The sequence below is a fragment of the Nothobranchius furzeri genome, chromosome 1, assembly GCF_043380555.1.
Source record: "Nothobranchius furzeri strain GRZ-AD chromosome 1, NfurGRZ-RIMD1, whole genome shotgun sequence".
NCBI lineage: Eukaryota > Metazoa > Chordata > Actinopteri > Cyprinodontiformes > Nothobranchiidae > Nothobranchius > Nothobranchius furzeri.
Genome location: NC_091741.1, coordinates 39,666,877 through 40,134,376, shown reverse-complemented (window position 1 = coordinate 40,134,376; position 467,500 = coordinate 39,666,877). Strand labels below are relative to the sequence as shown.

At 42.9% G+C, this 467,500-nt stretch overlaps 7 protein-coding genes and 2 long non-coding RNA genes across 14 annotated transcripts; 5 read left to right on the top strand and 4 right to left on the bottom strand.

Moving 5' to 3' along the window:
• Positions 1-8,020: 8,020 nt before the first annotated feature.
• LOC139064315 (uncharacterized) lies at positions 8,021-43,442 on the bottom strand. Its single transcript, XR_011517392.1, has 3 exons — positions 42,469-43,442; positions 30,614-31,997; positions 8,021-8,126 (listed from the first exon to the last, which is right to left on the bottom strand). It is a non-coding gene; the product is annotated as an uncharacterized lncRNA (long non-coding RNA).
• syt10 (synaptotagmin X) lies at positions 16,669-37,467 on the top strand. 2 transcript variants are annotated; one of them, XM_015961227.3, is made up of 7 exons: positions 16,669-17,627; positions 18,079-18,475; positions 25,868-26,429; positions 28,656-28,776; positions 28,930-29,101; positions 34,544-34,673; positions 35,479-37,467. In XM_015961227.3, the coding sequence occupies exons 1-7, from the start codon at positions 17,426-17,428 to the stop codon at positions 35,548-35,550; spliced, it is 1,656 nt and encodes a 551-aa protein (XP_015816713.1). In that variant the 5' UTR covers positions 16,669-17,425; the 3' UTR covers positions 35,551-37,467. The 2 variants fall into 2 exon arrangements, with proteins under 2 accessions (XP_015816713.1, XP_015816721.1); XM_015961235.3 differs by having other exon boundaries at positions 16,672-17,612.
• Positions 43,443-54,188: 10,746 nt separating the features above from the next.
• On the bottom strand, positions 54,189-55,108 carry tnnt2c (troponin T2c, cardiac). The gene has a single exon (XM_054739792.2). The coding sequence runs from the start codon at positions 55,026-55,028 to the stop codon at positions 54,285-54,287; it is 744 nt and encodes a 247-aa protein (XP_054595767.2). The 5' UTR covers positions 55,029-55,108; the 3' UTR covers positions 54,189-54,284.
• Positions 55,109-59,897: 4,789 nt separating this feature from the next.
• cry1a (cryptochrome circadian regulator 1a) lies at positions 59,898-79,759 on the bottom strand. 2 transcript variants are annotated; one of them, XM_015961259.3, is made up of 14 exons: positions 78,800-79,759; positions 64,992-65,100; positions 64,761-64,903; positions 64,493-64,677; positions 64,321-64,409; positions 64,057-64,197; positions 62,768-63,079; positions 62,536-62,687; positions 62,238-62,440; positions 62,046-62,156; positions 61,837-61,938; positions 61,660-61,740; positions 60,630-60,733; positions 59,898-60,546 (listed from the first exon to the last, which is right to left on the bottom strand). In XM_015961259.3, exons 1-13 carry the CDS (start codon positions 78,955-78,957, stop codon positions 60,633-60,635), a joined length of 1,887 nt encoding a protein of 628 aa, XP_015816745.1. In that variant the 5' UTR covers positions 78,958-79,759; the 3' UTR covers positions 59,898-60,546; positions 60,630-60,632. The 2 variants fall into 2 exon arrangements, with proteins under 2 accessions (XP_015816745.1, XP_015816753.1); XM_015961267.3 differs by having other exon boundaries at positions 61,837-61,935.
• Positions 79,760-88,545: 8,786 nt separating this feature from the next.
• Positions 88,546-394,256, top strand: btbd11a (BTB (POZ) domain containing 11a). Of its 3 annotated transcripts, none has more exons than XM_015961280.3 (17): positions 88,546-89,869; positions 303,292-303,441; positions 337,718-337,925; positions 342,314-342,466; positions 345,754-345,919; positions 351,654-351,743; positions 354,766-354,867; positions 355,472-355,565; positions 364,118-364,253; positions 375,281-375,513; positions 383,997-384,175; positions 384,469-384,574; positions 385,311-385,413; positions 385,511-385,592; positions 387,733-387,801; positions 387,890-388,003; positions 393,366-394,256. In XM_015961280.3, the coding sequence occupies exons 1-17, from the start codon at positions 89,005-89,007 to the stop codon at positions 393,594-393,596; spliced, it is 3,081 nt and encodes a 1,026-aa protein (XP_015816766.3). In that variant the 5' UTR covers positions 88,546-89,004; the 3' UTR covers positions 393,597-394,256. The 3 variants fall into 3 exon arrangements, with proteins under 3 accessions (XP_015816766.3, XP_015816774.3, XP_070403303.1); XM_070547202.1 differs by lacking the exon at positions 88,546-89,869 and adding an exon at positions 188,301-189,503; XM_015961288.3 differs by lacking the exon at positions 354,766-354,867 and having other exon boundaries at positions 88,548-89,869.
• On the bottom strand, positions 231,548-233,907 carry LOC139064269 (uncharacterized). Its single transcript, XR_011517339.1, has 2 exons — positions 232,409-233,907; positions 231,548-231,954 (listed from the first exon to the last, which is right to left on the bottom strand). It is a non-coding gene; the product is annotated as an uncharacterized lncRNA (long non-coding RNA).
• Positions 394,257-405,753: 11,497 nt separating the features above from the next.
• On the top strand, positions 405,754-414,878 carry LOC139061518 (zinc finger protein 14-like). Its single transcript, XM_015961306.3, has 7 exons — positions 405,754-406,048; positions 406,996-407,198; positions 407,283-407,384; positions 407,462-407,557; positions 407,655-407,765; positions 409,018-409,141; positions 412,049-414,878. Exons 1-7 carry the CDS (start codon positions 406,021-406,023, stop codon positions 414,715-414,717), a joined length of 3,333 nt encoding a protein of 1,110 aa, XP_015816792.3. The 5' UTR covers positions 405,754-406,020; the 3' UTR covers positions 414,718-414,878.
• Positions 414,879-416,181: 1,303 nt separating this feature from the next.
• LOC107386728 (zinc finger protein 11) lies at positions 416,182-423,698 on the top strand. The gene is made up of 7 exons (XM_054739793.2): positions 416,182-416,452; positions 417,765-417,967; positions 418,052-418,153; positions 418,232-418,327; positions 418,429-418,539; positions 420,550-420,673; positions 420,834-423,698. Exons 1-7 carry the CDS (start codon positions 416,425-416,427, stop codon positions 423,434-423,436), a joined length of 3,267 nt encoding a protein of 1,088 aa, XP_054595768.1. The 5' UTR covers positions 416,182-416,424; the 3' UTR covers positions 423,437-423,698.
• A 20,750-nt stretch (positions 423,699-444,448) lies between these two features.
• igf1 (insulin-like growth factor 1) lies at positions 444,449-467,061 on the top strand. Of its 2 annotated transcripts, none has more exons than XM_015961332.3 (5): positions 444,449-444,653; positions 445,714-445,873; positions 463,016-463,269; positions 463,501-463,536; positions 466,858-467,061. In XM_015961332.3, exons 1-5 carry the CDS (start codon positions 444,606-444,608, stop codon positions 466,915-466,917), a joined length of 558 nt encoding a protein of 185 aa, XP_015816818.1. In that variant the 5' UTR covers positions 444,449-444,605; the 3' UTR covers positions 466,918-467,061. The 2 variants fall into 2 exon arrangements, with proteins under 2 accessions (XP_015816818.1, XP_015816830.1); XM_015961344.3 differs by lacking the exon at positions 444,449-444,653 and adding an exon at positions 445,037-445,136.
• The last annotated feature ends 439 nt before the right edge of the window (positions 467,062-467,500 follow it).

The window sequence follows — 467,500 nt, the reverse complement described above, 5'->3', positions numbered from 1 at the left end:
TACATTTACTGTACAAGTTCTATTTTTTTTATAAATGTTTTAACTTGGGCAAATTACTTTTGCACACTTAAAATGTATGCAGTAATTAGTTTCACAAACTAGTGAGTCAGCAGCATAATAGTGTTTGGTTTTTAAATCATTAGTAAAAACTTGAAAATTCATGTTTTGATTTCAACAATTTCTCAGTTTGGGCAAAAACGATAGAAACGTTTTTGTGTGTGTTTTGGAACTGAACAAATGTCAGGTCTCCGTTTCAGAAGGACATCATGAGAACTGATGTGCCTCTCTGTTGTGTGTGTAAACATAAGACGATAATCCCCGTCCCGCTTCTCAAATCAGCTGAAAAGCCACTCTCTGACAACAAGTGCTGTGAGAATAATTAAAACCAAACTCCTTTTGAGGATGGTACCACAGGGGCGGACATACTCTCATTAAACTGTTAACAAATTGATCCAGCCTCACAAGACAACGAAACAATGACACAAGAGTCAAGGAGGACACATTAACTCACAAAGCTCTGGAGAGATAAACAGAACAAGCTATATTTTTATGTTTTGTGTGTGTGTGATTGCATTCCCAACCAGCACTCTCCACTTTCCCCGCCTCTCCCCCTCACGTTGATGCATTTAGATTTCTGATGATGTTCTCTCCGTCTCCAAACTAATCAATTAGGACTGTAATTTCAGTGTTTTGCTGCGTGTGTGTTTTGTTTGAAGCAGCGGCGCAGCGTGCTGGAAGCCACCCGTGTTCCTGCTCATGAATGTTAATGACGAAATCATTTCTCACTCGCCGTCTCGCCTTAATGCCAGCCAACGTAACAGACCATGTTCTAAACGCCCGTCAGTCGCTACAAGTCTCCTGTCATCTGAATATCAAACTCAAAATGACGAACGACTGTTGCCTTAATTTGATTAAACATAGATTTCCTTCATAATGAAAAAAAAAACTTTTTTCTTGTTTTGGGTCTGCGAGATGCACCTGTAACGCAAAGTTAGTTAAGGGCTAGTTGTATTGCAATGGGTGTGGTTACTGACTTGACGCGCAGAAGAAATAGTTCTTTATGGAGCCTAGATGGTGTGAATGATGAGACCAAAGACTGCAATAAATTGTGCCAAAAATATATTGAATAAATGCACAAATACAAACACAATAGTTAATATAACATAAACATAAATAAGTGCCCAGAACTGAAAATAAACCAATGTGATCTTTCAGTGCAAGAGTCCTTTTTGTTAAGAGTCTTTTTTTTTTGTTAAGAGTCATTTTGGTCCTTTGCTAAAGTTTCCTTTTTTTTCTTTCTTTCTTTTTCTTAAGGTTCACTTTTAAGGTAATCCTCCTTAGGGTCCAGCTTCATACAATGGGGGGAAAAACACAAAGATTGGTCCTACCAGCTCGCCACTTCAATATGAAGAAGATCAGTTCAACAAGGGGAAAAAAACCTGACCTGTAGGCCAGAGAAACGTTCATTAGCACATCAAGTTCGATTCAGTTTACCGGTAAACATATCACGAATGTATAACAGGTCAATTATTAATCATCTTGGCTACGTAGCTCAATCTATACATTCCAGTAGAGTTTGCTACAAACAAATACAAAAACAACAACAAAGGAAAACAACTGTCTCACAGACAGCATAGCCGAATTCAAGGCAACGCATAACAATAATCAATCGATTGCTCTTGGTTTCAAGTTAAGCCCTTTAAAGTGCTTAAGTAAATAAAAGTGTTTCAAAAACAGCGTTTTTGAACCGGAGTTCTGCTCGCGGTTGGAACTCCGCCGAACAAGGTCATTTTTTATAGCGAAAACGGTCGACTGGTCACTGACAAGTAAAAGGGTGTTATTGGTAGATGTTAAGGACACTTGGCGCTGAGGTAAAATGAGTGTATAAAAGAATTGAGGGGAGAAAAACGCTTTGTTTTTGTTGGATAAAAAGATTGTTTTTTCAAACAGAGTTCATTAGCCTTACTCACATTTATCGTGGTAAAGATGATTTTGTCTGAGAAACATCTGGTGTTATTAACCGGCCCCGGCCGCAGGGGAAAATCGACCTTTTAAGTCTGCGGTTCTGTTATCACAACAAAGCTCTCTGAACCTAGGAAAGTATGCCGTCTGTGAAGGAGGAGGTTGGGTCAACTTTTGATGTGTGTGTGCTAAGTCATATCTCATCTGTGAATAAAACCTTTTGATGGGCCCCCAGCTCGTTGAGAGACTAAACCGACCTCCCTCGACAGGTGTGTTACTTTACTCTCTCCGATTTTGCAAAATCTGATTATTGATTATTTGTGTTTATTGGTAAATGGTATTAATAACAATATTATCTCTAACCCCCTTGTGTGTTTTGGACTTTCTTTGAGGTACGCCTGGATTAAATAAATACAAATACCCAACAGTTTTCCAACGCCGTTCTACAAGCAACAAGCTTACAGCCACAGCAGGAGTCGAGCCCGGAAGTATTCCCCCACAGCCAGCTTTCATGGTTGCCGCGACGTGGAAGGAGCCAATCAGGAGAAGGACCTCACATTAGCTGACGTGGGTCATGTGACAGGGAGTAGTTGATATGGGTTATACACCATTAAAGCTTACAGCTTACCTCGTCTCCTCGGTGAGGAGAAGGAGGAACATTTTGTACTTTTTCTCAGCGTATCTACTCTGCTGTGTTGGAGGCCACTTTGCTGACATTTAGTGTGACATTTGACATTACCAGGCTCCTGCAATCTAACAATGAAACATAACCAAAGATTACAGAGTTGCTTCACAAGCCACAAAGTGGGTGGCGTTCTCATCTGCTGGAATCACCGAGTGTGAAACATTGTGACAGATTTGACTCCGTTTCATCTTTAATGCATTATTACGTCTGACTGCATTAAAATGAACTGAATGTATTTAATCTATACGGCGTTGTGCAAAAGTTTTCAACCATTTCTAGTTTTGTTACACTGTCTATATTCCCTTCCTAACACAAAGTTCCTGACACAATTAACAGTAGATGGATAGTTTCTAGAAGTGATTTTTTAGGCAGTGAGTGTTGCCAACTCCTAACAACAAACCTAGCAACATTTCTGAGGACCCTTTGCTACTTTCTGTAGAGCTTTCTTGTAGATATCCTCTGCAGATTAGCAACAAAGAAACCACAACACAATCAGTCATTCACCCATTCACACACACATTCACACGCTGGTGGGGATGAGCTACGATGTAGCCACAGCTGCCCAGGGGCGCACTGACGGAGGCGAGGCTGCCGAGCACTGGCGCCACCGGTTCCTCCGACCACCACCAGCAGGCCAAAAGGGAGGCACATATGCAAACTGTTGTAATTCCTACACCGTTCACCTGATTTGGATGTAAATACCCTCAAATAAAAGCTGACCGTCTGCAGTTAAAGCACATCTTGTTCGTTTCATTTGATATCCATTGAGGTGGTGTATAGAGCCAAAAATGTTAGCATTGTGCCGATGTCCCAATATTTATGGACCTGACTTACTATTGAAGCTGCAGTTACGCGTTTGGCCTGAGGGGGCAATCGCGAGCATTACATTCCTAACTCCAACAGTCCCTTAAAAAAACAGAAAATTACAAATAAGAAAAAGGCTTGAATGAGAAAATGAAGATTTATCCTTTGATGAAAAGGTGCCTGAAGACATTAAAGGTTTTGATTTTTAATCAACTCAAAATTTGTTTCCATTCAAATCAGATTGAATTGTTAGATTAGAGCAGAAGATCCTTTTTAACCGTTTGCTTCGGTTTCTACAGAAACAATCCTCAAGAGAAAAACATCTGTATTGATTGTATAAATGATTGCAGCCCTTTGATCAGCAGGATAAAAGAAATCTGTCAGCCTGAAGTGGAGACAAACAAAATCAACAGGAGATTTTTGATCTGATGATAATAGCAGGATGGTATACCTCTACACCAGAAAATAAAGACTCAAGGTGTCTTATTAGACACGGTCTTAGGCATGGCTGCCAACCCTCATGCATCAAGTATGAGGCAGAATCAACCCCGCACGGATTTCTGCTCATCAGCCCTACTGGTTGAAAGTGGAATTACGGCTGTCTTAAACAACTCTGCAGCAGTCTGCTGTAGCTACTGCTAACAACGAGCTAAAATGAGCCAACTAATATTAAAATAAACCACTAAGTAAAAAGATACAAACTGTTGGACAAAAAATAGTATTACCTACAAGTCCAGTAGCAACAAAGCCAGGTCACCATCAGTCCATGATTTTGTAACCACCTTTAGCTCCCTCAAACAAGTGTTGGCCGCGCCATTGTTCTCTCTAGTTTTAGCTCTCTGCTTGGCCTCCGAAGACATTACTCTAGTACTTTTACTTCAAGGCTCCGCCATGATGCCAAAAGAAAAGGCAAACTTCTTCTTGTACTTTTTATTGATGATTGACAAACTGAGGATGCTAACAGCTAGCATTGCAGCTAACAGCTATCAAGCAGGTAGAGTCCTCCCAATAGGGAACCTACCCGCTCAACAAAACTATCTATAGCGATTTTTGGTCAGTACAGGGCTGCAGAGCGGTGTCAAATGTGAAACTGGTCCAATTTCTAACCCATCTTTCACTGAGATCAATATTAAAGGTCTAGCTTAAAGTTAAAAAATAACTATGTTGTTATTTTAAGATAACAGATGGAATGGATTGTCTCCAGTTGAAGGTAAGGTTTACCCAAGAGTCTTGTCCAGGAGCTTAGAGTGTGTGACTCTTCACTACTTTGATGCCCAATCTTAGCTTGACATCTGTCCAACTGAAAGTTTTACTCATTTGTGAATTTTCCAAGGTTAGTTACTCCGGTGCAGGGGCGCCGTAAAGCGGTGAAAGACTAGGAAGATTCTAAGGGCCCACAGCTGTCAGGGGCCCAAAAAAGTTTCAAAGTTGAATAAAAAATAAATAAAGTTTAAAAATCACAAGTACTTTACTTTGCAGTATTTTTTTGTCATTTAAGACATTAAACAAACAATCTTTTAGTCTTTATGAAATGTATATTTATTCAGAGGTCCCTACTTTATTTTGACTAATTAATTTGCTATTTAGTCCGTCACTAAGTATGCCACTCAGGAGCATTATTAATTATATCACTGTAAACAAGAAATCTTGCTGTGCACAATCAAGGCTGAATATATTTTTAGCTGGTTTTTTTTTTGTTGTTGAGAAAAATGGGGTTCTAGAGACTTATATGCATATTCATGCAAAGTTATCCAACTTTAAAATTTGATGTAACCCTAACTGACTCCAGTTTGAACTGTGTGCTTATTCATTTTGTGTCTATGATGAAGTCATGGAGACTTAATAAAGAAGTCACCTTGTGAGCAGTGAATCCTTAATTTTTGTCAGTCATACAGAAATACTTGATTTCAAGAGGAAAGACAGCTGAAAACGTAGTTATGTAAAGCTTTGACACAACATGGAAATTTAATTAGATATCCAAATTTGAATTTTACCATCAAATAAAATTTTTGAATAAATAAACACATTTTAAGGGAGTAAAAGGGAAAAGGAGATTAACACCTTTCAGCATGTGCATTTCCTGCTTTTTCCAGCAGTGATATTGCTAATTCTGTTGAAGGAAATTCACTGTTTAATGAGAGACAGCTGGTGAAAATGATATGTAAATAAGTAAGAATGCATGTAGACCTACATAATTAAGCAAAACTGAAACACTAATATAAAGTATATACATTATATTTTTTTCTCCCTTCGAATCTGGGAGGGTGGAACCCCAGCTCCAGCTATGGACGAGCCCCCAGGGGGCCCAACTTGATATTTTTTCATGGGGCCCAAAATCTCTGGCAGCCCCCCTGCTCTGGTGGCCATCTTGAATTGGGTTAACTCCAAAACCTAGTACGAGATGACCATGCAGCAATTAAATTCTGCAGGTTTGTTTATAGAAGTGGGTCTTAAGATATTTTACTAACAAACAAGATTGGCTGCAATAGTAAACGATTGAGTTGGGTTTTTGTTTAGAGTCGTTCTTAGGCACCAAATGATAAAACTGTTGCTCAATATCTGAACAACTGACTAAGATATGTCCATAAAAAGTGTTTGCTAATGTTAATTAGACAGATTTGAATCTGCAATAAACAAAGCCATTGGTTGGAACTGAATATGGACAAAGTACATAACAAAGGTGTGAGGAGTTTAGTTTCAGTAACTTTTACGCAGAAGCTGCTAAAGTTGTGAATAAACAAGACATTTTATCATTCAGACGTCCCGCCCACGGGACATAACTGCTATCAGCCACATTACAGTCACATGACCCTATTTGTTCAAAGGTTAATGAAAACACAAAAGCTGCTCTGGAAATGCAGAAAGACTTGCTCCCGTTATAAATGTCTCATTCTTTCTTAGAGGCACTTACCAAACATTATGCATCCTTGGTCTCCTGTTACTTTTGATTTATTTACTTCCTCTAGGAACGCTTTCTGTAGACAATGTCAAGTTCCACCTGTACGGGGACGACTGTTAAATTAATTTTCTGATTTCTCAGGGCTCTGTAGATGGTGTTCAGCCACTTTTAGCCCGTGCACGTGATGTTAAAACCTGGCTGGTGGAAAACTTTTTAAACTTGAATGAGGACAAAACGGAGTCGGTTGTGTTTGGTCTGAGACACATGAACGGTAGTCCCGCTCCCGTAGACCTCTCCCATTTATCACCCCTTAAAAAGACCTTGGTCACAAATGTGGGAGTAAAAATGGAGACTGCGCTTGCCTTTGATAAACACGTTACTGCCCACTTGTGTTCTTTATATCTCCATCACCTAGCTAAAGTTTCATCCGTTCTCACTTGTGATCAGTTGGACTCAGTTATCCATTCTTTTCTAACTTCACATCTGGACTACTGCAGCTCCCTGCAGCCTTAGGTTATTCTGTTTGTTACCTTGTTCTTGCTGTTTTTAAAGAGCAAGTCACCCCCTATCAGAGTCTTAAGCCTGAGTCATGCTTCTGCGTCTGCGTCGGTGCGGAGACACGCAACGCCATTATCCGTCCTTGCGAGGGCTCTCCAGCAGGCTCACAAGGACGGACGGAGTCGAGCTCTCTTTTCTTAACATCCGTCCGTCGAGATGGAGAACGCAAGCTTGTGATTGGTCGGGACGCTGCTGTCGTCTACACCGCCGCCATTGCGCCCTCAAAAACATAAAGAGAGCCGAGGATAACTAGCGGCAGACATGGAGTAGCTTGAAGAATACCTCGTGAAAAAAACTCTAAAATATGAACGTTTAATTCCCCGTGACTGGAGGAGTGAAAAGATGCGCAGCAAACGTTTTATTTGTGGATGGAAATGACAGGAAACGTGGGTTTAGAGGTGGCGAGCGCATGAAGAGGTGGAGGAGAATGAGAGACAAATTTGTTAAAAAGTCTCTTATATGCAAAGATCTCAATATAAACACACTATCTTGGACCGGATACGTGACAGGATGCCACAGAATGGCGCTACGCCCTCTGTTGTCCTGGCGGGGAAATGCTTTGCAACACTCCCCAGGAGACGGAGAAGTATGAGGGCAAAATGTCTTCATCCGTGAGTGCGTGTCTCTCCCTTTCAGAGCTGACGGAGAAGTATAAATCCAGCTTTACTCCACTCCCACACACACAGCCTCACAACGACATTGTGACATCATAATGTACCAGCTAATGTCACAGTGTACCTCTTAGCCAAAAGCGATGGCAGATTAAAATTCAAATGTAGTGCTGAGTTTTTACCTAAAGAGGATGCAACACTGACAGTTTTAGGCACAATATTCAAATTTTAACTAAGAAGCACTAAAGTGACAAATTATTGACTGCATGTGTCTATAGCACAATCAGATACTCAAAAAATAGTTGATTTGGGGTGACTTGCTCTTTAAATTGTCTTAGTGTGCAGCACTTTGGGGCATGTCAGAGTGCCGGAAAGTACTTACCGAACGATGACGATGATAATGATGGACTTTTCAGTTATTTGGATGAAATCCAGGGAGAAACTGACTCTTGGATTCCAGGTATTCTCCTCTCAACAGCCCAAAAATATCCATGTTAGTGACTTGGAGACCCTGGATTGTCCACCAGTGTCACTGCTTGTCTCTGAGTGTCCCTGCGATGGACTGCAGACCTGTCCATGGTGTCCCCTGCTTTTTGCCCGATGACTGCTGTAGATAAGACACAATATTGAGAAATAAGTGGTTCAGATAATGAATAATTGAACAAATTTTCTAAATCTCTCCATCTCCATATTTTTGGTGCACTTGTTCAAATATATTGTTCGGTTGTGAGAAATTATTGCTTCTAGTTTTGCTTTTGGGCTTTAAAATGACAATCATTGATCTTATTTGCCTTGATGAAGTTAAAGAGACAATGTGTAGTTTTTACCATTAATTCTGGAAATATCCATCAAAATGTTGTTGAAAATGAATGAAATGATGCAGAATTGTTGAAAAATATTGGCGGCTTTGTAGCATATAACCATAAAAATCAGGTCTTAAATAAATGGAAGTGGGTCTAAGTCTCTGGGTGACGACTTATTAGATGCCATGTTTCCTTCTACGGGGGCCCATGAGGTCAAAATACATTTATTGATTTGTAACAAACAGTTACAAAACTCTCGTCATTCTTAAATATTGTTTTACACATTTACTTCTTTACTTGTTGCCACTGATGAAAGGGAGTCTGATGTGTTTGTTAGTTTACTAAAGTTTGCACTCCCCATGGCTTTTTGACCCTAATGGGCATACGTTGGCAAGGTCTTACTCCACCACAGAATTACTGCTTGCAACAATTTATGCATCTACTGCTCCCTATCAGCAGGGATAATACATACCGCCACTTTAAAAGAAGCCATAATTATAAAATACCTCTCTTATTTTCTACCGTCTAATGAAAGCCAGCAGGAATAACATGGACCATGATGGTGAGTTTACCGTAAACATCAGCTGACTCAAACTCCACTGCTCACTGCTTCTTGTGTCCGAATTAGTTTTCCAGCTTTACAATAGTTTCCATGCACACGCGGTCATCCAAAACATCAGTTCAGCAGCAAGGCTAATCTCCAAGGCAGGGTTCTGCAAATGTTGTCATAGATTAGAGGCTTTCATGTCTTATGGCGCTATGGTCATAAGGTTGGAAATCACCATTCTGTATAAATTAAACATTTTTGGAGCTAGTCAATAACAAATGGTTGGTTAGATGTTTAAGAGAATACAGCTCAGTAACATCTCAGGACATCCTAAGCTGAATCTACGACGGTGTTCTATACAGTGGGGTGAAAAACTATTTGCCCCCTTCCTGATTTCTTATTCTTTTGCATGTTTGTCACACAAAATGTTTCTGATCATCAAACACATTTAACCATTAGCCAAAGATAACACAAGTAAACACAAAATGCAGTTTTGAAATGATGGTTTTTATTATTTAGGGAGAGAACAAAATCCAAACCTACATAGCCGTGTGAAAAAGTAATTGCCCCCTGAACCTAATAGCTGGTTGGGCCTCCTTTAGCAACAATAACTGCAATCAAGCATTTGCGATAACTTGCTAAGAGTCTTTTACAGCGCTCTGGAAGAATTTTGGCCCACTCATCTTTGCAGAATTGTTGTAATTCAGCTTTATTTGAGGGTTTTCTAGCAAGAATCGCCTTTTTAAGGTCATGCCATAGCATCTCAATAGGGTTCAGGTCAGGACTTTGACTAGGCCACTCCAAAGTCTTCATTTTGTTGTTCTTCGGCCATTCAGAGGTGGATTTGCTGGTGTGTTTTTGGTCATTAACCTGCTGCAGCACCCAAGATGGCTTCAGCTTTAGTTGACGAACAGATGGCCGGACATTCTCCTTCAGGATGTTTTGGTAGACAGTAGAATTCATGGTTCCATTTATCACAGCAAGCCTTCCAGTTCCTGAAGCAGCAAAACAACCCCAGACCATCACACTGCCACCACCATATTTTACTGTTGGTATGATGTTCTTTGTCTGAAATGCTGTGTTACTTCTACGCCAGATGTAACGGGACATTTGCCTTCCAAAAAGCTCGACTTTTGTCTCATCAGTCCACAAGGTATTTTCCCAAAAGTCTTGGCAATCATAGAGATGTTTCTTAGCAAAATTGAGACGAGCCCTAATGTTCTCTTTGCTTAACAGTGGTTTGCTTCTTGGAAATCTGCCATGCAGACCGTTTTTGCCCAGTCACTTTCTTATGGTGGAGTCGTGAACACTGACCTTAATTGAGACAAGTGATGCCGGCAGTTCTTTAGAAGTTGTCCTGGGGTCTTTTGTGACCTCTCGGATGAGTTGTCTCTGCGCTCTTGGGGTAATTTTGGTCGGCCGCCCACTCCTGGGAAGGTTCACCATTGTTCCATGTTGTTGCCATTTGTGGATAATGGCTCTCACTGTGGTTCGCTGGAGTCCCAAAGCTTTAGAAATGGCTTTATAACCTTTACCAGACTGACAGATCTCAATGACTTTTGTTCTCATTTGTTCTTGAATTTCTTTGGATCTTGGCATGATGTCTAGCTTTTGAGGTGCTTTTGGTCTACTTCTCTGTGTCAGGCAGCTCATATTTAAGTGATTTCTTGATTGAAACAGGTGTGGCTGTAATCAGGCTTGGGGGTGGCTACAGAAATTGAACTCAGGTGTGAAACACCACAGTTGGGTAATTTTTTAACAAGGGGGCAATTACTTTTTCACACAGGGCAATGTAGGTTTGGATTTTGTTCTCTCTCTAAATAATAAAAACCATCATTTCAAAACTGCATTTTGTGTTTACTTGTGTTATCTTTGACTAATGGTTAAATGTGTTTGATGATCAGAAACATTTTGTGTGACAAACATACAAAAGAATAAGAAATCAGGAAAGGGGCAAATAGTTTTTCACACCACTGTACAGTCAAACTGAATCTGTTAGTTATTTTGTCCTTCTGCCGGTTAGATCCTGTTTATGGAAGTCTGCCAGAGCAGATTTTTGTTTTGGCTCCTCAGACCAAGAGCTTTGAGTTCAGAGCTGAAAAAACCCACCGTCTCCTCAGGGGGAGTGGAGACAGATTTTAGCTGGATCGCAGAATCAAACTGTGATTTTGGACTTTATCCAGAATCAGACAGGAAACCCAATTTATTCTAAAGAGAAAGCTCGAGCCGTGCACTCAGACTTGGCCAAATGTGGAATTATTCATTCTTTTTTATGGATTTGTATTTATTTAGTCGGTTAGTGGTTGACATTAGTTTAGCATTTGTTAAATTCTTTGTCTAAACAGGAGCAGCTTTTCTGATCATTTATTCAGTTAAAATAATAAAACCAATTCCCACTTTCTCTTTTAGAAAGCAAAATAAGGATAGTTGTACACTCAAACAGAAATTTTAAACAAAAGGAACTTTTAAACAAATGTGAGATTTCTTGGCTAGAAGCTTTTCTTGGAAAAAAACATCTCCAAAAAATTTCATTCCTTTTTGTTTGTTTGATTTCAATGGGTTTGACTTTAATTTTAGTTCTTAATTATTTGACAAGATTTCTGCATCAAAAACTGATTTTTTCCTCTCTTAAACTTTGTTTAGTTTAAAGAAAATTATTTATTTCTTAGATTTCATGAATTGTCTACTATGGAAGCCCATTCCTGCCACACTTTTCTTCTTCCGGCTCTTGGAGGGTGCAGACGCTTTTCTTCTCCTCTCCTCTCTTATCCTCAAGGCCTTTGTCTGTCTGTGTGTGTGCTGGGTGCACGGCTGCTTCTGCCTTTTTTCTAGAAATTGGAAACTGAAATTTCCCCCCTCAGAAGATATGTGGAATGTGCCGTCGCTATGGCAACTCAACTCTGTCTCCTATCCCGGGGCGGGACTGCGGTAAGGCCGCTGAAATGTTCCAGGGTCACTGCAACCCTCCAACCCTCAATGCTCCTCCCCTGTTCAGACTGAGGTGACATGCGCTGCTTACCGTGGCTGCAGGAACTGAAGTGGAGATAGACCCAACCCACCACCACTAGTGGACACTTCTGTTGTGTTGTCTGAAGTCTGTTGCATATCTGTTTGAGATTTTTTTTTTTTTGCAGAGCAAAGCTGCCCTCCCTATGGAGGGTAACTTTGAAGTGCCTTTTTTTCCCTCCACCTGAACCAATCCTCATGTAACCCTGTTATCTCTATTAAGGTAGCGCGACTCAGGGTTGCGAATGACCACAGTCACCAATTCTTGTCATGTGTCTTGCCCATGTATGTCTGATCTCTGAATTGTGTGTACTGAAACTCTAATTTCCCTCTGGGATTAATAAAGTATCTTTGATTTGATTGACTGATCGACTGATTGATTGACTGATTGATTAAAAAGAAAGATTGTCCCAGGGTATCTCATATAGGGGCATATCTCATTAGGGGCAGTAGTAGCTCAACAGTTAGAGCAGGTTTTTCAATAATCAGAAGGTTGCAGGTTCGATCCCAGCTCCAGGCAGAGAATTCTGCTGTTGAGTCCTTGGGCAAGACACTTAACCCACCTTGCCTGCTGGTGGTGATTGGAGGGACCGGTGGCGCCTGTGCTCGGCAGCCTCGCCTCTGTCAGTGCACCCCAGGGCAGCTGTGGCTACATCATGGCTCATCACCATCAGTGTGTGAATGTGTGTGTGAATGGATGAATGATACACTGTAGTGTAAAGCACTTTGGAGTCCTCTGACTCTGAAAGGCGTTATACAAGTGTGGGTCATTTATCATATAAAATCATTTAAATATTGATATTCTAATAATACAGTTTCAAAAAGTTTGACTTAAAAAGCCAGTTTCCTGAGAAATGTGACACCAGAACGCCCTTCGCAGGTTTTGTAGTTTTGCTAAATTTTCTGTAGAACAAATTCACCATTTAAGAAACTTTTTCAACTTCTACAAACTAGTTATTATTAGTTTGTTGTTAAAGTAATAAGGTTGGCGACGGTGGCACAGGAGTTAAGTGCTCGTCCCATAATCGGAAGGTTGCAGGTTCGAGCCCCGCTCAGTCTGTCGCTGTTGTTGTGTCCTTGGGCAAGACACTTAACCCACGTTGCCTGCTGGTGGTGGTCGGAGGGACCGGTGGCGCCAGTGCTCGGCAGCCTCGCCTCTGTCAGTGCGCCCCAGGGCAGCTGTGGCTACATCGTAGCTCATCACCATCAGTGTGTGAATTTGTGTGTGAATGGGTGAATGACTGATTGTGTTGTAAAGTGCCTTGGGGGGTTCCAGGACTCTAGAAAGCGCTAAATCAAATACAGGCCATTTACCATTTAAATGGAAAATGTTTTCAATTGACTTTTTTGGACTCCGTAACTCAGGACTCGCCCTAAATGGGAAGACTTGGGGACCGAACAGTGACGGGGTTCAACTTGCAGCAGCAAAATGACGTTTAAATGTTCAGTGATCACCTGAAGGATGATGCATTTCTTTGGTAACTATCATCACAAACGACCGTCAGACACTGTTAGTCTGCTGTGGGACGATTTTTGAACGTCACTTGTCAAGTTTTCAGATTCTTTAGCCTAAATGCTGTTTTATGCCTGTAAAAGTCTGTTAACTGGTAAACTCTGGTAAAGTTTAAGGACTGCAGTTTTAATGCACGGTGAAGTAAACAGAAGCCATTGATACGAAATATATGATAAACAGTACAGATACGGCAGAAATCTTTGCCTTTAATCTATGCTTTGCTTGTCACGCTGAGCAGGAGGAGGTAGGACCCAAAAGGCGGAAACCCAGAATGACTCGAGGCAAGAGCAGTTGAAAAAGGTAAAAATCCTTTTATTAAGGTGGAAACAAAAATAACTTAAGGCCCTGTCCACACGTAGCCGGGGATCTGCCAAAACGTAGATATTTTTCTACATTTTGGCCTGTCATCCACACGAAAACGGATCTTTTTTAAAACTCCGGCCAAAGTGAAGATCTGCGTTTCCTCCGTTTTGGGTGTCTGCGTGTGGACAGACAAAACCGGAGTTTTAAGGTCCGCAACGTCACTTTCCGCGACAAAAAATGCTGACATCACGTGTGTGACCTGTGTTTACACTAGCGGACGGCATGGATGCCCTCAGAGCTGCGCTCGCTTTATCAATCGTCCAAGCGCTTTTTGCTTGTTTGTTTTTGCAAGCGGAATTACTGCTCCTTGCGGAAGACCACAGACGAAGGACGAGGTTAAGAACGGGGGAAGTACTGCCACCTACAGGTCTGGCATGTCCTTAACAACGTATTTATCCGGGTACGTGTGGACAGTTTTTTTAAACGAGGTGGTATGGATGCAAGTTTTTGGAGGGGCGGATATTCTTTTTTTTTTTTACCCGGCTACGTGTGGACGAGGCCTTAGATGTAGCAGTCAAATCCATAAAACTGAAAATCAGGAAGCCAAAAAAAACAAAACAAACGCTCAATAATGAGCACAAAGACTAGAAGCTGACGAGGGAACAAAACAACGCTGAGTCGCAACAATGGACCGACAAACACTGAGGGACAAGACAGGGCTTTTAAACACAGAGGGAGGTGATCAGAGGAACAGGTGACAGCTGTGAGTGATCTGGAGGGAAGGCAGGTGCATTCAATAAACTAAATGTGGAAAGAACTAAGCAGGAGAACCTGGAGGAGAACAGGAGGAGGCTGAGGACAGAGGGACACAGAACATGACATTGCTTGTAAAGTGTCATTTATTCTAAATGCCAGTTATTATTTTTGCTTTAGAGGAGCTAAAAGAGTCTTCATCGTTTTAGAGGTGTTGGTTGGCTTGTTAAAGTACATTTAAACTTCCTGTTATTCCTATGTTTTTGAACTTTAAATGTGTGGATATACACTTGTCAGCTGTCAGCGCTTTTCTTGGGTTGTGAAAAGGATTTTTCATTTCTGTTCCGGTTTATTTCCCCCTCCTGATATCACCCCTTCGGGACAGCTTCATCTCCGTAACCTCAGCTGTAGAAGTCTGCGTCACCCTCAGCCATATGTGTCATTCTTCTATCTCCGCTGTTCACCTCCTTCCACTGCAATTTACAGTTTCCTCTGGCTGCGGTTTGGTGGCCCCGGCCTGCGCGGAGTACCAGATAATGAAGAGAAACGCATGTGGAGATGGGCTGGATGAACTTTCTAACTTTAGCTCAACCTTCTGTCATTAGACGTGTTCAGGATTGCTTCTTTTGTTTTCTTGTTGATATTTTTTCTTTAAAAACATTTCATTTTCTAGATATTGCTTTGAAACTGATTTACATTATTTAAACAGATTAACTGTTTAATGCCCAGAGACAGAAGAAGAAGCTGTGAGAACTTTTTTTGGGGCGTTTCAATATATAAAATAATAAATTATGATGTAGGTGTTGTATGAGCATGAACTACTTAAATGTTATTAGCTGTAGATAGCTTTTTGAACAGCCTCAGTTTGGAGAAAAAAAGAGTTATGTTTCAAGCTAACAGTTAAATTGAAAAGTGTAACTTCTCAAATGGTCAGTTGTTCCTTTGTGTTTTGTTTGTTCACATCGAACCGGGCAAAGGGGCTTTTGTTCACTCTGCTCCTTCTGCATGGAGCAGAAATTAACCAAGTTTATCTCCTTGAATACATTTAAACCCAGACTGAGAGCCCTTGATGCGGATTCGCCATGTTGTAACTGCCTTCAGTAATTTTATGCATTACATGTCTGTGCAACTGAAACATTTAGGAACTGTAACTTCTGGTTAAAGAGTAACTAAACCACAAAATTATTATTATTATTATTTTGCTTATAAACTGTATAATTGGGTCTTTACAAATGCCATCTTTCCGTTTCTGAGCTGCTTTTTTTCACGTTTGTGTAAACTTGATTAAATCTAGAATCTAGGTCTAAAAACGTCTTAGTGCTGCCCCCTGTGGCAGAACTGTGGCTACTGCATTTTAAATTTGTGATTGGCTGGGGCTGGGACAATTTCATGTCATCGGTACAGTCTCCTCCCACTCCGTGCCTCCTGGCAACGCCCACTTTCATAGCATTTTTTAAATCCTGACTAGGGGTGGAGTTAAGTTTTCTGATGGTGTGCAGTCCCTCTTTAAAGTATAAATACAAATAAATTAATTAATTAAGCTAAAAGGATTTATTACCAAGCACGAGCAGATCAGAAAAAGCCAGTAAAAGACAGCATGGCAGCCCTTCACACAACAGGAGTGTACCATTTTCTGCAGGTTTGTAAGCTCACAGCCACATAAAGCGACCAACGCTTCCTTTGTTTAGCAATCCCATCATGCAACGCGCTACAGCACCTTCATCGATGAACAGCTACAGTTGCTCGACTCCCTCGTATTCCAGTATTCAGTATTCCAGAATTGACCGAGCTCCTCAAATGAGGAGTGAAACATCTCAAGAAACCAAAGAAGCTCAGTTGGTTTCATTCGAACCACGACTTGTTGATGCCACAGTTCCCATCTCTGCTAATCCTTTATGTTTTCCACTCAAACCCAAATCCCTGTCCATTTACAAGTTTGCATGTTTTACCGATTTAATACAAAATGATAAATCTGTTTGCCTTTTTGTTTTTGTTAATGCATGTCTTGGCAAACTCCCTTTTAAACGTGAGTAAAGTTGCATCTGCTTCTTTTGATGAATCAGGCCTGAGAACACAGATGAGGAGCCATGTTCATTTTTGTTCATCCAGAATAATTCAAAGTTGTAAGTTTCCAAATGACTCGATGGGTTGAAATTTTGCAACAAAGTTTGGATAAACACAGAAAAACATTATGCTCCATGTCAAAATGTGAAACATGGCTCCCTTTGGTGGGATAAGAGCTGAGAGCCATCACAAGAAGACTGAGCAGCAGCTGCTCAAGAACTCGGGTTAAAATTGTTTTAGGAGCATGAAAAAGTTTTTTTAAGTCTGAACAATTATCTGTTATTCTTCAGGAAGTAATTAGCTCAAGTGGAGTTTGAACAAAAGATAAATTGACCTTTAACTTAAAAATTCCAACTTTAATGAGGTTTTATTCAGGCGCTCCTGCTAAAAGCTGCCACAACCAAGTACCTTTAAAATTATTTCAATGTTCTGAACATCGTGTCCTTTCTTTCATACCTGATTTGAGGAAGTATTCGTTTCTAAACTGACCCTGCTCTCTCTCCCTCCACCCTGCTGGCATCCGGCTGTCCGTCTGCAGACGTTCACTGTCAGAATGGACAGAAACCCGCGGGGGGGCTTGGAGGAGTGGAGCTTGTGAAGCGGCATGTGTTGGACGACAGGCGGGGACAAAGACAGGTCGCCTGTCGCTCATGGGAACACTCCAGTTATTAAAAGCCAAAGTAATCTCGTTACCAAGCCCCATCCAAACAGCATCCATCACCAAACGGAGACGCGCTGCTATTGGGCGCGGGGAGGGTTGGACTCGGTAACCCCGCTGACTAGTTAAGCCCAAACTCCGGGAAGGCACGCGGCCAGTCGCTCCTCCTTGCGCGCTTGGATATGGATCAGGACGCGGCGCGCCGCCCTGCTGTCTCCTGCGGACAGGCTGCGCGCTGTGGCGCATAACAGGTGTCCAAATGGACCGCCGCCCTCCCGGCTCCTCCGGTGTGCAATGGCTTAACCGGAGAGACATGAGCGTCCGGACGGAGGACAGCATCACCTTGTGCCAAAGGGCTCTCCTGATCGTTACGGAACTTTGTCTCACGGGACACGTAGACCGGGAGAGATGCGCGGAGATTTTCCCCTTGGAGAGCAATATACAAGGTAAAGGACACGCAGGTAAATGGAATAAAGTTCATTTCTTTGTAACGCGGCTCTCTTTTGACGTTTGGAGTAAAACTCATCGAGTCCAGGAGGAAAAGATTTGTTAAAACGTTGCGTTCTCACCTGTTACGCATCTTTAGCTCAGTTAGTGAAATAGCAACAGGTAAGGAGGGAAGAACTGTGTTCGTTTTCTCTGTGCAACCGGAGACTTTTTTCTACAAACTCACATCTAGAAGCTGCATTAACTCTTTAGCACAACTAATGCAGGTTTCGAGCATCTGCAGGTGTGTCCTCCTCTTTATGAACATGGTGTCCTTGATGTGACTTTACTTGTGTCTAAGTGATGCAAAAGCTTCCTGCTCTCTCTCACAGCTTCCTTTCTCCTCTTTTCTCCTTCTCCCTTGCATGTTTGTCCATCATTCGTCCCTCCTTGGCTTGTTTCCTCTCCTCTGTGGGTTAAATGTAGACATCTCTATCAGTCTCCTTGCCGTGGTCGTGGGTTTCTGTGGCCTCACCTTGTTGGCAGTCTCTCTCTTTGTCTTTTGGAAGCTGTGCTGGCCCATTTGGAGGAGCAAGACCCTGTCGGCCCACGTCGAAAACGGCCTCCACGTGGGTTTCCTCGAGGTGCCTCCGCCCAACTCTCCTCCTGTCACTGAGTGCAAAGTCGCAGAGGTGGAAAAGAAGCACCTGCCTGAGGTGAAAGTGAACAGACCGAGCTCGGTGAAGCACCTGGAGGCAGCCATGAAGATCAGTCAGACGTCGCCAGACATCCCTGCAGAGGTGCAAACGGCCCTGAGGGAGAAGATCAACAAGCAGCCGACTAAGATCCAGAGGCAGACCACCGAGCCGACCTCCTCCTCCAGGTAACTGAGGAGATTTAGTAACCGTCACAAATCTGATTCCTCAGCTAGCACAGCTAGAAACACAAGCCGACCCTCTCTCTGTGCAGAAACATGCTTGCAGTTCATGACAGTGTTGCTTCTGTCCTGGAGGTAGGTTCCCACATGTCAGGCACATCATCAGGCTGCTTGGTGACCTTGACAAGCCACTGCGTGTCACAAAATAAATAAATAAATAAATAAATGAAACACAACAAACTCCTGCCCTCGAGCACATCCGACAGCATCTCGCTGCAGTTTGAACCCTATAATCACTTGTGCGTGCGAGTCAAGCTGCTATGGAAACGGCGGGAAGAAACCCCAGCCATTAAACAGTCAGATCTGGCTTCTCTTTGTTTCTTAGCTCGGGTTTAAACCAGTACGTCCATAATTAGCATCGCTGTGAGGCGTGAGCCGTCATGGTGGACGGGCAGGTTCTTGGTGACGCTCGACAGGCAGCTGCGATCCGCCTCTCAGATGAAGCCGTCATCAACACCTGCTTCTGCTCACCATTTCAGCTCGTTAACTCAATTATACTTCTGCCAAGGTCTTCATGGATCACACGCCCACAGGTGAGGCCGAGAGGCCGAGTAACAACACCCACTTTCACAGTTCATCCTCCCACTGTGTTTTTCTGACACTCTGAAGGAACGACCCGACACCCTGCAGCTCAGTGAACTTGCAATGCTAAAGAGAACATTAAAAAGTCCTGCCGTTTTGTGTAGTAGCAGCTATTGATCGGTTGGAGAAAATGACTTTTGTTCACCAGCAGGCCAATTAAGCCCCGTGATTTGACAAATCACAGCTGCGATGCAGCTGAAGACCATCTTCATTATTGATTACACATTAGCAGCATGTCAAAAAAAACATTAGTCCACATGGTGGCCTAAGTATTTTTAGCCAAACTGTGATCAAACAAACTAACACTGAAGAAACTTTTAAATTTGACGTGAAAATTGTTTTAAACACACACACACAGGTGGTGATGAGCTACAAAGTAGCCACAGCTGTACTGGGGAACACTGGCAGAGGCAAGGCTGCTGAACACCGGCGCCTCCGACCAGCAGGCAACATGGTTTAAGTGTCTTGACCAAGGACACAACGACTGCGACAGACTGAGCAGTGCCCGATCCCACAACCCTCCGGTTACGTGACGGGCTCTTAATTCCTCCACCACCATCGTCCCACAGTTTATCACCATTAAGTTGAATCCTCTCAACCAAATGACAAACTCTGCCAGCCAAAAGTGACCAAAGTTGCTGTCTCCCCCTCATCCGCTAGGGGTTGGCTCCAGAAAGGAAAAAGTTCCCATAGACTTCCATGTCAGAAACACCAACTTCACATCAGAAAAGTACAAGTTTATAGTCTGGTTTAAAAAAAAACACTGTAGGTTTAACAGCTCAAGTTTACCATCTTTTTTTAACTCATTCGTTAAATAAAGCTAAAAAATTTATAAAAATTAGGGGTGTGTCCTTTTGATTGACAGGTGTCAGATGAGCCGTCAGCGCTAGTGGCTTACCTCTCGCTTGCTCCAGGAAAGGCCTCAACCTTTCCTTAAAAGTGTTACAGTCTAAAATGCAAAGTGTAAGAGAGTCGCTCATCACGGTTTTCTGGCTAAAAACGCCCGCCAACTTCCATTAGCTTGTATTAGCACAGTTAGCTTGCAGCTAAATAGACTCAGAGTTCTTTGGGTGTCAGTTATCTGCCCCAACCCTCACAGCCCTCTCAGCTCCATTTTTGTATTTTCCGGGAGTGATTAGACATGTGACATGGCCAAGATGGTGGTGGCGAATGTCATCCACTAGGCTTCAACTCAGCTCTTCAGAAACCTACGGGTAACGGTGCAGGGGTCCGTCCATTATTACTACAGTAATTGGTCTAAACAAAGATAATACTCTTATCAGAAGACTCAGAAAAGCCCCCAACTCTACACCTGTAACACCTAACCTAAGCTGTAACAGACATCAAACAGGATTCTGGTTCTAGACTGATTCTTGACTCAGGACCAAATGCCCAAACCCAATCGCTGATTCTTTTATTTCTCCTACAAAATTCCTTGCCTGGCCTGCCAGACTCGTCCTCTGTCTACACCATTGACATATAAATATTGGACAATGCGTTTCCATAGGCTCCAATAACACGTTTTTGAGGCCAAATGGGAGGTGGCCACCACCGCCATTTTGACCGTGTCACAGGTTCCGTCAAGCCCAGACAATTCCACAAAAGGGAAGAGAGGTGGAGCTGAGGGTGGGGCTGTAAGGCTGGGATCAATTGATGACACCTGGTCGAACTAGCTACACGCTAACCTGAAGCTAACCCAAAGCCAACGCGGAGGTGGGAGCTAAGCTAACGGAGGTAGCAACCTAGCTACAACCGGAGTTAACTGTGCACAACACCGGAGCTTCTGAGTCAGAGATACGCCGGGCTGACCGCTGGGTAAAACCGGGTGGAACACAGAGGTCTCCGAGACCTCCACAAGCTGGCAGCCGCACAGCAGACAAGCGCCGCTGAGCTGCCGCCGGGGAGAACCGGGTGGAGAGGTTTCCATCCCAGAGCTCCACAAGCCGGCAGCCCGCGAAGCAGACAGAAGCCGCGATCAGACAGAGATGCGGGGAGGGGAGAAACGGGTGGAAAACATCGGTCTCCCGAGAGCTCCACAAGCCAATAGTCGGAACCCAGCTCCACCAACATGTTATATTTCAACCCATTTTCTAAAGTGCAGCATTATGTTAAATGCACTGGATTTTACCCTATTACATTTAAATTTCATGGTTAAACAGTACATGTTAAAATCTAAGCTCAGCAGTGACCTAAAATACAAATATAATTTTACTTACCGAAAAAAATGAAGTGGAGACTCCTTGGATGCTCTATTAGTGCAATTAATGTCACAGCAAGTCATTTTGTCCAACAATTGCACAAAAAATATCCAAAACAGAATACACAAACACAGAGACTCAAAATCCCGGAACAGTTTCCAAGCCAGACCGAGGCTCTACTGAGGCCTTTCCACGGAGCTAGCTCTGTGGTCACGTGGGTCGGATGCTCATTAATTATACAGAATTTTAGGCTTTCAATATACTAACCCCCAAATTCCACTACCTCCGCTCCGCTGCGCTCCGCTCCGACACGAACGCCGGAGCAAAATCGGTCCCGTTGTAGTCAATCAGAGCAATTCCACTACTGCGGCCGTGCTCCGGCAGTGCGGCGCCGTGCGGCGCCCTCTGTTCCGGCGTCCGGCAAAAATAGAATCGATCCTATTTTTGCCGGACGCCGGAGCACCTCCGCAGTAAATGGACAGAAATCACAACGGCCCAACAGGAAAAGGAGCAAGCACATCTTCCGTTTTTCACAATAAATCGCTAAACAAAAGGCGTTTTTTGTTTCATATGAACAGGTTTAACAACTTTTAACAACTATCAATGGCGGCTGAAGTTTAAATGCACAAAAATAAGCCATAAATACAGTTGCCACTATCAAAGTAGTCACACTTTGTTGATCCAAACACTGCTGATCTCTCAACACAATGATGGGCAGATTAAACAGCTCATTTCCGATGCTTCTCCCGCACAACGGGTGTTTGGATCTAACTTCCGCGTTTATTGCTCGGACTGTATCGCAAGATCTCGAAAATCCCGCGCATGCTTGTTTGCCCCCCTCAGGTCTCCGCACCGGAGCGGAGCCGTTGTAGAGCGGGTACCAGTAAAAATTGAGTTCGGAAGCGAGCGGCTGCGGAAGGCGGGGGTGGACCGGAGCGGAGCGGAGCGGAGGTAGTGGAATTTGGGGGTTAAACAGAAGAGTGAGAAAAAAATTCACCCCCCTCAGAGTTGTCATGAGTGTAAACTAGATCATTTAAACCAAAAACATGTTTTGGTACCAGGCTGTAAACATGTTTATTTCTGCTGTGAAATTGGTATTTTTAACATGGGAGTCAATGAGGATTTGCTCGCTTCGGACACCAGCCCCCAGTGGATGAGGGTGGAACTGCAATTTTTGGTACTTCCGGGATTGCTTCAATTTTTGAGCCGCATTGTGGGGGCTTGGTCTACACAGAGAACGAGTCTGGTTACTCACAGGCAGAGAGACACATGAGTGGCGAACATATTTTATTTTTAGAAGAAAGGCTTTTAGTGCTACTACTTGTGGTTTTAAAGACATGTTCAAGTCATTTAAAACAGAGGAAAGAGCTGCAGCAAACCCCGTTTCAGACACCATGCTCATGAGAAACTCAGCGTTGCGGGGTGTGTGTGTTAGTGTGTGTGTGTGTGTGTGTGTGTGTGTGTGTGTGTGTGTGTGTGTGTGTGTGTGTGTGTGTGTGTGTGTGTGTGTGTGTGTGTGTGTGTGTGTGTGTGTGTGTCTGTGTCTGTGTGTGTGACGTACGCTGCTCAGCGCTGACTGGCTTGGTTAGAATTCTCATGGGGTGGGGTTATTTGAATAGGGGAGTTCCCAGACCCATTGCTTCCCAAAAGGAAGCATGGGGCTTGCTGGTCAGGCTACAAAATCCCAGTGTAAATAATCCAGTCATGCCAATACTGGCCAGAGTTTACAGGTTTATTAGAAAACTTTGCATGATCTGCTATAAAATTTAGGAAACTGTTTCAAGACAGCAGCAACACACCGGTCTGGGCCATGTTTGGACTAGCCGTTAGCTCTTCAGTCAGAGACCAGTTAGAAAGCTATGCAATGGTAGAAATCATTTATAAGTTTTACCCAACAAAAAACTTAAAATGAAAACAAATTAATAAAAAAGCTAATAAACAAAGTAGCACTGATTGCACATTAGTGTATGAGTGTCTACTGTGGCAAAAAGACAGTGATTCTAATAGATCCAAATGAGTGCAGGAGATACTTTGAATTGGGCAAAATAAACCTAGAAACTGTAAAACAGGGAAATTACACACATACCAACAGTCATCGCTGATGCATGCTCCTTACATAAATTATTTGTCTGACTGAATGAAAATAATGGAGCCCTGCTTTAAAAGCACCGAATGGAGCTTCTATGAATTATGCTGCAGCTTTAGTTCTTCTTTTCGTGAAGATTACACCAGTTTATTCAACTTGCTAAAAATGATAAAGGAACATTTCCTTTACTGGTGGATTTTCAACCAACCCTCGCTGATGGCCGTGGGCTTTTGGTCATGATTTAAAGGAAAACATCACAAATACAAGCGCCACAAAAGACTTCCCTCCGGTGGCCAGGCTTAACCTTAGAGATGGAAGGATGAGGGGCTCAGACATGCGGGAGAGACTCGGACTAGAGCCACTGCTCCTCCACATCAAAAGGAGACAGATGTAGTGGTTTGGGTGTGCCCTGCCAGTAGGAGGCACTCAGATTTCATCTCCATGTTGGCCAGGAGAAATTCTTAAATCTGCAACTTAGCACTTGGAAACTCTATTTTAGGTTAAAGCCAAAGATTTCCATTTAAACACAGCCTCCAAGTGTTTCAAAGAGTTGATTTATATTTTTAATTAAATACAAAACTTGATAAACAGCTCATGACCCTCCAATAAGTAATGTAGGTTCAATATGCATTAAAGTAAGATTAAAACTCAACTCCACAACCAGAAATCCCAAGTGCACAGTTAATTATTTGGTAAAAATCAATTTAGTTCATCTCCTTGTTGTATTTTGCACATTTCCTCTGTTTTCACTGGCTCGTGAACTCTGCTCTCTGTGTTGTTTACTATACTTCAGTGTTGCACTTATTCTTTCGGTGGTGCTTCCTGCGTAACATAATTTGTGCCACTGCTGTGATCGTTTTTACTGTCAGAAAGCAAGAGGCCCAGTTGCTAGGTGACAAGATTGGAGAATCAAACAAGAGTTTTGTCAGACGATGTCAACCTCACTGAAATTTGCACAAGTCAGTTAATTGGTAAATGGGTTTTCAGTTTCCCCTTAACAAAAGAAATGGAAGGAAATAAAAAGTCATGTTGGCTTGTGGCTGGATAATTCTGGGACAACTTGCAAGATGAATTCTGTTTTCAGCAAAACAATACTTACAAACAGAGGCTTATTCTGTTGGTGGTTTAATCAATTTAGCCCTTGGAAGCCTGAAAAAGGCAATAGTCTTATTTGCACACCAAACACGTTGATCTCTCTGCTCTCGAAAGGTCATCACTGAGATGTGAAACCACCCTGAAGTGAAGCAGCAGCCATTTAAAGCCTCACTTAATTTAAGCTGAGCTGGTTTTAGGTGGTGTGCTGATTGTTTTTGTCCCTCTGTTGAATTTTACACTTTCGCATTTTAACATTAGCCTCACATCAAAACAGTCAGTATTAATCCTAAAACAACCATTCTTGACTAACATTAATAGATTTATTGATATTTTATGTGGAGTAGTAATGTCTAACTTGCAGCAGACAGGGGTCATAGGGATATAGTTAAAGAAATTCCACAGAAATCTTGTTGCTAATTTAGGGAAAGTTCAGAGCCTGTGATAAGAAAAAAAGAAAAAGAACCAGTGGTGATTTTTGGGACTTTTTTGGAGGCAGGATCGTTTTGGAGACTGTTTGTATTAATTGTTCTTATTATCTGCTTGAGCGAAGTTGATCTTAAACTGTGTTGCTGAGCTAACCGCTAGCTAGAATGCTGATGAAATTCCATTTACCAATCTGAGCTTGCTGCTAGCTAGAATGCTATTGTAATGCCATGTACCAATCAGTTGTCCCTCTAGCCAACAGATCTTTTGTATAAATTTAGCTAAATAAAAAACATGTTTTCTCTTTCAAAACTGCTGGTTTGAGTTCTCCAGAGTTGTTTGAGTTGGAGTTGACTTGTGTTTTTGTGCAAACTAATCCTGTTCATTAAAACTTGCTTTTTGCAAATGTTAGGAATTCCTTCCTAAAGGCTCTGAGTAGCTGTTAGCTTAATTTTGTTGGGCAAATTTCTCCTCGATTCTCCAAAACGAGATCACTCTGACCTCTAGCTACTGCAAGTATGATGCTGAAGAAAGAAAGAAAGAAAGAAAGAAAGAAAGAAAGAAAGAAAGAAAGAAAGAAAGAAAGAAAACAATCTCTTATATGAAATGACAAATGAATAAAAATTGTCATTAAAAAGTTTAAGAAAAGGGAGAGAGAAAATTAATAGGAAAGAGGGAAATAGGTGGATCGTGGGAAAGGCAAAATAAGAGCAGAATAAGGAAAGAGTGATGATTAAGGTCACACAAAAGCCGGAACAGGTGAGATTTCAGCTGCTTTTTGAACGAGTCCCATGATCTCAGGTTCAGGGGGAGAGAGTTCCAGAGTCTGGGGCCACAGCAGCAAATGATCTGTCACCTTTGGTCTTTAGTCTGACTATCCTTCACACAACCCTTTGATAGTCGATCTTTCCCTGGTGCAATTTTTCAACAGATGTCCTCTAACTTTTCCAACAGGCACAATTCATTCCGGCGCCACCTGCCTCGTCAGATGAATGTCACCAGCGTAGACTTCAGCATGGACACGGTGCCTCTCCGCCAGTCTTCTACGGTGAGCATCGGAAGGATCAAACCAGAACTCTACAAGCAGAAGTCCGTGGACTCCGAAGACGAGGCCAAGGGGCATGTGGAAACGTGCGGAAAGCTCAGCTTCTCGCTGCACTATGACTATGAGGAGCAGGCTTTGGTTGTGAGGATCCTCAAGGCTTTGGACCTGCCCGCCAAAGACTTCACAGGTACCTCCGACCCATATGTGAAGATGTACCTGCTGCCTGACAGGAAGAAGAAGTTCCAGACACGAGTGCACCGCAAGAACCTGAACCCCACGTTTGACGAGACCTTCTGTTTCCCCGTGGCGTACGATGAGCTGTGCAATCGCAAGTTGCACTTCAGCGTCTACGACTTTGACCGATTCACAAGCCACGACATGATCGGGGAGGTTGTGGTGGACAACCTGTTTGAACTCTCCGATCTGTCAAGGGAGGCGGTGGTGTGGAAGGATATTCACGCAGCAACTACAGTGAGTAAAATGGTGTCAAATAAGGTTTCCGTTGTGGAGGTAAATCACCACAAACAAGTGTTTAAATGGCTTAACAGTCAGATCAGAAACTATTACACCAATTGACTTTCTAAAACCTCAATTCATTGACACTGCATCACATAAGGAGCAGGTGAAACATATTGCATAATTCAAACGCTCTGGGAAATGCATTAAATCAGCTAAGCACCCACGCACGATATCCAGAAACGGCTGGGTGTACTGTGACTCGTAAATATAACCAGAGAGAATCCAATCATCTCACAGCAGATACAGTAAACACAGACTGTACAGCTATACGGCGTTATCGATGGCTTATCCTGATCGGAGCTCCGCTCTTGTCATTTGGCCCCAGAGGGTTTTCCTCACACATTCACATTTATAATGCTTTGCTCTGCTTTAATAATAAATGCTTGTATTGTGAAGAGCACTCAGAGTTCTACACTCTAAAAAGTAGGAGCAGATTTATTTTTGCACAAGGACTTTGGGAAATTTCTTTAAAAACATCTCAGCTTCTTACCAGAACTAACGGGAATTTAATGCTTACATCTCATTGTGTTTACCTCTCAGAAACCAGAACCAATCCCAGGACTTCTATCTGTGGTGCCGACGCGCCTGAGGGCAGCTTTTGGTGTTTCATAAACTACATAGCTACACCATCTTAAAATGTGGGAAAGAGCTTATTCTTTATAGGGACAATATGGAAGTTTGACAGCCAAAACATGTATAGAAATAATAAATGTCTTCTTCATACATTCTCCTGCAATGCCCTGGTCCTGTAGAATGAGCCCTGGCATTTTTACTGTGATTGCCTGTTTTTCTGTAAAATCACAGAAAAAGAGAGATGCTCGGGTCGAGCAGGCTGCTTCATGAGCGTTCACGCTCAGGCATCGCCCGTAGCATTTGCTATCCGTAGCTTTAGCAGCAGAGAGAGAGGCAGTGCCAACTCAGCGACTTTGTCACTGTTCCTAACGCCTAGTGATGAACCTAGCTACATTTCTGAGGACCCTTAGCTACTTTCTGTGGAACTTTCTTCTAGATATTTCCTGCAAATTAGCAACAAAACAGCCATTTTCGCTCCGAACCGTTCTTTGGTTTGACGTTGTTTCAGCTGTCATCAAGGATATAAAAGTTACAGATACACAAATGTTACTAGAGTGTAGCTCACCTTGTAAAATGTCTGACTCTCATGCAGAAGACCTGGGTTTGACTCTGGTTGTGAACATAATTATTTAGAGTTTCTTTTTTACATTGATGGTATATTTTTTACAGTAAGATGCCCACATTTTTATTTGAGACTCGCCGAACAGCATTGAATTCACAGATAAAAAGATGTGGGTTCAACTTTCATTTTAGAGCAATTTTTCAAGCAAGGGAAGGGAATGATCTGAGCATGCAGGAGGACTGACCCATCTTAAACCTTTGTCGGCTGTGCTGAAGAGAAAGCTACAGAACCAAATTATTTAATTAATTAGCTGTGCGTTCTTCTGTCCTCTGGGCCACCCCCCCCACCCCCCACGCGCGTGCGCGCACGCACGCACGCACACACGCACACGCGCACGCACACACGCACACACACACACACACACACACACACACACACACACACACACACACACACACACACACACACACACACACGGGACTGTCTCAGCTGTTATTTTCGTTAAGGAGTGTGCACGTACAGCATGCGCGCCTCGTACACGAGCCTACTATTGAATCTGCCGTTACACTTTTGGCCTGAGGGGGCAATCGCGAGCATAAAAATTCAAAAGTCCGTAAAGTCCCTTTAATAAGCAGCAGTTGTTCAAGTTTGTGGATGAAAATACTGAACTATGATGTTACTGAAAATGCTGGAATGAAAATGCAAAGTGAAAAATCAGAAAGGTCCTCTAGGATGAAACTTTCTATAAAAGCAGACAAAAAAGCAGCTTATTTGTGTGTGACTACGGGTCCTCAGTGGACTCATTTGATTTTTAGCAAATCCAGAATTATACAGTAACCGATTAACAGATGAAATTTTCAGAATGTTGGTGAAAAATGTATCTTTAAACCAATGAGGTGGACAAATAGGTGCCCTTTATTAAGTGGCTAAAACTTGAGTTACATATTTAATCTGTTTTGACATGTTGGTTGACAGAATGTAGCCTAAGCTTTGAAAAATGGGCTGAATCCCTTTGGTTGCATCTCCTTTACCACCACCTCCAGGAGAGTATCGACCTTGGAGAGATCATGTATTCGTTGTGCTACCTGCCCACAGCAGGGAGAATGACCCTAACAGTCATCAAATGCAGAAATCTGAAAGCCATGGACATCACAGGATCTTCAGGTAATCCAAAAATAGACCAGATGAAAGCAGAGTCATAAATGAAACTTTGCTGAAACTGAACGACGGAAGACTCAGAGGCTGCTGCTGATGAACGTTTAACAGTTTAAAACAGATTTGTGCCACATTTTAACTCAATAACTCTGTCCTCATCAGACCCGTATGTGAAGGTCTACCTGATATGCAACGGGCGGAGGTTAAAAAAGAGAAAAACAACAATCAAGAAAAGCACACTTAATCCCGTTTACAACGAGGCCATCATCTTTGACATTCCTCCGGAGAACGTGGAACAAGTCAGCCTGTCCATCATGGTGATGGACTACGACCGGTGAGTTCAATGTTCTGGGTTTATAAAGAATTTACTCAAGTTCGACAAGCCGATGTAGTCCATTTTTAGGTTGTACTGGAGTTTTGATTTGCCAACAAAGAAAAGGGGAATGGTGGGTGATAATGTTATTGCCTGGATCATGGGATAAATTTTAATGAAATCCTCAAAAAAAAAAAAAAAAAAACAATCAATAGAGCACCGGACGTCACATGATTCTCAGAGAGTAGACGCCATGTTGGCAGGCAACAAAGGTAAACAAAATGAACGGGATCGGCTTGGATTTTACTCCATCGAAGTTTACTTCACACTTCAAAACCGAAGAAATCTTTTTATATAGCCAGGCGCTATGGCCTTTTACATCAGCTCATTCTCCACGGTCGGAGATGAGCGAGACTAGCTACATGCCAACGCAAAGCTAATGAAATTTTCCGGTCGTTTTCAGCAAGAAAAACGCGGTAGAGTGACTCTAAAGTAAAGGCACCTCCGGCCTGATTAGCAGAGATGTGACCGAGTCACTGCTTTGCAAGTCACAAGTAGGTCACAGTCTTTCCAGTCAAGTCTCAAGTCAAGTCCAAGTCAAAGACAACCAAGTCCAAGTCGAGTCCAAAGTCAATGATGTGGAAGTCCGAGTCCTTAACTTTGAATTTTCAAGTCATATTCAAGTCATCTGTCCAACTTCAATTTTCAATGATAATAAATAAATTCCAGAGATAAACCTTCTTAAAGCTTCATTTATTTGCTCAAACAAGCAGAAAGTGCAACTGAAACAGATTATTAACAAAGTGCTGCTGCATTTAGCAGTAAATCAAACCCAGAACCAACAATGATTCATTATTTTTGTCCATGTCGTGACACTTTTGTGCTAAATTATCAAATATGCTTAAGTCATCATGCAAGTCAATTCAAGTCGCAAGTCATTGACATTCAAGTCCGAGTCAGGTCGTAAGTCTTTATAAATTTAACAAGTCAAGTCAGAAGTCATTAAAATAATGACTTGAGTCTGACTCGAGTCCAATTCATGTGACTCGAGTCCACACCTCTGCTGTTTAGAAACAAAATCATAACTAGGTAAGCTGACCGAGAATATCGGGCTTTGCTGGTCCACTGCGGTGAAATATCCGTGTGTTCGCCATTGTTGATGGTCCCTTCTGCGGGAGCTGGAGATCAGCGGGACATTAGCTGCATTACTAATCTGAAGCTAACAGAGTTTTACCAGGTGTTTTCAGCAAGAAATGTGGTTGAGCGTCTCAAAAGTGAAGCAGCATCAACAAAAAGAGCTGCAGTGTTTCTGTGGTCTTCCTCGGCGATCCAGCATGACTACAGCCTCGCTTTGGAGCTGGCTTGGGAAACGGGAACAGGAAGCCGCCTGCTATTCTCAGGCAGGAGACAGGAGAGGCTGGGCACCCGCCCAAGGTTCTTAGCCCCACTAACATGTTTGACCAAGCAGTTAAATGACAGCATCCCCCCTCATTCAACCAGCAAAATAAAGTGCAGAAATACAATTTTACTTACCGAAAAAAAGAAGCAGAATCTGCTTGGATGGTCTGTTAGTAGTCTGTTGGGCTGCATGGTGGCGCAGTGGTTAGCACTGTTGCCTCGCAGCACGAAGGTCGCAGGTTCAAAACTCGCCTTTCTGCGTGGAGTTGCGTGTTCTCCCCATGCATGCGTGGGTTTTCCTCCGGGTACTCCGGTTTCCTCCACAGATCACAACATGCCCTATAGGTTATAAAAAAATTGTACGTCGCTTTGGATAAAAGCGTCTGCAAAATGAATAAACAACATAGTAACCACAGCTTGCCCTTTTGTCCAAATAATTCCATGATTAATGTCCAAACATGAACACACAGACACAACTAAAGTTCAGTCAAAATGTCTGAACATCTATTAACGCGAGACCGAGGCCTTTCTTCGGAGCTAGCTCGGAAGTCACGTGATGTTCGTTAATTATTCAGATTTCTATGCATTAAATTATACGAACAAAAAAGTTACAAAAATATTCACCCCCTCAGAGTTGTCATTAATGTAAACTAGATCTATTCAACCTAAAATGGTTTTTTGAACCAGGCTGTAAACACGTTTATTTCTGCTGTGAAATGGGCATTTTTAACATTGGAGTCAATGAGGATTTGCCCTCTTCTGCTGCCAGAGCCTAGCAGATGAGGGTGGAACTGAAATTTTTGCCACTTCCTTTTTGGCTTTGTTACAACTGGTGAAGGTGTTGGTGAAGGACATCGTAACATAAAAGGTGTGGGGTCAGGATTTTAAAAAGCAAATGTTTTTATTGCAAATAAATGGCCAAACACATTTAAGGTTAATAGGTCACTTAAATACCAGAACTAAAGAGGGAAAAGACAAGGACTTGAGGAAACACAAAAGCTGGAGCTCAGCTCCACTATTGATCAATTAACTAAAATGATAAACCAATAAGTCAGAGTGGACTCTCAAGCTCTGCTATTTCCCTTTTGGCTAAAGTAGAAAGTAAACCAAATAAGTCCAAACCAAATTAAGAGCGAGCACAGGGCTGTCAAGGTAATGGTAACAAAAAAACTGTAATAATTACTAAATCAAAGCTCCTTGGAGAATACAACCCAAAACACTATACTTAAGCTCCAATGAGCAAACACAACCTACAGGTTAACTTAGCCTCTAAAAATGCTCCACTGAGCAAACACAAGAAGTAGGTTTAATTAAACCAATGTCCTACCTCTACTGAGCACAATCCCCAAAGGTTCCACAGAACTTTAACCAAAACTAAGAGCAATTGAACTACACTAGGATCAAACTAGGTGTGTCTGGGTTTCAATTACTCTCTTCTTCTTCTTCTTCTTCTTCTTCTTCTTCTAGTTTATTGGTGGGTGGCATCTAACTGCTAGGTGCATTTCCGCCACCTACTGCGCTGGAGTGTGAGTCGGAGTAAGAGCAGAAAAAATAAATAAATAAATAAATTCTATTCAACAGACCACTGTGTTTTAGATACCCAACAACCAACTTATATTTCCTTTCTTCACCATTTAACAAATTCCTTACAGTCATCACTCCATCTCCTATGTCTTTTAATTTCTCCCTGAGTTGTCCTCTACTTCCCTCATATTTTATGCAGTCACAGAAAACATGTTCCACTGTTTCTCCCCCCACCCCACATCCACACAAACCTGTGGGATGTTTCCCCATCAGATGCATCGTATTATTAAGCCCAGAATGTCCCATTCTTAATCTTGATATTATTCTTTGATCTCTACTATTCATTCTTATATTTTTCCATTTTCCTACTTTCCCTTGTATCTGAAACAAATGTCTTCCTTTCTCTCCCCTTTCCCACATTCTTTGCCACTCTTCCATTATATGTGCTTTAATGATAGATTTAATTTCAGCAGCACTATATGCAATATTTATTATTTTCCTATCTCTTATTGCCTTTTTTGCAAAATAATCTGCCATTTCATTCCCTTCTACTCCTCTATGTGCCGGTACCCATAAAAATTTAACTTCCGTACCCAAATTCCCTAATCTAAATATGGTCTCATATATCTCATATAATACATCTATTTGACTCTTGGTAGACATTAATTTAACTGACACTAATACAGATAATGAATCAGTACATATAGTTCCTTTTTTAATTCTATTTTGTTCCATCCATTGAAGACTAAATAAGATAGCTATCATCTCCACTGTGTACACAGATAAATGATCTGGAGTTCTTTCCCTAACTACCACTCCTACGTATATGTGGTATCACAAATGCAAAACCGGGTTTTCCCCCTTCCAGGTCCTTTGATCCATCTGTAAAGATTTGCACAAAAGACTCATAGCTTTTTAATGTATCTTCTGTAATCTTATCCCAATTACCTTTTCCCCCACGGCTTCTCATTTTATCATAAATACTATAATCAACAAACACTCCCGGAAATATCCATTTTGGATTAACCGTATAAAAACGTAATTTGTTCTTTATCATGGATCTTACTCTCTTTTGCCCAATCTTACACTTTCCAGCTACCATAATCCTTCTTCATTTTCTCCGTTTCCTAGCACGGACTCAGTGCCCTTTTTGCCATGTGTTCGTTGCCCTCACACCCTTGTATACTTGTCCAATAATTTAAAGCTATCTGTTTTATTCTAAGCTGTATTGGCATCTCTCCCATTTCTACCTGTAGTGCCACAATACGTGTAGTTTTTAATGTTCTTCAATTACTCTCAATGTATTCTCCACTCTTTCTGCCCTCTGGTTCTCCTGGCCACGCCCTTTTTAAAACTTGGGAGCTGATTAGGGATTGAGCGCAGCTGGAAAGGCAGGAGGGAGGTGGAGCTGCTCTTCTCTGCAGGGAGATGGAGCAGGAACAGGAGCAAGTAGAAACTGTTGACCATAACACCCCCTCCCTTAAAAGGAAAAAAAAACACATTAATAGAAGCCAAAAATAACCAGAATCCCCCCTTCTTTATTTTATTATTTTTTTCTTTTTTCCACAGCCTATTACTACCCGTGGCCTGTATTTATTAAGTCCCATTAAAGGTCTATAAAAAAATCACTGCGCTGTTCAGGACATTCCTGCTAGCTGCCTAGGGGACCACTGGCTAACTCAACCCTAGCCTTTATGTGGACCAAAGGTGGGTAAATTGAGCACGAAACCGGCGGGCGGTGAGGTGGCCCATGTCTGAAGCCTTCCTCCAAGCATACAGTGTGATCTGGGCTTAAACCTTTGTTGTTAACATTCAGTTTAAACTAATTTCAAGATGGCTGCCAGAGACAACCGGTATTTCCGAACACAAAAATGGCTCCAACTTGGTCGACTTTGAGCTAATATTTTACATGGTTTTACCTGAGATTCATTCACAACTTGTTCTTTATTTGCTGCGTACCATCTGAACATATTTTAAAACTTTGGAATAAAATCAGGCAATGCTGCCATGGCCTTTAATCTCTTTAAAAAGATTATCGCTGATTTTAAATGGTTCAATTTATCCAAATAAGTTCAATAAATTAAAGATAGTCAATTATTATAGTTCCAGATTCTAGTTAAGGTGTGCCCAAAGTAAGTGAACATGCCAGGATTAGTAGTTAATGTGAAGGTGAAGGTAGAGATAGATGTTTTAATCAAAGAGATGGGTGCCAGATGAGGGGTGGGTTATTTTAAGAACAGAGATTCATCAAAGTCCGTTGTAGAAGTACATGATGGTTTTTAAAGATTTATAGATGCTCATCATACAGGAAGAGGTTACACAAACATCTCTGGGGTATGAAATAATCAATCACAAGCAAACTGTAATATACCGAGAGGTCACAAAGGATTCCCCTCGCACATTAACGATTGATGTTCATGAGTCCACTGGCAGGAGAAAACTGAGCCCCTACGATGGATGAGGAAGGACTTCAGGAGAAACAGTTACGAGTTTTTGTGATCATTTTTCTGTTAGCTAGTCTGCATGTTTTAATCCTAACAGGGTTGGACACAATGAGGTGATCGGGGTGTGCCGAGCTGGTCCAGATGCTGTAGGCCTTGGACGAGATCACTGGAACGAAATGTTGGCTTATCCACGCAAACCCATCACACACTGGCACGCTCTGGGAGAGGTACGCAAACCTTCTCACATTTCTAAAAGAACCCACGTTTACCGAGCTTTCTAAAAGATCCCTGAATGTGACAATAACCAGAAACATGATGTTACCATTTCAAAGCATATTTAGAAACACGAAATGCATCTTCAGGGTGCAGGTAGAAAAGCTAGAGAGATCTGCTAAAAAAAAGAGGAACGAAGATTAGTCACAGCAAGATGGATTACGTGTGTGAATGAGAGGGACAGAAGTGGAACAGTGATGTTACAGAGACTAGAAGTAAAGAAGGTTGTTGTGTATTTGGGGTCTACGGTCCAAAGCAGCAGGGTGTGAAAAAGAGGTGAAGAAGTGTGTGAAGCAGGTTAGAATGGGTGGAGAACAGGTGTCAGGTGTGTGTGATAAAAGGGTTTCAGCAGAAAGGAGAAGTAAAGGTAGGAAAGGCAGTAGGGAGAGCAGCCATATTGTCTGTTTATGAAGACTGCAGGGGGCAGAAATGGAGGTTGAGGAGCGACGAGGATGATCAGGAATGGATCCATCAGAGGGACAACTCATGGTAGATGTTGTGGAGATAAAGTGAGAGGACAGACTGGGAGGGTTTGGACATGCCCAGAGGTACAAACTGCTTCAATAGCAAAGACAAGACAAGACCAGACCAGACCAGACCAGACAAGACGAGACAAGACCAGACGAGACCAGACCAGACCAGACCAGACCAGACCAGGACAGACAGACATGCTGAATTTGCCAATGATCACAGAACTGTAGAAATAACTGATGTGTCATATAAAAAGACTTTAAGGATTTCTGATATTTTTCCTTTCAGTGGCCTGGGAGAGCTGCAAGCTTTGAGAGTCAAGGGTCGTGTTCTTCACCCAAACCTCCACCGACTCCCTGATGGTCCTGGGTACGAGCACATCATCCACTGCTGTAAGAACCCAGTTTCAAGAGCATGCTGAAGGAAAACTGAACTCACTGCATCTCTATAGTTGTATTAAAATGCCACACACTCGTGTAAATGCAACTTCTTCAAGTGCTCTAAAGAGATGGCTATGCACAGCACTCACCAAGATTTTCTAGGCCTTTGGTGAGTTATTTAATTTAATGACGCTCAAGGTAAAGGGCTGCTCCATGCCGTGAAAACATTTACCAGTAAACAAATACAAGTCACAATCTAGGTATGCCAATTCCTAAAAGTTCACCTGTCCCAGAAATGTATTGGTTAAGTGATGATTAGAGAAACAGCAGCAGATAAATGTAGCAAACATTGTACCGAGTGATGAAGACGTATTTAAATAAAAACATGTGTAAGTTAGGGGTGGGCGAAATGTGGTGGGAGTTTTTACTTTCTAATTATAATTCCTATTGCGATTTATTTGCAGCAACACTCACAGGAAACAGATGCAGCTAATGAGTTGCAGCTTTGCATTTTCTTTAACTTGTCCGTTTCTGCATCCCCACCTCCTGCTCGCCGTCTGGTTAGTTCTCGTTTTCTTAATTAGAGCACAGCTAGAAATTTTTCTGCTGCTTTTGATCCACCCTGTTCTTCTGATAACGACCCAGATTCCTTAACTTCTCAGTTTAACGAGCACTGCCTCTCCATTCTGGACAACATCTGTCCTGTCAGAACCAGATCAGTTCCTGCAGTGAACCCTACTCCCTGGTTTAATGACAGCATATGCAGCCTAAAGCGCCAATGCAGAAAAATTGAGCGTTTGTGGAAGAAAACCTGTCTCCACGTCCATCTGCTGCACCTAAAGGATCTTCTGTCATCTTTAACTCTGCAGTCAGAGATGTGAGGGTTTCCTATTTCTCCAACCTGGTGTCCCAGAGCAAAGGGAAGCCCAAGGTGCTGTTTAACACGATCAGCAGCATCATCTCTCCTGTCTCTCCTACAGCCTCCTTCCACTCTGTTACAGACTGTGAGAACTTTCTGTCTTTCTTTGTGGACAAAGTCAATAAGGTTAGATCTAGCATCTCTCCTTCAGCCTTATCGCTGCCTCTCCCGACTCCAGCCAGGCCCATCATCCTAGATAGCTTTGCTCCTGTTTCTTTGCCTGAGTTAACCAAACTAGTTAACTCTATGAAGACCTCTGCATGCCCCCTCGAAATCTTACCCTCATCTTTGTTTAAAAGTGCTTTTCTGTCCATCGGTCCCAGCGTGCTCTCTATAGTTAATGCTTCTCTGGTTTCTGGTCAGGTCCCTGTTTACTTTAAGAACGCTGTAATCCACCCGCTTCTTAAAAAAACGAGTCTCGACCCCTCTCTCCAGAGCAGCTTCAGACCCGATCTCTAAACTTCCGTTCATCTCCAAGATCTTGGAAAAGGTTGTGGCTAAACAACTCACAGCTGCTCTTGATGAACATAACATCTGTGATTGCTTCAGTCAGGTTTTCGTAGAGCTCATTCTACTGAAACAGCTCTTCTTAGGGTCTCTAATGACCTTCTGACTCACAGTGATGCAGGGGACTGTTCTGTTCTGGTCCTGCTGGACCTGACTGCAGGCTTTGACACTGTTGACCATCACCTGCTACTGGAGAGGCTGGGAGACTGGGTAGGCCTATCAGGATCTGCTCTGGAGTGGTTCTCCTCTTATCTTTCTGAGCGCTCCTTTTCTGTGGCCGTCTCCAAGTTTAGGTCCTCCACCTCCTCTCTTACTCATGGTGTCCCACAAGGTTCTGTGCTGGGGCCTCTGCTCTTCCTCCTCTATCTGCTTCCTCTTCAGCACATCCTGAGCTCCTTCAAAGGAATTTCCTACCATTTTTATGCAGATGACATCCAACTGTATATCTTCTTTAAGCCCCATGAGATGTCTAAGCTGCAGCTGTTCCACACCTGCTTAGACTCTATCAAAACCTGGATGGCTGGGAGCTTTCTTCAGCTGAATGAAGATAAGACTGAGATCCTCATTTGTGCCCCAGACAAGCTGGTTCCCAAAGTCATAGACTCTCTTGGTCAGCTTGCTTCTCACACCAAACCTTCTGTCAGGAATCTTGGTGTGACCTTTGACCCAGCTCTCACCCTGGATTCTCATGTCAGTTCTCTTGTTCGCTCTTCCTTCTTCCATCTCAGGAACGTTGCTAAGCTGAGTCCCATTCTGTCCCGCTCTGAACTTGAGACAGTTCTCCACACCTTCATCTCCTCACGCTTAGACTACTGTAACTCTCTTTTCACGTGTCTGAGCAGAACCTCCCTGAACCATCTACAGGTGGTTCAGAACGACTGTGCTCAGCTTCTGACCAAGTCCTCCAAACACACCCACATCACCCCTCTTCTCCTCCAGCTTCACTGGCTGCCAGTCAACTTCAGGGTTCATTTCTAGATCCTGGTTCTGGTCTATAGGGCCTTACATGGACAAGCACCATCTTACATTGGTGATCTTCTTAGTCCCTACACCCCCAGCAGGTCCCTGAGGTCCAGTGATCAAAACCTACTGGTTGTGCAGCGCACCAGGTTAAAGGCCAAAGGTGACAGATCATTTGCTGCTGTGGCCCCCAGACTCTGGAACTCTCTCCCCCTGAGCCTGAGATCAGTGGACTCAGTGGTCTCCTTTAAAAAGCAACTGAAGACTCACTTGTTCAAGCTGGCTTTTGTATGACCTTCTTCACCTCTCTCTCTTTATTCTGCTCTCCCCACCTATTCCACCTTCCTCAGGATCCACTGATTTCCCTCTTTCCTGTTCACTCTCTCTCTTTCTTAACATTTTCTTTAATCACAATTGTCTATTTTTCGCTCATTTTAAATATATTTTTAACCATTTTCTAAATTATTTTTATGTTTTTACTTTTTTTGTTTTTGTTAAGCGCCTCGTGATTTTTATCTTGAGAGGCGCTATAGAAATGATACTTTCTTCTTCTTCTTCTTCTTTATGCTAGCATTAGCTAGAAATGCTAACGTCTGCTAATTAACCTAATTTACTGATTGTTAAGTTATGTTAACAGAAAATCATCAGCAAGTACACCCTTTGTTTCAGAATGTGTCACACCTAAAACGGTCCGGGCGGAAACAGATGAATGGATAAACATTCAAATCCTTCATGGTTTCACATATCGCCCACCCCATATGTCCTAGCAACCTGACTGAATCTGTAATTAATTTACAAACATGACAAATTTAGATTTATTTTTGTACACGTGAAATATTTTAGTACCTTATGTAATTGAACTGGCTAAATTAAATGGAAATAAATGTTTAATTGTGCGAGTCTTAATTTTACAGGTCGTGATGATCAGTACAAATATCTCAGAAAAACAGATTCATGTTAATAATTGTAAAATCAGGGATGTAATTTTCTTTTTTTATCTCCATTTGCACAAACAGCATTTATGTGCGTACGTTGACATGAAGCCATTTTAAATCAAGATCAAAACATCTAACATTGAACTTTTCTTCACGTTTGAGTAATAAATAATCAGCATAGCAATGAGAGAAAGGCTATGTACTGTTATCTTGCACATGCAGTAAATGATGCTTTCTGCTTGTTCTCCCCCTAAAGAAAGTTATATTTTTACTTGTAGCATGCCTGTGACCACTTTGAAAAAAGCACTTACTGAGAGAAAATGTGCAGTGTTTGAGTGTTTACACAGCTGTTACATTAATGTGAACTAAAACCGAATGCAGTGACTTTGTTTCTGGAAACGGGTTCGTTCGCGTCAACGAATCCATCTGTAAATACCCACAAGTTATTGTGAATTTATGGAAGACTTCACAATGTATTTCTATTGTTTGGTGACACTTTGGAAAAAAAAACTCAGACTCCTCATGGAGTTTATACACGTTCTGTAATAATCGTGAACAATTAGTGAAAATCGAAACTCAACTCAGAGTTGTTCCATCGGTAGGAGGCTAAAGCTTCGAGCTGTAATCGTTCAATCTGTATCAACAAGAACAACCGCAAACGCCGTCATGATGTGTACAGTTTGTGATAACTTTTGTATTTAAAGTTGACATTTGGGATATAATTTATTGTAACTGTTTAATATGTATTTTAACATAAATAAAACAATAAAGAGTTTGTCTGTTGTTGGTTTGTTTGTATGAAGAGATCCGGCTTTCCAACAGGAATCTAGTCACGGTCTCCGTGGACGGAGGTTGTATTCCTGCTCCCGGCCGACAGTGTCGCTTTAATTATAGGTCTGTCAAGCATTTTGTTTTTTTGTGCAGATCTTTTCTCTGAACGTTGTTTTCCTGATGCAACCTTTCAGAAGCGGTCTGCCGATACGCCGCCAGGACTCCAAAAGGACACACGTTTTCCAGGAAGAGCCAGAGAAACGTTAGTGTTCATATTCACTGAGACGAGCTCCTTCTGAGAATCCCACAAATGATTTTACTGAACACGAGTCATTCATGAAACACATCATCATCGTTTGAAGTTCTACCTGCACCAATTTATATTTTTAAAAATTCTGCTGAGTTTGCACCTCCGGATTACACGAAAACTGAGTTTTTGGATCCTTATGTTTTATTTTGTTTTGCAGCGTCTAGCACAGCCTGTAATATGACAGCCAAGTACCCACAATGCAATGCACTGGCGGATTCACAGTGGAAATCAGGACATAACTTTCCGCCTTCAAAATCAAGATTTGTGTATCACTTGATCCTGTTGAATTAAACTTTGACTCCATCCATCCATCCATTCTTTTCCGCTTAGCCGGAGTCGGCAGTAGCCAAAGTCGAGAGCTCTGACTTCGCTCTCCCCAGCCACTTGGGCCAGCTCTTCCGGGGAAATCCCAAGGCGTTCCCAGCCCAAGCAATAGACGTAGTCCCTCCAATGTGTCCTGGGTCTCCCTTGAGGTCTCTTCCCTGTTGGACGTGACCGGAAAACCTCACCAGGGCAGCCTCCAGGAGGCATCCTAATCAGATGCCCAAGCCACCTCAACTGGCTCCTCTCGATGTGGAGGAGCAGTGGATCTACTCCGAGCCCCTCCCGGATGACCGTTTCTCACTCCATCTCTAAGGGAGAGCCCAGCCACTCTGCAGAGAAAACCTATTTCAGCCGCTTGTATCAGCGATCTCGTTCTTTTGGTCACTACCCAAAGCTCATGACCATAGGTGAGAGGGTAGGAACGTAAATCGACCGGTAAATCGAGAGCTTTACCTTCTGGCTCAGCTCTCTCTTCCCCACGACAGACCGGTACAACGCCCGCATCACTGCAGATGCAGCACCAATCCGCCTGTTGATCTCGCTCTCCATCTTTCCCTCACTCGTGGACAAGAACCCAAGACACTTAAACTCATCCACTTGAGGCAGAACCTCATCCCTGACCCGGAGAAGGCATTCTACCCTTTTCCGAATCAAGACCATGGTCTCAGATTTAGAGGAGCTGATTCTCATCCCAGCTGCTTCACACTCGGCTGAGAACCCGCTCCAGCGAAAGCTGAAGATTACGTTCTGATGAAGCCAACAGGACCACATCATCTGCAAAAAGCAGAGACCTGATCCTTAGGCCACCAAAACCGATTCCCTCCACACCTTGGCTGCACCTAGAAATCCTGTCCATAAAGGTTATGGACAGAATCGGTGACAATGGCCAGCCTTGGCGGAGTCCAACTCTCACGAGCCCGACTTACTGCCGGTAATGCGGACCAAACTCTGACACCGGTATTACAGGGACCTAACAGCCCGTATCAGAGGGCCTGGTACCCCATACTCCCGGAGTACACCCCTGAGGGACACGGTCCAACTCCTTCTCCAAATCCACAAAACAATTGTAGACTGGTTGGGCAAATTCCCACGCATCCTCCAAGACCCCCCTAAGGTTATAGAGCTGGTCCACACTGCTCTTCCTGGATCTGAGGTTCGACAATCCGACGGACCCTCTTCTCCAGAACCTTAGACATTACCAGGGAGGCTCAGGAGTGTGATCCCTCTGTAGTTGGAACACATCCCTTTAAAATAGGGGGACCACCACCCCGGTCTGCCACCCCAGTGGAACTGCCTCCGATGTCCACGTGATATTGCAGAAACTTGACTCCTAAGAGTAACACTGGACCTGGTCGAAGGCCTGCACTTCTAAAGCACTTTACATTACAAGCATTCATACACTGAAGATGATGAGCGATCGTAGCCAAAGCTGCCCTGGAGCACACTGATGAAAGACTGATGAGTTAGACCGACATTAAACCCACCTAAAAACTCAGAAACACAGCATCAAAACTTCTCCTGAGTCATGGAAATGAACTGAAATAGAAAAACAACATTTATGTCTAGAGCGGTTTTGAAGCAGCTGGAAACGTCAGTTCGGGATTTTAACTTCTTTAAAACGTTTTCTGTAAATCAGCCAGAATAGTTTTTATTTAAAGTGTTGGAGTTGTTCTGTGCTTGAGGCTGCATTAGATAAACTCTCATTATGCTAGTTTTTACAACTTGTGTCAGATCTGATTGGCTTAAAGCTTACAACGTTCCTACTAGGTTGAACAGCTTTACTGTGGTCTTTAAGGTGCAAAAATAAAAAAAAAACAATCTCCATAATTACCCGTTTTCCTGCTTTTTTGGGTCATTTTTGCTGTTTTCCTGCTCTGGCTCTTATGACCACCCTGTTGTGCACTTCTGAAGTCATTTGGCATCATGCTGCCTCCTCAAACTTCTAACAGCCAGAAAACGCTAAACGCTAGGAAACCACTCTACCGTGCAGCACAAGGCTCTTGCTTCCAGGAGCTTTTAAACTAAAGAGCTTGTGGAACAGCTCCCCTCCTTCTACTGCATCTTTTTGATGAAGAGAACATTTTGATCTCTTGTGCAGCATCACAACTTCCTTTTGGTCTACGGGACAGACAGACAACAGGCAGTGTTTCCTTGATAATGGAGGCTACTCACTGTGAGCTTAGCTCTTATTTAGAGTGGAGATGTAGTTTTAGTTGGCAGCGCCTTACAGCTCCGTGTGGTGATCCATGTAATTAAAGCCATGCTGTTTCCTGACTGGTTATTTATTTGTGCTCGGTATTTAACTCTGAAGACGTCAGCGCTGCACCTGCAGGATTATTTGGGCAAGTCAATCATTTAGGGTAAAGATCAATGGTTCTTTAAAATAAGGTTATTAGCTCCCTCTTGGCTACATGACTCCTAGAATAAATAGTTAACCCATTGATTTGAGATAAAGATACCAACAGGTCAGCCATGTTTAGAACAGATCTCCACAGTACAGTGGATACAAAGGTTCAAGAACCACCTCATTAACATAGAGGAAGAGGATGCTGCTTCTATAAAGCAACAGTTAAAGGGGTAAGTAGACACGTGGTTGTGTAATACTAATACTACTAGCTTAACGGTGCTTTTGTGGCCTCCCAAAAGGAGAAAAAGTGCATCTATTAGAAGCTGGATTACGTAACCCACACTTCTAGTTTATGATGCCATTTCCAAACCATTCTGTAGAAAATGTGGCCATTTATAGGTCACAGGTTTTACTGGGCCACATGAAAAACTGAGAGGCTAACTGGAGAAAGATTGGTGGAGAGGAGAACATCTGATGGGAATGAGACATGGATGCACTGTTGGTCGACAGGTTCTTCGTCCAGCTGAAATTCAAAAAGCTTCCCTTCATTTTCTCACTGCTGGCCTGGTAGAAACGCACGCGCCAGGTAACCCACAAAAATAAACAATGATGCTTCTAGACCTGCAGAAAAGGGAAACACAACAATAAAACAAAAGCACGCTATCACTGCGTCAACCTGATGAGGAAATATAAAATCAACATTGTTTAACTGAACAATCACACGATAATAAATCACATTGCATTTAGTGCCAACCACAGCCTTAAGACCTGTGTTGAACGTGCCCAAGTCCATACTTATGAGAGCACCATGTGAGCACCTGTGTGTGTTCATGCGCTTGTATATGTAAAGTTTCTCTATAGGAGCATCCAATAGAGAGTGCGGGGGCCACAGATCTGCTCCCCAAAGATGTGTAGGAGATGGAGGGAGCTCCAAGTCCCAGAGATCCAGGAGCTGCCCCAGAGCGCAGGGACCCCAGCGAGACTTCAACCAGAAAAGCCCCCGCCCCCCTCGAGAGGCACAGAGGATTGCCCCGGGGGGCTTCATGAGTTATAATCCTCACATTTATAATATTTACAGCTTAGTGAAAATGGTTAATGGCCTGTATTTGATATAGCACCTTCTAAAGTCCTGGAACCCACCCAAGCACTTTACAACACAATCAGTCATTCACCCATTCACACGCTGGTGGGGATGAGCTACGATGTAGCCACAGCTGCCCTGGGGCGCACTGACAGAGGCGAGGCTGCCGAGCACGGGCGCCACCGGTCCCTCCGACCACCACCAGCAGGCAAGGTGGGTTAAGTGTCTTGCCCAAGAACACAGCAACAGTGACAGACTGAGCGGGGTTCGAACCTGCAACCTTTTGATTGTGGGTCGAGCACTTAACTCCTGTGCCACCGTCGCCCCAAAAACAAAAATGTAATGAAGAAAATCGGGAATTCCATCTCTAATCTTCCACTATTATGTTGCCTTTATACAGTTTGCCTCCCCCCGGTTCTTCCTGAAATATTGTTGTGCTAAATCATTCAGAACACAACCTGAGAGAGAAAAGGACCGTTTTCTGAAGCTGCTATAAGTATTACAAGCCGACAAGTCGTCACCATTATAAGCAGAAAACGAGACGAGAGGTTATGAAGCCGTAAACGGAGGGAACGCAATGGGACATGTATCGATGTAGGAAGCCATCAAAAGATGTTTTGGCCCATGGGTTCAAGCAAGAGGAATCCTCTTTCATTACTCGTCTTCCTTCAGCTGATTCATCTTGACAGAAACCCTCCAAACATGGATGAAGCCAAACGTTGGTGAAAACATGCAGATTCATGATTCGACCAAGAAAGAAACCTCTAGGCCCAAAATATGATATTCATCCTGATAAAAACAAACCAACACAAAAGAAGTTTCCCAAATTCATCCGTGAGTCCATCCTCCCAGCATGGTGAATGGCTTGGGTTTGTATAGTGTCTTCTTAGGGTTCTACAACCCCCCAAGGCATTTTACAACTCAACAAGTCATTCACACGCACATTCACACGCTGATGGTGATGAGCTACAATGTATTCAATTCAATTTTATTTATAAAGCCCCAAATTACGACAAGAGTCGTCTCAAGGCACTTCACATGATAAACATTCCATTTCAGGTCAGTTCATTAAGTCAATCAGAAAAAAAATGTTTCCTATATAAGAAACCTAGCAAATTGCTGTATAGTCACTGACTAGTGTCAGTGAATATACAGCAATCCTCATACTAAGCAAGCATGCAGCGACAGTGGAGAGGAAAACTCCCTTTTAACAGGAAGAAACCTCCAGAGAATCCTGGCTCAGTATAAGCAGCCATCCACCACGACTCACTGGGGATCGAGAAGACAGCGCATGCACACACACGCGCACGCATGCACACACACACACACACACACACACACACACACACACACACACACACACACACACACACAGCAATGTAGCCACAGCTGGCCTGGGGCGTACTGACAGAAGCAAGACTGCTGAACACTGGAGTCACCAATCCCTCCCACCACCAGCAGGGGAAGTTCCTTGCCCAATGTCACAACAGCAGCATTCTCTGGCAGGAGCCGGGATCGAACCTGCAACCTTCCAATTACTGGACCACCTGCTACTGAGTTTCTGCTGCCCAGCATGTTACACGACCCTCTGGAGGACCAGCAGATCAACTTCAAGCTCCACCCCAGAAGAAGCTCCTTACCTATAACTAAGGCTGAACCTGGACACCTGACAGAAGACAGATTTGGGATCTTTTGGTCATGACTCGAGGGAGCACGAGGAGCTTAGGTGCGATAGGTTCTTGTTCACAAGACAAGTGAAATCAGGAGCTTAGCCTTGGGTTTAGCTGCTACTTTAGCAGACTGGAGCAACGCCCTCACTCCTGCAGATGAAGTTCGCTGGTCTTTCTCTTCCTCCATCCAACTGCTCCCCAGTTTTCTGATCAAAGACTCAGGCCCTGTCCACACGTAGCCGGGATCTGCCAAAACGTCGATATTTTTCTACGTTTTGGCCGGTCATCCACACGAAAACGGAGTTTTTTCACACGAAAACGGATCTTTTTAAAAACTCCGGCCAAAGTGAAGATCTGCGTTTTCCCCGTTTTGGGTGTCTGCGTGTGGACAGACAAAACCGGAGTTTTAAGGTCCGCAACGTCACTTTCCGCGACACAAAAATGCTGACATCACGTGTGCGACCTGTGTTTACACTAGCCGACAGCATGGATGCCCTCAGAGCTGCGCTCGCTTTATCAATTGTCCAAGCGCTTTTTGCTTGTTTGTTTTTGCAAGCGGGATTACTGCTCCTTGCGGAAGACCACAGACGAAGGACGAGGTTAAGAACGGGGGAAGTACTGCCGCCTACAGGTCTGGCATGTCCTTAACAACGTATTTATCCGGGTACGTGTGGACAGAGTTTTTTTTTTTAAATGAAGTGGTGTGGATGCAAGTTTTTGGAAGGGCGGATATTCTTTTTAAAAAAAACCCAGCTACGTGTGGACTAGGCCTCAGATTTTTAAACTTGGAATTTGTGATTTTTTTTTTGTACCTCATGCAGCTTTAAAGAGGCAGAGCCACATAGTTCACATGTACGTGTATTTCTAAGCTGAAAACATGACTCGTGTTTGGGATTGCTCGCTCAAGCCGACACAAAAGCAGCAATGTTCATAATTGTATTTGTTTTTTCAAAAGGTTGCAGGATTTGAACCGAGTTCTCCTGGGTGTCAGTCAAGCTCTTTAGCCACAGAACCATCTATCAGTTTGTTTTTATTGTTTTATTCAAGAAAGAAAATGTGAGGATTTATCTTCCTGATTATTGCTCATGTTTTGTTTTGGCTGTGATGCGCTCCTTTCTGAAACGACTGTGAGCATCTCTGGGTAAAAGAAAGGCATCCCTTTGGCTCCGACAGGTGTGCTGCAGCAGCACTATCATCAGCGCTGACAGTAGCTGGAGGAACACGCGGTAATCACAGGTTAGCAGGAGAAGGACAAGGCCTCCCCAGCTGCTCGGCTCATTTACATGGTGAGCAGAGGTGGAGGAGTCATCGTGAATCACCCGAGAGTGAGAGAGACGGGGGCGTGAGTCTGAATGTGAATGCAGCCATTTGCCGAACGCTGCTCATTCCGACACAGGTACGCTAATGCAGCGTTACAGTGATTCATACCTGGAGGCAAATCTGACGTCCAGATGAAGCCGCTGGGTAAAAACATCCAGGGGAAATGCAGCCAGCATGCAAACATGCATAAAAGTAGAGTTGTCACACGCCTCCCACTGGCTGTGTCTGCGTTAGGGTAAACAAATGCACTGGAATAGTCTCCAGGCGTGACGTTTGGCACGCTTGATATGTTAAAGGGTTAGGGTTTCTTTTTGTTGAGCCTGATAGTACTATGGGCCTTACTTTTGCAATTATGTAGCATCTGAGCTTTGAGTGCTGGAAATACCATCATGGAAGGACAAACCCCTACATGGGATGTACCACCGACAGATAACTGAAGTGGCTGATAAAGCAATCCTACTAATGGCTAGAAAGAGCTGGTCCGAAGGACAGCACAGACACTCATCATGGCTGCACAGGAACAGGCCCTGAACACCAGAGCAACAGAGGCCAAGATCTACCACACCAGACTAGACCCAAGGTGTAGGCTATGCAAAGAGGCCCCTGAGACAATCCACCACATAACTGCTGGGTGGAAGATGCTAGCAGGGAAAGTAGAGATGGAACGCCACAACCAAGCAGCTGACATCGTGTACAGAAACATCTGTGCAGAGTATGGACTGGAAGCGCCAAGGTCAAAGTGGGTAGCACCCCTAAAGTGGTAGAGAACGAGAGAGCCAAGCTCCTTTGGGACTTTCAGATCCAGACTGACAAAATGGCGATTCAATTCAATTCAGAAATACTTTATTAATCCCAGAGGGAAATTAGAGTTTCAGAAAACACAATTCTGAGATCAGACATACATAGACACATGACAAGAATTGTTTTGGGGACAGACAGAGATAATTTCCTCTCTGCCTTAGAGTTCTGTTGGTCTTCAACCCCTCTAGATCCCATAATGGCGTAATTAATCTATCCCAATCCGTGCTGATCCGTCCACTCTCTCCTTGATGGTATCCACCTTCTGTGCCAGAGCCTGAATCTCAGCCAAAGTTCCAAGCTTCTGACTCATCTCGACAATTATATGAGTTTGTGCGTTCACAGCGCGATGCATTCCATCCCTGAGCTCCAGGATTGAGCCAGTATTCCTCGAAAGCTCGTTAATTTTCCGGTAAGCCAGGTAACCGCTCAGGCCAAACAGCAGGAATCCTGACACCAAAACGGATGGAGACCAACCAGAGCAACCGGACATTGCGGTGGTGGACAAACAGCAGAGGACAGCCGTTGTGGTTGATGCTGCAATACCAAGTGATGCAACATCCGGAAAAAGGAACATGAGAAACTAAAGAAGTCCCGGAGCCTCAGAAAAGAACTTGAGAAGGCCCGGAGAGTGAAGACATCCGTGGTGCCCGTGGTCATCGGGGCAGTAACCCTCAAACTGGAGGAGTGGCAAGAGCAGATCCCAGGAGAAACATCAGACATCTCAGCCCAGAAAAGGGCAGATCTAGGAACAGCTAAGATACCGCAGAACCCTCAAACTCCCAGTTCTCTGGTGGAGGACCCGAGCTTGGAAGGAGGAGACCACCCGCGGAGGTGAGATGGGATTATTTTATACACTGGCTGAGATTTAACATTAAAAAAAATACAAAAAACTTCTCATTATTGTGTGTGGAGAAAATCCATTTACCAAAACGCATAAATAATAAAGATCTTTTGATTTGGAGGCTCAGTCTGTGCTGACGGTCTCCGTCTGCTGGGTGACGTCTGAGTTTTCCTGTGAATGAGCAGCTCCCACTCTCCAGAGGTGAGTCACACCTGGTAAATAATCCATTTCATCTCCACTGTGTGATGGTGGGCGCCTACCCATCTCTAAATGCACCGGCTTTTATTTGTCATTCATCCCCACACTACATGAAGACAAGCGATGAATGCACACACATATGACTCATTCACACACACACACACACACACACACACTGTGTAGATGTTTGGTAAACGCGTTTTCCACACTTCATTCAGTCGCATTACATGACCTCAAATAACCTCTGAATGTTTCTCTTTGGACTTAGCAGCACCAAGCTGCAGATGTGCAACCTGTGTCCAGCAGTGGAGGTAAAACAGCTAGCACGTGTTCTTTGCTAGCGCGAGTTAGCGCTTCACAAACTGGAAGAAATGTTAAGTTTGTATCTTCGTTTACTTTTGGCTGCTTGGCATCACAGACGTGTGGATTTACGTTCATTTTAGAGCTATAATGTGTTTGAATTTAAAAGAAACGCTCACCAAAAGCAGCTGACATCGTTAATGAAGAGTTAAAAAAACATTTCCACTTACTATTCCATGATTGACGGGAACCAGTTGAAGCCCTGAGCCCAGGCTGTCGTGCACACCTGAATCCACTGACTCGTCTGCTGCAGAAGCCCGATAACGACTTAACTTAAATCAGGTGTGCAGAAGCAGGGAAACATCTTTATAAACTGACCTCACTTTACTAAAACAGTTAGCATGCATTTCTAGAGTTCTGTGTTTCGTAAAGTTAAGTATATTTGTGCATAAGTATTATTGTGGACCATGAAGCCAATTAAAGATGGGAAACCGAGGGCCGTCCATGAATCGACAACAGGGATTTTCAGTTGCAGGAGATAATTTACGATGAAACGGGAAAAAAATATGAATCAATAAAATCCCGATCACAGTTCCAGAGCATCTTTTAGTTGAGCTCTAATTCAACAAGTCTGGTGTGAGTAGCAGAGAAATGACGACTGTCCCAACGTTAGACACGTGCCTCGTGAACTTGGTGTTTACAAGGCGGTGCTGATAAGACGCATGGCCACATTAAACCTTCATACCGCCGCAGGGATTGTGGTTTGAACATTTTCAGGATGCTGAGGAGGTACAGGGAGATTAATGCCCTGCCCGATTGGCTAAATCTCCTTTAGACCTCCTGCTGCCACCAACTCCCACCTCAATTTGAGCGAGGTTGGAGATAAGCCGAAACCGCACCATCCCCGGTGCAGGATAATTCATCCAGAGGCCGAGGACGCCACACTGGAGCGTTTCTCTAAGCTGGTTTCCCCACCCGCATTCTGCTGGATTGTGTGTATTTATACCGAGACAAGACAATGAAATCTACCTCTGCAAGCAGATTCTCAACTGGTGGGCCCCGAGCCATATCCAACCCACATCTGGCCTGAAACTAACAGCTATACTCAACTTTGCACAATTGAGCACAGGAACTAGTTTTAGCCCAGCTCATCGTGGGTTTTAGTCAGTCAGAGCGCTCACTCGTGTCGTGACTGGTTAAATACTGGTTAGGGACAGAAATGGATGTTTTTACTGCTGAAGCTTCTATTCTGTGTTATTAAAACATCTTGTGGTGTTCACCAGTAATCACTCATATCAGCTGATTGTTGCACTCTAACTACCAAAGAGACTAAAGGGTTTAGTTCCCTTCATCCTACCCTGGCTTTAGAGACAGACAGACAGACAGACAGACAGACGGACGGACGGACGGACGGACGGACGGACAGACAGACGGACAGACAGACAGACAGACGGACAGACAGACAGACAGACAGACAGACGGACAGACAGACAGACAGACAGACGGACGGACGGACGGACGGACGGACGGACAGACAGACGGACAGACAGACAGATAGACAGACAGATAGACAGATAGACAGATAGCTAGATAGATAGATTTCGTTGACTCGTCTTTCATCAAATCTGCTGTGGTCTCTAGTTTGAATCCCTCATGACGTGTTTTCTGTGAAAGGAAAGCTCTCGTGCTCCGCTTTCAGAGGGTAGAAGAGTGGGTGGTGGTGGTGGTGGTGGGGGGGGGATGACAGGATTACAAGTCTCACTCATTCATTTTTATAATGTGTCGTTTCTGACGCTAACAGCAACTTCGCACTTCTACTGTCTTTGATAGGGAAGTCAGAAAACTTTACTGTTGGACCAAAATGTCTTCAGATATGCAGCCTTACTGATCTGATCCTGAGTCTGAGGAGGAAGGAGAAGTAGAAGAAGAAACGCCTCCTGATCGTTTGTCAGACTTACATTTTCTCCTAAAAGAGTCATCATCGTGAATCACCCGTTTTTCCATCTAATTCCTTTCTGCGTCTAATGCAAGCTGTGAGGACTGAACATGTTCATGGTCATCGTGCATGTGCAGCCCAGAGAACATTTTGTGAAGCGAAGCATTATGATTCCCAGATTCCATGTTGGGATCTCCTCCTTACTCCTGGTCTACGTTTAACCTTGAAACACACAGAGCTGCGGAGTTCCTCTAGGTTCTGTTGTGGGACCTGTCTTGTTTTCCTTAAACGTTCTACCTATAGTCAAGGATTTTTCCTACTTTTGCTGATAAAATTCTGTTGTACTGTCGTCGTCGTCGTCTTCCTCCGCTTATCCGGGTCCGGGTCGCGGGGGCAGCATCCCAACTAGGGAGCTCCAGACCGTCCTCTCCCCGGCCACCTTCACCAGCTCCTCCGGCAGGACCCCAAGGCGTTCCCGGACCAGAATGGAGATGTAACCTCTCCAACGTGTCCTGGGTCAACCCGGGGGCCTCCTGCCGGCAGGACATGCCCGAAACACCTCCCCAGGGAGGCGTCCAGGAGGCATCCTGACCAGATGCCCAAACCACCTCAACTGGCTCCTTTCGATCCAGAGGAGCAGCGGTTCTACTCCGAGTCCCTCCAGAATGTCCGAGCTCCTCACTCTATCTCTAAGGCTGATCCCGGCCACCCTACGGAGGAAACTCATTTCGGCCGCTTGTATCCGCGATCTCGTTCTTTCGGTCATTACCCAAAGCTCATGACCATAGGTGAGGATTGGGACGTAGATCGACCGGTAAATCGAGAGCCTGGCTTTCTGGCTCAGCTCCCTCTTCTTCCCCCTACCAGGGGCACAAAGTGCCCCAGACAACATAGCTCCTAGGATCATTAGGGCACTCAAACTCCTCCACCACGATAAGGTGATGGTTCAAGGAGGTTGTACCGCTCATTAAAAAATTCTTCTCTTTCCACAAGAATAAAGCAGCGGTTGAGGAACAGATACACATATTCCCACAGACGTTTAAGTTTATCCCTGGAATCAGGAACTGAAGAAATTAGATCAATGGTGTGAACAACTCACAGTCCTGACCTGATTCCACCAAGGTTTTCCTCGTGAAAACTGAGGTCATCTACTCAGAACCTTTAACGGTTCTGGAGCCTGGGTTTGAAAAGGAACTGAAGACATTTTTATTCCATAAACCCTTTAGGTTGGATTTATGAACGTCGCTGGGCACTTTAGTAGTCACTTTGTGGGTTTTGTCTGTAAAATAGCTTTAGAAATAGATGTTTACTTTGTGTGTTTTTCCATAATTGTCTTCATTTGTCAATGGCAGGAGCGCTGGACCATAAATTCTGCGAAAACTTGAAAGAAAAGCAAATAGAGGGCAACATAAGGCCAATCCTGTGGTAGCGTCCCAATGCTGATGAGGTTGGTTAACTCACCAGAGCAAAATGTGCTCCAAACCAAAATATCCTACATACTTGAGACTGTTCTTTGCTCAGTAGATGATTTAAATTCCTAGCATATATCGTGTTTGGGGAATGAGGTTGTAAGTCTAACGTCTGGCTGCAATGACAAATACCCAAAACAAAAGCAGCAAAAGCATTTTTGAGCGGCAGCGCAGAGCTCAGCTGTACATCACTTGAAAAATAAAACCTCTCATGATGGGACTCTTAAATCTTCTCCTTGTGCTATTGGCTTGCTGCAAAAGTCCATCATTTGTCACCAAACTAGAAGCGTCAGTGGCAGATTGACTCTCAGCAAAAACACCGCATGAAGAGGAGATTCTCCTTTAAAGCAAAACAACAAGTAAGTCGTTAGAGATTGGCTCATTTTCATTTGGATTAAAACCACAGATCAGGTCTAAACTGGACGCGTCTGCCCAGAGTAGAGAATACGGTCCAGGACCTGTCCATCGTGATATGCATGTATTATCTGCCGCAGTCTCTGCTGAGCTAACGAGCAAACAGCAGTCCTCCAGATGACCCTGCAGCTGCCGTTCTGCTAAAAAAACACACACACACACACACCCTTTTTGACCAAAGGGGACGTGTTTCACCTGGGCAAAAGGCTTTCGTCTAAAAATAAACCACATCCATCACAACAGAACAGCACTGGGTGCAGACAAACGATCATCCTGCAACAACTTCTTATCAGCAAGCTGAGGGAACATTGTGTTCTCCGCTGAAAGACGGGGAGCTGATTGGTGCTCTGGCAAGCATGAGAAGACACATTAGTGTAAAAAAGACCTGGTTGTAGAGACAGCCTCTCCCCGTCTCCATGGCAACCCCTGGGCATACCACCGCATCTGGCAGGCTTTAATGACTTGTCACGGCTGTGAGAGCAAAGCAGCAGTTAGGCCGGGCAGAATGACGATCCAAAGCTGCAGGGGGTCGAGATTTCCTGCTCCTTGGTCTGATGTGTGTTTTACTGCAGCTGCTGTTGTTAAAGAGAACACTTTACATAAATGTAGGCGAAGCTGACATAAAAGAGAGTCACTTCCCTCAAATATGTCAGCTTTTTATTAATTTTATTTAAATAAACACAACTTTTTGACTAGTTTGTCATTCAAATGCATCATACAAGTTAAAATACTTGTTTTTATCAGTTTTTTGTGGTCATGTGAATGAGCAGCGTTTGAAAACTTGCTGACTCATGAAGTGGTTTTACAGTGCCCCCTAGTGGTCGGAGAGGCAACACTTTAACGATCAGGGATAATCCAACAGGTGGAGGAAAACAAATCCAGCGAGAATAATCAGAAATGTAGTTCGAAAGGGTTTTGGGATTATTTATTCTACGGTCGAACTGTTTATTTTTCTTAATTGCCTCGACCAAAGATAAACGGAAGCCTCTAGAAGAAAGTTTTGGCATCTTAAAAGCAAAATATGAAGATGTTAGGGTTTTCTTACCGAACTGAGTGTAGAAAATATGTAGCCATATCATTATTCTACTGCTAATTAAACAAGAAAATATATATTTTTTTATATTTGTGTTCAATTCATGTCACTTCAATCTGGAAAAAAAACGTCACATCGTTTATTAAACAATTTTTGTTTTATTGTCTTGAGTTTGTACAGAAACTGCTTAACTAGCCTAATTACTTAATGAATTTAAAAATGATTTAAATGATATAAAAGGTGTGAGAAGGTGTGAAACACACCGCCTCAGAGCCTAAACTTAGCCTCATAAAGAGTCAGCCGTGCCGCGGCTGTTTGACAGACCCATCGGGAAAAAGTGTTAGGAGGCTTTTTAAGTTGCAACAAACGAGCAGCAGAACGTGTCTGCTGGGTCACGTGGGAATAAGACGCATGTCAATAAACAGAAATGTAGTGATGGAGAAGAAAAACAAGGTGACGCACAAAGCAGCTTTGTGGAGTCCTTAAAGGGGAACTGTTGTTTATTTTGTAACATTCATCATCCAGTCATTCCGTCACAGCTCCATGGAGAGACAGACCCAAAAGGTCCAGAGAGGCCCTCACTTCCAGGAGCCAGACTTGCCTTTGGCCCCACGGGAGCTCTTGGACGTTTTGGAGCCCCTCTGGTGGTCGCTGACCCGGTTTCGGAGCACGTGGATTTCATACTTCTGCCTCTTGAGCTTTTCAGCTAGTTCAAACTTCTCGGCGTGCAGCTGGTGGAGCCACTGCCAGAGGTCCTTCACCTTCTCCACCAGCTTCTCCTGGTTGAGATGGTCGATGTTGAGGGGCTTCCTGCGCTCCATCAAGGCCTTCTTCTTCTCCTCGCGGGCTGTCAACTTCTTGCCCTTCTTCTGGTCCACTTTCTGCAGGTAGCCACCAAATGACTTGTTGGAGAAGATCATTTTCTTCTTGGCCTCCTCCTCGGCGCGCAGCTTGGCCGCCTCTTCCTCGCGCCTGGACTTCTCCTCAGCGACCCGGGCTTGACGCTCGCGCTCCTCCTCTGCACGGACGCGCTGTTGTTCAGCCCTGTTGGAGCGGCGCGTTTCGATGCGATTACGCAGTTCGATCAGTTCTTCCTCCTCCTTCTGACGGCTGGAGAAGTGCTGCTCAATGAGGGTCTGCAGGTCGTTGAAATCCTTTTCTAACCTCTTGCGATGGAGGTCATCGAAATCAACCTTCTCGCCATCTGGGAGCTTTGGAGGAGCTATGTTTGGTATGTAAATGGTCTTGTGTCGTGGTTTGGACTCTTCTTCCTGCTCCTTCTTCTCTTCTTCATACTCCAAAGTTTCTTCAGTGTCTGACATGTTGGAAGTGCTCAGGCTTTCTGAGGAGGTGGAAACAGACCAGCTGGAGGAGATGAGTGGAGTCCTGGGTATGGATGTTGGGGAGTTTTAAGGGTTTGCCTTCGTCATGTGACCATGCCAGCCCCCAGGCTGCGGGTCAGCAGCAGGGCAAATATCTGAACAGATGGACCGGTCTATTTTCTCCTCCACCTAGTCTTGTAATAAAAACTCACCCAAAGACCCCCACACTGCCCCCCCACGGGCTCCTCATTCCTTTGTAAGGACAAAATCAGAGACTATTTCGGAAACAACAGATGCTTCCTTGTGCTGTCAGGCCCCACAAAGCAGCACTCGAGTAAACGACTCATAACGCATTTTCCATTGAATCATTTGGGTTTAAAAGTCCCAAGTCACGAATGCTTAAAGGAGCAATATGTAAGAATTTTGCAGAGTAATAATCACACAGCAGTCTAATGTCTGTCATGTTTGAAGGAAGGTTATACTGAAACATATTTTATTTTCAGTTGGCTGGGATGTTGTCAGTTGTTCTCCTTTCAGTAAACAAAGTTTATTAGCAAGTTCTGTGTCGAGCTAACGCTGAGCTAACGCGGCACGGCCGATATTTGTAAATCAACACTGTCCGGCATAAATCTCCAGAATGTTCTAAAGAGTGGCCCAGAAGTTGTTTTTTTTTTATGTAAACCTAAGAAGCCACCACATTTTTTTTACTTTAATGTTTGGAGAAGCAGGCTAGAGGCTAATGTTGTGCTAACAATGCTAAAGGTGAGACAGAAGCAAGTAGTCAATTCTAAAAAAAATCTAAAGCTACTTTTTCAATCACCAACAACTCAATATTACAGTAAACTGTGTGTGTGAAGTGATTAATGAGTCAATCGTGGCTTTTTACTTCATTTTACTTCATCACCCTCTCTTTTTTCTGCTTTTTCTACCTATTCCATCTTTCCCAGGATCTACTGATTTCCCTCTTTTCTTTTTAATCACTATTTAATTTTTTTTCTCATTTTAAACATATTTTTAATCATTTTTTAAAATCTTTTTTAGATTTTAATTTTTTTGTTTTTGTGAAGCGCCGCGAGATTTTTATCTTGAGAGGCTCTATAGAAAAGCTCGTTTTCTTTCGTTCAGAACCAGTGTTGGGAACGTTACTTTAAAAAAGTAATTAGTTATAGTTACTGATTACTTTGTCAAAAAAGTAACTCAGCTACTTACCAAGTTACAAAATTATAAAAGTAACAAATTAATAATAAAAAATAACTATTTTGTTACTTTTTTCATTAAAGAATGCAAGGAAAATGGGTTCCCCTCTTACTTAACTTACTTAATTTACAATAAATTACAACAATACTGAAATATAAAAGACAAATGACTGGAACATAATAAAATGTACGTCCAATTATTTTTCATAAAACTGAATAATTGAAATAAATGGGCACTTAAAAGGGAGAACTACAAACAGGAACATTACACTTATCTAGACTATTAAAAGGTCACTGTGTGGTATTTAACAAGACCCCAGTCAGCTAACATTTATAATTGCAAACAGAAACGCCTGCAAAGGTTCTTGAGCCTTTAAATGGTCTCTCAGTCTAGTTAAATTACAGAAATAAATGTAATTTTGCACAGTATTCTAATTTTCCACCTTCACATAATTGCGTGTTTTTAGTAGCATTTCTGTTATCAAGTAATGGTTAAATAAATAAATACTATTCCTTTAAAATGACACTAGAAGAGACACAAATCTGATGGAGGACTTAAATGTACTAACTTGGGTCAGACCCAAACACAGAAGAGCTGAAGCTGGGTGGTAAACACACACAGGTAGTTCTAATAACACCTGAGCTCCATGACGTCTGAGACTGATGCATCAGTGTTACAGCGGGACTAAAGACATGATCAGGAACAGGTTACAGCTGGATGATCTAAGAGGGTAGAAGGTCATGACGTCTGAGCGGTGAACAGGTGAGCAGACCTTTGGGATGTCCCGCTGTCAAGAAGAATACGTAGACTATTCATCACGTCTTCCTCGTTCTTCACGGCCGTGATGCGCTTGGATGAAAACATCCGCCTCTTCAGCTCCTGATCAGCTGATGACGGCTTCAACACACCACACTGCTGAATTAGTAACACACACATTTTCTTATCAGTAACGGAAACGGTGTTATGATAAAAGAAAACGGTAATTCATTTGATTAATTGTTACTGAAAAAAAAATTTTTTGTAACACCCTTATTTTGAACGGCTTTATTCCCATCACTATTCAGAACTAACAGCAAGATGGCAAACAACAGCACTTCCTCTATGCCATAATAAGTGTAGTAAGTGCTCCCTACTGTAAAACACTCAAGAGTGTCAAATATAATAATGTATTTATCTACTTATCAACTTACTGTGTGTGACTCATTTTCACGTGTCATCTAGAATCATCTGGCTCTGATCTGTAACTGGAAACAGCCATGAAACTCAGAACAGCAGTGAAAAGTTACTTTTGTGTAGAAAAAAGGGGCTGCAGTAACAACATTTGACCACAGGGTGTCAGTCTTACTTCGTTCTTACATATTCCACCTTTAAAGACTTCATATAGTGGTGGATTCAGTGATTCATAATTATTGCATTAAAATCCAAATAACAGGTCAGCTTAAGCCTAAAACTGAATGTGTTTAGAGTTTATGTTTATTCGTTTGGCAGACGTTTTTATCCAAAGCGACTTACAATTTATAACCAATAGGGCATGTTGTGATCTGTGGGGGAAACCGGAGTACCCGGAGGAAACCCACACATGCATGGGGAGAACACGCAACTCCACGCAGACAGGCCGCAGCCGAGTTTCGATCCTGCGACCTTCTTGCCGCGAGGCAACAGTGCTAACCACTGCGCCACCATGCAGCGTTGTTGCAGTTGAGATCACCAGCTGTGTCAGAACAATGAACATCCTCCCAGGAATGTAATTAAACGTTTATTTAAAAGCACTGAGCGGTTTTCTGCCTTCAACACACGGTGGATTAGAGCACAGCATTTAAAGATGTCAACGATTTATATTCCCAGGTCTTGAATTGTCGTTGGAAAAAGGACAGAGGGGATGACTGTAAGCAACAGGTGTCCTGCAAAGTCTGGGAATCCCTAATAACTTGATACACGTGCCTCCTTGGTATAAAGCTGCTGCTGTTATTCTTCTGTAGATATACAAGATGGTCAACACGTTATTATCTCCAAGGGATTAGATTTCAGCCCCGGTTTAAGTCTCCCTCTGAGAGAGGACGGGGTAATTGTGGCCCGAGAGGGTCTGTGTCTGTCTCAGTCCAGAGAGGACTGATAAAACATGTCTGGGTGAAACATGACGGCAGCAGCTGGTTCCCGAATAATTCAGGGTCCTCCTGGTTGCTGCTGGTCAGGGACAACTGTGCCTCTCGTTAAAGGCAAGTAACAAATGATGGCAGCTAATTTTATCCACCTCCTCTGCTTTTATACGTTGGAAGTTTGTTTTAGTTTCTGTTCAAACGTGTTCTCCAGTCGGTGGTCTACAGCCATCTAAGACGAAGTGCAACAAATTTTATTTGGATTTTTTCTGAACACTTCTGATATTGGGGTCTGGTGTTTGTGAAGGCAACACACATCTGGAAAACATCTGTTTTTAATCCAGTAAACTACAGTTAAATACATATTGCTATTAAAACTCTTTAAAAAGGCACACCTTTTGTATTAAACAGGAAAAATAGGAATATATCAGGATTTCACAATAAAACTACTCCAAAAATAAAATGAAAACCAAATACAACAAAAATAACCAGTAACAGAATATTAATTAAGTTTATTTTTCCTATTTGTTCTTTGTTTAAATGAACGTTTTAATGTAGTTACTTGTAGTTGGCCGTTTGATTTGATCAGTGGCCACATTTTCTGTCTGAATGATTTTCATGTGGCGAGAACTCTTAGTTTTCGATTTTTCCGCCCTCTGGCGTGTGTGCATGTGTGCTGGAGGATGAGTGTTGTGAAGGGGATTTTATTGTCAGACTGTTTTTAAATGTCGGGGGGGGGGGGGGGGGGGGGGGATTTGCGGGGCTTTTTTAATTTGCTAAACACTTTGAGTTGCATATATGGCATGATTACGTGCTAAATACAGTTTGATTGATAATGAGAACACCTGAAAAGGGCTCTTGAGCCTTTATAGTCTCTCGGTCTAAATTAATTTAGACATAAATCGACTTTTTGTAAAATGACCATATTCTCGTTTTTCACGTTTCAACACAGAAATCCTCCAAAACATTACTGTCTTACTTTAACTTCTTCTGCTGTTTTATTAAGTCAGAAAACTAAAACAGCTAACTGCTAGCATTTAGCTATCTGCATAGTGAACAACCAGCAGCCGTAAAGCAGGTAGAGCTCCTCCTAGCGGACCTACCTGTCCCACAAAACTGTGAAGTGTGGTTTCTGGTCGGCGGAGGGTGGCATATTAAAGTTTCTATACCTACAGAATAATTGAAACCCACGTGGATTAGTTTAAAGTGTGAAAAACTGTTTAGTGAAGAAGACGATGCAACGTAACGGAAAATGTGAAATTTAAGTATATGAAAAAAAATTCACCCAGTTTTAGCTATTTCTCCCTGTGTTTTACTCAAACATTAATAATCTCTATTTTACACTAAAGGCCGGATTACTAATCTTGTTTATTAATTAGCCTCGCAACAATCATCCTACACCTCTTCCACCATCTGGTGGTAGATCTAAATACTGCAGACGGGGAGTTGTTCCAGCTAAACCTCCCAACCCCAAAACAAAAACAAAACACTATTGTACCTTAAATGAGATGAATTTATTCTTGCTGAATTCAAAGATAAAATCTTGTTTTATCTTATCTGAAAAAGAAACAGCAGACCTGTTTGTACATTTATTGATGTATTTATCAGGGATTTACACCATAACATGAAAGCTCCCGACTCCAATCACTTAACTCTTTTTAACCAACTGATGAGGGCAACAGCATGGCGCTATATAACCTGGTAGAAGGAAAAGAGACAAGTTCACAAGTACCGAGATAGAGAACAATCAACACACTTGTTTACACATGATGACTCAAAAGAACAAATTGGGGCAAGCGGTTGTACTATCAAAGACAAGAAGCTCTCTCCGTTTTTTTGTTTGTATGGACGGTATGGATTTGTTTTTTGTTTTTCTTGAAAAATTTTAAACAAAAAAAATTCATCATAATGATTTTCTCATATCAAAAATATATAACTGGGTCTATGTCTACACAGAGAGAGAAAACATACACAAAATCCAAATATGTACAGTCGTGTGTGAACTGCTTCTAGCAAATTCTTTATTTACACAAAAAATTTCTGTCTCAGGAACCCAATGATAGGCTGATGCATTCTGGGGTATGAAGTCCTCTTAGTAATAGTCTGATTTACTTTAGAGACATATGTTTGTAAGGGGGGTGGGGGGGCCCTCCTGAAGGTGCGATCAACATGCAACAGGGTTGGTGCTGCAGCAGTAAGTGTGATACGTGTGGTGGTGACAACACCTGGAACAGGAGACAACAGGATTATTGTTAGACGACAAGGTTTATAAACTAAAGAGCATTGTTTCATATCAGGTTCTACCAACTCTTTAGTGGTTGCTCTGTCGCTGGACTTTGGAGCCTCTGCTGTTCCCAGAGTCCTCGTTGTGTCTCTTCCCACTGGTCTGAGCGGTGGAATGATGATCAGGTCCTAAAAGGAGGAAACAGTGGTTTGTTTTAGGTAGAGACTAAAGCCAGTACTGCACTGGGCTGCAACTGGACTCACTGAACTGGTTTGGATGATGGAGGCTTTCAGACGATATTTAAGGACATATTTGAACAGGTTTTTTTAAACTATACTCAAAGGTCTGGTGAATATGCAAAAGCATGTTGACCAGTAACATTTTCTTCAGACCTTTCCAGTGGCCAAGTAGTAGAGCGTCTGCCCTGAGGCTGGGAGATCGGGGTTCAAATCCCGGTCGGGTCATACCAAAGACACGACCCAATGCCTTCCTGCTTGACACTCGGCTTTAAGGGGTTGGATTAGGAGGTTAAACCACCAAATGGTTCCTGAGCACGGCCACAGCTGCAGCTCACTACTCCCCTCCGTGGGGTGGGTCAGATGAGATGTATTCCACCAGTGTGTGATGGCTAATGGGTTACTTTAAACCTCCAGTCTCCTGCTAAGGCGGGAAAATGATCGGGTCACAAAAAGCCAGTCTCTTCTAAGTCACTGACAAAATGAGCACTTATGGCCCCGCCCACATCGGCTGTGTTACAGCCAGGAGAGAGCAGAGCACATCTCAGCTAGTAGAAGCTAACTATTAGCACTAGCAACTCCAAAACAAAGCGAAACGCTCTGGCTTGTGTAACTGCTGCTAGCCAATCAGAGACCAGAAATGTACATTTTAGATTAATCCCGTCAAGCTGCCTCATTTTTCCAGAACTTTCCGACTCTAAATCCAGACGAGTCAGAGGAAACCCGTCCTGCCAACGAGGAAAAATGTAAAAGTCTCAAAAAAAGTTGGAAACTGAACAGAAGAGCGTAAAAATGTTTGAATCCAAACACAAACAATGAAAGTAACAGATTTTTAACAAAAAGGGCTTGTTGCATTCATGCATTAAATCTTCATTTACCTTTCTGAAGCACAGGAGCTGCAGTCTGCTGGGGGGGTTGACTGTAACGCATCACACTGGTACCTGCAGCATAACTGGGAACTTCACAAAGAATCACAAGTAAAACTACTTGTAAGTCCAGACATGACAGATTCATACAAAAACATTCTAAAAGGTGACGTTTGTGCTCATCCCCACCCTGCTGATGTGAGCCAGAGCCGGTCTGTGGATCCCCCTGAAGGTACATCATGACTCCACTCTGCCAGTCTCCCTGCTGCTGAACGGGGATCTGATAGGCTGCTGAGGAAAAACCAGACATGATGCTCTCTGTAAACCTCTTACTTCTCTACACAGACGTTTCGCTTCCTCTGGCAGGTCCTAAACAAGACTCCGAGAGGTCGTCTCACCGGTCGGAGATGAAGCTTTATGGGACGCCTCAGCCTGGAATCCCACAGCATCCGAGAACGTCTCATTGTTCCCATTCCCGTTAGAGTTGGACGGAACTGCAGCCAAAAGGCCTGAGAGCACAAACAGCAGCAGCTCATTAGAGGCAAATACAAACCCCCAGCAGCGACTGTCCTCCAGGCGCCCGCTCTTACCGAGGCCTCTGTAGCAGGAGAGCTGCTGGTAGATCTGCTTCATTCGCTCGATGTTGATGCGGCTGCCCTTCGCATGGTTCACCATCGGTTTGGGATAATGAATGCCGATCATGCATTTGGCAGCCTTCTGCACGGCCTCTGGAGCGTTCCAAGGATCGTAAATGTACTTGGCTGGAAAGCCCCTGAGAATGGGCAGGTAGCGCCTGAGCAGCGGGATGGAAGCCAAGTTTAAGATCAGCATCAGCCTCTCCGTTTCTGTCAGAAACAGGCTTTTATGTTTTTGTGGCCGCCGTCTCACCGTATGTAGTCTCCGTTTGGGTCGGTGCGTCGGCCGAAGCCCACTGGGCAGTAGCAGTGGAAGAACTGCTGGAAAAAGGAGCTGCAGGAGAGCCACATCCAGCTGCCTGCGTTAACGCTCCAGTCTGCATCCAGCAGCAGCTCCTCAAACACCTGAGCACAAACAACAAACAAAAACACAGTAAACAAGAGAAACCCTAGTTTGTTTTCTAATCCTCGTTGATGAGACGGACCTTCATGCCCTCCTCCCAGCTGATCCACAGGTCTCCTCTGGTCAGGAAACAGGCCACGGCGTGCCTGGCCAGGTGGTGGATCCAGCCTTCCTGCCTCAGCTGGGTCATGATGGCGTCAATCCAGGGGAATCCGGTCCGGCCCTCGGCCCACTTTGCCAGCGCCTCGGGGTTGCGGTCCCAGGGGATCTGAACACAGATGGGGTTGCTCTCCATCTTGTCGAAGCAGGGGTTGTTGGTGGCCGCCGTGTAGAAGAACTCCCGCCACAGCAGCTGACCGTAGAGCGAGAGAGGAGGAGAGCTGTTCTTCTTCACCTGTAACCAGACGGAAACGTCCCATTCGAGTTTGATTTTAAATGGTAAAAATGGCCTCTATTTATTCTAGCGCCTTCTAGTCTGAGTCCTAGAACCCGTCCAAGGCACTTTATCCCATGCAAACACACATTCATACTGCTGGTGACGAGCTGACAGAGGCGAGGCTGGTGAAGGCTCCTGACACCGTCGCCCTTTTTAGATGATTAAGTGCAGAAGGTTTCCGCAGCAGAATGACACCAATGCGGCTGATTTAGACCATCCAACACTAAAAACGTGCTAGTTTATCTCCGTCTCGTTGCTTATATAAAAACAACGAGACACATTTTCTGGAGAACTTGCATTTAGACACGTTTGAGCTGTAAAATCAGGAGGTTGTTTCCTTTAGGAATTCATGAAACGTTTAAAGTTGAACCAAAAACCACTAAATTATTTTCTGACAGAAGAAACCCTGATTAGTTAAGTCATAACGAACAGTTTGATGAGTGTTTTTAAACAGATGCATTAAAGTTATAGTTCATAATTCATTTCTTTCTAAAGCTGTGCCATTTTTTAACCGTTTAGAGACGATTTGCGTCATGTAGCATACGGGGGTACCGAGAGGCGAACGACACCTCACGACCAGCTCCCGATCACCGATCGTGCGGTCGCATTGAATATCAAACACGTTTGATGTTTTGTTCGTCCCTCGTGAGGGTACCACGCTGTTGAAGCAACGCTGCGACCCAAAAGAACCAGAACCGCTCACACGTGCATGCTTCAACGGGACTCACCAGCAGTTTTCATATCAGCAAAGTCACACAGTAAACGCCCGGCCTAGTAGTGAACTCATTTGAATTATTATCTACACGCAGGAGAGCTGTTGAAGCTGCAGAATTCTACAAACTAGATTAAAGTTCTGTAGAACCATCTAGACTAGCCTTTACTTAAAACCCAAACGTGGAGAAGGAACTAAAAGCATGTGTGTCAAAGCCACTTGCCTTCCTGTAGAGGTCGGTGAGTTTGAAGTAGAAGAGGCGACAGGAGAGGCAGCCGAAGCGCAGGTACGGGCTGAGGCCTGTCGGACTGGCGAGCAGCGAGTTGGCGTTCATCCTGGGACGCTCGAAGTTGGCCACCCATGCCTGTGGGCAACACGGTCACATGATGAGACACAAAACACTCGGTAGCAACCCAACGTTCACCTGTTGAAGGTGGTTTTAGTTACAGGATAAAAGGGCTTAAACGACTAAACGGATTTGACTGACCTTCCGCTCCAAATGCCTCTCGAGTCGTGTGAGAGCTTCGGTTTCTCCTCCTGGCCACACCGCTGACGACAGACCTTCGGTGTCGAAACCTGCAGGGTTCCCAGAGGAGCAGGTGAGATTAACGCTTTCATTAGAAAACACAAGCAGAAGTTCCTGTCGGAGCTAAACTCACCCAGCTCTTCCAGCGAGGGAACGCCAAACTTGTCATCGTGGTCTTCAGACAGCGGCGTGGCACATTTCCCCATCACCTCAGCGGTGATGGACTCGGCAGGAAGCTCCACCGCATCCATACGACTGATGAGAGTCTGGAACCGCTTATAGGTGAGGGGGGACTGGCCCCCGTTCAGCTCTATGATCCTGATTGGTCAAGAGAAATAACAGCAAAGTGTCACAAACCCAACAGCTGAACAGCCAGAAACAACTTGTTGGCTTGAACTCACCTGTCCAGGTCATAGAGCGTGTGGGAGATGCGGACCATCACCTCCACCCCAGCCTCAGAGGCCAACTTCCTAATGGCAGCATCTCGCTCTTTCCCAAAGGGTTCGGAGTCGTACTCGTAGGACAGACGAGTGATTTTCCATTCCTGCAAGAAAGGGGGGAGTTCCTAGATTAGATTCTTACGCTTGAGGCAACCTTGTTGTGCAGCTGTGCTTAAAGCAGAAGGCCGTCACCTTGAAAAGTCTGGGAAAGACATCGGTGGGTTGGCCTCGGATCACAAACAGACGGGAGTTGAGCTTACGGAGGCTGGCGTCCAAATCCTCGAGGCTCTGCAGCAGGAACCTGCGGGAAGAGGAAGACGATAACGTTTACAAACGTCAGAGGAACAACCCACCTGCACAGAAATGCAAAACGTTTACAGACACCGACGCATCAACAGCATATTAGTCTTGATAAAACAACAGTTCAGGTATTAAACAATAAAATAAAAAAAGACTATATGTTCTTCATCTGTTGGCTTGAATAATCACAGACCGGATTCAAATGCGTTTTTAACTAAATAAATTATAACACAAAGAAGAAGGAACAAAATCAACTTTTCTTGTCAAAGTCCAGAAATTCGTTCCTATTTTGTGTCACTTGTTTAAATTTAAAAATGACCCGTGAGTGACCTTCTAGTCTGAACTAGCCCAGCACCGTTTGACCTTTCGGTGACATCAGATGAATATAAAAACATTCTGAGATATACTCTAAATCTGGGTTTTCCCCTCGGTGCCACCAGCGATGCATTAGTTGGATCCAGGTCACAGTTCTTAAAGAACCTTTTGACTAAAACGTTTGGGACGGTGGTGACCTGAATAGTGTCGCATTTAGCCCTGAGGGGCTCTAGAGCCGACCTGGGTGCAGAACGGTAAAAAAGGGGCAACTTTTTTTAACTCAAGTCTTGAGAGGGTTTGAAATGTGTCAGGCAGCAGCTCCAGAGGAGCCTGAAGTGGTGAATCCGATCTAAATGACCAGATGATAAGCTATCCAGGAGAGGCGGCCCTGACAGTGGGTGGAGGAGCCCGTTTCTGGCTCAGGCAGAATAAAGGCAACAAGAACAGAATTTAGCACGTCAGGTTTACCTTTAAATGATTATTACATTCATTTACCTAAAGGAAAAACCTAAATCCAGGGTTTGTCAGTGTTCCTGATTTAGCACTGAGCCCAGGGCTGAATCACACAGCAGACGACCCAACTCCTCTTCACCAACATGTCACCATGAACGACATTAGCCCTAACCCGCTCAAACACTGTTATCATGTTAGTGATTCACAGGAATCAGATCTATGTGGTGCTTCTGCTCTGAAACTATTTATTTTGTGCTTGGACAAACGTTGGATCCATCAGACGTAGACGGTAATCGACACCGATGTGGAGACGGAGCAGCAGTAATGTGCTGCTTCCTGTATTGTTGCTACAGGTGCAAAAAGATGTAGGTGGAGGCTTGCTGCATCAGTGCTGCAGAATCCTGTCATCATCGGTGGAAAATTAAAATAGACGTTTCATGGTCATCTTCATTTCACCCTGCTGCCATGATTGAAAAATAAAATCCTGTTAGAAGTGACGGAGTTTTGGGTGTTTGGGTTGAATCGATGACGTATCTGTTGGCTTTACTGAATGAATCCCACGGGAAATGTTCTAGTCATCTTTGTGTTAGCGGAGAAAACTCATGGCTGCCATCTTGGATAGACACCAAAGGTTAAACCGTTGCAGACCTACGTCCCGGGCTGTTTCATTAAAACCTGTTCAGTGGTTCACGAGATAATTTGCTAAAAGTTTCAGGGAGATAAATGGCTGACTAAGTCCCGGCTCACACAACAAGATAATCATGCAGTTTAACCTGATCGATGCACACGATTACTGGAACGGCTTTAAAATAATCTCATCAGATATTCTTGCCATGTGTGCTGTGCTAAGAGTCCTCTGGTACACTTGAGAGATCACAAACAACCAGAGATATTAAACTGTGCTCATCTCATTAACAAAATATTTGTTTGTTTATGAATTAATGCTGATGTTAAACGTGTAGCTCCACAGAAAATTGATGATTTAAATTGAACTAGATTTTCCTTTTTATTAAACTGTTAAAACTTTCCACTATCTGAGCATGAAGCCTTTTCCATTCTCCTTTCCCAGTAGCCAAAAGCATTTGGAAGCCGTCTCCGACAACCAGAGCCTTTCCAGAAGAACAGGGAATCACCTCCTGATGTCCCCGGTCCAAACGATTGTCCCAGTTCAGGGACGGAGTTTGGTTCTTCTCCTGACCTCAGGTCAGCGTGACAGTGAACTAATAACTAATAAGAAAAGCAGCCAGTTTAAGCTTCGTTCATCTGGGCAGCTTAGACAGATCTGTACAACCGTGCTGACAGAAATCCATCCCTGTCTGTCCTCCGACACCAGACACTCTTGCCTGCCTCTTATCTTTGACAAACAACTCCTCTACGGAGCAGCTCCTCACTAACAGTGTCCCCGTGACACAAAAGTGACCTCGGGTCACCAGCTAGGACTCGGTCAACAACCCCAAGTATAATCATGATTTGAAAATCAGATGGAGGCAGCTTTGTCGGGATTATGGCTCACCACAGAGAGCCAGGGTCTCCAGCGCTGGCAGCAACGCACAAGTAGGTCAAAAAGAAGAGTTGAGAGGTTTACTACTAACACACTGACCTACTTATGCTGTGAGAGGGATGTCTGCAGCGGGAAGGGAAAGTTTTATTATGTCATATCGTATAAAAAAATCACCTCTTAGAGCTCAAATATAGCTACGCTTTTAATCTGCAAACGTCAGAAGAGAGCATTAAAGCATTTTCAGCTGTTAAGGAAAATCAAACGCAGCTGCATCCAGAGATGCTTTCAGAACTAGTTTACTTCGTAAGTTTTAAAAAGCAAAGCCAGTAATCAACAATAATTAGAAACATCCCACTGCATTTAGCTTTTGGAACGTGCCTCGGAAATCTTATATGAGCCTCTTCCATGTCCTTCCACACAGATTATAAGCCTTCAACATGAAAAGGACAACAGAATAATCTGACTGGAAGAGAGACTAAATCCCATGTATGTGTCAAATTTGAACATAAGTAGTGGGAAAGGACTGGAAACGTCCTGCGTTTGCTCTGCATCACGAGGCTGCTGTTGCGTAACGGTGGAAGAATAACATGGATGCTCCTAACAAGCCTGCCTTTCATTCTGCTGTAGCTTTCCCAGCTCCTCGTGCTTCTTCTGCAAGTTGCACGGAAGGAAACAAAAGTAAAAGTAATTACTGCGCTGTAAACCTCAGGGCAGGTATCGTTTAATAACAAGTGCATACTGAGTCATAAATCTCTCAGACAAGATGGAGCCGCTTCCACTCACAGCCCCTCTGTGTAAATGTTTGGGTCTCAGATCAAGCAGAACAAATGGTGATCGCCAACTGTTGTGACTGGCACACACCTCTGCATAACACTGAAGGTTAACCCTGCTGGGAAGGCGTAGGACAGTACCAGCTAACAAGATAGTTAACATCCCACTCAAGTCTGTTATTTACTCAGAATATTAGGATTAAAACCGCGATTCGCTTCCTTATCCCAACTGTGGCAATACAAAGTAGAAGTTGATAAAAGTGAGAAACATGAACAAAACCTTAGGAAGCTGTTCTTTGAGCCTCTATATATCAGATGAAACTTTGTTGAGGCTCATAATGGCCCAGGAGCCCTAATAAATGACCAAATAGAATAACACAACAGGCAGTCTAAATGTTGGGTTTATGCTTGCGAGGTCCGCACGGCTCCGCGCGGAAAAGTTGCGTCATTTTAACAACCACGCCCCTCCACCGCGCCTCCGCATGGCCCAAGATTTCCGCAACGCGCACCTTGGAAAATTTCTAACCACGCGGATGGGCGGACGCGGAAAAACATGGCGGACCGGCAAGAACTAGTATGGCAGAGGTTCGTAAATACAGACATTTGTATGATTCAGCTCTCAGAGATCACCGTGATCAACATGTTGTTAATAATTCTTGGAGAGAAATAGCTCGCACTGTCGGAAAAGACGAGGACGCTGTTAAAAATGCTGAAATGCCGTGTTGTAAACAGTAATTTCTACTTCTACTATGGTGTAGTGTTGGATGCATGCCGTAGAGCTCCATGCTGCCCCGTTCAGTTTGGGAGAATATTGGCTCACCGCAGAGACGAGCCGCACGAACCATAAACGCTGCGAGTTGTGAAGCGCGTTCCATCCGCGAGCCACATCACCGCGCGGAAAGTGAATGCGTCAAGCATAAACCAAGCTTAATGGTGCGTTTCAGTTGTCTTCGAAACTCGTTTATCTGAGATAAGTTAGCCGGAAAAGACGCAATGAACTCGGAATTCCAAGCAGCGAGCATATGCAAACTGTTGTAATTCCTACACCGTTCACCTGGTTTGGATGTAATACCCTCAAACAAAAGCTGACAGTCTGCAGTTAAAGCACATCTTGTGGTGTGTGTGTATTTGTTAGTGTGAGAGGCGACAGGAGAGATGCGCATGCGCTGACGGCCGATTACCGGACACAGCAGCGTTTGAAGCTGATGGCAGCTCGTTAGCAAACATTCACAAACAATTCAGATGCATTTTTGCCTAATTTAAAAACTGACAACGCAAAAAAATAATCTGGTAAGTATAACTCGCTCAATCTGGAGGTAAGTGAAGAAAATTTAGAAAGTTTACAGAACTTTATTGACGGAGTTTTCGAGTTATTTGTTATGGGTCCGAAGAAATCAGCAGGTGAACCTGAAACACCTGGGACGAAGCGGAGCCGCCCTCAGGACTCGCCTGAGGCCTCATCTCCCCGGAAGGACATATTGGAATTATTAGAATCCATAGATAAACGGCTTCTGGGATTTGAGGGGCGTCTTCATCTGCTTGAGGTTCTGCACCAGGAGTTTCAGAACCTCCGCCAGTCCCTGGAATTCAGCCAGGAGCAGGTGGAGCGGCTCGCTGCTGAGAACGCGTCTCTGCGGGAGTCCGTTTCTTCCCTGGAGGAGGGAATGACGCGGATCACCCAGGACAACAAAACTCTGAAGGAGACGGTTTTGGACCTTCAGGCCCGTAGCATGAGGGATAATTTGGTGTTTGCAGGTCTGTCGGAGGAGGTGGGAGGGGCCGAGGACTGCGAACGCACTGTTAAACACTTTCTCCAGACCCAAATGAAGATACCCGAAGAAACGGTAAAAAACATCACCTTCGACCGAGTACATCGCCTTGGAGCTAAAAGAGGGGACAGCAGAAGACCTCGTCCCATCGTGGCTAAATTTGAACATTTTAAGCAGAAGGATCTGGTTAAAAGTCACGGAAGAGAGCTCAAAGGCAAAGACTTCAGCGTTAATGACCAGTTTCCTAAGGAAATCCTGGATCGGCGCAGAGTTCTCTTTCCGCTGCGTAAAAAGTTTATCCAAGATGGGAAGAGAGCTGTCATCTCAGTGGATAAGCTTTATGTGGATAATAAACTTTACAAGGAGCGAGGAGTGACAGACTGGCTGTATTAGCCCAACATCAGGTCAGACCTTTATTTTTCTTATCAGATTCACTGGGTTTGAGCACGTCAGTAATAAACAACTGCTAGATCCGTGTTTTAGATGATGAGTTCACCTGTTCATCATCACCTCACACCCCATCACCTTTTCTTTTTAGTTCTTTCTTCTTTTTTAACCTGTTTCTGTATTTTCCTTTCCTCTTTTTATCTGCTTCTTTACACCTGTATGGCACAACCACACAACTTTCCAACACTGCGTCAGACTCCACACACACACACACACGCACACGCACGCACACACACAGACACACACATGCACACACAGACCCACACACACACACACAGGAACACGCACACACACACACACACACACACACACACACACACACACACACACACACACACACACACACACACATGGATATATTTAAGTCACAACACAATATCATAATTTATGCGTCAAATAATACAACCACAAACACTGTTGAATCCTTATTATTATTTACTTTTCTGTTATTTATTAACATACTATTTTATACATTTAGATACTTATTCCATCTTATTCACATGAAGGCGTCATATTTTAGCTACTCACACACACATCTATGGGTGCACTAAGATTTGTCTCATGGAACGTACATGGAACTGGCTCAAGAGATAAAAGATTAAAGATTTTTGATCAGTTAAAAAGAATGCAAGCAGACGTAATATTATTACAGGAGACTCATAGATCTGCCACATCGGCAGATGAACTTAAAACACCTGAGTTTCCCAGCATGTTCTCTGCCTGCTATAACTCTAGGCAAAGAGGTGTAGCTATTTTAATACACAAAAACATCAATTTCACAGTACTGGACACAGTTTCTGATCCAGAAGGTAGATTTATAATGTTAAAAATAACTATACAGAACCAACGCTTATGTATTGTGAGCATATACTGTCCAAATATTGATGACCCTCCATTCTTTCATAATTTTTTCTCTGTACTCTCCGAACACTTGGACTGTCCACTTATACTTGGAGGTGATTTTAATTTTTGGATGCATTCCTTAGACAGGCTCAGTACAGCTGGGACTCGGCGCAATTGGCAATCCACTTATATAGTTAAACAGTACATGAGTGATTATGGGCTTTGTGATGCATGGCGATCTCTTCATCCTAACCGTAGAGAGTATACTTTTTTCTCACACGTCCATCACTCTCACTCACGTTTGGATTATTTTCTAGTCAGCAGCTCATTGCTGGCTGACATTTCAGACACTGAGATACACCCTATTGTTGTCAGCGACCATGCTCCGGTTTCTTTAACTCTAGTAAACAAGAAAGCAATCCCACCAAGCAAAAACTGGAGGTTTAATACATCACTGCTTAAAGATGAAGGTTTTATAGAATTTTTTAAAAAGGAGTGGGCTTTATATTTAGAACATAATGACCTGCCTGGAACATCAGCATCTATTCTCTGGGAGGCAGGAAAGGCAGTGATGAGAGGTAAAATAATCTCTTTCTCATCACATAAGAAAAAAACAGAAAATAAACGTATCCAGGAGTTAGAAGAAATCATTAAGTCTTTAGAGACATCCACAGAAGAAGAGTTACTGAGCAAATTACGTAAAGCTAAATTAGAACTTCATGGAATTATTGACAAAAAAACACAATTTTTAGCACAAAGACTACGAATAGAAAACTTTGAACATAGTAATAAATCCGGTAAATTTCTGGCCAGCCAATTAAAAATTAATAAAGAGAAAACTACCATATCTGCTGTTAAAGACTCAACTGGGAATATAGTTTATGACCCTGAAAGAATAAACAACACTTTCAGAGACTTTTACCAAACTTTGTACTCACCACAGATAAACCCATCAGATGACGAGATCGATGAGTTCCTTGATAGGATAACACTTCCTAAATTAACAGACAGCCAAGTTGCAGTCCTGGACTCGCCACTAACATCAGCAGAGCTCCAGGAAGCCCTTAAATCCATGACTAATGGGAAAGCTCCAGGTCCAGACGGGTTCCCAGCAGAGTTCTACAAAGAATTCTGGACCATTTTGGCTCCAACATTTTTCAGAATGGTGAGGGAAATCGAAGAGAGCGGCAGATTACAGCCAAACATGAACTCAGCCAATATTAGTCTCTTGTTAAAACCAGGCAAAGACCCAGCATTTCCAACCAGCTATCGCCCAATTTCTCTTATTAATGTTGATCTCAAAATAATTTGTAAAGCCCTGGCAAAAAGATTAGAGAAGGTAACCCCCTTCTTAATACACCCTGACCAAACTGGTTTCATAAAGGGTAGACAGTCGTCCACAAACTCACGTAGATTACTTAATTTGATAGATTTCTCTTACAGTAGAAACATAGAAACTAGTATATTATCTCTAGATGCAGAAAAGGCTTTTGATAGAGTTAACTGGAAGTTCTTATTTGCAACTTTACATAAATTTGGTTTTGGGAACTTCTTCATAAACTGGCTACAAACATTATACAGTTCGCCAATTGCACGTGTTAGGACGAACGACCAAATATCAGCTAGCTTCTGTCTTCAGAGGGGGACCAGGCAGGGATGCCCACTCTCCCCCTCACTGTTTGCTATCTTTATCGAACCACTAGCAGCAGCAATTAGGCAAACAACAGGTATTAAAGGGATAAAGTGTAATAAAATAGAACATAAGATCAGTCTTTATGCAGATGATGTTTTACTCTTCCTCCAGAATTCTCAATTGTCTCTGTCTCATTCAATAGAACTGATAAACTCTTTTTCAAAAGTTTCAGATTACTCTATAAACTGGTTAAAATCAACAGTTCTACCAATTAATTTCTCTTTTGTCAATTTACTTAATACTCAACTGGAGTCAGGTAATATCACATACCTGGGAATTAATGTCTCTCCCAAGTTAGCAGATCTAACCAAATTAAACTACATCCCACTTTTAAAGAAAGTGGAGGATGATCTTGCTAGATGGAAATCCTTACCAATATCACTGATGGGAAGAGTTGCTACAATTAAAATGATGGTCTTACCCAGAATAAATTACTTATTTTCAATGATCCCAAACAAACCACCAGCTGACTGGTTTAGATCTCTGGACTCCTCAATTACCAAATTCCTCTGGCAGGATAAACCTCCACGAATTAGCTTAAAAACGCTTCAGAAGAGCAAAGACAGAGGAGGACTGGATCTACCCAACTTTTATTATTATTTTTTAGCCAACAGGCTGCAATATATACCAAGATGGTTGCAAGATAACCCACTAGATGAGTCCTGGTTAGACATAGAACAGACAATTTGCAATACGATAGAGCTTTCAGACTTACCATTTATTAGCTCAAGCGTAAGAAAACATGAAGGCTTCAAAAGTATTAGTATCAGCACTTCTCTGACAGCATGGTGGGAGTATCTTAAAATGACAGAGTCTTCACTAGTACCATGCAGACGCACACCTATCTGGAATAATCCTGATATTTTGCAAAATAATAAAATGATGAACCTTCTGGACTGGAAAAATAAAGGAATCCTATACCTGGAAAACATATATGAAGGATTGGACTTCATCCCATTTAATAGAATAGTCTCCCAATTTGGAATAGAAAAGAATAGCTTTTTAGAATACCACCAAATCAAATCTGTAGTCAAACAAAAATTTAAGCTCAATAAAATAGAATTACAAACCCCGCCAAGGGTTTTAGACTTCTGCAATCTCAAACCCCCTAAACTACTGTCTAAAGTATATAAGACACTGTCCAAAATAGACGATAGAATAGCAATCCCTATTGAAAAATGGGAGGTGGATCTATCAGTCAGCTTTGACCAGAACTTCTGGTCCCAAACTTGTTTAAAAACTTTTAAAATGATCAGACACCCCAATTTACAATTCATTCAGTACAAAATTCTACACAGAGTACACTATACAGGTCATCGGATGTTCAAGATGGGGTTTGTGTCGTCTGACATCTGTACACACTGCACAAACAACATTCCTGACAATTACGTTCATGCACTGTGGTCCTGTCCACCTGTCCAGGAATTTTGGGGTAGAGTATGTGAAGACCTGTCAAAGTCTCTGAAATGTCATATCCCAATCACCCCCTCTCTTTGTTTACTGGGAAACCTGGATGATGTCCCGATTGAAAAATCTTTGGTTCACGTGGTTCTGACTGCCATATGCATCGCTAAGAAAACTATCCTCTTGAATTGGAAAAATAGAGAAAATCTCTGCATTAACCAGTATAGAAATCTTTTGTTAGATCATATTGCACTTGATTTAGCCTCTGCTTCCACTTCAAATAAATCTCTCTGGGCTCCTTTGATCGGTTCCATCACATAGCGGTGATGGGGGGCCGTTGATGATGTCCTGCGGGATGATGTGGGTGGGGGGGTGGAGGGTCTGAGTTTGGAGTATCTGGATGTTCCCTGGGGATGGGTTCACTGGGGATGTCTGGCACTGGGGGGCTGTTCCCCCCCTCTGGAGGTGCTTGGGTTGCCTCGGGGGGTGTACTGCTGGCGGTTGTGAGTGGGGCCCCTTGGAGGTCTTGGCGGCGGCCATGGGTTACTGCCTGGCGGCTGCATTGCCCCTGGGTGGGTCTGGGTGGGGGCCTGGGGGCTCGGGGTGTTGGGGTGGCCGGCCCCGTGTGGGGATCTGGGCTGGGCCTTGGGGGTCGGGTCCCTACATGTACGCTGCCGGGAAGAAGGCAGGAATACGCAGAAGTACCTGGCCCGGGTTCGGGGGCGTAGGGCAGGCCCTGGCTCCTCTGTTGTCCCATCACAGGGGAGGGGGAGGTCCAGGAGGGGGAGGACCCAACCTTACCTGGATGTCTTATGTCTTATATATTCTGGAAGTTGTGCAAATGCAGGGATGGGCATAGATATTCTGCTGGGGTGGGGCTGGGTCGGCTCCCTCGGGCTCTGTGGGGCTCTGTGATGCTGCTGCTTTGGGCCCTGGCAGGATGGGCTGGGGTCTCCATGCCCTGGGCGGCGGTATGACAACGGAGGTGCCTATTGGGGTCAGTGGGGGAGCTGGCTCCCTGGAGGGCTAAGCCCTACCAGCCATTCCTCCCCATCCCCGTTTATTTCTCTCCTCCTGCTCCCTCACATCATCACACAAACATGCACATAGGACCTTGGGGGGTGGACAAGTCGAGGAGTGCGGGTATGGACCCCATTTCCGCATTCCTGTGGCTTCCTGCCCCCCAATTTTATTTGCACCTTATGCACTTCCACCGACGACATTCCACGCAAACATACACTTAGGGCCTTGGGAGTGAGCACATTCAACGGCACTTGGCAGGGGGAGTTCTCAGCCTCCTCCCGAGTGCCGGTGCCCACTTCGAATTTTAAACTGCATTTAGACACCAAGGGCTGTGGGTGCAAGTAGGGTGGTGCAGTGGCATCAGCTGGCATAGGCCAGAAAATGCCCGCACTGCCCGCTCACCACAGCAATAGAATACACCTCATTAACACACAACACTATGTTGGAGCAGGTGGAGGGAGACCAGGGGGTCTTAGCACACCTCTGTTGTTGCTTGGCTGCCTGGGGCTGGAGACTAGGAGGGAGATCTGGCCGTCTGGTTGGGGTCTGGGGTGGTGGGTTGCTGTGCTCGGCGGTGGGCGGGGGAGCCTGCTCATCAGCACCCCAGCAGAAAGGGTCAAACTCTGGTAACCGGTGGTGGTTGTACCCCATGTGCAGCATTACCGGGACCAGAGTGAATAGGGTGTGTATGGGGAGCATGAATGGGTGTCCGGCGTGTATTTTTGTAAGTCTTTGGTTGTATGTGCATGTGTGAGCATGAGGGAGGGAGTGTGTGACTGTGTTTGTGTATGACTGTATATGTCAGGTGGGGCCTTTGACTCCTCCCTTCTCCTGGGACCTCCTTTGATGATATAGATCTTCGTCTCCCCTCCCCCCTGTCACACCTGGTGGGGGTGTGATGCCTTGGTCTGCCTGAGTGTTCGTGGCTCCCGGGTCAGGGAGTTTAAGATTTTTGGCATCTGCCTGATCAATCCCGGTGGCGGCCTGGGGGGGTCTGGGTCCCTGGGCTCTGCTGGGTCCCCGGCGGGGGTGGTCGCCCCTGGGTCCCGGGTCGCTGGGTCCCGGACTCGGCCGGCTAGGGGGTGGGAGGCTGCGGGCAGGCCTGAGGACTTGCCGCTGATATCTCCCGGGGCTCTGCCGGCTGCTGGTTGTGGCCCCCCGGGGCGATCCTCTGTGCCTCTCGAGGGGGGCGGGGGCCTTTCTGGTTGCGGGCTCCTTGGGGTTCCTGTGTTCTGGGGCAGCGCCTGGATCTCTGGGACTTGGAGCTCCCCCCCGTCTCCTACGCGTCTTTGGGGGGCAGATCTGTGGTCCCTCACACTCTCTATTGGACGCTCCTATAGATAAACCTTACATAAACAAGCGCGTGTACACACACAGGTGCTCACATGGTGCTCTCATAAGTATGGGCTTGGGCACGTTCAACACATGTCTTAAGACTATGGTGGGCACTCAATGCACTGTGGTATATTATCGTGTGACTGTTTAGTTAAACAATGATTGATTATATATTTCTTCATCAAGTTGACGCAGTGATAGCTTGATTTTGTTATATTGGTGTTGTGTCCCATTTTTTTGTTATGTTTTGCTTTTTTCTCGTCTCATTTTGCAGGTCTAGAAGCAGACTCTTGTTCATTATTGTTTATTTTTGTTGAATCCCCCCCCCCACCTAACCCCCTCTCTCCCCACCTTTTCTCTTTTCCTTTCTCTTTCACCTCTGTCTCCGTGTCTGGTCGAAATTACAAAGCATTCAAAAACAATAACAATAAAGTTTTAAATATCAGGTGCGACATTAAAAGCAGACTCTTTGATGCTCCACCTGAGACATTAAAAGCAGATGCTCTGATGCTCCACCTGAGAGTAAAACTGTAAGGCTTGTTACCAGCATTCAGACATCAATTCTGCTTGCTTCACAGCCAGACAGGACACGTTAAAAAAAAAAAAATAAAAAAAAATAAAAAAAAAATAAAGCACATCTTGTTCGTTTCATTTGATATCCATTGTGGTGATGTATAGAGCCAAAAATGTTAGCATTGTGTCGAGGTCCCAATATTTACCTGAATGTATGTGGCAACTGTTGAAGGGTGTGTGTCACTATTTTTTAGATGCAGAGAATACTTGGTTATATAATTCTTTTGGTTTAGTACTCAACACTGGTGGCATCCATGAATTTTGAAGAAACATTTTGATGCAAATAAAGCGTTTATTTTCGATATTTGGCAAAAGTTACTTTAGGTTTTGTGTGAAAAGACATGGAGGACTCCAACTGGTCGTCTCACCAAATTTACGTCATCAAACCAGAAAAGTAGGAGAAAAATGGCTGTGAGTTTAGAAAGATTCAAGTCCTTCTTCCAGGACTAAAGAAGGAGCATTAATTGTGGAGAAAACCATCATGAATCTGGCCATGTGGAAGGTAGCAGCTATACGCCAGGGGAGAAGAGATTCGGCTATGACATCATACAGGCCACCTCTGACTTGTAGTCTTTCATTTTGAATTTTTACTTGCAAATAAATCTCAAATGACAGACAGCCAAAACACACAAATATTTATTATTTCAATTGGGTTAGGCCATTTTCCTCTTGTCCGACAAGAATGTTATCAGTAGCTCAGGTTAGCGTTAGCAGCAGCTTGGGCTAGCGTTGTTCTGTGTTGTATATGTGGCCGACAATAAAGAGGGATGGGGCATGTTAATCTTTCAGGCTGTGTGTCTGAGTTAACAACGTGTTAAACCAGCTTTCTCTGTGGCCATTACGTTACTGAATTACATCGAAAAGCAGGTCAGACTTTTTGTGACGTTACCCCAAGCTACAGATATTCAACAACCGTGAGAGAAATGTGCTTTTGAACTCTGGACTCTTTAAATCATCTTAAATATCAGAGGAATAAATGTATAAAAACATTCATCATCTGCAGATGTGAGCGTAAGTAATGATTAAAATATTCTCTGTCAAAAATAATGAAGTCTGTGTGGCATAAGGGCGATAAACCACTCATAATTTATGCTATATTTTTGATGATATTATGAATGCAACTTTTCTCTGCTCATTTTCAAGTAACACTAAAACTTTTCATGCTTTTATTATTATTTATTGTTTAGCAACTACCTGGATAACCTGGAAAATATTTACACAAAGAGAAACCTGTTTAATGGCAACAAACAATTTCTTACAGAATTACTATGACAGGAAATATTGGTCTAAACAGGAGACGTCATCTCTGCTCTTAGTTGAGTCTTATTTTTACCTTTTTGTTTATTGTAATGCATTTTGAATCTACTCAGAAATAAGCTTTACTCTGTTTAGATTTGTTTACTCTAGGGAAAAGGTTTGTGAAAAACAAAATGGACTTGATTGATACAACAGCTAGATTAATAACTTTACACTGTAACTAACACCATGCCAAACAATTACTCCTTTCTGCACAGTTACGAAAATCTTGTCACGTGATGAACTTTGGCTGTAGCATAATGTTGCTTTAGTCTCACCTCCACCTGTTGATGCCAACGTTGGAAGATCCAGCAAACCAGGGGTCGAGGATGTAGACGCAGCGGACGGTGTCCGCTCCCAGCAGGGATTCCCTGAGTGACGGGTTGTCGTGGAGCCGCAAGCCCTTCCGGAACCAGTGGACCGTATTAATGACCATTACTCAACTGGGAGAGTCCTTTATTCTTACGAATGCTTATTCTGGCCTTAGATGGTCAACAGACGAATCCCGACTCTTAAACTGTTTACTTTCACCGTTTAATGGTTCAAAAGATACCAAGCGCTACGGAACGGGGGTAGAGGAAAAGACGGGCGCGAATAATCCTTCGATTTTACAAATGAGCTTTACAATTAGCCTTGCTCTAACAGAACTTTTTCCATAATGTCGAAAAACTTGTAAACAGCCGAGCGCTGAACCATTTGGGCACGAGACAGCGCGCGCGCGCGCCGCAGAACTGTGACAACAAACAGTGCGGGCTTTAGGACCTAGCTTGCTCAGGAGCGGCAGCCTGGTTTGTTGTATAACTTGTTTTTCTGAATGATGATAAAAACATGTAACACACATGTACTAAAACTCCCGAGCGGACATGTAATCAACACACATCGTAAGTAAGCGACAGAATAATGAACTGGCCTGAAATTTGAAGCAGCTGGAGTCGCTAAAGACCAGATGACACCGCGAAGGGTCGGCTGCTCCGCGAACACCAGGAAAGCGTGTTATGTAAATGCGCAACTATCAAAATCGTCGTCTGAATATCGTCTGAATGAACGCTTAGCTGTTAAAAGTCGCTCTTCGGTCTCCTCCAACTCTCACTCCTCACTACTAAACTAATTTTCGAGTTACTTTATCAGAATTTTTCCCAAATATCCACGAAGGAGAGAACCGCTCCACCTCTTTAGCCTCACCTACTGCCGTAACTCCGCCAACTAACGACGTGCTCCACGCCGAGCTTCGCTGTGATTGGCTGAAACCTTACAGCTTTGCTGTGATTGGCTGATATTGCTGCGTGCGTTTGACGCTGTGATCACGTTTCTGTAGCGTGCTCTCTCCCCAACAGTAGGCGCGTGCAGTGGACTCTGGCGTAAATTCATTGTTTATGACCTCAAATGGTGAATTAACCCAACATGTTGTGAGTTTATCTACTCACCTCTGGCAGCTAAAAGGCTGTAAAGCACAAGAGTGGAAATTAAACACTGACCGTTTTTAGACAAGTTTATCGACACTTTTATTATTGTCAACAACCTCTGCACACAGGCTATGAGAACACAATTAAAGAACGTTATTGAGAACAATAATGTGGTGTGCACTGTGGTTTGTTTACATGCAATCATGAACAACGTGTGTTGTTGAATGGTTTTGTAGTTTAAAAGCAACTTTAACTTGATAATAAACAAGTTTCAACATTATATGACTGGAAAGTTTAAGCTTAGCAAATAGATATTACAGCATGTTACGCTGTTTTGCATTAAGCAAATAAAAATAACTAAAATTGCCGTGTTGACCATAAAACTATTTGGAATTGTGTAAGTCTAAAGGCCGAGTCTCGTTTTCTGCATTTTTTATACGCACACCAGAGAAATGCGTCACAACACCCTTACATAAAATGGCTTGTAATTAATTATGCAAGCAAAAAACATCCTGCCTGGGAGTTTGTAATATCGTCTACCTACCAGAAGGGGGCAGCACAAAACCATGTCTGAAAGGCCTGGCGAGTATTTTTAACATGTATATTTAAAAAAAAAATAACTTTTTAAAATACTATTATTATTATTACTATTATTATTATTATTATTGTTGTTGTTAATGTTGTTATTTATTTATTTTTTTAAATGACACTAAGCACTCTGGATGAGGGAAAACAATGCAAAGTAAATAAATGACCAAATTGTGGAAACAATACAGCATTACAAAAGTTTTACATTATGAACTCCTGTTTACTAAATAGTTGTATTACTCATGTTTATTCTGTTTCTCAAACTCAATAAATACTATGTAATTAATTATATTTCATTTTAACCTGTTTAATTTTTATCGAATAATTATTGTAATTAACTTATTGTAGGGAAAGTTTATTATTTTTCTTGTACTGAAGAAAGAGTTAGCTGTGACATAAATCACTCTGGATGAGGAAAAACTAAATGATAGCCAAATGATTAAAAAAATATATAAAAAAAACACGACTGTGCAGCATGACTAAGGTTTGCATGACACATTCCTTCTGTTTGCTAAACACAAATGATCTATCATCTTGCTGGGAAAATCGTGATAATTTTGCTGTTACCAGGCAACCAAGGCCTAATAAGAGAAGACAGGCTCCGGAGCACCATGGTGCATTTTAGAGACACTGCTGACAGCTGCCCACCTCTGCCACTCTCACCTGAGGAAGTCAGCTATGTGTTCTGCACTGCATCAAAACTGCTGGAAGAAAATAATGTCACGGACTGGGGGACACATTTTCCTTCTATTTACACATTAAAAACAGCTAAAAATAAGACTAAAAGGCATCATAATCACCATTATGTAGCCTTCAATCATTCTTAAAGTTTATTAATTCTAAATCTGAGATTCTATTCTGTTGAGGATTTTGACTTAAAAGTACCAAACACCTTTAAATGTGCACCTGCAGCAGATAGGCTGAAGGATAAGGGCTGGATTTATTTTACACTTTCCCCTGTCAGTCATTTATTTTGAAAGTCTTACATAACTTTCCTTCCTATGTCGCTAAAGTCTGTTCCTCAGCTAATGCAGTGTCATGTAAGGAAAGTCTGAAAGTGCCTCTGGCATGGCAGGCAGCGTGGACAGATGGTTTCTCCAGCTCCAATGCACAAGGAGATGCCCCTGCAGAACGGATGAATCATCATTCCACCAACTGCTTCTCTCACCACGGCAGTATTCAGCTCACTCACCCTTTGTTTTCACCAAAAAGAGAAAAAGAAAACACATTTACAAGCAATAAGTTATTTCTAAAGGATTGTTTTGTGAAACTGGTGCAGAATCCTGGGAATACTGGTCCGTGATTTTTGTTGGATTTAGGAAAAATCAGCCTGAAAAAGCTTGAGGCAAAGTTCTTGAACTGTAAAATATTTAGAGAGATCTGGCGTTAAATATCATCGCCGGCTTAAAGAAACATCTGCGGATCAACTCTTAATTAAAAGATATCACTTGTGTTGAAGAACCTGAGAGAAAACAACAGCTTGTCGTGGTCGAGCTGCAGAAACGTTGTGTCTTATCCACATTCAGACGGAGCATTTCTCGTTATTACAGATGCAAGAAATAAGGGGGAAATCCTAGATTACATTCTTATTGAGAAAATAAAATAAAAAAACATAACTAAACTGAAAAGAACAGATGATGCTATTGACTTATCAGCAATCAATCAATCAAATTTTATTTGTATAGCGCTTTCCACTACTTTTACAGAAGCCCAAGGTGCTGAACATGACATAAAAACAGTAAAACAGCAAAAAATTAAAAATACTGATTACAAACTGCATTAAAAATGACTAAAATGGTAAGATAGATACGTTAAAAGACAAAAAATCTAAAAATCCATATTATATAAAAGCCAAACGATAGAAATGAGTCTTCAATCGACTCTTAAAGACCTGCAGTGATGGGGAGAGTTTGACAGCAAGTGGGAGCTCATTCCATTGTGTTGGAGCAAGGACCGAAAAGGCCCTATCACCTCTAGTCTTGAACCTTGTTTGTGAGACGATGAGCAAATCCTGATCAGCTGAGCAAAAGGATCGTGTAGGGGCATGCATCTGTGACAACCCAGCCAGATATGGTGGGGCACCACCGTGAAGGGCCCAGAAGACAAACAACATAACTTTAAACTTTGCCCGGTTACTCGCAGGTAGCCAGTGTAGGGATGCCAGGACAGGAGTAATAATAATAATAATGCATTGAACTTATATAGCGCTTTTCTAGACACCCAAAGACGCTTTTTCACACACTCTCACATTCACACACTGCTAGTGATGGTAAGCTACTTGTAGCCACAGCCGCCCTGGGGAGGTCTGACAGAGTCGAGGCTGCCATTTGGCGCCGTCGGCCCCTCTGACCACCACTAACACAGGCAACTTGGGTGAAGTGTCTTGCCCAAGGACACAACAGCAGGATACCCCTGGCGGGAGCTGGAATCGAACCCATGACCCTCGAACCCATGATCATGAGGCATTCCGCTCTACCACCTGAGCCACTGCTGCCCCTAGTAACATGCGTTGTCTTTTTCAAGCCTGTCGGGAATCTAGCTGCCGAGTTCTGCACTCGTTTCATTGCTGCCTGACTCAGCCCAACATAAAGTGCATTACAGTACTCGAGCCGTGACAAAACAAAAGCAATATCAGCTGATAAATGCTATGACCCTTAAAGCTGCAATACAAAAATTTATGTTTATGTTTATGTATTTAGCAGACGCTTTTGTCCAAAGCGACTTACAAGTGATAATCGGCATGTTGCCCATGAGGCTAACAACAACAACAACAATAACCAATTTCCAGTCAGTCGTAGGTGGCAGTGAGGCAGCATGATGAATCATGGAGAGGAGGGAACAAGGAGTGGACAGTAGAGCGGGGGACGGGTGCAGGGAGGGTGCTAGTTAAGAAGATGCTCTCTGAAGAGCAGGGTCTTCGGCAGTTTCTTGAAAGTTGAAAAGGAAGCCCCTGTTCTTGTAGTGCTTGGTAAGTCATTCCACATGTGTGGAACGATGCATGAGAAGAGTCTGGATTGTCCTGAGCGTGGTGTAGGCACTGCTAGCCGACGATCCTGTGATGACCGGAGCGGCCGGGCCGAGACGTAAGCCTTTGCAAGAGGATTCAGGTAGATGGGAGCCGTACCATCTCGGACTTTGTATGTTAGTGTTAGCAATTTGAATTTGATGCGTGCTGCTAGCGGTAGCCAGTGGAGCTCAATGAACAGAGGGGTGACGTGCCCTCTTTTGGGCTGATTGAAGACCACATGTGCCACTGCATTCTGGACCATTTGAAGAGGTCTTATAGTACAGCCTGGAAGACCAGTTAGAAGGGCATTGCAGTAATCGAGGCGGGAGATGACAGTAGATTGCACCAGGAGCTGGGTGGCATTTGGAAAACAAATTTGCTTAAAATATTTTTTTTCAAGCCTCTTAACGTTCTAACAGAGTATAGTTATAAATATAGTGTGTACATGAAAACAAAAATACCAAAATGGTTCTCAGAAAAACCTTCACCAATACCACGTTTCAGATTGAAAGCAACCATTGGACCATCCAAATGTTGGTCTTGCTGAACTGTACTTTCCTGGGTCCTCCACTCATTAAAAACATGTATTTAGCAGCAGAACACCACTGGTGTGAGAGGTTCTCCACTCAGTATCATCAGAGAAGGAGAAACAGCCAGCTGCTACCACTCCAACTTTAGGAAAAACTACCAGAGTCCCAAAAAGAAAAACACCATTTGAAGTCATGGACATCAGAAGACATTTGGACCTAGAAAACAGCGAGTGATGCTTAGTGCTGTCTCGTTCCCTCTGGAACCTCCAGTTCTAATTTCTAGAATTTTCCAGAGGGCTAGTGATGGGGACACTCTAGCATGTTACATTTGATGTTTTTACCTTATTCTGCTGACAGTTTTGGCTGCTCTCGGTAATTTAAAGTAAGATTAAACTTTGCTACTCTGCGTGTTAGACAAGAACAAAAAAACAATGGAAAAAGAAAAGAAACACAGAAATAACATAACAACGTGTTTGGTGTTTTATTGTGTAAGACATATTTTAAGAGGTATGAATAATTAAAGTAAGTCCCATAAAATAATTTATATCTTTTTTATTATTGTGGGAAAATAGATCACATTGTGGCTAATGAGGAATTCTAACTGGATGACTTTAGCCCTTTTCTTGAAAGGTTTGGACACCTGACTTGAGTCATTAAATTAAATATATATACTTTTCTTACTATGTCATACTACATTAATTATTAATCAATAACCATAAATACTCATAAATATTGTTGTGTTAATTAAAAGTGGCAGTGTGTGGTTTCCTTATGCCAGGGGGCAGTTAATATACATTTCAGTAGTTTTACATCTTATCGCCGCGACTGTTGATAGTTTAAAAAAACATTATGGTAAACGTTACCTGTGGAGCAGAAAGCAACCTCGGCATGACTCGTCATAGTTTGATCATGTCCATAGACATAGACCATTACTCTGTACCATACCATCCTTTAATCGGCGGACTATTGAGACCATAGCTCTGAGGGTTACTTTTCACAAGAAAGTTTGAGCATTTTTGATGTTTGTATTTTGTAAATATAACTTAGCTGTATTGTGTTTGTGTCCATCAGCAGCACCTCCTAGTCAGCTAACGTTAGCTAGATGCTTACTGCTGTTGTTCACCTGAAAATTAAGGCTAAATGAGACTTTATTAACTGTTTATTCTATAACACTGAAGGATTACAGCTAACACAAGAATGCTGCTTTGGAAAACAAACAAATCTTCCTGGTATTAAATATATCTCATGTCTTGACACTGCTTCCGGTCGGTAACAAGATGGCACCTGTGCTTGGCTTAGCAGCGGTCACCGGCCACTTTTTCAAACTTTTCTCCACTAACCTCCTCTTTTCCACCTTGCTCCTGTCTAGGATCCCCTTCGGTAGTGTCCCTGTTACCATCTCCTATGATCGCCAGACTCTTTTGTCCTTCCGTTCGTTCACAATCGCCCAAGATGCACCTCCCTCTTTGTTTACCTGAGCTGGCCCGGTGCCAAACGACGATTCCTACCAGGGCGCCAGTGATGTTTATCCGGTCCCGGGAAAACGTCGAAGGAAAAGAGGTAAACGAGCAGAAATCCAAGTGAGAGTAAGACTTCTCTAAAAGCGTGGTTTATCTAGTAAACATTGGCGTGATCTTCTAGCTTCGTGTCCTTTGTTTGGTGACCTGTGTGCCACTTCCGCATTCCCACCAGGCCGCGTTGTGGCGCAGTTTCTCCATCCAAGTTTTTTAAGGCCTGTTTCTGCTCATTCTGGGGCATAAACAGGGGCAGCAGTAGCTCAGCAGGTTGAGTGGGTTGTCTAGTAATTGGAAGGTTGCAGGTTCGATCCCGGCTCTGAACAGAGAATTTTGCTGCTGTGTCCTTGGGCAAGACACCTAACCCATCTTGCCTGCTGGTGGTGGTTGGAGGGACCGGTGGCGCCTGTGCTCAGCAGCTTCGCCACTGTCAGCGCGCCCCGGGCAGCTGTGGCTGCATCGTAGCTCATCACCACCAGTGTGTGAATGGATGAAATGCGCTTTGGAGTCCTTACTCTGAGAGGTGCTATACAAGTGCGGTACATTTATCATTCATCATTATAGACGAACTATAAGGTTTTGTTTCCAAATGGGAGGTTCCTACCACTGTCATTTTGACCATGTCACACGTCTCGTCACGCCCAGACAATCCAAAACTGGGAAATGAGCTGGAGCTGAGGTTAGGGCTGTTACGGTTGGAACAAATAAACTAATATACTGTAGCTGCTAGCTAACCCAAGAAGCTAAGAAGGAGCTCCAGGGCCTGGGGCCAGCCCACATGGCCGCCTGGCTTTCGTGCTTGGCTATAGTCATGCATGTCATCTGCGGGGATCTATTATGGACAAGGACTGTTAATTACAAGCAGCGCCTCAGACCACAGCGATTATAGCCAGGGACCGTGGCCTTTTACATCAGTTAATGTTCCACAGTCGGAGATCAACGGAACATTAGCTACATGCTAACCCAATGCTAACAAAGTTTTTCCAGCCTTTTTTTTTGTGAAGAAAAACACGGTAGAGCGACTCCAAAGTGAAAGTTCCTCCGGTATGCTTTGTAACGAAATCGTAACTAGGTAAGCTGACCGATGATATCAGGCTTCGCTGGCCCATCGCGGTCAAAGGTTCGCGAGTCCACTGTTGTTGACTCGGCTTCCGGCTCCGTGTCGACACGATTCAATGATTAACATTCAAATACAAACACATAGACAAAACTAAAGTTCAGTGGGTCGAAATGGTCGAACATCTATTAACGTGAGACCGAGACCCAGGCTAAGGCCTTTTCCTGGAGCTAGCTCTGAAGTCATGTGGCTCTGATGCTCATTAATTATTCAGAATTTTAAGTAAATTATAATTAAACAGAAGATTTACAAAAATCTCATCCCCTCAGAGCTGTCATGAATGTAATGAACTAAACCTAAAATGTATTTTTTAACCAGTTTATTTCTTCTGTGAGATTGGCCTTTTTAACATGGGAGTCAATGAAGATTTGCTCACTTCTGGTGCCAGCCCCTATAGAGCTCCGGACGTCACGTGACTCTCAGAGAGTAAACGCCATGTTGGCAGGCAACAAATGTAAACAAAATGAACGGGATCGGCTTGGATTTGACTTTGTCTGAGTTTACTTCACACTTTAAAACCGAAGAAATCGTTTTATGTAGTCAGAAATTAAATAGACTAAACATCTCCGACCCTTACCGTGCCCCTGGGATACTTTTTCAAATTGCCGGAAGCTGTCGGAGCGGACTTCTTACCGGACCTGGCCAGGGAACGCCTTGGGATTCCCCCGGAGGAGCTGGCCCAAGTGGCTGGTGAGAGGGAAGTCTGGGCCTCTCGACTTAGGCTACTTCCCCTGCAACCCGACTCCAGATAAGCGGATGAGAATGGATGGATGGACAAATAACAGATTTACAGGTAATAAGTTTAAATATAGTGCTGTGCTGTTTGAATGTATAAACTGAATGCCAAGAGAGAGTTTGATTTTTTTCTGTGAATAAAATAAATATGTCAGGCAGGAGCGTCTCTGGATCTGTCTGAGATCTGTCTCGGTGAGACAGATAATAGCAATCCAAAGTACTTTTTATGTGTGATCTGACAACTGATCAACCATTGCTTAAAAATGAAATACAGCTTAGCCGGTTAATTGCTGTGATCATAAGACACGTAAACTGCAGCACGCAGAAATCACGAGGCAACGTTTTACGTGATGTTTACTTGTTGCTATGAGTAATGACAGAAAAAGCCACGCCAAAATAAGTTTAGGAAGCCCACTAAGAATCACAATGAAAGCATTTAAAATAAATACCATATACAGTTGAGGAAACATTGATTTAAGTACCTGATATGAAGTGGTCGCTGCTTAAGCGAAAACCTTTGCTCTTGGGATCCCACAGCTTCATTTTAGCCCGGTCACTAGCGCGCTTTATTACAATGATCCAACGTATGCGGTGCTCCGGATCTTGGGGAATCCTGTAGATGGCTCATTCCTTATGTTGTCCGCGTCTGTTCTGCATCCTGGGGCACAACAGGAATCTACCATATTTCCCATTTGATAGAATTTTCTGACAATAACAAATAGTCCAGCTGCCGGCTTCTGCCTGCCAAGATGGCGCCGTTTCGATTTGAACTGTTGCATGCCGGGAGAAGTGACGTCAACTCCCGGAGCTCTATTGGATGAGGGTGCAATGTTTGCCACTTCCTTGTTGACTTCATTTTCATCCTAAAATTTTGGGGGCCTGAGTCAGACATCCACTTACAGATGTTTAGAATGGACTTCCTACATTATTAGCCCTTTTCTTTAATATGTTATTCCAATGTTTTTAATAGTTAAAAAATGTATAAAAGACTCTAAAACTATAAATATAGATACAAAAACATTTTTAAAATGTGTGAAAAAATCTGCTAAAGAAGTAGATGACAAGCGAAAGTTCAATTAACTGTTTGAACAATGTCTAAAATAAACTTTTCTTGCAAAAACTCTCTGACCCCCATCTTTGCTGCCGTAAGAAATACAATTCTAGCTCCGCCCCTGCTGGTGGGAGTTTTCCTCTCCTCTAGACGGTTTCCGGATTTGCCTCCAAACGGCAGGTTGGTTTGGAGACCCCCGCCAGGTGCGGAGAGGCAGCAAGTAGCTCGAGTGAGTCCGTCAAAGCTGAACGGATACATGTATTGGCTGGTTTTCCTTTCGTGGGGGTCTGCAAGCTCCTCCTCCTCTCCTGCGCTTGTTGCAGTGTGCGCGGACGCTTCGTGCGCTCTCTGGATGCGCCGATCAGTAGTAAGTTGAGGAGATCAAGGAAATCCTGTCAATCAGAGAGGATCGAAAGTAGAGACCGACTTCTGGCGCTTCGCTCCTGACGCAGAGGGAAACGAGGCGGAGATCAGGCATGGGAAACGAGTTTGTGTTTAACTGAGAGACCAAGGATACCCAACAGCATGCGGTGCAATTATGGCAGGCAAGGATAAGACAGTCGTGAGGACGCTGGAGGATTTAACGCTAGATTCTGGTTATGGTGGAGCCGCGGACTCGGTCAGGTCGTCCAGCGTGTCGCTCTGCTGCTCCGACACGCATCAGTCCATCCCGCATGGAGGTAACTACTGGCATCTGACAGAATCCATGCACAGCAGACACAACAGTTTGGACACAGTCAACACCGTCCTGGCGGAGGACACGGAGATTCTGGAGTGCTCGGGACATTCCGCCAAGCTGCCCGAGCTGGAGGAGGTGCCATGGAGCCTCGGCGAGGTGGAGGGCGCACTGAGGAAAGACGTGGAGCTGATGGTGGGCAACCCGCCACCGGAGGTCCTGGCGCGGCTGTCAACTCTCATCAGCCGGGCGCTGGTGCGCGTGGCCCGCGAGGCGCAGCGGCTCAGCCTGCGCTACGCCAAGTGCACCAAACATGAGATCCAAAGCGCCATCAAGGTGGTGCTGTCGTGGACCATCTCCGTTAACTGCATCACGGCGGCTCTCAGCGCGCTGTCCCTCTACAACATGAGCACCGGAGACAAGTTCAGCCGAGGGAAGTCCGCGCGCTGCGGCTTGGTCTTCTCCGTGGGGAGGTTCTTCAGGTGGATGGTGGACAGCCGAGTGGCCCTGAGGATCCACGAGCACGCTGCCATCTACCTGACAGCATGCATGGAGAGCTTGTTCAGGGAGGTGCTCAGCCGCGTCCTGCGCAGCGCGCTGGTGGAGAGGGACAACGGGATCCCAAAGATTACGCCGGAGTCCTTGGAGCAAGCCATCAGCAACGACTCGGAGATGTGGGGTCTGCTGCAGCCCTACCAGCACCTCATCTGTGGCAAAAACTCCAGCGGTAAGAAGTGATATGGAAATGATGCAAGCATCGGGAGATGATTCTGCAATGAGATTTAAAATGTGGCTGTTTTATGGAAAATAGCGTCTCAATGGGAGACTTGATGGAATCGTTGTTTTTTGGAAAAGTGAGCTAGGAGCTCAGATATTCATTTAGCTAACATTGCAGGTGTAATTACACCTTTAACCTCATGTCTTTACAGTTTCTCAACATCCCACCTGTAAAACAAGTTCTTGTGTATCAGAGCCCTGCAGCAGCAACAGCCACTAATATATTTATGGTTGGAAAGAGACCAAACAGACTCCATCCCACAGCAGAAGTTAATGGGTGTTTGTGACAGCCCGAGTGAGGCAGGATTTGTGTTTAAGGCGTGTGTTGGCCTTGTTGAGGATGCTGCTGTGTCACTCCAGAAGGTGGAAGCCATCAGAGAGAGTAGGTTGGTCTTTTTCATCCTGAATCAGTAGGCTGCAACTCTACAGCAGAAGGGACCTGAAATGCTGTAACCCAGAGCCAAATGCATATATATATATATATATATATATATATATATATATATATATATATATATATATATATATATATATATATATATATATATATATATACACACACACACATATATGGTGTGCTTCTGCAGACCTTGGTGCTGATCTGAGCTGCTGATGTTGTTTGATCATATAGAACCAGTCTTAGTCTCTGACCTCTGATATTGTTGTGCATGAACCAGTTTTCCGGTCGTCTTCACCGTGTCTAGAAACAGCTTGCTGCTGATACTCTGTTAACGAGCAATCTAACAGGTGTGCTTGATAAATGTGCCAGGAAAATGTCTTATATTCTATCCAACTGGAGTTAGGAAGCCACTTTGCACAAGAGCTGCAAAACAATTGAGTTCTCCATGGTGCAGGGGTGGCCAGTAAGAATCACACTTGTCCTACAAGACAGTTTTCTAGTCTGGTTTATCTTACTAAAAAAAAAAACTCTAAATTATCACATATGTGGCTTAAAGGTCAACATCACTGAAAAACTAGTTTTTTACTGATTATGATTACCAAAAGATCATCCGGGAGGGGCTCGGAGTAGACCCGCTGCTCCCCCACATTGAGAGAAGCCAGTTCAGGTGGATTGGGCATCTAGTCAGGATGCCTCCTGGATGCCTCCCTGGTGGGGTTTTTCTGGGCACGGGAGTGGACCTAAAGGAAGACCCAGGACACGCTGGAGGAACTATGTCTCTCGGCTGGCCAGGGAACGCCTTAGGATTCCCCAGGAGAAGCTGGCTCAAGTGGCTGGGGAGAGGGAAGTCTGGGCCTCACTGCTTAAGCTGTTGCCGCCGTGACCCGATAAGTGGAAGAAAATGGATAGGTGGATATTTCTGATTATAATGGGTCACTCTGAGTTTTCGTGCAGGCTGAAAATAGTCTCCAGCACCTATCTTCTGCATTAGCTCCTGATAGAAAACGTTTAAACTCTAGAATTAGAAACACGCAGATCTACGTCACACTGTCACTTAACATTCATGGACTCACCCATCTCAACTTGAAACGAGGATGGCTGTTGTTGGTTTAGCGTCCAGGAAACAGCAGAGAACGTCTCACTAGTAGAAGCTAACCATTAGCATTAGCTACTCCACCACAGGCAGAACTCCTCCAGGTTTGTGTTATTTGTGGAAGCAAAACGTCAACGTTGCAGAGCGGAATCGGTGGAGTCGTGTTATTCAATCAAAGGTGAGATGTCCAAATATCACAAAATAAGAGGGAGCTACTTTCTCCTCCAGTCTTACTCAAACAGGCACACCACAGCTTTTCCCCCCAGAGTACGACTTACAAGGCATTTGTTCCTCCTAGAGTCCACAGCAAATGTATTAAAAATGTCAGTATAGTTGACCTTTAATAATTAACCACCCTTAATCACATTTTTATCTAAAATTCAATCAGGTGTGTGTAGTTTCGTTGTGTTGGTGAAAGGGAGCAAGGCTGTAATTAGCTGAACTTGTGACAAAAGCAGGCTGAGAAACGCGGCTCCATTTCTGATAAAACTTCACCCGAGGAACAAAACAACGTGCAGCACATAATACCTGAACCGTCATTACCCTCCACTCCCACCATCGTACCTGAATACCTCTTAGGTCTGAGAGGAGAGGAGGAAAAATGGAGCTATCATTGTGCTCAGAAATACAAGCTGCTCTCAAATGTGAAGAAAATCCCGAGCACTGAAATACAAAAGTAAAACCTTTAAAAGGACAAAGTGACTTAAAAAGCTTTCTGAGGCTTACTCATCTCTATATCTACACTAATCGTGAAAATAGTCCCACCTTTAGCAGTTAACAGTAATAAAGGGTGGAGGTGAAACCAAAACAACACCAGTGAGCGGCATTCGAAGGGTGAATGGAGAAATTAATGCCTGAATTTCTTTTGATTAAGGAGTTAATGAACCAGTGGTTTGATTAAAGGGGATGAGCATAACTGTTAACACAATTAGGACTCATTAAGATAAACGTTCCTGCTTTTAGAACAGGAAATGCTAACACTGGTGGTGATAACTTCATGTTTGAGGGCAGTAGAAAATGTTTTTCTTGACATTGCAGGAAGCTGCAGCAACAACAGGAATCCACAAACCTAAACCTCAACTTCACAATGGCCGTGTCCATCTGGGTCTCTTCCTCTTAGAGAAAAACATTCCTTTTTGTCCTGGCTGTCACAGGGTCCACGTCCCGTGTCTGCGTTCACTGAAAAGCGCAGATCCATTGCTTCTTACTCAGTTTTTATGTTTATGTATTTAGCAGACGCTTTTGTCCAAAGAGACTTACAAGTGATACTCGGCATATTGCCCTTGAGGCTAACAACAACAATAACAACAACAACTTGACATCAGTCATGGAGAGGAGGGAACAAAGGAGTGGACAGTAGAGAGAGAGAGAGAGGGGTGGGGGGTGGTGGGGGGGGTGCTAGTTTAGAAGATGCTCTCTGAAGAGCAGGGTCTTTAGGAGTTTCTTGAAAATTGAAAAGGAAGCCGTAGTTGTGGTAGTGCTTGGTACGTCATTCCACATGTGTGGAACGATGCATGAGAAGAGTCTGGATTGTCCTGAGCGTGGTGTAGGCACTGCTAGCCAACGATCCTGTGATGACCGGAGCGGCCGGGCCGAGACGTAAGCCTTTGCAAGAGGATTCAGGTAGATGGGAGCCGTACCATCTCGGACTTTGTATGCTAGTGTTAGCAATTTGAATTTGATGCGTGGAGCTAGCGGTAGCCAGTGGAGCTCAATGAACAGAGGGGTGACGTGTGCTCTTTTTGGCTGATTGAAGACCAGACGCGCCGCTGCGTTCTGGACCATTTGAAGAGGTACAGCCTGGAAGACCAGTTAGAAGGGCGTTGAAATAATCGAGGCGGGAGATGACAGTAGATTGCACCAGGAGCTGGGTGGCATGTTGTGTTAGGTATGGTCTGATCTTTCGTATGTTATACAGCGCAAAGCGGCATGAACGAGCAACAGAGGCAACATGATCTTTAAAGGTCTGGTGTTCATCAATCACAACACCCAGATTTCGAACTGCCTTTGAAGGAGCCAGAGATAGGAAGTCATTTTGGATTGAGATATTGTGCTGTATGGATGGTTTTGCTGGGATGACAAGTAGTTCAGTTTTAGAGAGGTTGAGTTGGAGATGGTGGGATTTCATCCATTTTGATATGTCGGAGAGACAGTTTGATATTCGTGCAGAGACATTGTGGTCGTCCGATGGAAATGACAGATAGAGCTGGGTGTCGTCTGCATAGCAGTTTTTACATCCTGTTTGGCTGCAGCTCAGAGACTCTGTGACGTTTCTCATTTTTGCTGATGATACAGCTACTTCTCTTTAGGGGGTGGGACTTTAAACATGTACTGCAGCCAGCCACTAGGGGGCGTGTTGCTCCTTTGTCCAGTCATTATACACCTGATGTCGATTATACAGCTGCTTCGAACATCACTCAGAAATCAAGCAACAACGAGTATGGTAGTAATTATTATTTCCGTTTAAACTAAAACCTTTTATGATGGTCAAAAAGGTCCTTTAAATGCACTGAATTAACTCAAAACAGTGAATTATGATAACAGTTTTTTCAGGTAGAAGTTTTGTATTTAAGTTGAACAAACTGTGGTTTTGTTGTTAGACTCATGTTGAATATTTTTCTTTTTTTGTGTGTTTTTGCAGCATTTCTTTTATTTCGTCTCTGGTTTATTCATTATCACGTATTCCCCGTGTTGCTCTGCCCCATCAGTATATTTATATACAGGCTCCGCCTTTCAGTTCTGTGTCAGATCTTCATCCCGGTTCTGCTGTTTGGTTCTCATGTCAGGTCTTCTCGCCAACCCTGTCATGCCAAGTTGATCTGTTTTGATTTATGGTCTCCGGAGTTCCTGCAGCAGCAGGAGCAGCACATTTTGTTTTATTAATAAAAGTGAATTATTTTCTGCACCTCCTGCCTCCAGAGCCTGAGTTAGGATCTTCTCCAGCCCAGAAACAAAAACACAACACAGTTGGTTCATGTTCTGCAGTGACAATAATTAAATAGCAGTTGGATTTCTCAGTATTTGAAGATGATTTGTGTTACTCTCAGTGTTTTAATCCCAGAAGGGGCTGTACTTTTCTAAATTTCACATCACACTTAATTATTTACAAATCTTTTTTGGGATAAATTCATCAGCAGCTGCAGCAGCAAAAAGGTTGCCCTTCTGATGCCTCCGGAGGTCAAAGTCCAGCAAAAATATTTCTGCAAAAATAACCACGTCACAGACAACTAAGACCACAATAAAGGCTTACAAACTACTGGAGCTAGGTTTAAGATGCTAACAGTTAGGGGTGTGCCATTTCACATCATTCACATCTGAAACCGCTCACCATGGTCTTGAGCCGAAAAAGGTAGAAGGCTTTCTGCGGGTCAGGGACGAGGTCCTGCTTCAAGTGGAGGAGTTTAAGTATCTCAGGGTCTCGTTCACGAGTGAAGGAAAGTGGGATTGGGAGATCGACAGGCGTTTGGAGCTGCGTCAGCAGTAATGCGGGCAATGTACCATTCTGTTGTGGTGAGTAGAGAGCTGAGCTGGAAGGCAAAGCTCTCGATTTGCTGGTCGATCCCGAGAAGGAGCTTGGAGTAGACAAGCTGCTCTTCCACATCAAGAGGAGCCATTTGAGATGGCTTGGGCATATAGTTAGGATGGCTCCTGGACGCCTCCCTGGTGAGGTTTTCCGAGTGCGTCCAACTGAGAGGAGACCTACAGGAAGACCCAGGACACGCTGGAGGACTATGTTTCTCTCCCAACCCCATCCTTGAGATTCCCCCGGAGGAGCTGGCCCAAGTGGCTGGAGACAGGGAAGTTTAGGCTGCTCCCCCACGACCCTACCCCAGATAAGCAAACGATAATAGAAGGATGGAGGGCACAAGATATCAAAAAGCTGCTAAAGAGTGTTAGAGTCCCATGTCCTGTGAACAATTTAAAATTCTAATGACATTTCTAGGTCAAAGCGTCTCGAAACACTTGGCTCTCAAACAGCTCACAGTTCATGGAGGACTTGATGGATTCCTCTTTGTTTTCCTATGGTGGGATTTGCTGTTTTTTTTTTTCATTTGCAACTGATGTAACCACGGTAACTCAAAGTGCCAAGAAGAATAAAAAAGCACACATCTCCACACCAAAAGGATTTGATGTATTACTTGTGTCGCTGCAGCCTTCCTTTAACCCTCTGGAGGCAGGCGTTGCAGATTTGCAACAATAAAACCTTCCTACCTGATTACTCCACATACGTATTTCATGAGCATTTTTTAACTCAGAAGTACCCCTGAAGGGCTTAGTTGTTCTTCCTTTTATCAAAACTTATTTTGAGCCTGAGAGGGTTAAATGGAATGAGAGTTGGGCCCCAAGTTATGTTTACTAATGCTGTGATGCTCACAAACGTACCCACGGTTTAATCAGCTGCTGATTCTGATGATTTTTTTTTATAAAACTAAAAATCACCGACAAGAATCAAGACTTTATTTCTTCCTCATAAGACTTTCAGCTGTAAGGACTCGTACGTCACGTTGAGTCGTCTAATAACAAGTGACGTCTGAAACAAAAAGCTTGGTCATCAGCTCCCAGACCTGCAGGGAGGGAGAGTTTTCCTGTCATACGCTGTGACCTTCCCCGAGGATCTGCTCCGCCCTCCGCGGGACAGATGACACAACATAATGGAATTGCAAAGCCGGCCATGCTCAGCCTATTAAATTAGCAGCACGCTGTCTGGTCTTCCTCCTTCTTACACGCCATCTTTCACACCATATTTTATTGTGCTTTCTGCTGGGGGCGGGCGATGTGCATATTTGCTTTCCACTGTGGTTTTATAATAAGCTCAACTCATAACAACAGGATCCTGGCAGAGCCTCGCGTTGTCCGTGCTGTTATTTTTTCCCGCCCGTCCCTTCTCTTCCTGGACGGGTGGGTTCTTGCAAATGAGCTGACAGATTGTTGTCTTTCTGGTGGAGCTGTGAGCGAACGGGCAAATAAAGCTGCTTGTGATGGATTTTTATGTCAGGGTAATTTCATCGGGCCAAAGGCTCCCTACTCAGCTCCCCATAACCAGTTTCAGCAGCGATCAGTGGCTGTGACGTTATTATGAGGCCGAGATTTCACGAGCTGCATCTATTTCTAGTTTCCTTTCATAATATTCACTTTAATTTGATCTGCTTCTGGGTGATTTCACTGGAAGGGATTCCAAACACACGTAGAACTCGACTGGGACTTGACCAAAAATGTCAGATTTTTTATTTTTATTGCTTCTATTCCTTGCTGTACTGATCCTCTTCCGCTTTCACAAGTAGGTGAACGCACCGGGTCCGGATCAGAAAACAGGAGGAGTGTGTTTGTGCTGAGTAATATCAAGTCCAAGTGCAGAAGGAAGGAGCAGAGCTGGAAGGGTTTGGGCCGAGTGCCTTTGGCGCAGGTTCCTCAGATATAATTACCATGCGGCTCTGTTTAATTAACACTTATGCTTATCTGGTGGTCATTTCGATTAGCAACAGGAAACACAAGGCGAGCTGCAGAGAACAAAGATGATAAATCCTCTCATTCATACTTTGTTTTTTTCGATTGCTAAAACGCGTTTTTCAAAACTGCACACACAAAACCCCAAACATAACACACAAATTCCTAAACAGTGGCTTCCCTTTGCAACAAAACCCTGCCATCACATATCGTAACATGTTCCCAAAATGGAACACGTGTTTTCATTTGGTAAACACAGCCACAGTTTCACATGACACACACATACCATTTATTGCTTAAACACAAGTAGCCTTTGGGTGAACACCGTCAAGCATGGAAAGAACACTGAAGAGCAAAACTGAAAACACAATTGTCTAAATGGAACCCAATGAAATACACACTGAATGTATGACAGTGCCCACTTTTCTCTGAGACAAACATTAGACATCACACAAATTTTGAAACAAAACTTTTTATTTCTACAGTTAACCCCCCCCCCCCCCCCCCCCATTCAAGCATAGTTATGGGGCATCATGCCTTCGGTCTCTGTCTGGCCAGAGGGTCTTGTCAACATCACAAGCAATGTCCTCCTGGTCCAAACAGCGCTGGATGTACCGCCTCGAGTGCCTCATGAAGCCCTGACAGGCCTCAAAGGCCACATCTCTACAAGCCTCCTCCATGGCTTGAAGCAGTGGGACCTGGCTCTGTGGATCCCTTTCGTACACCTTCCACCTCCAGGCTGAGAAAAACTCCTCAGTGGGATTGAGGAAGGGGGAATAAGATGGAAGGTATAAAACGGAAAACCGTGGGTGGTCCTGAAACCACTCATACACCTGGGTAGCCTTGTGGAAACTTATGCTGCAGTCCCTGATTGCAAATTGCTCGCCAGACCCGAAAGTTTAGAGATTTGAATATTTGTGTGTTGTTGATTGAAGCTTTGAGAATTTATGTGAGAAGTGTGTGTAAACCTGAAAATTGTGTGCTGTGTTTTGACATCAAGGTAATGTGAAATTGACATCAGAGTGTAAAGGAGGAAAATCAGAGTTCTAATATGAGAAGGAAATCTTAAGTAGTGATAAATTGAGTCAAGCGATTGGGAACAGAAGTAGAGGTTGTGAAAATTGTGCCTCATTTTTGCTTTTTGAGTTATAGCAATCGAAAAAAACTGTAATACCCGTTACGTGAAAGTCCAAATTGGCTCATTTGATCGGATCGCTCCGTTTGGCCAAGACGAACTCTCTCTCTCTCTCTCTTGGCTGCCATGGTTCCTTAAGTCCTTGTTATCAAATTATCTCTACACATTCCTCGCAAAGGTGCCAAGTTAATTATTAGGAAAACTTTGTGTGACACAAAGCTTTTAAGAACACAATTCATTTTAGGAATGAGGACATCTAAATGTAAATATCTGGCAGGACTCCTTTTTGCTGAGAGTTTCACTCTCAACATTTCACTTTAAACGATTTAACTACACAATATCAAACAGTGTAGTATGTAATGATTTAAATGTAATGTAATGTAAATGATGTACTGAACGCACATGTTTCTAGGCCAACAGAGGAGGAGTAATGTCCCTCAGGCCACCAGGCTTTTAAATTAGCCGTATAATGAAGAGTCAAGCTTACAATTTGTTTGCTTACTGGAGTTCTTTCCTGATACATTTGGTTTTTAGACATTATTTTGACTTTTTTATGCAACCACCTAAAGTTCTAATGTGACTTGAGGAAATAATAGTAATTTATGTGTTTGAATTCAACAATAACCAGATCAGTGGCCAAGTGGTAGAGTGTCTGCTCTGAGATCGGGGTTCAAATCCTGGTCGGGTCATACCAAAAACTTTGAAAAAATGGGACCCAATGCCTCCTTGCATGACACTCAGCTTTAAGGGGTTGGATTGGGGGGTTGGGGGTTAAACCATCAAATAGTTCCTGAGTGCAGCCACTGCTGCAGCTCACTACTCCCCCAGGGGATGGGTCAAATGCAGAGAACAACAACTATGGGATGTTAACTTTAGGTCTGTTTTTAAATGATTTTATGACCTCGTTAATATCGGGGTAAATCTGAGATTAACAGAAGTGTAATCTGGTAGGATGTGCACTCTGTAATAGTAGCCAAGGCCCTGTTCAAAGGATTTTTAATATGCACCATTGTCAAAACATGAGAGACCCCACATGTGGTGATAAAAAATCTTGAATATAAAAGATGTGATTTTCCAGCGTTCCGCCACACTACACCCACGACCATTTCAATCTCAAAAAGCCCTTTAGAAGGAGAAGAAGAAAAGATCTTTTCTATAGCGCCTCTCAAGATAAAAATCACGAGGCGCTTCACAAAAACAAAAAATGTTAAAACATCAAAAAGATTTTAAAAATGTTTTAAAAATATATTTTAAATGAGCCAAAAAATAGACAATTGTGATTAAAAATGTAAAGAAAGAGAGAGAGTGAATAGGAAAGAGGGAAATCAGTGGATCCTGAGGAAGGTGGAATAGGTAGGGAGAGCAGAACAAGGTGAGGGTGATTAAACTCACACTAAAACCAGCCTGAACAGGTGAGTCTTCAGCTGCTTTTTAAAGGAGAACACTGAGTCCACTGATCTCAGGCTCAGGGGAAGAGAGTTCCAGAGTCTGGGGGCCACAGCAGCAGATGATCTGTCACCTTTGGTCTTTAGCCTGGTGCTGCACAACCAGTAGGCTTTGATCACTGGACCTCAAGGACCTGCTGGGGATGTAGGGGACGTATTGAGGATGCACTGTCCCAGAGCGTCGGTGTCCGACGCCCGCGGTGAGACGGACATTAGACCAACTTGTGAACTACTTAATCTTCCCCTCACCCCCATTCTAACCTTAACTCAGCTGAGTGACTGAGTTAAGGTTAGGACTGGGGTGAGGGGAAGGTTAAATCGTGGAATAATATCCGTGTGACCGCGGGTGTCAAATACGGACGCCAGCGGTGCCACGTGTCCCTGATCGTCCTCTCCTGACGCGCTGGGGCATCCCGAATCGTCATATATTGAGGCTTGGTCACACGCGTCATATTTTGACGCTTTGGGTGTGAGAACGTGTTGGATGACTCTAGCTATCATCAGAGTTTGTCGTGTTGGTGGCATCACTTCTTTTTAACCGCGGGCAGCAAAGGACAATGTCGCCCTCCTTGATGACTGTGTCCCATCCAATGTGAATACTCCATTGTCTCTGTTCACGGTATTGTGTCCACGTCTTCTTTTTCTATGGCTTCCGTAACCCATCTTTTGTATTTTTGTTGTTCTTTGTCTATGATTTGAGTACTGTCCCTGTCCGTTATATGATTTTCCACCACCACTACTACCATCACCACCACCACCGGCGAATTCTGATGACGGCTAGAGTTCATCCATCCATCCATCCATCCATATTAAACTTCTTATCCAGAGTCGGGTTGTGGGGGCAGCAGCCTAAGCCAAGACGCCCAGACTTCCCTCTCCCAAGCTACTTGGGCCAGCTCCTCTGGGGAAATCCCAAGGCGATCCCTGGCCAGGTGAGAGACGTAGTCCCGCCAACATGTTCTGGGTCTTTCCTTGGGTCTCCTCCCGGTTGGACGTGCCGGGAAAACCTCACCAGCGAGGTGTCCAGGAGGCATCCTGACCAAATGCCCAACCCACCGCAACTGGCTCCTGTCGACGTGGAGGAGCAGCGGGTCTACTCCGAGCCCCTCCCGGATGACCAAGCTTCTCACCCTATCTCTAAAGCCGGGCGTACACTGTGCGGCTTTTTCACTTTTTGAGCCGATTTTCCACTCATGCGAGAATCGACAAGATCTAGGCGAGTTTTGCGCCGAGCGTCGTGTAGTGTACAGGGGGTTACGAGAGGCGATTAACACCATGTGACCAGCTACCAATCAGCAATCGTGAGCTCGCATGGACTTTTGGCGTGTTTAATATTTTGCTCGTCCCTCGTGAGGGTATCGCACTGTTGAAGCGGCGATGTGAGCAGCTGCGACCCAAAAAGTATCAGAACCGCTCACGGCACATGCGCAATCCTGCATCAACACCGCTCGCCCGCTATTTCCCTAATAACACACGTTGTTCGTTTTTATTTCTACACGTTTTTTTACTCACAAAGATTGTCAAGAAAGCATGTTTGTCAAGTTCATGTCAAATTAAACTGATCACTAAACACAATTTACTTTCTTTATTTCGTTTTCCTCATCCAACCCCTATAAATCCTCCTGCAGCACTCCCGAAGGACAACAGGCAAGACAAAAAAGTCTAACGTGTTGAGTAAAAACTGCTATTTTTAGCATATTTTTAGGGCCGACGTGTTGCTACCAGACGTACAGTGTGAGCAGTCAGGTCGCATCCGAGAACTGGGTCGTACAGTGTGAGCGCATGACTCGTGAGATCTGCCCTGCGAGGAAGCCGTACAGTTTGAACTGAAGCTGAGTGCTACGAGTGAAAATGTCGCACAGTGTCCGCCCAGCTTAAGGGAGAGCCCAGACACTCTGTGGAGAAAACTCATTTCGGTCGCTTGTACGAGCAATCTTGTTCTTTCGGTCACTACCCAAAGCTCGTGACCATAGGTGACGGTAGGAACATAGATAGACCGGTAAATCGAGAGCTTTGTCTTCTGGCTCAGCTCTCTCTTCACCACGACAGACCGGTTCAACGCCCGCATCACTGCAGATGCAGCACCAATCCGCCTGTCTATGTCATGCTCCAGTTTTCCCTCACTTGGGAACAAGACCCCGAGATACTTAAAACTCCTCCACTGGAGGCAGGACCTCATCCCTGACCCAGAGAAGGCATTCTACCTTTTTCCAATTTAAGACCAAGGTCTCAGATTTAAGCTTGGTTTATGCTTGACGCGTCCGCGAGGTTCGCACGGCTCAGCGCGACAAAATTGCGTCATTTTAACAACCACGCCTCTCCACCACGCCTCCACACGGCCCAAAATTTCCGCAACGCGCACCTAGGAAAATTTCTAACCACGCGGACGGTTGGACGCGGAAAAACATGGCGGACCGGCAAGAATTAGTATGGCAGAGGTTCGTAAATACAGACATTTGTATGATTCAGCTCTCAGAGATCACCGTGATCAACATGTTGTTAATAATTCTTGGAGAGAAATAGCTCGCACTGTCGGAAAAGACGAGGACGCTGTTAAAAAATGCTGGAATGCCACATTGTAAACAACAGTTTTCACTTCTACTATGGTGTAGTGTTGGATGCATGCCGTTGAGCTCCATGCTGCCCCCTACAGTTTGGGAGAATATTGTCTCACCGCAGAGACAAGCCACATGAACCACAAATGCTGCAAGTTGTGAAGAGCGTTCCATCCTCGAGCCGCATCACCAAGCGGAAAGTGAATGCGTCAAGCATAAACCAAGCTTTAGAATCATTACCCGAAGCATGTCAGGTAAAAAACAATTTTTTTTTTACTAAACTGTGTAAAAAAGAACAAGTAATGGAACGAATGTACAAGAGTGTTAATTGTCACTGCCTGATTTTTTTAAATACAAACACTATATCCAATATTAATCCCTTTAAATTCATGTTGTTGAATCAAAGTTTAAAGGTGTGGTGGAGGATGTTTCTGAATTTCAGGAAAGAACCGCCTCCTCACGTTTTGAAAAAATGAGCATGAGAGAACGCCCAGTTATCCTCGTGCACGCTCTGTTTACAAGTATTGTCCTACTACCCCCCCCCCCCCCCCCCCCCCCAAGGATCAATAAAGTATTTCCATAGGCATACACTTCTCTGCTAATAACCACACGGTTTATTCTCAGATCAGAATCAAACAATTCTTCCCTGGAAAGTTAGAAGATAGTTGAAGGTAACTTCTTCTAGTTTTAATCTGAAATGAATTTCTCCAAATAGCATGCTGAACTTTATCAAACCCAATCCAATTTATTTATAAAGTGCTAACAAAAAACGTGTACCAAAGTGCTGTACAATAAAAACATGTATAAAAGAAAGAAATAAAACAGTTTACAGCAACCTTGTAAAAGTCGTAGTAAATCCAATCACTTCAATGGAAGGCCACAGAAAAATGGTGAGTCTTCAGGCGAGATTTAAACACAGTAAGGGAGTCTGGCTGTTTTACGTTTATAGGCAGCGCGGGACAAATCATCGAAAAGGCTATGTCTCCTTATCTTACCTGTTCAGCAGCAAACCGGTGACAAAGATATCTGTGGGGAGCCCAGCCTTCGCTTGGAAACAGTCTCCTAAAAAACTCTGGTCTCATTTCTCACTTCGGAGGCCTTACTCTTCTTATCATAGACTTTTTCTCTCTCTTTTTTTTTTCTTCTCCGTGTCCTGTCTGGCCGTGAAGCAAACAGAATTGATGTCTGAATGCTGGTAACAAGCCTTATAGATTTACTCTCAGGTGGAGCATCAAAGTGTCTACTTTTAATGTCACGCCTGATACTTAAAACTTTATTGTTGTTTTTGAATGCTTTTTAATTCTGACCAGACATGGAGTCAGAGGTGAAAGAGAAAGGAAAAGACAAAAGGTGGGGAGGGAGGGGGGGAGGGTTCCACAAAAATAAACAATAATGAACAAGAGTCTGCTTCTAGACCTGCAGACAGAGAAACAATAGAAAAAATGGGACACACAACAATACAACAGGAGCAAGCTATCACTGCATCAACTTGAAGAAATATACAATCAGCATTGTTTAACTGAACAATCACATGATAATAAATCACAGTGTATTTAGTGGCAACGACAGCTTTAAGACACATGTTGAACGTGCCCAAGCCCATACTTTTGAGAGCACTGCTGCACATGGGGTACAACCATTACCGGTAACCAGAGTTTGACCCTTTCTGCTGGGGTGCTGATGAGCAGGCTCCCCCGCCCAACGCTGAGCACAGCAACCCACCACCCCAGACCCCAACCAGACGGCCAGATCTCCCTCCTAGCCCCCAGCCCCAGGAAGCCAAGCAACAACAGAGGTGTGCTAGACTTTTTCTCTTTGACTCACAGCCATTTTCAAAAGAACCCGGTGAGAATGGCGAGGTAGACTGAATGAAGGCGTATTGCTCTACACATAAACAGAATGTGCAGACAGTGAAAACTAACCCAGGAACGAGCACGTTGTACGATGACAGCCTTGCGTGAAAGCTTCACCAGAGTGATTGGCAGGTGGTCCACGAGGACCCACCCAGAAGAAAAAGATCCTTTGCTTTACCTTTAATGGATAAAATGTAATTGTGTGAATTATTTTGTCATTTTTTGTTGTCAGGACAGAACAAAGCTAAGTTTCAGGGCGTTGTGGGAAATTATGTCTTTGACTTTGTCACGCTGAAAGATGTGCTGTTACTAATGAGCTCTTTGGCTCCGCCTACGGATGGGGTGTCTCTTTAAGAGCCGACCTGCAGTTACTCATGCTTGATGACTCTCACACCCAAATGTGCAAAGAAACAACGACCAAGCGTCAATTGTGCAACAGCAATTGCCCCGATGGGAGAAATCCTGATGGTTTGGAGATGCGCACAGTCCTTTTGATGTTGACAGAACTTCTGACAGCTTCTGTTAGAACACGTTGTTGTTTGATGTTATCTGTCAACAACCAAAACTGATACGTCCTGCAAGGATCTCATGTTGGAATAAACAACATCAGGGCATGGAATCATGGCTGTTTCTCTTTATATCTGAGCCTTAGTGAGGTTCTGAGCTTTTTTCATGTTACACCACTTTAAGTAGGTTAGGAAGGAAGTGGTGTGTCTGAATTTAGAACCTCAGAATTGTATTTTAAAATATTTCCTTTAACTTCAAATGTTTTTGCAGCTTAAAGTTCGATTTAAACTCATCGTGGATTAACCAAAACGACCATATTAGAGGGCAGAATATAATTTATATTTGTTGTTCGTTTGGGATGCTGAGCATTTGGCTTGTTTTAGCACCAACAGCCTCATGTGCTGCAGATGAATTCAACCACTTGCTGAAAATTCAGTCCCCATGTCTTGTTGAAGGATGCGGTAAACTGGAAAAATGCCCTAAAAATAAAAAAATGACCTTATATGATGTTCTGGGCTGCAGCAGCTTTGGATGTAGCGCGGATTGTCCAGCAGTCTGAAGGTTGAGGGTTCCCGCCAGTGAGTGCTGCTGTTGTGTCCTTGGGCAAGACACTTACCCACCTTGCCTGCTGGTGGTGGTCAGAGTTGCCGGTGATGCCAGTGTTTGGTAGGCCTCGCCTCTGTCAGTGCGCCCCAGGGCAGCTGTGGCTACATCGTAGCTCATCCCCACCAGCGTGTGAATGAATGGGTGAATGCCTGATTGTGTTGGGGGGGGTGTACAACCTGAAGAAGGCGCTGTTCAAATACAGGCCATTTACCATTTTAACCCTTATTGCTTCAAATCATTTAGAAAAATGCAAAGATTAAAATGTTGATTACTTTTTCGTGGGGAAGTCAAAGAAAGATTCAAATGAGGTCTTTTATACCGGAAACCTGCTGCAACGATGTTAGTCATGTTTGATTTTCCCTGACAGTGGTGCAATGTTCGATTTGTACAAGTTTTGCAGCACAATAATAATACTGATGTCCCCTAAAATATGCATAGAAAGTAGGGATGCACCGATCGGTGCCGATAAAAGTTAACCGATACCAGGAACCGATATCAATGCAGTTGCTTGAAAATGGCTTCACTGTAACTTGTGATTTCTGTTCACCTAATATTTTAGTTTTGTGATGCATCTATTTATACATTTGACTTTTTATCTACCTCGCAGTCTTTTCCTGTTGAAAGCAGAGAAGAGAATAAAATCTGTATTCCAAATCATTGCTTTTTTGTGTGTGGTAGAAGTACCGGTATCGGCGAGTATTCAGATCCAAGTATTGGTATCGTGTCGGTCTGGAAAAAAGTGGTATTGTTGCATCCCTAATAGAAAGTATATATTTTCCACAATGACCAACCTTCCCAGAGTCTCGTCGGAGTTTGTGAAACTTTCAAACCTAAAATATGATAAAGGCCAGACACAACCCCATAACAAAACCCTTCACCACCATGGAAAGACGAAGCAAGTGTCCGTTGGGTAGTAAATGATTAATGACCCGCACTTGTATAACGCCTCTCAGAGTAAGGACTCCAAAGCGCTTTACACTACAGTGTATCATTCATCCATTCACACACTCATTCATACACTGGTGGAGATGAGAGGCGAGGCTGCCGAGCACAGGCGCCACCGGACCCTCTGACCACCACCAGCAGGCAAGGTGGGTTAAGTGTCTTGCCCAAGGACACAACAGCAGAATTCTCTGTCCAGAGCCGGGATCGAACCTGCAACCTTCCGATTACTGGACAACCCGCTCAACCTGTTGAGCTACTGATGCCCTGGAAAATACTGAAGATGAAACAAAATAATCTAAACCAAGTGTGACGTTCCTGATTTGCTGTGATGTTGATTCGTGTCACACGCGGAGCTCTAAGGTGTGAATCAGTCGCTTTTCAACTGTGGTGAAAACCACAGAGTGTCTTGTCAGCTGCACTGTATGTTTCTGCTTTGTAAATTTCCGTTATCACACGGTGTGATCTCGTCACAGCGGGCCCGCGGTTCCCGTTTGATGATGGTTTTCACCAGAACGGTCACACAAACTTTACTTTTTGTGCTTTGCCGCTCAGAGAAAACTATCATCCAGACTATTAGCCGGACTCCTGAAGACCTGACTTCCATATGTTTTGAAATATAATAGAAGAACTTGAGTAATTCACCAGTTTTGAAACTCTCAGAATCACAGAGCAGCCCTGTTGTGAAACACCAGAGTTTCTGTAAGGCTGATGTCATTTTTGGATCAGAAATGAAGATGTTGTTCTATCAACCCTTCACTGAGTCAGCAATAGTTTGGTTATCTGGAGTTTAATACAGCTGCTGTTTATTGTTTCGTAAGTGGCATTAGCTTGAGGGAAAAAAATTTCAGATAGCTTTCTTGTGGGCGTTCTCACTTCTCCAACTGTATCATGCAGAGTTTAAACATGTGCATGTATGTAAGCTTGTGGATTGACTGGTGGGATTCATGCATCTGACATAAGCATTTGGGGACATGATATATAATGTTTTAGTACCAGGTGAGCTGGTTCTTTTGTTAATAACAAAGAAGCATTATTCACAAGCTCCCAGAGAGAGTAGTCTTTGCATGAGTATAAATAATCAGAAATAAATATGGTGAATTCTACCTACTTGTGTCTAAGAGTTCGGTGGTTTTGCTGAGAATAACTCATTTCCTCCTGAGAATAAAGGGTCCTTTAAATTCTCAAGTTTTGTGGGTGGATTTCTTCTCATCAGGTCGGGGAACTATTACTGTCAAGTGAATCGTCGCTGTGTTGTGGGGTGACACACGTGATCGCCAGGGGAATAAAGATGGAAAACAAGCTAACTTTTCACCATTTTCCTGCTTAGAGGCGAAACCACGGAGACCAAGTTTCTAGCAGAACAAGGTCTCGTTAGCTCACTTGGATCGCAGCTATAAGGCGACCAAACATCACCTTCCGGATTATTTTCACTCTGTTAAGTTACAGATGGTGTACGATTTTTATACATCGTTTCTTTCCTTCAACCGCGACACACGTAACACACACACACACGTAACACACACACACACACACACACACACACACACACACACACACACACACACGCACGCACGCACACACACACACACACACACACTGAGGTTACACTCACATACCGATGAGCTGATGCGGGTGCGCTTACACACAACATAACTTTTCTCGCTACACTTCTTCTGTAGGATGACAATTTCGATAGTTTTACTAGAAAAACCAGCAAATACAACATTTACCCTCTCACCAGGACGTTTACATCCGCTCACACCACAAACAAGAAACCTGAAAATGCCCGCTATGCTGAACTGCAGCAGCAAAGAGCTGTCATCGGTGCTCCAGTCTTGGGTCTTTCATGTGGATGACAACCATTTATAACGCTGATTTTGTCCACATACCGGTCCCTGACGTCTTTATATTCCGCATCCTTTTTTTTGGGATTTTATAATGTTATTTAACACTTTATTACACCCAAATCCACTTCTTCTCTGCAACAGTGCCATTTGTTTCATGGTTTGTTTACACTCGTCAACCTTCCAACATGGCCGCGCCCATACGTAATCACAAGCCCTATACAAGTAGCTCGCTGTCAATGTTAATGCTAGCAGCCAACTAGCAAATTAGCATCAGAAGGTGACTGTCACTCTTTGTTGTCAGACTCAACATGCTTCCTCTTGAAATGAAACATTCGTATTTGTAACGTTACGGAAAGCCCGACGTGTGTAAAGGGTGATGAAATCGCCATCGCTGCTGATAATGTTACAGCTATCAATGTAAGTAAGGAGCTCACTCTTAATGTTATCAGATTGGCCTGAAGAGTAAACTCTCGCTCTTTCTCGTCGGCCATACTCTGCTTGTGAATCACCGTCGTCGTCGTGTCGTGTGTGAACGGATGAATGATACACTCTAGTGCAGTGATACTCAATTGGCGGCCCGCGGGCCACGTCCGGCCCGTGAGCCCTCTTTGTGTGGCCCCCAAACCCCGCGCGCACCTCCCACCTCCACCCCCGATGGCCGACCGGGAGGTGTAGGATAGAGCTGAGGAAAATAATCAATGCATGAGGTGCAGGCATAAACAATTCTGCGTCATAGAAGAGTACCATAATCAATTATAGTGGAATGTAGTTTTGTTATTTTAACGGAGGCACCAGCGCAGCATCCACATCTGTCAGAGCGGGTGTTCTCCACATTTACCGGGTAGGAAACTTTGGTCCGCCTTTATGTGGTACTGCAGGGCGGAGCGCTGGAGTTATAACCAAGCCCCCACAATGCGGCTCAAAAATTGAGGCCAACCCGGAAATACCATAAATTGCAGTTCCACCCTCATCCACTAGGGGCTGGTGTCAGAAGTGAGCAAATCCTCATTGACTCCCATGTTAAAAATACCAATTTCACAGCAGAAATAAACATGTTTACAGCCTGGTACCAAAACATATTTTTGGTTTAAATGATCTAGTTTACATTCATGACAACTCTGAGGGGGGTGAATTTTTTTCTCACTCTTCTGTTTAAGTGTATTAAAAGCCTAAAATTCTGTATAATTAATGAGCATCAGACCCACGTGACCACAGAGCTAGCTCCGTGGAAAGACCTCAGTAGAGCCTCGGTCTGGCTTGGAAACTGCTCCGGGATTTTGAGTCTCTGTGTTTGTGTATTCTTTTTTGGATATTATTTGTGCAATTGTTGGACAAAATGGCTTGCTGTGGCATTAATTGCACTAATAGAGCGTCCAAGGAGTCTCCACTTCATTTTTTTCGGTAAGTAAAATTATATTTATGTATTTTAGGTCACTGCCGAGCTGAGCTTAGATTTTAACATGTACTGTTTAACCATGAAATTTAAATGTAATAGGGTAAAACCCAGTGCATTTAACATAATGCTGCACTTTAGATAATGGGCTGAAATATAACATGTTGGTGGAGCTGGGTTCCGACTATTGGCTTGTGGAGCTCTCAGGAGACCGATGTTTTCCACCCGTTTCTCCCCTCCCCGCAGCTCGGTGCGTCTCTGTCTGATGCGGCTTCTGTCTGCTGCGCCGGCTGCCGGCTTGTGGAGCTCTGGGATGGAAACCTTTCCATCCGGTTCTCCCCAGCGGCAGCTCTGCACATTTCAGATCGCAGCGGCGCTTGTCTGCTGTGCGGCTGCCGGCTTGTGGAGCTTTCGGGAGACCTCTGTGCTCCACCCAGTTCTACCCAGCGGTCAGCCCGGCGTATCTCTGACTCAGAAGCTCTGGTGTTGTGCACAGTTAACTCCGGTTGTAGCTAGGTTGCTACCTCCGTTAGCGTAGCTCCCACCTCCGCATTAGCTTTAGGTTAGCTTCAGGTTAGCTTGTAGCTAGTCCGACCGGGTGTCGTCAGTTGATCCCAGCCTTACAGCCCCACCCTCAGCTCCACCTCTCTTCCCTTTTATGGAATTGTCTGGGCTTGACGGAACCTGTGACACGGTCAAAATGGCGGCGGTGGCCACCTCCCATTTGGCCTCAAAAACGTGTTATTGGAGCCTACGGAAATGAATTGTCCAGTATTTATATGTCGATGGTTATAACCTGAGACCGAACCCAAACCGAATCAGCCCGATTGGTTCTGTTGGATTTGGGCCATAAATTATGTTAATTGAGCGGGTTGTCTCCTCTCGCTCAATCAGCGACTGAGAGAGAGAGGGAGAGAGAGAGAGAGAGAGAGAGAGAGAGAGAGAGAGAGAGAGAGAGAGAGAGAGAGAGAGAGAGAGAGAGAAAGAGGATCGGAGGATGCTCCTCCAAACACGCATCATTATTTTCATAATTTCATCATTGTTTCTCCTGGAAGTGCTCAATCAGACCGAGTGCTGTGATGATGGGAGGTCCGGTCTTGGGGAGGAGACGGGGTCACGGACGGCGGCTGCAGCATAATCATCTGTCTCTTTTATTTAGGGACACAGAAAAGTTAAAAGGAGAGAGAAATAGATGATAGAAGTTCTTGTTCCACTTTATTCTTTTGATTCATGATGATAAACTGATGTTAAATTCAGCTAAAGATAAACTGGGAGGAAGCTTTGGTTCATTTTAAGTTACAGGAGAATTTGTCTCCTATCTGCTCCTCCAGAGACGGCATGGACATGAGGGTTACATGGTGAGGGTCCCACAGGACAGGTTAGTGCAGTCACACAGCCAGGGACGAAATTTTGATTTCAGAAGTGTGGGGGACACAGCAGGCTTGTGCGGATTTGGGGTGGGGGTGTTATGTAAAGACCCTTTGACACGTCACATGCCCATCTCAATAATTTTTCCATCCTCAATATATATATATATATATATCAAAGTTAAAAAATGTACAACTCTATTATCATTAATATTTATTATCATTATTGAAGTGCAGTTTTGGCTGTTGACAATGGATAGGCCATTGTATTTATTGTTTTGGGTCTTTTTTTATTGTTTTTGGTGCAACATTTTCTAACAGGGAGTGAGATTCTTTTTTTTATTTAATTTTTGTTTGTTATTTTTATTCATTTAGAAGTTCTGGTTCTGGACATTTCAATGTTAAATGAAGGTTTATTTGTTGCATTTTAAAGGGTGTACTTGCATTATTATGATATATTAACATTATATTCGTGGTTATTTTGGTCTAGATAATGTTGACAATGATATCGTTTATCATCAACAATTTGTTGGACAAAATATCATCCAGCAAAATGTGTTACTTTCCCAGGCCTAGTCAAAAGTATAAAAATTATTTATACATAAACGGTCCCTCCTGAGATCTGGCCGTTATTTCATTTGCTGTGTTAGAGGACATGCTGAACTAATGTTTTACACATGATCATCACCCTAACATTTGTCACAATGATCAATTTTATGTCTATCGTATCTTCATTATTTCAACCTCACCTGTGAGCCTCCAGCCTCTGCTCCATCTCCTCCAGGCTCTCGTCCTCCATCTCCTACAGCCTCTCCTGCTGTACCTTCACCGGTCTCTCCTCCTGCATCTCTGTCGGTCACCTGAAAAAAAGATGCATGAACTATAAACAGTGGGAGATTTTGGAATGGAACAAACAGAAATATTTACAGGATGGTTCTAGTATGATTCACAATTATTATTAATATAATGTGTAAATTATTCATTACCAATTTGAGTGTATAAAAACATATTAAATATGTTTTTTCCCTTAAACGTGTTTAAACAGTTGTTGCATTTCAACACACAAAAAATAAATGGAAAAAATAAGATAAATCTAATGAAAAGAGTACATCTTTGACATTAAGCTTAAAAAAATCTGTTGACGATGATGATACTGTTCATTTTTCAGAGCTTTTTAATGTGAACATATACATTGCAATAGATAAGTTTACAATAAAGTTAAATGATAAAAGTTTTGAAGTTACACTTCTACTACTACTAGTAATAATAATCATGATAATAGTAATAATAATAATAAATAATAATAATTATAATAATACGAATAAATTGTGTCTGAGGAGTCAGTTATGTGGAGGAGATTAGTTTGTAAAAGTTAGTTTTGAGTATGTTTGTGAAGGAGGAGGTGAGTCTGAGCTTAATGCAGCGATGTCACATGTCCAACTTACGTTTTGACTTTGAAAGAAGTCTCTTATATCCACTTTCGTTTCTTGACATGCTGCCGCCTGGCTGTGCATAACTACCAAAGACTCACAAATGAACACTTATTCAAATGTTATGTAGTGGAAGCTGAGCTGAGCTCTGATATTACACAGCGTCTAGTTGACGATGTGACTCAGTACCGGTGTTCCCTAGCGGCTCCAAACTAGCAAAACAACGTGAGCACGTTCTGACTGTTTACAACTTGAGTGACAGCAGCAACAGCCAATAATACGTTAGCAAGTATCAGCAGAGCCAATAGATTAGCTTTTGGGTGGGTCTAATAGGAAACCGGTTTCCGTTTCGGTCCTAGTGCTCAACCAAATCCATTTAATGGAGCGTAACATTGTTTTTGGACGGAAAAAAGTGAAGGGGACCGAAACTGCCTTTTGAAAAAGTGGGGGGGACATGTCCCACCCGTCCCCCCCCAAAATTACGTCCCAGCACACAGCCAAGGGGGTCAGGTGTTGTCCTTCTTTATTTTTAAAGCTTGTGTGTTATGTGCATTACAGCCAGCGATCCAAACAGCAGCAGCGTCTGTTTTAAGTTACTAAGTTTAGACTTTCAGAGCACAAACTGACCTCTGACAGGAAACATTTCATTCTACTTTCTGTATCTCAATGTTTCTTGTTGAATTCAAACTTTCAACAGTTTTTTTTAATTTATGCTCAGATGGATTCATCTGACCTCAGTATATTTGCAGATGTTGATGCTTTCCTACAGCGCTCGATGTTGGCTGGCAACATTTTCGCATTATTTCAAAAGCAAATGGATTTTCAGCCTCCAAAAAGCAAAGATTACATCAACTACGACATGATTACTTGGCTCCCCGCAGCCTCTCTGTCTCATGTTTCAGCAGAAGAGATTAAAGGTCATGCAAGGACCACCATGAAGATGTTTCCTGCATCCTAAAAGGACTGGGGAACTTTTGTGAGATATTTAAAACTTCACAACGACAGTCAGAAATACAAACAAATCTCACGTCATTTTCCTCTTTGTTTGCCTTTATTTGGCTGGAATCTGATTGAGCTGCAATAAGATGTTTTAGAGGATCAAAAGGAGATTAGGAGCAGAACACAACCCCGTTGGATGACTTTTTTATGAAAGACTTAACAGATGATGTCTGTCAGCTGTTGGCCAGCGGTGATGGAGCTCCCTCGGGCTTGCTAAGAATGCTTCATACGTCTGGACCATGGCGGTGTGTGTTGTGTAATGCTTGTGTAAAAGTCATGTTCCAGGAAAATCTTCTGAAGCTTAAAGGAGACGTCAGAGTCCTCCTCGCCTCTGGATTACATATGGAAATGAGTAATGTCATCTGACTGAACAGCTCACGGGAAGCTGCTGCTTTGAAAGACTTTACGACTGATTCATACTAGAGGTGTTTTTATTTAGTGTATATAAAAGAGTTGCATTTGAAATTGAAATCAGATGATTTACATCAATTAAAAACAAATTAATGTGATTTTTTATCTAATATGAGCTGATTTTTCTGAAATATTTAGTGAAACAGATCAAACTGACAAAAATTATAGAAGACAGATGTGTAAAGGTGTTAAAAAGATTTCCTCATCTTTTTGTTTGAGAAATGGAGAGAGAAATTCAACTGCCAATGACTTTAATATGTAATATTTTGGTTTTTTATTGTGATTTGTGAATAACTTTCAAATTTCCAAAGTCTGATGAATTTCTCGTTAATAGCGTGTAGAAATGTTGGGAGTATTTAGGTCGGTGAGCGGACCTCACACTTGAATTAGTTTAGTTTTGAACTGCACTCTGACCTATTAACTAGCAGGTTAACCATCGATAAAATAAAAATCAAGTGAAATTGTAAAAACAAGATGATTTATTGTTTTTCTATTTTGTTATGATGTTAAAGATGAAAAATGACTTGTTAAAAAAAGCATGAAATCAATGAGAATAACTCTAGCAAATTGTTTTAGGATAATAAATACTCAAATTTTGTGGTTTCTTTGAACTGAAGTTTCAAAAACTGCATAAATATATGACTAAATAAAATGTAAATATGTAATAAAATATGTATTATTACAAATTTCTGGATTTGGAAAAGGGTAGAATGTCTTCTCCGGGTCAGGGATGAGGTCCTGCCCCAAGTGGAGGAGTTTAAGTATCTCGGGGTCTTGTTCACGAGTGAGGGAAAACTGGAGCGTGAGATCAACAGGTGGATTGGTGCTGCATCTGCAGTGATGCGGGCGTTGTACCGGTCTGTCGTGGTGGAGAGAGAGCTGAGTCAGAAGGTGAAGCTCTCGATTTACCGGTCGAGCTACGTGCCTACCCTCACCTATGGTCGAGCTTTGGGTAGTGACCGAAAGAACAAGATCGCGGATACAAGCGGCCGAAATGAGTTTTCTCCGAAGAGTGGCTGGGCTCTCCCTTAGAGATAGGGTGAGAAGCTCGGTCATCCAGGAGGGGCTCGGAGTAGACCCGCTGCTCCTCCACATCGAGAGGAGCCAGTTGAGGTGGCTCAGGTATCTGGTCAGGATGCCTCCCTGGTGAGGTTTTCCGGACGCGTCCAACCGGGAGGAGACCTAAGGTAGACCCAGGACACGTTGGAGGGACTATGTCTCTCACCTGGCCAGGGAACGCCTTCGGATTTCCCTGGAGCAGCTAGCCCAAGTGGCTGGGGAGAGGGAAGTCTGGGCCTCTCAACTTAGGCTACTGCTCCCGTGACCCGACTCCGGATAAGCGGATGAAAATGGATGGATGGACAAATTTCTGTTGATCGGAATCTGCAAGTATTCAGTTTGGTTGACTCAACCTGAAACCCAGTGTGTGAATAGACCAACAGCAATGATAAAACATTTTTTGCTGTTCTGTGCACTCCTTTGAAAAGTGCCGAGTCATGATTGAAACTACAGCTTCTCCAAGTGGATGTTTTTATTTTTTGAATCAGAAGCTAATCAGGAACGTTAAAAGAACATTTTTCTGTTAAATACATTTCCTTGACATAAATCTGAATGAACCAAAATCGGTATCACCAGGCCAGAGGTGTACGAAAATCAGAAATCAGCCTTCAAAACCAGAATCAGTTGCTCAAATAATCTGAATTTTTTATTTATTTTAGAAGTGAAACAGAAAGTTATAATTAGCTCATTGCTGTTTTATTTTGCAGATGTTCAGTTTGAATAATGAATTCATGCAGGTTTTCATTTTGATAACGAAACATGGAATATTTCCTGGGTGGCCCCCGACGACGCAACTCCTGAATGAATCTCAGAAAATTGTTTAATGTGTTTTTTAAAGAGCAAGTCACCCCCAAATCTACTTTTTTTCTGATACACTATATAAATGTGTGTCTAATCGTGCTGCAGACAAGTGTAGTCAATAGTTGCTCTTTAAAGAGCAAGTCAACCCCTACCAGAGTATTACTCTACACCCACTTCCTGTTTGAAAAATGCAACAAATGCTGTTGCCTAGCTGACCGAGAAGGCGGAGCCACTAACAAATACACACACACAGGCTCACAACGACATTGTGACATCATATGGTACCAACTAACGTTCTAGGGTACCTCTTAGCCAATAGCGATGGCAGATTTAAATTCAAATGCAGTGCAGAGTTTTTACCTGACAACGGCACAACACTGACAGTTTTCGGCAGAAAATTTAAATTTTAATTAAAATGCACTAAAGTGCTAAACTATTGACTTCACGTGTCTGCAGCACGATTAGACACACATTTATATAGTTTATCAGAAAAAAAAGTTGATTTGGGGGTGACTTGCTCTTTAATGATCTAATTCTAACTTCCTGCTTATCTGTAAAATCTAAGAACGTTTGAATGAAACTCTTCGAGTCAAATGAACATTTTTGTTTGTGTGAAGTTTGACTTCACCGCCTTCACAACTGGAATTAGAGTCCCGGTCGTTTTCAACTGCGTTATAGCAGGCCTGCTGTCATCTATCATCTAAACTTACGTCAGGATTCAATGCTGAGACTTCAGACACGTCAGCAGTCCCCCCCCCCCCCCCCCCCCCCCCCCAGAGGGGAAACTACCACTGACACACAAAAAGTCCTGTTTTTGTAGCATTATGGGTAACGAAGTTCAGGTTTTTCCTGGTGATTTACACCTTGCTGCTTTCTGTTTCTGCCACTTAAGCTCAACATGTTGAGAGGAAACGCCGACTCACATGGCTCCCAATAACAAAGGGAACAACATTTCTGTCTCCTGTCTGTTCTGAAGCCCACGGTTACATAAGCTGGTTATGGATGACTGAAGCGGTGACACGCTGTCCGACTACTCTCACCCAGACACGGGGCTCATGTGAAGACGAAGCAATTTTTTCATTGTGTAGGCAGACACTTCCTTCAACTGGCAAGAAGGATTTTATAATAATAAGGAAAACAACGGGGGGTGGGGTGGGAGTGCTTCGGCTTCAAATCACTGGGGGGAATTTTGCTTCGGTGACATTTCTCATCTAAATTTGACCTCATTCTCAGTTTCAGAATGCCGTTGCAGTTTGACTCTTTTCAGTAATGCTCAGGTTTGTCAAGACAGCTTTATGTGAAAACGTTAAAGGCCTACAAAGTGGTGACTTTTAAAAAATAATCAGTCATCTGATGAGACAAACGACCCTGCTTAGATATAAAGTGACAGTTGATGGATAATTGAAGACGTGTTTACTCAAGTGCAGAGGCATCAATTAATACCTGGGTGCATTAGCAGCTCTTACACAGTAACACTTCACTTTGTTAATCCCAGGAGACCACGCTAATGGAGCTGGGTGGCTCTTCGGGCCTTCTGATAAACATCACAGAGGGCTTAAGAGTTAGAATCCACATAAAGATGTTAAATTGTGTGTGTGTGTCTGTGTCTGTGTGTTTATTATGTTGGCCTAGTGGTGTTATTTTACTTAAACAAAATGTCTTTTTTTTTTTTTACAAAAGCTATTGGGGTTCACTCACAGGGAGGGCCTTGGGACTGGGAGATCGAGGTTCAAATCCCAGTGAGGTCATACAAAAAACTTTCAAAATGGGACCCAATACCTCCCTGCTTGACACAGTTGTAAGGGATGGGGTTGGGGGGGTGGGGGGGTAGTAGACCACCAAACAGTTACCGAGCGCGGACACTGCTACAGTTCACCGCTCCCCAAGGGGTTGGGTCTAACACGGATGGGACTTAAACTTTCAACGGAAGTCTAGTTAAAATCAAGATAAACAGAAATGTTAAAGTTACTGTCAGTCACTCATTAGGGTCACCACGGTAACATCCAAGCTCATTAAGGTTGTCATGATAACCACTTGTGGTTCATTGGAGTCACCATGGTTACCACTTGTAGCTCCTTAAGGTCACCATGGTAACTCCCTGTGGCTTAGGGTTAGAGTGCTTGAGTTATGGAGCTTCTGTGTTTTAGAAAATTAGTTGCAGGTATTTTGCCACTTTAAAATTTTTTTTTTACAAAAATCTACAAATTTAATAAGGTGAAAATCCAGGAGAAAAAGGATGGGGAAGTCTAAATGTACTTTTTAAACGTGAAATAATCATGTTCTTAGTGAAGGTGTAGCCTGAACAAATTATTGTACAAAAATGTATTTTTGTTGGAGCCCTAAGCGTTTTCCCTCACGTTATTGCCAAGCCTGGTTCCGTTTGTTTATAGAATTCAAGTGTGCACCCGTGGCTTTCATACAGCTGCATAAAAAGAAATTACAGTTCCCCTCTGGGATATTATATGATTTTATGTGGCTCTGCTATGCTGCCTTTCTGGTTGAGCCTGTTTTGCATCATCTTAGGACTCTTTGGGCCAAAGTGACAGACAAGTAGAGGCACGGTGAGTTGTAGACATCTTGTATCACAGTGCCTTTCCACCTAATCTTGTTTCACTGCCAATAACCGACCCACAAACGTGTGCACGTTTGTATTTCTGCACTTGTGGTAGAATATGGAGAGCACACTGATGAACTGCCTCATTAACTTTTCACGTTTTTTCTTATTACACTGATCTCAACCACGGACTCAAGTTATAGATGAACGTTTTCTAGCAGGACATTAAAATAGACGATGGCCTATGTGGTGCGTGTCCCAGCAAGCTAACAATTTACAAACAAAAGCCAAAATATCCTGCGTAAACACAAAATGTCGTTTTCTAATTATAATTTTACTTATTAGGGAAAGAACTATCCAACCATCCTGACTTCATGTGAAAATTTAATTTCTCCTCTTGGTAAATCACAAAATAATGGAATAATTATTTGAATGATTAAATGACTTCGTTTATAAAGCTGAATTCAGTTCCGCTGGCGGGACCTGAAAAGTTAACAAACCCCTTCAATAGAAACTGTCTGACAACATTCAATTCAATTCAATTCAATTCAAAAATACTTTATTAATCCCAGAGGGAAATTGATTGCTGTAGTAGCTCAGAATAATAATAATAATCAAGTCATCAAAGAGTTATTGTATATTACAATGGCTGTTGCCAGGAAGGATCTCCAGTAGCGGTCAGTGTTGCAGCCAAACTGAAGAAGCCTCTGACTGAAGACACTCTTCCGTTGTCGGACAGTCTTGTGAAGAGAATGCTCAGGGTTGTCCATCATTTTCTTGATTCTCTGGAGAATCCTTCTTTGCATTATCTCCTCCAGCAGTTCCGAAACTGTCGAAACTCTGGCTGAGTCCTTGAAAGGGCTTGGAGTTCCTCCATCTTGTTGGCCAGTGATCTCACATTGCCCATCATGATCGATGGAAGAGATGGTTTGAATTTCCTCTTTCTCTGTCTCTGTTTTGCTCCCGCTCTGCATCCACACTTCTTGCGTTTTAGCTCAATTGGGATTTGTGGCTTCAGTTGTGGTATTATTTCAGTCTTTCCAATGTTAATCAGCTGCTCCCGATTGTAAACCAGCTTGTTGCCATGGTTACGCATAATCAATCAATCAAAATTTATTTATGAAGCGCTTTTCATGCAAATGCAGCTCAAAGCGCTTTACAATATTAAAAAAACAACCAAACAGCAGTCGGTTTCCCACCCCTCCCACACAGATTCACATAAGAGATCCCCTTTGTTTCTCCCTCCTCCCACCCTCAATCCCGTCCCAAGCAGATGCAAAATCCCACACGCACACACGCACATGCACACACATAATAGAGAAAGGGCAGCTGGCTGAGTGCAGATGTAATATATATAAAGAAGACGAAAACGCCGTCAAAGGAGCCAACTGCACCGGTGGCACCAAGACTGGCAGCAATAGCCTTGGCAAGAGTAAACATGGGAAGCACCCCTCATAACAAATGCTCAAGAAGTGAAAAAGGCTAAAAAAATAGCAGTAAAAATCCTCCAAGCTTCACAGCACCAGAAACAGAAAAGTAAAGTGTCCAAAAAAATACCGTTTTTCTTGAGAAACTAGAAGAAAAAATGCCCAAGAAAAGGCAAAACTTACATATCGTCAACAGAGCTACTCCAACATGCAGCCACTCAGAGCAGCGCAGTTCCGGAAAAAAAAAAGTACATAAAGTAGGCTACAAGATCTCAACAAGCAACACATCCTGTCTTTGTTCTTCTCTCAAACAAGAGACCCCAGAACATCGTCTAAAGCTCTGTGGGCAACATCTATCATGGTTAAGGTCAGGATTCAGATTCATCTCACACTAATTAAAAAACATCCCGGTGATCCTCAAGACTTATGGGGAAATACCGGAGATGGGAAATGGTGGCATCAACAAGTCATCTCCATGTGGTGTTTTTGTTCTGCTAAGCAACTCAACCAGGTTCATTCACTGTGATGATTGAAATCACCTGGCTTTGTTGCTGAGCAGAACAAAAACACCACACGGAGATGACTTGTTGATGCCACCATTTCCCATCTCTGGGAAATATTCTGAGGACCGACAAGACAAAAGCAGAGCTCACTGGAAAGTGTGTGTCACGTTATATCTGGAGTAAAACTAACAAAAAACCTGATCAAAGCAAGAGTCAGGCATGGTGGTGATAGTTTAATGGTCTGGGGCTGCTTTGCTGCTCCAGGATCTGCTCTAACTGATTCTGCTTTCTAGCAGAACATTCTGAATGGCCTTTAACCTTAAACATGCTGTTAATGCTGTAAAACCCACCAATGTGGTTGAAGTAAAGTAAAATAAGTGGGTTAATGATGTTTCCAGAGTGATGCAAAAGACTTCTAAACATATTTTCTCTCTTATAGCAAATATGGAAAACATGGCACGGCTCGGACTGAAAGCAACCAATGGACCATCCGGTTGTCAGTCTTGCTGAGCCGCCGCACTTCCCTGGGTCCTCCACTCATTCACACTTGCATATTTAGCAGCAGAACCCCACCGGTGTGGGAGGTTCTCCGCTCAGTAACATCAGAGAAGGAGAAACAGTCGGCTGCTACCACTTCAACTTTAGGACAAACTACCAGAGTCCCAAAAAGCAAAACACCATTTGAGGTCACGGCTAACTAAAGACGTTTTGGACGTAGAAAACAGCCGCTGGTGTTTAGCGCAATTTTGTTTCTGGTTCAGGCAGAAGATAATCTTTGCGATCAAAACCTAGCATGTTCTGTAGATTCACCATAGCAGCTTTAATAAATGAAATTATCATTTGAAAACTTGATTCTTTTATTTTTTGGCCCAATTTAAATTTTTGCTGATTCAAAACATTTAAATTTCACCCAAAAAAAAAAAAAAAAAAAAGAAAGAAAAAGGGAAGAAATCTGATTTTCCTCAGACCACCATTACCAACATGTTACTTTTATTGCTTCTATTTTTGGACATTTAAAGCTTTTAAGTTTTAGTTCCTTCATCACAAACACATCTGTGGTGAGAAGGGCTAAGCAGCAAGCAGGATGCTGATGTCACATCACGTGTAATGATAGAATGTACAAAGGTGCTGGCCTGTCCCAGCATGTCCGACAAAATAGGTAAATAAAGAGAAGCCACTCAAAAGTGGCTCAGGTGTGCCTTCACAGTCCCCAGAAGAAAATGGCTTGGAAAAACAAGAATGTGCAATAATAAATTATAATATAAGTAACAGCATTTTTCTGTGTTTTTTTTAAACACAAAGATGGAAGAGAACCAACCGGTAGCTGCAGCAGATTAACAACATTATCATCATTTCGTAACAGAAAGTCTCTCAACAGTTGGAATCAGCCATCGCTGAGCGCAGAGATTCACGTATATCCTGCTCTGCCAAGTTTATTCATCCAAGAACTCGTTCACCTATGCTAATTCACACCTACACCAGGCAGTAGCGTACCAGTCCTGCTTCCACACACTCACAGCAGATAATCCTCTGCTTCACAAAGCCCCAGAGGTTTCCTGCTAATGTCATCAAAATATAGTTTTATTTTTGGCATGTTCTCGCCAATGGATGCATCATCAGGGGGCTGGTTTAACGTCTCTCTTCCTGCTTGTGAGTCATTCTGGGTCGACGTGAGAGTGCATTTATGTGCACAGCTGCCAGAAATGTGGTAAAACCGAAGGATCTATTTTGTCTGTTTAGAGTGAATGGTAGTCACAGTGCTGCGTGGCATTAAGGTGTGTACCACACTGAGCTTGGAGATCACAGAGTTGTCTCCGGAGATCAGAAAGTCCATCATAGACCAACATGTGAAAGATAAAGTCTTAAAGACGATCTCCAACCAGCTTTGTTGCATCTGGACCAGGAAGTCTGGAGGCATTCTGGAGTAAAATATGCAGTACAAAACAGTAGCAACATTCGAGAATAGATCGGAACCAATCGTCTGACTCTTCTGAAGCTTTTTTCTAGGAGATCTGGATCATGGTAAACAACAGTGAGGAGCTGAAACAGTGGAGGAGCAGCAAATCTACTCCGAGGCCCTCCCAGATGACCGAGCTTCTCACCCTATCTCTAAGGGAGAGCCCAGCCACTCTGCGGAGAAAACTCATTTCGGCCGCTTGTATCCGTGATCTCGTTCTTGCGGTCACTACCCAAAGCTCATGACCATAGGTGAGGGTAGGAACGTAGATCGACCGGTAAATCGAGAGCTTCGCCTTCTGACTCAGCTCTCTCTTCACCATGACAGACCGGTACAACGCCCGCATCACTGCAGATGCAGCACCAATCCACCCATCGATCTCACGCTCCAGTTTTCCCTCACTCGTGAACAAGACCCCGAGACACTTAAACTCCTCCACTTGGGACAGGACCTCATCCCTGACCCGGAGAAGGCATTCTACCCTTTTCCGAATCAAGACCATGGTCTCCACATCGAGAGGAGCCAGTTGAGGTGGCTCGGGCATCTGGTCAGGATACCTCCTGGATGCCTCCCTGGTGAGGCTTTCTGGGCACGTCCAACCAGGAGGAGGCCTAAAGGTAGACCCAGGATACGTTGGAGGGACTATGTCTCTCACCTGGCCAGGGAATGCCTTGGGATTCCCCCGGAGAAGCTGGCTCAAGTGGCTGAGAAGAGGGAAGTCTGGGCCTCTCGACTTAGGCCACTGCCCTCGCGACCCGACTCCGGATAAGCGGATGAAAATGGATGGATGGATGGATGGAGGGGCTGAAACATCTAGAGAAGGAAGCCTTCAGAGTTGAGACAGACAGAGCAGTTTGGTGAGGAGGATACAGAAAGTTCTTGGTTAACTTAAGCAAACAACATAGTAAAGTTTAGCATTCTTTGAGTCCTTAGTTTGTTTTTATAAAACCCTTCTGTTTAGCATGACTCGTTAACAACAAACGTATCTACATCTGTATGTGCACCATTCTTTAGTGAAGTTCAAAACATGTCGGCAAAGGTAACAACAAACCCTTTTCACTCTGTGTACAGAGAAGAAGTAAAGAAAAGGGAATTGGATAACCAACACAGTACGAACGTAACAAAGACATGACGCATGTGCACCGGCTAGCCTTCAAGCCCGTTACAAATTCTGTTATTAGGGATGTAAGAAAATACTGATACACTAAAATACTGAGTTATTTCTTGTTATAATACTGAATCAATAATTAAAAGCATTGCATTGATTATTTTTATTGGGAACTTACATGCAAACATTTACTGTATTTCTTTTCTGGAGTGCAATTTCAAGTCTGACTGTTAGATGGCCGCAGTTTTTATCGCTTTCTTTCTGACGGAACTACAGATCTCACCGTAACAATGGCGGTGTCGTGGAAGCTTCTAGCCTGACATATCCTCTGGCGTTTAGTATCGCATCACATTGATGCAATACATCAATGTGAGCAGTAGCTCAGGTGGTAGAGCGGGTTGCCCCATGATCGGAGGGTCATGGGTTCGATTCCAGCCCCTGCCTGGGGTATTCTGCTGTTGTGTCCTTGGGCAAGACACTTCACCCAACGTGCCTGTGTTGGTGGTGGTCAGAGGGGCCGACGGCACCAAATGGCAGCCTCACCTCTGTCGGACCGCCCCAGGGAGGCTGTGGCTATAAAGTAGCTTACCATCACTGGCAGTGTGTTAATGTGAGAGTGTGTGAAAGCGTCTTTGAGTGTCCTGAAAAGCGCTGTATAAGTTCAATGTGTTATTATTATTATTAATGATAAATAATAATTATATCATCTCCCCTCTTGTTATATTTATCATATCGCCAGATTCTTGACAACACACACTATTATTAGTTACTTATTAACTTTTTATCTTGATTTTTAGTCAAAAACAGAAACGTATCAGCTAACAGTCAGTGGTAGAGTCATTTCATTTTTTTATTTATTTATAAAGCACCTTAATGCCACCAGCCAAGGCTGCCCAAAGTGCAGTACATGATAAAATCATGGATCATATACATTAAAATTAGAGACAACAATAAGACCATACTAAAAATGGATGTCATAAGACATAAAAAAACACTAAAAACAACAAAATCAGAATGCACATAATGCCTAAAAACAATAAAAATAAATTAAAATCTTCCAAGAATATTACCAGAAAAGTACAAAGAAGTAAAAAATTTACTAGATTTGAAATATTGCTTCAGTTTAGCTTTAAAACTCCAGACAGTAGATGACCAGTATTGCAAAGGCTCGCATCCCTGGAGACCTGCAGTCAAACCTGCTCGTGTTGCTGTTAGCCAATCAGAGCTGACAGGTCCAAATATCAGGAAATAAGACTGCAGATCCGGCCGTGTTCAGCTCAACTCTGATCTGGCTAACTTCTAGTTCCTGAAACTGGCGCACTGGAGCTTTGTTTCTCCAGAGTACAACTTTTTCACAACAGTGAAAAACTGGTTATTATTTTTTTATAAACAAATGATTTGGTTCTTCAGAGATGAAACTGAAAGAGATTAACTTTTTAAATATTTGCAGAGTTTATTACGATTATGTGACTTCTCCGCTTCCATTTTTAAGTTTTTCTTTACCTGAAAAATGTTCCTCTCCTGTTCTCTGTTGGAAGTTTATGGCTGTGAAATTGTCCAGGAAACATCAGTCACGCCTTCATTTACCAGACTAAGCCGCCTCCCTTTTCCTGCCTCCGTTCGAATCCCTTCTGAGTTTTTTCTCACCTCAGCTGCTCTCACGCCGCTGCCATTCTGCACATCTTCTCTGATGCATAGATCCCCGGTGTCCTCATGAGAGAAGAAAGTGAAACTGATAAAGTGCACAAGCTGTCCTCATGAGGGATTTGGCTCATCCACGTCTCACTGCAACAACAGAGTTGATGTATTTATGTGTTTAGAAACCTCATTCTGGAGGTTAAAGGAGAGACAGGCGGGAGATAACAGAGGTTTACTCTGATGGAGGACAGACCGGCTGCCTGAACTTTATTCATGTCCGTTTCTTTAAAGCTCACTAAACCCTAAAATATCGTCAGCCCTGAAGTTGTTTTAGGTGTTTATGAACAACCCTAATCTTAGTCCTCTAATATTTCACTATCTGTGTTTTCGCCCAAAACGGACAAAAAGGCAAAAAAAAAACCTTAAAGCAGAAACGGGCATGCTCCCTTCCATGTGGACGCAGGAGACAACCGTAGCAGACAAGTGGGATGGAACGTACGTGTTCACCTACGTGCAAACGGGAAGTTTACGTGAGTTAGTGTCGTAGAAAATCTAAATACTAAAACATTTACTTGAACTTTAACGTTTCTCATCTTGTTTGTTTGAAATAAAACCATTCTTCTGAAAAATCCACAACGACTGTTGAGAAGCTGGCCAGAATTCAGCTGACTGAACTCTAAATATGAAGAACCGTCTCTTTTTTATATTTGCAGAATGATTCAATGGAAATGCACATCTCTACAAACAAGATGGCAGACAAGAATAAAAACAGTGTGTCTGCAGTAAAGAGTCGCCTGAAGGTGAACCAGATGGATAAACGATTCTTTTGATCCACTTTTGATAGATGTGATCCACAATTATGAGCTTTAATATTTGTTCGAGTTTCTAAACAATTATAAATGTTAAACGTAATCAATAATAAACTAATATAACCAAAGTTAAATCAAAGAAACTGTTTGGCATCTGATGTCATTCATGCTTTTATCAGATTCAAAGTCAAACATTTTGTCCACGCAACCTCTCAAACAGGATTTTGTTATTGCATAGTGGTGCAGTTGGTAGCTCTGTTGCCTCGTAGCAAGAAAGTCGCTGGTTAAAAACCCGACTGTGGCTTTTCTGTGTGAAATTATCATATTGTCCCTGTGCATGTGTGGGTTTTATCACAGCACTCTGGGTTCCTCCCACAGACCCCTAGAAAACATTGACTGGTGTTTAGCGCTCTCTTGTTTACTCTGGCAATAGGGGCTCCGGTTCGGACAGACGTGGCCTAGGAACGATAGCCGATGGGGGAGGTGAGTGTTTCATGACCACGTTTGCGTTTTAAAGCTAGCTTGTTCTGTAGATTTACAAATGCAGCTTTAAAAAGTCCACTAAAAAAGTTTTCTGAAAATCTCAAAAAGAAAAAACCATGGTTGACAAAAGGTCTGGAAAGAGCCTGTAAAAGGAAAAATAAGTTATATAAGATTTTTTTGACAAATGGAACTAAGGAAAATGAAAACAAATATAAGAAATATAGAAACAGATTAACAACTATTTTGCGATATGAAAAGAAAAGTTATGAAAAGCTGCTTCAAAAATCTAAAAATAATATAAAGGCTACCTGGAGTGTACTTAATAAGATAATAAAAAGTCAGAATAATATATGTTTTCCAACATGTATCGTAAAAGAAGGTAATGTAGTGATTAAGAATATTGAGAGTATAGTCAACGAATTTAATGATTACTTTGTTAATGTAGGTCCCAATTTGGCAAAAGAGATTTCTGTGCCAGGAAGACATGATGACAAATTTTTCTATTTTACTTCTTAAAAATGTAACTCAATGTTTCTTGGAGGAGTCTGTGAGAGTGATATTATAGATGTGGTGAGTAAATTTAAGAGTAAAAAATCCATGGATTGTGACGGCCTTGATTTGTCATTAGTTAAAGAAGTTCTTCATAGTATCCTTCAACCGTTAACTTATATTTATAACAAATCATTTCAAACTGGAATTTTTCCAGATAAAATGAAAATTGCCAAAGTGCTCCCATTATATAAAAATGGAGATAAACAGGTTGTGTCAAATTATAGACCAGTATCTTTGCTGCCGACATTTTCAAAGATTCTTGAAAAACTATTTGAAAACAGACTAAAGTCTTTTCTTGAAAAATATGATTTATTGAATGACCATCAGTATAGGTTCAGAAGAAATCGCTCAACATCTCTAGCAGTGATAGAATTTATTGAAAATATTGCAACAATTGTGGATAAAAAACAGATTGGAATAGGTGTGTTCATTGATTTACGCAAAGCCTTCGATACGAAAGATCATTCTTTACTGTTAGAAATGTGAAAGATTTGGTTCAAGAGGTGTTGTACAAGTTTGGTTAAATAGTTACTTGGAAAAAAGGTTCCAATATGTGAGTATTAATAATATGAAATCAAAACTTAGAAAAGTAACTTGTGGAGTTCCGCAAGGATCGGTGTTGGGACCAAAGCTATTTTTACTTTATATAAATGATTTTTGTACAGCTAGTGATATTTTAAAATATGTGATGTTTTCTGATGATACAAACTTATTTAGTTGTGGAGATAACATAAAGGAATTACTGAAAACAGTGGAAACAAAATTGATGAAGTTAAATAGATGGTTTGTGTTTAAAGAACTATCACTGAATGAAAGTAAAACAAAATTAATGTTGTTTGAAGGTATTATGAGTAATATTGAAGTACAATTGAATCTAAATAATGTTGAAATTGAAAGAGTTTGTGAGACTAAATTTTTAGGAGTAATAATTGATGATAAACTTTGTTGGAAGTCTCACATGGATTATGTGAACCGGAAATTATCTAAGTCTATTTCTATTCTTTACAAAACAAGAGATTTATTGCACAAGAGCTGCCTTTATTTACTGTACACTTCCCTTTGCTTGCCTTATATGAGTTATTGTGTGGAAATTTGGGGGAAAATATACAAAACATATCTGGATTCAATTTTTTCATTACAAAAAAGAGCTATTAGAATAATAGATAAAGCTGGATATAGGGAGTCCACAAACCAATTTTTTGTAGGATCAGCTATGTTAAAATTTAAGGACATTATATATCTTAAAACTTTAGAAATGATGTATAGAGTGGTGAAAAAGAATGTTCCAATTTGTATTTTAAGTATGTTTCAATTGAGATGGAAAATATGATTTGAGGGGGTCTTATTTGTTTGAAATACCTAAAGTGAGAACTAATGCTAAGTATAGATGTGTGTCGGTTTTGGGAGTGAAGTTATGGAATGGACTTAATGATGAACTGAAGATGTGTTATTCTTTGTCATTTTTCAAGAAAAATGTAAAAATTTGCATCTTCCAAAGGTATAGAAACTTAGTTTGATGTCTAACCTTGTGTTGATTTGATTTATTGATTTATCATTGCTTTTTCTTTAAATGTTATGCATCTTATCTATCAGCCTTGGTTAAGGATTTGATTATCTCTGTGGGGGGGATAAGGATTGGCTAATTATAAGCCACTAGGCTTCAACCTATTCCTTTTTTCAGTTGCTTGATTACTTTTATGTAAAATTGATAAACTGTTGTTGTTGACTGAATAAAAATATCTATCTATCTATCTATCTATCTATCTATCTATCTATCTATCTATCTATCTATCTATCTATCTATCTATCTATCTATCTATCTGTCTGTCTGTCTGTCTGTCTGTCTGTCTGTCTGTCTGTCTGTCTGTCTATCTAAAATCTATCTAAAAAGTGAAAATACATCTCAGGTCATTTTTCAAGGGGATGATTCTCTTTGATTCATGCAGTTTTTGCTTCGTCTTACTGACAAGTTCTTTTTTCTAACAAAGTAGTAATCAGCATTGTTTATTTTAGAGTCAAATACAAAAACACAACATGGCAATGCCTGTTAGCAGCAATATCAGGGATTTACTATTGATAAAAGGGAGGAAATAGACTCTGCCCATCTTTAAAAGACACAAGTGGAGAAAGTGGATGCAGTGGTGACACCTAGAGGTGGTGAAAAGAACTACAAAAGCAAAACTATCAAATTTGCTTAAAGGAATTGTCAAGCCTGCCTCAGAGTCCTTCTCCACCCACATATCAATTTAGAAAAATGCAACATTAGAAGGCGTTGCCTGGCAGACCGAGAGGGCAGAGCCAAAACAATGACGAAGACAGATGGGTAACGAGACAAAGCTAGCTTTTTTTTCACTCTGAGCAGTATATATATATATATATATATATATATATATATATATATATATATATATATATATATATATATACATATATTTATATATATAAATTATAGCAGCAAAATTGCAGGTAGGGAACAATCTTTAGAAGCTGGTAAAGGTAATTATTTAGCTTACTCACCTCAAATTGGGCCTAAAATCTCCATTTTGAGGAAGCAGCAGTTGGCGGGATTCGATGAATTACTGGAACGGCTTGTACTAATTTGTGAAACGCTCTTCAAACCAGCATAACCCAGTTCAAACTCCATCAAGTTGGTGAAAGAGTCGCATGTAAAAAAACACTAAACTTCAATTTAACAGCCAAGCTACTGGAACTAAATAATTATAATACTAGAAGCTTTCCTGGGACTCTGACAACAATGCTAATGCTAACTACAGCACAACTCACTTGCGGCTAATCCGAGCCCCGACTGCTACAAGGCTGGTTGAGACTGTGATGCTTTTATAACCTACCGCCACAGGGCTGCTACGTAGTACTTTTGTTAGCTATGTAGCATCGTTCTCGTTAGCCACTGGCTAAAGCCGACTCAAAATAAATGTGTTCTATACTTTTGAGCTGAAGTGGGCACTAGACTGACGTTTTTAGACAGAATTTAGAGTTTTCAAAGAAAAAGCATCAAAATGCAAAAATAATGACTACACATGACTACAGCACTATTAGACGCTCATTTATGCTAGTTATCAGCTAAAAAAAGTTGATTTTGATGTGACTTGCTCTTTAAAGACACTAAACTGATCCACAAGACAAATGTCACACTATACGCTCTTCCCTGGGTCATACTTAGCAACAGAACAGCACTGGTGTGAGAGGTTCTCCGTTCAAAAACATTGGAGGAGAAAGTGTTTTGTGACCGTGTTTGCATTTGAAACCTAGCTTGTTCTGTAGATTCGTCCAAAGCAGCTTTGGGATCAGGATTGATACTCAGCTGTTAGGTACGTGTTAGCAATGTTTACTCTGGATTGTATTTTGTATTCATGTTGGTTTACGTCTCCTGTTGTTTGAGTTAGGGTTAGCTGCAGCTTTGTAAATGAATTAAAATCTCAGAATTGTCGCGGTGTCCTTGGTCAAAGTGACACTAGAGTATGGTAAAACTTCAGAACAAACCCAATTGATTTTTCTTCTAAGAGCAGAGGTTTTTGTAAACAGCCACTTGATTGTTTCCTCTGAATCTGTGCTCTGCAGGAGCGGGAACATTACACCTCTGCACTTCTCTAATTTACTTGTTGGATCATTTCAGTTCCAACATAATTATACCCAAGAGGGAGGAGAAGGAAAAAACAGTCCACCTGAGGCATAAATTGACAGCAAGTCTCAAAAATATAATAAGCTTTCTGTTAAGTGAGCTAATTTGTGAAGCTTTTCAGCTGTTAGGCGGCATTCATGAGTCAGCTTGTGGAGAAGCGTAATTGGGAGCAGACGAAGGGGGAATTACTATTCTGAGGTCTAGTTAGGGATTATGTGTGAACACAAGCTTGTCACGGAATCTATCTGTCAGTAGGGGTTGCATGACTTAATTTTTTTGAAAGTCGACAGTCAAGTAATGAAAATCGAGTCGACTTCGACTAGTCGTTGATGACGTCATACACCTGAAGCGGCACCGGGGGGGGGGGGGGTCGGTAGGTTCGCTGGAGTTTTAGACAAATAAAATTGCGCCCACCCACATTTTCTAAGTTAAACGTCTCTTTTAACAATGGTAGTTTCTGCATCTTGCTTCAGCCCTCCCCCCTCCCCCTGCGCAGTGGCTGCAAACTCACTGATGCGCCTGCAGCCTCTCAGAGTTCCTGCTGCTCTAAACATTAACATAATTATTTCATTTTCTGTTCCTCACTTCTGATTACCTTCAATAGTGTCTGCTTGTTGCAACCACCAGGTACAAAAACTAACTTGTTTTTATTTGACTATTTTTCTGTCCTGTCTGTTTATTATCTTCCTGCATCTCCTCTCAATCCTAAAGAGAAACTGCTACCTGGGTTCATATATATTCACCTCATGAGTTACCTTTGAACTGCAGTTCTAAAAGATCTACCGACCGCAAAAACAGCGGAGCGCTCGCTGCTCGCCAGCTGCATCAGTGAGGTGCATCACGGAGGACAAAACAGGTGATGCGCCTCGCTCCGCAGCAGCGAAACTCATCAAGCACAAATAAAAGAATAAAAGACAGAAAACATTAAAGGAAATGAACCGACATGAACGATCGCGTGTTTAATTTGTTTTTCAGGTGGTGACACCTAGTTTGATAATGTTACTGTGGCCGTGCTCAGGACGCAGATGTCTGGAGCGCGTCAATGATCAGAGCTTTGCATGCGCAAGCCGGTTAAGATTAGGATGGGGGTGAGCGGAAGGTGAAATTGCAAAGGGAAAAGGGAAAAGGTCACAGTTTGGTTAAATGTCCGTTTTACGGCGGGTGTCAGTACCGACGCTCTGGCACAGCACGTCGCCTCCGCCTCCCGACGCGCAGGGGCTCATCACCTGCTGTCTTTTCTGAGAACTGCATCTTGTCAGTCATTATCACGTGACAGCGACTAGTCGATGACAGGCATACAAAGTCACTTCAGAGCAGTGAAGTCGACTAGTCGACTAGTTCATACAACCCCTATGTGTTAGTTTAGGAGGCTCACAAATTTCAGCTTAGAAATGTTATAACTGAAAGGACACAGAAAGAGGTAGTTGTCAGCACATGGGGGGATTTCTCCACTAGTCATGCTTTTCCATGCAGCACTTGAGCCTCGTGGACTTGTTCTGCTTTTGGTGTTAGTCGATCATTTAGGATTGCTGGAAATGTAGGAAGTTTTGGGCACAACGTGGTGCACCATCTATGAGAGATATTTTTATGCTATTTTGAGGATCCCAGAAATCTCAAGATGTAAAAAACATTAAAAAGTTAGGTCATAAAGTATTTTAAAGGTGAAATATGTAAGAATTACATGTAGCAATTAAATAATCACTAAACCGTCTAATGTGTTCATCACATTGCAGGGAATCTTACAATGACACAAATCTCCCTTTCAGGGGTAGTTCCTGTTGACAAACAGCGCCACCTTCGTTCTTCCTGGTTCCAGAGCCAACCATATTTGAGCCTGCGGGGTTGCTAAGTTTTCAACACCAACACTGTTGCCATTTGTTACTCCCCTCAAATGCCCTTCCCCTGCTACAGGCTGCAGCCAGGACCTGATTGTTGAAACATATATAAACTTTTGTTTCCCATCCCTAACTAGGAACACGAAATAAATAGTGGTTGCAGTAACTAAATTCGACCACCAGATGTCACTGTTAATCAATTCTTACTCAAAGTTCATTTACCTCGGCTTGACCTTCCCCGACAACCTGTCCTTGGATGCGGAAATAAACAAATCTGTAATCTGGGACGATTGACCACATATGTCTGGGAGAACCCCAAGCTGACCATTACAACCAAGATGGCTGCGTAAAATGGTTGCATCATCAGCATCCTCCTGTACAGCAGTCAAACATGCACAACCCACGCAAAGCAAGAATGTAAGCTAAACAGTTTCCACATGCATTGTCTTCGCGTCAGCTGGAGAGACAAAAGCCCCAACACAGAGGTCCTTGAGTGGGCCAGACTCCCCACTATGCACACCCTACTCAGCCAACACAGACTGAGCTGGATCGGCCACGTGGAGGATGGCCAAATCTCCAAGGACCTTTTGTAGGGACAACTCGCCCCTGGCAAAAGAGCATGAGGCCATCCACAGCTGTGTTACAAAAATGTCTGCAAACACAACATGAAAGCTCTGGACATCGACACAGCGAGACGGAATGATGCTGTAGCCGACTGTAGCGGCTGGCGCTGTCTGACTCAAACAACTGAGGATGGAGGAGGACCAGATCCACTATCTTATTTAAACAAATGAGTGATTAACTCAATCGCTACCAGCCATTTCCTGATCGGTAAAACCCTTTGCTGCTAGCGTTTCTCAGCATTTTTACAGTTTTTTTAAGAGTCACAGAAAGTTGCGCGCTAGGATGATGTCGACGCCAAAACAAAGAGGAGACTCACCTCTTACATCAGGAAGAATCTGCGTGTTTCGAGCGTTATCCGTTCTTTCATAATCCGTTGTTGAATTGTGATCGGCAGAAGCTTTTCCGGTTCGCGCCTCACTTTTTTTTTACAGCAGAGGCTCAAAACGATCTCCTAACACATGGATTTTCTGCTTCCTGATCACGTGACGTGTGACGTACGCGGATGATCAGCTTTAGAGCTGGGGTGTTTGTTCACACGGTGCAGGGGCTCGTTCCGACGCCCACAACAGTAAAAACATGCAAATGACGACTTTAGTCGTCAATGGCAGTGAATGACAGCCCTGCTTTTACAGTCCCCATGGGAACATTAGTTTAGGATCCTTCTGCTGCAGTAGCTGTGAAAGACAATGGATACATTTTTGTCATTTTTAGTAAAAATCATAGAAATCATGATGTTGTTTGAGTCAATTTTTTTATCTGTACTAGAGAGTGTTTCCAGCTGCAGCAGGGTGTGTGTGTGTGTTCTGACTAACCAGCACTGTGTGTGTTGATAGTAATGAGGGGACATGTGAGGCTCACTGCAGCCATCTCCCCGACCTGTTCTTGTTCCTCCACACAACGCCACACTATATTTGTTTTCTACCACACCATTCTCCATTTGAAACATGATGTTTGTAGTTTTGCAGTTTGCCTCGGTGTTTATGTGAAATTAATTTCCTGTAAAGACAAACTGGAATCCCCCACCCCCCCAAAACTGGCAAAGTTTCTGCACTTTCTTTTTGTTCTTAGAGGCGTACGCTGGAGGTTTTGGAAACGGTAGCAGTGGTTTTGTTTTCGTACGCCCACACAGTCACTCATCAAACCCACGTTGCGTAGCTGCAAATGAACAAACTTGCTGCTGTTGTCGCCCTCCTGCTGTTTTGTTGCTTTGACTCGTGTCTTCACTGGAGCCTCGTTTTTCAACGCTTCACAAAATAAGTGTTTTTGCTCACTTCATCTCATCAGCTACAACACAACAATTGCGGATTAATAATCCCACCTGAGTGTTTTGTTCTGGGTCAGTGTGTCCCTCCAGCTTGATGTGGACAGACAACCGTCTTGCAGAAGTCAGAATAATGAGACACTCAAACCGTCTCTGTTTGCATCCTTTGATGCAGCAGAAGCAGCCGCCACAGACGCCCTGTGAAGAAAACTACTTCTCTTTGATTTTACAGGGAGAATTTGAGGAGGTGAGGGGTTTGAATTTAAAAGCTGCCTCGGTTGTGACTCGTCTCCATCTCCAACAGGTCCATTTGCTGGAGTTGTCTAAGCCTGAATCCTTGTTCAGCTGATTAGAATAAATGTCAGACACAGAAAGAAATGTTAGTTGTTGGTTTGGATTGATTTCCTGACTTACTCTGTATTTAACCTCATGATTTTGGTACTTTTCATGTTAAAATCCTCAGAGGCAGAACCAAATTGTCATTTATGAATCAACCTTTTTCTGATGCCCACAAGTGGGGCATACTTTACTCAGAAAACAAACATGCTTGCATCTAAAAAGATTATTTTGGTGCATGACGAATTCAGTTTGGGAGAGCAGCAATCAGGGTATCTGCAGATTTAAGGGAGCCAAATTTAAGACTTTTTAAGACCTTTTTTAAGGCCACTTTGACCAAATTTAAGCTATTTTTAAAATTTAATTTAAGCTATAATTTCCAGCTATTGCCTGGAACCGGTGCTAACCACGTCGCAAACGTGGGATTAGCCATCTAGTTACCATTACATTTTCACTTCCCCATGGCGCAAGCTCCCACTAGCTTAACCAGCTAATGTGCTCATCTAAAAATAGCCCCCTTTAACAACCAACTGAATGTGTACGGTTCCGCTTACGCCAATATCGTACACAAAAAATGCTGAACGCTAACTAGAAATTCACGAAATTTTTATAGAAATAAAAGAATTTGGTAATTTAAGACCTTTGGAAACTGTATTTAAGGTTTATTTGTCATTTTTAAGGATTTTTCAGGCCTTAAATTTGGAAAAGCCAATTTAAGACTTTTTAAGACTTTTTAAGGACCCGCGGACACCCTGAGCAATGAAAGGGAATACTTTTTGTATCTGGAGTTTACATACTTGACAACTACTATATATTTAGCTATTCAATTGCTGCCTTTATTATCCTGACAACCCCAAGCGGAGATAATTGCTTTCTCCAAAACCCTCCAAACTAACAGCTCCAAGGAAATCTACATGCTTAAATAAACTTACAGCAAAATAAAACAATGTCACATCAATTATTTACAGCATCCTCTTCACTCACCAAAATACAAACACACAACAGACTTTATGCTGGTTGCAGCATGTGTTTGTCCTGTAATATGTAAGACTTCTACAGTGAAATAATCACATAACAGTGTGATGCCTCAATCATGTTGGAAGGAAGGTCACATTGAAACAGATTTCCTTCTCGGTCAGCTGGGGGGTTGTCAGCTTTTCTCCTTTCAAAATGGTCAAAGAGGGACGCAATCTTTGTTTACAATCTGTGAGCCTACGGGACTGCCGAGCCGGCATTTGTAATTCAACACCTGCAGGCAGAAAGCTCCAGAGTTGTTTAAAGGACTGAAGCCGGTAAACAGGAGCGGCCCAGAAGTTATTTCTTGTACCCCTAAGAAGCCACAGCATCTTTTAGTTTTACTCTAAAGTACGTTAGATGACCGCTGTAGCTGGAGTGGGTATGACAGGCGCGTGATTCAAACACTGATTGGGCCGTGACTTCCTTTGAGTGTAAATGCATCAGCAAACAGTGAAAATGGTTAAGATGATGCAACCCCGTGGATCCACACATCCTCAAGAAGGCTTGCAGATAAGTCTGTCGGTTATGCAGCCTGGGTTGTAAACTAGGCCAGCTCATGCCTGGGAGCTGCCATGCCAAATGAACCTTCTTGGTCGCTGTATGAGGCTGCGTTTTGGAGGAGCCTCCTGGGAGTCCAGGCTGTCAAGGCAATGAATAAGGCACTGGGATTGCAGCAAGATGGAAAGGCGCCTGGATGGGTTTGGTTGCAGGGCCTAACGTTTAGTCCAAAGGCATGTAAATGATTTGTTTTTACTTTTATAAAAGTCAGATTAATATTTGTTGGTTCATCATAACACATAAAGAGGTTTGCAGGATCAAATCAAGTTTGCATTCATCAATGTGAAAGATCATCCATATGCTAATGCATTAGCTTCCTGCTCTGGCTGTGTATGCACAGGGAGAACATGCAAAATGGCCCCAGATGGGGATTTGAACCTAGGATCTTATGCTGCAAAGCAACAGTGCTAGCCAACGCTCCACTGTGCAGCCCATGTGTAGGAACCAGGAAAACCAATTTAATTCATTATAAAAGCAAACGTGTGCTTAAAGCTGCATTTTAGTAGCAGATAGCACATCAATAGACACACTTGATGTTTTTCTTTACTCTGCTTTAAGCAGGATGACTCATCTTACTGGTAAAGACTCATCGTGTCCACAGGGAATACGGTTGTTGAGTGTTACCGATGTGTTTTTGTTTTCATGCTTTGTGTAGTCCCAAACGTATGCCCCTTTTCCTCTTTCCCTCTGCTTTTTACCTGAATGTGGGCAAGTTGTCCGACAGTAAGTAGCGTCCCCTTAAAACGTTTGTTCACTGAGCATCAAGACTATAAATTAGCCTCCTTTGTCCTATTTTTAAAACTTAGTTTTCCACCATCCACTCATACATCAGTATAGGAATTTCAACAGTGATTTGGCCTAAAGAAACAAATCAGCAGCAGCATTTTTGTACAGAACATGTTTAGTTTAAGTGATTTTAAAAAATCGACAGGTGGTTGAAGATCCAACATGATTGACTAAACCCAGCATTTGGTCAGGGCTGCGCAGTGGTGCAGTGGTTAGAGCTGTTGCCTTGTAGCAAGAAGGTCCTGGGTTTGATTCCCGGCCTGGGATCTTTCTGCATGGAGTTTGCGTGTTCTCCCTGTGCATGCGTGGGTTCTCTCCGGGTACTCTGGCTTACTCGCACAGTCCAAAAACATGACTGTTAGGTTGATTGGTCTGTTTAAATTGTTCTTAGGTGTGTGTGTGTGTGATATTTTGTCTTGTGTGTCTCTGTGTTGCCCTGCGACGGGCTGGCTCTCTGTCCAGGGTGTATACCCCGCCTGATTGCCCGTTGACCGCTGGAGATAGGCACCAACCCCCCCCAACCCCCACCGCGACCCTGCGTGGACAAAGCGGGTTCAGACAATGGATGGATGGATGGACAGTGTTTGGTCAATCCGAAGCTCAAAAATTCTGTTTATTTGTCTGATCTGCTAATGGTCCATCACCAAGCAGCAACCTCTATGAAATCACCATTAGCTACCTGCTAATTTGTGTTAGCAATAATATAGATCCTCCATGAGGAAGTTGTTACCACCGGAATCAGAAATGGGTTGCTTCTTGGCGAAACGACTGGTAGCCCTGTTGCCTCGCAGTGAGGAAGTTCCAGGTTGGAATCCTGGCCGTGACCTTTTCTCATAGACTTAGTGTGTTGTCCCATACATGCACAGGTTTTCTCCAGGTACTCTGGTTTCTTCCCACAGACCAAAAGCATGCATGCTAGGTTAACTGAGGAATCAAAATTGTCACTAGGTGTGAGTGAGTGGTTGTTGATCTGTGTGCCCCGTTATGGACTGGAGACATATCCAGGATGTCCCCTTCCTCTCGTCCGATGACTGCTGGAGTTAAGCTGGGCAGACACTGTGCGTCTCTTTCACTCGTAGCACTCAGCTTCAGCAAAAACTGTATGACTTCTTCGCAGAGCAGATCTCACGTGTCGTGTGCTCACACTGTACGACCCAGTTCTCGGATGTGAGCTGACTGCTCACACTGCACGTGTGACATGAACTACCGCAGCTAAAAATTAGCCAGTAGATGACGCAACACATTGGAATTACGAGCACAAAGAAGAAAACTCCGGAAGTAAACAGCAGGAAAACAAAAGACACGCGTTCGGTTCGGAGCAGAAAAGCGCCTGCGCGCACGCTGTTAACCGCAGTAATGCCCGTGAAAACAAGACTTTGTCTTTGGCTCTTCTTGCCATCCGCTTCCTTCATTTCCGCCCCTGCTTTCGTGTTTGCGCATGCACCGTGAGCGGTTCTGATACCATAGACACATTGCTTGGTGTGTGTGTGTGTGTCTGCTCTGTCTTCTCCATCCCCAGTGAGTCGTGGAGGATGGCTGCTTATACTGAGCCAGGATCCTCTGGAGGTTTCTTCCTGTTAAAAGGGAGTTTTCCTCTCCACTGTCGCTATATGCTTGCTTAGTATGAGGATTGCTGTAAAGTCACTGACACTAGTCAGTCACTTGATGCAATTTGCTGGGTTCCTTATATAGGAAACTTTTTTCTGATTGGCTTAATGAACTGACCTGGATTGGAATGTTTATCATGTGAAGTGCCTTGAGACGACTCTTGTGGTGATTTGGTGCTTTATAAATAAAATTGAATTGAATTTTTGGCTAGCAGCAGCTCGCAGCGCCGCTTCAACAGTGTGACACCCTCACGGGGGACAAGGAAAAATATAAAACACGCCAGAAGTCCGTGCGAGCACACGATTGCTGATCGGTAGCTGGTCATGTGGTTTTAATCGCCTCTCGTAACCCCCTGTACACTACACGACGCTCAGCGCAAAGCTCGCCCCGATCTTGTGGATTCTTGCACGAGTGGAAAATCGGCTCAAAAAAGTGAAAAAGTCACATCGTGTACGCCCGGCTTTAGACACAAGCTCCCTGTGACCCTTTAGCAATAAAGACAGACAAAACAAACACAAAACTAAACAATGGAATTACATAAAATGAAAACATTGAAGACTAAAACTAGAAAAGTAACGCAGTATCATTTAATTGTGAAGAGAACTAAATGTGGTCAGCCAAGAATTACTAAGTAGGTGAAAACATGTTGTAAGGATGCTAAAACTAAGGCAGTAAAAACCCGGAACGATGAACTACAAAAAACTATTGTTGAAAACTAACAGAGTGTCAATGCTTTGAGTTGGTAAGAAGGCTAACCATGAATTACAATGAACTACAAATAAATTAGGGCTGCAGGAATTAAGTAGAGCAAAAATAGAGCAGTGAAAACTGGTAAAATGAACTACAATGAATTACATTCTCGACAGGAAAAGGGTGGCTTGCCAACTCCGGGTCGGGGGAGAGGTCCTACCTCAAGTGGAGGAGTTTAAGTATCTCGGGGTCTTGTTCACGAGTGAGGGTAGGAGGGATCGGGAGATCGACAGGCGGATTGGCTCGGCATCTGCAGCGATGCGCCTCTCAGAGTAAGGACTCCAAAGCGCTTTACACTACAGTGTATCATTCATCCATTCACACACTGATGGTGATGAGCTACAATGTAGCCATAGCTGCCCTGGGGCGCACTGACAGAGGCGAGGCTGCCGAGCACAGGCGCCACCGGTCCCTCCGACCACCACCAGCAGGCAAGGTGGGTTAAGTGTCTTGCCCAAGGACACAACAGCAGAATTCTCTGTCCGGAGCCGGGATCGAACCTGCAATCTTCTGATTACGGGACAACCCGCTCAACCTGTTGAGCTACTGCTGCCCCCTAATGACCGAAAGAACGAGATCGCGGATACAAGCGGCCGAAATGAGTTTCCTCCGTAGGGTGGCCGGGCTCAGCCTTAGAGATAGGGTGAGGAGCTTGGACATTCGGGAGGGACTCGGAGTAGAACCGCTGCTCCTCCGGAACGAAAGGAGTCAGTTGAGGTGGTTTGGGCATCTGGTCAGGACGCCTCCCTGGGGAGGTGTTTCGGGCATGTCCTGTCGGCAGGAGGCCCCCGGGTCGACCCAGGACACGTTGGAGAGGTTACATCTCCAATCTGGCCCGGGAACGCCTTGGGGTCCTGCCGGAGGAGCTGGTGGAGGTGGCCGGGGAGAGGGCGGTCTGGAGCTCCTGCCCCAGCGACCCGGACCCGGATAAGCGGAGGAAAACGACGACAATGAATTACAAAAAACTGTGATGACTAAAAGTAGAGAACTAGCAGGAATTCTGTGTTTTGGGGTTGACAAAAATGCTAACCAGGAATTACCGAGTGTAAGACGGCTGTAACTAAGGTTGTAAAAGCTGGTACAATGAACTGCAGACCAGACTCAATAGAATAGAATAGAATAGAATAGAAAACACTGTATTAATCCCACAGGAAATTCACTCATTACAGAAGCACAGAGACAAGGAAGAAGAAAATAATGACAAGATTATAGGTAAATACAGAGGAAAGTACGCTATTATTGTAACCTTCAACCACTAAAAACAAGAAATAGAAAGGAAAAGTTGTATTCCAGAACTATTCAGCATAAAGGACACAGACATACAAATGTGCACCCAGAGCTGCACAAGTATTGAACATTTACTAACTATGGCATTGCAATGTCCATCTATCCATTTTGGGCCGCTTATCCGGAGTCAGGCCGCGGGGGCAGCAGTCTAAGCAGAGAGGCCCAGACTTCCCTCTCCCCAGCTACTTGGGCCAGCTCCTCTGGGAAACCCCAACACGCTCCCTGATTAGCTAAGAGACATAGTCCCTCCAACGTGTCCTGGGTCTTCCTTTAGGTCTCCTCCTGGCTCGATGTGATCAGGAAAACTAACCAGGGAGGCGTCCAGGGTACATCCTAATCAGCCACCTCAACTGGCTCTTCCAAATGTGGAGAAGCAGCAGGTCTACTCCTAGCCCCTCCCGGATGACCGAGCTTCTCACTCCATCTCTAAGGGCGAGCCCAGCCACCCTGTGGAGAAAACTCATTTTGGCCGCTTGTATCCTTGATTTTATTGTTTCGGTCACTACCCAGAGCTCATGACCATAGGTGAGGGTTGGAGTGTAGAGCGACCGGTAAATCGACGACTCAGCTCTCTTTCACGACCGACCGGTTGCTGAGGAATAGGTGGTTAAAATGGTGAGTGAGAATCACAATTTTTAAGTTAATCAAACACAAAAGTTTTCTTGTAATTAGAGTCTATTGAGATAAAATGAAATCAGACACCATTGGTTCTGGCTGAACAGAGTTGTAGAGGAATTGGAAATCAGAACCAACCTTTAAAATAAGAATCTGTTCAGATCTGACCTGCCAGCTAATCAGGAACAGAATCTGTAAAGTGAGGCTCAAAGCAAAGCTTTTTCTAATAAATTTTGGTGGCATATCCCCTTTACTTCATTTCCAATATCACACAAAGCATGGGTGTATATTTCACACCGCCTGCACAGCAGGTCTGGCCTCTGCATTCATCTCACTGACAAATCCACCAGGAGAAACATTCTAACCATTTCCATTAGGAGGTGGCAATAGCTGTTAAACAGTCAGGGAATCTCACTCTGCCAGGAAAAACTCCTTAAAGCAAAACTGGAGCTTTATGGAAACCTGGTAGGACGTACAGAACAAACACCAAACATCCCAATCTGTTGATCTGTGTCTGACATGGGCAGAAGTCAGCGCTGAGGCGACGAGACCACGGGGAGAAAAACAGTGCAAAAGTTTCAGTGACAGAGCGAAGGCTGCATTCAGGAAGACAAAAGGGATGAGGGGAAAGAGGAGGCGTGTGGACCCAAGCGGCCCATTCCCGCTCAACAGGCCAGGATAATCAGAGTAAGGAAATGAGCCGAGACCCACGCAGTTCTAGCCAACCGCCCCGGAGCAACCAATGACAAGCCTGATGGATGGAGGCGCACAGCGAACGAGCTCCTCCGGGAGGAGGGGAGACCGGAGGAGGGGAAGCAGGAAGCTGCAGGTGGTCAGAGATACCCAGGTGCTCACAGCTTATGAACAAACCTGAAGAAATACCTAAAGGTATATTTGATAATAATCACCAAGAAGTGTGTTCTGGAAAGAAAAGTAGCTCTGTAGATGACAAACATTCTTAAATGTTTTCATTTTGTTGTAAAGACCAAGTTCACTCATTTTTTTCAATGCATTGGCCCTGGTCTCTCTAATGGGCCATTCCCATTCGTACCGGGTCGGCCCGGGCCGGGTAGCCCCAGTCGGCCCCAGCCTGGCCCGGTTGATTCCACACACCCTTGTCTTAAGACCATGTGGGCTGATTCTACCCACCAATCAGAGGCTTGCTCTAATGGAAGGTGTGCATTTGCTGTCAGCAGTGGGTGTGTTGGCCCTGGTCGGCCTGAAGCAGACCCCCTCGAGAAGAGGGCTGAGAATGAGCCTTGGTTGGCCCGGAAAAATACCAGGCCACCCAGATATGTAATCAACCAACGCTACCCGGCCCGGGCCGACCCGGTACAGATGGGAATGGCCCATAAACGAATGCCTTGAGTCCATATCTGTGGGGAAAAGCTCTCAGGCTTGTTTCAGGAACTAGAAGTTAGCCAGGTGTAGGGAGCTGAACGTGGCAGGATTTGGAGTCTTACTTCCTGATATCCCAACATCTCACCTCTGATTGGATAACAGAAATGCGACTCTACCACTGACTGTTTGCTCAACAACATTGATGATTTATCTCCACAAATACCACAAGCCTAGAGGAGTTCTGCTGTGTAGTGGAGTTGCTAATGCTAACAGTTAGCTTCTACTAGCCAAGATGCACTCTGCTGTTTCCTGGACGCTAAACCAGCAACAGCCTTCTCTGTGGCGAGCCAAGGAGGGTGAAACCATGAATGTTAATTTTCAGTGTGACGTAGATCTATCAGGCTTTTCTAACCCAAGCGTTTCGTCGTCTGTTTTATATTAGCGGCTAATGCAGCAAATAGAGGTAGAAGACGTTTTTCATGTTTAGCCTGCATCTCAAACTCAGAGCGACTGAACATATTTAATAAGCAAGTACAACTCGAATTCTCAGTGAATCTGGTCTTAAAAATGTCAAAAAATAACTGACAAAAAAATAAATGTATTTTAACTTGTCAATAGACCATGCCGTGAGAGAGGAAACACCGCCTATTATCTTTGTTACATTCGTTCTGTGTTTTCTATCTGATTGAATTTTTTGTTTTACCAACACGTTCTCACACCCTAAGCGTTGAAAAATGACGCGGTGAGACCAAGCGTCAAAACATGACACAGGGTGCCCCAGCGCATCGGGAGAGGAAGCGCAGGGACACGCGCTGTGCCACAGCGTCTGTATCTGACGCCCGCAGTGAGATGGACATTTAACTGACATTTTACCTCTAACCTCTAGCGATTTAACCTTAACCCAGTATGTCTGTGTAAATTTTCAATCAAGCGTGTTTGAGAGGAACGACGGAACGTGAACCAAAGTTTTGCATGCGCAAGCTGGTTAAGGTTAGGATGGGAGTGAGGGGAAGGCTAAATAGCAAGAGGGTAAAGGTCACAAAACTGTCAAATGTCCGTCTCACCGCGGGCGTCGGATACCGACGCTCTGGCACAGCGCGTCCTCTCCCGACGCGCTGGGGCACCCTGCACGTCATATTTTGACGCTTGCTCACACCGCGTCAGTTTTCGACACTTAGGGTGTGAGAACGTGTTAGTTATACACAGAGCAAATGGAGCTTGTTTTTACCTTTTTTTTTTGTTTTTTACCATTTCAAAATGATCATGAAGCTTCAGCAAAGATTAATCACAAATTAATATCTTTTAGTTTACCACTTGGCCATAGCAGAAAACATTTAAAGATACCAAACGATGATCAATAAGCATTTTATTCTTTCACAATGACCCGACGGACGTATTGGGAGCGAAAGAGGTAAACACGAAGCTACTTTTAAGTAATAGACGCGGTTTTATTGCTTATTCTGGACTATAGAGGAAACGGAAGAAGGAAAGAGAGAGAAGGAGATGAGTTTCTGATCACCAGAAAAGTGAAGCGTCCCTCACTGTTTGATTTGACGGTTCTCCGTGTTTCTCCACAGTTTGGCGTCGTCCGTCGGTTTGATGCTTCCTCCGTTGTTTCCCTCCACGAGTGTTTCTCCACGGGCTCCGCAGTTCTGTGTCCTCAAACATCAGCTGGAGGGGAGCAGAAACGAGCAGATCTGATGGGCTTGCAGTTGAGTTTTCCAGCGGTTCCGTGGCTCAACTTGGGCACTTAGAGCTTCCGCGTGCTCAAGGGAGTCGGAGCGTTCGACAAGCGTGTCCTTACCGCCAGGTATCCTGGGCAAAAGAACGAAGTTTCTTTGTTTCGTTGATGATTTATAGCTTGAGTTCGCGGGAAAGCGTCCATGAGCTCCCGCCTCCCGCAGAACGTGTTTCTGGTATTAGGCGGTGACATCATCACAATGCTTCCGTGTGCAAAGCATCATGGGAAATGAAGTTTCTTGGCGCTGATGTGATTATTTGCTTTTCAGAGCAATTTAAGCACAGTCATTTTGGAGAAAATCACTGCATAGTAATTTCCTCATGAGGTCAGACCCTCAACAGCGCTGACGCTGATGGTGGCGTCACTTCCTACTCCGTTTATCCGCGGGCAGCAGAGGACGTTGTCCTACACGTTGACCTACACAATGTCCGGTCATCTACAGACCTAATTCCACTATCTGAGTGGAGCTTCTATCCTGTCTTCTAAAGCCCAGAAGAAACCGCAGTGCCGACTAGATCGGCCTCGAGATGTCTCCAGGTCACGACAGTTGTTATTTGCGTCTTAGGAATAACTTTGAAGGAGTTGAAGTTGGTTCAGCTTTGTTCTGAAGGAACCGTTTGCAGTCAGCTGTAGCATGCAACAGGTTTTGACAGCTTGTCAAAGATGCGATGGGAGCAGAGTTTCCCTCCGATGGCCAGTCAGAGTTAGGCTCAACTGAATCCCTCAGGGAGTGATGCTGTTTTAAGTTGGTTGATTGATAAATCAGAACTTGCCTTGTAAAGGGGTTTTGCCAACAAACTCAGAGACACACCTCCCTCAGATATGAAGATGCTGATTTTGTGGATAAGAAAATATCTATGTGCAGTGATGTTAATTATAATTTGCGTCACTGAGATATGGAGAGTGTGTCTTGTCCAGTCAGTGTGCTGATTCAATATATGGGTCATATATTTCATTTCATCCTTGTTAATCTTTCAACGTAATAATAATATTCATTTCACCAGTAATTTAAGCACAAATTATTCAAACATTAATATTACTATTCATATAACATTTGTTCATTCAACCATATTATTATTTAATGATTATTTAACTTATGAGTTGTAAGAGTTTTTCTTTCGTGAGAGTGTACAATCCTGCGGTCTTATCAAAAGAAGGCTTTGTTTGGGAACATAGGCTGACATCTTGTTCCCCCTGAAATGTCAACAAGGACCTTCTGGACGTTACACCCTCGATTTATGATTGGAGTGTCCCCGACATCCTTCTGAGAAGACTGTAGCACTCTAACCAACCACACACTGCAAGAATATCTGATCAAATTATTTTTAGTCATTACAGTTAGATTGTCAGAATGGGAGTACCAAGACTAAAGTCTTGCCATGTAAACTGGGTATAAATTACACAAAACTCTTTTCTACTGAAATTGGGAAGAAGGCTTTAAGATCCCAAAAAGGTCTTTCAAGCTCCATCTTCTAAAGATGACTCACTGAGGCACCACGTTTGGAAGATAGCCCCATTTAAAGAAAGGCAGCAAATATGCCAATTCTCTTTAAGTGAACCAACAGGAACAGATGGATATTCTGCTAAAAGATCTAGGAATTGGTCTGCTGAGTATTGCAGGAAAGTCAAAGTTTTTTTTTAAAATCCTCTTTCTGATTGGAGCACCAGGAAAAATTGGATTGTCTGGGGAAGAAAATGTTAACAGCTCTGTGTCCTGCCACCAGTAAACCACCCTGAGACAGTAGCCAGGAGGTAGAGCAGGTTGTCCAGCAATCGGAAGGTTGTAGGATCGATCCCGGCTTCTGGCAAAATATTCTGCTAATGTGTCCTTGGGCAAGACGCTTACCCCACCTTGCCTGCTGGTGGTTGTCGGAGGAACCGGTGGCACCTGTGCTTGGCAGCCTTGTCTCTATTACATAGACATTATCTAGTTCCGCTTCCGGTCAGCAACAAGATGGCGCCTGTGCTTGGCTTAGCCGCAGTCACCGGCCACTTTTTCAAACCTTTCTCCACTAACCTCCTCTTTTCCACCTTGCTCCTGTCTGCGATCCTCTTCAGTAGTGTCCCTGCTACCATCTCCTATGACCGCCAGACTCTTTTGTCCTTCCGTTCGTTCACGATCGCCCAAGATGCATCGAGGACGTACCATCCTGTTTGTTTACCTGAGTGGCGCACTGGCCCGGAGCCAAACGACGGTCCCGAGCTGTGCACCTCTGGCTATGTTTATCCAGTCCCGGGAAAACGCCGGAGGAAAAGAGGTAAACGAGCAGGAATCCAGGTGAGAATAAGACTTCTCTTAAAGCATGGTTTATCTAGTAAACATCGGCACGATCTTCTAGCTTCTTGTCCTTTGATTGGTGACCTGAGCGCCACTTCCGCATTCCCGCCCAAGGCCGGATTAACCATATGGGCAACTGGGCAATTGCCCAGGGCCCACAATCTCTAAAGGGCCCAGGGCAGCAAGGGCACAAGCAAAATACTGTAGGCCTATCTGTAATCTCCCACTTTATATTAAACTAGGGTGACCGTAAGTCCGGTTTTCCCCGGACTTGTCCACTTTTCACTCTCTGTCCGGGCGTCCGGACTGGGGGTTCTTGAATTGATGAAAATATCCGGCTTTTCATCCAGGAGCAGGGATCGAATTATGGGGGAATTGGATATCCTACACATCCAGGGGAGCTGGAAAAAAGTTTTCTACCTATATTACTTCATTTATGGACTCTTCTGAGCAGAGAGCACAGAGAGCGGCACAGCGCGTTGTTGCGCAGCGCTCCAGCTTCCAGCACACGGTCCATTCTCAAAGTGGCGCAACCAAAAAACTATAATTAGCACACGATCGTTCATGTCCGCACATGTTCTCTATTTTCTGTCTTATTTGTGCCTGAAGCGCTCTGCTACTGCGGAGCAAATCACCTGTGCTGCGGTGATTTCACCTCACTGACGCAGCATCGAAACGCGCACACCGCTACGGTCAGGAGATCCCTTTGGTCTGCTCAAAAGTAACTGATGAGGTGAAAAAGTAAGAATCCAGGCAGCAGTTTTTCTGGAGAGTTTAGAAGAGATGCAGGAAGATGAGAGACAGACAGGACAGGAAATAGTTAAATAAAAACAAGAAAACAAAGTAAAATGTAGGTAGATTTATCTCCACTACACGTTTTTACCTGTATAAAACCATAAGTTATACACATGTAATAATTATACATCTGATACAGTTCAGATCACCTTCAAAACTCAGTCAAACACCCAGGGCCGTTTCAAGACATTTTGGGGGCCAAGGCAAAATGACCCCCCCCATAACTGGGTTCCCCAGAAGCCTCTGTGTAATTCATACCCTCTCCAGGAGTGTTAGTTATACAGTGTTTGTAAAAGCTCCTCCAACGTTGCTGACATGTTCTAATATTATCAGATGAAAAACTAAATTATCAGACATGCTGTCTCATCTGCTTCTTTTCTAAACTTGCTAAAAGTAACAAAACCGTTTGAAAGCCACTATTTGTGGATTCTCTGAAAGTTTCCATGGAGTGTGTGACAACTTATTTTTTCATTGATCCTATCGTCTAATCTCACAGCTGAAACAAGCATCCTTAATAATCTGTGCACAGGAAGCTTACCAATGCTGTAGTAAAACAAAAGGTATAATAATTTATTATTAATAAAACCTTGTTGCAGCACTAAAGCAGAAAAATTAGATTTTGCAATAAATATGCTAAATATTTACATATGAATTGTTTTGGAGCCCTTTTATTGGCAGAATCTGATATTAATTTTAGTTCTTACAAAAAATGGGTCCCAACGTGGTTTGTGTGGCGTTGCCATAGTGTGACGTCATAGGCACAGATCCCCTGTCCTCTTGTTTGGAAATGGAAATATGGTCACCCTACATTAAACAAACTGCTCTTCCTCCTCTATCTGCTTCCTCTTCAGCACATCCTGAGCTTGTTCAAAGGAATCTCCTACCATCTTTATGCAGATGACATCCAACTGTACATCTCCTTTAAGCCCCATGCGATGTCTAAGCTGCAGCTGTTACACACCTGCTTAGACTCTATTAAAACCTGGATGGCTGGGAGCTTTCTTCAGCTGAATGAAGATAAGACTGAGATCCTCATCTGTGCCCCAGACAAGCTGGTTCCCAAAGTCAGAGACTCTCTTGGTCAGCTTGCTTCTCACACCAAACCTTCCGTCAGGAATCTTGGCGTGACCTTTGACCCAGCTCTCACCCTGGATTCTCATGTCAGTTCTCTTGTTCGCTCTTCCTTCTTCCATCTCAGGAACATTGCAAAGCTGAGTCCCATTCTGTCCCGCTCTGAACTTGAGACAGTTCTCCACACCTTCATCTCCTCACGCTTAGACTACCGTAACTCTCTTTTCACGTGTCTGAGCAGAACCTCCCTGAACCGTCTACAGGTGGTTCAGAACGCCTGTGCTCGGCTTCTGACCAAGTCCTCCAAACACACCCACATCACCCCGCTTCTCCTCCAGCTTCACTGGCTGCCAGTCAACTTCAGAGTTCATTTCAAGACCCTGGTTCTGGTCTATAGGGCCTTACATGGACAAGCACCATCTTACATTGGTGATCTTCTTAGTCCCTACACCCCCAGCAGGTCCCTGAGGTCCAGTGATCAAAGCCTACTGGTTGTGCAGCACCAGGCTAAAGACCAAAGGTGACAGATCATTTGCTGCTGTGGCCCCCAGACTCTGGAACTCTCTCCCCCTGAGCCTGAGATCAGTGGACTCAGTGGTCTCCTTTAAAAAGCAGCTGAAGACTCACTTGTTCAAGCTGGCTTTTGTATGACCTTCTTCACCACTCTCTCTTTATTCTGCTCTCCCCACCTATTCCACCTTCCTCAGGATCCACTGATTTCCCTCTTTCATGTTCACTCTCTCTCTTTCTTGACATTTTTTAATCACAATTGCCTATTTTTGCTCATTTTAAAAATAATTTTAAACATTTTCTAAGTGCTTTTATATATTTTTTACATTTTTTTGTTTTTGTGAAGCGCCTCATGATTTTTGTCTTGAGAGGCGCTATAGAAATGATATTTTCTTCTTCTATCAGTATACCCCAAGGCAGCTGTGGCCACATGTGATTGTAGTGCGCAGGTGTCAAACTCTGGTCTTTGAGGTTCGCCATCCCACATGTTTTAGTGTTTTCCCTGTTTTAACACACCTGATTCCAATCACCAGGTGATTAACAGGCTTTTGCAGAGCTTGATGAGCTGCTGCACAAGTTAATCAACTGTGTTGGAACAGGGAAACAACAAAAAGATGTAGGGTACCGGCCCTCGAGGACTAGAGTTTGACACCCCTGCTATCATTCAGGATTGGGTTTGTTTCTCAGTGTAGCCTCCAAACCAACACATTCTCACACCCAAGGCATCAAAATATGACGCGTGCGACCAAGCCTCAATATATGATGATTCGGGATGCCCCAGCGCGTCAGGACACGACGATCAGGGACAAACGGCTGACACAGCGTCCCAGAGTGTCGATATCCGACGCCGGTGGTGAGACGGACATTAGAACTACTTGTGAACAACTTAACATTCCCCTCACCCCAATCCTAACCTTAAGGTCACAGTTGATGGAACTTAAGGTTAGGATTGGGGGTGAGGGGAAGGTTAAACAGTCGAATAATGTCCGTGTGACCGCGCGCGTCAAACAGTGACACCAGCGGGCCACGTGATCCAGCGTGTCCCTGATCGTCGTCTCCTGACGCGCTGGGGCGTCCCGAATCGTCATATATTGAGGCTTGGTCACACGCGTCATATTTTGATGCCTTGGGTGTGAGAATGTGTTGTCCAAACAGCCATGAACAAAGAATGGTACCTAAGCATCCTCCCAGAGGAACTCGTCCAAACCATCCAAGAACAGTTTGGTGCGTAACAATCATAAAATAGCTGAACAATTTGTCAGGAAACAAATAATCAACATTTGGCTCTCTGTCCAGGAATTTCCCCAGACCTTAATCCCATTGAGAACGCAGGTGGACTAATAAAATTTCTCAAACTGACAAACTCCAAACATCGGTAACAGGATTTGGGCCAGACGCTGAGGATGTCAGGGAGCTGCAGCTCTTGAAAAAGAAGACGAACACTATAATGCTGACTATTTGCATTAACTTCATAAAATCATCTCTAAGCCTTTGAAATTATGAATTGCTTGCAGTCTTAGATCTAATTAATCATACCCTGTGAAAACCAACACTTGGGTAACTTTTGGCCAAAGACAGACATCACAATGCTTTAGTGGTGAAGTGGAAGAAGGCAGCACCAGGATATCTTCAGAGATAAGATGCGTTTTAGACCAACTGCCTTCCTGAAGTGTGCAAAGCAGATAGGAAATTCAAACAATAGCAATCACAAACGGCTTCATTATTTTGCTGGCCTCATTGTGTTATGAATTAATGCATGAATGAATGAATGAGTGAAACAATGACCCAGGCTGACGTCTCCAATCTTTTAATTGACCAGAACATGGAGCCCTGAAGGCCAGCTCTTGAGCTAATGTTGCGTCGGTTTTCTGCAAGGCTCACACCTGATTAAGCATGCATGTGATCTTTACTCTGAATTGCGTGCAGAACTGCACCGGCCGGCTCACTCACAGCTCATTTTGACATTGAATGAATAAGATCACTGAGTGTTTTTTTCAATAACATGGATGACATAATTAATTGAGCATGCCACGAGCTCTGTCTCTCTCCTTTTTTTTATTTGCATGCTCCAGTTTGTAGAAAACAAATGGAAATCACTGAGCAGTAAAAATGCAAATGCAAGCAGATGAGCTTTAACGACTCTGAATCCACGAACACGAGTTGAATTCATTTGGAAAACCCAAATGAAAATACTGCTCTTGTGTAATCTGTGCAGACTTGTACCTGGCACGTAGCTCTGAGCACAGGTTGCTCCAAAGTGTGCCCGCGGTGGTGCAGACAGTGCTTTGTATGCTGTGAGCAGAAACCTCTACTGAACATGTAAAATCCATTCCGGAGCAGTGTGCCTTGCCCCTGAGTGCGGTAGTGTTAAACACACCAGTTACGCCACTGCTGATCTACTCTTATTGCTGCAAAATGCCACTTTTACATTAAGTTTCTGGTCCACTGATGAGAGCGTTAGCCTTAGTGGTAGTCCCACTACACTGACATAAATCAGAGCCTAATGAGGCTATCTGTATGCTGCACATGTCATCCATGAGATTTACGACTCATCGCTGAAACGAGGGCATTGCCAGCATATACCTTGGTGCAACAGTTTAAATGCTCGCAGACATGACAAGCACATGGACGGACATTTATGAGGCTTTATGGATTTTTTTCCCCTTCTCTTGTATGGTAATAGTTAGCCAAGCATGTTATTAGACCACTCAGCTGGGCTCTTCTGTAAGCTCCACTGACTGACATGCAGCCTGTGGCTCAGTTAGATTTATATTAATGTAACTAAAATCAGCCAGCCATTACATTCACTCAGCCTTTGGCTGGTTCAGTTTCATCAGTCCAGGGATGAGATGAAAGCCACACTCTCTGAAAAAGGTTACTTAAGCATTTAATCATTGTCTTTATGATAAAGTTGGTTTCTTTTGTGCTATTTGAAAAGTTCCCTAATTTAAGTTGATGCTAAGATGAACCAACACGGAGGCAGTTGTTGCATCATATCACATGTTAAAAACATGACACATGATGAGTCTGACATGTTATGGGACCGTGTGACCTCTGAGTTGTGCAGAAATACTGAGTCAAAGTTTAGAATTAATTAGAATTAGGATTAGGGGGTGTTCTGCATGCCTTGTAGCAAGAAGGTCCTGGGTTCGATTCCCGGCCTGGGATCTTTCTGCATGGAGTTTGCATGTTCTCCCTGTGCATGCGTGGGTTCTCTCCGGGTACTCCGGCTTCCTCCCACAGTCCAAAAACATGACTGTTAAGTTGATTGGTCTGTCCAAATTGTCCTTAGGTGTGTGTGTGCATGGTTGTTTGTCCTGTGTGTCTCTGTGTTGCCCTGTGATGGACTGGCTCTCTGTCCGGGGTGTACCCCGCCTAATTGCCCGTTGACCGCTGGAGATAGGCACCAGCCCCCCCTCTTGACCCTGCGTGGACAAAGCAGGTTCAGAAAATGAATGGATGGATGGATGGATGGATGGATGGGCGTTCTGCAGGAACCCAAAGAGGGACATGTGAATCCCGCTCCGAATGAATGTGTGTTCTGCCTGCCTTAAAATAAAGAACTTTACTTTTGAATCTTACCTGCTGCTCGCAGATCTTCTCTCCACGTCATTTGCTGCATTTGGATCCTACCTAAAATACCGTATCATGACATGACATTTTCTCTCTTTTATGAGAAAAATCCAGGATGGTTGTGCTGCAGATATGTGGTTTTTAAACAATAGCAGTGTTTCGGATCATTGCCTCCCCCTTGTGCTCTACAATCCCCTTTGGTTTCACTGTAAAACTATAAGCTGCACTGAGCTTATACCTCTGGGACACACTACAACATGTCGTAACTCCTGCCAAGTTGGTCCAGCCAGATAGGCACGAATAACCGTGCTATTCCCAGCAGATAAACCCACTGAAAGAAAACAGGAGAGCAGCTCAGTCTGGAATACTACAGGGGTCAGTGGCTTCATTATCTTCCCTGTCTGAGGCTCTCCATTGTTGCTGAGGGCCCATCTTATCTCCAGCCATTAGATCCCTGACACAAATGAATGATCATGCTTCTTATCGTCTCGTGAGCTCGTTCCATCCCGGGGTTTCATGGGAGTGCAGCTCTTTATCTGTGCCGCTAGAGTATGACAGTGTGCGTCTGGGTCAACAAGGGTTAGACTGTATGTAGAAAAGTACACAGAGAGGAAAAAAAACTGGCTTGAAAAGGGCAAGGAGAGTGATGAGCTGCTGTTGGTTATTTGTAAAGGTGATGGTAATAGACCACAGAGACCTGAGCAGTCCCACACTGTAATTTACCCACCAGTTCTTTATTGACTGACTGTCATTGTGCTTCGCAGCCCTAAATGACCCCATTTGTCATACATCCACTCGTACAGGACCTGCCATACCAAGGCCCAGACCGATTGAGTCATCTACCGTCTCTAAACTAGCTTTAGATTTATGTGAGCAGTGCAAGAACTACAAAAAATATGCATTCACTCCCTCTTTTATATTAGTTCTGAATGCTAAATTAGCATGTCACCGTGTGGCGTTAAAAGTTAAATCACACCAGAAGCTACGTCAGGACACTGTTTACGTGTTACGCTGCTTCCATTAAACACTTAAAACGGGGAAACAATTGTGTTTACTTCCAGTTGATACTTTACAGCTGTCTCATCACTGTGTTAGACAAAAGATTGAGTTAAGAAATTTCAAGTTTTAATACAGTGATGGTAAAACTGACTTGTGTCCTTTGTAATTCTCGTTTAGCTGTGGAGTCACGTCTCTTCTGTTGATGCTAATGTTGAACCCCTGTGCTAAAAGCCCGCTGTCCTCTGTTGCACTGTGGCCTACCACAAAAAGGAAAACACATTTCTCCTTTCAAAAAGGTGAGACGGGAGCAGCTATTTGAACTGGCAAATCAAAGAAAGTGAAAGAGCAAAGCTCGGTGTTGAATCAGACTGCTGGGGTCTATAACAAAACCTGCCATAATGAAATCCATTACCACAGAAAAAGGTCCTATGGAGACGACAACGCAATTATAGTGAAAGGGAAAGGTCAGTTTTCCTACATGTCAGTGGTTAACCCGAGAACCTGCAAATAAAAAGCACTGAAGCTGTTTGCTTTTATTATTTTATGATAAATGTATTTTTTCCTCATTTGGGAGACACAAAAAACTACAAAAACCTGAAGAGGCACATAGTCAATGTTTTACAAATCTTCTCTGCTTGCTTATGTCAGCAGCTGCCACTCCTGATGGCTTTTTAATTAACTCTAGCCTTATCAGGCCTTGTGTTTTTTGCATTTAGGACTCACCAAACTTGTATTGTCCATCCATCCATCCATCCATCCATTTTCATCCGCTTATCTGGAGTCGGGTCATGGGGGCAATAGCCTAAGGTGAGAGGCCCAGACTTCCCTCTCCCCAGCCACTTGGGCCAGCTCCTCCGGGGGAATCCCAAGTCGTTCCCTGGCCAGGTGAGAGACATAGTCCCTCCAACATATCCTGGGTCACCCCCTCACCAGGGAGGCATCCAGGAGGCATCCTGAACAGATGCCTGAGCCACCTCAACTGGCTCCTCTCGATGTGGAGGAGCAGCGGGTCTACTCCGAGCCCCTCCCGAATGACCGAACTTTTCACCCTATCTCTAAGGGACAGCCCAGCCACTCTTCGGAGAAAACTCATGTCGGCCGCTTGTATCTGCGATCTCGTTCTTTCGGTCACTACCCAAAGCTCATGGCAGTAGGTGAGGGTAGGAACGTAGATCGACCGGTAAATCCAGAGCTTCGCCTTCTGACTCAGCTCTCTCTTCACCACGACAGACCGGTACAACGCCCGCATCACTGCAGATGCAGCACCAATCCGCCTATCGATCTCATGCTCTAGTTTTCCCTCACTCGTGAAGAAGACCCCGAGATACTTAAACTCCTCCACTTGGGGCAGGACCTCATTCCTGACCCAGAGAAGATATTCTACCCTTTTCTGAATCAAGACCATGGTCTCAGATTTAGAGGAGCTGATTCTCATTCCAGCTGCTTCACACTCTGCTGTGAACCACTCCAGCGAAAGCTGAAGATCACCTTCTGATGAAGCCAACAGAACCCCATCATCTGCAAAAAGCAGAGACCTGATCCTCAGGCCACCAAAACGGATGCCCTCCACACCTTGGCTGCACCTCGAAATCGTGTCCATAAAGGTTATGAACAGAATCAGTGACAAAGGACAGCCTTGGCGGAGTCCAACTCTCACTGGGAACAAGCCCGACTTACTGCCGGCAATGTGGACCAAGCTCTGACACCGGTCATACAGGGACCTAACAGCCCGTATCAGAGGGCCTGGTACCCTATACTCCCGGAGTACCCCCCACAGGGCCCCCCGAGGGACGCGGTCAAACGCCTTCTCCAAATCCACAAAATACATGTAGACTGGTTGGGCAAATTCCCATGCACCCTCCAGGATCCCCCTAAGGGTATAGAGCTGGTCCAGTGTTCCACGGCCAGGACGAAAACCACATTGCTCCTCCTGAATCTGAGGTTCAACAATCCAACGGACCATCCTCTCCAGAATCCCTGAGTAGACCTTACCAGGAAGGCTCAGGAGTGTGATCCCCCTGTAGTTGGAATACACCCTGCGGTTCCCCTTTTTAAAGAAGAGAACCACCACCCCGGTCTGCCAGTCCAGAGGGACTACCCCCGATGTTCACGCGATATTGCAGAGCTGCGTCAACAAACACAGCCCCACCACATCCAGAGCCTTATAGAACTCCGGGTGGATCTCATCCATCCCTGGAGCCTTGCCACAGAGGAGCTTTTTAACCACCTCAGTGACCTCAGCACCAGAGATTTGAGAGGCCAACCCAAAGTCCCCAGACTCTGCTTCCTCACTGGAAGACGTGTCGGTGGGATTGAGGAGGTTTTCGAAGTATTCTGCCCAGCGATCCACAACGTCCTGAGTAGAGGTCAGCAGCACACGTCCCCAATATAGTTTGTGTTGGTAGCGCACTGCTCCACCCCCCCACCCCCCACCCCCCCACCTCCAGAGGAGGGCCCTGGTGACCCACGTCCGGACGAGGGAACACGGTTTCCATTTATATAGTTCATCATAAGAGGTCTTTGGGCTGCTCTTTGATCTCTCACCTAGGACCTGTTTGCGATGGGTGACCCTACCAGAGGCAGAAAGCCTCAGACAACTTAGCTCCTATGATCACTGAGACACTCAAACCCCTCCACCACGGTAAGGTGGCAGCCACTTGTATTGTCTCACATCAAATATCACTTAATCACCTGGTGCCAACAAAAAGCCTCCTTATTTGCAATCATGTTTATCCACAAGTGAACAATTCCTCTTTCTTAACAATCGCCTTTTCATCGGTTGTAATGGTAATTGATTTAAAGTTGCTGACTGGCTGCAAACAACCCACAAACTTCTCAATAGTCAAACATTACGAAAGAGATGTTCTGTTTTAAAAGATCAATAAGCCACAACCTTAAATCTGCTGCATGTGTACGAACCGCAGCTGTTTGTTCACACAGGAAAACATTATTTCTCTCAGTCATGCACACAAACACTGAGCCCTGCAGAAACTTTGTCTCGTGTCCAAAACACACTCATGCACACACTCACACACACTCACAGAACTACAGCACAACGTCACTAACTCACAGCATCGACTGATCACATGCAGTTACACTCACTTTAACCTCTCGAGCTGTTTTAGCAACGCTGCTGTGAATGAAATCTCCAAACAGCGGGGGTGCAATGATGGACAAACACACAGCGACCAGAGCTTGAACCTTGGTGGGAGAGCATGTGGGAGTTGATTGTTTCGACTTTCTGCCGTTCCTCTTCAGGGTTCTGCAGCTAATCAATGTGCATCTGTCCATCAATTCAACAACATCTATCCATCAACATTCATTCATCTATTAATCATCCAGCCTTTGCTCTCGTATTGTTATAGTAAGAAAAATGTAAGCCAACAAACTACTAATCTACCATATGTCAACAGACTTCCACATATTTATCTCTTGTCTATGCAATTTTTGATCTATGCTCTAATAAACTCAATTATTAACTTACCATCCATCTAATAATTTCTAAACATCTATGTTACCATTTATATGTCAATTATCCAACCACCAGTCCATCATTCATCCAACAATCAACATCTATGTATCTTTTTATGAACCATCCAATCATTTAAATGTATAGATTTGTTAAACCAAATCTCTGGCGTCCAGTGCTCCATTCTCTTTTGTTTTCTCTAATTAATTATGATCATTTGTCGTGTCATTTATCATCCATTCAGCGAGTAATTAATGTCCATCCAGCCATCCATCATTAATCCAGACATTAATCATCATCTATTTAAGCAAATATATGGCATCTAGTCAAACATCTATTGTTCTTCCAGTCATTTATCTGCATAACCATTTATAATAATCCAACCACCACTCCATCCTTCATCCAACCATCCATCACAAATCCAGTCATTTATAAACATCTATGTGACCATTATTGCTTCAATTATACATCTTTATTAATTTTACAAATGATTATATATTTATAAATTATCTATCCAACCATCGGGCCATCATTCATCTCTCTATTTAAATATTACCGTATAACTAACCACTGATCAGACATCCATTAAAGTATTACCAGACACCCAGCCATTTATCTGTCATCCATCCAACCACTGATCTGTGATTATCCAACCATCTATCATCCAACCAACCATTTATTAACATCCATTCCTCCATCCATCATTAATTCAGTCATTTATCAACATTTATATAACCATTTCTCCAGCATATGACAACCATTGCTTTATCATTTAGCCAGCCAATTGTTTGTCATTCATCCAACCATTGACCAGCTGTGTAACCATTTACACATCATTTATCCAACCATCAGCCCATATCCATCTTTATATTTTTCTTTTAACCTTCCCACTGTCCTAATGGGTGTGACCCCACGAGGAAAGTTGACCATAGAGCAGGACTGATGGTTTAACCCTTGAGGTCCACGTGGCAGGGGTGAGGTGGTGCTCACATCTCACCCCACCACATGGACCCAAGGGATAAGCCATCAACCCTGCTCAATGGTCAACTTTTCTCGCGGGGTCACACCCATTAGGACAGTGAGAGGGTTAACCATTAAACTATTATTTCCCACAGTTTACAAAAACATTACCATCAAGCTAATGATCAGGCATTCATTCAAGTATAACCGGACATCTAACCATTTACCCATCATCTGTCATACCACTGACCTTCAATCACACAAGTATTCATCCAGCCACTTATTTCTCTAATCTCTGATTTTCATCCAACCATCCATTTAAATATGTCAGTAAACAATTCAAATTTGTGTCACTTTTTAGGGCTTTAAATAAAAAAAGCTAATGTAAACTCATAAGACAGTATATATTTTCTATTTAAAGTAAATTTGACATTGCTACTTCTCTATAATAAAATAGCAATGCCACAGACAGTGTGGTGGTTCAGGGTCTTGGTCAAAGACACTTGCACACAATAATGGATGACAGAAATGCTAATGAAAACAGAAATCAAAACAGTGGGCGGAAGGTCGATTAGCACTCTGACTGCATGGAAAACCTTAACTGCATTCATTTATAGATTGATAGGATCCCTGCAAAAAGTTGGTGTAGATTCTCGGTCATCCATGGTGTGATAATCTATAAAGTTTAATTGGAAACAATTGGGACTTTTGTTTTTATCTTGGAGACATTTGGGTTTGAGTTGGGAATGGGAGGAGGAAGCTTGTAAGTGGTGGTTTAACCACCACCTATAGGACTTCTACTCTCAACCCAAATTTCAGAACTGAAGAAGCTTCTTGGATGAGAGGTCAAACATCTTTAAAGGGGCATTATGGAAGTTTGACAGCCAAAACATGTATAGAAATAATACATTTCTTCTTCATACATTCTCCCATCTTTAAGAAGGGTGACCTGAGGGTGTGTTCCAACTATAGGGGGATCACACTCATCAGCCTCCCTGGAAAGGTCTACTCCAAGGTACTGGAGAGGAGGGTCCGATCGATAGTTGAATCTCAGATTGAGGAGGAGCAATGTGGTTTTTGTCCTGGCCGTGGAACTGTGGACCAGCTCTATACCCTTGCAAGGGTGATGGAGGGGGCATGGGAGTTTGCCCAACCTGTCCACATGTGTTTTGTGGATTTGGAGAAAGCTTATGACCGTGTCCCCAGGGGCACCCTGTGGGGGACGCTCCAGGAGTATGGGGTGGGTGGCTTTCTTTTAAGGGCCATTCAGTCCCTTTACCAGAGGAGCGTGAGTTTGGTCCGCATAGCCAGTAGTAAGTCGGACCTGTTCCCGGTGAGGGTTGGACTCCACCAGGGCTGCCCTTTGTCACCAGTTCTGTTCATTACCTTTATGGACAGAATTTCTAGGCGCAGCCGTGGTGTGGAGTGTGTCGATTATGGTGGAAGGAGAATCTCGTCTCTGCTTTTTGTGGATGATGTGGTCCTCCTAGCTTCATCCAGCTCTGACCTTCAGGTCATGCTGGGTAGGTTCGCGGCCGAGTGTGAAGCGGCTGAGTTGAGGATCAGCGCCTCTAAATCTGAGACCATGGTTCTCGACCGGAAAAGGGTGGCTTGCCAACTCCGGGTCGGGGGAAAGGTCCTACCTCAAGTGGAAGAGTTTAAGTATCTCGGGGTCTTGTTCACGAGTGAGGGTAGGAGGGATCGGATACCTCCTGGACGCCTCCCCGGGGAGGTGTTTCGGGTATGTCCTGCCGACAGGAGGCCCTCGGGTCGACCCAGGACACGTTGGAGAGGTTACATCTCCAATCTGGTCCGGGAACGCCTTGGGGTCCTGCTGAAGGAGCTGGTGGAGAAGGCCGGGGAGAGGACGGTCTGGAGCTCCCTAGTTGGGATGCTGCCCCTGCGACCCGGCCCCGGATAAGCGGAGGAAGATGACGACGACGACGACATTCTCCTGCAATGCCCTGGTCCTGTAGAATGAGCCCTGGCATTTTTACTGTGATTGCCTGTTTTTCTGTAAAATCATAGAAAAAGAGAGCTGCTGGGGTGGAGCAGGCTGCTTCATGCGCGTTCACGCTTAGGCATCGCCCGTAGCATTTGCTCTCTGTAGATTTAGCAGCAGAGAGTGAGGTAGTGCCAACTCAGTGACTTGGTCGCTGTTCCTAACGCCTAGTGATGAGCCTAGCTACATTTTCTGAGGACCCTTAGCTACTTTCTTCTAGATATTTCCTGCAAATTAGCAACAAAATAGCCATTTTCGCTCCGAACCGTTCTTTGAACGTTGTTTTAGCTGTAATCAAGGATATAAATACTACAGATCCCAAACATGTCATTGGTGCTTTAGCCCACCTAGATAGACATCGGGCTCTCGTGCAGGAGACCTGGGTTCGATTCTGGGTGTGAACATAGTTTATTTAGAGTTTATTTTTTACATTAATGGTATATTTTTTATAGTAAGATGCCAACATTTTTATTTGAGACTCGCCAAACGGCATTGAATTCACAGATAAAAAAGATGTGGGTTCAACTTTCATTTTGGAACAATTTTTCAAGCAAGGGAAGGGAATGATCTGAGCATGCAGGAGGACTGACCCATCTTAAACCTTTGTCGGCTGCGCTGAAGAGAAAGGTACAGAACCAAATTATTTAATTAATTAGCTGCGCATTCTCCTGTCCTCTGTCCTCCGGGCCACACACACACACACACACACGCACACACACACGCACACACACGCACGCACACACACACACGGGACTGTCTCAGCTGTTATTTTCGTTAAGGAGTGTGCACGTACAGCACGCCTCGTGCACAAGCCTACTATTGAAGCTGCCGTTACGCTTTTGGCCTGAGGGGGCAATCGTGAGCATAAAAATTCAAAACTCCGTAAAGTCCCTTTAAAATAACAGTTTTTAATAAAAACTCTCAAGATCCCTGCTAAAAAGTTTTGATAGTCTGCTACTTAATGTACTGAGTAGGTGTGAATAACAATCTGAATCTGGCAAAGTCAAGGTCAGCACTGTGACACCTGGTAATGAACAACACCCTCCTGCCTCATCTGTTCACTGTTTGTCAGGTGTTGTTCTCAGCGTCTAGCTTCATCCATCAGGGAGCCTTTAAAGAACATTTTTTGGTCTTGAAAAGGTTCATTTTGACAGAAAGCGGCAATAAAAGAGAAAATATGTGAAAGAAATGGAGGAGCATGCCAGAATGTGTTAAGACTGCAGACTTTAACCATGTTTAAAGCTCAATTCAATGCTTTGTCCAAATGGCCACACTAGTTATAAGATATAAAGCAATTATGGTAACATTAACTTATCACAAAGTGTGTGTGTGTGTGTGTGTGTGTGTGTGTGTGTGTGTGTGTGTGTGTGTGTGCAGGATGGTTGTAGTTGTGAAAACATGACGCTGCCATTCACTGTATTTAATTAAAAATGAATGTAACCCCATAATTCTGATTGCTTAAAAGATTTACGCTGTTCATTGCTTCTCTCTCTCTCTCTCTCTCTCTCTCTCTCTCTCTCTCTCTCTCTCTCTCTCTCTCTCTCTCTCTCCCTCTCTCTCTCTCTTTGAATTTTGCTTAAAATTAAAATTAAAATCTAATTATAGTTTCTCGGAGAGTGCAACGGTGAAATGGCCTTCTCTCACATTCCGGCGGGAGCACATTTATGACTCCAACAAGATGAGACTTTCCTTCTTCTCTCTGTCGCTCAGTACCCTTTTTATGACATTTGCAGCAGATTTCTTTGAAATTTATGGGCCTGTTAGGACTCTCTAATTTGAGCTGCAGCCAGTCTTCCTGACCACAGAGAAGTGCCAGTAGGAGGAGGCCATTAGGGCTTAAAGTTAACTTGGGTCACAGATGACATAAGAATGGGTCTTTTGCTGTAAACTCTTTAAAACGTATGCATCACAAGGAGTTTATAGAGCAGGAGAAGTTCATTCGTCTTTTGTTGCAGTGAATTTCGGACAATTGTAGCTTTGTATATTAAAAATGTTTTTTGTAAAACTTTAAACAGGAGAAAAAGGTAAACGGGTGTAAGATTGTTAATTTAATCTAAAGTGACTTAAACACATTTAAAAAGTAAATAAATAATAAATATCAAAGGTTCCAGATCATGCTTTTTTAAACCTTTGAGAGCAAAGCTAGGCGCAGTGTGTGATTAAATGTTACCAGTGACACTATAGAGATGTCATTAATTTTAAATACGAGTTTTTTTCCGTCAGCCTGAATTTATACCTCGAAATAAAACGCTTTGTTTCAGTGAAACTCCGCCCACGCAGGCTCCAACAAAACGTGCCTACAACAGTGTTTTTAGGTCAGTCAGTTGCTGTGTTGGCTATGGTAGTCCAGTGGTTAAGATGTCTGTGTACCTGGATGTAGTTTTAACTTTAGAAGGGGGGGGCACAACTGGCATGAGGACGGGGGGGGGGGGGGGGGGGGGCAGCTTACAATAGGTACACACAAAATATGTACAAAACTACAGCCTTGAGGCCTAGAGAGGAGTGCAGAACTGTCAAATACACAGGTGGCAGGAACGGCCAATTACACGTTAGCGAATATCAGCAGAGCCAATAGATGAGCTTATAGACGGCTGTACAATACTCTACATCTATGCTGTCTACCATCCCAGTTGTGCTGACATGGGTCCTGGTGGTGTCTGCAGTAATTTCTTTGGCCAGCTGAAGCAAAGTTCATGTTTTATATTTTAGGTTTATTGATTATTTTCTGCAAAATCACTTGGCTAAATAAACAATGAAAGCAAACATAAATAAATGAAACAGATTAGTCCTTACTTTTTCAACAGTTTTCCAATAAAGGGTTGAAAACATCATACTGGCAAGTAGTTAAAAAAATAAGAAAATAAGTTACTGCTGCGACTGGGATGTGACCCTGCACAAAACTGCTTTCCAGCCCAGCACTGTAACCACTGGACTACAAAGTCTATTACAGGACGCCTGTCGCCTAATCCACACATCCTAGTCCGAGAGACTAGCTACAGGAGACGAGCAGGACCTGATGACGAGATTCGTTTCCATTGCAGCTGAAACAGGGAAATGCATGAATGCAGCTGAAAGTGGGCTTGGTTATATTTGCATGAGGAAATAACAATATCCCACAGTAAAAAGCTCCAAAAAGTGGATTTTCCATGATATGGCCCATTTAAGTGACAGCATTTGGGTTTGAGAATGGTGGGGTGAGCCTAAGGACCAAGTCCTGAATGCTATTGTCTTTCATTAACTTACGTTTTTGCCGTCATGAGGCATTAACATAACTTCTGCTAAATTCCAGTCCGCTAGCACGTTAGCATATCTAAATCAGTGTGTTTCTTAGGAAATTTTAAACAGTTTTTTTTAACTAAAGTTTGATGAACAAAGATGATAATTAAAATAAAATGCTCTATAAATGTCCAAAATTATTAATTTAGTGGTGTGAATCAGTCCCTTACAGAAACTGCTGCCCCTGAGGAAGAACTATATATATATATATATATATATATATATATATATATATATATATATATATATATATACATACATATAAGTATGTGTGTGTGTGTATTAGGGCTGGGACTTGATTAAAAATTTTAATCTAATTAATTACAGGCTTTGTGATTAATTAATCTAAATTAATCGCATTTTAATCATTCAGGAAAATGTGCTCTCAAAGTAAAACTTTTAATTAAAATTATGAGACAGAGAATTAAACATTAGACATGGTTATTACTGTAAACAAAAGCTTTTAATAAAAAAATGCATTTTAATTATTCAAATGTATCTGTGTGATATGAAACAAGACCAAAATCAACTAAAATTTATAATTACAAATAGAAAACACCTGCAAAGGGTTCCTGAGCCTTTAAATAGTCTCTCTGTCTAGTTGAATGACTGAAATAAATTTGATTTTGCACCAGATTCTAATTTTTCCAGTTTCACTTGTTTGTATAATTGGGAGTTTTTATTAGCATTTCTACTCATAATGTAGTAAAAACACCTAAATAATAATCCTTCAAAATGACAGTAGAACAGGCACAAATATGATCCAGGACTTAAATGTACTAACTTTTAACACCAGAGCAGAAGTGACATATTCTGAGAATGATCAGGAACACTAACTGGTCCCAGTTGGATGACTGGAGGATGATGGGATGATAAAAGATCATGGCGAGGAAATAATGATGTGACAAACAGGTGAGCGGACCTTCCTTACATGGGATGTCCTGATGTCACGTTAAGAAGGGGGTGCTGCAGACCCGCAGATTCACACCTGCAGCAGCGAATCTGGTGTGATCTCCAGCCTGATCACAACTTCCTCGTTCCTCGCTGCCCCTGATGCACTTAAGCATCCAACCCTCAGCTGATGACAGCTTCAACACACCTGCTGCTTAACGATAGTAATGCATGTGATGTTTAGACAGAGACTCGTCTCAGAAACTTATAACTCCCCGACAGAATTGTTTAGAAAATCATCAGAAAAGTTTCAGAGTGTTTCTCTTTTAACTTTGACACGTTGTCTGTAATTGTTTACATAATAGTGAGAACACGGAGCGTTCTCCCAGCGGCAGCCAGGTGCCTCTCGTTTGTCTGACTACTTTCATAAACTACTGTTAGGGCAAACAATTATTCTGTCTGGTGCTTTCAGCGCTGCACAGATGTTATGTAAATGTTAAAAATATAGCTGATCACAACTTTTGTAAAGTTTCCGGTGCCACCGGGCAGCCGCAGCAGAGACGATCTCTGAAAAATGTCCGCGACACGGACTCCGTTGTTGTCTGGAAGTTTTTTTCCAAGTTAAGAAAAGAGGCGGACGTGTTTCCTAAATCCTGCATCAGTCCAAGCAAGGCAACTTCTTTCTGTTTTTATTCCGTTTTAATAGCCATTAGCACTGTGCATTGTTGTGTGCGTCAGTGATATTCAGTCTACGAGGAAATCGTGCAATGACAAAGGTTCCGCCGTGCTTGAAATGCAAGCTGCGATTAAATGCGTTAATTTTTTTAACGCGTTATTTTTTTCTAATTCATTAATCGTAATTAAAGTCCCGGCCCTAATATATATATTTATATATATATATATATATATATATATATATATATATGTGTGTGTGTGTATATAAATATACATATACACACACACACATATATATGAGTGTGTGTATATGTATATTTATATATACAGTATATATATATATATATATATATATATATATATATATATATATATATATATATATATATGTGTGTGTGTGTGTGTGTGTGTGTGTGTGTGTGTGTGTCTGTGTGGGTGTATGTGTGTATATATATTGACTGAAAAAGGTACAAGAGAAGCACATTGAAAAACTTCACAGATGTGTCAGATGGTGAGTGTCAAGGCCAGAATTTCCTGGTGCTGCAGTGCAAACGCTAACGGATGTCAGACTGTCAGAGTGAACCACGCAGAAAATCCCACCCGCTATGTTTCCACGTCCAATTATATTCCAGATAGGAATGACATTTACTCCACTCCCCACAGATTCAGACGGAAAAACCAAGGAGACAGACCTGAGAGGAGTTCTGAATACAAACGGTGAGGAAGGACCTTCATAAATCAGGTGAAGGTCGTGGATTTTATCTCAAAGACGGTGAAAAGTGGTCAGCTTCCTGTGAACAGCATGGAGTGAGAATCAGGAGCTTACAGCAGGCTTGGGAAACTCGTCCCATCCCGATAGCATCAGCAGGCAGAAAAATAGTCTCTTCGTTCTACTGCACAAAAGAAACAACCAAGAGAAAGTGAAGACTAGAATTATTCCACTTCCAGAGCAGAGAAACAACCAAGATTAACTTATGCTGAGAACTCATTATAAAAGTATAAAATGCTGAGTCAGCAAAACAGGAATTTAAAACAAATATATGTCAGTGACAGAAAAAATTATGAGAAAAACTGTTTAGATTTTTGCTTTTTAAGCAAATTGAAATTTTCTGATGCTTTTTGTGTAAAATTAAGACAAACCTTTTGTCATTTCCCTGTTTCTGCTGCAGCGTTTTATCCAGAGATGCTCTTTTCATCCTAACATGACTGTAACTATAGATCAACCGCGTCTCTAAAACAAAATGCAGTTTGTTGTAAGCACCACGGAGGCTTCTGCACACACCTGCCCTGTAGCTCTCCATTTCCTGTAGCTTTCAGCCATGAGCGACACACTGACCTTAACAAATCCTACAAGCTGACAAAATGATTTATAAGCTGCTGATGAGTGATTTATGGAGACGCAACCTCCACCACCACCACCACCTGTGTAAATACCTCCACGCTTTATCCGAGCGCTCATATCGATAACATAACTCGGTCTGCATACTTTCACCTCCGATTAGGGCGGCACGATATAAGGAAAACCTACGATGTTCGATAACAATGATTAATATTGCGATGACGATATTACTTGCGATAAATAAAAACTCAACAGGAACAAAAATAATCAAAAACAAATTCAAAAAATCGTTAAAATGAGAAAAGCAATAGATGTGAGGAAAGGGGAAAAGAAAATGAACAAGAAAAGGCAATCAGTGGATCCAGGGAAAAGCTGAATCAGCAAAAATAACTGAACAAAGCTAACTCAGGTGTTTGCTAACCATCAAAATTAAGTGCCTTCCGCCTCGAGGACGGGCATCTAACCTATGAGAACCCACCTATTTGGCCAAATGGGTGAAGAGCTCTATTTGATTTGTTAAAAAAACATAATACTTCCGTTTGACTGACAGAATAAATTATGTGTAGCAAACATTTGAGCTGACCATTCATTGCGATATTTATCTGTTCTTTGCGACATGCATATTGTGCATGCTGATATCGCGATAACGATATATTTACAATATATTGTGCAGCCCTACCTCCGATCCATAAATCGCCTCCGCCCTTCCCTTACATCTAAAGCTACAGCCATCCTGGTCAATAGCCTTGTTACCTCCCGCCTCGATTACTGTAATTCACTTCTGTATGGTCTCCCTAGCAAACTCACTCATAAACTGCAACTTGTTCAGTATTCAGCAGCACGTATTAGTAGTAGAACTGACACTTTCCACCACATCGCTCCGGTCCTCCAGCAGCTTCATTGGCTTCCCATAAAATTCAGGTCCATTTTCAAAATTCTACTCCATACCTTCAAAGCCATCCATTCCATATCCCCTCCATACATTGCCAGCCCCATTACCATTGCTACACCCTGCTGTTCTGTCAGATCTTCCTCCTCCATCCATCTGGTAATTCCCTCATTCCACCTCAGCACCACGGGTAGTAGGGCTTTCAGCTGCTCTGCTCCCCGTCTCTGGAACTCTCTCCCTCCTGACATTAGAAACACCGATAGCTTCAACCTCTTCAAAACCAAACTCAAAACCCATTTGTTCCAAACCGCTTACTGTTTGTGATTTAATCTATTTTATTCTGTTTACTTGTCCTTTAGTTGTTTTATCTGTATTTTTATTGTGTACTGTGTTCCTTCTCCTGTAAAGTGACCTTGGGTGACCTGAAAGGCGTTTTAAATAAAATGTATTATTATTATTATTATTAACCAAGCTAACAGCCTTCTAAGAAACCGGGTCATCGATTTTGATTCTACTACATGTCACAATGTTAGCATCGTTCTGATGAGCAGGTCACACAGAGCAGCAACGATGGAGTGATGAGAGTTGGCATCAACCAAGACAATTTGCTCTTTCTTTGGTCATAAATATAAAATAGCGCTCTTTTGATTTTGGTTATGGTAGCAGAAACTTTAGACACTGATGTGTTTTCTATTTTTGCAGAATGTGTATAGTTCTTTAGTCATTTTTAAAGAGCAAGTCAAAAAATGTAACAAATGCTGTTGCCTAGCAGACCGAGAGGGCGGAGCTGCTAACAAATACACACACACACACAGGTTCACAATGACATTGTGACATCATATTGTACCAGCTTACGTTCTAGGGTACCTCTTAGCCAATAGCGATGGCAGATTAAAATTAAAATGCAGTGCAGAGTTTTTACCTGACAACGGCACAACACTGACAGTTTTGGGCAGAAAATTAAAATTTTACCTAAAATGCACTAAAGTGCAAAACTACTGAGTACACGTGTCTGCAGCACGATTAGACACGCATTTATACAGTTTATCTGAAAAAAAAAGAGTTGATTTGGGGGTGACTTGCTCTTTAAAGCCTACTTTGCTTGTGTGCAGCACTTTGGGGCAACAGTTGTTGCCACTGAAATGTGTTACTTAAACAAATTTGGACTTGCCTTCAGTATTAAAAAGCATGTAAAACTATCAGGAAAGTACTGGAACAGAGCTTCCTCATGTTATTTTGAAACAAAAAATGGCTGCAGACAATGGTATTTTGTGGAAATGTCACAAAAACAGTGTTTGGCCAGTTCTACAAGTGAAGCAGCCAGTTATGAATGATGTAACAATTGTTTGAATTCTTCTGTTATTGTGCATGATAAGAACTTCTTGTCCTGCAGTTTTCAGGTCTTGGATTAAAGTCTGGACTCAAGGCTTTTAGCTCATTGCCCTCTGACCAGCAGCTGAGGTGGAGATTTCTGATGGGGCAGTTTAGGTAGTCTTCATCATGCCCTGCATAGAAATTAGGCTTCCCCCAAGGTAACTAAAGCTCCAAAATAAAACTGGTTCTCTTTCACAGCTTTATAAAAGCTTCGGTTTGATCTCATCAAGACAAAGAACACTTCTTCAGAAAAACTGAGGCTTGCCAGCATGGATTTATTCTGGTTTTCCTGTCGGTGGAGCCTTCATGGGTCTCCTTCCTGTCATTAGAAAAGTGATGTGTCTTGACCTTGGAGCTCTGTTTGATTGGTCCACATCCTTGGACGTGGGCTACAATCCCATAAACCTCTGTTATTACTGATATGATCAGCTGTGGTCAGGAACCTGAAGCTGCTTGGAGATGGTCTGGGAGACTTTATCTCTAACATCTATAACCTCATTCCTGAGCTCCTCAGAGAACTCTCCCCTTTGCTTTCGATGGTCCATGATACCAAACTACACAGAACACTTTAAACTGGCTGAAGAAACGCAAGGCGCCAGCCAAACCAATTAGTTTGAAGCATCTGTCCATACAGCTTCAGCATATTTTTCATAAGATAACCAAGAAATCATTTATGTTTTACTAGTTTACTCTTGTCATCTGCTTTAAAATAATTTCCAGGAGATTTGAAGCATTTTTACATATATTTAAATGTTTTATTTAAGCTCAGCAGACCAACAGCTCTGTAGACACGTGCAATCACATTTAGTCGCCTGAAGCTAATAACATCACACTCGCTCACGTGGGTTATAGATCCTGGACAGCATGTTCACCATCGCTTGCTGGGTCAATGATACGATACACATAAAGCCTGGCAGGTTGGGGATAATATCACCCAAACATACTGGTATTGATTTATTGAATCTCTATTACAGGTTACTTTTAGATTTCCAAACATGCAATTTGATAGTTATTCCAGAAGTGCACTGATATGAGGTGATTTTGATGTTTATCCACTCAGTTGTTGAATTTCCTGACTGTTTTGTTTCTAGAAATAACTGGACTTATGTTTATTGTTAATCACATCGGTTGGATTTATGCGGCTGTGCTGATTTCACCACCCACTCAGTGTTGCCTCCGTTCATTTTAAACCAGCACCAGAAAACGAGGATTGTCCTCTTTAAAAAAATGAAATAAAATAAATAAATAAATCCAGTGTTATTCAGTCTGATACAGTCTTTTCATGGTGCCCGATGTCTTTATGGTTTTTGCTACAGAAACTAAAAATATAAAATCAGCTAATATTTTTCACACTAGCTGATGAAATCTTCCCCCGGAGGAGCTGGTCCAAGTTGCTGGGGAGAGGGAAGTCTGGGCCTCTCGGCTTAGGCTACTGCCCCCGCGCCCCGACTCTGGATAAGTGGAAGAAAATGGAAGGATGGATGGATCTGGTTAAGTTTAGGAAATCTGTGTTGAAAAATAAAATTTAACTTGTTGGTTGTTCTTGAGTTCAAACGAGGGAACCTTCAGTCCTACCAAAGTTGCAATCTGAGGTTTTGTTGGAGGACTGTGGCGATTCGGTGCAAGATTTCCTCTGCAGTAAAACATTGTAACTGCACTAACAGTGCAGAGATTCTGCATCGTCTTTGAGAACTGGGAATAAACCATAGATATGGGGTTGTGTAAAACCTTTGGCATACCAAGTGTTTAATGAAGAGACTAATTGTTTAGTAAGCATGAAAACAAATTAAGAATTTGTAATGTCTATGGTCTAGTTTGATTTCTTTCCCTAAAATGTAAACTTAATCAAACTAAAGTTAGATTTTTTGACCACATGAACTTTAACTGTAGCTGAAATGGTCCTGAACAGAACAGTAATGACTTGCTCTATCCAGCACCACCCACCATCTCCATGCCCCCCACCCCCCAGGGCGTCTGCTGGCTCACTTGGCCTTAACACTAAGTGAAGACTGGCCAAAAACCAGCCCCGGTGGGCATCTTGCACATCCTCCTCATGCATTATAGGAGATGTGGGATCTTTTGTCTTTGTGCCGTTTGTCCTCTTTCACTTAATTAATGCTGCCGAACTTGTAAAAAAGTGTAAAACATGTTGACCTCTGACCTGAAAGTTTTAGTGCCGGTGTTGTTTTCTTGTGAGTATTCACTTTTCCTTCATGATGAAAGCCAACCATAGGTAGATAAACATGTTTAGGTGTGGTTAAAAGTAGAAGACGGTAAGAGAAAGCAAGATCAGATGGGAAAGGTGATCTAGTCTTTGTGAATTTTGAAGGATTTAAATCTCGCAATCGTGCATGATTTAATCAGCAGCACGAGCGAAAGTCTAATTCAAACTGAGATCATTTTATGTTGGAAAATTATGGAATTTTAGCGCTTTTGCCAAATTGTGTTCCATCAACGATAGCCCAAGTACTGTTCCAATCCTAAGTATCATGGTTAGTTTGCGCAAAGTTCCCAGACGTGTTCTTGCTCCGCCCATTGGAGGACGCATCAATGTAACCTTCTCCAGGTTTGGGATAGCAAAGTATCCCATAATGCATTGCGTTGCAAACCGTTATACTCTGAAGAGCTGAGGAGAAAGCTCATGAGTGTGGCATTTTATATCAGAATATAAAGTTGTCTGTAATTGAAAATAATTGTGTGTAACCTATAAATTCGACCAGATTTAGGTAATGATACATATCCGAAATATTTTGTTGAAAACAGTATTGTAAAACATGATTATGGTGGCTGATAGCTTTAATAAATTCTTTGTAAATATTGGGCCGGCATTGGCAGAAAACATATCTAGCTCTTCAACATCGCATAAACCATTCTTAAAAAAAATAAACCCAAATCCTCATTCCATGTTTCTTTCAGCTGTAGAGGAACAAGAAATAATACAAATTGTAAAAACATGTAAAGGTAAAACATCAACTGACAATCATGGCATTGACATGATGACGGTAAAAAAGGTGATAGAAGGAATTTCAAAACCACTTGCATATATTTACAATTTGTCTTTTCAATCAGGTGTATTCCCAAAATTAATGAAAGTTGCTAAAGTTATACCAATATGTAAAACTGGTGATAAGCATCAATTTACGAACTATAGGCATATTTCATTGCTTCCACAATTTCCCAAGATTCTTGAAAAATTGTTTAAAGGGACTTAACGGAGTTTTGAACTTTTATGCTTGCGATTGCCCCCTCAGGCCAAAAGCGTAATGGCAGCTTAAATAGTAGGCTCGTGCACGAGGCGCGCATGCTGTATGTGCACACTCCTTAACGAAAATAATAGCTGAGACAGTCCTTTGTGTGTGTGTGTGTGTGTGTGTGTGTGTGTGTGTGTGTGGCCCAGAGGACAGAGGACAGGAGAACATGCAGCTAATTAATTAAATAATTTGGTTCTGTACCTTTCTCTTCAGCACAGCCGATTCCCTTCCCTTGTTTGAAAAATTGTTCCAAAATGAAAGTTGAACCCACATCTTTTTTATCTGTGAATTCAATGCCGTTCGGCGAGTCTCAAATAAAAATTTGGGCATCTTACTGTAAAAAACATATACCATTAATGTAAAAAAGAAACTCTAAAACAACCATTTTCACATTCAGAATCGACCCCAGGTCTTCTGCACAGGAGTCCGAAGTCTTACTAGGTGAACTAAGCGCCAGTGACATCCTTTGTATCTTCTGTAACTTATATCCTTGATGACAGCTGAAACAACGTTCAAAGAACGGTTCGGAGTGAAAATGGCTATTTTGTTGCTAATTTGCAGGAAATATCTAGAAGAAAGTTCTACAGAAAGTAGCTAAGGGTCCTCAGAAATGTAGCTAGGTTCATCACTAGGCGTTAGGAACAGCGACAAAGTCGCTGAGTTGGCACTACCTCTCTCTCTGCTGCTAAAGCTACGGATAGCAAATGCTACGGGCTATGCCTGAGCGTGAACGCGCATGAAGCAGCCTGCTCGACCCGAGCAGCTCTCTTTTTCTGTGATTTTACAGAAAAACAGGCAATCACAGTAAAAATGCCTGGGCTCATTCTACAGGACCAGGGCATTGCAGGAGAATGCATGAAGAAGAAATTTATTATTTCTATACATGTTTTGGCTGTCAAACTTCCATAATGCCCCTTTAATAACCGACTTGAAATATTTTTGAATAAATACAAGATAATATCAGACTGTCAGTATGGATTTAGATCGAATAGTTCAACATCACTAGCTCTGGTGCATTCTGTGGAAGAAATTACAATGTCAATTGATCAGAAGAAACATGTTCTAGGGATATTTATTGATTTAAAAAAGGCTTCTGATACGGTTAATCATAACATGTTACTTGAAAAGGTAGAGAGGTATGGGATTAGGAGTTTAGTGTTGAGCTGGTTGACAAGCTATCTACAACAGAGGAGACAGTTTGTGAAGTTTGGAGAATGTTCATCTTTATGGTTAGACATTGTTTGTGGAGTACCACAGGGGTCTGTGTTGGGTCCAAAATTATTTTTATTATATATTAATGATTTGCGTAATGGAACAAATACACTGACATTTCTTTTGATTGCCGATACCACTATTTTCTGTGCAGGAGATAATATTAGCGACTTAGAAAGGATGGTCCAAATTGAAATGTGAGTCATTAAAGAGTGGTTTATTGAAAATAAGCTTACATTAAATTTAGGAAAAACAAAAGTATGCTGTTTGGTATGGCTAATAAAACTGAGGTTAAGCTACAAATAGATGGATGTGAAATTGAGCAAGTAACAGAACATAAGTTCCTTGGAATAATAATTGATAATAAATTAAGTTGAAAACCACAAATTACACATGTATATAATAAGGTTGCGAGAAGCATCTACATTATGAATAAAGCTCGACAGTACTTGTATTATAAATCACTCCATGTCCTTTATTATTCATTGATTTATCCCTATCTTATTTACTGTGTAGAGGTATGGGGTAACACTTATAAAACATCTATTGTACCCTTGCCTGTCATACAGAAAATAGCCCTGAGAGTCGTTCACAATGTTAGATTTAGAGAACACACTAATCCGTTATTTATATATCCAAAAATACTAAAATTTAAAAATTTACTTCAACTATATACAGTGACATTCATGTATAAAGGGCATAGGAAATTATTACCAAACAAATTATTAATGCTATTTATAAAACCAGATAACGTATATAATTTCAGATACATTGTTGGTGAACTGGGAGCTGTGAACATTGGAGGGGGGGGGGGGGGGGGGAACGACATAAAAAATGTACATTTTGTTTGTGTGATTGAGGATAAAACATGTTATAAGAAAATGGCTATGACACTCAGTGTAGGGAAAATAATTTTTTTGATTTTATCTTCCTTGAAATTTGATTTTGGGGGGGGGGATTATATAAGCTACCAGAGCTTCTTTCCCTTCCTATTGAACATGTTCTACACACACACACACACACACACACACATATATATATATATATATATATATATATATATATATATATATATATATATATATATGCATATACATATTAGAGCCGTGCACTGAAGCCCTAGGCCCTCGGGTCGGCCCGACCCGACAGCCCTCGAGCCGGGCTTCGGGCCAACGACTGTGTAATTACCTCGGACACAGGCCAGGCGCCTTTATTTTTAATTGAATTCATTCAAAAAATTGAAACACTTAAACCAGGGGTCGGCAACTTGTTCCCATCAAAGAGCAATTATTACCCATTTCCCACAGTAGAGAAAACACTGGGAGCCACAGCAGCCGCTGCGTTGTGGGCGGGGCCTACCCTCAGACAGCAGGGAGCTGCTCACAACAGGTGACAGCAGCCAGTACCGGTCGCTCGTGTACGTCAAAGCTATCTTTCATAAGAAGATAATCAATAAAACGATTTATATAAAGTGGATCCAGAAGTTGTAGCCCGTCTCTGCCTACAATATTTTGATATTTTTCACCCTGTTGGTGGTTTTACTGAGCAGGTGCCACTTTTGTCATGCGTTTCCTTTTAAAACTTGTTTAGACTGTTACAAATCCAGTCTCTGTCACGTTTGATTGTTGTAATTAAACTTTGTAGGTGGGAAAGGTCAGAAAAGGATCCGATCAATTTGTTTTTCCCTCATTTACAGTGACGGAGATAACAGCGCTGTACGCCTGGCTCTGGTGTTAATCAAGTTTAATTTTATCTATTTTCACAAGAAAACAAAACAGTTAAAAGCAGGGCTTGTGTTGTGTTGACCGGATAGTTCCCGTATTTGACCGTTTATTTTGACAGAGAAAGAATAGAAAGAATTACCCCGACGCATGCAGACGAACTGACATTTTATTCTACGCACATCGCAGATGTAGCTAAATCACACAAGAAAAGATTCCCATCTGAACATCTGAGCTGGACACTGCTCAGCGCAGCTCACTGTCAGCGTGTACTACATAAGGTACACAGCGAGCTGAAGATGTGGAGAGGGGCTTGGAGCGCATCGCAGAACCAGAGCGCCTGCGGGAAGATTCCTCCGACTGAATTCAGTCGGAGGAATCTTCCCGCTGATCTGAATCTGATGCGGCTCTCTGTGCTTGTAAAATAATGAATGGATATTTAAATAAAATGCTTTATATTTTACTGAATTAATTTTATATATGTAAGTCAATTCTAAATGTAAAGATTGTCTGCTTAAACCTGAACAGGCCCAACCCAGTCTTACTGTGAGACCGGGTTGACGGGTCACGCTTGTGCGTAATCATATAGGCACTTCCTGAGCTGAAGTTGTGAGATTCTGGGCTTCTCCTCAGACGGCTCCTGGATGTGTCGCCACATTGGAGACAGGAACAAGCACTATTCAGCCAAAGTTTCATAATCAGGGAACATTTTCTAAGTGACAAGTCTCTCTGTGAGACAGGGTTTGGAAAACACTCGCTTCAGTGGGAGGAATCTTCCCGCATGCGCTCCGGTTCTGCAACGTGCTCCAAGCCAATCTCCACAACTTCAGCTCGCTGTGCACATATGCGCTGACAGTGAGCTGCGCTGAGCAGTGTCCAGCTCAGATGTTCAGATGGGAATCTTTTCTTGGGTGATTTAGCAACATCTGCGATGTGCGAAGAATAAAATGTCAGTTCGTCTGCATGCGTCAGGGTAATTCTTTCTATTCTTTCTCCGTCAAAATAAACGGTCAAATACGGGAACTATCTGGTCAACACAACACAAGCCCTGCTTTTAACTGTTTTGTTTTCTTGTGAAAATTGTTGGAAAGAGATCAAATTTAACTTGATTACCACCAGAGCCAGTGCGCCGTCATCTCCATGACGGTAAATGAGGGAAAAAGAAATTGATTGGATCCTGCACGTCTTTTAACACATTGGTCAGGATTGACGCACTTTGTTATCATTTAGTTGGTTAAAAAAAAGTCGGGCTCGGATCGGGCCAGAGAATCCTGAAAACCTTTTCGGACCGCGTCGGGCTGGGGCTCCACCCCCTCGGGCCGGGCCGGACACGGGCTCAGATTTTAGGCCTGCGCAGGGCTCTAATACATATGTATGGGTTTCTTTTTTAATAATTTAATTTGTCTATTGATTTACATGTTCAATAAAGAAAGAAATGAGAATAAATAAAAATAGCAGTGGTATTTTTTTTCACTCTTCATGAGCCCTCAAAATGTTAATTAGCTAACCCACTATCAAAATAAAAGCACCGTTGCTTTAAATAGCTCTGTTTTGATGAAAAATAAACTTTTTTCTTCATTTAACAGAAGGAAATGCTGGTATTTTATCAAATTTGATCAAAAGTGGACCAAATATTATACAAATAATATGTATTCATTGTTATTTAAGGGAAAAACTAAACTTTTAGTTTTCGTCAGGTTGTTTTATTAACTGTAGCACCAAGCAGCGCTTGTTGGCATGACCCTTCAGAGTAGGGTTCGGTTCCAAACGCCGTCCTTGCTCTCTCATATTTGGTAGATCGGACTTTCTGCTGTACAATAACATACACAAGAACATACTAAAGTCCTTGGGTATTGAGAAACGGCCAATGTCAATGAGCTGTGGCAGCCATCTTGAATCGGGTTAACTCCAAAATGTAAACAGTTTAGATGAACATCAAGTGAATAGGAACTGATGGCAAGAGTTGACTCATGGTGAGTTAGTTGACTTTACGACAATGTTTTAAACAACAATTTGACCTGACCAGTTTGCACTAACACAAACTCCATTTTTAACTTAATATTAGTAAAGTTGTCTTAGATGTTGCCATTTTTGTGAAGAATATCGTTGTGGCGGCCATCTTGAATCAGGCTGACTCTAAATGGTAATTTTGAGTTTTATGGGATATTTTGCTAAAGAACACAGACAGGGTCTCTAAGTGGTCATATTGCTTTTGATTTATGTTTATGTTTATTCATTTCGCAGACGCTTTTATCCAAAGCGACTTACAATTTATAACCTATAGGGCATGTTGTGATATGTGGGGGAAACCGGAGTACCCGGAGGAAACCCACGCATGCATGGGGAGAACACGCAACTCCACGCAGAAAGGCCGCAGCCGAGTTTCGAACCTGCGGCCTTCGTGCTGCGAGGCAACAGTGCTAACCACTGCTCCACCACGCAGCCCAATGATTTATTATGAATTTATATTTGCTTTGCCAGTAAAGTAATTAGCTGAACCCACTAAGCTTTAACCTACTTAACCAGCAAGTTATTTCTGACTCCAGAGCTGCTGAGCCCCTGGAAATTTGTTTCACTTAATGAGACCTCCATGTACATACGTACCTCTGATTTATGGACAAAACTATAAATATTCATAAAAAGCTCATTATGGAGTCTTGGTACGAGAAGTTCTCTACACTAACCTCACAATTACCCATAATTCATCACGTCTGTGACTCACTCTATCATTGGGTTAAGTGTAACGTTTCCGTTCTGCCACATTAATTGTAAAAATCTAGTGACTTGTTTGTATGCCAGTGAGAGGTTGGATTTGGAGGAAATCAATTCTGATTTGCAGCGTGTTTGGAAAGAAGCCCAGACAGGCTTCCTATGTTCAGATCTGATTGCATGATGTAATGGTGAGAAAGTCATGTAAGGTTAGAAAAGGATTAGCATGACCCGAGGAGAGAGTGTGTTTATTGGGAACAAGTGTTGTGACCTGTAGCGGCGAGAATATTTCCTGAAATGTAGTTTGGTTTAAGATTTAACCTGTAAGAGATTTTTTAAAGGACTGAGATGTTTTCTGGTTCTTCGTGTTTTATGATGCTTCATTTGTTTGTACGAGTGTCTCAACTCCTTTTGATCTTTTCCCATTTTGTTTATCTGACTCAAAAAAGGAGCCGGTCCTAATCTGGCTGAATTTCTTATTATTTTGGGATTTCAACTAGTTCTGGGTCAGAGGTTTGTTTGGATTAGAGGACCTCTACCACCAGTTAGCTGTTAACAAACTCAGTTTAGAGTGTGATAAATGAAAAGTGCTCAAACATAAACAGCCAGTTACTTGAGATGTTTAACCAAGTCTCACAAATTGACATCTCTTGTTCTAGATTAATCAGTCGTTTTATGTTCAGAAGTTGGTGTTCCTTTGTTAAGTCATGCAACATTTTAATGTCAGATGTATATTATTTGCTACAGATGTTCCTAACAATCTTAAATCTCTCTTTTTAAAGTTCTCATTCACTGAAAAAAATAAATCTGTTGTGATCTCTGGTCTTATGAGTCATTTTCTTTAGGGAAAAAAGCTCTGACGATTCTGTTTCGGGGTAGACGCTTGTCAGAGAAGTGAGTATGGGATTACAAGTTGTACTCATTAATATTCATGATATGCAAACGTATCACCTCTTATCGACTACGTTTACATGCAGCCAATATCCGGGTTATGATCGGGTTAAGGTCGGTATTCGGGTTTCTGAGTTGATCAGAATAACCCGTTTACAAGCATAAATAGAAAGAGTTACCCCTAACTTTCATAACCCGATTTAAATGCAGACGTTGGGTTAGCATCAGGACGTATGGACTATGTGAAGACGCAATATGCGTCATTTCCGGTTCTTCTTGTTCCGGTATCCGTGAAAACAACAACATGTTTCCCAGTTCGGAAGAGATAGCGACCGCGTTTGTTTGCGCTTTAGTGCTGGTATTGACCCACCAGCAGCTCTTACCGCGACTCGCCATGTTGCTCCCAACTTGTTTACTTCCGGTGTTCTGGCGCATACAAGACGTCTCGCTACTCAAAAGACCAAGATTCCCTGTGAACAGAGCATGCGCAGAACACACGCTTTGATGGGGATATCCCGATATGCATTTACACGGCTAAACATTCGGGTTAGAAAAGGGTTACCCCAGGTGTAGGAACCGGGTTTTTAAAAACCCGGTTATGTGCATATCCGGGTTTTTGGCGGTGTTTACTTGGCCGTGCGAAACCAGGTTATTGTGAATATTCGGGTTTTAAAAGGGTTACTGGCTGCATGTAAACACACACAGTGGCTAACAGCAACATAACTCTTCCGCTGCCTTGGTTCGCTCCTCTTTCTTAACTCATTCACTGCCAGCAGTTTCCTGATCGGTAAAGCCCTTCGCTGCCAGCATTTCTCACTGTTTTTACAGTTTTTTTAAGAGTCACAGAACGCTCGTTAGGATGATGAAGACGCTAAAACAACAAAAACAAAGCAGAGACTCACCTCTTAGATCAGGAAGAATCCACGCGTTTCGAGCGTTATCCGTTCTTTCATAATCCGTTGTTGAATTGTGATTGGCAGAAGCTTTTCCGGTTCGCGGCTCACTTTTTTTTACAGCAGCGGCCCAAAACGATCTCCTTAACACATGGATTTTCTGATTCCTGATCACGTGACGTGTGACGTACGCGGATGAAGATCGGCTTTAGAGTTGAGATGTTTGTTCTCACGGTGCAGGGGCTCGTTCCGACGCCCACACAGTAAAAACATGCAAACGACAACTAACAAAAAAAAAAAAAAAAAAAAAAAAGACGACTTTAGTCGTCAATGGCAGTGAATGAGTTAACACATCAATGTTGTTTTTTTATTTATCTCGACAAAAGACACAAGCTTGAATGTGTCCCTCCATGTTGTGGAGTTGCTAAAATTGCCCTTATCACACTACTTTTTAAACAATTTTTGAGTCTGTTACAAAATAGGCTCAATTTTGTGTGAAGTACTTGCTTCATGAAACTCACAGTGATAAATTAGTGAGTTGTTTTAAAGTCAACATATACTGCAAATTGGCATACCACCTGCTTAGTGATGCTGCAGTTTCTTCAGAGTGAACCTCCTTTGTACATGGCTGTTTTTATCAGCATATTTAATTGCTTGGAGTTGCTTGTGTTGCTTGAAGTTTTTTCCCTCACAAAGGGGTCGTTAACAACGAACCTTGACAGAGTTTCTTTCTTTGTGGCACATTTTCTCCTCTACTCCTCCACATCATCCCACTGTTTTGATTGACGGGCAAGGTACCTTTTATTTCAGTGGGTGGTGAGTTATGTAAGGAGGAGAGTTGATGGAGGGATGGTTGCCCTTCGTACGGTTATCCGCATAACCTTGGACATCTGAGGGGTGTCAGTAATCTGTTTTCGCCACAGGCAGGCCCACTTGCAAATAAAAGCATGTAAAAAGTCTGGTTTCCCACATGAGCAAAACACAGTTACTTCAAAATAAAATCTCAGAAATCATGATGCTTTTGCATTTGCAAACCTTAACTCTAAACAATTGTTTAATCATATATTTAAGTTTCAGCATGTGTATTTATTTTATTATCTTACAATCAAGTTGATCAAGTTCGACAGTTAAATGTAAATGTACAAAAGAAAACAAGGACAGATGGAAATCAACAGATTTGACACATTTTATGCATTTATTTCAGAAGTGTTTTTTTTGTGCCAAAGCAGACACAATTAGGTTATCAGACAAAAAAAATTACCCCTACTGCAGGTTTTTGTGACTTTAAATGTAATGGAGCCATTATCATATTTTAATAGGTCATAGCCGTTATTGCAACCATCATTACATTTAACTTATTCACTGCCAGCCTTTTCCTGATCGGTAAAGCCCTTCGCTGCCAGCGTTTTTCAGAGTTTTCACTGTTTTTTTAAGAGTCACAGAATGTTGCACGCTAGGATGATGTCAACCAGGGGCGGATTTAGGACTGAAGAAGATCCAGGGCTTAACACACACACACGCACACAAGCACGCATGTACGCGCGCGCGCACACACACACACACACACACACACACACACACACACACACACACACACACACACACACACGTGACACTCACTAGTCAACATCATATATATATATTTGTCTTGTACCACATAATTTTTAATCTGAAGCTACATATTAAGCATTTTCAGGGCAGAGTATTGTTCCTGTTAGTGTTTAGTGTGAGATGATAGTAAATATTCCCTTTCTTTCTCCAACAACTTTACGTGATAGTAAGCTAACTTTAGGCAAACCAGCAGCACAACAAATATTTTCAAATAAGACTCACAAACCTGTGTCAAAACCAGTCTCATCAAAGCTGGGGTTCTGTCGCCGTACTTTTGGTCTAAAAAACGTCCTTATGTCCATCTTCACACATGCGTTTCAGGCAGAGAGTGTAGAACAGACCTGGGCATTTTACGGCCCGCGGGCCACATCCGGCCCTTTGGTTGACTTTGACCGGCCCGCGTAAGGTTAATTGGAAATTACAAAATAAATGTATTTTCTCATTTTACCTCATGCATGGGCTAAGGCTGCATTGCTTTTATTTTGAAGTTGTATTTTACGTGCACAATGACGCAATACGTATAGCAACAAGTACCCGCGGTTGACATGGTGATTGTAGCCTGAGAAATGTCCGCTCATGCAAAAAAAAGAAAGATGCCGAATGCAGGATTTTCAACAAAAATTGGACTGCTAAGTATTTTTTTTTACTGAAGTCGGAGGTAAAACCGTGTGTTTGGTTTGCGGGGAGGAGATTGCCGTGTTTAAGGACTACAATTTGAGTCGGCATTACGACAAGAAACACTCGGAAAAATACAAGAACTTGTCTGATGCTGAGAGGGCACGGACATCCGAAGCTTTGCTAGCAAAGTTGCAAAAGCAGCAAGGCTTTTTTACTAAGCTTCACACATCCAGGGATGCAGCAACCAGGACCAGCTTTGTGATATCCCACAAAATAGCTAAAAACAGCGAACCGTGACCAGGAGGATCGAGGACATTGCGGGGAACCTGGAGCTTCAGCTGCAACGTGAAGTGGCAAGTTTTGACTTTTTCTCATTAGACGGGAGCTGTGATGTCCGGGACACAGCCCAGCTGCTCGTATTTGTCCGGGGGATAACGGACTTCAAGCTCACAGAGGAGCGGGCAGCAATGCGGTCGATGAGAGGGACAACGACAGGGAGTGATCTTTTTACAGAGGTAAATGCGTGCATGGACACTCTGGGATTGAAATGGGAGAGACTGTCACAGCCGGGCATACACTGTGCGACACTTTCACATTTTTGAGCCGATTTTCCAGTCGTGCGAGAAGCCACGACATCGGGGCGAGTTTTGCGCCGAGCGGTCGTGTAGTGTACAGGGGGTTACGAGAGGCGATTAACACCACGTGACCAGCTGTCGATCAGCAGTCGTGAGGTCGCACTCTGGTGTGTTTAATATTTCGCTCGTCCCTCGTGAGGGTATCGCACTGTTGAAGCGGCGCTGCGAGCAGCTGCGACCCAAAAAGTATCAGAACCACTCACGGCGCATGCGCGCGCAATCCTGCATCAACGCTTGTCGCTCGCTATTTCCCTAATAACACACGCTGTTCGTTTTTGTTTCTACACGTTTTTTTACTCACAAAGATTGTCAAGAAAGTGTGTTTGTCGTGTTCATGTCAAATTAAACTGATCACAAAACACAGATTCACTTTCTTTATTTCGTTTTCCTCATCCAACCCCCATAAATCCCTGTGTGTCCTCCTGCAGCACTCCCGAAGGACAACAGGCAAAACAAGACAAAAAAGTCTAACGTGTTGAGTAAAAACTGCTATTTTTAGCACATTTTTAGGGCCGACATGTTGCTACCAGACGTACAGTGTGAGCAGTCAGGTCGCATGCGAGAACTGGGTCGTACAGTGTGAGCGCATGACTCGTGAGATCTGCTCTGCGGGGAAGTCGTACAGTTTGAGCTGAAGCTGAGTGCTGCGAGTGAAAAAGTCGCACAGTGTACGTCCGGCTTTACAGGGAAAAATGTCGGACTTTTGAAACGCATGCAAGAAAAAGTGACAGAAATCGATGCAGATCAAAAATAGGTGTTTTTGCATTGTATTATACACCAACATGTGTTGTGCAAGTCAGTGCTAAAAATCAACCATGTTACTGATGTTGTTACTAAAATAATTAACTTCATCAGGGCGCAGGCGATGAATCACAGACAGTTTGTGGCTCTTGTGGAGGACTCCACACAGCTGTCAGATGGCTCAGCCTGGGGAAAGTGCTGAAGAGGGTTTGGGACTCGAAAGCAGAGATTCAGGATCTCTGCTGGATTTCTACTCTTCTCTTAAGGAGGATTTTCCAAACCTGAAGAGACATGCTCAGAAGATGTTGGTTCTCTTCAGCTCTACCTACATTTGTGAACAAACATTTTCAATGATGAAGTTTACAAAATCCAGGTAAAGATCCTCTCTCACTGATGATCATTTGTCAGCTGTGCTTCGCTTCTCCACCTCAGACATCCAACCTGACTTTGATGCACTCGTTAAAGCCCAGCAGAGACTAGATTTCTCTCACTGAATAAGAAAAAAATTGCTTAAAAACACAAAATAAGGTGTTTGGACCACAAATGTAGGCAACTAGCAGTGAACTGGGACACTTTTTTTAAACCTCTTTCTCAAGATCACAGTTCAGTGATTTTATTTTACAGACAATACTGTGTGTCTGTAGAATGCTAAGAACCTCTTTCCAACAATATTTGAAACTCAGAATGTGTTTTGGAGTGAATGTGACTGAAACTGTTAACTAATATAAGTCACAAATGTTTAACAAAAACCAAATGTGCACACTTTGTTTACCATTGCCTTGGGAAATTTGAATAAATCACATTTTTGTAAGCCAACCTCACTTTTTCCTTTTTGCTCATTTATAACATATAGTCTACTCTTACCAGCTTGAAGAAACAATGGTATTTACTGCTTTTTATAAAGAAATACCATTAATATTATGCATAATTGACTTCAGCCTTTTGGCCTGCGGCCCTCCACAATATTTTCTATTTCTCATGTGGCCCCATGGAAAAAATAATTGCCCACCCCTGGTGTAGAAGAAGCCGGCTGCTGAAGGGTTTCTTCTTCAGTGGTGGAGGCTCAGGCATGCTGTATACAAACTACTGCCAGCTGCTCCCTCTCTGTTGGACTTTGGTACTGCATGTTACTGCCACGTTTTAGATCCGGGGCTTTTCATAAAACATTCGGGGCTTGAGCCCAAGTAGCCGGGCCTAACGCCGCCCCTGATGTCAACGCCAAAACAACCAAAACAAAGAGGAGACACACTTCTTACATCAGGAAGAATCCGCGTGTTTCGAGCGTTATCCATTCTTTCATAATCCGTTGTTGAATTGTGATCGGCCGAAGCTTTTCCGGTTCGCACGTCACTTTTTTTACAGCAGCGGCCCAAAACGATCTCCTAACACATGGATTTTCTGCTTCCTGATCACGTGGCATGTAATGTACGCAGATGAAGATCGGCTTTAGAGCCGAGATGTTTGTTCTCATGGTGCGGGGGCTCGTTCCGATGCCCAAACAGTAAAAAAAATGTAGTGATTGGAAGAGAACGGTTGGATTTAAAATGACTTGTGTCGTCAGTGGCAGTGAATGAGTTAACACAGAGATGGACTAAAGTAATTTAAATGTGTTGAAGATTTTTGGAACACATCTTCAAAATCATGATGATTATTTTCACTATGGGGAAATGAAACAGGTTTATCGTTTGTTAAAACTAGATGGTAAATCTTTAATAGAAAAGTATAAAGGTGTTTGATTACAAAACCATTTCTAAATGACTGAAGAGGCAAATTATGATGAAAAAGAATAAAATAATTGACATTTGAGGGAAATGATCAATTGATTGATCTTGCCCCTAGTGGCCATCAGTGACATTACACTTTGTGGCAGAAATATATTTCAGAAAAAAAGCTTATGTTCAACACCAAAATGGATTATCACTGTGCTGCAAGCATCTTTAAAAATGATTACCACTAAAACGGGGGAAGTGGAATAATTTGTTGTCATGGTTGCGGCGTTTCTATGTGCTGTTACGGTTTCCTAAAAGCATCTTGAAGAGAAAAAACAAAGCATCCATCAGACACTAATGCTCGTGACATCACTGCACAGATAAATAGCTCCAGGACATTTACGAGGAGACACACCTGTGTCGTATAAATGAAACATCTTACTACATTTTAAACACTATTTTTCATCCATCATCACAAAGATTCAGGGTTGATCTAGATTTTCGTTCTCCCATCATGTCTTAATTCTTTCGCTCTTTCTTTTTTTTCCACATGCTGCTGGACCTGACCACCTCCACCTCCACCTGTCTACAGGTAAGCTCCTTTTAGTTGCATTTCCATCGAGCTGTGTGTTTTCGCTCATTAAACTTGTGCTTTAATGGTCCGGGTGGCTCACCAAGTATGAAAAACAGTTTTCTGCAGTCTAACAAGTTGTGAAATTGGGAGTCTGTACATTATCCAACTGCACTGCAGCCAGTGGAGATGCTGGCTTGGTTTAACTGCTGGGAATTTGGCAAAAACGGCAAATATGTACTTTTTTAAATGTTGCATAACCGATAAAGAGTCTTTTCCTTTTAACATGTTGGTGGCGTCTCATTACAGACTTAGAGCTGACTATTGCTCCTGTTACTGTGTTTTATTAATTTTTGTCTGTTTAGGATGTGTGATGTCATCAGCAGCTACTCAAAAACTCACAGGAGGTTAGTTACTGCAGGTTCCAGCTTCAGTGCTCTAACAGGTTGTTTTTTTTATTCTGAAGGTTTCGTGTTTGTCAGCTTGTTTCAGATTTTCTGTTCAACATTGACAGTTTAAGCATGTGAGGCATAACTGAACTGGTTCTGTATAACTCTGAGCTCCTTTAGTGCAAAATAATAATAGAAGAAGAAGAAAATCTCATTTCTACAGCGCCTCTCAAGATAAAAATCATGAGGCGGTTCAGAAAAACAAAAAAATGTAAAAATATAAAAAAGAATTTAGAAAATGGTTAATTATATATTTAAAATGAGCAAAACATAGACAATTGTGATTAAAAAATGTTAAGAGAGAGTGAACAGGAAAGAGGGAAATCAGTGGATCCTGAGGAAGGTGGAATAGGTGGGGAGAGCAGAATAAAGAGAGAGTGGTGAAGAAGGTCATACAAAAGCCAGCTTGAACAGGTGAGTCTTCAGCTGCTTTTTAAAGGAGACCACTGAGTCCACTGATCTCAGGCTCAGGGGGAGAGAGTTCCAGAGTCTGGGGGCCACAGCAGCAAATGATCTGTCACCTTTGGTCTTTAGCCTGGTGCTGCACAACCAGTAGGCTTTGATCACTGGACCTCAGGGACCTGCTGGGGGTGTAGGGACTAACCCCTTCTTTCCACCGGAGCCGTCAGCAGCACGTTACTGCAGCAGCACGTCATAGCTGCTGATAGGAACCGCTGTGGTCAACAGAACCTTTTCCACTGGAGCCGTCAGCAGCGCGAGTCGGCCGCGTCTCAGGAGCAGCATGTCGCGGCCCTTACGCGCCGGTTCTATTTTCTACGCGCGACACCTCTGAAACGGGTCAAGTTCGACATTTTTGGGGAAGGAAAGACAGGAAATCGGACGCAGAAAAGGAGCAAAGCTCCCGAGATTTTCAGAATAAAGAAACATACTGCCTTCCGGTTGCTTTACCTAAAAAAAGTTACTAACTGTGCGGCCCCGTGAGAAGTTATCACCTAGCTAGGGGTCTCCTTTGTTTTACAGGTCCGTATTGGCGATTATAAAACGGACAGAACATAAAACACAAACCTTTTGGAGCCATGTTGTAATTTTCTTCTGCTTGTTATTGTGTTTACTGACGAAGTCACTCGTCTGACTTCGTGCTCTGTCGGTGACAGCTGCTCCCCTGTTGCTTCGCGTCTCATGGGAAGAGCCAAGCAGAGACATACGCGAGCAAGACGTGCTGCTGCAGTAACGTGCTGCTGACGGCTCCGGTGGAAAGAAGGGGTAAGAAGATCACCAATGTAAGATGGTGCTTGTCCATGGAAGGCCCTATAGACCAGAACCAGGATCTTGAAATGAACCCTGAAGTTGACTGGCAGCCAGTGAAGCTGGAGGAGAAGCGGGGTGATGTGGGTGTGTTTGGAGGACTTGGTCAGAAGCCGAGCACAGGCGTTCTGAACCACCTGTAGATGGTTCAGGGAGGTTCTGCTCAGACACGTGAAAAGAGAGTTACAGTAGTCTAAGCGTGAGGAGATGAAGGTGTGGATAACTGTCTCAAGTTCAGAGCGAGACAGAATGGGACTCAGCTTAGCAATGTTCCTGAGATGGAAGAAGGAAGAGAGAACAAGAGAACTGACATGAGAATCCAGGGTGAGAGCTGGGTCAAAGGTCATGCCAAGATTCCTGACGGAGGGTTTGGTGTGAGAAGCAAGCTGACCAAGAGAGTCTCTGACTTTGGAAACCAGCTTGGTCAAGCCGCCGGCAATCAAGTATCAACGTTTCAAGTCACTGATTACATCCTAAACCATTCTGTTAGGTTTAACAATCAAAAATAAATATGGATTTTCATCCTAAAATCTTAAATATGTACTTTTATGACCACCTACAGCAGCTTCACGCCACAAAAAAAAGAAGAAGCTGTTTTTATCATTTACTTTTATCTTACACCAAAATTCAGGGATCTCTTAATTTTAGATAAACCAACCCCGTCTGAAATATGGCTTTTTCTTCAGTAAGTTCTTTACCTGGACCTTTGTATGACAACACGATGCCAAACTGGAAGTACAATAATTTGACTCTGTTGTTCTATCATCTCCAGCTCTGTGGGCTTCATGTCCCCAGAGAGATTGGCCTTTAGATGTGTTGGATGCTGCTGTTTCAGTGGTTCAGGTATTTGCTTGAATGTTTCTTCCTGGAGAGAAAGCTGCAGTAACGCCGTTCTCTGGCCAACAAGCTCCAAACACAAGACAGAAAGATTGGCTATGGCGAGGAAATGAAATGGGGTCATCAGCTGGTTGGGAGGTAATTTATTTCAGGAAATGCTGCTGGGCTGAAATCACTGTGTTCCTGTACTCTGACAACCTCGGCTTATGTTGCAGCAATATTAGGAAACACGCTTTTTAAAACAATTTTTACAGAAACAGTCAACTGAAAATGCGAGAAGGACTGAAATGCCAGAGGAGGTGATGCTGTTTGGATATTAAGTGGCTCGTGTTCCCAGCTGACAGGAATCAGGTTCTGCAGCAGGCAAACAAGTGTCAGCTGAGATTAAAACAGACCTGTTTATCACCGAAGAGAGACTCTAATTACCGTCCTGCCAATGTTTGCACATATGAAGAGAAAAACACAGCAATTTAATGATCAAACACATACTTTTGATTATTTAGAAAGGTTTGGTGCAGCTACCGATGCTAGAATGCACGTTCATAAAAGAAAATACAGTCAACACGAATCTGGTTTTATTTGTGATGTTTTGGTTTCCTGCCTGGAATGTGACTGGATTTGCTTTCCAAGTGGAGAATTGCATTGATTTTATTTTATTTTTATCATACATCTGCATTGCATCTGCACACAAGCTACAGTTGAGTTTCAGAGGTGTTTATTTCATTATGCATGAAGCGAGATGAAGCACGGCTTCCTGGTTGTGCTCAGGTTGATTAGAGTGAAATCTCCTCATTAGATTAAGAAAAATGAAACAGCTTAGCTCAAAAAACGTAGTTAATATGACAATATGTTGATTTCTTACGTGGGTTGTTTGAATTTTGTGTAAAGCTTTTGCTGAAACCATACAAGGCGATGCCTGTCTTGAGCCCATTCCATCTTCACACCTTCATCACAGTCTGTTCTCGCTGCTAGCCTCAGAAAAGGTTCTGCAGCATTCGATGTCAGACCAATTGGTTCCTAAACAGCTCTGTTCCATATGGCATCAGATTGCTGAATTCCACATGATCACTACTCCTCTTGTGGAAGTTTTACATGTCAAATTTTTTAAAACTGAGTGTTATTTATTTATTTTATGTGCTTTCTGGTAGATTTTTAGGTACTTTTTTATGCATTCATCTTAAATTGTCATTTATCTTTGTTGTCATACTGGTTTGCACTTTCTGAGTTGAGCTGCTGCAACAAAAATGAATTCCTGTATACTTGTTGCACAGAAATGACAGTGAAAGGAATCTATCTATCGATCTATCTATCTATCTATCTATCTATCTATCTATCTATCTATCTATCTATCTATCTATCTATCTATCTATCTATCTATCTATCTATCTATCTATCTATCTATCTATCTATCTATCTATCTATCTATCTATCTATCTATCTATCTATCCATCCATCTATCTATCTATCTATCTATCTATCTATCTATCTATCTATCTATCTATCTATCATCTATCTATCATCTAAAGCTGCTGTACTATAATGTATAGGTAAAAAAAAGAACCTATTCAGTTTAGGTATATATAATATACAATGTGCCGCGGTCCGCATATCTGGACTCACCAGGTCACAAAATCACAGAGGTGTTAACATTGTATGCTTTAAATAGACTTTGTTTGATATGATGTATTTGAGTTTTTATTAGGGATGGACAATATATCGGCCGATGTTAGTCATTTTTTAACATATCGGTATCGGTCCGATAAATAAAATCGGACTGATATAACAACCGATATTTTTTCCATCTTGTCTCCATCTGTTTGCCTGTGTAACGTGAGGAAATATGGGTTTTCTATCACAAAGGTGGTGTTGGACGCAGCTAGGTCAAAGCTGGGTCATTGAGAACTTTCGCCCACAGATTAAGTCCTGAACGCCAGCGAGTCTGGGAGGAAACCATAACATCTGCCACCTGCAGTCTACCAGAAGATGTGTTTACATGAGTTGTACCCAGACCAAGTCAAAACATAAAGTTTAAACTTCTTTTTCTTGATTTTAATGTTAAAATAACCATTATCATTTTGCTCATTATAAATGTGTTTAATCAAATGAATGGTTCTTATGCTTTGGGGTAATTATAATGGATTAATGAATCCACACTTAAGTAGATAATGTTGAATGTTTGGTACTGACCTTCACACTCAAGCACACAAACATTCACACACACCTTCCCACAGTAAAATCCAGACACATTTGATGACGCACATGTTTTTGCTTTGAGAAGAGAAAGGTTTTTGGTAAGTTTTCAGTCTTTTGATTCAGTTCGTGTTGGACAACGAGAGAGAACAGACCTGAAAACCAAAGGGGGGGCAGAGCCTGTTGGCTCGTTCTTCCCCCCTTCTCTCACGCTGTTTCTGCCACGCCAGGCAGAATAGCTGAATCGCAACTTCTAACGCAGACTCATCACCGAGTCTTTTGATTTCTGAGTGAATTAACTTAAGAAAGCGCGTCGACAAAACGCTTTACCATCAACGTGTACCGAGGACAACTCTTGACCGGTTCGCAGCGCATCTTTGTCTTCTTTGCCAGCCAAGGTGCCCTGGATGAAACATCCTAAGGTGACGTCCCGGGTCCAACAGAGGGTCCGATTTTCGGTGAGGCAAAACACGACAGATAGCGTTTTGATGCATCTTTTCCAACTAAAAGCCTAAGTTTATTCAAACCATCACTTCACTCAGACACCTGTTTCTTCCTGAAGCAAAATCAGATGCACACATGCATTCATCTCATCTCATGTTCAATTCTCACTACACTTGGCACCCACACGCATCCATAATCACATCATATCACTCTCAACCTTCATTCACCTACAGAAGGTCTATTTGAGCATTAACAGCATATCAACTGTTAAAAAGATTGTCCCACAAAGTTATCAATGTTGATTGTATTTCCTGTTTGTCAATTTCAAAATCATTAGTTTAATTTGAAGAATTAAAACTTTTAAACGTCAAACTGGTTTCCTCATTGAACTGAAACACAGACACTCAGATATTATCGGCAGTTTATGGATGAAAACAACCTTTGAGTCTTCTGAACAATATAAAATTTGGTTATTGATTTATTAAAATTAATATTCCGAATTAATACGTAGCATGGTTTCTCTTTCATAAAAGAGCATAAATCCATAACGCTACACCTGTTTCAGAGGGTGAGGGGGGTGATTTGTATTTGTTTAGTCAGGTGACAGTGATTGTAATCCTCTCATAAATGTATTTTTGTTTGGTGTGTGTACATAATAACGTAAATTCAGTTTTAATAATAAGCATTTTATACAAAATTAGCTGATTTTAGATGCATTAATGTCAGTATATCAGTATCGGCAAATATCGATTATCGGCCATAATAGTGATCTTAATATTGGATATCGGTATCGGCCCAAAAGTGTCACATCGGTGCCTCACTAGTTGTTTTAAAGTCACCATTGACCACCATAGTTGTTTATTTTTGGTGTTGTTTTTGTAAAAAGGAAGTGTGATGTCATACATGAGATAATGCCGATAAAAGCCTCATGCTGAAAAACACAACTCAAAAGATGCAGGGAGTACATTAGCCCTTTGGTCACCAGTAAAGCAGGGGCGCCTCCAGAAATTTTTGATAGAGGTGGCCAGATGGGGCCAAAGCAATTTTTGGGGTGGCACACCAAATTGGTCCTTGTGGTAACTCTGGTTGAATTTAGCCTGTGGCGATGTGCTGCATTGTGCCGTTATTTGTTTTTATTAAAATAACAGTACGTATCCAAAACATTGAACTTAAATTTTACAAACACAAACATTTTAGAAAAATACATTTCAGTTATTTAAAATGTTATCCTAAATTTAATTTAAGAATGTATTTTTTAGGTTAATTCACCTAAGTTCCTGTGTTTATAAAAAAAAAAAACTATGGAGATAAAAACTTTTTTAAAATGGTGAGAAGCAGAAACATACGTATTTTTTTATTCTGATTATTTCTTTACACATTAATTGTAATATTTAAATTTGTTTTACAATTATGTCTTGAATAAACAAGATCAATATATGGTTTGATTGAACATTAATATGATTTGTTAACACTGGCTTTTCTGGGGGTGGCCAGGGCCACCCCTGGCCACCCCTTGGGGACACCCTTGCAGTAAAGACATAATGTTTACATAGTTAAGGAATCCCTGATGCTTTACACTGATAACATGAATGATTCCTGTTAATAACCAAGTTCACTTGATTTTTTCAACACGTTTGCAATGCTCTAAATGAATGCCTTGTCAGTCAATCTGTGTGTGGGAAAAAAGCTCTTGCGCTCCTGTTTCAGGAACTTGAAGTGATCCAGAGTAGAGGGGAGCTTCAAACAGCAGGTTTTGGAGTATTACTCTTTATTATTTCCTGGTATTTGGACCTGATAATCACCTCTAACTGGCTAATAGCAACATCCACGTGACTCCATTTGCTTTGCAACTTTGAAGTTTTATCACAACAAATACCACAAGCAAGAAGGAGTTCTGCTGTACTGTGGAGTTGATAACTGTTAGCTTCTACTAGCCAAGACGCTAAACCAACAACAGCCTCCCCCATCGTGAGCCAAGATGACTGAGTCCAATTCTAACTTTCAAGATGACGTTCAATTGTTAAGATTTTCTAAATCAAGCGTTTCCCCGTCAATTTTCTATTGGCAGCTAATGCAGGAAATAGGGGTAGAAGACTATTTTAACATTTAGCCTGCATAGAGTGACAATCCAATTTCAAAAATAACAAGTAAAAAGCAGTTTCTCAGTAACCTTGGTGTTTAGGCGCCGTGAAAAATAAAATCCAAGTCCATGTTTAGCAGCGTGGTGCAACAACACGCTCTGACACATGCCACGTCCACTGTTAACATAACCATAGACTATAAAAGCTTCTATAGGCTGTGTAGTGTGCCGTTGACTCACCTGGTGTATATGTGGAGTTAGCTCATTTTTCTTTTCTGCTAGTGCCTAGACAGCTACATAACAAACACTTGGTCACCACTGCAGTGCGATAAAACACCCATCTGTGATAAACTCATGGCATCTGTTTTCAGAAACAGGATTAGACTGGTTGATGACAACTGCAACACTTCAAATTACTAGATGGAGAGGCAGTGTAAGTACATTTATTTATTTAGCAGACGCTTTATTTATGCTGGAGGAAACCGGAGTTCCTGGAAAAGAACCACACATGCAGGGCAGAACATGGTAACTGCAGTAAGATTTTGGAGGGGTATTTGAACATGCTGCAAAGGTACAGCGCTACCAAACTGTGCCACCACGCAGACGGGACAGACCTATAGTTCATCCAGGTCTCCAGAGAACAAAAAGAAAACTAATTTCTACAAAAGTCAAAAGTCACGTTCACAGTCTGCTTTTTGATATTTTTGTTGACATTATGGGTGAAAACTTATCAGGGGGCAGTCCCACTGGACTGGCAGACCGGGGTGGTGGTCCCCTTATTCAAAAAGGGGGACCGCAGGGTGTGTTCCGACTACAGGGATATCACACTCCTGAACCTTCCTGGTAACGTCTATTTAGGGATTCTCGAGAGGAGGGTCCATCGGATTGTTGAACCTCAAATTCAGGAGGAGCAAAGTGGTTTTCGTCCTGGCCTTGGAACACTGGACCAGCTCTATACCCTTAGGGGGATCCTGGAGGGTGCGTGGGAATTTGCCCAACCAGCATACATGTGTTTTGTGGATTTGGAGAAGGCGTTTGACTGTGTCCCTCGGGGGGCCCAGTGGGGGGTACTCCGGGAGTATGGGGTACGAGGCCCTCTAATACGGGCTTTTAGGTCCCTGTATGACCGGTGTCAGAGATTGGTCCGCATTGCCGGTTGTAAGTCGGGCTCGTTCCCAGTGAGAGTTGGTCTCCGCTAAGGCTGCCCTTTGTCACCAGTTCTGTTCATCATCTTTATGGACAGGATTTCTAGGTGCAGCCAAGGTGTGGAGGGCATCCATTTTGGTGGCCTGAGGATCAGGTCTCTGCGTTTTGCAGATGATGTGGTCCTGTTGGCTTCATCAGAACGTGATCTTCAGCTTTCGCTTTAGCGGTTCACAGCCGAGTGTGAATCAGCTGGGATGAGAATCAGCTCCTCTAAATCTGAGACCATCGTCTTGATTCGGAAAAGGGTAGAATGCCTTTTCCGGGTCAGGGATGTGGTCCTGCCCCAAGTGGAGGAGTTTACGTATCTTGGGGTCTTGTTCACGAGTGAGGGAAAACTGGAGCGTGAGATCGATAGGCGGATTGGTGCTGCATCTGCAGTGATGCGGGCGTTGTACCGGTCTGTTGCGGTGAAGAGAGAGCTGAGTCAGAAGGCGAAGCTCTCGATTTACCGGTCGATCTACGTTCCTACCCTCACCTGTGGTCATGAGCTTTGGGTAGTGAACAAAAGAACGAGATCGCGGATACAAGCGGCCGAAATGAGTTTTCTCCGAAGAGTGGCTGGGCTCTCCCTTAGAGATAGGGTGAGAAGCTTGGTCATTTGGGAGGGGCTCGGAGTAGACCCGCTGCTCCTCCACATCGAGAGGAGCCAGTTGAGGTGGCTCGGGCATCTGGTCAGGATGCCTCCTGGACGCCTCCCTGGTGAGGTTTTTCGGGCACGTCCAACCGGGAGGAGACCTAAAGGTAGATCCAGGACATGGTGAAGGGACTATGTCTCTCACCTGGCCAGGGAACGCCTTGGGATTTCCCCGGAGGAGCTGGCCCAAGTGGCTGGGGAGAGGGAAGTATGGGCCTCTCGCCTTAGGCTACTGCCCCCGCGACCCGACTCCGGATAAGTAGATGAAAATGGATGGATGGATCTTATCAGGCTGATTAAAAAAAATCCGGAGAGGAAACATATCTAATAAGGAGGAGTTGCTTTATGCTGCTAATGAAGTTTTTAAATGCACAGCTTTGAAGCAGTTTTTATTTTGGTGCTATGAAGGTCTGCCTTTGTAAATCTATCAGGCTACATAAACATGAAAGCTTGATACCTTTCTGTGTGTGCAGTAGCTGTAGGAGGTGATAAATCACTCTTCCTCTTCTTGCTGGAACAACTCTAAAGCTTGTGGCACCATAAATAAGGCAACACTTGCTTACATTGTTGGTACTTGAACTTTCAGGAGGATTGTTTTTAGTTTAAAAGGTAATTGAATGAAGCTGAAGAAATTCATTATTTGTTGAATTCCCACACATTCCAAAAGTTCAGAAACACTGAAAATACTTTCTACATGAAGGGTTTTCGTCTTGGCATGTTTCCTTATTTTCTGGTATTCTGTGAGAAGGCTTTCCAACACCTGTATCTGGTTGTCGACGTGTTTCCTCTGGTAACCCAGACCATCTGGAGAGACTCTGAAATGCTGCGGTCTCTGAAAATTGTGTTAAAATGAAGAAAGATTTATCGTTTGGCCCTTTGGAGGAATTTCTTCTAATGTAAGGGCCCTTTAAAGCACTGAGATCAACTCACTCCTCCATCCTGCATCTGTTCATTATTTGTCTTGTTCATCTTCCTCTCTTAAAGCTTCTTGGTTTCTCTTCACACCTCTTCCTATAGGTTGTTTGGATCTGCTCATAACCACCTGATAAAATCCTGTTGGTATTCATGTGAGGGCCGCCGCTCTGCCCTGTACATTTGTCATTTAGAGGGAATTAATTAGCTAATGAAGTGTGTGTGTCTCTGGTTGGTCTGAAACAGGTTTCTAGTCAAAAGGATTCAACCAGAACCTCAATTCCATTTAGCCTGGACGTGATTTAACTCAAACACACAGAGGGACGACTGCCATAAATTATAGGACCAGGGAAATGTCATTTGTTTTGGGACTAAAAGTGAAGGTACCAAGCACTTCGCTGAAAGTGTTCCCACTTTTGTTCAAATGTGTTAAATAAACCCACACAAGAACCCTGTGTGCTGCTCTAATTATTACCAGCTACAGGGAAGGGCTCATTGCCTTACCGTTCTCCACCTGTTTAAATTTCATCCCTCCGGATACCCCGCAGAGTTGATTTGCTGTGCAGCTCTGCCGACTAAACTTGTAAATAAGGTTATATAACACATTAGAAGGAGATCCAATTCTGCAGAGTGTTTTTAAAAAGCCCGAGCAACTCCCAGCTGATACTACAAAGACGCATCGTCCCTCTGTTGCTTGTCGTGTTTCTTTGAGAGGGACACGAGTTCACCAGCCCCCGATGGTTTGCTTAGAGATCTCTTTGCCAGGGTTATGCAGTCTTTTTGGCTGTGGAGGACACGGCAGAGGTAATCAGCTGGATGCTGTTGGATGGCTGCCTTCTGAAAGATGGCAGCCAAAGTCACAAAAGAAACTGAGAGACACAGCAAGTGTGTATAAAAAGTGTCTTCCTGCCTTCTGAATTTAGTTCAGTGGTGTTTAGTTTCAAACCTTCCAGAGTGTAAAGTTGTAACATTTTTTATTTCTGTGCCAATTCTTCATCCATCTTTCGGCAGTTGTCCATAATAATCACGTTTGAAAAGGTTTTAGAAATGTCTCAAAGTTACTGTGGAAATTGTCTATTTGACTCCAGTCTGTTTAGCACTTTGGTCTGCATTTTGATGTGATGGACAGATAAAGTTTAAGTTGAGTTTAGTTGATTTTGTATCATATTGTTTTATATTGCTTTGAACCGTGTTTTTTATAAAGTCAATGTGTCATATTGTACCATAGCATATATTACTTTTCTATATTGTATCGCACCCGGTCTTGTCATGTGACATCATATCCTGTCATGTATTCTTATTGTGCGATATTGTATCCTGCTCTTTCTTATTATATTTTGTCTTGATGTATTGTGTCCAAGGGTGTTTCTCATTGTTAAGGTGCCTTGCCTTGCAAGGCGATGTCTTGCGAGGCTAGGTGCTTTACTTGCGAGGACACTGTCCTTTCTTGGCCAAAGAAAACTGTTAAATGGAACAGACTTGCATCACGTGACCGCGAATTCCACGGCGGTCACGTGACATGGGAGATAATGTTATATTTTATATGTATTAGTTTAAAAATAAATATATAACAAGACTTTAACTTTGTAAATTGTGTATATGTTTGTTAAATAAGAATACAAGTGAGTTACTACCCGCTAGCCACTGAAGCTGCAACTAATAAGCAACTAACCAACCATAGATAACTTCTTTGGATAAAAAAACATTTCAAATTAGTTGACTTACTTTTAAACTTGAAAAATTGCCCCCAAAGTAGCTGCCGGCTTCTGATTCGCCGTCCTTTTGAAAATACCGCTGTGTATTGTGGGTAATTTTTGACCAAGGCTAGGCTACAAGACACCTCCCGAGTATCCACGCTCAGCTAGCTAAATGGCTAACAAATGGAGAACACACGCCTCGGTAGAACAAGAACATTGGAACCGATTGGAACATGTATTGGCGGCTCCTGATGACGTATCTCCTAGGCAACCGGGGCGGGGACAAGACATCAAGGCAAGGTTCCTTGCATTGAGAAACACCCCAACTGTATCATATCCTGTTTTACGGTATCCGGTCTTACCCTACCCTATCTTATCAAAGTGTATTGGATTGCATCATATCATCAACACGTTTTGTATCTTACTGCATAACCTACACTTTGGGGACATCCAAAATGACAGATTCAAAGTGGTTCACTTGTTGATTCAATGCATTTGCAACAGTCTCTAGTAGGAATGAATGCCTTGTAAGTCGTACTCTGGGAAAAAAGGCTCCGGTGCGCCTGTTTCAGGAAGTAGAAGTAAGCTTTGTTAGAGATAAGTTTCAGACTGGTTTGGAGACCTATTTTATGATATTTGCACATCTTGCCTCGGATTGGCTAACAGCAATGCAACTCTACCCTTGACTCTGTTTGCTTTGAAACAATGTTTTATCTCTACAAATAACACAAGTCTGCCGTGTGGTGGAGTCGCTAATGCTAATGGTTAGCTTCTACTAGTCGAGACGTTCTCTGCTGTTTCCTGGACGCTAAACCAACAACAGCCTTCCCTGTCATGACTCAAGATGGGTGAGTCCATGAAAGTTAAGTGACAGCGTGACGTAGATCTGTCAGGACATTCTAGTCCTAGAGTTTCACAGTCTATTTTCTTTCAGAAGCAAATGCAGGAGATAGGTGTAGGAGACTATTTTCATGTTCCGCCTGCATGAAAAACTCACAGTGACTGATAACAATAAGAAAAAAATCTTTTAAAAACTGCCTCTCAGTTGCTGGCTGCAACAATAGTTCTAAGTTTATATCCTTCAGGTAAGGAATTGTGATTTTATGCTTATGAAAATACAACAAGGCAGTCCTTGTTAATGAGATTTTACAGCTTCACTTGAGCAACAGAAAACATGGGATTGACGAGCTCAGTAGGTCGGACATGTTTTAATTAAAGATTACAATCATTTTTAACCAGCCAACGACCATCAGAACGACAAATAAAACAGAAACAAGAGCAGTTATTATTCAGGATATGAAGTTATTTCATCTTCAGGAGGAGCTGGTCCTTGGATGGCCCTGTTGGCCACACACTGGCTCTGCTTTGGCCTTCTTCACATCAGCAGGATGACCCCTTCTTTCCACCAGAGCCGTCAGCAGCACGTTACTGCAGCAGCACGTCATAGCTGCTGATAGGAACCGCTGTGGTCAACAGAACCTTTTCCACCGGAGCCGTCAGCAGCGCGAGTCGGCCGCGTCTCAGGAGCAGCATGTCGCGGCCTTTACGCGCCGGTCCTATTTTCTACATGCGACGTCTCTGAAACGGGTCAAGTTCAACATTTTTGGGGAAGGAAAGACAGGAAATCGGATGCGGAAACGGAGCAAAGCTCCCGAGATTTTCAGAATAAAGAAACGTACTGCCTTCCGGTTGCTTTACTTTAAAACAAATGTTACTACCTGTGCAGCCCCGTGAGAAGTTATCACCTAGCTAGCGGTCTCCTTTGTTTTTCAGGTCCGTATTGGCAATTATAAAACAGACAGAACATAAAACACAAACCTTTTGGAGCCATGTTGTAATTTTCTCCTGCTTATTATTGTGTTTACTGACGAAGTCACTCGTGTTACTTCGTGCTCTGTCGGTGACAGCTGCTCCCCTGCTGCTTCGCATCTCGTGGGAAGGGCCAAGCAGCAGCTTACGCGAGCAAGACGTGCTGCTGACGGCTGCGGTGGAAAGAAGGGGTGAGGCAAACTGAGCAGAGATGTCACGGCTGGACAATCGGACGTGTCTCCTACTGACCATTCCTCTCTCTTAAAACTGTCAGGGAAATTTTTATTGTTGTGTTAGCTTATAAATTTAGGAATGCAGGGCTGGTATTTAAACATTTTCCTGCTGTGAGGCCATAAAAATTGTGGAGTAACAGTTGATTGTTTCAGTGAAAACTATCTAACCCAGCTCATGACATTTTCTAGTTCAATATTCTAAAAAAACCCTAAACCTTTAATCTTATCAGTTTGTGTTGGATTTTATGTGATTTCTTACTTCCTTGCTTCCCATTTGGCCTCCAACCCCACCAGAACTAATTGGTTTGAGATGGAGGTCAGTGAAAGCTAAGTGACACATGGAAAGAAAGAGAAATGCTTTACTGAACTTTACTGTACTTGAGCTATACCAGAAACCAGCATTTTATTTTAGTGACTGTTCCTCCAAAGGTCAACTCTGTCTACCGTAATCTCCGGACTATAGAGTGCACCTCAATATAAGCCGCACCAACAAAAAAAAAAGGTTTTCTACACACACACGCCGCACTCAAATACAAGCCGAGGTGCAGCAGCCACATGCAGGTCTCCGGCGCACAGCGCATGTATGGCCGTAACATAAGATAATTAGACAGAAAGACGCTACACGGAGGTTTTTCATTGTTGTTTTAATTCAACAAAACAAATTTTAAACACGGGTGAAGGTGCCTGCAAGTTTAGAAAAGAAAACAGCGCTGACAGCATTCATATTTCTGCATGGTTATAAAATAAAAACAGAACTGACACATAATTACCGGTAATTTGCATGTTTAGAAGAAAAGAACAGCGCTGACACAGCATTAATAAGCCCTGGATGATTAGAAAATAAAAACAGAACACAAAACATGCCTGGTTAGTAAATAAAACACACTTGCCTACCAGAAAAAGTCATTCGCTCTCATCTTCCTCCTGCGCACTAAAGCCATTAAAGTCCTCTTCTTCAGTGTCGGAGTTGAACAGCCTCAGAAGAGCTTCGTCACATACCTTTTCTGTGGCGATGTCCGTGTTGCTGTCATCATCCCCGGGTGAAGCTGGCTTGAATGAGTTCTTCCCGCTGCCGTCTCCAGCGCCGAACCATGGATTCATTCATGCCAAGCTCACGTGCGGCAGCACTGTTTCCCTCCTTCACTGCCAGATCGATGGTCTTCAACTTAAATATGGCAACATATGAACTCATACGTGTAGTTACCATGATGAGGGGGTATGGATTTGAAAAAAATTCGTTGTCGTGCCGGCTGCTTGCATGTGCTAAATTAAAATGAGCACTTTCTTCCATTTCCACTTTTGACTTCCACCTGTTTCACTTTCTGCTAAAGCGCCCCCTGCAGGTGAAGGAAAATCTTCAGTAAAGCCGCACCTCATATGCCGCATGGTTCAAAGCGTGGGGAAAAAGTAGCGGCTTATATTCCGGAAAATACGGTAGATGGGTTATATTTGGACAGTGAGTCACATTTGGGTTGAAAATCCAGCAAAGAAAAAATTCAGCAAAGGACAGCTTGGAAAGCAAAGATACAATGGTTTTTTCCTTTATCAGGAAATGGGTATTTGATGTAAATGATTCAACTGAAATGTGTGTTTGCTTTAAATCAATTTTATCTTAGAAAAGTGCCTCAAATTTACCTTTTGGGTTAAGACTATAACATTGATTAATCTCTTCATGATTCAATTTTTGTCAGCATTTCCACAGTTCCAAAGTTTTTGCAATTAGAAAACTTAGAAATTGTAATGTTATTATTCTAATTTCCTAAATTTCTTAAGGTCTAGAGATGGCAAAAACATTGTTACAAACCTAACCCCCCAGTAATCAATGAAAACTTTTTAATCTTTAAAATAACTGTAATAAAAACAAAAAGTTAAACCTTTGAAAGGAGGAAATATGACATTTTTGCTGAAATAATGTATGTTTTATGCTTTTGTCATCTGCTAACAGAACACAAATTCATTTTTTACATTTACAACTAAATCTAGTGGATTTACTTCAGTTTTTATATGTATGTGTGTTTGTACGTGTGTGTTTCAAACGAAGCTCAGGGGTGTTCCAAGCAGGATCTAAAATCTCTTGCCTCATCCATTCTCTTGATTATCTCCTGCTCCTTTTTGTCCCTTCATCGTTAGACAGGTTGTCTGACAGGTGAGGCAGCTGAGATAAAAGATCGATTAGAGTGAAGCGCTGCTGCAGGGGCTGCATTTAAATTTGTCACAGCCCCCCCACCCTCACTTTTCGGTTCATAGCATTTCACAAAGACCGAAAAAAGAAAACAGATGTAAGTAGGCAGAGGGATGCTCTGTGTGTCCTCTGTCAGCAGTAAAGTGATCAATGATGCAATATCTTTATTGTTTTTTTTAGAAAAAATAATAATTTTGTTGGCAGTGAATCAGACAGCTATGGTCCACCCAACAGAGAAATGAATCAGGAGTCACTGCCCTCACCGAGTCAGGGTGGGTCTCCTGTAGACGATCAATTCAATAAGCTGTGACTCACAAGGTCTCACACTGCAGTGATCGGAAAGCTGCCATCGCTTTTAGAAAAACTACTGCAGACTCACACACAAACACGTGGAAGTGATGATGACATTTGTGAGGACATTAACTCATTTGCCAGCATTTTTTCTCTCATTTTAACATGGGCCTTCTGTAAACTCTTGGTTATCCCCTGCAGTTGTTCCCTCACAGAGGCTCGGCTATGAAATTAATCAAGCAGTGAAACGGTCCCAAACGAGCATCCCCCTCCCCCATGACTAAAGCACAAAACGGTCCGTGAGTTACTAAATACAGACTTATTTTCGAATCAGGTGACAATGAAACTGTGGTTAACTACATATACTTAAGTTTTATTTACATATATACAAATATATGTGTGTATATATATATATATATATATATATATATATATATATATATATATATATATATATATACATATATTTGTATACATAGACATGCCACTCAGCTCCTGGTGCAATCTACTGTCATCTTCCGCCTCGATTGCTGCAATGCTCTTCTAACTGGTCTTCCAGGCTGTACTGTGAGACCTCTTCAAATATTCCAGAACGCAGCGGCGCATCTGGTCTTCAACCAGCCAAAAAGAGCACATGTCACCCCTCTGTTCATTGAGCTCCACTGGCTACCGCTAGCAGCACGCATCAAATTCAAATTGCTAACACTAGCATACAAAGTCCGAGATGGTACGGCTCCCATCTACCTGAATCCTCTTGCAAAGGCTTACGTCTCGGCCCGGCCGCTCCGGTCATCACAGGATCGTTGGCTAGCAGTGCCTACACCACGCTCAGGACAATCCAGACTCTTCTCATGCATCGTTCCACAAATGTGGAATGACCTACCAAGCACTACCAGAACAGCGGCTTCCTTTTGAATTTTCAAGAAACTCCTGAAGACCCTGCTCTTCAGAGAGCATCTTCTTAAATAGCACCCTCCGTGCTACAAGAGTAATCCTGAGTACTCGTTTATCAACTTAGAAAATAAATATGAGAATATCTCAGATTTCTGAGTATGGAAAAAATGACATTCAAGTACCCTCTTATCAGCAGATTCAAACATAAATCATCTCAATTTATGGGACCACAAAAGTAAAAGGAGTACTGACTCTCCTAACAAAAATCAAAAAAGCGCATCTCAAACCTGTAACATGCCAAATATTTCAGTTCTTGGAATCGATTCTGAATCTTTATAAATAAGAATCCCGATTCAGACTTGAATCAGTTTCTTTCAGCACCTCTAATAACGCTAATAACACCTACACTGTGAAATAAAAATTTATGCTGAACATTAAAACTAAGTAAAATATGTACTCTAACTGACTCAAATACAAACATACTTCTCCAGTGTCACCTTCAGTTTGTAATTAACCTAAACTCGACCCTGCAGCATGCGATAAACAGGGGAGGAAAATAATCCCAGATGTTGTGTTTGAGTGTGTGTGTGTGTGTGTGTGTGTGTGTGTGTGTGTGTGTGTGTGTGTGTGTGTGTGTGTTTGTGGGGTAATTATCGATTTTTCACAGGTTATAGTGGCAAATACAAAAAAATCATTCAGCCCATCCAGTCGGAGATGACACCGCCTGGAGGGAAACATGCATAGATCTCCCTCTACCACAGTTTGATCTCAGAAATACTATCTCTGAATCACCGTGTGTGACACACAAGCACTTTGTTTGAGCAGAATCTGTCATTTACAGAGTCACTGATCCCACCTACATGATGAGTTCAGCTGAGAAACGGAGATAAACATTTAGAAATGTTCTGCCTGCAGTCGATGGGTACTAGAGTTAAAATTGCGATTCTGAGCCTCGATGCAGGCTGCTGTTAGAGTCGAGCTAAAACATCTTTTTAAAAAACCAAAGTAAAAAACATAACATAAGGTTATGGGATTATTTCCTTTAAAAGATAAATAAATAACATTAAAAGCATGTGTCTCTTGTTGGTAAAACAAATCAGGTTTTTCTGTAAAATCACAGAAGAAGAGAGCTGCTCGGGTCGAGCAGGCTGCTTCATGTGCGTACACGCTCAGGCATCGCCCGTAGCATTTGCTATCAGTAGCTTTAGCAGCAGAGAGAGAGGCAGTGCCACTTTGTCGCTGTTCCTAACGCCTAGTGACAAAGCTAGCTACATTTCTGAGGACCCTTAGCTACTTTCTGTAGAACTTTCTTCTAGATATTTCCTGCAAATTAGCAACAAAATAGCCATTTTCGCTCCGAACCGTTCTTTGGTTTGACGTTGTTTCAGCTGTCATCAGGAATATAAGTATTACAGATACACAAGACGTCACTGGAGCTATAGCTCACAGAGTAAGATGTCGGACTCCCGTGCAGAAGACTTGGGTTTGATTCTGGATGTGAACATACTTTATTTAGAGTTTATTTTTTACATTAATGGTATATTTTTTTACAGTAAGATGCCCAAATTTTTATTTGAGACTCGCCGAACGGCATTGAATTCACAAATAAAAAAGATGTGGGTTCAACTTTCATTTTGGAACAATTTTTCAAGCAAGGGAAGGGAATGATCTGAGCATGCAGGAGGACTGACCCATCATAAACCTTTGTCGGCTGTGCTGAAGAGAAAGGTACAGAACCAACTTATTTAATTAATTAGCTGCGCGTTCTCCTGTCCTCTGTCCTCTGGGCCACACACACAGACACAGATACACACACACACACACACACACACACACACACACACACACACACACACACACACGGGACTGTCTCAGCTGTTATTTTCGTTAAGGAGTGTGCACGTGCAGCATGCGCGCCTCGTGCACGAGCCTACTATTGAAGCTGCAGTTACGCTTTTGACCTGAGGGGGCAATCACGAGCATAAAAATTCTAAACTCCGTAAAGTCCCTTTAATAATTTATCAATTTCATGCTTTATGATTAAGCATAATTGATTACGACGTCAAATTGTGGTCTGAAACAACACTCTATTACCTCTGGGGAACTTTTCCTTGGTTTCTGTGCCATCCTAGTCTTATGAAAGACACTCAACAGGTTTCTGGTTAAGGCTATACAAGTGCTCAAATGTTATCTACAATAGGTTTACAAAAAGATTCATAAATAAACTTATTCCTAATTCTATTTAAAGGTTCATAAAGCTGTGCTTCAGTTTGTGTAATTTTAAAATAACTACATTCCCTTCTCCGCCCACATGCTGCATTCCATGTTTGCATATTTGGAATAACTGTATTAATGTGAAAAACGCGCCCAGAAGTTCACCACATTTCCATAACATGTGGTGAACACCTGCAAAATAAAGGATCACATTCACAGTCCTGTTGAAAATATTATCTCGCTCGCTGTGAGACGTCAGATTTAACTTTGGAAAGTTGCAGAAATAAAACAACCAAGCCCAAATGAATGCCCTCCAACACCAAAATGCTGCTGTCAAAGCCAAGCGGGACAGTTTAGGACTGGGTCATAAACCTGAAGAAGATAAATGTAGAAGAGAAAGACTAGAACATTTACTGTACCTGAGTGAATTTGGCTTAATGGCCTTAATTAAACCCATATCTACAGATGTTATCAACTTTTGTTCTTAAACTAATAACCCAGAATCAATGCGCCATCTGTTCTGTTGGTGTGTTTAATATCTCAGTGTTTGATGAATCCTAGTAATGACATGAAAGAACGCCCTGGATTGTGATTAAGCTTCCTGCTTTGGGATCGGGAATGTATGGAATGTGCCATAACATTGTGATTCTGAACATGTTAGACGTGTTAGAGGTAACACTAAAGCTTATGAGTATTTTAGGTTTGTTTAAGAACAAACATTTTTGCTAATGTTGTGTTTGTTCATCGTGTCTCCTTCATTATTTTATCTTCTTGGTCAAAAGTTGAATACATTTTGTGACTTTGGTAAATACCCAGAGTCTGGTCTGCAACATTTCTGACTAACCCAGGGGTCTGCAACCTTTTCCCATCAATGAGCCACTATTACCCATTTCCCACAGTAAAGAAAACACTGGGAGCCGCAGCAGTCGCAGCGTTGCGGGCGGGGCCTACCCTCAGACAGCAGAGAGCTGCTTTAACCGATCACAACAGGTGACAGCAACCAATACCAGTCGCTCATGTACCTCAAAGTTATCTTTCAACAGAAGATAATTACTGAAATAGTTTGTATAAAATTGATGCAAAAGTTGTAGCCCGTCTGTGCTGCAATATTTCGATATTTTTCACCCTACTAGTGGTTTTAATGGTTGAGGTGACGCTTTTTGAGGAGTCACACATAACTGTTCCGAATACAAATCCAGGCTCTGTCTCGTTGGTCCGTTATAATTAAACTTTGTACTGAACTAAACTTTGGATTAAACATTGTTGAAAAGGTAAGAAAAGGATCCAATCAATTAGTTTTTTCCCCTCGTTTACACTGAAGGAAATAACGGCGCAGTGTGCGTGGCTCTGGTGTTCATCAGGTTTAATGTTTCTGTTTGCAACAATCTTCACTAGAAGGTAAAACAGTTTAATGACAGGGTTCGCGTTTGGTTGTTTATTTTGACGGAGAAATCTCAAGCCTGCAGATGCGCTGACATTTTAACCGTTACGTACATCATAGAGGTAGCCACATCAATCAGGAAAAGATTCCCATCATAACATCTGAGATGGACACTGAGCTCAGCGCAGCTCACTCTCAGCGCATGCGTAAGGTGGACAGCGAGCTGAAGATGTGTAGATCCGGGGCTTGGAGCGAATCGCAGAACCAGAATCCTTCAAGGAAGATTCTGTGTTTTCTAAATCCAGTCTCTCGGAGAGACTTGCCACTTAAAAATGTTCCCTGATTATGAATCTTTGTCTGAATAGTGCTTGTTCCTGTCTCCAACACTGTGACGCATCCATGAGCCTGTCTGAGGAACAGTCCAGACTCTCATATCTTCTTCAGCTCAGAAAGCTCCTATAGAGACATTTGATTATGCACAAGCAGGTGATCTGTTCAGGTTTATGCAGAAAATCTTTTAATTTAGAAATGGCTACAGATAAAAATGAATGCAGTTAGAGCTGCACAATATATCAAAAAATTATCGTCATCGGGATAACAGGACGTGCGATAGGCCCATCGCAAAGCACGTCAAAAACGGCGATAAACGTTTGGTTCAAACATTTCCATCCGTGTCACACATCAACTTTTTGTAAACCAGCTCTGTTTTTTATGTGGAAGTATTATTTGACCAATCAAATGCAGCCCTTCTGATATGCGGCCAATCTGATGGATCCGTTCACGTAATACGCCCGCCCCCTACGTAGACCCTTAGGATGGAAAGCAACACCCGAACTGAGTTAGCGGCGACGTTCCCTTGTTCGTCATGCTGGCTCAGAGCAGCGAACGCACTTTGTGCTGAGGTTTCTGGAATCAGCGCTGCTTTCAAACGTGAACGTGAGTCCGCTCGGTGTCGTTAATCATTTTTACCGGGCTGACTCTGACACGTGCCGGTGAACCAACCCACCTTCATGTCGCTAGTGTTAGCCCCAGGCTCCGGTTAGCTTCCAGCTAAAAGGCTACAGCTCTCTCCTCCCAGTCCCACCCTGCTAAAGAGGGCCTGGAAAAGTTCCCCCACACATCAAAGTGATTTTTCCTTTATGAGCTTTTATAACCTTGTTAATCAGAATAGTTGATTTGCTGCTGCACATAAACTGTCAGTCAGAAGCTCTGCTAGCCGGTTATCTTAAGAGGAGCTAGTTCAGTTTGTTAGCTTGTTATCAAAAATCATAGTTGCAGTTTCATCATCTGAGCTGCTTTTTAAGATCTAGGTAAACGTGTTCAATTTGGGGTTAAAAACAAACGTTTCCACATATTTTACATGTAGTTTTTTTTTTGCCAGTTCCTCTTCTGAAAGGTAGACAATTGTTTTTCTCTTTCCCTCAGAAAATCTTAATATTCTCCTAGTTTGGCCCAGCACAGTTCACTTCCCAATAGCAGCAACAGCCTTATATCATAACCACGTAAGTGGAGAAAATGCTCAGTAGCAATGAGAGAATTTACTGTTGCATTTAAGTGATGTTAACTATTATTTAACATTTAAACTTATTTTCTGATTTTTTTTATTTATTAAAAAAAAAACCTGGTTAGGGATGTTTTTCTGTATTTGGAGCATCAGAAACAGTTTTATGGTGGAGGTGATGTTTTAAAGTCACTGAGAAGCTGCATGCATGCAGTTTGTTGTTTTGCTGCTAATACAGTAGCAGGTGCAGCTGCATATTTATGCAATAAAATGTTATGTTGTAATGGAATTCATGCATTAGTTTTTGTTTGCTTTGAAGCCAGAGCAGACGTCACACGCCAGACGACATCAACACTGCATACTTTAGTATTTGTTCATTTATCGCGAGTAATATCGATATCGCAGTATTATGCACTGTTATCGAGTATCGCAGGTTTTCCTAATATCGTGCAGCCCTAAATGCAGTAAAATAAAATACATTATAATTAAATATTCATTAAATAGTTTACAAGCAGAGAGCCGCATCAGATGGATGAAAGAGACGCATACAGCTCCAGAGCCGCAGGTTGCCGACTCCTGGACTAACTCATGGTTTCACACTAGAAGCATCAGCAGCGCGAAACGGCAGTGGAACGGTTTACCGAACTTCAACTCTTCGCTGGACTCGCAAGATCACAAGATCCCTCGAGACTTCAGGTCAAGGTTTGTTTATACAATCTGCCATCAAACCAAAAAGAAGGCAATCACGTTTGATATCGCTGTTGGATGTCACATGATGTTGTTCCTCTCCACTGCCAGGAATAAAGCCATGAAAAACACGCTGCCACAGTGCTGGAACGATGCTGAGTAAATAAGTCGCTGGGTCACACGTAAGCTTCATAATGACATTACATTGCATCGCCGCAGTGCTTTTCTTTAGAAAATTACCGGGGATTTTACACTGAAACTGTATGTGATTTCCTGTATAGCCCCATGTTAACTGTGGAAATTGACGTGTACTAGAAGCGGCTTGGGGCAAAAATAGATCCCACCCTTAGCGGCGCAGCGTGCCACTTCTGGGATGTGCCTGGAAATTGCTGCGTCATTGCTGGTTTCAAACAATCCATAGACTTTTATGGATTCTATTTGAAGCGGTGATGTTCCGCTGCTGTTTTGCGCCACTGATCCTTTCAGTGTGAAATCGGGTAATGGAGCAAATTCTGTTAATCTGGCCTTCAAAATAAAATTTGACACGCACTATTAAACTACAAGACCCTTATGATTACGATAACACCATTTACAAAGATTCAAATTTTAAATGTACGCTACCGTTAACATCGATTTGTGTCGTTTTGTTTCATTGAAAAGAACAATGTATCCAAGACAATTAAACTTACATCACTTACGGATTAAAAACAAAAAACATAAATACTGCACCATCCCGCCCACCAAACCAATAGCTTGCTGCGATTGGCCCACTAAACTGAGTGCTGTGACTGGCATAAGACAATACTGCTCAGTCCAATGGGAGGCCTGCTGAGGCTCCCGTGGAGTGAGGCTAGACTGACATGCAGAGTGAAATCCTTTCATTTTCGCCATTTCCACGAAAAAATACTACTACCAAGATTTGAACCTGCAACCTTCTTTCTCCAAAGCAACGGTGCGACCAGGTGCGTCACCATTGCACAAACACGTGATTACATTTTGTGGTTATTTTGTAGGGAAACTTCACAATATGCAGGGAAGAGCTATAAAATAAAGAAAGAAAATTGGAGCTATTTGGCTTTAAAATTTGGATATTTAATCAAACTTACAAACAATTGTTTCCTGGTTGTAAACCCTGATCTAGACGAATACAGCAAACTATATTTAACAGTTTACAATGATAACCCATCAATGTTTGGATTGTAGTTACTAAATTTATAAAACTAAGCTGTAAGAAAGTTTTTAAGTAACTAAACGCGTTTTAGAAATATTTCAGTTTTTTATGAATATGTATCCAGGCAGAGCTTATTTTCTTTCTGCAGGAAGTCTGGGCTCCACATATGATGAGCTAATGGGGCAGTATTTTAACTCCTGGGCGGCTTGCAGAGGAGAAAGCAGGAGCTTTTTCATCCTGAGCGGCTCTGGCATCAGTGGCGCCTGTCAGCCAGAGTTATGGTCCAGACTTATGGGGATTCCCTGAGCCTTGGCTGGGCTCCTCTTCCTTACACCCCTGCCCATTTACCTCAGATCAGCCAGTCTTCGTGAGCCGCCTCTGCCCTCCCTCTCTCCCTCAATCTCAAGGCAGCTATTAACGTGTGCGGGGGCGGGGTGGGGGGTAACTCAGGCTGCAGCCGTGCATGACAACATGATTGTCTAATCCTGGTGCTGCTCTTTGAAGGGATGAGGCAGGAGGAGAGAAACGCTTCATGAGAATCTGTTTTCGTATTCTGGTTTCTAAAAAAAACTAAAAGAAATGTGCACTTAGTTCTATTAATGTCACCGTGTTCTGTTCTGTACAGAAACAGCGTCTGGAAATAAACTCAAAACCTCTAAATGACACATAAATTGTAGCCTTTAAGAATTTCAGTTTGAGCCAGAAAATGTCAAAACAATCACAGTCCATGTCGTTTTCTGATGGTGTTAATTTATGGAATTATCCAGATTCACAAAAGAGCGCACTTGTTTTAAAATAAAAGCAGGCTGGTGAAAACTGACTATTAAATCTATGTGTGCAATTCGGAGATAGCAGAGTGAGTATTATTATTTTTTGTTTTTGTGGGGCAACTATCAATTCATCTCAATAAATCAGCAGACATTGAAACAGCTGACGGCTGAAGTGAAAATCATTGATTGTATCGGCTGTTCTGATGACGAGGGAGTCAAGCAGGGGTGGCGTTAGGCCCGGCTACTTGGGCTCAAGCCCCGAATGTTTTATGAAAAGCCCCGGATCTAAAACGTGGAAGTAACGTGCAGTACCAAAGTCCAACAGAGAGAGAGCAGCTGGCAGTAGTCTGTATACAGCCTGCCTGAGCCTCCACCACTGAAGAAGAAGCCCTTCAGCAGCCGGCTTCTTCCAGTGATGCCAACTCAATGACTTTGTCGCTGTTCCTAACGACTTTTTGACCCCGCTCAACAACTTTTTTTCCAAAAAGCGCCTAGCGACAAACCTAGCGAGATTTCTCAGGACCTCTTGCTACTTTCTGTAGAACTTTCTTGTAGATATTTCCTACAGATTAGCAACAAAGAAACCATTTGCACTCTGAACCGTTCTTCCGGGAGTAAGGAAAGACAACGATAATCTGCACATGTGCACGAGGACTGACCAATCATAAACCGTTTTCAGCCGGGCTGATTCGCCGAAGACAAAGGTACAGCTGCAGAGAGACTGCCGATTTACGTCTGCTGCTGCTGCTGCAGGCTCACGCTTCTACTAGGGATGGCGCAGGCGTCAACCTGCGATCTCTGTTTCTGCAGCCGTCAGACACTTTGGCTTTTCCTGCATTTGGCAAATAAAGTCAACGGGAGTTTCAACCAACGTCCTGTTTACACACGCAGCTCTGTGGCTCATCTGAATTTCCTTCAGTGACACAGGGATGATTATACCATGAGACACCCGCTCCCTTTTGCTCGGTGCACTGTTATTATCATGATGGAGAGAAAACACAACAGAGAAGTTGAGAAACTATGAGGTGTAAAAAAAACAGCTTTTTAGGAAAATGTCAGTGAGAATGAGGAGAGAAGGTCTGAGTTATATCCTACAACAGAACTGTTTGGATAAACCACACCATATCTGTCTTAATGTCACTTTATTGATAGTTTTGGAATTGATTGTACATATCAAAGCAATTAGGGCCATTTTAATCAAACTAATTAATAACTTTAACACATAACATAGAACGCTAATGTGGCGTGATGACGTCATCATCATGTAAATTAGCACGTGACGTCATCTGGCGACATCTAGCGAATTTTGGGGGGAACTTCAGCTACTTTCAGTCAAAAACAGTTGACAACACTGGCTTCTTCTACAGTCTCTGCCTGAAACGCATGTGTGAAGATGGACGTAAGGACGTTTTTTAGACAAAAAATATGGCGACAGAACCCCAGCTTTGATGAGACTGGTGTTGTCTCAGGTTTGTGAGTCTTATTTGAAAATATTTGTTGTGCTGCTGGTTTGCCTAAAGTTAGCTTACTATCAGGTAAAGTTGTTGGAGAAAGAAAGGGAATATTTACTATCATCTCACACTAAACACTAACAGGAACAATACTCTGCCCTGAATACGCTTAATATGTAGCTTTAGATTAAAAATTATGTGGTACATGATGTTGACTAGTGCATGTCACGTGTGTGTGTGTGTGTGTGTGTGTGTGTGTGTGTGTGTGTGTGTGTGTGTGTGTGTGTGTGCGTGTGTGTGTTAAGCCCCGGATGTTCTTCAGTCCTAAATCCACCCCTGGAGTCAAGGTCCTGACGTTGATGTCAACACAAATGTCTCATGCTGATTTTAATCACAGAGTGTCAAAAAGACCCCTCAATTCAGTTATCAGGGCCTTTACGAGCAACTGGCAAACACGGACATGAGCAGGAGTTGTGCAGCAACAGATTCAGAAAATATTTGGGTAAATCGGTGCATAGTTTGGTTATTTTTACATTGTTTTGGGAAATGGCTCACAAGACTTTAAACTGACACCTATTTGTAGTGTGTGCAGCTGAACTGATTGTGAAAAGATTTGGTGAGTTTATGGATGAAAATGAAAGTGGCTAAAGCTAATATTATTTCAAAATAAGTTACTTATCATGTTAAGTTGCGTAGACAGTGCTGGCCATCTTGAGAAAAGCAATTAATCTTGTTAATGTGAGATGACAGATCTTATATTTAGAAATCCTGTCTGTCCAAATTGTGAGTGTGTGTGTGTGATTGTTTGTCCTGTGTCTCTGTGCTGCCCTGCGATGGACTGGCTCTCTGTCCAGGGTGTACCCCTGCCTGATTGCCCGTTGACCGCTGGAGATAGGCACCAGCCCCCCCCGCATGGACAAAGCGGGTTCAGGAAATGGATGGATGGATGTTGACATATTGTAGATTTATTCGAGTGAAGGTTCTCAGTCATCCAGGTCATGGTAATCCAAAAGGGTTCAAATGAAGGCAACTGGACTTGTTTATGTTTATTTATTTGGCTGACGCTTTCATCCACATTTGCTAATCTATGGGGCATGTTGTGATCTGTGGGGGAAATCGGATCAGGTCTTTCAGCTTTTTACAGATGATGTGTTCCTGTTGGCTTTGTCAGAACGTGATTTCCAGCTTTCACTGGAGCGGTTCACAGCCGAGTGTGTAGCTCCTCTAAATCTGAGACCATCGCCTTGAGTTGGAAAAGGGTAGAATGCCTTCTCCGGGTCAGGGATGAGGTCCTGCTTCAAGTGGAGGAGTTAAAGTATCTTGGGGCCTTGTTCAAGTGTGAGGGAAAGATGGAACGTGAGATCGATAGGCGCATTTGGTGCTGCGTCTGCAATGATGCGAGCGTTGTACCGGTCTGTCGTGGTGAAGAGAGAGCTGAGTCGGAAGGCAAACCTCTCGATTTACGTTACCACACTCACTTTTGGTTACAGGCTTTGGGCAGCAAACGAAAAAATGAGATCGTGGACACAAGCAGCCAAAATCTGTTTCCTCCACAGGGTGTCTGGGCTCTCGCTTAGAGATAGGGTGAAAAGCTTGGTCATCCGGGAGGGGCTCATAGAAGATCTGCTGCTCCTCCACATCAAGAGGAGCCAGTTCAGGTGGCTCGGGCATCTAGTTAGGATACCTTCTGGACGCCTCCATGATGAAGTTTTCCGGGCACGTCCAACCAGGACAAGACCTAAAGGAAGACCCGGGACATACTAGAGGGGCTATGTTTCTAAGCTGGCCAGGGAACACCTTGGGATTCACCCAGAAGAGATGGCCCAAGTGGATGGGGAGAGGGAAGTCTGGGTCTCTCTGCTTAGGTTGCTGCCCCCGTGACCCGACCCCAGATAAGCGGATGATAATAGATTGATGGATTTACCACACCATCTTGTAAAACACATCTTGATTTCTTTAGATCAGTCACTTATCTCATAATCCCCAGATAACAGATTTTCAGTCATAATGTACCATATATTTCATCAAATGAAGGCTAATTAACAATTTTTTATTGTTTTACATGAGAATAATTTGCTGGAGGGAAGGAAATATTTCCAAATTATTATTATTTTTACATGATTTTGGCTTTTATTCATTAACACACCTGATGAAGTTTGACGTACAGGCTTGTTTGTGCCTGCTGCATTTGTGGTCCACCTCTGGTTCATCATGGAGAACAGAGACAGTTTTACTCAGCCTGCCTCCCTGAACAAGACCTGATGAGTTAAACTGCTCACTCAGGAAAAATTTAAAGTCAGCACGATGACATAACAGGGCTCCGACGCTCGAACTCGTCTCATTTCCTCTCATGAGTGTAGCGTATGTATCACTCCTATGGGTTTTCCATCACACTTTTATTCCACGCCTGTCACCCGTACTGTTAATTATTCATGCCTAATAACTGTCTCCACAGGTTGATGTTTTATGTGGTTATTTCATGCACCTTCTTTTGTTTTTGCAATTACAGACCCAGGATATGAAGTCAGACGACTCAAATCTCTTTGGTGAGATTTATATCTGATGAACCTTTAAAACCATAAAACCTGACATATTCCCCCCACTGGGGGAACTTTTATTGCTTTTTACATGTTGATTCTTTGTAATGTTGTTTTGTTTTCAGCTAGGATAAAGTCAGTGGGGTTCAATCAATTTCCCTCTGGGATTAAGAAAGTATTTTTGAATTGAATTGAAGTTTCATGAATTTTCGGAGGACTTTCTGAGTGAGGACTTTCATTTTCTGAGGCTCCAATGTACTGACATGCTCTAACGCTGGGGACACACCGGCCGCCGAAGCGCCGCGAAAATGGGACCGACTTCACCCTTGTTATCCTATTCTATAGACCACATGGGCCGCCGAAGCGCCGCGAAGTGCCGTGCGCCGGCGCTCCAGCCTGCGCCGTGCAGCGATCGTTTCGGCGTCTGCTCAATTTTTTTTCGCGAGCCGGGTGAACCGCGTCAATTCTGGCAGGAAGTCAAACCTAGACATAAGAGGCAGGCTGGTAAATTGAACAAAATAAAGCATTTCAAAATACAATTCCGCGATAGTCAAATGTGTTCGTAAACAGGCACTGCATAAAAACCACACACACACACACACACGCACACACACAAGTGTGTGTGCGACCACGTGAAGGGGGTGTGGTTTTGGGTGTCTTTCAACCGGAGCAAACAGGACAGAGAGGCAGAAAGTCGTAAGTCAGCTATTAACAACTGGTTCACACCATAGTTTCACACACTCACGTACAAACAGCGGGGGGGGGGGGGGGGGGGGGGGAAGAGCAGAGTAAAGGCAGAGAGGAAATGGAGGACACCAAGTGGTTAAAAGAAAAACTACGAGGCGCGCCTCGACCGGAGCAGAGAAACAAACGTCTGGTCTGAACTGAGGAGCAGCAGCCAAATTTCGTGAGCGCTTCGCCTCCCGGCGCTTCGGCGGCCGGTGTGTCCCCGGCCTAAGGAGGAAAACACTAAAGATGAAGAGACTCAAGCAGCATTAGAGCACACAAACGACAACAAGAAAGAATGTGTAACTGAAGCAACTTCAGCTCTAGATTTAGGGGAATTTAAAGGAGCATTTGGAGTCTTGGTTTAACTACCAAAACTCATCATCATGCTTTCGTTTGATTGACAGAATGCATTATGTGTAGCAAACATTTGAGCTGACCATTCATTACGATATTCATCTGTTCTTTGCAATATGAATATTGCACATGCTGATATCGCAATAACGATATTTTTACGATATATTGTGCAGCCCTAAAGCTAATGATGGGTATATTAGAGCATCTTGGTGCAATAAGCTGTACTTTTATCCAGGACATGATTAGTCGACTATTAAAACAGTCGTTTGTGGCAAAGCTAACTTTAAGAGTAAAATGGAGGATCATCAGAGAGGGAAGATCTGGACTTTTTAGAGAAAGCATTCCTCTTAAAAACATTTCTTCAGTGCCATAAGTGGGAATTCAACCTTCTCACTCTTACTAAAGAAAACAACTTCAAAAGAAAAAACTTTTACTAATTCAACTCTAAAGGTGTATAAATGTAAGGCTTTGGGAGCATAAATATGTTTAAATTTGATTTGACAAGTTAAGGAAGAACGCTTCAAGAGAGAGAAAAAAAAGATCCTGTAAAACTTTGTTCTGATGGCTGAACACTTGTGTTACGGTAAATCTTTCTTTGACCATAGCCTAACCAGCATTGCCGCCTTGATTTTTTTCTTTTCAGTTTGTGACTTTTTTGTTTTTGTTTTTTGCTTTTACTAAAATAATGCAGCCTGCTGGTCTGGACACATGACACAACTGTTAAAGAGGAATTGAGAAACAGCATTTCTGTTTCGCTTGATTTGTGCAAATACTGAAGGATCGTGGAATACTGTATTTCCAGAACTTCGCCACTCCTTTCACCAACAGCTCATCTATCATAAATGCCAGACACAGATATTCTATTAAATAGAAGTCTGATCTGGTTTCAGCTCCTCATACAAAATTTAAGCTACCTGTGGCCACTGTCCAAGGACATGGGACCTTTGTCATGTCTGGCTTGGGGGCATTTTCAGCTGAATGGTCCTGGGGGGCTCCAGATGCTTGATTGGACTGGGATCTGTGGATTTGGGATCAGTGCCAAGGGCTCCCACATGTTCCTGAGTGCAGAGTGGCAGGAAGCGTTGTACTACTGAAGAAGGGATTGCTATTGACAAATTAGAGCTGTTTTGCTTCTGCAACACACATTTAACTAGCATGCATCTGTTTTATCCAACAGAACCTTGCCTCGAGTGGTCGGCGGTGACATTTTAATGATTTTAGGGAATTTGAGTATTTTCTGCCAAACGGTCTAGACTCCAACCTTTATTAAATTCCTTCCATCTCCTCACCTCTGTCCTGACCAAGTTTCTCATTCCAGCAGAGCAAACACTGACACCAGTGTTGATGCCCGAACAATCGTCTCTTCCTTTGGTGCACAAGTCAACAGACCTCCTGCTACAACACAGCAGAGATCGCTGTGTGTCTCCTTTCATCTGCACAACACTCGACTTGCAGCACATGAAAGGAGTTGGGGAAGGAAGCGTGCCTCTGATGAAGGTCCACCCACTAGGATTTGTGACCCTGCCTGACCTTGGTAGGTTTGTTGATGAGGACACCTCTTTCTGCAGGCCAAAGTAGAGGAGTTTCTGTTCGGGGTGTAGCTTTAGAAACTGTTTCCTCATCAAGTGCTGGCCTCTAATTCACCTGGCAGCACATTCAGTGTTATATAAAACGTCCCGTTGTGTTTACTGTTGAACAGGGGCTGGAGATCAGTGAGTCGTTGGTATTCTTTCTCCTTTAAATGGAACAAATGCCACCAAATTGAGAAAAAAATGTCCCTTTCCATCTGTAGAAGCAAATATACATGTGTACAGGGCTGGACTGGGACAAAAAAACAGCATTTAGAGCTGACACCGGCCCATCAGCTACTGAAGTAAAAAAAAAAAGATCTTTTTTTTATCAAAGTGTACCATGATAATAACGTTTTGAATTAAACTTAAATAGATATTGTGATGAGGATCACTCTCTAAAGCACAAAATTCCCATATTTTGAAGTGCAAGTAACGCCTGAATTAACTTTTTTTTGGGTCGATAAATTGTATAGAGGAGTGTTTATTGGTGCTGTAGACATGTGTAATCATTAGTGATCTCCATCTTCAGGTTAAAAACTCTGCTCCACATTTATGTAGAACCAGCTGTGGCTGATGGCTAGACTGAAAAACATGATGTCAGCAAATTACTACATGGCTGCACTGCAATGGTCTCCAGGTGAGGCAGCCGCGCCTCCACCTCAGCCACTCACCTGCTGATATGACACGTTGGCGCTCTGAGCCACTTGCCTCCCTTGGAAAAACTGCCCTCCTCCCCTTTTGATCTAATGATCGCGGTTAACAGCAAATCCTCCAGAATTCTGCAGAATCTGTGCCTGCTCTTCTCCTGAGCGGTACGTCTATTCTCGTTAACAACTCGTTTTTAGACCGAGAAACTCTGACAGCGCACACACGGAGGTTGATGCCTATCACTGCCTATTTTTTTAAGACTGTAGCTTTTGATTAAAATGTTCCATATTCTAACTTTAAGGTCATAAATGGGTATCTCCAAACTCTGGTACGTCCTTCCAGGAACTCCAGGGCCCTCCTTCATCAAACGTTTGTAGAAACTATCCTATATTCCATCCTACGAATGAAAATTTATAGAGTTACGGGTTTTCATTTACAGTTTTACATTTAAGGAGTTGAATACATGTTCTGTTTGGACATGTTTGTTGTCTAAGCGCAGCTTCCTCTGAGCTGTCATTTCATTTGCTTACCTTGGCAACATGTGTCTGTTTTTGTGCGTGAGGAACACACGTGGATGACTGACACCAGTGTTGTGGTTCCCCCGTTTTACCACTAGATGCTGTTCACATGCATGGTCAGAGCTAGAGCTGAGGAAAATAATCAAATAATCGATGCATCGGGATGCGGACATAAACGATTCTGCATCGTAGAAGAGTACGCCATAATCGATTATAGTGGAATGTAGTTTTGTGTTTTTAACGGCAGTACCAGCGCTGCATCCAAATCTGTCAGAGTGAGTGTCCTCCACATTTACCAAGTGGTTCCGCCTTAATGTGGTACTGCAGGGCTGAGCGCTTGAGTTGTAACCTGAGACCGAACCAGAACCGAATCAGCCTGAGCGGTTCTGTTGGATTTGGGCTGTGAATTATGTTAATTGAGCGGGCTGTCGTGCGGCGCGCTCCGCTCGCTCGCACAGCAACTGAGAGGGGGGGGACTGCTCACACGAGAGGATCGGAGGACGCTCATCCAAACCGATGCTCCAAACGCGTTATTTTCATAATTTAATTATTATTTCTCCTGGAAGCGCTCAGTCAGACTGCTTGTTGTAATGTAGGGAGATCCGGTCTTGGGGAGGGGGCGGGGTCAATGACGGCGGCTGCAGCGTAATCATCTGTCTCTTTTATTTAGGGACACGGAGAAGTTAAAGGGAGAGAGAAATAGAAGAAAGAAGTTCTTGTTCCACTTTATTCTTTTGTTTCATGATGATAAACTGATGTTAAATTCTATTTAAAAAAACTGGGAGGAAGCTTTGGTTCATTTTAGGTTACAGGAGATCTTGTCTCCTATCTGCTCCTCCAGAGACAGCATGGACATGAGGGTTACATGGTGAGGGTCCCACAGGACAGGTTAGTGGAAAGGTTTGTAGTTAGCTGGTTAGTGAAGGAGATCCATCACCTGGGTAATTTAATCCTAATCCAGCCCACAGCCTTCTGCTGGTGTTATTATCAGGAAGAATAAAACACACATCTTAAATATTATTGGAAGTGTAGAATTAGTTTTATGTTTTATTTTCTGCATCAAACAGAACTTGATTCATTCTCCAACATTTCAGAAATGAACCACTGGGTTCAAATAAAATAAACTAAGTCAAACATTTCATTTGGTGTTATTTCTGACACCCTTGAACTGTGGCATAAATATCTGACTCTAGAGCTTCTCAGAGACATTAAACACTCATATATGAACCCATTATTGTATCTGATTATTACATTATGTTGTGTCCTGTGGGTTTTCAGTACTTTTTTAGATTTTGTGAGATTTTGTAAAGCGTGTTTTCTCAGCCTGAGGCATGGTGTTGAAAGAGGAAACAGATGTTTTGCTTTGTTAAATCTTCTTAAATGTTTAAAATGTTTTGTCCTAACCTGTTGTGAATGGAGAGATTTTGAGGGATGGCAGGTTGTATCAATTACGTTTTTGATTTTAAAAAAAGCAATTATCTGACATGTTCTATTTATCGATGAAAACAAATCAGTATGAAATAATCGTGATGCAACGTGATGCATCGGGATATCAAATCGAATTGAATCGTTGACCCAATAATCGTAATCGAATCGAATCGGGAGACAAGTGAAGATTCACACCTCTAGTCAGAGCTGTTCTGATATTTAAGAACATTTCTATGCACAAGTACAAGATGGTAACTATCACATGATGCATTAAACTGTTACGACCAAAATACACACAGATCTGTGTGTAAGTACAGTTGATAAATGAGGGCCCAGGCCTTTAAATTATGCAAAACTGACTTTTTGCATCCTTTTGTGCTGTCGTGTGGGACTCTACTGCTTCTATAAACACTCCAAACATGAAAGAAAACTGTCCATCCATTTTCTGTCAAAGTTCAGTTTCAGGTATCATATCGTTCTACGAGCAGTTTGAAAGTGTCCCTTTTTATGACGTCACAATAAAGTTAAATTGTATAAAACCCCTCCCCCACACCTGTCGATGCTGGAGGAGCAATGGCTCTACTCATCTTTGGTATGTTCTTGCTGTGTTGCTTTTCTAACTGCATTGTTGGTTCTTTTTTTAAAACACAGAAAAGGTTTCTTTTTTACCTTGCTGCTGACAGTTTCGTTTGCGGCTGCAAACTTCCTCAGAGCTGACGCTGATGGTGGCGTCACTTCCTACTCCATTTATCCACGGGCAGCAGAGGACATTGTTGCCCTCTGCTGCCCGCGCTCTCGCCCTCTCCAATGATGCAGTCCCATGCGCGATCCAATGTGTAAACCCCATTGTCCCAGAAAGACAAGAACCAAAACCAGTGATAACCCTTCCATACATCAAAGGCATAACAGAAAAAATAACAGCAACAATGAAAAAACACAACATAAACACACCAACAAAACCATATGCAACAGTTAGAAACAGACTAGTGCACCCAAAAGACAAGATACCAGCTGGACTTAAATGTGGAGTCATTTACAAAATCCCATGCAAACTCTGCAATAAAACATACATAGGAGAAACCGGACGCCAACTCAACACACGAACAATAGAACATAGAAAGGAGTGCGAGAAAGAAACAAGTCGAAAACACACAAGAGCAGCAAAACAAGAAGCAGAAAGCACAATAAAGAAGTCAGCCGGAACAGATCACTGCTCAAGAGAAAACCATATAATGGACTGGGACAACACAAGGATCATAAACACCGAACAACAAAAATACAAAAGATGGATAAAAGAAGCTATAGAGATAAGGAGACGTGGATGTGGGACCATGAACAGGGACGACAGAGTTTACACTTTAGACCATGCATGGGACTGCATCATCGGAGAGGGGAGAGCGGGCAGTAGAGGGCGACAACGTCCTCTGCTGTTCGCGGATAAATGGAGTAGGAAGTGACGCCACCATCAGCGTCAGTTCTGAGGAAGTTTGCAGCTGCGAACAAAACTGTCAGCAGCAAGGTAAAAAAGAAACCTTTTCTGTGTTTTAAAAAAAGAACCAACAATGCAATGGCTCTACTACTCTCTTCTTCACATAGCAACCAATCAGGTGGAGGGTGGGTGTGGTCAGAAACAGCTTATTTGCATTAAAGTGACAAAGCCTTGAAATGGCTCATTCTAGAGGATACTGAAAATGTCAAGAATAGAGCTGCTGAAGTCTCTTTTTGCGAGAGTGATTTTGTGCAGACATCTTCATGTACATGCTTTGTATCAATCATAGAATTATTATAACTTATTTAAAGAGATACAATGCATCCCCTTTAGCTCAGACTAACTAAAATCTTGCTGTGGAAAAAAGTCAGTCCGGGGATTTTAATTGTTTTCTGCTCTTATCATCATACTTCCAATCCTCTCTCCGGGGCTTTACCTGCTTATTAAATCCCCTCATAGCTGCCTGTTCTTGTACAGACACTCATATGAAACCACCTGGGACTCCTTTAACACCTGGAGCAATGGTATTATGTCAGATCCTAGATCTGCTTTTATTGGTTTATTCAGGAGGGTGCCATGGTTGTTTAGAGGTGTGATTTCAGGAAGACATCCAACTTGTGATCACTTTCATTTTTGACCCTCTGAGCTCAATTTGAAAGGCAAAGCTGAGAGAAATGCAGGACTTCGAGGTTACCGAGCTGCATGGATGCATGGTTCATTAGGAAAATCCCTTCCTGGTCTCCACCTTCTCTCACTGTTAGCCCAGCTTTCCTCTTGAACTCAGCTGGATTTATACGGATGAAAAAAGCATCCCCTCTGATAGAAAATGTGGTGTGAGTGAAAACTTTGTAAGAATCTAAAACTCTTTTATTTTCTATCATAATTAACAGTTATAAGCCTGGGGCACACACAGACGCGCTATGGTTTTGAGAAGTCAAGTGGTCACAGGACACGCCGCGACGTTGAGCGCTTCTTGGAAAGTCGCACGATAGTCACAACATCACGCAGGACTTGAGAACAGGAAGTGGAAAGTGACTCTTTGTTTTTACATGATCAGACTTGCCATCATGTTTTGTAAGACTAATTAATTAAAAATGGATAAGCATGCAATTTATTAGAATATTTTAAGATCAATAGTACTTTAAAGTTATCAAAACTGCGGCTGGGCATGTGCCGTAAAGCCATTCCGCGTCTGTTGTAAAGTACTCCACATTGTTGTAAACAGCCGCTGCGCATGAAAAAGAACTTGCGCCTATTTTCAGCGCCTCAGCGTGGCGCTTCTGGGTCGTGGCGCTCCCCGTGTAGCCACTCTCATTGACCATAACGGCTTCTATTTAAAATGACGGCATGGGCGTGGGCACAGGCATGGCGCTGCCAAGTTTTTTACAGGGAAAGCGGAAGTTTGACCATGTAAACCCAACCTTGACTACACTGCATTGCCTGTGGTTTTTAGGATTCGTTTTAAAATTCTTTTACTGATCTTCAAAGCCCTGAATGGACCCTGCATTACTTCACAGCCCTATTATGGCCACATATCCCAACACAGACACTTCGAAAACCTTCTGTTGCTTCCAGCCCCTAGAACCCGTCTGAAGACAAAAGGAGAAAGAGCCTTTTCAGGGGCAGGCCCGAAACTTTAGAATGAGCTTTCTCTCTTTATAAAGGCTTCTACTTCAGTAGCAGATTTTAAAACATAGCTGAAGATGTACTTTTATGACCTGGCTTTGTCCACTGATTGTTGGTTTTATTAAATGATTGAAACTACTGTTTTATTTTGCCAGTGTTGGTTTTATGTTTTTACTGAAATTTTTTGTTCTGTGAAGCGCCTTGGTGACTTGTTCCCAGAGGTGGAAAGAGTACTAAAATGTTGTACTTAAGTACAAGTATAATTACTTTCATGAAATTTTACTCAATTACAAGTAAAATTACCTGCCTCAAAATGTACTCAAGTAAAAGTAAAAAGTAGCTTATTTCAAATGTAGTCAGAGTAAAAGTTACTTAATTACTTTTTTGACTGTGCAAGGACGGGCTCTTCTGAATAGTTAAAAAAAAGACAATGGGGTATAAATGTCAAAGTGGCCGTTTTTTTAATTAAATGAACAAATATGCATATTGAAGTGCAAAGGCAGTTACACTGCAAACTAGTAACATAAATTAGGTTATAGTCACAAGCCCATGACTTTTCCCTGAATGCTTATTTAGAGCAGCTGATTTTTAAAGTTAACAGAGTTCATCTTTGGTAGTGGGTTCACTACTCATTTAAAGATATCGGCCAGAGGCAAAATTTGTTTGAACAGCATGTGTAAATGTGTATTAAAATCTCAGATGAAAAAGGTTTTTGGATTTTGACGGCTGGAATTGTAAGAAAATCTGATGTTTGTGACCGGCGCAGGAAAAACAGAAACTAACGTCCGGTCTAAGCCCTGGGCAGCTGGTGACGTTTCACATGGAGCTCTGCTGAAACAGCTGTAGTAAACAACGCCTGGCTCTGCTGTTTCTGCGTTAGCGTTATAGCAGAGAACATTGTGTCATCAATCAGATGTAGCTTCTGAAGCCTCTACTAGTCCATCAGATTTGTTTTTTCTCTGGGATACGGCGACGAGAACGGATGTTAGATTACTGGAGAAGTTCAAGCGAACTCCGACCCCGCCAGCTGGATATCACTACCAGATGTGCAGACATGTTTTAGACCGTTTGACTCAGAAGACCTGTGACCTGATTTGGACATAGAGGAGGATTCTGTTCATTTTCAGAACCAAAATCGGTACAGTTTGTTTACTTTTCTTAAATATTTCATTTCTGTGCTCCACTGGGAGCTCTAAGCTGACAAGTTTTCAGCTGCTCTTAGCTCCATCATGTGTCCCAATATAGTTCAGTAATCTACAGTTTTACTGCTGTGTGTATTTATTGATATGACTCTGGAAAATATTTAACCGACAATTTACCAGAATAAATCTTCCTGATGCTGAAGTAACTCCTTAGCTCAACTCGTTGTTTGCACTAATCCAGGATGTCATGGAGGTTCTAATGTTGAAATATAGAGATCATCTTTTAGATTATATCTGTGTGTGTGTGTGTGTGTGTGTGTGTGTGTGTGTGTGTGTGTGTGTGTGTGTGTGTGTGTGTGTGAGTGCGTGCGTGCGTGTGTGTCGTAGCTTTCCCAAAGGACTTGTTCTTTCCTTACCGGAGCGAACACGGTTAGTTTTGCTGCAGTCATGCTAACGGGACTCGTCTGGAGTCCAGAAGTAGCGGTGCGGTTCTAGATGGATTTATAGATGTAGGTTATTATTTTAGATCAGACCTGTTATTTAAAAATGCGTGTAGGACACAGACACATGGCTCAGACCTTTTGCTGCAGCAGTAAACGCAATTTTACGTAATAATTAGGAGCATGAAAGTAAACAAATAACAGTGATCCACAATATTAGCATCAGCAGCTAGCTTGTTTTACGTGCTGGAGTGACATATGCAAAACACAGTTCTTTACTGTCTGGAGGAGAGGATTTGGATTTTCTGTAATGATTTATGACAAAAGTCCTTAATAAAATAAAAACCTGGACCCAGTACATGTTTATATAGATAATAAAGTGTAGTTATTTTGCATTTCTACAATTTTAATGCCGAGCCAATACCTTTAACCCTTCACCACTGAAACCAGTTTGTTCATCCCAATCCTAAATAATCCTCCAATCATCCAACTGGAATCCTTAAGGGTCCCGTAACGCACATCCTGTCAGAATAGGCCTTGGGAGCCCAGGTGTTACTAGAACTAATGGTGTCTCCTCACCAGCGTGAGCCTCCAAACTGTGAAGGTTGGTCTCCAAATATGAACTTCAAATTCATGCATTTATCTCCTCTTGTAACACTTTAACATGTTTTAAAAGGCTTGCATCATGATAAGTTACACGTCCCAGACCAAAGATAGGTTCAATATAAGATAAAACATTATCATAAACACTGCAGAGACATAATTGTTTATTAAATAAAAGTTATTTTCCTGAGCCATTACTTCTGCCAAGATATAGGATACATGGATTTGATGAAGCCATGCTGTCTTATGCAGTCCCACACACACACACACACACACACACACACACACACACACACACACACACACACACACACACACACACACAGCAGCAGCAGCAGCAGCATGTTAGAATCATTTGAATGACTAATTTAACTACACTGAACTGCTTTAGTAATAATTTAATCTCTTATTCTGGAGTAAAAAAAAAGAAACAAGCTAAATCATCACATATCTGTGGCATCAAGAAGCAACTTCTGAGTTCAAACACAGGGATGGAGCACAATGTTTACACCTGAACAGTATCAGGATGTTTTAACTCACAGAGGCCTGCAGGTCTTCTGTTTTATGAGCAAAGCGCTGATAATCCACTTGTTAGGAGCGCTAAACGTTATTTTGCCGCTTCCGTGCGCGGTAAGGAAACGCATTTCAAACACGGAACCGAGTCTGGTTGCTGAACCGAGCAGAATTCTGATGACATAACACCGGTGCGCGAAGGTGTGGGTTCCAACCCACAGGAGAGGAGGGAGAGAGGAGGTAAACAGCGAGTGGATCACTGGGACTGAACTGATGTTTTTGAGCAAAACGCCACGTCTAACCCCCCCATGGGTTAGACATGGCACTCATGCAGGTGTCTCTTTCTGTTCCGACGCTGCTACACGTGATATTTTTAATTTATTAAGCCTACAATTTATTTTTACTCAGTAACGGATATGATTTAAAATGTAGCGAATTACAATTCTTTTTTAAAAAATTACTCAAGTAAAAGTAAAAGTACAGATTTTAAAAACGACTTAAAAAGTATAAATTTACAAAAAAGCTACTCAATTACAGTAACGTGAGTAAATGTAATTCGTTACTTTCCACCTCTGCTTGTTCCTCCCACTGTCCTAATGGGTGTGACCCCTCGAGGAAAGTTGACCATTGAGCAGGATTGATGGTTTTATACCTTGGGTCCATGTGGCAGGGGTGAGGAGTGAGCACCACCTCACCCCTGCCACATGGACCTCAAGGGATAAACCATTAATCCTGCTCAATGGTCAACTTTCCTCGCGGGGTCACCCATAAAGACAGTGGGAGGGTTAAGGCGCTATGCAAATAAGAGTTGAGTTGAGTATCTTTTATAAATTATAATCAACAGAAATCTTTTTCTTCTTAAAGGGACTTTACGGACTTTTGAATTTTTATGCTCGCGATTGCCCCCTCAGGCCAAAAGCGTAACGGCAGCTTCAATAGTAGGCTCATGCAAGAGGCACGCATGCTGTACGTGCACACTCCTTAACAAAAGTAACAGCTGAGACAGTCCTGTGTGTGTGTGTGTGTGTGTGTGTGTGTGTGTGTGTGTGTGTGTGTGTGTGTGTGTGTGTGTGTGTGTGTGTGTGTGTGTGTGTTGGACCCACATCTTTTTTATTTGTGAATTCAATGCCGTTAGGTGAGTCTCAAATAAAAATTTGGGCATCTTACTGTAAAAAAATATACCATTAATGTAAGAAATAAACTCTAAATAAATTATGTTCACATCCAGAATCAAACCCAGATCTTCTGCATGGGAGTCAGACATCTTACAAGGTGAACTACACTCTAGTAACATTCACAATATCTGTAACTTTTATATCCTTGATAACACCTGAAACAACGTTCAAAGAATGGTTCGGAGCGAAAATGGCTATTTTGTTGCTAATTTGCAGGAAATATCTAGAAGAAAGTTCTACAGAAAGTAGCTAAGGGTCCTCAGAAATGTAGCTAGCTTTGTCACTAGGCGTTAGGAACAATGACAAAGTGGCACTGCCTCTCTCTCTCTGCTGCTAAAGCTACAGATAGCAAATGCTACGGGCTATGCCTGAGCGTGAACGCGCATGAAGCAGCCTGCTCGACCCGAGCATCTCTCTTTTTCTGTGATTTTACAGAAAAACAGGCAATCACAGTAAAAATGCCAGGGCTCATTCTACAGGACCAGGGCATTGCAGGAGAATGTTAGCCTGGCAAGCCAGACTAAATAAATGTAAATGTATTATTCTTTGCAAAGCAAGAATTTGGTCTAGTTCACTAGGCTAGGAGAATGTATGAAGAAGACATTTATTATTTCTATACATGCTTTGGCTGTCAAACTTCCATAATGCCCCTTTAAAGTTTCTAGATTACAAAAAAAATTGATGTTTCTGGACGTCAAATCATTAAAAACGAAAGATCTGTTACAGCTAGCACAAGAATTAACACTTTGTGATGATGTGTTCATAGACTGGGAAAAATGTTGACAGAAAATGGAAGGAAATCTGATTTGCCAATTTCAGATTTTCTAATCACAGACTAAGCCCATTACGGGTCAAATGTGACAACCGAAACCATTTTTAAAACGGCTGCCTCCTCCTCTGCAACAGATCACTCAAAACCTGTTCAACATCAACTCAAAAATGACATGAAATAGTCTGAGACCTTCACTCAGTCTCTGAACTTCCTGGATTACCAATCAGAGCCAGGGGAATGAAACCATCTAAGAGACTGGACTCTTAAGCCAGAGCTGCAGGTTTATTTTACTCTTCTGTAAAATCGACAGGTTAGTGACAGACTTCTACCAAAATGCAGCGTGATATCCAAGCAGAGCAGTCCTTAATCCTCTCTGTGAGTCAGAGCGAGGCTGACAGTCGGATTCAGAGGTTTCCTGACAAGGCAGAAACAGAACATCTATTACATCAGAACATCTATTACATCAGTTCCACCAAAACGGAGCTTTACGTTTGACCTGGTATCTTTACAAGGTGTGCGAAAGTCTCCCTGAAAACCTGCGCAAATCACTCAACATGTCTTAGCCAGACAAACTATCTATGAAGAGCACACAAACTCTAAGTTTATTAACAATATTTTGCCTAAATGTTTTCATCTTATGCAGGTCAAGGAAAGGACTGGGATTTTGCTGTTTGAGTTTATGATTCTCAGCTGGAAAAGATGAGAATCTTTGGACCAGAGTTCGAGACCCGTACTCTAAAGGGTGGTTGGGATCCACTCTGAGTAAGAGCTGTTGCTCCTCCTCATCAAAAAGAATCAACATTATAGGTGAAAGGTGATTTTAGGACTCTCCAAATCTCTTCTGGAGACTCCAGAATTCTCTTAATGATCAGATTCACCTCCAGGTCAGGAATGAGGTCCTGCCCCAAGTGGAGGAGTTTAAGTATCTCAGGGTCTTGTTAACGAGTGTGGGAAAACTGGAGCGTGAGATCGACAGGCGGATTGGTGCTGCATCTGCAGTGATGCGGGCGTTGTACCGGTCTGTCGTGGTGAAGAGAGAGCTGAGTCAGAAGGTGAAGCTCTCGATTTACCAGTCGATCTACGTTCCTACCCTCACCTATGGTCATGAGCTTTGGGTAGTGACCGAAACAACGAGATTGCGGAGGGAGTGGCTGGGCTCTCCCTTAGAGATAGGGTGAGACGCTCAATCATCCGGGCGGGGCTCAGAGTAGACCCGCTGCTCTTCCACATCGAGAGGAGCCAGTTAAGGTGGCTCGGGTATCTGGTCAGGATGCCTCCTGGACACCTCCCTGGTGAGATTTTCCGGGCACGTCCAACCGGGAGGAGACCTAAAGGTAGACCCAGGACACGGTGGAGGGACTATGTCTCCACCTGGCCCGGGAACGACTTAAGATTTCCTCGGAGGAGCTGGCCCAAGTGGCTGGGAATAGGGAAGTCAGGGCCTCTCGACTTAGGCTATTGCCCCCGCGGCCCGGCTCTGGATAAGCGGATGAAAATGGATGGATGGATCAGATTCACTCGTTTTACTTTTTCTGTGTCCTCTGTGACTCTGCTGTGGTCTCTAGTATGAATGAATGCTTTGTGAGCACTCTTGTTTCAGGGCAAAGAAGTTAGTCAGAGGACTGGAGGGTGGAAATAGCAAAATTACTTATTTGCATATACCTCTGACTGGTTACCAGCACCAGAACTCTTCCTCTGTCTCTGCTGTTGATGTTTTATCTCCACAAAAACCGCAAGCTGCACTGCGTTCTGCCATGTTGTGTAAATGCTAGCGCTAACGTTTAGCTTCTACTAGCCAAGACGTGCTGCTCTCTCCTTCCCGTAGGCGGTCCAGAGCCAAGGTGGGCAGGACTATGAAAGCAAACTTTTCCTTTGACGTTTTCTCATTTATTTCCTGTCTGCGGCTAATGGGGGTTACACAAAGGGTTGCACAAAATTCTCACGTCCAGCTTGCATCTGCAGCTCAGACTGATGACCGTTTGTCAAAATGAACAAGTATTCCACGGTTTCTCAGTGAACGAGCCCTTTAAGAACAACACAGATAAAACTTGCTTTATTTAAATAAAATAACAGTTTCAGCTCAAGGAAGAGAAGTTTGATGTGTTCATTATCCTTCTGGAGGGTTGCTGCATCAATAAGAGCTTTATCTGAGTGATTTCTTCCTTTGCATGAAGTGGAGATGAAGTTTAAAATTCATTGGATTCCTCTTGTCGCTACGAATGAGCCACTTCTACTTCCTGTAGAGAGGAATTTTATCTGGATTGATTCCAAACAGCAGGAAGTCTTTTTCCTCACTTTGCCATTGCTTCTTCTGAGTGAGGACAGCAGCTGTTAAATTACTCTGGCTGATCTAATCAAGAGCACACTAACCTGAATTGATCTTGACTTCAGCCATAATTAATCTGTTCGCTCATGGAAGCCTCCAGAGTAAGATCTCAGTTTGTTTTAATGCGACCGTCACGTGAAAAATATGAAAGATTGTTATCCAAAATGGAAAAGCATTCATCACAGAACAGGAAATGTGCATAGTCTGACTTTCTTTAAGTCAGCATTAGACCAACATGCGAGAATTTTGATTTTTTTACGACCCAAATTAATGTCAAACTGGTTTTGGAGAATATGACGAGGCTGACTGCATATATTCTATATGAGTTGGAGTTCGTGGTAATTATCTTCATGGAGGTGCTCAGACCTCCACAAATCAGAACTAATTGAATTAGAGCAACATTTTGGAGGATTAAGACACAAAGTGTGGGAAATTGATCAGGTTAAAATGAGAAAAGAAAATACCCCACAAAGCTTCACTTCTCTGATAGATAATCTGTTTCCTGGAGGAGGAGATCTGCATCTGCTGAATAATACCTCCTCAATGTGGTTTGATCAACATGAGGAGAAAGACCTTCGTTTCCCCCTCATGAATAGTTTTACATTACAAAATCTTTGTTCCAGCTTGAACTGGTCTTTTCTTCTCTTACAGATCAAGGCTGGAAACTCAGACGTCAGTTTAATTTATTTCTAACTATAAAACACAACACCCTTACTGCGGCTGAGCAATATGGCCTGAAAGAAATATGGTGATGTATATAGATTGATATTGTAATCAGCCTTTATTAATGTTTGATTCAAGAGTCCAGACACTGGCTCCTTGACCCTCGCGACAGACAACAACCCTTGTAGCTGCATGGCTGGCCTCACAGGCTGATGTTGAAACTAAAATGCAGATTATTGTGTAAATATATTTAAGACTGAATATGTGGGAGGACGCACAGCTCAGTGGTCACTTATCTGAACATCAATCAAATCAAATCAAATCAAAGATACTTTATTAATCCCAGAGGGAAATTAGAGTTTCAGTACACACAATTCAGAGATCAGACATACATGGGCAAGATACACACATGACAAGAATTGATGACTGTGGTCATTAGCAACCCTGAGTCGCTCTACCTTAATAGAGATAAGAGGGTTACATGAGGATTGGTTCAGGTGGAGGGAACAAAAGGCACTTCAGAGTTACCCTCCACTGGGAGAGCAGCTTTGCTATGCAAAAAACACCTCAGACAGATATGCAACAGACTTCAGATAACACAACATAAGTGTCCACAAGGTGAGGTGGTGGGTTGGGTCTATCCCCACTTCAGTTCCTGCAGCCACGATAAGCAGCGCATGTCACCTCAGTGTGGATAGGGGGAGGAGCATTGAGGGTTGGAGGGATGCAATGACCCTGGAATGTTTCAGCAGCCTTTCCGCAGTCCCACCCAGGCTGGGAAAGGAGACAGAGTTGAGTTGCCATAGTGACAGCACATTCCACATATCTTCTGAGGGGGGAGTTTTCATTGTAGCCTTGCAGGCTCAAGGGCACCAGATTCCAATTAGAAATTGTTTTGGGGCCAGACAGAGATAATTTCCTCTCTGTCTTACAGTTTGTTGGTTCTCAACCTCTCAAAATCCCAATAATGGACATTAATCTATCCCAATTTGTGCTGATTCTATGCTGATTTTATCAACTGCCTTGAGTGACCAACTGACAAGATCCATTTTAGTGAATTTCAGTTTCCAGTTTCCAGAAGAAATGCAGAAGCAGCCGTGCACCCAGCACACAGAGACAAAGGCTTTGAGGATAAGATATGGAGGAGAGGAGAAGAAAAGCGTCTGCACCCTCCAAGAGCCGGAAGTAGAAGTGTGTCACTAGGGGTGTAACACAACGGCTAAAATCCCAGTTTGGTGCGTACCTTGGCTTTATTGTCAGCTCGGTATGGAAAAAAAGTTTAGCTTTAAGAACATTTAAAGGAGACATAACATGCTTTTAAGTTATTCCTTTTTACATCTAAATCCTTCAGTTGGGGGTCTAAAAACACTGGAACTGCAGTTCTTTGGTCTGATTTCCTCATTATTGTTGCTCTATAGACCCTCATCTACCCCTGTTCTGAGGAGAGTCTTGAGAACGAGCCGTTTTGGGGTACTGTCTCTTTAAACTGGAGGAGGAGCTGTAAACTCCGCCCCCCTCCATAGTGCAGTCCTGTACTCTCCTCCCCCAGTCGGACTTTGTAGTTCTATAGAGAAATCATTATTTAGCATAGCAGATTTAGCATAGCATATTAGCATTTTTAAAACACGTGGGGAGAGTAGTTCATCAAGCTGTTTCATGGCTGCTAACTCTCTCATGCATTTGTCTGTAGTCACTCACACACACCCGTCACGGCCGACGGAGGGACAAGCGAGCAGGCACACGCGCGCGCGCGCACACACACACACACACACACAAGGAATGCTGCTTGCTTATTTCTGTAAAAAATGTTTAAAAAAATGATACAGCTCATTAAAACACCATTCAAAGAATATATTTTATTAAGATCTCTATCTATATACATACATATAATTATAAATAATTTTATAAGTAGTCTTATTTTATATTGGGTGTCTTAATGGCTGAAAATGGATAAAAAGCAGTTACATTTTAATTTAAAGATTTGAGATTCTAGTCAAAAATAAAGAACATTCCTCCAAGTGTTCTTTAATGTCATCATTATAATTCTAATGCTTACAACTTTGTTTTTATTGTCTGCAATGCGTAGCCTATATCTTTATTAAATGTGTTTCGCTGTAAAGTGGTAATTCTCTCTAATGTGTACAGAGAGGTGGACATCAGTGCTGCAGTGAAATTCCCAAGACCAGTCTGCTTTGCTAACAAATATAGTTAAATCTTACCTGCATTCTAAATAAATACCGTTAGGTGAAAACATCAGTAGGCATTGAGTTATTGATACAATCCCTAACAGCCAGAATGGAAGAAGAGCATGCTGGGTCATCCTGGACCTGAGCCTGTTCTGTGTATTTACCTACAGGATGCAATAAATGTCTACAAGGCTGAGTTTGGACCATTACATCTAAAAGAAAGCATACAATCAGTGATTTTTTTTATTGTTTACATTAATATACAAATTTTCTAAGTATTAACCTCACAGCAAATAAGTAGAACAATATAATAAACAGGCTTTAGTAGTTAAAACAGGCGTTGTGCACACAGGTGCTTTGTGTCTCGGTGCTGGTGGTGTCTAGGTCTCAGAGTTCCTGTCCTCCTGCCGTCTTCTGTTGTCCTCAGGATACGGATTGATGTTTCCTGATGATGAGGGAGGGGCAGTATGTGGGCTTCAAACTGGTCCTGGACAACAGTGGGAGACCTCCGTTGTCTGAATACTGACACCAGAGGGTTGGTGAGATGCAGATCTTCTCTACCTCATCTAGAAACGGAGTTGGTTCAGGGAAAACTTTTCCAAAGACCAGTTCCATGATGTCATCGCCATATTCTGCAATGATAGACAATAACTTTAATGACATATTTTGTTTACAAGCAGCTTTAGGGAAGTTGTTTCTTTAGCTTTCATGTTTATAGTCACGTTTGTGTTTGTTCACAAGTTCACTTTGCTGCAGTGACTTCATATTCTTACAAATGTAATAAAATAGTGACACTAAAATTATACAAATGATTCCTTATAAAAGGAAGCTCATTAGAGAGCAGCGCAGACAGACTTACTACATGCTGCAGCTGTTTTTGTAGGCCAGCTGCTGCTGAATTTGGGGAAAGTTATTCTGCACACATCCAGATCAGATGGTCGATTACAGAAAATAATGTAATTCAATAATTTCTAAACAGACTAAACAAGTAAAACATCAAATAAATCACTCTGCTGTCATCAGACGGAGTGATTCAGGGGGTGAGGTGTTCTTAATGATGAGGGTGGCTGAGGTGTCATCACTCACTTTGGTCTGGTCCAGACCGTCTCTTTACTGGTGGGTCTCCTTCCTCAGTAGGTGACGTGAAACGCCAACATCTGAACGTTCTGTGTTCCTTAGAGGAGAAGAAAAGTAACATTAGCAAGCTGGCTAAATTATTTTTTACTAGCATCTCAAGGACTTGGAGAAGCAGATCTTCACTTACCTAAACATCAGACCAGTTTGTCCCAGCTGAGCTCATCAGGGCGTTAGTCTGACAGCCTGTCAGTGAAACACGGCTCCAGTCTTCTGGATGTGGACTCTAAAAAGCAAAGGAACATTTTTACTTTGTTTTAATTATTTTACAGCCAATTTTATCAGCTTTCCGACGCTCACGCTCATACAGACGGTGAGCTTTGCTGCGTCTGACTGATGCAGAGTTAGTTTTTATATCTGCAGTGAGACAAAAAACTAACCTCACTTCACTTAGAGATCGTTCTTTAAAACTCTATTAAATCCACTGTGTTGACGCACTTTAATGACTTTGTCACGCTGCATTTTAGCTGATATGGGACTTTATTTACTGGATGCTAAGATTACATCACACTCATGTAGAATAACACACAGGCTCTCTGCTGTTACAATCAGTGGGAGGTTATCATCTGGTGTAAAAGAAGGCGTTGATCAGAAATCACGTTTTATTCCACGAAAATCAGCCAAATCCACATTAATCTGGGTGCTAACTTTACTAGCATACTGTGCTAGCGATAGCAAGCCGGATGCTAACGCTTTAGTGCTGCTAATGCCCGTAAATCTAAAGTAAAGTTTGTCGACATTTTAGAGTGATATGAAGCTTACCGCTCTGCTGCTGTGTCCCGGTGCTGCCACATTCAGATGGAAATAACTCCTTTTAGATAGATGAAGCCCTCAGTACTTAGCCACTAGCCTGGAGACAGAACGAACGAACCACGCGCGCGCGCGCGCACGCACACACACACCCACAAACAAACGCAAACACACTACTTTTTCTTCTGTGTTTTTTTAGCAGTAGTGTCATCAGCTCCTGGGTTTAAATACTGCCACACCACCCTTCCTTAAAACGAGGAACAGTTTTGAGCTGTGTGTGGCTAAAATAACCAGACATTCTGCATTTTTCCAATAGGACTACAAAAAATCTTAGCGAGAAGAAAAAATGGCGGATTGGCTCTGTGTTTAGCCGAGGGCCATTACCATATTTGGTAGTTATCCTCACTAAATTAATTACTGATGTAATAGATAATGTAAAAACTGAACGGGTGGACAAATATGCCCAAAACTTAATTATTAAATATCTAAATAGCAACTCCAGTGAATAATATAAGCCTTTTTGCTCACTTAGACACTTAAAATGTGAAACACACCGTGTTAATGGATAAAAAAGTGGGTTTTTCATGTTATGTCTCCTTTAAAGATATGACCGACATGTTAATCCCAACTGTGGTAGAGAAGTTAAGTGCCAGTCCCGTAACCAGAGGGTCTGTCAGACTCGTATCCTTGGGCACGACACGTCACCCCCCCTAACCTGCTGGTGGAGGTCGGAGGGACCGGTGGCATCTGTGTACAGCAGCCTTCTCTCTGTCAGTGTACCCCAGGGCAGCTGTGGCTACAATGTAGCGCATCACCACCAGTGTGTGTATGTGTGTGCATGGGTGAATGACTGGTTGTGTTGTAAAGCACTTTGGGGAGTTGTAGAACTGTAAAAGGTGCTATATCAAATATTATTACCATTTATCTTCACTGTTTTATCCCCACATAACATGTTCTTTCTTAAGAAATGAAAACAAAAACCAGCTTTGGCAGATGTCCCACCCCTTCGTTTGTTTTAACATCCTAACAATTAGCCATTAAGTCTCAGATCCACAGCAGCAGTTCCCTTTCATGTGAAAAAATGACTAAACCCAGTAAAAAGAAAAGAAAAACACATTTTACTTCTTAACAAAACCAAAGTCTTTCTTGGACAAGAGCTCGAGAAACCTTTGTATTGTATTAGCATTTTCTCAATGCGAGCTAACTTGTGCTGAGCTTTTGGCCACCTTCTATAGAGAGGGGAGCATGGCGTCTATCTAGAGCAGTGTGTGTGCGATGCATTCAAAAGCCTATGGGAAAACAAAACTACTGGTCGTTTAGGGATGGGTACCTTTGACATTTGAATCGATTCGGTACTAATTCCTGATACCTAGGAATCGATACCGGTACTTAACGGTACCAATTTTCGATACTTTTGAGTGTTTAATATTTTAATTCTTTTATAATTAAATATATATTTTTCTCAATATATAACCACATTTGATAAATATCACAATAAATAACATACAACTCTTTGTATTTTAACATCGTCCTTGTAGTTTTATAAGTTGATAATTAAACTGAAGCAAACATCTTTACTGTGAACTAAATTTACTGTGTATCTTCATTCCTTTTGCCGTCCTTTTTCATTTGATTTTTCCTACTGGGAAGTTAGAATTTCCGAGGAGAAAGCGAACGCACCATTATCTGATAGCAACGGTGGCAATGGAAGCTAACATATCAAGCTAACGTTATCTTAAACTGTTTATTTAACTGCTGGAGCAGATTAAAACGATGATGCCTCACACTTAGATCATTGTCGCTGGTTTCATCTTCACCCAATCACCCGTCGCATTTAGTAAAGTGAAGCCAAACTTTAGAGCGCGTTCATGTTCTTCTAGTCGGAAATTCGGAGTTCCGAGGAGAGCGCGAACGCACCATTAGCCAAACGGAAGCTAACATATCAAGCTAACGTTATCTTAAACATTTTATTTACCTACCGGAGCAGATTAAGATGAGGATGTCTCACTTAGATCTTTGTCGCTGGTTTCATCATCACCCAGTTAACCATCACATTTAGTGAAGTGGACCCAAGCTTTAGCGTGCGTTCTTTCTACCATGCTGCTCTGTTTACAACTGGTTCACAGCAACCAACGACATAACGCTCTTGCGCATGCGCAGCTGTCTAGGCAAGTTCTCGTTATGAAGGACGGGTACCCAAACGAGGCACCGTTTCAAATGACGTGAATCGGTGCTCGGTCGGTACTATGGAATTCGGTCGGTACCTTAAAAAGTACCGAATTCGGTACCCATCACTATGATCATTAGACCTAGCCAACTTAAAGCACTTATAGCAGCATTACGTTCATTTAGGATTTCACGTGTGGAACAAGCTCCACGTTTCAGATATGAATAAATATCACCCACCTCAGGACCAGATGACTTTGGGGGAATTTTTTCTAACCAGCTAGTGTGCATCTCCTGCTGCTCGATCACCACAGTGTGTGTTTCTGCAGAGAGAGTGTGTGTTACGTAAGGTCTACATTAATCTGGGGTACGTGGGGGCAAATTAGTGAAAGCAGTGACTAAGGGCGGGAACAAACATCCTTCCAAAGCAAAGATCTTTAAAGGTAAATATTTGTTTTCATTTCCTGAAAGACATTTCCTTCCACATGTGTGTGTGCAGGTGTGTTGTGGACCTCTACTATATATGCAGCATGTTAGGAACACTCAGCACATCAGGTGGAGGTAAAAGACTGCACATGGAAAAGAAAAAGTCTGGATTTGGTTACATATAAAACAAAGAATTTATTCTGCTGCAGAGATGGGAAGAATCTGTGCCTCATTTAACAAAGGACCTGTCTGCAGCTTTCTGCTGCAGCTGGAGAGGAGTTTACCGTGGTTTTGTGAATAATGAGGGGACGCACTGCTGGTAAATGCATCTCTCAAACAGTTGAACACTGCTTTGTTTCTCACCGAATGTTTCTGACCTCAAAATGCCGTTTCAAGTAAAAAAAGATTGATGTTTCAGATTCAGAATGAGGACTTCAATTAAAATGCTTCCAATCACAACTTGGTGTCCACAAATTATCTTTTAGCAACAAAAAACATTGTAAATTAAACTTTTTTTACAAATGACTGAACAGCAGAACTTGCTACACGGATACAAATCAAGTTACCTTCCATTTTTACTAAAAATTGGTCAGTTCATGGAACAGCTTCTGTTATAATAACAGAAAGTGATCTGCATATTTCTTTTTCTGACCAGCATTCGCTAACAAAGCTGCTCTTCTGAGGCATTTTAGGATGTTTGAGTCACAGTTTCCCAGAAGCCTTGAAGTCTGCTGCTGGTTTCGATTCCTTTGGTTGCAGATAAGATGTGATGCACGAATCACAGAGCAGGAAATGATGTTTTTATTCAAAATCATTTTTCCTTTGAAGATATATTCTGTCAGAAACCTGCAGCAGGTGTGAAGATAATAATTAATAAAAATCATCCCTCCTACTGTGGACGTATACGGAGTCCTTTTCTGGTCCAGGATGTCAGCGGGCTGCAACTGTCAGTGACGGCATCGCCAGAAGGTTTCTTAAACATCTCCAACTTTGATTTGCTCTCATGGGGAATCACTCCTGCGTTGCTGGAAGTTTGTTTCATTTTTACTTTAAAATAGCTAAAAATGTTCCTCTACTACGTTTTCTTTTATAAATTCCAAAGTTTGCGTGGAAAGTTGCTCACACAGTCAAGGCCGGATTAAGTATACGGGCAACTGGGCAATTGCCCAGGGGTCCACAAACTCTAAAGGGCCCAGGCCCAGGGCAGCCAGGGCACGAGCAAAATACTCTATCTGTAATCTTCCGCTTTATATTAAACAAACTGTCCACCCGGGCTTTGCACTGCACAGACGCTTCGCTGCCTATGACTTAGAACGTCAGTTGAGAGCGGTTGAGAGTCAGTCTCATGCAGACTGACCAATGAAGAGAGGCCTGACCGCAAATATAGCGAAGTGCGCACCGCGCGTTGACCGCACCAGTGAGGTGGTCACCGGAGGACGAAACAGGTGATACGCTCCGCAGCAGCAAAACGCATCAGGCACAAACAAAACACAGAAAGCATGAAAGGATATGAGCTGACATAAACCATCGTGTTTTAACAACCATTTGTTTTAGAGGTGGCGACACTTTGATAATGTTACTGTGGCCGTGCTCAGGACGCATCTGTCTGGAGCGCGTCAACGATCAGAGCTCTGCGCCTCTCAGCTCTAAATAATCCCCGGAGAGTCCACATAAATAATCTAATATAACCAGGATCATTTTTGGGCTAAACAATAGTCTACAGTCCCTCTTTCCTAATGTGTTTGTGGCACTGCGGATTTTTCCAACTCTACCAGTTACAAATTGTGACGGGGAACGATCATTTTCACAAATAAAAAATGAACTGAGAACAACACAAACTCAACAGCGCCTCAGTGCACTGTCACTGATGGCTATTGCATCTCAGCTTGTCAGGAATCTGGACTCTGATGACATCGTAAATTAATTTAATAATAGAAAGGCCAGAAAGCAGTTTTTCTGAAGGCAAGAGAGGAGACCAACAAGAGGAGACAAAAAGAGGAGGAAGGAGACAGGAATCAAGAGGAGGAAGGGATTTTTAATATTGACAATGTTATGAAATGTCTAAAAAGTGCTACTGGGTGACAGTAATGTTTGGGGGGGGGGGGGGGGGGCTAAGCACATTGTGCCCAGGGGCCCCTGCAATGATAATCCGGCCCTGCACGCAGTTTTCCGACCCTGTTTTGTGCGTAGGCAAGCTTTATAAATGAGGCCCCAGCTCCTTGTGACTTTACTCAGGTTAGGAAAATGCGTGAGTGATTTTTTTATTTAATTCTTTTTTCTTTAATGTTTAGTTATTATAAAAGAAATTTTTATATATTAAAAAACAAAGCTTGTTTCTGAGGACCTGATCCGAAACAGCTGTCTCTTCAGTACGATTCCAACAGGAAATGGGTGTTTATTCATCTCAGTGTGATACTGAACAACCATTAGGGGTCCCACTTTTCTTTTATGTCTGCTTAAACTGTGTAGTCTGTTTAGTTTAGACTTGGGCGGGTTGTCCAGTAATTGGAAGGTTGCAGGTTCGATCCCGGCTCCGGACAGAGAATTCTGCTGTTGTGTCCTTGGGCAAGACACTTAACCCACCTTGCCTGCTGGTGGTGGTCGGAGGGTCCGGTGGCGTGTGCGTGTGTGTGTGTGTGTGTGAGAACCTATGGTATGAGTTGTTTCTGCCAGTTGAATCTCTTGGAACCCGCTCCAATTCTGCAGCTGTATCCTAGCAGTTTCTTCAGAAATGGGTACGTAAATAACCGTTTTTCGGGGGTCGTACAGCTCCTTGTGTTTCACAACTTCCATAATTAATTTAAAGTCATCCATCTTAACTGCTTGCCTCAGACTTTCTGCCTCTCTGTCCTGTTTGCTCCGTGAAAAAACACCCAAAACCACACCCCTTCACGTGGTCACACACGCACACAAGTTCGATGTGTGTGTATGTGTGTGCGTGTTCGTGTGGTTTTTCTGCAGTGTCTGAATACGAACACATTTGACTATTGTGGAATTTTATTTTGAAATCCTTTATTTTGTTAACTTTACCGGCCTGCCTCTTATGTCTAGGTTTGACTTCCTGCCAGAATTGACGCAATTCACCCGCGGCTCGCGAAAAAAATAGAACCAACGCCGAAATGATCGCTGCACGGCGCGGGCTGGAGCGCCGGCGCGCGCCGGCTCAAGGCGATTCGCGGCGCTTCGGCGGCCCATGTGGTCTATAGAATAGCTTAACAAGGGCGCCGAATGAAGGCGGTCCCATTTTCGCAGCGCTTCCGCGGCCAGTGTGTCCCCGGCTTTACTCTGAGAGGCGCTATACAAGTGCAGGTCATTTATCATTTATCATTTGACCTGATGAATCACATTCTCTAAATAAATCTAAATCTCTAAATCTTCAGATCTCTGCTGGGCATCTTGAGTTTTATTCATTTTTGTAAATTTGCAGCTTTCATTTTCCATAATCAAGTAAAACCTGACTAATTCTCTTTAAGCCGATGTAAAAAGCTGCCTAATTACGCTCACCTTAGTATAAAATAAATAATTCATGTTTTCATTGTTTAATTGTTGCAACAAATCACCTTCGAAAAGAATGATGATTTATTTTCACCCGTGTAAAACTACATTTGAGTTTCTGTCCACGATTACATCATTAATGTTAAAAAAGGAGCTTAATTTTAGTGCACTTTCAATTTTTTCTATTGGAGAAAAGAAAAAAATCTCACAGACACACAGTGAAAGCAGCTCATCATCACCGCTGCCACTCAGTCAATCCTGTGGGTATATTTAACCAATCTTTTCACGCTCCACTGACCCGGTTTGGGCTGGTTTTGACCCAAAGATAGTGCGTGAGCATAAACTGCAACTTTAAATCCCCACTTCTGTTTTTCTACATTTTCTCTCCTCTCAGAATATCTCATTGAACATATGTGTGTATTTCTGGATCATGTGTGCTTTTTAGTCTAAATCTGTGGATGAGGTCAGCTGCTGGACCTCAGAGTGCAGCACCAGAAGCTCCAGACTTCCTGCTCACTTCTGTGGTTGGGGGTTTAGGACTTCTCCTATTCAGTAATTAAAAATAAAAATAAGAAAGAAAGAAAAACAGGGTCCAAGCTTTAGGAGGAAATGGCTTTTCAGACTGACTCGAATTCCTAATTGGATTTTATTACATAAGCTGGAGTTTCTCACTGCATTTAAAAACAAAGACATGGAAAACGTGCACAAATCTGTGCTTGGTGCAGCTGTGTGGTTTTTAAAGTGAAAGACTAAAGAAAAAGTTAGCAAAATGTAGACTTTACTACATTTCCAAGCTTAAAAAATTTTATTTGTTGGATTTAGGCGTCAGGCCTGATTGCATTCCTGCGTTATCTGGAAGCATCAATTCCCTCCGCGGACCGCGGATGTTGTTGTTTTCAGCAGCAGAGGATTTCACAAAATGCACGGTTCCAGTCAGTGCTTAGAATACATGTTTCTTAGAAATAAATGTCAGGAAAATATTCGGCTTTAAGGCCTTTAAACTCGTTTTGCAGCACAATAAATCGGTCCAGGGAGCTCAATGCAAGTTTCAGGGTGTTTATTTTGTCCATTTTCAAGAATAAAATCTAAATTTGATCCACTGATTAGATTTTATCAGGATACATAAAATACTTCATTATTAGGGTTTACACCATTAATGAACAACAAATTATAATATTAAACCCAATGGTGTCTTTGTGTTTGACCCTTAATTGCCCATTTCAGGAGCTCAGCCATGACGTTTCCTCAAAATGATTCTGAATAACGTCAACGGGTTTCATAATCCCATTTATTTGTTACATTCCTGTTTATTTAGCATTAATTAGACAAAACAGCTTTCTGGAGGACATATTTATAGTCAGATGAAGCAAATGTTTTGTTTTTTGTTTGACCAGAGGCAGATTTTGATCTGAAAAGGCGGCTTTAACCGTCTCTCAGACTGAATATAATCAGTCACCAAATCAGTTTGACCCCTAGAATAAAAAAAATGTGCTCTGGTTATTTTAAAGGTTATGTAAATGGTAAAAAAAATTTTATAAATTAAACATTTACATAAACAACTTGTTCCATCCACCCACCCATTTTCATCCTCTTATCCGGAGTCGGGTCACGGGGGCAGTAGCCTAAGTCGAGAGGCCCAGACTTCCCTCTCCCCAGCCACTTGGACCAGCTCCTCCGGGGGAATCCCAAGTCATTCCCTGGCCAGGTGAGAGATATAGTCCCTCCAACATGTCCTAGTCTACCTTTAGGCCTCCTCCCGGTTGGACGTGCCTGAAAACGTCACCAGGGAGGTGTCCAGGAGGCATCCTGACCAGATGCCTGAGCCACCTCAACTGGATCTTCTCAATGTGGAGGAGCAGCGAATCTACTCCTATGTGCATGATTGTGCGATGATGTGAGGGAGCAGGAGGAGAAAAATGTGTGGGGATGGGCAGGAATGGCTGGTTGGACTAAAGCCCTCCAGCGAGCCAGCTCCCCCACTGGCCCCAATAGGCACCTCTGTTGCCAAAATGCCACCCAGGGCATGGAGACCCCAGCCCATCCTGCCAGGGCCCAAAGCAGCAGCATCACAAAGCCTCACAGAGTCCGAGGGCACCAACCCAGCCCCATCCCAGCAGAATATCTACTTCCATCCTTGCATTAGCACAACTTCCAGAATATATAAGACATAGGACATCCAGGTAAGGTTCGGTCCTCCCCCTCCTGGACAGCCCCCTCCCCTGTGATGGAACAGCAGAGGAGCCAAGGTCTACCCGAGGCCCCTGAACCCGAGTCAGGCACTGCTGCATGTTCCTGCCTTCTTCCCGGCAGCACACATGTCAGGACCCGAACCCAAAGGCCCCACCCAGATCCCCACACGGGGCCGGCCACCCCCACACCCCAAGCCCCCAGGCCCCCACCCAGACCCGCTCAGGGGCAATGCAACTGCCCATGGTCACCGCCAAGACCCCCAAGAGGCCCCACTCACAACCACCAGTAGTCCACCCCCCGAGGCATCCCAAGCACCTCCAGAGGGGGGCAGCAGCCCCCAGTCCCAGACACCCCCAGTGAACCCACCTCCAGGCAAACGTCCAGATACTCCAAACTCAGACCCTCCACCCCATCACCCACATCATCCCGCAGGACAATATCAATGGTCCCCCGTCATCGCTATGTGATGGAACCGATCAAAGGAGCCCAGAGAGATTGATTTGAAGTGGAAGCAGAGATTAAATCAAGTGTAATATCATCTAACAAAAGATTTATACCGGTATACTGGTTAATGCAAAGAGTATCTCTATTTTTCCAATTCATGAGGATAGTTATCTTGGCGATGCATATGGCAGTCAGAACCACATCAACCGGGACATCGTCCAGGTTTCCCAGTAAACAAAGACAGGGGGAAGTTGGGATATGACATTTCAGACACTTTGACAGATCCTCACATACTCTACCCAAAAAGACTTCAGTAAACATCTGGCTTATAGCTGAACTGCAATTAGCTTTTAGAGCTTTTACACTGAAAAGACCTTCCTGCTGATCCCAACAATGGCACTATGAGAGCAGAAGGAGTGAATCAGAGCAGCAGAGGCTTCAGAAAGCCGTGTGGAGTTACAGACTCAGGTGATTTCTCTGGAACTCATCAACACAGTTTCAGGTTCAAATGCTGCTGCAGACAGATGCAACACTCTGCACAAAGTTAAACGTAGAAGACGACATTAGGGCTACAGCTGAGACATCAATGAAAGTTATCAGATAAGCCAATAAAACATATAATTACACAGGAAGCATTTGATGCGAACACTAAAGAGAAACTCAATCTGTTCACTTGTGCAAACAAGAGATGTGAAGCTGCTGATTAAATGTCCAACGTATGCTGAGTCAGGTTGCTATGGTGACAGTAGAGGGATTCTTGTATTTCTTCATCCTAATATGAAATTTTGTTATAAAGGTAGAGCTAAAAAACTGAGAATATGGTTCAAATGAGAAACGTGGATGACAGAATTGTACCTAAAAACTGCCCCAGTATCTAAAATGTATGAAGGGCATTTGATTAGTGGTGTATTAAAGTTCATGCTTTAATCACGAATCAGAGATTTTTCATTAATAGCTCATGGACTTGTAAAAAAAAAAAAAAAAGTAAGGTGTATCATTTCAACTCCCTAAAATGTTTCTCTGTGTTAAAAAATAAAACGAGCTAAGACCTGGCATGGTTCGAACCCTGCACCACATCTTCAGCCAGTGTGCACTAAAAGCTAAAAGCAAATCTTATGTTGTATTTGACAGATTTCACAGAAAGAAACCCAAAATGCACCAAAATCTACTGGGTGTTTCCTTTCTGCCCACGCTCTGGCTCTCGCCCACCCTGCACTCGGTGCTCATTTGAAAAGAAAAGAGAAACATCATGTGGCCACTGCTTATTCCTACCGAAGCAAGGTCGCAGCATTTCAGCTCACTGCTGGTATCCCTTGTTTTGTTATTTTCTATTCAGGTTTTAAATTTAGAAAGCGCCTCAGAAAGTTTTGGCAAAGCTGCTGCTTTAGTGCAGGTGTTGTGGAGGGGATAAGAGGCTTTTAAAGGTTTTTGTGTCTAAATACTCCGTTTGGAAAGCTCTGAGTAATAGAAATATAGAGCAGCTCATAAATGTCTCCCTGGGCTCGGCGTTAAGCTTCACGCCGCCCATGCAACGTCTCTGCGAGTTTCATAACTTTCACGGCGTCTCGGCATTGAAATCACCTGATAAAAATCTGTAAATACATTACTGCTCCTGGCTAAGGTCCAACCACCTCACTACACCATGACTGTGCAAGAAGAGAGATAAGACCAAGTTTCCCTGGTTACAAAGGGAAGCCGTGAACGTCACTGGGATCAGAAAAAGGCTGACACTTTCTCTCCTTTAATAAAGGAGACATGGATTTCTGGTTCAGTGGAAATACGTGGAACAACAAAAGGAGAGATGGCTCCTGAATCTCTACCGTAGCATCACTTAAGAGGCAAAAAAGACAGCAATGCTTTGGAAATGATGGGTATTCAGGCTCTGTGGTGAAATGAGATTATTCCCAATTGTTCCTCTCAGCTCGCCAAAGCTGTCCTGATTTACTTTCAAATCAAATCTTTCATTTCACAGCCTCAGAGCTGGAGTCTGGATCCCTCAAGTTGCAGCATTGAAAAGGTAGATAGAGTAGAACAATACAGACTTTGGCCAGAGAGAACCCAAAGCTCCTCCATTTATTAGATAGGTCTTTGTAGATGGAGGTCAGAGTTGGACGTTATTAAAGGTGTTGAGTTCTGCAAAGTAGCCTGAGCTGGTGGGACGCTTGCAGGGAACTTTTTCTAAAAGCAAAAAAATAACTCATTTAAATGCATTGATTGAAACTAGGGTGAAAAACGATCCTCACACTTTACAGAAAAATGTGTTCATCATAGTTTAAGTTACTCTTACCAAGCCCATGGCAACCACATTCATAGCACTGTGCCACTGGATCCGTCCTCACACCACTCTCTTGGTCTGAGTCAGGATGTGGATGCATTGTAGAAGAAAACGTCGGACTAGCTTGCCACGCTCCACCCAGGACACGAATACACCGCCATGGTAATAAACCATAACCAGCTTGATATAGAAGCTTTGTGCAACAATTTTGCAAAGGCCATCCAAGTTCTGGTTGAGTTTTCACATCATAGCGAGAACTTCATCTCATAGGATGAATAATCTTCATTCAGCTCGTTCCTTCGAAAGCCCCATAACTCCAGGTGACGGGAACGGTGGAGAGCTACTTCCTTAGGAACTCCATTTGTGTTCCATAGCCATGATTTTTCACACATTTCAGCAAACTGAATCTATGACCAATTTCCAAATTACCATTTTTATCTAAGGTCCTTGAGAAAATAGTCTGTGCACAGTTGATGAAACATCTAAATGAATTTCAGGCAATGGACACCTGTCAGTCTGGTTTTAGACAACAGCACAGCAATGAAACTGCTCACGTTCGGGTGTTTAATGACATTTTTCTGGCTTTAGATTCAGGTTTCCATGTGGTTCTGGTACTTTTGGATCTATCTGCAGCATTCGACACGATCGATCATGACATTTTGATCACAAGACTTCACACTTGGGCTGGCATTTCAGGCAATGCCCTGGATTGGTTTAGGTCATACTTTTGTAACAGGTCTGCTAGGGTCATGTTGGATGGCTGTTCATCCGAGTCACAGCCTCTACGTTGGGGTGTCCCACAAGGTTAAATTCTCGGCTCGTTACTGTTCAACCTCTATATACTGCCCTTAGGAGCCATTTTCAGAAAGCACGCTGTCTCATACCATCTTTACGCTGACAACTGTCAAATCTATTTTTCATTCAAGCCAACTCAGTCAACGAAAGTTCTGTATGATTGTATCCTTGAGGTCAAGCAATGGTTAGCTGATAACTTCCTCCATCTCAATGACTCCAAAACTGACTTAATCGTTTTCAGTCCCTACAGTACCACGGCTACTCATCAACCTGACCTCAACTATCTCTCACCTAATGTATCCTCTGTAATCTCCAACCTTGGAGTAAAAATGGACCAGGCTCTGAAGATGGATGCCCAGGTCAATAACACAGTTAAATCATGTTTTTACCAACTAAGACGCATCTCAAAACTAAAGCACATCCTGAGTGTCCGTCTTCTGAAATCGGTGGTCCACACCTTTATCACCTCAAGGCTGGATTACTCTAACTCCTGCTTATACGGCATCAGTAAAGCAGCTCTTTCTAGACTTCAGCTGGTCCAGAATTCTGCAGCTAGGTTGCTGACTGGAGCTGACAGAAGACAACACATTTCTCCAATTCTGAAATCTCTCCACTGGTTGCCCGTGCAGTTCAGGATAAACTTCAAAATTATGCTTCTCACTTACAAATCCTTGAACCATCAAGCTCCTCCATATCTGTGTGAACTTGTCCATTACTACAACCCGCCGCGTGCTCTCAGGTCTGAAGATAAGCTCCTCCTAGCTGTTCCGAATGCACGTTTAAAAAGCCGTGGAGAGAGGGCTTTCTCTGTCTGTGCACCGAAGCTGTGGAACGCATTACCACTGCTAGTGAGGCAAGCACCAACAGCTAGCATTTTTAAATCACGCTTGAAAACTCACTACTTCAACCTAGCTTATACCACATAATTATGAACCTCACTGACATCTGCACTGTTTAAAAATGGACTTCACAATTATCAACTTCCGTACTATTGAGGTTATTGTTTAAAATGTTTTTCTAATTTTTTATTCACCCTGTGTCTTATTGATTTTTAGCTGTTAGTTTTGGGAATTTTGTTGTATTTCCTTTTTATCTTTAATCTGTGTTCGACATGTTTGTATAACGCCAGTTTAACTAACTAACATTTTTAGTGTACAGCGCCTTGTTTGGTTGTAATGCCTTGTGAATGCGCTTTATAAATAAAATTGAATTGGATTGGAAACTGGAACAATGCAGGCAACCAGGATGCAGGTACTTGAGTCACTTGAACCATTGAACAGTTGGTGAATGGCATTCCCAAGGGGGTTTTCCAGAAGGCATATCAAAACTGTTCCAATTTTCTTTTGAAACCACAAGGCTTCGTTCTTAAGTCACTGAAATTTTTTACATATTCCAAAAAATATTTCATCTAAAAATAGTAGTCGTCTCAAACTCTTCCTAATTTAGTTTCCACTGGTCACGAAGTGTGAGGGATGTGGGATTTTTGGGACAAGTTGGAAAATTTGCAGCAAGTAAAATGAGGGTAGATTAAACTGAGAGCAGATTTGTTTGATGAACGATTATAAATTTTAACTCATTCGCTGCCAGTGTTTCTTGTTGTTTTTACTGTTTTTTTAAGAGTCACAGAACGTTGCGCGCTAGGATGATGTCGACACCATAACTACCAAAACAAAGCGGAGACTCACCTCTTACATCAGGAAGAATCTACACGTTTTGAGCGTTATCCATTCTTTCATAATCCGTTGTTGAATTGTGATCGGCAGAAGCTTTTCCAGTTCGCACCTCATTTTTTTTACAGCAGCGGCCCAAAACGATCTCCAAACACATGGACTTTCTGTTTCCTGATCACGTGACATGTGACGTACGCGGATGAAGATCGGCTTTAGAGCTGAGATGTTTGTTCTCACGGCGCAGGGGCTCGTTCCGATGCCCACACAGTAAAACCATGCAAATGACGACTTTAGTCATCATTGGCAGTAAATGAGTTAAAGAATTACTTAATGAGAAAACTCCACATTGGAGTTATTTTTCCTAGTTTGATTATGTTGATCTTTGTGAGTTTCACCCGTTCTGTCAACCACAAAAATTATTGTTCATAAAAGCTGAGTATTATCTCATCTGTCAACAAAATACTAAACAAAATACTATTTTTGCAGTAACTTTCCAGGTAAACCAACTTCAGCTACCTGATAATGACAGATGCGGCTGTTGCTCCACCTGCTGAAAAATAAATATTAATAGACCTCATTACTTTCAAATTTAGTGATTGAGTACAGTCATTATTTTCAAATTTTGACAATCCGGGGCAGGCTGAATAATGAATGTGAATGTATTGATGATCATACACACTCAGGCCAAGGTAGACATATTATTATTATTATTATTATTATTATTACATCAGCTCAGCCTAACTCATATATATGCTAATTACAGCAGGTGTTAAAGCAGGCGTTGCTGTCTTTGTTTCCTTTAAAAATGGAGCCGTGAGCCCTCTGGTCACAGCGACCAGCTCTAAATCATGTCGAGGACAACATAAACTCATCTGATGAGAATTATCGCGGTGTGGTTTTCCATAACAACGAAGGGAAATGAAGCAAAAAGACTCAAATTAGCATAATCAAGGAGAAAAATCTCCCTCCGCTTGCTTCACATTGTTTTGAATCAACGCAGCTAAATATTGTTTGTCAGGATTGTTGTAAACAACAGAGTTTGGTCTCTTTGGAGATGCTCATAAAGATGATGGTTGGCGTTTTTACAGCCAGATAACAAACAGCTACTCTTAAGCCACTTTTTTGGGGCCAATTGGTCCTCTCAGATTGCCGTTCCACGCCGTGCAGGTTGACCTCATTAGATCATTTCTCACCAAAACAACAGAAATGAAAACGAAGAGGATAATTCTAAGTTGGTGATGCATGCAGCTCTGCAGATCTGGCAGAAACCGCAGCCTGGTAGAAGGATACCGCTGATGATTCAAAAGCAAAAACAGCACAACTGTGTCACATTGACCCCGAGAGGCTATATTTACATGCTCAACCAGATTCTGACCCCTGACCTTGTTTTAATTAGGACGGTAGTCTGGTCATGGTGTTTACATAAACCACAGAAAGGATTGTACGGTCATTTGCAGTCAGATCTTTATTACTTCCAAAATTTTATTTATTAACCCGTTCTTGACTGAATGCATTTCACATTTTATTCACTGTACCATGAAAGATTAGAATCATAACTCATTCAAATATTACAGCTTAAATATTTCAATTAGCATAACCTTATTTAATAGTTGTTTTCTAAAAGATATCAAATATAGTAATCTCTAAGTAATACATTTATTACTTCAGCCACTCTTCAGCCCATTTAGTTTTACTTCCATACCGAAAGACTATTTTAATCCTGATTTTAGATCTTTATTGTGTCCCCATTTTCAAAAAACCTAAAATTTTTGACAAAAACCGATTTTTCAGTCATTGATTATTTTGGAGCACTGGTGTCCCATCCTGGTCCTGGAGGACCACCATACAGCATGTTGAGCTGTTTCTCTGCTCCAACACACCTGACTAACTGGTTGAATAACCTGTTCAGCCGCAGCAGCAGGTGCGTTGAAGCAATGAGACCTCTAAAATATGAAAGATGGAACAAGTTTTAGACCAGTGGTTCTCAGTTCTGGTCCTGTTAGGCCGGTATCCAGCACACTTTAGTTGTTTCTGTGCAACAACACTGCAACAGCTCATCAAGCTCTGCAGAAGCTTGTAAATTACCTGCTGACCGAAGTCAGGTGTGTTGAAACAGGATTGAAACTTAAAGATGCTGGCCCTCCAGGACCGGGACTGGGAACAGGTTTAGACAGTAATGATGAGCCAGAACTCACAGACCCTCTTGACAAACATTTCCTAATTTCACCACATATAACTCCCTAAATCTCTAACCGTTTATTCATGGAAGCAGGTCATCAAGTGTGAGGTGGAGGACACCCTGAACAGGTCTCCCGTAACAGGGATACACCTCCCCAAATTCCACTACCTCCGCTCCGACACGAACGCCGGAGCAAAATCGGTCCCATTGTAGTCAATCAGAGCAATTCCACTACTGCGGCCGTGCTCCGGCAGTGCGGCTCCGTGCGCCGCCCTCTGTTTCGGCGTCCGGCAAAAATAGAATTGATCCTATTTTTGCCGGACGCCGGAGCACCTCCGCAGTAAATGGACAGAAATCACAAACGCCCAACAGGAAAAGGAGCAAGCACAACTTCCGTTTTTCACAATAAATCGATAAACAAAAGGCGTTTTTTGTTTCATATGCACATGTTTAACAACTTTTAACAACTATCAATGGCGGCTGAAGTTTAAATGCACAAAAGTAAGCCATAAATACAGTTTCCACTATCAAAGTAGTCACACTTTGTTGATCCAAACACTGCTGATCTCTCAACACAAATGATGGGCAGATTAAACAGTTCATTTCAATGCTTCTCCCACACAATGGGTGTTTGGATCTAACTTCCGCGTTTATTGCACGGACTGTATCGCAAGATCTCGAAAATCCCGCGCATGCTTGTTTGCCCACCTCAGGTCTCCGCACCGGAGCGGAGCCGTTGTAGAGCGGGTACCAGTAAAAATTGAGTTCCAAGCGAGCGGCTGCGGAGGGCGGGGGCGGACCGGAGCGGAGCGGAGCAGAGGCAGTGGAATTTGGGGGACAGAGACACACAACTGTTTACACACACACACACACACACACACACACACACACGGTTCTGAGATTATTTCATTCACTGTTCACATGACTAAACAATTACACATCACCCCTCACCCTCTGAAACAGGCAAACAAATGGAGACGACATAGAAAAACATCAGTTGTTAATATCGGCCCGGTTTAATGTATCGAACCAATACCGAAATGTTAAAAAATGACAAACATCGGCCGATACTGAAATTGATGCCGATATATTGTCCATCCCTAATGCTTGATGTTGTTTTTATACCTAAAAAGCTAAATAAAATCTGAAATAATGACATAAGATGTTTAAAATAAATATAAATACATAAATAATTCAGCAGTTTTACCTAAACGGTGTATTTTTGAAGATTAAAGCCAATTTTTAAACTTAGAGTTGTTCCAATTTGAACAAAAGTAAGCTGCTGTCATGCATGAGGAGAAGTTATAAAGTTCTCCAGGTAAAAATTAGTTTTTTTTATCAATCACAACAAATTTCCAGACACGATCGTCCTCTTCAAGTCTCATGTTTGATGTAAACAACTTCTTCTGTCCCTCGTGGGAACGCAGCGAGTGTGGGTAGTGAAGTGGTCCTCTCGGTGGCCCATGATGCTTCACTACACTTCCACTGAGCCAGGTAACTAGGCAACAGCCGTGTCGGTTGGCGGAGGTGCGTTAGAAGAGGACGCTGCAGGGAGACCGTGACTTTTGAGATCCTCCCGTTACGTCACAGAGTGGGATGCTCAGCCGGTGTAAGACGGAGGTGGTGGGGTGGGGGTGCTGAAAATGCTCCAAGTTCTTTAGAAAATAATTTTCAACACTGTCGTAGTAAAAGGCCCGTCTTTTTCTTGGCTTTCCCTGAGCTCACCCACACTCCCACAGAACCGGGCTTCCAGCCATGTGATGCTGCTGGAGAGATCCAAGCTGGGGGAGTTTCTCCACAGAACTGGGTCGTTAAGGCTGCGTGTTGGCATTGTTGGTAGCACTGTTGCCTCACAGCGAGAAGGTTGCTGGTTACCCCGGCTTTCCACAGCAGCCGTCAGCAGCACGTTACTGCAGCAGCACGTCATAGCTGCTGATAGGAACGGCTGTGGTCAACAGAACCTTTTCCACTGGAGCCGTCGGCAGCCGTCAGCAGCGTGAGTCGGCCGCGTCTCAGGAGCAGCATGTCGCGGCCTTTACGCGCCGGTTCTATTTCCTACGCGCGACGCCTCTGAAACGGGTCAAGTTCGACATTTTTGGGGAAGGAAAGACAGGAAATCGGACGCGGAAATGGAGAGTAGCTCCCGAGATTTTCAGAATAAAGAACGTACTGCCTTCCGGTCGCTTTACTTTAAAAAAGGTTACTAACTGTGCGGCCCCGTGAGAAGTTATCACCTCGCTAGCAGTCTCCTTTGTTTTTCAGGTCCGTATTGGCGATTATAAAACGGACAGAACATAAAACACAAACCATGTTGGAGCCATGTTGTAGTTTTCTCCTGCTTGTTGTTGTGTTTACTGACGAAGTCACTCGTGTGACTTCGTGCTCTGTCGGTGACAGCTGCTCCCCTGCTGCTTCGCGTCTCGTGGGAAGGGCCAAGCAGCAGCTTACGCGAGCAAGACGTGCTGCTGCAGTAACGTGCTGCTGACGGCTCCCGTGGAAACCCGGGGTTAAAGTCCCTGTGCTGCCTTTCATCATGGAGCGTGTTAGTGTATTCATCCATTCATTCCTCCCACAGGCTAAAAACATGGATGTTGGAGTAACTGGTGACTCCAAAGCATCCCTAGGAGTGTGTGTGTGTGTGTGTGTGTGTGTGTGTGTGTGTGTGTGTGTGTGTGTGTGTGTGTGTGTGTGTGTGTGTGTGTGTGTGTGTGTGTGTGTGTGTGTGTGTGCGCACCTCTCACCTGATGAATGATGCAGTTAGACACCAGCTCTCTGTGACTCTACTGAGGAATGTTAGAGGAAATGAGTGAATAAACGGGGTCCTTAAGATTGTGGAACAATAAATTTAACTTCCTGTCCAGATTGAAGACATAGCAAATATGATTTAAAGGGACATGAATTATTTAACATACCTAGACATCGGACACTCGTAAAGGAACATTGTGTCTCCATATATGGAGTTAAACTGTGGAATAAATTGAATACTGAACTCAAGAATGCAAAAACAATATTGACTTTCAAAAAAGAGATAAAAAATAAAACGATTAACTTATATAGATCCGTTACATAAATGTGTGAGGGGAGGGGGGTGGGGGGATTAAAGGAACAAGATATTAACCTAGTATGTGCTTGTATGTGTATATATGTATGTATATAGATCTGTAACTTAATGCTTCTTTCTGTGTAAATTGTTTTCTTTTTCTATTTTTTCTCAAATTCATGGGTTGAGATTTTGTCGGCCAACAGGTCCAGGAACTATATTGTTCAATTTCCTTAAGAATCATATGATTATTTCATTTGTATTAATGCTATTTTAGTTAAAAAGGGCAGACAACATAAGTTTTTCTTCTTTCTGTCCCCTTTTTCATTTTGGCTTGCAGCAATTTAGTTCTGATTGTATTTTTATTTTAATGTCAATAAATGAAAATAAAAGATTAAAAAAAAAAACGTTTTGTCCAACAGCACATCCTGAAGCTACAGATGAACTATTGTTGTGAATAAACGAGATTTTTGGAGATTATTTATGATATCTCACCTGATGAATGATGCAGTTAGACACCAGCTCTCTGTGACTCTACTGAGGAATGTTAGAGGAAATGAGTGAATAAACGGGGTCCTTAAGATTGTGGAACAATAAATTTAACTTCCTGTCCAGATTGAACTTTTTGTCCAACAGCACATCCTGAAGATACAGATGAACTATTGCTGTGAATAAATGAGATTTCTGGAGATTATTTATGATAAAACCAGTCAGGTAGGCAAAGTTTATTTGACTCGACTGTGATGGGCAGCATGATGCAGCGATGACATCACCCATCTGCTTTATTACTAAACGCTGTCGCTGGATCAGACCTGGAAAGCTGTAAATGATCCTCGTGGATCATGGATATTATTTTAGAGTTTGATTAAAAGCTTATTTAATTAGAATCGATGTCCTGGTTGACCTGCAGGGTTTTGACTTGGCAGCTGCGTCATTGTTTTTAAAAAATCTGACTTGTTTGTGTATCTGCAGGTTAGAGCTCAGAGTTCCTGGAATCGTCTCCATGTTTAATTCATGCCAGCGTTTGTGTAGAAAGCTCCGGCTGTCTCTGTCAGTTCGCCTCTTCCTCTTCCTCGATGCAGCTGACGAAGACAGGAAATGTGCCGGTGCGAGTTTCAGTTTGATCACAGACCAAAGAGAGTTAGTGATGGTTAACTGTCGCTCCACCCCAGTGACACATCTGTGCTGCTCCGACTTGTTTGGTTGTTTTAGGTGTTTCACCTCTTAGAGACTTTAGTCTGGGCGCTGAGGCAAGGACAGAAACCGATCCAAGCGTATTTGTTGGTTGTTAAATTATAAAATATTCACAACGCTTCTTATTCAAGTCATCGTCGTCGTCGTCTTCCTCCGCTTATCCGGGTCCGGGTCGCGGGGGCAGCATCCCAACTAGGGAGCTCCAGGCCGTCCTCTCCCCGGCCTTGTCCACCAGCTCCTTATTCAAGTCTGAAATCCTATTTTCACCATTCCATCGGAATTTTCTCAAACCTTAAACAGCAATTTCACGTAAAAACATTCATATTCATTCTAACTTCTAATATTTCTGAAGCTTTACTTGCATGATGTCATAGTTTTTAAATATTTGTGGCACAGTCATGCTAACCCAACAAAGCTCTGTGTGTGTGTGTGTGTGTGTGTGTGTGTGTGTGTGTGTGTGTGTGTGTGTGTGTGTGTGTGTGTGTGTACGGCTCAACAGCTGACAGCTAACTGTTGCTCTGAGTCGTGCATGTTGGAAGTTTTTCTATTATTTATGAAACTGCACAAATCAGTTACTCTGCTGCAGGACACCTGGACTTTTTTCTGTTTTTGACGCTTTCAGCTCGTTGACATCAATACTGCCCTGGATTATTTTACTATAGAGAAACTGGTTATTACTTTTGTTACACAGTTATGCAAAAGATCAAACTCCAAAGATCAAAGTGTGAAAATGGTCAAGTATGGTTTAAACATGAACTCCAAGTGAATTAAAAATTATCTTTGTAATTAAATCTAAAAAAAAGATCAATGATGTTTTACTGATTTGGCTGTAAAAGTGGTCATATGTGGTTCCTTTACCCCCAAATTCCACTACCTCCGATCCGCCCCCGCCTTCCACAGCCGCTCACTTCCGAACTCAATTTTTACTGGTACCCGCTCTACAACGGCTCCGCTCCGGTGCGGAGACCTGAGGGGGGCAAACAAGCATGTGCGGGATTTTCGAGATCTTGCGATACAGTCCGAGCAATAAACGCAGAAGTTAGATCCAAACACCCGTTGTGTGGGAGAAGCATCGAAATGAGCTGTTTAATCTGCCCATCAGTTGTGTTGACAGATCAGCAGTGCTTGGATCAACAAAGTGTGACTACTTTGATAGTGGAAACTGTATTTATGGCTTACTTTTGTGCATTTAAAGTTCAGCCGCCACTGATAGTTGTTAAAAGTTGTTAAACCTGTGCATATGAAACAAAAAACGCCTTGTGTTTATCGATTGATTGTGAAAAACGGAAGTTGTGCCTGCTCCTTTTCCTGTTGGGCGGTTGTGATTTCTGTCCATTTACTGCGGAGGTGCTCCGGCGTCCGGCAAAAATAGGATCGATTCTATTTTTGCCGGACGCCGGAACAGAGGGCGGCGCACTCGCCGCACTGCTGGAGCACGGCCGCAGTAGTGGAATAGCTCCGATTGACTACAACGGGACCGATTTTGCTCCAGAGTTCATGTCGGAGCGGAGCGGAGGTAGTGGAATTTGGGGGTTAGACCTTTTCTCACCAGACGTTTGCATACTGAATTCCGATAATGCTTCGTTTTACAGTCCCCTAATTACTAAGTACTTACATGGTAATTACATAGTAAGTTAAAGTGTATTATTGTGTAATTAAAGTGTATAATTGTAAATAAGTGTAATTATTATGTAAAGCAGTTTTTACTGGGAATGATGAATAAAATAAAAACTAGAATTGATCCCGAGTTACATGGTAATAACTATTTAATAACTCAGAAACAATAATACACTTTTACTTACAAGTAATTACCATGTAATTACTTAGTAATTAGGGGACTGTAAAAGGACGTGTTACCTTAATTCCTTTAGAGATGCACCAAGAAACACGCTGCTGCTCTCCAACCTAAAATGGATTGTTTTCCTGTTCATGAAAGCATCATTGCTAAATGGCAATAAAAAACTCTCAAGTGCTAATTCTAGCTAACAAACAATAAAATATCTGTATGGAACTTTTTACTGCTAGAGTCATAATTTTCTATCTATGGAGAGATAATAGTTCTGTTCATTCTTAAGAGATAAATCAGAACTGGTCAGAATATGTATGAGAGCTGGGAAAGAACCAGAAACTGGTATTGGCTCCTCAACACCAGAATCTGTGTTTTTGCTCATTTTAGAAGAACATAATCACATCCAGAAGTTAGAAATCTTGACTTAGCAAGCCAAGCTGATGATCCGCTTTGTGGTCTTGGCTACGTCCAGTTCCTGAATCAACGTTCCTGACGTGCTTCCAAGAAGGCTAGAGAGCTTGCAACACACCACACATGGTAGGAATATCTAATAAAATGATCTTTAGAGCCGTCGTCGTCGTCTTCCTCCGCTTATCCGGGTCCGGGTAGTGGGGGCAGCATCCCAACTAGGGAGCTCCAGACCGTCCTCTTCTTTAGAGCCACTGCAGTAATCCTTAAGTCCTTAATGTATCTGAAAGGAGGGTTTGGGTCAATAATCAGCATGATTATGAACCGGGTCTTCGTTGAATCAGATCTCTTCAAATTAACCCTGAATATGTTGAACCTGTTTGATTTGTTCAGGGCGTAAAGTTCATAGAAAGAATTACGAGTCCCTGAGATGTGACCATACTGTAAGCAGTTTTTGAGCTTCTAAACTGTCTGGAAACATTCTCGGGGGTTCTCTATTTAAAAACAGAGCTTTTGAATTTTTAACATGAATATCAAATGATAAAATAGTCACAGATTCACTGCGAGCATCCAGAACCCTCCTCAGCTACGGGGTCAAAGACAAACGTGAGTAATGCACCGATATGAAATCTTTGGGCCGATACCGATATCCGATAACCAATATTAGCCGATACAGATATACTGACATTAATGCTTCTAAAATCAGTAGATTTTGTATAAAATGAAAATTATTAAAGCTGAATTTGCGTTATTATGTACACACACCAAACACATCCAAGGTTCTGAGTAGGGCTGGGCGATATGGTCTCAAATCTATATTGCGATATAATCTGAAGCATGTGCGGTATAGAGGTGTGAATCTAAACTTGTCTCCCGATTCGATTCGATTACGATTATTGGGTCAACGATTCAATTCGATTCGATATCCCGATGCATCACGATTATTTTATATTGATTTGTTTTCATCGATAAATAGAAGATGTCAGATAATTGATTTTTTTTTTGTTTTATCAAAAACCGTAAGTGACACAACCTGCCATCCCTCAAAAGCTCTCCATTCACAACAGGTTAGGACTAAACATTTTAAACATTTAAGAAGATTTAACAAAGTAAAGCAATCTGTCTCCTCGTTCAACACCACGCCTCAGGCTGAGAAAAACACGCTTTGCAAAAACTCACAAAATCTAAAAAAGTACTGAAAACCTTCAGGACACATAATGTAATAATAAAATCCATAATGGGTTCATATATGAGTATTTAATGTCTCTGAGCAGCTCTTGAGTCAAATATTTATGCCGCATTTCAAGGGTGTCAGAAATAACACCAAATAAAATATTTGACTTAATTTCATTTGAACCCAGTGGTTCGTTTCTGAAATGTTGGAGAATGAATCAAGTTCTGTTTGATGTAGAAAATAATAAAACACAAAACAAATCCTGCACTTCCAATAATATTTAAGATGTGTGTTATATTCTTTCTGATAATAACACCAGCAGAAGGCTGTGGGCTGGATTAGGATTAAATTACCCAGCTGATGGATCTCCTTCACCAACCAGCTAACTACAAACCTTTCCACTAACCTGTCCTGTGGGACCCTCACCCTTTAACCCTCATGTCCATGCTGTCTCTGGAGGAGCAGATAGGAGACAATACCTCCTGTAACCTAAAATGGACCAAAGCTTCCTCCCAGTTTCTCTTCAAGCTGAATTTAACATCAGTTTATCATCATGAAACAAAAGAATAAAGTGGAACAAGAACTTCTTTCTTCTATTTCTCTCTCCTTTTAACTTCTCCGTGTCCCTAAATAAAAGAGACAGATGATTACGCTGCAGCCACCGTCATTGACCCCGCCCCCTCCCCAAGACCGGATCTCCCTACATTACAACAAGCAGTCTGACTGAGCGCTTCCAGGAGAAATAATAATTAAATTATGAAAATAACGCGTTTGGAGCATCGGTTTGGAGGAGCGTCCTCCGATCCTCTCTCTTGTGTGAGCAGACAGTCTCTCTCTCTCTCTCTCTCTCTCTCTCTCTCTCTCAGTCGCTGATCGAGCGAGCGAAGCACGCCGCACGACTCAATTAACTTAATTCACGGCCCAAATCCAACAGAACCGGTCGGGCTGATTCGGTTCCGGTTCAGTCTCAGGTTACAACTCAAGCGCTCAGCCCTGCAGTACCACATTAAGGCGGAACCACTTGGTAAATGTGGAGGACACTCACTCTGACAGATTTGGATGCAGCGCTGGTACTGCCGTTAAAAACACAAAACTACATTCCACTATAATCGATTATGGCGTACTCTTCTACGATGCAGAATCGTTTATGCCCACATCCCGATGCATCGATTATTTGATTATTTTCCTCAGCTCTAGTGGGGTAACGATATATATTGCGATATATTTTTTCCTCTGTTTATATATGTCAAAATGACTTGCTTTTAAATATCCTCATGTGGCAAATATATGCCACTTGAGGCATATAGGCCTCCTCCTCCACCCACTCCATGCTTGCAGTCACTGCCATTCTGTTGTCCCAATATCAGCAGGGTGCACATCTTTGTGACGTCATGTGTTATTGCGGTATTGCGATATAGCCAAAAACTCTATCATTACCCAATTTTATATTGTTTCTAACTTATATCATTTTTATTGCCCACCCCTAGTTCTGAAATGATTACAATCACTATCACATGACTAAACAAATACACATCACCCCCCTCACCCTCTGAAAAAGGCAAACAAATGGAGACGAGATGGAAAAAATATCAGTTGTTAATGTTGGCCCGGTTTTATTGATCGAACCGATACCAATATGCTAAAAAATGACTAACATCGGCCGATACTGATATTGATGCCGATATATTGTCCATCCCTAAATTTAACAGACTGACTAAAGAATTTGCACAAAACTGTTGCAATTTCTTCCTCTATTCTAATTGAGAATTTGACTCTTTAATCACCTATAATTTTTACTTAACTCAAGAGCAGGTTAACTAGTAAAATGGGACATTTATCCATAAAACCAACAGAACAATAAGAAATCAGAGCAGTGGGGTGGACTATGACATCATTTTCTACAAATTTGCACAGAAGATGTGTGAGTTTACAATTTGAAGCTCCCTTGAATCTCTTTAAATGACTAAATCGCAGCGTGTAAAATCGCACGACGACTCCTTGGCAGCTGTTTCATCCATCTTTAACAAATGAAGTGACGGCGCTTTCTTCTGATTGTTTTATCTTCTTCAATTCAAAAATTCTACGCTCAGCATATAATACACCTGCTGCTGTTTCTGCTCTGTAATTGTTTCACTTTAATCTGCTGTGCTCATCTGTGGCAACAGAGACTGGCACCGCAGCAGGGAGGGGTTCTGTGGAGGTTTTGGCCTGCTGACATTAGTGATTATGATTTAACCTGCAGCATCAGAGCACGAGATGGAGGTGTCTGTGTCGGAGCTGGTAGGCCGACACCTGAGTTAAAAGGTGACGACGAGGGGAAAAGGTTTGCTTCAGAATGGAAAGACCCAGCTGACGCCCTGTATCTGTCTCCAAGAATCCTTCGGGCAGTGACAGCGTGTGACAGGCGGCGATGGTGTCCTGATGTGACACCCGCTGCAGCCCTGACACAGGTTCTTGGGTGGCCCCGGGCCTTTCAACGAGTCAGCACCACCCGTCACCGTCAGACTGACAGGAGAAATGGCTCCAAGTTAAAAAACAGGGTTCTTGTCTGCAGAGATGTAGATAGAAATGAGTGTGGGAGGGGGGAAAACTAGAGAATTTTTTGAGAAGTGGGATAATGTGGAAAGATTCCGAGTCAACCTGAAATTAACTTTGAAATGTAAAATATAACTCATTAAAGTAAATGTTCGCCACCTTATTGCAAAAATAAAATAGGTGTTTACATTTAGTGGTGCTTTTTTACTCATTTAACGTGCTGACTGCTCTATTAGGTGTTAAGGGTCATCATGTAGGATTTAGAGACACCTAGTGGCCTAAACTGGAAAATTATTCCCAATAACTTCAGTTTTGAACTCAAGTCAAAATGAAATTTTCTTACAGTTCTTATGAATTAATGAAATTTAGTGGCTTTTTTATTTCAATTTAGACTCAAAAACCATTTAATGATTTAATATGGAACAGTCTAATTCATTCTACCAGCCAATAGAGGGCACTATTGCTGGTTGCCACACACGGGCTGGCACTGTGGTAAACGGCGGACTCGGCAAGTCAAGCAGATGCTTCTGAGCCCAAAAGATGTTGTTATCCTTCTCAGAAGAGGAGCGACCATAAAAGATGTAAAATCAGAGTGAGTTTAGGTGAAGCCTACAACAGATAGACCCTAATAAAAAAAATTCCATGTATAAGCCAATGACATATATACTGGACAATTTGTGTCCATAGGCTCGAATTATGAGTTTTTGTGTCCAAATGGGGGGTTCCCACATCCCACCACCGCCATTTTGACGAGTCCCGTCATGCCCAGACAATCCAAAAATGGGAAATGAGGTGGAGTTGAGGGTGGGGCTGTTACGTTTGGAACAGGGTTGGAACAAATGAACCAGTATAGCTACTAGCTAACTTAGATGACCCAAGAAGCTAAGACCTTGGACCGGGATATCTCACCCGCACGGCAGATTGGCTCCCGTGCGAGGCTTTAGGCATGCTGTTCGCCTGTGGAGCGCTAACATGGACTGGGACTGTTAAATTACAAGCGGAGACTCAGACCACTGCGATCGTAGCTGGGTGCCGCGGCCTTCATCAGCTCTTTCTCCACAGTCGGAGATAAGCGAGACACTAGCTACATGCTAACCCAAAGTTAAGAGAGTCTTTCCAGCCATTTTCAGCAAGAAATACATGGTAGAGCGACTCCAAAGTAAAGGCATCTCCAGCCTGTTTAGTAACAAAATCCTAACTAGATAAGCTGACAAAGGATACAGTGTTTCCCTTAAATAGGCTTAGCCATGGCATCCCAGCGTCACGCCTACAAGATCCCAAGTTTTATTGTTTTTTCTTTTTGCGCTGTTTCCCGAAGAAACAGTGGGAACTACTCTGTTGTTGCTTGTGATCACAACCGGCAGGCAGCAAAGAGGAGGAGGCAGGGAAGGGTGGTTACAGCTAGGGATGAGCTGGATACTCGTTTCAGACGAGTATCCAGTACGGTTAAAGCATTTTTGACGAATACGACCATGAAACGAGTAAAACTCGTAAATATCCGTAATCGTGCTGAAGGAAAATCCTCATTGGGTAACTGACTATCTTCACGCTCTGTGATTGGCTAGTCACATCGAGTGCCCGCCCCTCCCTACGCACAAAACTCTACAGCCGGGAGCTCAGTCTGTCCGGCCCATGCATCCACACACACACACACACACACACAGTAACGGATCTCTCTGTGCTTGCTTCACTGTTGCTCACGTTTCTCCAGAACTCCCTAGGTTTTCTTCAGCTCGCCTCTTTTTCAGTAAAATATTTAAAGTTACGTTTTCGTAACGTACGTGGTGCATTTGACAAGACAGAGCTGAAAACGGCTCGTGCTGAGTCGGTCACTGCCTCCGCTCCGGTAGGTTTTTTTAAATGATTCTCTCTCTCTCTCTCTCTCTCTCTCTCTCTCTCACACACACACACACACACACACACACACACACACACACACACACACACACACACCTTAATCAACATTGTTTTGTTTAATTGTGTGTGGGAAAAATGCCAACAACGTTAGAAAAAAATCTGTTTAATGAAATTAAAATTAAAAAATTGTGTCTGGTTCTAGTATTTCATATTTCCTAGTTCCTACTGCATGAGTTCAGATGCATTAATTCATGCACTTAAATATTAATGTTCTGATTTTACTGAAAAACTTGTTCTGTAATAGTTCCTTTACTATTGTGATCAAAACTATTTAATCTCAAATCTGAGGCTGCTCTGTAAACAATACACATAGCAACTTCTGATCAATCCATATCAATTTCAGATTTAAAATAATGTATTGATGTAAACCACACCCACTAATTTCCAAATAATAAATAAGGGGTGCATTCATCTGTGTATCTCCTTTGATCCACATTAGTGATATTTTCAGCACCAGAACAATGAAGCAAAGAAACAGATTCCCGAGTTTGTTAGTAATTTTATTTATTAGATGCATCTGACCTGTTCTATTTCTTTCTGAAATCAGATCAAATCAGTGCTTCTATGGGTTGTCTCCTCTCTGCACTAGAAAAGTTTACTTTATTATAATGTTCACTGTAATGCATCTTGATGTTCTAAACCAGGGATTCCCAAAGTGTGGTGCGCGCACCCCTGGGGGTGCGCGAGCTGCCGCTAGGGGGTGCGCGAGGTGAAAAGTGTAATGGCTGCGGAGCTCAGAGAAGTCTGTCATATATGTCACCATTAGCGTAGAAACTCATTTGTGGGTGGGCCAAAGAAAAAGTAAGTGGGCCCAATAAATGTAATTGAAAACAAGTATATTTTTGCGCGCGCGCGTGTCCTCCACATGTGCCCTAGCTTCATAATAACAATGCGCCGAGCTTCAGCACTCTGGCCTGCGCACGCCGATATGTTCCGTATTTGATCATTTTTAACGGTGTTTGAGGAATCTGAAGGTGGTGAGTCATTCTGGCAGATTGTAATTAACACCTGTCTCATGCAGGTGTTCTGACATTGTAAACCTCACACACAGAACATTGTGGATGTAGCAAAATAACAAGAAATGATTCCCATTCAGGCTATTGACAGCGCGCTGAAGATCTGAAGTTCAGAGTGCGTCTGTCAGAGGTCAGACACGTTCCGGCTGAACCACGGCTCACGGGTGCACAAGTGAGCACATCTGGGCTGGGCAGAAGTCATTTTACAACATTGGTTTAAATAGCGCGAGACGCGGTGACTTGAGCGGCACGCGCGCGCGCACACACACACAGAATCAATAAGCGCACACGCTGCTTTAACTCTGGCCCGCTGTCAGACTGAAGGCAGAAATAAACGCTGCCTCCACCGTGATAAAAACTTTTAAGAGGTTATTTTTCATTCGGTCTGAGGCAAAAGTGAACATCATGGCTATATCTTGTCCCCTATAGACATTTGATTACGCACGAGTAGGTGATCAGCTCAGGTTTACGCAGAGCAGAAGGAAGGAGAGCGCTCTGGCCGCACAGGTTAAACGTTCCGACTTTAAGAAAACCGTTAAATTGCATTGTTTATGTGCTACCTGGGCACTCTAAATATTTATTCAAAATGAAATCAAAGGAAATTGTAATGGTATCGAATGCTTATTAATTACTATTTAAAAAATGAAAGTGATGGGGAATTTTTTTAACCCTTTCTGTTTAGCTTGACATCTGATATATATATATATATATATATAGAGAGAGAGAGAGAGAGAGAGAGAGAGAGAGAGAGAGAGAGAGAGAGAGAGAGAGAGAGAGAGAGAGAGAGAGAGAGAGAGAGAGAGAGAGAGCCATGCCCCGATGTGGGGGCTGGGGGGGGGGGTGCGTCGACATGGTCGGGACATAGAAGGGGGTGCACGGCTAAATAAGTTTGGGAACCACTGTTCTAAACAAATAAATTAAATCAAAGATATTGGTCAATAATGCCAAATATGTAAATTTGTGTTTCAGTCATTTTTGTACTGGCTTAAAAATACTTCATTAGCTCTACTAAGCAGGGGTGTAGAACGTGTTTAACAGGGCCAGCCCAGTAATGATCTTGGACCAAAATAAAGGGACAGAAAGTCAAATAAAGGGGGGTCCGCTGTTGTTGATGGTCCCTTCTGCGGGAGCAGGAGATCAGCGGGACATTAGCTACATACTAACCCGAAGCTAACAGAGTTTTTCCGGGCGTTTTCAGCAAGAAAAATGTAATTGAGCGACTCAAAAGTGAAGCAGCATCAACAAAAAGAGCTGCAGTGTTTCTGTGGTCTCCCTCAGAGATCCAGCATGACTACAGTCTCGCTTTGGAGCTGGCCCCGGAAATGGGAACAGGAAGACTCCTGCTATTCTCAGGCAGGAGACAGGAGAGGCTGGGCACCCGCCCAAGGTTCTTATGCAGCCCCACTAACATGGTTGACCAAGCAGATAAATGGCAGCATTTCCCCCCCATTCAACCAGCAAAATAAAGTACAGAAATACAATTTTACTTACTGATAAAAACAAGCAGAAACTGCTTGGATGGTATGTTAGTAACCACAGCTTGCCCTTTTGTCCAACTAATTCCATGATTAACGTCCAAATGTCAGACTCGAAGACTGGGTTCGGGAGTAAGAGCTTTTATTACACAGACGGTTGGCTGAAAGCGGTGCTGGAAAGGCTGACGGATGAGGTCTGAGGAGGAAAGGTGGAGGTTTAGCTGTAGTAGCTTTGGAATACTCTGATCATGGATCACAGTGGAACGATGACTGAGTTAAGAGCCGGTGTGGCGTCTTCCATATATATAGACATGGATTGACGCAGGTGCAACGTGAAGGGAATCCCCGCAAGGGGCATGCTGGGTAATGTGGTCCAAGACGGAAGCCGGTCAGCTGGGTGAGCCCGGCCTGGGGGCTTGGACTCTGACACCAAACACGAGCACACAGACACAACTAAAGTTCAGAGTCGAAAGGGCCGAACAACTATTAACGTGAGACCGAGGCCTTTGGTTGCCCATTAATTATTTAGATTTTTAACCACTAAATTCCACTTGAACAGAAGAGTTACAATAGTGTCACCCCCTCAGAGTCGTCATTAATGTAAACTACATCTATTCAACCTAAAATGGTTTTTTGAAGCTGTGAAATGGGCATTTTAAACATGGGAGTCGATGAGGATCTGCTCACTTCTGCTGCCAGACCCTAGCAGATGAGGGTGGAACTGCAATTCTTGCAACTTCCTTGTTGACTTCAAATTTGCTGCAGAATTATGGGGGCTTGGTATCAACAGAGAACCTGGAATCCCGACGGCTGGAAACCTTGTTCTATTGTTGCAGCTACAACCTCCACACACTAGATGTTGCTTTGGTGTTCGTGTTCCATTTTCCACCTTTAAAGGCTCAGGAACTCTTAGCAGGTGTTTTGGATTAATTAGCTGATTAGAGTGTAACACTTGGAGCCAGTGAACCTGTTCACAATAGTTTGGGGGTTTCATAAGCCGTGAGCCATAATCATGAAACCATAACAAAAAGTGCTTGTTAAATCTCGCTAATGAATCTAGCTCACATTTTAGTCTCATCTTTGAAGTTGAGTTACTGAAAAAAAGAACTTTTGCACCATATTTTTTTATTTCACCTGTACTTGTGCTATGCAGCAATAAGGACTCCACCAAACCAAAGTTGAAAAATTACTGTATACAGTAATTAGACATGATCTAAAAAATAGCCCTGAAATCTAATCTGCTAAACTAAAATCAACTTTTTCCAAATTTTGTTCATAAATGCACCATTAACAAGCAGCAAAAACAATTGCTTTGGTCTGACATTTTTTCTAATCTGTAAATGCAGCATCGTTAAACACCAAACTCATGTTAGCAATAAGAGATTTTCAACGTTTTTACTTCCAGAATCCTAATTTGTCATGGTGAACTGTGGCATTTTGATTATAGTTTATTGAGAGAATTTATTATCAAACCAGATCTGTGCAAAAAGCGAAAGCTGGTATCGGCCAACAAAAAATGTATAACTTAATATATGTTAAAAAGGCCAATCTTTTAGTCTAAACTGTTGTTGTTATTATTATTATTACATATTTGAAGAAAAAACTAAACTTTAAACTAATTTGAGCAGAGTATTAAATTATTGTAGCAAATTCATATTCTGAGAACCCAAAGAGGTGATGAAATTGACTTCTGTTCCCCGTTAGACACATGTTGAAGCCCTTATATTGTAGCTTGAGTTTCATATTTCATAATTTCATTTTTCAAAAGGAAGATATTTGAAAGAAAAGGTGTTATTGCTGTTCCGACTGGGCTCTCCTAGCTCATCCATCTAAAACAGCGCCTCTTGCTGGAACCCGGGAAGTGACGTCGCTCAAGGAAAACCTTCCTGACTCTGTTCAGGAGAAAAAAACAGGATTTGCAGCAGCAGCACGAAGCAGCTCCAGATTCTGAATATGAACATACATTTATGTCACATACTGAAAGTGCACAGCCATGCAGCTTTGAGCCAGCAGCAAGAGTTGATGGGAACAGGCTAAACAGGGATAATTAATTTAAATGGTGAAGGAAGAGCTGCTGAAGCGTGGGGACGTCAAAATGCACGACTTGGAAACGCTAACTGGTGAGAGCATTTTTTATTTAAATATGCTTTGACAGAATCTTGTCCCCTATCATATTACATCAAACATGTTTCCATGAAAATAATTTTGTTCTCTAATTTATGATTTTCTAAGGTAAACAAATCATAATCGCCGCTATCTTCCAACTCCGAGTACACCCCTATGTTTCCTGTTTACTAAATGCGAGCACAGGATTGGTCTAAAATGATCACGAGAGCCGCTTTACTACTTTCTCATTACGCTCAAAAGAAAGTAGTCCCACATTCAAACAGCGATGAGAATAAAAAGCGGGTCTACTTTAGGAGAAGAAAGTTTACTTTTGAATGTAATATTTTATTGAAACAAAAAGCTAATGGCCAAAAGAGGTGGAAATAAGATGAAACGAAATACGTAGAGGCGATATTGAGCGCTGGAACGTAAACACTTTGCCGCCATATTGGATGGGTCCCTCACTCTCTAAGACCTAATAGGAGTAAACATTGAGTGAAAAACTATGCCCGTTTATGTGCGGTCTACGGTTCCAACAACCAAAGACCTATTGAAAAAAGATTATATGGGATTACTATTGACTTTTCCAGTCCAATGACTGTGACCCATCCAACAAGGCGGCCCACAGTTACACCTGTGCCGACAGAGAGCCCCAGCCGTTGCTTCTACGTTTATCTGATCTGATCTTGATTTTGTTTTGTGGAAAATTGATGAACACGATGTCCAGACAAACAGGAGTCTGTAAAACCCTAACATACACAAACATTAATCATCATTAAACTAGCTGAGTCGGTGTTTCCTCAGCAACTAAAAATAACAGAGTCGAGCTCATCTTCTTCTAAGTTTTCCTTGAGGTAAGAGTCGCGAGACTCCCAAAACCGCACGTTTTTTTAAGGAAGCCTGCACACTTCCCTTGATTTATTATTTCTAAACACCTGCTAGTTATCTGAAAACCTGAAAGGATAACCAAAGTAACTGTTTGACCTTAGATGATGCTTTTCTACCATTTTAAAGAACGTTAAAGATGCACTTTAAAGGGCATAAGATGATCATGAGTATGGGATTTCGTGTAGTTCTGTTAGGCTTCAGGTGGAAGCAGACAGTGATTCTGTAACTCCACTCCTCGTCATGTTCATGAAGAACCCATCCTCTTCTTCAAGGCTCCGTCAGAGCTCGACACTAAGCTCCTCATCGCTCCTTCCCCTGCCACCCATCAAGGGTTTATCTGCTTTCAAACAGACCGCAGGCTGCGTGTCAGCACTGCACAGTCATGCAAGGGCAACTGTCGCAGGAGAGACGCAGAGTCGCTGCCTTCTGATTTCACATTTCAAAGAGCTATATAATGCCAAATAATTTACCTCTCGGTCTGCTATGCTAATCTGACATTTGATACAGACTTTTCCTCTGGATTGCTCGTCTCAGCTAATTCTCCTCCAGGGAGAGGTTGGTGAGGGAGGATAGACCTGACAAACTCCATCCCTCCTGAAGTGTAATTACACAAACTTCTCTGACAGATAGATGTTCGATATTTGATCTCACTCAGCTCTCTGTGGTTTGGAGGGACCTGAAACTTGGAGTTTCTCCCTGATTCCTACAACAAAGTCATCTGCTGGGATCTTAAAACTAAACCACGTGTTGCAGCTAAAGTAACAATATTTATAATTAAAAGCTGATTATTTGAGTATGAGCATTTGTTAAAGGGATACTTTGCACATTTTTCATATTTTTAAATAATTTTCTTGAGCCAGTAGTGCTAAAATGACCATTTACAGGGTAATGAAATGCCACCCAGCCCCTATCGCCCCCTGTGGCCAGAAAATTTTGCTGGCGGGTCGCTCTGTTGAGACTTATAGCTGACATACCTAGCACTGCAGTCGGGCTCCAGCACATTTCCTGCATGTTTTAGATCATGAACAAAGCTGATGTTTAATTTAATGATGAGCCACTCCTGTAGACACTAAGAAAGGCTGGGGAGACATTTAAGCTGTTAGATTAAGGTGTTAAAAATACAAAGGCACAGCGAGGAGACAGGTTTTGTTTTTGGTTCTACAAATGGACACTAGGCGGTGCTAAAACAGGGTATATGCAGAGATCTCAAAATTAAATTTAAAACTTTTTCAAGACTTTTTAAGACCTTCTAAAAATAAAATTAAGACTTTATCGCAAAGAACTAATCAGCGGTTAAACACTCATATATTGTTTTTATATACTGCATTGCTTCGTTTTCTACTTCATAACGGGTTACATTCATCCGGGACAGCGAGGCTGTAACAATAATAAGTAAAGCCACATGGTACAAAAATGCAAGCCGTGCGCATAGAAGAACAAAAAATTATTTTACTAGTTTGCATGCATCTGTGAAAAAAGTGGCAACTCAATTTAGCCCCCCAAACAAGGTCCTTGTGTAATGCAGAGTCTATTCTTTACATTTACATACTGTACATTTATTTTATTGAGAACAATATAAAAAAGTTATGTGATTTATTTAGCAAATTGCTAGCTATTTTCTACCAGTCATACTGTTCAAGAGAGCTAAATATATTAAACTGACAGAACTGATCAGATAATGATTAGAGATCATCTAATAATAATTAACAATTATTATGAAACTAATTCACAGACCACCAAACATATAAACAACTGAAAATATTCCAAATTACTGTAATCGTTTTTCAGTAGGATGACCAGATCCCAACTCACCAAAAGTGGGACAGAGGTTACTCACGGTGGTGACATGGTGGTGGTCACGTGATGCTTCAATGCAACGAGAAAATGTGAAAATGGTTTTGAAATAAACTATTCTGCATTTTATCTCTAACAAGACTGTAAAATATAAATAAAAGTATTATATGATTGATGTCTTATATATTCTATTTGAATTCAACTTGAACAAGCAAACAGCAAAAGCTGTGATGCTGTTTCTCTGTTCCTCTCCAGTTACTTCAGCTTAACTCAGGCTGGACCTTCTACTGTGGCTCTGAGTAACTTTAGAAGAAGAAGAAGAAAGAAAATATCATTTCTATAGCGCCTCTCAAGATAAAAACCACGAGGCGCTTCAGAAAAACAAAAAATGTAAAAAAAGAATTTAAAAAACGGTTAAAATATATTTAAAATTAGCAAAAAATAGACAATTGTGATTAAAAATATGTTAAGAAAGAGAGAGAGTGAACAGGAAAGAGGGAAATCAGTGGATCATGAGGAAGGTGGAATAGGTGGGGAGAGCAGAATAAAGTGAGAGTGGTGAAGAAGATCATTCAAAAGCCAGCTTGAACAAGTTGGGACTGTGTTGTGGTGGTTCAACCCAATTTCCACAGAAGCTAGCCATGGATAGCTGCCGCTCTTGGCGGCTAGCAGCAGCCTTGTGGCTAGCACAACACGGGCGACTTGAAGGAGTTTATGCCCATTGACACGATACTTATTTTCTTCTTGCATATCGTACAGTATGCCTCCCTCACGTTCCCCTCGACTGGCTGCTGCCATTCTTTGAAATCCGGGATATCCAGCCAGGACGCTGCAAACTTGAACTTTCCCATTCTCATTGTGCGTTCACGTTCACCAACATTCTCTTCCATCTTAACATTTAGGTGCGTTCGTAATATGCACCGGGAACACCAGAGCGTTCTTTGCACTTTTGAGCTTCCACCCCGTCAGCCCTGATAATCTGAGAGAAAAATTACTAACGCACCCACAACAGCGTAGTATTTATTTATTTATTTTTAATCTTTTTATGCTCCCTCGGTTCGTTAAAAAATAAAAATAAAACAAACTGTTGGCTATCTAATTCAGAAAAATAATCTCTAAATTTAAGACTTTATAAAGCCGTGATAAGACTTTTTAATACTTTTTAAGGGTCTTAATTTTTCCAAAATTGATTTATCGCCTTTTAATACTTTTGAAGACTCCGCGGATACCCTGTAAAAGCAAGCATAAACTGCTGTAGTTCCCCTTTAAAAAAAACATATTGATCTGTTTTATGAGAACTGAGAGATGTGAAAAACTGCAAAACAATCTGCATATTTTTATGGTTCTGATTCTGCTACTCTGCCTGGACAAATTATGCTAATAAATGGACATCATTTGGTTTTTATTTGCTTTGGTGGAATAAACTGATGAGATAGCTTATGAATGGCCCTCCTAAACCTTAAATCCAGCTCTGAGCCTGATCGTTTCCACAAATCAAAGCAACATTTCAGCGATGCAACAGCTGCAGCATCTACAGGCTCAGGTTGAGAGTAATTGAGGATAACTGAAGCAGCAGAAGACAGCGTCTGAGAACTCAGTTTTGCTCATTACTTGCAGAAGTGAGACTTAATAGTACAAACACACCTGACTCCCAGAGGACACTTGAGCCGTTTATCAGACAGGGTGGTGCTGCGATGGTGTTAAGTGTGTTACTCAAACAAAACTAATAAAAAAGGGTGTTTCTCCCTTTTTTTATTTTATTTTTTATTTTGGAGGGCGGACCACAAAAAAATATTTCCAATTTAACAAAATAGTTTTTTCTTGTATTTAATTAGAAAGTCCAGGATTTATAAACCATGTTGCTGTCTGTAACTGATTAGTTTTGATTAGATTACTTGTCAGGATTCCATATATTTACATAATGTTTTGTCTTAAAATCATTGCCAACAGTCTGAAATTAATATTTGATTCATAGTCATCATTTACTGCTTTGCTTTGATTCATGTCTTATTTGCACATAAAACCTGCTGTTGTCGCTGCACATGCTCCTTCAGACACATAACCAGCAGAGGGGAACGTGGGTAAACAAACCACGGAGCTTGTCATGAAAGCGTGCGTTCCTCGCCTCCATGTGTTCTGGTGTTCGTGGTGCGTGGACATATGGTGGCCATCTGGGCCGACCCGGGGATGTCGGGATGCTGTGACAGGGTGAATTTCAGGGGCCTGCAGGTCGCCTTAAGCAGCTCCCTTTGATCCAAGCTTCAGCAACTTGACATCATTGACAGAATGAAAATGTGAGTTTCACGTGTTGAATATTTGTGCAGAATCTCCTCAGCAAAAGGCTGCGTTGCGTCAGTATAGTAAAGTGGGATCACCATCATTTGTCTTAAGGGGAAATGCTTTAGAGGAAGTTCACTGAGTTTAGCCACAGAAAAAAAGAGACAGGTAAACGACTGGGTCAGAAAAAGCCAGTTCCTTCTATATTACAGGGAAATATTAATGCTCATTACCTCACCCACCTTCGCTTGCGATCGCAGAAGACTTTTGTTGATTTGGCAACAAGGAGAGATCAGAATACCTTATGACTAGAAGCAGCTAACCTTTAGCATTAACAACTCCACAACATGACGGGACATGTTCAAACTCGTGTTATTTGTGTGATAATAGTGGAAGAGCCATGTTGCTGTTGGCCCAACTGAGGTGAGAAGTTTGCATACGACAAATATAATGAATAAGACTCCAAATACAAATCCTTATTTTTTACTTTGTTTTTATTGTAAGGTAGGGCTGCAATGATTCGTCGACAAATATCGACAATATGAATTGTCGACGTTATCACCAGAAGTGGTTTTTCCGACCGAGTGAGGCATCTCACTTCATTACAATCTCTGCCGAGAGTCGCACATGCGCAATAGCTTCTTTGCTGAGCGTCAACTAACAGAAATGGCAGCGTCCAACACAGCAGCTACGCGTACCAAAACATCTAAAGTTTGGAAGCATTCCAGCCTGGATTTGGCAAATAAAAAGATGACCTGCATTATTTGCAAAGCAGTCCTTGTGTATCACGGCAGCACCTCGGTGATGCATGAACACTTAAAGAGGAAGCACGTCGGACAGTTGAATGAAACAGAGTCTGACTCACCTCAGTAAGATTTAAATAACAGGAAAGCCAACACGTTTTGTTTAAGATGTACATTTTTTAAACGTATTTTCGCTTTTAAAAGAGATTTAATGTTATGTCCGACTGTGTCTGACAAAATTAGTTTAATTTTATTTACGCATTTATGTCTGTACTGACTGAGCACTGTGCCTAATTGGTGTAAGACAGGATATTTTTATTTACTTTTAGTATGAACTGGCCTTTCAGCAGCAACGTTCAATAAAACATGCATTTTCCATTGAAGTACCCATCTTTCTTGTGTTTATTATCATTTTTCACAAAATTAAAGCAATCTCATGCAAAATTTAAGAAAAATTTAAGAATTATCCAATTAGTCGACTAATCGTTTCAATAGTCGGTGACTAGTCGACTATTAAAATAGTCGTTAGTTGCAGCCCTATTGTAAGGTGATCTTGAGTGTCATGAAAATGCAAATAGTTTGAAGTTTTGCTATCAAAAATGAAATTTCAAAGCAAAACCAACTTCGGGCTGACACTTACAGGTCCCAGTATTTTGAGCTACTGCTGCAAAACATAAAGCTTTTTACTGCAAAGGTTTTTGTTGGTTCCTTTTCTTCAAACCAGAAGCGGAAGATGATGCCTCTGCAGGGTGATCACTGTGAAGCTGAAAGATAAAACATGACTTCTTGGCCTTTTGTCTAATCTTCCCCCTCTTCAATCTCCACACATCAATCATTCTCATTTTTTCTCTCTTGCCATGTCTGTCCTGTATCCATTGTCCTCCATCTCCATTGTTCTTTCACACTCCCTTGATCATCTGCGCCCCCCCCCCTCTCTTTCACTGAGAGATCAGAGCTCTGCGGCGCTGTGAGGATGTGAAGTCATTGGAGGCTAGCCTCTGGGCTCCGTCCAGTCACAGCTGTGTAACCTCAACCACCTCATAACCCTCGTCGACTGGCCGCCATCCCTCGCAGCCCTGTGACCCGTAAGCACGCAGCGCGGCCACATCAGCCACGTCCACAGCCTTAACATCAACTCGTATCGCCTCCAAATATAAAGCTGCCAGCCCCAATCTACACGGCTGTGACCTGCTTTACAGTTATTGTGTAAAATAGAGTTTCATGCTTTGATGTTTAATTAGTATTGAAACAACGACAAAGGGAAAAGAGAAGCAACAAAATGAGGCTAAAATTATGCGTATAGTTATGAATTTATAACTGAGCTATCTCCCATGGTGTATTTTTATTATTTTAGCATAATCACAAACTCGAAAGGAGCCAGTTGAGGTGGCTCGGGCATCTGTTAAAGATGCTTCCTAGACGCCTCCTTGGTGAGGTTTTCTGGGCACGTCCAACCGGGAGGAGGCCTAAAGGGAGACCCAGGACACGTTGGAGGGACTATGTCTCTCACTTGGACAGGGAACGCCTTAGGATTCCCCCAGAATAGCTGGCCCAAGTGGCTGGGTCTGGGTCTCTCGACTTAAGCCGGGCGTAAACTGTGCGACTTTTTCACTTTTTTGAGCCGATTTTCCACGCGTGCGAGAATCCACAAGATTGGGGTGAGTTTTACGCTGAGCGTCATGTAGTGTACAGGGGGTTACGAGAGGCGATTAACACCACGTGACCAGCTACCGGTCAGCAATCGTGAGCTCGCACGAACTTCTGGAGTGCTTGATATTTTGCTCGTCCCTCGTGTGGGTATCGCACTGTTGAAGCGGCGCAGCGAGCGGCTGCAACCCAAAAAGTACCAGAACCGCTCACGGTGCATGCGCAATCATGCATCAACACCACTCACTCGCTATTTCCCTAATATCTCACGTTGTTTGTTTTTATTTCTAAATGTTTTTTTACACACATTGACAAGGATAAACGTGTCTGTCGTGTTCATTTCAAATTAAACTGATCACAAAACACAGATTTATTTTCTTTATTTCGTTTTCCTCTTCCAACCCCCATAAATCCCCGTGTGTCCTCCTGCAGCACTCCCGAAGGACAGCAGTGCTACACCACCACCTTTTTTTATTTTCCCTTATTCTGGTAATACATCTCATACCCATCTATTTTAACGTCCTCAATATCTCCTTCTTGTAACCATGTTTCTGTAACTGCAATTACCTTAAATCTCATTTTATTTTGTGTTAAAAACTCCAATATTTTATCATAATTGCAATGCAAACTTCTACTATTGAAGTGGATGATGGATAGTGTATCATTCACCAAGGCACAGTCACGCAATTCTTGGTCGCTATAATATTTGCATTCATTATTACGCATGTACAGATTACTGTCTAAATATTTTCCAGGGTCGTATATTTTCTATTCTAGTTTTTCTTGTATTCTTGTGTCCATGTGTTTATTTATTTTTATGTTTACTAGTATTTAGTTTCTGTGACTTTGTTGTGGATTTTTACTATATTTATTTATTTTTCCAACATTTCTCTTCCGTCCATCAGTCATATTTTATTAAAATTTTCCAGTTCCTTCAGCTCCTTTATTATCTTAGCCTGTGACCCTTCTTGTTCTTTGATCCATACATTCCCATTTCTTGTCCATGTAGCTATTATTTTTTTCTGCTTTTTTAGCATCCGTGCTTCTCTAGTTATCGTCCCATTTTTTTGGGTTAGATGTTTGTTTATGTACACATTAGTGCCTCTTACCTTGTTTCCTTGTGCCAATACATTGTTTCTTTGTTTTCTGCTGTTGAACCTTACTACAATAGCTGGTTTTGCCTTTTCATATTTCTTAGGCAGAGTGTGGCATATGGAAATGGCTTCTTTTTGTATGGAAATATTCTTACTGTGTAGAAATGTTACAACTTGTTGTTCAAGTGACTCAAGTTCTTTTTCTGAGGCATCTTCTGCTGAGTTATGATTGGTAACTGCATTAGCATAGCTTCTGTGTCTGGTTTCAAGTCCCATTATTACCGAGTCTTCTCTTCTTGTATATTGTTCAAGTTCGTCCACTCTTTGCTCTAAAGCCGATATCTATTTCTCTTTCTCGGTTAACAGTACTTTGAGTTCTCTCAACTCGTCCATCAGTCTTAACAAGGAATCTTGCTGTGATGCAACTTTTGACAGCTCACCTGACATGTAGTTCAGAGATCGTTTGATCTCCTCCAGGTCGTCTGCAGCCATGTCTTTGCCCCGTCCAGCCGATCGTCCTCCTGGCATTTTTCATACTCAGATTTCTCCTCTTTCGCCGTCCTGCGGTCCCGCGGCCCCAGCGTAACAGGCCGAGCTCCGCATCGCCAAATCGGGCTCGATGGCAGGGCTCGCCGCTGTCAGCCGCCCCGGAGGAACCACGCCGGGTCTAGTGCCGTCGGCCTCGCCAGAGAGCCACGCCGAGCCTGGTGGTGCCATGGTGTCGTCCACGCCGGGTCTGGTGATGTCAGCCGCCGGGCTTGGTGATGTCGGCCGCCGGCTCTGGTTCTGGTTTTGCTTCCGCTGAACTACTCAGTGGCTCTCCACCTTTTCCAGTCCCATCTGGCCGCGCTGGGCCTGGTGGTACCGTGGTGTCGTCCACGCCAGGCTTCCAAAACCCTTGTGTATAAATCAGAGTTCAGGTCTACCCCTCTGCTCCACTATCTGTAGTTTTCACTGCCAAGAATGTTTACACTGACGCAGAATGATATTGTACTTCAGGCTACCTGATTGTAAAAAAGGGGTGACTAATGTGCACTATAACAGGTTTCTGCAGCACAAGTGGACATTCTCAAGAGGCGTTAGCAAAGAGAAGGCCTCGGCCAAATTCTTATTTTATTTTTTGTTTTCAGACATATCTACACAAAAACAACCATAAACAGGAAATAGGACTTAGATGTTTCGCATATTGATAAGCAGATTGGTGTTGTGTCTCCAGTACTGTGGGCGTTGTACCTGTCTGTCATGGTGAAGAGAGAGCTGAGACAGAAGGTAAAGCTCTCGATTTACTGTTCCTACCTTATGGTCATGAGATTTGGGTAGTGACTGAAAGAACAAGATTTTGGATACAAGCGGCGAAAAGGAGCTATCTCCGCAGGGTGGCTGGGCTCTCCCTAACCCCCAAATTCCACTACCTCCGCTCCGCTCCCGCCTTCCGCAGCCGCTCGCTTCCGAACTCAATTTTTACTGGTACCCCCTCTACAACGGCTCCGCTCCGGTGCGGAGACCTGAGGTGGGCAAACAAGCATGTGCGGGATTTTTGAGATCTTGCGATACAGTCCGAGCAATAAACGCGGAAGTTAGATCCAAACACCCGTTGTGTGGGAGAAGCATCGGCATGAACTGTTTAATCTGCCCATCATTTGTGTTGAGAGATCAGCAGTGTTTGGATCAACAAAGTGTGACTACTTTGAAAGTAGAAACTGTATTTATGGCTTACTTTTGTGCATTTAAACTTCAGCTGCCATTGATAGTTGTTAAAAGTTGTTAAACCTGTGCATATGAAACAAAAAACGCCTTTTGTTTATCGATTTATTGTGAAAAACGGAAATTGTGCTTGCTTCTTTTCCTGTTGGGCCGTTGAGATTTCTGTCCATTTACTGCGGAGGTGCTCCGGCATCCGGCGAAAATAGGATCGATTCTATTTTTGCCGGATGCCGGAACAGAGGGCAGCGCACGGCGCCGCACTGCCGGAGCACGGCCGTAGTAGTGGAATTGCTCTGATTGACTACAACGGGACCGATTTTGCTCCGGCGTTCGTGTCGGAGCGGAGCGGAGGTAGTGGAATTTGGGGGTTAGAGATAGGGTGAGAAGCTCTGTCTTCCGAGAGGGGCTCTGAGTAGGTCCGCTACTCCTCCATGTTGAGAGGAGCCAGTTGAGGAGGCTCCGGCATCTGGTCAGGAAGCCTCCTGGACGCTTCCCTGATGAGATTTTCCAGGCAAGTCCTACTGCGAGGTGACCCAAGGAAAGACCCAGGACACGCTGGAGGGACTTTGTATCTCCGCTTGCCACGGAAAGCCTTGGGAATCTCCCAGAGGGGCTGGCCTGAGTAGCAGGGGAGAAGGAAGTCTGGGCCTGTCTGCTTAGGTTGCTGCCCCTGCAACCCAACTCCAGACAAGCGACTAAAAATGGATGGATGGAAGTTTTGCATGAAAATTGTACACTGGGTAAGAGTAAAGGCCGCCTGATATATCTGGCCGATATGTTCAATTATTTTCTATATCGGCCACCGGCTGAAATTATTGTAAAAACCCGACAAAAATAATAATAATCATCAGGCACATCTGTGGCCAACTGCCGCCACTACTAAACTGAAGAAAGGACCCGAAGGACCCCAACACGCTGTTTTTTTAATGTTTTGAGTTTGTTTTGTATTTGAAGTTCAATAAATATTAAGAGATGTAATGACTTATTTAATTTATATTGCACACAGTGAGTATTCAGTTGTCTTTCACAATCAATGTGCTGCTAAAACGTATACATATCAGCCTTAATAATCAGATTTAGATACCGTCCATCTGCAATAAACATCGTTAAAAATCGGAATCGCATCTGCCCTTAAAAAACCCATACTGGTTGGCCTCTAGGTAAGAGCAAGAAAAAAGAAGGGGATTGTAACATCTGAGGTCATAGGTTAGGTTAGGTTAGAGGTAAGGCATCAATGCCTTTTATGTTTTGTTGATTTACGTGAAAATTCAAAGGTAGCGATTTTGGACGTTTTTTACTTAAACTATTCTTCTAAATTTCCATTCTAGGATTCCTAAAACCCCATTTCCATGGCTGGAACATTAACAACTTTTTGACCCAGGTTAAACTTTAAAATAATGAACTCCAACTTGTGCTTCAGAGTAAAAGTATTTCACATTCAACCACCTGTTCCAAAGTGGACTTTTGAGTCTTCGTAACAGCTGTAAAGAAATAAAGTTTTGTAAACTTTGACGACCTCTGAACAATCGATTTGAAAGGAAAATGCCTTTTTAGCTAAAAACTGTGTAAAGAGACAAGAACAGGATATTCTTTCATGCATAACATGTGTCCCTGATATAAATCCTCATTTATTTTTTCCTTGTTGTTTGTGACAAGTTTCGTCACTTGAGGGGAAATTAAAGGTGGGAGGAAACAATGAGGTAGTCTCAGGGGCTTTTGTAGGAGGTGGAACAACAGATGGTTTCTTTTTTCTCGTTTTTTAATAGAATTCATAAATGATCCACTGCATCGTCATTCCTGTTCATCTGTTGCGTTAAATACTCTGCAATGTTGTGGCTCAAAGGAAATCAAGTCCACTGCTTGAAGCCTGAAAGTGCCTGCTTCCATTCAGAGAAGAACTGCATTTTAGAAGACTAATGTGACCAATAATGCTCAAACACGAGGGTTTTCTTCCCCCTTGTTTGACTTGCTTTCACTGACGGAGAATGATATTGTACTGCAGAGAGCAGATCAGGTGTTTGTGCAGCAGTCGCATGCTAATTCGAAGCCATTGCCCTTCCCACAGGGCACCAGATCCAAATGTCAACATCACCCTTGCCAAATTAGAGACGTGTTTTATTTACGAACACATGGAGACATGGGAGCATCCGAGGGGTGAATGTATCGGTCCAGCTCTTTACATAATATGAAATACTATGTGAGAAAAAAGCCTGAGGCAGATTTCTCCTGAAAAAGACTAAGAAGAAATCCATTAAAGAAGGTGTAAATGTGTTGGTCCCGTAGGACCAAGCTGACCATTAAAATTGTTAATCTGCTGGATTTTGTTATAATGTGATGGCTCTCTTTAGGGAAAAGGCTGGGATGTTAAACACAAATTCAATGAAAGATGGAAATGTGACTTTAGGAGTAGACGAGATGTCACGGTTGATGGGCCTCTTGTGTGATGGTCTGAGACAATGCTTCTCAGATTAAAAATGGTGGAAAATGTGTTCTAGGTTGAAACTGAATCCTGAAGCAGAGGAGTTCAAGTATCTTTGTCTATGATGGGGTGAGTGGTCGACCAGGGCTTCAATCCTGGTTTTTCATAGTAGTGAATCAAAGGCAAAGCTCTAGATGATGAATGATAAATGACCCACACCTTTCAGAGTCAGAAGACTCCTAAGTGCTTTACACTACAGTGTATCATTCATCTATCCATTCACACACTGATGGTGATGAGCTACAATGTAGCCACAGCCACCCTGGGGCGCCCCTCATAGCAAGGGGAAGGAATGGGGGGGGGGGGGGGGGGGGGGGGGCAGCACTGACACAGGAGGGAGACGATCTTTATTCAAGACAAAAAATAGTATGAGGTGCTGTTGCCAAAGGCGACCAGACTGAACCTCACCAACCCGAGTCACGCTGAGAAGTATGTATGTATGTATGTATGTATGGACGGACGGACGGACGGACGGATGGATGGATGGATGGATGGATGGATGGATGGGTTGGTTCTAGATTACAATCCTAATCCTTACCCACTAAAATGAAGGAATTCTAAAGTGGACACAGAATATTTCAGTTCCAAATGTTGGTTTTCTGAGGGTCAGGTATTAAGAGGAGCATGGTTCAAGCTCCAATTAAATATATTTTCCACCCCAGTTACTAAATTGCTTCTCTCAAAGTATTCAAAAACAAAACGCAAGAGTAGCACTTCGTTTACAAAGGACGCTGGTTTGTAAGGAAACCCAAATGTTTTTAATCTTTGTATATTCGTCAGTGTTGCCATAAAGAACTTGGAAATTGGTAGGTCTTTTGAACAGTTTTGCCAACTCAGTGACTTTGTTGCTGTTCCTAATGACTTTTTGACCCCGCTCAACAACTTTTTTTTTTTTCCAAAAAGCGCCTAGCGACAAACCTAGCGACATTTCTCAGGACCCTTTGCTATTTTCTGTAGAACTTTCTTGTAGATATTCCCTACGGATTAGCAACAAAGAAACCATTTGAACTCTGAACCGTTCTTCCGGGAGTAAGGGAAGAGAGCGATAGTCTGCACATGTGCATGAGGACTGACCAATCATAAACCGTTTTCGGCCGGGCCGATGACAAAGGTACAACTGCAGAGCTGGAGACCGCCGATTTACGTCTGCTGCTGCTGCAGGCTCATGCTTCTACTAGAGACGGCGCAGGCGTCAACCTGCAAACTCTGGTTCTGCAGCCGTCAGACACTTTGGCTTTTCCTGCATTTGACAAATAAAGTCAATGGGAGTTTCAACCAACGTCCCGTTTACACACGCAGCTCTGTGGCTCATCTGAATTTCCTTCAGTGACACAGGGATGGTTATACTATGAGACACCCGCTCCCTTTTGCTCGGTGCGCCGTTATTATCACGATGGAGAGAAAACACAACAGAGAAGTTGAGAAAGTATGAGGTGTTAAAAAAAGCTTTTTAGGAAAATGTCTGTGAGAATGAGGAGAGCAGGAGATCTGAGGTATATCCTACAACAGAACTGTTTGGATAAACCACACCATATCTGTCTTAATGTAACTTTATTTATACTTTTGGAATTTATTTTACATATCAAAGCAATTTGGGACATTTAATCACACTAATTAATAATTTTAACACGTAAAATAGTTTTTGTTATTTTCTTCCTTTTTAGTCCTAAAAAGACCAACATGTTTTAAAAATTTTCAGAATATATATATATATACACACACACACACATATATATATATATATATATATATATATATATATATATCTTTTAGATGCTATGGGGAAAATGAATGCCAATGTGGCGTGATGACGTCATCAATATGCAAATTAGCTTTTGATGTTATCCGGCGACATCTGGGTGACTTTCTGGGTCAACTTCAGCTACTTTCTATCAGGGGGAGTTGGCAACACTGCTTTTGAACAAGAATGTTTTGTTGATAAGAGCACATTAACTCTGCAATTCAGTGTGGGACAGCGACACAACTGTATTAATGTTTGAGTGATTGTGTGTTCAGACCACTTATTATCGACACTTTCACATTTCTGTTTCTCTTGGCATCTTTCTTTCTTGTTACACCAAAGCTGATATTTGTTGTGTGTTTGATGTTATTACACTGGCTCCTCATCTCTTCACCCTCAATGACTCAGATGATTCGTTGATACAGACCGAACATTGTGTTGCATCCCATCCAAAGAATTCGGCTCACACATTTGGCTATACAACAAACAACTGAGAAGCACTGGTGTCGGTTGAGGCACAAAGACAGTTGAGTGCTGATTTAATTAGTGCATAATGATGTTGTTGAGTGTTCTGGAGGGAGGTTGTAAATTTATTAAGGCATCTGGTGCATCTACTGCAATCCATCTGGCTTGGCATGATAAAAGGGCCCAGATGATAAAGGATTATGCTCCTCGTGATGCTGAGGACTCTGAAGCAACAAAACCAAACCCTACAAAGTCCCACACGTTGTATTTGCATGCATGACTTTTATGTTTACATACTGATACAGAACATGTGGATCTACAAATGCAATAATGAAGCTTATATCTACTTCAGGTGAGTCCAATTAAACATAACAATAATAATGCATTTTATTTATAAGCGCCTTTCATGACACCCAAGGACACTTTACAACAACGGGGAAAAACTAAATAAATAAAGCAAGATAAACACAGTACAGAAATATGTAAAAACACTATCCTAAAATGTATAACAATGTAGTTAAAACTATGTGGTAAAAGCTTGTTTGAAGAGGTGGGTTTTGAGTTTTGATTTAAAAAGTGGGAGAGAGTGAGTGGTGCGAAGGTCAGGGGGAAGAGACTTCCATAGGTGGGGAGCAGAGCGACTGAATGCTCTACTCCCCATGGTGACAAGGTTTCAGGTACTCTCGTTTTCTGTGAATATCCAGCAAACCCAGAGAGCTAAGAACCCTATGTCTTTATTGTTTGGTTACTGTACTATTTATGAAAATAATAGTGAGCTGACACAGTGACGGTTTTACCATTAGGCATAGGTCGGCGGCTGCCTGGGCCCCCCTTATGTTCGGGGGCCACCTAGCCCTGACCGCCAGCACCCGACTATTAATGCCACAATGGACTATTCCTTTAAGACTCGATGCTCAAACAGGAAGTGATTGGTAGTCATTCCAGTCCAATCCAGTTGGGGGCAGTAATGCACCAAATTGTTGTTTGCCAGGTGCCATAAGACCACAAATAATAAGAACAAGAGAAAACAGAAGAAGAAGAAGAGAGACGGGAGTGTTCGTAACAAACTCGAAGCGGTAGTCAAAACATTAAGCATGAAATGGAGTTATCCTAGTGGCTCCAATAACAGAAAAAAGCAGCTTGCTTTAAAAAAGCTATTATCTTCACTTCTGAAAGTGACGTGGTTTTTCTATGTAAACATCAAAAGGAAGCAGAAAAGGAAAGACAATGGAAAATGTTTAAAGGGAGGAAAACATAGACCAAAATGGAAAATAGAAGAAAAAAATTAAGGCAAAAGCACAGGAGCACTGACAGGAAGAAGAAAGCACTCAAAGGGAGAGAAATACAGGAAAAAAGTGGAGGACTAATAAAAAGGGAAAATAACTCATGTCAGAAGAGGGGAGAGTTTCGCAAATCCAGTTAAAGGTAAGATTGTCAAAAATTTTGTGTAAGGGGCCCCATGTCTGTGTTCGCCTTGGGCCCCCAAATTGCTAAATCCGCCACTGAGCTGACATACTATAGACATAGCCAACCGTTTGGAAAATGAAATGAGTGTTGGTTTTCACAAAGTTTTCTGCTTTAGTGTTTTGGGATATTTTTCAGGTGTTACTGAACTAGAAACACAAGAATTTCTTATTCTTTAGAGGATTTTATTAATGAGTACATCCAGTTTAAGTAAAAACAAATAAATAAATGCATGTAGTGTTGGCTCTGTTTTTCCCCCAATAGTTTGGCATGCCCAATTCATTTCCAGTCCAAATCCTGACTGATCACAGCCAATTCTTACATAATAAATGTTTGAGGTTTGGCAGGATTTTTCCTGATGCTTCTTCAGGATTGACCACAAGTTCTCTATGGATTAAAGGAACAATGTGTAATAATTTCACTAGTCATTTCTAACATTATTTTCATGTTAGAAGGAAGGTTACATTGAAATAGAACTTCTCTCAGCTGGCTGAGGGGTTATTAGTCTTTGTTTGCAATCAGTTAGTCCGTGAGAATGCCGAGTCTGCGCCAACATTTGAAATTTGACACCAGCAGGCAAAAAGCTCCAGAGTTGTTTAAAAGACAGAATAAAGTAAACAGGAGTGACCCAGAAGTTATTTCTTGTACCATTAAGAAGCCAAAATATCCTTTTGAATTACTCTAATATCAGGTGAAAAAAGCAAGGGGCTAACATTGAGCTAGGAATGCTAACAATGAATTAGAAGCAGTGAGCTCTAAAATACCTAAAGTTACTTTTTCAATTGCCAACAACTTGATATTACAGTGAAATGTGTGTGTGAAATGAACCATGAGTCAATCGTGGCGTTTTACTGTCCTTAATGAGGCGTTCAGAACTATAAAAGCAAGCTAACAGCAAAACGGTAAACAATTGCACTATCTCTAATGCCAGAGGCATACTACAGTAATATGTGTAATAATTGCTGACTACCGTAAAACACCCAAGAGTGCTCACAGTAGATATTTATCTACTTATCAACTCAGTGTGCATGACTAATCTTTGCTTGTCTTCTAGAATCTTCTGGTACTGATCCATAACTGGCAATGGCCATGAAACTCATGGAACAGGAGTGAGAAAGTAAATTTTGTTCAGAAAAGCAGACTAAAATATCTCTTTAGTCTTATGGCCTGTGGGTCGTCATGCTGAGTAAAGGCACTGTTCATCATCTAGCTGTTCTCGGTTTGTAGAAGTTGCTCAGGAAGGATGTTAAGGTACCATCTTTTATTTGAAGCTGTGTTCTCAGGCCAAACTGTGGCTACGTCAACCCCTCACATGACTGGCCTTGAGATAAGTTAAGGTATGCAGACAATCCTTTCCTACATGGCCCCAAAATATCATAAAATAAGAAAATGGCTTTTACCAGTCTTTAGCAGTCCAATTCCTAGATATTTATCAGAAAATCCGTCTGTATCGGATGGAGAGAAGTGGCTTTGCCACCCCTCTTGATACCAGGTAATCCTCTAAAAATCGGGCAAATTTCCAGTAGCTGGATCAACTTTGGAAGACAATCCTGGGATCTGCTTTACTTTTATGGGTGTCCTGAAATCTTCTTCATAGTTTTCTTGAGATAAATATCCTCTTCATGTCATAAAGGGCTTAATAATTCATTACAATCTATTTAACGACTCCTTACAACTTTTTGGTGTTAATGCAATCAACCACCATAAATAGCAAGGCAGCACACTTTGTGGCAATTAATATTTGTGTAATTTTCCAATTTGGTGACTATTAAAAACTATCAGAACCTTAGTAGTTTAAATGTGTTATTTTTGCACTCACGAAGAACGTACAAATAAATGTTTTGTTCAAAAACTTGCTTCAACACAATGAGGGTTGAATCATTGACTGGGAAACAAGCACTGGATCTCAAAAGCCCCTCGGAATAAAGCTCTTGTCTTTGCCTTAAAAATGGAGATCTTGAATGTTTTAGGGAGACAGAAGGTGAAAAAAGGCCAAGAGATTTTTTAAATGCTTGCAAGCATTTACATTCGATACTGGTTTATTCCTCTTTGTTGTATTTCAGAGAAAATTCTTTGATTTCCCCCCAAGGATTACATGATAATAATAAAACAACTTTTAGGGAAATATCTGCTCAACATTTTCCCAAATTTCTTTAACAGGATTTGTACATTCACAAATCTTCTGCTCTGTTTGATTCTCTACAAGGCTTCTGCCACCTTGAGGAAAATCTGTTTATCAAATTATCCTATGATAAATTCAGTCTAAAAAAAAACACTAATATCTTCTGGCTAGATGTATATTAATATGTCATGCTATATTGTATTGTCCACCGTGTATCGCGATACGTATCATATCGCCAGAATTATTTACCAAATAAATGTTAAAAAATACCTGATTACCAAGTGGGGTGCAGCAGTGGCAGTTACCAAGGCAAAATCTCAGGCGTGGGAGGAGTTTGGTGAGGCCCTGGAGAAAGACTATCGATCGGCTCCAAAGAGGTTCTGGCAAACTGTCCGGCACCCCAGGAGAGGAAGGCAGCAACTCGCTCACACTGTTTACAGTGGGGATGGGGAGCTGCTGACGTCAACTGGGGCTATAGTCGGACGGTGGAAGGAATACTTTGAGGAGCTCCTCAATCCCACCTACGTGCATTCCGAGGAGGAACTAGAGCCAGGAGACCTGGAGATGGACTGTCCAAACTCGGGGACAGAAGTTGCTGAGGTAGTCAAACAACTACACAGCGGCGGAGTCCCGGGGGCGGATGAGATTCGTCCTGGGTATCTCAAGGCTATGGATGTTGTAGGGTTGTCGTGGTTGACACGTCTCTGCAACATTGCATGGTCATCGGGCGCAGTTCCTGTGGAGTGGCAGACCGGGCTGGTGGTCCCCATCTTTAAGAAGGGTGACCTGAGGGTGTGTTCCAACTATAAGGGGATCACACTCCTCAGCCTGCCTGGAAAGGTCTACTCTAAGGTACTGGAGAGGAGAGTCCAACTGTCTAGGCGCAGCCGTGGTGTGGAGTGTGTCAAGTTTGGTGGCAGGAGAATCTCGTCTCTGCTTTTTGCGGATGATGTGGTCCTCCTAGCTTCATCCAGCTCTGACCTTCAGCTCTTGCTGGGTAGGTTCGCGGCCAAGTGTGAATCGGTTAGGATGAGGATCAGCACCTCCAAATCTGAGACCATGGTTCTCGACCGGGAAAGGGCGGCTTGCCAACTCCGGGTCGGGGGAGAGGTCCTACCTCAAGTGGAGGAGTTTAAGTATCTCGGGGTCTTGCTCACGAGTGAGGGTAGGAGGGATCGAGAGATTGACAGGCGAATTGGTTCAGCGTCTGCAGTGATGTGGACGCTGAGCTGATCTGTCATGGTGAAGAGGGAGCTGAGCCAGAAAGCCAGGCTCTTGATTTACCGGTCGATCTACGTCCCAATCCTCACCTATGGTCATGAGCTTTGGGAAATGACCGAAAGAACGAGATCGCGGATACAAGCGGCCGAAATGAGTTTCCTCCGTAGGGTGGCCGGGCTCAGCCTCAGAGATAGGGTGAGGAGCTCGGACATTCGGGAGGGACTCGGAGTAGAACCGCTGCTCCTCTGGATTGAAAGGAGTCAGTTGAGGTGGTTTGGGCATCTGGTCAGGATGCCTCCTGGACGCTTCCCTGGGGAGGTGTTTCGGGCATGTCCTGCCGGCAGGAGGCCCCCGGGTCGACCCAGGACACGTTGGAGAGGTTACATCTCCAATCTGGTCCGGGAACGCCTTGGGGTCCTGCCGGAGGAGCTGGTGGAGGTGGCCGGGGAGAGGACGGTCTGGAGCTCCCTAGTTGGGATGCTGCCCCCGCGACCCAGACCCGGATAAGAGGAGAAAGACAACAGCGATGTTATAAAGTAATGATACAACTGTTTAATTTATATTAGCCCTTAAACAGATCATGTATCCGGCTTTAAAGGCTTAACAAAACTCCATAAAACAATGTTTATTATATTCAAGAAAAATAATTTTCAAGTTAGAACCTTTGTGAATTATAAAAATATGAACAAAATATGTGTTATTTGGGTTTATTTTGAATTTTGGGGTATATTTAACTAGTTTTGTTGTTCTGCTGGAAAAGTTAGTCAACATAGAGTGAGTAAAAATCTATGGGTTGGAAGAACTTTTGAAAGCATGTGATTGAAAGCTATATCAATGTATATAAATTCATTGGAAATGAAAATAGTAATCACAAAGGGAGGTAGAGTCAATGGAAGGAGATCCGTATGTGTTTCCATGGCTGATACGCTTGTTTGGTGTTGCTGGCAGGGACATTTCATAGGGAGAGAGGAAGTTTTCACAGGAAATAAAAGTGATGGAAAGCTGTTTAACATTTATCTGAAAATGATGAAGAAATGAACAGGTCAGTGAGCAGCAACTGAAGCTTCAGTAAAATGCTGAGTGAATTTCAGCTATTTAGATTTTACACACAACAAAGCAAACAAAGAATACAGTCCTACAAAGGAAAGTACATGGTTGTGTTTGAGAGAAAATATAGTTCTGCCGTTTGGGTAGTAAAAAAAGAGCTGGATTGTTCACTGAATAAGTTTTAAGGTAGATATTTACTTCGCGAGTGTAAAAGTTAAAAAATCTTATAGGCAATCCATGATTGGAGTCAAATACAGGTTATTGTTGTTATAATTATTAGTATTAAATGCATTTTTACACCAATAAATCTTTCACTGTGTGATGCTGGCCCAATACTCAAGTCAGATTTGTATTTCAAGTCTGTGAATGAAGCTAATCTGCTACATGGTTCATTTTATTGATGCTTTAAGAACTTATTTTTAATAATATTTTATATTGATTACTGTTCTTAAGTGAGTCAGAGTGTTCTGTATCACGCCTAAACTAACCTGTGCTGTTACTATTATTATTATCACTATTATTGTTGTTGTTGTTGTATTATGTTGAACCTCCTAGGCCACTGTAAGGAACGTGTCTTTTTAAAATCTAAATCATCCTAAATCATTTTGTAACCCAGAAGCTAGAACCTTAATGAGGTATTAACTAATTGGCTTACTAATATGATCCATCCTCAATTTAGATAAAATATAAAATATAAATTAAGGAAATTAACAATACTAATTAATAGATATCTAATTAACTAATAGATAATTTCATAATGAATTATTGGAAGGGTGAATAACTAAAATAACGAGTTTAATATTAAACATCGGTTAAAACAAGAATCTTGAACATCACTAACAGAAACAGAAGAGGAAAGCTGTATACTATTGGTCCAGGTGGGAATCTGAAATTTCATTGGCTGAGAGAAATAAGTCCCGCCTCCGCGAAATAAAACCGTGCGACGCAGCTGAGCGAGAGGAGAGACAAACGGCTGTGCAGCACGCAGATACAGAAAGCAAAGACTGAGCGGTTAGAGAGAGAGAGAGAGAGAAAAAAAAACAACGGTCGAGGCCGTGAAGAACCCTGATTTGGGTGCCGCATAGATAGAGGGAGAGGCGGACTTGACTCCTTCTAATAAGAGCTAGGAACTTGGAACCAACGCGGTGAGTAAAGAAAAAAGAAGAGAAAAAGCTAACGATGCAACTTAAAAAAAAAAGGAAACTTAAATAGCTTATCAAATTAATTCCATTCTTATAGATTTGTGTGGAGACGACAGAGTGAACCAATCCTCTGTAGGAGGGAACCGTTGGAGCGCGTTGGTGAGTGAATGAGATTAAATTCAGTAAATTATTAAATTCAAAAAGCTAATTACAGCAACCGAGGTGACAGCAGTGGGCTGCTAGACGTTAGATCCCAGGAGTTAACATCTCAAACTACCAGTTAACGGTGGTAGGGCATATAGGAGTTAACGGCTCAAACCGCCAGTTAACGGCGGTAGGGCATATGGGATTCCCAGGAGTTAACGGCTCAAACCGCCAGTTAATGGTGGTACGGCCTAGATGTACAAGGTCCTCAGGGGCGTTATAGCTAACGCCATAGAATTAGCAATGCGTCCCTTAACCAAACATTTAATAATAAAAAAAAAAATAGATAAATAAAAATAAATAAAAGCTAACTGATTAGGGAGGAATTATTTTACAAAGGTGGACCAAAGGACCAGAATTTATATTTTGTTGAATTTTGTTATAGAACATTTTATTTATTTATTTATTTATTTATTTATTTATTTATTTATTTATTGTGTTACAGATATACAAGGTGTTACAATGCTGTATAGAAACACAACTAAATGTATCCTTGTTGTCATGAATGTATTTCTTGTTGAATAGTGTAGAGTAATAGAATCTAACTGAGCCTATTGAGCTGAACAATTGTTGTCATATGTAATTATATTTCCAGAGCTACTGAGAATTATTTTAATAGACAATCAAATTGATGTTATGTTAGTTGAACTGTGAACCCAAACATGATTGGCTATGCCAATAGAGTGAAGCATTTGTTTAAGTCTGTAAGACTTTATGCTGTGATGTGACGAGAAGGGTCGATGCCAACTCGCTAACAGTCCTGTTGTTTACAGGCTGGGTTTTTTTTTTCCTTGGGTTTGATCCCGACTCCTATGATCACTCACTTGGAACGAGAACTGGATTTCTTCCTGACGAGGGAGATGGCGAGCCTTAACCACTGAACGAACCAGGACATCTCAAGTAACTGAAGAGCAGACTGCTCTCTTCTGTGAACAATCTCAACGGTGCGGTAGGAAAAAATCGCACCACCGGACTCTGACTTTCACCCCAAGCGTGGGGATTTGACTTGACGCCGGCTGACTTGTGACTCATATGATCAAATCTCATACCGAGCATTTTACTATTGTCGATTGTTTTCATCTGTTTTTGTGTGTTATCTTTATGTGTTATATTTCCCATTATTATTAAAATTTAGTATATAAACCGTTTCATGCTATACCCGTGACTCCAGTCATTCTTAAACAACCTCCAATTCTCCCCGAACCTAATTATTGGCCCATTTGTTTATTTTTTCTTTTAATTATCTTATTGTATCCTGTAATCCGGTTACATAAAACTTGGCGAGCCAGCCAGGAGAATTGTAGAGTTGTTACCTTAGCTAACCATTGACTGACATCATAAGAGTGCCTGGAGGTCACAGTGGTTTGCCATTTTGGCATTATTGGTACTTTTGAGTGTTTTAAAATGGAAGTTGTAAAAACAGAAAAGGTCAAGGTTTCAAATGCTGTTTTAATCAGTGGGTTAACTGATACAGACCTTGATAACGAAGTCTTTGGGTTTATGGAAGGATTCGGACCAGTTAACAGGCGCATTAAGTTACCAAACTGTGATCAGATTATTGTGGAGTTTCAACATGAAGCCACTGTTAAGGAATTAAAGAAACAATGTTTACCCTATGACAAACCTTGTACTAGGAACCCAGATGTTTTCTTTCATATTCAAGACCTAGCCAGCGCGTACAGTCTAGAAACTAGCACATCTGCCACTGATGCCTATCTGTCAGAGCTCAGGGACATAGCTGCGCGTAGCAATCAATCATTTAAAGACCTTCTAATGGAGGAACTGGCAAAAATTGGGGAATCTTTAGGAAGGGATACCCATGCATCTGAACCAGTCACTGAACCAGAGCCAATGCTCCATAGTGACCAAGTTACATATTCCCTGCCTTTAACACCAGAAGTTAACTATATGAACAACTCAAAGGACAATTGTCCACCTACAGAGACTGGAAAACAAAACCCTTGCATTCCACCAAATCTTTTAAACACACCTGAGGTTCAGCGAGTTATTGTGGAACACATTGTTAAAAGCAGTGAGGTTATCCCTCCGCCTACTTCACAATACAGACTAAAACCGTTCTCAGGGCGAGTTCCACACCCTTCTTTTGAAACTGACTATGATACTTGGCGTAGTAGTGTAGTGTTATGCATAAATGATCCTTCACTCACCAAGTCCCAAATTGTACGAAGAATCGTGGAGAGTCTGTCAGCCCCAGCAGCGAGCATCGTTAAAGCTCTTAGTCCAAAATCCGACCCGGAAACGTACCTTGAACATCTCGATTCAGCTTACGCAGCTGTCGAAGACGGCGACGAGCTCTTTGCTCGCTTCTTAAACACAAACCAGGACAGTGGTGAAAAACCTTCCGATTACTTTCAGAGGTTATACACCTTGTTAAACCTAGTTATTCAGAGGAATGGAATTTCCTCCAGTGACGCCGACCAGCAGCTGCTCAAGCAGTTTTGCAGAGGCTGTTGGGACAGCTCGCTGATTTCAAACCTGCAACTCGAACAAAAGAAAGACAACCCGCCTCATTTTACAGCACTTCTCCTCAAACTGCGCACTGAAGAAGACAAACAGGCTACTAAAGCAGCACGCATGAAACAACACTTAGGGGCACAACGAACTAGAGTGTATTCAAATGTGCAAACAACATGCTCTCAGAGTAAAAACACTTGTGAACTGGAAATAGATGATAACTGTGATGACTTACGCAAACAAATCGCTGAGCTCAGGAGCCAAATTGCACAGCTTAAGGTTAACAACACAGATAAAAAGGCAAAGAAAACTCAAAAAGAGTCAAAACCCCGTGTGGGGACTAAAATTCCAGATGAGCCCAAACAGATTCAGCAGATAACAGCAGTGGTGCCCAGACCAAAGCCTGGATACTGTTTTAAGTGCGGAGAAGATGGGCACATAGCTTCTAGCTGTAGCAACGAGCCAAATCCAGCACTAGTTGCAACTAAAAGACTTGCTCTTAGACAGAAGCAGCGCGAGTGGGAGATGTCAAAGCCAATTGCTCAGTCTCCTCCTTTAAACCGGTAGAAGCTCCTATCGTGGGACAGATAGGTGCTAAAGTAGAACCAAGTCCCTCGAAGGAAAGGACAGAGAGACTTTTTTGCAAGCCAGTTCATGCTCATTCAGTGCCAAAACTTCCCAAAAGATTAGTGGGTGGGCGATGCACAGCTACAGTCTCAGTTAACAGTGTTGAATGTAATTGTTTACTGGATTCAGGGTCCCAGGTAACCACTATTGCCAATTCTTTTTACCAAGAACACTTACCTGACCTCTCAATTAAACCCATCAGTAATCTGTTAGAAGTCGAGGGCGCAAACGGTCAAGCAGTTCGTTATTTAGGATACATAGAGATAAGTGTCACATTTCCAAAAGAGCTCGATCAGTCTGGACTTGAGTTACCTACCCTTGCGTTAGTGGTTCCGGATATAAGCTCAAACTCTGATACACCACTACTCATTGGCACAAACACACTCGATCCTTTGTATGAGCAATTGTCTGCCAATAACTTACCTGATTCCAAGGCACTCTCTTATGGGTACCAACACGTGCTAAAAGCCTTAGCAGTCAGAAAAAAACAAAGCAAAGATGGACGAGTTGGTGTGGTGAAGCTTCGAGGGAGAACCCAAGAAGTTCTCCCTGCAAATAAAAAACTGTTACTAGAAGGGTTTATGCAACCCAGCCAAAACAAGCATGAGCCTTATGCACTCATTGAACAACCCACCAATGGTTCTCTACCAGGGGGTATAATTGTAGACTGTTGCCTCATTTCCTTACCTTCACATGGTCCATACAAAGTACCTGTTGTACTAAGAAACGAAACTAACCATGACATCACATTACCCACTAACTGTGTGATCGCTGAGTTAGTTAAAGCCGATCGTGTTATGCCATATCCAGAACCTGACAAAAGTGATCAGAAAGTACTTGCGGCGTGTAGTTCGCAGCAACAGACTTCACCTTCAAACCCTCCTCTCAGTTTTGACTTCGGTACTTCGCCCTTGTCCGAAGAATGGAAAGGGAGGATCACCAACAAACTTAACACTTACTCCGATGTGTTTTCGCACCACGATCTTGATTTTGGTCATACACAACAGATAAGACATCACATCAACTTAAAAGACGAGACCCCATTCAAACAGAAATCTCGGCCGATCCATCCACATGATTATGAAGCCGTGAGAAAACATTTGGAAGCCCTCTTGGAAACCGGTATAATAAGAGAGTCGGAGTCTCCATTTGCCTCACCAATAGTGGTAGTTCGGAAAAAGAATGGTGAGGTACGTCTATGTATAGACTATAGAAAGCTTAATCTGCAAACCATTCGCGACGCATATGCCCTGCCTAACTTGGAGGAGTCCTTTTCTGCTCTCGCTGGATCACAGTGGTTTTCTGTGATGGACCTCAAGTCAGGTTACTATCAAATAGAGATGTGTGAAAAGGATAAACCTAAAACTGCTTTTGTTTGCCCGTTTGGGTTTTATGAATTTAACCGTATGCCACAAGGAATAACAAATGCTCCAAGCACTTTCCAACGGGTTATGGAAAAGTGTATGAAGGACATTAATCTGAAGGAAGTGTTAGTTTTCCTAGACGACTTGATCGTCTTTTCCAACTCCTTGGAAGAACACGAAACCAGACTTTCTCACGTTCTTGAACGGCTTAGAGAATACGGACTCAAGCTATCACCAGATAAGTGTCGTTTTTTCCAGACATCTGTGCGTTATCTTGGACATATAGTATCTCGAGACGGCATAAAAACCGATCCAGATAAGGTGGAAGCACTCAAAACATGGCCGAAGCCTCAGACTTTGAAGGAACTCCAATCTTTCTTAGGATTTACCGGTTATTACCGACGCTTCGTTAAAGATTACTCAAATATTGTCAAGCCACTAACATCTCTCACGGCTGGTTATCCACCCAAACGGAAAAACTTTAAAACACCACCATGTAGATCAAAGTACTTGAACCCCAAAGAACCCTTTGGGAATCGTTGGAGCCAAGACTGTGAGAAGTCCTTTCAAACTATTATTGAAAAACTTACCACTTCGCCAGTTCTTGGCTACGCTGACGCAAAACTCCCATATCTAGTACACACAGATGCTAGTACGACCGGACTCGGTGCAGCGCTATACCAAGTGCAAAACGGTGTCACACAGGTAATCGCTTATGCAAGTCGCGGTTTAAGCTCTAGTGAAACTAGGTACCCTGCGCACAAGTTGGAGTTTCTAGCCTTAAAGTGGGCCATAACAGATAAGTTTCATGACTATTTGTATGGGAACACATTCACTGTCATTACTGATAATAATCCGTTAACTTACCTCTTAACAACGGCAAAACTCGATGCAACGAGCTATCGTTGGCTAGCTGCGTTGTCCACCTATAATTTTGACATCAGATACCGTGCAGGTACACAGAACGTTGACGCGGATGGCCTGTCTAGGAGGCTGCATGATAAACCTGAAGACAACTCAAAATTCACTGAGGAATGCCAACGACTAGATGAGTTCCAATCTCATCTTTTATCCTCTGTCAAAGAAGTCGAGCTTCAACTTCAAGCCGAAGCAGTGAAGGCAACATGCCAAAAGCACATGGTCTTGGATGAGACTGATTCTCCTTGTGGTTTAGTTCAGTCACTTGCCATGTCTGCAGCGGCCATTCCAGACCTATTCCAGTTGGAAGACAATAGTGACAGTTTCTTTGCTGTGCCCAAGTATAACCATGCTGACCTTGTCTCCTTGCAGAGGAAAGATCCAACCATTGGCCGAGTCATTCAGCTGCTTATGACTGACAATAAACCGCCAACTGATACTATTGCAGAACCCCCGGTGGTTCTTAACCTTTTGAGAGAGTGGAAACGGTTTGAGTTTCAAAATGATTTACTGTACCGGAGACGCCAATTAGGACCAGAGACATCATTGCAGTTAGTCTTGCCTGATTCATTACGTTCAACAGTCATGCAAAGCCTACATGATGATATGGGGCATCTTGGGGTTGAACGTACGACAGATCTCATTCGGTCCCGTTTTTACTGGCCAAGAATGGCTAGTGATATCGAAATCAAAGTTAAAACTTGCGAAAGATGTATCCGTCGGAAGGCCCTCCCTGACAAAGCTGCTCCAATGGTGAGTATTACCACCACCAGACCTATGGAGTTAGTTTGCATGGATTTTCTCTCCATAGAACCAGACAGTAAGAACACTAAAGATGTCTTAGTGATTACAGACCATTTTACAAAGTATGCAGTGTCCATCCCAACCAAAGATCAGAAAGCCACCACCGTCGCGAAGAACCTGTGGGAACATTTTTTAGTCCACTACGGGTTTCCTGAGCGTCTTCATAGTGATCAGGGACGGGATTTCGAATCACGTACAATCAAGGAACTTTGTTCTTTACTTGGTATCCGTAAAGTCAGAACGAGCCCTTATCACCCTCGTGGCAACCCCGTTGAACGGTACAATCGTACATTACTCAGCATGTTGGGAACTTTACAAGCCACTGAGAAACATCACTGGCGCGATTTTGTAAAACCACTTACTCACTCGTACAATTGTACAAAAAATGACATGACGGGATACTCTCCCTACGAGCTAATGTTCGGTAGGCAGCCTCGGTTGCCTATAGATATTGCCTTTGGGTTACCGCATTTGAACAAGCCCTCTATAACTCATTCTCAGTATGTTAAAGAACTGAAGAGTCATCTGGAACAGAGTTATGACATTGTCATAAAAAACTCTCAAAAAACAGCGAGGAAGAACAAAGAACGGTTCGACAGAAACATTCGTGAGTCCACACTAGGTGTGGGAGATCGTGTTTTAGTCCGAAATCTTCGCTTAAGAGAAAAGCATAAATTAGCAGACAAATGGGAGCAAACAGTGTATATAGTTCTCAAACAGATGGAAAACTTGCCAGTATACACTGTAAAACCAGAGAACGGAGAAGGACCCAACAGAACACTCCACAGAGATCTTTTACTGCCTTGTGGTTTTCTCTCTTCATTAGAAAATGAAACAGAACGCGTTACGAAACCTAGCAGACCTCATACAAGACAGAGTTCAGCCTTAGAACCTGACCCAGATGAGCCACTTGACGAAGAGGTAGATGAGTTTTATTACTCTGATCTTCCACAAGTGCTAAACCGACCATCCTATCAAATAGCGGTCACCTTGCCAAATAGGGAACTCATAGCAGATTCAGGACCGGTAAATAATATTCAACAACAAAACACACTATCCTTACACACAGGGGATCGCAAGGAACCAACCTTAGCTGGTAATGAAAATGCTGAATTGTCCTTACTTGACAAAGGCATCAACACCGAAACATTCTTACCTGACAGAATGAGTGAAACTGCGACATTCTTACCTGAAAGAGTGAAAGAAGCAGCAACATACTTACCTGAAAAAACGAAAAAAAACGAAGTATACTTACCTGACGTAGAAACGGGGGATGAAACTAACACAAACCTACCTCAATTGGATGGTGTCCTAAAGTCGCAGCAACGTGATGTAAGTTTTGAACCCATCATACACGATCAGACACATACATCTGAAAAGACCAAAGTCTTAGAGAATAGCTCATCAGCTCTGTCGGAAACAGAGAGCTCACTTCGTCCTGTCTCAGTTGAGAATCAAACCGAAACGGATGAGCATGATACTGTGCAACCAGAGATGTATGTCAGGAGATCTGAACGAAGTAGTCAGCCTCCTCAAAGACTAACTTACTCTCAATTGGGCAATCCACTAGTGACCGTAGTTAGGTCCCTTTTCCAAGGACTTAATAAAGCTTTTATTGACTCTCTTACTCAAGAAGTTGTGTACCCCGTAGAAACAATGCACAGGGACGTGCATGATATTTAATGGGGGAGGATGTAACCCAGAAGCTAGAACCTTAATGAGGTATTAACTAATTGGCTTACTAATATGATCCATCCTCAATTTAGATAAAATATAAAATATAAATTAAGGAAATTAACAATACTAATTAATAGATATCTAATTAACTAATAGATAATTTCATAATGAATTATTGGAAGGGTGAATAACTAAAATAACGAGTTTAATATTAAACATCGGTTAAAACAAGAATCTTGAACATCACTAACAGAAACAGAAGAGGAAAGCTGTATACTATTGGTCCAGGTGGGAATCTGAAATTTCATTGGCTGAGAGAAATAAGTCCCGCCTCCGCGAAATAAAACCGTGCGACGCAGCTGAGCGAGAGGAGAGACAAACGGCTGTGCAGCACGCAGATACAGAAAGCAAAGACTGAGCGGTTAGAGAGAGAGAGAGAGAGAAAAAAAAACAACGGTCGAGGCCGTGAAGAACCCTGATTTGGGTGCCGCATAGATAGAGGGAGAGGCGGACTTGACTCCTTCTAATAAGAGCTAGGAACTTGGAACCAACGCGGTGAGTAAAGAAAAAAGAAGAGAAAAAGCTAACGATGCAACTTAAAAAAAAAAAAGGAAACTTAAATAGCTTATCAAATTAATTCCATTCTTATAGATTTGTGTGGAGACGACAGAGTGAACCAATCCTCTGTAGGAGGGAACCGTTGGAGCGCGTTGGTGAGTGAATGAGATTAAATTCAGTAAATTATTAAATTCAAAAAGCTAATTACAGCAACCGAGGTGACAGCAGTGGGCTGCTAGACGTTAGATCCCAGGAGTTAACATCTCAAACTACCAGTTAACGGTGGTAGGGCATATAGGAGTTAACGGCTCAAACCGCCAGTTAACGGCGGTAGGGCATATGGGATTCCCAGGAGTTAACGGCTCAAACCGCCAGTTAATGGTGGTACGGCCTAGATGTACAAGGTCCTCAGGGGCGTTATAGCTAACGCCATAGAATTAGCAATGCGTCCCTTAACCAAACATTTAATAATAAAAAAAAAAATAGATAAATAAAAATAAATAAAAGCTAACTGATTAGGGAGGAATTATTTTACAAAGGTGGACCAAAGGACCAGAATTTATATTTTGTTGAATTTTGTTATAGAACATTTTATTTATTTATTTATTTATTTATTTATTTATTTATTTATTGTGTTACAGATATACAAGGTGTCACAATGCTGTATAGAAACACAACTAAATGTATCCTTGTTGTCATGAATGTATTTCTTGTTGAATAGTGTAGAGTAATAGAATCTAACTGAGCCTATTGAGCTGAACAATTGTTGTCATATGTAATTATATTTCCAGAGCTACTGAGAATTATTTTAATAGACAATCAAATTGATGTTATGTTAGTTGAACTGTGAACCCAAACATGATTGGCTATGCCAATAGAGTGAAGCATTTGTTTAAGTCTGTAAGACTTTATGCTGTGATGTGACGAGAAGGGTCGATGCCAACTCGCTAACAGTCCTGTTGTTTACAGGCTGGGTTTTTTTTTTCCTTGGGTTTGATCCCGACTCCTATGATCACTCACTTGGAACGAGAACTGGATTTCTTCCTGACGAGGGAGATGGCGAGCCTTAACCACTGAACGAACCAGGACATCTCAAGTAACTGAAGAGCAGACTGCTCTCTTCTGTGAACAATCTCAACGGTGCGGTAGGAAAAAATCGCACCACCGGACTCTGACTTTCACCCCAAGCGTGGGGATTTGACTTGACGCCGGCTGACTTGTGACTCATATGATCAAATCTCATACCGAGCATTTTACTATTGTCGATTGTTTTCATCTGTTTTTGTGTGTTATCTTTATGTGTTATATTTCCCATTATTATTAAAATTTAGTATATAAACCGTTTCATGCTATACCCGTGACTCCAGTCATTCTTAAACAACCTCCAATTCTCCCCGAACCTAATTATTGGCCCATTTGTTTATTTTTTCTTTTAATTATCTTATTGTATCCTGTAATCCGGTTACAATTTCACTGCATCTATGTATAGTTTTTGATCTTAAAACAGTAAAAAGGTAGAGTTGAGGCTTTCGTAAGAATGACAGATGTGCAAAAACAGTGTTTCGTGTTGGTTGTCCTGGAGTGAAATCTTCCTTTGAACATCTTAGGTGTGTTCTTGCTGTGTCTTTCTAATTCCATACTTTCGTTCTTTTTTAAACACAGAAACAGTTTTGTTTACCTGTTTTGTAGCTACAGTTTCGCCGACGGCTGCCGGCTGTCAGCGTCAGCCTGAAGAAGCCGGCAGCCGTCGGCGAAACTGTAGCTACAAAACAGGTAAACAAAACTGTTTCTGTGTTTAAAAAAGAACGAAAGTATGAAATCTTCCTTGTTTTTCACTTTTTAATGGGACTAATTTTGACAGCTGATACACAAAACAAATCCTTTAACATGACACCCCTGATGCTTTTTTTAAAATTCTGTTTAGTGTAGAAAACTCGACACCCACAAAGAAATCAGGGTGCAAAATGGAAAGATAATTTCTCCGGACATGTATTAAATTTACTGTCATACTCTGTGCAATGAAAAAATAATTTATTTGTCCCCATGAACACGAGGGAATATAATGCCTTTAAAATGAAGTGCAGTGAGAATTAGGTGACGTTATGTCCCGTTTCCTTTACTGCTGTGGGAACAGCTGGATCAATTTGAAGTTCAGCAGCTGGGTCAACCATTTAATCATTTTGACCATTTCAGTCCCTGGTACAGTCATTCAATATTGATGAGAGAATAAACTCTCTGCTATAGTGCATGCAGCTGTTCCGGCATCGTTCATTTCCCTCTGATGAGATGCTTTTTGTTGCTTGTGGCTATTGTGGTATCAAGACTATATTTCAGAGTTTGCTTGTATAAAAGGCTTTCCTTACAGTACAGCATTTCAGCCAATCACAGCACTGTTAGTCAGCAGTCACCCATTGCCATGGCAACTACCTGTTAATATTCCTGCAGAGTTGTCTCACTGACAAAGGAGGGGACTGCTTCTTTCTCATGACACAAAAAAAGAGAACAAAAATCGATTGGAGTTTCCTGCAGAAAATAAAAGAAGTGAACGGTGCGGCGTGCACGCCTGCTCACGTGGACGGCTCAAAGCTAAAAACTGACCTTCACTTGGAATTCAGAGTAACAGAAGCTCAGTGTGTTTGGATTATCACAGATCAAAATGTCATGACTGTTAGGCAAGCTCTAGTTTTTATTGAGTAATCTTTCTTTTATTCTCACGAGGAGGCAGTTCAAATGCTGGACATTATGGGCGGGGGTAAGGGGTGGGAGTGTTTGAGCCTCTTCCGCTCCTTAGAGGTGATGCCATTCAGGTGGGATTGCGTCTATCACATAAAAGAATAGATCAGGAATCCCATTATGTTCAAAGCTTGACCTCAAACAGTCAAACCTTCATTCATTGCATATTATACTTGTTTGGGTTGAATTTAGCTAAAGTAACTATACTAATGCTAATAAGTCAATATTTCACCTTTTGAGAGCGCTGTATTAATATATACTATGTAAAACTAACTATTTTTGATAGAATATTGTTCATGAAGTTCTTAATCCTGTATTTTATAGTAATGATTAGGTCATTAGCTGCAGAAAAATTTAGACTAGCATCAGATTTAAACAAATATAGTATTTCATCTTATCTCAGCGAGTCAGAACTGTGAAGACATGATGCATAGGTGAGAAAACCCAACAAGAAAAAACAACTTTTTTTTAGTAAGACAAATATAAGTGTGGGGTTTCTTGTCTTGTGTGTCATGGAACAAGTGTGTCAGGTGCTAGTAAAAATATATATATGATTTTAACTGAAAATGTCAAGGTGCACCGTTAAACCAGCAGTGTTTTCCTCAAAACTCCATTCAAACACATTGTGCTGTCACCTGTGAAAGAGGGAAGCCGTTTTCCTAAACCGCCAAGGTTCAAACTCTGGACTGATTTCCCGTGGACCCACAAAGGGAGGTTTCTGTTGGGCTTTTAGGACCTGTCACTCTAGCTTTCGTCCAAACACTCTCCTACCTCGGTTGTGTGAAAGCCTTTCAAAACGCTCTGAATATTTTTGAAATTGTTCCATTTAATCTGGTGCTGCTTGAAGGCATTATACTTCTAAAGAACGCTGTCAGCTGTCTGAAAAACATATTTACCCCAAACAAAAATCCATAAGCTATTTGAGTTTTATGCTTTCATGTATTTTTGCCAATTTTCACAAATTTTCATTTCTGTCTTTCTTCAGGAGCAGAAAGATTAGATTCTTTTCAGAAAAAATCTCCCATTTAAAGAAGATTAAAGTAATCAGGAGGAGGTTCATTAGGGGATGGGTTATGGAAGTTTTGACTTGTTGTCTGTAAGCACAGTTAGTCCTCTGTCAGCTGGCAGAGCTGTGTGTCTAACGCACCATGGGGTGGGGGTTTTCCAGATTGTTGGTGGTGCTGAGTTCCTGTGATTTTGAAGTTAAGAATAAACCAAGAGAGAAAACTGCCTCATTTTCACCATAAAAACACCACCGTATACCAGTTAGCATGCTAAATTATTATACAGTTACACGGGGGGCTGAAGAGAACGGCTTGAGTTGTTGTTTTTCAAAAAGTAGTTCAACGGCTTTTTCTAAGAACATACAGTTCACCTTTAATGGATTCTAGAAAAAGCTACAATTTTATTTTAAATTTGTGCTCCTGCTAGTGAAACGTCTGATTGTGCCTCTTCAAACAAACAACTCCATTATTTAAATGTGACAATTGCTGAGGAAGATCCTTCTGATGTTTTTTTTTTTCCTCTATTTTAATTATCAGGCTCACAATTTGAAAATTAGGCTGAAAGTCGCTTCATTAACTTGACAGAAGTTTTATTTTCAAAGCAGAAGAATATGAAAGACTGTTGCTTTGTAGATTCATACTGTGGGAACTGGCTTACTTTAGGCTTTGGATTCTTTTCTCTTTTATTATTTTTTGTACAAAATGAATTTTATGAACCTCTCTCAAGTGATTTATTCCCTCACAGACGGCTGTGTGTTGTATTCTTGTACTTTTCGACATTCTCTATATTATTTAAGATGATTTGAATGAGCGGTGGTATTCCTGCAGAAATAACAAGTGGGGGGGTTGTACATTTCTTAGAGCTTTGCAATGGGGCCCAAATAACAGCTATCTGTTTATTTGGTGTCAGATTGTTTCTCTAGCTTATGTAAAGCTCATCCAGTTGCCTCTGAGGTCACAGAAATTTTGTGGTTGAAGCAACATATAGAGATAAGTGATTATAACACTCAGCAGCCTTCTGGGTCTCACGTTGCGTCTCATTTTTTTTTTTAATTTAACGTTTTTGTCAGCATCACCTATTCCCTTTTCTTCCTTTTTCTTTTTCACATCTTCAAGGAGCGGGGCTGGCTTCTTTCTCACCTCTGATGTTTATTACACAAACACCACCTAGGATCAAATATTCCTACTCCCTTCCCTGTGCGGAGAAGCCAAATGTTAGCGAGAGATAAGATGTAGGGAGAGTGGGAGGTGGAGAAGAGATAGCTGCGGACTTGTTTATGTGACTGGATGAATTATTCAGTAAAAGACTCCCTGGTGCCCAATGATCATTTTGAAAGAATAGTTTGGGAAGTGATGCAACATGTAGAAGGAGGTGGGTACCAACAGCATAAATGGATCAAATTAATTTTACATCAGGGGTGAGAATCTCCATCTCAGGATGCCATAAACACAGTATGTTTTTGGAGATCAGAGGACATCACTGTGGGAAGGGGAAAGCTTTAATATTTGCCATAAGGTGTTTTCAAGCGCTCCTTCAGAACTTTCCTGCTTTTTCTTCACATCTTCGGCACTGAGAAATTACAGCAAAGCAAAACAGAGCTGTGGTTTCCTCTGGACTTTTATCTGCCAACTTCAAAATCCTGAACTGGCTCCATCGGAAAGTTCTGTTTTGGTTCAAGAAAGGTTTAAAGTAAAAGTGTATACACTATAAACTTAAATATTTTGATTTATGATATAGTTGTATGCAATAGACTGGTAAAGGTAAATGTGAATGGTAAATTACCTGTATTTGTATAGTGCCTTCTTAGGGGCTGTGATCGGCAGAGGCTTTTCCGGTTCGCGCCTCACTTTTTTTACAGCAGCGGCCCAAAACGATCTCCTAACACATGGATTTTCCGCTTCCTGATCACGTGACGTGTGACGTATGCAGATGAAGATCGGCTTTAGAGCTGAGATGTTTGTTCTCACGGTGCGGGGGCTTGTTCCGATGCCCACACAGTAAAAAACATGCAAATGATGACTTTAGTCGTCATTAGCAGTGAATGAGTCAATGCAAAGACCTCCCTGAAGATCTTTGGTATATACCACAGAGTTATTTTAACTTAAGAAAAAGTCCTAATATATATAATTATTATTAAGTTGATACCTATTATTGCAGGACATTTTGAAAAATTACATGGGCATTTTAACTGATCATACTCATGCATGTCTTTAAATGCCTACAGATTTTTTGGTACAGAAAACGTCTGAAAACATCTGAGACCTGTGATTGTAGCCAGGAGTTTTTAAACACCGTGTTTTATATGATTTTCAAGAGCGATAAAAGAATTGCACTCCAGTGTGAATTAGTTGCTTTAAGTACATCTTGACATGTAGTAACATACTGGCTGTTAAAATTGCATTTGCATGTGTAAAGATATCATCCACCTTAGGTTTCTCCTTTGGGAAATTCTTTTCTCATTAGAATATAAATGTTCCACACCACTGCAGCCTGAAACCCTGACTTTCTTTCTTTATTTTATTTAATAGTACTTTTTTTCTACAGCAATGTATTTGAGGAAGCCTCCTAATATCAGCTGCAAAGCACAGTGGTCAAACAGGAATTATAGGACGTTCTAAATAAAGCCAACCTACTCAGAAAGGCTGTGGGAAGAAAAGGGAGTGGGACTCCGATTAGGGAATACAGGAATTCTTGGGCTGGACACTGTGGGAAGAAAACATCTGAATCTCCTTTCTAAACCAAATAAGACTCACGGGCTCTGTGTCCACTCTATGGGTCTTTTGTCTTTTGTGTTTGCATCAGACAAATTGACTGAGTTCCCCCATGTTGTAATTACTGTTTTTGTTGAGAAAGGGCTTATCCCACTGCGCTGTATCATTAGGATTAGCACTCAGTGTGGTGTTGCTTTTCATTCTCCTGTTGCAAAAACTCAATATCCAATCTGTCACAAACCATTCTCTGCAGCAAAACAAAGCCTAGCTGCAACAACGGCTCCCTAAATGGATTAATTCTTGTCCACCAGCATAATCTGCTGCAACAAGAAAAATAAATACATTTGAGAACACAAGATGTTATAGAAAAGTGGGGAGGGGGGGGGACGCACAAGGTTACCTCTTGATTTTATATATTTAATTTGGTACAGCAGTAGCTCAACAGGTTGAGCTGGTTGTCCAGTAATCGATCCCCGGTTCGATCCCAGGTTCGATCCCAGGTCCGGACAGAGTATTCTGCTGTTATGTCCTTGAGCAAGAAGCTTAACACACTTTGCCTGCTAGTGGTGGTCGCAGCCAGGACTGGTGGTACCTGTGCCTCACCACCGTCAGTGCGCCCCAGGGCAGCTGTGGCTACACTGTAGCTCATCACATCTGTGTGTGTGTGTGTGTGTGTGTGTGTGTGTGTGTGTGTGTGTGTGTGTGTGTGTGTGTGTGTGTGAATGGATGAATGATACACTGTAGTGTAAAGCACTTTGGAGTCCTCTGACTCTGTATACAAGTGTGGGTCATTTATCATTAAATGACAAATAGGATGCAGCTAGAACTGCTCTATTAGATGTTCATGCTAAACGCTAAGATGTGGGGGTTTTTTATGTCTTTTCCAGGTGTGTTGAGCCTGCCGGAGAGTCTAAACCTGCATCGGGACCAGCAGCGGTCGGGGAGGGGCGGCGAAGGTCCCGGATACAGCCAAGCTGAGCTACGTACGCTCGAACAGTCGCTGCTCGCCACCCGTGTAGGCAGCATCGCCGAATTGAGTGAGTTTTGATTTTTTTTAATTTATGGATTAAGGTAGTTCAGTTTATATGAGGGGAAAATACACTCAGCAGTCTCAGGGAGAAAGATTGTGACCATTTACAACCAGTTTCAACCACTTACATGGATCAGAACACACAGCTTTAGACTTCAGGATTAATATTTAACATTTAGTCATTTCTGCTGCCAGGAAGCCAGTTCTGAGTTTTAAGAGTTAATTCTCTGGTTGAACTGAAATTCGACATGAAAATTTTCAAGACTAATTCAAACTAATCTGAATGAACAAGCTCTCAGTATGAGACAGAGAAGTGCTCAAAGCTCTGTAAATACCACAAGTAGAAGCTTTTTAAAATGACCGTATATACCCGAGTCAGGATTTTCTTTAGTTCATAAAAAGGGCAAGAGGAGATTTTTAACCCTTACCCTTAAATATGCTAAAGAAAATTCAGGAAAGTGTCTCACTAGCTTTAGAATATATTAAACTTCGCTTTGAATTCAATTCAATTCTATTTTATTTATAAAGCGCCAAATCACGACAAGAGTCGTCTCAAGGCACTTCACATAACAAACATTCCAATACAGGTCAGTTCATTATGCCAATCAGAAAAAAGTTTCCTATATAAGGAACCCAGCAAATTGCATGGAGTCACTGACTAGTGTCAGTGACTTTACAGCAATCCTCATACTAAGCAAGCATTTAGAAATAAATGCAAACCCACTGAGCCATTTTCTTTTACCGTTATTTATTGATTTATGTTTTTGCTCTGACCTCCCTTATTTCAATTTTTAGTTTTATAAATACTTTTAAAACATTAAAAACACTGAAATTGTAGGTCTTTTTAGATTATGACTTGTTTATTGCATAAAGAGCACTTTACAGTAATCAGAAATAGAGCTATATAATCTATATAATAATGCAAATTATTAATGTAAAAATTTAAGATGGATTTTTTAGATTTTTTTTAACAAAAGAATTTATATTATAATAAGAAAAACATGCAACTTAAACACTGAGTACATTATAAAGGCCATGGTAGGTTTTACAACAATAAACTGCTTGTTCTTGGACTTATTTCTGTGTATTTTAGCCAAAAGCCCACGTTAGTGTGGAGGAATGAATACTTTCTGTCCCCGTGGGCTGTCAAGGTGGCTCACCCAGCAGTTTTCTGCTGTCCTCTAAATGCTCATCCATCTTTCCACACCCCGGACTCTCTGTGACACTCAGCAGCCAGGAACCTTTCGGTTACAGCTGCTCTAACACCTGTTTATGATTCCTGCTTGGGGACCTTTTAAATCCAAGGTCACCGCCTCAGAAGACTCTAACCTCAACTTGAAAGAGAGAGCTTTGACTCACATCTCCTCGACTGTCTCAGATTAAATAAGCCTCCGTCTCATCCAAACATCTGAATAATTTGTGGCTGTGCTCGTGTACGTTTACATCGGATGTTTAGTTTGACTTTAAAATCAGAGCACGGGGAAATAAAATAGAAAACAAAAAGACAGAGTGTTTTTGAGTTGAAATAATGAGAATAAAGTCAACATGCTGTTTCCTGACAGAAGGCATTTTGTAGATTTGAGGCCCCATCTTTTAACTCCTTCAGTAGCAGCTTCCTGAGAGGAACTCAGAGCTTCATCCTCCACAATAACGGTCTCAACCATACATGCCATCCATCCATTTTCTTCCTCGTATCCGGAGTCGGGTCGCGGGGACAACAGCCTAAGTCGAGAGGCCCAGACGTCCCTCTCCCCAGTCACTTGGGCTAGCTTTGTCAGAGGAACCCAAGGCGTTCCCTGGCCAGGCAAGAGACATAGTCCCTCCAGTCATATCCTGGGTCTCCCTTTAGGTCTCCTCCCGGTTGGACGTGTCTGGAAAACCTCACCAGGGAGGTATCCAGGAGGCATCTTAATCAGATGCCCGAGCCACCTCAACTGGCTCTTCTCAATGTAGAGGAGCAGTGGGTGTACTCTGAGCCCCTCCCGGATGACCGAGCTTCTCACCCTATCTCTAAGGGAGAGCCCAGACACTCTGCAAAGAAAACTAATTTCACCCGCTTGTACCCGTGATCTCGTTCTTTCGGTCACCACCTAAAGCTCGTGACGATAGGTGAGGGTAGGAACATAGATTAACCGGTAAATCGAGAGCATCACATTCTGGCTCAGCTCTCTTCACCACGACAGACTGGTAAAAAACGCCCCCATCACTGCAGATGCAGCACCAATCTGCCTATCGATCTCACGCTCCATCTTTCCCCTCACTCATGAACAAAACCCCAAGATACTCAAACTCTTCCACTTTGAGCAGGATGTCATTCCTGACCCTGAGAAGGCATTCTAACCTTTTCCAACTGGTCTCGGATTTAGAGGAGCTGAATCTCATCCAAGCTGCTTCACACTAACCGCTCCAGCCAAAGCCGAAGATAACATTCTGATGAAGCTAACAGGACCACATCATCTGCAAAATGCAGAAACCTGTTCCTTAGGCCACCAAAACGGATCCCCTCCACACCTTGGCTGTGCCTAGACATCCTGTCCATAAAAGTTTTGAACTGAATCGGTGACAAAGGGCAGCCTGGTCGGAGTCCAACTCACTGTTATGTAGAGCTTCTTGAACAAAACCAAGTTGGATTACAGGTATTCTTTAAAGTGTGAGTTATACCATGGGTGGTGACTTTTTTCAACCAACCTTCCTGTTAGAAAAATACCTGGAAAAAAGGCGTTGCCTGTAGGACAGAGAGAGCAGCACTGAGGCAATGATTGGCCGCACCCCCCTTAACCCCTTGCATGCGCTCTCAGGGTTTCTCAGTCGGAAAAAAGAGTATTAAACTCATTCGCTGCCATTTTCCTGATCGGTAAAGCCCTTTGCTGCCAGCGTTCTTCACCATTTTTACTGTTTTTTTAAGAGTACCAAGTGCACCAAGCACACACAAACAGCAGACTCACCACTCAGGAGAAGAGCAGACACAGAAACTGACTGGAGGAGGGAAGATTACCTGCTCACCTCCTTCATTAGACAAAAGAGGAGGAGGACATTTTTCTTAAGGAGGAGAGCAGCTCGGAAAGCCAGCGTGTCATATCAGCAGGTGAGTGGTCGAGTCAGGTAGAGGTGAGGCAAGACTCGGCGGGAGTCCGGTGCAGTGTAGCCACGAAGTTCCGCACAGACGTCACCCTGCAAGCGCTACAGCAATCAGCTGTAGCTGATTCTTAATCAATGTCTGCAGCACTATTAGACACTCATCTATACAGGTCAGGGGTCGGCAACCTGTTCCCATCAAAGAGCCATTATTACCCGTTTCCCACAGTAAAGAAAACACTGGGAGCCACAGCAGTCGCGGCGTTGTGGCGGGGCCTAACCTCAGACAGCAGAGAGCTGCTTTAACGAATCACAACAGGTGACAGCAGCCAGTACCGGTTGCTCGTGTATGTCAAAGGTATCTTTCATAAGAAGATAATCAATAAAACGATTTATATAAAGTGGATCCAGAAGTTGTAGCCCGTCTCTGCCTACAATATTTTGATATTTTTCACCCTGTTGGTGGTTTTACTGAGCAGGTGCCACTTTTGTCATACGTTTCTAAACATGTTTAGACTGTTCAGAATACAAATCCAGGCTCTGTCACGTTTGATTGTTGTAATTAAACTTTGTAGGTGGGGAAGGTCAGAAAAGGATCCGATCAATTTGTTTTTCCCTCATTTACAGTGACGGAGATAACGGCGCAGTGCGCCTGGCTCTGGTGTTAATCAAGTTAAATTATATCTCTTTGCAACAATTTTCACAAGAAAACAGAACAGTTAAAAGCAGGGTTCGTGTTGACCGGACAGTTCCCGTATTTGACCGTTTATTTTGACGGAGAAAGAATAGAAAGAATTACCCCGACGCATGCAGACAAACTGGCATTTTATTCGTTTTGCACATCGCAGATGTAGCTAAATCACTCAAGAAATGATTCCCATCTGAACATCAGAGCTGGACACTGCTCAGCACAGCTCACTGTCAGCGCGTACGTACAGTGCACAGCGAACTGAAGATGTGGAGAGGGGCTTGGAGCGCGTCGCAGAACCAGAGCGCATGCGGGAAGATTCCTCCGACTGAAGCGAGCCTTTTTACTTAGAAAATGTTCCCTGATTATGAAACTTTGGCTGAATAGTGCTTGTTCCTGTCTCCAGTGTGGCGACACATCTAGGAGCCTGTCTGAGGAGAACCCCAGAATCTCACATCCTCTTCAGCTCAGAAAGCGCCGATATGATTACGCACAAGCGTGACGCGTCAACCCGGTCTCACAGTAAGACCGGGTTGGAACTGTTCAGGTTTACGCAGACAATCTTTACATTTAGAATTGGCATACAGATGTAAAATTAATGCAGTAAAATATAAAGCATTTTATTTAAATATCCATTCATTATTTTACAAGCACAGAGAGCCGCATCAGATGAATGGAAGAGCCGCATGCCGCTCCAGAGCCGCAGGTTGCCGACCCCCGATACAGGTTATCAGCAAAAAAGGTTAATTTGGGTGTTATTCGCTCTTTAATTATCCATATATTGAAATTTTGTACTGAAAATAGTATTTAATATTTATTTTAACATTTCTAATTTATTCAAAAAAACTTCCTAGTGGATTTTCTTCTTCGACATTTTGACTTTATTCTGCATTCGGTTTTGACTTTCTTTAACGTTTGAGCATTTTTCATGACCGCATGAAATCATTCTGGTAACCATTGCTGATTTTTTTTCAGCATTTTGAATTTTTTTGAACAACAGTTTTAATTTCTTCTGGAAATAATTTGTTGACTTCTTTCTTAACATTTTAATTTAACTTTTGAAAGAGATGTGACTTTTTGGTGAAGGTTTTTATGGTTCTTAACAACATTTTAAATTTATCATAGAAATTAATGTAATTTTTTTTTGACATGTTGACTTAACATTTCAACGTTTTTTCCTCAACAATTTATTTTCAGTTGGGTCAAGATTACGAGTCCTCAATCGTAATCTTTGTTTATCAGAATATAAAGTGTTTTACTCAATATATAATTAACACAAACAGTTTGTCTCACTGCTGCCACAACATCCATCCATCCATCCATCCATTGTCTGAACCCGCGTAGGGTTGCGGGGGTGGGGGGGTGGGGGCTGGTGCCTATCTCCAGCTGTCAATGGGCAATCGGGCGGGGTACACACTGGACAGAGAGCCAGTCCATCGCAGGCTGCCACAACATATGAAATCAAAACTCACATTTGACTGCAGTAATTTTAGAAACTGATGGAATAAAGCAGCCTCGTCTCGGACATTCATTAGTTTAATTGGACACCGGTTGAATTTAAATCCTGCATAATGTAAGTTATAGCTGCTCAAAATCAGTCATTTAAAGCTAGATAATACTAATTAACAGTAAAAATTGTTAATGCAGTTGCCCATTAACAGTTCTGAACTAAATCTATCAAGTCAAGGATCTCATTACAAAGATTTTCATTTTTCCTTACTTGCAAAAAAGTTGCATCATTAACGATTTCCTGAAATATGTGGTGTAATCTGAATAAACCGTGCAAGTAGATTTTTAATAATCTGGTGGAAGAAATTGTTCATCAACTAAAATAAAAGTGATGCATTGCTTTATTTAAACCCCCTAATAAAAACAAGTAGACATTTTACTGCATTTCTCTGGTGTCTGTGTTGGTTAATTTGAATATTTCTGACCCAAAACAAGACTGATGCTGCTCTCTTTGAGCTAAAAATCAGCAGCACTGGGTGTTGTTTGATTCCAGCTTTGAGCACTGGGATTCCCTCTTTTGCTGCAGATCTTCCTCTCATAAATGCTGCCAGAGGTTTACACGTGACTCGTAAAGCTGTTGCTGCCAAACTCTTGCGGTCGTTTAGTGGATTTGAGTGGATTTTGTGGCACGATTTCCCTCCTCATGTCGCGTTATGTGAACAGCTTGATCTGCAGTTCACGAACCACTGAATAACATGAGTGAGAATCTGCTTACCAAAAGTATTATGATTGCATTAACAGTGCTACTTCAAACACGTTCCTCCATCTGCCTTTGCAAGGAGGCAGATTTCCTGAAGCTTTTAAGTCTCATTTCAGCTCAGAAAATTACTCGTGATCTTAATGTATGGTTTGTCTCCCAAATGAAGGCACATATTTAATCATTTATCATCCTGAAATTTAATCTTTTCCATTTAATTGTTGTTTATGAAGACAGAGACTAAAAAATGTAACTAGTGATAGGTGTCATATAAACTTTACATTGCAAAAAACATGTAAGACCAGTCACCTTCCTATCAGTCCAAGTATGTGGTTCCAGAACCATCAGTTTTCCCTTTAACAGATGAAATATGGGTCAGAGCAGCAAAGATGAGATACAAGATGGCAACTTTACATGCAGAGAACTGCAGATAAATAATACCGGTGGTTATTACCCCTGGGTTTCATCCTGAGGAAATATGGCGTGGGCTTTCATATTTATGCAGATGATTGCCAGATCTACCTGGCTTTGAACAAACCAGGCTCCCTCTCTCTTCTGGACCAATGTTTGGCTGAAGTGAGGGTTTGGCTTGCCAACAATTTCCTTAAGCTAAATGATTCTAAGTATGAGGCACTCCTGATGACCCCTAACAAAACCACACACGTATCTTCTGATTTGGCCACTCTCCCATATGACCTCAAGCAGTGTGTTACCAACCTGGGGGTGAAATTGGATACGCACTTTTCCATGGGCCCTCAGATTAACGCAGTGGTCAGATCGTGTTTTTATCAGCTGCGCAGACTAGTTTGCTTAAAACTGATCCTGAAACGAGCACACCTGGAATCTGTAATCCATGCTTTTATCATCTCCCGATTGGATTATGCAAATTCCATTTCAACTGGTTTACCTGCCTCCGCTCTTAACAGGCTTCAGGTCGTACAGAACGCGGCAGCCAGGTTTTTAACAAACACCCCTAGAAGAGACCATATCACACCTGTACTGGCGCAGCTCCACTGGCTACCCGTAAACTTCAGAGTCAAGTTTAAAATCCTGACTTTTGTTTTTAAAGCCCTGAACGGTCTGGCTCCGGATTACCTGTCGGATCTTGTGACTCGTTATGTGCCAAACTGGGCATTGAGGTCTTCTAATTGCCTGCTGCTTCGTGTTCCAACAATGAAATACAAAACGTGGGGGCAGCGTGCTTTTGTCTATGCTGCTCCGACACTCTGGAATGCTCTTCCTCTTTCAGTGAAGCTGGCACCATCCCTCCTCGGTTCAAGTCGCTACTTAAGGCTCACTTTTACGACCAGGCATTTTTAAATCCCTGACTTATTGTTTTACTATGTGGCTTTTATTGACCATGATTATCTGCCTTGTTGTGCATTTTATTGTTGACCGTGTATTGTTTTATATTGTGTTTTTACTTTTTATTCTGTACAGCACTTTGGTCGGCTGCCATGCCGTTTTTAAATGTGCTTTATAAATAAAGTTGGTATGGTATGGTATGGTATGGTATGGTATGGTATGGTATGGTATGGTATGGTATTACATCTCTCACAGATATAAATTAGTGTGTTGACTGTTTAATGTGGAAATGTGTCCTCCTCTGCACACACAGGATGAATAAAGGTGCTTGTCTGACAGAGAAGATAATGAACTTGTTTTTGAAATAAGAATCAATGTTGTTCAAGAAGGTCTGCCACAAGAAGCACCTGGGGAGAGCGACAGAGCATAGCTTTAAAAAGAACAACATTATAGGAGAGAATATGGGCCATACTGAAAGAGGCTAGGCTGCTGAGCACAGGCGCCACCGGTCCCTCCGACCACCACCAGCAGGCAAGGTCGGTTAAGTGTCTTGCCCAAGGACACAACAGCAGAATTCTCTCTGCGGTGCCGGGATTGAACCTGCAACCTTCCGATTACTGGACAACCCGCTCAACCTGTTGAGCTACTGCTGCCCCTAAAGGTGGCTCGGGCATCTTCTGGACGCCTACCTGGTGAGGTTTTCCGGGCACGTCCAACTGGGAAGTGACCGAAGGGAAGACCCGGGAGGGACTATGTCTCTCGGCTGGCCAGGAAACGCCTTGGGATTCCCCCGGAAGAGCTGGCCCAAGTAGCTGGGGAGAGGGAAGTCTGGGCATCTCGGCATGGGCTGCAGCCCCCGCGATCCGACTTCGGATAAGCGGCTGAAAATCGATGGATGGAATCTTTGTTTAGATTGTCAGCCTAATCTTAAAGGTCTGGTTAGGGACAACTGTCCTTTTCTTGTTTTCCTTGAAGACGTTTTGCCTATCATCTAAAAAGCCAAGGAACATAAGAAAAGCCCAGTTGTTTCTAATGTACTTCAAGATTGTTAAGCATTAGAAAGATCAGATCTTACCTAATCCAATAATTTTTTTAAACTCAGCATAGTAAAAGATTTGGTTTTACCTTTTTTTGCCAACCCATTCCCTGGGGAGCGGTGAGCTGCAGACACAGCCACACTCAGGAACCATTTGATGGTTTAACCCCTCAATTAACTCCCTTATGCTGATTGTCAATTAGGGAGGCATTGGGTTCCATTTTTAGAAAGTCTCTGATATGACCCGTCTATGGATTTGAACCTACAATCTACCGGTCTCAGAGTGGACACTCATACCACTAGACCACTCAGCTGGTACTACGCCTCCTGCTACTCTACTTTACTCTTTTTGTGCACTTGTTCTATGCTTGCACTTTGTTTCTACACTGTCACACTTGACAGATGTTCATTCCTCTAAGAAGCTATTTTGTTAGCCTCAAGGGTAAATAATTTGTTACATTTCCATTTGTAAGTCATTTTGGAGAAAAGCATCTTCCAAATACTTGAACAAATATGCTAAAAAGTTTCCCTCTGATTGCTTCTTACTAAGTAGCTAAAAACGTGCATGTGACTTGTAGACTTATCTGATTCATGAGCAGCTAAAATCAGTGCAATTTTCACTGAAAGAAGATGTTGAAAACAATTTTAATATATTATCTAATTGATGATTCTATTCATCCATCCATCCATTTTCTGAACCCACTTGTCCACGTAGGGTCACAGGGGGGCTGGCGCCTATCTCCAGCAGTCAACGGGTAATCACGCGGGGTACGCACTGGACAGAGTGCCAATCCATCGCAGATGAGTCTATTAAATTTAATTAAATAATTTCTTGTTTTAAAAAAGAATAGCAAGCGCGAGGAGGGGTTCCATTGCAGGGCTAAAAGTTTACAGAAGTAGTGTCCAAAATATTCAGGATGCAGGACAAAAAAAAGTGACATTTCAAAATAAAATTTGTATTTAACATTTTCATTTTTCTCAGCTCAACAACACATTTAAATTTGAACTCATTCATAATGTAGAGGTATGGTAATGATGTTCTAATTATTAGTAATATATTTGTCTTGAAAGATGTCTGAAAATAATTGTAGATTCATCAAAATTACTTTAATAAGAGAATCACACCAAAATTCTGTTGATTCACACAACTATTATGTGTAAATATTCACATGGAAGTTTTTGTTTTGATGCAAACTTCTATACTCAAACCCCACCTTTTAATAAAATGAGGTTGTGAATCCTTGGCTGCAAATGCTGAAAAGTTCTTCTGCTGAATTCTGCTGCACATAACATGCTTTACTCTTCAAGGTTGAGTGGGTTTCACAAATGAAGGAATTTCTCTCCCCTCCTGCAAAGCTGGAGGAGTTGTTTGCTTCAAAGGACTTGGTTTTGTTTGATAAACTGTGGTTTTGGAATAGTTGCACTTATATGTTCAACTTTCTATTGATATGCTTGATAAAATATAAAAAGCTAAGCATACCTTTCCCTGGATTTCAACTAAATTGCATTAATGTTTCCTCTTTTTAATGCCGCGACACAGACTTCCTTCCATCCTCTATGCTCTATTACCTCAATTCAACTGTGTGAATATAGGATAATGGAATAGTCGTGTGTGTGTGTGTGTGTGTGTGTGTGTGTGTGTGTGTGTGTGTGTGTGTGTGTGTGTGTGTGTGTGTGTGTGTGTGTGTGTGTGTGTGTGTGTGTGTGTGTGTGTGTGTCCACATGTGTGCGTGTTGGGCGGTGTTAAATTTCATCTAGAGTCCATCTACACCAGTCTCATTTTTCATTTATTAGAGTTAAAATACTTTTTTCCTTTGTGACACATCATCATTCCTAATCTTTCGCAGACTGGCCCATTTCTCAACGCAGGTAAAGATAGAAATGGGGAGGGGGGAAAATAAGTCAAGTTGATAAGAGCCCATAGAAACCATCATCCACTAAACAAACACCAAGCTGTTTGAAATCCGACTGCATCTCTGTTTTTAGGCTTTTAAGTTAGAAAACAGAAATTGTGTCCTTTCTAATGGGAAAGTCCATTTTTGAGAGTGTCTGTCATTGCACTTCTCCTTCGATTGCCTTTTCTGTCCTCGTAGGGGTCCCCCTTCTCTTTTTTTGTGTCTCTGCAACTTAGAGTTAATGTTTTCTAAAAGAAATGTTCACTGGGCTTTAACAGTGATGGTGCCACGTTCCATCACTGTCTGATGCAGGCTGTTACCATTTTCCTTATCTGTCTCCCAACACCTTTTAAAGAGGCATGTTGACAACACAACTCTACCTCACCATCTACTTTTGGCACATCCTTATTAATCTCAGACAAAAGACAAACGAAGGAAGGCAGTTGCAGCTTCCTGCAGAGATTATGTCAGGCTGGAGTCATTATTGTGTTATGGTTTAATATCGTTTGACATTCGTTATGCGATCCTGCTCATAAAACAAAGCTTAGAAAGATACAGCCATTTAAAACTCCACAATGCAAGCTCAAAGTTCAAGTACAAGAGCTTAAAACTTTCAGTGAAGGCCTTTTTTATGGTGAGCAAATAAGATGATGTAATGGATGGAGCTGTCAAACTAGAATGCATTAAAAGGGCTCTAGAACAACTTTTTTACAATAGGCAACTGTTCTTTAACCTTGTATAAAGCATTTGAAACATTGTTAAGGCTCAAAATGGCCCAGGAGTCCTGATAAATGGCCAAACACAATCCCATGATAAAGCCCTACAATGGAATAGATGGCTTGATTAATAAATTAGCTGCATGCTGATTGGCCGGTACACCCTGATAGCACTATGATGTTGCTTGAAGCTCAAATCTGTGTTCAACCATGTACTGTATCCAGATAACTCAATAGGCAAGCTATGGATCTACCTGGCATTCATTCAAAGTCTAAAAACTCCCAGTTCCATCCTGGAATGTCACGTGTGGGCTCCAACATTCCTCTTTGTTTTTCTCCTCTTGTCCAACAAGGACATAATCTGTAGCTCAGGCTAGCGTTGTTTTTTGGTTAGCATTACCATAACCAACATTTATATATTGCCCCTCTTGAAGTGGGTTTGGGACATGCAGATTTACATGACGGTGTCAATGCCTATAAATGGTAAAGTGGCACCTTCTAGAGTCGTAGAACCCCCCCAAGGTGCTTTATGCAACAGTATTCACCCTTTAACAGACACATTCACACACTGGTGGTGATGAGCTACAATGAAGCCACAGCTGCACACTGACAGAAGCAAGGCTGCAACACAAGTGGCACCACTGGTCCCTCCGTCCACCTCCAGCAGAGTCAGGTGAAGTGTCTTGCCCGTGGAGACAACAACTGCAACAGCGTGAGCGGGGAGCAAACCTGCAACCTTCCGGTCATGGGGTGGGCTCTTACATCCTCTGCCACCATTGTCTTATGATGAGAACAACCCATTTCTCCATCAGACTGGAGACAGCACAGATATTAGACCTAAGCAACATTGCCTATATTGAACAAAAAGCTAAATGTGGTTTTGAATTCTAGAACCCCTTTAAAGAATTTGCACCCCATTAATTGTTTACACACTACAAATTGTGACTGAACATCAAAACACATCCAGCTTAAAAATATTGATGCTGCTTTGTCTTGAGACATTTTTCCACAAGTACTCTTGAGTTTAATGACAATCAGTGCGACAACACTTGAGATGAAGCTTGGATTATTTCTGCTTCCTGTTGCTTTTCTAAGGTCAGCAGCATAAACGTTCAAGGACATCTGATGTGAATCTCCAGTGACACTGAAGCTTGAACTCAGCTTCCTCCACATGCAAGAAGGTGCAACACCAGACCCGAGTCTGTGCCGTTAATACTACTAATAGAGTGTTTCTGAAGAAAGCCAAAAGGCTAATAGAGGTTTTGAGGGTACTAAGGTGGTGAAATGAGCAGTCTACTCAGAAAAGAAACAAAGAACAAGCAGGTGTTTGGAGACAAATACTAGCAGATGTTTGCACAAAAGCTCAGATGAGAATCTACTTCACGAAGGTGCTAATTGCTTTTTGTGCTTTGACTGTCCTTTCAGAGCACCAGAATTATCTTGTCTCACATACATGCTGCTAACCAAAACTCATTTGGCATTTGGTGCAAGAAACCTTTTAGTTTGATACACTTCACGCTTCAAAAAAACAATGAAGTAAAGTCCAATTACATTTTTGAATAACTGGGAGACTGAAGGACGTTTGTGAATGTCTGAATATCATTCCAGTGGAAACTAGGCCTTGGTTGCCATAAAGTATTATTTGTAGTGTTTTCATAAATGTGTTGGTAAGACAAATAGAGCAAGTCTGTCTGACGACAACATTGAGTCAAGGATTTGTCAGTAGTTTAGTCAGAATCTTTGGAATTTTTATCATAAAATGTAAAATATTTAATAATTCTCCTATTTTGCTGATGTTAGGTTTGTTCTTTAGCTTTTTCTAGTCTGACTGCAATTGACTCACCAACACCACCTGTCTAATTGGCATCTTTAATTCATTTTCAGGGGATGCTTTTAATAAATATTAAATTTAAATTGCTGTTTTTTTTTAGCTCTGTCTCGGTCTATAGAAATGGCCATTGTGGCATAACAGGCTATTATGCACACACCAGCTGGTAACCATTCATTTATATATTTATTATTTTGTAGATATAAATAATAAACAAACATGAAGTTGCAAAGCCTACCTCAAGTGGAGGAGTTTAAGTATCTTGGGGTCTTGTTCACGAGTGAGGGTAGGAGGGATCAGGAGATCGGCAGGCGGATTGGTTCGGCGTCTGCAGTGATGCGGACGCTGAGCCGATCTGTCGTGGTGAAGAGGGAACTGAGCCAGAAAGCCAGGCTCTCGATTTACCGGTCGATCTACGTCCCAATCCTCACCTATGGTCATGAGCTTTGGGTAATGACCGAAAGAACGAGATCGCGGATACAAGCGGCCGAAATGAGTTTCCTCCGTAGGGTAGCCGGGCTCAGCCTTAGAGATAGGGTGAGGAGCTCGGACATTCGGGAGGGACTCGGAGTAGAACCGCTGCTCCTCCGGATCGAAAGGAGCCAGTTGAGGTGGTTTGGGCATCTGGTCAGGATGCCTCCTGGACGCCTCCCTGGGGAGGTGTTTCGGGCATGTCCTGCCGGCAGGAGGCCCCCGGGTCAACCCAGGACACGTTGGAGAGGTTACATCTCCAATCTGGTGCGGGAACGCCTTGGGGTCCTGCCGGAGGAACTGGTGGAGGTGGTTGAGGAGAGGAAGGTCTGGAGCTCCCTAGTTGGGATGCTGCCCCCGCGACCCGGATAAGCGGAGGAAAACGAAGAAGTTGCAAAGCAGTCTCCAGATTAATTCTTGGTGTTGCTATGGAAGATTTAGGCTGCCACCTACATTTGCTGGCTGCTTTTATTCACACAGTAGCAAAATAAACTTATAAATATTATTAAATTACAACTTTTTTTCATACTAGCTAATGGCAACTGTGTCCAAAGTGGGGCACTTGGGCCATTTGTGGCCCCCTGAGTGATTGTGTATGGTTTGCAAAACGAAAATGGTAAAACAATTGTATTTTTTAATAACATTTACTTTGCTCATAATTACATTTCCTGGTAAATGACACCATTAAGCTATACCAACTTTTAACTTACTTATAGCATTTTACTCATTGTAGTTTTAACTGTATCGTGTGATACAATGTTTTATTTTCTGGACTTACTGTTTTATGTTTTTATTTGATCAGTGTAGCGCCTTGGTGGCATCTTTTTGCCTGTAAGGCGCGATTTATAACTAAAGTTGAGTTGAGTTGAGTTGAGTATACCAACTTATAATAAAAAGCAGAACTGTGATTTATCAAACTTTACTAAATCTAGCCAACTTGGCTAAAGAGTCATCCAAATCCTGTTCTTGTTATTGATATTGATAATAAACTCTGAATGATCTTTTTTATATATATATTAAGGTAAAATCAAATAGTTTTTTTCCTTAAGTACTATATTTTTATTGTAATGTTCAAAATTAGTAGTACAAATATATTTTTACTTTTAAAAAAATTCACAATCTTGAGATTTCTTATTAAATGAATCAGACTTTTGTGTCCAGAAAGTGTTTTGAACTTGTGGTCGGTGCCACGATATTTTTGAAAGTGTGTTCTGTCATAAACTTCTCATTAGTTTTAAAGCAACACTGACAGGTTTTTAAGAATTTTACCTATTGCTTTCAAACTGGTTTCAGTGGTTCTTCAGGCATAAACTTGGGCAACTTTACGATGGATGTCACCCTGCTCCTCAGGGTCAGTTCTCCAACCATTAATAAAATGCACAAGTAGAAGAATTTTGCTTCTTGTTTTGGCATGATGGCGGAGCCTTGAAATAAAAGTATGAGAGTAATGACAAAGAGCTTAAACCAGTGCTAACCTCAGCGCAACTTACAGTTGTTTATTGGAGCAAGGCTAAAAACACACGGATTGATAGTGACCAGGCTTTGTTGCTATGGACTTGTAAGTAAACTTATTTTTGTCCAACAGTTTGAATCCTTTTACTTCATAGGTTATTTTAGTATCAGTTTGGTCGTGTTAGCATTAGCTCATTTCTAGGGCTAGCTACAGTTGTATGTCAGCTTTCAACCAGTAGGAACGAGAATCAGGAAACATATTCAGAGTTGCTTTATTTAGGGCTTTATTTTGTGGCCTGGCTCACCAGAGATACCTAACACACTAAAATAAATACTTTGTGGTTTTGATTGGTTGCCAACTCGCACTTCTAGCTGCCCAGTAAATATAGGACACATTTAAAAAAGAGGGGCACAAAAATAAGCCCCCCGACTGAAATCTAAGTGTTTAAGTTCATCTGACTCAGTGGATATAAAAGCACACTTGAAAGTTATTTATCATATGCTGGTACAATTTGCTGTCGCCTCTGCAGATTTTCCTAAAAGAGCTATTAAAGCAAGTAAATGAGCCATTAGAATGAATAAAAGGACAGCCATTTGGAAGTCTCCTCCTGTGAGTCGCAGAAAGAAAATGATAATATGCTGAGCAAGACAGTGGCTACAATCTGGTGTTTCGTTTCTAAAGAACTGGGGAAAAACACTTAAATGAGACAATAAGGCTGCATTAAGCTTCGGTTCAGAAACCTCTTCAGATTGAATAGGTCATTAGTGAGACTTCTTGTATTATTTCCCTCCAGTTTTGTTAAAGTTGTAAATGAGTAGGCTCCCTGGGCATTTCTATAATAAAACCACATATTTTTCTGGTGAACTGGGCTTTTCTGGTGTTAAGTTTCTTTTTTTTTTCTTTGCTCTCATCTGCATTAGAACAAGACCAGTGAGCAGAATTAGGTGATCAAAACGGTTTCTGATGCACCAGCCAGGTGACAATGTTTCATGCTTCCTTGCATCGTGGCATCGTCATTGTTTTATTTCCCTAATTAAAAGGAAACACTTAAAAGGACAGTACTAGTTGGATTTTTTCTCATGCTGGAAGTGGACATAGGAGAGGGGAAATTGAGTTGTGTTGATCATTTTGTGATTCATGAAAAAACATTTCTATTATTCCGTGTCCCATTGTGACTAAGTCCTGTAGTAAAACAGATGGTTTCATGCTGCTGCCTTCAACTATTCCCTTTAAAGTGCTTGCCTCCAGATACGCAGTTATTTTTGGTGCCGTTTCGGAGCGAGGTTTAATTAGGTAATAGCTCAACAGCACAAAATCATAAGAGAAATATCTAAAGCTACATCAGCAGTCTTCCAGTGATGACAGTGTCACGTCTGGCCCAGAATCCACAAGTTAATTAATGCTTCAACACTACTCTGGGTGGGCAGGTGGATGCTTGCGGACTTGAGGCATTTAAAGAATGCAGCTAAGGTCTGAAACTTTTGTAATCTTTACCAAAAATATGAATAAACAGAAAATCTTCTGACTGTTCAGTGCAGAGTTTATGGAGTTGAGAAGCAAGAACAGCACAGACGTGATCAATGCATTGACTTTTTAATCCTAATTATCTCCATTAGCTGCACCTGTGATGCTTTTTGTTTGGAGCATACTTATGGGAATCTTTACAGTTCACCTATAAGAGCTTTAGGCTCCTAATTTACTAATATGGATTTTTAGATAAGTCATTCATGAACGAACAAGCTTTATGTTGACAGCCGGCTCCCATCTGGGATATTTTCTTTTTCCGCCAACCAATATAAAGGTCAACGCCGGTGGAAACGGCACAAAACCAGCCAAGTTCAATAATTACAGCATCAGGTCATAAAAGGGTGTTTTCTGCTGACGTCATGTCTTAAAACTGTTTGCAAATTGACTCAATTTCCAAATAAATTGGTGAATCCTGATATTTTAGCCCACTTAACTAATAATAATAAATATAATACATATAAAAAAATGTCATCAATGTTGGAATAACTTCTTAAGCTTAATATTACTCTGTTTGTGGTAGCTGGAGCTCCATATTAGTGCATATGTTTTTGTCAATGTGACAGACAAAGCCAACATTTCAAAAGAATAAATATCCAATATTTAGTTTAACACCTTTTAACAATACTAAGCACCAAAATAAGAAAAAACACTGATCTACAACTTTAAACTCTAAATAAAAACACTGCAGACAGTGACAGACTTAAGGATCGCTCCTTCAGCCGGAACTTTTAAACATATGTTGGTCTTTTATATAACATAAAATCCCATTATTAAAAATGCGTTACATTTCTGTGCTTTGCATAAAATGTAAATGGCAACCCTTCCTTTTGGCAGCTGGTTTGTCTAACATATTCTCTCCTGACTACGTTCCTTTGTAGTTTTTGCCCTTTTTTCAGCGTGCGTGATATTTTCACTGGAACACAAAACGCTGCTGACGCTTCAGCCAGAATGAATCATTGTGTTGCTTCTGCATTAGTAAAGCAGTTTATTTGACCTCCCTTTATTTCCCCTAACTTTGTCATTAGTGCCCTGTTGTTTTGTTGTTGGGATGTTTTGTTCTTTTATCAACACAAACAATGTGTCACTTTACTATGAGCTCAGTGCACAGAAAGACAAATTAGAGGATGGATCAGTGCTCTTCACATGGCTCAACCTCTCTATCTTCCTCCTGGAGCCTCTACCGCTGCAGAAACAAAACATAACACATTTGCAAAACGGATAAAAGCCATTTTATGATCAAAATCACCTACATTTATTTTGACTGATGTCACCTGAAGTAAATAATGAAGAGGCATTTTAGGAAAATTTATATAAACTGAGTCATCTGTTTTTGCAAATGAACTCTTCTCATGGATTCATTTATTGTTTTGTTTTTCATGGATTGCTTTAATCAGGGGTCTCTTTGGACCTTCCACAACAGAACTCAATAACTTTGGCTGGAAGTTTTGTTTATTTTTATTTAGGTCATGTTTTAAAGCATAAATTAAAAAAAATATGTAGAGATGCAATACCGATACCAGAATCTGTAACGATACAGTGCTAAACTACTACACAACCGATACTGACCACGTGGACCGACCACGGTGGACGTTACGGGAGTGTTGAACGAACAGCAAAAGTGACAATTTAGACTTTTTTGCCAGATTAGCCTAGCTTCTACTAGTTCAAGCCCAATTCACTCCTTAGAACATTAGCGCACCTAGGTGGGGATTATAGAGAGCAAGTTTTACAGACATTTAGTGTTAGCTAGCTTACGAAGGTTAGCTTACCTTCTTCAATGTTCACCAAAGGCAAAGTTTCTCAGGCTAAATAGATAACATAATTTTCACACACTAACCTTACCCAGTTAACAGTGTCCGCTACTAATCCACAAATACTGCTAGTCCGTTTGACTGACCGCTGCTGTCCATCCCCGTCTCATCTCCATCAAAGTTATTTGGTATAAAGACAAGTTGGGCAGCAAGATATTACCATTTTACAGTAAACCAACAAAAAAAAGTGGTATAAGGCTATGAACTGGTTTGTTTTGGACTTTTAACGGACGTAAACAGTTCCTTTTCCCTTCATCACGGTGAAAGAGATGTTCCCGTAAGTGACGTGACATCACGTGGAAAGGGTCAAAGGGCAAACATTCCAGCTGAGTAAAGTGGATAAATCCAAGCCAGTTTCCATGGAAAAACTGTTATATTTCCATAACAGAATGGCATAAAATAGTATCATATTTATTGTATTTTTCTCATCTACACTATTATAGCAAGATTTTTGCTCTCAATTAAAAAAACTTAATATAAGTGCTTATTTTTTTTAATATGATTCCAATCAATTAAATTCTGTTTTTTTATGTAGCACCAAATCACAGCGAGTCATCACAAGGCACTTTACAAAGTAAACATTCCAATTGAACCTACTTATATGTGCATTAAGTTCATTATGCCAATTATTTAAATATCTCCTATGTAAAAACCCCAGCAGATTGCATTGAGTCCCTGACTTGTGTCAATGGCTTTATAGCAACCAATGACAAATGATGACAATTTTTTTTACAGTAGATATTTACAGAAGAGGAAAAAGTAGATTTTTTGTTTAATCTCAGATTTCTGACTTGCCAGTCTGAATTCTCACATTGTTTTCAGATTACTGAGAAATAATAAAGCCATTTTTTATATGAGTTTCAAAACAAGTCTTATTCTGGTGGACTGAGGGGAAAACGGCTCTTTGGACTGTGAAGGTTGCAGGCCCTGCCTTAAAGTAGCAGGTTAATTGTGCCTTTAGAAGGTCACATTCTACAACACGAAGATCATTAAACCTCCATGATGAGAACATTAATTCATGTAAAACCTCCTTGTTTCAGCAGAATCTATTTAAATACAGAAATTCCTTAATGCGTCCCATATGACATGCGTCCACTGGTGATTAATTTTAACTTAAGCTCTGCAGGTAGAAGAACCTGTGTTGATGGTGACACATCCTGGAACCGACTGTGATTAATAGTTGCCATGGAATTGCTAATGTGCCCCAAAGGTGGAGCTCTGAGATGGTCATCTTACTAAGTGATGATTAAATGTCCTCAGCTGTCCTCTGGGTGGCAATAGGCCTTGACTGTGTGTCAGAGGACAGAGAAGGAACTTTCCGTCTCGAATCCAGTTAGGAGACACAACAACAATCCCACTATAACAGTCTTACATCACATTTAATAGCTTCAATATAGAGCTTTATTTTACATTGTATGAAGTGCTTAATTTAACTCAATATGTCAAGTAAAAATTTCCCACCCCACATCTTTCCAAGGGGAAACAATATCTGGAGACAACATGGCCATCCACTTTTAGGTGTTACAGGAGACAAAAACATTATCTTCTCTACTGTCCCACCTCAAATATCACTCTGTACCTGAGACCAACTTCACAAAACCACCATGTGTGAATTACTTTAGTACCTGGCAGAGTTGTGGACTCGAGTCACATGACTTGGACTCGAGTCAGACTCGCGTCATTATTTTAATGACTTCTGACTTGACTTGATAAAATCTATAAAGACTTACGACTTGACTCTGAGTTGAACGCCAATAACTTGTGATTTGAGTCAACTTGCATCTGTTAACTTGATGATGACTTGAGCCTATCTGAGCACAGAAGTGGCATGACATGGACAAAAATCACAAATCATTCTTTGTCCTGGGTTTGATCTTGTACTGTTAAATGCAGCACCACTTTGTTTAGAATCTATTTCAGTTTCTGCTTGTTTGAGCAAATAAATGAAGCTTTATTTCTGGAATTCATTTATAATCATTGTCATTAAATTGGAAGTTTGACAGATGACTTGATTATGACTTGAAAATTCAAAGCTAAGGACTTGACTTGGACTTCCATATCATTGACTTTGGACTCGACTTGGAGTTGGTTGTCTTTGACTTGGACTTGACTCGAGGCTTGACTGAAAAGACTTGTGACTTATTTGTGACTTGCAAAGCAGTGACTTGGTCACACCTCTGGTACCAAGTGTGTGACAGGAAATAAACGATTACATTCCAGCACAACATACAGTGGGGCAAAAAAGTATTTAGTCAGCCACCGATTGTGCAAGTTCTCCCACTTAAAATGATGACAGAGGTCAGTAATTTACATCATAGGAACACTTCAACTGTGAGAGACAGAATGTGAAAAATAATCCATGAATTCACATGGCAGGATTTTTAAATAATTTATTTGTAAATCAGGGTGGAAAATAAGTATTTGGTCAATAACAAAAATTCAAGTCAATACTTTGTAACATAACCTTTGTTGGCAATAACAGAGGTCAAACGATTACTATAGGTCTTTACCAGGTTTGCACACACAGTAGCTGGTATTTTGGCCCATTCCTCCATGCAGATCTTCTCGAGAGCAGTGATGTTTTGGGGCTGTCGCCGAGCAACACGGACTTTAAACTCCCTCCACAGATTTTCTATGGGGTTGAGGTCTGGAGACTGGCTAGGCCACTCCAGGACTTCCAAATGCTTCTTACGGAGCCACTCCTTTGTTGCCCGGGCGGTGTGTTTGGGATCATTGTCGTGTTGGAAGACCCAGCCACGTTTCATCTTCAAAGCACTCACTGATGGAAGGAGGTTTTGGCTCAGAATCTCACAATACATGGCCCCATTCATTCTGTACTTAACACGGATCAGTCGTCCTGTCCCCTTAGCAGAAAAACAGCTCCAAAGCATGATGTTCCCACCCCCATGCTAGGTATGGTGTTCTTGGGATGCAACTCAGTATTCTTCTTCCTCCAAACACGACGAGTTGAGTTTATACCAAAAATTTCTACTTTGGTTTCATCTGACCACATGACATTCTCCCAATCCTCTGCTGTATCATCCATGTGCTCTCTGGCAAACTTCAGACGGGCCTGGACATGCACTGGCTTCAGCAGCGGAACATGTCTGGCACTGCAGGATTTGATTCCCTGCCGTTGTAGTGTGTTACTGACGGTGACCTTTGTTACTGTGGTCCCAGCTCTCTGCAGGTCATTCACCAGGTCCCCCCGTGTGGTTCTGGGATTCTTGCTCACCGTTCTCATGATCATTTTGACCCCACGGGATGAGATCTTGCGTGGAGCCCCAGATCGAGGGAGATTATCAGTGGTCTTGTATGTCTTCCATTTTCTGATAATTGCTCCCACAGTTGATTTTTTCACACCAAGCTGCTTGCCTATTGTAGATTCACTCTTCCCAGTCTGGTGCAGGTCTACAATTCTTTTCCTGGTGTCCTTCGAAAGCTCTTTGGTCTTGGCCATAGTGGAGTTTGGAGTCTGACTGTTTGAAGCTGTGGACAGGTGTCTTTTATACAGATAATGAGTTCAAACAGGTGCCATTAATACAGGTAACGAGTGGAGGACAGAAAAGCTTCTAAAAGACACATTCTGTCTCTCACAGTTGAAGTGTACCTATGATGTAAATTACTGACCTCTGTCATCATTTTAAGTGGGAGAACTTGCACAATCGGTGGCTGACTAAATACTTTTTTGCCCCACTTTATCTACATGGAGGGAAAATATGGTGTCTACTTGCTGTGTTTTGACATAAGAAGCCAAAATTTGTGAATCTTTATTGTTTCACGGGTGTTAATGGGATTTAACGTTTGAATGGCCATTAATGCAGAGAAGCTATAAATGAGTCTGCTGAGTTTTCACTGAAAAATCTATAAAAAGTCTGATTAAATTCTTAATTTTGTTCACTAATGTTGCATTAAGCTAAAATAAATCGATGCAAACCGGTTTGTTATTTAAATCGTCAACCAGCTTAAACTCACGTGAATAATTTCTGCTGCAGAGGAGAAGAATAACTTGTTTTCCACTTATTTACTTTATTTCTATGAATACACATTAATAAGATCAGGCTCAGTGTGTTATCAATCTTTTTAACAGATATGTGACAAATCTGGGATCTCTCTGCTTTAGCAACAAATTCAAATCTTTCACAATCTTAAATATCACCCACCTTTCCTTTCCTTGCTTTTACGTTTTACCCACTTGTGTCTTTGTTTTTAACGGAGATGATTGCCTGCAAAAACAAATCTAAAATACTGAATTCTTTCCAGCTTATGCTAGAAAATTAACACGCTGCTAATTTTAAAGCGTGCCGACTCATGTTGAGCCAAATTATGCAGTGGGAAACTGGAATAATTACAGACTAAGCGCTAAAGCATTGGTAGACTAATGAATACTTGCTGCAGCATCAATTTCTTTCTGAGCAAAATGTAATTTGTTGCACACATTCACTCAAATAAATCTTTAACAAGCTCATAAAATCCACTACTTCTGTGCAAACAAGAATCTTTAAACAATATAAATGTGAACTGAATTATGAATGCATAATTTAAAGCTCACACTGGCAAGGGACTTGGTGAAAGATTCAAACGCTGTAATATAAATGTAAATGATTTCCTCGTGTGGGAAAACAAGAGCCAATAAACTCATCTGACATGTTTGGCAGTAAGAGTAGGACATATCTTGTGTTTCAGCAGACATCAAAAAGACATCTCGGGAATGAATTGTCCATTATTATTTTCTTTATTTCTTCCTAAATGTAATAATTTTTAATCACAGTACAAATTATTGGGCCTGTGCATTAGTTAAGAAAGAAAACTGTCAGGATTTTCCCGCTCATACATTAAATCGCAACAGGAAAACTAACCATAGGGTTGTCACGGTAACCGGTATAGCGGTAAACCCCGGTAAAAAAGTTGACAATAATAATAACCGTCTTGTTTTTAAAAAAAAACTATATTATCTCGGTGGATTACTGTGGCTGCGGTGTAGGCGCCGTGACCCTTACCAGCCACCGTATCATCTGCTGAAGTTGCCGGCGGCACATGCGCGCTTTGTTGTTTACAACCAAAACTTTCTTGAAGCTAAAGCTGAAATAATGGCCAAAGGAGGAGACGGCAGCGCTCAGGACATTTATTATCCCTCAAAGAAGACAAAGTGGGAAGTACGGGCATTTTTTGGATGTTTGAAGAATGCAGAGGGACAGTTGATAGAAGACGGCTATCCTGTTTGCAGCACGTGCAGAAAAAGTGTCTGTGAAAGGCAGCAACGCTTCAAATCTCATGACACATCTGCGTGACCACCACCCACAACTCTACAGTCAACGCAAGGCAAGCTAACGTTAGCGTTTTAGCTAAAATGCGTGATCCAAGGATTTGGGTTGAGGGAGAATGCAACGAGTCGCTATATAAAGCAGCCGCAGCGCCGCTACCTGCATATAAACCGTGTTGCGGACACCCCCATTTTGAAATGACGCTATGCATTACGGGGCTCCCAGGGGCAGATAAGAGTTGGTCTCTCTCCGAGAATAATTATGAATTTAACAATGATTACTGCCTGATGACATTTTCCCACATCTGCAAAGCTCACTGGAAGGACACAAACCGAGGACAATATTTTCCTGATATAGGGTTTATTACTCAAGTAAGGGTAAAAAAGTATCTGATTAGAAGGCTACTTGAGTACTGAGTATCATCTGATCTAATATTGTTAAAATGATGACATCAAACAGACAAAAAGTAAGAGGTTATGGGCAAATATTGGTATTTTAAAGACTAAAGGGGAAAAATGTAAACAAATAAACAACATAATTACAAAATAACACATTTTAGGCAAAATTTAGACACAAACTGAGGACAATATTTCCTGACATACAGGGTTTATATAATTGAAAATGTAGCACATTTAAAAAAAATACCGCGATAATACCAAAAAACGTGGTAATTTTGGTCACAATAACCGTGAGGTAAAATTTTCACACCGTGACAACCCTAGTTGCCTATCAAACTGGCATTGGTGCTGATGATGCGGTCATCCACCTCCTGCATCGCTCGCTCGCTCACCTGGAGACTGTTGGGAGTACTGTGAGGATCATGTTTTTTGACTTCTCCAGTGCCTTCAATACCATTCTTCCCTCCGTTCTGAAGGACAAACTGGTGAACGCTGGAGTGGATCATCACTTCGCTACCTGGATTCTGGACTACCTTTCTGACCGACCACAGTATGTGAGGACTCAGGGCTGTGTGTCGGATAGTGTCGTCTGCAGCACGGAGGCCCCCCAGGGAACGGTTCTGGCTCCATTCCTTTTTACCATCTATACTGCGGACTTCTCCTATAACTCTACTCAGTGCTTCTTGCAGAAGTTCTCTGATGACTCTGCGATTGTAGGTCTCATCAAGGATGGGGATGACAAGGAGTACAGGAGACTGACTCAGGATTTTGTGGACTGGTGCCAGTTGAACTATCTACAGATTAATGCCAGCAAAACTAAGGAGCTGGTGGTAGACTTTCGTTGGCATAAGCATTCCTCGCTTCAACCATTGAGCATACAGGGCATGGACATTGAGACTGTGGACAGTTACAGGTACCTTGGGGTCCATCTGAACAATAAACTGGACTGGACTCATAATTCAGATGCCCTGTACAGAAAAGGGCAGAGTAGGCTGTACCTACTACGGAGACTGAGGTCATTTGGAGTTGTGGGCCCTCTCCTGAAGACCTTTTATGACTCTGTGGTGGCCTTGGCCATTTTTTATGGTGTGGTCTGCTGGGGCAGCAGCATCTCTGCGGAGGATAGGAAGAGGCTGAACAGACTGATCCGCAGGGCCAGTTCTGTTCTAGGATGCCCCCTGGTCCCCGTGGAGGTGGTTAGTGACAGGAGAATGACAGCTAAACTGTCATCCACGTTGGATAATATCTCCCATCCCTTGCAGGTGACTTTGACAGCTATGAGCAGTTCCTTTAGTGGGAGACTGCGGCACCCAAGGTGTGGGACAGAGAGATTCCGGAGGTCTTTCCTCCCCACTGCTGTCAGACTTTACAACAAATCTGTTGGATGAAGTTTACTCTGTATTTCTAAGCTGTATATAGTATGGTTTTTATTTTTTAACCTATTCTTAAGGTATAAATTGTCTAATGTATTGAGTTTATTTTATCTCATTACGATCGAACTTATTGTATTTTAGTGTTTTCTCCCTCTGCTGCATAACTTTTACTTTACTTTTACTTGGCTGTAAACGAAACAAATTTCCCACTTGTGGGACTAATAAAGGTTATCTTATCTTATCTTATCTTATCTTAGTTTCATATAGTGGATGGAACCGATGGAACCACACACACCTTTAACCAAGTAGAGAAAAAAACTTCATCTAGAGCACATACTGCCTTTGATGAGACAAAGCTATCCTTAGTTAGCTTTGAAATGAGTGATTTTGTAGGATGTGCTCATTCTCTCTGCATCATTATCACTAACATCCATTAACCTCTGCAGAGTTAATTACATCCTGCTGACTTTTGATCCAAAATATGAAAGGTTGAACCATAGATTCAGAAAGAAGCTTCTGTTCACTGAGCAGATTCAATTCTGAATGCAGATTTACACAAAGACCCTGAGGACATAAAATGTTTATTAAAGCAGTTTAGAAAGTCACCTTTCTCTGTTAAAGTTTAAAAAAAAAACGTGCTTACATTCTAACAAGGCTATTATGTTCAGGAATGTTCCACGTGTTCTGTGGTTTAAAATGGAACATATTGTATTGTGAAGTGCCTTGGGGGTTGTATACACAGGCCATTTACCATATTAGGCAAGTCTCATTTGTTGCATCTTTTTGTGTTGCCACGTTTGTCTTTACTGTCTTTATAACCAGTGCAAACATGAATAAAAACCTTTCATCAGTTTTCTGTGAGATTTTGGTTTCAGGAATTAAATGCTTCGACAAGCTGTTTCTAAATGTCTCGCAATGTAATGTCACATAATGGAAACTTAGCACAGAACCCCCACCCCCTACCGCCTCCCTCACCCATTGATGCTGGAGCAGCAGCAGCTCTACTCTGAACCCCTCCTGGATATCCAAGCTCCTCAGCTTATGGCTGCCAATTATGGATGGGTGGGCATGTCCATCATCAGCCTTTTGCATTAAAGGAGCCATTTCATTGAAAATCCACTGTATGCAGCTTTCTAGCATGCAATATTGTCATTTCCTTGTGACAAAAATCCCAAACGCTAAACCTTTTTTGGCTGCATTCATGTATTTTCCTGTTTCAGCTGCAAATTTTAAGTTTTACTTTGAAAATCCTGTCAAGCATTAATGGAAACTAGTCTCGTCATCAAGCCCTGCTCTTCTCCCGGAAGCTAGTCTCTGGTCTAAAACCTGTCTACCCTGGCCAGCACCGGATACTGAGCTCAGGCAACTGGTGTCTTGTCACAGACTTGGTAGTTGAGTGGTAAGAGTGCTGGGCTGGCATGTAGTTTTGTGCAGGTTCACATCCTGATCTTAGCTACGCCTTCCACAATTGTGTTTTCATCCATTTATCTGTAAACTGTTTAAAATATAAGGACTAATATGTTTTTTTTTTATTTGCTTATTTAGCCAGTCTGAGTCCATGGGAGGTCAGCAGAGTGACTTAACTACAATGCTGCTTGGAAATGACCAAATTCCAAGAAGTTTAGAGATATTTAGCTAAAAATAATCAATAAAACTAAAATATAAAAACACGAAATTTGCTTCCGCTGGCTAAATAAATTGCTGCCAACACCACCAAGATTCAAACCCATGTCAGCACATAGCAAAATTGAGATGGCAGACAGAAAACTTAACCACTGGACTACCATAGCTAATTCTACATCTGACTCACTTAAGACGCTGTTGTAGGCACATTTTGTTGGAGCGGGCATGGGCTGAGTTTCACTGAAACAAAGCGTTTTATTTCTAGGTATAAATTCAAGCTGATGAAAATAACTAGTATTTATGATAAAAGACATCTCAATGGTGCCAACGGTAATATTTTATCATACACTGTGCCTACCATTGCTCTCAAAGATTTACAATAGCATGATATGGAAGCTTTAAAGTGACAAAACCCTGAAACGGCTCATTCTGGAAGGTACTGAAACTGTCAAAAATAAAACAGCTGAAATAGCTTTGTGAGAGGGCTTCAGAAACATGTTTCATATCAACTATGGAATGATTAAAACATATTTAAAATGTTAGAATATGTCTCCTTTAAGACTGTAAATGTTTTACTTGATGCCCACAAATTTGCGAGTGAGATTTATTTTTGAGTCCATGCATCATTCATTCCGTCTGAGATAACTGGACAGGTAAGAAAAAAAATAAGGATTGTTTTTAGTCTTTTACTCTGAATTTGCAGCATGTTTTTCATTAATCTTAATTAAAATGTCGTAAACATATTTCCACGTCTTGTTCTAGATCTGTAATGAGGTGAATCTTATTCCAGCCATTGTCCTTTAAGTCATGGAGAAGGGTTTGTAATCTTGCTTGAAAATGTATTTTTGGTCTTGACTTTGTGAGCTTGGGTCGTCTGACTGCAGCCAACAGGAAATCAGAGCTTACTTTACTCCTATTTGGTTTGCTATCATGCTAAACAGCCAGTTTCAGACACATTTGAATTATTATGAATTTGCTTTTAGCTACAAATAAAACTAACCACTGACTTAACGGCAAATAGAGTTAAATTTTTGAAGTACCTGTGATATTTCATAACTGTACACAGTATTATGTGCTGTCTGCACACATTCTTAAATAAAGAACAGAAAGTTTTGCTTGTTATGAGTCCATCCAAGCAAAGAGGATTTGGCTCGCAGACAGTGTGATTTATTCAAATGAGTGGAAGCATGAGCCACACAGGAGAGTCGCTTGGGTAATTACAGCACAGGAAGAAAAAGTCCTGCTGACAAAAATCAAAGTCACTGAGACAATTAATAAAGGAAGGTTGTTTATTAATGTTGGTGCTGGTTACACCTCAGAGGGCCAGCTGTGGTTGGATTGTTTGCATCTTCTCTGTGTTTAATGTCAGAAACGATGCAGGTTTAGGTCTGGAGGCGGGGTGTTTGTGTGTGGGAGGATGTTTTTGCTTCTGTCATCAAGACGGTCCATGAATGCAACTTTTGTTTCCTCAAATTTCATATTAACATCTAAAACTCTGCATGGATTTTATTTTTCCAGAGAGAACCAGATGACAAAAGCTTATTTTCTTAAAACCATATCAGCCTTTTTTTTAGGTCAACTGTTGTTCTGCAGCTCAGAGTTTCAGGTTCTGACACATTTTTACATATGAGTCATGTTTTTATGAAGAAGATGCATGTTGTTATTCCTCTTGGAGCCTCCAAGCTGCTGCATTCCAGTAAACTGAGTAAATAATTACATCAATGATTTTTCTGAGAAATCAACGCTGCGGGCTTAGTCTGCTGTATTTTCCCTCTTTAGAGCCGTTTAATCATTATTCTTAAATGCATCTGTAATGACCCCATCGATTAGCAGCTGTGAAGCATGATAAATTAGAGAATTATGCTTTTATGAATGTTAATGCTAATTTATGCAGTAATGCTCTTCAGAATGTGGAGTTTGCACCTCTTCTGGGTTAACAGCAGGAAAATTTTAAAGACCGTCTTCTCCGTTCTCTTTTCTGTCTTTGGTCGCATGAACACAGCTTGAATTAGATCATTATAAAAGGAATGAATGACATTTAAATAAAAAAATACATATAAACGTCAAAGACCAAAAATATAATTTCCAGGTTCAGCTGTGATATTTAAAGAAATCTTGCTTATTTATCTTAAACATGAATACACTCAAATGAAGCTGCAGCCCTGCTGACCTGTAATCATCATACTTATTTTAAACACTCTTTTTGTGCTCATTAACATCCTGATACAGCTGTAGGCATTCAAGAAAAGATTTTAAAGCACGTTCATACTTTTTAGGTAATATATTTCTATTAAACATTTTCTGCTCTTCAATTAAAAATTTGTTGATGCATAACTTTGGTCATAATGTGAATTTCATAATTGGGTAGACAGACACTCACCAAGGGTTCAATGAAATGCAAAAAATGCAAAATGACAACCAAACTTACAATGGAAGAAATAATCATATGGTCAATAAAAGAGGGTACTAAAATAAAATTGCATAAAACAGAAGATGTGGTCAGTTGTAATGCTGTTAATAGCGTATTCATTAGCATCCGAGACCAGGTGATTGGACTCCCAACATTCATAAAGGCTAATAGCGTCAGGGATGGAATCTGGGAAGCTAGGCTGAGCAGTCAGTTCTGCGGCGAGTAAGGCTGACCCACATACGGAGGTACTAGCCTTGGGAGTTGACAGACACGCGGTTACTCTAGGAATACCTGGGTGTTTCAGGAAAGAAGATAAAATTACTAACTAGTCAGTTGAATGGGTTGGAAGCCATTTGATGCCAAGTTTGTGGGTTGAAACGATGACTGAGCGGTGAATGTTGAGTCTGACTTCTCTAAATAGACTGACTTGGGGACGTGGTACGTGATGACGTGGTGCATGATGACGTGGTGCATGATGTGGTAAGTGAAGATGTGATACATGATGACGTTGTAAGTGATGACGTGGTGCATGATGATGTGGTGGTGCATGATGATGTGGTAAGTGATGACGTGGTACATGATGACATTGTAAGTGATGACGTTACTTGATGATGTGATGCGTGATGACGTGGTGCGTGAAGACGTGGTGCATGATGACATGGTAAGTGATGATGTGGTGCATGATAATGTGGTGCATGATGACGTCATAAATGATGATGTGGTACGTGATGACGTGGTGCATGATGACGTGGTGCGTGATGACGTGGTGCATGATGACGTGGTGCGTGATGACGTGGTGAATGATGACATGGTAAGTGATGACGTTGTAAGTGATGACGTGGTACATTATGACGTGGTGCGTGATGACGTGGTGCATGATGACGTGGTGCATGATGACATGGTAAGTGATGACGTTGTAAGTGATGACGTGGTACATGATGACGTGGTGCGTGATGACGTAGTGCGCGATGACGTGGTGCGTGATGATGTGGTGCATGATGACGTGGTACATGATGACATGGTGCATGATGACGTGGTGCGTGATGACATGGTGCATGATGACGTGGTACATGATGACGTGGTGCATGATGACGTGGTGAGTGATGACGTGGTGCGTGATGATGTGGTGCATGATGACGTGGTACATGATGACGTGGTGCGTGATGACATGGTGCATGATGACATGGTAAGTGATGACGTGGTGCGTGATGACGTGGTACATGATGACGTGGTGCGTGATGACGTGGTGCATGATGACATGGTAAGTGATGACGTTGTAAGTGATGACGTGGTACATGATGACGTGGTGCGTGATGACGTAGTGCGTGATGACGTGGTGCGTGATGATGTGGTGCATGATGACGTGGTACATGATGACGTGGTGCATGATGACGTGGTGCGTGATGACATGGTACATGATGACGTGGTGCGTGATGACATGGTACATGATGACGTGGTACATGATGACGTGGTAAGTGATGACGTGGTGCGTGATGATGTGGTGCATGATGATGTGGTACATGATGACGTGGTGCGTGATGACGTGGTGCATGATGACATGGTAAGTGATGACGTTGTAAGTGATGATGTGGTACATGATGACGTGGTGCGTGATGATGTAGTGCGTGATGACGTGGTGCATGATGACGTGGTACATGATGACGTGGTGCGTGATGACATGGTGCATGATGACGTGGTACATGATGACGTGGTGAGTGATGACGTGGTGCGTGATGATGTGGTGCATGATGATGTGGTGCATGATGATGTGGTGGTGCATGATGACGTGGTGCGTGATGACGTGGTGCGTAATGACGTGGTACTTGATGACGTGGTACATGATGATGTGGTGGTGCATGATGACGTGGTGCGTGATGACGTGGTGCGTAATGACGTGGTACGTGATGACGTGATACTTGATGTGGTGCATGATGACGTGGTACATGATGACGTGGTACGTGATGACGTGGTGCATGATGACGTGGTGCGTGATGATGTGGTGCATGATGACGTGGTGCATGATGACGTGGTGCGTGACGATGTGGTACATGATGACGTGGTATGTGAAGACGTGGTACTTGATGATGTGGTGCATGATGACGTGGTACATGAAGACGTGGTGCTTGATGACGTGGTACATGGTGCATGATGACGTGGTGAGTGATGACGTGGTGCGTGATGATGTGGTGCATGATGACGTGGTACATGATGACATGGTGCATGATGACGTGGTGCGTGATGACATGGTGCATGATGACGTGGTACATGATGACGTGGTGCATGATGACGTGGTGAGTGATGACGTGGTGCGTGATGATGTGGTGCATGATGACGTGGTACATGATGACGTGGTGCGTGATGACATGGTGCATGATGACATGGTAAGTGATGACGTGGTGCGTGATGACGTGGTACATGATGACGTGGTGCGTGATGACGTGGTGCATGATGACATGGTAAGTGATGACGTTGTAAGTGATGACGTGGTACATGATGACGTGGTGCGTGATGACGTAGTGCGTGATGACGTGGTGCGTGATGATGTGGTGCATGATGACGTGGTACATGATGACGTGGTGCATGATGACGTGGTGCGTGATGACATGGTACATGATGACGTGGTGCGTGATGACATGGTACATGATGACGTGGTACATGATGACGTGGTAAGTGATGACGTGGTGCGTGATGATGTGGTGCATGATGATGTGGTACATGATGACGTGGTGCGTGATGACGTGGTGCATGATGACATGGTAAGTGATGACGTTGTAAGTGATGACGTGGTACATGATGACGTGGTGCGTGATGATGTAGTGCGTGATGACGTGGTGCATGATGACGTGGTACATGATGACGTGGTGCGTGATGACATGGTGCATGATGACGTGGTACATGATGACGTGGTGAGTGATGACGTGGTGCGTGATGATGTGGTGCATGATGATGTGGTGCATGATGATGTGGTGCATGATGACGTGGTGCGTGATGACATGGTGCATGATGACGTGGTACATGATGACGTGGTGCATGATGACGTGGTGAGTGATGACGTGGTGCGTGATGACGTAGTGCGCGATGACGTGGTGCGTGATGATGTGGTGCATGATGACGTGGTACATGATGACATGGTGCATGATGACGTGGTGCGTGATGACATGGTGCATGATGACGTGGTACATGATGACGTGGTGCATGATGACGTGGTGAGTGATGACGTGGTGCGTGATGATGTGGTGCATGATGACGTGGTACATGATGACGTGGTGCGTGATGACATGGTGCATGATGACATGGTAAGTGATGACGTGGTGCGTGATGACGTGGTACATGATGACGTGGTGCGTGATGACGTGGTGCATGATGACATGGTAAGTGATGACGTTGTAAGTGATGACGTGGTACATGATGACGTGGTGCGTGATGACGTAGTGCGTGATGACGTGGTGCGTGATGATGTGGTGCATGATGACGTGGTACATGATGACGTGGTGCATGATGACGTGGTGCGTGATGACATGGTACATGATGACGTGGTGCGTGATGACATGGTACATGATGACGTGGTACATGATGACGTGGTAAGTGATGACGTGGTGCGTGATGATGTGGTGCATGATGATGTGGTACATGATGACGTGGTGCGTGATGACGTGGTGCATGATGACATGGTAAGTGATGACGTTGTAAGTGATGACGTGGTACATGATGACGTGGTGCGTGATGATGTAGTGCGTGATGACGTGGTGCATGATGACGTGGTACATGATGACGTGGTGCGTGATGACATGGTGCATGATGACGTGGTACATGATGACGTGGTGAGTGATGACGTGGTGCGTGATGATGTGGTGCATGATGATGTGGTGCATGATGATGTGGTGGTGCATGATGACGTGGTGCGTGATGACGTGGTGCGTAATGACGTGGTACTTGATGACGTGGTACATGATGATGTGGTGGTGCATGATGACGTGGTGCGTGATGACGTGGTGCGTAATGACGTGGTACGTGATGACGTGATACTTGATGTGGTGCATGATGACGTGGTACATGATGACGTGGTACGTGATGACGTGGTGCATGATGACGTGGTGCGTGATGATGTGGTGCATGATGACGTGGTGCATGATGACGTGGTGCGTGACGATGTGGTACATGATGACGTGGTATGTGAAGACGTGGTACTTGATGATGTGGTGCATGATGACGTGGTACATGAAGACGTGGTGCTTGATGACGTGGTACATGGTGCATGATGACGTGGTGAGTGATGACGTGGTAAGTGATGACGTGGTGAGTGATGACGTGGTGCTTGATGACGTGGTACATGGTGCATGATGACGTGGTGAGTGATGACGTGGTAAGTGATGACGTGGTGAGTGATGACGTGGTGCTTGATGACGTGGTACATGGTGCATGATGACGTGGTGAGTGATGACGTGGTGCATGATGACGTGGTACGGCTTCATTGAGAAAAACAAAGAAAAATCCTAAGAAACAAGCTTGTTTGACTTGTCCAGTATTTTTACATGCAATGCCACCAGGTTTGGTTTTATGGTTGCTTGGCAGTAGAACATGCTGAGAAAGGAACGGGAATAAATTAGAAGTCTAGACGTCCAATTTCACAGCCGCTCCCATTTGATCTTAGCCAAGGGTGTCTGTTTGTCTTTAAAGTTGGCGGGGGACAATTACTATAAACCTGAGTGTGGCTTCAAGAATGTTGTGGACAATTAATAATAGATTATTCATATAGTATAACATAGTACGGTATTGTATAGTATAGTGTAGTATAAGTATTTGTCTGGTTAACTTTTAATTGCAATACGCATGGTAGGATATTGGCAGTTGTTACAGTTGAACCTTTATTCAATAGATAAAAGTTAAAGACTGGGGATCAAGCTGGCAAACCATCGATTAACAGACAAACTCCTAACCTCATAAAACTCCTAAAATAATGTGTAGCATGTTTTGTTTAACTATATATTCCCTAATCAGAGCCATATGCATGAGCTTTTGTTTAAATGTGTAAAATATTGTCACTAGCAGCAAAAATGTAGCACATCCAGAGCCCCCCCGGAGGTCAGGTCATGTAGAAAGCTATTAATATTCCTGCTAAAGCTACTTTTACACATCAACACTTCTAAACAGCCAAAATATCCTTTAACGAGTTTCCACTAACAACATGTATGGCTGTTTCTTAGGTGATCTGGTCTCCCGGGCCATGCACCTCCTCCAGCCACTGCACATCAAGAACCCAAGCAATGGGACTCCGGTTCATCAGAAGACCAACACCACGGTCCACTGGGAGCCCGAAGCTCTCTACACCCTGTGTTACTTCATGCACTGCCCGCAGATGGAATGGGAGAACCCCAACGTGGAGCCGTCCAAAGTCACGTTACAGACAGAGAGGTGAGTCCACCTGGTGCTACAGAGTTCAGTCAGATGAGCACAACACACACACACACACACACAAATGTAACTACATACATCTCTACTTTGTTGCTCAAGTTATTTGCCCCACAAGCAATCTCATAAGATGCTGCGTGGGCTGGTCAGTGCTGACACTTTCCGAACCAGCGAGGGAGTTCACTGAAATGGACAGATGGACAGATATTCCAACATCCTTTTCTCCTCTCTGAAAAGATAAAACTCCATCCTGAAGACCCCAGGGATCACGAGGAATGACAGGAGTGACAGTGTCAGCAGGCTTCCCCACCCCAGAGACAACTCTATTTAGCATTCTGCTGAAAGGTTGAAGACGAGCAGAGAGAACCTGAATAACGCTGTGACACGAGGAGGAGGAGGAGGAGGAGGAGGAGATGAAGGATGATTACATGAGATAAAACTGATTTTCAGGGCTTTTAGAACCTTCTTACAAGCTTCTGAGAAACCCCGAAGATCCAACAGATGTTAAATGTTTCTAATGAAGATGGAGAATGGGGAAAAGGTGGTTTAGTAAATGAGCTGCTGTATGTTTATTGGCAAATTCAGCAATCTGAGCTGTATGTTTACCCTTTCACACTGTTGCTGCTGCGGGCCTGCTGCTGCTGTTTATCAGCGGATGGCATTACCCCGAGTGTTTGCAAACCAAACTGGGCCACCATCAACTCTAAAAATGCCCGTTTGGTAGCAAACATCAGTTAAATCTCCTCCTCAGAGGAAACAAGAGCCTCGTCAGACTGGTTACCACCAAACGAACAATGACAACTTTTAGAAACCACCGGAGTTCAGATTCAAGCATCAATATCTAAAGCTGCTCGGGTAATTAAACATGTGCTTGCAGGAAATTTACAGAAGGACCAGACAGCTGCTTAGATAGCAAACACAACAGCCCCAGATGGCTGGTCTCAGCTGGGTATGTTTTTGTGTTCTTTGCACTTTTACAGAAATTAGACTCCCCAGAGGCTCATAATGGCAGAAACACTCCAAAGGGACTATATTTATTATAGTTGTCACATGATTTAACACAACATATTTTAAGGTTTCTCCGTGTGAAACTGAGACCGGCGTTTAAAAGGGAAAGATTCTGTTCTATTGCCATCAGAAGCTCTGTCTAGGGAGTTGTAAACACTCCTAAATATATTATAGTGATTTTTGAACAGCTGAGTTCATGAGAACATAATCACGATAGGTGGACACAAGCAGGGAGGAAATGAAGCTCAATATTCGTAATAAAACCTTAAGCTGGAGGAGGAGACACGCAACGCCATTATCCGTCCTTGCGGGCCTGCTGGAGAGCCCCCGCAAGGACGGACGGAGTCGAGCTCTCTTTTCTAAACATCCATCTGTCGAGACAGAGAACACAAGCCTGTGGTTGGTCAGGACGCTGCTGTCGTCTACACCGCCGCCATTGCGCCCTCAAAAACATAAAGAGAGCCGAGGATAACTAGCGGCAGACATGGAGAAGCTTGAAGAACACCTCGCGAAAAAAATTCTAAAAACATGAACGTTTAATTCCCCGTGACTGGAGGAGTGAAAATATGTGCAGCAAACAATTTATTTGTGGATGGAAGTGACAGGAAACGTGGGTTCAGAGGTGGCGAGCGCATGAAGAGGTGGAGGAGAATGAGAGACAAATTTGTCTGTGTTAAAAAGTCTCTTATTGACAAAAAAAACCTCAATATAAACACACTATCTTGGACCGGATACGTGACAGGATACCACAGAACAGCACTACGCCCTCTGTTGTCCTGGCGGGGAATTGCTTTGCAACACTCCCCAGGAGACCAAGTATGTGGGCAAAACGTCTCCGTCCGTGCGTGTCTCTCCCGTTTGGAGCTGATAGAGAAACATGACTCAAGCTTAAGTGAATGAAGCAAAGAAAAAAGCCTTTGATAAGTAGAAGAAGAAGAAAATATCATTTCTATAGCGCCTCTCAAGATAAAAATCACGAGGCGCTTCACAAAAACAAAAAAATGTAAAAATATAAAAAAGCATTTAGAAAATGTTTAAAAATATATTTAAAATGAGCAAAAATAGGCAAGTGTGATTAAAAAATGTTAAGAAAGAGAGAGAGTGATCAGGAAAGAGGGAAATCAGTGGATCCTGAGGAAGGTAGAATAGGTGGGAGAGCAGAATAAAGAGAGAGTGGTGAAGGTCATACAAAAGCCAGCTTGAACAGGTGAGTCTTCAGCTGCTTTTTAAAGGAGTTCACTGAGTCCACTAATCTCAGGCTCAGGGGGAGAGAGGTCCAGAGTCTGGAGACCACAGCAGCAAATGATCTGTCACCTTTGACCTTTAGCCTGGTGCTGCACAACCAGTAGGCTTTGATCACTGGACCTCAGGGACCTGCTGGGGGTGTAGGGACTAAGAAGATCACCAATGTAAGATGGTGCTTGTCCATGTAAGGCCCTATAGACCAGAACCAGGATCTTGAAATGAACCCTGAAGTTGACTGGCAGCCAGTGAAGCTGGAGGAGAAGCGGGGTGATGTGGGTGTGTTTGGAGGACTTGGTCAGAAGCCGAGCACAGGCATTCTGAACCACCTGTAGACGGTTCAGGGAGGTTCTGCTCAGACACGTGAAAAGAGTTACAGTAAGCTAAGTGTGAGGAGATGAAGGTGTGGAGAACTGTCTCAAGTTCAGAGCGGGACAGAATGGGACTCAGCTTAGCAATGTTCCTGAGATGGAAGAAGGAAGAGCGAACAAGAGAACTGACATGAGAATCCAGGGTGAGAGCTGGGTCAAAGGTCACACCAAGATTCCTGACGGAAGGTTTGGTGTGGGAAGCAAGCTGACCAAGAGAGTCTCTGACTTTGGGAACCAGCTTGTCTGGGGCACAGATGAGGATCTCAGTCTTATCTTCATTCAGCTGTAGAAAACTCCCACCATCCAGGTTTTGATAGAGTCTAAGCAGGTGTGTAACAGCTGCAGCTTAGACATCTCATGGGGCTTAAAGGAGATGTACAGTTGGATGTCATCTGCATAAAGATGGTAGGAGATTCCTTTGAAGGAGTGCAGGATGTGCTGAAGAGGAAGCAGATAGAGGAGGAAGAGCAGAGGCCCCAGCACAGAACCTTGTGGGACACCATGGGTAAGAGGTGGTGGAGGACCTAAACTTGGAGACGGCCACAGAAAAGGAGCGCTCAAAAAGATAAGAGGAGAACCACTCCAGAGCAGATCCTGATAGGCCTACCCAGTCTCTCAGCCTCTCCAATAGCAGGTGATGGTCAACAGTGTCAAAGGCTGCAGTCAGGTCCAGCAGGACCAGAACAGAACTGTCCCCTGCATCACTGTGAGTCAGAAGGTCATTAGAGACCCTAAAGAGCTGTTTCAGTAGAATGAGCTCTACGAAAACCTGACTGGAAGCTATCATAGATGTTATGTTCAACAAGAGCAGCTGTGAGTTGTTTAGCCACAACCTTTTCCAAGATGTTGGAGTGACCGATTTATTCAATTTTAGTAAAGTCTAATATTTAAAAAAGCCATTTTGCCAAAGGTAGATGACTGAATATCCCTCCAAATGGCTCAATATGTTTTTGCAAGGGGTTACACCATGAAATTAGCACTGAAATGTGGAAAAACATCAAGTAGTTTCAGGAGAATGAGAGCTTCCAGAAAGGAAATCTATTAATTTTGGATCAACTGATGAGCAACTAGAACAAAAATGGTGATATTTAAATTCTGACTTGGACAAAGATGGTCCAGAAATGAACAAATCAAAATAATTGAAGCAGTCAGAGAGTACATAGGTTCTTAAATAATTTCAATGAAGTTTACTTTAAAAGCAAAATATACAAATTCTAGAAAACATTTCCAGCTTTTCTACTAGTCCAACATCTCATGTGCTTTTCCATCTATTTAAAACATTCACTGAGTGAAGCCCAGAGCTTTCAAATCAGAATGATTGACATGACTTATCACGATTTTTTTGCAAAGGAAAAGATAATTATCAAACAAAGCAATGAATTGATTCACACAAGTATAATTAAACACAAACATGCACTTTTTAAAATAAACGATTAAAAAAATAAAACCTGTCAAGCTTGCTTTCCTGATTAATGAGGGCAATAACAGCATTTAGGGAGGTTTCTGCTCCTCCTGCTCTAAATGGTCCAAGTAATAAATTATCTTTATTGATTTAGTGTCCCTGCCTTCCAGATATCTTTAAGGACATCTTTAATTACTTTAGGTTTTTTTTGTGGAAAATCTGTTGTTAGACCATCATCTCTCTTACGTGAGTTTATTTATTTATGAGTGGTATAAAGAGTATTTTATAATGAATCTACTTTTATTTCAAAAAGCCGAGATTTATCGTAATAATGTGATTTGTAACATTAGCATGTTCCCCTTCTGCAGACCGTTTCTGGTGCTCCCCCCGCTGATGGAGTGGATTCGGGTAGCAGTCGCCCACACTGAACATCGGCGAAGCTTCTCTGTTGACAGTGACGACGTGAGGCAGGCCGCTAGGCTGCTGCTGCCCGGCGTGGACTGTGAACCACGACAAATAAAGTGAGAATGAGTGAATCTCACTATATCCATTAGTGGGTGTACAGGACTAACTTTTATCTTTCAGAAGTTTCTTTTGTATTCATTTCTGTTATCTGATGGGATTTAGCCAAAATCGGTAGTGTGCTCATGCAAAAACCATTCAGCGATACAGAAAAATGGAACTCCATTCCACAAAATGCTGTGAAAATGCTGGTGAAGGCTCTCAGTCAACCAGGTAATGGTTCGAATGAAGGCGACTGGACTTATTTGGTTTCTTGGCGATGTTTCGCTTCTCATCCAAGGATGACACAATTGAGGCTACTGATGCTAGGTAAGGCGGGGTATTCATAGGTATTTTGTGTTCCTTAAGCAACAATAGACAGCTAGTTTATAAGTTTGACCCTCCCATATTCTAGTCAGAATTGACAAAGCTCTTCAGATGAGAAGCGAAACATATTTAAGTCTCGTTCTGGAGTATTTCTCTTATCCGATGGCACCATCTAGTGGCTGAGGCGACAAGCATATTACACAAATAGTCTCTCGATCCATTTTTTTAAGATGGCAACTTCACGTTTCTTGTTTATTAATGTGCTTCTGCAGCCGACAAACTGAGCTAAAACACGTTGTTTTACAAGTATTATTCTCATGTCATGTTGTGACTTTCTTCACCACTCTCTCCTTGTTCTGCTCTGCCTACCTATTCCACTGTCCTCAGTATCCACTGATTTCCCTCTTTCTTATTCACTCTCTCTCTTTCTTTACATTTTCAATCACAATTGTCAGCGGTCTTCATCAGAGCCGAGGTGCTGAATCAGCAAAATGTCCGTTTGATCTAATATCAGAAAGATCTGATGATTCACACACACAAAAGGAGATCCTGCAGCTTCTAGTAAAAATATGTCTCTGTAATCTGATTTTACATTCCAATCATCCAGCCGTCCTCTGGAGGTCCTGAGTTGGCTTTGGCAGCAACACGGAGATCCTCAAACAGCGATTAACTGGAATCTTGGAAAATAACAGCACGTATAGAGTGTCCTTGAAAAAAGTTCTGAGGAGGTGTGTGAAGTATTAAAGAAATGGCAAATTTCTGCAGCAGGTGAACAGTGTGGCTTTAAAAATAAGAAAAATGTTCAGCTCTGACTCAACACCTGCAGATGAATACTTAAAAACTCCTGTCAAACTCTGGTTTGGGGCAACTCCTTTGTAGGATTAATCAAAATAAATTAGAACAAATTGAGTGTGTGTGACAGGCTTTTGGTTACAAAGAGCCTGCAGGTCCAATTTAAAAAAGAAAAAAGTTTAGTTGTTTGAAGCAAGTTGGCAAAAATGAGTCTTTTCATGCCTGAATGATTTATAGGTCAGAAAAAAGGAGCCTGAGAAGTAAAAAAAATAATAATAATAACCTGGAGAACTACTAGAGTTAATCCAAAATGTGTCTGACTCACTAAACAAAATACTGATTTCTCTGTGATTTTTGCATTCTTGCAAAGCAGAATGACAAACTTATTCTAACAACAATCATTCTTTGCATTTTAGATTGTTTTAGTGATTGTTTTGAGTCTAAATTAAAATGCTAATTACATCAACTGCACAGCCATAGTTAGTATACAGGTGATGTAGGCATCAACATGCAGATATTAGCTCATTACAGCCTGAATGAGCTGCTAGAATGACTGCAGTCTTGTTAAGCTGCTCTGTCTAATTAAAAACATTATACATGAAGTGTTTTTGTCCCTATCTAAAGGACAGCAGCAACAATAAAAATCTGTTCTCTTTAAAGGGGCATTATGGAAGTGTGACAGCTAAAACATGTATAGAAATAATAAATTTCTTCTTCATACATTCTCCTGCAATGCCCTGGTCCTGTAGAATGAGCCCTGGCATTTTTACTGTGATTGCCTGTTTTTCTGTAAAATCACAGAAAAAGAGAGATGCTCGGGTCGAGCAGGCTGCTTCATGCATGTTCACGCTCAGGCATCACCCGTAGCATTTGCTATCAGTAGCTTTAGCAGCAGAGAGAGAGGCAGTGCCAACTCAGCGACTTTGTCGCTGTTCCTAACGCCTAGTGACAAAGCTAGCTACATTTCTGAGGACCCTTAGCTACTTTCTGTAGAACTTTCTTCTAGATATTTCCTGCAAATTAGCAACAAAATAGCCATTTTCGCTCGGAACCGTTCTTTGAACGTTGATTCAGCTGTCATCAAGGATATAAATACTACAGATATTAAAGACGTCACTGGCGCTTTAGTTCACCTAGTAAGATGTCACACTCACGTGTAGAAGACCTCGGTTCGACTCTGGATGTGAATATTGTTTAGGTAAAGTTTCTTTTTTACATTAATGGTATATTTTTTACAGTAAGATGCCCAAATTTTTTTTTTAGACTCGCCGAACGGCTTTGAATTCACAGATAAAAAAAGATTTGGGTTCAACTTTCATTTTGGAACAATTTTTCAAGCAAGGGAAGGGAATGATCTGAGCATGCAGGAGGACTGACCCATCATAAACATTTGTCAGCTGTGCTGAAGAGAAAGCTACAGAACCAAATTATTTAATTAATTAGCTGCGTGATCTCCTGTCCTCTGTCCTCCGGGCCACACACACACACACACACACACACACACACACACACACACGGGACTGTCTTAGCTGTTATTTTCGTTAAGGAGTGTGCACGTACAGCATGCGCGCCTCGTGCACGAGCCTACTATTGAAGCTGCCGTTACGCTTTTGGCCCTGAGGGGGCAATCGCGAGCATAAAAATTCAAAACTCCGTAAAGTCCCTTTAAAGTCCACGTTTCCTTTTATCCACAGTTAGTAACAGATTCAGTGTCATGAGTTTAATTTCACGTTTCTAATATTTGTGTGGAAGTAATGAAAGGGAACACTGGAGGTGTAAATTAACCAATTAGCATCTCTTTCCAAATGCCAGATATAATTGTCTGGTAGGATTTGATAAATATCATGTTGAGGTTTCTCAGCGACCCTGTTGGGAGCTACAGCGGTTCGCAGCATCGTTTAAGGGGTTTCCTGAGAAATGACGAGTGACGGCGGAAGCCTCACCTGCAAAAAAGCAGCAAATAAAGCGACAGAAGTGAGCGCTGACAGCCTCAGATAATTGACTTTGAATTTAAACAGCTCGGTGCTTATAAAGTTGTGGTTCATTTTGGTTGTGAAAAGCCAAGAAACAATAATTTCCCTCTCAGCGTGTGGGGTGGGGAGAGATGATTACTCACTGATCCTAAAATCCATTTCTGAGATAAGCTCCCACTTAATCATGATAATGTATCTGCTGCTTGCATCTGCAGAGCGGAAGATTGTTTCTGTGCCACCAGAAAGTTGGACGCAGCCTCCACAGAGGCCAAGTTCCTGCAGGATCTGGGCTTCAGGATGCTCAACTGCGGACGGACAGACCTGGTCAAGCAGGCCGTTAACCTGCTGGGGCCCGATGGCATCAACAGCATGAGCGAGCAGGTCTGGCTCCTAACACACACTCCTCCTACACACACATACGCAGCTCCAACCTCCCACACTCACACACAAAAAGTGGAAAGTGATGCACAATGACTTATGAAGTTCTAACAAGTGAAACCTGGCAGACCAGCAGCACACACACTGGGCACAAACTGCTCCCTCTGCTCCCCTTTATACATATTTATGCCTTTTCCCCCCAGAAGGCAAATAATTCAGATTAGTTTCAAGAAAATGTTGGTTTTATTGTAATTGTTTGTCTGTGCTGCAAAGATACAGGCAGCTCCTGAATATTTAATGGCGTATTTATCTCCCTGCACAAAGATGTACCATTTCTTCCCAGTTTTATTTGTTAAATCCATTCTTTAAAAAGGGATCAGGATTTTTGTTGTTTTTTTATTCCTCCATCCTTCTGCTGTCATGGCTTGGGGTCTGTATCTGTTGTATTTTAACTGGAATTGTGATTTTGTTGCTTTTGCTTCCTGTTTTGTTGTGTTTCCCTCGGTTTCCGTCTCTGAAGTCCACTTCTTTCTCTTATCTATCAGTTCAAGTATTTACTTCTCTTGGGATCTCCCAGTTTGTCTTGTAACTTTTTCATCTGGAGTTTTTTTTTTTTAAGTTGCAGTCATTCTACAGTCCAGTATCAGCCCTTTGTTGGTTAGTGTCTGCGTCCAGTATGCAGAATAGTTTTAATTTGTTCGTTTAGTTGTGCTGAGGGCCATTTTAGTAAAAATATTAATGGTGTTCACTTTTTACCTGAAAAAAACTTTAAAGCTACTGAAGTTTTTATATTGCAGATGTGCATGTGTGTTGAAAAATAGTGCAAAAGTAAACAAATGATGCTAAAGTTTTTTGTTATTAGTCAACGGATTGTGAACATCAAACTGCATAATTTTTAACATATTATTGGAACACAAATTAGGATAGAAACAATTCATTCAGTCATAAAAATAATCTCTCAGACTTCAAGTCAACACTGAAGGAAAAAGGAAAACAACCAAAAGAAAAGCCATCATGTGTCTGAAATAAGACATTTTTCCAAACACACACACACACACACACACATATATATATATGTATATATATATATATATATATATATAGATAGAGAGAGAGAGAGAGAGAGAGAGAGAGATGTATATATATATATATATATATATATATATATATATATGTTTATTTATTTGTTTATTTATTTATTTATTTATTTATACAGTGCCCAGCATAAATGAGTACACCTTTAAAAGGTATGAATCAGTAGCTAAATGAACGAAGGAACAATTTCCAGATTTTTAACAAGACTGGGTTTTATTGAACACTTGTTTAGCTCCATAACATGAAATTAATAATATTATTAATTATTATTATAAATTAGATCACAAAATCTTCAGTTTTACGAAAATTGGTTGAAGCAATTATGAATACTCCCTCCCACAAAAACTACTACATCTAGTATTTTGCATGACCACCATGATTTTCAAGGACAGCACCAAGTCTTCTAGGCATGGAATGAACAAGCTGGCGACATATTGCAACATCCATCTTTTTCCATTCTTCAAGAATAACCTCTTTTAGTGCCTGGATGCTGGATGGAGAGTGATGCTCAACTTGGGTTCAGATCAGGAGACCTACTTGGCCATTCAATCACCTTCACCCTGTTCTTCTTCAGAAATGCAGCAGTAGCTTTGGATGTGTTTTGGATCATCGTCATGTTGGAAAAGTGCACGACGACCAAGTGCACGAAGTGATGGTAGCATCTTCTCCTTCAGTACATTGTTGAGTTCATGATACCATCAATGAAAGGGAGCTCCCCAACCAGTAGCACTCATACAGCCCCAAATAACGACACCGCCACCACCATGATTCTCAATAGGAATCATGCATGTCTCTTTGAAGTCCTCACCTTTACAATGCCATACAGTTTTGAAACTGTTGGTTGCAAAAACAGAGATCTTTGTCTCATTACTCCATAGTATAGGGTCGCAGTAGTCTTCATCTCTTTCAGCATGGGCCCTAGCAAATCCTAGGCGTACTTTTTTGTGCACAGGCTTTAGAAGAGGCGTCCTTTGTGGACGATACTCATGCACGCCATTCGTCTGCAGTGTGCGCCGTATGGTGTCATGGGAAACGGTCACTCCAGCTTGGCTTTCTACAGCTTTAGCTAACTGCAGTGGACTTGCATGAAGATTTTCTTCAACCCTTTCAATCCGAAGACGCTCTTGTCGAGATGTTAACTTTCGTGGATGGCCTGGACATCTGTGTAAGATGGTTGCACGTCTATCTTACTTAATTTTTTGGATCACTTTTACTACAGTATTCTGACTGATATGTAAACCTTTGCTGATTTTCTTGTAGCCCTTTTATAGTCACCTGTCTCCTGGACACCTCTTAAATGAACCACCTGTGGTTAAATGCTTGTTAATTCTAATATAGTCTTAAGTCTGGCTTTTCTCCTAAAACTATAATCTGGGTGTATTCATTTTTGCAACATGGGCTTGAATGGAATTGTTACGAACATCACTTTTTTGTGTGTGAAAATGAACAAATCTTGTTGCAATCATTACTCAAATTAGTAGTTTGGTAGCTCCATCGACATATAAATATTGGACAATAGGTTTCCCTAGGCTCCAATAACACGTTTTTGAGGCCAAATGGGAGGTGGCCACCACCGCCATTTTGATCGTGTCACAGGTTCCGTCAAGCCCAGACAATTCCATAAAAGGGAAGAGAGGTGGAGCTGAGGGTGGGGCTGTAAGGCTGGGATCAACTGACGACACCCGGTCGAACTAGCTACAAGCTAATCTGAAGCTATCCCAAAGCTAATGCGGAGGTGGGAGCTAAGCTAACAGAGGTAGCAACCTAGCTACAACCGGAGTTAACTGTGCACAACACCGGAGCTTCTAAGTCAGAGATACGCCGGGCTGACCGCTGGGTAAAACCGGGTGGAACAAAGAGGTCTCCGAGACCTCTACAAGCCAGCAGCTGCACAGCAGACAAGCGCCGCTGCGATCTGAGATGCGCAGAGCTGCCGCTGGGGAGAACCGGGTCAAAAGGTTTCCATCCCAGAGCTCCACAAGCCGGCAGCCCGCGCAGCAGACAGAAGCCGCGATCAGACAGAGATGCGCCGAGCTGCGGGGAGGGGAGAAACGGGTGGAAAACATCGGTCTCCCGAGAGCTCCACAAGCCGATAGTAGGAACCCAGCTCCACCAACATGTTATATTTCAGCCCATTTTCTAAAGTGCAGCATTATGTTAAATGCACTGGGTTTTACCCTATTACATTTAAATTTCATGGTTAAACTGTACATGTTAAGATTTAAGCTCAGCTCGGCAGTGACCTAAAATACATAAATATAGTTTTACTTACCGAAAAAAATGAAGTGGAGACTCCTTGGACGCTCTATTAGTGCAATTAATGCCACAGCAAGTCATTTTGTCCAACAATTGCACAAAAAATATCCAAAACAGAATACACAAACACAGAAACTCAAAATCCCGGAGCAGTTTCCAAGCCAGACCGAGGCTCTACTGAGGCCTTTCCAAGGAGCTAGCTCTGTGGTCACGTGGGTCTGATGCTCATTAATTATACAGAATTTTAGGCTTTTAATACACTTAAACAGAAGAGTGAGAAAAAAGTTCACCCCCTCAGAGTTGTCATGAGTGTAAACTAGATCATTTAAACCAAAAACATGTTTTGGTACCAGGCTGTAAACATGTTTATTTCTGCTGTGAAATTGGTATTTTTAACATGGGAGTCAATGAGGATTTGCTCGCTTCTGACACCAGCCCCCAGTGGATGAGGGTGGAACTGCAATTTTTGGTACTTCCGGGTTGGACTCAATTTTTGAGCCGCATGGTGGGGGCTTGGGTAGCTCATAGAAAATGTTGATTCTGAAAGGAAACTAAAGGTTTTCTGACTAATGTAGTGGAGTGGACTCATTTATGCTGCTTAGCACTGTATATTATACACACACACATTTTGGGGGGAACGAGCCTTTTTGAGCTTCTAGGCTCCATCAAAGCAGATATTTAAAAGTCGTCTCAAGCACAGTTTTTATTTCTGCAACATGGATCATGGTCTTAATTTTGTTTTGTTTTCAATATCAGTTTTATAAATGCTGTTTTATCTTTATCTTATGTAATTTTGTTTAAGTGCTGTTCAGCCCCTTTGCTTCTGTAAAGGATGTGAAAGACACTGTATAAATAAAATTTGATTGATTTAATGAATGAAGCAGAAGAAGAAGAAGAAGAAGAAGAAGAAGAAGAAGAAGAAGAAGAAGAAGAAGAGGAAAAGATCTTTTCTATAGCGCCTCTCAAGATAAAATCACGAGGCGCTTCACAAAAACAAAAAATGTAAAAATATAAAAAAGAATTTAGAAAATGATTAAATGAATGAATGAACCAGCAAAACAAAAACAAGAATAGAGAACAGTATCTTGTACGGACTTGTCTACAATAAAACTAAATGTTAAAAACTTGCTTTTGACAAATAAACTGCTGCCAAGAATGTAGGCCGTCGTTTATCCTGAGAGTAAAGATGAAAGGATGCTGTAACCTGATTCTGCAACACTTTTCCTGCACTGAGCGCTGGCAGGTTGAGTCGATATCTCTGTTTTACTGCGTCCGCATGTCAATGTCATTAGGGAGTTTCTACCTTCCACAATCAGTGGAAATATCGGTGATTCTTCATGCTGCTAAGTGGAAGCTAATACTGCATTCTGGTTCGGTCTAGCTTGGATCTTCAGGGTGATTATTTTTAACCACAGCCTCTAAAACCTCCTAGTTTGAAGGTTCAAATGTGTTTTAAACCCTCACTATAAGTGATAAGCACATTTAATGAGTACAGTTTTGCAGATCGGATGTAATACGATCATTTGTATTCAGTAAAAGGCCATATGAGCTTTTAAATCTCTGTGACATGGTCTGAACCGAGCAAGGGTGCAGACGGCATTAAAGGAGCAGTAAAGTGAAAACTGCAGATTGCCTTCACATCTGAACTAATCACGATGATCATCCGAGTCTGTAACGGCCTGCTGATTAAGTAGATCAGAGTCCAGGACGTGTTAAAGGATGAATCACTACGGATGGATTTAAATCTTCCGAACAAAGTGCTGCAGAGGGTTATGAGCGAGTCATAAAAGGCCTCTGTTAAGCATAACGATCCGGATCGGACATATGATGGAAGTCATCATCCCAAACACTTCAGTGGGTCTGAAAAATGGGATGAACTCTGTTGTTTTGTTGAGACAACTGATGACATTTTTCTCTGCAGCTCTGAGCATAATGTGTGTGGGCGAGAGAGGCTGAAGCGCCGTGTGCATATGGTGGCATGCAGAGATATGGGATGATCACCTCTGATCGCACCAGGAGACCAGTTATGATGACTAAAACCACCGTGAACCAACTGAAGGAGGGATTTTACAGCAGAAATGTGGAGCCGGAAATTGTTCTTTTAAAGGAGCCACATCTTTTTCTTTTGATTTCCAGCACGCTGTATTGAAGACGAGCCTGCTGGGATTCTGGGAGACCCAAAGGCTCTACAGTGTCTTTAGATCCAGCTTTTGTTTCACAAAAATGTCATATAAAGATTTATGTTTTAGTCTGTTTAAATATCACACAAAGAGAGCAAGCTTTAACTTTGACAATTACAAAGATCAATGTCACCTAAATAAGTTTTTGCATCACAACTCGAACTTTAGAGCACTAAACAGTTTCTTTTTGTTCTCCCCTCCTGCAGGGAATGACCCCCCTCATGTACTCCTGCGTCCGCGGCGACGAGGCCATGGTACAGATGCTCCTCGACGCCGGCGCCGACATCAACAGCGAGGTCAGTTCTGATGTCAGCAGATTCCAGACGTTGTTCCAGTTCAATGGTCTTCGATTTAGTTTGGTTTCTGTGAGCATTCCTGATCTCTCTCGACTCTGTGCCTCACCTGCTCTCAGCTTTCTGCTCGCTACACGAAGTGCACAAGTTTTTATTTGCAGAGACGGCTTCTCTTTCCACTCCTGCTGATTAATAATCCACCAAACATCCCTCGCCACTGGCAGTCACATCATTCATGTCCCTCTGCAGATATCCAGCAGCAGTTTGCTTTATAGACCATCAACAATATATTACTGTTAAACAAGCAGGTGCACTTTGTGTAACGTGCTGCCAAAGACTAAGGTTTATTGTTCTTATCAGTTCTGTAAGATTGAAGATGTGTAATCATAAATTCTGGCGTGTGTGTGTGTGTGTGTGTGTGTGTGTGTGTGTGTGTGTGTGTGTGTGTGTGTGTGTGTGTGTGTGTGTGTGTGTGTGTGTGTTTTCCATGTTTGCTGCTTTCCTCTCAAATAAAAGGCTCATCATCATCTCTCCACCTGCCGAGTTACTGTTGTGATTGCTCCATTGGCTTTTTTTGTTTCTGTGTTGACTCAAAAGCAAAGCAGGGCCTCTCAAAAAGATTCCACTGGTGCAGAGAGTTTCATGGTTTTAGTTTCTACGCTTTTTCGAAATAAGCTAAAATAGTCATAAAACCCGATTTTTCCAACATGCAAATCTGCCTGCTAAAAAGTAGCATTTTCTGGGGAATAATTGACCTGCGAAGAGTAAAACCAAACGTACAAATGTACTTCTGAGTGTAACAGACCCCAAAGATGTCTGCATGTATCTAATTACAGTAAATCTGATGAGCTGAGTGCTTCAGTAACGTAAAACCAGATGTTGCAAGTCACTAGAGGGCTGCATCGGGATTGGGTCCCGCCGGGTCCCGCGGGACCCAACACAAATCTTGCGGGGGCGGGCGGTGTGAACTTTGCTGTGGGCGGGAACGGTCGGCTAAAAGAAACAGTGCGGGATCGGGATGAGTATGATGGAGTCGGCAACTGATGTTGAAAAGAAGCTGAAACAAGGCATTTATGACACAAAAACAAAAGCAAGGCAAGTCAGACATTTGGAGGAGTTTCTCTGATTGTGTTAATATTTCTCATTCAGGTCTCTCTTAGAAAAGCAACCCCGATCACTGCCTGATTAAACGGCCTTGATTTCATTAACCCTTTAAGCACCACAGAGTAGCTCCTTTATGTTATTTTAAAAAATTTTATAGTTTAAGTAGCGAGGAGTTATCTGAAATCGCATGCGCCGATGCGTCACCGGCAGTGATCCTGGTGACGCATCGGCGTTAAAGGGTTAAAAACTAAATGAAAACAAAGTGCGTCAAACCTGACCAATGTGTTAAAAGACGTGCAGGATCCGATCATTTTTTTTCCCCCTCATTTACAGTCACGGAGATAACGGGGCAGTGCTCTGGTGGTAATCAAGTTACATTTTATCTCTTTCCAACAATTTTTACAAGAAAACAAAACGTCAAAAGCAGGGCTTGTGATGAACGGATAGTTCCTGTAATTGACCGTTTATTTTGACGGAGAAAGAATAGAAAGAATCACCCCGACGCACGTAGACGAACTGACTTATTCGTTACGCACATCGCAGATGTAGCTAAATCACTCAAGAAATGGTTCCCATCTGAACATCTGAGCTGGACACTGCTCAGCGCAGCTCACTGTCAGCGTGTACATAAGGTGCACAGCGAGCTGAAGATGTGGAGAGGGGCTTGGAGCGTGTCGCAGAACCAGAGCCATGCGGGAAGATTCCTCCCACTGAAGTGAGAGTTTTCCAAACCCAGTCTCTCAGAGAGACTTGTCACTTAGAAAATGTTCCCTGATTATGAAACTTTGGCTGAATAGCGCTTGTTCCTGTCTCCAATGTGGCGACGCATCCCTGAGCCGTCTGAGGAGAAGCCCAGAATCTCACATCCTCTTCAGCTCAGAAAGCGCATATGATTACGCACAAGCGTGACCCGGAACTGTTCAGGTTCACGCAGACAATCTTTACATTTAGAAATAACATACAGATATAAAATTAATTCAGTAAAATATAAAGCATTTTATTTAAATATCCATTCATTATTTTACAAGCACAGAGAGCCGCGGGTTGCCGACCCCTGGTATAGACTACAAAATGACATGTTTTCTCCAGGACCAGAGAGGACACAAACTCAATACATCTCTTTTATTGTGAGGTAATAATTTCTCCGAGTTTTGCGGTTGTGGGCAGGAGTAGACATGCACACTGCGGGTGCGGGCGGTAATGGTCAGAAATTCAGCGGGAGCGGGCAGGAGCGGGATGAAGAAAACAGTCCCGCGCAGGGCTCTACAAGTCACCGACTCAAAGCAGTTTATTAAGCTTCCTTCATGCAAACACTATCTTTGTTTGTTTTTCATCTCAGCTGCCTGTAATTATAAAGTCATTAATAATTCATCACTGTAAACAAACAAAAAACCCTCTGCTGTTTAACTTCAGAGCCCAAATGCAATGTGACATTTTATTAAACATCTATTTTTCCTTTGGGCGACTTTCAGAAATCGTTTTGATAATTCGCTCAGCGATGAAAACCTATTTGGGTCGTTTAATTTCATCCCGTCGCTGCTTTGCTCATGAGTCAGCACCACAAGTTCTGCATGTCAGTGTTTGCAGTCATTTTCTTTCTGGTTTCATTTTGGTTCTTTTGAGATGAAACACTGGAAAATAAACATTTTTTAAAGTGGAGCCAGACAGATGTAGGACGCCTCGTCCAGCCAGATGCAGAACTTGGTTTCATGCTTTCAGTGAGGATTTGAGACGAGAGGAAGGATTAAAGCTGTGAAGCTCAAGAGGAAGCTCTCCCTCTGCCATCTTGCCCTCTTTCGCTTACGCTCCTCCTCCTGCATACTGCTTCTCCTCCCTCCGCCACATCTCCTTCTCCCTCCCTGAAATCTGAATGTTAACGGATGTGTATCTCTCTCCCTGAACTTCACCTATGACTTCCCAGGTGCCAGGCACAGTAAACAAGCACCCCTCAGTTTATCCTGAAACGCGCCAGGCGACGCCACTCACTTTCGCCGTGTTGCACGGACACGTCCCTGTCGTGCAGGTAGTGACGTTTATGACCTGTAACCACTAACCTCTGGCCTTGCCCTCACCTTTGTACTAAAATGAGGATAATGATGACGAATGCTGTGGTTCATCGTGATAATGATGGTGCCAGATGTCCTTTTCTTTCTCCTTCCTTGCTCCTGGTTGTGCAGTGATTATTAAGAAGACTTAGCTGACTGTTGAAACACGTGATCCCACTCTCTGTTACTTTATGATCTGCTGCAGGAAACTCCCAGAGCTGAGCTAAACACAGCAGCTCAGACATCTTGATACACAGCCTCGGGGATGCCAAGTGTCTCTTCATTCTCAATAAATTATAAGTTAGGTTGCATTTTCAGCACAGTTGCCTCTGGAATTAGTATTAATATTCATCCACACAATCAGAATTTTGGCAACAGGAAAAGAAATTCTTCCTCCTCGGCTCAACATCCGAAACAGCAGTATAGCTAGGCGTGTGTTTAGCAGCCAGAAATCTCCATACGAGATCTCCAGACGTCTGTTATTCTTGCAAAGCCTAAATGTAACACCCCATCTTCTCCTTGCTTGTTTTCCTCCTCTGTATTTTCCCATCTTGTTTGTCTCTCCCTCCATCACTGCCACAGCTGTTGCTGGATAATAGAGCCAATGTGGAGGGCGCCCTGCAGGATGGGGCGGAGAACTACACGGAAACGCCACTTCAGCTCGCCGCCGCAGCAGGTATAAGCACATACGAGACTCAGAACTGGGAGGATCTTATTCAAAATGCATGCATTATTATTCCTGATGGTTTACTGTGAGCGCACCAGAGGGCAATCTCACTCTACTTTAATCATCTGATTAATTCATCACCTTTAGTTAATCCCTTTGATTCAATAAAGCTTGTCACAACTGTATGGGGAAAACAGCAGTGTATCAGATATTAATGAAAAGATATAATTATATCATCTCTATCATTAAATGCAGTTTTACGCCCAACTGACGAGTTTCCCAAGTTAAAATAATGTGAAGAAAAACAAAGAATGACCCTAATTAAATCAAATCATCTCGATCCCCTTTAAAAAAAAATAACATTTCAATGATCTTACTGCTGAACGACCCAAACGAGCAGAATAGACAAGCATTTGGAAATGTCTGGTAAAGTCACCGTTTGTGTCCAGAAATGTCATCAAATAGAAAAACAAATCCATCCATCCATCCATTTTCATCCGCTTATCCAGAGCTGGGTCACGGGGGCAGTAGCCTAAGTCGAGAGGCCCAGACTTCCCTCTCCCTAGCCACTTGGGCCAGCTCCTCCGGGGGAATCCCAAGGCATTCCCTGGCCAGGTGAGAGACATAGTCCCTCCACCGTGTCCTGGGTCTACCTTTAGGTCTCCTCCCGGTTGGACATGCCTGGAAAACCTCACCAGGGAGGCGTCCAGGAGGCATCCTGATCAGATGCCTGAGCCACCTCAACTGGCTCCTCTCGATGTAGAGGAGCAGCGGGTCTACTACGAGCCCCTCCCAAATGACCGAGCTTCTCACCCTATCTCTAAGGGAGAGCCCAGCCACTCTTCGGAGAAAATTCATTTCGGCCGCTTGCATCCACGATCTCAGCTATGCTAAATAGTAGCTAAATTAAAATAGTCAAAAGTCTTAGAAAATCATTAACAACCCCCAAATTCCACTACCTCCGCTCCGACACGAACGCCGGAGCAAAATCGGTCCCGTTGTAGTCAATCAGAGCAATTCCACTACTGCGGCCGTGCTCCGGCAGTGCGGCGCCGTGCGTCGCCCTCTGTTCCGGCGTCCGGCAAAAATAGAATCGATCCTATTTTTGCCGGACGCCGGAGCACCTCCGCAGTCAATGGACAGAAACCACAACCGTCCAACAGGAAAAGGAGCAAGCACAACTTCCGTTTTTCACAATAAATCGATAAACAAAAGGCGTTTTTTGTTTCATATGCGCAGGTTTAACAACTGTTAACAACTATCAATGGCGGCTGAACTTTAAATGTACAAAAGTAAGCCATAAATACAGTTTCCACTATCAAAGTAGTCACACTTTGTTGATCCAAACACTGCTGATCTCTCAACACAAATGATGGGCAGATTAAACAGTTCATGCCGATGCTTCTCCCACACAACGGGTGTTTGGATCTAACTTCCGCGTTTATTGCTCGGACTGTATCGCAAGATCTCGAAAATCCCGCGCATGCTTGTTTGCCCCCCTCAGGTCTCCGCACCGGAGCGGAGCCGTTGTAGAGCGGGTACCAGTAAAAAATGAGTTCGGAAGCGAGCGGCTGCGGAAGGCGGGGGCGGACCGGAGCGGAGGTAGTGGAATTTGGGGGTAACAGTTTTTCCTTTATTCAAAATTTGTGCTGTTTTATTGAAACTGTTAGGCTGTAACTTGTTCCACTTTTGTATATACTCATCTTTTACCTAAATTAAAAATCTTCACTCGATTACGATTGAATTAATCTTGTTTCCGAGCTGAAATGCAATCGTGTTCCATTAACCTTCGGGAAAGCCTCGTTGCCATGGTAACAAGAGGTTAAAACTCACCACCCACAGAAAACGAGTTACATTAAACACCCAACTAATTAAATAATAAATAATGTAGGTGACATAAAGACCATAAAGACCAAAGCTAATTTTGCTAATGGAGCTTTTTTAAGTAAACAAATCATTTGTTGGGAGTTTCAGACTCCAGATGAGCATTGGACTCATTTAATTGTTGTTTAATAAATAATTTTTCTAATACCGTATTGATCCGATTATAAGATGACTTCCCTTTCCAAGACTAATCTTCAGGAAAACAACAAAAAATAAATCACTTTTTTAAATAAACTATTTTTATTGAAAATTTGTGAAAAAATACTGAGCAAAAATACAGTTTTAATGCAAACTATCAGAACTTTGCTGACATTTGAAATCAAAAGTCAAATGAGGCTTTTATTCGCAGATGTCCTCTGCCTCGCTGAACTCACTCTCATGCTGCTGCGGTCCCGGTGTACCATCAGATCGCTACACCAGTCATTAACGTCAGCCTCACTGCCATCCAAGGCATCCATGAATGCAATGTTTGACGCCTCTGCTGAATTGAACACCGTCATCTTAAAATTTGCATAACTCTGCCTTTGTAGCTTGTTAACTTGCCCAACCTTCAGTCCACTCTTCTCCGGACCGCTCATCTCCATTTTTTTTTCTCTTGTTGAAAACATACAGCCTGGCGCCCTCTGCTATTAAGGGCATGTAATGACCCCAGACAAATAGCATGGGTGAATGCATAGTGTCAGGCTGATCAGACTGGATGAAGGAGACGAACAAGGTGAGACGTTTAATAGTTTTATTAGTTCTCTGGTCGTATCTCCGTGAGGAAGAAACGATGACTGAGATGAGAAGCCGGTCACGGCGTCTTCCATATATAGCCTTGCTTGGCTGTGACGTGGAGGGAATCCCCGCGAGGAGCACGCTGGGAGCTCCCCACGAGGAGCATGTCGGGAGTTGTGGTCCGAAGGTCAGCCGGGAGATACCTGAGTCCTGACAGGACCCCCCGGTCCAGGGACGGCTCCAGAAGTCCCAGCGCGACCCCGGCGGACCCAGAAGTCAGAGATCAGTGAAGGGTCCAGGATGGACCGAGCCGGCTCCCAGGAGCGTTCCTCGGGGCCATAGTCCTTCCAGTCCACCAGGTACTGCCAGCCCCGACCCCTGCGGCGAGCGTCCAGGATGCGCCGGACGGTGTAGATAGGATCACCGTCGAGGAAGCGGGCAGGAGGCGGCGCCGGAGCCGGAGGCGGGAGAAGGGAGGACTCCACGTAGGGCTTGAGCCGGGAGGTATGGAAGGTGGGATGGATGCGGAGAGTAGCCGGCAGCCGCAACCGGTACGTGACCGGGTTGATGACCCTTTGGATGGGGTATGGGCCGAGGAACCGAGGGGCGAGTTTCTTGGACCCAGCACAGACCCGAAGGTCAGCCGTGGACACCCAGACCTTGTCCCCAGGAGCATAGGAGGGACCAGGACGGTGTCGACGGAGATGCTGGTGAGCATAGCTGGTGTTAGCTCTGGTTATGGAGGCTCGTGCTTTGATCCAGGCGTTCTTGCAGCGTCTCACCATGGCTTCCGCTGCCGGAACGGCGACCTCGGGTTCTTGGTGGGCAAAGACCGGGGGCTGGAAGCCATAGCAGACCTCGAAAGGGGACAGCCGAGTGGCAGATGAGGTGTGAAGATTGTGGGACAGCTCCGCCCAGAGGAGGTATTTAGGCCACTGCGAGGGTTGAGCCGAGACAAAACAACGAAGGTACCGACCCAGCTGTTGGTTAGCCCGCTCCGTCTGGCCATTGGTCTGCGGGTGGTAGCCTGAAGATAGACTGACCGATGCTCCCATCAGCCGACAGAAAGCTTTCCAAAACCGGGCCGTGAACTGGGGCCCCCGATCCGAGACCACGTCGACTGGGAACCCGTGGAGGCGCACCACGTTCTCCAGGAACAGTTCCGCTGTGCGTTGGGCTGAGGGGAGACCCGGAAGGGCGATGAAATGGACAGACTTGGAAAAGCGGTCCGTAACCGTCATGACAGTGTTGAGGTTATTGACCGGCGGGAGACCCGTGACGAAGTCCAGCCCCACGTGGGACCAGGGGCGGCTGGGCACCGGAAGAGGTCGGAGGGCACCAGCCGAGGCCTGGTTGGGGTTCTTGGAGCGGGCACAGACATCACAGGTGCTGGTGTATTCTTTCACATCCCTCGCCATGCCTGGCCACCAGAGGGCTCGCTGGAGGAATTTAAGAGTTCTGGAGAAACCAGCGTGGCCAGACAGGCGTGATGAGTGGGCCCAGGACAACGCCTCGCTGCGACAGGCCGTGGGGACATAGAGGCGACCCGCGGGGGTCTCTGGAGGCGCGGGGTCGTCCCGGAGGGCGTTCTGGATAGCTTCCTCCAACGGCCACCTCAGTTGGCCCAGGAAACGGTGTTCCGGGAGGATTGGCGCTGGCTCGGACGAGGGCGTGGAGTGGGTGAATTGACGGGAGAGGGCGTCCGCCTTCTGGTTCGTGGCTCCCGGGCGGTAGGCGAGATGGAAGTCGTAGGGTTCAAAGAAGAGGGCCCAGCGAGCCTGGCGAGGATTAAGCTGCTTGGCAGATTTAATGTGGGTCAGGTTCTGATGGTCAGTCCAGATCGTGAAAGGCCGAGTGGTGCCCAGAAGCCACTGCCTCCATTCCTCCAATGCCCATTTTATGGCCAGTAACTCACGGTCGCCCACACCGTACTTCTGCTGGGTGGTGGAAAACTTCCTGGAGAAGTAGGCGCAGGGATGGAGCCTGTCGTCGAGCCCGCCTTGAGACAGAATGGCGCCGGCGCCGACGTCAGAGGCGTCGACCTCGACCACAAAGGGAACTGCAGGATCTGGATGGCGGAGGATCGGGGCTGAGGTAAAGCGGGTGACCAGGTGGCGGAAGGCCCGAATGGCGTCTGGAGTTAGACGAAACAGCTGGCCAGGGGAGCCTGGTCGAGTGAGAGAGGTGAGAGGGGCTACGAGGGTGCTATAGTTCTTTATGAAACGGCGGTAAAAGTTGCAGAAACCCAGAAAACTCTGCAGTTGTTTCAGGCTGGTTGGCAAGGGCCAGTCCTTCACCGCCTGGATTTTCTGAGGGTCCATGGTTATGCCTTCATCCGAGATCATATAGCCCAGGAAGGATATGGACTGCTGATGGAAGGAGCATTTCTCGGGTTTACAGTACAGGTTGTGGTCCAGGAGCCGGGTCAGGACGGCGCGAACATGATGGATGTGTTCGGCCTCGGATTTGGAGTAGATCAGTATATCGTCCAGATAGGCGAACACCCACCGTCCCAGCATGTCGCGGAGGACATCATTAATGAGACGTTGGAAGACAGCAGGGCTATTGCATAGTCCGAAGGGCATAACCAGATACTCCCAGTGGCCGGTGGGTGTTATGAACGCGGTCTTCCACTCATCCCCGGCCTTTATACGGACCAGATTGTAGGCGCTCCGGAGATCCAGTTTCGTAAAGATCCGTGCCTGGGAGATGGCATCCAGAGCGGTAGTGAGGAGCGGCAGAGGATGGCGGTCCTTGACCGTGATCTTGTTCAGACCCCGATAGTCTATGCAGGGGCGAAGATCGCCTTCCTTTTTCTTCACGAAGAAGAAGCCAGCGGCACCCGGAGAGGAGGAGGGTCGGATGAACCCCTGCTGGAGGGCTTGGGCGATGTATTCTTCCATCGCTTTGGTCTCGGGAGGCGCGAGAGAGAAAAGGCGCCCGCGGGGAGGACTGGTTCCGGGTAGCAGCTTGATCTCCATATCATATGGCCGGTGAGGTGGCAGGGAGGTGGCGCGCCGCTTGTCGAACACCGCGGCCAGGTCCCGATAGGGCAGCGGCAGGTGGGGCGGTGTGGAGCCGGGGCCCCCGTCCGGAAGACCCGCCGAGGATGGAGGAGGAACGAGGTGGGTCTGGCACGAGGTCCCCCAGCCCAGCAGGCAGTTCTGGGACCAGGAAATATGAGGGTCGTGGAGACGGAGCCAGGGGAACCCCAGGATTAGAGGAGAAGAGGGAGCAGAAATGACCAGGAAATGGAGGGTCTCCTGGTGGCCTTGGGTGATCATACGGAGTGACTGGGTTCGGTCTCGGACTGGGTAGGGTTGGAGAGGCCTACCGTCCACCGAGGTCACTGGTATAACTCTCTCCAGGGGTTGTAGGGGGATCCGTAGGCGTTTTGCCAGATCTTGGTCCATGAAATTGTCCGCGGCCCCCGAGTCCACCAATGCGTTTACGTGGAGTGAGGCCTCACCATGGAGGAGGGTGACAGGAATAAGGAGACGGTTAGTAGCGACAGGGGTAGAAGAAGACCCAGACTGAGCAACCCCAATACTCAGTGGGGCCCCCCGTTTCCCGATCGTAGCGGGCAGTCCAGGCGTCGGTGGTCGGGAGAGCCACAGTAGGCACAGAGGCCCTCGCGCCACCGTCGTTGTCTCTCCTCGGGAGGAAGGTAGCCGAGCTGCATGGGCTCCTCCGCCAGCATGGGTACAGGAGCTGGCGTGGGTGAACGAGGGCGAGGCACCGGCGTCCTGGGTGGACGTGTGGATAACTTGGGTCGAACAAGAACCCGCTGGTCGATGCGCAGCGCCAGATCAACCACCTCATCCAGGGTCTGAGGCAGCTCCCTTCCCGCCAACTCATCACGGATGTAGGGTGCCAGCCCCTCCAGGAAGGCGGCCCGCAGAGCGGAGTCATTCCACTGCAGCTTGGCGGAGATGGTGCGAAACTCCGACGCATAAGCGCACACCGAGCGCTCTCGCTGGCGGAGTTTGAGAAGGCGTGTCTCTGCTCCCACTTCGCTGCTGGGGGGAACAAAGGTCTTCCGGAGAGCGGACACAAACGCAGCATAGTCGTTGCAGGCAGGGGATTTGGAATTGTAAAGCGCAGCAGCCCACTCCGCGGCGCGTCCGGAGAGCAGGGAGGTGAGATGCGCCACTCGGGAGCGCGCAGATGGGTAGCGTCCAGGTTGACACTCGAACTGCATGTCCAGCGTGGCGAGCAGACCATCGGGGCTCCCCGTCTCTCCGTTCCACCTCTCCGGCAGGCTGAAGTGGGGCTCCTCCCTAGGAGCAGAGCGGGTTGGCTGCTGGAGTGCAGCGATCTGTTGCTGCTGATCGTTTGCCTGTTGTTGGAGAGCCGTGGATAGACGCAGGGTGTGGTCGGACAAGGAGTTCACCTTGGTGTTGAGCTGATCTACCATGGAACGCAGCTGCACGTTCTCGTGGCGGAGACGATCGATCTCCGTCGAATCTATTCGGATCTCAGTCATCCTGTCAGGCTGATCAGACTGGATGAAGGAGACGAACAAGGTGAGACGTTTAATAGTTTTATTAGTTCTCTGGTCGTATCTCCGTGAGGAAGAAACGATGACTGAGATGAGAAGCCGGTCACGGCGTCTTCCATATATAGCCTTGCTTGGCTGTGACGTGGAGGGAATCCCCGCGAGGAGCACGCTGGGAGCTCCCCACGAGGAGCATGTCGGGAGTTGTGGTCCGAAGGTCAGCCGGGAGATACCTGAGTCCTGACACATAGACCCTGATTATAAGACGACCCCACATCTTTAAATTATTTTCAATGGAAAAACCTTGTCCTATATTCTGGCCAATTCGTTACTATCTGGTGCACGCTTTAAAAAAAACCTGCGTGAGAAAATCTGCAAAGCTTTGATGTAAAATTCAAATAAGAAATCTAAGGAACATTTAAGAAAATATCAATGGAGATTACAGAAATGGGGTTAAAAGTGCCCAACACATTATTAAAATGTCTTCCTAGAAGAAATCTTGACTGAACACCTAAACATTGAAATAAACAATTAAACTGATGATAAAAGTAATAATTTCCACAAACACAATGTGGAGTGAACTATTGGGACTGAAGCCCTGTGTAGCCATAAGAAAACCATTAATTAGTCATACTAACAGGAGAAAAAAGCTTGTTTGCAAGGGAGCATCAATACTGGAGCCTGGAGCAAAGGAAGAAGGTCATGTGATCTGATGAGTCTAGATGGACCCTGTTCCAGAGTGATGGAGGCATCAGAGTAAGAAGAGAGGCAGATGAAGCGATGCACCCATCATGCCTACTGTACAAGTCTGTGGGGGCAGGACTATGATCTGGGCTTGCTGCAGTTGGTCAGGTCTAGGTTCAGCAACAGGATGCACAAAAAGAATGAGCACAGATGACTAATATACTACATAACCAGGTTTTACCCTCAGTGGATTTGTTCTTCCTGATATAGGTACCAGATTTAATTGGGCCCTACACCTGCCGGTGACATCACACTATATGATTAGCTGGACATTGATGTAGAAGATTTTGGTTGGTCTGGACAAATTGCAGAATTAATGTTGGCAAATAATATGCTCCGCTAGCCAGATCTGCGCGGGGTTGGAGACAAGAATCATTCTCACACTTGGAATGCAACTACAGAGTCCAGGCCTTAACCCCATTGACAATCGCTTGGATGTGCTGGAGAAGGCTCTCTGTAGTAGTCGGACTCTACCATCTTCAATACAAGATCATGGTGAAAAATTAATGCAACACTGACTGGAAATAACAGATGCTAATGAATGAAAGCCATGGCAAATATTTTTCCATAATCAAAGCTAAAGGAGGTCCAATTAAATATTAGACCATTTTTGGGCTAGGCATTGTATCTTATTGACTTATTCTTAATGCTGCTTGGTATTATCACAAAATGTGCAACATGTGTGTGCTTATTTGTTTTGCTCCTTTATACTCCTTAGGTAACTTTGAGTTGGTGAGCTTGCTTTTGGAAAGAGGAGCCGACCCCATGATTGGGACATTGTGTCGAAATGGCATCTCCTCCGCCCCGATGGGAGACATGAACTCCTTCAGCCTGGCAGCATCACACGGACACAGGTGATACAAGCAATCACACACAGGCTCCCGTCTCTGTAAATCCATCCATTACCACACTATTGATCCATTTACAAGCCCTGCTTTCTGCTCCATCTGCCCCCTCACTAAATCCTGCAGCACATGAGACGTCTCAGTTTCTCTACCGGAGAGCGGGGCGGTGATGAGCTCCACAGTCTGCTGGTCTGCACTCCAATGCAGCTAAATAAGATAATGCTCATTAACATTCAGGGCGGTGGGGAAATGGAGTGGATCGAGTAGCGACAGGAGCACAATGAAGCATTATTAAGACAATCAATTATAGAGTGGTGATCATGCTGCAATGTGTTGTGAGCAGGTTTTAACTGAATTAGAGACAGATGAGATGCAGGTTAGGAACCTTAGACAGCTTTTTTTAAGTGTTTCTCTTTCACCCACGTTAGATGAACCAACCACTGATCTGATAAAGTTGAACAGTTTTAGGCATCCAATTATTTTCTCCTAGCATTATATTTTCAAACTTTCTAGTCATATAGCAATCAAAAAGTGGCCAAAAGTAGCAAACTGACCAAGCTCAGACTAATTATTGGTGTGGGTTTGATCTTAGTAACTGAATGTTCCGAGGACTGGAGTTGAAAGTCCCGCTTGCTTATCATCACAATGTTTTTATTAACAAAAAAGTTTTATTTATCATTGTTTGTTTGTTTTTTTAGTTTGGAAAAAGTTTCATTTATTTACATGGAGGAGGGCAGGGCTTTGAACTCCTACTGTTTTGTGTCAGTATAGGTGAAACTGTCAGGTTTGGTGGCAGAGCTGAAGCGTGGCTGAGGAGGTCTGTTGCCCAGACGCGGAGTGGTGGAGATAAACAGCGTGGTTTAGATCCTTAAGGTTAGGTTTGAGGGCTGGTAAGCCTGGGAAATCGATACAAAGTAGGGTAGGAACGATGACAGAGTAATGAATGAATGCCGGCACTTCCGTTTATAGTGCCGGCGTGATGACGTCCGCGGCCACGTAGGTGGCGGGAATGATGGGAAGTGGTGGCGAGAATGCCGGGAAATGAAGTCAGCTGGAGGAGTTCGTGACAGGACCCCCCCCCCCCCCCCCCCCCCCCCCCGACGGACGGCTCCCGAAGTCCCAGGACGGCGGGCCCAGAAGTCAGATAGCAGGGTAGGGTCGACAAACGAGCTCGTGGGCTCCCAAGAGCGCTCCTCCGGGCCGTATCCCTCCCAGTCCACCAGGTACAGCCAACCACATCCCCGGGGGCGAGCGTCCAGAACCTTGCAGACCTTGTAGATGTGATCCTCCTCCACACAGCGGGGCGGAGGCAGCCGGGTCATCGGAGGGTGGAGAGGAGACCACCGGCTTCAGCTTGGAGATGTGAAAGACCGGGTGGATCCGGAGAGCAGCCGGGAGGCGCAGACGGTAAGTGACTGGATTGATGACCCTGAGGACAAGGAACGGACCTAGGAAGCGAGGAGTGAGCTTCCTGGAGCCAGCCTGCATTCTCAGGTTGGCGGAGGAGAGCTACACCTGGTCGCCAGACCGGAAGATGGGGCCAGGCCGGTGGCGGCAGCGATGTTGACGGGCATACTCCATGTTGGTCCGGGTGATGGCCGCACGGGCTCGGATCCAGGTGAGCCGACAGCGGCGGACCAGCGTCTGGGCAGCAGGGACCTCCACCTCAGGCACCTGATGGTCGAACAGAGGGGGCTGGTACCCATAACAGGTCTCGAAGGGAGACAGACTCGTGGCAGAGGAGGTCTGGAGGTTGTGGGACAGTTCCGCCCACAGGAGGAAGCGGGGCCAGGTGGTCGGCTGGGACGAAGCGAAGCAGCGCAAGTAGCGTCCAAGCTGCTGGTTAGCTCTCTCTGTCTGACCGTTCATCTGCGGATGGTAACCAGAGGACAGGCTGGTGGAAGCGCCGACCAGGCGACAGAATGCTTTCCAGAAGCATGAGACGAACAGGGATCCTCGGTCGGAAACCACGTCCTGAGGGAAACCATGGAGCCGCACCACCTGTTCGAGGAGCAGTTCGGCCGTTCTCTTGTCAGTGGGGAGGCCAGCCAGGGCCACTAAGTGCACGGCCTTGGAGAAACGGTCCATGATAGTCAATATGGTGTCCAGGTGGTCGACGGCCGGCAGTCCAGAGACAAAGTCCAGCCCGATGTGTGACCACGGCCGCTTGGGCACAGGGAGAGGCTGTAAATCTCCAGCGCCAGGTCGGTTAGAGGACTTGGATCGAGCACACACATCACATGCAGCCGTGAACTCACGGACATCCTTCCTCATGGACGGCCACCAGAGAGCCCGACGGAGGAACTGGAGGGTACCGGCTTGTCCTTGATGTCCCACGAGCCGTGAACAATGCCCCCACATGAGTGCCTCTTGTCGGCAGGAGACCGGAACGTAGAGACGGTTCGGTGGAGTCTCTGGGGGTGCCAGATCGCCAGGAAGTGTGGCCCGTATGGATTGCTCCAATGGCCATTGGAGGGAGGCCAGGAAGCGTTGGGTCGGCAGAATGGTCAGAGGCTTCGGGGGGGGGGGTTGAATCTGGAGCGAAACGCCGAGAGACAGCGTCCGCATTGAGGTTCTTGGAGCCGGGCCGGTAGGCGACATGAAAGTTGTACGGCTCGAAAAAGAGGGCCCACCGAGCCTGACGAGGGTTGAGTTGGCGGGCAGTCTGTAGATGGATGAGGTTCTGGTGGTCGATCCAGATCAGAAAAGGGTCGGTGGTCCCCAAGAGCCACTGCCGCCATTCCTCCAGAGCCCATTTTATTGCCAGCAGTTCTCTGTCGCCGACCCCATAGTTCTGCTGTGTGGGGGAGAACTTCCGGGAGAAGTAGGCGCATGGGTGGAGCTTAGAATCCGGACCCCGTTGCGAGAGGACGGCCCCCGCTCCCACATCAGAGGCGTCCACCTCCACGACGAAGGGCCGGGTTTGGTACCGGGTGGAAGAGGATGGGTTCCTTAATAAAATGCCCGACCAGCTCATGGAAAGTACGGACAGCCTCTGGAGTAAGGCGGAAAGGGCGAGGCTGGTTAGTGGTTTTAGTGAGTGAGGTCTGAGGCGCTGCGAGGGAGCTGAAGTTGCGTATGAACCTCCGGTAAAAGTTCGAGAAACCCAGGAAGCTCTGCAACTGCTTCAGGGTCGTGGGTAGAGGCCACTGAGCTACTGCCTGAACCTTCTGAGGGTCCATCTTCAGGCCCCAGGAGGAGATGGTAAAACCCAGGAAGGAGGTGGACTCCTGGTGAAACGCCCACTTCTCCAGTTTGCAGTACAGCTCATGATCCAGAAGGCGGGACAGAACAGCCCGAACATGCCGGATGTGCTCTTCGGCCGTGCGGGAGTAGATGACGATGTCATCTAGATATACAAAGACCCAGCGACCCAACATGTCTCTTAGCACATCTGTGATGAACCGCTGGAAGACGGCGGGGCTGTTGCAGAGGCCAAAAGGCATCACTAAATATTCATAGTGGCCAGTGGGCATGATAAACGCGGTTTTCCACTCCTCCCCCTCCTTGATACCGATCAGGTTGTAAGCGCTGCGCAGGTCCAGTTTGGTGAATACGGCAGCTTGGGTGATGGCGTCCAGGGCGGTGCCCATGAGAGGAAGAGGGTGACGGTCCCAGATCGTTATTTTATTTAACCCTCGATAGTCAATGCAGGGCCGGAGATCTCCCTCCTTCTTCTTTACAAAGAAAAACCCTGCGGCACCGGGGGATGTAGAGGGACAGATGACCACCTTCTGGAGGGCATCCGTTATGTAATGGTCCATAGCCCGGGTCTCCGCTGGAGAGAGAGAGTACAGGCAACCCCGAGGGGGGTTGGTGCCGGGCTGGAGCCTGATCTCCAGGTCATAGGGTCAATGAGGAGGCAGCCTGGTAGTGGGTTCTTTAGCAAAGACCTGAGCGAGGTCATGGTATTAGGAGGAAAGAGCTTTAGGTCTACGTCCTTGGGTGGAGTTACTCCAGTCTGCGGTGTGGGGGAGCCATGGTGGTTCTGGCAACCCGCGCCCCAGGCCAGGACCTTGCTGGTGGACCAGGAGATGTGAGGCTCATGAGGGCAGACTCAGGATGAGTGGCGTAGCCGGAGCCTGGATGACCAGGAAGTGGAGGGTCTCTAGGTGTTGGTCAATAGCCATGTGGAGACCCTGGGTTCGGTGGGTGAGATGGTACGGCATGATTGGCCGGCCGTCCACGGAGGTCACAGGGATGGGTCGGTCGAGGGTAGTGAGGGGTATTTTGAGCTGAGTAACCAGTCCTTGATCGATAAAACACTCCGCAGCCCCAGTGTCTAAAAGAGCCTCCAGTCTGGTCGGACCTTGGTCCAGGTGGAGGGAGACCGGAAGAGTGGTGCGGTGTGGAGCAGGAAAAGTGGAGACTCTGGGCAGGACAGCCCCTACTCCGACCCGGAAGGACCGTTTCCCGGTCTTCTTGGGCACGTGCCACGGTGGTGACCCAAATCCCCACAGTACGCGCATCGTCCCTCCTGATAGCGCTGTAACCGTTCCTCAGGGGGGAGATGTCCGAGGTGCATCGGCTCCTCCGTCCGGTGGTGAGCCGGACGACGGGGCGACGTTCTGGTGTGGATGGGAGCTGACGTGGTGCTCGGCCTGTTCAGGATGCAGCGGTCCAGCTGGAGAGCCAGATCCACTGCCAGGTCCAGGGAGGGTGGGGCCTCGTGTCCGATCATACCCTCCCGGATTCTAGGTGACAACCCCTCCAGATAAACGGCCTTTAAGGCGGCGTCATCGCACCTCAACCGAGCGGCTGTCGTCCGGAAGCGAGAGGTGTACTGAGCTCCCGTCTGGGAGCCCTGGCGAAGCTGAAGCAGCCGAGTCTCGTCCGAGACCTCGCTGCTGGGGTGAACAAATGCCTTTTTCATCTTCTTCACAAAAGTCTCATAGTCATTGCAGGCAGGCAGATTTCTGATTATAAAGAGCCGCCGCCCATTCACCGGCTCGACCTGTCAGCAGTGAGGTCAGCAGGGCGACACGAGTGCAGGAAGTGGGGTAGCGTGCCAGCTGGCACTCAAAAGTCATTGCCAGGGTCGCAGCATGCCCTCCGGGGACCCCCTGGTTCCGTCCCACTTATCTGGAAGGCTGAGGCGTGGCTCCATCGGCTCAGAGACGCCGAAGTCCGTCGTTGCAGGGCAGTAATAAGCTGGAGAACTAGCTCAGTGAGTGACTCGATCTTTGTGGCTTGGCGATCAGCTACGGCACGGAGCTGGTTCATTTCTGCCGTAAGCTGATCCATAGCTGCGCGCAGTTGAACCACTTCAACACGCAGACGAGTGAACTCCGCTGGGTCAACTTGTGACTGTCATCCTGTCAGGTTTGGTGGCAGAGCTGAAGCATGGCTGAGAAGGTCTGTTGCCCAGACGCGGAGTGGTGGAGATAAACAGCGTGGTTTAGATCCTTAAGGTTAGGTTTGAGGGCTGGTAAGCCTGAGAACTCGATACAAAGTCGGGTAGGAACGATGACAGAGTAATGAATGAATGCCGGCACTTCCGTTTATAGTGCTGGCGTGATGACGTCCGCGGCCACGTAGGTGGCGGGAATGATGGGAAGTGGTGGCGAGAATGCCGGGAAATGGAGTCAGCTGGAGGAGTTCGTGACAGAAACCTCCTCGACCTGGAAGGAACTCAAGTGGGGTGTGCCATAGGGCTCTGTACTGGGTCCGCTTCTTTTTGCCATCTACTTACTACCGTTGGGGAATCTTCTTCGGCGGTTCGGCATGCATTTTCATTTTTATGCTGATGACTGTCAGATCTACCTCCCCCTTCAGCGGGGAGTCGATGGGTCAATATCAAAGCTTGTAGATGCCTTAGAGGATGTGCACTCCTGGATGGCTACAAACTTTTTACATCTGAATGACGCTAAGACTGAAGTAATTGTACTTAGCCCTGGCATGTCTACACGTCCATGTGATGCTGTGAATCTGGGCCCTTTAGCATCCAACATGAAGACCACCATCAGAAATTTGGGAGTGCAACTGGACTCAGCCCTTAAATTCGACACGCAAATCAACCAGGTTGTGCGATCGTGTTTTTTTTAACTTATGCCGACTAGCCAGAATTAGGCCCCTGCTGTTCAAAGTACATCTACAGACTGTCCCACATGCTTTTGTTCTTTCAAGGCTCGACTACTGCAATGCACTGTATGCCGGTCTTAGTCGGGGTGTGGTAGCACGCTTGCAGTTAGTTCAAAACTCAGCCGCTAGGTTCGTGACAGGCACTAGGCGCAGGGAACATATCACCCTGTTGGCATCCCTTCATTGGCTGCCTGTACAATACAGGGCAAAATTCAAGGTCTTGGTGCTGGCATACAGGGCCTTACACGGAACTGCTCCAGCATATCTAGGCATCCTTTTGCATAGGAATGCCCCCTCGCGGGCCCTTCGCTCAGCCGGCAGGGAGCTGTTCATCGTTCCACGCACTAAGTGCAGGTCACCGGGGGACCGTCCATTCTCTGTGTTGGCACCTGCACTTTGGAACCAGTTGCCTTTGGTGGTGCGTCAGTCACCCTCATTGGAGGTTTTTAAGACTCGCCTTAAGACCCATTTTTTTGTCAAGTCTTTTCAGGATTAGCTAATTTTACCCGGTTTTGATGCCCCGGCCTCTTAATCTTTTTCTGGATTTTATTTTTTGCTTTTACTCTCCTCTTTTAATTTATTTTATGCTGGTTTTAAGAAGGGGCTTTATAAATAAATGAAATGAAATGAAATGAAATACTGCAGCCAGCCACTAGGGGTTTTTTTCTTCCAATGTTACTGTAGTTATAAATCATGTCTATAGATTAAATTCAACCAAAAACTGCTGCTAACTGACAAATTAAGTGTTCATTATTTCATTGTCAAACAGCGATCCTTTATTATAGTTGTTAGCACAGTGACATTCTTACTTTGTCAGGCAAAATGTGTGCTGATAGGTGGAAGACCCAAATGCAGACTTGGAAGAATCTAACTTCTATTTAACCGTGGATCTTGGACAAAGAAAAACAGTTCTTTCAAAATTAAGTTTATACATTTTTATGAAAATGTTGGGTGGCAGAATTTCCCACAAGCCTTTGATTGTGATATGGAAGAAATGGTAACTCAGTAAAAACAACTGAATGTTTCTGTAGCATCATTTTGCCCCTGACCAGTACACATTCTGGACAAAAACATCTGGTAGTATGGCTGGGCGATATGGACCAAAACTTATATCTCGATATCTTTTTGCTGAATTCCGATACACGATATATATCTTGATATTTTTCCTCCTGTAAAATATTTACAAGTTAACTCACTTCAAGCTGTCTTGAGAAATTATAAACATATATCAGTAATTAAATGTATAAAAATGTATTGATTTGGTAACGCTTCCTTTTACAGCCCCCTAATTACTAAGTACTTAAATGGTAATTACATATTAAGTTGCAGTGTATTATTGTTTCTGAGTTCTTAAACAGTTATTACTATATAACTCAGGTTCAATTCTAGTTTTCATTTTATTAATCATTCCCAGTAAATACTGCTTTAAACTATAATTACACTTTATTACATTCAGATTGAGCTAACGTGAGAATACATGTACTAACTGCTTAGAGACGGAGCAACATGTCGCTAATATAGCGGCTAATCAGTAGCATAGCAGTTTGGCCAGTTATATCGATATAAAGATATAAAGTCATCTTGTATCTTGTTTAAAAATTATATCGATATTTTAAAAAAATCAATATATCGCCCAGCCCTACCTGGAAGGGAAAAGCAAATCTTAAAAACTGGGAACAATTGCAGGATTTGATATGAACAGTGTTGGGAACATTACTTTAAAAAAGTAATTAGTTATAGTTACTGATTACTTTGTCAAAAAAGTAAGTTACTTACAGAGTTACAAGATTATAAAAGTAACTAATTACCAAGAAAAATAAATACTTACTTTTTTTCATTAAAGAATGCAAGAAAAATGGGTTTTCCTCTTAAGTAAACTTAATTTACTATAAATTACTACAATACTGAAATAAAAAAGACTAATGACTTGGACATAATAAAATGTATGTTTTTAAATAAAATTAAATAATTGAAATAAATGGGCACTTAACAGGAGGAACTACAAACAGGAACATTACACTAGTCTATTAAAATGTCACTGTGTGATATTTAATAAGACCCCAATCAGCTAACATTTACAAATAGAAACACCTGTAAGTGTTCCTGAGCCTTTAAATGGTCTCTCAGTCTTGTTAAATCACTGAAATTAATGTAATTTTGCACAGCATTCTAATTTTTCCAGCTTCACATAATTTTGTGTTTTTAGCAGCATTTCTATTATCTAGTAATGGTTAAATAAATAAATAAAAATCCTTTAAATGACACTAGAAGAGGCACAAATCTGATGGAGGACTTAAATGTACTAACTTGGGTCAGACCCAAACACAGAAGAGCTGAAGCTGGTTGGTAAACACACACAGGTAGTTCTATTAACACCTGAGCGCCCATGACATTTGAGACTGATGCAACCAGCATTACAGCGGGACTAAAGAATGATCAGGAACAGGTTACAGTTGGATGATCTAGGAAGGTAGAAAGTCATGACGTGTGAGCTGTGAACAGGTGATCGGACCTTCGGGACGTCCAGCTGTCACGCTAAGAAGGGCACGGCTGCAGATTCTGGCCTGCTGCAGCAAATCTGCGGGTCTGCAGCTGTAACTATTCATCACGTCTTACTCGTTCTTCACGGCCGAGATGCACTTTGATGAAAACATCCGCCTCTTTAGCTCCCGATCAGCTGAAGACGGCTTCAACACACCACGCTGCTGAATTAGTAACGCATGCATTTTCTCATCAGTAACGGTGTTTTATCATAACGGTGTTATGATAAAAGAAGACTGCAATTAATTAGATTACTCGTTACTGAAAAAACCTGTATTCCCATCACTGGATATGAATGGCTATTGGCAGATTAGACCAGATGTGTGTGAAGAGCTCAAGTAAAACAAGAATAAAGCTCAGAAGCATCAAAGAAAAGCAGTAGAACCTTTTCCCATTAAGTTAGGTCAAGAAAGTCAAGTTTTTATCCATTTCTGTGTGGCAGAACTTGACTTACCAGAACCGAGCCCTGACCTTAACCCCATCCGACACCTTTGGGACGAACCGAACGGCCTACCGCAAGAGAAGACCTCACTGTCCAAATATTGATAGTACATCTCACTACTACGTATCCAAATAGTATTTTATAACAAATTTTTTTTTTACAAAAGCCTCAAACCAGTAGCTAAATGACAGAAATAGACCCAAAAGATGAGTCGTTGTGCTAAAACAACCGTTTAGTGATGCTTTGAGGTGATATCGTTTAGCTTTTTAAGTGACATGCTGCAGCACTGGAAACAATCTCCTCCTCATAAAGCAGATGGTGCGGCCATGCGTTATCAACCTGTGATCACACTGGATCTGCTATGTGTTAAAATCAATTCATCTGCCATTAAGACATCTGCTACACAAAGGGTGTGTGGTGGGTTGCTTTGCTCAGCGTTGGGCGGGGGAGCCTGCTCATCAGCACCCCAGCAGAAAGGGTCGAACTCTGGGAACCGGTGACGGTTGTGCCCCATGTGCAGCAGTACCGGGACCAGAGTGAATAAGGTGTGTATGGGGAGCATGAGTGGGTGTCTAGCATGCATTTTTGTAAGTCTTTGGTTGTATGTGTGTGTGTGAGCATGAGGGAGGGAGTGTGACTGTGTCTGTGTATGACTGTATACGTCAAGTGGGGCCTTTGACTCCTCCCTTCTCCTGGGACTTCTTTTGATGCTATACATCTTCGTCTCCCCTCCCCTGCCACACATGGTGTGGAGTGTGGTCTCTTGGTCTGCCTGAGTGTTCGTGGCTCCCGGGTTAGGGGCTTTAAGATCTTTGATGTCTGCCTGATCGATCCTGGTGGCTGCCTGGTGGGATCTGGGTCCCTGGGCTCTGCTGGGTCCCCGGCGGGGGTGGTCGCCCCTGGGTCCCGGGTCGCTGGGTCCCGGGCTCGGCCAGCTAGGGGGTGGGAGGCTGCGGGCGGGCCTGTGGGCTTGCCACTGATGCCTCCCGGGACTCTGCCGGCTGCTGGTTGTGGCCGCCCGGGGCGATCCTCTGTGCCTCTCGAGAGGGGCAGGGGCTTTTCTGGTTGCAGTCTCCCTGGGGTCCCTGTGCTCTGGGGCAGCTCCTGGATCTCTGGGACTTGGAGCTCCCTCAATCTCCTACACTTCTTTGGGGGCAGATCTGTGGCCCCTCACACTCTCTATTGGACGCTCCTATAGAGAAACCTTACATAAACAAGCGCGTGAACACACACAGGTGCTCACATGGTGCTCTCATAAGCATAGACTTGGGCACGTTCAACACATGTCTTAAAGCTGTGGTTGGCACTAAATGGAATGTGATTTATTATCGTGTGATTGTTCAGTAAAACAATGTTGATTTTATATTTCCTCATCAGGTTGACGCAGTGGAAGCTTGCTCTTGTTTTATTGTTGTGTTTCCCTTTTCTGCAGGTCTAGAAGCAGAACCCTGCTCGTTGATTGTTTATTTTTGTGGACCGACCACAAGTTTAAGTTTTGAGTCTATTTTTAATGCACTCCACTTCCACAACATGTCAAAGTCCGCAGTTCAGATCAGGCCAGACAGGAAGTTAAATACAAAATCAGTGTAAAACATCCGGAAACCTTCAAAATAAAAGTCATGTACAGATTTCTAGTTGCTTAAGTAAAAACGTACGTCGTTCTCCTGGCATGTTATCTTGTGAACTTCTGGAATCAGGCGTGGTGTTGCAAGTCTCTCGTCATTTTATGACCTTGCGGGATCAGCCATGTGGAACGCATTCACTCCCATTGGACATCTGAAACGCTCCCGGTTGGAAGGAAGCTCGCGGGTAACACCCCTCTATTATGTTACACGCCGCTCACACATCTGGAGGGGTTTGCCTTTAATCTCAGAGCTCCAGTTTGAAAGCACGATGATTCACAGCCTCTTTCAATTTTTTTTCAATCAAATCAGTCTATGGTGTTCTTTAATCCTAATTTTTCCTTTATTAGAAACGTATTTCGGAAGCTCCTGTCCCACACAGAGAAGGACAAGGGGGACGTGTTGTCCCTGGAGGAGATCCTGGCTGAGGGTTCGGATCCCGGTGAGAAGAGATTGGCTCCTCAGGCCAACTGTGGCGGGACGCTGCGAACAGGAAAGGCCAGACTGAGGGCCCTGAGAGAGGCCATGTACCATAGCGCAGAGCATGGCCATGTGGACATCACCATTGACATCCGCAGCTTAGGTCAGACTTACTAATGCATGCCTCAGTGGCACACATGCCTCGCTCTGTGGTGCCTCCAGCTGTCCTGCAGATGTGCTCATGCTGTGCCTGTCCTGTCTCTTCCTGTCCAGTCCTGTTTCCACCCTCATCCAACCATGAAACCATCACAGATCACATCACTCTAAAGCTCTAACAGTCTGACTGAAAAGACGGAGCTGCATCCTCATTTTATTTCAATGTGGCAAACATCTGCTTTTGTTTTGTGTAGCTCTCCTACTCCTGAAATCACTAAAACCTACCTGGGATTCACATAATTAACTTATGAGCAGTGTTTTTGTGAAGTCTCTCGTTTAAATGTATAAAATGAGAGGAAACAAGCACAACTTCCTTTAGGAAACAGGTTTGCACATGAAAAAGAAATCCAACCAAATGTTCATATTTATCACATAAAAAATAGTTAAAATATGGTTTTATGTTAGAACTGGTTCAGGGCTGCATGGTGGTGCAGTACCACTACAGCCTCACAGCAAGAAGAGCCTGGAGCCTTTCCGGGTGGCGTTAACATGTTCTCCTCAGGCATGTGTCGGTTTTCTACAGGTTTTCTCTGATCAAACACGTACATGCTGGATTAACTGGATTCTGTGTTCAGTTTGCTTCCGGTCGGCAACAAGATGGCGCCTGTACTTGGCTTAGCCAAGGTCACCGGCCACTTTTTCAAACTCTTCTCCACTAACCTCCTCTTTTCCACCTTGCTTCTGTCTGCGATCCTCTTCAGTAGTGTCCCCGCTACCATCTCCTATGATCGCCAGAATCTTTTATCCATCCGTTCATTCACAATCGCCCAAGATGCACAGAGGACGTACCTCCCTCTTTGTTTACCTGAGCGGCGCACTGGCCCGGAGCCAAACGACGATTCCAACCAGGGAACCTCCAGGGATGTTTATACGGTCCCGGGAAAACGTCGGAGGAAAATAGGCAAACGAGCAGGAATCCAGGTGAGAATAAGACTTCTCTTAAAGTGTGGTTCATCTAGTAAACATCAGCGTGATCTTCTAGCTTCTTGTCCATTGTTTGGCGACTTGAGCGCCACTTCCGCATACCCGCCAAGCCGCGTTGTGGCGCGGTTTCTCCGTCCAAGTTTTTAAAGGTCGGTTTATCCTCATTCCTCAGTGGTTTCCTCTCCTGTTCCCTCCATGAGTGGTTTTTATAAACACCGTGGATCTAACCCTGCTAATTTACGTCCACTAACTCCAGCTGTTTCTGTAGTTTCTGATTCCTCCACCTCACTCAGCATGGCTCTATTAAATACCCGCTCTGTTAACAATAAGTCCTTCCTGCTCAATGATCTAATTCTCTCTAAAAACCTGGATTTTCTGTTTCTGACTGAAGTTTGGCAGCAAACATCTGATTATTCTGGTCTGATTGAACTCTGTCCGAGTGGTTATACTTTTCTTAGCCAGCCCCGGGGTTTTGGTCATGGTGAAGGCCTAGCTGTTGTTTTCAGAGACCATCTTCCATGTAGCTCTACAACCTCTGGTCACGTTGCTTCCTTTGAACTGACGCCGAATAAAGTCGGGCGTAAGGACCCGTTCTACTGTGCTGTGGTCTATCGTCCACCTGGTCCAAACAGTTCTTTCCTTCAGGAGTTTAGTTATTTTCTATCCTCCACTGTGAAGCTGTCAAGACTGGTGGTGATTGTTGGTGACTTTGACATCCACGTTGATGATCCCTCAGACCACTTTGCCATGAATTTCTCCAGCCTCATGGACTCCTTCAGCTTTCCCAGGGTTTTCCTTACATAGTCGTAGCCGTGGCGGGCCGCCACGGCTGAAGTCTCACCGCCACGCCTACAAGATCCCAAGTTTTTTTTGTTTGTTTTGTTTTTTGCGCTGTTTCCCGAAGAAGCAGCGGGAGCTGCTATGTTGTCGCTTGTGATCACAGCCGGCGGCAGCAAGGAGGGGCAGACAGGGCAAGGTGAAGTTACAGCATAAGTTACTGAGTTTAAAATTAGAAAGATAGCAGTGGATATAATGTTTTTTGGGTTACATGTTTCAATAGCATTAAGATAAACGAGTGTTGACGATATTGACAGGGTTTCCTCCAGTGCTTATTAGGCCAGGTTTCCTCCCCCACCAGGCTAAGCATCACTTATTCATGTAAAATGTATTTATTTTTTCATGTCTGACTTCAACCGCATCTAATACTGTATTACGGCGTGAGCGCAACAGCGACAACTTAAGATCGATGTGTGAGCAGCCTGAGAGGTCGAGTGTTTTCATCTGAACCCTTAAAACCTCCAGCAGGCTACGTTGCACTATTGACGTGTTAGCGCGCGGCGCTAACAACTTAGCGACGTGACATGTCTCGGAGAAAGCGTAAAAACACGTTAGACGCTTCTTCTGAAGCAGGAAAATAACACCTCTTCTCAAGCAGAGCACGACGTCGCCTCGGCTCGTTCAGGGACTGAGCTCCATCCTGTGTCCGTCTCCAAGTTTAGGTCCTCTACCACCTCTCTTACTGAAGGTGTCCCACAAGGTTCTGTGCTGGGGCCCCTGCTCTTCCTCCTCTATCTGCTTCCTCTTCAGCACATCCTGAGCTCCTTCAAAGGAATCTCCTACCATCTTTATGCAGATGACATCCAACTGTACATTCTCCTTTAAGCCCCATGAGATGTCTAAGCTGCAGCTGTTACACACCTGCTTAGACTCTATCAACACCTGGATGGCTGGGAGCTTTCTTCAGCTGAATGAAGATAAGACTGAGATCCTCATCTGTGCCCCAGACAAGCTGGTTCCCAAAGTCAGAGACTCTCTTGGTCAGCTTGCTTCTCACACCAAACCTTCCGTCAGGAATCTTGGCATGACCTTTGACCCAGCTCTCACCCTGGATTCTCTTGTCAGTTCTCTTGTTCGCTCTTCCTTCTTCCATCACAGAAACATTGCTAAGCTGAGTCCCATTCTGTCCCGCTCTGAACTTGAGACAGTTCTCCACACCTTCCTCTCCTCACGCTTAGATTACTGTAACTCTCTTTTCACGTGTCTGAGCACAACCTCCCTGAACCGTCTACAGGTGGTTCAGAACGCCTGTGCTCGGCTTCTGACCAAGTTCTCCAAACACACCCACATCACCCCGCTTCTTCTCCAGCTTCACTGGCTGCCAGTCAACTTCAGGGTTCCTTTCAAGATCCTGGTTCTGGTCTATAGGGCCTTACATGGACAAGCACCATCATACACTGGTGATCTTCACTGGATTATTTTAAAGCAAACCGGCATCGCTTATTCGTTTTTACATCTCCATCTCCATTCTTCACAAAGTCACGCCTCTCTTCTGCTGACACGTTTTCAGGTGGAACTTTGCTGAAGTCAGGGATAACGCAAGCTCAGGTCCTCTCCACATTCGGGTTGACACCTATTTTATCACCAATAAAACTTCCGTGAAATTTTGCTTCTGAAATCTTGGATCTCAGTTTGAATGTTGCCCTCTCCCATCTGTATCCCACACTTCACACACACACGCACACTTACACACACACACACACCTTTATTTACCTATTTTTCTGATTGTGATCATTTCATTGTCCAGCACTAAAGACAAGTTATCGTGACTTTTACAACTTGCAATTTTGTGGAAAGGAAACAAAATACAGCTCTTTGAAAATGAAGACTTTACGCTCAAACGGCTTTCTGTTCATTTCCGCCTGAACAGGTGCTTTAGTTTTAGAGCAGCTGAGCGTACGTGTCTTTACTCCCACATGGATACAGCTAAGAGCAAGTGTTGATTCTTACCTGGGATCCAAATGAATGGACGAATCGGTCACCAGCTATGAAGAGTCCCACGGTCTCCCTTCTCTTTCACCAGCCTGGGCTCGCCCATCACAGGAACCAGTCAGTCAGGAGAGCAGAACCTTAAATGAACAGTTTTTATTTACGTCTTTGCTCCTTAGAGATTCCTATGAAATTATAACCGACTGTTTAATTGTAGTTATAAACAGAATATTTTAAATATAGCTGAAACAGACATTTTAACAACTAAATAAAAATGAATCAATGAGAGACGCTGTGCAGATAATCACAACAGGTTAAAATACTAAACAGACATATTTATGTTAAAAACTGCAGTTTAAAGCACTTCTCATTGATTGGAACAAGTTGCCATTGCTGTGGTGAACCTAAAAAACACAAATGGACAAAGTACAATCTTGACTGTAAAATCTGAGATGGTTATTGATGTTTAAACACACAAATTTCATCTGTAATGAACAGCAGCTTCCTTATAACTGATTTTGGTTGCCTCCCTTCCTAGCGGACGGTGTAAATAACTGGATATGTGTCCGGTCAGCCATCTTCCCCACAGCTTACCATCAAAATTACTAGAAATATACACTTGAAATACTTCACCCTGTGTAATTTCACTTTCTGAAATGTGCATCAAAACATTTAGAACATTTTCACTATATGTAAACTTGTTGAGATGGGTACAGTTGGACCCCTTCCTGGAGATCCCCTCATTGGTGGATAGAATAACTTTGCCTGCCTAATTTAAAGCTGGACCAGTTCCAGTGTGGTCTGGATACAAAGAAAATGCTGAAATTTGCCTTCTTTGAACTTTCACAAATCACAAACTATGTTTTAAGGACTTTGAATTAGTATAGAATAATCTAACCCAGGTTTGAAGAGTCCAAGTATTGTAATGTTAAAATTAAAACAGATTAAAGATGCTCAGGAATTGGAAAAATTGATTGGAATTGCCCTTTACAACTAGGAAATCAAAAAAGTTAACCAACTTCTGTTACATCTTCATTTAATTTTTGTTTATGTATCATTAGCTCTGTTTTTATGTCGGTTGTGCCTTTATGCATATTGCATGATAAATTTAAACCATATATGTTAAACACAATGCGTTACAAGAAAGGTTGAACCCAAGCTAACAAGTTAGCCATGCGGTTAGCTTAGCTATTAGCATAGTTAACATTAGCAATCTTTACCGAGGATAAGAAAAAACATATAACTCCTACTGTTTTTACGTTAAACATTTTCCAGCAATTAATAAGTCGCTTCTCTTCGAAAAGTGGTTAGTAGCAAGGCTTAACTCAGTAAAAATCCCTAGAAATCTACCATAGATTTTAGTTTTGCCGCGTGACCACCAGAGGCTGCTGTGCTGTTAGCTAAGCTGCAGATCAATAAAGTTCTGAACCAAACAGCGCTACAAACACATCAGATCATACGCCCTCTTGCGGCCACACAGCGAATCTAAATCAACGGTAAATTCCTAGTGATTAAAAAATCATTTAGGTTATCAGTAGGTATTATAAAATAAATAGATTTTGGTAGAAATTTTACCACCATGGGTTTGTTGTTTCTAGTCAAGCATATTAGATATAAAACTATTAGTTATTAGTTCAACTTTATTTATTAGTTAGACCAATAAATACCAAACTTTGATGTATTTAGATTACTTAATAAATGTATAAACCACTCAAATAGATTAAATAACAACAAAATACAGTAAAAGTAACCAGTAACAGAATATAAATTCAGTTTCTCTTTTACTGTCCATTCTTTGTCTAAATAAACTGTAGACTTTATTACTTGTAATATATCTTTTGATTTGATTGATGATCACATACTTGGTCTATAGGGAATTTATATGTTTTATTTAGATCAAATGGATGGAAACACGATCACTCATTGCTTTATCAGAATCAGAATCATAAATGCTTTATTGCCAGTGCTCCAGCGTCCCGAAGAATAGGAATTTGACTCTGCAGCACAGCCTGACCAAGATTACACACACACACATGTAGACAAAACAGATACAGGCAGACCTCGAGAGCAGCTATGAATGGCGCTCATTTCATTTAGATGAAAAGGGGATTACACGAGGATAAATTGGGGGAGGGAAAAAAAGGCATTCCAGAATTACTCCCGACATGGCGTAGCTTTGCTGTGCAAAAAAATGTTAAAAATACCAATTTCACAGCAGAAATAAGCATGTTTACAGCCTGGTACCAAAACATGTTTTTGGTTTAAATGATCTAGTTTAAACTCATGACAACTCCGAGGGGGGTGAATTTTTTTCTCAATCTTCCGTTTAAGTGTATTAAAAGCCTAAAATTCTGTATAATTAATGAGCATCAGACCCACGTGAACACAGAGCTAGCTCCGGCGAAAGGCCTCAGCCTGAGCCTCGGCCTCGCCTTAAAACTGTTCCGTCAGTGCTTGTGGAGGTCTCGGAGACCTCTGTGTTCCACCCGGTTTTACCCAGCGGTCAGCCCGGCGTATCTCTGACTCAGAAGCTCCGGTGTTGTGCACAGTTAACTCCTGTTGTAGCTAGGTAGCTACCTCTGTTAGCTTAGCTCCCACCTCCGCATTAGCTTTGGATTAGCTTCAGGTTAGCTTGTACCTAGTTCAACTGGGTGTCGTCAGTTGATCCCAGCCTTACAGCCCCACCCTCAGCTCCACCTCTCTTCCCTTTTTGTGGAATTGTCTGGGCTTGACGAAACCTGTGACACGGTCAAAATGGCGGTGGTGGCCACCTCCCATTTGGCCTCAAAAACTTGTTATTGGCGCCTTTGGAAACCCATTGTCCAATATTTATATGTCGATGGTTTCCCCCAGCGAGAGCAGCCATCTGAGGCACTCATCTGCTGTACAGGCACAGGTGGGAGGGAGATCTCGGGAGAAGCAAAGAGCACATTGACTCCTACAGCTGATGCCAGCCTGAAGTCCACCAATCCCAAGGCGTGGGGGGGGGGGGGGTTCACAGCATTTGTCTGCATTCCTTCGTGGGGGTTTTAGTTACTTGCAGCTCAAGGCTACCAGGGCATCAGATTCAGATAACAAGAATTTGTTTGGGTCAGGCTGTGGTTTTGGAGAGTAAGAATTTTTCGCCCTCTACTGGAGACAAAACATAACTACAAAGCTCATTGTAGATATTTTCATAAAACAAACTACTACTTGAAAATTACTGATTTTTAAATTAGCGTTAGCAACATTGTTGGTGCAGATATCAGGAAAGCTAGAATGTCTTCACCTATACAAACTACTTAAGTACTAAAACTCAATAAATCTATTTGTACTGAGTTGTTTCGCATCTTTTCACATCTTTGCTCAAGATTTATTAATATTAGATGTTAAAACAATCATTTCCGTTCTTATATCCAAACAACAAATAAATCAAGTGGCACTTTATAATTGAGAAAAATCACAATAATTTGTTTTTTTTTTAAGTTTAGCATTTAATCCGCAATATATCAGAGACAATTCTGTTGTTTTTAAAAAGTAACATAGCATTATGACCCTCAAATGAAACACTCACATGCCGGCAGCATAGCTTAAGAAATATTTTCCTTTATCATTTGACAAAAAACAAAATGAAGTTTAACACATAACTTGTCCGTCTTAATTTGACTGTTTCACAGCTGGTCCAAACCATGATACTACCACTGCCATGTTTCATAGATAAACTAAATCTTAAAGTTAAGTTTTTATTTAAAGGAAGAATAGATAAATAAATCAATTCACCAAATTTTCTTATTATTCCACAACACATATTCCAATATTAATTCATTGAAAAGTCAAGTTCTGTGAGTCATTTTTTTACTTGCAGCTTCACAATATTGTAATTTTTTATTTTTATTTTTTAGATTTAAAAAACCCTTTAATTAATTTTAATTTAATCTGAGAATAATTTTTAAATTAACTTAATGTCAAAATATAGTTTACGGATCTTAAATGCATCAAAGCAAAAAGTCTAATGGCCTTTTTAAAATAAAATTTGACAAACTAGGGCTGCGCAGTAGCGCAGCGATTCGCTGTTGCCTTGCAGCAAAGAGGTCCTGGGTTCGAGGCCTGGTCTGAGTTTGCATGTTCTCCCCGTGCATGTGTGGGTTCTCTCCGGATCCTCCAGCTTTCTCCCACAGTCCAAAATAATGATGGTTAGGTTAATTAGCCCCTTTAGTTCGACCTCGGATGTGTGTGTGTGTGTGTGTGTGTGTGTGTGTGTGTGTGTGTGTGTGTGTGCGTGCGTGCGTGCGTGTGTGTGTGTGTGTGTGTGTGTGTGTGTGTGTGTGTGTTGTCCTGTGATGGACGCTTGTCCAGGGTGTACCTACCTGTTTCCCAAAGGTTGCTTTTCATAGGCAGCAGTCCCCTGTGACCCTGCAAGGATAAGCAGGTGTAGAAAGATGAGATACGATTAGAAAATGTCTTCATTCCTTTAGCAGTCGTGGAAAAAGAAACATCATCTGCACTGATTTATGCATGTTTCTCAAATCCACCAAGCACCACAGCTATTTTCTTACAGCATTTTTCATTACCTTCAGATGCTCTTCTTGTTTCCACACTGCCATTTCCGACTTTCCACGTATCCAACATTCACTGATCACCCCCCCAACTTGCAGTAAAACCATGCAACAATGAAAAAATGGTCGGTTCTGTCTCCTGCCACCCTCTTTTTGCCTGGAGCTAGTGTATATTTACTGTCCGTGTGTTTGTTGTGCTTCCCAGGTGTTCCCTGGACATTGCACACCTGGCTCGAGTCTCTGCGCACCTGCTTCATCCAGAACCGCCGGCCGCTGATCCAGGGTCTGCTCAAGGACTTCAGCTGCATCAAGGAGGATGAGTACACGGAGGAGCTGATCACGCACGGCCTGCCGCTCATGTTCCAGATCCTCCGAACTAGCAAGGTCGCTTTTATATCATGTGAACAAAACACTTGACATTGATGCTCATATTTGCATTTATTAGCTTCACTTCTAACTATATTATCATTTATTTACATAACATTTTTCCTCCAAAGTCTCAAGGAAAGCAAAGGCCATGAAACTCTAACTCTAAAAGGTTTTGGACCTCTCTGGTGTGTGTGTGTGTGTGTGTGTGTGTGTGTGTGTGTGTGTGTGTGTGTGTGTGTGTGTGTGTGTGTGTGTGTGTGTGTGTGTGTGTGTGTGTGTGTCTGTGTGTGTGTGTGTGTGTGTTTCAGAATGAGGTGATAGGCCAGCAGCTGTCAGTCATTTTCACACAGTGCTACGGGCCCTTCCCCATCCCCAAACTGACAGAAATCAAGAGGAAACAGACGTCACGTCTGGGTAAACCTTTCTGTTCAAACCGAAACGGAGACAGGATGCATGTGATCAACAGCAGATTTCTCTGCATCGTTATCTTTTTCAAGTCTAATTTCTTCAGTTTAGCATTATTTTAGGTGTGAGCATTTAGCACTGTGTCTCATTGTTGGCGTAATAAAGTACAGTTGCTGGTAAATATCGTTTCGGACTAAACCTGCGGTTTAATCTGAAGATCTTATTTAAGAATTTCACTTGAAAAAATAAATTTCTTCAAAAATAAAGGAAGAACAATAAAATAAGTAATTTTGGGGAGAAAAAAATTAGGAAAATGGAAAAATAAATAACAAGGAGATTAAAAGGGTAAAAATAAGTTATATAATCATAAAAGAAATGTGTTATAAATAACCTTTTCAAGGTCATATCTCATTCAATTTTCTATTTTTATGTCATTTTTATCCCTCTACAAGCATCTTTTCAAGTCTAATACTTCACCAAAATCCATTAAATGAAGAAGACTGGCATTAATTTAATTTATCCACCTGATTGTCTGGCACTTCCCTGGATCAGACCTGCATTTATTCATTTAATTATGAATTATTCTTGGAAATGAACAGTTCTAAACTGATGACGAAAAAGCTGTGAAATGTGCAGGAAGCGGGCTGCAGCACCACCTACTGTCTGTTTAACGTCACAAACGAGGCAGCTCTCTGTTATTCTGTATTTTTGCAGTGATGATATTTTGTTGCTGCTCTTGTTACAGACCCGCACTTCCTGAACAACAAGGAGATGTCTGACGTCACCTTCCTGGTGGAGGGGAAACCGTTTTATGCACACAAGGTGTTGCTGTTCACAGCTTCACCCAGGTGATGGGAGCAGCTTGCGGTCGTTTAGAACACACCTGCGTGTGTTTTCATTTATTTTAAAGTGGTTAAAAAGTTCACTTCATGTGATGCTCTGCAGGTTCAAGTCTCTGCTCCAGAACAGACCGGCAGCAGAAAACACCTGCATCGAGATCAGCCACGTTAAGTACAACATTTTCCACGTGAGAATCTTTCAGATTTTCATTTTAGTGCTGGACATCACTGAATGCAAACAAGCTTTCACGGTTTTTCAACAATTTAAAGAGCAAGTCGCCCCCAAATCCACATTTTTTCTGATAAACTATAGAAATGTGTGTCTAATCGTGCTGCAGACACGTGTAGTCAATAGTTTTGCACGTCGGTGCATTTTAGTAAAAATTTTAATTTTCTGCCTAAAACTGTCAGTGTTGTGCCATTGTCAGGTAAAAACTCTGCACTGCATTTAATTCAAATCTGCCATCGCTATTGGCTAAGAGCTACCCTAGAATGTTAGCTGGTACCATATGATGTCACAATGTCATTGTGAGCCTGTGTTTGTGTGTATGTTAGCGGCTCCGCCCTCTCGGCCTGTTAGGCAACAGCATTCGTTGCATTTTTCAAACAAGACGTGGAAGCGGAGTAATACTCTGGTAGGGGGTGACTTGCTCTTTAAGGAGTCAAAGTGACAGCTTGTAAAAAAATCTTCATGTTTTGGCTTGAATTTTACTTTATGTGAATAAAAACAGTCCAACAGCTGATTTTTAGACTCAAAACTAAAAAATATGTAAAGATTAAAGATTAAAATGGCATTTAAGGAGAGAGATAAAAGAACATAAAGAGGAAAAAAAACAAGAAAACAAACGTAGACTGTTTTAAGTCTTCACTTTTATTTAGTTTTTTGAATTCACTTAGTTAAAATTTTATAATCATACATTACCTTGCACGAGTATTTTTAAGGTTTCCTTTCTCCGTTTGTGGTTTTGTACTGACTATGAATCACACTGCAGGTAAATACACGTAGTCATCAGAACAGGGGCGTGTCCAGGGAGTGGCCTGGGGTAGCACATGCCACCCTTAGAATCTGATTGGCCACCCCAGGTACCACCCTACGAAGTTCCAGTTTAAATTGACTACATTGTCGACAAAAGGCTTGGGTTGTAAACTCCAAAAATAGTGTGTGGTAGCATGAACCTTTAACATTGTCTTCTAGCCCAGGCCTACAGAACAGTTCTGTAGTATTAATATTATTTATTATTTTTTCATATTCACATAAATAGTATTGAGTCCCACTCAACTCCAGTTGGTGGCAATAATGCAACAAAGAAGTGACTTGCTAACCACCACAAAACTAGAAGATTAATAGAAAAAAATGGTGATTGTGCAATGTGAAACTCCAAAATTCACTAGAAAGAAAATAAATAAATAAATAAATTGTGTAAATAAATAAATAAGCATAACCATTGGTGCCACCCATGCATAAACAAGTGCCCCACATGGGCCACCCCATTTTAAAAGTCCTGGACCCGGCTCTGCATCAGAAATCAACCAAATCACTCAGGTGAGGTAGCTTTTCCTTCCTCTTGTTGTTTGGAGCTGAGCTGCAGGTTTCTGCAGGTGGATGAGGGAGAGACCGGAAAACGGGACGAGCAGGCGTCTGACAGGCAGGCCGAAGAAATAAAACTTGTTGGTTTCCCCCCCCCAAAAATACTGAGGTGAACAAGATCTGGGATTTGTGAAACAACACAGGATCAGAGCAATAAAAGTCTGTCAAGAAGCTGCTAAAAATCCCAAAAATCCAGCTGCAGGCATGAGGGTTAGAAATCAGGACCGGGTGGGACGGGGGAGCAAAAACACAAACAAATGAACCAGAATAATATTAAAAAAAAAATGCATAAAACACAAGAGATTAAGCTGCTTTCATGGGAAATAGCTGCAGATTCAAACTAAACAGAGAAGCCGGAGTTTTTCATTTGCTTTCTTCTTCATTTCAACAGAACCAGAATATTTCATGACTGCTGTAACTAAGTGTGTCTAAAATAAACTGGAACAGTTTTACTAAAAGGAAAAGGCAGTTAAGTTTTAACATTTCTTCTAAAGAACATTTGAAAATGAATTAGCCAACAAACCTGTCCTTATCTCTTGTTTGAATATTGTCCTTTTGCCTTTTTTTCCCATTTCTCCAAATCCCTTCTTCAGACCAATATTTCATTTGAACCTATTTGCTGAAAACACAAAACATTACATTTGTTTGTAGCCGTCACTAGTTAGAAAAAACTTCAGGATGCTTTTTTATCCCAAAAGAAGGATTCTTGATCTAAGCTCTGTTCCCGGTGCATCTTACAGCTGGTCATGCAGTATCTGTACTGCGGCGGCACCGAGTCTCTGCACATACGCAACACTGAAGTGATGGAGGTAAGAGACCCTGGATGCCTGCGGAGCAGCCGCCTCGCTCTAAGCCACATCCTGTTTCTCATTCTGTTCTGCTCTTCTGTTTCTGCAGCTCCTGTCTGCAGCCAAGTTCTTCCAACTAGAGGCCCTTCAGAGACACTGTGAGATCATCTGCACCAAGAACATCACCACGGAAACCTGCGTGGACCTTTACAAACACGCCAAGGTGAGGAGACGTCTCAGGTCTGATGTTTCTGAGCGTTTCTGTTGGGATTGCGGACACAAGTTGCATGTAGATTAGCTAAGAGTCATGGCTTGACCTGCCAGGGCCCTGTGTCCACATACAGCTTGATATTCACTTTAAGGGGCGACGGTGGCACAGGAGTTAAGTGCTCGCCCCGCAATCGGAAGGTTGCAGGTTCGAGCCCCGCTCAGTCTGTCGCTGTCGTTGTGTCCTTGGGCAAGACACTTAACCCACCTTGCCTGCTGGTGGTGGTCGGAGGGACCGGTGGCGCCAGTGCTCGGCAGCCTCGCCTCTGTCAGTGCGCCCCAGGGCAGCTGTGGCTACATCGTAGCTCATCCCCACCAGTGTGTGAATGTGTGTGTGAATGGGTGAATGACTGATTGTGTTGTAAAGCGCCTTGGGGGGTTCCAGGACTCTAGAAGGCGCTATATCAAATACAGGCTATTTACCATTTTTAAGTTCCAAATTTTTTTGTTTTCTTTTTTTTTTTTTTTTAGGAAATTTGACAATATTTTCATTTAATTGAATCTTAGTTTTATTTTAATATTTGTAGTTTTGTTTCTGTTAATGAGAGTAGACTAATCTGTAATAGCTAGAAGTGTCACGCCAAGTGTAGGAGGTTGGACCCAAGGTGCAGAAATCCCCAGAACGACTCGAGGCAGGAGAGGTTTAAAGAAAACAATTCCTTTATTAAAGGAGGATGTGCCGAAATCCAAAGCACCAATAATAAGACTCGTCGTCGTCTTCCTCCGCTTATCCGGGTCCGGGTCGCGGGGGCAGCATCCCAACTAGGGAGCTCCAGACCGTCCTCTCCCCGGCCACCTCCACCAGCTCCTCCGGCAGGACCCCAAGGCGTTCCCGGACCAGATTGGAGATGTATCCTCTCCAACGTGTCCTGGGTCGACCCGGGGGCCTCCTGCCGGCAGGACATGCCCGAAACACCTCCCCAGGGAGGCGTCCAGGAGGCATCCTGACCAGATGCCCAAACCACCTCAACTGACTCCTTTCGATCCGGAGGAGCAGCGGTTCTACTCCGAGTCCCTCCCAAATGTCCGAGCTCCTCACCCTATCTCTAAGGCTGAGCCCGGCCACCCTACAGAGGAAACTCATTTCGGCCGCTTGTATCCGCGATCTCGTTCTTTCGGTCATTACCCAAAGCTCATGACCATAGGTGAGGATTGGGACGTAGATCGACCGGTAAATCGAGAGCCTGGCTTTCTGGCTCAGCTCCCTCTTCACCACGACAGATCGGCTCAGCGTCCGCATCACTGCAGACGCCGAACCAATCCGCCTGTTGATCTCCCGATCCCTCCTACCCTCACTCGTGAACAAGACCCCGAGATACTTAAACTCCTCCACTTGAGGTAGGACCTCTGCCCCGACCCGGAGTTGGCAAGCCACCCTTTTCTGGTCGAGTGAGGGAAATAATTAGACCAATTTTCAAAAGCTCACTGAAAACTCAAAAACAAACAAAAGCTCACACATGAGCACAGACTCGGGAAAACTCAAGAGGGGAACGAGCAACGTAGACACATACGACAATGAACCAACAAACACTGAGGGACAAGACAGGGTTTTTAACACAGAGGGGAGCAATCAGGGGAACAAGTGTGAGGAGTGAGGTCTAGAGGGAGGACTGGTGAAATCAATTAACTAAATGGGAAGGGAAGAACCAAGCAGAGGGGAAGATAACCATATCCTATAAGACACTAAATAAATAAACCTAGAACTAGGTGCAGAAATAAACAACTAATAACTAGAGGGGTGAGGAGGACTAATGCAAACAAATGGGAATTACAAGGGAGTGACTAGGAGGAAAACATGAGGAAAGCCTAGAGGGAGCTGGGGAACACAAGGACACTTGAGGAGAACCTGAGGGAGAACAGGAGGGGGCTGGGGACCAAGGGGACACAGAACATGACAAGAAGTGCTTTTGTCTTTTAAGTGTGCTCAAATACAAGTTTGGGTCTCAGGAGGTTAAAAATCAGATCTTATAATTATGCTTCTGAAGCTTAGAAAGTCACAATTCTGACACATCTTCTTTTTCTCTTTTAAGTGGCAGAAATGGGCTTCTATAAAATGTTGTTTTTAAGGTTTTTAAAGTTACATAAGGCTGGTTTTAACTCATGATGTTTATAAAGAGAATTTATTTGCATTATGATTACCCCAAGTCGCTTCACAAGCAAAAAGCAAATATATGGATATGTATTTATTCACACACAGTGAGTACAGAAAGCATTCAGACCTTCAATATTTCACTTTGTTAATATACAGCAGCCATTTGCTAAAATCACTTTAATTAATTTTTTCCTCATTGACGTACACACAGCACTGACAGCAAAACACAGAATGTGACACTCATATATTTAACTCAGGTGTTTTCCATTTCTTCTGGTCATCCTTCAGAGGGTCCTACACCTTCACTGAAGTCCAGCTGTGTTTGAATATAAAAAGGGCACTTTTAGCGTCAGGGGTCTGATGCGGAGGGTGGCTGACCAAGCGATTGTTTTTGATGCGTTGGGAGTGAGAATGTGTTGGATTATGCTGATTAGGAAAGCCACACACCTGTCTTTATAAAACCTTACAGCTCACAATGCATGTCAGAGCAAATGAGCATCATGAGGTTATAGGAACTGCCCTGAGGAGCTCAGTGAGTGCAGGTCTGGCCAAGGGTAAGCTTCTGGGAGAATGTCCTCTGGACAGATGAGACAAAAATGGAGCTTTTATTTACCAAGGCACACCAGATCTATGGTCACAGACAGAAAAATGAAGCATAACAACAAAGGTACACCGTCCCTACTGTGAAACATAGAGGAGGCCGTGTTATGTTCTGGGCTCCTTTGCTGCACCTGGCACAAGGTGTCTTGAATCTGTGCACGGTACAATGAAATCTCAAGACTATCAAGGGATTCTAGAGAGAAATGTGCTGGCGGGTGTCAGAAAGCTTGGTGTCAGTCGCAGGTCATGGGTCTTGCAACATAACAATGATCCAAAACCTCAAAAGGTTGGACAACAAAATATTGTCATGACTGCGGGGAGTTTCCTGACCCAAGACGTGCAGAATCAAACGAGGAGACGTAGGTAAGGAGAAGACAAATATTTATTAAAAGGCAACTGAGGGTGCACCGCCAGACATGGTGGTGACGCTGAGCACAGCTCCGGGACTGGGTCTGTAGAGATAAACACTGGCGAGGGGTTGGGCAGAGAGGAACAGAACTAGGAGGACTCAGTCTCTGTGGTTCTTACTGTGGGCAGAAATCCTGGAGCTTGGGAGGGCAGGCAGGACTGGGGTGAGCAGCGTCTGTGGTAATCCAAAATCCAATGGGGGTGAGCGGTGGGAGAGCGGGTCGGTCCAGGCGTGGAGGGAGATCTGACTCGAAGGTGATGTCCAGGCTATAGCAGAGGTGGTCTGAGGCGAGAGTTCCTGGCGAGGACAAGGCGGAGTAAATTCAACAGCAATTACTAAAGTGGGCACAAAAACAAGGACCGTGGCTATCGTTATCTCAAGTTGGCGAGAGCTACCCAAAGTGAGTAATCATCCGAAAAGTGAAGCGATCTCTCAGCTCCTTATAAACGCTGGACCGATTGATTAGGAAGAGCCTGCAGCTGGCCGCTCTCCGGAACCGCCCACCTGCAGAGACTTGAGGCATAATGAACAGAATGGTGCTGACTCACCCCAGATCCTGACAAATATTAAGTTAGGGGTACCATCATTCTTGCCCAGGCCTGTTGCCAGGCCCGGATTAATGCACAGGCTTGATTAGGCTTAAGCCTAGGGGCCCACGTGTGTTCTGGGGCCCCCATTGGCCAGCTAAAAACATATGATTTTATTTAAATTTACATGCAAGAATATTCTTCAACTGTATTGGTCGACAAAATCATAAGCGACACCGATTGGGTAAACATTGTGGCGGTCTCGAGTTAAGTAATGTGTCACGTGACACGTCATATTCATGTATGATAGGCTGCTGCACTTAACGAGGGAAAATGAAAAAAAAATGCCAGAAAGAAAATATGAGAGCAGCGCTCAGAAAAGAAAAACGGAGAGAATCAAAGAACAAAAGCACAAAAATCTTCTGCAGAGAATCCCAAAATTGTCAGGATATTTTAAACCCGCTGCTGGACCCAACAGCAGGTTATAGAAAAGCCAGACGTTCACGATGAAGGCAACGGAGCTATGCTAGCTGGAGCGGCAGAGGTTCATGATGCTAGCTCAAAGCAGGGAACGAGCAGTCACAGAGAAGCTGATATTGTCCGCTTGGGGGCAGAGATAGACCTGCTTCAAGTAGTTTCTGACGGCAGAAGGTCCTAGCCAGGTGACGCTGATGGTGGATGCTAACTTAAACCCGGATCCTGCTGCTGGGGTGAAATGGATGAAAATGCCAGAAAATTTTGGTAAATCATTGTTAATTCACAAATACCTTATGATTAGTTAGATTAACATTTTTAGTTGTTTGACAGCCCTAATTAAAATAAATATCTGCAGATAAGAATATAGGATAAGAATATTTCGCTTCGATCAAGCATTTTCTGTTCTGAACAAGTGAAGCCTATGGGCCCCTGTACACCTCAATCCTCCCCTGCCTGTTGCATTAGTCCATTTTTTTAATAATTCTATTAAAGCGCGGTTGAAAAAACAATGTCTGACTTTATCTGTGAAATTTCATAGAATTTTTAAATATGACTTTTTTCAGATTCAAGTTATTTCTGCCTATCTTTCGTCGGCTGAAGGGTACCAACAGTTCTGTCCACATCTGTATATCTGTGAATGAGTTGGAGTCAAAATTGTGAGCTATTTTCCTTTAGTTGGCTGCAATGGACTTCCATAAAAAAGACTTCATTATTTTGATTTTAAAAGTCATAATTATCACCTTTACAATCATAATAGTGAATATAACCATATCTTTATGTCTAAAACTCATATTTACTGTTGATAACGTCTGTTAACACCTCAAAAGTCAAAGGAATTACCTTCGAGGTCAAAACTTTTAACTGACTTTTAAAGTCAGAATGTCTCATCATGTACATTTTTTTCTTCTAGGTGGTAAAATTGTCTTCTGTCAATTTTTCTATTCATAATTAGTGTTTTTAGCATCACAACAAAGTAAAACATCATTATTATGTCTTTGAACTTTTAAAGTCGTAATAATGATGGTCCTGAAACTGGCATATAACAAATGAGGGTTTTTTTTTTTGGCAGATAGAGGCTTCCATAAAGTTGTTTATACAATATAAAGTATTCCATAAACAATACAACACGTGTCCCATTAAATTCTGGTCGTTTAGGGAAAGAAGCAGGTAGAAGAAAGTGATTTATGACTTCATGTTTCCTTTCTCCACGTAGTTCCTTGGTGCTTCGGAGCTAACGGCTTTCATCGAGGGCTACTTCCTGAAGAACATGGTGCTGCTGATTGAACTCGACAACTTCAAGCAGCTTCTGTACGAACCTCCCCCCGCTGAGAGCCCCGCCTCCAGTCCCGGCATCTGCTCCGACATCCTCCATGACCTGGAGAAGACGTTGGCCACTCGCATCCACTCCATCCACCTGTCCACCTCTAAGGGCTCTGTGGTGTGACATCCTTCACCCTCCAGAGCCCTCCGATCCAGCCGCAGCATCGATGTAACCCCACTTTCAGAAAAATGCAGACCCGCCATCTCCAACCCCGTCCACCTGTCCTGGTCCCACTTGTGAAGCAGAGCTCTAGAGGTTTTTATTCTAGGAATTCCCTTTAATGTGTGTGACTCTGTTTTATTGTTTTGCTTTAATTCCCGTCCACTCCCACTGTTCACTAAAACTGAAACCGATGCATTTCACATAAAACACATGCATGAAATGCATAATTGACCTTTTCCACTGAGAAAAGAGAGCCGGTTGCAGCTTTGAGGCTCTCTCCGGAGACGACCTGCAGGCCTGAAGCGGCTCTGGCGACCCATTCGAAGTGGTTCGTAGCAATGCCACGAGGCAGACTCTGTAGGTGGACTTCTCTAACCTTCGTTCTGTTGGACATGCTTCACTGTGTTATCTGCCGTGTGCAGGAGCCAAACTGATCACAGGAACTTCCGCTGCTGCGGTGCTGAGTCAAACAAACGCGCCCGCTCTATGCTGACAGATGTCCAACTGGGAAATTAACTTGTGATAACCTTCTTTTCTGCATGACACCTCCCAACTGAGCTGCCATTGTGTTGCTTTTTATGCATAGCTTACTTCATGGACCTCTTTTTTTTTTTTTTTTTTACCAGAAAGCAAATGAAATCGCTGCTTATTCAATTTCTATCTGCGCCCATCAGAGCAGGGTTCGTAGAGCGACAGCAGGGGCTTTGTCCGAAAGGAAAAACAACGTGTAAATATGATTCATCAAACTGGTTGCTCCTGTTCTCTTTTTTTGTAAACGGATGTATAGAATCCTCCCACACCTGCTTGGCCGATGACACCACTGAACGTGCTCCCTGCTGTGTGTCCTGGTATGCAACGTTGCATGTTTTAATCTGTTTGTATGACCTCCGTGTTTTTGCTTTAGGCGTGCTCTTTTGTGTACAGCGTGGGGCGGAGTGGGACGTCGATGGTTCCCGTTGAAGTGTCTGTACCTCTGAAACATTCCAATGGATGGGGAGACGCATGACGGCCTGCGCTGAGTTTAGCGGAGGAGTCCTTAAGACCTGGAATCTGTTAGTCTGTGAGCAGAGTGGCGATGCTCATCTAGATTACACTTGTAATTTGATCCAATCTCACTCGCTCGCGCGTCTTCCTATCAGATTATTCCTCATCGGCCATTGGGCAAGAGGCAGGGGACACCCTGGACAGGTCCAGTCCATTACAGGGAGTCTCCAGTTGACTTGACATGCATGATTTTAGTCTGTGGGAGGAAACCAGAGAATTTAGAGAAAACCCACACGTCCATGGGGAGAACATGCTAACTTCACGCAGAAAGGCTGCAGGTGGGATTTGAACCTACAACCTTTTCACTGAGGGGCAGCATGGCTGCCAGCCCTCGATCCAATCCGAGTACAGATGTTAAACCGACCTCTCCAAAAACATCTGAAACAAACAAAAAAAGGTTTGGTCGAGGAAGAAGCATGGACGTAATTTTCACTTTAGAAGTGGGGGGGGGGGGGACACGGGGGGGGGGGGGGGTTGGATCTTTACAGTATGCGCTAATGGGAAACAGGCTTCAACACAAATAGTTGTTTTCCGCTTGGTCCTAGAGCTCAACCAGTATCAATTTAATATTGCGTAATATTGTTTTCGGATGGTAAAAAGTGCAGGGGTCAAAACTTGACTTTGGACAAAATGGGGGGGACATGTCCCCCCCCCCCCCCCCCCCCCCAAATTACGTCCATGGGAAGAAGTAAAGAACTGCTGTGGTTGATGTCCCAAAATAAAGCTCTGGTTGCCGGGCAGATGTTTAAAAAAATAATTAAATAAAAGAAACGATGTCATCTTAAGCAAACGTTTTTCTTAAACTCTTGACAATTCACCAGGAAAGTGGAACAGTTGGGTGCTTGATGGTCTCCATCTGCCAGGCTGAGATCAGAACTGGTTCCAGTTCACGGAGCGATCGGAAGCTGGAGGTTTAGATGCGTCTTATGCAGCAGAAGCGACGTCTCAGGTGTTTGTGTCTGAGCCTCGGTGCTGAAAGTGTGCAGTAATTAATTCTATTTAATTACTATTTTATAAACGCCTGATTGCATCGGGCACGTCAGGTCACACTTAAACTAAAATAATATCTCCAGTCGTTTTATTTAAATGCTCAGAGTTCATATTTTTCATGCTTTTCAATTGTATTTGAATCAAACCAGCTAACGTTACGATGACCTTTTCTCTCTCCTGGAGGAAATCACATTATATTTGATGAATGTATCAAAGCAAACTGACAAAATGTGCAATTTTTGTTGTTTTTTTTCCAATCCAGCAACAGACCAAAAGCATTCCTCCTGTTTTCATCGGCGTTGGATGCAAACGTCTCAATGTTGTCATGTTTTAGTGTTTGCTTCTCCATCCAACAGCTTCTCAAACACTAGCACGCTCACGATTACTGACATGTTTGGCCCAGTCACAGATATATAAAGAAATATCAGAGAATATTTATAATTAGGCTCTGTAAATAGATGCAGATATTATACTACAATTTTATTTTCTTAACTACATGCATAGCGCTTTATATTTATTTTACACTCAGCAGTTATTTTGTTCTATAAAAGTAAAATGATTGTTTAAAAAATGCATCATATCGAGCAATATTTCCATTTGATTGTGAGGAGCTAAAGTAGAAATGTGAGCTGAAAAAGTTAGGAATAAAATAAGAGTAATAAGTAGTATGCAGGTATATTTTTGGTGTCATTTCTTGCAACAGATCATGATGTATTTTTGATTTCTTTCACCCTTTAAAGAGCTTTTTATGTGTGTTGATAACATAAATGACTTCCTGCATTAACCCATATTTGAATGCATTGTTTAAACGTGAGATGTAACTCAAAGATGCAAACCGTTTTGACTCTGCGGAGCTAAAAGGGTTCACGATGATGATGTCAAGCACTTTTTGTGCCAGTGTTACTGTAGCCTCACACACAATCAAAGTGTTTTCAACCAGTGAGCCTGAGTTGCGTGTCTTTTTTGTGGTCCAACGGCACCTGAGTGCAATAAACTCCAATGCTTTATGCTTCATCAGTTTTTCTTAGTCTCGATGTTTTGCCAGTAGCAAAAGACTGACTAGCTTGCCCTGTTTTTTTGCACTTTTTGATTCGAACTGGGTCAAAGCTGTGGAGGAATTGTCGGTTTGCATGGCTCTCTGTTTGTTGTTGTTGAGAATGTGCTGCTCTGTGCAGCCGCTTTAGTCCAAACACCCGCCCTTTTTTTGTCTGAGAGTTTACTATCCTGCGTATTGTTTCGTGGTAATTCACATTATTTCCCCTAGATGCAGTGGAAACATGCATGGGATAGTTTGAATCCACATTGGGATCCAATTTTGCAATTTTTTTCTTTGATGAGAACATGTATATTGTAAAAATTATATAAATATACATATTTATATATATATATATATCTATATATATATATATGAAATTTAAATAATACATGTTGCAATAGGCAGGGACGTGGTGGCGATAACAAGGAAAAGGAATGTGACATGCGTGCGACGGTTTGTCGTTTCATGACAACAAATAAAGACCACCGTTTGAAACACCTGAAGGTCTTTGGTTGGTTGCTTGTTACTGCTTTGTGCTTTGGGTTGTCATGAAAGAAATACTTTTATCATCGTTGTAGCATACCAAAAGGCCAAGTATTCCATCAAAATGACCAGAAGTTCACTTTTAACTTTCAGGTCAACACCTTCATACAAGTCAAACTGACACCGTGGTGCAGATATGAAGAGATGAACTTGAGCCAACATTCTTAGCATCCTGTGTGCGTCATGAGTCCTCAAGGCTTCAAGACGCAGCACTTCTTATCGTCTTCTGTCTGAATAAAACCTATCTTCCCTGGCATAAATTACTTCAAAACTTATTATGATCATATTTTGTTGAATGAACAATTTGTTTAAATTCAAAGTGTTTGAACAATACATACATTACATTGATGAACGATGGGTTAAAGTGAATATTTTTCCTGTATTGATTCATTTCAGATCTTAAATTACACCCGATCAGTAATTGTTTAATTAATAATTGAATCTATCAGTATGAACACAATTATATTATTGCTAATGTTGAACATTTTCACTTCACACTAAGAGCTAACCTCTGAGTATCTGAGTGAGGGAGTGATTCTCTGAGGGACTTGGTAACGCCTTTTAAACTTGTCAAATTCTGATTTGTCTAAATTTGTCAACAACACTTCTCCACCGCCTCCTGGTTCGGCCGACCGGATGAGCAAGCATTTGGAGCCGACCTCTCTTTTGACTCAAACTCAAGTCCTCTCTGCAATGCTCGAGAGAGATATCCAACACTACAGCCTCAGACGTGGAACGTCTAACTTGCAGACCCAGGTAGTATCTCATGGCCAGTTCAATCATTTTAATTTTGTATGTAGAGACATCCAAAACGCTACATCATTATTTTTTTATTTTGATCAAATACCAGTAGGCTCAGTCTTTGGTGCTCCGTAGGGTTTGGTGTCTAATTCCAGCAGCCATCAGACAGGAGGCAAGGGACACCCTGTTCCTCACAGGAACACACAGCGACAACTACTCACACACTCACTCAAACCTACGGGGACAATTTAAAGTCACCAGTCAACCAGCATGCACGTGACTAGAGAACCTGAAGGATTGCATACATGAGGAGAACATGCTAATTGCATGAGATGAGATGAGGTGAGATGAGATGAGAAACGTTGAGATGAGATGAGATGAGATGAGAAACGTTGAGATGAGGTGAGATGAGATGAGAAACGTTGAGATGAGATGATATGAGATGAGATGAGATGAGAAACGTTGAGATGAGATGAGGTGAGATGAGATGAGAAACATTGAGATGAGATGAGATGAGATGAGAAACGTTGAGATGAGGTGAGATGAGATGAGAAACGTTGAGATGAGGTGAGATGAGAAACGTTGAGATGAGATGAGATGAGATGAGATGAGAAACATTGAGATGAGGTGAGATGAGATGAGAAACGTTGAGATGAGATGATATGAGATGAGATGAGATGAGAAACGTTGAGATGAGATGAGGTGAGATGAGATGAGAAACATTGAGATGAGATGAGATGAGATGAGAAACATTGAGATGAGATGAGATGAGATGAGAAACGTTGAGATGAGGTGAGATGAGAAACGTTGAGATGAGATGAGATGAGATGAGAAACATTGAGATGAGGTGAGATGAGAAACGTTGAGATGAGATGAGATGAGATGAGATGAGGTGAGATGAGAAACGTTGAGATGAGATGAGATGAGAAACGTTGAGATGAGATGAGATGAGAAATGTTGAGATGAGATGAGATGAGAAACGTTGAGATTAGATGAGATGAGATGAGAAACGTTGAGATGAGATGAGAAACGTTGAGATGAGATGAGAAACGTTGAGATGAGATGAGATGATGAGATGAGATTAGATGAAAAACATTGAGATGAGATGAGATGAGAAATGTTGAGATGAGATGAGATGAGATGATGAGATGAGATTAGATGAAAAACATTGAGATGAGATGAGATGAGATGAGACGAGAAATGTTGAGATGAGATGAGATGAGATGAGATTAGGTGAAAAACATTGAGATGAGATGAGATGAGATGAGAAATGTTGAGATGAGATGAGATTAGATTAGACGAAAAACGCTGAGATGAGAAATGTTGAGATGAGATGAGAAACGTTGAGATGAGATGAGATGAGATGAGAAACGTTGAGATGAGATGAGATGAGAAACGTTGAGATGAGATGAGATGAGATGAGAAACGTTGAGATGAGATGAGATGAGATGAGAAACGTTGAGATGAGATGATATGAGAAACGTTGAGATGAGATGAGATGAGATGAGAAACGTTGAGATGAGATGAGATGAGATGAGATGAGATGAGAAACGTTGAGATGAGATTAGAAACGTTGAGATGAGATGAGATGAGATGAGAAACGTTGACATGAGATGGGAAATGTTGAGATGAGATGAGATGCAATAATGAGATACGACACAATGCAACATGGTATGATACGGTATGGTCTTAAATGAATGTCTCCAGACATTTCATTTCATAATTTCCATACATTTTTATATTTATCTTATATTTATTTGAATAAAACCAGCTGATATTACGATGATATTTTTTTCTCTCCTGGAGGAAATCACATTATATTTAATGAATGTAACAAAGCAAACTGAGAAAATGCATAAACTTCTATTTTTACACCATTAAGAGTCTTAAATGCAGCAGTTGGGTACCAATAATCTAGCTAATAGAAGCTCAACAGTCTCACCTTAATCAGCTTGGTAACTTCCTAAACCTGCCAAGTCACACAATTGGCAGTCTTGTGTTTCTCTGAGACTTTATGAGTGACATATTTGGAGATTCAGTGATTATTCAATAAAACAGGAATTTGTTTATGAAAGATATAAATACATATAAATCAATCCCTTCATGAGATCTGTCAAATAGAAAATCAGTTAATGGTGCCATATTTTAATTATTGGTGTCTAAGTTGACATTTACATTAAAAATAACACAAGACGACTGATTATTAATGATTTAATGAGGAAATTGTAAAATATCACATTTATAACTGACAGGTAAGGAATGATTAGCCAGTTTGTAGTTACAGTGGAGCAAAAAAAGTATTTAGTCAGCCACCGATTGTGCAAGTTCTCCCACTTAAAATGATGACAGAGGTCAGTAATTTACATCATAGGTACACTTCAACTGTGAGAGACAGAATGTGAAAAAAAATCCATGAATTCACATGGCAGGATTTTTAAAGAATTTATTTGTAAATCAGGGTGGAAAATAAGTATTTGGTCAATAACAAAAATTAAACTCAATACTTTGTAACATAACCTTTGTTGGCAATAACAGAGGTCAAACGATTACTATAGGTCTTTACCAGGTTTGCACACACAGTAGCTGGTATTTTGGCCCATTCCTCCATGCAGATCTTCTCGAGAGCAGTGATGTTTTGGGGCTGTCGCCGAGCAACACGGACTTTCAACTCCCTCCACAGATTTTCTATGGGGTTGAGGTCTGGAGACTGGCTAGGCCACTTCAGGACTTTCAAATGCTTCTTACGGAGCCACTCCTTTGTTGCCCGGGCGGTGTGTTTGGGATCATTGTCGTGTGGGAAGACCCAGCCACGTTTCATCTTCAAAGCTCTCACTGATGGAAGCAGGTTTTGGCTCAGAATCTCACGATACATGGCCCCATTCATTCTGTCCTTAACACGGATCAGTCGTCCTGTCCCCTTAGCAGAAAAACAGCCCCAAAGCATAATGTTCCCACCCCCATGCTTCACAGTAGGTATGGTGTTCTTGGGATGCAACTCAGTATTCTTCTTCCTCCAAACACGACGAGTTGAGTTTATACCAAAAAGTTCTACTTTGGTTTCATCTGACCACATGACATTCTCCCAATCCTCTGCTGTATCATCCATGTGCTCTCTGGCAAACTTCAGATGGGCCTGGACATGCACTGGCTTCAGCAGCGGAACACGTCTGGCACTGCAGGATTTGATTCCCTGCCATTGTAGTGTGTTACTGTTGGTGACCTTTGTTACTGTGGTCCCAGCTCTCTGCAGGTCATTCACCAGGTCCCCCCGTGTGGTTCTGGGATTCTTGCTCACCGTTCTCATGATCATTTTGACCCCACGGGATGAGATCTTGCGTGGAGCCCCAGATCAAGGGAGATTATCAGTGGTCTTGTATGTCTTCCATTTTCTGATAATTGCTCCCACAGTTGATTTTTTCACACCAAGCTGCTTGCCTATTGTAGATTCACTCTTCCCAGTCTGGTGCAGGTCTACAATTCTTTTCCTGGTGTCCTTCGAAAGCTCTTTGGTCTTGGCCATAGTGGAGTTTGGAATCTGAATGTTTGAAGCTGTGGACAGGTGTCTTTTATACAGATAATGAGTTCAAACAGGTGCCATTAATACAGGTAACGAGTGGAGGACAGAAAAGCTTCTTAAAGAAGACGTTACAGGTCTGTGAGAGCCAGAGATTTTCCTTGTTTGAAGTGACCAAATACTTATTTTCCACCCTGATTTACAAATAAATTCTTAAAAAATCCTGCCATGTGAATTCATGGATTTTTTTTCACATTCTGTCTCTCACAGTTGAAGTGTACCTATGATGAAAATTACTGACCTCTGTCATCATTTTAAGTGGGAGAACTTGCACAATCGGTGGCTGACTAAATACTTTTTTGCCCCACTGTAAATTCAAGCATTTTTGGACATTTTAGCTTGTAGAACAAATTTAGTTCAGATTCATGTAAACTTGTGCAAAAAAAACCCACTTTTAAAACATGTTTTCTGTTATTTTACAAGGACAGTAGTGTCCTCGCTGCTGGCATGGATCAGTGCCATTTTATTGATTCCTTTTTCCATTACCAAGTGAAATTACTCACGGTGCTAAGCGTCACGACAGCGTCCTCTCAGAGCTGATTTTACTGTCTACAGTCAGACTGATGAAGAAACACAAAGTCGTTAAAAGTCTACAAAAGGAGTGTGGCTGAGATTTATTTTTATTTCTGGCTCCACGGGGATGGAGTGCATTAAAGGAAATAACACTGCTGTTGTAACTCGTGCAGGGGAAGTAATGATGCAAATTTAAACAGAAAGACAACAAGGCTGGACTGATGCTGCAAATCAGAAACACTGAAGAACGTTTTCTAGGCTGGGGGGTCTGATTTTCTACAGAATGTGTGTGCTTTATTATTTTTTCCTCGTGTTTACTTTGGGTATTTGATGCAGTAAATCTCCGACAAGCACGATGATTAGAAATGTTACTAAGAATCAGAATCAGAAGTTTTTATTGCCATATGTGTGCCAAGTCACAACATTAGGAAATTGCTGCGGTATTTTGGTGCAGAAGGTAAGATAGAAAAAAAATTGATTAAGAGATAAGCAAATATAAGAACTAATAAAACACTCATGATAAAATTATTAATGTAAAAAGTGGCAAGAATTAGAGAAGCAGCTATCTACTCCATGTAGTTACTAATCTGAGTGTTTGTTGAATGGTTCAAGCACAGCATCGGGTCACGTGACTGGGACCAATCAACTTGAGTGGGCTGCCCTAGGATTTTCATTCAAAAGTCCAACTGCAGAGGGGAAGAAACTGTTTTTGTGGCGAGAGGTTCTGGTCCGAATGGATCTGAGCCTTCTGCCAGATGGGAGCGAGTCGAAGAGACTGTGTCCAGGGTGAGACGAGTCAGCTATTATCCGACCTGCACGCCTCAATGTCCTAGAGGTGTACAGATCTTGAATGGAGGGGAGTTTGCAGCCAATGACCTTCTCTGCAGAGCGCACGACACGCTGCAGCCTCTTCTTGTCCCTGGTGGTAGCTCCAGCGTACCACACGGTGATGGAGGAGGTGAGGATGGACTCGATGATAGCGGTGTAGAATTGCCTCATTGACTGTGGTGATAGGTTGAATTTCTTCAACTGCCTCAGGAAGTACATCCTCTGCTGGGCCTTTTTTCTGATGGTGGTGATGGTGGGCTCCCATTTGAGGTCCTGGGTGATGGTGGTGCCCAGGAAGCGACATGAGTCCACCATCGTGATGGGAGTGTCAGACAGGTTTAAGGGGGCGATGGGGTGTGTGTGTTTCCTAAAGTCCACAACAACCTCCGCTGTCTTCTGGGTGTTTAGCACCAGGTTGTTGTGGCTGCACCAGGACACCAGCCGTTCAGCCTCCATTCTGTAGACGGACTCAGCCCCATTAGAGAAGAGTCCGATGATGGTGGTGTCGTCAACAAACTTAATTAGTTTGACAGACTCATGCTTGGAGGTGCAGCTCCAAGCTGCACCTGGCGTTACATTCAGGCGTTCAGGCGTTACATGAACACATGTAGCGCCTGAACAGTCTCCTCTTTGAAAAGCATTTCAAATTAAAAATATAATGAATAAACTGAATTTGCTTTTCATTAAATACCATAAAATTGGCAAAGCTTCTAAATAAAGAGACATAAAAAAGCATTTTATTCATAAATAATGACTTTAAAAATTGTGTTTGTTTCTTGGTGTTTGAAGACACGATTTTCATGCAGGTCAAAAGTTTAAAAAAAAATTTAATTAAGATAATTTATGCACATTTAAGTGTTTTCAGACTCAGAGGAGCTTTATTGATCCCTCTGGGAGATTCTGTTTATTACAGTGGCAGCAGCAACACGTTCAGTAGCAGTAGCACATTTAATAGTAATTAATACGTTAATAAAGGGGGAGTGAGTAAATGAAGAGATAAAAATAGAGATTATCATCATTCTTAATCACTATTTACGTCTTCAAACAATTGTGACACAATATTGAGATTTGAAATTCATCCAAAACACGTAAAATAAACCGTTGGTAGTGATAATTGTGATAGGAATTGTTTTTAATTGGTAAAGCATAAAGAACAGCTTAAATACACTGCTCACAAAAGTTAAAGGAACACTTTAAAGAAACACATTAGATACATCAGATCTCAATATGAAGTTGGATATCTATACAAATAACAACAGGGCAATGTCTTAGGATCAAAAGGATGCCAAGTCTTTTAATAGAAATAAAAGTTATCAGCCTACAGAGGGCTCAGTTGTGTTGACACCATAAAATCGGAGTGAAATGAAGATGTGGCAAGCTAGTCCATTATTTCAAAAACTTAATTTCTGCAACTCAAATTGCTTTTCAGTATCTTGTGTGGCCCCACGAGCTTGTATGTATGCTTGACAACGTCGGGGCATGCTCCTAATGAGACAACGGATGGTGTCTTGTGGCCTTTCCTCCCAGATCTGTGTGACGGCATCCCTGAGCTCTTCTACAGTCTGAGGAGCAACCTGGCGCCGCCTAATGGACCGAAACATAATGTCCCACAGATGTTCTATTGGGTTTAAGTCAGGGGATCGTGAAGGCCCTTCAATTGTTTCAATTCCTTCATCCTCCAGGTACTGCCTGCATACTCTTGCTACATGAGGCCGGGCGTTGTTGTGCATTAGGAGAGAACCAGGACCTTCTGCATCAGCGTAGGGTCTGACAAAGGGTTCAAGGATTTCATCTCGATACCTTATGGCAGTCAGAGCACCATTTCCTGGGCAGTAGAGGTCTGTGCGTCCCTCCATGGATATGCCTCCCCAGACCATCACTGACCCACCACCAAACCTGTCATGTTGAACGATGTTGCAGGCAGCACAACGTTCTCCTTGTCTTCTCCAGACTCTTTCACGTCTATCACAGGCGCTCAGGGTGAACCTGCTCTCGTCTGTAAAAAGTACAGGGCGCCAGTGGCGGACTTGCCAACTCTGGTGTTCTTGAGCAAATGCCAGTCGAGCTCTACGGTGCTGGGCAGTGAGCACAGGGCCCACTACAGGACGTCGGGCCCTCAGGCCATCTTCATGAAGTCTGTTCCTGATTGTTTGGATAGAGACATTCACACCAGTGGCCCTCTGGAGGTCATTCTGTAGGGCACGAGCAGTGCTCAGCCTGTTCCGCCTTGCACAAAGGAGCAGGTATCGGTCCTGCTGATGGGTTGCGGACCTTCTACGGCCCTCTCCAGCTCTCCGAGAAAAACCGCCAGTCTCCTGAAATCTCCTCCATGTTCTGGAGATTGTGCTGGGAGACACATTAAACCTACTTGCTGCAGCACGTGTGGATGTGCCATCCTGGAGAAGTTGGACAACCTGTGCAACTTCTGTAGGGTTAAGGAATCGCCTCATACTGCTAGTAGAGAGAGCCAAAACTAGCATGAGTGGAAAACCAGCCGATAAAGATCAAGAGGGAGAAACTTGAAATGACCTCTACACGCTAAACCAGTCCTGTTTAGAGGGTTTTGTAATTGTTGTCACTTTAGTGCACCTGTCGTTAAGTCCATGAACACCAATACAGCTGAAAGTGATTAACAATGCCCTCAGCTGCTTAATCAACCAGTGATAATAATCAGACAGGTTTAATTGATTTCATGCCAGGCCCAATAAAAACAGTGTTCCTTTAATTCTTGTGAGCAGTGAATTTTTGCTGTGATTTCAACTTTGAATTATTGGTTGGTGTAAAGTCACAATGATGCCGCTAGATGGCGACATTATACAATCAAATCCAATCTAACGTGTTACTATGAGTCTAGAATTATTGGTGCTGCTAGAGAACTGTTTCATATTTTACACTATGTGTGCGTTTGGATGCACAAACGTGTGTTTGAGTGTTTTACAAGGCCAGAGCAGACTGGATTTGCTACAAAAGTTTTTCTAGAGCTACACATGCGCATTCTGAACAAGCGAGCGAGCCGCCCTTCCCTTCTTCCTTCTGGCTCCGCACGCCCGCAGCTTTGTGCGGGACAACAGCACTGAGTTTATTTGCTTCTGTATTTGGACGCTTTTCAACGAAATATGGAGAGTCCGCATCGCCCAGTAAACGGTAGGCTCACGGGGGTCTGGAACTCTGGATAAATGTCGTCCAGGAGGAGTTAGGAGGTGTTGTTTTCATGTGTGTTCGCCCCATTTTCAACATGGCGTACCCCCTACTCCGAGATGGCGGTGCGTTTGTGCGGCATCACCACGGAGCTTACGTGTGTATCAGTTAAAGTGTTGACCCTAATATGATTCATTTTAGTGATTTAGCTACTTGTCTTTGAAAGCTTTGATCTGCTTACATGTTTTAACCAGTGAATGAATTTTGTAGTGAGTCTACAGCTTTCAAATGCTGCGTGCGAGGATTTCAACTTACGCCACAGTTAGCTTTACTGGCTAAAAACAAACAACGTATCTGAAAAACTAAGTCGATTATCGACACGTATTCTTGCGTCATTTATGTTTAAACGCCCTTAGCACGTTCATATACCATGTAATATAGTTGACTCCGTAAAACAGACACTACTGATACTGTAAATATTATTAAATTACTTAGATCGTGATTTGCAGTTCTTATTTACAACAAAGCCAGCAGTCCGTGAACGCATCAAGGGGGAGCGTTGGTGTATGGCAGACCGTTATAACATTTAATGAACCATGCATGCGCTTCACTTGTTAATATCCATAAAAATCTTTTTTTTTTGTTTAAATTAAAGACGTCTGAACTAGAATTCGTGTTATTGAAAATTATACTGAAAGGACAAAACTATCAAGAATGCGTTTTTAAAATTAAATTTGAAATTAGTATTTCTAATGGGTATTTAATATTTTAGTTTAAAAAGTAAAGTCAAATATCCAGAAGGGATTTCTTTTTGTCCACAGTAAACATTTAATTAGTATCAGATACTTCCCTGGTCAGATTATATAAACATATCCATATGTTTTTTTTATCTGATATTTTGATCCACTTAAATTTGCTGTCGACTTTTGTTCACTGAAAACACGTTTTTTCAGATCCACCTCTGCTGCTGCCGTCTCTTCGGCTCTTCATTCCTCCCCTCCGCCTGGTGTCTGCATCCATGTGGCACATCGTGCAAATGGGGAGCGTGCAGGATTACGGGATGGTGGAGGAGTTCATCAGCACGGTCACAGAAATAGTTCCAGAGCTGTTGAACGCAGACCAGAAAGCTCAGCTCCTCCTGGGACTCCGAGCACGAGTAAGCGAAGGCCTCTGACCTGTGTTTGCCGTCTGAGCTGCTCTGTCTGACACATCTGCTCTCTTGATGAAAACATTTCTGCAGGTTGTTCTGGAAATGTGTCGATCTGAGCAGATCTCGGACACAGAAGCCATCGAGATGCACCTGGACCAGATAAAGACTCTGGTGTCGACGTGGGCAGCGCAGGTTGGCTTCTGAAAGTGCGATCATCATCGGGGAAAAGTTTTTTTCTGCTTTAACTGCAGCTGTTTGTTTGCTTTCAGCCTTGTTTTACAGATCTCAGTTTTCCAGAAACAAACTTTGTGGATCAAGTTGAATTGTTGCTAAAAGACTCAGAAGAGAAGAAGAGGTTCTTCCAGGTTGTTTAATTTTGCTGACATTAAGCTTTTTACTTCTAAACTCTTTAAGCAAACAAAGTAAACAATGGAAAATGTTGATTGTTTGTTTTTCCTCCAGGATGTTTTTCCTGCTGATTTTGGACCTGATTATGACCACGCCCTGCAGATGCTCATGCTGGACTTCCTGTCCAGACTGGAGAAGCTTCTCCCAGTTCCAGACATCCAGCAGGTACTGGATAATTAATGCCATCCCTCACCTCCTCTGACTCTTCTCACCCAGCTTTCAAATGAAGATCATGAAACCAACCTGGCCCTGTTTGGAAAAAGTAACCGTTTAATGAATAATTAGCTGTGATAAACCAAATTAGCACACCCAGGCCTGATTTCTGTGGCTTTAATATCCTACGTTTAACTCATTCGCCGCCAGCTTTTCTCACCGTTTTTACTGTTTTTTTAAGAGTCACAGAACGTTGCACGCTAGGATGATGTCGACGCCAAAACAACCAAAACAAAGAGGAGACTCACCTCTTACATCAGGAAGAATCAGCGCGTTTTGAGCGTTATCCATTCTTTCATAACCCGTTGTTGAATTGTGATCGGCAGAAGCTTTTCCGGTTCGCGCCTCACTTTTTTTTTACAGCAGCGGCCCAAAACGATCTCCTAACACATGGATGTTCTGCTTCCTGATCACGTGACATGTGACGTACGCGGATGAAGATCGGCTTTAGAGCTGAGATGTTTGTTCTCACGGTGCGGGGGCTCGTCCGACGCCCACTCCCTCTTTGACCAGAATACTGCATTTGCAACTTCAGAATGCCAGACCTGTTGACTTAGAAAAGATTTGGCTGACATACCTGGCGCTGCAGTCTGCTTCCAGCACGTTTCCTGCATGTTTTAGATCATGAACACAGATGGTTTGTTTGATTTGGCGACAAACCGCTGCTGTAGACACTAATGAAGGCTGAGGAGACGTTTCAGCTGTCAGATTAAGGTGTTAAAAAGAGAAACGGTACAACAAAGAGGTAAGTTTCACTTTTGCCTTGACCACAATGGACACTGGGGGGTGCTAAAGGCAAAATTGCGAAGTGTGCCTTTAAACTCCTACAGCCATCCTTCTCTGGAGTTTCAACACATCCTGACCTAGACCAGAACATCCTGAAGGTGAACGTCTGACTGTTGACCTTAAACAGGCTATTCACGCTGGAAACCCTTCCAATATGGCTGAATAAAAACCAGCAAAGATGCTTGGGATGTCATTCCTCCACTGACGAGTCTCATGACTAGTTATCACAAACACCTGATTCTGACTTTTAGGTTTGGGCTTAAATACTTTTCCTCGCAGGTTCCAGTTTGTTTGAGGAGACTTTTTTCCCCCCTTTAATAAATGAAATTCTCTTTTCAAACCCACATCCTGATTTTGTTCAGGTTTTATTGATCTGACATGAAAGTTTGTTTGAAACAAAGATGTTCTTGTTGTTTAGACAGCCTCCATGCTCGGTGCCGACCCAGCCGCCCTGGAGGAGTGTGTGCGCTCGGTACCCAACACCCTGCACCTGAAAGCGGTTCTGACGTACCACACAGGTCTCGGACATTTTCATGTCTCTAGTGAGTCTCCTCTACGTGTGTTTTTGTTTGTTTGTCTCATATTTGATGATGTTATGAAATAAACATCAATCCACTGAATAATAGTGGTGTAATCAGGACTGGACGACGTAGAGATTTAAAAACTATTGATATCATTTCAAACCATCGACTTATATACTGGACAATTCGTGTCCATAGGCACCAATTATAAGTTTTTGTGCCAAAATGGGAGGTTCCCACCACCGCCATTTTGACCATGTCACAGGTTTCGTCAAGCCCAGACAATTCCATAAAAGGTAAAAGAGGTGGGGCTGTAAGGCTGGGATCAAATGACGACACCCGTCGAACTGAAGTGATGTAGCTACAAGCTAACCCAAAGCTAACGCGGAGGTGGGCTAAAGGAGGTAGCTACCTAGCTACAACCGGAGTTAACTGTGCACAACACCAGAGCTTCTGAGTCAGAGATACGCCGGGCTGACCGCTGGCTAAAACCGGGTGGAACAGTGAGGTCTCCCGAGACCTCCACAAGCCGGCAGCCGCGCAGCAGACAGGCTCCTCTGCGGTCAGAGATGCGCCGAGCTGCCGCTGAGGGGAGGGGACCGTACCGATAGTGGGAACCCAGCTCCACCAACATGTTATATTTCAACCCATTTTCTAAAGTGCAGCATTATGTTAAATGCACCGGGTTTTACCCTATTACATTTAAATTTCATGGTTAAACAGTACATGTTAAAATCTAAGCTCAGCTAGTGCAAGAGCGGCAGTGACCTAAAATACATAAATATAATTTTACTTACCGAAAAAATGAAGTGGAGACTCCTTGGACACTCTATTAGTGCAATTAATGCCACAGCAAGTCATTTTGTCCAACAATTGCACAAATAATATCCAAAAAAAGAAAACACAAATGCAACAACTAATGGTGGCACAACTAATAGTAAGTAAGTAAGTAAACTTTATTTGTATAGCACCTTTCCCAGGCATAAGCCACAAGGTGCTTGACAACATTTTAAAAGTTTAAACAAGAAATGAGAAAATAAAAACTATGAATAAAAACAATTAATAAAAATAAATAAAAACATATCATAAAAGGCCAAGACCACACAGAAAACATAACAGCCCTAAAATAACTAGACGCATGCCTGGACAAATAAATGAGTCTTAAGCTCACTCTTGAACTTGTCGACAGAATCAAAAGAACGCAGAGTGAGGGGTCGGTTATTCCAGAGCTTAGGAGCTACAGCTTCAAATGAGCGCTCACCTCTAGTGTGATAGTTAGTGCGAGGAACTTTGAGCAGATTAAGATCCCCACTCCCCAGAGCCCGCATGGGGTGTAGGGTTGGATCAGTTCTCCAACGTAGGAGGGAGCTTGTCCATGCAGGGCTCTGAAAACCAGAACCAAAATCTTAAACTTAAACCTAAAAGACACAGGCAGCCAATGAAGTTCCTTTAGGATGGGGGATATGTGAGACCTCCTATTCGTGTGCATCAGGATTCTTGCAGCAGAGTTCTGCACTAGTTGCAGACAATGGAGCTCCTTCTTGTTCAGACTAGAAAATAAACTATTACGGTAGTCTTAAAAGGCATGAATGTGGAGCTCCAAATCATTTCTTGACACCATACGTCTAAGCTTCGAGATGTTCCTTAGTTGAAAAAAGCAGTTTCTCGTTAGCTGCTTACAGTGCTGCACAAAAGACAGTTCACTGTCAAAGATGACTCCTAAATTTCTAAGGCTTAACTTCACAGATCAGCCCAAATCACCCAAGTACTGCTTAATCTCCAGGACAGAACCAACAGGGGCAACAACCAGAGTTTCTGTTTTGTTAGCATTTAGCTGCAGGGAATTTTCATTAAGCCATTTCTTCATCTCCACTAAACAATGGAGCAAAGAGTCTAACTTATTCAGCTCAGACTGCTTAAAAGAGCAGTATAGCTGAATGTCATCAGCAAATAGGTGGAATCTTACCCAAATGGGCCAAATACAACAAGAAAAAAGAACAGGACCCAGGACGGAGCCTTGGGGCACTCCACTCAACAATTCTGCATATTCTGACCTTATTTGTTTTGCTGTAACACTAAAGCTACGTTCTGATAAATAAGAGGAGAACCACTGAAGGACTGTCCCTGATAGTCCAACAAAACTAATGGTCCAAGTTGAGAGACTGAAAATGGTGGAACAGTTTCCAAGCCAGACCGAGGCTCTACTGAGGCCTTTCCCCGGAGCTAGCTCTGTGGTCACGTGGGTCGGATGCTCATTAATTATTCAGAATTTTAGGCTTTTAATACACTTAAACAGAAGAGTGAGAAAAAAAAATCACCCCCCCTCAGAGTTGTCATGAGTGTAAACTAGATCATTTAAACCAAAAACATGTTTTGGTACCAGGCTGTAAACATATTTATTTCTGCTGTGAAATTGGTATTTTTAACATGGGAGTCAATGAGGATTTGCTCGCTTCTGACACCAGCCCCTAGTGGATGAGGGTGGAACTGCAATTTTTGTCACTTCCACGTTGGCTTTATTTTCATACCAGTATTATGGGGGCTTGTTTCAAACGCGACACAAGATGACCAAGTAAAGTTTGTATAAATATACGACCTGTGAATTTGTAGAGTTGGCATTCTCCAGCTAGCCAGCTGCTTCTCCGTCTACGATCTGATATGACCCAAATTATTTACGTAGTTTATAAATGTATAATAAATAAAAGTGTGTATGTGACATTTGGGACATTTTGCTTTGGGGTTTCACTGATTCTTTTGTAAATATTTTGCATGAAGGAAAATATCCAGATATTTATCTCATAGTCTGCTAAAAATTAACCAAAAATATTGAGATGTATGTGTTGGTCATCTCCCAGCCCCAGGTGTAACCAAGGAATGGCTGAAATTCGTTAAGAACGACAGAAATTTGTTTTTTTTATTTCCCTGCAGATGAAGCTCAAACCATCCTGTCCTCTGTCGGGAACAGTATCCTGTCCTCGCTGTCCTTTCCTCGAGTGGAGAAGGTTGTGATCCATCCTGACCAGATACAGCCTCCGTCAGAGCAGATGCAAAACGACATGAGCGTGAAAATTGAGGATGGAAGTGTGGCACTGCTGGACTACATTCAGACGGAGCAGCCGGCCAGTCACGTTGAGCTCGGCGATCACGAAAAAGCCGAACCTAGCGCGCAGGAAGCCGCTGAAGAAACGGCATGTGAGGATTTAGGTGACGCCTTACAGCCGGCAGCTCCACAGCCACCGCAGCAAAGCAGGAGGCTTCACCTGAGGAGAAAAGCTTCAAAAGTGAAGAACGATTCAGTGAAGAAAAAAAGAAAACGGTACCCCAAGACTAAAACGTGCCCTGTGTGCAGTAAGACGTTTCTCCGCGCTGCTGCCATGAGGCGGCACCAGGACATTCATAACGGCAAGCAGGACTTCAAGTCCAAATGCAGCGACTGCGGCAAACGGTTCAGAGATCAGTACGATTTGAATCGGCACATGATGCGTGTTCACGTGAAGGGAGAGAATCCAAACGGCGACGAGGTACAGCAAACGAGAGTTCCCACCACCTCTGAGAGTTCAGAGGGTAAAACCTGTCCGCTGTGTGGGAAGTATTTTGCTCGGCCAGAAGACATGGAGCGGCACATGAAGTCCCACTCGGACCACCGGCCACACGAGTGTTCCTTCTGTGAAAAGAAGTTCAAGAATCCCTACGTGCTGAAGAGGCATGAGAAGGAGATTTGTAAGAGAAGAGACCAGAAACGGACAGGAACTCCAGAAACATGTGAGACTCCAAAACTTCCTTCAGAGAGACTCGAGGTGGAGATCTGTAATAGCCAAGAACACCTCGAAAATCTCTCAAACCAAGACAAACCATCCGCTCCATCGTTGTTTTTAGAAGATCCCGATAAAGGTAAATATTGTCCCATGTGCAGCAGGTTTCTTCACAGCACCAGAGACCTAAAGAAGCATCTCCGGTCCCACTCTGAGGAGCGGCCCTTCGTCTGCGTCACATGTGAGAAAGGCTTCAAGTACAAAGACACCATAAAGAAGCATCAGGTCATCAAAGGTCACGACGGCATCAGGGTGGAGCGCTGTGAGAGGCTGGAACAGATTCTTGCCGAAGTCTCAACTCAGAATTTCGCCGCCAGTGAGCGAAAAGAAAATGACTCCGAAGCACCGGCAAACACTTGGGACGAGAGTCCGTTTGCACCCGTCCCAACCATCACTAATAAAAACCTCAAGGTGTGTCCCGTCTGCTCCAAGTCGTTCGATCGATTCAAAACGCTGAACAAGCACATTCAGTCCCACACAGAGGATCGACCCTATCACTGCATCCACTGCGAGAGGCGCTTCAAACACATAGACAATCTCAAGCGGCACCAGCTGTACGCCGTTTGCCGTAACAAAACCACGCGGTTCACGCGGACAAATCGCGCCTCTAAAAGCGGTGTGAGCGGAGGCGATCCCCAACGCCCACTGCCCAAGATGCCTGTGTGGTGCTCAAACTGTGGCAAAAACTTTGATTGCCTGTCTGCCTTGGAGGAGCATCAGGAGACCGTTTGCAGACCGGAAACGTGCGGTGCAAAGAGATGTCCAGACTGCGGAAAAGAGTTCAAGACCATGACGACGCTCAAGGTGCACCAGAGGATTCACAATCCGCTCTTCTGCAAGGAGTGCAAGAAGGTGCTTTCCAACAAGCCCGCTTTTGAGAGACACAAGCTGTTGCACCGGCCGATGCAGTGCACCATGTGCGAGGAGACTTTCATCATACTGAGACGCTTGAGGGAGCACTACGAGAAGCAGCACAACTTCGTCGGACCCTTTCCCTGTGATCAGTGTGACAAGTCCTTCACCCTCCTCTCCTACCTCGTCATCCACCAGCGGATACACAAGGAAGAGTTTCCGTTTGTCTGCAACAAGTGCCCCGAGAAGTTCAGGTCCTCCAACTGTCTGACGGTGCATCAGCGAAAGCACACCGGCGAGAAACCCTTCCTCTGCTGGCAGTGCGGCAAGTGTTACCGGGCCGCCTCTGAGCTCCGGCTGCACATGGGAACCCACTCAGAGGAGAGACCCTGGGCCTGCACGCAGTGCGACATGGCTTACCGCACAAAGCAGCAGCTCAGAAATCACGTGGAACAAGTCCACATTGGCGTCCGGTTTCCTTGCCATACCTGCGGGAAGAATTTCATGAAAGAGATGTCACTGAAAAGGCACGAGCTCCTGCACACCGGGGAGAGGCCTTACCCCTGCAAAGATTGCAGTAAAACCTTCCTGACGGGTAACGAGCTCCTGCGGCACAGCAGGTACCACACCGGCGAACGGCCGTACAAATGCGACGTGTGCAGCAAAGCCTTCATCCAGTCCAGCTACCTAAAGATACACATGCGCCTCCACACAGGAGAGAAGCCGTACAAATGCGACATTTGTGACAAAGGCTTCAGGCTGTCGAGTCACATGAAGAAACACAAACGGACGCACACCGGGAAGCAAAAGGGCTTCATCTGCGAGGAGTGTGGGTTAATTTTCTACCAGAAGAAGCTGCTGGAGGAACACGCAGCGTCTCATCAGGAGAAGCATGACACATTTCCTCATGAAATTGAGATACAGTTTCAGTAGAGATCCTTATTCCTATGAACCGGTACGTCTTAAGAGAAACTAGTCCAAGCTTGTTATTTTATGTTGTCTTTTGAATCCGTATCTTGCTTTTAAAACGATTGAACACATGTAAAAACGGTGAATAATTCCTGTAGATTCATTAAAGAAACCTGCCTTCAGCATCAATTTCTGTCATTTTTTTAATTTAAAGGACAAAGTTTAAAATATTTGTCACACTATGAACTTGACTTTCATCTTTATGCTGATGACTGTCAGGTCTGTGCTCCTATTAAAGCTAAGGTATTAGCTCTGAGTTGTCTTTGTTAGGTTAATGACTGGTTATAGTTTTCTCCAGATTAACGAGTAAGACTGAGTTGATTATGTTTGCACCGAGTGGCGCTCCTGTAGATACTCGGTCGTTGATGCGTGGCTTTTCATATGAGGCAAAGGAGGTTGTTTCTAATTTGGGTGTTAAGATTGATTCTCAGCTTAATTTTGATGACCAAGTAAGGTTAAATCCTTTTTGACAAGGAATGACTTCGAGAAGCTTATCCATGCATTTATAACATCTCATTTAGACTACTGCAATAGTGTTTAATTGGGTATTAATCATGGATGTATCACTAGGCTGCATCTAGTTCAGAAGGCTGCAGCTCGTCTCCTGACTGGCACACACAGGTTGGATCATATTACTCCTGTTCTTGCCTCTCTGCATTCGATCCCAGTTACGTTCTGTGCGAACTCCTCGTGCCATGCGTTCCATCTCGTGGATTGTGTTCGGCAGACCAGCATAAGTTGAGTGTACCTAGGGCAAGGCTACAGAAAAGAGGTTTTAGATCTTTCTCTGTGGCAGCACAAACTCTGGAATATGTTGCCTATCTCTATTAGGCAGGCGTAATCTGTTAAATAAAAGCTACTGAAAACTTTCTTTTACTCGGCAGCTTTTACTATTCTTTAATGACTTGGTAGTCCCGTTTTTTATTATTTCTTATGCCTGTGTTTTATGTTTTCTTGTGTTTTTACTTGACTGCTTTTATTTTTATGTATTTATTTATATGTTCAGCTTTTGGCCGACATTGTTGCATTTAAATTCGCTATACAAATAAACATGATATAAAATGTGATATTTGTGACTACAATTTAGATTTTTTGTGACTTTTTGTTTGCGCATATGTTTTTTTTAAAAACAGTTCAGTTGCTTTAGATCATATTGTAAACCATAATTTGTACCACCTGTTTTTTTCTTGAATGGTCACAAGAAAACCTACATTTTTTAATATGATCAGTTTTATGTTTTGCTGTGATTCTTTCTATTAGGACAAAGTCAAATTCGCAGGAAAATTGGTATTATGGCGTTTGTATTTTGTCATCAGAGTTCATCAAATGGTCGTACTTCCTCTAGCGACCACTGGGTGGCGACAATGAGTAATGCAATCCGTTTCAGCCCCAGGATTACCTATGAGAAGAGCATAGATGTTTTCAGGATATTGTTAAAATCGTTTATGTTTTGGTTTGAATAATGTGTCTTCAAATGCTTTATGATTTATATTAGTTTGTAATAAAAAGCAAAAAAGTAGTTGCCTTTATCTTCTGCGCTTGCGCACTTTAAACAAGCCATGTCCAGCTGCTCTTCCGCCCCGCCAACTAGGACTGCAGGGTCTAGCGGACGTCGACTTACAACATCCCCGAGTTTGTTAGTTTCTCAAACGGAATACTTTCTGGCACGGTATGGATAGCTCGCAAAACAGTAATAATGGTAAGTCAGCGATGGATTTAATAGCTGTTGTCGGTAAAGAGTTATAAGTTTTTCTTTTGGAGTGTGTGCGTCCGATTTTGAACATGGCGTACCCCGCTCCGTGATGGCGGTAGGGCTGTGCTACGTTGCACCGCCAGTCAAACAGTAGATGTGTGCACTTGGTATTTAAACGGAGGGTTCCCTTTCCACCATTCACTCATTTTTACCTCCTCAATATCTGTAACTGTGTTTTGCGAGTTTAAGGGCTTTCTTCACAGTTCACAACGCTGCTAGACGCCTCATTCAGAGGCTCAACCAACGCTACAGTTAGCCTTTAGTGGCTAAAAACATAGCTGACGTTAGAGCCCCGGAAGAAATTAAAACAAATACACCAAATTGACCGATATTTCCAAGTGATGTACTTTGAAATATCTTCGCGTTCATCGAGCCAATAACATGTTTGGATACGTTTAAAATTAAACTACTGCCGCTGTTTCCTACATTGTTAAGATTGGTGAATTAGATTTTTACGACACTTTTAAGGATCCGTAAACACACCAAAGGGTAGTTTAGAGGGGCTCGGAAAAAAACGGTGCGTTTGTGTGCGTCTAAATCTTAAAACTGAATGGCTTTATTAATAAAACTTGGACATTAGCGTTAGTAAAATAAATAAAAAGGTTTGTTTTTGTTGACGTAGTCATTTGAAGACAGGAGAACCGACGGCCAGTTACCCTTGCAGTAGCAACACCACGCTCTTTTATTTATGCATGCACATTAGTCACAGCTGTAAGAGCACAACTAATCAACAAAGCTTAAACAGTTTTTAAACCTGAAATCGTTTGTAGTGTTAATATAATCTGAGTTTTAATTAATTTACATTAATGTCCGTAAAATCATTACCAGTCGCTGGCACGCTCAAATTTGACGGGGATGTTTGTTTATTTACTTATTTCTTTGCTAGTTCCTACTACTAATCAAGCAAAATACCGCATTTTTAATAATGACACAATTCGTTTTTATTCCAGCAGATAAATGACGCTTTAAGGTTTTACCGCACAAGAAAAAAAAAGAACCATAAAAAATCATATAAAACCGTGCATTTTAATTAAGATCTGTTTTATTCCCATCTCTGCTTATGGTTAGACTGGACGACCAGTGACTAAATGGGTTAATAAAGTGGGTCAACTCTTCTAAACTGAATAAATCTGTGAACCCAAGAGTAGATTCTTGCAAATGAACTTGTGTGTTGTCAACATTTCTGCTAAAAATGTTAAAAATTGGGTTTTCATCTGTTGAACTGGGATTTTATTTTAAACACTAACATGTTTTTCAGATCCACCTCTGCTGCTGCCGTCTCTTCGGCTCTTCATTCCTCCCCTCCGCCTGGTGTCTGCATCCATGTGGCACATCGTGCAAATGGGGAGCGTGCAGGATTACGGGATGGTGGAGGAGTTCATCAGCACGGTCACAGAAATAGTTCCAGAGCTGTTGAACGCAGACCAGAAAGCTCAGCTCCTCCTGGGACTCCGAGCACGAGTAAGCGAAGGCCTCTGACCTGTGTTTGCCGTCTGAGCTGCTCTGTCTGACACATCTGCTCTCTTGATGAAAACATTTCTGCAGGTTGTTCTGGAAATGTGTCGATCTGAGCAGATCTCGGACACAGAAGCCATCGAGATGCACCTGGACCAGATAAAGACTCTGGTGTCGACGTGGGCAGCGCAGGTTGGCTTCTGAAAGTGCGATCACCATCGAGGAAAAGTTTTTTTTCTGCTTTAACTGCAGCTGTTTGTTTGCTTCCAGCCTTGTTTTACAGATGTTCAGTTTCCAGAGTCAAACTTTGTGCATCAAGTTGAGTTGTTTCTGAAAGACCCAGAAGAGAGGGAGAAGTTTTTCCAGGTGGAAATTTAATCTCTTGTATTTATCGTTTTATAAAACATTGGGCATTTACTGGGTCGTTGCCTGCATTGAACTCTAAATTGTTATTGTTTTTCCTCCAGGATGTTTTTCCTACTGATTTTGGACCTGATTATGACCACGCCCTGCAGATGCTCATGCTGGACTTCCTGTCCAGATTGGAGAAGCTTCTCCCAGTTCCAGACATCCAGCAGGTAATAGTTATTTATCACCATTCATCCTGTTTTCTTTATTATTTTCATTATCCCATTTACATTCAAATCCATAGCTAATGCTACTTCCGTGTTCAGTCCGTGATGTAAAGCTCGCTAAACTGGCAGCCATTTTTCTTCTCCTTGTCTGGTTTGATGATGTAAATTTGGTGAGATGAACATTTGTAGTCTGCTACATTTTTTCACGCACACCCTAAATGAACTAAAATAAGCGCTTTCTTGGCATCACAATGTGGCTTTGAAATTCTCAGACATCATATGTGAAAACTACGGCACATATTAAACGGAATCAGAAAATAACTTTTTTCCATGACCAGAAGAGAAGGAGACCTCAGCTTTCTGTAGTCGAGACTACTTTTAATCTAATTCTCATGTGGTCACTAGGGGTGGGTCATTCACAATAATAATGTACAGTTTTTCTTGTCTGGGAGAATAAATGTTTCACGTTAAGCTAATTTCATGAAGTAATTGCATCCAATACACAGAGGATTATGCTGCAGCTGTGGCTACATTGTAGCTCATCACATGGGCTCGACACACAGGAGGCGACATCGCCTCTCCTCCGTTCATTTTCAACGAGACGTGCGCGACAAAGCGATAACCGCGGGCCTCCCTCCTACTAAGCGAAACACGAAAAACGCGCGTGTGAAATTTTGCGCTCGTGCACGTGTCGTGCACGTGTTGTGCGACTCTATCCCAGAAAGTTGAAATATTTTCAACTTTTCATCGCTGTCGCTCGGACAAGGACCAATCAACGGAGGTTTCATTCTCTGACCAATGAGCGGGCAGGATGCTCCGTGCATCTCCGAGCAAACATGGAGGAGAAGTTGATACTTGCTGTGACGGATTTCCCAGAACTGTACAATATTTCTACCAAAGAATGTAGAGATATTCACAAAGAGGCCGCGACGTGGGAAATTGTTGGTGCCACAATTAACACATCAGGTAAGTGTACTTTACAAAGGCAAAACGTTTTTGTAAGTTTTTCTAGTGCGATAGCAAACCTAACGAAAAACGTTTGTGTTTAACATCATATCTACCGCTTTTTAAACTCTGAACCGCTTAAAAAACCTTAATTCCCTCCAACCGGACACAGCCAATCAAAACAACGGAAGATTCGATTTTGCCATGGAACGGAACGCGTCGACAGCGACGAATTTCACCGATCGTGGTCGTTTGATGCCTCCGTGTATCGAGCCCTTTATGCTGCAGCTGTGGCTACATTGTAGCTCATCACCATCGGTGTGTGAATGGATGAATGATAGTGTGTTACAGCCTCTGAAATGAGAGAAACCATGCACCCATCTGACAAACAAATGTTGCTGTGCCAGTGCAAGCAGCTGATTAGCTGCTTCAGATGTCCATGCCCACACCCCTCTGTCGCCATTGGTCTGGCTTTGTGTAGCCTGTCATGATCATGGGTGGCTGCACCTGTGGGTGCAGCATAAAAGGCTGTTTGGTGCAACTCCGAGGAGAAGAGATTGACCAATGAGATCTCCTCGATAGCTCCTGCCTGTGTGGCGTTTGGAGGCTGATTTTAAAGTGAAAAATACTCTTATCTCCCACAATGTGTCTGAATCTCCTCCTTATGTTGCGATCCCACGAGCCGGGTCGTAACATAGTGTAGTAGTGTGAAGCGCTTTGGGGTCCTTTGACTCTGAAAGGCCTTGAGTTATCAAAGTTATGAAGGCAAACATGTCTGAAGTCTCACAGTATTCGCTCAGCAAGTAGGGGAACGTTCATGGTAGTTGCTGAGGTATTTTGGCAGCTGCAGGCCTCCGTACCCGTTACCCAATAATGCAGGGAGGTTTGGTCCATCTCTCCACACAAACGAGAAACACAAAACCCATCAGTTATCGTGAAAATGCTCAATAACAGCCAGATACCAAATCTGTATTTGTAGAGCATAAAAAGTAACTCAACCCTACAAATCATTGTTTTTTCTGATGTTATCACTGGACCCGTGTTCTGGTCTGTGTCGTTGCTGTTTAGACTGCAGCCATGCTCAGTGCTGCCCCATCTGCCCTGGAGGAGTGTATACATTCTGTACCCGACCCCCAGCACCTGAAAACGGTGCTCCGGTACCACGCAACACTCGGACACTTCGATTTCTCCGGTGAGTCGCCGTCGGTTTACTCCCATCTCTGTTGAATAGGGTTTGTTCAAATCTAAGAAAACAAATAGAACTGCAAGAGTATCCCCACATTTGTACCTATTTATAAAGATTTCTTTGCATTTACCAAAGAATAAAAATGAGATTTTCATTTTTACTGCAGACGAAACTCAAACCATTCCGTCCTCCTTCGGAAACTGCATCATGTCCTCCCTGTCCCTCCCTCAGCTGGAGAAGATCGTGATCCATCCCAACCAACTGCACATAGCGCCTTCGGCAGAGCAGATTCCAGGTTGTATGACCGTTCAGGTGGAGGGCGAGACGGTGACCCTGCTGGACTACATTCAGATAGAGCAGCCGACCGGTCTGATGGAGGCTGACGATCACGAAGAAACTGACCTAAAAGTGGAGGAAAGGGAAGAGGGAGAACTGCTGGAGGATTTAGGTGAGGCCTTAAAGCCGGCAGCTTTTCAGCCGCTGAAGCAAAGCCGTAGGCTCAAGCTGAAAAGAAGAGCTTTAAAAGATGACGAGGATCCAGTGGCGGCTAAAAGGCTCCGGAAAAAATACTCCAACAACAAAACGTGTCCTGTGTGCAATAAGACGTTCCTGCGAGCGGCAGCCATGCGGCGTCACCAGGAAACCCACAACGAAAACCGGGACTTCAAGTACAAATGCAGCAGCTGCGACAAACGATTCAGGGACCATTATGACTTGAACCGACACGAGATGCGTGTTCACGAAAAGGGAGAGTTTAGCAAAAGCATCAACGACGAGGACCTGGAGGATCCCAACGCCTTTGAGGTCCTGGAAACTAAAACCTGCTTGCTGTGTGGGAAGTATTTTGCCCGGCAAGTAGATATGGAGCGACACATGAAGTCCCACTCAGAGGACCGGCCGTACAAGTGCTCCTACTGTGAAAAGAAGTTCAAGAATCCCTACGTCTTGAAGAGACATGAGAGGGAAATTTGTAAGAGCAGAGAGCAGAAAAAGCCCAAGAGGAAAGAGACCTCGCTAGCAAGTATGGAGCCCTACTCGGAGATCTCAGTGGAAGGGAAGATTTGTCCGATCTGCAGCAGGATCCTTCCGTGCACTGCAGATATCGCAAAGCATTTACGCTCCCACTCCGAGGAGAGACCCTTTATCTGTGTCACGTGTGAGAAGGGCTTCAAGTACAAAGACACGCTGAAGAAGCATCAGATAATTCACGGTCACGAGGGCGTCAAGGAGGAGCAGTGCAAGACCGTGGATCAGATCCTCGCTGAAGCAGACGCTCAGAATTGTGGCGATGCTGATGAACTTGACAAAAAGGAGAGCGGTGCCGCACTGCCCGTGCAGAAGAACCCGTCTCCAGTTCTGAAGACCAAAAAGCCTCATAAGGTGTGTCCAGTCTGTTCGAGAGCATTCGACAGCATCAAAACGCTGAACAGACATCTACAGTGTCACACGGAGGATCGTCCGTATCATTGCATCCACTGCAAGAAGCGTTTTAAGCACATGCACGGGCTGAAAAGACACCAGATTTACGCCATTTGTTACAAGAAAACTACTCGATTCTTTTGGAGAAAGGAGTCGAGGGCAGGGTCCAGTCATAGCGAAGTGAGCAGCGCCGATGCCCATCAAGGGCCACTGAAGATACCCGTGTGGTGCTCAAACTGTGGAAAACACTTCGAGTACCCCTCCGCCTTAAAGGAACATCAAGAAAAGGTTTGCAAAGTGGAGTTTAGAGATGTAATGAAATGTGACGACTGTGGAAAGGAGTTTAAGAGCATGACGATGCTGAAGGTGCACCAGAGGATCCACGATCCGCTCTACTGCAAAGAGTGTGGGAAGATCCTGGCAAACGAGGCCGCCTTTGAGAGGCACAAGCTGATGCACCGACCGATGCAGTGCACCATGTGCGACAAGACCTTCACCTTACTGAGACGCTTGAGGGAGCACTACGAGAAGCAACACGACTTCTCCGGACCCTTTCCCTGTCCTCAGTGTGACAAGTCTTTCATCCAGCTGTCCTACCTCGCCATCCACCAGCGGATACACAAAGGAGAGTTTCCTTATGTCTGCAACAAGTGCCCAGAGAAGTTCCGCTCCTCCAACTGTCTGACGGTGCATCAGCGGAAGCACACCGGCGAGAAACCCTTCCTCTGCTGGCAGTGCGGCAAGTGCTACCGCTCAGCTTCTGAGCTCACGGTCCACATGGGAACCCACTCGGAGGAGAGACCCTGGGCCTGCACGCAGTGCGACATGGCTTACCGCACAAAGCTGCAGCTCAATAACCACGTAGAGCAGATCCACATTGGCGTCAGGTATCCCTGTAACACCTGTGGGAAGCAGTTCATGAAGGAGACGTCCCTGAAGAGGCACGAGCTCATCCACACCGGCGAGAGGCCTCACCAGTGCACCGTCTGCGGGAAGACCTTCCTGACCGCCAACGAGCTCCGCCTCCACAACAGGTACCACACCGGAGAGCGGCCGTACAAATGCGACGTGTGCAGCAAAGCCTTCATCCAATCAGGTTACCTCAAGTCACACATGCGCATTCACACGGGAGAGAAGCCGTTCACATGCGACATCTGCGACAAAGGCTTCAGGTTGTCGTATCACATGAAGAAACACAGACGGACGCACACCGGGAAGCCTACGAGCTACATCTGTGAGGAGTGTGGGTCCGCGTTCATACAGAAGAAAGCCCTGTGGGAACACTCGCTCAGTCACGATGTGAAAGTCCAATCAGCGTTCGCAGAAGAAGTCGGGATAGAGTTTCAGTAGGCGTTTTTGATCCTTCATACGGACCCAGTTTCACCAAAAAGAAAGAAAAACCTTCATTCTGGTTTTTTTTTTTTTTGTACAAGTTGGTGCTTTTTAATTTCCTTTTCAAGTTACCTTAGATTTGTAACTGAAATGGAGAATTAGCCAAATGCATTTTTGAAGCCATTGACAAAAGTTGTGAGTTTTTGAAACTAAATAAAACTTGAATGTACTCATTGTTTTATTCAAAGATGTAAATAAAATGGGAAACACGAATGACAAATGTCTTCGTTTCTATGCGATTGAAGTTTTTACCATCAGTTAGCTAACTCTAGCTGAAGATCAGCTGCTTAGTAAAACAGATTTAGTCCTGATTGTTGTAAAACATGCTCTGAAAAAACTAAACTGATTAACTTTGATTTCTTAAACATTGGTAAATTAAACATATAAACAAGTTATATTGCTTTCCACTATCTCCTTGATTATAGTATTCATCTACAGTATTTTCTAAACCTCTTTTCCCACAGATGTTAAACTAAAGATGTTTTTGTTCTTGGTTTGAAAATTAAAGGCAAGTTCAGTTTCTGCAGAGGAACTTAAATACCCAGGTGTTGATGGTTTAAAAGGATACTTTGCAACTTTTTTATATTTATAAATACTTTTCTTGAGCCAGAATGTGCTAAAATGACCCTTTACAGGGTTAACGAAGGTCCACCCAGCCCCTATACTCCACTTGCAACTTCATATGTGGATCTGCTCTACGTGGTTATTGGTCTATTGGGACTTAGAAAATGGAGCTGACATACCTGGCGCTGCAGTCTGCTTCCAGCATGTTTTAGATCATGAACACAGCTGATTTGTTTAATTTAGTGATGAGTCACGCCTGTAGACACGAAGGAAGGCTGGGGGACGTTTCAGCTGTTAGATTGTGGTGTTAAAAAGACAAACACAGCGAGGAGAAACGTTTTGGTTCTACAAACGGAAACTAGGGGTGCTTAAAACAAGCTATCCAGAGCTTCCCAGGAAATGAAACTGTTAGAAAATCCTGAATTAGTGATGAAATTCACTAACATTTTATTTTATTTATTTTTTTTTATTTTGAACAGGTCAAACAGCTGAATTCACAAAGAAAAAAAGGAAACAAATGTAGTTTGTTAAAAAGAAATAGTAATAAATGCCCTTATTATATAAGACTTTCCAACTTGTATCAAAGTATCACGAACTAAAATTGTTCGAAAAGGAATAGGAAGAAGCATAGCTTACTTCACCTATCCCTAAATTCATTTACGCACACTTAAAAATTAACAACGTCTGAGTACAACACAAAATATAACAGCATTAATGTATAATATCACTACAGTACAAATCACTGATCCTCTTGTCTGGATCTGGAGAAAATCAGTTCTTTGAATGATTTTCAATCAATCAATCAGATTTTATTTATAAGGTGCTTTTCGAGCAAAGTGCTACTCAAAGTGCTTTGCAGAATTAAAATGACCCCAAATTCCCATAACTGTTTAAAAACATTAACAGACATATGCGCACACACACACACACACACACACATCAGTAAAAAATTATATTCGACTGAGTCCAGGTGAGCCGAGTAAGGTAAAGCAAGGAAACGCCATCAGAGGAGCCGTCTGCCCCGGCAGCAGCAGGTCTTCCACACTGTCGGAGCGCTCAGAGGAGGAGGAGAATCAGGGACGAAATTTTGATTTCAGAAGTGGGGGGGACACACCAGGCTTGTGCGGATTTGGGGTGGGGGTGTTATGTAAAGACCCTTTGACACGTCACATGCCCATCTCAATAATTTTTCCATCCTCAATATATATATATATATATATATATATATATATATATATATATATATATCAAAGTTAAAAAATGTACAACTCTATTATCATTAATATTTATTATCATTATTGAAGTGCAGTTTTGGCTGTTGACAATGGATAGGCCATTGTATTTATTGTTTTGGGTCTTTTTTTTATTGTTTTTGGTGCAACATTTTCTAACAGGGAGTGAGATTCTTTTTTTTATTTAATTTTTGTTTGTTATTTTTATTCATTTAGAAGTTCTGGTTCTGGACATTTCAAAGTTAAATGAAGGTTTATTTGTTGCATTTTAAAGGGTGTACTTGCATTATTATGACATATTAACATTATATTAGTGGTTATTTTGGTCTAGATAATGTTGACAATGATATTGTTTATCATCAACAATTTTTTTGGACAAAATATCATCCAGCAAAATGTGTTACTTTCCCAGGCCTAGTCAAAAGTATAAAAATTATTTATACATAAACGGTCCCTCCTGAGATCTGGCCGTTATTTCATTTGCTGTGTTAGAGGACATGCTGAACTAATGTTTTACACATGATCATCACCCTAACATTTGTCACAATGATCAATTTTATGTCTATCGTATCTTCATTATTTCAACCTCACCTGTGAGCCTCCAGCCTCTGCTCCATCTCCTCCAGGCTCTCGTCCTCCATCTCCTACAGCCTCTCCTGCTGTACCTTCACCGGTCTCTCCTCCTGCATCACTGTCGGTCACCTGAAAAAAAGATGCATGAACTATAAACAGTGGGAGATTTTGGAATGGAACAAACAGAAATATTTACAGCATGGTTCTAGTATGATTCACAATTATTATTAATATAATTTGTAAATTATTCATTACCAATTTGAGTGTATAAAAACATATTAACTATGTTTTTTCCCTTAAAAGTGTTTAAACAGTTGTTGCATTTCAACACACAAAAAATAAATGGAAAAAATAAGATAAATCTAATGAAAAGTGTACATCTTTGACATTAAGCTTAAAAAAATCTGTTGACGATGATACTGTTCATTTTTCAGAGCTTTTTAATGTGAAAATATGCATTGCAATAGATAAGTTTACAATAAAGTTAAATGATAAAAGTTTTGAAGTTACACTTCTACTACTACTACTAGTAGTAATAATAATTATGATGATAATAGTAATAATAAAAACATAATAATTATAATAATACGAATAAATTGTGTCTGAGGAGTCAGTTATGTGGAGGAGATTAGTTTGTAAAAGTTAGTTTTGAGTATGTTTGTGAAGGAGGAGGTGAGTCTGAGCTTAATGCAGGGGTGTCACATGTTCCAACTTACGTTTTGACTTTGAAAGGAGTCTCTTATATCCACTTTCGTTTCTTGACATGCTGCCGCCTGGCTGTGCATAACTACCAAACACTCACAAATGAACACTTATTCAAATGTTATATAATGGAAGCTGAGCTGAGCTCTGATATTACACAGCGTCTAGTTGACGATGTGACTCAGTACCGGTGTTCCCTAGCGGCTCCAAACTAGCAAAACAACGTGAGCACGTTCTGTTTACTACTTGGAGTGACAGCAGCAACAGCCAATAATACGTTAGCAAGTATCAGCAGAGCCAATAGATTAGCTTTTGGGTGGGTCTAATAGGAAACCGGTTTCCGTTTCGGTCCTAGTGCTCAATCAAATCCATTTAATGGAGCGTAACATTGTTTTTGGACGGAAAAAAGTGAAGGGGACCGAAACTGCCTTTTGAAAAAGTGGGGGGGACATGTCCCACCCGTCCCCCCCCAAAATTACGTCCCAGAGGAGAATAGACCCCCACCTCCACTTAATCACCACCTGTATCATGTAAAAATGCAAAGCCAGTCATAAATTCTTTTAATTGCACGATATTTAAACTTCGTTTGATTTTTTTCTTCAAAACTGTTCCATAAAATAACCCCACTGATTGAAATACACATACTTTTCAATTTTGTTCAAGCCTAATATTTCATTAAATTCCCCTCTCAAATTATATTCCTCTTGTCTTTCTGCAAACAGCCTTTGAATAATATCAGGCAGTGTTTTTTTATTGGCTCTATACATAAATAATGCAGTCCTAAATTCTATCAAGTCTTTAAACTTTAAGGTCTGTAATTTTATAAATAAGCTACTGGTATGTTCATGGGATCCAACGTGGCTAACCAACCAAATGGCTCGTTTTTGTAACGTTCTAAGTGCATATAGGGTGGTTTTATAGGTGTGTCTCCACACTTCAACACAGTAAGTTAGGTATGGTACTATCAGTGTGCAGTACAGTGTATACAACGACTTTTGATTCACAAAATGTCTTGCTTTTCCCAACACCCCAATACTCCGTGCCACCAACTTGCCACTAATCTGTAGACATCTTTTCTTCCACAGTAATTTTTAATGCAGGACCTTAACTAGTAATAAGACCAGGTCTTTGTGCTCTATCAAAATGCAAAAGTAATCTCTAGAATAAATATAAATATAATAATTTCCTATCCTTCCAGTGCTCCTCTTCAGCCAGTAGATGGCAGTATAGTTCTGATAAATGTCAGGAATGTGCTACAACTTTTTCTTTGGACCTGATTCCTAATTCTGGACTGCAGCTCTGGTACGAAAGCAGGAAAATGTTATTTTAGGTTTATTGCAGCTTTAATTTAGACAAACTGCTCTCTGCTGCTTAAAGGCAACCTTTGTGCTTCCTCCCAGACACCTTCACCTGACTTGACACAACCTGAGTGGCAGCTGAGCCGCTAGCAGCTGCGTCATCCTGGTTTTCTCTAGAAACGGCTCCTGTCTCTGAGAAAAATCAAAAGACGTCACTAAATCTGAGCCTCTCCAGAGTGTTGGGACCATATCACTCTAACCCAGAGCATATTGATTTATATGGAGCTGTAATTGCTTCAGTGTGTCCTGGATTACCCCCCACCCCCCAGTAATTGAGGCCTGGCTGAGGTCTCTTTCCTAGACATGGTCTCTGTGGTGCCAGATGGTGAGAGGCGAGGAGTAAGGCACCCTCTCTGCAGGCCAGCAGGGGGGAGATGGGGAGCAGCAGGCCCTCACCCTCTCATGGACCTGGGATCAGCTCATCTCTTCCCCTGCTTGCTGTGAGGTGTCCCTCACAGGCCACCATCCAGCTCTGAAGGCATCATGAGGCAGCACTTTTCTCCCCAAACCTGAATCTGAGCCTTTTGAACCTATCTAGGATCAGCTGCTTCAGCCACATCAGATGGATGATTGAACATAACATTGTTCTGCTGTTTGTTTTGTTTTGATCCTGACTCAGTGGAACATTCCTGGATTTGGTAATAGAAGGGAATGCCTGCACGCTGCAGCGTGTGTGTGTGTGTGTGCGCGTGCGCTCCTCAGGTTTTGCCTGCCGTTGTGATGCTTTCATGCAGCCTCTTCACTATTTACTGAGTTATTTTAAAAAAAGCTCTTCAGAATAATTTCAGTCAATTTATGTTAAATGTAAAAACCTACTACTAATTACCGCGAGGCGAGCTGGAATGAGAAGCGTTTTAGGACAGTACGTGACTTTTAAAGATAGAAAAACATGCTGATGGTTCAGCCCAAACCCTAACCCACACACCTGCTTCTCTCACACCTAGTGGCTCAGCTGAACACCTGCTGTGATGAACTGAGCCTCTGAAGGCTCTTCAACTGTGGTTTTTATAGAACGTATGACAGAAAAGCACCCTTCACTTGCAGTTTCGGAGAGATTAAACGGCTTGTATTGGATATAGTGCCCTTCTAGAGGCCAAGAACCCCCCCAAAGCGCTTTACAATGCAATCAGTCATTCATCCATTCACACACATTCACTCTCTGGTGGTGATGATGAGCTACATTATAGCCACTGCTGCCCTGGGACTCACTGACAGAGTCGAGGCTGCTGAGCACTGGCGCCACCGGCCCCTCTGACCACCACCAGCAGGCAAGGGGGGTTAAGGGCTCAGGAGGAAATTTGAGCTAAAATTGGATAAAATTAGATGCATTTCCTCTGAAAAAAACACATTTCATTATGGCAGCTAAATGGATTTTCCTGGAAACACAAGTAAGGTTTTATTTATGGTTTAAAACTGTTGCACACATGATTTTAGATCATTTTAGACGTTTTGCAGCTTTTAAATTCAACAAGTTCCAGTTTAGTGAATTTTTGCCGAGAATAGACCTGAGTACTCCGATAATAATCACTCAATAACCTCTTTAAACGTTCTTTGTTTTAGTGAGCACTACGTAGTTAAATAAAAGTACAGTTTAATGATGCAACAAAGCCTAGCGTCAACACCGAACCATTCGCTGAAACTGCACACTTTGCATGAATCAGCATTTCCGAATTTGCTTGACATTGGCATGAAACCACAGCTTTAGTCTGGTATGATTCTGATTATGTAGCTTTTCTGAACAGAATAAAGTATAAGCGTTAGTTTTGGACTATTGCTGTGTTTTGCATCCATGCACGGAGTTGCCCACGGTCTCATTAACTCCGGTTCTGCCTTCATCACTAGCGTGGTGCAGCCTGGGAGCTCAGCTTCAGTTCAATTCAATCCAAAAATACTTTATTAATCCCAGAGGGAAACTGATTGCTGTAGGAGCTCTGAATAATAATAATAATCAAGTCATCAAAGAGTTGTTGTATATTACAATGGCTGTTGGCAGGAAGGATCTCCAGTAGCGGTCAGTGTTGCAGCCAAACTGAAGCCTCTGACTGAAGACACTCTTCCGTTGTCGGACAGTCTTGTGAAGAGAATGCTCAGGGTTGTCCATCATTTCCTTGATTCTCTGGAGAATGCTTCTTTGCATTATCTCCTCCAGCGGTTCCACAGTCGTCCCCAGAACAGAACCAGCCTTTGTTATTAGGCTGTTGAGCCTTTTCAGGTCCCTGCTTCTGATGCTGCTACCCCAACAGACGAAGGCTGAAGAGATTACACTCTCAACAACAGACTTGTAGAAGATCTGCAGCATCTTGCTACAGACACTGAAGGACCTAAGCGTCCTCAAGAAGTGCAGTCTGCTGTGTCCCTTCTCGTAAACGGCTTCGCTGTTCTTTCTCCAGTCCAGTCTGTTGTCCAGGTGAACTCCAAGGTATTTGTATTTCTCAACAACCTCCACTTCTTCTCCCATGATGGAAACTGTGTTTGACTCCACCCTCCACTCCATCCAGCTTGTTGAAGATCCTGCCACAAACAGTTAAATCTGCCCTGGTTTTTATTTTTTGAAAAAGTTGGTTTTGATCATCAGCAGGCACCACAGATTTTTCCTGGCATTTTTGTTTTTGGCCCAAACTCCTGTGACCCCTGAGTGTTTCTATGGAAACATCTCTATCCCAAACAAGAACCCCACATCTTGCATTCGCTCAATGACAAAGCTTTGCTTCTTCCATGTGGCACAGCAGAAGGCTTCGATAACAGTATGTGTGCCACACACACTAATTACACCTACAATCACTTGCAATAGCCGCAGTCACCGGCCACTTTTTCAAACATCCATGTTGATGATGCCTCAGACCACTTTGCCATGAGTTTCTCCAGCCTCATGGACTCTTTCAGCTTTACCCAGCATGTTTCTGACCCCACACACACCGGGGGCACACTCTAGACCTTATTTTTACCGAGTCTAAATGCGGACAGTGTTTGTCCTGAGAACGTTTATATTGCAGATCACCGTTGCATTTTCTTTAACTTGTCAGTTTCTGCGTCCCCACCTCCTGCTCGCCGTCTGGTTAGTTCTCGTTTTCTTAATGAGAGCACAGCTAGCAATTTTTCTGCTGCTTTTGATCCACCCTGTTCTTCTGATAACAACCCAGATTCCTTAACTTCTCAGTTTAACGAGCACTGCCTCTCCATTCTGGACAACATCTGTCCTGTCAGAACCAGATCAGTTCCTGCAGTGAACCCTACTCCCTGGTTTAATGACAGCCTTCACAGCCTGAAGCGCCAATGCAGAAAAATTGAGCCCTTGTGGAAGAAAACCCATCTCCACATCCATCTGCTGCACCTAAAGGATCTTCTGACATCCTTTAACTCTGCAGTCAGAGATGCTAGGGTTTCATATTTCTCCAACCTGGTGTCCCAGAGCAAAGGGAACCCCAAGGTGCTGTTTAACACCATCAGCAGCATCGTCTCTTCTGCCTCTTCTACAGCCTCCATCCACTCTGTTGCAGACTGTGTGAACTTTCTGTCTTTCTTTGTGGACAAAGTCAATAAGGTTAGATCTAGCATCTCTCCTTCAGCCTTATCGCCGCCTCTCCCGACTCCAACCAGGCCCATCATCCTAGATAGCTTTGCTCCTGTTTCTTTGCCTGAGTTAACCAAACTAGTTAACTCTATGAAGACCTCTGCATGCCCCCTCCACATCTTACCCTCATCTTTGTTTAACCCTTCCACTGTCTTATCGGGTGACCCCGCCAGGAAAGTTGACCATTGAGCAGGATTGATGGTTTATCTCTTGAGGTCCACATGAGAGGGGGTGAGGTGGTGCTCACTCCTCACCCCCTCTCATGTGGACCTTAAGGGATAAACCATCAATCCTGCTCAATGGTCAACTTTCCTGGCGGGGTCACCCGATAAGACAGTGGAAGGGTTATAAGTGCTTTTCTGTCCATCGGTCCCAGCGTGCTCTCTATAATTAATGCTTCTCTGGTTTCTGGTCAGGTCCCTGCTTACTTTAAGAATGCTGTAATCCACCCGCTTCTTAAAAAAACGAGTCTCGACCCCTCTCTCCATAGCAGCTTCAGACCCATCTCTAAAATTCCGCTCATCTCCAAGATCTTGGAAAAGGTTGTGGCTAAACAACTCACAGCTGCTCTTGATGAACATAACATCTATGATAGCTTCCAGTCAGGTTTTCGTAGAGCTCACTCTACTGAAACAGCTCTTCTTAGGGTCTCTAATGACCTTCTGACTCACAGTGATGCAGGGGACTGTTCAGTTCTGGTCCTGCTGGACCTGACTGCAGCCTTTGACACTGTTGACCATCACCCGCTACTGGAGAGGCTCAGAGACTGGGTAGGCCTATCAGGATCTGCTCTGAAGTGGTTCTCTTATCTTTCTGAGTGCTCCTTTTCTGTGGCCGTCTCCAAGTTTAGGTCCTCCACCACCTCTCTTACCCAAGGTGTCCCACTAGGTTCTGTGCTGGGGCCTCTGCTCTTCCTCCTCTATCTGCTTCCTCTTCAGCACATCCTGAGCTCCTTCAAAGGAATTTCCTACCATTTTTATGCAGATGACATCCAACTGTATATCTCCTTTAAGCCCCATGAGATGTCTAAGCTGCAGCTGTTCCACACCTGCTTAGACTCTATCAAAACCTGGATGGCTGGGAGCTTTCTTCAACTGAATGAAGATAAGACTGAGATCCTCATCTGTGCCCCAGACAAGCTGGTTCCCAAAGTCAGAGACTCTCTTGGTCAGCTTGCTTCTCACACCAAACCTTCCGTCAGGAATCTTGGTGTGACCTTTGACCCAGCTCTCACCCTGGATTCTCATGTCAGTTCTCTTATTCGCTCTTCCTTCTTCCATCTCAGGGACATTGCTAAGCTGAGTCCCATTCTGTCTCACTCTGAACTTGAGACAGTTCTCCACACCTTCATCTCCTCACGCTTAAACTACTGTAACTCTCTTTTCACGTGTCTGAGCAGAACCTCCCTGAACCGTCTACAGGTGGTTCAGAATGCCTGTGCTCGGCTTCTGACCAAGTCCTCCAAACACACCCACATCACCCCGCTTCTCCTCCAGCTTCACTGGCTGCCAGTCAACTTCAGGGTTCATTTCAAGATCCTGGTTCTGGTCTATAGGGCCTTACATGGACAAGCACCATCTTACATTGGTGATCTCCTTAGTCCCTACACACCCAGCAGGTCCCTGAGGTCCAGTGATCAAAGCCAACTGGTTGTGCAGCACCAGGCTAAAGACCAAAGGTGACAGATCATTTGCTGCTGTGGCCCCCAGACTCTGGAACTCTCTCCCCCTGAGCCTGAGATCAGTGGACTTAGTGGTCTCCTTTAAAAAACAGCTGAAGGCTCGCCTGTTCAAGCTGGCTTTTGTATGACCTTCTTCACCTCTCTCTCTTTATTCTGCTCTCCCCACCTATTCCACCTTCCTCAGGATCCACTGATTTCCCTCTTTCCTGTTCACTCTCTCTCTTTCTTGACATTTTTTAATCACAATTGTCTAATTTTTGCTCATTTTAAATATGTTTTTAACCATTTTCTAAATTCTTTTTTTATAGTTTTACATTTTTTGTTTCTGTGAAGCGCCTCATGATTTTTATCTTGAGAGGCGCTATAGAAATGATATTTTCTTCTTTCTTCTTCAATAGATATCCTGCTTCCATTGTTTTTGCTGAGCTTTTTTTCAGTCAATGGATAAAGGAGGAACTATAACAGAGAAACCGCTGAGCTGGAAAAGCCCTCGGACTAATCAACAGAAGAGAGAAGGAATGCTGTCCCAATCAAGTGTGTGTTGGAGTTTGCATGTGTGTGTCCTTAAGTGAACCTGTTTGTTCACCCCCCCCCCCCACCCCCACCACCTCCATGTGCACTTCCCAAATAACGTCCTCCATGTTTCCGTTGCAGAGGTTTTCCAGAAGCTTTATATTCTCTTTCATCCGTTTATTTGCATTCTGCACTCATGTCTGCATCTTGTGTGAATGTCTCTGACTTGGACGTTTGTTTGGCAGGAGAGACCCAAAGGGATCCTGTTTGGCAGAAAACACACACACACACACACAACACACAACACACACACACACACACACACAGGCCATCTTGGACTGCTTTGTGTTAACATGTAAACACTGTTCCAAATGAGGTGCTACAACTCTGTTTGGAACCAAGAAACCTCCTCTGTGCAGGTTTAACTCTTCAACCTCTTTAAACTTCTCTCTTGTCAGCCATAAATCCACTGGAAAAAACCTTAAAAATGAAAATACACAATCTGAAACAACTCCACTGGTGTTATTTTAGCTCACACTCCCTTCTAGAATCCAAAATCACTTGCAAAGATGAAGACTGTGCAGCAAACTGCCTCCGCACGGTTGGAGGGGTTGTAACAAGCTTTTCTGCTGGTCAATGAGTTCACTGATGTGGACGTCTTCGAAGACGAGCCTTTTGGGGGGGGGGAGGAAGGAGAGAAAGAAACTTGGCATGGAGAGATTTCAGAGAACGGGACTCAATAGAGTCAGTGCACGGGAGGGTCAGTCCACTCCAACCCCTCCTCCCCTCATCTTCCGTCTACTGCATCAGCAGATATACCACACAGGCCCATCACCACAGCTGCAGTGATGAGACAAAAATCCGTGGAAGAGCATTTACACACAACACTACAAGGCTTTTCTTTGTTAGAGAGACCAGTGAAAGATGAGGTTGTAGAAAATCAGCTGCTGACAGAGAGATGCTCGGGTGTTACTGATCTGATGCTGTCAAGGTCGTCTGGTTGGAGGGGAGCGTCGTCAGAGTCCTCTCTGTACCAGCCGACAGCGAGGCTCGGTGCACATTGTGTTTCTGCTGTAAGAGGAAGAGAAGTCAAACGATCACAGAGATCTGATGAGCACGTTTTTTTCCTTTGTTCGGTTAATTATCCACCAGAGGGATCCGTTCGTCTAGAAACCACCAAATGGTCAGATTATGGATACGTCAAGTTGAAATGTGAGCAGATCAGACTTTTTAATGGATTTGTTCTTTATCACTTTTTTTTTCTGTTTGATTACATTATAGGGCTGCACAGTGAAGCAGTTGGTGACATTGTTGCCTCACAGTGAAAAAGTTGTAGGTTTAATCCCCATTGCAGCTTTTCTCTGTAGCATTAGCATGTTTTTCACAGTGGCGCCCCCAGAAGATTTTCAATGGCGAGCCAGATGAGGGCAGTGAAAAATTTGGGGTGGCACCACATTGGTTCCTGTGGCAGCTCTGAGCTCCAGCCTGTAGCTGTGCATTACAATGTTTATTCATTCTTTATTAATGAATGCAAAAGGTCTATGCATCCAACACATTTACTTCAAGTTTGTCTGAGCGCTCCTTTTCTGTGGCCGTCTCCAAGTTTAGGTCCTCCACCACCACCCTTACCCATGGTGTCCCACAAGGTTCTGTGCTGGGGCCTCTACTCCTTCTCTATCTGCTTCCTCTTCAGCACATCCTGAGCTTCTTCAAAGGAATCTCCTACCATCTTTATGCAGATGACATCTAACTGTACATCTCCTTTAAGCCCAATGAGATGTCTAAGCTGCAGCTGTTACACACCTGCTTAGACTATCAACACCTGGATGCCTGGGAGCTTTCTACAGCTGAATGAAGATAAGACTGAGATCCTCATCTGTGCCCCAGACAAGCTGGTTCCCAAAGTCAGAGACTCTCTTGGTCAGCTTGCTTCTCACACCAAACCTTCTATCAGGAATCTTGGTGTGACCTTTGACCCAGCTCTCACCCTGGATTCTCATGTCAGTTCTCTTGTTGGTTCTTCCTTCTTCCATCTCAGGAACATTGCTAAGCTGAGTCCCATTCTGTCCCGCTCTGAACTTGAGACAGTTCTCCACACCTTCATCTCCTCACGCTTAGACTTCTGTAACTCTCTTTTCACGTGTCTGAGCAGAACCTCCCTGAACCGTCTACAGGTGGTTCAGAATGCCTGTGCTCGGCTTCTGACCAAGTCCTCCAAACACACCCACATCACCCCGCCTCTCCTCCATCTTCATTGGCTGCCAGTCAACTTCAGGGTTCATTTCAAGATTCTGGTTCTGTTCTTCAATTCAATTCAAGTTTATTTATAAAGCACCAAATCACGACAAAAGTCGTCTCAAGGCACTTCACAAAGTAAACATTCCATTACAGGTCAGTTCATTAAGCCAATCAGTAAAATGTTTCCTATATGAGGAACCCAGCAGATTGCATCGAGTCACTGACTAGTGTCAGTGACATTACAGCAATCCTCATCCTAAGCAAGCATTTAGCGACAGTGGGGAGGAAAACTCCCTTTTAACAGGAAGAAACCTCCAGAGGATCCTGGCTCAGTATAAACAGCCATCCTCCACGACTCACTGGGGATGGAGAAGACGGAGCAGACACACACACACACACACACACACACACACACACACACACACACACACACACACACACAACTTATACGCCAAGTAGTGTTTCTATGGCTACATTGTGATTTCTTAGTAAATATTCAATTTAGTAAGAGTAGGGATGAGTACCGAATTCGGTACTTTTTAAGGTACCGACCGAATTCCATAGTACCGACCGAACACCGATTCACGTCATTTCAAACGGTGCCTCGTTTCGGTACTGCCAAGACAGTTGCGCATGCGCAAGAGCGTTATGTCGCCGGTCCCTGCGAGCCCGTTGTAAACAGAGCAAGCATGGTAGAAAGAACGCACGCTAAAGCTTGGGTCCACTTCACTAAATGTGATGGGTAACTGGGTGATGAAACTAGCGACAGACAACGATCTAAGTGAGACATCCTCATCTTAATCTGCTCCAGTAGGTAAATAAAATGTTTAAGATAACGTTACCTTGATTTGTTAGCTTCCGTTTCGCTAATGGTGCGTTCGCTTTCTCCTCGGAACTCCGAATTTCTGACTAGAAGAACATGAACGCGCTCTAAAGTTTGGCTTTACTTTACTAAATGCGACGGGTGATTGGGTGAAGGTAAAACCAGTGACAACGATCTAAGTTTGAGGCATCATCGTTTTAATCTGCTCCAGCAGCTAAATAAACCGTTAAAGATAACGTTAGCTTGATATGTTAGCTTCCATTGCCACCGTTGTTATCAGCTAATGGTGCGTTCGCTTTCTCCTCGGAAATTCTAACTTCCCAGTAGGAAAAATCAAATGAAAAAGGACGGCAAAAGGAATGAAGATACACAGTAAATTTAGTTCACAGTAAAGATGTTTGCTTCAGTTTAATTATCAGCTTATAAAACTACAAGGACGATGTTAAAATACAAACTTGTATGTTATTTATTGTGATGTTTACCAAATATGGTTATATATTGAGAAAAATATATATTTAATTATAAAAGATAATTAAAATAATAAACACTCAAAAGTATCGAAAATTGGTACCGTTAAGTACCGGTATCGACTCGTAGGTACCGGGAATTAGTACCGGATCGATTCAAATGTCAAAGGTACCCATCCCTAAGTAAGAGGGCCTTACATGGACAAGCACCATCTTACATTGGTGATCTTCTTAGTCCCTACACCCCCAGCAGGTCCCTGAGGTCCAGTGATCAAAGCCTACTGGTTGTGCAGCACCAGGCTAAAGGTCAAAGGTGACAGATCATCTGCTGCTGTGGCCCCCAGACTCTGGAACTCTCTCCCCCTGAGCCTGAGATCAGTGGACTCAGTGGTCTCCTTTAAAAAGCAGCTGAAGACTCACCTGTTCAAGCTTGATTTGTTGTGACCTTCATCGCCCTCTCCTTATTCTGCTCTTTCTACTTATTTTGCCTTTCCTGGGATCCACTGATTTCCCTCTTTCCAATTCATTTTCTCTTTCCTTTTTCTCACAGTTTTAATCACTATTTCCTATTCTCATTTTAAACATGTTTTTAATGATTTTTTTAAAATCTTTTTATACTTATTTTTTTTGTTTTTGTTTCGTGAAGCACCTCGTGATTTTTATCTTGAGAGGCTCTATATAAAAGATTGTTTTCTTTCTTTCTGTTCCTATGTCTGCACTTTTCTGGACTGAGATGTCTGAAGATTTTCCTGGGATCTGCTTTAGCCACTCCTCCAGTTGTTTACTTTCTCGAGTGCTCGCATGACCACAGGTACTACCGATGTCTTCACTCTCCAGGATTTCTCAAGTTCTTCTCTGAGGCCCTGGTACTTCTTTAGTTTCTCGTGTCCCTTTTTCCTGATGTTGCATCACTTGGTATTGCCACATCAACCACAACGACTGTCCTCTGCTGTTCGTCCACCACCACAATGTCCGGTTGGTTCTCCATCACCATTTTGTCAGTCTGGATCTGGAAGTCCCACAGGAGCTTGGATCTCTCGTTCTCTACCACTTTAGGGGGGTTACCCACTTTGACCTTGGGGCTTCCAGTCCATACTCTGCACAGATGTTTCTGTACACGATGCCAGCTGCTTGGTGGTGGCGTTCCATCTCTACTTTCCCTGCCAGCATCTTCCACCCAGCAGTTATGTGGTGGACTGTCTCAGGGGCCTCTTTGCATAGCCTACACCTTGGGTCTAGTCTGGTGTGGTAGATCTTGGCCTCTGTTGCTCTGGTGTTCAGGGCCTGTTCCTGTGCAGCCATGATGAGTGTCTGTGCTGTCCTTCAGACCAGCTCTTTCTAGCCATTGGTAGGATTTCTAGATATCAGTCAATTCAGTTATCTGTTGGAGGTACATCCCATGTAGGGGTTTGTCCTCCCATGATGGTATTTCCAGTGTCTCCTCCTCTGTTTGTCATTGTCTGAGACATTCACTGAGCATGTCATCTGCTGGGGCCTTATCCTTGATGTACTTATGGATCTTGGTGTCATGGTAGTGGGGAGTTTCCGGACCCAAGCCATGCAGATTCGAACTAGGAGACGTAGGTAAGTAAAAATGAAAATGTTTTATTATTGTAAGGGAAACTATGAGCACAGCTCCGGGGCTGGGTCTGCTGAGATAAACAACGGTCAAGATTGGGCAGAGTGGAATACTTGGAGAGCTCGGTTTCAGATGTTCTTACTGTTGGACTGAGATCCAAGATCTTGAGAGTGGGAATCAGGACTGGGGTGAGCTGCGTAGGTGAGAATCCGGAATCCAAGGGAGGTGAGCGTTCGGAGAGCGGGTAGGTCCAGTCGGAGAGTGAGATCAGGCTCGGAGGTGAAATCCAGGCTATTGCTGAGTTGTTCAGTGTGAAAGCTCCTGGTGAGGACAAGGCGGAGTACATACAAAACAACAACTACTGCGAGTGAGCACAATGCAAAAGACTAAAGCTATAGTTATACTATAATGGCAAGAGCTACCCAAAGTGAGTAATCATCCGGTGACGTGAAGTGATCTCTCCGCTCCTTACATGCTGGACCAGTTGATTTGGGATCGACTGCAGCTGGCCGCTCTTCGGAACTTTCCACCTGCAGAGACTGAAGCACAATGAACAGAAAAGGGCAGCATTCACCCCAGATCCTGACAGTACCCCACTTCAACGGACGCCACCTGGCAGCCGAGCAGAGGAGGAGGAGGCCCAGGAAGCCTCAAAGGCAGGGATGAGGGCAGGGTCTGTGGTGAAGGACCCGGGAATCCATGACCTGTCCTCGGGACCAAACCCCTCCCAGTCCACGAGGTATTGGCGGCCCCTACCCCGAGGACGAACGTCGAGAAGGTTCTTGATATATACATATTTATAAATATAGTGATTTATATATATATAAATATAAATATAAATATATATATATATATGTATATATATATATAGTGATTTATTGAATACATGATTTCTTGCGTTTCTCATTCAAAAAAATTATTTATTGGCTTCAACATTTATGTCCTGATTAAAGAAGACTAATGTGTGATTTGTGTCGACATGAATGGGATATTTTAAGGGAGTGTGGTTTCCGCCCCACTTGATCGTCATGGTTACTGCAGAACAATGCTAGCCCAAGCAAGTGTTAATGCTCGGCATAGATACTGCTAGCATCTTTGTTGGACGAGAGGAAAACAACAAAGAAGAATATCGAAGCACACGCGTGAGATTCTAGGATGGAACTGGCAAAATCCAGACTCGGGAATCCCTGATTCTGATACCTGAAGTCTACAGTTTATCTACTGCATTATCCGGATGCTGTACACAATGTTTCTAGCTTCAGTCATTAACCCAACAGGACCAATCAGCAAACAGCTCATTTAAAGAGCAAGTCACCCCCTACCAGAGTCTTACTCCACTCCCATGTCCTGTTTGAAAAATCCAACAAAATGCGGTTGCCTGGCAGGCCGAGAGGGCGGAGCCGCCAACAAATACACACACAGGCTCACAGCAACATTGTGACATCATCATGTATGTATGGCGTACCTTCTTAGCCAATAACGATGGCAGATTTAAAATCAAATGCAGTGCAGAGTTTTTACCTGAAGAAAGCGCAACACTGACAGTTTTAGGCAGAATTTTTGCATTTTAAGTTTCACTAAAGTGCCAAATTATTGACTACATGTGTCTACAGCCCGATTAGACACTCATTTATATAATTTATCAGCTAAAAATAGTTGATTTGGGGGTTGACTTGCTCTTTAATATGCATGTCCTGACCGAGTAGGTGGGGCAAACAAGTCTTTCCATCATAGAAGTTTATCAGAATGTGTTTGTCCACTTGTCAGAGCTCCTGGGTCATTGTGAGCCCCAACAAATGTTCATATAAATAGAGGCTCAATGAACAGTTTACAGTAGTGAACAAAATGTTGGAGCTTCAGGGGTCTAAGTCTCACCAGTCAGAGAGGGAATGCAGATTGTAGTCGTGTTCAAAACAGAGTTAAGTCACAGTAAGTCTGCAGAGATTCGGTGTAGCATTTTCTGTTTAAAACATTTCAAGTAATTTTCAAAGTTAGCTCTGAAACCAGAACGGATTAATCACAACTAGGGCTCTCAGTCCAGTAAAAATTTTAACTACAGTTCGCAACAAAATTTTTCTCATGTTTTCAAGGCTTTTACAAGCAGCAGAACATACTTCCTTTATGCAATCCAAATCAATGAAGAATACTGTTCTGATAATGTTTTATAGCATTTTCTATTCCTCTACAGGTTCTGAACGCTCCAAAAACCTACAAAGATTACATCTATAGATGGTATGTCCACACCGTGCAGCTATGTCTAAGGTACAACAGAGGAACACTGGTGCTCCTCAGGCCTCCACCTTACTAATTAGCCTGCAGCAGGTCGCTTTCTACTTTATTATGGTATCTGTTAGCTTTTCTCGCTTTTGTTTACCTTTCTTTCTCACACGTGCAGCCTGTCAAAGCCTGCCCTGATTATTTGGGGCACGGATTCACGGCCGCGTTTGCATTTAGGTGATGTTTAAATCTCTGGCGACGGGAGAATTCAGCAAGGCCGTTGTTGCAAACACCTTTAGTTTGATTAACTCTTTTGTCTGGAAGAATTTTAATATTAAAATGTTTGTGTATAACACAGTGGTGGCTGGTGAAAGGCAGAACACAAAAAGCTAAATACACATATAGAGAAAAGCACAGTAGCAACAATGCAACATGATCCAATCCACAGAAGCAGCCGTTTAAAGAGCAAGTCACCCCCAATCAACTTTTTCCCCTGATAAACTATATAAATGTGTGTCTAATCATGCTGCAGACATGTGTAGTCAATAGTTTTGCACTTAAGTGCATTTAAGTTAAAATTTAAATTATGTGCCTAAAACTGTCAATGTTGTGCCGTTGTCAGGTAAAAACTCTGCACTGCATTTGAATTTAAATCTGCCACCGCTATTGGCTAAGAGGTACCCTAGAACAGTGGTTCCCAACCTTTTTCCGAAGGGACCTCGTTTTTTACCAGTAAACTTTTTGACGACCCCCTCCCATTCTCTCTTCCAGTACAAACATCATTAAGAAATGATAAAATTGTTCAAGCACATTTTAATATGCTTGGATTCAATAGATAACAGTAATAGTAGGCTCCAGTACAGAACAAAGTCATTAACCAAACCAAACAGAGCATAATGTGCTTGACAGTTTGTATTACTTTTCAGAACACATTGTTTCTTGTAAACACTGATAAATCAATCATTCCTTTCAATAAACGTTTGACACATAAAAAAACACTGAGCAAAATGTACTTAAATGTGTATATTACTGTTTATACTAGATTATTTACTGTAAAGGCTGTGATTAATCAACCAGTCCTATCTTTAATGAACTTTTGACACTTGAAAATAAAACAGTGAGCTGAGCAAAATGTTCTTAAAAGTGTGTTACTTTTTCTGTACTAATTATTTCCTGTCTTAATATCAGTAAATTTTTCACTCGTGAAAAAAAAGTGAGCAAAATGTAGGCTATAAACAAGTAATAAATGAAGTTTTAACCCCTTAAAGTGGAGAGGTCCTGGCGACCCACTGAGAGGCTTTGGCGCCCCCTTGTGGGGGTCGGGACCCCCAGGTTAGGAACCACTGCCCTAGAATGTTAGCTGGTACCATATGATGTCACAATGTCGTTGTGAGCCTGTGTGTGTATTTGTTAGCGGCTCCGCCCTCTCGGTTTGCTTGGCAATAGCATTTGTTTCATTTTTCAAATAGGAAGTGGGAGTGGAGTAATACTCTGGTAGGGGGTGACTTGCTCTTCAAATTAAAACCCAGACCCTCTTTACAATATGAGTTCCATTTACCTGCAAAACTCACAGAGCAACACAAAGCTAATTTCATAAAGTCAAAAGCATAACTTCAGCCTTACCTTTGATGGCTGATGGTCATAATAATTTGTGTTAAATTAAAAATATCCACTTGGTTTGTGTAATCCAATGCCCCAACACCACGCTGAGCTGATTGATTGTTGGTGGATGGATGGATGGTTATACCTTGAGGTCCACGTGGCAGGGGTGAGGTGGTGCTCACTCCTCACCCCTGCCACGTGCACCCAAGGGATAAGCCATCAACCCTGCTCAATGGTCATCTTTCCTCACAGGGTCACACCCATTAGGATAGTGGGAGGGTTATGAATGTTTTATTAGTTAACTCAATAATAGTGCCATTTGTAAAATATGGCTTCTTAAAGAACAAGTCTCCCCCAAATCAACTTTTTTTTGCTGATAAACTATATAAATGAGTGTCTTATCGTGCTGTAGACACTTGTAGTCAATAATTTAGCACTTTAGTGCATTTTAGTTAAAATTTATATATTCTGCCTAAAACTGTCAGTGTTGCACCATTGTCAGGTAAAAACTCTGCACTGAATTTGAATTTAAATCTGCCACCGCTAGTGGCTAAGAGGTACACTGTGATGTTAGCTAGTAGATTATGATGTCACAATGTCGTTGTGAGCCTGTGGGTGTTTCTCAATGTCAAGGCGCCTTGCGAGGCGATGTCCTGCGAGGCCAGGCGCCTTGCTTACGAGGACACTGTCCTTCCTTGGCAAAAGAAAACGGTTAAATGGAACAGACTTGCATCACGTGACCGTGGCTTCCACGGCGATCACGTAACACCCTGTGTGTGTGTGTGTGTGTGTGTGTGTGTGTGTGTGTGTGTGTGTGTGTGTGTGTGTTTGTTTGTTAGCGGTTCTGCCTTCTCGGTCTGCCAGGAAACAGCATGAAGTGGGAGTGGGGTAAGACTCTGGTAGGGGGTGACTTGCTCTTTAATCAGTTTATGGTCCCTCAGATGATTTCCTGTGACTCTGGAAAAAGCCTCACCCCTCATATTGAACCCTCAACTTTACTTGAGTTTCAAAATGGGTTGAGAAGATTAATTATTTTATTTGGGAGAAAACAGAGTGCATCAAAAAGATTAACTGTTGTGGTCTATAGTCTCCTAGGGTTCACGGTCCTTTATTAAAACCTTTATTTGGATGAGGCACGAAAATGGGAGCTTTCAGGTTTATCGTATCATTAAATCTCATATTTGTAGTTTATTATAACCATAAAATGACTAAAACTCCAGAGAAAATACAAAATTTAGGCATAAATCGTGTTGAAAGTGTGTAGAAAGCTGCAAATCCTGCAGTGGCACAAAGTTTAAAGACTTCTCAGCGGGTGTGTGCTCCTTATTGCACCAAATGTCCCATTTTTCCATATTCTCTCCATCTCACATGCATTTAGCCTTACTCGCTTTGCTTTTATTGGCGCATCGCGTCAGAGGCACCGTGGTGACTGAGTGGAAATTTGTTATTAATAGTTTATTTTAATCAGATCAGCCTTTGGAGACTTTTCGCTGTTGAATTACGCGGAGCCAAATTACGCAAAACCACCAAGAGTCACATTATCACCTCTAGCTCGGTCCGAGCTTCTCACTCAGGAGCTTTAGGGTATAAAATGCTGTCTGTGAGGTGCTGCTGCGGCGGGAGGGGCACGCTGATATGAAACTGCTAACCAAACCTCAGAGATCTAAATTCCACCCCCGTTCGGAGAAAAAAAACACAGAAATGACGTTATTTGAATATGTGCCCAAAATCCTTAATGAATAACTTAGAACGAGGAGGAGGCAAATGCTGCCCCAGCTGTTTCCTGTTGAAAATGTCTGTGTAATGTAGATAAATGTGAGGGATTTTCTCTCTAAATCCGTCTCCTGTTCGCTAAATCTCACTTCTCCAAAACGAGCCTGCGCAATGGAACAAAGTCGGAATATTGAGATGTGACATTGCCCGCATCTCATCCTCTTCCCCGATTTTTAATGACTTCAAACAAGTTGCTCATTTTCTCCGGGCTTTGTCTTGCGGGGACCCGCGGGGATGTCTAGCGCTCAGTCCTCACAGTGGCATTTATGTGATGTCCTCAAGGTAACTTACCTGATTTCCTTTGGCACTATAGATTTCCACCTCGGCGCTCCACTTGCTCACTGCGCGCACTGAGCATCCAAGTTAACCTGGAACCATCCAATGGAATTTACAACGATTTGGTTCAGTTTTGCTGCCGTTTGCACGCACGACAATGATGCATTTCTGATCATTTTTCTTGTATGTTTTAATCGGTATTTTCTGACAAATGTTCCCATTTTCTTTTAATTGGCTTTATTGTTTATTTTTGGAGGCTTTGCGTGAATCGTGCATTACTTTCACCCGCACGGATGGATTTGGAGATTTTGTGCGCCTCTGTGCGTCCTGCGCTCTTTTTTGCAGCAGAAAACCTTGATGCAGCTCTGAAACTTTCGCAGTAATTACTGCTGAGTCTGCGTTATGAAAAGCTAAATCACCGGACCTGGTGGTTGAGGATGTTGAGGGAGAGGAGAGCTGAAGCGCGGCTGTGTGGCTGAGATGTGGATGGTAACGTCCTGTGTTTATTCTCTTTATCATCTACATTTGGCCCAGGAGCGCCTCTCCGCTGGCCTTGGCGGAACCGCTCTATTCCATCTCACATTTTGGATCGGAAACCTCCCTTGGTGCCTTTTTTTCTCTAATTTTGGAGCACTTTGGTGCGTAATAGCGCACTGACAGTTGGGTTTGGGCTAAAGCAAACGCCGAACAGTTTATTATTAATGTATTAGACGGGTGAATGGATGATGTGGGTTGCTTTAACTCACTGTTTGGCTGGAGAAGGTGTGTGTTTTATAGTCTATTATTTGGACGCGCTCCGCTCGGTTACGCGCTCCAGAGCATCACTGCTGCTCAGCCTCCACAGTTTGACCAACTTTCACATAAGTGTAAGCTAAAATTTAACACATTTCCTCCAACTTTCCTCATCCTGTTTAAAGTTTGCCAACTGCCTCTTTATTTTGCGCATCCAAAACTTGCCAGTCAGAGGTTTTGCGCCTGTGGCTGCTCGCCTCCGGTGATGCTCTGCCTCCAGCAGTGAACATGTTAAAGCTCTGCCCCCTCTCTCTTTCTCTCTCTCTGTGCGTAGGGTGCGATGTGCTGTATCTCCTGTAGCCACACCCTCTCACTACTGCTGTGTGTCCTCACCCTGACTCCGACGGCAACAGGGGCGGGACCCGAGACCCTGTGCGGGGCGGAGCTGGTCGACACGCTGCAGTTTGTCTGCGGAGAGAGGGGCTTTTATTTCAGTAAGTGCACCTTTTTATTTATTCATAAGGGCTGGCTGCATGTGTCCCAGAGCTCTCCACCTCCAGGAGGCTCATAAATAAAAGAGCAGCCAGTTTGGCATCTTGTCTTGACTTTCACTGCATTAATGTTTCCTCCTTCTTCTACATCTTTAACTTTATTCTGTTTGCTTTAATTCTCCAATCTCACCGCTTGGCTCAGTCTGGAAGGAGTTAGGCGATGCTTGGTGGCATTTAGCAACTTTTCCTACGGAGAAAATGGCTTTAAGTGGAATTTGGCCGACAATCGGATAGAAAAGGGAGGGGTAGAAACTGAAAGTTGCTGTGAAGTTTTGTTCTATTTTCCATCAGAGGAGGAAAAACTACCCAAAGAAAACCCCCAAAGACTGAGAATTTAGGATTTAAATCGCCAATTTTTTTCCATTAAGGGCCAGGGCACAGCCCAGAGCGGCGCAGGATTTATGGAGCCTAGTATTCCGCTGTGTTCCTCGTGAACACAAGCAGCGTTCTGTACATTAGAGGCAGGCATAAAGCTGCTGAGATCAAGTTTATAATCTCATCATTCAAATGTCTTTGGCTTCTATCCAGAAATTAGTCTAAATTGCTCCAAATGTCCACGATCACATCCCTCACAAAGAGCCCTTTTACTGATTGTCCCTCTGACTCATGTAGTTTCGACCTAACAACCCATTATAAATGGTTTGGTTCCGTCCCAAAGTTATGAAAGATTTTCCACATGTGGTCGACTTTGTCAGCTGCCAGTTTCAAACCGAAAAGAAGAAGAAGATATAGCATTTCTTGGTGAGATCAACATCTATAACACATTTTCAGTTCTTCTCTTTTCCAGTAATTGATTGCGTTCACCTTAAACTGAACCGTTTGAAAACACACACTTTTGAGAACCTGTTGACTGATGGAAGCTCGAGGGCCAGAAGTTTGAGTCACAGCTGCGGCGCGGCAGAGAAAACACAAAACTAACAGCTACTGTATTCTGAAGCGAATCAAAAGCCTCTGAAACCCAAAAATAACACAGCAGAGGGACGTGTTTTTATTGACATTACAAAAAATAAAAAATGCCTCCGAGACACGTGTGTCAAAACAATTCATACACTCGGTTGGATCTTGTCTGGGATTCAGGTCCAAAGACCAAAGGTAGCTGTAGTACCCAAACATGAGGATGTCTAAATTTACCCAAACAGGAAGTTAAAGCAAAGGGAAACTAAAGTAAAGCAGAAATGTTCAATATCAATTAAAATAACATCCAACATGTCAGATTAAGCCCTGTTTCATGGATGAAAGTGACAAATTCCTTCACCTCGTTCCTGCTTCCTAATATAAACTTTATTTTTTCTGTAATGATTCTTCTTGTTGGAAAGCTTGTTTGTTTCCTCTTAAATAACGCCACATTTGTAAGTCAGTTGCATTTGTGAAAGCAGCAGCAGAGCGTGGGTTGGAACCTGCAACCTCAGGTCCACATGCCACTGAGGCTCCTGTTTGTTACAGAAATAAACAACTAATCATCTGGGCCTCTGTCATGGCTGCTGGTTAGCTATGGGGGTGGGGGAATCCACACTCCAGGAAGCTCTGGATGTCTGGGGCTTGGACCTCCATCTTGGACAGGGCTTGGGAGGCAGGTCTGTGGCCACTCACGCCGACTATTGGACACTCCTAGAGAAACCTTACATACACACGCATGTGTACGCACACAGGTACTCACATTTAACAAGTAAAGGGTGTTTCTGACACATTACCTTGGGCTAAATGCACCATGAGTTAATTATACCCTGTGCTTTTCAGCAAAAATTGTGACAGTTACTTTCTGTACTGGTCAGATAAACAATGGAGACGTGACCTAAGCCCTGGCCCAACGTTAAATATCCTCATGTTGTTTGGCGCTGTGACATCTTGCTTCTCTTCTATTTTTGTGTGTCCCTTTTTTTTGGCGCTCAGACATCAGCTCTGAGTGCTTTACAGCCAGACGGGACTCGAGGAAAAGGATCTTTTCAGTTGTTCTCCTTGCATAAGCTTTAAATGAATTTCTGTCAGAAGCACATCAGGCACAAAGATACGACAGCAAATTAGTACCACTCAGCAGAAAAAAAGGTGTGTCGAGGTTAAAGTTGTGTGTCCAGCAAGACATTCAAAAGCTGTTAATCCTTTTTTTATTAGACCGTAGTAGCCGTCAGGTAGGCTTACTGAGGCCCCCATGCTCCATGAGAGTACTTTGTTGCAAGCAGCATCCCCGACTAATGAATGCTTCGCATTAATTCTTCGGTTAAAAGAAAATTCCCACCTGCTCAAAGTGCATAAGAGTGTTTGTTGGTTGACTGTTATGTCCATCCATCCATCCATTTTCGGCCTCTTATCTGGGGTCGGGTCACGGGGGCAGTAGCATAAGCAGGAAGGCCCAGGCTTCCCTCTCTGCAGCCACTTGGACCAGCTCCTCCGGGGGAATCCCAAGGCGTTCCCTGGCCAGCCTCTCTCCAGCGTGTCCTGGGTCTACCTTTAGTTCTCCTACCAGTTGGACGTACCAGGAAAACCTCACCAGGGAGGCATCCTGACCAGACGCCTGAGCCATCTCAACTGGCTCCTCTCGATGTGGAGGAGCAGCGAATCTACTCCGAGCCCCTCCCAGATGACCCAGCTTCACAACCTATCTCTAAGGGAGAACCCAGCCACCCTGCGGAGAAAACTAATTTCAGCCGCTTGCATATGCGATCTCATTCTTTCGGTCACTGTAAGCTCATGACCATAGGTGAGGGTAGGAACGTAGATCGACCGGTAAATCGAGAGCTTTGCCTTCCGGCTCAGCTCTCGCTTCACCACAACAGACCGGTACAACGCCCGCATCACTGCAGACGTAGCACCAATCCGCCTGTCGATCTCCAGCTTTCCCTCCCTTATGAACAATATCCCGAGATACTTAAAACTCCTCCACTTGGGGCAGGACCTCGTCCCTGACCCGGAGAAGACATTCTACCCTTTTCCAACTCAAGGTTGACTGTTATGTTCTTTTTCAATTACTCACATTTCCCATCAAGTGGTCCAATTTGCTGTTTAGCATAGTCCACAGTGGCTCGATTGGTTCTGCTGCCTTTTGCACATGTGATGGTAACTCTACTTGGACAAGCTGGCCGAAATGAAACAGCAGAGACATTACAGGCACCTCGAGTCTTTCTGCGCAGCAGGTGGTTTAATTGCGTTAAATCAGATGAATCGTAATGATAGATTAATCTACTTTAACGAGTTTGTTTTGACGTGTTGGCAGCAGTGCTTTCAGCTGAACTGAAGGAACTTTCTTCAGTCCTTCACCTTGAGTTTCATTCATACATGAGAACTTTAAAACAACTGAAAATAATTTGTTGCTGTTGTTTACCAATGAAACATTTTTTTGGTGCCAGTTTTAGATGTCACATCAATAAAAAACTGAACAATACAGTCAAAAATTAATGCATAAATAAATGACTAACACGCCATCACCACCATTCCAGCTTTTATCTCCATGACTTTTGCACACACCCATCTGTGTTGTGCACTTTCCTGCTGCCGCGTGTGTTTGCCAGGATCCAGCGCCATAATGTTCATTATTTTTAATATATATAAGAAAACCCAAGCCGAGCATGTACATCAGTGCCCCTTAAATCAAGTTCTCGGTTTCTTTATAGTTTACTTGCATCCCAAACTTGTTCCACTATTCATGGATTTAAAGAGCAAGTCACCCCCAAATCAACCTTTTTTCTGATAAACTATAAATGTGTGTCTAATCGTGCTGCAGACACGTGTAGTCAATAGTTTTGCTCTTTAGTGCATTTTAGTTAAAATTTGAATTTTCTGCCTAAAACTGTCAGTGTTGTGCCGTTGTCAGGTAAAAACTCTGCACTGCATTTGAATTTAAATCTGCCATCGCTATTGGCTAAGAAGTGCCCTAGAACGTTAGGTGGTACCATATGATGTCACAATGTCATTGTGAGCCTGTGTTTGTGTGTGTGTTTGTTAGCGGCTCCACCCTCTCGGACTGCTAGGCTACAGCATTTGTTGCATTTATCAAACAGGAAGTGGGAGTTGAGTAAGAATCTGGTTGGGGGTGACTTGCTCTTTAAGGTGGCATGGCCTTGTTCACAGCTGGGATTGTGAAAGTGGTGAATGAAGCCACTTCTGAAGCAGGAGCAGAACGTTTGGTGGGTTGAGGGCGTGTATGTACGTGTCTTGCCTGCATTTTTCACTGAGCTATCACCAAACACACTGCATCCATTAATGCTTCGTTTTCTGCTGCAGAAATGAAGCAAATTGCATGAACACTTCATCCTTTATCTGAAACAATGCGGTTTGAGCGGCATGGTGCTGCTCCTTGGAAAATCTGCTTTTTCGCTGTCTTAGTTTCTCTCTCATATCCTCACCACCTTTTTCATTCCCTTTTTTTCTCTGAAACTGTCCTCTTATGCGGCTGAGTGAAAAATTCTGGATCCCGTCTTCTTCAGGACACGACTTGGCTGGAGGAAGCATGCTCCTTTCCCTGAACTTCTCCCCTGGCCATGTTGAACTTGGCAGCCCCCTGATTGATAATGTGTCCAGAAACGGTGTTGCAACAACAGTGAGCTTTCTGTGCTCATTGGGTTTTCTCTTTTTTCATACCTATCCACCTTAAGCATGCTGACAGCAAGTGGTCTAAGGGTTGAGTTTTACATTTTCAACCATTGTTAGCACCTTTTCTGCTACATTTCCTAACATTGCACTCCTGCATAACCGTACAACAATTTAGTATGCTAGCTAATGAAGTGTTTTTATCGTGAAAAACAGTGTTTAGCTTTCTTTGTTTATCTTTAAAGGTGCAATTTGTAAGAATAACATCCTACGGTCAAATGTGGTTACTACAGTCCATTATTTTCAGCAAAAATATTATTCTCTACTCATACTCTGAAGTCTGGGGCCTGGGACGGATGGGCCTTGCCGTCATTTTAAATAGAAGCCATTATAGTTAATGAGAGTGGGCACTAGCGATGGGTACCGAATTCAGTACTTTTTAAGGTACCGATCGAATTTCACAGTACCGACTGAGCACCGATTCACGTCATTTGAAATGGTGCCTCGTTTCAGTACCCGTCCTTCATAACGAGAACTTGCCTAGACAGCTGCGCATGCGCAAGAGCATTATGTCGTCGGTGGCTGCGAGCGAGTTGTAAACAGAGCAGCATGGTAGAAAGAACGCACGCTAAAGCTTGGGTCCACTTTACTAAATGCGACGGGTGATTGGGTGAAGATGAAACCAGCGACAACGATCAAAGTGTGAGGCATCATCGTTTTAATCTGCTCCAGCAGCTAAATAAACTGTTTAAGATAACGTTAGCTTGATAAATTAGCTTCCATTGCCACCATTGTTATCAGCTAATGGTGCGTTCGCTTTCTCCTCGAAATTCTAACTTCCCAGTAGGAAAAATCAAATGAAAAAGGACGGCAAAAGGAATGAAGACACACACTAAATTTAGTTCACAGTAAAGATGTTTGCTTCAGTTTAATTATCAGCTTATAAAACTACAAGGACGATGTTAAAATACAAACAGTTGTATGTTATTTATCGTGATATTTATCAAATATGGTTATACATTGAGAAAAATATGTTTAATTATAAAAGATAATTAAAATATTAAACACTCAAAAGTATCGAAAATTGGTACCGTTAAGTACCGGTATCGATTCCTAGGTACCGGGAATTAGTACCGAATCGAATCAAATGTCAAAGGTACCCATCCCTAGTGGGCACACGGCGCAACTTTCCAAGAAGCGCTCAGCGGCGCGCCGCGTCCTGTGTCACCACTTGACTTCTCTAAATCTCAGGCGCGACGCTGTGCCCCAGGTTTTACGGTACAGAGTGCTTACCACACTTATTATGGTAGCTTCTCTCCAACGTTACAGGAAGTGGGGTTGCTTGTAGTCTTGCTGTTAGTTTTAGTTAAAGCTGCGATACTCAATAGGCGGACCTGGCCCCGAACCGGGCATGCACCCCCACCCCCGTCTGTCAGACAAGCTGGAGGGCTAGGGGCAGCGCAGGTGTGCAGTGCTGTTCCATCACAGACCGGACCGGACCTTGCGCTTACAGGTCATTTTGTTGAGTGGCCCTCGGACCATTACATTTGAGTAACCCTGCATTAAACGAAATAAAAACGGGGAAAAAATGGCTGCGAATGAAATCTGTTAACCTTCCTTCCAACAAGATTGAGACATTAGAATGTTGTGATTATTTTATTGTAGAACTTTTACAAATTGCACCTTTAATTTCAAAATGACAGCAGCTCAGTGAAAACCCCACAAACAACCGGTCGAAACTTTCAGAACACAGTCCGAACCACCTCAGATGGCGGGGGTGCTGTCAGCCACTGCCGCAGTGCCGCCCTCTCGGCCCGCCAGGCTACGCCTCCTTTTGGTGCATTTTTAGAACACTAAGTGAAGATGGAGAAAGACTTTTTCCAAAGGATTTTCCTGAACTTCAAAAGCTTCCATCAGTGTGTCAAGAGCATTTCAAGCAATGAGGTGAAAAATGCTCCAGAATAAAATCTTAAAACTGCTCCTTTAAACACCAGGCATCTCCATGGCGTCAGTCAACTTTAGGTCTTGCTAAATTATTTAGGATTTCCAAATTTAGCTTGGAACATCAATGTGTATTTCATCAGAATGAATTATGCACAACCTCCCATGCATCACAGGATCAGCTAACCAGTCATTCTCTGACTTACTTTGGGTTATTACAAAAATTTCTGAAGATTAAGAAAACAGGGTGAGAAGAATACTTTCAGCAGCCATAAATGAGCTCTAATCCTCAGCATTTGGCCCTGTTGCCATTACTGAGTTGCTTGAGCTGGACAGAATGACGGAAAAGTACGTCAGCACGAGCAGACGCGCACACACTTTTACTCACACGCGCACGGATAGGCCTCGTCCCTCAGCAGCAGGGGATTATGTGGATTACAGGATGATCAGGACACCCCCACCACTGAGCTCCAACATGAGACGGAAGCATCTAAAGAAAGGCCTCCTGCGTCTGCTCCATCACCACTAGAAAGGTGTCGTTTTTCTCAAGACCTGATCTGGAAATCTCTGACCCATTCATGAATGTCTGCTGAGCAGGACAAAGACACATCTGATGAAAAGGACATGCAGGCGTCCCCACATTCAGACCTGAACATCAGGTGAAGCTGATGGGATTTGAGGATATTTTGGGACTTAACAGTATTTCACCTTTGAAACCCTTTAATCTGTCAAGAAAAACACGGATTATCCCCACAGGCGCTTCAGTTGCCGTCATTTATTCTTGTTATATCCTCTTATTGTATTTTATGGTTCAGATAATGAATCATCTTCGCAAAGTTTTCAATATTTTAACAAAAAAATAAGACTAAGTGACACAGATGAAGTAACTTAATGAGCATTTGTCAGAAACTGTCTCGATTCCTAACGAAACAAAAGTTTGGAAACTTTCCTAAAAACTCAGTGAATATTTGGGGTAAAATGCAAACAGACGGAAGATGATTAATTTAGAGATTGGTGGACTTTGATCACAGTTGGCATTAAACTTGACGGCATGCCCATTTCATTATTCAAATCCGTGACATATGTAGGGCTGCCCAAAACTATCATTACCAGTTATTTTATTCACGTATCAAAGAAGTTTGGGCATCACTGAATGCTTTAAAATCTGAAAACAAACAAGCAATCAAAGAGATAAAAACATACTGTGTGAATGATGTTGCCTTTGATTTTTGAGGTTTAGGACTTTTTACGTCCGTTCTCGCTTGTTTGCAGGTCTTGATTTTACAAATTAGTCTTAAAAGTTTCTACAGCAGAAACTTGCTAAGAATGTAACTGCATCTGTTAAAGTCAGGTATATTATAGCAGATGCGTGAATATACAAGGCAGCACATTCACTGAATAATAAGAACAATAAGAATAGAAGTAAAGACTCGCAAAAAGTGCAATTCAATTCAATTCAATTTTATTTATATAGCGCGAAATCACGACAAGAGTCGTCTCATGGCACTTCACATAATAAACATTCCAATTCAGGTCAGTTCATTAAGCCAATCAGAAATAATTTTTTCCATATAAGGAACCCAGCAAATGGCATCAAGTCACTGACTAGTGTCAGTGACTATACAGCAATCCTCATACTAAGCAAGCATAAAGCGACAGTGGAGAGGAAAACTCCCTTTTAACAGGAAGAAACCTCCAGAGAATCCTGGCTCAGTATAAGCAGCCATCCACCACGACTCACTGGGGATCGAGAAGACAGAGCAGACACACACACACACACACACACACACACACACACACACACACACACACACACACACACACACACACACACACACACACACACACACACACACACACACACACACACAAAGACAAAGTAATGTGTCTATAGTTATATTGTGATGTCTTAGTAAATATTCTATTTGGTGAGAGATAAACTTTATTGTATTTATCCTAGTTGATCTATAATTAAACGGGTAAACTAGTAGTGGCACATCCAACGTCAAGGAAAGCAAAAAGTTATTATCAGGAGAGGGAGAATGTTTAAGTGGTTAGCAGCAGTGTGCTAGACGATGGCCCCCTCCATGAGGCCACCACAGCTCAGCAGAACATCATTGTAGCTTCTTCTGGGGAGAAAAACACTTACAGAGAAAATAAAGTTAACAGCTGAAATAGCAGAAAATAATACAGTTAAAGAGCAGATTGTAGAAGAAAGTAGTCGAGTGTGAAAAGTGGTCAGTGTATCCTCCAGCAGTCTAAGCCTATAGCAGCATAACTACAGAGATAACTCTGGATAATCTATCCTATTTAGATGGAGGCATGAAACCTCTAAAATCCTGCAGGGTGAAACCAACAAAAAACATCTTCTCCGTTTGTTTCAGATGATTTTATTTTTATTTCTTTCACCTTCAGCGGCTCCAGGTCCTCCTTCTGTCATGTTCTGTGTCCCCTTGGCCCCCAGCCCCCTTTTGTTCTTCCTCGGGTTCTCCTCATGTGTCTTCTTGTGTTCCTCAGCTCTCTTTAGGCTTCCCTCATGTCTCCTCCTAGTCACTCCCTTATAGTTCGTGGTTAGTAATAGTCCTCCTCACCCTGCTAGTCATTAGTTGTTTATCTTTTTGCCCTTAGTCTTTAAGTTTAGTTATTTAGCACTTTTGAGATTATGGTTTATCTCCCCCCTGCTTTAGTTCTTCCTCCCATTTAGTTATGTTAATGGCACCTGTCTTCCCTCCAGACCTCACTCCTCACACCTGTCACCTGTTCCCCTGATTGCCTCCCTCTTTGTTTTAAAGCCCTGTCTTGTCCCTCAGTGTTGTTGGTTCGTTGTCATATTGTCTACGTTGTTCGTTCCCTTCTCAAGTATTTTTTGACTCTTTGTTCATGTGTGAGTTTTGTTTGTTTTTCGAGTTTTCTGTTTGTTTTTGAAAGTTAATCTTAGTTTTGTGCCGTTGATTTTTGCACATCCTCCTTAAAGGGGCATTATGGAAGTTTGACAGCCAAAACATGTATAGGAATAATAAATGTCTTCTTCATACATTCTCCTGCAATGCCCTGGTCCTGTAGAATGAGCCCTGGCATTTTTACTGTGATTGCCTGTTTTTCTGTAAAATCACAGAAAAAGAGAGATGCTCGGGTCGAGCAGGCTGCTTCATGCACGTTCACGCTCAGGCATCGCCCGTAGCGTTTGCTATCAGTAGCTTTAGCAGCAGAGAGAGAGGCAGTGCCACTTTGTCGCTGTTCCTAACGCCTAGTGACAAAGCTAGCTACATTTCTGAGGACCCTTAGCTACTTTCTGTAGAACTTTCTTCTAGATGTTTCCTGCAAATTAGCAACAAAACAGCCATTTTTGCTCCGAACCGTTCTTTGGTTTGACGTTGTCTCAGCTGTCATCAAGGATATAAAAGTTAGATACTAGGAATGTTACTAGAGTGTAGCTCACCTTGTAAGATGCTGGACTCTCATGCAGAAGACCAGGGTTTGATTCTGGATGTGAACATAGTTCATTTAGAGTTTCTTTTTTACATTAATGATTTTTTTTTACAGTAAGATGCCCAAATTTTTATTTGAGACTCGCCGAACGGCATTGAATTCACAGATAAAAAAGATGTGGGTTCAACTTTCATTTTGGAACAATTTTTCAAGCAAGGGAAGGGAATGATCTGAGCATGCAGGAGGACTGACCCATCATAAACCTTTGTCGGCTGTGCTGAAGAGAAAGGTACAGAACCACATTATTTAATTAATTAGCTGCACGTTCTCCTGTCCTCTGTCCTCCGGGCCACACACACACACACACACACACACACATGGGACCGTCTCAGCTGTTATTTTCGTTAGAGTGTGCACGTACAGCATGCACGAGCCTACTATTGAAGCTGCCGTTACGCTTTTGGCCTGAGGGAGCAATCGCGAGCATAAAAATTCAAAAGTCCGTAAAGTCCCTTTAATAAAGGAATTATTTTCTTTAAAACCTCTCCTGCCTTGAGTCGTTCTGGGATATCTGCATCTTCTAAGTTGGTCAAGGCTATTGTGTGAAGTGAGAATATATCAACATAGCTGTCATACTGAAGAACATCCTGCTCCTCATTCAAATGAGCAAAAGCTGGGAGTTTTGCAGTTTCGCGCATTGCTAATTGGGCAATGCACCCTGCTGGCTTGTCCCTGATGTTTACTCTTGTGACTGCATATTCTCCAAGATTTTCCTCCTCTGATTCTCGCCACAGAAATCTATGAAGATGCATCTCTCTGTCTTCCAACCGGACTGAATTATACATCTTCCTTACATCACCCACGGCAGCATATTTCCATCCATCCATCCATTTTCGGAACCCGCTTTTGTCAACGCAGGGTCGCGAGGGGGCTGGTGCCTATCTCCAGCGGTCAACGGGCAGTCAGGCGGGATACACCCTGGACAGAGAGCCAGTCCACCGCAGGGCAGCAGCATATTTCCCATCCCTGAATCAGAGGAGAACAGCACGAATTTGGTTAAGGACATCTGGGCCTTTCATGAGAAGTTAATTTAAGCTTACACCTTCAAATCTCTGACTACTGTTCCACACCAATCTTACTGGTGTTGTCACAGAGTGCCGGTTTAAAGCTATGAGGTGACACATACCAGACCGGCCCATTCCAGTTGTTTATGAGGGATTTGTTATTAGTTCATGAGGGATGTTTGCAATTATTGATGGCACTAAAGCCTTTAAAAGCAAAGCTTTCAGAGCTGATTATTATTCACATGCTTTTCCCAGACCTGGGCCAGCTGATTATCCTACGCTACCACCGGCACCGGCTGATTTCTTGTCCCCTTCCAGCTGTTTGTGCAGTAGGGTGGCAAACTATTTTTGGAATGAAAGCCGACGTTAATTTGTAAAGCTTGTTTTAGAAGCGATTGGAAATCAGGCCAGGAAAAGGAGGCACAGACCTCCCCCCCCACCCCCTTTTTTTTGGCTTTTAATGGCCTTTATGTAATCATCAGCTTGGATTTAACTTTATATTCCTTAATGTCTTGACATCAGATGTTACTGTAACAGCCAAGGTTGCTCCCATCAGCCATCTGTTTGCTCAGAGGGAAGAAATTCCTAGAAAAAAGTGCAAAATACCTGGCAAACTCCTCGTGCACGTGTGATTTTAACAAATAAAAGGCAGAAATAAAGGCAATCTGGGTAGACGCCGTTCCTGGATTTCTAAATAATTCAGCTGCACGGTGAATTTTTATCAAGATGTGCGACTTAAAAGCTTTTCTTTTCTGTGACTCATTCACATTTCCATTACCAAACCCGCTCTACTGGGGGGGAGTCTAAGGAGAAAGATGCTTCTGTTTCTGAATGAAAGTTGCTCCCAGTTCCAAAGCAACAATGTCAGAACGAGGCGGATGCAGAGCAGGAGTTAATGCACTTTGTCAGTACTGGCAGACCTCGGAGCCAAGAGCTATTAACTCTGAGAGGGAAAGGCATTTCCTCCTTGTAAATGCCATATTAAATTATTATTATTTCATTTTGTAACAGGGAAAAGCCCATCTCTTCACTGGCTTTGTGCTGTTTCAGCATGAGCGGGTACCTGCGAGCGGAGCGTTTCTTCCAAAGCCACCATCTTTGAGCTGAGTGTCACCTCCAAATGGCCTTATAAATTTTAACTGCAACCATTTCCACATTTTTTCAGTGTGTTCTCTGAATGGGTCTTCTGGGGTGGGGGTTCTGGCAGATGAATATGTGAAGGAGCTTCGAGGCCGGCATGTTTCTGCAGGTGGATCGGACTCGGGAGACTCGCGGGGACTCGCAGTTAGAGATCACTGAGCCAGAATAACACAGCGAGACATTTAGATAACTTCTCCTGAGTTTTTAACAGAAAAGCAGCTGCCAACGTAGGTCCACTGTGTGCAGTATAATACGCTGTCAGTATTAGGCCCGGTTCACACGGCAGGATCTTTAAATTACAGGAAGATTGTCACACCACTAGAGACCACACACACCGAGATATACAGGTGCTGGCCAGTAAATTAGAATATCATCAAAAGGTTGAAAATATTTCAGTAATTCCATTCAAAACGTGAAACTTGTACATTATATTCATGCAATGCACACAGACCAATGTATTTCCAATGTTCATTACATTTAAATTTGATATTCATAAGTGACAACTAATGAAAACTCCAAATTTGGTATCTCAAAAAATTAGAATATTCTGAAAAGGCTGAATATAGAAGACACCTGCTGCCACTCTAATCAGCTGATTTACTCAAAACACCTGCAAAGGCCTTTAAAAGGTCCCTCAGTCTTGTTTTGAAGGCACCACAATCATGGGGAAGACTTCTGACTTAACAGCTGTCCAAAAGACAATCATTGACACCTTGCACAAGGAGGGCAAGACACAAAAGGTGATTGCTAAAGAAGCTGGCTGTTCGCAGAGCTCTGTGTCCAAGCACATTAACAGACAGGCGAAGGGACGGAAAAAAATGTGGTAGAAAAAAGTGTACAAGCTCTAGGGATAACCGCACCCTGCAGAGAATTGTGACGACAAACCCATTCAAAAATGTGGGGGAGATCCACAAAGAGTGGACTGCAGCTGGAGTCAGCGCTTCAAGAACCACCACGAGGAGACTCATGAAAGACATGGGATTCAGGTGTCGCATTCCGTGTGTCAAGCCACTCTTGAACAAGAAACAGCGCAAGAAGCGTCTCGCCTGGGCCAAGGACAAAAAGGACTGGACTGATGCTGAGTGGTCCAAAGTTATGTTTTCTGATGAAAGCAAGTTCTGCATTTCCTTTGGAAATCAAGGACCCAGAGTCTGGAGGAAGAGCGGAGAAGCACAGAATCCACGTTGCATGAGGTCCAGTGTAAAGTTTCCACCGTCAGTGATGGTGTGGGGTGCCATGTCATCTGCCGGTGTTGGCCCACTCTGTTTCCTGAGGTCCAGGGTCAATGCAGCCGTCTACCAGGAAGTTTTAGAGCACTTCATGCTTCCTGCTGCTGACCAACTTTATGGGGATGCAGACTTCACCTTTCAACAGGACTTGGCACCTGCACACAGTGCCAAAACCACCAGCACCTGGTTCAAGGACCATGGTATCCCTGTCCTTGATTGGCCAGCAAACTCGCCTGACCTTAACCCCATAGAAAATCTATGGGGTATTGTGAAGCGGAGGATGCAATACGCTAGACCCAACAATGCAGAGGAGCTGAAGACGACTATCAGAGCAACCTGGGCTCTCATAACACCTGAGCAGTGCCACAGACTGATCGAGTCCATGCCACGCCGCATTACTGCAGTTATTGAGGCAAAAGGAGCCCCGACTAAGTATTGAGTGCTATACATGCACATTCTTTTCATGTTCATTCTTTTCAGTTGGCCAACATTAGAGAAACAAACATTTTTTCATTGGCCTTTAGAATATTCTAATTTTCTGAGATACCAGATTTGATGTTTTCATTGGTTGTCACCTATAAATATCAAAATTAAACGTAATAAACATCGGAAATACATTGGTCTGTGTGCATTGCATGAATATAATGTACAAGTTTCACGTTTTGAATGGAATTACTGAAATATTTTCAACCTTTTGATGATATTCTAATTTACTGGCCAGCACCTGTAAAATCACTGATGTAACAGTTTTGGTCCCACTCCCAGTCAGACGAGCAATCTCATGAGATCGAATGTGACTTTAAGTAAACAAACCTAACAGGAGAGGAGCGTGCAGCGCGCTTCTGTTGCCTCGCTTTTCGATTGGTTAAACACATTCGACATGAAATTCTCAAAAATCTGACGAAAAAATTCTAACAGATTTGATCTTGCTGCTTTGGTCCCGACATCCTTCTGAGCAGACCAGAATGCTCTCACCCATGGACGTAGTTTGGACTTGAGAAGTGTGTTTGTGTGTGTGGGTGGGGGTGGGGGTTGGGGGGGGGGGGGGGGCAACTGGCATAAGGACCGGGGTCTTTACAGTAACAAAAAATATGTATAAAACTACAGCCTAGAGGCTCTTTTATGCAATGTCAGGAATGCAGAACTGTCAACTACACAGGCGGCAAGAACAGCCAATCACACATTAGCAAGTATCAGCAGAGCCAATAGATGAGCTTATGGGACATGTCCCCCCACCAAAACTATGTCCATGCTCTCACCACACCACATGTGCATGGCAGGAATACCTGATAAATTTAGATTGCTCTGCTGTGTTAACTGGGCCTTGAATGGAAAAATCCAGAAAAATATTGCCCTCTGGTGGAGGAGCTACAGGTGAAGGCACTAATCCTGATACTCCATCTTGATGCTTCAAAGGAGTCATCACCTGCTACTACCATGGATATCTACATTATATTATAGTCTTTTAGGTCATAAAAATAATTTATTTTGGAAAATTGAATTAAAAAGTGCTTTTCTGACCCTGTGCTCGATGCGTATTTGGAATCGTAGGATGTCCAAGGAAGATCCCGTCTTTTTTGCCTTTGCTTGCTAGAAGGGCTCATCTACGACTGATCAGATTTAGCAGCAAACCGATGTCTTCCCTTGCTAAGTGCAGACTGTTTTCCTGTCACCGCCACCAACAGAAAGCTTGTTTTGGGTTGTTTTGTAAAGAAACCGTGAACTTGGCGCAGCAAGAAAGACCCCTTCCTTGGACATACTATGATTCCAAGTGACGTATCCCGCCATGGTTGAAAAACTGTTCCAAAATTACGTCTTTTCTGGCCGTGAATTCAATGTCTTCCTGTGCGTCTCATTTTGGGCGTCTTATACTGTAAAAAAAAGATCATGGAAAAAAACCTCCAAATAGCAATTTGATAATGCAACCGAGTCCTCCACGTGTAAGTCAGGTGTCTTACTAGTTGAGCTATCCCTTTAACAATTTTTCACTGAAAATATTTCTATCACCAAAAATGGTGTTAAACCCAGCAAACATGTGGATGCTTGATGACAGCTGAATTACGTTAGTCCGATCAAAATGTGGTATTTTGAAATACAAACTATTATTACTATATTTTCAATGACAACTAGTTCCAAAATGAAAGTTTCAGTAATGTCTATTTTGGTCGTCATTTCTGGAAGCAGGGCAGTGCGAGCTATAGGGAGCCTAAGTCACTTCCGCACCATGGGTCCCCCGAAGAACGAAAAAATGAATGCAAGCCAACGGAGCTAAAAACGTTATTTTCTAATCCGCTTTGCCTTACGCCGTGGATCGTACACGTTGTACTGTAATTTAAATGAAAAGTAATGATGGGGGTTTCGACCATACCAGTCACGTACTTTGAGATGTATCAGCTTGTAAAAGTTCGTAATTAGCATGACTACAAACTGGAAATCAGCACGCCGCATATGTGACATCACCACATAATCTCCTCCCCCCTAGCGTAGCTGCTACTTACCACATGACCAGTTTTATGGTGGTTCTTTCCTCCTGTGGGAAGTTTGCTGAACTTAGAGCCATTTTTCCCTCAGTTTTCGCCGTGTCTGGTTCGATGACCTCACTTTCGTGAAGAGCATTTGTAGTTCTGGACTTATTTTTACACAAAACGTAGAATATCGTCCCCCCCTGTTCGAAAATAACTGCGTTCTTGGTATCAAAATGCGTCTTTAAAATTCACGGACATCATATATGAAATCCATGTAACAAAACAAGCGGAATTAGAAAATAGCGTTTTTAGCCCCATAGACTTACATTCATTTTTTCGTTCTTCCAGGGACCCGTGATGCGGAAGTAACTTAGGCTCCCTTTAGAGGCATTGCTCTGCGCTGTTCACATATTGAGCTGTACATCCTGTCTTTGTGACGACAGTAAGGCCAAAACTGAAGGTCTCATTTTGGGGTGCACGTGGGCGGGTTGAAGAAGCCAAGAGTAAAAAAAATAAATCCAATGTTAAATATCGACTTTCCGGCCAGTGAAAAATAATTAGGAAGTGATTATATACACTTTTTCATGTGGAAAAGTGAAAATTTCAGGTAATGGCTCCTTTAAGGGCAGAAGTGGTTTGATCTGGAACTGTGATAATATTTTATAAGAGGGTTGATAGCAAAGTTTCAATAAAAAAGATCGGTAACACTTCCTGTTACAGTCCCCTAATTACTAAGTGCTTGCATGGTAATTACATAGTAAGTTATTGTTTCTGAGTTATGAAACAGTCATTACCATGTCACTCAGGTTCAATTCTAGTTTTTATTTGTGTTAATCATTCGCAGTAAATACTGCTTTACACAATAATTACACTTTAATACAATTACACACTTTAATTACACAATATTACACTTTTACTTACTATGTAATTACCATGTAAGTATTTAGTAATTAGAGGACTGTAAAAGGAAGCATTACTAAAAGATCTGGCTGTGGTCAAATTTCAGCTCAGTGTCTTTGAAATGGATGAAGACTTTGTTTTCCTTGTGTTTGTTTTACCACTTTATTTATAGAGTGCTTTTAACACGGCATTACAACCGACCAAAGCGCTGCACTTATTAAAACAACACAAGCAGAAATAGTCACTTGGGTCATAAAAACAATCAAAAAGAACAACAACACATGTAATTGTGAGTAAAATCCGAGAGTTAATCAGTAGATGTAAAGTGGTGGGTTAATTATGAATCAGCTGAGGATGTAACCCAACTGACGTCTTTTTTCTGTTCTTCTCACATAGATAAACCAACAGGGTATGGCCCGAGTACCAGGCGGTCGCGCGGCATCGTGGACGAGTGCTGCTTCCAAAGCTGCGAGCTGCGGCGCCTCGAGATGTACTGTGCCCCGGCCAAGACCAAGGCGGCTCGCTCTGTGCGTGCACAGCGCCACACAGACATGCCCAGAACCACTAAGGTCAGTAACCTGGGACACAGAGCGGACAAGGGCACAGAGCGCAGGCCAGCACAGCAGCCTGACAGGACAAAAAACAAGAAGGTGAGCTTATCTAACTTTGTTCCATAGAGAACGGGATTTGTGTTATTGATTTGTATTTTTGCAAAATACCAAACGCAAAGCTTTTTATGTCTTTTAAGGACCTTTTCCAGTAATTTTGCTGAGTTATACTAACATAGACGGATGTTTTAAGGGTTCAGCAAGTTCACGTTTATAATTGTGGAGCCAGAAAGTAATAAATCTAATCTAAGTTACTTCGTTTTCCTCCCACAGAGACCTTCATCTGGGCATAGTCATTCATCCTTCAAGGTATGGGTCGAATTACTGTGCTCTTTTTAACTGATGATTAACCTTTTTAACGCATTAATACTTGCTGTTTCTGCTTTGAGTTGCCAACAATGAAAGACTGATGCCCTCATGCCAAAAATCTTCATGACAGAGCCTGAATCTATAGCAATGATCTTAACTCAGAATCCCCCTCAAAAAACTCAAGTCCAGAATGATCCTAATTGAAAAATCATTGCACGTCTCAAGTATGTAAGAGCAAAGAGTCCAAAGGCGATTATCCAGTGTCCAAAATCATAAAGACATCCGTTGGATTTTAGTTCAAACAAATCTGGGGTCAACGCCCTGACCAACGAGGAGCGATTAAAGCATTTAAAGCTTGTCAGAAACAAAGCATATTTTGTTCAATTCGGTTGCTATTGTCAGATTTGCACAATCTGTAGTTGGTTTCAGTTTTGGATCATTAATGTTTTTTATCCCAGGAACAGCATTCAAGTTTTACGCCATGTGCAGGAGGGTGCATGATAGAAGTTAGCGTTGATAGACATAGCAGCTGAATGCTTTTGCCTAAATTTGGTCTTTTGGTAGAGCATGTTTACATTAATTAATTTATTTATTTGATAGGGATTACGTTAATGAATTCCTACGGACACTTAAAGTACACTTAAATCTGACGGATTACAGCACGAATGCTAAGTCACTTCCACATTCCCTAGACATGTCTCACAAAAACATTACAGGACCGAACAGGACAGTAAATTCAAAAGGAACACATCACAGACACACATTTTACATTTCATAATCTCAAAGGTTAATGGTTACTTGACTGATTTGCTTTCAGCCAATGTCTGATTTAGCTTTTGAAAACTTGTAATGCGGAGCACCCCTTTATTGGGAGTGAGGGACTGTTCCAGATTTGACTGGCCTTCAGTCCAGAGGCTCTTTTTCTTTTTCTGTACAGGACCTCACAGTCCACCCTAGCCAAGGCCCAAGTCTTGAGACTGCCATGATCCCTTTTTTACTCGTAAGGTGTGTTTCCCCTATGAGAACTCCAGGGTAATTTTACCAGAACTTCCCGGGATGCGTGTGTCTCCACTTTACCGGACCAGCTGAACGGGCTCACACAGCAGCTCTCCCAGTTATCCGATATGGATTAAATTTCTGTACTTTGACAGAATAAAACTTTTAAAGTTACTGTGAATGCTTATGATCAGTCTGATCAGTGACATCACTCACTGCCGAAAAAGTTGCGATATGCGGAAGTCTGAAAAGTCCTGAAGGGGCTCAATTTGTATGAGACACAACAGCTGAGAGGACCGGGACATCGTATCTCCTGCTCAAATTCCCCCTCCCAGAAATTACTCTGAAGGTCCGACAATGGAAACACGCCTACAAGTCAGACATGGCAGGTGGAGGAAGACTGTGGCCCAATCCCAATACTCGCACTTCCACCCTTGTGCCCTTCAATTACGCAATCCCAAACAGGGGTGCGAGTGCGTAGTGTGTCCCGATTCTCAAGTGCGAAAGTTGATCGCGCTCCTTTTACACCCTAGATCCGCACTTCACCCAAGTCCACATAACCCACAATCCATTGCTGTGAGAGAAAAGGCTCAAGCTCCTAATGGCATTAGTTCGTTTTAGGACAATTAGTTGACGCTCTGAATGTTTTAGACAAAGCAGCAATGAATTTAAATTTCTTTCAAATAACTGGTTGGTTGTTTGTTTGAAAGTTGTTAATAAAAGTTTTTTTTAAAGTATCACAGCGACCTGCATCCCGGCATGCGTTGTGATTGATTACACAATGCTGCCTGTCTCAGTTCGGCAATTATGTGCAGACTTGTGTACCATGCACTCGAAGCCTTGCTGCGCACTTACTCCAAGTGCACTTTGCACTTTGCAGTGTGAGTATTGGGATTGGGCCTTGCAATTCAGAGAGTCAAATTCAAAGCTGCTGTAGCAAATCTACAGAACAAGCTAGGTCAAACACGGCCGTGGAACACTCACCCCTCCCTTCGTGTAACTTCCCTGAAACGCTTCTGCTGAAACTGGAAACCCAGGTTGCCAGAGAAAACGAGAGAGCGCTGAACACCAGTCACCTTTTACTAGGTCCAAAAGTCTTTTGTTGTTCGTGACAATACAATACGAATCGCGGGGTGAACGAGCATTTGTGCACGCTGCCCCAAAGCTGTGGAACTCGTTGCCCACTGGAGTTCGGCAGACTCGATCACTGGTGGTTTTTACATCTCGTTTAAAGACCCACTTTTACGATTTGGCTTTTAGACAGTGACTCGTTTTAGTGTTTTATTGTGTCGTTGTTTTAATGTGTTCTTAGTATTCATCATGTTTTATCTGCTTTTGATCGGTATTCTTATCTTCTGTTTGAGTTTCTTAGAATGGTCGCGTTTTGTTTTAGCCTGTGCAGCACTTTGGGCAGCTCCCATGCTGCGTTTTAAACGTGCCATATAAATAAACTATGGTACGGTGTGGTGACTTCAAACGGTGTTTTTCTTATTGGGACTCTGGTAGCTTGGCCTAAAGCTGAAGAAGAAGAAGTTGAAGGAAAACTCCCTTTTAACAAGAAGAAATTATATTATTATTATTATTATTGCCCTATTGAACTCAAATTAATTTAAAAAAGTTTTTGGGTGTTTTTTCATGGCATGGACATTAAATGGTTAAAGTAATAAACAAATAAGATGCTTTAGGTTATTCCTATTGCTCAGACCTAATGCAGGCTGAGCTGTGTAATGGATAAATCGGATTTGTCTTATTTATTTGACCCGTACAAACTTCAAGTGGGGACAGAGAAGTTGGTTTTATGACCACCATAAAAGTGTTTTTGTTTAGCTACAGTTTCCTGAGGGTTCTGCTTCAAAGGGCAGGAGAAGCATCGTTTACACCCCCGTTTCTTGTAAGCACGACCCCAAGATATGGGTCCAGATCACCCCTACCAATAACACTGCAGGACCTTCCTTTGTTCTGCCCTTTATATATCCCCTATATATCACTCTATATATATAGGGATATATAGGACTCACTCCTGAGGCTGCTTTGGGAAGAGCCTGTCTGACTGTCTCCTCATTTCGATATTGCAATATTGAAATGAAACCCTTTTGATTTAATAATGGACTGCTTTCTCATTCTTTTACTAAGTCTCTAAAAGAAATTCATCAACAGCTGTTAGCACTTTAATGCTATTGTCCTTTTCATCTTTGTTTCATTTGGGTCCAACGATCGTTTTGTTGTGCAGCGCCTTTCTAGAAGGCTCTATATAAATACAGGCTTGTTTGCCTCAGTGTATCTGTTTCATTTATAAAATCACACGTTTTTCACGTTTATTTGCAGGAGGTGCATCAGAAAAACTCAAGTAGAGGCAGCGCCGGGGGCAAAACGTATCGAATGTAGGGAAGCAGCGAATGGACAAACGCCCTGCAGCTTGGGAGGAGAGATGGGAGTGGCCTTACCTGGTACCCTGTGGAACTGTTCACCATTTAACTAAACAAAAGGATGTAAACAACGGCTTAGAAGCTCCTGAAATGGTAGAAACGTTAGAGCTAAGTGGTGTTTTAAAGGTGTGATGGGGTGGGGGGAGGTAGAACTTGTGATTAATTTGTACACTGCACCAATCCATATTGGGAAGGATTATTATTATTATTATTTGTTAATGTACAAAACTAGTTTAGCTGCTGAGACATGTGCAAGAGCTCATTAGGCCTCCATGTTTGAGCTGCAACACCACCACCCCAACTCCAGGAAAGGTGAGAACTTATCTGGGTATCAGCCAATCAGAGAGCAGCAAGCTGAAGTTGGGAATGAGTGGTCCATCTTATCCGCTGCACTTTGTTGAGGTGAGCCCTTTTTACTCCTGGTGAAACTGGGTCACACATAGCAGTCCTCCCCTTGTGACATTTTATCTTCAGAATTTGTATTTATGCACCATGCATTACTGTGGATATTCTGTTTATTTTAAGGACAAAAACCATGTGGT

Bases quoted from the DNA above. Each gene is read 5' to 3' on its own strand.
- igf1 (XM_015961332.3), top strand. From the start codon at position 444,606: ATGTCTAGCGCTCAGTCCTCACAGTGGCATTTATGTGATGTCCTCAAG. The intron at 444,654-445,713 runs GTAACTTACCTG...CTCTGTGCGTAG, and splicing joins ATTTATGTGATGTCCTCAAG to GGTGCGATGTGCTGTATCTC. The intron at 445,874-463,015 runs GTAAGTGCACCT...CTTCTCACATAG, and splicing joins AGAGAGGGGCTTTTATTTCA to ATAAACCAACAGGGTATGGC.
- btbd11a (XM_015961280.3), top strand. From the start codon at position 89,005: ATGGCAGGCAAGGATAAGACAGTCGTGAGGACGCTGGAGGATTTAACG. The intron at 89,870-303,291 runs GTAAGAAGTGAT...TGTCTTTTCCAG, and splicing joins CTGTGGCAAAAACTCCAGCG to GTGTGTTGAGCCTGCCGGAG. The intron at 388,004-393,365 runs GTGAGGAGACGT...TTCTCCACGTAG, and splicing joins ACCTTTACAAACACGCCAAG to TTCCTTGGTGCTTCGGAGCT.
- cry1a (XM_015961259.3), bottom strand. From the start codon at position 78,957: ATGGTCATTAATACGGTCCACTGGTTCCGGAAGGGCTTGCGGCTCCAC. The intron at 65,101-78,799 runs GTGAGACTAAAG...CTCTTCCCGCAG, and splicing joins GTTGGCATCAACAGGTGGAG to GTTCCTGCTGCAGAGCCTCG. The intron at 62,688-62,767 runs GTCCGTCTCATC...GTTTGTGCTCAG, and splicing joins GCTGGGAGGAGGGCATGAAG to GTGTTTGAGGAGCTGCTGCT.
- LOC139061518 (XM_015961306.3), top strand. From the start codon at position 406,021: ATGGAGAGTCCGCATCGCCCAGTAAACG. The intron at 407,199-407,282 runs GTAAGCGAAGGC...ACATTTCTGCAG, and splicing joins TCCTGGGACTCCGAGCACGA to GTTGTTCTGGAAATGTGTCG. The intron at 407,766-409,017 runs GTACTGGATAAT...CTTGTTGTTTAG, and splicing joins CAGTTCCAGACATCCAGCAG to ACAGCCTCCATGCTCGGTGC.
- syt10 (XM_015961227.3), top strand. From the start codon at position 17,426: ATGGACCGCCGCCCTCCCGGCTCCTCCGGTGTGCAATGGCTTAACCGG. The intron at 17,628-18,078 runs GTAAATGGAATA...GGTTAAATGTAG, and splicing joins ACAAGGTAAAGGACACGCAG to ACATCTCTATCAGTCTCCTT. The intron at 28,777-28,929 runs GTAATCCAAAAA...TGTCCTCATCAG, and splicing joins GGACATCACAGGATCTTCAG to ACCCGTATGTGAAGGTCTAC.
- tnnt2c (XM_054739792.2), bottom strand. From the start codon at position 55,028: ATGTCAGACACTGAAGAAACTTTGGAGTATGAAGAAGAGAAGAAGGAG.
- LOC107386728 (XM_054739793.2), top strand. From the start codon at position 416,425: ATGGATAGCTCGCAAAACAGTAATAATG. The intron at 416,453-417,764 runs GTAAGTCAGCGA...CATGTTTTTCAG, and splicing joins CTCGCAAAACAGTAATAATG to ATCCACCTCTGCTGCTGCCG. The intron at 417,968-418,051 runs GTAAGCGAAGGC...ACATTTCTGCAG, and splicing joins TCCTGGGACTCCGAGCACGA to GTTGTTCTGGAAATGTGTCG.